This window comes from Dermacentor albipictus, chromosome 1 (genome assembly GCF_038994185.2).
Source record: "Dermacentor albipictus isolate Rhodes 1998 colony chromosome 1, USDA_Dalb.pri_finalv2, whole genome shotgun sequence".
Lineage (NCBI taxonomy): Eukaryota > Metazoa > Arthropoda > Arachnida > Ixodida > Ixodidae > Dermacentor > Dermacentor albipictus.
The window spans coordinates 196,183,285-196,760,000 of record NC_091821.1 but is presented as its reverse complement, the minus strand read 5'-3'; the positions used below and the strand labels follow the sequence as shown (position 1 = coordinate 196,760,000).

Below are 576,716 nucleotides of genomic sequence, written 5' to 3'. Positions count from 1 at the left end.
GTGGCTTGTTGGGCTAGTTGGTACATGGTTATTCTAGGAGAAAGCCAGAAAACTTCTAAAAGGGAAAAAATCGAGAAACTGACATGTAGACAAAGCGGCAGACGACAGACAGCGGCAGGAACGTGGCTGGAAAGTTCATGGCAGTTCATGGTCGAATGGGTAACGCATGGGACTGTTGTGCTGAGGGAACAGAGTTCGAAACCAATCGTCGGACCAACTTGGGTCACAGAGTATGCGGCAATGTCTACATAAGCGCCGCTCTTCAACACCTCTTTTCACACCGGCATGGGCCACTGTAGATGCGAGACTGGTTAGGCACCGCTCTTCGAAAAAATCATGAGCCATTCCGCTCTGTGAAGGTGGCTGACCAGTGAAGCTGTTTAGCACATGACACGAAGGTGACACATAATTTTGAACAAAAGTACGAACTTATTTATGGTCTTAATCGGTGGTCATCGTGACGAAAGGTACGCACACTCATTTATTGTCTTGATCGGTGGTGACTTCACTCGCAGCTGCAATCATATTCTTCGATAATGTAAAATCGATGCATGTATGCCGCTGGGTGGTCGGTTGGGCCGAATCGGTGTGGCATCACAAGGGATATGTCTGCAACAGGGAACGCGTAAACCACTCCCTTTTCGGTACCGACACATCCGCATTGATATCACCGACGACGACAACAGGAGTAGTGTCATCGCAGCTAATTCACGCAAAGTGAATAACCATGAACCTTACGGAACTATGAGTCATTGCAGTTCTTGCTTGCTCACGGGGGTATGAGCCATTAATGATGACAGTTTTCGACGGGCTGTTCTGCATGTTCTATGCGGGATTAGAAAGAATTCAAGCACTGTTTGCTTCACTTTGCTCAGTGCTTGTAGACTCTACCTAACAGGTCTATGAGCCATTGCATCTTTTTCTTTTTGCTTGCTTATGGGAGCATGAATGCTTACGAGGGTATCAGCCATTGACGCCAAATTGGATAACTAGGTATGTGTCACTGTGAATGTTCCGTTTTATAATGACGAAAAATAACCTCTAAATTTATCTGATGCCGAGCGGAATCGAACCCGCGAGACAAGGGCTCCTGAAGGACAGCAACCCGACGCATTTGAAGGCTTCGTCACAATTCTACTGGGTATGTTCCGCTTTCAACGAAGGCCTTTCACTCCAGCGCTTTAGCGAGCTGCGACATGGATGCACTGGGTACGTGCCGCTCTTCAATAAACCTCTCCGCAACTTGGGTCACTCAGTATGTGCCACTGAGTGTGCGGCGAGCGCAGCAACAATCCTCAGCTTTCGCCGGCGCGCCACGCTTCCCGCCTCGGAGGCCACGCACGAACTTCTTGGCAGCGCCACTAGATGGCGCACCGTATCCAGAAAGAAGTGCGAGAGAGGAGCCCAGCTGCCGCATGACGCGTTTTTCAGCGTTCGCGCGTACCGGCGCGCCATGCATTTCAGAGGCCACGCGCAGGCTCCGTGGCGGCGGAGGTTGATTAAAAATAATTAAATTATGGAATTTTATGTGCCAAAACCACGATCTCATTATCACGTCGTAGTGGGGGACTCTGGAAATTTGGACCAGCTGGGGTTCTCTAACGTGCACCTAACTCTAAGTACGCGAGTGTTTTCGCATTTCGCTCCATCGAAATGCGGCCGCCGTGGCCGGGATTCCTTCCCGCGACCTCGCGCTTAGCAGCCCAACGCGATAGCCACTAAGCAACCGTGGCGGCTGGGAGTATGATGGTGCGGAGTGTTTTTAGGAAAGCACGAAAGCGAAGTCGTGCTGAAGCACATGCCTCCTACATAACTTGTTTCGACAGTGGCAACACGTTGTGCCGCAGTATTGATTCAATGCTAACGCATTACCGTCAACAGTCATCGTGAGATGGGTTTTGTCGCAATTCTTTTTTTAAATCATGGCTGCCGTTCGAAGGCGCTTTTTTTTCTCTTCCATTCGGCGTTTTCCTGCCCTAACAACAATGCATTTGTTCGAAATGTGCATCTTGGAACACGGAAAACGGCTTATTGTTCCTCTTTTCATTCTCAGGTTGCAGTATTTTGTTCACTTCTTCGCCAAAGTTCCCAAACTATTGAGCGAAACTCCACGATGCACCATTTTCCTTTTATTTATTCTTCCCGCTATGTGCACGCCATGCTCACGCGTCTCTCCCACGCTTTTTTCTGGACACGCTGCTCCGTTTAGTGGCGCTGCCAGCGAGAAATGTGGTGCGCCGGTGCCTGCGAAGGCTGAGAAATGTTCCCTCACTTGCCGCATACTCAGTGGCACACATTCAGTGACCCAAGTCCGCGAGAGGTTCATAGAAAAGCGGCACATAACTAGTGCATTCACGGCGAAGCTCGCTAAAGCGTCGGGTTGCTGTCCATGAGGAACCACCCTCGTGGGACAGAAGTTCAATTTCGCTCAGCATTGGAGTGGCCAAAGTTGGTCCGATGGTTGCTTTTGAACCATGTTCTCTCGGTACAGCAGCTCGATGCGCTACCCATTCTACCACGGACTACCTAGCGACCCAGGTAGGCTGGAAAACGGATGGATACAAACATACACAGAGAGATAGATAGTTGGCCTCCGCTAAGTGCCTCAAGTACCCAAAGAATACACCGGATTAATAATGTTTGCAGCAGTAACGGTACACGGGAATCAGAGATGAGCGCCCGTGAAAAGCCCGAGCAGTAAAACTGCGGTCTCTTAACCACACCCGGGATTTTGCCGTACACACGTGCTAGAAGCGAGAGAGCGAGAGAAAGTATCACGGAGTATCAGTTAAGAAGAGGCAATGGGTACTACGCTGCTTTACTTATGCTGTGCTCTGTTCCTTTCTGCATCGTCTTTCCCGCAGGAATTCTGCCGAGTATCAATGAACCTGAATTCGCCACTGCGTGTAAATAAAAAAACAAAAAAAATGAGACGAATAACGCAAGCAAGAGCGGAGGGAAGAGAAGTGTATGAAAACTTTGGTCGTGATCCCGGTGGACGCCGCCGTGCTCTTCACCGGCGAGCGCCTCGCGCGCTGGCCCCACGCGGCCAGCTCGAGGAGCCGCCCCCGCAACCCCGCGACTGTGATGGACTCCGCGTGTGTGCACAAAACAACCGCGGACTGGCGAAAACGGACTGGTCGGCTTCCCCTTGCGGAAGCCGCGAGCGCTCTCGGGACCCCAGCAGCGGCCTCCGCCGAGACTGACGTGACAGACGGTGTCGGCACGCAGCTCGCAAGGCGCTCGTTGCCTTTGGCTGCCGGCGTCCGCCACGTGGCTCCGAGGCCTCAGCCCGGAGCAGATTCAGCAGACGTGCTTCATCACGCTGGAGCTGGCCTCTGGGGCGTAACGCTCGGGTGAGTGAGCACGTGGCATGTTATTCTGTGTACACACCAACTCGATGGCTAAACTGCACAAGTGCGATCTCTTGCGAAACGAAGAGAAATCGAGCAAAGTGGCAAATGGGGAGTAACTCGCTTACTTTGTAACTTTCCACAGGCAGGTTGATGCCAGAATGACGTTAACTCGCATCCACGTGTACAGAATGCAGTTTTGACCTTTTCGATGGGACTGAGTGTCACCGAGCCACACGAAGCTGCATTGCGTAGGATGGCCAGGGAATATCGCCAACGATAAACTTTTAAATGAATTTGTTCCCCTCAGAAATCATTGAGTATTGCCGGCTTTTTCTGCTAGCAGAAACCAGCGTAATTACTTAGAAGCTGTTACTATAATAGTTCAAAAGAACTTTAGGAATTCGTGAATTAAGTGAGAAATTAATTGCGCTTTTTAATAACCGTTGGGGCAGCGTAAGAAAGACACGGACAGAGACGAGAGGGATCAGCGCTCGTCCTTGTCGTCTCGTCTCCGTCCGGGTCTTTTTGCGCTGCCGCCTTTTCAAATATGTACCAACGCGCGCTCAATTCACCACGTTAGGCTGATAGCTCTGATAGGTGAAAAGGATAAACCTCCATTTCAATTATGTTCGCAAGCCACAACCCTCTGGCAAAGGTGCGTATACGCGTGCGTAAAAGAACATATGAGAGATTTAGTATACCGCACGCAAATCACTTGCGTAGGGTTTAAGATAGAGGGTCGGCAATGCACATGCTCAGGACGATATGAACAGCGCTGCGGATTAAGGACGCATTCTAACTTTTGAATTTAACGTTGCGGGCTTTACGTGGCTTGACTAGCTATAGCCTAACAAAATGGTGGCGCCCAGGGCCCCCGCTTGGATCTAAATTTATCCTGGTTACTTGCTCTTCGTCGTCACAGCAAAACATAAATAATTATAAAATCAGCTTTCGCAGTCTCATCTCTCTTTCAGGACAAAATATTGGTGTTGTTTTTTGTCATTATTGTAATCAACTGTCTGTTCCGACGATGTTAGGGCTATAGTTCATTATAGCCAGGATTTACAACGACGTCACCGTTGCCATGAAAGTGCTTTCATTTCTATATACCAGATGGCGCTACAACCAATGGTGTTGGTCATGCGGAACGCTTTACCGACAATCTCATGGTAAACGTGCGTCTATAGTGGGGCCATTACCGCTTTAAACGTGCATCCACGTAAACAGTCGCAACGACATGCTAAAACTGTCTATTAACTCTTCTATTGCGGCCGACAAAATATTGGCAAACACAGCGCTGCACAATTTCCTGTGGGCAGTGACTACAGTGACGGGGCCCGGCACTTTAACATCTGTACTACAGTGACGGGGCCCGGCACTTTAGCATATACACTACAGTGACGGGGCCCGGCGCTTTAACCTCAGCCCTGCAGTGACGGGGCCCGTCTCCTTAACCACAGACGGGACGGGCACTTTACGTCAACACTGTAGCGACGTCAATGGCCGCACTTCTTTAAAACATTCTATGCAAACAACTTCAAGCACTTCACGGCAGGCAGTGAACTTTATTAAGGTCCTGAGGAGCGACTCCGAACTCCCCTTATGAGGGAGGGGGCCGCCGCGAGCCGTTCCGACGTTGGGACGGGCAGGCCGTGCCTGACCGCCTCCTCTCACTCTTCTTTCGTGGTGAGATGACCGTGGTCCCGTATTAACGAGGGACACCGCCAGAGCATGTGTTCTAAAGTGCAGAATGGATCTCCGCAATCCGGACACCTGCCCCGCACGGACGCGGCGTTAGGTTGCCCCTGTGATCCACCACGGCCGCCGCGAACCGGTCGGACGAACCGTATTGGGCGACGTCGACGAACGTGGATCGTCGGCGACAGATCCGAGAAGTGCGGCCGCTCGGGCCCGGCGTGTGCCTACATAGCGTTGCGGGTGCACGTTGCGCGGGAACGGCGACACCGTGACGGCCTCCCGCGACCACGCGTCGAGCACGCACCGCCTTTCCCTGACGGGTTAAAGTCCAGCGCCTCCAGGATCCGCCTCCCCGCAGGCGAGGAAGCGAGCCTGACAACCTGGGCTAACTTCTGTGACCCAACCTCATCGAAGGTGTTGTGGACCCCCAGCTGCATGAGCTACTCGGTGCTGGCGCCTATGGGGATGCCAAGCACTTCACGGACCGCAGTATTTTATTCCAGTACTGTCCACAACACCACGTGAATTTCACGATGTCAGCAACTTCCGTGCAGTAATGGAATACATTAATTGCACACATACGGATCGAACGACCGCAATGGGTATTTGTCCACGAATGTACAATCTTTTGCGTATGCACTGTAACACCTATGATCAGTGGCGTAGCAACAGGGGGGGCCGGGGGGCCGTGGGCCCCGGGTGCAAGGGGCCAGTGGGCGGGTGTCATATACGTCTGAAGACACCCGGAACTTGTTTATATCCTCGCCTTCCTCGACTACAGCCAGGTGGGGGGGGGGGGGGGGGGGTGACAGAATACCTATGGGCCCCGGATGCCAGACGACCTAGCTACGCCACTGCCTATGATCATTATAATAAAGAAAGAAAGTTCACTCTAATGGAAGGGGAACGGTAAAAACACATTAAAAAAGGCCCGGCACATGTTCCTGCTTGTGTAGCACCAGACAATGAATATTCTACTGAATTAAGAAAAAGAAGCAGCGGGTAATTGCTCGCTTAGAAGACCGATAAACATGCAGTTCGATGAAATTTGAGAAATAATGATATTGAAGCTTCCAAGGCTTTAGAAGAAAAGGAAAAGAAAATTAAGACTGAATCATCGCGACGGAACATCATAAGTCGCTGTAGACATCGAAGACCCTAGCTATAACGAAATTATTTTTGAACAGCTCCCATAGTGTCCATGCAACAATGGTTGCTTGCGTACTGTCAAATGCTCATATGGTGCGGCATAAAGCTCACGGCACGGTGCGAAAACGTGCTCGGAGCAAAAGCGAAACATTGCGCGATGACATGCATGCAGACGCGAAGTCGGTCACCGCGAACCCGTGCGATCGCTGCATTGCAGCTTCATTCTGTTATGCTACATTTAGTTACACAGACAGCCATCCCACTATAAGAACATATTTCAAATAGTTTTCTCAGCGATTGCTTACGTTTCGCGCAAACCGGTTCGGTGGAATCGATTGCGGCGACCGCTCGCAGTGTCCCAGCTTACTGTACGTAGTAGGCAAAGAGATAGCGTTTGTAAACCATTCTGTGCTTTCTGTTTGTCCAACATGATTATTTTAAAGGTAAAATACTGCCATGTCGAGAGTACTTGCAAAATTGTTCAGGAGGGCTGCCGCGTAGTATGTTTATTTAACCTTTATTTAACGCCGATGCATGTGAGGCGCTTCTGACAGATGGCGACTCCGTAAGTCGTCCTCGCCCCCAATACCGACATCGTTATAGCAGAGTCCTTCCAAAAAACATGGAAGGACTCTGGTTACAGTGACGGCCCCGTCGGTGTAGTGTTGTTGTTAAAGCGACGGGCCCCGTCACCGTAGTGTGGTTGTTAAAGTACCGGGCCCCGTCACTGTAGTGCAGATGTTAAAGTACCGGGCCCCGTCACTGTAGTGCAGATGTTAAAGTACCGGGCCCCGTCACTGTAGTGCAGATGTTAAAGTGCCGGGCCCCGTCACTGTAGTCACTACCTGCCGTTTACTGAATGGTAGTGACTACAGTGACGGGGCCCGGCACTTTAAGATCTGTACTACAGTGACGGGGCCCGGTACTTTAACATAATCGTGCACTACAGTGACGGGGCCCGGCACTTTAACATCTGTACTACAGTGACGGGGCCCGGCACTTTAACATACACACTACAGTGACGGGGCCCGTCTCCTTAACCACAGACGGGACCGGCACTTTACGTCGACACTGTAGCGACGTCAATGGCCGCACTTCTTTCAAACATTCTATGCAAACAACTTCGAGCACTTCACGGCAGGCAGTGAAGTTTATTAAGGTCCTGAGGAGCGACTCCGAAACCCCCTTATGAGGGAGGGGGCCGCCGCGAGCCGTTCCGACGTTGGGACGGGCAGGCCGTGCCTGACCGCCTCCTCCCACTCTTCTTCCGTGGTGAGATGACCGTGGTCCCGTAACGAGGGACACCGCCAGAGCATGTGTTCTAAAGTGCAGAATGGATCTCCGCAATCCGGACACCTGCCCCGCACGGACGCGGCATTAGGTTGCCCCTGTGATCCACCACGGCCGCCGCGAACCGGTCGGACGAACCGTATTGGGCGACGTCGACGAACGCGACCGATCGTGGTTCGTCGGCGACGGATCCGAGAAGTGCGGCCCGGGCCCGGCGTGTGCCTACATTGCGTTGCGGGTGCACGTTGCGCGGGAACGGCGAGACCGTGACGGCCTCCCGCGACCACGCGTCGAGCACGCACCGCCTTTCCCTGACGGGTTAAAGTCCAGGTGACTAACTTCTGTGACCCAACCTCATCGAAAGTGTTGTGGACCCCCAGCTGCATGAGCTTCTCGGTGCTGGCGCCTATGGGGATGCCAAGCACTTTACGGACCGCGGTATTTTATTCCAGTACTGTCCACAACACCACGTGAATTTCACGATGTCATCAACTTCCGTGCAGTAATCGAATACATTGATTGCACACATACGGATCGAACGACCGCAATGGGTACTTGTCCACGAATGTACAATCTTTTGCGTATGCACTGTAACACGTATGATGATTATAATAAAGAAAGAAAGTTCACTCTAATGGAAGGGGAACGGTAAAAACGCATTTAAAAAGTCACGGCCCATGTTCCTGCTTGTGAGCACCTGACAATCAATATTCTACTGAATTAAGAAAAAGAAGCAGCGGGTAATTGCTCGCTTAGAAGACCGATAAACATGCAGTTCGATGAAATTTGAGAAATAATGATATTGAAGCTTCCAAGACTTTAGAAGAAAAGAAAAAGAAAATTAAGACTGAATCATCGCGACGGAACATCACAAGTCGCTGTAGGCGTCGAAGACCCTAGCTATAACGAAATTATTTTTGAACAGCTCCGATAGTGTCCATGCAACAATGGTAGCTTGCGTACTGTCAAATGCTCATATGCTGCGGCATAAAGCTCACGGCACGGTGCGAAAACGTGCTCGGAGCGAAAGCGAAACATTGCGCGCAGACGCGCAGCGAAACATGCATGCATGCAGACGCGAAGTCTGTCACCGCGAACCCGTGCGATCGCTGCATTGCAGCTTCATTCTGTTATGCTACATTTATTTACACAGACAGCCATCCCACTATAAGAACATATTTCACATAGTTTTCTCGGCGATTGCTTACGTTTCACGCAAACCGGTTCGGTGGAATCGATTGCGGCGACCGCTCGCAGTCCCAGTTTACTGTACGTAGTAGGCAAAGAGATAGCGTTTGTAAACCATTATGTGCTTTCTGTTTGTCCAACATGATTATTTTAAAGGTAAAATACTGCCATTTCGAGAGTACCTGCAAAATTGTTCAGGAGGGCTGCCGCGTAGTATGTTTATTTAACCTTTATTTAACGCCGACGCATATGAGGCGCTTCCGACAGATGGCGACTCCGTAAGTCGACCTCGCCCCCAATACCGACATATAGTGACGGCCCCGTCGGTGTAGTGTTGTTGTTAAAGCGACGGGCCCCGTCACCGTAGTGTGGATGTTAAAGTACCGGGCCCCGTCACTGTAGTGCAGATGTTAAAGTGCCGGGCCCCGTCACTGTAGTCACTGCCTTTCCTGTGACCTCGCGCGTTGCACCATAATTGTAGAGCGCCCGAAACGCCAGTGTCGCGCCATGGCCTCCGAGATCACACGGCGCGCACTGCTACAAATTGCGCGCCGCCCCACTGACGCGTCATGTCAGCGATCTCACACCCTGCAGTGCTGAGTCATATAAGTAACCAGATTTCAGTTTTGCTTTTTGTATTATTATTACAACTTCTGAGTAAATTCAGACTGAGGAGGGTTCCTCGTGGAGGACTTGAGCTTAACCTAGCGCTCAAAACACGTCCTTTTGCACAGCCATGCACAAATGAGCGACAAAATGACGTGCACAGATTTACGATCGGTTATGCCGCTATAGAAAAAAAAAATGCAGCGCACCTGTGTGAAAGAGAGTTTTGACCGTTTTCCCTTCGCGTTTTTGAAAAGCTCAGCAAATTGAACGCAGGCTTCCATTATCGCAGCCTTCGCTGCGATCGGGCCTTTCTGGCGGTCGCGAGATTTTTAACAGCTGCCGATAAAACCTGGTCTCGAATTTTGTGTTGGTCTTACATCCCAGACCGGAAATTGTAACCGCTCCAGACAGGTTAATTAGAGGAACATTCATTTGGCCGTCGATTCCCACGTCTTTGTGTGCGGTTGTTTGCGCACGAACCCAAACCGCCGTTACGGCTGCCCAAGCTGCACACCCGACGTCGCATTTTTTTTTACTTTTTTAACCCCGCTCCCATCGTTTTTTTTTTTCGCCTTCTTATTCTGCTAATGCGTGAAGCGTCTGGATAAGAAAACTTTAAAAATAATCACTCGCTTTCTTGTTCGTTCGTTCTTTCTTTTTTCCTTCCCCCCCCCCTTTAAATTGGCGTGTACCCACAATGGAATAAACGGCCTCGAACTAGGATGGTGAGTTATTGAATCCTTGTAATTCCATGGAAAAAGTAAATGCGCTATAACAATGAAGGTTTTCTAGATAACTATACGAGAGTAAGGCGCTGCGGAGACTGAAAACAGTTTCCTTACAAATTGCGAACGAACTGCGCATTGAGGCATATGTTACTAATTAAAAAAAAAATCTCACATTCACGCATCAAAACTTTTTTTTTGCGAGAGTTTATACCACCTAGGGGCTACAAGAAGACCAGCTAAAGAATGAGCAGTGCTATTATGTCTTTGCTGGAGTGCTGGAGAGCCCAGAAAAAAAAATTAAAAAAGCGAGTAAGGATCGCTTCGCTTTGTCTCGAAAAATAACGCCACACAGAAAAGTGCACGTAGCGGTCAAACTCCTACGTAACTAAATACACGTAATTAATTTCTTGTAATCAATAACAATTTTCGTAGTCTTGTAATTGATCGACATCTCTTTTACTCGCTAAGGCTCACTGTTGCTCAATTGCTTTCTTTTTTTCAGTAGCCGATTATATGTAACCAGTTACTTCATTAGCTGAGATAAAGCTGTAACTGGCGACTTAGCTTTGTGCACTTGAATTCGACGGGAAGTGCAGTAGAACGCCCGCGGTCGTGCCACGCAGCAGCCGCCTCGCCTCGCGCGCGTGCGTGTTCAGGCAGGCAAACTCGGGCGCGCAGTGGGCTTCGTCGGTCATCAGTCCCTGACAGCGCTGGACTTTTTGGGACGGCAGTGCCACATTCGATTGTACTCGGACAGCTTCGGAAGCTCCGCCTACCAGTCCGAGAGCTGCCAGCATTTATTTATTTATTTATTTATTTATTAGTTTGTTTGTTTATTTATTTATTCATACTGCAGGCTAATGTACTGGCCCATTCAGGAGGGGCAATACAGTTGCCAAAGTAATGACAATGCAGGAAAGATAATATATATATATAAGCAGTGCATGAAAAGGATGCAGCCCATAGCCACGTTACCAAAATCAAAATGCTTGCCTTAGCACAGTAACCACAACAAAAAGAACCGCACATTTTAAGTTATATGTGGATGGAAAAACGCTGTGCCAAACAACAATCGGGTGCTAAACATGACAACGTACAGGAACTTTCACATAGAAAAACGAGAAATATAGTTAGAAATACTGCTTATGGTTGTGTTAATTTATGTGACAAATAGCTTTCCAACTCATTTGCGAAGTTCCCTGATTGTAGTACATCAACAGGGAGGGAATTCCCTTCGTTTGTAGTACGCAGATAAAAACTATTCATGTGAGATTTACTTTATCAAATAATGGCGTAAGAGAAAAGTTGTGTCTATGTCTTGTTTTTCGTGCGTTAAGAGGCGTTACATAATGAGGCATTTGAAGACCCATTTTTCCATTTATGATGCTATGTAAAAATTGGAGACGACTAACTTTGCGCCTGTGTTCTAGAGAACTGATCTTATTTCTAAGCATTAGTAAGGACGGGGAATCCTCTCTTTTATATTTTCCAAACATAAATCTAACGGCCTTTCTTTGTACACGTTCCAAATTCATGATGTCCTCTTTGGTATGAGGAGCCCCAACAACTGCCGCGTATTCAAGTTTCGATCGCACGAATGTGTTATATGCTAAAATTTTGGTGCTCGCCGGTGCCTTTCTAAGATTCCTTTTCAAGAATCATAATTTACGCAAAGCTGCTGAACATGTAAGGGAAATATGGTCTGACCAGGAGAATATGTTAGTGATTGTGACGCCTACGTATTTGCATTTTTCAACATCAGGTATTTTTGTGGCGTTTAGAACATAAGAAAATATACTAGGTTCCTTGTTTTCGCGTTACTCGCAGCAAGACTGTTTTATGTACATTTAATTCTATGCCCAATGTTTACACCAATCGGAAATTGCAATAACTGACTTCTGCAAGTATGCGTGATCGTTTCGTGAAGCTATTTTTTTAAATATGATGCAATCATCCGCAAATAAATTAGCATGCACATCGTCGGGGATTTCGTCTATTATATCATTAATATAGATAAAAAATACAAGTGGTCCTAATACGCTGCCTTGCGGTACGTCCGAAGTTACCTGACGGACACTTGAGGAACATTTATTAATTTCTACGAACTGCTGCCTATGTCGGAGATAGGCTTTAATCCATGATATAATATTTGAAGGAAGACCAATGCACTCGAGCTTGTAGATTATTTTTCCGTGGGGTACCTTATTGAACGCTTTACTAAAACCTAAAAAGAGCATGTCAACTTGTCCGGATGAGTCAAGTACTTCAGAGATTTCATGAACAACTGACACAAGCTGAGTTGAAGTCGATCATCCCTTTCTGAACTCATGCTGTAGTTGAGACAGAACATTGTGATATGTCAAGTACTGACGAATAAAGCCTGCGACAATGCGCTCTAATAATTTGCTGCATGTGCTTGTAATAGAAACAGGACGACAATTTGACACTCTATGGTGATCGCCTTTTTATGAACTGGGACAACTCTTGCCTTATGCCAGTCTGATGATATCTCTGCTGAATGAAAGAATAATTCGAAAAAAATCTGTTAAGAATACACATATCTGTTCCGCATACTTTCGTAAAAACGCATTCGGAAGCTTATCAGCGCCTGCAGATTTCCTAACGTTGATATTAAAGAGCATTTCCAAAACACCTTCTCGGGAAATCGTACTATCGCGTAAGAAAGACCTATTGGTATTGCATCGTTCGAATTCATCTAGGTAAGAGAATACACTCCCGAAGTAATCATTAAAATGCGCAGCAATCATTTGGGCGTCTCCCGTAATTTTAGCATCAATGTTTTTTATGTGATATTATTAATCTTTATTTTACGTGACGGCGCTCGTTTTTTGCGGACCGGAAGTCGGATGACCGTCCGCGGATCTTTTCTCGGACCAGCGCGAGCAGCTAGCAGGTGACGGCATTCTGAAAAAGATGCGTGCGGCGTTTGCAGCATGTTATGAAAGATGCCAAGTGGTTCTGCGTACTTCGCGCGTTCCAGACGGCAAATATTGTGCACTCGGCTATCGTGTCTGTTACATCGGGGCTTTGTGTGCCATCATGCGAGCTTTTCATGAGCCGTAAAATGATGCAGCTTTAGTCTTCATGTTTCTTCAAGAGACTAGCACAGCGACCAGGCGCACAAGCTTGCTTTTCTTTGTGAGTTTCGCTAAATCTGTCATGCTCATTGCTATGTAGGTGTAGTAAAGAGGTGGATTTCGCTTTTCAGGTGAGTGAAGCTGGTGGGCAAGGATGCATATATCATACCACATGTGGCTATCTCACGCTGGTAGCTGGGTTGGTACATAATCGGAGCTTCGTTGATTATCCCGTCTGCTGCAAAGTTCAAACGTTTGCGTTTTGACGCGCAGGATTTGTACACGGTGCACACGCGCTCTGTCCTAGATACCCGTCGGGCGTTTCATAGACGGTCCCACGACCTTTGAGGATATTGGCGGGCGCTTTCTGCGTGAACAGCGGCGTGGCAAGATCATGATGTTGCTTACGTTCATGAGGTAATTCCGCTTAAATTCTGCAGGCAATGAGCTAGCTTAAGTACAACGGTTAAGCGGCACGAAGAGCGAGAGCACCACGTAAACTACATTTTGCGGACACATTATATGCGCTCAGGAAGGGGTTCCACTGTGCAAACTTTATGATTGTGTGGGAGACGTGGCCTTCAAGAATGCACCATCTTGGAGGCCACGCTAATGAATTCGCTGGGTAGAGGAGTTAGCTAAGACCAGACGATGGTAGCCATGAGAAGGACTTCCGGTCCCGGTGCTTTCGAGCAAACCTTCAACAGTCCTCGACAGCTGGATCGCGTGACTGTGACGTGTCCTTCTGTCAGGCCTAGCCAGAACGGAAGCCGCCGATGGGTTGCGGACAGTCCGGGACAGGATAATCGAAGAGTATTCGTTTACTACGCTTAACGTTTCACCAGACGTTGGACGATGAATTGAGCCGGCGCTGCTACGGCTCTAAAGCGGTAGCAACCTTGGACATTGATGCCAGGATATCACCTATAAATATGGACGACTTCTTTAAATATAGAGAGAGACAGAGGAAAGGGGAAAGGCAGGGAGGTTAACCAGACGGGAAAATCTGGTTTGCTAGGCTTTTCATTAGCTCTACTGGAAGCACCTTCTCCGAGACCCAGCAACAATGAAGTTCTGCGTTTCATAAAGAACCCAGACGCCAGTATCAGGCCCTAAGCAACCACAATATTGAGCGCAAAGTGTTCGTAAGTCACTACACCACCATTCCCTCCAGCGTGCACATCGAGCGAGTTTCAGGGTCCCTGCTGGTGTCTTCACAAGAAAATGAAAGATGATGACCGACGACAATTTTGAAAAGCAATTGTAAGTGAAGATAAACAACATGTAAAGGGCTGCAAAGGAAGCGCTGAAATAGCCAGGTTAGCTCGTTTTATTTACTGTATTTGTGCAATGTTAATTTTTGTTGAGAGGCAGGTAAGGGGTAAGTAAGGGTTTCTTTTTAGGGATTCCTCAATTACGTTCATTGCTCGTTAATTGGTCACAGTAATCATTTACATTTTTAATGAAGTAATTGTAATTGTAGTCGATTGCTTTCCGTTTTTTTTACGTGCCCAAGTCTGATAGCGGTTATCGTATTAAGAGAGAAAGAAACGTAACAAAAGCATCGGGACACCAAGTGTTCCATGGCGCTAGAACCGGTCTAGACTCAGTGCTAAGAAAAAGTGTGCGTGTGTGTGTGCGTGTGTTTCAATTTCTCATGGTAGTAATGTGTGCCTCTTCAAATAATTCATCTCAAGGACAAGAATTATGCTACCTGCCACAGGCGATTCTTTAAAATTGTATAAAACATAAATGATCATTCTGTATACAGGGTGCACCACGTAACTTGAACCAATCATTAAAGATATGCAAATACCACGTAGCTGGACAGAACCAGAAAATGTTGTTTGCCGTGGCTTGGAGATACTCACGTTATCTTTTTCATCCCGCCTAATTACATAATTAGTCTTAATTAGTTAATCAACTTCTCAAATTATGATTAGATTAAAAGTGTCAACGAAAAAATTGCAGAGCAGCATGAACAACTCCCGATACAGCTTTTTGTTGCTCAATACGTGCCACATAAAAGTGTTTTTCCGAGCTGGAAACAAGCCCGCAAATACTCGCAAAATTGCCGTGCGGCTGGCCTAAACACTTTCCGTATATTCGCGGGCTTCTTTCACGCTCGGAAAAACACTTTCATGTAGCATGTATCCAGCATGATAAAGCTGCTCGATACATATTATATATCTACAGCCGTTTTCATTGCACCCAAATTTCACCGCGTGGGCGATTGCAAGTTTCTCTTCCGTGGAAGTGCAGCGCAGCAGTTGGGAGTCCAACTAGTGACACTCACCTGAGCCGCTAGGGCACCGCGGCCGCTGAAGCGCAACCCGGGCGTTTTTTTTTTTTTTTTGGTAATTATATCACGCAATTCGGAATCCCTGTTACTCCGGGCCAACACACCCACGCACATCAACCGCTTCTTTCTGAGCAGTCTAACAGATGTGTACGTATTTCCTGAGAAGTGACAAATAAAGAGCGAAGCCTCCAAGAGCGGAGCCACAAAGAGCTGCGGTTAAGAAAAGTGTTCACGTCAGTTAACGTCTCTCGTTACAAGCATCTGGCAACCTGCGATGACAAAAAGAAAGAAAGTCGCACAAGAGACAAGACATTCATGCATCCCTGTAGGTTCCTACAATAGCCCACAACCCTTTCCAGTACACTCAAGGCATTTCGCCCATACCCCTTCTTTGTATCACTTTCTTCTCTTGGTAAGACCAGGGGTGAGACCTGGTAAGCTATGATACTCTGGAAACAAAAGCTCCTGACTAGCGGCTAAATTCTTCTCTCAACGCTCCAAAGAACTGCTATTCCACCCTGAGAACACGCGAAACCAGCCGCTCCGTTTAAGTTGTTCTCCTCTCAACACGTGTTCGGCATACTTCGCATGTTAATGAGTGCGAAGAAGGCTCGGCTTATTGTTATTTACCACCACACGAAGCCAACCAGCCATGAAGCCAAAGAAATCATAGGGAAATTAAATGTTTCTTTCTAATTGAAGTGCAGAAATAATAAAGAAAATGTAAATGGAAGTGGACGGAAAGACAACTTGCCGCAAGCGGGAGCTGGGCCCACGTCTTCCTCATTACACGTGTTGCAGGCTTGAACGCCACCAGCCATTCACAATATACAACCGGGTTCCTTTCGCTATCTCTTGGAAGTTTCGAGTAGAGGCTTAGCTCTCTTGCAGCAATCTGAGTTAATGCTAATGACACCCTCCTTTTTTTCTTTCTTGAAGTTAATTCCACGAGAGGGGGGGGGGGGGGGCATCGCAGTTTTGTCAGCAAGACAGAACAACATACGGTGACTAGCCGACCCGCCTCTTTCATGGATGAACACCTACCGGCAGCCTAGGACCTGGTAGTAAGCACCGGTGGTCGATCCGACCATCGGTGCTTCCTTGCATTAACAGACAAGAAGAGGGGGAAAAGTGGAAGGGGAATGGGGTGAACTTAGAGAAGCGGCTTTCTGAGTGAACCTTCAGACTCTATTTATTTTCCCCGTTCGCCCTTTCTTTTTTAAGCCAGTCGTTGCTACTACTTGCTTTAAAAAAAATTCTCCGATTTCACCTGCTTGACAGTGCACCGTGTTCCGTGCACTCACGCGTGGCGCCACGCACGGTTCTAGGCGAGACGAGAACTTTGTGATGAAACAAGCTGGAGGCATGGCTTGAAGGAGAGCGCACTCGAAAAAAGAAAAGAACCACATGAAAAACGGAAGGTCACATCACGTGTGGGTGGGAAGAATGCCTGGGCCGGATATATAGAGTTGGCCATAGATAAAATGAGAAGGCTTGAGGTCTTGGGAGAAAGGTCTCGGAGATCGGTGCGGAGCCGGAGTGCGCTTAAAAGAAGGCAGCTGAACAAAACTCACCTGAAGCTTGACAGAGATTGATTAAGCCTGCGTCCCCGCGAAAGCGGTGCAAGGCAGCCAACCTAACCTTCCTGTACTTTTCCTTTTTGTCTTTATGGCCCGACGAGCAGCGACGCGGCAATTTTGCACGGATCCCAGAGCATGCGCGGATAATCGGCTGTTTGTCCGGAGGTGGTGGAAGCATCCGCGACAAAGGGTGAACGGGTGGGTGGCTGAGTGTACGCAGGCGTATACGTGCATCCGGCGTTTGCGGCATTAAACTGCGCCAGGGTCAGATAACCGGCGTGCCGCCGCCACCGGTGCAACCCCCTTCGCGCCGGGCTTGCCGCGGCGCTCTCTCGGCGCCAGAAGCCACGGCACCGTGTGTGTACGCACTGCTGGATTTCCACCGTTTTCGCGCGCCGACTCCCCTTTTTCCCGCGTGTAATAGGGACGCCTGGCTTCTGAGACTGGACGAAAATTGCGGGTTTCCTCGTCGGCCACGGTCGTCCAGGAGAGGCCTCAGAAAATTTCCCGATAATTCAATGAAATCTGCGATGGCTGCCGCACTGCGATGTCGCTCAGGGCGGGGCGCGCTATAGCATTATGTGACGCGGAGTGAAACGAGACCAGATAGACAGAGAAGGGGGAATGAGAAGACCCGTCTCAACGTAAGGGAAGCCGAAATCGCGCTTGCCTTGCGCAAGTATATGCGCGCGAGAAGCACCGGCCACGTTCGCGTTTCTGAAGAATTAGATGTTATGAAAGATGAATTAGATGTGCGTTTGGCGTTTTATACATACATATATATAACATCTAATTCATCTTTCATGACCAGGGAGAGATCTGTTTCATGACTGTAAAGAGATCTGTCCTTCCATAAATCAAAAGAAGCACGGTGTATGAGACAACTGAAGCCTTGCATCTCACGCAAGATAAACGTGGCCCCGTAATTTCTGCCCTTGACGCAGCCTGCATTACGACAGAGGAGAATGGGATGCATGAAGCCAAGGGAAGCAAGCGCACGCAGTGCACACATACGTGCCGAGGAAAAAGACAGCATGCGCATCTTCCGCATCCTCGTAACCGAGGCGCCGCTCGCAATGAACAGAAAGCTCGAAAGCAGGCGCTAACAAAAGTCAGGTTCCAGGCGGCTGCAAACAGGAGCACCGCTGACTGGACTTAATAAAAGTAAAACTAAACAGAAGGCCAGCGAATGGCGAGCGCAAATCAGACTGGGTCACTAGGATTGCAACGAACTGCAGGAACCGCGGGAAAGAAAAGAAATGCAAAAGGGCTGGGAATGGACAGAGATAAAAGGCGCCTGCTTCCTGTGCATCCCGGGTCGGGGTAATTCGTTGCTTTCCCTTTCGTCGGCGGCGGTGGGCACGCGCTTGGCCCCCGGACCGTTCGTCTTGGGCACCAACGAGCGCCGGGGCCTGCTGTCATCGGAGCGGCTGGCATGCGCGCGTATGCAACGCACTGGCGTTGAAGGGCGCCCGTGACGAGGCAACTGCGCCGACCGCGCGCCCGGAACCTCCTGAGGGAAATTTTGCTCACGACGACACGCGCTGCTTGTGGAGCTTCAATATCGCGCCGGCCGGGCATTCACACGGCTTGGCGCAATCTCTGGATCCACGCCATGCTCTCGCCAGGGCAAAGCCCACGTTGAAAGGAGGGGAATCTTGACATTCCAATTGGATGTTGGATATTGGAACGGGGGTCGCATGCCTCTTTCTCTGGGCGCATTCTTTTCGTTCTCTGCGTCTACAACAGTTCGCCGGCTTCTTTCAGCATTCCGATATAGCTTTCGTTATTCCGTTGCAGGCCTCGCCGATGTCATGCGGCTAAAACTTTCGTAAATGTGTGATGATATTATTGCTGATACTGCGGACGCCTACTTAAAACTGAATGAAGCGTTTTATTCGACGAACGGTGAGACATGATAGCGAGATTATTTGCATCTATTGTCGTATGTTTTGTCCCCACAATTTTGCTACCGTTACTTTGCCTGAATGGAAGGTAGAATGCAGGCAGGCTGCGTGCCCTATCGGTCTCACCTTGCATCGCAGTTTGGAACAAGTTGCGTGGCGTGCGGGCTGCTGCGCACGCCACTTAGCTGCCTCCTTTAGCGTCGGCCACTCGCTGTGGCGTACGCCGACGTCGCTGCCAGCCAACGCGGTTTGCACCGCGATTTCTCCTCACGCTCGTCTTTATCACTACTGACGCCAGTTAAGCAAGGAAGACTCCCGCTTCTCGTCGCACCGAGCCGTTCACGCGCGCTTTCACAACCGGGTCACTTCCATGGCCCGAGAATGCCAGTCCTATTAACTTCACTTGGCCATCGCCGCGTCCATCGTGCGCAGGGTCCCAAAGCTACCGAGAGGGGAAATGGAGAGAGAGAGAGAGAGATAGTAGTACTTCGTCTTTAATTTCCTACACGCAGAAGGAAGTGTGAATGGAAGACGCGCTCGGGCCTTGAGGGACTTCGTCGAGAGGCGGACCATGACGGCTTCCTCAGCATGTCGAGGCTTTTGTTCTTTTTCCAGAATCCGCGATCGAGAACTCTGGCTCGCTCCTCCTCGTTCTCATCGGTCGTTCGCAGTTCTTGTTGCTCCCATCACGTCGCTCTGACCCCGAAGAGAAAGAGCGAGCATGGCCGCCACCTTTCTCCCTCAGCGCGTACGTTGGAAGGTGCCTGCGAGCTCGCCCTCCCGACGAAGAGCCCCGCGCAGGCTCTCCGGTGTATAAGCGCCGCGGGGGACGGCGTCCAATCCTTTGCCTAATGAACCTGACTGCCGCCATTGTCCTCTCCGGGCCACTGATTCTTCGTCTTCGTTGCATTTCGGTTGACTCCCAGTGTTGGTCTGTGTGGTTTCGCGAAGATTAGCTGCTACTCCCCGCCGTGGTGAGAGCGCGCCTTTCGCTCGTAAGTGACGCGAGAAGCAGTTCACTACTACCGTCTGATATACTTATCGGATGTTAGGTGTGTTAGCGGCACTCTCTTTTTGGGAGCTTTTTTTCCACACGTCCAGAATTATGACAGCGAATGACTTTCGAGCACAATATGTCACCAAGGGCGCGTTTCTTCCTGCAGTTTCGTCAAATTGCGTCGTCATTTCAGTCTTCTATTTGTAATATTACTCCGATTCCCTGTGCACTCCTTGTCAACTGTCGGCCTTCGGCATAGTTGATAAGTTAAAGAAGAGGCCGCAGTTGTGATTACTTCTATCGAGTGTAGTAGTCATTTTAAATGCACTGAAATTATTTAGGAAATACCAAGACGTTAACCTCTTCCCGATAGCTGCGGCGTCATCAACTTAATAGTTTTATTTTCAGTTTTGTGAAAATCTTATAGTATTGAAAAAAAATCTGGGGTTTTACGTGCCAAAATCACTTTCTGATTATGAGGCACGCCGTAGTGGAGGACTCCGGAAATTTCTACCACCTGGGGTTCTTTAACGGGCACCTAAATCAAAGTACCACGGGTGTTTTCGCATTTCGCCCCCATCATAGTAGTGAAGCGAAACTTAACTTTCTTTCTCCGGATATTGCTACACATCGAGCCATCAACACGCCAGAATATTGTATCGATTTCAAGGGCCCAAGTGACTTCAATATTTTACCCTCTTGCTCTGTAAGTCAGCAAATACAGGCCTGCATGTAACACTTGCCTCAACGTCAAACCTGGTGGCAGACACGAGCAAATAGAGCATGGCCAGCTTGTTGGAACATTGAATAGGAGATGCTGACAAGTCTTGGGCACTCGCCTAGAAATGTCAACTGTTTTACTCGGCACACATGCTCACAGTTCCTGTGGGCGAAGGTGATGTAATGCCTGAGCACATTGTATTCGCGGGTTACATTTCGTAAGCGGCAGAACCACGCAAACCGAGCGCATTGCTATAAGTAAATAGAACCCAGATGTATTTTTTCTGCTGTAGAATTGTAAATATTTTGCTCATAAGCTTAATGTTGTAGGTCCGTCATTTGTCTTTCTACATTCTTACTTGTGTGCATTCTGTGATGTGAGAAGGCATTTTTTTTCGTTGTGGAGGAGTGTACAGGTATATCCCCTCTCTATTGTTTTCTGTTTTTAAGTAGAAAGAAAAAAATACGGCTTATTATTAAATAGGCGCGACTGGACACCTTCTATGCAACTTACAGCCTGGAAGTTCAGTACTTTGGCATCACCTTCATTAACCGAGTTAGAAAGCGCGCATTGACGATTACATGAACGTAGCAAACGTTGATTGTCACTAATTGTCACCGCTGGAGGCGGCTCCGTTAGAGTGTATGATCTGTAGACCACTGTTGCGGCGTTACGATTTTGGTTATGTAAGCCTTGTGGCCATCCTGTAGGGACTAGAGGATGTGTGGGAATGGGGTTGTGCAGAAGAGGGAGGTATTTGATTATAAGAAAGATAGAGCTCTCAAGCGCTCCCTTTGCCGCACCCTCTATTTTGAACGTCTCTGTGTATATGCCATCATGTGATCACGGGATCTTGACTCCTCTTTGCAAGTGAATATGCATAGTTCAGGCTCGAAACGCATGATAAGTGTGACGAAAGAAACTCTCGACCGTCAGCAGGGTCCGAAATACTAGGCTTCAACGCAATATTTGTTACCACAGCTGGTGCAAAAATAAATAATAAATAAATAAATAAATAAATAAATAAATAAATAAACTCTGATCACATGATGATTGCCTTACGATGTAAAAATGTGTATCCCAGATGAAGCACATGGTGGGTTTTAGATGCAACATTCTTTCGAATCGCTCCGGTCCTATTAGCGCACAGTTTCCGAAGCATTCCAAGTGAGCCTAAGTCGCCAAAAAAGGCAAAATGATGTGAAAGAAAGAGGAAAAAAAGAAGGAAGAAGATATTCTTTTTTTTCTCCATGGCACTGTCATTTGTTTCAAAAGCTTCAAAACAATGCCACGCAGCCTTTTGTGTGCTGGGGGGTACAGCAGCGAAACATCAACCTAAGAGTACTTTATTTTCGCAGTGTTATATGTAAACGTGCTAAAATGGGCCATCGCACCAAAGATTTGTTTCAACGGATAGAAAACAAACGAAGCTTTTTGTCGCACTAGCCTACGCACCTTCAGGTTTCACTTGCAAGCGAACTGGCTTTTAAAGGTCAACTCCGGCGATTTTTCGATGTCCACTTGCCTTGATAAAATTTTAAATATAGGTTCTGTTTCTTACACTCTCATTTTATCTATTCCAAACGACATAACTTCAAATCACTCAGTTTTCCTGAAAATGAATTTTAAATATTGGTTGCGTGTTCCCGACTCATGCCCACGAATGTATGACATTTTACTGCCCACCCTGTGTTTGTGACGTCAGGGACTACACCGCCACTTCACCCAGAAACGACGAATCTGGCTGCTTTTCCTATACGAGACAACGGTCGACAATCATCGTTTTGACAGACGTGATAACCGGTGCTTCTCTTCGTCTTGCCGCAGCACAATGCCTTCAGCTTGGGCACGTCAGCTGCCTCGCGCGGCGACGGCGGGTCAAAAGCAAACGGTGATCCTTCAGCGTTCATATAGTCGCTGAAATCGCAGATGTCTAGCTCGAAAGGGCTGGAAAAAGCTCCGTCGTCAGATGGCATCAGCCGCTTCGCATTTTTGGCGCTAGCACCACGTGTACTGCGTGTTTAGCACGCGTTCTGCGCGTTTACATTACAGTAGTGTAGGATCTGACATCATCGACTCACCGTGACGTCACATTCAGCTACCCAACACAAGCTACCCATTCCAGTACCTTGTTTATCGGTAACCTAAAGTTATTGATGAGTTTCTAAGCAAATTGAACCACGCTATCGGTGACAGGACTGTCAATGCCATTTGAAAATGACAATATACTAATATAGTTCTTAAAAAACGCCGAAGTTGCCCTTTAAGTCGAAAATAGCATTCAAGCTCTGTGTGACATTGTAACGAGGGCTTTGCGATTACTTACAAATATTTTTAATGTAACCAAGTGCAAGCAAGTCTGCCATTTCGTGCATCACCTTCATCTCCTAGTTTGCCCGCAGCGGTATGTGTTGAGTTTACCTACGATATGCCTGATTGTGCGTGCATGTGCTGTAAAGGTAGCACCAGTGCCCGTCGTGTAATCCTATTCGTATCTCTTTCTTTTAAGAAAAGTGGCAGATGTAAACTTAAATCTCGTTTAATTCTCGAAACATCTTCAGGAAGATCCTAAATAGAAAAAAAAAGAAAATGCGGGACACTATTGTGTCTTGCTTAGTAGTGTTACCATGATCCAATGCGAACAGGCGACCTCAACAATGAAAGGTACGAAATATAGCACTACGCCTCAGATACGCGCGCTAAGAGTACAGTAATAGTAAACTGGCCCATGTGTGAAAACAATACCTTCTAACGCCGTATACTATGCACAAAATGATCAAGCTCAAGCATTTATGAGATGGAACGGATATCTCGACAGGACAGATACTCCAAGGCAGGAACCAGTTTGACAACTTGAAATTTTGCATACAGACTAACAAAAAAAATTCCGCATCTCTTTCTTGAACATCTTGCATAGACTTAATTGCTTTGGAAAAAAAATTAATTCGGGTCATTTACGTGCCACAACCACGGTCTGACTGAAAGGCACGCCGTAGTGGGGGTCTCTGGATTAATTTCGACCACCTGGGGATCTTTAACGTTCACCCAATACTCGGCACAATGGCGTTTTCCCATTGCGCCTCCATCGAATTGCGGCCGCCGCGGCATGATCTCTCGGCTTCGTGCTTAGCAGCGCAACGCCATAGCCGCTGAGCGACCGCGGTGTGTAAGGATTGCTTGTTTCAACAGCATGATACGACGGCCCGAAAAGAAATAATGCAGCCTCTTTGCACGACCACCGCTTCTGCGGAAGCCGCCTTTTCACATCCTCCAGGTCCCACGTGCAGCGGCAGTGCCTTTTAGCCAAATGAAGTTATTGCTCGCCCCCAGACGCACGCGGACAGCCGCGCGGACGTGGCTGTCCATCAAAACCGCCGCGTAGCCGGGCCACTCTCTGCTCTCGTTTCGCGCGGCTCATCGGAGCAAGATCGCGCATACATATCGTCCCGAATCCCAAAGCGACAGGCCGAATGGCAGAACGCGCCCACCTGACATGTGTGGCGTGTGAGCGGCGCGCACATGCTCCCTCCGGCGCACGGGGATATCTGCATTCCTAAGCCCGGGCTTCTTTTTTTTTTTTTTCTTCGATCGATGACGCAGGATACCGGCAGCACATGCACCGTCGCTCGGGCACGACGGTCACGCGACTGTGCGCCCACCCCCTGCGAAGAGCTTTCCTGGGATTAGAGCCGCCAGGTGATACCTGAGCGCGATTCTGCTGCTAAGCAAGCGCACCGCTTTTCCAAGGAACCACCAAAGGGAACGCGTCGAGCCGAAAGAAAGCGCTGCAAGGTCGCGAGGGACAATGATAGGGGAAGAAAGTGAAGAAAAGGCAAGCTGGTAAACCAGACGCAAGTCAGATTTGCTACCCTATACATGGGAACGGCGGTTAGGGGATGAAAATAAAGACAGAAAGAAAGAAGGGGGGGGAGGGGGGGTCGCTTTTTCAGTAGGCTCACGTTTAATCTACAGTCGCTCACTGAGGGGAGTGAGGTCTATAGACGTCAGCAACTGCAGTAACGCACGTATCTCTTTCTGGGCTTGCGCAGCATGTGGTCACGGTCCACGTATTTTTGTCACCATGCGTGATCTTTAATGCAGATGATCTAACGTGGCGCGGAGTAGAAAGCATTGGTGTCTTCACAGGGGAACATGCAGGGATATTCGATAGGCTCCTCACATCCGCAGTTGTCTCCGGAAGTTGTTTTACTAGCCCCAATTAGGAAGAAACAGCGCTTTGTGAATGTCCTAATCAGTCACAAGCGACACAACAATGTTACGTCGAAGTGGTAGAGGCCTTGTCGTAGTTAGAGCTTCATGGTAGGACGGGTGAAAACTTCGTTGCGAAATTTCTAGAGACGGGGGGAGTTTGTAAGCTAGGGTGGTGTTACGAACCAGGGATCCGAGTTTTCTTGCCGCATTCATTCTAAACAGACCGACAATGAGGCTCCCTGGGGCTTACAATGTTTCCTCCCACTGCATCGAGCTGTTGCGTCGTGAAATCAGCACGTTCAAACAGCGTTTCTTTTTTATTGATATCAGAAGAAGTAAGAATAGAAAATCTTTTCACAATTTGCAGACTATCAAAAACACAAGATTTGATGACATCTGCAATGCATAGTAAATTAAAGGAATTGTACAATGCGTGGACCACTAGCGCTCAACAGTGCTTATGTTTCGATAATTTCGAAAACTGCTTGCAGAACATTCTTTCGAATTATTCATTCAATGACAACATCATGAGTGTCGTCATGATCATCGTGATTTTACAACTGCTACTGCATTGGGTCATGTGTTGCACCCTCTTGATTTTCGTAACAGCTTTCAGTAAAACAGCAGTAACAGCTTTCAACTAAACGTGAAGGACCATGGTTTTCCAAAACGATGACGTCGATTTCGTTCATGTGTGACCCACATCGTCCATTTCCGCACAAGCACTTTCAATTCTAGTCTCAGAGACGGTCCAGTTTTTTGTGTGTTTCTACGTAAATTTTAAGAGGATGGTTATGATTTACACATTTTAGAGCGCAGCTCTTAGGCACCCGTTCCTGCGGCGAGCGCCGGCGTTCTTTGTATCCGAGCGAACGAGCACAGCGAAGGATCAAAGAGTCAACGCGGTGAAAAATTGCGATAGCGAAGAGAGCGCGAGGTCGAAAGCGGAGGAGGAGGGTATGGCGAATGCGGGAGAAGAAAAGCGTATTTCCGCGCAAGACGGGCTCTGCGGCGATGATGGCTACGAGATGGCGCCAGAGTTGCGCGGGTCGTCTGTATGGAAACAAAGCGCTGCATGAGCGGGGGTCTGTTTGCAGCGACTGCTGTGAATCGCGCCGACGCGTCACCCATGCGCTGCCTTTCGCGATCTCCTGATCAGCGAGGCAGTAGCGCCACGCTTCGCTCCGTTTGCAACGTCCTGCACGGCACAGATTGCCCGCAATAGCCACCCTATTGCGAAATGAAAACACGTATAGAGCTGCGCTCAAATTTCGCATTATGGAATATACCAGCGTTTCCCGGTAACCATTGCATGTTACATGAGCTTTAGTTGGCGGGAAGTGTAAGAAGCAGTCAGGGATATTTGACTGCTACGTCGTTCTACCCGTAAAGGCGAAGCTTGAGCGTCCTCCAAGTTTTTTTTTTTTTTTACAATATTACGTACCAAGTAACTGACGGTAAGTTACGATAACTGATTCCGGCTTTATCGTATCCTCTTTCAGCCCAACATATGCAAAATGACAAGCGCAAAAGCTTGCGATAGAAGTCATGCTCCGGTAGCAAGTCATTCGAGCTAAATCATATTAGAGTCGGTGAGAGCGCTTTCCTCGGCAAGCGAATATTTTGACAGGTGGGCTTGTCTTTGTCAAAGTTATTCGTCGTCATAGTTTGCGTACCCATCTGAAACATATCTTCAACATATGTAGGAGGATATGTTTACTGAAAAAAAATGTTTCATCATAGAGCTGGCATTGTCATTTATTCGGTGTAATTGGTTGTTAGAAAAATTCTTGGCGGATAGTGTGACCGAGAACGCTCAATGACTGAATTTTATTTTGGAAGATGGCAAAATTGGAAGTAAGAACATATGCGGTAGTCAGTCACAAGGGCATGTTGCAGTTCAATAAAAACCCTGTACTATTTTTTTTTCTCTTTTCATCTTTATTTTCTTTGTAAAAAATTAAGATGTTCGTTTTCGGTGCCTGCCGCGCTTCTTTTCTTTTTTTTCGCTATTTGAAGGGTTGCTTTGTTATCGTGCGTCACTGCCACTTGATGCATTTACCTGACTCATGCTCCGTCTGTTTACTTTTCTCAGGTTCACATTGTTGTACGCCGCTAGGGTCGCTTTTATTCTGTGCTGTGATATTAAACAGTCGTCATCGTTTCTCTGCGGACAGAATGAGAAACACTCAATCCCCGTGTTTGGCAACTATACAGAAATCGCGAACCTGAAATCTTTGGCTCCGTTGCACTTATACAAAAAAAGTAGGTCGTGCGTTCAGGCGCAGGTCGGCCGAACGCCGCACGAAGCCGCATTTCTGATTAGCAATGTTTGTTTATAGCGGGGCATGCGTCCGGGCCAAACATTCTGCGAGTGTACTAAATGAGCCGGCTGCAGAAATGCGCCCTTTCTGGCGTCTTTAGCTTTACGCTACGCTGTGTCCTCATCGCGCCACACCGCTCGCACGTGGGCGCGCCACGTAGTAAATGTGTCGCTGAAGCGAGTAGCGTGACGTGCCGTGTTTTCACCGGGACGAGACCAGAATACAATTTCATAAACTGGCGCTCTTGATCTGTGCGCTCGTTTATCTTCATGGTTCCGCGTTCTGACGCGGCGGCCGTTTTGCTGCAGCATTCGGCCGCCGCCACCCTTCGCGCCTTGCCCACCACTGAGCTGGCTCACGGGCGCTCGTGTTTTCTTCGCTGTTTTGGCTTCTGTCATATTATTTGCATTCCGGCTGCGCTAATACCATACTGCTTTATCATTTGTCCTCCCACGCTGTTTTGTTCTTCCTTATCTGGCTGGGTTCGACTAGGTCGTTTAATCTTGCCACCATCCATTTCGCCTATGCAACCGCCCTTTATATTTTTTCCTGTTTTCGTTCTTCGCTACCCCTTTTACCGCGTGTGCTTGCCTGTGTCGTTACCGACTTCTGTCTCCTTTTTTAATCCCACACTACTTCGTTTTACCTTTTCAGTGACAAGTAAATAATGATCCGCCTTCACGTTCGCGGCCTTGTCGTTTTAGCTGCGCCACTGCCTCGTTTTCTCGTCTGTTTCATCCTTCAGTTTCGTCTCCTCGCGCTCTGTGCGTTCTCACTTCATATTATTCTTGGCTCGCTCTTCGTCTCCTCGGAGTGGTGGGCTCTGCTCGCCGACTCGCCATTTCCTGCCGCCTTTTGTTTTCTTTCTCGTCCGCTTGTGCTTAGGTGGGTTCTGCGCCGTGCCAGCGCGGGCCCCGCGATAAGGACGTTATAAAATTAGAAGAATACACAGGGAATGAGTCGTGAGCGCGATTCCTATGGAGCGCAAAAGGGGCGACCCCGGATGGAAGACCGGAACTAGATGAGGGCAAACGCCCTCTGTTTGGATTCATTTGCACAGTCGGCGAGAGGAATGCGAATACTGAGAACCTCAAGAAGCCGCCGAGTCGTCGCCGAGCATTCGTCCCAAGATGCGCTTCTTCCGTTTGTCCCATTCTTCGAACGGAGGCCGACTTCGAATCCCTCCCAGTCGATACGTATCGATCTGGCTTCTGTTTCTCCGCGTATGTGCGTGCGTTCACTGTCGGGATCGCACTTGTCTCGCTCTTTTCAGCCTCTCTTTTCGTGTCTTTCTTTGAGAGGGCAGAATCTCCCACCCCGCCCATGCATTTTTTTCTTCTTTTTCTCTGGTTCTAGTGCTCCTTAAATCGATATCGCGTCTCGGCTGCTCTTGCTCGTGCGTTCGTCCGTGCATGTACATGTTTTGCTTTTTTCAGCGCCCGAAAGAAGTCCTGGCAAATGCGAGGACACGAAAGACAAATATGGACGCGCTATCAAGCCCACGGAAGGATTCGCCCCGCAGCACCCTCACCCCGGCTCCCTCCTCCTTCTCACCCCCCCCCCCCCTCCACCTTGCTATAGTCGCGGTACGGCGCTCTCTTCTCCCGTCCACGCACACTCATCTCCTGGACGTCTCTCCAGCAAGGCCTGCTTGATGAAGCGGTTTCATGCGCAGTCACGTGAACTGTCATGTCCCAAACGAGAGCTGAACTTGAGCAGAAAGGCTAAATGATTAACCTGCTCTAGACGACTATACGCACATGCCTTCCTTAACGCCTGCTGCCTGTGCACACGCCATGACTCTGGTGCCGCGCGTCACTCCCGTCTTGGCGGCAGATATCTTCAGCCGCGCGAAGCTATCTTGATAGTTTCTCGGTTCTGCGCCTTTCACGCGCCCCGGTCACTCTTTCGCTGCAAAACGCCGCCTACTCATGATGGGCGTTTCTCAATGGACATTTTCAACCTTATTTCTGTCTGCTATTCCCAAAGAGCCGCGTGTTTTACAGAACTCAAACGAACAGCGAGTTTAGTGAGCTAAAAAAGCGGCTCCAAAAAATATGAATAATTACTAGAGATTGATGAGGGCTGCAGTGCTACCCATTTTGCCCAGTTTGCCAGCCTGCACACCTGTGAGAAGATATATATATATATATATATATATATATATATATATATATATATATATATATATATATATATATATATATATATATATATATATATATATATATATCTATATATATATATATATATATATATATATATATATTGAACAGTATCATGAAGAAAGTTCGGCATTGTTCTTCTGAATGGCTCCCCCTGTGTGAAGAAAGCTAATTCTGGAAATGTATAAGTCTTCCGCGACATTAGTTAAAATATGCCACACCCAAACATCCCGCACCCAACTGTGTCCCAGATTTTTTAGTGCATGGCTTTTCGAACGGGGATGACCACCACCCGGTGCGCTGCTGCCGAGGAGCCCGGATCTTTCTCGCGAGCTACCTGGCTCAAGCAGGGGGAGCATGCGGTGGTGTAACTTCATCGTTGTCAGACTGGCTCTGACAGCTCGCCATAGCGCCCCCATTCTAGCAAAGAAGCCACATGGTGAACGAGCGATCCCTAGGAACACTGGACAGGCGGCCACTGCGTTGCGGCGAAACTGATGCGCCAGGAGGTCGCGGGACGGTTCACTCCTCAAATGTTGCTGCCTGCGCAGTACTACAGCAATTGGTTAAGGGAGTTTGGCAGTTGGTCGCTTTCTTTTCACGGAAGCTCGCACCACCTGAGGGCCGTAACAGCGCCTTCGTTCGCGTACTGCATGGCGGATTAGTTGTCGGTAAAACATTTCGACCGCTTCCTCGAGGGTTGGGAATTTCATATTCTTAACATCCACAAGCCGCTCACGTACTCTTCGACTGCTGCGAACTATACCCAGGCTCCCCCGTGAGATCCACCAGCTCACCTTCATTTCCGAATTTACAAATGGCATCTGACACGTCAATGGCAAACTTGGACAACCTCGTTGCTGAATCCCGGTGTCGGATAGAAGTCAGTGCGACTGTTGACGAGCATCCACCTGTGGATTTCTCAGCCGTGGCTACGGCACAGCAAGACAGCGAACTGCAGGCACTTTAACTTAAGGACAATTCCCTCGCATTCGAGGACGTGCTGCTTCCTGGCTGCCCAATTCTCCTGGTTCGTGACACCTTTACCGGTTGCCGCCACTCTTATATACGTTCCAGCATTATATTCGCCGGAGCGACTTTACTGCATTGCAGTCCTTGTCGCAGCCTGGTATCCGTGAAACTCAAGGCCTCGCCACTACACGATACCTACGGCCAAGCATGAACATTGGTGTCCGCCGTTGGACATGTGCTTGTCTCAAGTGCCAGCAAGCTAGAGTTCAGCGAAACACAGTGACTCGCTTCGGTAGCTTCAGGCCTCCTGATTACCGCTTCAGTGGCGTACACCTTGACCTAGTCGACCCATTGCTCCTATCCAGGAACAGACGGTATATGCTCACGTTCACTGACCGGTTCGCGTGGTGGCATGAAGCACTACCACTCAGCGACATCATGGCGGAGTAGGTCACCCGCGGTCTCATTACTGTGCGCATCAGTCGCTACAGCGTTCTAACAACCATCACCACCTATCATGGTCGTCGTTTCAACTCTGTGCTCGATCTTCCGCACTTCATCTCGACTGCTTAGTGTAAGTCACATCAAGACGACGGCGTGCCACCTGATGTCGAATGGCATGGTTGAGCGCTTCCACCGCCAGTTCAGAGCTCCCCCAATAGCGTCTTAGCCATTGATACCCTGCACAAAACGCCTACCACTCACTCTGATCAAGAGTTAAACAATCCATGCGCATATCCCTGTGACATGTTTATGCAACAACCAAAGTAGCACTATAAATGCAGTAAAGGTCACGTATTTATTGTTTTTCTTTCAGGAGAAGGGGTAATTATGGCTGCAAATCTAAATTTTCGGCAATATACGGAAGACGACGAAAACATTTCTTTCTAACTCTAACACGACATGATATGGATATCCACCATCTTGGCCCTCACCGTGTGCTGCTTATGCCGCTCGTAAATTCTCGAAAACGACCTCCTTGCACCCATGCGATTTATATATTCTTCTGTCACTCAATTTTGCTACCTTTATTTTGAAGGTGAACGGTGTGTATTCCACAGCAAACAGGTCTGAATGAACCGGGACGCTGCATCCCTTCATGATTTTAACTTTAAAACAGCTGCACTAAGTTTCAAACATCCCCAGGTTAGCTTTGCTAGAATTGCATATTCTCTGTTCGCAATGAACTGAATAAATTTGCGCTCTCATGACGTCATCGTGAAGATTATATGAAAGAAACAAAATAACAGCTTTCTTTTTCTCTTTGAACACTTTCCCCATTACTAAATTATTCAAAGCTTTGTACTAACGCGTATGGCCACGCAGAATTACCACTTCATATCTGACTTTATCTTATTTTCCTTTCAATATTCTTCTGTGGGTTGGGGAAGGCGGAAGGGATAAGCTTTTTTTTCTCCAGTAAATTTCGCAAAAAAAAACAAACGAACAAACAAAGCACGCTTTACAGCAAATTGCTTATGCCATAGAATTTAGCAGGGAGCACTGCGTCCTGCTCTGCGGTATGCAACAGCCTTCATTTTACCGGCGGAAGCGCGTTAACGGAATACCAACTGCTCGGCCGCCACATGTAAAGCTGACGGTGTAACACGACATAGCAACACGGCTGAGCGCCGATATCATGTTCAGCACCATGTGACATCGTCGCGCACTTACTGGAGGAAGTTAAACATTTAATTAAATAGTGGGGTTTTACGTGCCGAAACCATGATTTTATCATGAGGCACGACATAGTGGGAATAATTTGGACCACCAGGGATACATTAAAGTGCACGTAACTCTAAGTACGTGGGTGTTCTCGCCCCCCTTGAAATGCGGCCGCCGTGGCCGGGATTTGATCCCGCGACTTCGTGCTTAGCAGCCCAAAACCATAGCCACTAAGCAACCGCGGTGGGTCTGGTGGAGGAAGTTAATAGAGGGGAGGCACCAGGGTGCGTCGCAGCAGGGCAGAGCTGGCGATGAAAGAATAACTTGATGGAGCTCGTCCTGGTGAACATTACTACGACTGCAAATAATGATTGTTGCAAATGCAATGCAGGTGCTTTGCCACCGAAAAAATATTACTTGATCCGCATCTTCCCTCGTGGAGGTTGCTTTGTTCATATGCAGTTCTGCTATAAACAAAGCACGCTTTACAGGTAATTAATGTTGTGAAAATTGGCACGGATAAAGTCTGCCCATTTAGAGCAACACAGCCGTGGTATTTGTCCCAGCAGCCAGTCGCCGTTCCCTGCAGAGCAAATGACGTGAGAGAATCCTGCCTCAACATGTTTTCAGGCTGTTTTACCGGATTCTGAGTGAGTGCTTCGTGCGGGCATCACTGGTTGGCGTCGGCTGGGCCGAGTCTTTTGGAGGATAGAGCGAGCGCTCGTCCGGATGCTGCGAGCGGTGTGTTCGCACGCGTAGCAGCAGGCGAGTATTACTGTGCCATAGAAGGACAGGGAGGAGAGGGATCTCCGTTTGGCACGTCCGGAACAGAACTCGAGCCTCATTCACGAACATAGGGGAAGAATTCTAAGCATGGAGCGCAGGCACGCAGCTGGCGGCTATTATTTTCTGGCGGAGAAGCTGAATGCCTCTGTGCGGAAATCTCTAGGGTGTAGTAAAACTGGAACCGCCACAGCACGTTCTTGTTGCCTCGCCGCTGCTTGCATTCGCAGCCGCTTCAGGAGCCCCGTTTACGGGAAGTACAGAAAAGAGCAAAAAGAAAAGCCTTTGCGTCTCAGCAAGCTTCGCACCACCCGGAAAAGAGAAAGAAATAAAAATCAATGATAGTGCTGCCGCGTGCCGCAGGAGAAGCAATTTTACGGTTCTTTTATCTTTGCCCGGGACATTTCTATTTTCATTTCCTCTGCGCAGCCACGATCCCCGGTGAGCTTCTTTGAGAGGGCTACGAACCTGCCCCGTAGCGAAATGTGCGGTGCCCACAAAGGGCAAACCTGCTTGCCGCCAAAAATGCGACCTCCATGAGGAGTGCGCCGCATCCTATGGTTCCTAGAGAGGCCTTATCAGTCATAAAATTCCACGGCTGTCGCGGAATATAAGTTCTTTGAGTATTATCGTCAAAAAAGCGCTGGCTTTTTCCCATACTGGCGAAGCAAAAGCAGAGAGTTGTTTTCAAGTTCAGCCAGTCCTGGCACGGAGATGAAGTATCTTCCGTCAAACGGCAAATCGCCTCGTAAAGCGGAGCTGTGCGTTATAGAAATAGCGAAGCCTATTTTTAGATTTGGATTACATATCGAATTATTTATATTTATTTCATGAACGCATGATACGTCATTATTTCCTGTAAGATACCAATAAAAATAGTGGAAATCTCCACGTATGCCCACCGCAGTGTACAAAAATGCATTTCCTTGAACCATATTGATGTGTGCTAGGGCTAACAATGAACACGTTTGCTTATAACCTAGCCTCCCTTCTCCATGGTATTTATGTCTCCGGGCCTCGATTGTACCGTCTTTATCGAGCATTTGCCTGTTAACGTACGTCTCATGGTGCTTGTTCAGTGCGGCGCCACTGTCACGGGCAGCTTGTGCTTCGTTTTGGAGCGTTATGCAACGTAGGCGCGCTCTGCCGTGTCCATCAGTAGTTGCCAGAGGGACCCTCATTTTCAGCCGAACGACAGTCCCTGAGACATAGTGGGACGTTCTTAGTGTTTCCGGTGTTTACTCAGAGTTCGCCGAGCGGTTAACATAGATTTTGAGAAAACACTGAGAAATAATAGGTCATGTAGACATAGGCACTGTGTGCGGTCTGGCGCTTCCTTTGTGTAGTCTTTTTCGTTCTTTCTTCGCTATTATTGATCTGTCGGGCCGAAATCCTGCAAAACTTGGAGTCAAACTGAAAAAAACTGAGGGCCGCAGCTCACCTTGCCTGAATGTAATGCCCTTTCTGTTTTTACTCTAAACGTCATTATTTCTCATCTCCAACTTGCCTCTCAGAATCAACCAGACATTCTACGATGCCAGACTATTCTTGTAGAATGCTGGCGGCGCAGATATTACAGCGCTGTGTAGCGAGACGTCAGACGATGCCATTAGCGCGCAATATGCGCGTCAAGCTCATATGTTCTTGCCTTTGTTTTTTCTTAAGGGGAGGAATAGGGGGAGTAATAGGGGGAGGAAAGAGCGCAAAGATAGAGAGAGAGAGGCAAAAAAAAGAACAGGGAGGGCGTTCTCATTAGAGATGTTCACACAGGCTGGCGGACCGCAAGAAGTGCAGTAGCGCTTGCACGGCCTTCTTATGCGAGGCCAAGTCCCGTCCATGCTGTAGAACTCTTACCACCAAAACCGATCGTTCGGCTGGTTTAGCACGACAAAAGCGAAGGTCTCTGTACATTGTAGTGCGGGTACCGGCAGACAAAGTGACGTATTATATCTTCGTCGCCGCAGTGGTCACAAGGTGCGATGTCAGCTATGCCAATGTGGCATTTATTAATGCAACGCCCAGCCTGTAGCCTGCACAAGAGGGTCGCATCTCTTTGGGGAAGTCCCGATTTTCAAAAGTGTTTTTTACATTATGCACATGCAGGCAGACTGTCAGAACTAATGCAATAGTTCTGTTAATGAAATTGTAGAGTACACATAAGTAGTACGTGTGAAATTTCAACTATGAGCAAGCACGCAATGTGTCACAAGGAAAAGCGGTCGTAGGCAAATGTACTTAGCCATAGCAAAGCAGCATGGGAAGCTGTAAAACATGCGACTCTAAGGAATTGCACAATTGTTATCCCTAAAGAAATTATCTGCAATTAGTAAGTTAAACGGTGTCTTGGTAAATTACAGAGTAATTCATTGCTCTAATAACGTCGCACTATTGAAGTTGCCTCGTTAAACGGGCCAGTTGTCGTACTTGTCACGGCTAACACACACACATACACACACACACACACACACACACATATATATATATATATATATATATATATATATATATATATATATATATATATATATATATATATATATATATATATATATATATATATATATATATATACATAAACATGTCAGCCAGTATATACATATATAGTGGACGTAGAGACGTGAAGGCAGTCATACATTTTTTCTTCTTTTCTTCAGCTACGCCGCGCAGCGTAACATCTTCCTCCGGCGCAGACGAAGCTCGCCGAGTGAGTTAGGGAACCACGTGATTGGTAGTGCTTCAGGCGGGCGACATGAACCATGACCACTTGTGTCTTAATTCCGCGACCGACGATTATTGGAGGTCAGTTTTGTTATGGCGCAGTTGACGTCACTTAATCGGTTGAGTATCACGAATGGTCCGCTACACGTTGAAGTAAACTTGCGGTACAAGCCTTTCTTCCGTAGAGGTGTCGTCCACAGTAAAACGTGATCGCCTTGAAAGAAAGTGACAGGTATATGCCGGGCGCCATAGCGTGCCTTGGTTGAAACTTGTGAAGAGAGTGTTCTTAGGTGAGCAAGCCACGCGCTTCTTCGGCACGAGACAATGTCTGTGCAATGGAAGTGTCTTCGTTCAGTGGGAATAGCAAAATTGTGTGCAAGAACTTTTGGGGACTGCGAGCGTACAACAGATAGAAAGGCGCATACCCGGTTACTTCGTTCTTGGCTGTATTGTATGCGTACGTGACGGAGGGCAGCACGTCATCCCATTTCACCTGAGACGTACAATGACAACATGTTGGTAACCGTACGATTCGCGCGTTCGGTGAGGCCATTTGTTTGTAGGTGGTATGGCGTTGAACGGGAATAAGCAGAACCGCAAAGGCGCAGCAGATCTTCAATGACATCGGCGGTGAATTGCCGTCCACGGTCACTTGCAATAGCACGTGGCGCGCCGTGGCGCAGGATGGCAGAATGAAGCAGAAAGCGCGACACATCGGCGGCAGTAGCAGAGGTAAGGGCCGCAGTCTCAACATAGCGCGTCAAGTAGTCGACACACACAATAATCCAGCGATGGCCGGTAGAGCCCTTGGGAAAGGGGCCGAGCAAGTCTATACCAACTTCTTCAAATGGTAAAGAAGGTGGTTTCACTAGTTGCAAAAAGCCTGTAGGAGGTGTCGCTGGCTTGTTAGGACATTGGCAACCTGGACAACTGGCAATGTACTGTCTTGTGCCAAGGAGGGTAAAGAAAAACTCTTTAAAAAAACCTAATAATTTAACATTTCTTTAATTCAATTAGTAAGTATCAGTAATTTCCCCTATGTTGTCCTTCATGTCGTTGTTTGTTGGCTTATTATGATATTATTAATAAAAATTGGGCCCCTCAATTAACCCCCTTTCTTCTCGTTTATATAAAATAAGAAGCATCTGTTTTCTAGGCCTATATGCACAAATCAGTCCGTACGCTATAACGGTCCGTAAGAACATGTGCCGGTCAAATGCGGTACCAAACTCATCGCTAGATAAGAGGACCGGCCAATGCCGACGGATAGTTCTCACGAACGAAAACTTTCGGGTATTCTGGGCCTGATTTAATGCGGCCATCGCTTTAGCGTGAGATTGACTTTAATAGAGAGCAAAGGCGGGAGCGCCTGCCGCGCACTCTATACGGTGCGCAGCGTGTTAAAGACGCAGAACGGGAGCACTTAATTCTCCAGGCGTATACAATGAAGCCCGCGGCTTGATGCCCGGTGAGTGCAGCGTCGAGTGAGTCGATGCCTGAAGGAAATGAAATTCTCGCTTCGTTCCAGGCATAATTCAATCAGCTCTCAGCTCTCCAGACGATCGGGCTGCTCCGCGGCCGTGTCAATACGCGGCTCTTCTAGCACTCCACCAGGCGCGCCGCCCTCTTAGGCCGCGCACGGCCAGCGTCCGCCGGTGGTCAGCGCGATCGACGAGGGCCTCCTCGCGCGCCTCTGCGCTCCGGACAAGCAAAGTTTTCCATTTTCCCCTTGCCGTCCGGCTCGCCCCGCGTTTCGGTCAAACTCCTTTTACAGCGTTGACCGTTCCCTTTCAAATTCGTTTACGACATCGATGGCACGGACTTCGCAAGGTCTTCGAGTCGCTTGCGCGGAGAGTCGCGCGTCGCGGGTCCTGGGAAGCCTCTCAGTGCCTTCTTTTGGCGCCACCCTGTTGCTCCGCCAGTTCTCCGAGCTCTATTCGTCATGTTTTGCTCCCACTGATGATCTAGTATGCTGGTCGTCATCCTGAAGGCTTCCTTATAATTTGCTTCCACACTGAAGGTGTTGTTTGCAGCCACGCAGGAGTGGAACCCATGGCCGCTGCCTAAATATATAATCAATAGGAAATAAAAGGCGAGCTCCGGGACGGCGGTGCTGTTTATCGGTTGTAGCTGTATCCTCTGTTTGCTTCCACCTCGTTTAAAGGTTAGTTGAACCGTACGGTGCTCCAATTTTCTTCATTCTTTCATTTTCCGTTTCTTTGCTGCCCAGCGTGGAGGAGACGAGCCACCGTCTTCGCGCCGGGAGTGCGATATTTCATGTGTCAGCAGGAGAGATAGGGCCAGGCAGATCGTTCGGGCTGGAGGAAGACCATTGCGCACGGCGCTCAACATATGTCACTCTTTGCTCAATACTCGACTACAAAGCGCAATGGCTTTCCCGAATCTGGTGTCTGCCCATTGACGTTCCTATCTTTCTTCGACTTGGAGTGACGCATTTATGAGGCTGCTTTTCTTCGGTCCTGCTTTATTTCTGCGCCGCGCTCTCTCTTCTGCGGACTGATTGCATTTATTTCTCTCCCATTATGAATACCTCGCGCTTCGTAGATTCGAGCTCTGCCTCTTCGAAGTATTGTGAGCCTTACTTTATTTCTTACGTTACTGGAAATCAAATTTTATGATTTGACCCTCACTTCAGGTTCTCGGAGCATGTTGAGCTATATTATGATTGCCATTGTTAGCTTAGGTGGCTCATTCAAGTCGCATATATGCATATTTCTTTAATTTAAATTATAAGAACAGGGAACAATAACCCTGACGAAAGAAAGAAAGGAAATCCTGTCGGAATCTGAATGAAGGACCAGCGCCTTTTAGCTGTGCCCTCTTCGTTTTGCTTCGGAGGAAATAATAAACGGACGTAGAACATTTGAAGGGTAGGTGTATTGGACGCTGTGAATCAAGAGAGCCATGCTTATCCAGATTTAGGGCTGCAGATGGCAGCATCTCCTTGCCTTTAAAGAAATCATACATAAACAGCGAGAAGACGACGAAGTGTCTTCTTGGCAGAACGCTTGTTTCTGTGCTCTGTGAATTTTTTGGTGAAATCTTCGCTATTCGAGGTGCCTCGCCTCCCCGTCTTGCGGCCATGGACGCGGAGCATGCCAGAGACCCGCCTGGCCAGAAGTCATCACGGCCGTCAACCGCAAGGAAGCGAGTTGGCTCCCCCAGTGACACCGAAGACACCGAGCTGTACTCTATGTCGGAAGACGACTCATCCGACGACGGCTTCATACCCGTCCGGAGTAAGAGGGCGAGGAGAAAAATCGCCAACACAGCGCCGTCAACTCCTGCGAGCACAATGACTGTGAAGACAAGGCCTGCGCGCTGGCCACACGTCATCATCTTTATGCCGACAGAACCGTCAAGCAACCTACGATTGCTGAACAGGCAAGCCCTATCCATTTTTCTGGAGTGTGCGGTGCCGGATCAAATTAAAGACATAAGAATAAATCCACGCAAGAATATACTCGCCATAGACGTGTACAACGCGAGTGCGCTTGGAAAACTCCAAGAAATCACAGAGCTAGACGGAATCAAAATGCGCCCCTTTATCCCGATCGACGACACATCCATAGCCGGTGTGATTTACGACATTGACATTGCCATTCCCAATGATGACTTACCTAGCCTCATCAAGCCGGCATACGAAGGCACGATCATTACGCAAGTGCGCCGTCTTGGGAATACGCGCTGCGTAAAAGTCATATTCAAGGGGGATTGTATCCCATCCCACGTTAAAGTCGGACATTTCCGTCATCCGGTTCGACCATTCATCCAGAAGCCGCTTCAATGCCATCAGTGTTTCAGGCTAGGCCACGTCAAAGGCGTGTGTCCCAACTCGCTACTGTGTCCCCGTTGCGCTGAACCTCATGCAGAACAGACCTGCGGTGCCACGGTCCTAAAGTGCGTCAACTGTAGCGGCCCTCACGCGGCCTCCTCGAAGGACTGTCCCCGCATCAAGAGGGAGCGCGCGGTTCTTAAGCAAATGGCCAGAGACAATTCTGCCCACAGGGAGGCAGCCGAAGTAGTCCGGCGTCGGCGACGACGTAGGCGCCATCGTACGTCTTCGAAGAAGGCGCATGCGCGAAGTGACAGTACCCACTCCACTGCGGTGCCAGTTAGTCACTCCGCGACAAGGCCCACCACTTCCACGAAGGAAGCAGAAAAGACTCTATCTTTAGAGGAATGGCCTACGCTACCAAGCCGCTCCCTTGCGAAGGAACCTCAGAAGGTCGGGGTCCCACCTGATCCTTCTCCGGCCATGGACGATTCACCTAAAACAGACCGCCAAGTCATCTCGGTGCTACGTTCTCTCATGGAGGCCATTCGAGCAATTTTAGTGGACATCGGGACACCCTGTGCTCAAAACGCACTTAAAGTGCTGGACGCCTTAGGCCCAGTGCTTGCATCCCTCAACTAGAAAGATGGCTACCCATACCCCATCCTTCCGGAAAGAAGTCAAGGCTGCGTCCATCATCCAATGGAACGCCAGAGGGCTAAAATCACGAATTTCAGATTTTCGGCAATTTGTGTACACCAATCTGTTTCCCCTCATCGTCATTTGTGAGCCCAACTTGTCGAAATCAATAAGACTTTCAGGATACGAATTTATCATGTCATCAACAAATGGTGCATGCAGCAAAATCGTCATTTTTGTTCGTCGTGAACTCACCTATGTTTTGCAACCAATTGCTCCCCACGACGACAATCAATATATATGCATCACAGTTAAAAGGAACAAACTCTTGTTTACTCTCATAGGCGTGTATATATCGCCTTCCTGCAATTTCGATACCAAAAGATTTGCGGATATCTTGAGTGTTTGTCCCGCCCCATGGGTCATCATAGGAGATTTCAATGCACACCATCCAGCATGGGGAAGTACACGGACAAATGCAAGAGGACGAAGATTAGCAAGCATCGCCCACAACTATGGCCTTACTCTCCTGAACGATGGTAGCCCCACCTTTCTTCGCGGCGTGACATACGGCAGCTGCCTCGACCTTGCTTTCGTCTCCAACTCTCTCGCCAGATGTGTGAAGTGGTTTCCAGGCATTGAGACACATGGGAGTGACCACATTCCCACCTATCTGAACATCAAAGGCTTGTCGTCTAGATCAGGCTTACGGAATACCATTCGGACGATTCAATGGGCCAACTTCAAATCTGAGATGGAAGATGCCTGCCGCGAGGGCCTACCATCAGGGTTAGAGCAAACGATTAAAATGACGATGCAAAACGCCACTCGCATGATGACGACCTCTTCCACGCGGAATGACTTCGACATAGAATTAGAGCGCCTTCGAGCGCTTCGTCGCCGGGCGGAACGTCGATATCGGCGTACAAAATCAATTCATGACCTTAGGGCAGCCAGGAGGATGCAAAAGAAGATTCAGCGTCGTATGGATAGATTAGCGTCGGAACGTTGGGCGACGTTTTGCCAGAAACTCGACCCCCGCAAGCCACTGTCTCACATATGGAAAACGGTGCAAGGTCTGCGTTGCCTTCCGGAACGGCGTTTCCCATTCAAGGCGCTAGCGCTTTTCCAAGGGCGGCAAGACATCGATGTCGCAGAAGACTTTTGTGCGCGGATCGCAGACCAAGCTACTCGTCCAGATCCTCCAGCCCGAGCTGACGTCCCCAATTCACGTGATGGCCGCATGGACCTTCCTTTTACAATGGAGGAGCTCGAAGCGGCTCTAGCTCTCTGCAGGCGCTCATCATCTCCGGGTCCGGATGGTATATCATACCGGGCCTTGTGCTATCTCGGAGAGTCCGCACGGATAGAGTTGTTGAGCCTTTACAACTCCTCATGGCAGGAGGGAAATGTTCCTGACGAATGGAAAGTAAGCCGCCTGGTGCCACTCTTAAAGCAGGGCAAATCCCCATTAGAACTCACCTCTTACCGCCCAATAGCGCTGGCCAGCTGTGTAGGAAAGATAATGGAACGGATGATCCTTGGCCGCCTGGAATGGTACCTTGAATACTACAAGATTTATCCGATTTCCATGGCTGGTTTCCGACGTGACCGCTCTTCTATCGACAATGTAGTGGATCTCGTTTCCTATGTCCAGCACGAAAAGTCCCGTAAGCGTTTATCTGCAGCTTTATTCCTAGATGTGAAAGGGGCATACGATAACGTATTACATGAGGCCATTCTCGACGCCCTTGCGACGGTTGGCCTAGGTGGTCGAGTTTTTTTGTGGATTGCAAGCTACCTATCTGCAAGATCATTCTTTGTGTTAACTGACGATGGCCCAACTACGCGACGCTATACCAGCAGGGGCGTTCCTCAAGGCGGTGCTCTCAGCCCGACGCTATTCAACCTCGCTCTTGTTGGACTTGCTGAGTACTTGCCAACTACCATCAAAATTTCAATATACGCTGACGACATCTGTGTCTGGACTTCGGCAGTCACACGTCCTCAGATACGTGCGCGACTTCAAAGAGCGGCCACTTTGACAGCGAACTACTTGTGTAAACAGGGTCTCAGCATATCACCAGAAAAATGCGCACTAGTAGCATTTACTCGCAAACCGATGACGCCTTATATCATCTCAATCAATGGGCGGACTATTTCCTATGTCCGAACCCACAGATTCCTTGGCGTAATAATTGACCGAGACCTCTGTTGGAGCCCGCACGTGGCCTACATGAAACGGCGCCTGACAGCGACTTCGCAGTTGTTTCAATACTTGGCAGGAAAGACGTGGGGGATGTCAGTAGACGCAATGCTTAAACTCTACAGAGCTCTCTTTCTCGGTTTTGTAAGATATAGTCTACCTGTGCTGACCAACACCTGCAAGACAAATATTCGTGTTCTGCAGGCAGCACAAGCTCAAGCACTCAGAGTCTGCCTTGGTTTGCCCAGATGCACCTCAACAGAGGCAACTATTGCGATTGCTCGGGACCATCCAATGCGAACTCACATTACGGTGGAAGCCCTGAGAACGCACATCAGACATTTTGCACGTGCCACCTATCACCACCTTGCAGCACTACCTTCGGACAGGCACCAATCATCATTCGCTAAAACTATCATCAAATACAACGACAAACTGCCATCGGGCTTCACCGCTGCATCTAAACCATCGATACCCCCTTGGTGTCTTATCAGCCCTACAGCCCATCTCAGTGTACCAGGAATCGGAAAAAAGTCTGAACTGTCGTCGCCTGTGCTCAAACAACTGTCTCTGCTTCTTCTGCACGAGAGGTACGCGGACAGGGAACACATTTATACCGATGGTTCCACAAACATCCAGTGTTCGTCCGGTGCTGTGGTTGTCCCAGCAAAAGCTTTTACCATCAGCTTTAGGACTGACCACCCAACAACATCGACATCTGCTGAACTAGCTGCTCTTCGCGCTGCACTTCGTGCCGTCAATCGGGAGCCACCTCGGCAATGGTCAATCTTCAGCGATTCAAAGGCAGCCCTACAATCTGTACTATCAGCTCTGCATCGCGGGCCATTCGAGCAGCTCGTATTCGATATTAGATGCCTACTCCATACATCACAGGAGAAAGGACACCATGTGACGTTTCAGTGGCTGCCAAGTCACTGCGGCGTCACTGGAAATGAAGACGCCGATAATGCCGCTCGGGCAGCTCTTGAAGACGCACAAGAAGAGGCCATACCGCTTTCACGATCCGACGCAGCTAGCAGACTTCGAGTGCTTGCACATGAGATCACGCTATCTCTATGGTGCACACCAAACAGCCAGACCACCCAGAGCAACCGTCAATACCACCTGCCCTCTTTGATGCATCTCTATATGCCATCTGGACTGCGTCGAAGAGAGGCGACCCTGCTTTATCGCTTATGGCTGGGGGTGGCTTTCACCAAATCTTACTCCTTCCGCATTGGAATGGCCGACAACGATCTCTGTAATGCCTGTCTTTGCGAGGAGACGCTGGAACATGTTCTGTGCGACTGTCCTGACTATAACGTTCAGCGACAGTTCCTGGCATCTGTCCTAGCGCGCCTTGACAGTATACCATTGTCGCTCGACACGATTTTCACCTGCCGCCGACAGAAGATATCGCAGGTGAAGGCGACAAAGGGACTACTTCGGTTTTTGAAAGAGACGGGATTGGACAAGCGGCTGTGAGAGTAACGTCGCGTACCATGCCAGAATGATGGACTCCAACGGACGATGTGTGTGTGCTGTGATATGTGCTCTCTCTCCCCCTTCCCCATCTTTAATCTCCCCCATCCCTCTCCCATGTGTAGGGTAGCAAACCGGTTAAGCCATACTCGTTAACCTCCCTACCTTTCCTTCTCCACTTTTTCCTTCCTTCCTTCCTTCCATACATAAACAGCGGTGCTTGAAATGGATGGAGTTCTAATCCCTTTTGCTATGATTAGCCTTGAAGTTTTTATTGTTTCATGCTCTCTTTTTGACCCATCCTCGCCGCGTCCGTTCTTTCAGTATAGTTTTTCTCGATAAGACTTTCTGATGAATGGGGAGCTTTTGTTGTCCGAATAAGGACCGCAATATATATTAAGTACATCAACGTTTATCTGAATTCGTGTTTATCTTCTTTAGCAGAGGTCGCGCCCCCAAGACGTGGAGTCGGTCTTCGTGCAACGAAACAGGGAAAAGCAGTTACTTGCGGTGCCCTTGCATGAAGATTAACCGCGCGAAAGTCAAATTATGGTTTCTCATTAATCTTAAGTGAATAACTTGCTCCGTAGAAAAAACATCTCCAAGGAAGCGTATTTCTGAGCGCCCGAAATTGTGAAAATTTTTTATACTTTTGCCCTTGTGCCGAGAGTATGAATATTCGTTTTTTTCTTCTCTCACTTGCACAGTCTTAAAGAAAACAAGATGAGTGTAGAAATTGGGCGGGTATGTTTTTTTGTTTGCTTAAGTATTGGACTAAGAAGAACGCAAATACCAACGACAAAGAACATAAAAAAAGAAAAAACGAAAGACGGAAGAGTACATAAAGGCACACACGTCAATTTAGGATAATTGAATTTACGCGAACGTCTTAAGGCGTGCCTGCATTCTCAGGAACACGCCGTTCGCCTTTCCATTCCCGCGGCGGCGTTTTGTGCACAGTGTTCTAAGCACGACTTTTTTTCTTTCTTTTTTAGCAGTTGTGCGTGCCAGCAGTTCCTTGTAACAAACAGGAATTTCACCTACTGGCTCCAAACAATTTCATGGAATAGGTGGCCGAAGATTTAGAGCCATTTGAGTATGCCGATCTCATATAGAATTCAATTTTGCATTTTTAAAATATATGCACGTCAATAAACAGTCTGTATATTTTCTGTGCATGGTGCTTCTGTTTGGTATACTTTTGATGCTCTCTTAATTTACCTATATGTATGACGCTCATAAGTTCCTACTTATACAAAATATCGAAGCTTAGATCGCGTTTTTCTTACTTGGAACATATTCCCTGCCTGTAACGTAAGGCGATGCTCGCGACCTAATAGCAATCTCAATTCGTACTGAGACCATTCAACGTTTAGGAGTCCTGTTGTTGAGAGGCATTTTCTGTTTGATCGTTCTGTGCCCCCTTTATAATACCCAAATAGAATTTGGTTTCCTTATAGTTTATATTTTGTCCCCGCTGAGTGGATTTGCGTTTACAAAGAAGCAAACATGCGTGTTATCGAGCTTGCTCACACACCCTTGAATTTTTGCGCTTTTTGATACTGAGCATATCAACAGAACCCATGTATTGCAGCAGGCCAGCTGGGACCTATACAGTGACATTCATACTGCCAGTCTCGAAGCCTCTATAATACTTCGATCGAAACCTCCTTTGATAAGGACAAATGAAAAGTGTCTCCCATTCTCTGTTACCTCCATCACCTCGCACATCTACGCGACATCGATCAGATGGCCACCAATCTCTTTCGAGCAGAGGCAAGATACGCTCAGGCGGAGCAATGGTCAGCCATACTACCAGCCATACTACCTATTGAAAACACCCCAATCAACGAAAGTGCCATCCATGCCTAAAATGGCCTATGATTTCCCAGCATTGCATGCACGCATCACGCACTGTTCTCGCTTTTGTTGGACTTGAGGGGGACAAGCTAGCACTGCGTGCGAGATCTCCTCATTCAGCACAAATACACGACAAGGATTCAGCGCCCCTCTTTTTATGTAGAAGGTTGCCGGAAGCGCAGCATGTAGAAATCAGTTAAGGAAAAGTCATCTAGTTAACACAAAGTCTGAATTTGAGTCCCGGATCTACTGCACAGAGAACCAGTCTTTTGGCGGCATCGCCGAACAAGGTTCTCGAAGATAGTTGCGTGGAAGGTTTCTTCAACATTAGCTTTATGTCATGGCTGAACAGAGGAATGATGCAATGTTGGCCTTGTTCATGGGCGTGTGTCGTCATCTCGTATACATGGCCATTTTAGGGAAATCCAATGTGGCTCCTCACTGGGCTGCATCATGTCCATGATACACTCTAAGAAAAGTTTACACTCTTTGGAGTGTCTATTTGCCACACAACTATAATCATCATCTGTCTTGCCCGCATTTCCTTTCTTGAAAACGCTGCGCTCGTTACGTTCCTGTCGGGAATGCTATGTCATGCTGATATCATGCATGCCGTTCGTTACTGGAAAGTACCGGGCTCGTCGCGTTAAAGAAAGGAAATGCGGAAAAGACAGATGACGATTATTGTTGCGTGGCAAATGTACACCCCAAAGGGTGCAACTGTTTTTAGAGTGTATGTAGCACTGTGTTTGTGTGCCTCAATTAAACAATAATGTCCATTCATGAGCTCTTGGTCTGAATTATCCACAGAACCTCCAGTCCTGACTTCGAGTGAGAGCATTTAGCCAGTTCTCAGCTCCGACAATGACGTTTATTCCTTCGAGCTCTGCTGTAGTTAACGTACAGCGAGAAATCCTGAATAGACGCTGTTCACTTAAGGCTAAGAGAACAATATCACGCTGAGATATTCTGAACGCGCATTCTTTTATCAAGGAAAAGCTCCTTTTTTTTTGCGCGCAATTCGCAAGGAAGGACAGAAGGCGACAGGAAAGAGCGCCATAAAAAAGCCTTTAAAATTAAACATTAGGGTCTTACATGCCAAAACCACGATCTTATTATTAGACACGCCGTAGTGGGGAACTCCTGATTGATTTCGACCACCTGGTATTGGTTAAATTATGGGGTTTTACGGGCCAAAACCACTTTCTCATTATGAGGCACGCCGTAGTGGAGGACTCCGGAAATTTCGACCACCTGGGGTTCTTTAACGTGCACCTAAATCTAAGTACACGGGTGTTTTCGCATTTCGCCTCCACCGAAATGCGGCCGCCGTGGCCGGGATTCGATCCCGCGACCTCCATGCTCAGCAGCCCAACACCATAGCCACTGAGCAACCACGGCGGGTACCTGGTCTCGGTTAACGTGCACCCAATGCACGATACATGAGGGTTCTTGTATTCTATTCCCATCAGACTGCAGCCGTCGTGGCCGGGACCAAACCCGCGACCTCGATCGCAGGAGCGCAGCGCTATACACTGCATGGGCTGCCGCGGTAGGTGCCAAAAAATAACCATCAAACAAACAAACAAAAAAGGCTTTTTTTGCCAATCAGCCCAATCAGCTACTCTCTTGAATACACAGACCATCTTGATGATCTATTTCGTGGCAGCGTGCTTCTCCGTAAGTTAAAGCTAAACAAGATGCACAGCAATCAACAGAGAATTCCAGATTAACTCTTTGTACGTTTTATGTCTACATACACTTGTAACTGCCGATGAACTCGTGGTGGTCGCAGATCACCGGAAAATGTTTTAACGGGAACGCTCAGATCATTACGCGGGCACTTGAGATCGTGGATGATAACCAGTTATTAATAAATCGTTGTCAGCAGTAGATAATAGTTATGTTCCGTGACGACGGAGGAAAAGTGGCGATATGCTTACCGAGTTCTCAGCACGATTACAGGTGGCTCTCGCGCCTCGGCCACGACCCGCGTACTTGATGTCGCCTTCGGTAAGCCAAGAAAACACTGCGGATTGCAGTCACTGCAAGGTGCAACTGTTCTCCGCTGAATGTCATAATCCTCGTAGCACTTTCAAGTACTATCCAAACTAAGTCTGTGCCAGAACCACATGGAGGAGGAGCAAGGTGTCCGCGGAGCAATCCAGTCGTGCACCGGCCAGATAGAATGGACTCTCGGTAAACCAAGCTTCAAAGCACCAAATAAATAGGTTCCGTTTATCAGTAGTTTCATTTGCCGAGAGATGGAGCTCAAGGGTACACAAGAGGCTCTTTTGAAATAGGCAGATACTTTGTTGGCAATCGCACATAATAGGTGTGGCGGAGCTGTCAATAAAGGTTCTTTTTAGAAAGGTTCTACTTGCACGCAGTCGCTTCCTAGAGCTAGCATCACAAGACATAATTACAAAAAAAGAAGAATGATTTATTTAAAAAAAAGGACGTTTTAGGAAAGCAACCACTTTCGAAGTCGTCGATAACTGTCTCCAGCGATAGCGCATTGTGCGGGCTGTAGGGGTTGAAGGACGGACTTCGGGATGAAAACCAAACTTGGGAGGGTTTATTTTACATTATATACAGAGAGGTTAAAGTCAAGTAACATTCGTACAGTCATTCCGGGCCGGCAGCAACTCGGACGCTGCGGCCCGCGGCAAGAAGTTCGAGAGAGGTGAATCAGGGGATCAGGGAATGCTCTGGTCTCTCTGGAATGCTTCTTATAAACCCTTCGAGCACTGGAAGTCGCGTCATGTTTGACCAATGGGACAGTCCGCTCAGATGACGCCATTTTCGGCCAATCGTTGGCGCCCGTGTCGCGTTGTCACACCCGGCGGCTCTCTGCGGTCTTGCCTCGCTGACTTGCAATGCACTTCTTCTAAGGTGGAGAAGGGGGGGGGGGGGCGCTCATGCTCCATTGTACGAGGGCCCACCTGCTCCCGGTGGTACGGCTCCGCTTGGGTAGCAAATGCCTTCTTCAAAGGCGAAGAAGGGTGACGATTGGGCTCCATTGTCCGAGGGCCCCTTCTAATCCCGGCGGCGTACGAACTTGTTTGCAAGTGTCCTGCCTCAGGAATGTGGCACCCCTGCTTCTGCATTCCTCAATTAGCTGTGCTGCGATTCGAAGTGGTTTGGGGAACTTGAAGTAGGCGCAGGAAACAGCTCCATATCTAACAGGGCGAATACTGTGCCACCATTGGAAGCGCTAAGCAAACTCGCAGATAACTGAGTAATACTTGTTGGGGGGCTAGTTGGTGCATGTTTCCAGAAGAGGGTTATAGCGCCGAAAAAACATAACCCACAGCAAGCGAGACGGGACAGGCGCAATACAGCAAGACACACAGCAAGCGAGACGGACAGGATTGCGCCTGTCCCGTCTCGCTTGCTGTGTGTTGTGTTTTTTCGGCGCTATAACCCTCTTCTGGAAACTCGCAGATCATTGACATTGCCAACACAAACAAACCGTAGCAAGCTACGACCGCGAAACAGCCACACTAACCATGGCATCAAAGAAAGCCAGGAAAAGCCGCCTTGGCAATAACGTAGAGAACTAGAGAAAACCCGAAAAGGAAAGGCGGTAACAGCGATGCCTGTCGCGATGCCGCGGAGATTGGCCCCCTAGTTTTATTTCGGGAAATATTTTTAGTTCCGTTTAACCGGAGCTTGAAAAAAAAATGTGGTTCCGTTTAACGAGCTTTTATTTGCATTGCCTTAATGCAAAACCAACCAATCATAAGGCAGTAGCTCCGCTTAAGCGGCGATACCGTTAAGGTTATTGCCATTGATCGAAATTCTTATCGGTAAACGCATACCGCACTGTTACTTATGTTCTGCATCATTTCCAAATGGCAACTTTAACATTTGATAGAGTACTGCTGCATTTGTACCCCGATTCCTTTTTTTCTTCTCTTTTTTTCTTTTTAGCCTTGCGCTCCTATTTCCGATGCCTTCACTCAGAAAATAAAGAAACCGAATTTTACACTCGACTTCATGTTTATATGTCAGTAAATTCTTTCAAATCCACAAGCATTCATAAATAAAGAAATCTGTGCCATGTTTTGGCGGCGAGGGTTACTCTTTGACTTAAGCTTTCATAAAAAAAAAGGGGGGAGACAAGAACAGATAAAATCCTCAAAGCATAAAATAACATGCAAAACATCCAAATTGAACAGAAGTGACTCCGTCTTCTCTGGAAAAAAGAAAAGAAAGCGCGAATCGCCACCTGCTATAAAATTAACGATGAAATTTATTGAGAGGACTAACTTGAAAATTCGTGAATGAAATTCTTGTGTCCTCCTTTAGCTACACACTAGTACCACATCTCCAGAATATTTCATAGCTTCCCCACAAAAGCTGCTTCTTTTCACTGAGATCTCGACAGAGGAGCGCCGAAATAGTAGCATTAGTCAGAGTGTTGTTACCGCTATCAAAGAGCTAAATATTCGTCTTCGAGGCGACATCAAAGAAGGTTTCATAGAGACAACAGAACGAGCTATGTTCCAGAATCACTTCAACGAGAATGGGCCACGGAACGCAAGATGCACAGTTGTCGTTCGCAGTTTCTGCGAAAGTGAAAAGGAGCAAAAGGAAAGTGAAAAGGACAATTTTCTTTTACTTTATCCCTCCTACGTCCTTACCTGGCCATGTTTTTCTTTGCAGTAACTTTTTTACACGCTGGAAAGTATTTTTACGCGGTGGAAAAGACCGTGCGACACTTTCCTTTCACCTTGTCGCAGACGAAGACCATGATTTCGGTTGAAAGCGTGAAACATGGTAACGGATAGCACACGGCGCGACGAGACATAGAGGCGGCGGGGAGGGCTGGCGACTGCTGTATATACAATACGCTGGCGCCAACAGCGGCGGCACATGCGGCGGAACAAACGCGTAGCAACACGCACCGCGGCACGGCACTGGGCCATGATGCTAAGCTCGCTAAACTCACTGCGCGTCCCTGCGTGTCAAAGTCTTTTGTTACTGCATTATACGGGGCGATAAAACGCAGCCACGTAAGCGTTAAGAAATGCGCGGCATTTTCGAAGCATGGCGCACACAGCGTGGCGTAAGAGGCTGGTATTAGTTATTCTCTAGTAATATGCAAAATGCGTGCGCCGCTTACGTTGAGTGGATTGTTCGTGGTCCATTATCGCCGAATGTGTGGAAATTAATGTTGGGTTGAGATCATTCAGCTGCTGCTGTTCAAAGCGCTTCACGCTGCATGCTTGAGAAAACCCGGGAATTCAGGGGACGGATATTGACTATGGTGACCGCAGAGCCGCACGAAGAGGATACACGTTTTATGGAACAAAGCCATCGTCTTGGAGAGGGAAAGGAAATATCGAAGGCATTTGGGAGTCATGGAACATCCACCAAATTAGCGGAAACATTACCGTCCTTCGAAACGTGTACGTTCACAGTCTTAGCAGAATCGCCACACGCTTGACGAGCCACAGTGAGCGCGTATGAAACGCTCTTACGCTCTTGTGTGTCGCTTGCTAACTTGCTGAGAGAGGGGATCAGTTCCAAAACTTCGGCTTGTCGTTCTTTTTGGGCTGTCTCTTTTTATTTCAAAGCATACCGTGCATTACAGAGAGGTAAGTGATGCAGAACGCTCTCGGTGCTTCTTGCGAGTAGACGATGCAACGATAACTCGAGCAGCTGCCCCAACTCGGCGTACAAATACTAGTTCAGTGTGTATACTGCTAATTCCCCAAGCAAGGTAAAACTTATCTCCCTGCGTCATAGCACGTATTTTATACCGGACGATCACAGCGTAATAAGACAATATTGGAGATGGCCAGGAGTTAGTTTTGGAGTGCATTGGTCCTCTTGTTTTCTTTAATGCTACAATATTTGAGACCCTCTGGAACATTCTGTTTGTGCGAGTTTACTGTGGTTGCCCTTATGTTTACATTTTAGTGTAGAGAACGTTACAAAAGGAGCGATATAATGCAAATTTTGAAGGGATCAGCTTATTATATCTCATACCTAATTTTCTCGATGATGGGGAATATTTACAAATCTAATGACTATGCTATTCCAAAGTTACGGTTAACTTGCCGCATGACTCCACCTCCAGTTTGCCGTGCGACGTCATTTAAGTAACTTGTGATGGGTAATAAAACGTCATAACGACCCCACAAAGGTCGCTTATCTTTTTACGTACTCCACCTTTCTCTTTCCATCGTAACAAGTTTTCAACTTTGTAGATCAAATACATCTACTTTCAGACATACCTTTATATAGTACACTTGCTTGCGAAAGGCGGACTTGCATACGGCGGCCACTTTGAGAACTAGCAGTTAAGAGCATCCCCTTTGAAATCTGGCAGTTCACGTGTGGTCTCAGAGGTAATGGCGTGATCAGAAATACAGGCCTGGTTAGCAAACCAAACGTGCGTCTAGTTAATTTCCCTGCCTTTCCTCTCTCTCTCTCTCTGGCCTTGTTAGCTAACGCAAGTTTCGCTTTTGCCGAATATAAATGATGGCTTTGCATCTGTGTGTTCTTTACGCAAGCACTGCGACAACCGAAGAAAGAATAACTTTTACATCCGCCCGTATTGTAGCACGAAGCTACAAAGAAAACCCTGTCATGTTTCTCGGAAAGGAAACTTCATAGTTGAAGAAAAATTCATTCTACCCGGGAAACAACCAATGTGGGTTGTTTTCAGAGATTTTTTGTGGGCACAAGTTCGCAGCCCTCTTCTGGCTGACCAACTCTGGGCTGTCCAGCAGGCCCACGATGCGGCTGAGAGGTTCGGCCTTCCGGTTCCCACGTGGGAGCGGCCCGCTTCGTGAAGACTCACGATCTGCAGGACTTCATTAAAGTTTTATCATACAATACCATACAAGTTCGCAGTTTGCGAATAGTTGGTGCGATATTAAAAGTCTCAGCCAGTGTCGTTAAACGTCATTATTTTCTCCCAGGGGTCTGACTGATTTCCCTCTAGGTAGAATTAGCTCCTAGGTAGAATTAGCTACCTAGAATTAGGTAGAAATAGTTCGGAGTTTGTAAGTTACGCGGCGTTGTGCTTGTTCAATTTTTACTCAGCGGTGAGATAATAAAACCCCGGCGATGTTTCATCGTTCTTGAAGTGAGCGCATCGCTATTTTTAATCATATCTATGTAAACTTCAGCCACCTCCAAGGTCCTTTCTTTAGTTGTACCCTCAAAACAAATACACTGACACACGCACAAGAAACGCAACCATACCACTCTGTCAAGATCGAATGGCAGCGAAAGCTGACAACAGTCAAAGCTCTCAAACAAAAAGCAAAGTGCTTTCGCTGCCATTCCATCTTCACAGAGTGGAATGGTTGTCATTTGTTCATTCAGCATCGCGGAACGTTCTTCGTCGGTGGTCGTTTCGCGCCAGCGCTCCTCGTACGCATGTTGTTCTTCGGGTGTAGTAACTATATGTCTCCGCCCCATCGATAACGCAGCTGTTTTTAGTGCCGATACCTCTCCTGCTTATATACTGCGATAACCTTGACGTCACGCTATTTTTCACGGCGAGTGTTCCAATCTGTTCCGCATTTTGTCATCTGCGTCACCGCACTGCACCCATACGTGATCACACACAAAGCAAACAATAAACCCCATTGTGTATGTTTTTTTCTTTTTTTTTAGAAATCGCTAAGTCCGTTCCTGTTGCCGGATGCCGAAAAAAATACGGAAGGTTAGTCATATACAGCTTCCGCTGTAAAAACACCCACAAACACATGTATGCACCCACATAGTATGGTTTGCTATATTTATGCTTACGTTTGAACTAGCTGGAAATGAGTAGTCGGAGATTAGCACTGCATAATCTTGTACCGGACAGGATGGGGACACTTGTAAATGTTTGGCCTATCGCTGTGCTGTCCATTTTAAATCTACGTAGCTATGCACTTCGATTATTCATGTCGCTAGCTTAGGCTCAAAAATGAATGGAAGAGACAGATGCTTCCGAGATGTGCATAATAGTGTCACAAACGGTCATCTGTTCTCTTATCGGCATTTTTTACAGCGAAGCTGTTAAGGGCTACTTACCCCAGGATCGTGTCCGTATGCCGACATACAACTCGAGCCTTCTCCTCCGGCGTCCGCGTCAGACGCCACCTGCGCTCGTGCTATCGAGTACGCGCCGTGATTGACGCGGCCCTACTAGAATAAAACGTCATTACGAGAGCCTATCCCGAAGATAGTGCGATGCCGGGTCGACCTACGGCGGAGGTGGCGCAGACGTTAAGCATTCCCCATACGTGGGCCGATCCCGAAGATAGTGCAATGCCGGGCCGACCCGCGGCGGGGGTACAGTTCGCCATTAGGGCGCCCACATACACAGCTTCACTGGTCATCCTTCTTCACAGAGTGGAAGGGCACTAAATTTTAACGCGATAGCGTTAAGGAGCTCGTGTCGCAGAAAAGCCGGTGTCGTCGGCGTCGGGTGTCAGCGTCGGTGTCGGCGTCCGCGGCGTTGACCGTGAGCGATAAATCACGGCACGCACTTCATAAATAAAAAGCAACTTCCAAGATGGGCTGGGTGGGAATCGAACCAGGGTCTCCGGAGTGTGTTTTTTAACTTTCACCAGTGTTTTAAAACCATTCGTGTCTTAAACTCATTTAGTACTTATACTCATCTACCGAACGCCCGAGGCACCGAGGCATATTGTTAATTCTGGATTTCTCGCACTGAATAGCCCAACTTGACTCTCGAGCTGCTTTCAATTCTCACTTGTACTGAACGGGTCATTACGACTAAAAAACTGTTGATGCGTAAAATATAATTTTAAGTTTCCGTGGCACCCAGTTATCAAGTGCGTGCCGCTTGGGCTCGACACGCCCGCCTCGAGTGCTGGCACTGGCCACAGTGCTTGCAGCGCCGGGCTTGACGGCGCTTGTCGCAATAAACACGAGTGTGATAAGCCGCGAAACCCTTCCTGTCTAATTAACTTCAACATGTGATGCAACATCAGCCCTGTTTTGTCAGTTACGCGTGGTCTCTGCATGCGTTCAATTTCTCTCTCTCTCTCTCTTCACCACACGCGCCCATCTTTCTAGCGTGTGTGTGTGTGTGTGTGTGTGTGTGTGTGTGTGTGTGTGTGTGTGTGTGTGTGTGTGTGTGTGTGTGTGCGCGCGCGTGTGTGTGTGTGCGTGCGTGTGTGTGTGTGTGTGTGTGTTTGTGTTATTTAGCATGCCACGTCTGTAAGTATCTGTCTTGAATTAGAGGTCATGGCTGTAAATTTTAATTAAGCAAACCTTTCTCTCTCTGTCGCTCTCTTCCCCAACATTTACCGCTCCCGAAACGGCACCAACATTCTGTTTCTTTTCCGACAGAATTCCTTTTCTTTTTCATTGGGTTGAGGAGCTTCTGTCTCCTTCTATTTATTTTTTCCTCTTCTCGCTTCTTCTGCGTCTTTCTGCATAACAGCGCTTACAACGAGGACCCCTGTGTGCCGAGTCCACTGCATGGCGGCATAAAGTACTCCCTCGAGTCGACTCCTGTTTTGAGCCTGTCTTTGTTCCTTCGGCAGTAATTAAACTTAATCTCTGCGGTGCCTATTAGTGTCCCCTCATCGTGTCTCAAGGCGAGCTAGTTTGTCAGGATTACCTTTATTATTATAGTCCCCGTTGTGCCGTGGGCCTCGAAACAGCAAAAACCTGCCTCTCCGCGCAGCCCGCGTTCCCGCTCCTCTTGGCAGCGGTGCGCTTGCGTCTTCGCAACCTCGAGTGGCGCCTCGTGCACTCGTCACAGTGGTCTCACGCAGTGTCCTGGAAATAAAAAAATAAATAAATAAAGTGGAAGGCTCCAGGATGCGCTCTCATGTAGTCAGCTTCGACTGCGCTCCATGATGCCTTCGTTTCGTTGCACTTTTTCGTGTTATACCTCTGCATAGTTGTCTGCGCTGCCTTACAAAGGCGCACGACACGAAGTGTCTGCCACATGGAATTCACGGGAAATTCTGCGTAAACATTATCGTTAGTTTAAGGAGTTTTGGGTAATATTATCCAGACGACTGCCCTTCTTCTGCTCTGCTTCGTCTGTCGCAAGAGGATCTCCCCCCCCCCCCCAAATTGTGGGAACTTCTTTGCATAAAATCACAGAAAGGTAAAGAACGAATTCACGTGCTCATAAACTTGTTGTGCGCCAAGCGTAGTGCTGCTGCCGCGTAAATTAACACTCGCGCACCGTTCCTTGTGTTTCTTTGGTTTCATTTCCAAAACTGGGTTTAGTCGACTTAATGTCTTGTTCTCGGGCTAATTATGAGTCTGCGCAAAAGCTGGCCACGCAAAATACTTGACTATACCAAAGAAAGATAGTGCGAGCATACACAGATCGGGGAACTCGTTCATGAGTCGACTCGCACATAGAGCCATCCATGAGTCGGAGTCTGACTGAGCCACAGTGAGTCGGAGTGGATGTATTTGACGGTGAGTGAGTCAAAATGAGGATGAGGATGCGTGATTCTGAGCCTGGGTGAGTCGAGATAAGACCAAGTAGTAGCTAGTGTGAGTGTCAGTTAGCCAAAGTGAGTCGAAGTTGGTGTGAGTCTGACTAAATGAATCGGAGCTTGTGTGAACCCGAATAATAAAATTGAGAAATATGAGGTGCCAGGTTATCTAATAAACTGTGCAGGCAAGTTTTGGGCGTCAAAAGCGTTCGCCACATTGATTATTAATATTAATGAAACAATATGTAATTTGACACTATTGAACCTGTGCGCCATTTCTCATACGGCACCACTCCTTCCCCTGCACACATACACAAATTCGTCTCGCCCACAGCAGGTAAACTGAACTCGCTGGTTACTATAGATATGACACTGAATCAACAATTATCCCTCACCGTGAGCTAGCTACTGTGAGTAGGGCTCAGTTAGCTTCGCTGTTGTTGTTATGTCTAACGTTGTGTTTTTAAGTCTACTTGCCCGTATTGCTGCCCTGGCTGAGTTATAAGCCTGTATGTCTAAGTCAAGTGAGCCTGAGTGAGCGAGTCTGAATGAGCACAAAATTATTAGTCTGAGTAACCCTGATCCCATTATTCCGTAATTCAGTTATACTCCTTGATTTCGTGATTCGCATGAGTGTGAGCCCATGATTCCGTGAAACTGAACGAACTTCAGTCCATATGATTTTGCAAGTCTGAGAGAGCTTACCTGGATATGACTCACGTGAGTTTCTGTTCGAGGTCGGGTTCGAGTTCGAGTTTTTTCATGGTCTGATTTCTAGTGAGTTTGAGTCCAGGTGAGCCATGGTTGGTCTGATCTGGGTGAGTTGGACTGAATCTGACTTTGATGAAATCCAGTCGGAGTGACAACCTAACTAAACATATTTTGTTATGAGTGAATCTGAGTTCCTATTCTGTGGCGTTTAAAAAGCTTATTTCAACCAGAGACAATGCGAACACTGAGTCACAATCATGGCACGATTCCACCAGGACGATAACATACACAAAGTACGAAACATTGTATACACGACACGTTCTCAAAGTAGTGTCCGAGTCCTCACTCACTAACATATAACGACATAGACCCATGGAAACGCACAGTTGCGCGTAAAATAATTGTCACGTACATAAAATGATGTTCAATATACACAGTGTACACAATGGTTATGTACAATGACGACGTTACAGAGCCACTTTACATAATAATGTATTGATGCCATGAGATGTGTATACAAAAATGATCATGTATACGAGAGCATGCACATACAGAAAAGACGGGCTAGTGTTGTGTCATTATTGTGTTGTAATTATTATTAGTGTTTCGTTGTTAGCCTGAGTGAGTGCTTCTGTTTATATTGCCATCCTATGAGTTCGAGTTACGTTAGCTAACAAAAATGGCCTACAGGCACTGCTCAGGAAGTATGCGTCGTTCATTCACGTCAGCCTTGCCTGCAGACAATACCTTTACATCCCAAGCTATACGCTAGTGGGCACATGGTGGAAGCTGCTGCACAAAAGAGGTTGAAGAAACTCACATTTGTGAGCTTCGTATCTTTGCTTATCGAACTATTTGGTATTTCAGCGACGACGTTTCTCTAATTAATAAATATGGGGTATTCGAGACGCAATAACACTTTTTGGGGGGCGAAATTAGTAAGAAGGGCGGAAAAAATTAAACTCTCTGTCGGATCCTTTAGCAGCCTAATTAACTAAGATTTGCGAATCAACTTTTTCATTATCAACGTCGGGCCGCCATTGCCAAGTAGGCGTTTGTGGCTAATGGTGAGCCCATAATAAATCGGCTTTTGAAACGGATTAGTTAATTAGGCTGCTAAATGATACGACAGAGTGTTTTCTTTTGTCCGCCTTTGTTGCGGATCTTGTCGCGCAAAAAGTATTGTTGTGTCTCGAATCCACTACTTTGAATAATTAGAGACAGTCCGTTAAAACACCCGGTATATCACGCAGCAATGAACGCTAAAGAACTATAGATATTGTTTGTACTTCGAGAGAACAGTCTTTGAACTTTTTACATCCCGTAATCGAACATTTCATGCCGTTGTCGTAAAGAACGCCTGTACGCTCATAAAACGGATAAGGGGTTGCTGGCTTCGCGCGCTCAAGATGCCGCGTCAGTTAACGCTCTTCCAAAAGAGAAAATCTCAGCTAACGGTTAACGTAGCAGCCAATGGCCAATGCGAAATGTTACTAATGCTTCCCAGTTTAGCTAATCAAATCTTCCCGCTATTTTCATTGTTTCTACCTCGCGCCACTGCTCGCTGAGCTTTTTTATAAATGGTCACAGCATTACGTCTACTATTCATTGAAAGCAAACCTTCATTAAGTACTAGCCAGCCTACATACTCTGAAAAAGGCAGCTATCGATCTTGGGCTGCTTCTGACGCTCAGTGTGACGGCTGCCAGAGCAGTTATTGAATGCTGCTCCGGCATCTGTTATTTAAAACCCTCAATTTCCAAATTGAGAAGTGAGGCCACGCGTCTTTCTTTCTGCGCGATATCCACATGAAGCCGGCTACGCTTTGTTAACAAGGGGACTGCCATCCACCTTTAATGGATTCCAAGCAACCACAGGGTCAACGGGAACGAACACGCCTGACGAGCTCACGACCGGAGCTTACCACATGGCGCCCAGCGCCCAGCGAAGGCGCGATGGCGAACGTAGACATGCGGCTCAGCATGACAAGCCACCTGTAACAACACCTAGGCCCTTGCATAACGCGCTGCGACACAATATCGGCAGGTTTTCTGCATCGCTTCTCGGTGCGCAGAAACAGTTGCTTCGGCTGCTTGCGGGGCTGTTGCGGGTGAGCGTCGTATGACCACAGCGGGCGCGAAGCACGTCTTGGCCTGGCGCAAAACAACTACCACAACTGAAGCTAGCCCGAGACACTGGAACACCAGTGTACAGGCTCCCCGAGCGCATGGACAGAACTCTCTAGCGCCTACCACGCGCACGGGCTACCGGCCGACGGCGTCGAAGTCGGCCGCGCCGGCCTTGGCCGCGCAGCTTCACACGAGTTTGGCATGGCGATTACAGTGCTCCAAGTGACTTCTTTAGAATAGCTGGGCGCTGACACTCGGCTGTTTTATATTTACAGAAAACAGGCGGCTGAAACGACCACAAAAGTACACCAACACTGTTTCGTGTTAGCGATAGTTCGACAACAACCGCTTATGCGACAAGAAGCAGGAGTGAGGCAACGCGCATGTCTCCTCTGTTGTATATTATGTAGTCTTTCAGTGTCTCACCCAAATGTTTACCGCCGTTCAGGTGTCAATATTATGTTAGAGAGGTATGGCACAGCCAGCGGAAATTTCCTACTTCATTTTTGTATATTACGAATAATTTTTTTAAAATCTCGCTGCATTCGTCAGCAGGCATCGGCAGTTATTGGGCAGACTGGCTCACCTTGAGCGCTAGAATTTGTGCTGCATTGCAGTGAGGCTTAAACGTACTTGCCTTCTTGCGCCGCAACCATTCCCTGATAATGTTCTCCAAGGCAGCACAAAACGCCTCCAGCGTGGACCTGTCACACACATTAGCGCACAGTCATGTTCAGTCTACACTCTCCGAGATTGCCACAAGCACAATGTCTCAAACACGCACTGTGATTCCCTCGCATGTCGGAGCTGCTGGCAAAGCTGCACTGGCTCACCTGACGTAGTATTTCTTACCTCTAGAGCATCGGTGGGAGTTCACGAAGACACAGCTGTTGAAAAACAGTTCTTGGCACGTAACTTCTCATCGTTCCTACCACCTACTATCCTCCCTTCGAAAGTGTATACTTAGGGGAGGCTGCACGGCAGAAAAGCGGCCTGCATGCATCGTTTACCCAGCAATCTTGCGCATGGCCAAGTGTGGCTTCACAAAGCTCGGCGCGCACCACTGCCACTGTGCTCAAGTTATAATGTCGGTGAAAGTAGACCATATCCCACGTCTCGTTTGTATGACCGTGGAGAAAAATTGTCAAGATTTGCTGCGGAACCAGACAAGGTGGAACTGGGATGTAGCCCTAACGTCGAAAGTGTTGACTTGTGCCTCACAAGATGATCAAGCTTTATTTATTTAATTATTTGTTTATTTATTTATTTATTTATTATACCCTCAAGGTCCGAAGGCATTACACAGGGGAGTGGCCAAACGGGAAGTATGTCTGTCTGTCACAGACAGACAGACAGACAGACAGACAGACAGACAGACAGACAGACAGACAGACAGACAGACAGACAGACAGACAGACAGACAGACAGACGGACGGACGGACGGACGGACGGACGGACGGACGGACGGACGGACGGACGGACGGACGGACGGACAGACGGACGGACGGACGGACGGACGGACGGACGGACGGACAGACAGACAGACAGACAGACAGACAGACAGACAGACAGACAGACAGACAGACAGACAGACACAGACAGACAGACAGACAGACAGACAGACAGACAGACAGACAGACAGACAGACAGACAGACAGACGGACGGACGGACGGACGGACGGACGGACGGACGGACGGACGGACGGACGGACGGACGGACGGACGGACGGACGGACGGACATGTGTAATGGCTGCGACAGTATGGAAGTTTGCCTACTGAGGAGTCCCATACCCCGAAATCCCGTATCGCTTCCACCAGATTCACATTGTCGTGACGGTGTAGAATAACACACGTTCCCAAATGCGGCTTCAAAATGTAAACTCTTTATTGGGCGAACCTATGCCCAGCAAAACAAGTGGCATTCAAAGTACGATAGCGGCGATCGTCCGAACCTGATCTGCCAATGAGACGCGTCGGCTATATATACGTGGCTCAATGAACCTTCTAGCCTAATCGCAGGTGCTCGCGTAAGTTCTATAACGTACACCAGCTTTCCCGTCGCACCAGAACTTTATTACAGAGGCTCGATGACATCATAGACAACAGATAGAACCATCAATAACATTCGAGAAACTTCCCATATAGAAAGGCGCATCTTGCGCTGAGCGATAACCTCATAGAGTTTCTCACTAGATTACCTAGAGGAAAATCTGGCGCTGCTGCGCTGTGGTATGCATGGGAATGCCGGTATATTGTGACTTCGGATTGGCATTGTTCTCGGAGAGACAGGACACCTTGAAGAAGCGCTTGGCAAGCACCGTTCCGTCTGTCACAATGATTCATATTCTACTAAAACAGCACGTGAAAAGCTGTTTTGGCTTTATTATTACTCAAAAACATGTTTTGTTTAACTATGAGAACTTGTTATTGCGGGTATGATTATATGTTACGTAAAAAGCATCAGTGGGCCGCTAAAGTTGGAGGACAGACGACGAGGTTCGCGCTCGCTTTGAAACAGTTTGTCGTCTGTCCTTGCTTTTCTTCGCTTGGTCATGCATTATAGGTGAGTAAAGATGTGATATGCGTGAATGGAAACATTTTGAGGAGATTTTACTTTGAGAACGCGATATTTGTGTAGCGATATCCACGTTTCAGACGAAGCCTCTTACAACACCAGCCAACACAAGCCTCGCAGACACATATACCGTCATTCCCATGACAGCATGGTGCCCCCTTAAGAAACTCCCATAGATGGTGGCGCCAGATTTCCCTCTAGGTGTTTTAGTGAGAAACTCTATGGATAACCTTTAACATTTGTTAGCTGGTGAAGTGCGGCCACTGAATAAATAAGTCTGCGTGTCAATGTTAAAGGAGAGAACAGTGTAGATAGAAAAAATAAAACATTTCACAAGCGCTTAAGAGTAAAAGAAATTCACCCTACATACTGAGAACCTGGTATTAATGTGGAAAGAAAAGTGAGTATATAGTCTAACGAACCTTCTGCCCGCGCGCGAGGCTTTCATTTAACTTAGCGCCTTGTCCTTCATCTGTCGTTCCGCAAATCCCCGAGTCTAATTCTTGCGTGTTCCTCGAAGCGCCGCTCGCGCCTCCGTGCTTCACTGGATCCATATGCGCTTTTGAGTGCTATCCTACGTAACTTTTCCTTCCTTGGGTTAATGTCTTGTTTCTTCTTTCTTTTCTTTTGCTTCTTCTTCTCGTTAGAAAGTTAGGATTATTCGGGAGCTTTCACAGGGCAGGCGAGTTGTTGGTGTAGCGGGAGTGAGGGGGTGCTGGAAATGTGGAGAGGAGGAGCGAAACCCAAGCTCAGCTGTCGTTAAAATATTCACTCGCCCTGCCTTTGAGGGAACTTGGCAGGCTTTTCTCATGTCTGCGCCGGAGCCACGCGGTTCTCTGCGCTCGCGGAAGGTCCTCTTCTCCCAAAGACGTACAACATCCAGCGGCGGAAAACGAGGCACCCTCTTCACTCTCTTTAATGGAAGCTCGTTGGAATTCAGCGTACTAATTTGGGGGAGGCTGTCTGAGTTAATACTCGACCCGTTTTCAACCATCACTGTGTGCCGGTGAAGAGGCTTGCGAAGCTACGGGCCTGCCTCAGCTCTCTTCGTGTTCCTTCCCTTGTGGTTGCCATTTCCTCCTCCGTGTCTCTCTCTCCTTTCTTCCTTTTCTAGCGTTTCTTTTTTCGTGTGCCCCTTGTTTCTAGTTTTACTTGAAATGCCTTATACGTCTGCTTCTCGGATGCTTAGGCTGAGGCTGCTCGCACAACGAAGGTAACAGGAGCGGCTGCGGCAGAACCGAAAAGAAGCGCAGCATCATGTTTGAATGCAGAGAATTCGCACGGATATATATATATATATATATATATGTGTGTGTGTGTGTGTGTGTGTGTGTGTCAGTAAGAAAATCATATCGTAAATTACTTTATTTAGTCATAGCATTATTTCATGGATGAAAGTTAAATTCGAAATATATTTTATAGTCTTCATAGAGGAGCGCGAGGGTTTGGGATAGTTGGTGACTTTCCGTGGCGCTTGAGTCCAACACAGCTGAAGGACACAGGACACAGAAGAACGCAGCGAGGACGAAGCGTTGCCCGAAATAAACTGAACAATAAAAGGGAGACGTAAAGAAGTAGAAAAGGTAGGAGCAAGACGGCTAAAGTCACATGATCACTTTCGCTCCGCCCGCATGCCCGCGGTTTTCAAGAGCATCAACCCTTTGTTAGAAAGAGCGATCGATGGTTTGCTGACGCTATCCTCTCGTGCTAAATCCGTGGCAGCTATATACGATAAATCACGCGTATGCGGTCATCAGCGTGTTTTCCCGTGACCGACGTGTGCTCAAACTGAACAGAGCACCCGCAAGGTCGAGAGTGAAGTGCCGAAAATCCCTCTTTTCCGTTGCGCACGTTGTTGCAGTGTCGCAACAATGGTCATTGAGACATCTGCCCGTTCGACCTGTATAACATCAACCGAAAGAAAAAGTAAACGACTTTCCCGCTTATCCTCGTCGCGGCTTTCTGCGCCCTGTGTCTTTCAATTTACCCGAGGTTAATAATTCATAAAGAAAACGGAGACTTAACGAAAAGGTTACTTGCCGCCGGTGGTAGCCGAACCTGTATAGCAACTGCATGATGCGCGCGGTGCTCTACAAATTGGGCTATGCTGACGGCTGTCTTTCTGTCCACTTTCCTAGGTATCTATATATATTTATTTGTAACCTAGGCCCTAGTAGCTTATAGTGTCATTGTGTAAGGTGTCCCTCCCACAGGTACTCAGTGCTGACTCTCTCCCTTTCTTCCTCTTTCTATTCCCCTTTCCCCCACCCCCAGTGTAGGGTAGCAAACCGGATGCTGTTCTGGTTGACCTCCCTGCCTTCCCTACCCTTGCTTTCTCTCTCTCTAGGCCCTAGTAGTGCTAGCCAGCGCCGCTGACGGCAGGGGCGGCGGATGGAGCACATCCATTAAACTGCAGACGTCACGTAGTTGGCCAGTTGCCTGCTCGAAAAATCACGCGCTACGTGACGCCTGCGGTCTAATGGACGTTCTCCATCCGCCGCCACAGCCTTCAGTGGCGCTGGCTTACGCTCCCAGGGCGTCTAGCTTACAGTTAGACGTACATAAATGCCCCAAAAGAAGACGGAGGGACACTTGTCGTCGTTGCTCAATAGGATCGTCGCACACGTCATGCAGATGTTAAATGTACGGCTAACACTGGCGGCCATGTTGGCAGTTATATTACATCAACTTTAGTTTAATAAAAATCTGAAGTGTATCTCAATTTCCGCAGTTAAGTAGAAAGCAAGCATTCGTTCTTCATTCCCCCGTGTGTGTGTATATATATATATCATAAGAAGCCAACAAACACTGACACCGAAAAGGACCACACAGGGGAAATTACTCGTGCTTAATAAATGAAATAAAGAAACGATAAATTATTGGAAATTAAAGTGGATGAAAAAACAACTTGCCGCAGGTGGGAACCGAACCCACAACCTTCGTATTTCACCTGCGATGTTCTACCAATTGAGCTACCGCGGCGCCGTTTCCCCAAGTTTCCCCTCGGGCCCCTCGGTTAAACTCCCTTTCTTCTCGTTCATATATATATATATATATATATATATATATATATATATATATATATATATATATATATATATATATATATATATATATATATATATATATATATATATATATACTGCACGGCGGCGTGTCCTTGTTTTACTCTACCCAATTCATCGTATGCGGCGCCGCGAGCTGTCATAACCTGTATATTGATCATTACAGACTTATCTATCTTCTGTTTGACGAGTGCAAACAGAGAAATGCAGTTTTATTTGCATATCGCATATATCTGCACGAGTACCCCCATCTCCTTTTTGTATCTTGTGTACTCGTCGATGGAGGCGTCGGCAACGAGCGGAGAGTAATGCGAAGGGCGCAGCTGTGTGTGTGTGTGTGTGTGTGTGTGTGTGTGTGTGTGTGTGTGTGTGTGTGTGTGTGTGTGTGTGTGTGTGCGTGTGCGTGTGCGTGTGCGTGCGTGTGTGTGCGTGTGTGTGTGTGTGTGTGCGTGCGTGCGTGTGTGTGTGTGTGTGCGCGCGCGTGTGCGTGTGTGTGTGCGTGCGGGTGTGTGTGTGTGTGTGTGTGTGTGTGTGCGTGCGTGCGTGTGTGTGTGTTAGAAAAGTAATTAATTAAGCAGTTAATTAGTGACATTTAAATTTGTTGAATATGGGTGTTAATTTCTCATGGTAGTAATGTCTGCCACTTCAAATAATTCATCTCAAGGACAAGAATTATGCTACCTGCCACAGGCGATTTTTTAAAATTGTATAAAACATAAATGATCATTCTGTATACAGGGTGTCCCACGTAACTTGAACCAAACATTAAAGATATTCAAATACCACGTAGCTGGACAGAACCAAAGTAAGGTTGTTTGCCGTGGCTTGGAGATACTCAGGTTATTTTTTTATCCCGCCTAATTACATAATTAGTCTTAATTAATTAATCAACCTTAAAAGTGTCAGATTAAAAGCGTCAACGAAAAAATTGCAGAGCAACATGAACAAATCCCGATGCAGCTTTTTGTTGCTCAATACGTGCTACATAAAAGTATTTTTCCGAGCGGGAAACAAGCCCGCAAATACTCGCAAAATTGCCGTGCGACTGGCCTAAACACTTTGCGTATATTCGCGGGCTTCTTTCATGCTCGAAAAAACACTTTTATGTAGCATGTATTGAGCATGAGAAAGCTGCATCGGGAGTTTTTCACGTAGCTCTACAATTTTCTAATTGACACTTTTCATCTCATTATAGTATTTGAGAAGTTGATTAATTGGTTAAGACTATATAATTAGGCGGAATGAAAAAATAATCTGAGTGCCTCTGAGCGAAGGCTAACAACATTACCTTGGTTCTGTCGAGCTACGTGGCATTTCCATATTTTCAAAGTTTGGCTCAAATTACGTGGCACACCCTGTATTGCTTTGTGAAGAGGAGAGCCAGTGTTTAAACAGCTGGCAAAGCTTTGTAAGAAAACCGTCTGACCGTTTAATAAGATAAAATCTGTCGGACGGTAAAGGTTCTGTCATTGTGCGTGCGGATGTTGACGGGCCCTTGTCAGTTAGGCTTATAAACTAAATAATCAATCTATCGCACGTTCTGCACGCTTGTAGAAAGCATGAAAACAACAAGAAAAGGCATTTGGGAAGAAAAACAAGAGAGTAGTATACGCCGGGCTGGTTCTCACAGAAGCTTAAAAACTGACGCTATTAGGGACTTAAAGCTGCTAGTAAATTGGTAACAGGCCAATATACAATCATGGTTTCTAGTCATTGTTTTGTTGTTGTTATCAGGGTTTTCTTTTGTGTGTGTGTGTGTGTGTGTGTGTAGGTGGGGGGTGGTACGTAGGGAGGCAATATTTGGGTCTATATTTTATCGGAATTGTGCCTCTGATGTTTACGCTTGAGATGAGAATCTCTGTAGTGTTCGAGCCTTTTTGCGATATTTTGTATCAAATGCATGCAACATGACATTCAAATACATGGGAGATACAAGCGATTCATTTTTCTTTGGTTTCCTTCATTTTGCCACTGAAGTTGAATGAAGTAATAAATTCTGGGGCTTTACGTGCCAAAACCGCGATTTGATTACGAGGCACGTTGTCTCCGGCTTAATTTTGACCACCAGGGGATCTTTAACGTGCATCAAATGCACGGGACACGGGCGTTTTTGAATTTCGACCCCATCGAAATGCGGCTACTGCGGCGGGAACTCGTGCTTTGCAGTGCAACACCATAGCCGCTAAGCCACCGCGGCGGGTGCCGCTAACGTGTGTGCTCTGCGCTTGACTCATCCTGAGCTACCGACACCTTACTTACTGCAGATTGATGGAATCGCTTATTTAGTAGCTATTTATATGACTAGCGATTTCAGTACTTGTTTGTCTGGTAGTGTCATAAGTAGTTTCCTCTTTTTTTTTTTATTTGCTAAGGAAATCCGTGAAAGCAACCCACAAGTTATATCAAGCGCGTCGTTACAAGCGCATCATTAAAAACCTCACGTCACGTTTAACGCAATGTCATATAGCGCTAATCTAGGCGCCCAAAATGTGTCACTCAGCGCAGAGTGCTCATCGGGATGGGAAAGAATATCAGATCTGCCCGTCAGTGCAGCTGACACCGCCATTCCGGAAAGGCCTTCAAGAAGAAAGGGTAAGGGCTTCACCTGACGTCACCCCAACACGGCCGAGCTTATTACCGTATCGCGACGTCTTGCATATTTGAAACTGGAAGGGTGAGATGTGGCAACCGACCATCGCAGAGCAAAGACGCGTTTGTGACACTCAGGAAAGGTGGCGGTGAAGCAAGAACTTTTCACGCGTGTTACTAGTAAGACGACCCAGCGGCTAACATTATCGTATCAGCTTGTTACGAAAAGTTCACTTGCGAAGTCTAGCTCTAATAGTTTAGTTCCCTTAGATTGAACCTTTCATCACGAACAAAAGCAGGCAGCTAAAATTTTGCAAGTTGCTGATGGATGAAAAAAAAATTGTTTACTGGTGAGAGATTAAGAGAGAGAGAGAGAGAAAAAAACGGAAAGGAAAAGGTGGGCAGGTTAACCAAGGACGTGCCCGGTTGCCTACCCTACACTAGGGGAGGGGGTCAGGGGAAGAATAGTTAAGGAGGAGCGAGAAGAAAAATAATAGTCACTCATTCGCAGAGTCAGTCGTTGAAGAATGTCCACTTTCACAAGAGCTCGTACAGTCTAGTAGCCTTCAAGAAGTGCAGAAGGGAAGTTTATGTTACCCGAAAGCGCTCTTCTATCAGAGAACGATACGTTCAGTTTCTACCACTGTCCATGCACGACTAGACGGGTAATCAGCGTCAAACGCATCAAGTTAGCAATGTTCAATTAGAGTAATACGGTTGCTCGCGAGGAGCTCGATTTGGAGGAAGAGAAGCCGATACCGTGGGCCGCGCAAAGAACAATCTCTTATTGCCCAACCGATGCTAGTCTCCGTTTCTTTCAAGAGAAAGACCCTAGAGCGTTTTCCCTATCTTCCTATTATTTCCTTAAATTACAATACCAAACGCAGATTTGGCTCTCGAGAAGAAAAGCAGCACACGCGCAACCTTTAATCTGTATGACAAAGTTTAGAAACCGCAAGCATAATCAAACATTCAGCAAGGCGTTCATTTGGGAGATTGAAATCCCCCGTCTGAGTGCTCCAACCGGCATTTCTTGGGCCCTTACCGCCGCGCCGACTCTGCCAAACCCTCCTTCTCCCTTTAACCCTCCACCTTTTCCCTGCTCTCGATCCACACAAACGGCGAGCCTTTACCTTGGATGCCCGCTGGCCTCGCTTGTTTGCTTTGTTCCGGCTTGGTAGCGCGCGCTTTTTCTTCCCACCTATATAGCATGAGGCCGGTAGGAGGTGCTCGCCCTTGTTTTAGACACTCCCTCCCTTGCGTTCTTGATCTCAACCCTGTTTAACCTAATTTGTTGCGTTTCCTGTGCCTTCAACATGCACGTTCCACTTTCTGCGTAGTTTAAGGAGCTCCACTCTCCCTCTCTTCCTCTTACGGTGTGACGGTAACAACCTGGCCTTCCTCGTTGTACTTTTTTTTGTGTTTCGTGTGCGATTTGTGCGTGTGGGTGCCTCTTAGGTATTTTTTATGCCCTACCTCTCACCCTTGTGTACGTTCGAATATTTACACAGCTCGGCGCTGTTTTGAAAGAACGGGAGGCTTTGGGGCGTGCTTGAGCTGAGATAAAAGAAAGCCTCTGGCCAGGATTCAATAAACACACACTGACGTACTGCAAGCACGCGAGAGGGAAAGCAGCGGCGAGTTCCGCACTGCGCCGTCAAAGAGCCTCCTGATGGCTTCTTTTCCCGGAATAAGAGAGAAAAAAGAAACAGAAAAAAACTGAAAATGGGAGAGGAGTGTAAAAGCACGGAAAATGAGCCTCTTGGATATGTCGTGTTTGTTATATCCGCGCCAGAGGCGAATATCCATTTGAAGAGGTCCTCGTTCTCCAGGAGTTATCGCGGCTTCAAGATAAAGTTTGCCTTCATTACGCGTGTTCTCCTGTTTATTTTATACCATTATTTTTTTGTCCTCCTGCTCGTTGCCAGTCCTGGCAGATAATTCTGTGCATCTCATTTGCATGATGTCGGACGAAAGAGAAAGAAGCAAACACCCTCGAGGCAGCCCGGAGCCAGCAAGGGCGGGGGTCTACGCCGAGCAGCTGCATAAGGTACTCCTAGAAAATGGAATATCAAATTGAGGCAAGTTTGTAGGCTTGACAGAATTTGTTTGCCCGTCGCATAGCACCGCCGAAGAAAAGGACTGCCCAGTTGAATTGCGCCAGCTCTCTATTAACAGAAATGATTGGGTGAGCTCCTCCCTGGTCTATAGAAAATGTAAATGCTCCAGGTACTAGCTGCGCGAACACGATCAGGAGATTGAGCTGAGTGTGCCTCCGTGTCATCGCTTGCTGCGGCGCAGGCAACAGGCGGCCGCGATGAGCTCGCGCATCGCCCTCGCACGTCCGGCGCGCGTACAAAATGTCACACAGCCTGTTGACGACAAGCTCGTCGCGTGGAAGAATTAAATTAGTTTTGCCACCTATGTCACGCCTGCACCACCACCTAACGAAACGAAAAGGGCTCTTTCAGTTTGCTGTGCGGCTACATATACCTCTGCACGCTCCACACAAGCCCCGGGCATCACTCCATCGACGCGCTCGAACTTTGCCAGAGTAAATTTGCTTGAAGGGGCGAAAAAAGAGCGACAGATTTTACTATGATGTGAATTACAGCGAAGCTGTTAGGCCTCTAGTTGGTCGGGATTTTTCGCGACATCGTTCACACGAAAAAAAAAAAAAGAATCGTCAGCGATTGAAGCGAAAAGTGCATACATTCTCTGGTATCGCGCACACATCACACAGCACAGCATTCGGTTCAATAAAGAACAGGCACGAAACAAGCATCCAAACCACATAATAGATGATAAGGCGTTCCCCAAATACGTTTCCCGGTAAAGATTACTGTTGCGCAAGCTTCTGCGGCGATAGCATCTTGCGACGTGGTGTGTGACGTCACTAGCCTTTCATATATATAAAAGAACCAGCCTAGCAACGGATTTGTTGTTTCACCGCTAAGGCCAAGCAACACATAAGACTCCTGAGGAGCAGCATGAATACAAGGAACTGCAAAGGGAAAAAGAAACGGCAATACGACCAGCTGCGCCGTGCTGCCAAAATTGATGAACTTCGTTCCCAAGATGCTCAGCGCTAGCGCCAAGCCATGGAGGATCGGAAGGTTCTTGCTCAAGAGCCTCAGCGCAAGCGACAAAGGCGACAAGGAACGCCGGCAAGCAGAAAACGCTGCGAAACGACACAAGCATCAGCGGTTCAGCTGACCAATTTCAATGGGGCCAACTCCCAATTCAAACGACAGTTCTTAGACCATGAATTTAGCGTGTCATGCAGTGTATGTGACCACCTGTGGTCACACGCTGCATTGCATAACCCTCCTCACCCCCCCCCCCCCCCCGCCCCTCAGCAGTTGTAGTGGTGGTTTTGTACAGCTTGCTGGGCAACCACTTTCGCAGGGCCGGAGTGGCGAGTGAATATTTATTTGTGTGGCCTACCGCTTGTGTTTATCATGCGCGCGCTCTTCGATGACGAGAGCTCATTCTTGAAACTAAGTTAGATTAATATTGTTGGGGGTGGTGTATGACAGATATACTCGTATTGCATATGGCGGACGTTACAGACGTCAGATTAAGGTAGTTCAGGGTGAAAGGTTCCCGCACAGCTACTATATAGCTGAGATAATGCAACAAAATCAAGTACGTCGAAGTACTAATTTGCTTTACCCTCCAATCTCTATTGGCCCCGTGCGCGACGAATTGCGGCGCGGCGAACGGCACTCAAGTGACGTCTGCTGGAGGACTCGTCTGCTATATGCTCTGGTATAAATACCTAGCTGCCTTTTTATTCGTTTTCTCCCGTTATGACTACGTGCTGGCATAGCATCTGACGCTTTCCGATTACTGTCTACATTTTGAGCGTTAATTTTATAAATGTCTGCATTATGAGGCCAGCAGACGTTATGGTTCTTATGTTCCTTCGATAAAAACCGCATCCGTCACTGTCAGGAACATGATCTCGAGACTCAGTCGGAAAACATCCTTCCCATTGTGTGAACAGTCCATACGCAGCTAACCAAAACAAAATCTTACGGCTCAATCACAAAATGGCGCGTCGGCTATAAATCGCAGTGTATAGTTGAAAGCAAATTTTGCATTACGTTCATGATTTGACTATTTTCGTGCTACATAGTGAAAGCTGTTGTTGAAGAGCAAGATCTGTTAATTTCAATTGGTGGTTACTGGTGGTTACATGGTGGTTACATGGTTTACTTGGTGGTTACAAGTGGTTACTACACCATGCTTTATCCCCAAGTACACTAAGTACACTAAGTACGTACACTAAGCGAGGAGGAGACGAGCAGCCCCAGCCAAAATGGACAATCCACTAGGTGGACTCCTACAGAATACCTCCCCTATTCCCTCAGCACAGCAGCCCAATGCGCTACCCGTTCGACCACGAGCTACCCGGTGACTCAGGCACGGGAAATAGTTAGATACAAACATACATAGAAAGCTAGAATGAGTGATACTTGGCCCCCGGAAAGTGCGTGAAGTACCTTAAGAATGCTGACGCATTAATAAATGTGATCGCATCGTACAAATACCTAGACTAGGTCGTTTTCCTTGTGCACAGTTTCACGTTTGTGAGTGCACACTTTATGTGTCAATTGGTTACCAGAGGACACACGCGTTCCGCTTAGACTGACGTAGTATTTCTTTCCTGCCAACGTGTACAGGCATGTCCGCAGTTTATTACGATTACGGTACATTTTGCCTCGTTCGTTTTGCCCTTTATACCGGTCCTTTCGTTTATTTTGAAAATTGCCAGCTTTCCTTGCTTTTTCTTTCTGCATTTTTTTACTTAAATCGTATCTTCATCAAGTAAAAAATGCCGCCCTCTATGCAAAATAGAGCTTCTCCTCGTTTACTAAGCGGTGACGTAACCATCGACTAACCAAGCCGACCTGACTCGTGGCGATGCTCTTCAAAATAACAGCTCCAGAGCTGAGCAAACGTTGGGGCCACTGTGATCATCTCATTAGGCTGCGCGGTCCAATTACGATTGACGGTCGGCCAGCGGGAAACGCTTGAGCCGGACGAGCTCTGATGCGTCCGGCACGACAAATGATAAACTAATGAAAAGGTTGCGTCCAGTTAGGCGTGGCAGCCAATCGCAGCGAGCTGCCCCGGGTGCAGCTGTCACAGTTCGACAAAATTGGGGGCCCGGCGTGTCGGAGGTCCTTCTCTCCCGGCCGAGACGGCTCAGCGCGCATCGTACGCTCTTTTCTCGCTACGCGGGGCTCCCCCAGGCCACTTGCCTTTGGGGAAATACTTGGGGAAATAAATTCTGTTTCTTTGTTGGGATGTATATGTCGATTGTTGGCAGCTTTGGTTCAGGGGCATAAACCTTATTACCGTGAATAAAATGTCCATCCACATTTCGCGCAGCGAGAGAACGCACGCGAGTGCAGTGAATCATTCAAGCGGACGTATGCACCATCTCCTTTACCGGCAATTAACCGCCGGTTTTCTGACTTCGGACTTCCTTTGTTCATGTGCGGCACTGGTTCAAAGCTTTCCCTCGATGGGCACTGCTTCTGGTCCAAATAGGTCGACTGCTGACTAGGGGGCCTGACGAAATTAAACATGCAGAAACGGTTACGTAACCGACTAATTGCGCGTTGTACTCCACAATTGGACATGCTTGACCGTATGGTCCTTCTTATTCACTGAACTGCAATGTGCCCGCTCATAAACTTATGTGCGCACACCAACCTTTGTCTATGCCAATAATGAGTAAAAGCACGTTGTATATGTCACACTAGGTATCGTTCTCCTAAAAGATAGAAAGATAGTAGGATACGTAACTTTGCTTAAATTTCTCCGTTCAGCGTTATTTTTGGTCAACGCGCTCACGGTATAAATTTATTGTCATAGACTCGATCCTATTGGTATCATTAGCTCCTTGGTGCTGCTCATAACATTCTTGAGGACTATTAACGGCTTCAGCCGTCGAAGCTCATGTTTTCTTTACTTAGTCCTCAATAACTTCTTCCTTGATGGCGAAAAGAGCAATTTATTGTCCTGGAAAGTTATCTTCCTCGACAGCGTGTTAAAAAATGTAGTACTTTCTTGACTCAATGACTTTTCAGCTAGCACAACACAGCAGCTTTCTTTGCTTCCAACATTAGCAAGGCACAGGCACACAAATTGTTAAAGCGACATTTTTTTTTTTTTTGCGAATCCTCCCGGGACTTTCCTGACCGTGGCTGCCATCTGGATGCTTCTGCTGCTGCTGTCTTACCGAATAGCTTACAGTTAAAGAACAATGACGTACGAGTCTGATAATGGGATCGAATCTCGGGAATTGGCCAAGAAGCAGGCGGTACATTTAAAATAAATAAGAAGAAACAAAGAAATACAAACAGCGCAAAAAAAATTGTCACATTGCGTGTAGCACAGGTGCGCGAAAGCACATGTGTGCTCGTCAGTTTTCTCTGCGGCAAAGACGCAAGAATTAAATGGACGCATTTGTAGCATTTCATTCACCGCTTCACGAAAGCTTCGCTCCACATGGATCCCATGATGTGCGGCGGATCTACGTAACGTTTTTTCTTCTTCTTTTTTTCGTTTTCTTTTTAAGAATTGGATTATCACGTCGTGTCAGCCTTTTGCAAGTCATGTGCGCACACATTATCAAAAGGTATCACCCGACAAGGTGAAAAAAAGAAGATTTATCTACGTGAACAAATTTGAAAAATTGCTCCCAGGCTTGGTTCCGACGAACAGGACGGGCCCGTGTTTTGAAATCTGTAAAAATAAAAGCACTATTCCGCACATTCGCCACCTATCTCATGGCCTTAACGAAAGTGGTATCCCGATTTGAACTTCGAACTAGACGCAGTATTGTGTACGCCGAACAAATCCTCAAGAATGTGCCGAGATATACAGAACAAAAATCTTATTTCAATGCGGAAATTAACCAGGATGAATGCAATAGGAAACACAAACGTCAGTCCACCCTGCGCAAGCGAGTGGTTGTATACATATATATGTATATATTCAATACCTGTGACTTGTCGCCACGTGTATACAGGTCAGACGGGGCGTTGTCTTAACGTGAGATTAAAGTAGCACGATCAATCTTTTGGCTCATAAGGCTAGTCACATCTGTCATAGCACAGTATGAATAGCGATTGCAAACATTTCTTTTTTTTGTACAACGCGATAGTTTTAAGCAAGCATAAGGACAAACTAACAGGAGAGTCGATGGCAGCCGTTTGTATCTGGAAAATCGAAAATTTTATTTATGTGCCGTCTCTAATCTTCCGGAATTGGTAATTTTTTTATTTTCTTCGTGACTGGTGCTGATAATATTCTGTCTTTTTTTTTTACTTTGTACGTTTCTTTTAATGAAGCCTACAAAATGTACTGGAACCACATCACCAAAGATGAATCATGTGCTCGGACAGGAATTATTTGCAAGAAAGTCAGTGCAATCAATGGAATAAATAAACTAATTGCAATAATTAAATTCTTAACTACAATATCTATATTGGAAAGTTGAAGGCATTCGTGATCAAAGACTAGTTCCGCGTCTCTGCATTTCTAAATGCCAATGTAGACTGAAATACCTGGCATCAAATTATTCGTTCAATTTACCTAGTCATGCAGGCGGAACCGCGGATCACGGTGCTATCCCCCTGGGACGTAGTAAAGGGTCAGAAAATAAAGCTTCGCCACACCCCACGTTCAAGCGGTGTGTCTCGCCTGTGACGCTGAAGTGACTACGCGTTCAGTGGGGAGTCGCGCAAAGCGCCAATCGCAATCAGCTCGTGGGAAAAAGGAAGCGCGACGGCGGCTTCATTTTACGCCACTCTTTTTTGCGTGACCGAGGGGTTGGACGGAGAGGCGCCCTTTGCGACGCCACGTGCGTAGTAGGGTAAATTGAACGAGTAATTTGACGTCAGTTATTTCGCAAAAGTAGAAACACGAAACTACACATTTATCACGGTTTTCTTCCACATCACAATATAAACACGTGCCGTACAGTTTATAGTTACGAAGTTAACTGATGCAGTTAGTTTGATTAGTAAACTGATTGCTTTGGTTTTTCTTGCAGATGATGCCCGCCTGGGCACATAATTGATCTGCAGTGTCGTGATTCCAGTAAATTTTGTAGAGTTTTTTATAGGTGTTCAAACTAAAGAAAATACACTGTATGCAGTTTGTTGTGTGCATTTCCCGCTTTATTTTCATTTTACTTTTTTTTTTTTACTCTAGGGGTAGTATGCACAGGCGCATGCGATAAACTGCACATATGTTCGCTTCTTCTTGAATGAAAATTGTCGTGGCGGGATCATTGTCCGTCGTTACTTTCCTTTTCTTTTCGTTTCGGCCAACTCTACAACACGGATTCAAATCAGCTTGCCCAACTCGCCACCATCCTGTATCACACCAGGTGAACCGCGCACGATTCTGTGGCTTAATAATATTCGCTCGCGGCCTTACGGAAATGTGCTACCACTATGAGCTCATGCAATTGAACACCGTTTCGAGGACACCGCACGCGCGGACACCCTGCTTATATTACAGTAATTAATAACTCCCGTCGTAATATAACTCTGCTTTATGTGGCAGAATGGTAGATACAGTAAACAAAGGGGAAGAGACAGTGGTAACTAGCGGCCCTCGACAGTGCGGTTGCAGTCCAGAAACATGTATACTACCGAAGCGTATGCGGTGCTCAAGTCTAGGTTCCAAGCTTTCGGGATGCTCCACGATGCATGGTAGCAGTCTTCAGGGGAATCTTAAGCCCAGCGTCCTTGCTATGGCTACTTCCACAGGTTTGCCCACTAGTAGCAGTAGCTGTTAAGTGTACTAGCTTTTAATTACTTAGTATAGCCTATGATTTAGCTTATTGAACAGGTTTTGAACTCAACATGAAATTAAGCACAAATTCAACATGAATTGGTGCTCACTTTATATCAGAAGATCAAACTGCGTTATTTATTTCTTCCTATAAACTAACTTCATTTACTCTACTTGACAAAGACAAAAATGATTATCCACTATTGGACAAATGCTTGCCCATGTAAAGTCAAACTTGCAAAGAAAGGCATCAAAGTGCTAGGAAATTCATATCCCGAAGTTGTCGTAGTTAACTATATTGCAAAGGTCATTTATCATACCACGCTTCGTTTTTACATGCCATCAATGATCGGCGATCTTCTGATGGCTCTCCGTAGGTGTGCCAGCAAGTGTGTTGCATACTAAAATGTAAAAATCAACATAAGCAGCTAAAAGACTTTGACAAACTTGAACAAGGCACAGAAGAAGGTGCTTTTATCTAGAATACAGTCTACGGGTGCTCTCTTTCGCTTCAAGCAAGGCGACACTTGATCAAAGACGACGATCAGCAGGACACCAGCCAAAAAGGAAGTAGTCTTGAAGATCAACTGACTTAAATCGTGAACTTTATCAGAAAGGTCACGATTTAAGTCAGTTGATCTTTGAGTAAACATAAACTTTTCACGGAAATCACGCAGGCGAATAACGACGTGGTTTTTAGAAAACATTGCATATATCTTAAGCTCACAAGAGATCAGAAAACGGTGGTTGCTGGCCTGACCCTATATGAAAGCCCACATACGTAACTACAATGAATTTAGTAATAAGTTCAGAGGCAACAGAGAGTCACGAACAAAGCAAGGATCAGCTCAATTGTGAAAAATACGATTTCGCGTGTACTCTCTGCTGTTTGTGTAGGTCATCAGAATATTGATGAACGTTTTTCTTATGAGTACTCAAAATCTTTAACAAAACAAATGTAGTCACCTCTGATGCCGAAGGTCGTACCGTAGCAACATCTACTAAATATCCTCTTCAACAAACTACAACTTGCCCGCGCACGAGAAGAATGCTCCCGTAATTTATTGTGTGTTTTCAAGTAAGAAAATCTGAAGTGATGTCACTTGAAAGATTCAGTTAGTTCTATATGTTCTTATACGATGTATTACCGAACTTAGCAAAGTTACACCCAAAGCAGTTTTCAGAAAGGCTCAAACAAGACCACTGATGTCAATTACAGAATCCCGGCAAAAAGGGGCGCAAGTTCGAATGAAAAAAAAATTCAGTCATAGGACAACATAAAAGAATAGCAGCCAGGCTCTACGTGCACCTAAAAAGAACTTTGGCACCACCTGGCAAAATTTTTACGAAGACAATATTAGGCGTCTTCACAGCTCGTTTGTTTGCGAGGCAGCCTATAGCCGTGCCTTGACTCCATGCTGATGACTGAACTATACGGGTATCTAAATGGCATTTAAATACGGCTATTGAGCTTGCTACTGGTGAGATTCCGGTTGCAATGCCTGTTCGCCTAAGTAGCGGTTCTGCTTGCCCAATCTACACCTACAGCATTCTGCTCGTGTCACAAGTTTCAGGCATATATCAATATTACCATCTGCCGGTTGCATAATAAAATATATGTCGTGGCCACGTGCCGCACTCCATCCTGTCTGGAGCGATTAAGCTCCCGCCTAATCACTTCACCTCTTACCCAGGCGTGGTAAAGGGCTTGGCGTGCGGGCTCTTTCCTCTAACTTTATCGGCGTCGTTATTAGATCGATCGGAGAGCACTGCCGGCCTTTACGTTTGCTATCGCGAGCCACGTGGAGCGCGCGAATCTCGCAATGGATGCGTGTTTTCCTGAGCGCATTCATTTGTCATAAGGGGGCGGAAAGAAAAGAAAACCACACACACTTTGTTACGCCCGTGGCCTCGCCCGTGTGCGAGAGCAGCCGTACGAAGCGGCGAAGGCAGATGACCCTCAGGTAAGCGCGCGATCAAGACAAAGCGCCGATCGATGGCAGAGCCGCGGCGATCCGGCTGGATCGGGCTTTCACAATTGCTGTTGGTGCAGCTTTGTAACGGTCAATCTTCATTCCCTGATATGAAATTTTTGTATTTTTGTAATACAGTGCGAGCGTGTGGGCTCTCTTTCTGTCTTTTGCAACAACGCACCACTTTCGAGCCTGGGTGCTTATCTGCGGGCTCTGCGGGGGCGTCGGGATATTTGTTTAGTCCAGCACCATTTTGCATGCAGCGCCCAGCTGCCAAGCTCCTCCTTTCCAACTTGGATCGTAAGCGCCAAACTTTGTTGGCTCCGTCTGGCCGGAGCGTTCACCTCGCATGCACGGCACGCGCGGTTTAGCGCATCAGTCAAAGCGCGGCCCAGCGCTTGGCGCCGGTACGAATAAAACCCGCCATTCCTCATGCGCGAGAAGACTGCGCTACCTCAAATTGGCCGCGAATGCTGCCGCACCAAGATTTAATCTTCATATGACGCCCGCGTTACAGCCCCAATGTGAGTGAGCCGTGACCGAGCGCTGCGGGCCACTTTTGCGGTTTCTCGGTCACAAGGTGGGAAAACATTGCCTCCAGCGTGATATCTATCGCTAGGTTGGCTCCCCAGTGTCGGGGTTCCTGTTGCGTGATCTTCATTCACTCTGACAAACGGCGCCGAATGCACTGAGTACATAAATATAGCGCGCCATATAAACAGTCGATGACTTACGAGCTTGCCCAACCAGCGCCAGCGCCCTCTAATCTGGACGAATGGACCTCCGAAGCATGTACACATACTAGACCACCCACCCTACTGGCGCTTCTGCAAGAACGACAAACTTGAGGCATAAATCGGTAGCACATTTTTCATAGTGATACGGGTGCTTTTATAGCGCGCATGTTCGCTATTAATAAGCCAGACGAAGGTGCGCACTTTATTTTTAGCCGTTCCCTAATCGGGAACCTGACCTGTTCCGTTTACTCGGGAGCTGCTATCGTTACCCGCGATATTTGACCGAAAGAACCAAACTGAATTTATTCATGGAAGGACCCTATGTTTCATTGTATATAGACTACATTAATGGTACGAGTTCATTGCTGGAATCTTAGTAAATAACTAGCGCTAGGAACTACAGAACGCATGCCATTAGACTCTCGCCACGTTGGCTCAGTGGCTAAAGCGTCCTGCTACTGAGCACGAAGTCTGACGTTTGATACCCGAACGCAGCTGCAAAAACAGTCGTGTACCGAGCATGAGGTGCGCGTTAAAGAGGCTCAGGAGGTTAGAATTAATCTGGAACCCTGCACTACTGAGTATCCCAAAGATTCTGTATTGCTTTGTGAAGTTAAGCCTGATAAGCCCAAGCAACGCATTACAGTAACTTGCTACACTAAATATACTCTGTGAAGAATCGTTTTATTAACTAAGAGGTGTTCAGAGCTTCTCCCAGGAGAGACAGTTGGATCCTTTATTAAACAAAAGTGCCGAGGTCGACTGCAGCTAAGTCACTTGACTGCAACTCCGTGCAGAGGAATGAAAAACGGGGGTAAGAAGAGTGATGCGATGAAGACGACAGAAAGCTGTGTACATGTGCTATGAACACATTCTAACTATGCAACTGTTGGCGCTGTCTGTGTACTCTAGGTCGCTACAGGTGGTATGGGGACATGGGAAGAGGTGATGAAGCCTCGGGTCAACACGAAATTTGCATAGAAATGTAAGAAACGTGCTTGTTGCTCGCTCCTCTCTCTCGCCAGGCTCCCATTACTTTCTCCTCTGAAAGCGGCTGGTCATCAAAGCAAGAAAATGTCTGATGAAGTTTCTGGCACTTTGATACACATTCAAGGTACTCGTAAAGAATATGCAAAAGGGGTCTTCGCAGTCCCGCATGCCCCGCAGTTGGGGCTGTTTCAACGGCTCATCTTGCGCGTATATCGGCGAGTAAGCGCTACTCTATGGTCGCATTCTGTGGCGTAAAGTTTCATTACATCGCCTCGGTCTTGGTTGAAGTCAGAACCGTAGGTCTGCACATAGTCCAATAACGCGACTGGGACGGCATACTGGATAAGCCCAAGGCAACTTGAGAGCGCTTAGAATAGCAGAAGATAGTAATGCCGTGATATCATACCTGAAGAACGCAATATAGTTATGATTATATTGTCGTCTTTATGTGCAAGTTTTGTTTCTGCACCTGACAAATGATTACCCATGATGTCATAGTGACTATTTATCCATCGGAGTATTGCGTTGTTGCTCCATTTAAGTGTTTTCGTGTACTAAACGGCAATTTCAATTCTGAGTTCATTCACCTATTTGCTCCTATGCGACTCAGATGGTTGATGCGCTTATTTCATATCGCAATACATACTCCACCGGTGTGGCATATACTAATGCATATGTCTTATTCTCTTCTAAATTGCTGCTAATTTAGTTGGAATTGAAGATATCTTGCATGCAAACCTTGATGGTTTGATTAAAGTCACGTATTGGTATCACTACTGCAACAGTTGCAGAGGTCGGCGTTGCTGATTTCGTTTTTTTTTCCTATTCTGGAAGGAGATACACCACCTGAGAACAAAGCATCTCCTACAACGAATATGCAGGAAATCGAAAGAACTCATATTTATGTGGTAACAAATGGTGTTGTAATATGACAGCCCTCAAGAAACAAGTGTCCGACCATGTTTGCCTAGAAGGCTGGACAAAGGTTCAACGATGCCGTGCGAGATTCCGTAAATGAGTGCAGCATTGTTTTCAGAAAGAAAGATTCGACCTCACCAACTAAGTGCCTCTGCAGTGGTGTTCAACTTGATAGGTAAAAAAAAATTCACAATCCTTCTCTTTGAACACTTTCAAGCCCATCGACGGGCAATGGGTTGGATTCCTGATAGGGCAGAAGCACAGCAGGACAATTAGCCAACGTACAGTGCGTGCTGCAGTTCTAAGGCTAAAATATCTGCGCTACGAATGTAGAAACTAAGTGAAAATGTTTAGAAGCACATGTAAGTATACTCAACAATTGCCCTACGACCCAGCGTAATAGAGGAAGAGCGCAGCTGGTTCTTTTACGTCTACGACCAACCGATTACCGTGGAACCTGGTACACATTCTTGGGGGGTTATTGGTGTCAATCATGATTCCGTTAGAAGTCGTATGGTTAACATGGAGAAACTGGAAACAACCAACCTACAGTTACTTCATTTTGCTTATCCGCTAAATTTTAAGGAGTCGATTGGACCCTGCCTATAGGAGCTAGCCCTCAGATGAAGGGAAGAGAGCGTGGCCCAAACAAAAAACAACAAACAGGTGGCTAATGTGTTTCTTTTGCACACACATCCAGTTTTTCTTTTCTTCTCTCTTTTTTAGGATGATGCTTATGTTGCGCGAGCGTCAACCAGCATTGGCCAGTCAGCGAAGTATAATGAATGGCGCCCGCGGAATAGGCGAGAGTATACCTGCTTGCGCACAATGCTCACGCCATCGCGAGCGTCGTCCGCTAGGCTGTTCCCCCAAGTGCTAGGCAGCACCTGCCGTCTTTAACACACCTCTGCCTTCGTATCAACATTCCAAACTTCTCAGCATGGGGAAAAGGAAATGAGTTTCCTTTCCCCTGTGCTTCTAAATTTTTTCGTCAGAGTTGAACTTGAGACGGTGGAAACATGTTCTGACACGACTAAAACAAGCACTACCTAGATGTTTCGCGAACTAGAGGGAACATAACACCGAAAGGAAGGCAACAGGTATCGAGCTCACCAGTCGTCACAGCAGAATGCGCGGAATGCACCTTTTCATTTCCTGAAGTCGACCGGCTTCTGTGACCGCCTGTGGCATTCCAGAGAAGAACGAGAAGCTATGTTGCTTAGCGGGAGGGAAGCAGTGTTCAAAAATTGGTAAACTCCGCTTAAGTCATTTGCATTTTCAAAAAAAAATGCATTGAATCTTCTAGATGCTTTGATGCCGGGTCTTGGCGCTTTCTCCCTCTGGTTATATTTTTACGGAGCAATGACGGAAGAAGACGCTGAAGAAAGACGACGATCTGGTGCACGGCCTTATGCGCGGATGTTTCTCAGCCATGTTTCTGTTTATACTTGGTAAATATAACGTATATATATTTTCTGAATCCCCATAAAATGCATGATGCGTGAACTCGTTTTCTATCGGAACACATTCACTACGCATACCGGATGCCATATTCTGTAACGGCTCTTTTACTTTCCCATTATCAGTGCTCTTCGTCATGGGCTCGCACACCATATTATCACCTGGATCAGTCACTTGGAAAAACGACTGATAAAAAAATGGCGGCAGAACCCATCTCACGATGAATTTCGACGTTAATGGGGTTAGTCTAGTCGACGCAATGTAGCGACACACCATATTGCCAAATGCTTCATTTCTGGCCTGACTTATTCAACGTTCTGTTGCCGACATCTTCACTTCTTTGTAGCTCAACCTTCGTCGCTCAATACACGCTGGGCTGCTAAGCATGAGATCGCGGGATCGAATTCGCGCCACGACGGCCGCATTTCGATGGGGGCGAAATGCGAAAACACACGTGTACTTAGATTTAGCTGCACGTTAAACCCCAGATGAAGCCGCCGTAGTTGCTTAGTGGCTATGGTGCTGGGCTGCTAAGCACGAGGTCGCGGGATCAAATCGCGGCCACGGCGGCCGCATTTTGAGGGGGGGCAAATGCGAAAACACCCGTGTACTTAGATTTAGTGCACGTTAAAGAACCCCAGGTGGTCCTAATTCTAAAAGTCCCCCACTACGGCGTGCCTCATAATCACCTCGTTGTTTCGGCACGTAAAACACCATAACTTTTTTTAAACCTCAGGTGGTTCAAATTTCCAGAGTCCCCCACTACGACGTGCCTCATTATCATACCGGGGTTTCGGCACATAAAACCCCATAATTTAATTTAATGCAGACTCTGCCATTCTGTTAACTTCGCTTCTTTCTCCACACTCGGCTGCTTATGATGCCGACTTTTCACTTCTCTGTAACTGGCTTGAAATTTCCGTCGCCGATTACTTAACGTCTTGCCTCTTGTTCTGCTTGTCTATCCGAGCACCTACCAAATGGCAGACACCCAACCTAGAGGATTGGCCAAGAATGGTCACATACCTATGTCACATGCCCAGTTGTACATACCAATAGCCCAAGTGGTCTATTCGGGCGCATGCGCAGTGGCACATACCCAGTGGCCAAAGTTGGCGTGAAAGAGGTTAGACACGGACATACCGAAAAGCGAAAAGTTCCTAAATAATGCTAATCCTACTGAAAGCGAATAGAACCTGGGAAATAGAAATCTTATTAAAATACGGCCCTAGGACCCAAAAGTCGTTTCTTCTTGCAAATTTATTTATTTATTTGTTTATTTATTTATTAAGGCGAGCTTTCTTTGTCTTTTCCTTCGACTTTCCCACTGCTGCTGCTGTGGGCTGCTGTCCCGCACACCGCGTCGGGGTTCAGAGCGTGTATATAGATTACAGGCGCAAGAGAGGAAAGGCGAAGGGAGAAACTCGTTTTTTCCCCACCGCGTCCAATGTGCACAATGCCCTCTGGAGCTCCCTGGCCGTCGCCACATGAGCCGCTTGACAGCTGACGGTCCGTGAATTATTCGCGATTCTCTCAGAAGCATTGCAGAAACTGCGGCGCTTCCCTTTCTACTAACGTGCGAGGCTATAGGGGACGCAGATATAACTGTAGATAGGAGAAGAGGAAACTAAGGAAAGGGACGAGAAGAGGCATGTTCCCATACAAGAGAGGGGGGTTGGTGACATGAGAAGGCAAGGAAAGCCCACTACTATACGACAGTGGTTGCGGGGACTGTTACGACACCCAACCGGTGCCACCAGTGTTACGAACTTGTACCGCTGCACCACGATTACGGCTTTGTGGTCCCGTAGCGCTCGTCACCCGTTTCGTGACAGAGCGTTGGTAGCGAAGACTCCGAGCCTGGCGTCGATGAGAATAACAAAAGGGACTTTATACATTATATACAGGTTATCATACAGGACATGAACGGGTCGGCACTGGGGCCGAGTGCTCACAACAAACGCGACTGTTCTCGCACGACGACGTCCGGCGAAAACGCGTGATACATCTCACCCCAGTCGGGAGCGACACTCTCTCCCGGTGGGTTGGCGGATCCTGTTTTTCAGGCAGCGCGTTGCTGCTTTTATAATCCCCGAGGAACCATTGTTACTCAAACGGCCCAATACAAAGTCAGCACACGACGGGCGTCCGAGGGGTCCAACCAGCGACCGCGCTGGCCACCCGGTTCAAAGTTCGCGCGCGCGGTGACCTCCAGGCAAAGGGAGGCGCGGCGCCGGGCTGTCTGGCACACGCTGACACGTCCAAACTTGCGGCTTGCCGAGGCTTCTCCGCTTCTCCCGCAGGACCCGCTGCCTGACGGCTCAGCATCTTGACTTGTGAAGGGAGAATTAGGGCGCTCGCAGGATAGATTCTGCATCTTGCAGATTCGGAATCCGGGCTTGTGGTAATGGCACAACAGCATCCCCGCCCTCAGATAAGGCGCCGGGAAGACGAGCTGCCTCCACGTGGCTCGGATGCCAGGCGCGCACGTTCGTCAGGCTCGTCCAAGTTCACGTCCAGTGTCGGGACGCCAGGTAACTTCACGTGCCCAGGTCCGACTCGCCAGGACAGGAGCTCTGCTCACCACGTCGTCGCCAAGGCACCTTGACCAGCTCCGCTCGGGTCGTTCCTAAGACCTTGCTTCTCGCCACTGGTCCCGCTTGGTCGTTCTGCAGCTTGCAAAATCGACCGGCAAAAGGCAACACCCAACACGAACAAGTGCCCTCTGTCTCCCGTCAAACACCAGACAAAGCCATAATTCAAATCAACCTAATTAATCGCTATCCCCTTTTGCTCCCGCTGCAACAAGAGGCAGGTGTACGATCTAGCACACAAGGCTCAAACAATCAGTTTTCAAATCAACAACACACCAAAATAGAAACAATTAATAATCAGCAATAATAATGACAAATAGAATGGTCCCCTTGAAATCGCTTTGGACCGAAAGCATACTTCTGAGGAAGCAAATGAGGTCATTCATTTTTGCCCCGATCTCCCTGTGAACAGGACAGGTCGTCGCGAAGTAAGAGAAGGTAAGTAACGAGCAGGAACGAGTAGGCCACTGAAAGAAGCGAGGCCTAGAATGCACGACTTAGAGCATCAGCGTTCGCGTTCAACCTTCCCTTCTTATAACGGACAACGAGGCTGTGCTGCTGTAGGGTCATGCTCCATCTCAGCAAACGGCCGCTTTTAGAGGACATGCTACTTAACCAAGTTAGAGGGCAATGGTCTGTTTCCACAACAAACTTAGAACCGGAGACATAACAAGCCAGCTTCTGAACGGCCCACACAACGCAGGCGCACTCTTTCTCAGAGGTGCTGTATGCCTCTTCTCTACAACTTAGTTTGCGACTTAAATACAAAATTGGTCGTTCATGACCACTAGCATCTTCCTGGCATAGTACTGCTCCCATGCCGCGATCACTCGCGTCGCATTGAATGATGAAACCTTTCGAAAAGTCTGGTGCAGTCAGAACCGGCTTATGGCTTAATGCTCGCTTCAGCATTTCGAACGCATTTTCTTTCTTGGAGTCCCACGTCACCTTAACGGGCTCCGACTTCCGAAGTGCGTCGGTTAGCGGGCTGGCAAGGTCAGAGCAGTCTCTCACATAGTGTTGGTAATATCCAGCTAAACCTAAAAAGGCCCGTATATCCGTCTTCGTGGTTGGCCGGGGATAGTTCAAAATAGCAGCTACTTTGATGTCGGACGGTCTACGCCGGCCGCGCCCCACCACATGGCCCAAATAAGTCACTTCACCGCAACCTAGGTGACATTTAGCTGGTTTCACAGTAAGACCTGCCTCTTTCAACCGGCTCAACACGACTCGCAAGTGCTCCAGATGTGATTCCCAAGTGTCCGAAAATATGGCAACATCATCGAGGTACGGCAATGCGAACTCGCCTAAACCATTAAGCACTCTGTCCATCAGGCTAGAGAAACAATACGGCGCGTTTTTGAGGCCGAAGCTCAACATGAGTGGCCGGAATGTTCCAAGCGGGGAAACGAAGGCGGCATAGCGGCTAGCCCGTTCCGTAAGGGGTACTTGCCAATAGCCTCTCACGAGATCCAGGGTAGAGATATAATTTGCCTTCGACACTGTCTCTACCCTTTCTTCCAGGTTCGGTATAGGATATGTCTGATCTCGGGTTATCGCGTTCAGACGCCGATAATCGACACATGGCCTCGGATCTTTTCCTGGAGCCTGGACTAGTATCAAGGGCGACGTGTAGTCGCTCTCACTTGGTACTATAACCCCCAAGTCACGCATGCGCTGAATCTCCTCAGCCATGATTTTTTTCTGCACGGGCGAACAACGGTACGGTTTACTGCGGATCGGTTGATCAGAGGTTAACTCGATGTCATGCTCTAGGACCGTTGTTCTTCCGGGACGGCTCGAAAAAACCTCCCTAACTCTGAAACTATTCTCTTTAAATCCTCCTTTTGGGCGGCACTTAGACGCGCTTCCAACGTCAGCTGTTCCACCATTAGCTCTATACCATATCCCTTCATATCAGCCGTCGTCAGGATTTCGGCCCCTTCCTCATCGTCAGCATTTATCGTCATGCTTATAATCGCGCGACGCTGAATGTAGGGTTTCATCAAGTTACTGTGGTAAATTTTGTTGGGCCGTTTCCCTAATTTAACTTCGTAGTTGGTATCGGAAAGCTTAGTTACAACCTTTGCGGGCCCCTCCCAATGAACCTCGAGCTTGTTTTTTTTTTGACGGTCGCAGCAACATCACTTGGCTACCTTCTTCGAAGGTGCGTTTTTTTGCTGACTTGTCGTAGTATTCCTTTGACAAGGTTTTCGCCGCCTTCATGTGGCTCTCTACAAGATCTTTGGTTTTCCCGAGCCTCTGGAGGAGGTCGAGGACGTACGAGACTACATTTGGGTCGTCGTCACTGCCTTCCCAAGACTCTCGCAGCATGCGCAACGGAGTTCTTAGGCTCCGGCCATATACAAGCTCCGCGGGGCTAAAGCCGGTGCTCTCATGGGGAGCCGATCTCAAGGCGAACATAGCGGCGGGAATGCAGGCCTCCCAGTCACAGTGACGCTCAAAGCACAGGGCTCTCAATATTCGCTTCAGCACCGAGTGCATCCGCTCTACTGGGTTAGATTGCGGGTGATAGATGGAACTGTGCACTACTTTAATGCCGCATCTTTCCAAAAAAGTAGAAGTTAGGCAGCTGGTAAAGACGCTGCCATTGTCGCACTGAATCCCGGAAGGGAACCCGACGCGTGCGAACATTGAGAGCAGAGCGTCCACGACCTGGGAGGAATTTAGCTCCTTAAGAGGTACTGCCTCGGGGAACTTGGTCGCGACACACAGGGCGGTCAGAACATACCTACAACCGTTCGTTGATTCTGGCAGAGGGCCTACAATATCGATTACTAGTCGCCGAAAAGGTTCGGATATGACTGGCACCAACTTCATCGGTGCCTTCCACTTGTCAGTGGATTTGCCGATTCTCTGGCAGGTGTCGCAAGAGCGCACGAATTGTTCGACATCCTTCCAACAATACGGCCAATAAAACTCCTGAGCCATTCTAGCCTTGGTCTTTTTCAAGCCAAGATGCCCTGCCCACGCATTTTCGTGCGCGAGTTCCAGTAACTGTCGGCGATATTTCCGAGGAATCAGAAGCTGTTCATATTTGCGACCCTGCTTATCTGTGTAGCGGCGGTACAATAAGCCAGATTCCTCGTAAAATGAAACCCTCTTTTTTTTCACTCCCAGTTTGACGCTCTTCATCAGATCGGCTATTGAACAATCTTCCTTTTGCTCGCGAATCAGAGTTTCTCTTTCAACTGCAGCCAGCTCCTGCCAGCTGGCGGAAACCGGAGCGAGTAGGGATCCTGCGTCGCCTAACTGCGGCGTCGTGTCCTTATCGCGGCTAGCACGGGACGCGTCACTCCCAGTCACTTCCAGGACACGCTCGACCAGGCCAGCCTCCGAGCTCTGCCTCTCCCGTGCCTGCTCGCCACTCAAGTTACCCTGATCAGACCGTGTGCCGCACCGCTGTTCGCTCACCGACTCAAAGTCAAGTTCCCTCGACAGCTGGCGCGCTTTGGATCGCGTGAGGGCCATGTACGCCACGTCGGCAAAGAATGATTTGCCCTGATCCTTCAGCAGCTGCTCCGAGCTATTTGAGAAGAGGTAGGGAAAGTGCTCCGGGAGGGCGGCAGACACAGCGGCTTCTGTGTTAAGTTTCCCAAACTCTCCTTCAATGGTAACCGTTGCGATCGGTAAACAGACACTCTCCTCCTCGGCCACTTGCCGTATCCAAGCGCACTCTCCCGTAAAATCACTCGAGGAGACGAAAGACGGGTGAACAACGTCCATAGTTGCTGCAGAGTCTCGAAATGCTCGGCACATCTTGCCGTTTACCTTAATTTCCCGCATATATGGCTCCAATAGTCGTATGTTTTTGTTAGTTTCCCGTATTGTCGCAAAAGCAATTTTCTCCGGGCAGCTCGCTGCGATGTGCCCTTGCTTTTTGCAATTGTAGCAAGTTAACGGCTTCCGTTTTTCAAAAGAACGCGTCGTATCGTTTCGCTGCTTGGGACCATCGTTAGCATTCTGAGATGCATTCTGTCCTTCCCTTACAGTTTCTTTGGTAAGAGACTCATCTTTCCGAAACTCGCGACGCGTGATTTGCTTCCGTTCGTCGGACTTCCCGGAAAACACATCTCTTCTATCAGCTTTTTCTACGCGCACCGCCTTGCTGTGCAAGCTGCGGCGGGTGTAATACTCTTCCGCTAACTCTGCTGCCTTGTTGAGGAAGACGACGAAGTGTCTTGAGGCAGAACGCCGGCTCTTCCAGCTCTACTCATTTTGTGAATTTCCTAGACTTTGCCAGTGGACTGGTATTTCCTCCTTAACTGCCATGGAGATGGAGTCTCACGCGCGTCCACCGGACTCGGCAGTGCCCGCGGCGGCTGCCTCCAGGAAGCGCAACGGCACCGAGAGCGACACGGACAGCGACGACACCATGCACTACTATATCAGCGGTGAAGATTCTTGTGACGACACCTTCGAGCTGGTGCGGAGTCGTAAAGCAAAGCGCAGATTTCTCAGCGCATCATCGAGTTCGAGTGAGTCCACCGTGAGATCTTCGCGGGATACCGAGGAGCTCACCATCCTGTTCTCGCCTGTTCTCGCCACTGACAACCTGAGACGCCTCAACAGGCAAGCCGTGTCTTCTCATCTAGAAGCGCTGGTTCCAAACGAAATCAAAGACACAGGGTGAACACCCGTAAGAACGTGCTAGCGATTGACGTAGAACACGCGGCTGCGTTGGATTCCTTGCGCAAGATCACGGAACTTGGCGGGATGAAAGTCCGCCCTTAAATTCCGCTGGGCAAACAAGTCCGTACTGGCGTAATTTACGATGTTGACGAGACCATTGTCGACTCCGACCTGTCAATCTTAATCAAGCCAGCTACAGAGACCACCATCATCACAAACGCGTTTCGTCTCGGCACGTCACGGTGTGTGAAGATCATATTTAAGGGCGAATCCCTCCCATCGCATGTAAAAGTGGGCCACTTCCGACACGCAGTTCGCCCTTTTATACCAAAACCACTGCAGTGCTGGAAGTGCATGAAGCTTGGCCATGTGAGTAGTGTGTGCAATAACACTACCGTCTGTTCTCGCTGCACTGGGCCCCACACCACAAACACATGCGAGGCCAGTGTGCTGAAGTGCACAAACTGCAGCGGCCCTCACGATGCATCTTCGAAGGAATGCCCTTTGATTCGAAAGGAAATGCAAATATTGAAGAAAATGGTTAGAGACCACTCGTCTCACCGAGAAGCAGCAGCATCTATTAAGCGACGACGATCACGTCGCCGGCGTCGATCAAGACCCTCCAAAGCCTCTGCAGAACGCCACACACGTATATCACCACCCACTCTTCCGCCCAGGCCAAACGCAGTCAGCTCCAAGGACACGGGTGCATCGAACAGCACGGCTGCTGACGCGTGGCCTGCACTCCCGAAGCTACATGCCCCTACTGAGCGGAGTGATACTTCTACAGCAGGGGACACTTCGTCTGTTCCTGATAAATTGGCGGACCAAGATCAACAAATTGTTGTTATGATCAGCTCTCTGGTGAGTGCTATTCGTGTTCTTCTGGACAAGCTACAGACACCAACAGCTCGAAGTGCATTGCAAGTGCTGGATGCCATCAGTCCGGTTCTGGCGAGCCTTCAGAAGTCCAGTGCTTGAGAACTTCTACAGCAGAACCATGGCTCATCGACACCACCAACGATCGTTCCGGGATGATGTGAGAAATGCCTCCATATTCCAATGGAATGCGAGAGGCCTGAGGTCCCGTATTTCGGATTTTCGACAGTTCGTATTTGCAAACCATTTTCCTATACTAGTCATCTGTGAACCGAACTTATCAGCTTCCATAAGACTGTCGGGATATGAATCTTTTGTTTCCAACACGTGTGTCCGTAGCAGTAAGGTTCTGGTCTACATTCGCAAGGACCTTACGTATTTTTGCCAACAAGTAGCGCCACACGACGGTAACCAATACGTCTCTGTTACTGTGAAAAAGAAGAAGCTGTCTTTTACTCTTATCGGCGTCTACCTTTCCCCAACAAGTCAGTTTGATAGAAAAAGACTGGAATATATTATGGCTGCTACTCCCGGTCCTTGGATAATAACAGGGGACTTCAACGCTCACCACCATATATGGGGAAGCTCCAGGATAAATTCGAGGGGCAGGGCACTAGTATCCTTTGCATCAGGCCACAACCTGTGTCTTCTAAATGACGGAAGCCCGACATTTCTGCGAGGAACTAAGTACAGTAGCTGCCTTGACTTGACTTTGGTGTCACGTTGCCTGACTTTGAGCGTGCAGTGGTTCACTGATATTGAAACCCATGGAAGTGATCATATACCGACCTATGTGAGAATTGATGGACTAGACGCCACATTACCGGTTGTTTCTCGCCAAATCGACTGGTCAGTCTTTCAAGATCGCGTAGAAGACACATGCAAGACACATATTGCACGCAGATTAGAAGACATAATTGCGGACGCTATGCAAGATTGTACACGCTGCTTCACACATCCATCAAAGCGTACAGAGAATGACATTGAATTGGAAAGGCTTCGTGCACTACGTCGCCGAGCTGAAAGGAGGTACAGGCGCACGAAGTCAATTCTTGACCTCAGGGAAGCTCGGCGCATGCAAAAGAAGATCAGACGCCGTATGGATAAGCTAGCGAATCAAAGATGGAAGTGTTTTTGCGACTCACTAGACCCCCGCAAGCCATTGTCCTGTGTATGGCGTACCCTACGGGGTCTTTGCTCAAGTCCCCAGCAACGACACCCATTCAACGCCCTTGCTCTCTATCAAAACCGCTGTGAGATAGACGTCGCAGAGGAATTTTGTGCGAACGTCGCCGGCGGCGCAGTTTTAGTCCCTGACATGGCTCTAGGCAACATCCCCGGCCCACGAGATGCAAGTATGGACGCTCCATTCTCTATGGAAGAGCTAGAAGCTGCTATGGTGCTCTGTAAGTGTTCGTCTTCACCAGGGCCCGATGGCATAACGTATACTGCTTTGCGCCACCTAGGCAGAGAAGCACGAAGAGAACTCCTCAGCATTTTTAATAGTTCATGGCAAGATGGTGTCGTCCCACAGGAATGGAAACGCAGCCGCCTGGTACCGCTTCTAAAAGCAGGAAAGTCACCGCTCGAACTGGCATCCTATCGGCCTATAGCTCTTGCCAGCTGCGTCGGGAAGCTCATGGAACGTATGATCCTCATGCGTCTCGAATGGTACCTTGAACACCACAAGATTTACCCTGACTCTATGGCGGGATTTCGACGGGGTCGTTCATCGATTGACAATGTCATCGATCTAGTAACATCTGTGGAACAACAAAAATATCGGAAGCGATTATCAGTAGCACTCTTTCTTGACGTGAAAGGCGCTTACGACAACGTTTTCCATCAAACCATTCTAGACGCACTTTTGACAATTGACCTAGGAGGACGAGTATATCGTTGGGTCAATAACTACTTGACACAAAGGTCCTTGTTCGTACGAACGGAAGATGGTCCGACTACCGACCACTACACATGCCGAGGCGTTCCCCAAGGTGGTGTTCTAAGCCCTATTCTTTTCAACCTCGCGCTTCTTGGGCTGGCCAAATCCCTACCAGAAACAGTGAGTGTTTCAATCTACGCCGACGACATCTGCATCTGGACATCAGCGGTCACTCGCCTGCAGGTTCGCGCACGGCTACAGAAAGCAGCAACGCAGGCATCTGACTACCTTCACGCACAAGGCCTTACCATCTCAACAGAAAAATGTGCGATAGTCGCTTTTACGCGAAAAGCGATGAGTCCTTATCCGGTATGCATCAATGGTCAGCCTATCTCCTACAAGAGAAATCACCGGTTTTTGGGCGTCATTGTAGACCGAGACCTCACTTGGAGCCCTCATGTTGCCCACTTAAAGAAGAAGCTCACATCTATTGTTCACGTTTTCAAGTTTATCGCCGGCAAAACATGGGGATCGTCAGTGGGCTCCATGCTACAGTTATATAGAGCACTGTTCATCGGATTCCTACGCTACAGTTCTCCCGTGCTTGCTAAAACATGCAAGTCAAATCTTCGAGAACTTCAGAGCGTGCAGGCGCAGGCACTACGTGTTTGCCTAGGCCTTCCGCGCAGCGCCTCAACAGCTGGAACCATTGTAATGGCTCAAGACCATCCCATCACGACTTATATTAGTACCGAAACGCTTAGAGCCCATGTTCGTCATGTTTCACGGATGCAGTCAAGCTCTCTTGCGTGCCTGCCGGAACGACGACCACAGGCGTCCTTCTCCAACAAGGTCAACATCCATCGTGCCTCCTTACCATCGGGTTTCACACCCTCTTCACGTTCAACCTCAGCTTTGTGGTGTTTAAAACAAGCTCAAGTGCGTCTTACAGTTCCAGGAATAAGAAAGAAGACCGACCTGCCTACCTTGGCTTTGAAGCAAGCAGCTCTGGATTGTTTGCACACTTTCTACTTTGATCGAATACACATATATACGGATGGCTCTTCCACTCAGACCAGCTCCACCAGCGCAGTGGTTATACCATCACGATCACTAAGCATCCAATACAAGATTTCTCATTTGACAAACTCGACTGGTTCGGAGCTTGTTGCCCTCCGAGGTGCCGTTGATTATATTAATAACCAACCGGCTAATCGGTGGGCTATATTCTGTGATTCCAAGGCAGCCTTACAATGTCTTCTGGCATCTCTTCGTCGCGGGTCATGTGAACAACTCGTGTCGGAGATACGAGAAATGCACCATCTCATGATCGCGAAAGGACACGACGTCGTGTTTCAGTGGCTGCCTGGTCATTGCGGTATCTCCGGCAACGACCTCGCTGACGAAGCTGCTAGAAAAGCACACGAAGGAGCAACCCTTGTTTCAATACCTTTATCGCGGACCGACGCAGCCCAACACTTAGGCAAGCTAGCGCACTCTTTGACATTGGAGAAGTGGCACACATCTGAATTCACTCACCATCGCTTGCATTCCCTCGATCCCTCTATGCAACTGCGGCTGTTACCAGGTCTTCCGCGAAATGAGGAAACAGTGCTGTGCCGCTTACGTTTGGGAGTCGCATTCACAAATGCTTATGCATTTCTGATTGGAATGGCTGATAGCGCCGAGTGCAATGCCTGCGGTGTCGAGGAAACCATAGAACACCTACTGTGCTACTGCCCATCTTATGAAAACGAAAGGCAAGACCTCTGCACAGCTCTCAATCAGCTGGATGGGAAGCCGTTCACCTTGAAGAAGATCTTGGGACCTTGGCCTCGCATATCGCAGCTACAAAAGGCCACAAAAGCGCTGCTGCGGTATTTGAAAGCGACCGGATTGAGTGAGCGCCTGTGATTCGGACTGAGTGACCGACTGATATCTCCAGTGGACTTTCTCTTCTTTTCATCTTTCCGTCCCCCTTTCCCTTTCCCCAGTGTAGGGTAGCCAACCGGGCTCAGTCCTGGTTAACCTCCCTACCTTCCTTTTATCATTTTCTCTCTCTCTCTCTCTGCTGCCTTGTTTAGCTTAACCTCCTTTAGCCTATCTTGCAGCCAGAGCCGGACATCCTCATCAATGCAACGGTAGAACAGCTCCAACGCGATGCATTCGACAATTTTGTCGCGGTCGTCGTAAACCTCTTCGCCCTTCAGCCATTCCACCAAGTCGGCTTTTAGACGAAACGCGAAGTCAACATTCGACTCCTTACCCTTTTTTGCATACCGGAACCTCTGCCGGAAAGCTTCGGGCGACAATCTGTACTTCCGCAGTAGCGCTTCCTTCACATCACTGTAGCTCTCAAACGCCTCTTTCGATAAGCCAGTTATTACGTCTGATGCCTCCCCAGGAAGCAAGGCTAACAGATTCTGTGCCCAGAGGGATCGCTCAATGCTATTCCGTTCGCACACGTGCTCAAATTTCACGAGGTATTTGGCCATATCCTCTCCGACGACAAAGGGTGGAAGTTGATCGCGTATTCTTGGACCGTTAGAAGTGAGACCAGGCGCCGGGGAGTTATTTCGGATCTCCAACTCTTTCATTTTAAGCTCGTGCTCACGTCGCTCCCTCTCTCTCCTTTCCTCCTTTTCCTCCTCGCGACGTTGCTGTTCTTTTTCTCTCCTTTCCTCCCTTTCCCGACGTTCATTGATTTCCGCCAAGGCCTCTGCGGCTTCCTCAGTCGTTACGTCCCCAGTCCTCATGACCTCAAGGATCGCATTCTTTCTTTTGGTTGAGCCCAACTCAATGCCCAACTCCTCACAAATTTCGAGAAGTTCCTTCACCTTGTACTTCTCCATCGTTCACACTGTCCTCCTGCTGTTTACCCTTTTTGAATATACCTGCCGTACGCTACTATAACACTACTAGTACTAGTAAGACATATGCAAGTATTTCACACACTGCCCTGTTTACCCCCTCAGCATCCCCTGGTTTCCAAAACACTCTTACTAGGCTTGAAACACACAAGGTTATCACAATGCAACACCAAATCCTTCCCTAAGCTACTATAACCTGTGTCAGAGAAAGTCTGGTGTTTGAGGTAAACTTCAGGCACTCACCGCGCCGAGGTAGCTGATGCCGGTCAATCCCGTAGCTGCCATCCAGTGTTACGAACTTCCAACCGGTGCCACCAGTGTTACGGACATCCAACCGGTGCCACCAGTGTTACGAACTTGTACCGCTGCACCACGATTACGGCTTTGTGGTCCCGTAGCGCTCGTCACCCGTTTCGTGACAGAGCGTTGGTAGCGAAGACTCCGAGCCTGGCGTCGATGAGAATAACAAAAGGGACTTTATACATTATATACAGGTTATCATACAGGACATGAACGGGTCGGCACTGGGGCCGAGTGCTCACAACAAACGCGACTGTTCTCGCACGACGACGTCCGGCGAAAACGCGTGATACATCTCACCCCAGTCGGGAGCGACACTCTCTCCCGGTGGGTTGGCGGATCCTGTTTTTCAGGCAGCGCGTTGCTGCTTTTATAATCCCCGAGGAACCATTGTTACTCAAACGGCCCAATACAAAGTCAGCACACGACGGGCGTCCGAGGGGTCCAACCAGCGACCGCGCTGGCCACCCGGTTCAAAGTTCGCGCGCGCGGTGACCTCCAGGCAAAGGGAGGCGCGGCGCCGGGCTGTCTGGCACACGCTGACACGTCCAAACTTGCGGCTTGCCGAGGCTTCTCCGCTTCTCCCGCAGGACCCGCTGCCTGACGGCTCAGCATCTTGACTTGTGAAGGGAGAATTAGGGCGCTCGCAGGATAGATTCTGCATCTTGCAGATTCGGAATCCGGGCTTGTGGTAATGGCACAACAGGACACAGGATAAGCTTAATTTCAAGGTAGGGTACAGTACGTTGCTGCTATTTCTGAAAAATAAACGCCATGCAAATATGTCAAGCGGGCAACTTACGCAAGGCGCACAGAAGCAGAGCCGCATTAATTAAAGCGCACCGCAGGGTCCAGGAGACATTACGGAAGCGGTCAACCATCAAATCAATACTTCTGTGCCCGCCGCGTTAGCTTTACGGCTATGGCATTGCTAAAGGTCGTGGATTTGACTCCAATCGCGGCAGCCGCATTCCGACGGGGGCGAAATAGAAAACGCTCGTGCACTTAGATTTTGCGACCCGTTACAGGACATCACGGTGTCAAAATTAATACGGAGTCCGCCAGTACGGCGTGCCTCATAATCCGAGTGTGGTTTTGGCACGTACAGCCCCATAATCCAATTCAAGTTTAATACTTCTGCCACAATGCGATGTGCCATGTAAGGCAATGACAACGCTCAACCCTCTCAGAGGTTAATAAAATATGGTGCACAACAACGCCTCAAGCAAACACCTCTCCCTGTGTGTTCTGTGTACTACGCAGACAAACAGCAGTGGTGCACGCAAGGTAACGTTTAACATCAACTTACCACTCTCGTGTTAGACTAAATGTTGAAGAAATTAAGCTTTAGCCGTCAACATCACCGCTAATTATCGTCAATCAAAGCATCCAGCACGGGAAGCTTCGCTTACATCGATTCCCACAGTGCGTGGGATCTGCATTACTTATTTACTTATTTATTTATTTATCTATTTATTTATTTGTCATATCCTCAGGAGCAGAGGTATTATAGAGGAGAGTGGTATATACTTAATAAACAACAGTTATCAAAAAATAATACTATAAATAAATAAATATAAATAAAATATAAATAAATAAATACTAATAAACACAGTGGTCAAAGAAACAACAAAAACAATGTCAAATACAAAAGTTTCTTGCTATACGATATTAGCGCTTGTGTCACAAAAAAAGACGAAAAAGGGATTTGCTGAATTAGCGATCCCGATATGTTCTCGCGCGATGATTTGCCGGATGCAACCCCAATTATTTTGTCACGTTTCACAAGAATAACTGAAGAATTCCCAGCTTTGTCTATAACATTGTATCGAGTATTACGGTCGTTATAATATTTTAAAATCTAGAGACGAATTCACAGTCATTCGGTCCTAAGTGACCTTTGCCATTGTCCGGCCATCTTCTCTAATTATATGTCCAGCATCAAAATTGGCAGGAATTGTCTCTTACGAATCATTTTAGCCTAAGGCGTTTCTTGTGACTATGGACCCTGTATTTTCTCAAGTGGAATCCTCTTAAAGGTGCCTCTCTTCAGACTTAACATTTTCTTCTTAAGTTGTAACATTGTCTTAAAGAGGTGCACTCTTCTATGACGACATCACGTATTAAAACACCGCTGTTAATATTGAATAAATATAGCGCTACGATATCTTCATGTTTTCTTCGGGTTTAAACTTCGGAGGGCGAAGGATAGAAACTTAAGGAAATCAGTAAAAAACAGTTTTCGGGGCTAAAAGACGCCATGCCCTCATCAAACCAATATAAGTCACTTTTGTGTGGCGTACTTGTGACCATGCATGACGCGGAGTTAATCCGGTGCTGAGGTGCTCTGTAAAAGACGTAGTTCCTGTTTATGAAAATAGCCTGCTTCTCCGAGCCGGTATCCACAAAAGAAAAGTTCTTACGCCAAAGCTTTCCCTAAGAGCAGATGCCATCAAATCGCGAATGCGGCTGGCCAATGGCAAGCAGGACTTACGAACGAAAAGCTTTGCGAATTCACTCCCTGGTTCTTTGGCAATGCGGTTTCTCTATATGCATTTTCTTTTACTGTGAGCGGAAAGTTACGTGCCGTTTACGAATCACACCAGCGTATTTTTTAAGCAAATTAGCCGGACATTCCCATCTTCCCAATTCGTGGTGGTGGTTTCAAACGCGCTGCTTTAGGGGACAAAAAAAAAAGAGGAGAATCACGGCCGGCACAGCTACTACACAAGGAGGAGGGAGAGCTGCCACAATACGGACAAATTAAGTAAAAGAAAACGAGAATGGCGATCCCATTGCAGCGTTTGATTGAACCTTGACGTTGAAGGCAGCTTGGTGGAATATACTACTGGTCGTAAAATAAATTAGGGCGCGTGTCATTAATTCCCCGCCCTGGTTTTCATGGCTGGCCTTCTTTTTCTCCCCTTATCAGCGTGTGCATCCTCCGTTTTTGCCGGAAATGTCACGCGCCTGCAAATCGGCTTTACGACTCCCGTCCGTTTGACAGACAATGGGAGCGCTGCGCTTCGCTCTCATCTGCTTTTCCCGGCGCTGCCTTTTACTACTCCATTTTCCCGCGCTTTCCAGCCCGAGTTCGTTATTCTGCGTATACGTGCCTGCATCGTTTTCTCCGCAACGCATGAGAATAGTCAACAAACGTAAGACGTAACCGATTTGTGTTGATGTGAATATATTGCTCGAGCTTTCTTTCCCGCTTCGTTAAACTGTTTTCTGTTTTACTTAAGCCGGAATGGGTGTAGTTATCTATAATATCGTACTGAAAGAAGGCGTAAACTACCGTGTATGTCTCGGTTATCAGAGAACTAAGCTAGATACGGCTTTTAGTTGCAACAGATGCACACTTGCAGGTGCACACTTGCAGGTGCACACTTGCAGCCCCCTACCAGGCAATTGTACCCAGGCAACCCAAATAATGTGACTGCGGCTGAATAAGATGCCTAAAATGCGCCCTCAGGAGTCAAATGAATTGTATACGCCGTGATCATGATGGTAGCATGGCGAATGCTTTCAGCTTCTGGTTCCGTTGTTTCCCGCGTGACTACGATGCTGCGCAGACACCCTGACATATACGTCTATGGGAGTCATCACGGAGACAAGATTAAACATTACACTGATGCTGCAAAAATAAAGAAACATTTTATGTTTACGCACGCTTTGTTATGCAAAGACTCGACCGGCCTTTTTATGGCACGACGATGTTTTTCAAAGGCCTGCACTCTCTTTAGGGACTGTTCTTGGACCTTAATTCTCCACGCATCGTAAAGAGGACGTTGTGTGCAGTGCATTTTTTTTTCGCGCAACGGTTGCATTAAAGTACTAAAGTGTGTTCTGTGTTTGAACATTATGTTATTTTTGATGTTATTTTTTACTTAGTACTCAGTGTGCATGCGTTCTAAGTTTAATTTGATTCGTGTAATTTATGTTATTTTATTTTATCCTGACGTTTACATGTGACATGATGTCATTCACCATTTGGTTATTTTTTCATGTTTTCATGTTAATCAGTATCTTTTCCAGTAATTTCATCACACTTAGCACTTTAGTCCATATATGAGCGAATTGTAGTAGCAGACGTGCTTACCTTTCCAACTTATCCCCTAGCTAAGTGTATCTACCTTATAATCGGTCATTTACTGAGATCTTCGAAAAGTAATGACTGCCCCAAAGATGCAAACCGTGGCATACCAAAACCTTTGTTCGCTGGCGACGATGAAAGAGAGAGAGAGGGGGGGGGGGTAGGGAGGTTGACCAGGCGCAAGTACGCGGTTTGTTACCCTGCACGTGGCTTGGGGAAACGGGTGTTAGAAGGAAAGGAGGAGGAGAGAGAAAACAAAAAACAAGATAAAAAACATAGTAACTACTGCAATGAGCGTTCAACTCCGTTGGATCGCAAGAAGCGCAACAATACTTAAATAATCTTCTGATGGGATGTCGAGTCACGTCCATGCATTGAAGCATTATCTCTTCATAGGTCTTCACAGGTTGGTCGTCAAACTTGTTGAGCACCGCAGTAAGCGAGCGCGTCTGTGCCAGTACTCTGTGCCATCACTCTGTGCCAGTACTGGCACAGGGTGAGGGTTTTTTCTTCATCGAAGTAGTCACAGGCGGTGGTGTCGGCCATTCCTGCGCGAAAGGCGTAGACATTGGTTAACGTTACGCCCTATACCATAGCCTGCATAAAAGGCTACTGATGGTAACCGAAGGTTCAAGTTAGAGTCCTAACGTAGTCACGTGTGTCTATAGTTAGGGCCGTTCCAATGGAAACTTTTCAGTGGGCACGATTATTTTAAAACGGCATGATGCGTCTTGTTAAAACACTTGCGAAGAGCTATCGGTGAATTAGTTTCCTGAAACTGCTCGATGCGAGCGTAAGCTCAACCACTTCAACTCTTTTTTTCCATCGAGCTGCTGGGACATAAAACACGGGGGTATAATTTTACAGCTTCGAAAATTGCTTGCCACCGACATTTCTTTTTCTCTCAGCTGCACCACTCAGACCGAAGGATAACCACGGCTCAGGGTCCCCGCCTGCGCACGTCTCATTCGTATAGCTGTGGGAAGCAGCTAGAACATTTGCGCGCAATATGCCGAAGCAGGGTGCAAGCCTTCTTGGTGGGCCATTGCCTGACCAGCGTCGGGCCGCCACGAAGGAATGCGCCTTTCCTCGGGAACGAAGAGGCACGCGAGAGCTTTCCGGCACAGGTCGCGCCGAACCCGTTGGCTGCCTTCGGCGTCCGATATGTATATACACGCCGGGATCCTTGAAATCGCATTAGCCCACGTCGCCAGGCCCGCTGGAAAAGCCGATAATAAACGAGAAAGCGGATCGTTCGCCTCCTGCGCGCACCACTGTCGTCAGGGCTTTCGCCTCTTTGCTCGAGTTTCGCCTTGCCGCCTTTTGTACTTTCCAGGTGCTGTTCGTCGCATTTTTTTTTTCCTGATCCTATAGAACGCGTGCATTTTCTTTCTTCCGCCCTTTCGCGCGTTTCGCTGACTGGGCCTGTGTATATACACACACACACATATATATATATATATATATATATATATATATATATATATATATATATATATATATATATATATATATATATATATATATATATATATATATATATATATATATATATAATCTTTTTTTTTTCTTGTGGAAAAGAGCGGAGGTGGAACACGTATCGGTTCATCCCAGGCGTTGCGTCTTGCTCTGTGGTGGCTTTTGACGCGTGCTGTAATGCGCGGGGGTGGACCCCGCTCTTCATTTTTTTATTATTATTATTTTTGTCTGTGTGCGTTTCTCATTCTTTGCTATGCTTCTCACCCAGCTCTCCGGTGCACAGTGTTGTTTTCTTTGGCGTCATTTCACCCCGCCTCGCCGCGACTATTGATCCAGGGGGCCAGCCGCCAGTCTTGTAATCTTTGGCGCAGGCTAAAACCCGCAACATTAAGGTATATTTGAAACCCGCGGACCAGAAGCGGTTGCTGATTGTGCCGTCTTTTGGAGCGTGTTTTTACGCTCGGCTTTCTCTCGTTCCATTTCCCAGCCGTGGCTCGGTTGCCCGCACCTCCCGTAGGTTTGCGCGGCGCACAAACATCGGCCGATGGAGCCGCGTTGCTGTGTGCCGAACCTGTGAATAGAGCCGAGGCGCAGGAGATCCCGCTGATAACCAGCTTGCTCTCCGAACCGGAGAAATCAGTTTCCGCTTGCTCCTGGCGGTGGTTAATGCAGCTCTTTCTCCTTGCTCAAAACTTTCTGGCTAGCGGACGGACAGACCTCAAGTCGATAGCAGCTGGAAAAGAGTGCAAGCGGGCTGTAACGGCTTCTTTTTTTAATTCCATTTTCAAAGAAAGAAGAAAACATGACTGCACCCTTGCACATTTGTTATCTTGGTTCCTTTTCTTTCCGCCGTGTTCAAAAGGGAATATTAGCTCGGGTATTGCTTTATTGAAAACTCACAGCTGTCTCACATCATCATTGAGTTGTCTTACTGCTACAACGTGGCATATACAAGCAATCATGCTAAGAAAAAAGCATTAGAACAAGTGCTGGACGACATCCCCTAAATTAATATGCACATAGTGAATATAAAGTTACGGTACTTCCGGTGCAAGTTACGTTCAGCCCTTTACACATCACTACCCAATGACGGTGTAACAGGACGCTCAGCGATCACAAGTTCACCTACCCACCTGTTCTGAAGTACATATAGTTTCACCAGCTTGGACAAATTTGCGCTCTTAGCTTGTGGAAAAGTCGATGTGCCCTGATGACGACTGCGGGGTTCTGCATTACACTGTTCGAATGGAGCGGTGTGTGTGAGGTATACCGCTTACGCTTAAGGTTCTCAGTCCAGCAGCAAGTCATACAAAGAACTACGCTGCCATGCATGGCACAAGAAAAACATTCCTGATAACATTAGCGTCATGACCTGCGCGCTCAATGCTATTCCGCTATGTACCCGCAGCAAGAGCAACTCGTTACGACGGAGTGAACAGGCAGCCACAGAACAACAGGAGAGATCCACCGCGCGCCGAAAGGCCTAACGAGTGTAACCTTCTTGGGTGCACCATTGGTTACATCAAGTTATCGCGGCGCATTCAAAAACGGGATTCTACTCTAGACAGGCGTGTTTGACTCACATTAGGGTTGGTCATTTGGCGCCCAAACGACGAGCATTCCCCAGGACATTCTTCTGGGCCCCAGCGGAGGCCTCGTCGTTCTTCGTCCGTGGGCAAATACGCACCGTCTCTGGCAACCAAGCGCCCCGCGGATGCGGATAGGTCTCGTTACCGCGCCGGGAGCTTTCCTCGTGGGCGGAGAGTTTGCCTACGCGCCTACAATGTCTTGGCGTGCAGTGAAGCGAGGGGAAAACAACCCGCAGGCGGAACAACCCTCGGCGAAGGAAGGACGGAAACCGAGGTTTATTAGCGGAGACCTGTGTTTACCCGCGGGACTCTTTGTAGGGCTTGCAAGGATAGAGGGAGGCAGGAAAAAAACGGATCAACCAAGGAACCACAGGAAACCGCGCGCTTACGGTGTTTATACTCTCGGAAGTCGATGGGGGACTTTCTGTCGGGCCACTATCCCGACGGCGCGCTTGTAGCCGCTGTTGCATTTGGCCGTTCGGTGTGCGGGTCGGTGATTATACGCCCTTCGCAATGAAGCCACCTGGTTAGAATCCAAAAATAGACGAAACTTTCTTGTATCTGTTCGAGCGGACTAAATAAGTGGTCATCTCCATAAGCAAAGCCATTCAATTCGCGGTATTAAGATGGGCGAGCGCCATGAGATTGCTGCATACAGATGTCTTCATCATCAAGGTATAGCCTGTGTCAAAAGAAACTAAGTCACTGCGCGCAATACTGTAGGTGACGCCGGGGCGTGCAGACGCCGTAGCTCGTGCGCACTGCTGGAAAGTTCCGGAGAGGAAAGCGAACGTTGTCCTCCACGTCTTTCTGGCACCAGGAATCGCACGGACGGAACTCGCAGCCTCAACTCGCAGGACATTCATTCTCCTAGTGACTTTTTTTTATTGAATTGAAAATAAAAGAAAGAGACGTAGTCACCTTACAATGGTGACGGCTACTCCTTTCCTCATAGCTGAAACAACGATATAAAATGTGTAGGAAAATGAAAAGAAATCACTTCATACGGTCAGAAATCCACAGCACAGTCCTATAGGCTCGTGAACATAACAGAATAAAACTCAAATGCAAGTTGCACCACTATGAATTCGTAAACAAAGACACAAACACACATAACCGGCCCTGATGTAGACTTCGATGAGCATATAAACAGATGAAGAATTACAGTGTTAAAATAATTCACGCACAAAAAAGTATAGCACGTAATATACAAGCACTAATAATGCAAATTATAGAAGAACGTTATAGTGACATCGTTTGATTATTCAGTGCGATATCTAGCACTTGTTAAGGATGCCTGTGTCTTCGTAAAAATGTTCGAGTGCGTTCAATGCTTTTCGCTGCGCTATTTCGATGGCCACGGGCCCAGTAATCTTGCAACTGAGAAAGGTCGGTGAGGATCAATGAAGTGTAGCTCTTGTTCTAGCTGCCGTCTTTGCACCTCGTATAGGCGGCATTCGAGGAGTAGATGGCGAATATCCTCATCGTCGTGGCCACAGGAGCAAGCCGGGGAAGGAGCCCTTTATATGCGATGTAGGAAGTGTTTGGTGTATGCTGTCCCAAGGCGCAGTCGATGAATTAGTGTCTTGGTACTTTTAGAAAGTTGTACATCCAGCTGGTATTTGAGCTGAGGGTCTACTTCGTAAAGGATTGATTCCTTAGTGTTTTCATTAAACCATGTTGACACACACAAGTCCTTCTTTAGCACTCTCAATATCCGTTTTGTGTCAATTGGTGATAAAGGGATAGTTTGGATTTCTGCATCCTTATGGGCCGATTTGGCAATGAGTCCGCTAATTCGCTACCTGCTATACCAGCATGACCCGAGACCCACTGTATTATCACTTCATGTTTCCTTTCATTAGCCTGAGTTAAACTGTTCAGTACTGCGTATGTTATTCGTGCGTGTGGTTGGCTGTCATCAATATTTTCACGATATGCTAAAGCCGATAAGAAGTCCGTGCAAATTACCCACTTTGTTGGTGTCTCATATCTTTTGATGAAATGAGTGGCTTGGAGAATTGCCACTAATTCCGCTATTGTTGGTGTCGACGTGTGTCCTAGTCGACAAGCGTACTCTACCTCTAAGGATGGTATACCATAAGCTGCAGTCGCACTTTCTTTGATTACAGAACCGTCCTTGTAGACGTGAATAAATTCCATGTGCTTGTCAACTAGGTGATGTAACACTAATTGTTTTGCTGTTAATGTGGAAAAGTCGCTTTTATTTTTAAGCCCTTCGATTGACGTCTCTATTTTCGGCGCTTGCAGAAGCCATGGTGGGTAGCCGAGGTCTGAGTGCCAAAAACGGAGTTGTGGGAGTCGTGATTTATGCTCTTGAAACAAGGCGTGTATCGGTGCACCCGGACGGTTCTCTATCAGAGAGAGAAGGGGGGGTGCAGAATGCTGAGTAGAAATTCTGAAGAGATGTCGGCATGTTTCCAGGCTGCGAATCACCGTGAAATGCGGTTCCCGCGCTTCTGCAATAGTGAAGTGACTGGACGTAGCTTGCGGGACTCCTAGGCACACTCATAAACTCCGACGAGACGTCGCAGATAATTTGTGCAATATGGGGGTGGAGTAAGCAATTCTCTGACGCACAAGTGCTGAGTGGACGTGAAGCAGGGATGCAGTTGTTCCACCCCACTTCGTGCCTGCGATTCTGCGGAGCACATTTGTGACACAACTAATTTGGTCCTCCAGGGCGGTCAAATGATGAGTCCATCGAAGCTGGTCGTCTAAAATCACGCCGAGAAAACGATGTTTCCGAACCAGCTCGATCTCATGGCCATCTGTTGAAAGACCAAAATTTCTAACCTTTTTCCTTGTGAAAGGCAGAACTGCTGCGAAGATAGCAGCAGGAAGCTTGTTGTTGTTGTTGTTGTTGTTGTTCACAGTGCATCCAGCATAAAGTTCCGCAATTATGAAGCTGCCAATATATTACTCTCCGCGTTGGCTAAATGTAATCGCATTATTAGGACTTCTAATGCGAAAAGTGAACTGGGGCGAGATACATGGTGCAAGAAACGTTCATTCAATTACGAAGGACAAAAGCAGATGCAGAAAGCCAAAAAGCAGGCGCTCCTTCAGAGGGCCTCTTTAAGAAAGGCTACTACCACGCCCATCTCGCCCTGTCGCAGCCATTTCCCAACTTCCCATCTTCTTTCCCTCTCGTTTTAGCCACCGATCGGACCACGAATGTAGAGGCAAATCGGTGTGCGAGGTTTCAATCTTAGTAGAATAACGACTTGAAAACACTTAGTTTCTTACTTCAAATCAGAAATTAGGCGATATTTCGTGACTCCGATGCGCTCCTTGTTTACACTTCATTGTATAGCAATGGCAGGTTCACCGGATGGCGGTTTGGAGGCCAGAAGCTGCCTTTACTGAGGCACTGCCTGATCAGACCTGTAGGCGAGGCCTGCGACTTGCTCTATGGCCTTCGCATTTTTGCACGTGAGAGCTGGTACGAGGGTGCACGGGAAAAACATCGCTAGACGACACAAAACGTGAAAAAGCAAGACGTCAGAGCAGATTCCATTTCTTGTTCTTTCACGTGTGTGTCTTTTCCTTGCGACAATGCAGCTGCGTGAGTGGAATCAGCATTGCTACTCAGGGGCTCATGAAGTGCGCACCTTTCATGGAAGCCATTTGGCTTGCATGGTAGTTGTATATTTATAGGCTGCATATACGATGCATGCAAAAAAATTAAATAAACCAGGGTAGAATTTACGAACCTTCTCGTCCGCAAGCGCTCTTTGCCATTGACCGGCCACCATTGCTAATGTAACGTCCAGCGTCAAAATTGACTGAGATTTCATCTTGCGAACAATTCTCGCGTAAGAGCTTTTTGTGGACATGGACCCAGATTTTTTTCATGCGGCAGCCTGCCTAATCAAACCTGTTGTTCGTCCAAACATCTATGAGGTATCCAACTTCTTCCACTGCCTTTGCATATTTGTCATATTCCATGCTACATCTTCCATAAATACTAAAGAACTTGTCGCTGGTGATATCTAGCCAAAAGCGCGTCATTTATTTCAGCCGTTCTATATCCTCGCGGCTAAATAAAAGAATATTAAAAGGAAAGACAAAAATCCTTAACGCTAGGGAAAGCGTAGTGGTTTTGTAAAGCTCTTAACGATTGGGATTATTGGGGTTCTGTTCTTGCTTTCTGGTTTTCTCCAAATAGCAGGCATTTGTTAGAGCTTGATGTTAGCAGCAAGCAACTGACTAGTAGGCCGTCATAATTCACTTTGAGGTCCAAAACTTCTTTGTCATAGTGAATTTTGCAATACAATTGAAGAACATTACACTGTTTCTGCGTATCCTTAAGTTCAATAGTATTGCCTGTTCTAGTAATACAAGAGGCGTCACTTTGTTGAAAAAGAAAATGAAAGAGTATTGAGCTACACCCTAAAACAATGTGCGAAGGTGTATACAAAAAAATAAATTATGGGGTTTTACGAGCCAAAACCACGATCTGAATATGAGGCACGCCGTAGTGGGGGACTCCAAAATTATTTAGACCACCTGGGGTTCTTTAACGTGCACGAAAATCTAAGCACAAGGGTGTTTTCGCATTTCGCCTCCATCGAAATGGGGCCGCCGTGGCAGGAATTCGATCCCACGACTTCCTGCTTAGCAGCCAACACCAAAGTTGTGTGTATGGACAGCACAGTCAAGGTTTAGAGTTCGCTGAATTAACGGAAGTCCTCTAGTAAGTGGCCGTGCATAAGCTGGACGTCGACCATGCATTGAGACCGCATGCTGACGGAAGGAGATAAAAGAAAAAGGTAGACCAAATTGCCTTCAGGGCGTGGGATCGACTGAGTGCGTCTCAAATGGCGGGGCCATTTCCTGGGCTGACGTAGCAGAAAAGCATCGTGAAAATGTCACAAAGGAAAGGCCACTTCTATGGCAAAATAACAGATGAGTTTCCTCGGGGACAATGCCCGGACTACATGGCGTTGTCAGGCAGGCAGCTTCTACGCAATATTTTAAATGAAAAATAAAGCCTCTTCCAACGTTTGATGATGCATTCCGCTTGCCGGATAGTATATGTGACCTACATGTGTGTGCATGTGTGCTAGTGTGTTTTCGTTCGCTCACTTTCAAAAGTGCATTGCGCTTTTTTATAGTGTGCTTAGATAATCCTCTGTATACCTACACCAGATTTAAAGTAACAGACAGAAATGTTATTAAGGTAGCAACGAAACACGTCAGCGGGCAACCAGTTTTGTATGGATTTATACTTGTGCTTGCTCCCTTGCGCGAAAGCAGGTTTTTATTATCTTACTGCATGAGATGTGTAGAAATTTCTCAGTTCCACGATACAGTGAAGAAACGTGCAGCGGGCTATTAATTTCGCGTTCAAGCGATCGAGTGCCGCCCGAATGTTCGAGCGACAACATAGCAATGATTCAAGACTACTGATTGGGCTATTTGGAATGTTGGATTCATGGCTACGAGCGCTGATGTTGAGCACTCGTGTTGTGCACATACTTTCATTGTCCCTTGTGTTTACGCTGAAGTATCCTAACCATGAATAGCAATGATTGCAGCGCGAACAGAATAAGCGAAAGGAGGATGGCAAGAAGACGTGTGCATCAGCGTATGGGAAGCATTCCCTTGTTCTTGATGGTGCACGCCGTAAGCTCGTTGAGCAGTAAGACGCTGCAGACTTTCTATGTTTTCTTTTTCTTTTTTAATCTGCTACGATCGTAGCGGTCGATAAGGAGCACTAGGCACAACACCCTTGCACTGCTAACAGTTCTGGTGCGTTCCGCTTCATTAAGGAAAGTAAAGAAAGTAACCGCTCTGGGGTCCTTGCAAGAACAAAAAGAGAGCGCCCTCGAGCAATCGCTTTACTCACACAAAGCTCCTGCGCGAAGGGCCACTTGTGCCTTCGCGCCCGTTACGCAAGACGGTTAAGCATGCGCTTTGCTCGGGAGCGCCAAGGCTCCTTTCCGGTCCGGTGCGGTGAGTTCCACCTGGAGGGCGTGTTGTACCGTCAAGACGTTTAACCCTGGCCCACTAGCGGATGCGATGCCCGGCGTTCCGTTTCGAGTCGCGCCGCCAGGGCAGCGCCTCGTTCTTCCGTTCCACTGTAATATTTTGCGCGTCCCAACGCGCCTGCAAGTGGCAGCTTTGTTTGCGAACAGTCGTTATGAGGGACGACGCAGAGAGACCCTCCGAGTTCATTTGAATCTGGCAATGCCGCCACCATTAGGGAGCACATGCGCGCGCGGCGGCATCCGGCGGCCGCATCCCGCGCCTGTCCGGTGCCGCGCTTGATGTGGAAGACCTCCAACGGTCCTCGGCTAATTATGCTAATGCTTGTTTTGGGGAAGCACGCCGGGCGCAGTAACCGCAGGGCGCTTCACTAGGCGGCGCGCGCGTTTGGCGCGTAGGCTGCGAGCCCGGGGCTCGGTTTAGCGCGCGCGCAGCTGGGCGGCTCCGCCTGCAGCGGTTTACGCGGCGCAACCACCTTTTTTGGCTCTGTTTGGGTAACTCGCTGGGGACAGGGCAAGAAGGGGGTGACGAAGCACCCGCTTGAAGTCGCACGGCGGCGTGCTTTTATGGTGCGCGCAGCCGCCGCTCGACGATGCGCACAGACACTCGCTAAACTTTGGAAGCCCCAGGGCACTTAGCTGCCGCCCGCGCTTTTTTTCGCCCACACAATCGTTGTCCAGATGCAGCGAGCGGCCCCGGTGTGTGCGCGTAAACGCGACGACTGGCTAGCTCGGCGGTTCATGTCGGGTCCCTGGTGCTTCGTGATTTGCCATGGATGCAGACGGGCACGCGGTGAGGTTGGCACTACTTATACGGCGAAAAGTTGCGTGGTACACTGCATTGTTTACCCCGCTTCTAAGCAATACGCGGTGTGGATGGAGGCAAATAAAGTCCCACGTCCCACCCGTAGTGGCGTGGTACTTACCTTGCTGTCGGCTGCTGTACGAAGGGGCAGCAGCCGCAGTAGAAACACGCCTGACTACTTCAAAGGTCACAAAGCCTAACCAAAAAAGATGGCAAAACAGAGCTTGTTAGTGTGACAGTCGCTGTTTATGCGAAACCGGCCATTTTCTACGTCCACGCTCAAGGACGCTTCGCGCTTTTCGCAAAAATGGCAGGCAATCATCGCGCTGACGACACCGCTGGAACACTGTTCCCAAGAGCCGTATTAGCTCTGTAGAAATCCTGGGGGAAACGCTCTGCCGGCCGGTGAAACAAAGGCCTTCCGTGCGCGTCTGGTGGCTCCTGATGTGCTAGCCTTCTCCATGCGCGAGTGCGCTGCCCGTCGGACAGAAAGGGAATTTTCAAGGGGAGGGGGCCCGTTGTGGCTGCGCGCTCCCTTGAATTAGCCTTATCTCCAGCTGCTACCGATGTGGCCGCGTTATTACGGCTGCCGGCCGAGAGCCAAAGCATTTGTCATCAATTTAGATTGCCGTCTTAGTTTCAGGCGTCCGCCGCATGCACCCACCGTGGAGCTCCATGATTGGCCAAAACCTTCTGTTCAGTACTATGACGCCAATTTCCCTGAATGGTCTGGTTGGATAATGGGGAAGGGATTACACCGGCTGCAGTGACCTTATAATCGAAGTGGCTTGATATCTTCCTTTCACCGACGCGTAGCGCGTTTCGGGAGGCTTAGTAATTTCAGATTTCGTATATATATATATATATATATATATATATATATATATATATATATATATATATATACACTGGAACATTGTTGTCTTCCCCTTTATAGCCTCATTATCATTCCTCAATATGTTATAGCAAATATATTTTATGTTTGTTTGCATTATTGGTAGCAATGTACCTTGTGTATCGTCTTATATCCAAAGCCAATTAATAAATCCGTACATAATATATTGACAGTTCTGCTCAGAGCTTAATCCAAGGAAGCCGCTCACCAGAATAATATTGTGCGAGGTCTACGAACGCATCTTTCGCAACTTCACCCACTCAAATGCGTAGCTCTCCATCGCAGAATTAGCGTCATGGATGCTACGGATTTCTGCTCTGTTCACCACCTCGGTGCCTGCAATTGTGCGACCAACGACTACAGTGGTGCGCAATTGCATTATTCCGTGTGCTTTTTGATGGATGAACCATTCATCATGGAAGAGCTGCGGGTGGTACCGACAGGGCGTCAGTTACTCCACGTTGTCGCACTTTGGATAGCACGCAAACGTTCAAATGCTGCATATCTTGAAAACCTCCTGGAAGACTTACCGTTTTAAGCCTAATTGCAAGCGCGGTCCCATCATGCCCCTTCTGAAACTCCCGGCACGTGACTCGAACACTACACTTCTATCGCCCACTGCTCTTCCAAGATGGCGTCGGGTAGCTCCTGAACAGGATATAGTGCTTCGCCGCTTAGCGTACAACATGACAAACAGAGATATCTATTCCTAGAAAATGCTCGGGTTTGAGAAGAGCCGCAGCAGCAATTCACAAGGTCATTGCCCTTGTTTAACTAAATGTAACAGAGTTATGTTTCCTCTCACGATACAAAGTCCAATGCGCCTTAAAAGAATACTAATATGATATGTTCGAACGTTCGTTTTTCGCGTTAAATGAAGCTACAGCACTTCAACATCCTCGAAAAAGTACCGGTAAGCTGCAGAGCGGAATAATAATTTAACATAATAGCTTGATATAATGGTCGTAATAGCCAATTTCGGTTTGCTTTCCCAGGAGGTTACTGTGTCGTGACGTCATGACGCAGAAGGTGGTCACAGGAGAGCAGGCTGTCGAGACGTTTTGACTCTCGCTCAGCTTCTCTTGGTCGTATGCTAAGTTGCTACGTGGTTGCTACATCGGGCCTCACAACGAGTAGGCTAATTTTTCGCCTATGCGCACTACTTTGACAATCCATTCCAGCAAGCATTAAACAAGGATTCACATTTTGTGATTAATATGGTCGCAACGAGTTGCTCATTTTTATGTGCGAAATGCACAGGCGCACACGCACACCGCGCCGTGTGCTTGTGTGTGTGGGCGGGTGTGCGAAAGCAGGTGAATGCATCCCTCGTCAGTTATGATTTCCATGCCTGGTCACTTCATTTATGTATTTATTTGATTTATTTATAGATGCTGCAATCACCAAAGGTGATTTTAGGAGGTGGTACAACGAAGTCAACAAACAGGCAAGCATGGTGTAAAAAAAATAGGCTCATGCTAAATGTAATAACAAACTCACAGTAGTTACATATCACTCTGGAACATTGTGGTACGCACACGCACAGCAAGTTGTTCGCACTAGTGGGAGGAAATTAACATACATTAATCGAAGTAAACAATACAATATTAACAGTATTGGCTAAATAACTACAGTATACAATAAATATAGTATACGATAACTACAGTCCCTGAGGAATACAGTCCTGTATTTATTTATTCTACATAGTTTAATTAAATTAAATTATGGGGTTTTACGTGCCAAAACAACTTTCTGATTATGAGGCACGCCGTCGTGGAGGACTCCGGAAATTTTGACTACCTGGGGTTCTTTAACGTGCACCTAAATCTAAGTACACGAGCGTTTTCGCCCCCATCGAAATGCGGCCGCCGTGGCCGGGATTCGATCCCGCAACCTCGTGCTCAGCAGCCCAACACCATAGCCACTGAGCAACCACGGCGGGTGATACATACTTTCATACTTTCAAGGCCCAGTAGGCACAACAGAAAGACAGACAGACAAAGAACTTTAATTACAAGGTCCTGAGAAGCTTTGCCCTAGGGCAGAGCTGCGGGCCGCTCCCACGTGGGGACGGGTAGGCCGAGCCTAACCGCCGCATCGTGGGCTCTCTGGACAGCCCAGGTTTGACGTGAAAGGTCTGAGCTCTGGATGGCAGAGCTCCATTCTTCTTCTGTGATGCGATTGGGTCCCTGTAACGAGGGGCATCGCCAGAGCATGTGTGCGAGATTGCTAACAGCCCCTCAGTCGGGGCAAGTAGAGCTAAAAACCTCTGGAGTGATCGTGTGGAAAAGGGCCAGGTTTGGATAGCACTTAGTTTGAAGCATGCGTAAAGTGGACGCCAGAGGTCTAGCCAGTTTGCTGTGAGGGGAAGGATAAGTCCTCCTACCCAGGTGATAGTGCGTAGTAATTTCGCTGAAAGTTGTGAGAGTGTCCCGAAACTCGAGGACCCCGGAGTCTGAGCTCGATCCTGCCCCCGCGCGGTGGGTTAGTGCGCGCGCTTGGGAGTGGGCAATGTCATTAAGATTGGGAAACGAGTCAAGCTGGGGTTCGAGGTGAGCCGGAAACCACGTGATGGTGTGCGGAGAGATGATCTTGTTCTTGAGAATCTTGTGAGCCTCCTCAGCGATGGATCCTGAAGCGAAAGCCCTGACCGCCGATCTCGAATCAGTGAAGATTTGTGATCTTCTGTTGTCTAGGAGTGCTATAGCAACTGCGACCTGCTCCGCTCTGGTTGGTGTTGAGCACTTCAGGGAAGCCGCATTCACTATCTGTCCGTTGTGGTCAACGAGGGCAATAGCGAAGTTAGACGACTGTCCATATTGGGCGGCGTCGACAAAACATGCCGAGTAGGGATCGTCCTTGGTACGCTTGAGGAGGGCGAGGGCTCTTGCCCTGCGTCTGCCTACGTTGTGTTGAGGATTAACGTTACGAGGAAACGGTGCAACTCGTATGTTGTTCCTTTGATCTTCTGAAATTTCATATTTCCGCTCTTCCAGGAGGATAGGGTTGATCCCAAGAACCGCCAGGATCTTCTTTCCAGCCGGGGTACAGGATAGACGGGCCAGTTGGGCTGACTCCTGGGCCTCAATTATCTCGTCCAATGTGTTGTGCACTCCTAGTTGCATAAGGAGATCCGTACTCGCCCGTAACGGAATGCCTAGTACTTTTTTAATACTTTTTCTGATGAGCGTGTTTAATCGTTTCTTCTCGGAGTTATACCAGTTGTGCATGGCTGCCACATAAACTATATGACTCATGAGGAAGGCGTGGAACAACCTGAGGAGGTTGCCTTCCTTTAAGCCTCCACGCCTATTCGAGACTCTGTTGATAAGTCTGATCATGTTCTCAGTCTTGGCTGTGAGCTTGTTGAGTGTCGTATTGTTACTGCCATTGGATTCGATGAACATGCCAAGTACCCGAATGGTGTCTACTCTGGGGATGGTACAGCCGCTTTTAGTGTGGAGCTTGATGTTTATTTCTGACAATGGTTTCCAGCCTCTAGGTTTGGGACCTCTCCTGACTGGCCTGTAGAGGAGGAGCTCAGACTTGCTCGGGGAGCATCTAAGCCCCGTATTTTCCAGGTACATCTCTGTTTGATCTACGGCCTCCTGTAAGCCTGATTCAACAGCTCCTTCGCTTCCTCCGGTGCACCAGATTGTGATATCATCAGCGTAGAGCGTATGATTGATCCCTTCTATGTTGGAGAGCCTTTCCGATAGTTTCTTCATGGCGATGTTAAAAAGCAGTGGTGAGACTACCGCTCCTTGTGGCGTGCCTCTGGGGCCCAAAATGAAATTGTCGGACTTGAGGTCACCGATTTTGAGCGTGGCCTTGCGATCCCGTAGGAACGAGCTAATGTATCTGTGAAAGGCGTCTCCCAAATTGAGCTCGGAGATGGAGTTAATAATGTGAGCATGGGATACATTGTCAAAGGCCTTCTCCAGGTCTAAGCCTAAGATGCCTCTTACATCTCTTGTGGTGTTGTCAATTATTTGACACTTGATAAGCTTCATCACGTCTTGCGTTGACAGGGCCGGACGAAAGCCAATCATGTTGTATGGAAACAATCCTTGTTTCTCGATGTGCTTGGAAATTCGATCGTGTATAACATGTTCCGCTACTTTCCCCACGCAGGACGTGAGTGAAATGGGTCTGAGGTTTGAGAGACTCGAGGGCCTTCCAGGCTTTGGAATGAGGATGACCGAGGGCATTTTCCAGGACTCCGGAACAAGCCCTCGTTCCCATATTCCATTAATCTCCTCTGTCAACCATTCTATAGAGCAGCCGTCCAGGTTTCTGAGGGCCCGGTTGGGGATGCCATCAGGACCAGGGGCCGACCTGCCATTTAGATTCTGGAGAGCTTCCCTTACTTCGCATGCCGTGAAAGGGTTATCTAGCTCGGGGCAAGAGGAACCTTTGTAGGGGGGATAGTCTTCGTCACTCGAGTTTCCCAGTGGCAGATACATGCGAGCGAGTCTGTCGAGTACGGTCTGCAATGTCTCTGATTGTGATGCCTGGTGTAGAACCTTCGTTACCACTTGTCTTTGGTTTGACTTGGTGTTGGTATCATCGAGCAGATGCTTGAGGAGGTTCCATTTAGCTCCAACTCGCATCTGGCCATCCACGGAATTGCAGACCTCATCCCACTGTTGTCTGCTGAAGGTTTGGCAGTGATCTTCTATAGTTTTGTTGAGCTCCGCGATCTTTTTTCGGAGCCTTCGGTTGAGTTTCTGCCCTTTCCATCTGTTCAGCAGTGACGTTTTAGCTTCTAGAAGATGAGCGAGGCGGCTATCCATCCTGTCTACCTCCAATTCAGTCTGGATTTTCTTTGTCGCCGCGCTGATATCTTCCTTTAACTGTTCAGCCCACTGCTCTAGGCTAAGTGCTGAGTCATGTGTTTGTGCTCGCTCTTCCCTAACCTTGCGAAAGTAATCCCAATCTGTAATAGTGAACTCTTTGAGGTCCCCGCTTCTCACGTTGACGGAGGTGGCCAGGATGTTGTGATCACTGCCAAGGTCCACTTGGAGGTTGGACCAAGATGCCGATTCCACATTCCGTATGAAAAAGAGGTCAGGTGTGGTATCCCTGGAGCAGGAGTTGCCGATCCTGGTCTGAAAAGCCGGATCTGTTATAAGCGTGAGGTTATTATTGACTGTAGTTTGCCATAGGTCAACGCCCTTGCGGTTAGCTTGTTGGTACCCCCATGCTTGATGCGGAGCGTTAAAGTCTCCGGCCACCAGTAGTGGGAATGTCTTGGCCTTGCTTGTAGCCTTGTTGATAATTGCCGCGAATCTTTGCCTGAGGTCTTTGGGTCTACTATATATGTTAAGTATAAATATACTTGTCTTGAATTGTCCGCTGGGGATGATTTCAACGAGCGAGTGCTCAACCTTATTGGATTCAAGATTCAAATCGTGGGCTATGAACGCACATTTGTTGGTAACTAATGTGCTGATTCCCCTCTTCCCATCACCATATTGGGTATGCGATTTATAGTCCGGAAGGCTGACCGTATCCGTGAGCGTTTCTTGTAATAGGATTACATGTGGCTTTTCCTGGTGGGTCCGAATGAACTGTTGGAGGACATTCCTTTTACGATGGAATCCCCTACAGTTCCATTGCCAGAAAGGAGTGGTGAAAATATACAATATTTGCAGTACAGGGCAAGAATAGAAAATCAAACTATAATACACTTTCAACGGCGATCTCTTGAAGTTAGTGGTGTCACAAATTGAGACTGTGGAGGCGGGAAGGCGGTTCCATTCAACTCGGTAACTAACTCGGTAAATAAAAATAAAAATACCCAGCAGTAGAATGTATAATTTATAAGCTTAGAACTTAGCATAGATAATTTCAGAGCACCAAATATTCATAAAAAGGCAGTTCATTAAAAAAAATTGAATTACAGGCTTCCAGATTTTTTTTTTATTATTCAGGTACCCTAAAGGTCCTTGCGTGCATTACATAGGGAGGGGAGGATAACAACAAGCTATTTCAAGCACAATTGGGGGGAAAGGTAATATAAAACACCGTAGTGTAGGTCACCGAACATAACAAAAATAAAGACGAAAGAAATGCATACATGATGAAAAAGAACTCTGTACAAAGCATGTAAATGCGCTGACAATGAGTCAAAAGCAGAAAATTCTGTTTTTACTCGACATGCGTATTTAAACTGCGCTTCAAATGACTCATGATCATGTATACAAGCAATTTCTTTTGGCAGCTTGTTCCAGTGATAAATAGCAAGAAAGTGCGGTGATTGTCGAAGGTGATTCCTACGCGCAAGCATGGGACGCACTTTGAAGGGATGGTCGAGGCGGGGGAAAATTCGTTGCGGGGGTTTGATATGGGATGCAGTAAAGGACGACGTGGTATGATACAATATGTGGAAATGGGAAAGCAGTGCTAACAGTCGTCGTTTTTCTAGAGAGGGTAATTGGAGGGACTCTTTGATAGCCGTGATGCTAGATGTTATAGAGTAGGTCTTCGTGATGAAACGTGCTGCTTTATTTTGTAAAGCTTGTTTATTAGGTATGTCTGATTTGGATTCCATATTATGCAAGCGTATTCAATCTTTGAATGAACTAGAGTTGCGTAAGCTTATAGTTTGGTTGACTGATTTGCTAAATACAAATTTCGCCTAATGAATCCGAGTGTTTTATCTGCTTTCGAAATTATTTCATGAATGTGATCATTCTATGTAAGGTTAGGAGTTAAGTGGACGCCCATATATCTTAACGTAGACACATTCTCTATGCACATGTTTTTTCATAAAGTATGAACTTAACTGAACGTTACTGGCTCTGGTAAATGTCATTGTTTTTGTTTTAGATACATTTATTTCTATTTACCATTGCTCGCACCAAAGTGAAATTAAATTTAGGTCTGCCTGTAAAATATTACTATCTTCAGAAATGATAATTTGTATGTAAAGAACGCAGTCATCTACAAACAATCGAACTGTTGAGGTCAGGTGGTTACTGATGTCATTAATGTAAATTAAGAATAAAACTGGTCAAAGTACGGAGCCCTGAGAAACGCCAGATTTATCTTCTGCTAAAGCGGAAAACTGATCGATTACGGAAACAAATTGGTAGCGATTGGTTAAAAAACTTGAGATCCAATCAACAATTTTACCATGTTTAATAAGTCGGCTAAGTTTCATCATTAAGCGAGAATTGGGAACGTTATCGAATGCTTCCTTGAAGTCAATAAATATGGCATCGATTTTTATCGAATCGTGAAGAGCTTGATGAAGATCAGTTACAAGTTCAAATAATTGTGTTTCACAAGAGCGTCCTTGCTGAAATCCTTGCTGATTATTAGAAAAAAGTCATGTTTAGTTAAATATTTCACAACTGCAGGAGATATGATATGCTCATGTAATTTACCTGGAATACTACTCAAGGATATAGGTCTATAGTTTGAGGGCACTGATCGGTCCCCTGATTTGTTAGTGGGAGTAATATGACCTATCTTCCAATCATCCGGAACAATTCCTGTATCTATTGATTGCTGGAAAAGGGCGGCTAACACGGGAGATATTATAGGCTTAATCATTTTAAGTATCTTTGGGCAGATGCCATCTGGACCTGGCGCTGAGTTATCCGAAAGTCGATCGATGGTCGATTCTATTCCCTTCTGTGTAATTATAAGGTCATTCATAGATGTGTTAATCGAAAGAAACGTAAGATCAGGTGGTATTGGTATTTAGTTTGTGAATACATAGCTGAAAAACGAGTTTAATTCAGTCGCAGCTTCAGATGGTGAGAGTAGCACGCCGTTATTGACGATTGGCATAGTGGATTGAGAAGAGTGTTTGGGATTAATTACTTTTCCAAACTTTTTTGGGTTGTTAATTAACATGCTGTCGATGTCACCGTTAAAAAACTTCTCTTTACACGCTTCAATTTCCGCTTTACGTTTATTTGATTGCTCTCGGTAGCGCTTCCAATCACCATCCGAGTCGGACAACTTGGCTTTAGAGTGAAGCCGTTTCTTTTTATTGACTGCTCCCTTCACTAGGGACGTAAACCATGTGCTGTGTGTTGATGAGGTGATTTCTATTTTGGGAACGTCGTTTTAGTTCAGTTCAGTAAGCTTTCTTCGGAGAGCGAGTCAGTTATCATTTGCATTGCAATAAGCCATGATTTCCAAGAAAAACACAGAAAAAGATGACAGCTCTTCAAGAATCGCGTCGACATTTGCACGCGAGTAATCGTAAATAGATTTCCTTGCTTTTTCTGGTTTAATATCTTGTAAAAGATATTCACAATGTACTACTTTGCCGTAGCTAATACATTCAAGGACGTGAACAAGCATATTTTCCGGTTCGGTTGTGAGGACTAGATCTAGAATTGAGTGTCCACGTGTTGGCTTGCAAACCTCCTATATGAATACAACAATGCAAACCATTTGGTGCAGATCAAATGAACAAAGAACATCAAGAAATTCCTTCCTTGCGCAACCTTGCTCTTCCTTGCGCAACCTGGGGGCGTACACGAATGCCAATTTTTTTCGGGGTTGTTGAAATCGCCAGCAAGGATCATCGATGAAGTTGGATACTTGTCTTGGATTAAAGTTAGGGAATGATTAAGACTGTCGATAAATTCAGCGGTAGAATCAGGCGGACGGTAACAGACCCCACCAGGGACAGAACTGAAGATAAAACGACCAAAATTCAATATTTCACTTCGTGTCAACAACGCGAGCACATAGATTTGATTTCACTGCCGCTAGAACACCGTCTCCCCCTGCACTCACCCTATCATTTCTAAATATAATAAAGTTTCTAGAGAGCGACAGCTCGTTGTCCCCAATATTGGGTATAAGCCAAGTTTCTGTCCCAAGAACAAACGTCAATAAATGCACATAGCTGGTCTTGTTTATGAAACATGCTTCGAAAGTTGCACGCCAGGAGTGACAATGAATTGCCTTGACTAGCATGTCTGTGTCAATCATTCTGGTTAGTTTCGTCCCCTCGTGCACCAACATTAGCTTGCTCACTTAGCCCACATACTTCGGCTTCGTTGCACCTTGAAAGACAGGTTACTTCGTTTTTTATATATAGGAAGAAAAAGAGATTAGATAGATAGATAGATAGATAGATAGATAGATAGATAGATAGATAGATAGATAGATAGATAGATAGATAGATAGATAGATAGATAGATAGATAGATAGATAGATAGATAGATAGATAGATAGATAGATAGATAGATAGATAGATAGATAGATAGATAGATAGATAGATAGATAGATAGATAGATAGATAGATAGATAGATAGATAGATAGATAGATAGATAGATAGATAGATAGATAGATAGATAGATAGATAGATAGATAGATAGATAGATAGATAGATAGATAGATAGATAGATAGATAGATAGATAGATAGATAGATAGATAGATAGATAGATAGATAGATAGATAGATAGATAGATAGATAGATAGATAGATAGATAGATAGATAGATAGATAGATAGATAGATAGATAGATAGATAGAGAGTATAAATGAATATATGAAATAGGAAGATAAAATAGATAGAGTAATAGAGATAGGAAGAAAAAGCCAAATAATGATTGTGCTGTCATCGTATTATTACTAAGCCGATTCTAGTCTACTATTGTACGAGGGAAAAAAGAGTACTTGAATGTATTGTTGTGTGTGCTAAGTAGAGTGATTGTTAAGTTATGCCTCTATCTCGTGGCGTGCTTCTAGAAAATGAAAATATTTTAATTGCATCGACCTTACAATGACCATTGATCAAATCATATAAAAACTTCAGTCCGGAACAGCAATTTCTTCTTTCTAAAGGCTGTAGATTGGCATTCTTTAACAGATTCTTTGAAGTTAAGGCGCTCAGCTCTCCTTTGAACTTTTTCTAGCTCATTAATCTTATTTTTGGTTAAATGGTCCCCAGTTATTACGGAATAGTCCATAATTGACCGTAAAGCAGACTGGTAGGCCAGAAGTCGGTCTGACGGAATCAATAACTTTAGAGCTGGCCTCAGAAAAAAAAAGCTTGCTGTTTGCATTTGCGACGACATAATTGATATGCTTATTTCAGCTAAAATCGCTCGAGATCCTATTGCATGCGAGTATCCTATTGTATCCTATTGTACGAGAACATTGTATGCTCAACCTGCATGACTGTAGCTTCTTTGTTTTTTTTCTTTTTTGTTTACTATCACGCAAAGTTAGGGGATGCCAAAGAATGCCAGGTTTTTTTTTTATTTCCAGCCACTTAACGTAAGTGATAACATGGTCTGTATTATCAGCTGATGTTGCTGAACACTGCGGCCGCATACCGTACCGCGCTGCTTAGAGATCTTGGACTGCTATGCACTGATACACTAAACTAAGCATTCTCGTAGCTCGTTTACCCACCTCCTTTGACCACGGTTCCAGTTCGTGCTTTACATCTTTCACCGTAACCAAGCCTCTGAACTGGCTCAGAAGAAAAGCGCTTTGCCTGGCTGCGCTTTTGCCTTCTGGGCAGAATCGAGAAGGAGGCCGCCTGTGCTTAAACAGCGTCCCGACACTCCCTTCCTTTTATGCACTCTTGGTCGACTGAATCGAGAAAAGTGCGTTCGCAGCTCGCAGTCTACACTTGTGACTGCAGGCTAATCTGAGCGTTGTGCAGGTACGGTGCGTACGGCGATCAGATAAACGCAGGCACAGAAGCGGAGTAGGGGACGGTCGTGTGGGAGCGGGTAACGCGCAGGTGACGGAGTGGCTTTTCTGCTTCCTTTTTGTACAAATCTTCTGATTGGAATAGGGCAAGGCGTATTGATCGCCGGCTGATTAGCGGGATCTAGTTAGCGCAGCGAATGCCAAAAGTGTCCGCCTGAGTAAGTTACGCGCCCCCCAGAGCCAGGGTGACGGGTAACGAAGGCTGACGCTCTCTCATCAGCGTCCGATTGGGCACGGCCGCGTACGGCGACCTCGAATGTGCGCGCGCCTCTTCCTTTCTCACGACTACCTGCGTTGTATTTATTTTCTTAAATAACCCAGAGTTCTGGTTGCGCACTGCAGGCAGTTCATTAGGGAGGCTGTAGTGTCGCTAACGATGAAAGGCAAAATCGAGGACAAAGTATAAGCTGATGAAATTATCCTTGTTTCAGACCAGCATCTCTCTCTCTCTGTATATATATATATATATATATATATATATATATATATATATATATATATATATATATATATATATATATATATATATATATATTGTGTGAAGTAAAAATATAAAAATAAATAAAGATTCCTTGAAGTGGTCGATTCGGAGCCACTGTGAGTGGGACGGAGAAGTGTGCGACGGCGAGCGCCTAAAGGCGATTATAACTGATAAACTGATAAAAATACCAGGTGCCGTTTCTCTCTTGGTCTCTACTTGCAATGAAGTTGGGAATCGTAAGTGAGTTAGCACTCACGAATAAGAGCGAGGGCAGCGAAGTGTGGGTATAGAAGAGACTTATTAGGAAATGAACAGTGATTGTTAGTATCTAGAACCTTCCCACACTGAAATACTTTGTTTCTAAAACAAAATCATGGCGCTCAGTAGTGAGATCATCTCTGTAGCTCACAAAATCGTGGCGAAGATTGTTTTTGAACGCACTAATCACAAGCGACGATGCGGCGTGTTTCCACCCACGCAGATTTATCACTCCAAAAACGCAGGCAGCGTGTACGATATTTCTTAGACTAGCTGCATTTATGGTCTTCAGTGCCTGTGCGTTAGCGCTGCCATCTTTGATTACGTGACCATGCCGCCATCGCCTGCCGTCTGGCCTTTTATTCCCGACAGCATACGATGCACTATAGGTCAATCTCGAAAAAGCGCTGTTCTCGCTTTCATCATGAAACATTGGTTCGCCAGTGACGCAATGGCTTCGATTGAAACACAGGATCTCATTTTGGCCTCATCGTCATCGTCATCATCAGCCTATTTTCAAGGCTGATGATGATAAGTAAGGCTTCTCCCGGCGATCTCCAATCGCCCATGTCTTGCGCTAGCTGATTTGAACTTGCACCTGCAATTTTCCTAATTCTATAATCCGACCTCATTTTCCGTCGTCCTCGACTGCGCTTTCCTTCCCTTGGCGCCCATTCTGTAATTCTAATGGTCCACTGATTATCTACCCTACGCATTTCATGGCCTGCCCAACTCCATTTTTTAACGCGACAGCGTTGAGGAGCTCGTGTCGCAGAAAAGCCGGTGTCGTCGGTGTCGGCGTCAGCGGCGTTGGCCGTGAGCGATAAATCCCAGCAGGCACTTCATAAATAAAAAACGTCTTGCAAGATGAGCGGGTGGAAATCGAACCAGGGTCTCCGGAGTGTGAAACGGAGACGCTACCACTCAGCCACGAGTTCGATCGTACAAAGGGGGACAAAATTGCCTCTAGTGAATGCGGTGTTGCCTTAGAAACGTGCCGTAGAAAGTTATACTGCGGCGTATATCGGTAATTATGACCATGTAAATTACAGACGTCGCAGTTTCACGAGTAGCAAAGTACGTTTCCGCTACATCTGCGCTCTGCGCACACGCAGAGCCATCTTGCGGCAAACACAGAAGACCCTCTCCTCGCAATGTACGGCGCTGCCCCGACACGTGGCGCGCCACTCACCACATGATCGCGTTCGCCTTCATTGCGCATCGCGGCCCGGCTGTCTGTGCCGATCGCGACGTTTGGCTCGCGTAGATCGTTTGAGTAGGCGGTGCGAACGGGGTGCGATAACGCTCTCGCGTTCCACTCTTGAACGAGAAGCTTAAGCGTCCTCCAATTTTTTCTGTTAATGTCAACTATGGAATATCAGCTATCCCCGTTTTCTCTCTGATTCAAACCGTTCTCTTTCTGTCTCTTAACGTTACGCCTAACATTTTTCGTTCCATCACTCTTTGCGCAGTCCTTAACTTATTCTCGAGCTTCTTTGTTAGCCTCCGAGTTTCTTGCACATATGTCATATCTCATCTTCAATAGTCCATGTCGGCACATATCCGTCCTCTAATGAAGCGATAGCCGGTTGCCCGCGTACCTACTCCCCTCCTACTACTCGCTGCAGCTGACTGTTGTTACCGTTTCAATACAGTGTAACCCGTCCCGACAAGGCTTATGTGTACAAAATCCTGTTCTTGGTTTCGTTTTCAGTGCATGGCTCGTTGCTGAACGCTTAGAGTCATAGTCCCCAGAAGCGAGCACAAAACCAAATCCGTATTTGCAGAAGGTATGTCTATACTGAGTTACGCTATACTTATACCAAGTTATTGAAACCCAAATTTTTCATTCGGTAAAAGCAACTGCTACAACTAACTCAAAGATTTTGCTCAAATAACTGCAGTGTCTTTTGCTTCAACGATACCCGCCGTGGTTGCTCAGTGGCTATGGTGTTGGGCTGCTGAGCCCAAGGTCGCGGGGTCAAATCCCGGCCACAGCGGCCGCATTTTGATGGAGGCGAAATGCGAAAACACCCGTGTAATTAGATGTAGGTGCACGTTAAAGAATCCCAGGTAGTCAAAATTTCCAGAGTCCTCCACTACGGCGTGCGTCATAATCAGGAAGTGGTTCTGACACATAAGACCCCATATTTTAATTTTTTTGTGCTTCAACGATATTTTTCGCCATGTTTTAGGTGTTCTGAATGAAATTAGTCTAACGGGACGCATTACCTTTGAATTGCTGAACTTCCGATAACATAACGTGGACCCAAACATGTTTAAATGAACAAAAGTTTTCAACGGCTCCTGCTGTGCTGGTCAGCTCAAACACAGAGGAAAATTTTTCCAGTTAGTGAATATATGGCTACCATGTTATCCTTGCCTACGCGATTCTTATGACCAGGTCCTTTGCTTGCGACATTTATAACAATGGTATTTATCATCGTGACTATCAGCGGGGTCCACAATTATGAGCTCTGACTAGCCGTATCCTCCTGCTAATTCCTAACAACGAGCATATCGGAACAACTCTACAGTGCGGCAACGTAGAAACGTATACGGAAGGCTAGCCTATCGTTCGTAACTGACCCTAGCTAGTAACTTCTTCAAACATGCTCACGTTCGAGCTAGCAATCATTATTTTTTTAGCCAAGTAGTTTCAGTAGAGCCATAACCGTCTATAGTTAATAGCAATTTATTTCTACTTTCCAAGTGATTCTCGGCAATAACTGCTCCAACTGAAAAGCTTCATCCTCCCGATAGACGTGCTCGCGTTTTCAATTGTTGGTATTCGGTTCGCATAGACCGCTTTGCGTCAGAGGCCACATTTTTCTGCATACAATGTCACACTACAGAATTTAAATGCGTTATGTTCCCTTTTACTTCATATTGTAATCAAAACAAGACCGCCGCGGGGTTTCTCGGGCGTTCAGACGCGGTAATAAGGCAAGCAGTGGCGTTGGAGGCGGCAGCGCCTTTCCTTTTGCGCTCTATAGCCGCTGTAAAGTGGCGTGTAGTTGTGCATTATGTAACTGCTGTAGGCGTATTGGTCACGACCAGTTAAAGGGAAAGAAGCGCTCCTTAATGCTACTTGTCACTGTCCTGTAAATCGCACCCCGTCCCTCTCCACCCTTCCTACACCTCCTTTTTTTTCTTAGCTCTTCTATAAATAAAACGGGCAAACTTCGTGAACATTCACGGTACTGCTATATCACGCATTTTATTAAAGCACCACAATGTACAATTGGGAACTCGCGCGAGTAAAACCAAATATACATGGAAAGTATAGTGGTGCGGTCACAAACGACTTGGCAAAATGAAATGGCAGTGCCCATATAGCCAACGGTGCGCCACTGATGTGTTCTAGCGCACGAGCACAGCGCAGTTCGTAAACGGACCACTCGTCAGAGGGCTTTAATCTCGAGGGTTGAATTCACGTACACGACAGTGCGTTCGCAAAGTACGTTTGTCATTACCCGGCGCCTTCGTTATCGCCTGGCTGGATGACGCTGTTGGTTGGCGCCCACTCTGACTAACCATTCTCTAACGGCGTCACGCCATTGAGCTTAATTTTGACTCTGCTGCGAATAAGAAGAGGACGAGATGAAAGCACCTCTCGCACGCGCCTTTACCGTCATTCACGCTTAGGTTCCATGAGTAGTTCCTATGGGCAGCCATATGTCCGGTCCTTGCGAGTCTCCTTTCACCATACATGCTCCCCTTGTCAGTGACATGAGCCCTCTGTGCAGATGAGGCACAGGCGGGGAAATTCAGTACTGTGTGCCTCCGTTTGGCTTTCGCTCTACGAAGGCCAACGAAAACCTGTCTATGCTCTGTTGTTCAAGATTCGCGATTTCACGTTTTATCTGCCGTTTCATCAAAACACCGATTGACAATGGACGATCGTGAAGTTCAGAGGGATATGATCTCATCAAGGCGACACTAAAGCGATGCGCTTCGCATTTTCCAAACGAGTGTAAGCAGCAGCTAGGAAAGAATAAGGTGGAAGAATAGAAAACTTGCATCTTGCATCGATAGTTATTCTGAACAGGAATTCGCTTGGTGAACTGAAAGTAAGGAAAAGAAGGAAAAATTCACTGAATATAAAGGAACGTGCTCAAGAAACGGAATAAAATATGTAGCATCAATGTTTGCAGATGTCCGCCAGTTATTAGTGACACACACACACATACACACAAATAAACAAAACGAAAACAATGCCTCACTGGCTCGAGTGGCCTCTCCGTTCTTGCTCCAAAGCCCAAAGGGATGACAAATGGATCGAGCCCAAAATAACTCCAACGCTGCACACCAGACCGTGATCTTTTTTGCGAACAGAAGTGGCAAAAACGTGGTCAATAACACAAAACTTTTTTGATCTCCTCAGATAGCTTTCACAATAGATACAACACTGGGCACACATCTCAGACATTGCTCTCAAAACGCAGGGGCTTTGGCGCGCGAAATTAAAATTATTTATGTGAGTGACAAAAACTAATTTCTTCTTATTCAGTCATGGTGGAACGCTGAGATTGCAAGTCGCGACGATGGTGGCGTTAAAAGAGGTACCTGGGTCTTTCACTAGTCAGTAAAAAAAAAGAACCCTTGTGTCGTGGAACTAGAAAAACCGGCAATCCTTGGAAATGATTTCTCATCTGATCTTTATTACAATGACATTGTTTGAAGGTATGCTGCACTAGCCTGGTCGCACTGTGTAGATAGGCTGGCAGTGCTGATCGGTTGATGAATTAGTTGTGGTTCTTCAAGTGATTACTAACGACTACAAGAGTAATGCTTTAGTCAGAAAAATAACTGGGCTTAGATCCTGAGAAGTTAATCTCTCACGTGTCACCGCTGAGCCCACATGGCTTCCAGCTTAGTGGGGGTGGACGATGTTTCCTGTCTTGGAATTTTTCTGATCTCCAAAGTATTAAATAATATACATAGAGAATAAGCTTAAGTATTCTGGGGGCCAAATTCGAAAACTTGACGGCCATAAATGCTCTGCCATTGGCTGCCCGCCTTCCCTAATACATGTCCATCATCAATGTTGGCTGGAATTTTCTCTTACGAACAATTCTCGTATAAGAGCTTTTTCTGTGAATGCTGCCTCTCTGATTTGTAGATCAATCCTTGTATGCATAAGTGTGTCCTTTGTCCTTACACATGATCGTTGAGAGCATGTTATTTATGGACAGAAACCAATTGACTTCTGTTATGATTTGGTTCGGGGAGCAAGCTTAACTGTAAGAATCAGAGACGCCTTCGAGAGCAGCAAGAAAAGAATGGAACAATTACGGCACACAAACATATTTTCAAACACCGAAAAGTACAAATACAAGAACACAACGCATAGGGGAAAGCGAGAAATATATCGAAGGAGGAGGAGGAGGAAAAGAAGGAAGGAAAAGTAGGGAGGTCAACCAGACGCACGTCCGGTTTGCTACCCTACAGGGGGAAGGGGTTTAAGCGAAGAAAAGAAAGAAGCGTCCTTATAAGGCATTCGCGCTGCCACAGTAGTAGTAGTATAAAACCTTTATTGAAGATTAGATCCAGATCCAGTGGGTGGGTCACTCAGTCCAGGGTCCCACTGGCGATCGCAGAGCGGCGCGCCGGGCTTGGTCGAGAAACGCCCATTGGTCCTCCCACGCCGTGCTGGTGAGCCACATCTCCCACTGCCTGCTGTTAGGCTTTTGCCCCAAAAGGGGTGATTGAAATTCTAGTGGCCGACTCTGGTACGATCTTGCGATATGGTCAAGAGATGGCTTCCCCCGCACAGCGGGCAAGTGTTCGGGTTACCGGGTGGGGTGTGTCGTGTAGTAGGAGTAGGTGTGGGTAGGTACGTGTTTGTAGTCTGCTCCAGTCCTGCGTTTGGACTGAGTCCAAGGATGGGTCTGGAAAACTATACCGTTGCTTTCCTCGTCTCTGTGCCTCCAAGATATCTTTTGTTGAGATCGAGGATTCCAAGAGAGTGCGTTCAGTCGCTTGGATGCTATATTCTCGAGAGAGGCAGTTCGCCCTCTCGTTCCCTATCACTCCGGCGTGCGCTGGACACCATGTAAATGCGTGGTGTTGCATGAGATTTCGTCCTAGAATTTTCATTGCGAGTTTGGGCAATATCGCTTGTCATAAAAAGACGACATGCGGATTGCGAGTCGGTTAGTATTAAAGCAGAACGTGCTCTGTTTTCAGCGTCACGTATAGCCAGAGCCACCGCGGTAAACGCTTCTTAGCCCACTGGCTCTGTTCTGAGTTGAGGAAATATTAGTTTGTGCGTTTGTGGCTACCACTGTGAAAGTATGATTACCCAATTTGCATGCATCCGTTTAACAAACCTCTGGATTTCTACCAAACCTGCGTTCGAGTGTCCTGACCCTTGCAAAGCGCCGTTGTCTGTAACATTTTTCGCTCATGTTTTTAGGGATTTGATAAACAGAGATCTGCGCTCATGTGTCCGGTGGAAGAATTTCTGTTTGGTCATTAGAATGTGTCCGCCTGAGTGGGTACCCTAGTCGACACAGAAGTGTTCGGCCTTGCTCCGTGGCATTGAGCCTTTTTCATTGTTGCGATCAGTGTTACAGCCACGAGTTCCTCAAAATTGTTCCTAATACCCATAGCCTTAAAGAGGCTCGTGCTGGTGCAGATCAGTAGATCAAGCGCTGCCTTATAAGCTGTGCCCCAGCGCGCTCGCAGTTTGGCTGGCGTCCTACGAAGCTGGCGCGGTGCGTCGCTTGAAGATTTGTTCGAGGAGAGACGGCAGGCGGGCTCTCGCAGACTGGCTCTTGTCGGTCTATTGGGCGACGGGAGCGGGCGACGTGTCGCTTCGAGGTCTGCTCGCGCGTTGACGCTCGAGCGGGTCTCTCCGACAGTTGTTGGACTCCCGAGCGTTGACGCCCGACCAAGCCAACGCGTCTTCCCTGTTCGTCTTCTCAGTTCCGTCTGCCTCTGCCGACGTGATCTCTTCGCATTCCTTCGTAGACCGCTCGATGCACGCGCTCTTCGCTGTTTCGCTGGGCCCTTTTTCTGTGGCACCTGCTTATTTCTAGTCATTTTACTGTTTTTTTTTAATCCACGCCACTTGCGCACGCGCAGCGAGGCATCGTCCTTGTTGTGAGCGGTGCACGCGCCCTAGTGCACGTGCTTGCCCTATCTTTGACGCCACTTCGTTGTTGTTTTTTTATGCGTCGCCAGAACGACTTCACCACAATTTGCAATAGATATATATATATAAATGTAGGGGCATGTGCAGGTGTCCTTTTCTAAATCCCTAAGATTGTGGTGCGTAGCCTGCATCTCGTGAAAGGAAACAGGCGAAAGGTAGAAGGCTCAGTCTAGCTTTCTTTTTTTTTTACAGTGGATTGAGACCTAGTATGAGCTGCCAAAGGCTGTTTGAAACATTCAGTAGCATGTCATAAATGTTATTCCCAGCTACAGCTAACTGTCAATAACAAAGGCTAGTAAAGAACCACAATCTTAGAAAAAAGGCCGTGTCAGTTACTAACCTCACTTACTAACCAAAGGCTAGTACCTGCCTCTCACAAAGTTAACTAAGATTTTAGCAATGGAAGTTAGAAACGGCACAGGTAGTTGCATTTACTACTCAAACAAGGTGGTGTATACGACCAGCACAAGTAGCCAGTTTACCAGCCGTATATAGTAATCGCCCTGGTGTAGTGGCATATTTGATACCCAGATAATTTAATGAGGCCCTCTTTTTTTCCTTTTTCTTTTTTGCTTACAAGCATCGCGTTTTTTTTTTTTGTAGAGAAAGAATTAGGTTGCTTCTGTTATAAAATTGTATTATAAATGCGTATGTGTAAAAAAATAAAATAAAAATGAGGACGGCGTTGCCGCACAGCTTGATGACACCATCAACAATATAATTGATGACACGTATAATGGCATATAAGGGTCATGGCAGGAAAATTGCATCGTGTGTAATAAACTGGGCTATATACAGAAATGAACAAATGTCGTAGAAGAACTAGGCATCACACAATACAATGATCGGCGAGACATGGGATCATCACGTTGAGTTACTGGCATACTCCGCAAAACTCTAACCGTTGATTATACAGCCTCGACCCATCACTGAAATTGAAATAACCATCGAAGCTTCCACGACGTGACGCAACACTGCTGTGTCGACTGTGGGTAGGAGTAGCATTCATTAACTCCTACAACTATCGTATTGGAATGGCAAACTCACCCATGTGCGCTAAGTGTAAGTGTGACGAGTTCATTAATCATTTTCTGTGCCACTGTTCTCGCTTCCATAATTAACGCCAGACTCTCTAGTGTGCATTGAATAGACTGGACGATAGGCCATTTACAGAAGCAAAGGTCCTGGGAGCCTGGCCTTACAATTCATTAGCTCATAAAGCCATTCGAATGCTTCTTCAGCGCCTGAAGGCGACAGACTAGAGTGCCCGACTGTAGACATGCTGCACCTAGCTTAGTGCAGGTGAAAGTGCGATCGAGATTCACGTCTTCTCTCTTTCTCTCTCCTTCTTTCTCTCTCCTTCTTTCACTCCCTCATTCTCCTCCCCACGTGTAGGGTAGCAAACTCGACGAAGTCTGGTTAACCTCCCTGCCTTTCCTTCCTCCCTTCTCTCTCTCTCTCTCTCTCTCTCTCTCTCTCTCTCTGGGCGAGTTGGTGGTGACCAGTCATAATAACTTGTGAGGCAGCGCATTGCTACATGATACAAAGAAGCAGAATAAACGTACGAGACAACCGCAGCACTAGCAACTACGTTTTATTTTTTAAAAGGAAAGAGTTAATATACATACGAACCAGAGCACCACCGTGCGACAATGAATGGCACTGTTTACCAAAAGAAAAAAGAAAAGGAACAAAACACTCTTGTTCAGCTAACCATTCAGCTAAGCAGAAATCATTTAACCAGTGAAATCATTGAGGCATTTCATATCGCGAAACGAAGAGAGACGTCTGCCATGCTAAATGAAAGCGACTCGTCATTTTTGGAAGGCCAGCAGTAAACGTGGTAAGATAACGTTCAAACTAGAATGTTTTATTCCGTTTCTTTTGTTAAATAGTGTCATTCATTTTCGCTGCTTTTTCGAAATAAAACATTGTTGTGAGTGCAGCGGGTGTCTTGTCCGTTTATTCTGCTTCTTTGTGTCGTGTACTGCGCGCTGCTTCACGCGGTAATATATAGTAAGACAGGCGCGTGCTGACAGCAATCCCACTAATGGTATCTTGAACTGATTGCTCCAAGGCTCCGCCTCGGAGCAGGCAGATCTGGAGCCGCTCTTCGTCCCAGCCAGAGGCATGCAGCGCGTCAGCCGAACACACCTAGAGTGACGGAAACGCTGGATCCGATCGCACAGAGGGAACCAGAGCGCTCTGTCATGGCGCTGTGAGTGCTCGATAACGACCTGCCGAAGATAGCAACGGTAGATGCGACCTGCTTGCGGCTGTTAGTATTGTCACAACTTAGTATACTGCCATAGCATTTAAGGGCTGGAAGCTCGGTTTGCACAGCCACCGTTGCAAAGCCACATCACCACCCTCACCAAATGACCAACAAAAACGACTTCACCTGCCTGCTGCCGCCAGTGGGGATTCAACTCAAGCCACTGTGGCAATGAGCTGCTGAAAGCCGCACGCGCTCACCACTGCGTTATCGCGCAACACTTTCTCTTGGCATGTCATACCGCGGGGTTTGTGGCGTGCCGCCATTAGGGCTCGAATAATTTATTTTTCTAAAAATGGGGGGAGAGAGAGACAGAGGAAAGGGGAAAGGAAGTGAGGTTAACCAGAAGGGAAGATCCGATTTGCTACCCTACGCTTGGGAGAGAGAGGAGGGGGAGCTAAAGTGATAACAAAGTAGAGACAAAGAAAGGAGCATAGACATACAATCACAGTCGGTCACTGTCGCCGCATGCTGTCGCCGCACAGCACAGTAGCACGTGCAGCACTATAAACATCTGTTCAGGCTACAGCCGCTTGTCCAATTCGGTTGAGCGCTGAAAAGAGGTCTTGGTAAAATCTGCCGAACGCTACTTCACAGAGCCCCACGAAGCTCTCCTTGGCAGTTTGATTGCAACATATTAATATTCTTTGTAAGAGTCTTGTCTTTGTAAATATAGTTTGTAAATAGTCTCCAGTTCTTAATCCTTCGTTCACGCAACAATATAAAAGAAAACTATATGACTGGATTAACACCTCATGATTCACTGAATAGCGTGTATTGTCGGCGCTAGAAGTTTATGGCGCAAGGTATCTGCGGAAAGACTGATTTTCCTCGGAGCCAAGGCACGTAACATAGAATTAGGAATTGCGCAGCCTGTACTAGTGCATGCGACCAAAACAGGGTTGCATTAATTCAGAGGCTGCATGCCCGAAGTGAGAGGAACTTGAGCTTTCTCGCGCGACTCGCGCGCCGCAAACTTTTGAGGACGACTTTTAATGTATACAAAGTAGATATGCAAAGCACAAAAGTGCAACGTGCATACGTACTCCTCAAGGCTTTAAGTTAACGTAATAAAGCCACCAGAAATTGACACACTGATATTCCAAGAACATTATTGCACTATAATGTTACAAGCCAAATATACAGTTAATACTGATAATAAGAAATATAACAAATAAGAAAAGCCTGTAAGCGCTAACAAAGTGTCATTCATACGGACGCGGCCTATATCGGGTTGTTTGGGCATATTTGTTTAGTGTATATGGAATTTTATATACTAATGACTGTAGTTTGCATTCAGTTCTAAAGCAAAGGTGGTAATCTGCCAAGTGTCATTATGACAAGTGAACGTAGAGGCATTATCAGCGCTTGGGTAGTTGACATGTAATCTTCAATTATATTGCCTGATTAATAAAAGGACTTCAAGATGTGGTATTCATTCATATTCCTTACTGTTGAGATGCCATGTGCATGAACCGAATGTTCTATTGGTGAGAGAAATAGTAAGTCAAGAATGTGACAGGTAACGTTGTTATGTATTGTGAGAAATTTTCCTCGCACTCGTTTGGTTGCATTAACTAAACAGCAATAATGAATATGAGATGCAAACAATGCTCGATATATTTGAAGTTTTGGATTAAGTATGAATCATTATATATATATATATATATATATATATATATATATATATATATATATATATATATATATATATATATATATATATATATATATATATATATATATATATATATATATATATATATATATATATATATATATATATAATGATTCATACTTAATCCAAACCGCTAGCATTTCATCCAGACATCAAAATACCCATGTCATCTGCATATACAGCAGAATAAACGTTGTCTTATCTATATAGTATGTCGTTTATGCGAACATTAAAAAACGACGATCTAAATACGCTGCCTTGTGGTACTGCACCTCATACAGAAAGAAGAAATCATTGATAACATTCGATGCAGATAAACTGCATTTTCTGCGTAAGTAGGATTTCACCATTTCTTGGCAGCACACAGTGAATGCCATATTTTAACAGTTTCTCTATTATTGTAGTGCGATCAAAGTGGAAATGTATGAACTCAAAGTATGAAACTTTTATCAAAGCTTTGAAGTACATATTTTCTTTTAGCCTAAGCAATTCCGTTTTGGTTTACTGTCGCTCCCGGAAACACAGAAAATAATTGAACTTTTAATAAAGGTGAAAAAATTGGCACTTGCCAGAAAATCATTGTTTCAAATTCTTTAGATAAAAATGAGCAGTATATATTTTTTGTCTAGCTCGTCACTAAATTTGTATGATCTTTACGCAGCCCAGTTACTTTTGTTCTTTTCATAGTACTAGGGAAAAATCCCCATTATAAAGCAAGGTTCGATATACTAGTCTAAGGCAGCAAATAGTCTTACACATATCTTAATGACTTCGTTCATAAATCATTGGCAATATAATAGTTACAATTATTTAGGTTTATCAAAATTCTGAAATCAACTGCCGGTACGATAAAAAGGCTCTCAACTTAGCTGCTAGATAAATTATTCTGCATGAGCAGACAGCGCTTGCTGGCAGGTCGATATTATTGAAATGTCTGCTAAAATTATCAGCAAGATCGCGAACAGTAAATTTTGTACCTTGTAATTTATTTTACAGGGGCAGGCACGTTTATTTCTGTGACCTAGTACCCTATAAAATGTGTCGAAAAAGTAACTGTGCAATGAAAATTGTGATATTAAAATTTGAAGTTTTACTTGCGGCAGTAAAGTTGTCACTGCAGGACATGCTGAAAATGTGTCCCATCGGCTTAAAAACATGTCAGCACACGAGGCTGAATTAATATTGTTGAAGACTCGGTGGAGTATCGCTGGAGTTGTCGGTGCATTGTGCTGGGTAATGGCTGCCTGTAACTCCTGCAGTGTGCGAGGATTGTTGCCGTACACCCGTCCTTTGAAGGTGCACCCCGCAGAACTTATCATATGAACTACAAGCTTGTGCGCTCTCATATCGCACACGAAACTGCGATGGCCTTCACAACTGGCATCACATCTTTGTTTATTCCCTCACTGCAAAATTACTTTTCAGACACCCTTTGTGTATTACTTTCCAGGCAGCACATATCTGGCTGTCTTTGGAAAATGCGTGCTGAGAACAATCCTCACGTAGTACGCGATTTTCATTTTCTTAGCTCCCCGTTCAGCCTATTTCGCGCTGCTTCAAAATCTTTCAAAGCTGGTTGCAATTGCGCGCTCAAGAAGTGGTCATAAAGTGGGCCTAAAATGTTCTTCATCTTAATACAGCTCGTGTTTTACCCTGGTGTATATCATATCGTATATACCGTGCTTACTTAGCTAGATGTGAACAGTGAGCGACCGCTGCATTTTTGTCTTCACTTCATTTTTACTGTCTGTCACTCTTTGCTGTGCAAATTGTTTGTTGTGACTGCGACTTGCAATGGGTAATTTGGGCTTTTTGTGAACTATAGCTTTAGCGCGTTCCGACTTTTATTGAAATTTTACTTTAATATTATGTCCTGTTCGCGTGCTTTTTTGAGCCTAGCTACTTAAGCTTGGTACGCATTGTTTGGCTGAACGAGAAAAAGCCAGCATCACCTCTTCTACCAACTCAGTTATTAAAAAAAACGCGTGTGGCTTAGTGAAATATGGGCATGTTATTATGTTAAGGTAATGGCCACTGTGACATATATTCTGTGTCTCTTCGGAGTGCAATGGTGTTTGTACGGTGTTGTGCATCTGGTAGTTGAACCTAACCCGCATCGAATATACTAAGTCTTCGTTTTCGAGAAAGAGAGAGGGCGAGAATTTTCAGGACAGTGGGCAGGAAGGTAGAAGAATCGGCGTGACTCGCCTGTAGCCTTAAATTCAAGATCCCAAGCTAGATCCCGTATGGCATTCCACGCGCATCCACGGGTGGCAATAGAAACTGATGAAGCTGAACGCCGTTCTCTACAAGTGTCGTCGTTCAACGCGTAATCTAAACTCAAAACGACTTGCATTACTGTCGAAAGAGATTCAAAAGAAATCGCCGTTACCCACGCTGTGATGCACAGCGGTGACGCAGGATGTACTCAGAGCGATGCGTCATCGCTCTGTACACCAGAGCACAGCCGCGACAGAACTGCCACATGACAAACGAGTACAGTCAGTGAACGATTCGTAGTCTATTATGAACTCTGTAGTCTAATACGGACCATAGAGGCCGCAAGAACACTTCCAGTTTTTAATTTAATTAATTTTCTAGGTAACTGAGCATATGTTATGGATTCGACACGGTAGGGTTAGCGCGTCGACTAAACAGGATGTCGTTAGGCAAGCAACTTGGGATTTCCATGCAGGTTTAAGTAAAAAGAAATGAGGTGAGCTAAAAAGTACGCTAATATAAGCTAGCAAGAGTCTGCTTTTACCCGCCTGCATTATTTCAGCTTTTCCATTATCCAGGGATGTTATTGACTGGTTAACATCCCTGCCTTCCTATATTATTCTCCCTCTCTCTCTGCCGTCGAAATAGGCGTGGACGTGAAGCACGTTGTACGTTTGTGAAGCGTTCTTCCTGGTGTCAAAATCGTCGGAGTAGACAGCTTGGTTCGAAAGTGTTACAAGTTTCTTTTTTTTTTCGAGAAAATTCTGCCCTGTGACCTCGCTCTGTCAAGAATTCCTTTGTAGGAAGTATTCTTTTTATTGTTTAACCAAGTGTTATCAAACATTTTCTGAGAAAAGAGAGAGCTCGAACAATGAAACGATGTCAAGTACTGCGATTTGTTCTCGCAGAAGCGCCGCTCTCCAAATCAAAGCTTCGCCGATACTAAAGGACGCGGAAGAAAGAGATGGATTCTGAATGAGAAATATTCCAGTAAATGTATCATGGATCTACTATGCCTGTACTGCTGTCATCCCCATTTGCTGCGATATTGTCGTAACTAAGTCACTTTATGTATTTCTACTCCCTTACGTTCGCCCTCTGTGATTCGTTTCGCAGACGCAGAAACAGAAGCCGACTCTCCTGCACTTGGCTATGTGTCACGCTGGTAAGTGCTTCTTCCTTGCTGCCTTTTTCTTTTTCCGCCATAGCACGAAAACGGGGCGACGTGGGATAAGAAGAGAGCTTGGGAGGAAAAGGGGGAGGAGAGAGGTGTTCTTTTATCTTCGGCACAAAGTGCTATCCGACTGTCTCATTGCTTCGTTTAGGTAGCAGAACGGTCGGGTGCGCCTGTCTCAACCCTGCACGTATCGTCGATGAAAACAGCGGAGCCAGTGTTGGAACCTCTGGGCTCTCCTCCTACAGCTTCATATATGGCTGCTATTAAAGTATATATCCTATGTGTTTTTCAGACTAACCAATACCAATTCCCTAAAAAGGCAGCTAGAATACTTTATCTAACGACACCAGAATGACTTCACGAAAGCGCTGGTACAATGACTTTTCTTGGTTAAAATAAAGTAAATTATTGCGCAGGACACTATAAAGCTGGCTGAATCCTAATCTCGCCTTGTAATATTGTCATCATTGCAAGCACCTCACTAGTGCGCTAAGGAAGAGTGCGCTGCCAACGCAAGGAGTGTTTCAGCGGGATCGTCTCACTTATACTTTAGGGAATATGCTGTGAGTGAGGGCATATTTTTTCTTGCGGGTCAGTTACACAGAGGTAATGTACGCGTTAGGAAAGCAAATTTTCTTCTTTTAATAAAAATGATGGAAACATCTGTGAAACACCCGACAGGGGAAAATTGCGTTTTTACGTATATTACGTAGGCATATATTATATCAGAGCGACCGTCTGTTTTATTACTAAAGTTATGAATGTACTTGGTCCGTCAAAGTATAGGTTTTTCCAGTTAGTTAGTTAGTTTGTTTGTTTCTTTGTTTGTTTGTTTGTTTGTTTGTTTGTTTGTTTGTTTGTTTGTTTGTTTGTTTGTTTGTTTGTTTGTTTGTTTGTTTGTTTGTTTGTTTGTTTGTTTGTTTGTTTGTTCCATTTATGATTTTTAAGATGGTGCCGCAATGAAAGGCAACTTTCGGAGGCTCACAGCCTTCCCAAAATGAGGGCTCTTACGCATAATTACATTATTGCACATAACCATACGCTAGAGACTTATGTGCTTTAGACATCCATGTGGCACGCGTGAGAAGAGACGTGGTGATCTTAATAGCGTTCATCATTTCGCTATTTTCCACACTTCATTGCAACGTTTTGGTTGAACATGGGCCTGGCATCCTTACTAAGTCGTGTGTGGCTAGCAGTGTTGTGCAGTTACATTTTTGCACAGCTTTCCCTTTGCACTATCCCATCGTGGACAGTCGGGTTTGTAAGCCGCATGTCTGAAAGGAGGTGTCGTTTGAAAGTGTCATCGGCTAATTAGCGCTCTTCGCTCAAGCGTAGGACGAAATGCATGCGCCACCTGAAAAATCCAACATCTCCTTATAAGCATTTAACGATATAAATATGCCCGTATGTGTCTATTCCGGCTTCGCAGAAACAAGAAATGCAGTATGTCGTTAGCTACGGCTGGATTTGAGTTAACTTTAGGCTATAATTACGACAAGCAGCGACGCATCTATGCATGGGCGGTAATTACACAAAGTCCGTCTATCTTTTTTCGCTGCTGACCGTCACCTAAACACGTTTACTGTGTCTGAACCATTTGTGTCCGTAACAACTGCGGCACCTGTGTGGTATTGACCCCAACACGAGCCTACCGACACGGCGCCATGCAAAGAACAGTTTAGCAAACGTTTTTTCACATAGGCGTCTGACACAGTCGTTACGGTAACCTTTTACTTTGACGCATCAGTATAAAGCACCAATGTGTGTACGCGTGTGCGTCTCTCTGTGTGTGTGGCTCGAACAAGTATTTCGTCTTTTTTTTTTAATACCGCGTGCATTGAGCATATAACGAGCGTGGTTCGAACTCTTCGTATGGATTAGCTAAAGCGGCGGACATTACTTGCTTGACAAATTGACTTCTCGGTCCAACTAGTTCACCCAAACAGGCCGAGTTGCGCTATATGCGCCATGCGATAGTTAGAAGACATCTGTTCAAACTAAAGAAAAACAACCAATATGTTAGCAGTCGCCTGAAGAATGGCAACATCCGTGCAGGAGCGTGTGTCCTCCAGTGTAAAGTAATTAGTAATTATTAACTGATTATCTTATTGATTACAGCCGCTGTGTTATTAGTATTTCTGGAGTGCATTTTGTAAACATCAATTTCAGTTCTTTGCAGCGCTATCTTTTTTGTGGCTCTTTCCACGTTCAAAGAGACGCCGTTAATATGAACAAAATAAAGAAAAAAAAAGAAACGTCGCAAATGCACCACAGCATCTCAAACACGCAGCGAACGAACTAATTTTGACGCGTGTAATGGCCATTCACGCCCATAAGTATAACATGCGTCATGTTTCTTCGAGGTAGCCGCTACATTCGGGAAGCTATTTGGGTTGGACTTGGCGAGGCAAATTGATAGCCTGTACGGCGGTTCTTGGTAGTTTGGCTTTCGTAGATTGCTTATCGCTGTCACGTGTCGCGCGCTGTAGGCTTGAGGAATTAAGCAGACGCACCAAGATAAACACCCGTAAAATCGATGTCAACAATCACCCACTGCATCAGCAGTTTTTTAAGTAACTAGGTTAGTGAATGTCTCCAAGAGCTCTCCGCACCCAGAAACAAACAAACAAAAACAAGTCCAAGGCAACGTAAATCCCCCAACAACAGTTGCGGCGTATTGCATGTGATGTCCAGCGTGGGAAATGTGAAAGACCTGCCCGCACAGTAATATGCAAGTTGTACAGTTCATGAAGCCACTGCAATGCATACTTGCTTCTTTATATGAAGATGAAATGTGCTCATGATTCTGAAACTTAGAGCAGTGGCCATAACTTTTACTGTAGGTTCAATTGAGCTAGTTGGTTTCATTTTCCTAACACTATTGTATTTCGTGTTTTCTCTGTGTCGTCGTTTGTTCGTGCGGTGTTAGGGAAATTAACTTTTACTGAAAAATGATTTCTCTCTTTGTTTTTAAAATCAAAAGATTTTCTTTTTGGGAATTCAAGATTGGTGCTTCTGAATTTTCACACAGCTTTGTCATGGTTTGGCCATTACAGAGTTACGTTAAGAGACACCCAGTAGATTAAATTATGTGGTTTTACGCGCCAAAACCACGATCTTATTATGAGGAACACCGTAGCGGGGGACTGTGCAATATTGGACCATCTGGGGTTCTTTACCGTGCACCTAAATCTAAGTGTGCGGGTGTTTTCGCATTTCGATGGGCAAAATGCGGCCGCCGTGGCTGGGATTCGATCCCACGACCTCGTGCTTAGCAACACCCAGTAGATATATTCAGGACTTATGAAGTCCTGAAACTAGGTTTGGCTAGCTACTGTTCCATCTGAAGCAATGTGTGCACCGCTAAAGAATAGGCAGCCCAAGCTGTTGGCGTACGCTGTAGTACTTGTCGCCGTGTCCTGCCTTGAGCCAGATGCATCGCGGGATCTTTTTTTGACCACGGCCAGCACTTTCTTAATTTTTTTTATCATGACCAGCAGTTATAAGCCAGGAAACGGGGCCGATCGTGCTCGTTCGTCAGGCTTTCGTTCTAGTATGACATTGAAGTAAATGTATTCGAGCAGGTACGACCGGTGAGGTTGCTGATTTCAAGCCGTCATTCTAGCCACTACTTTACGGCTGCTTTTATTGTTCTTTTTCTAATGCTGGAAATTATATAATAACATAAAAAGAAACAGTATAAATAACACACATACAATATACTAAACAAACCCACTTTCATTCGCTTAGGGAACTGTGTATGTCATTTAGTGACCTATCTACTTTCTTCTGTGGGTATAACTTTGCAGATTTGAGCACTACTTGACTGTCACAAGTTCATATCACTTTTTTGTGCTTTTGTTTCGTTTTCTCTGTGACAAGGAGGAGGAGGAAATAACTTTAATGTGTCCTGAGGAACCCCTCCCCACCCACTCTTGGTTTAGTGGGCGGCAGGGGTCGCGGGCCGCACCCACGTTGGGACGGGAAGCCCGTGAGCCTCCGCCCTTTCGTGAGCCCTCTGGACGGCCCGGAGCTGGGTCTGGTGGTCGTCGCTTTGCAGGGCGAGTAGCCGGCGCCAATAATGGTGGTTGCTTAGTGGCTATAGCGTTGGGCTGCTGAGCGCGAGGTCGCGGGGTCGAATCCCGGCCACGGCGGCCGCACTTCGACGGAGGCGAAATGCGAAAACGCCCGTGTACTTAGAGTTATGTGCACGTTCAAGAACCCCAGGAGGTCGAAGTTTCCGGAGTCCTCCACTAATCAGAAAGTGGTTTTGGCACGTAAAACCCCATAATTCAATTTTTAACATCTCCTTTCAGTTCATATTTAAAGAAAGGATAAAGAACAACGAAGGCCGGTACACCACACTAACGATACACATTAGTGCTTCAGCACGTCCTCTACGCGCAAGCTATCATATAATACTTGCAGTGGAGTCTGACAAATGCTGACGGTTTTCGTAGAGTTCATCTTGCGCACCATACCACGGCGTTGACCGAGGCGTGGTTGGTGTACATGCACCGCGCCTCGTCGTACTCGTCTTTCTTTTTATGGACCAGTGCTACATTGACTGGGCTGCACGTGCTGTCTGCTAGGTTAGCGAGTTCGTGAAACAAATTCTAAATAATAAAGTGCATGCAGCGCCGGTGCTACTACTACCCCAGACAATTGACATGCTTCTTCAGCTTGTAGGAAACCTTTGTATTCTGAAGGACTGGGGTAATGTCCAAGGATTTGCGATTTTCCAGATGGCACTGAAGGTCACTCAAAGTTGTCATCAAGTATACCAGAGAAGGGCCGCCTCAAAGTTACGTGATAGTCAACGTATCGAGGAGTCTGGGGCCCACAACTGCTGTTCACAATCGTTGAGTTGAAGGAATGAAAAAGTCATTTGAGCCTGTGGAGTTCCTTTCTCCGCAATTATAATTTATGAACCATTAGTATTCTATAGACTGTCGACAAACCAGGCGTCCGCCCCGATGCTCGTCATCATCCGGAGGTACGCTCGAGAGGCAAGCAAAAGCTGGTAGGGAAAAAAACAACACGTTGCTCCGAAGACTGGCGCGGCGTCGTCGCCCTGAAGGCCGTTTTCCACCGTTCGCTATTCATGCATGCATGCATGCAGCCACCAGCGGACGCGCGCTCGGCTGCTTTCCGTGCAACGCACGGCGACCGGCCGCTCATCAATATGCATCCTGCCGAGAGAGGCAGCCTGTTTGCGACAATTATGCACGTCGTGTACACGGCTACTCCATGCAATGCTCCTCATCGGCGCCTTGCTGTCGCTCCGGAACCGTTCGTTGATCGCGCGTATGTGACGTGCCGCCCAAGCCGATACGCGCCGCCGACCGACAGCGATCGGTAGGCGACAGACGCCTCGTGCCGCCGTCGGGTGACGTTGTGCTTAGCCGAGCGTCGCTCTCCTTTGTTGTCGGTTTCCTTCCGGTGTTTATTATCTATACGCAGCCTCTGGGCATGGCCAACGAGCCTGCAAGGGAGCGACGCCTGTCGTACAAATCTTAAATTTACTAACCGCGCCTGGGGAGCTATAGTTGCTTCCTCGCAGAACTTGTTTCGCGAATACGGAGCTGCGAGAAACAATAACATCTTACAGTAGGCGATGGTCGAGGGATTCGAGTTCACTCTCGTTCTATGCTGAGGTGAGCTTGATTTTCTATCGCCTGTACGTGCGATCCCATTCGACCAGGCTTATGTCCATTTCGCGCGAAATCAACTATGCAGGTTGCATGCGCAATCAGATAACCATAATCTTGTGATTCCACTGTAACGGTGATGGAAGGCAACGCTGATGAGTTTACGCGCTACAAAACAAATGCCAAGGAAACGTGATGGGGCGGTGCAAATCAATGAAAGCGGAACAATTTGATAGGTTAACTCCATGACACGACATCGCTTCAATCACGGCGGACATGTCGGATACCGGGCTCGGGCTTAAAGTAGAAAGCTAAAAAAAGTGATAGGATGCTTCTGTCTCGCAACATAACGGCGATCAGTAAGCGAGAAGGAACGCGCTTGTGACAGTTCCTTTTACTAGTATGTATGTATGAACGCTCGACAGAGTGTTTGAGATGCAGCTTATAATATACGAATTTAGACAGAACCGGAAAGCCGGCAAACCACGTACCGGTGCAGGGGTCGAGCTGACTCTCGGCACCGTGAGAAAAAAGCTGGCATTGCTCGTGGAAAACCAACCAGATGACAACAAGCAAGTAGTTTAATTGCTTTTCGTCGAAGGCGCTCAGCCGCCGCCCGGATTGTGCAACAGACTGACCATACGACTCTATGCATGCACCATGTGACGCTGTATGCCTCTCTGTATGACATTGACACCATGTGTGACTTTTTCGGCGATTTCACAGATGTGTATGACAGCGCCTCACACAGATATACAGTCTTATGTATAGCGTTGATTCTTGTGACTGTGTTATGCAGATCGAGAGCAATTTCGGAACAACTTTTTGGTCGTTTTGGGATGCGCTGTTAACTACGAAAAGCTCAGAGCCGATTCATTTAAGTTTGTAAATACCGTGCAATATTCCAATTGACACTGCCTTTCTTCGCAGATGGTTTATCACTGCGCAAAAAGGCCTCGCAGGCAATTTAGAACAGGTTTTCGGCCGCGATAAGCAATTCCGCTCATGTAGGAGGTGGCGCTAGGCCTCTCTATTTCTTCCAAATATTTTTGTTTAACGAATAAGCACTTCATCTAAGTGAAACGGCGCTTTGCCGCGAACACCTCCGCTGTTTCCAGCTTGTGTGCGTCTGCTAGGGGCGCATGTTGTTCATGTCCCTAATTTATGGTCACATGTACATTCAAGTAAATTTTAACGGAGCGCTAGTATCACGAGCCTGTCAAGAATCGTCTTTTCGGTATCTATGCTTCTCATTGCCTATACGTTATTCCAGAGTAGCAGGCTTACTTCCAAGAGAGAAAGAGAGAATACAGAGGAAGGCAGGAAGGTTAACCAGAGGTAGTTCCGGTTGGCTGCCCTGCACGGGGGGGAAGGGTTAAGGGGGATAAAAAGAGGAAGAGAGCGGAAGGGCGAATTAGAGAGAAAGCGAGACGAGCACTAACAAAACGCGTACACTATAGAGTGGCAGTGGGCGGCGTTCTTAAAGTCTATCGTTAAGCCCCGTAGACCGCATGTTCCTATCCGCGATGTGGATAGGAACATATGAAAGTTCAAAACAGCGTATTATAGAGTTGCCCATTAAAAAAAAAAAGAATGGACGATGTTGTGGTGAATTAATGTAAACAGGGCCGCCATGGAGAAAGCCGAAGGAACTTGGAGGCCGTTGCAGCGCGCTTTCAAGCTGCGTAATCATTTTGTTCTGTGCTCTCCTTCTGCATTGCTTTTCGCTGGCAAGAAAGGTGAGGTCATCAGTTACTGTGTACACGTTTATCTTTCTTTTTTTCCAGCGTCTTATTCCCAGTGGCATGGGCGTTTGCGGCCCGTTCGCTGTCTTGCCCGATGCCGCGGGTGGCACCCGCATCTGTGACCACCGTGACCACCCCATCGATAACCCGGCCGCGCGCTGCCCCTTCGTTCTGTGTTTCCAGCGCCCACTGCCCGGGCAGGTGTCAAAGCCAACTGTTCAGAAAAAGCGGCGGCGCCCGTTTTCCTTTCGGTGCAAGGGAGGGAGAAAAAAAAAGAAGGAACTCTCGCAAGAAGCTGACTGTGTTCTGCGTCGGACGGTGCTGCGACACGTGGCCTCTGCGAGCCGCTGCAGGGCTCCGCTCTCAGCGCAGTGTTCGCCGGTGTGGTTGAATCGCTCTTCAGCCGCGACTCAGCTCAATGTGCGGTCTCTGAAGCCTGTTAAAAGAGAATCAAATATAAGAATACTATATATACACACACACAGAAGTAACATATATATGTATATACATATATACCATATCTACATCTACAAGCGTCAGTTACCCGCACTCTCTTTGCCCGTGTGCACGAGGCACAACCCTCCTTGTACAAAAGCCGATGTCGTTGATGTACGTTTGTTGGATCGTTGGATCACCCAGCCCCTCTTTCACGGTCTAAACGGCCGCTTTCAGACGGTGTATAGGTATATCTACGTGTGTGTGTGCATGTTAGTTCGTGGATATTCTTTGTTCTCTTGTTGATAAACGTAAGCTGTAAAAGTGATATTTGCGTAATGTGCATACAAAGGTACGGCGCCATCAATTTCGTTAATGTTTTGAGAAAAAAAAAACATATTACTGTTTTGTGGGAACGTGCCTTACGCCTTTGTTTTGCTGTTTAACCAGTTTATCTCCTTGCTGTGTAAATAATTAACAAAAAAGTGTGTTGATATCAATAAAGTATACTTTTCGCACCGTGCGTCGTCCTTTGTCCACGCCCTGCTGACTGTCTTCAGTAGAAGGTCGGCGGGGCCCACGAGCACGCGACGGCGACTCGTCGTTTGCGCCACATATTCGTACCGCAGCGGCTCTGCTTGCTAAGTATTTACTAAGGTAATCGCAAATACAATCAGGAACACGTTAGACTTCTGTCAACCAAAGGACCAGGCAGGATTTCGTAAAGGCTACTCAACAATAGACCATATTCACACTATCAATCAGGTGATAGAGAAATGTGCGGAATATAACCAACCCTTATATATAGCTTTCATTGATTACGAGAAAGCGTTTGATGTAGTCGAAACCTCAGCAGTCATGGAGGCATTACGGAATCGGGGTGTAGACGAGCCGTATGTCAAAATACCGAAAGATATCTATAGCGGCTCCACAGCCACCGTAGCCCTCCATAAAGAAAGCAACAAAATCCCAATAAAGAAAGGCGTCAGGCAGGGAGATATGCGATCTCTCCAATGCTATTCACAGCGTGTTTACACGAGGTATTCAGAGACCTGGATTGGGAAGCATTGGGGATAACCGTTAATGGAGTATACCTTAGTAACTTGCGATTCGCTGACGATATTGCCTTGCTTAGTAACTCAGCGGACCAATTGCAATGCATGCTCACTGACCTGGAGAGGCAAATCAGAAGGGTGGGTCTGAAAATTAATCTGCAGAAAACTAAATTAATGTTTAACAGTTTTTTTTTTGGGGGGGGGGGGGGAGAACAGCAGTTTACGATAGGTAGCAAGGAACTGTAAGTGGTAAGAGAATAAATACATCTACTTAGGGCAGGTAGTGACCTCGGATCCGGATCAACAACAGAGGTGGTGGTGGTGGTGGTGGCGGCGGCTCTGCTTAACGAGTGAGGCGCAGTAGCTTCAGTCACAAAGTCCACGCGAGCGAATCGAGTCAGAAGTCGAGCTGACCCGGCAGCCTGACTCGACTGCGCTTAAATGCATCTTGCCAAGTGTATTGGTCGAGTGAATCAACAATCAATCACCCTATAGGGTGCCTCGATTCGTTTCTTCTACGCAGCGGTGAAGGAGGAGCGCCTCGAGACACCCTAACCCACCCCTTGGAAGCGGATTGACCGAACTCGCCTCGACGCTTCCTCGATCCCACCCGCTAGCGTTTACATGAACCCGACGACCGGTTTTCAGTCCGACAAGCAGACTCGAGCCAACTTTATCGGGCCCATGTAAACGTAGCTAGTGAGCATCGTACGCGAGCAGGTGCCCAGGGCTTTTGAGGAATCAACTCGGACACATTTTACGAAAAAAGACGTAGCAGCTGTCCTCTGTCACATGAAGATCGCACTGCTGTCACGGTAACGAGCAGCATCGCCACAGACTTCTTGCCACTATTCCCTAAGTATGACGTTACCGTGCCGCGCGGATTTCCCTACTCAGACGCGTTGCACACGGTTAGAACTCACCTGGACGTCGCCCCAGTGCGAATGGCGAACAGTTGCTCACGTTAAGGCGCCACTCCTTTGATGGTTCCTGCAGTGATTACCCGCCTTAGGTGGGTGCTTCAATTAACTGACCTTCTTCATCTTGATAAATCGCCTTACGACAATAAACAAGGCATGACAAGTGCTGAAGGTAATTGGATCAAATATTTCTCAATCGGCAGGCGCGATATAGCAGGTGTCGCTATCGTTTCCATACTCCCCCTCTCCCCGCCCCTCTTTTTGTTTTCGAATAATCGCTACTTCGACGGGAAAAAGAGGAAACTCCTAAGTTGCGTCATCCTACCCTCTTTCCGTTTTACGCCGACAGTTAAGCCGACAGTAATGTATTGCGACTCGAGGTGGCGTTCGGACCAGGAACCCACCAAGCCCATTGACGAGTACGTCCGGTAGTAGGAATGAAGGAAAAAGAGTTTATCTTACATTATTTGCACTGGCTCCAGATACGGATGCACACTCCATGTATAGGAGCATCTTAAACGTCTCAGTTCACATCAGGACACGTTATCCCCCTCTCACTGTCCCGAAAGTCTCCGCGCTTAATACCGCCGTTTTCCCTAGCTGACTAGACTAGGGAATCTGATGACTGAATCGCGGCCAATCACAATCGTCGAATCGGTCGCAATATCGCTCCCGCGATATTGCACCATTCCGCCGAAGAGCGCCTCTAATGTTGTACCTTCGCCCCCGCATATTTAGCAACCTAGCAATCCGACGTCGAAGTCGTTCCCACGTTGGCTCTTTTCATCAAATATTTCATATTGTCAGGTCGAGGTCGAGGGGTCTTTTGCTGACCTGTCAGCTGTCGGCGTCAACGTGGCGTTGACTTCTGGATAGGCGCTGATGAATGAGCGTGGTTGCCTCGTGATAAACGTCTAATTATTGCCCTTGGCCGTGTTCAGACGTAGCAAGAGGTAACTTAGGCCCAAAGTTTGTACTGTATATCCTTTGCAATCATGGCATATCTGACCCAGAACTTTCATATGGCTTTCAGGTAGGGGAGGGATAGAAGAAGGAGGAAAGGCAGGGAGGTTAACCAGAACCAAAAATACGGTTTGCATACCCTACACTGAGATATGCGGGTGAGGTAGGGGGGAGGGAAGATATAAAGGTGAATACTGTTCGTGTGATGAAATCCACACAATAGGTGTATATGAGCAGAGCATATTGAGAGCCTAGTTGCTTCATTATTAGGGACTGACACTTATTGCGCTACACGAAAAACAGAAGGAACATGAAGCAAGCTTGAGCCCAAAAGCGTTCTTCGTGTTCTTTCTCTTTGTGTTGTTTGTTTCCCGTCTCGCGCAATAAGTATCAGTAACTAATAAGGTGCATATAAGTCACGTAATATCAAACAGGTAGAAAAAAGTGCGTTTATTGGCCAAAAGCTTTTCTCTAAACCAGAGGAGTCATAAATTGCACAAAACGGAGAACAATTTAACAGCAGCTCTTGATGGCCTATGAAGGCCGCCGATAAGCGCTTTCAGAAAAGAGGGAAAGACAGTTATTATAAAAGAAAAGCTCAGAGGCCGCACTTCCAAGAGAAGTGGGCTAATCTGCAAGCGTTCCATGTTCAGGAGATCGAGGTGCAGCTGCAGGACGCTGATTGCAGGTAGGAGGTAACCCATGTACATGATTTTATCATTTCGGTCTCTGTAGTTCTAGCCAAATTAGGTGTTCCAAGCTGCCTCGCATGTCAGAGCTTGTTTTGTCAAAAGTGTAACTGGCTACATGTAATTGGTTACTGAAAAAAGTAATTGAATAAAAGTTCGATTTACTGAGTATACAACGTAATCGTTAAATTACAAAATTACCAAGAAACATAACCAATTGCTAGTGATTAATTAGATGCAACTTATTACGTACAAGTCTGCTAGGAAGCCACTGAAATGTAAGGTGGTGTCCTTTCTCGGCCAGGGTAGGGATTTTGTTCTCTAATCTCGATTACCGATTTTTCATGTGGTCTACGTCGCAGGACTGATAGCAAAGATTCGTCAGGCAAGAACCTCGAAGATGGTCGATATCCAGCGACTCGAAGGCAGCACTGTAAGCTTTTGTATAAAATGTCCAAATAAAAAAGATAGGAGTATGTTGATATACACGTTTGGACGTTAAAGGTAAGCGTTGTCTTCTTTTTGGTGTCATTCGTACGGGCAAGTAACAACGGTCCTGCAAAAGTTGCTAATTCTTCAGAAACTCTTGTGTCTGAGTGCTTTCATCAGATTTCACACATGGGGCAATCCTATTCTTCCTATTTCCAGCCGTCTACATCTTTTATTCTCACGTAACCTGGAAATTCAGTCAGGTCTTCAAATGTAAGTTAGCCCACTCCCGAATGAGAAGTTGGACCACCCTCCAAGAAGTTTGCCCATGCCCAAATTTCAAGTTGATCCTACCCAAATTTTAAGTTGGCCGACCGCCAAATTTCAGTTATCCCACCGTTACCATAGGCTTCCCCATGCATTTTCTATGGAGCCCTATAGTTAGGGTGTCATGCCTTTCGCGTTACGGACATGACTTTGCCAACAAAACTATCTCTGGTCAGTTCTTTTTTTTATTTGTTCCTTATCGCTCACAATGCTAGCAATCATTTACATTTACACTATTATAACGATTAAATGTCATAACTTCGCAAATTATGCATTGTTGTGCAGATACAAGGCATTGCATTTTTAGCGTGACAGATTTTGCTGGAGTACTCGCCAAAGAATGCCTACGCATTAAAACACAAATGGACAATTAGGAGCAAACAAGTAGTTTCTTCGCATGCACATGGTTCTTCGGAGAGTGCGAATAAAGGCTGTATGGGGAACCAGCGCTGGCTAGGAAACGCTACGGCGGCTTGAGTGTGTAACTAAAATATGCTGACACCGTCAGGTAGGGATGTCACGAAGACCGCACGGCATATTTAACGATTGCACTAACCTTTGCTTAGGCCGACGCGCCCAGCCAAGTTCTGTCTATAGGCGTACGGGTTGCGAAGAGCTCATGTGCTGCTACGTTCTGGCACGGCAGTGCCCTGACAGGTCAGCAAGTGACATATGCGCTTCAAAATGAGCGGTGAAATTGCTGATGCAAAATCGTAGCATGTGTAGTCCACCGCTCCCTAGGCTTTGTGTCACGGCGCTGCTGTCGGCACGCGAAATTTCAGCGCTGGTTGCCCATAGTCTTTAACGTATGCCTACCCAGGAGACGTCGCCTGCCCGTCAACACAAGTTCAAACCTCTATACTATCCCCGCGGGCGTAAAAATTTACCCTATTTTTGCTCCATTTTCATGTTTAATTGGCTGCAGTTGACGTTCTGAAAGAGAGAAATGTATAACAGCTGTGTCTTACCAGTAATCACGTACGGGGCAGAAACCTGGAGGCTTACGAAAATGGTTCTGCTTAAATTGAGGGTGACGCAACGAGCTATGGAAAAAAGAATGATAGGTGTAATGGTAAGGGATAAAAAAAGAGCAGATTGGGAGAGGGAACAAACGCGAGTTAATGACATCTTAGTTGAAATCAAGAAAAATAAATGGGCGTGGGCAGGACATGTAATGAGGAGGGAAGATAACCGATGGTCATTAAGGGTTACGGACTAGATTCCAAGGGAAGGGAAACGTAGCAGGGGACGGCAGAAAGTTAGGTGGGCGGATGAGATTAAGACGTTTGCAGGGACAACATGGCCACAATTAGTACATGACCGGGGTAGTTGGAGAAGTATGGGAGAGGCCTTTGCCCAGCAGTGGGCGTAACCAGGCTGCTGCTGCTGCTGCTGCTGCTGATGATGATGATGATGATGATGATGATGATGATGACGACGACGACGACGACGATGATGATGATGATGATGATGATGATCTGAAATATTCGAAAAGTATACGAAAAATATTAGCATTTACAAATAGTGACTATTCGATTCGAAGACCGAATCAAATAGAACAATATTCGATCCGTTATTCGAAAGTTTCGAATATTCGCACACCCCCTACTTCATATATTAATACCCAGGATCTTTTCGATGGACAATTCTGAGCGATTCGCAAGCTTTGCGGCTGTGCACAAGCTTGGGGAAACTAAACAGTACATCCGTTAAACAATATACAAAAGGCTTACGCAACAGCAAAAGATCCTTGATATCGTATTCCAGTGAACACCAAGTCATTGCGAAATTACAGGAACGTCACTGTAGTAGGGTGTCTAGATAGGGGAGGTGTGGTGACCGCGGCACCCTTCTCATAGAGAGGGGTGATCCCCTTGCGCGTGACTGCCGCTAGGGCAATACAGAGCGCTGCGGCCCGGGGCGCCGTGTGCATTTCCGCGGAGACTGCGCAGAGAAGGCAGCGAGTCCGGCTAGACAGCGCCTGGGCGCCGGATGTTCACGGTGTGTTTTGCTGCAGATTGTTGCGTCTGCTGCTTATTTATAACTGCTGTGGGCTGACGAAGATGCCTTCAACTTCAAAGAAAAAAACTCAGGGGTGGTGCTTCGTGCCAGGGTGCGATTCCGGTTATAAATCTTGTTCGGAAAAAGTGTCCCTTTTCCGTGCGCCGACTTGCCAAGAACTGTTTTTGAAGTGGGCGCGTGCCATTCCAAGGGCCGACAAACCGCTACATGTTTCAATACATTCCACAAAGGCCCTCCTGAAGTACTTAACCGAAAAGGTCGGCTTCAGATACCTGATGACGTCGCACCTGAGCCAAGACTGCCTTGAGTGCTCGTTTGGGATAGTACTGCAGGCAAGCGGTGCAAATTTTCACCCCACCGGCTCAGTTCATCCTTATCATCAGGTACTTGTATATCTTTGGCTGTAAAAATAATTTTGCTGAACTGCTTCCTGTAATTTAAACATTTGCAGGTGCTTGAGCTTTTACAGTCTTGCAAAGAGCCCTAGAGGTGGAAGCCTGTCGCCAGTACTTCCGGACTCCCTTCTTTCTGCGGAAGAGGCACTCCTGGAAAATGAGAAACAAGATGATGTATTACCCATGGAGGCTGTTGAAGTGGCCGTGGACCATGTGGACTATGTTGAAAAACGAAGCGATGCTCGCTTGGTATACTACATTGCAGGCTACGTGGCCAGGAAGCGTGTGCTCTCAACTAGCTGTGCAGCATGCAGGGATGCCTGCCTTGTGCCGAGGGACTGTATCCCAAAAGAACTCCCAGCTGATGCCTCCAAAGAGTGGGACTTGGGTGGGCTTCTCTACCCGTCGGAGTCATTGTATCGTCTGATTCAAGCTCTTGAAAGCAGGCTAACACATGAATTTAGCAGAACGCGTCTGCATTCTAAAGCTGCCTTCAGCATACTCAAGAAAGCGAGTACAAATGTGCCACAAATTGGTTGTGTGGAGCATTGCCTGGCACTTACAGAATCGGTGGTCAGGTTTTTCTGCCTTACCAGAATCCACTTTCATTTGAAGAGCCTTAACCAGGAAATGGATGAGAAAAAAGGCAAAAGAACGAAGCCTTGCGTGATGTGAAACAAGCAGCAGAATTGGAAGTACATTCTGCTGTATGCAATAAAGTTTGCTCGTCCAGAAACATGTTGCTTTTGTTTATCTGGTTTTTGAATTGCAGTGAGAATGAAATGACTCCAGGACGTTGCACTACAACGTATGTCATGGTTTAATGCTGATTTGGCAGGTGTAAACGAACTTAAACGCTTTCGTACGTAATAACGCCCACAACTAAAAAAAAAAACGGGTGGCGAGAATGAACATTCCGGGGGATCCTAGCAGTTATCGCGTTAACCTCGGAGAAGAAAGAATACGATTGCATATAAATCGTGCAAAGAGCATTCTACGATAGATAAGCTCCCCGCTGATTTAGTGGCTTTAATATGAAATTTCTAAAATGCGTGCTCGCTTTCTACCAGCAGAAAACTCGGTTGTGTTACCCCGTATTCGAAAACCGCATGATAACCGTAGCGCAATACCATCTTTGCGATGTCTAAGGGACTGCAGTATTAGCTAAAATTTCTAAAACTCAGTCAAATGCGTTTCCACTACAGCATTCCCTCTAAACACGCAGCGGACGGCCGCGCGTGCTGACGGCGCCCCTGACAACAGCGCCGCCCCGCGGCATTCACGCGAACGGGGGTCAGGTTTTCCTGGCCGGTCATCACACCGACACCATAACTGTAGATGATGACAAGCGAAGCATACCAAATTGGAGTGCGATCGCTACTACCTCTAGCGGCGAGCGTTAGCTATTGTTAAGAACGGCCAGCTGCAGTGCAAGTTTTGCCACCCAGTTGCGACTGTGGAAGCAACATCTCAGGAGCATCGCCGCCAACACCTAGCCTCAGCGTGACTAAATCGACTATGTGTCGGGGAACAATACGCGCCTCCTCCACTCTCCGTCGCTTGAGCTAGGATGGGTTCGACGAAGCAGGCTTTGTGCTGAAACCGCCGCCAAGCTCTAGCCTCATCGCCGTTGTGACGGAATGAGTTTGGCGGGCCAACTATTGTTACCAAACTTCCCAACGCGGACCTGATCTGCTACGGGTGCGCGAGTTGCCGCGGGAACGCCGTTTTGCTCCTTCCCACGCCCCGATCAAGACGCAAGACAACGCGCTACCCGGAACGGCTCCGAGTTCTATGAAATTCGTGTGGTGTCGGTTTCGGACCGTAAACACGTGTGTGTGTGCATGTGTGTGTGTAAACCGTTCTGCGGAGAAGCGGCTAGTTTGCGATGACTAAACGAACGTTCGCATCACCTTGTATCGGGAGAGGACCGAGTGTTTAAAAACCGTTGTTGTGCGGCTGCTCAGGTCACTCTCTCTCTCAAGCAGTCATGTTAGACTGAAGTACTTTCTCAAACAGTCATGTTAGACTGATATAAATACTGTAAATAAACCCATATTCCTCGTTCTCGATGAGAAGCAGTCCTTCCCTTCATCAACGTCCTCAGCGTGGATAAGTTGGACGACGGCATGGGCCAGCTATCTTCTAATTCCTGCCCGACTCCAGTCTTGACAACGGATCACGAGCGATGGGATTGAGCCCCCAACCCTGACACTATTAAGCCAATTCTGAGGTCGAATGACCAGAGACACTTAGTGCATTAATGGCGCGGAAAGATAAGCAATTTCTACAAAAACTTGCCGTGATTGGAATCACCTGCTCGCCTCAACCGCCAGTATTACTAACCCAGACAGATTTCCCGAACAGCTCCTCTTGATGTCTTTTTCTTTATGTTGTTTACATTAGTTTTTTTTCCTTGCCTTTGTATGTTCTTTTTCTTTGGCGCGTGTATGCGTGCAGTAAACATTCGCTAACTAACTGAACACGCTTGATGTCACGAGCTTAAATACACACATAAAAAAGTTCAGTGGATGACCACGAACACTCGCAGTCACAATGCTGGCATGATGAGGAGCGCCTTCAGCGAGGAGTTCGCGTGCTGGTCCCAAGGCGAACGATCCGCGCTGCCGTTCCCTGTTCCATTTCAGTGTGTCGCACTGCCGCGCCACCGAAATTCAGCAGGTTAGCTGGCCAGCAGGTTACTGGGCGCACAGGAAGACCAGCGCGCGTCAAGATACCCTCTTACCCGGTACAGCGCGGCGACGGCGCGAACGCACATCTAGTGTTCGTATTATTACTATCGCAATAAAATTCATGTGGTGGAACATTTCTTGGAAAGGCACATTACAACCTTCAGTGTATAATGAAAATTTCCCAGGACCCTGATGCACTTGATCCGCTTCGTTTCAAGGAAGATCGCATCGCACCTTGTGAGCGGTGTGACTTTCGTGCATCGTATATGAATGTATGGGCCTGGTAGCAGCGCATCGTACATTTCGGCTAGTTCGGTCTTTTCGTCGTACTCATCAGCGCTGTTCGGGTGAGCTTATCGGCAGCTCTCTTTTCTTCTTTCTTTTCCCCTTTCCCTTACCCCCAGCGTAGGCCAGCGCACCAGACGCTCGTCTAGTTAGCCTGCCTGCGTTTCCTTTCCTTGCGCTCTCTCTCTCTCTCTCTCTCTCTCTCTCTCTCTCTCTCTCTCTCTCGGCCGCTCGGCTAAAGGAGTCCCTTGTGGCTAGTCCGCGTGTCCATCGTTCTTTCAGGACACTCAAATAAACGAATTTTCGCTGTAAATATAACAGCGGAAATATTGGTGCACAGTTGCGCTAAATTTTAGATGCGAGAGCATCAAATGTCAGGTCACGAGCTCGCCTCGACGAAGCAGAGCGGGTGAATTGGAACAGCTTCTGCAGTACTAGCGCGCCAGGTGTTGCGTGAGGGGAGAGGACATCGCCGCGATGCCCTGTCACCAGGGCGCCTTGACGGAGCAGATACGATGACGCGACGCCGTGGGGCGAGACGGGTTGTCGTCGGCGAGGCATGCAGTCGCGTGACGCGCGCGTGCGGGTGCCTCCGTCTCGATCACGGAAGCCGGCGCTGTCCTTATCTCTCTCTCTCTCTCTCTCTCCCACTGGACTTAGCTGCCGCGCGCGCCCGCCGGCCTTGGTGGCCGCTGCCATAAAGTTTCCTGCAATAATTACAAGAGGAAATTCTGGCGCTGCAATCGTTCAGCCACCACGGAAATGATGGGTAGTACACGGATTTGTCTGGCCTTCGTGCTTATGGATTCAGGCGTTCTTACGACTTTGTTTATTATGCTTTCTCTGCCTTCATTGTCCTAAATTTCAGATCAATCTATACGTTTATATGTGCAGAATATTCCCCGAACACGCGTAATCGCTACTAATCGCACCGATCCAGCCTGTCGAGGTATAGCCAAATCGAAACGCGCCAAGCGTCTCAACGCACTGGGTTGCCCGCGAGAAATTTATATGGGCGTTCCATGCCGCTGGTCGACGCATGCGTCCGTGGCGTAATGATTTCAATATTGGGATTCCGTGCTAGCCTTCCTGTGTTCTAATCCTGCCATCCGAGAAGTTTAATAATGTGTATGTACTGATTTATTACACAGTCCCTTGTTGAAAATGACGAGTTTACAGTGACGAAACCGTTTGAAGCCAGAAGGACGAAGTTTAGGTGAATCCATGCACCGCTTATGATTCCCCTGCTGGCTGAACCGCCCCGCCTGCAGCTCCCGTAGACACTAGTGCCAGAGTTCCCTCTAATAATTATTCCATGAAGCTATTAGATCTTGCCGTTGACTGCGGGAATTGGCCGACGTTGAGGATGATTTTGAGAAAAGAAGGTTTATTTACAGTAATAACACCAAGTAATCAACAGCCATAAAGTCATCGACAGCCGGCAGCAAATAGGACGCTGCGGCCCGTGGCAAGAAGAATGAATAAATGAAGGAAATGAATGTCTCCTCTCCCTGTCTCTCGATTTAAGCCATTCGGTCTCTCGGGGTCACGTCATTTTCGGCCAATCGTCGAGCCCGCTCAGGTGTCGTCAGTTTCCGCCAATGGTAGGCGCCCGTGCAAGTGCCGCCACATTCGGCCCATGGGGTCGCTCCAAGGGCTCCACTGTCCGATGGGTGACTTGTCACCGGCGCCGTTGTCAGATGGGAAGAGGACTTGGCACGCGGAGGTGCCAAGTCACTCATACACTCATCAACCCAACATCATCCGATACACTGACCCCGGCGCTCCCCCTCAGCCCGGGCTGACTGGGCGGGGGGCTTTGGTTCGGGCCAATGGTCCTTCCCGGACAAGGTGGCTGTTGTGGTTCAGCACAACTGAGAGACTGCGCTCAACACACAAACAGCCATGTCTGTCTTACAAGACACAAGCCTGACTGACCCTCGGACTGCTTTGACGCAAAAGAGGTCAAGGCATACAACCATGGAGACCACCAAAGCCATCCACGGGGCAGCGCGACTACACGAGGGTGCGCCCCCACCGGTTCCGGCTCTGGGTTCCACTGGGCCAAACAAAACCCCGTAGATCGACTGGCACACACGGTCGAGTCGAGCGACCTTACTAGCATGCATCATAACTTAGTGAAGAGCTTTCCACCTGACTCACCAAAAATCACGGCAGGACGAGCGCACACTTCGAGAAACTTCTCGCCCAAGCGATGCCGCTCACGGGTAAGATGGAACCAGACCTCCATCCGTGCTTTCGTAAGCACTTCGTGAAAGCCCGGCGCCCGTCCTGCGAAAATTTCATCACAGCGTGCGAACCAAACTTGGTATGAGCACTCGGCAAGAAGCACGAACTGGTCGATCCCCTGATTAGGCAAAGGGTGCAAAAATCGAACCCTCTGGTATGGAACACCTGGAAGCTTAAAGAGACTGGCAAGCCTTTGGAGAAGGGCTGCAGCAAGCAAACACTGCGTAAAGATATGAACCGAGTCCTCGCGAGCGCCACAAAAAGGGCACGCTCCACGAGCCCAGAGTGCTGCGAAGGGCCTGTAATTCAACGGCAGGCACCCTCGCGCCAGGCGGTACATGAATGTAGCCCGCCTAGCGTTGAGGAAACTGGCCGTAAAGAGCTTCCAGTTTGGCCTGTGGATGGACAGATCGTACCTTTGGCAATGCGGGGGGAGACCTGGGGTGAGGATATGTACTAAGTCTTGGATTAGAGTTGAAACTATAGTATAACGTCGATGCCGGGGTGAACCTTGCGGAGGCTAACCAGAGAGTTGGCAGCCGCCGCATAAATGGTGGACGGGAAACCTGAGCGAGGCACACAGCGGGAAAATGTGCTCTGCGAAAACAAGCGGAGTCGGGTGCTAAGAAAAAAGAAAGTTAAGCTACGAGTTAAGAGCATATCCGAGTTAAGAGCGACCAGGGTCCACCTGACTTGTAGTGCAGTAGCCCCGATGCCCAGGTCGGGGATTCAGAGTCCTCCCTTATCCCTGGGCAACTTGAGCACCTGCCTAGCTACACAAGCAGTTGTCCCTTTCCAGAGGAAGCGAAAGAGGACCCTCTCCAAGATATAAGCTTGGTTCGGGTTGGAACAGGAGACACACGTGCACGCCACATACGTCAGGAAGGAAAACAGAAGTGAGCGAAGAACTGTCGCTCGAGCAGTCAATGGGCATGACAACGCGTTGAATTCCTAAATCCTGGTTCCAAGCTTCTCCTTAGCCTGTTGCCAGTTTTCAGGAGAAATTTGAAACTTAGAATGCGCAGCCACGTTTTCACGGAGAGACCATGAACGAACTGCGGACTGGACGGAGTGGAGTTCAAGTACATGGCTGCACTTTCCGACCTATTCAACCTTGCACCGCTCGCTCGCCTCGCAGTCCATGACCTTCAAGACGCTGTAAGCTGATGCCTCGTTCCTCCTGGTTTGCAAGTGCCGTCACATTCGGCCCATGGGGTCGCTCCAAGGGCTCCACTGTCCGTTGGGTGACTTGCCACCGGCGTTGCCTCCTGGCCTGCAAGCGCTCAGCTGGAGCAGACGGGTTGTTCTCGAACGACCTTTCAGAGCTGCAAAACAGCTTTGCTCGGGACCAAGATCAACTACCTGGAACCGTGCCAGGCTCCCGTTGCACTTTCGGAAGAGTCAAGCAGGGGTAGAGACAATAGCTCGACGTATGGCGCATGAGGTGGGCGTCGCCAACTTGTCTGACAGGTCCGGGAACGTGGTAGACCCGCCCCTGCACACCCTAATTGGAATGCCATGGCGATTGGATGTGGTCGGGAAACTTGAGTGAGGCCAGGAAAGGGGTCCGTATCCAACAAAGCCGTATGGTCGCTGCTGCTTCCTCGGTCTCTCGCCGCGTAGGTTGTCTGTGGAATACGGCGTCCTTGATTTCTCAGCAATATCGTCCAAATGATTCCGGCCTACAGTCAGCATGCTAACGTAAACACTGTACGAAAAATGAACCCGCACCAATTTAATGGCAAAACTCGATAACGTATCCCGCAGAAAAACTAGAAAACATTACTCGCAGCGAAAAACTCGAAGGACCACTCCCCGGCGCTTAATTGGGCATTAATGCTTTCGCATTCACAACTGCAAAGTGCTTAGGTGCCCTAGGATCTTCACGCTCTTCGGACAAAGAAAAAAGATCCAGTAGCGCAGTACCTTTTCAAGTAATTGGTCAGCTACGAATCTGAAAAACATATTGTTCTTACAAAAAATTTGGACGAAGAGCCAACTCTCCCCGCAGCTCTAAACAGGTCTCTCTGCTCAAGCTGTGCGAGGTATTCAACGACCATACCCATCTTTACACTAATGGTTCAAGCACCATGGACGGATCTGCGGGATCCATGAATTTTTCAGCGGAAATCACCCCCATAAAGTTTCAGGCATTCCGCCAGGCAACATCGGCACCCGCGGATATTACTGCTCTTCGTAGCAAGCATCGTGTGATCCGTGAGGAACCACTCCAAAACTGTAGTGTTTTCGGTGACCCTAGGCAGCTTTACCTTCATTGCTTTCAGCCTTACGCCATGGACCCTAGGAACAACTAGTTCTAGAAACTCAAGAGCTCCTGCCTCACCTCGTCATGCAAGTATACGACGTCACGTTTCAGTAGCTCCCAAACCACTGTGGCATAACGGGCAATGAGCATGCCGAAGATGCAGCTGGATCTGGTCATGAAGAAGGCGTGTAGGAATCCATCTCGCTATCAAGAACAGGTGCAAATAACAGGTGGCAAAAACGGAAACTTCACGTGCATGCGATTGATACCACACAGTCCTTATGGGACACACCAAGTTTCCAGCACATGTCTGAACCGCTTTGACCACTCTTTTCGACTCCATCCTCCATCTGGACAATCCCGACCCGAGACAACAGTACTATGACGGCTGTAGCTTGGCGTCGCTCTCAGGAAATCATTTACTTTCCGCATCAGAAGGGACCTCTCTATTTATCGCATCTTTCTCCGCAATTCTTTACCTCTTTTTCCCCTTCCCCCAGTGCAGGGTAACAAACTGGAAGCTTTCTTCCGGTCACTCTCCCTGTATTTATCATGTTATTTCTCTCTCTCTCTCTTTCCTCATAACCTAATTGCAAAAGCAGAATGGCGCTACACTCCACAAAACAATATTTTAAAGTCTACTCGCATTAATAACTGCGTAGTATGCACATTCAGGCTGCCTAATTGCGCGATCTTGTTTGAGCCTCAATGCACACGTAACGTCCACTGTAGTTTTTTTTTCCCTCTGAAATTGCAAACAATTCCACTTTTCTTTTTCACAGTTGACAGAAGCTCCGGAGCATCCTAGCGAGCGGAGGTTGGTTCACATCCACAATTACACACCTGATCGTTTACCGTGAAGCACGAGCGCTCAAGATCGGCAAATGTTAAACTACGCTGAACACGGCAGCACGAACACACCCAATCCTCGGCTTTGGGCTGGGCAAAGCTCGGCGCGTCACACTCAGACGAGCCATAAAATCACGGCTAGGTCAGCTCGTATACCCTCGACGTAAACGGGTACTACGTCAGGAACGCCAATTTGTCCCCTGTTGCTTGGTAGGCCAACCTCTAAGCCTGCTCCCATGGCAACGGTTTTGTTGATGCACGAGGGAGAAAGGCCATCCCGCTTGTCTTTCACACGACTTTCACTGCAGGCGCCAATGGAAACAAACACCACTTGCATTAATTTTTTCAGATGGTTTTCCTCTTTCCGATTTTGTTTTCAACACCCTTTGGCTTCTCATTTTCTTTTCTTAGAACATATGTGCAAGGCATCTGTGAAAACTTATCTTTTCCTGTTCAGGATGCGCGAGCCAGCATGCAATGCCACATGGTTATTTTGTTTCGGCAAAACATAAGCAGCCAGAAAATTTTGGTTTATTCACTGATATTATTATCAGCCTATAGCACAGCAAGGCATTCAATACACAATACAATAATGTAGAGCTGAGTATTTCATTAGTCAGTACGATTGGGCGCATTATGTACTACGATCATACATACGTAAGACAGCTTCCTACAATTTCTCATAGACAGAAAATTGCTACAGAGGACATGCTTGTTTTCTGTGCACAACACAACTCTACGAAAGCAATTTTTGTAGCAACTGTTATTTGTGAATAATAAGAAGATCAAAAGCAGCAGATCCACATTTTTCGCATACCAGTAATAAAACCTTTATTTCTTATTCCATACAACGTGTATACTTCCTAGTCCAAAACCAACATGCTATACCTAGTCAATTTTCCGCATAGCTCTCCTTGTGCTCATGCGCTGATAAATATCCAGCGAATTATACCGAAAATGTCTATAAAGTCTTTTTACAGTGAAGCTGTATACCTCTGCCGTCAATGGAAATTTTAGTGTCGTTGTTGGCGTGATAAGCAAAAAAACTCCCCATACGCGGGCCGATCCCGAAGATAGTGCAATACCGGCCCGACCCGCGGTGAAGGTGAAGCAGGCGTTGAACACTCCCCATACGGGGGCTGATCCCGAAGATAGTTCAATGCCGACCTGATCCGCGGCGGAGCTGCAGTTCGCCATTAAGGGGCCCACATACACCACTTCGCTGGTCATCCTTCTTGACAGAGTGGAAGGGCACCGAGTTTTTTTTTTTCATATCTGGCTTTGTTTCGCAATACAATACGTAAGACCACTAGAGCTTCATTCAGATCTGTAACATTGCGAAAAAAAAGTATCAATACGAAATTCCTCGCGAGCATATTGCAGGTGTTTCTTAAAATTTGTAATGTACTTTGTTCTACCGTCATCTAGGCATAAATGGCACAGTTCCAAGACAATAACAACAAATAGCGCTAAGTTCTTTCTTGAGAAACAGTAAATGCAGGAGAAGCATGCATGTGTCAATCGGCGGTTGGTCGTCAGGAGAGGTGGGGCAAGGACAGAGTGATGCATAGCTTCGGGAGATGAAATATTTCCTAAAAGCAACACAAGTCAGCTGCATTCAATGCATCAGGGCAACCTGCTCAGAACAATTCTCTTTTGAAAGGTTTTCACGACCTTCCTCTAATACACTGAATGTACATTACGCATTTTAACAGAGGCTATAAGTTCAGGTTCGCGTAACTTGTTTGAAGCATAGGACAGGTGTTACAGCTAGCTTACGAGTATCATCATTGGCTGGAGGTCATCGTCATGAGACTTTCGGTGTCGACACAATAAGGAGGCGAAAGCATTTCAACTTTTCTTGAACACTCGTTCCCGGCACAGCATGCTTTCTTTGCTTATTAAGATTATTGATGACTTTGCCGAAAGGAGTCCCGCCCTGCTCTCTCACTTCTGCCATATTAATGAAACCACTGAAGTCAAGCGTGCCGAGCAACATTAGTACTTGCAAAATTTTACTGAAGTAAGCTCAAGAAGGTTCTAGCATACCAAGATCCATGTATGGTAGCTATGTAATAACCTTTGAAGAGCAGGGGGCAAGTGTGGGAGCAATGATTGTCTGCACAAAGAATACGTTGCACGATGTTTATGCAAATATTGAAATATGCCAAAATATTTTCTAAAGATAGGCTAATCAGTAGATCGCCCTAATAGCTATACGAATTAAAGAATAAAATAGCAGCAACACATTTTTCCTTATTTTTCAAGCGTTTGGGGCTTTCTTTTTGCAGCGGGTTTTCTTGCACGCTGTTTTTGAGATCCAGATTGATGTCACTTATGTGCAGCATAAGCCACGCATAGCAGAACTACTGCAGCAGGTCTATGCGACCCTCATTAGAGCAAAAAAGTTCTTATAATAGACTGATGTTTAGCTTATCTTTCAGTACAGTGGGCACACCGCAGAAGTGCGCGACCACACCGACGTGCTCCAGAAAACATTTCTTTATGTCCTTCTCTTCCTCTTGCGATAATAGAGCGTCACCTGGCACTGCAAGAGTTGGTAGAACTCTGGGCTCACATGATGCGTTAACTTCTCTAGTGCTTCCCTCGTGGTAACATTTCGGCAGCTCTTTAACTTCGCTGACTTGCGATACATTTAATTGTGTATCATCTCTCAGTCGGTTGATGACGCCCGCGGTCTCCGGTGAGTAAGTATATTTTCCGCTTTTGGCCTCGCTGCGATGGTGTAGAACCTATAAAAACAGATACATAACCAGAACATCTTGTCAGGCTAGTTGGCAAATTTTCGCCGAAGTTGCGCGTTGTGTGAAGGAACTCTACACACAGGCACGCAAGACAAGCGCAGCGCCCTGTCTATGTTTGAGTGTCATGTTTCACTGTAAAGCGAATTCCATTGGCAGCACATGCGTGCCATATGACATCGCTTCACGTTAATCGAAACACGACATGAAAAGCCCGTTCATTATCAATTTCTAGTGCATGGGAAAAGAAAGTGAGTTGTTTTCGAAAAATAGTACTTTTAATACATGCAAGTTAGTTCTCATTATATTTGCTTGCAGGATTTCAAGTAGAAATACCCCCCAAAATTTAATAAGCAATGTTCGAAGTTGTAGTGCTGCTATATGTAACGTGTCAAGTCTCAATAGCTGGCTGAGAATACTACGCATCAGTTTTTAGAGCTAGTTTTCTTGATCGATAAAAGTTTTGATTCACCTAGTTAAGGATTAGGTAACTGAGCGTTCTATGTACCTTGTCTTGATTTTTCTGCAAAATACCCATAAAAGCAAAACCAACTTCCAATAGTTTAAAGCTGCTGGACAACTGAGCATTGGAACTTTTTCTCCTGAAGAATTTCTGCTAGCAGCAGACCAAGCTTAGGGAGAAGAGGGCAGCGCGCGGCAAGAACTGGCTTCGGCGTGTCGTATGCTGTAGCGCCAAGCGAGGCGTGACATTTTACGAACGTGAATTCGCTCGTTGTTAGCGATAACTGTTCGGCTTTTTACTTTCGGCTATAATCGGGAACGTCACGCACCGTAGACGAGCAAGCGATAACGAGAAACTGACAAGCACGCGGCTTCGTGGCGCACGCGGAGAAAAATTCGCTGCGTCACGTCACATGGCAGCCGGCGCCGTAGTAAACGACGAGGAAAAGACAGCGCTGGCCGTACTCATGGCACTTGCGCCGTCCCCTGTCAAGTGGTTTTTGTACGAAAATAATGGACTACAGAAACACAGATTGGCAGCCACTAATGAATAGTGCTTGCCTGAGCTCGTTGGTTGTAGATAGCAGAATTCGTTTCCAGCAGAACGTTCTGACAGGGACAGGAAGAGACGTGTGCGTCGTCGTCTCGTGCTGTCCGTGTCAGAACGTTCTGCCGGAAACCAATTCTGCAACCACTAATAACTTGTTTTTCTTACCTTCATCGATCAGGGTCCGCTCTTCCACTTCAACAGTCGGCACAGCCGACCACGACAGGGTCGGCGTAGTCCCTTAATTCCTATGAAGTGGTTCGAGCAGAGGCCGTAGCCGTTATACATATGCTCCCATGTCAGCCCCGTCACGACTTCCCATTTAGCACAATTTCGCCATATGTCACACCTGAAAAATGGGCAAAATACCGCGTGGTCATGAATAAAAAACACTTAAAAGCGAAACCAAAGTTGAGAGTACGAAGAAGCGACTAAAATATTTCCGACTTAGACATAGGTTGAAAAGTGAAGCGAACGTATGTCGTCACATAGGTAACTCGAACTTCTTGTAATTCAAAACGCAAACGGTGACTGCTACTTAATTGATTTTATTTTTACTTCTGCCGTGTTCATGACCATTGAAAGGGGCAATGTAATTAAAACCTGTTCACTGGAATGCTCTCCAGCTTAACGAGTTTGTGCAGCAAGCATACAAATACCTTCGGCAGATATAAATTGCAAGTTACCTGCTCGTGGAAAAAATGAACAGCAACCGCTAACACATACTGAAGCGAAATTTCCATCTGCGCGTCAGCTAGCATCAATTGGCCAAGTAGCTTCAGTTTCTTACCACACCGCAGAAAACTGTGCCGCGCCAAACCAAAAATGATATTCACTTGAAAACAAATGCGGAATATTTTTTTGTTTCGTCCTATAGCTGTTTTCATAAGCACATCGCTTGTTTCTTCATAACGACTGCACAAAAAGTGTGCTTACCTGTGGTCCGCTGGGAAACAGGGAAAATTTCGCCCTTGTGTTGCTCCCCGAGTTACCACATCACACAGTCGCGCAGCAAGCTTTCTATCCTCTCCTCAGTTTTTCCGACATGGCTGGAACATTCGAAGGCACAGAAAGAAAGTTTTTAACTGCAGAGCATACGAAAAAACGTGCACGTGCACAGAAAGCAGCAGGAGCAAACGAAGAGAATGGCAGCCGAAGGGATAAGAGCGAAAGCGCCGCCCGGTGGCACAACGAATGAAGCGACTGAATAAAGATATAGGACGCTAAAAAGGAAGACAGACGGAAACATTTTGTTTCGGCAAATAATTGCATCGCTTTACTTTATTGCTGTGTAGGTTGAAAAGATACGGCCACCTATGCAAAAGTTACTGAATTTTTCTTTGGCTACCAGTGTCATGGCAACGCTTTATTTGCCGGTACCGAAACTAGCCCCACTGTCCACCCACTGATAAAATGCTTGATTTCATTCGCAACCCCAGCGGTCAGTGTTAGCGACAGTAAGGTGATAAATGAAAGACTCGCAGCACCATCTTGATAATGTATGGTGCCTGTGCGCAGCTGGTACGAAAGTCAACCCTATAGGGTATACGGCCTCACTTGCGGAAATAAGTGCGCGCAAAGCCGCGCGCTTAAAAACGCGCGCCGCGAAAGGGGCTTTCGCGGCAAGAATTCTCTGCCGTGCGAGGATGGGTCTCGAACACATTTTTTCGTGGCGCCGCGTTTCCGCAAACCCGAGTGAGCCAATCACAGGCGCCGAAGTCGTCACGTGGGAGGTGCGGTCAACGCTGTCACCGGCGGGCCCGACCGGCGCGCGTATTGGCGGCGAGGAGTTACGGAGTCGCCCTCTATCGGAAGCGCCTCGCTGCCGTAGTATGAGGGATCACGTGGCGCGCTCCTCATAGGTTTTGCTGTCAGCGCTCACTGAAAACACCACGCGCGAGCTCTCCCGGACATTTCTGTAAGTGCTTTCGAAACGAGAGAAGTTTCTTACTGTCTAAATAATAATCTTAGGCAAGCTGAAAGCACACAATCGTTTACAGCCGCTATCTCTTTACCGAATACGTACAGTGAACGCCACTGCGCGCGGTCGCCGCGATGGAGTCTCCCGAACCGGCTTCTTGCGTGAAAGGTAGGTAAACGCTGAGAACAAACTATGTGAAATATGTTGTTATAGTGTTTGCATAACTTAATGGAGCGTAATAGAATGAAGCCTCAATGCAGCTATCGTGCAGATTCGCAGCGACCGCCTGCGCGTCTGCATACTTGTCCACGCGCTGTTTCGCTTTCTCCGCGCGCGCGTTTTCGCACCGTGCCATGAGCTTTAGGCCGCAGAATATGAGCATTTGACAGTATACAGGCAACCATTGTTGCGTGGGCGCTATCAGAGCTGTTCAAAAATAATTTCATTGTAGAGACTTCGACGCCTACGGGGACTGTGATGTGCCGTCGCCACGATGCAATCTTTTTTTCTTCTAAATTCTTTGACCTTTCAATACTATTTCTCGAGTTGCGTCGCACTGTATGTTTATCGGCGTTCTCAGCGTGCAATTTCCCGCTGCTCCTATTTTTTGTAATCCAGTGCATTAATTCATAACACAAACATGACCATATGCCACGCTTTCTTTAAATGTGCTTCTTACCGCTGCCTTTCCACTTCACTGAACTTGCCAGTATCTATATGATCGACAAGTTCATAGACCAAACCGTCATGACATTAGTCGGGCAGCGGACTCAGGCGAGCGTCTCAGTGCGCGTTTCCAGAATATCGCAGACCGGGCGACGTAACAGAAATCTTCCTCGCGTCTGTGCTTGCTGGATACCCGAGTTGTAGCCGATGACTGCCCGTTTTATGTTTCGCGAGCCAAGCTTCACACAGCTTCTTGTCCTGCGGCTACGTGTGAATAAGGCCGACACCGGCCTCCGTAACGTGCGTCCGGCCCTGCGGCACCGAGCAGTAGCCTGCCATGTTGCGCGCCTTCAAAGGCAGCCACTACCTATTGTAGTGCTTTCAAGCGTTGTAAAGGAGACACTCGAAGCGGGAAAATTTCGCCACTAAATAAGGACCGCAGCGTACGAGGGAATTTAAACTCGTTTTCAGCTCGCTTCGGCGCGCCCGAAGCAGCCGACGCGGCCGCTATGTCCACGTGATCCCTCCTAGCACGTCACGCCGACGGTGGCGCCAGCTTTTCCAGTGGTGGAGCTCGAGGCCAATATGGCGGGCTTCATTCCCGCGCTGTCATTCCCGAGGCATCTCGAGAGAGGGCGAGAACTCTCGCCTGCCCGCTGCTTATCGCGACCGCGAACGTGCAGTGGTGTTATATAGGCTAGAAGGTTATATAGAAGGTTAGAAACTTTCTAGCCTCTATAGTGGTGTGGCCCTCGATGCGAGGCGCGCGTTTTTAAGCGCGCCGTCTTACGCACGTTTATTTGCGCAACTGAGGCCGTACCTTTACAGGGCAGCCGTCCGCTTCATAACAGGCACATGGAGAATTTAATCGCGCTCACCTTAAAATATGTAGTGCGTTGACACCATGCAGCGAAAAGCCTGAGCCAGGAGAAATAGCAGCGACGTGAAACTTGCGCTATCTAGACCAGAAGAAAGAAAGCAGCCACACGAAATCCGCAAAAATCTGTCACAAACAAAGTCACAAATACATACAAGTGGCCGTGATGTCGATTGTGATGAGCATATAAACAGATGAGAATACAAAAGAGTATACCACGTAATATACAAGCGCTAATAACTACAAACAATAGAAGCAAGTTGTAGTATACATCGTGTGACTATTCAGTGCGATATCTAGCAATTGTTAAGGATGCCTGTGTCTTCGAAAAAACGTTCGAGTGCGTTCTATGCTTTTCGCTGCGCAATTTCGGTGGCCACGGGCCCAGTAATCTTGCAACTGAGAAAGGTCGGTGAGGATCATTGAAGTGTAGCTCTTGTTCCACCTGCCATCTTTGCGTCGCGCGTCTGGGACATTCGATAAGTAGATGGCGAACATCCTCATTATCATTGCTACATGAGCAAGGCTGAGAAAAAGCCCGTTTTATACGATGTAGAAAATGTTTGGTACATGCTGTCTCAAGGCACAGTCGGTGAATTAGTGGCTCGGTACTTTTGGGAATTTCTGCATCTAGCTGGTATTTGAGTTGTGGGTCCATTTCGTAAAGAACCAATTCCTTAGTATTTTTCATTGAACCAGGTTGGCATACACAAGTCCTTCTTTAGTACTCTTAATATGCGCTGCGTATCCATTCGTATCCGATAAAGGGATGAGTTGAATTTCTGCATTCTTATGGGCCGATTGTGCCAACGAGTCCGCTAATTCGTTGCCTGCTATACCAGCATGTCCCGGGACTCGCGGTAATATCACCTCGTGCTTTCCTTCAATAACCCGAGTTAAACTGTTCAGTATTGCGTGTGTTATTGGGGCGTGTGGTTGGCTGTCATCAATATTTTCAAGACATATACTAAAGTCGATAAGGAGTTTGCACAAATTACTCACTTTTTTTTGGTTTCTCATATGTTTTGTTAAAATGAGTGGCTTAGAGAATTGCCACTATAATGGCGAACAAGATGATGTTGTCACCATGACCAAGAGCAAGAGCATAGTGGCTGCGATCCGCAATTGGTCTCTTCCAGAGAGTCAATTTCCTGTTCTTCCCTATTTTTTCTTTATTTTCTTTTTCTTCGTTATCTTGCTCACGACAGCGTTACGACAACTACAGACTTATCTGGACAATGTGCATTTTCTAAGCTTCTAAGCAAGGAGTTCAGACCCACAAAGAACTCTAGAAATTTCTAAATTTAAAAGTCCCGGTTGGGGAGGTGCCTCGGTACGCTTCTCAAGCAGAGCTACTAGAAAACCACTTCCACTTGTTTGTTCAAAAAGCGACTTGGTTAGCTTTTATTTAGGAACAGATTAACGACGCGTGTTGTGGCATGCAGCTTTCTGATCACTCTAAAAACATACAGAGAAATCCGAGGTCAACTAAATACTTCTTATGAGTCGTGAATGCGAAGCATTAATTTCCAATTGAACGTCGCTAAGCGGTCCTTGGAGTGATGAACTCCTCGCGGGCAAGCGAGCGCGTTGAGAAGTTTGACCAACGCCTCCTAGGTAGCACGAGACCGGTGCCCTTCGATCCGTGACGTCATGCTGACTTGCCATAGAATGTAACGGGGACGCTCCCGAGTAAGCCTCACCTCTTTCGTCGCGCCGGGCTTGGCAATGGAAATTTCGGTCCAAGTATCATGATTTCATAAAGCAGAGTGCACAGGCCGGCGGTCTAGGAGGCGCTGGTTTAGCCCAGTGGATAAGATAGTCAGCTTCTGAGCGTGGGCTCCTGGGCTCGAAACTGACTACCAGTAGCGTTTTTCCTTCCGATATATAGTTTTTTATATATATATATTCATTTCTTCATAGCAATCACCAAGGCGCAGGTAACCCGTCCTGGTTGCTCAGTGGCTATGGTGTTGGGCTGCTGAGCGCGAGGGCGCGGGATAGAATCCCGGCGACGGCGGCCGCATTTAAATGGGAGCGAAAACACCCGTGTACTTACGTTTGAGGGCACGTTAAAGAACCGCAGGTGGTCGAAATTTGCGGAGTTCTCCACTACGGCGCGCCTCATAATCAGAAAGTGGTTTTGGAACGTAAAACCCAATACTTTTTTTTCAAGGCGCAGATAGAACGCAGGCGAGAGCTTGCACGGACAAGGAACACGCGGATAACAGGCCCTCTCCGGTGATGCCCTCTCCCCTCAAGCAACACCTAGCGCGCCCCCAGCAGGTGTTCCCTTTCGCTCACTCTGCTCCGTAGAAGCGCGCAGGTGACGTGGCGTCGCAACCAATGAGAATTTAGGTGCCATTTCGCTGCTACAGACACTGCCTTTTTTGCTCAATGGACCGTTTGATGCTCTCGCATCAATAGGCTATTATGATGGTATTGAACCGATGGCATCGAACAGAATTGACGGGCCCAGTGACTAAATTATTTTCGACTTCTCAAAACGTTAACATTCTTAGCTTCCTGCGAGAACTGCATTTCCCCCCTCCCTCAAAAAAAGATCCTGTACTTGCCCTTAAACATATTCGCGACCCACCACGGTGGCTTAGCGGCTATGGTGTTGCACTGCTGAGCACGACGTCGCGGAATCAAATTCCGACCACGGTGGCCGCATTTTAATGGGGGCGATATGCAAAAAACGCCAGTGTCCCGGGCATTGGGGGCACGTTAAAGATCCCCTGGTGGTCAGAATTAATCCGGAATCCCTCACTACGGCTTGCCTCATAAGTAATTCAATTGCGTTAGAGATTAAATGCCTCATAATTAAATGGCGACTTTGGCTCGTAAAACTCCAGAATTCAATTGAGCATTTTCGTTCCGTATGCAAATTCCCTTTAAGAACAGTGAGCGATTTCTGTGAAATAAACATAAACACTGAATAACTTCTGCGAGCGAGCTGGGGCGCACGAAACACACAGTTTGTCTTTAATAATAATAATCTGGCCGTCAGCTCAAAAAGCACTTTCAGGAATATAATAACCTGCGCTTTAAATAAGAGGTAAATGCTGCGTGTGGTGTCGCTGAGTATTTAGATTTACTAAGAAAAATAGTACAGGGATGAAATTATCTGGTTGCACAATAGGTTCTCCTCGAAGATGAACTCATTTTTGTATGCGGTAATGCTACATCTATCACCTCTCCAGAAATAAAACATTTCCTGGCGTTTCTTTGACTTATTGTGCCCCTTTCTTCCCAAAATTTACGAATAAGAATATGAATATGTCGCTCACTGTTAGATAAACTATGAACATGATTGCCATATTCACGCCAACCCAATGCACGCATTCGATCAATTTGCGCCTTCGCAATCGCTTTTTTTTCTTTTTTTTCTTTTTTGAGGGGGAAGTACTGAATGCCTTTCTTCCTTCTATTGCTCCCTTGTGTAGGCGCTGAACAAAAACAGCCATTTATTATCTATCCGCTTAGACTAACCCACACCCGTGGATGTAAAATAAAGCAGAAAAGAAAAACTGCTTCATTTGCCTCAAAATGCGAAAGTGTGGCTTCAGCCACAGTGCGGCTTTTGGATAGCGTTCAAATATTTGGGTACACGCTTGCTGAAGCATTGCTCTTATCTAAGACATCAGCCAAAATGCAGCCCACACGCTCTAGGATAGGTTTGACTAATGTAGTTCACTCTTGAAAAAATATGTAAAAAGAATTCGGTCCACATAGAACTTAGGGCGCCCTTCATGTTTTGTGCTGAAATGGCCTGTCCAGGATAGACCGCCTGTATTTCTTATTACTGCATTAGAAGGTCGGTGTGCGTGCGTGTGTTTGTGCATGTGCGTACGTGTGCACGTAAGCGCGTGTGTGTATACGTGAGTGTGCGTGTGTGTGTGTGTGCATGAATGTGCGTGTTTGTGTGCCTATGCATGTGTGTGCGTGCGTGTGTTTGTGCATGTGCGTACGTGTGCACGTAAGCGCGTGTGTGTATACGTGAGTGTGCGTGTGTGTGTGTGTGCATGAATGTGCGTGTTTGTGTGCCTATGCATGTGTGTGCGTGCGTGTGTGTGTTTGTGCATGTGTGCATATGCGTGCGTGCGCGCGCGCGTGTGTGTGTATGCGTGCGTGTGTGTACGTGTGTGTGTGTGCGTGCGTGCGTGTGTGATTGTGTGTGTGTGTGTGTGAGTGAACGCGTGTGTGTATACGTGAGTGTGTGTGTGTGTGTCTGTGTGTGTATGCATGCGTGTGCGCGTGTGTGTTTGCGTGTGTGCGTGAATGTGTGTGTTTGTGTGCGTGTGTTTGTGCGTGTGTGTATGCGTGTGTGTATGCGTGCGTGCGCGTGCGCGCGCGCGTGTGTATGCGTGTGCGTGTTTGTGTGTGTATGCGTGCGCGTGCGTGAGTGTGCGTGCGTGTGTTTGTAGGTATATGCATGTGCGTGCGTGCGCGAGCATGCATGTGTATGCGTGTGTGTTTGTGTGTATGCGCGCGCGCGCGTTTGTGTGTGTGTACGTGCGTGTGTCTGTGTGCGTGTGCGCGTGTGTATACGTGAGTGTGTTTGTGTGTGTATGCATGTATGTGCGTGTGTGCATATGCGTGCGTGCGCGCGCGTGTGTGTATGCGTGTGTGTGCGTGTTTGCGTGTGTGTGTTTGTGTGTGTATGCGTGCGTGTGCGCGTGTGTGTATGCGTACGTGTACCTGCGTGTGTGTGTGCGTACGTGCGTGCGTGTGCGTGTGTGCAAATGTGTGGGTTTGTGTGCGCGAGTGTGCGTGTGTAAGCGTGCGTGTGTGCCTATGCGTGCGCGTACGTGTACGCGTGTTTGCGTTTGTGTGTGTGCATGTGTGTGCGCGTGTGTGCGTGTGTTTCTTTGTGTGTTCGTGCGTGTGCGTGTTTGTATGTGTATGCGTGCGTGTGTTTGTGTGCGAGTATGCGTGTGCGTGTGTAAGCGTGCGTGTGTGTGTATGCGTGCGCGTATACGTGTGCGCGTGCGTGCGTTTGTGCATTTGTGCGTGTGCGTTTGTGTGTGTGTGCGTGTGTTTGTGTGTGTATGTGTGTATGTGTGTGCGTGTGTGCGCGCGTGCGTGTGTGCCCACGAAACACAGAACCTCTTAAAAACCTCTTGAGACGGCTACAAACGGCTATAGACGTCTTGGTCTATGATAAGACTGAAAATGGAATTTCTTCGAACCATAACCTCAGCACCTGTAATATGCTAGTATATATTCTATCTGCGGTAAAACCAACTACTGGTGTCACCAGAGTCTATTTTGGTAACCACATTCAGAACGTCTAACTCAAGAACTTTTTTATATCTATTTGTCTAAATCTGCATAAAATGCCAAACGGCGTGTTAAATGTGCGGTTACCGTCGGCCGTCGGCATTAACTAATAAAAGACGCCAGAGAAAAATTGAACTCGTAGAAAGCAACATAATAAGTTGGCTTTAATGTTAAATAATTTCACACCAGAACTTCAACAATCAAGGGCGTGTTATTGTTTTCCATCGGGGCGTGCACACGACCCCTGGAAACCATTCTTCTACGCTCACGCAGCAGGTACTGACAACAGCAGGAGCGAAACGCCGGTGTCGTAGTGACCACAGCGGTGTCACAGAGCATTTCGGCGGCAGTCAAGTAGACACGCTCCAAATTTGTCGGGCATCTCATTCTGCGCTGGAAACGCTGGAAGGCAAGAAGTTTGAAGAAACGACCACTGCCGCCGGCCATGTCTCGGTCGTGGGTTTGTTATGCCAGTTGTGCGTCATTCTAAGCAGTTCTGTACATTTATACTGGATATTAACTGGAGTCATTTAGCTGTGCTGATGCCGTTTGCCGTGTGTTTTACATCCGTGCTTCGTGACATCGGCTGTATCGCGTGTTTTCGCTTTCGCCTGCGTTCGCGCCTTCGTTGTTCTCGGTGCGTCTTTGTACGTCGCACGTTCGGATAACACTTTTTGCGGTAAGTGAAATACCTTGCACATCGTTTTTCGTCAACAATGTGAATATTTTTAGGTGTTACCCGCGACAATTCTTGATGGACGGGCCCTTCTGCCCTGCGGGTTTTCGTCATCCTTACTTTTATACGAGGGTTCTGCTTGCTAGTCTTTGTGGTTAACGTAGCACAAATGAACCGGACGGAGTGCATTCGATGAGGACGCGCTGACTGTAATCCTGAACGAGACTGAACTCACCCTGTTTTGTGTCCTTTTGTTCTTGCATGGGTTACAGCGTTGCGTGCACGCTCGCATGTCGTGACTACGGAGCTTGTAGCATCCCCACTTTATATCAAAACAAAAGTATAGCTGCAATGTTTACTTCGTCTATACAATTCCAAATGCAATCGGCTACTGGTGTGAAAATTTCACTGGTGCCTTGTTTTAAATAAGCAGCAAAACTTTTAGCCTAGTAGGTGCTTCATCTGGGATTGCAATCTCCACTGCTTGGCATGTATTAATGAATGACTGTGGGTCACCTCATTCGTAATTGCAAATCTGTCCTTCAACTGACTTGATGCTCTCTTATTTTGTTCTTTTCACTCTACAGATGTCTGGGCACCCTTCTTGTCCATTGGCGTTAGCTGGATGACGGGACCTCATTATGATCAGTGTAAGCCAATGTGCTGTACCCTCTCTGGTCCTCGCAGTGCTTTGTGTATGGGTTAAGGCCAGGGAGCGCTTCGTGGTAAAATAACTAGTTGGTGTCTCACAAACGGCAATTTTTTTGCACTGGTCCCGTATAAGTTGCCACTATTATAACCAGTTTCTCAGTGCCAGTGCACATACACAGTTCTACTATTAATTAGTTGCTCTAAGCCTTACAAAATTTACCTGTAGGTAGTCAGGGCTATGTGAGAAATCACAAATTAACTCTGTTGTGTCGTCATTTACCAGTATTCCATGCATGAGTAAAAATTTGCTACAGCAGTGTACATTACGCCTTGCTTCCTTAATGCACAAACCTATTCAAGCCAGTATGTGATTAGTTCTGTATTCTAAGTGTTTTCTGTGTGATTTAGTTTCTTTACAGGAATTTACTGTACAGCATCAGCAAGCAGTCTAATTTAAGATTTATGTGTGCTGTAAAAGGTGTGCTTTGTCGCTAGAATTGATAAAACATGGGCCGAGGCTTCCATACAAGGACGAAGTTGAATTTCACTCTACCACCGTTAGTACTTGGCTGGCGCTTGCCGAACGAATCACATCAGGTAGCTTGTGCAGGCTGTTTCTAACCTTATTGTGAGGAGATCGCACAATGATGTGTGGAGGCGCCTGCGTCTGAGATAGAGATTGTGCTGCAGCATATGTGCATGTAGAACAGGCATGATGCTGAGGGTTCCAGCAGTTCGCAAATGTGCTTTTAAAATTGTGTCATAACTATAGCTTTAACTATGCTGTTTTTTGTCATCTATTTCAATAATATGATTGGAGGTGTTATCAAAATTTAGCAATTCATTTGCCCTGGCACATTAGACTGCCAGATTTGACCTATCACTAGGTGGACAATTATTCAACATGGACCATTACTTGCATACATCTTTTTGTGTGCAGTGGCTTCTCAATTGCGAGTCGATTAAGTAGATGCTCAGAATTACCTGAGGCTATAGATGCACTTATGAATTTGCTACCTATACAAATCACTTTGCACTTTCTTGTGCAACAAGGATGTTAACACTTCCAAGACAGTGGGCAATGTTATCGTTTGATCACATCATGAGATACTTCCAATTTTTAGGACGTATCATCCAAGATGATGCGTCATTGGGAGGGGGTACTGCCCTAAGCCAATTAGGGTCACATGAAACTATATCAACAAAAATGATCGATCCAGCCTAGAAGCGTTGCTTTAAGACACTACTTTATCACCAGTCCTCCTTTGCATGCTACCTGCTTAGTCTGTACTGTGTCATGTCTAAGTTTGAAAAAAGGGCAACAGCTAGGCAGTGAAAAATGCCAAACACGCTATTTAACTTTTTAATTAAGTTAGTACATCATTTACCTGCAGAGGGGGTTACTGTTTTAAACTGATTATATTTTGCAGGAAGCTTCTTAGACTTGTTTGACAAGTGAAATGCCTTTTTAGCCACAAAAAAACATATATTAATTTGAAGGCTGACTTTGTCTGACTCTGTTGTGCAATTTAATGACTATACGCCAGGAAATATATTGTAGTATAGATACCCGTAATTGAAGAGAAAGGAATGCTTAAATTTATTTTTAATGTGAGCCAAACTTCTTACTTCGCACATATTGCTAATTGCAGTTCCAATTTGAACATTGCTATTTTCTCTCTCCTCTTCTTTCCCTCTTCTGTGCAGGTATTGCTTGCCTATGTCTACAAGAACCTTCACGCGTGGCCTGTGACAGCAAGCTATTGTGGGCAGCCAGTGCTGTCCTACGAAGGTTGGCCTGCTCTGGCAGTGGCGGCAATCATCTTCAAGATTCATGCATGATCACCTTTGCGGCTATCTGTCACTCTGGTTAATTACACTTTCTGCATATCTTCTAATTTATTAGGTAATAAAGTATGACCATGTAACATGGTGTGAAGTAGATGTCATGCTGCATTTTCGTTTGCAATCATGTTTTATGCATGAAAAACTCATCGTACAGTGTATTAAAAAAATAACAGCATATTGTGATTTATCTTTCAGTTCCGGTAACATGCAAGGAATTCACTAATGGATGGTATGCCGAAGAAATGGCCATTATTTCTGCGTGATGCTGTGCAAGCATGTGGCGACCTTACAAGAGGCACCCACAAAGTAAGTTGCAATTTACTTTTAAATGAGGCACGGACATCAGAAAAAAATATATATTTATATTGCCAGTTAGAGTGGTCCGCGGAGTGTTTTTCCAGATGTGAACTATCCCTTCTTAACAAAACAATTCATTGCAGCACAGCGTTCTGCCTCCTGTAGCTGAAACCAGGGTGTAATTTTTGCCTGAACTGCAGCATGACTGACAAAATGTTTCCCTGCTAGAAACTATTTCAATTCAGTGGAGACCCAGCAGGGCGAAGTTTTGTCAATAATGACGTGTTTCATGCTGAGGTGTTCTTGTTTAAGTCAATGGGCGAACATTGGCATGGCATCAGCACACAGTACATATCTTTTATTTAAAAAATAATTGACAGGCGGCATTCAATTGATTGGTCTAGGTAAAAAGCACTAATCGACCAATGAGACTGTACTGCACTATTCCCATGGTTCATATCTGGAAAAACTACCTGTACATCACTCTATTCGACAATATAAACTTTCTTTTTCTGATGTCCGTGCCTCGTTTAAAATAAATTGTAACTGTGGGCAAACCTCGTGTTACTGTAACAGCCTCCGCAAATGTGTGAGGAAATGTCTAATAGAAGTCTTCAGTTGTTCTTGTCAAGCTGTCTATCAGCCAACTTTTAGCGTAACGTTAGCAGGGCTTACTGAAGTACTTCTAGACGTCCATGGCTACAAATGTCTTGATCAGGACAGCCACTGGACTTTTGAATTAGCCGTTCAAGACATCTTTTAGACATCAAATAGCTGCTTCCGTGTTGCGTGGGTGTGCGCGTGTTCGTGTGTGCGTGTGTGTGTGTGTGTGTGTGTGTGTGTGTTTGTGTGTGTGTGGAACTCGAGCAATCAAGTTCAAATTCTGTTTATGCTATTTTATTCGAAGAGGCGGACATTACTAGCACGAGAAATCGAATTTACGAATTGCAGCGGGTGAGTTTCCAAGACGTATCCACTTTATCCTAAATACATCCGCGTTGCAGTTACTTTTGCGTATCAGTGCATAAAAGAGCGTTTTGTTAAAGAAGTAAGTGCAACAACAGCGCATTCTTACGGTATGTTTGATGGCGCATATAATTAGGAAGTTAATAAGCGATTTTTTTTTAATTTGTTGATTATGTGTTGCGGTCTCTCGTGCAAGAAATGTCCGGCTCTTTGAAGATTTCGGAAATACAAATAATCGCCCCGTACGTGTTCGCCCAATTCTGAGTAATACATTCTGAGTAACACGGATGATGAGCTGGAAAAGGTTCAGTATGCAACACGAGCGAAGCGGAAGAGAAGAAAATATGCTTGTAAAGTTATAACGGATACGCTTCTTGTGACTATATTCGAGCCGTTGAAAATTAAGGGGTATGCATTCAATAGCCGCAAAGAGCGACATATATTCGCTTCTTGTATTGGGCCAGTTGGGCGTTGTTGATGGGTGTTATATGTTTTTTAAGCCAGATCATTTATTTAATTTTCAAACACGCAAGTCTATGTCATATATGTGCTCAGCTCCACATTTAATTGCGGATGTGCGTAGCAAAGAACGCAAATTTATGCATTTATCGCAGGGCACAGCGAAAGTATATAATTTCAGAAAGTTTGATACGTGGTAAAAGCCGCTGCACACACAAGCACTGGAAACTGGGAGTGTGGCGCCATCTGTGTGAGAAGGACGCAAATGCACCCATTCACTGCGGCAAACATTCGACAAGCGCTGGAGGCGATTTTATTACGAGTAGTGCTTTGTGCGGGGCAATTGTAACTCTTCTATTTTGCGATTAATGATTTAGTCGCGAATAATCTGCTGATGTGGCATGAGCAAAAACAGTAAAGCAGGTATTCTCGTACTGCTGCATGCATTACCCCGAGGTACTGCACATGACGTGGTGGCCCTAGCGCTGGATTAAGGGTGGGGGGGGGGGGGCGCTAAAGGGGCTGCAGCCCAGGGCCTCACCTCGGACAGTAGGAGAATTCTCCTACTGGGGGCCCATTTATTCTGACCTGCTTAGTATAAGGAGCCATGGGCAACATAACTTTGAGCGACATGTATGAAGCGAGAAAACCAGAACGAGCAGACTGCCCCCCCCCCACCCCCACCTAATGTAACAGCGTGCGTTTAGCCTGATCATTTTGGGAGAGCTTGTCGAGCTGCAAAAACAGGAATCCCCCGCCACCCCGGCGGGGCCCTCTTTCTTACGAAGCGAGGTGCGTTTGCTTGGAGGAGTTTCCGTGGTTTCCTGTCAGTCCATCTGTCCAGTGCTGTCTGGATAGGAGGGGCAAGGGGGAAACACCTAAAACATGTAATGTGGGATGAGTACCTCAATCTCCCTTGCCCCTCGTCACCATCACGCCACCCTCCACCTCTCAAATAGTTCCGCCGCTGTCCTTCTCATAGAAAGGATGTGCTGCAGTACCCAACAGTGCCTCCCATTCGACGTTTCTTTACCGTGATGGTAATTTGGGCGTGGGAGGATGAGTCCGATAGCAGATGATGATGAGTCTGATGGCAGAGTCTGGTCAGAAAAGGAAAGAAGACGTCACACGTGCTTTTGTCCGCGTGCTGTGAGGTATGGAATGTTCACTGTTCGGGCAAAGGTTGTGGAAGAGTGAAGGGGGAAGTTGGAGAGCTGGACACCAAGGCCTGCCTACAGGGCCCATTCCTGCCTAGTGGCTGCGCACCCTCACGCGCGCTCGACGGAAAGAGTAGGTCAGACTGGCCGCCGAACTTTCCAGAAAGAAGTAGAAAAAATTGGAGGACGCTTAAGCTTCGCCTTCAAGAGTGGAACACGACAGCGTTCCCGTCGACCCGCCAAGGGGTGTAAGACAATGGGCTACGGCGCAGCGACTACGCGCACCGCATCGGACGCGGTGAGCGTCGAGCAATGTCGCGTTCGGCGCGGCAACGAAATGTGCGCCTAAGCGACGCACGCCTGAGCCTTGGAAACAGCTCGTTTCTAAGGCAACACCGCATTCACTAGAGGAGCTTTTGTATCGAATCGAATCATCGAATTCGTGGCTGAGTGGTAGCGTCTCCGTCTCACACTCCGGAGACCCTGGTTCGATTACCACCCAGCCCATCTTCCAAGTTGTTTTTTATTCATGAAGTGCCTGCTGGGATTTATCGCTCACGGCCAACGCCGCCGACACCGACGCCGACGACACCGGCTTTTCTGCGACACGAGCTCCTTGACGCTGTCGAGTTAAAAAATGACTCAGGGGCAACGGAGGGCATGTAACTTCGCCCGCGCTAGGGGTCGCCCACTCCCCTTCGTTCTCGCGCTCGGCGTCGACGGGGCGAAAGAAAAATCGAGAACCTCCCAGAACAGACGATAGCCCCTAGCCAATAGGAAGACGAGACCGGAACTGGAGAAGGAGTGAGTTTGTGAGGAGAAGGAGGGAATTGCTACAAGGAACTCTATGCATATGTGAACGCCTGCTTTGGCACTAGTAGCACACAGACGCGGCGCGCGTCTATAAAAGGAAGTTGATCGCGGGCTGCGATTCAGCCCCGAGCCGCCAGTTAAGCTTGCATAAGCCCGCCCGCTGAGGAGCTCCCGGGGAACGCACCACTCTCGGCCAGCCACGGACCATCCAGGCAGCGTGCGCCAGTCATCGGGATGGCCACCGTTGGACACCTGCGGTCGCGTCGGACTGACGAAGGGCCCGGTGAACAATTAGCATCCATTCATGCGAAAATGCTCCGTCGGAAGCATCAAAGTGGTGCGTCTAAACGAAAGGCGAAGTTAGAAAGAGAAGAGCGTGAAAAGAAGCTACCAAAGATGACAAAGTACCTACTGAATGCAGCTTCCGCGGAGCAGTATAATCGCTCTACCCAGAGTCTGTGTCAAACATACTCCCAATAGTACCGGCTGTGCTTCTGTGGAGGACTTGCCAACTCCATCACCACGGTTTCCTGGCAAAAAGCAAGGTTTGACTCATCTTGGTTGTCTGGATCCTGGGAAAGCGGTGCCAACCTCAGTTGTCCATATTTCTGAGCAGCCGAAGCTAACAGAGCCCTGTCCTGTTCCTGAGTCAGCAACGTCTATGCTTCTCGGCCGGGTCCCTGCCATAAAGCTCCAGGTGTCCGGTTCGCCACGCCCGATTTCTACTACTGCTGATCAAAAGGTGCCAAACCTCCCCGATGTTACGTTTCGCCTACGACGCGCGGTATAGCCGGCGCGGATGCACCGGACGCCGTGGCTTCGTTCAAAGCGGCGGACATTTTGGCCCGTTTGGAGCTGCCGCAACGCATCCCCGCCAAGCGCGTCCAGGCATGTTTCAGTGCCACGTGTCTTCGTGTGTGCGTGTGTGTGTTTGTGCCCACGCTTGTCAAAGCGCGGCAGCCGGGGAGAGGAGCTCCCCAAGTGTGAAGCGAGGAGGTCTGACCGGCGCCGGCCCGGCTGATGCGTCACTACACTCGTCTCAACATGTCTCTCAGCTTGTCCGTCCCCCGCTGTCACGTGGCCTCGTCCCGTGACATTCCCTCTTGCCCTCAACTCCGAGAGTATAAAAGCAGCTGCCCCGGGACGCCAGGAGAGAGGCTCCGATTTCTTCCGTTGAGTAGCGTGCTCTCCCGTCTCTCCACTTCGGTCGACCTGACCGGCCGCTCTTTGTGATGCTAGAATAAACAAGTTGTTCTGTTAGCAGTCGACCCATGCTTTGCCGGGACCTTCGGATGCTTCCAGTTGTGCCCCAGGCCGCCAGGCCAACGCTACCCTTGGGGCTTGCGAACCAGTTGCAACAACTCGTGCCAGCGGTGCGATTGCAACAACGGGCGTCAGTGCTGAGGTTCCAACAGCTGGTTGTCAGCGGTGAAATCGTGACAACGGAGGCCAGCAGCGAAGATATGCGGTTGACTGTATGCTGAGCAGCACAACGACCATCCGGGAGCAGTGCAACGAGCCCTGTGTGATGACTGGTTGCCTGCAGCGGAACGACTGCGCTGAATTCTTGGCTGCGAGGTTTGGTGAGTGCGGGACTTTCTTCTGAGTTTTGCCAGGCTTTTGTTAGTGTCAGAAACAGAGCTGGTAATTGTGGTTGTCGTTGCTGCCGGGTTAGTTTGCGGCAAGACAATAGTAGACAGTAGAGAAAGCAGCATTCAGAGCAGCCATGGATTTGAAGTCGTTGCGCAAACCGAAATTGCTGGAGCTCGCAAGAGAGTTGGGTCTGGATGTCTCAGACAAACTCAGAAAACCAGAACTCCTAAGGGCTATTCTTGAGTTAGGAGCTGAGGATGACGAGCTGTCGGAATGCCTTGAGACCATTGAGGAGAGGGAGACGGCAAAAAGACAGGAGCGCGAACTTAAAGAACAGAAAGAGAAAGATGAGCGTGAACGAAAAGAACAAAAAGAGAAAGATGAGCGTGAACGAAACGAGCAGAAAGAAAAAGAAGAGCACGACCACGCTTTGGAAATGAAGCGTCTCGAGGTGGAGATGGAACGCGCTCGTAATGGAAGTCAGGGACACAGTGCAGGAGAACGAGTATTGTTCAAAATGACTGACCTAATGCGGCCGTTTAAGCTTGGAGAGGACATTGGTTTGTTCCTGGTTAACTTTGAGCGAACGTGCGAGAAGCAGGGGTTCTCTCGGGAAACGTGGCGACAGCGCTTGCTCACTTTGTTACCCGGCGAGGCGGCCGACGTAGTCGCTCGCTTGAATAGAGAGGAGGCAGAGGATTTCGACCAAGTGAAATCGAGTCTGCTAAAAAAGTACAGGCTGTCAGCAGAGGCGTTCCGTCGGAAGTTTCGGGAAAATGAGAAAGGCAGAAGTGAGTCATATACAGAGTTTGCCTACAGGCTAATGTCAAACATGCAGGAGTGGCTCAAAGAAGAGAAAGCGTTTGGTGACCACGAGAAAGTTCTGCAGTGTTTCGGGCTGGAACAGTTTTATAGTCGGTTACCTGAGAACGTGCGGTACTGGGTCTTGGATAGGCCAGACGTTAGTACGGTGGCTAGAGCCGCTGAGCTAGCCGAAGAGTTTGTGACGCGTCGGGCTCGCGGAGCTAAGGACGGTCAAAAGGGTGAATTTGGCTCCAAGTTTGAGAGGCCGAAGTTCACGCCCGTGAGAGCAAAGGGGGACACACGTAGTGCGGATGCGAGTGAAAGCAGTCCTACCGAACGTAAGGAGACGGCGGCAGCCGAAGCCGAACGCAGAAAGCGGTGCGAGACGAGGCAAGCGCGCGTGTGCTATACGTGTCAGAAGCCGGGTCACTTTTCGGCGCAGTGTCCGGAAACAAAAACAAAAGTCGTGTTTTTGTCATTATGCAGCACTGACGAGAACATGAAGCTTCTCGAGCCTTACAAGCGAGACCTCCTCGTGAACGGGAAAGAGTGCCGAGTGCTTCGCGATTCCGCAGCTACAATGGATGTAGTTCACCCCTCTTACGTAGAACCCGATATGTTCACGGGCGAGTGCGCATGGATCAAGCAAGCCGTGGAAGCTCATAGCGTGTGTCTGCCCATAGCAAAAGTGCTTATTGAAGGACCTTTCGGAGCGCTTGAGACGGAGGCCGCAGTGTCATCTATGCTGCCCCCCCCCCCCCCCCAGTACCCGTACGTATTTTCGAACAGGTCCGATCACCTCCTGCGCGAGAAGGGGCTTTTGTTTGGTGAGGCTAGCGTTCAGGCCTTAACCAGATCGAAGGTTCGGGAGCTCGCTGCAAAGGCGGTAGTTGCGGGGCCGACGTTGTCGAACAATGAGAAAGGGTCAGAGGCGCAGCAGGCTGATATTCAGAGCACGCCCGAACTGAATAAAATTGAGCCTGTAGCGTTAAAGGCACCAGATACTGGAGAGGAAATGCCCGACACGGGAAAGTTAGAAGAGCTATCTGCAGATTTGCTCATCGCGCCTACGTCAGACGGACTTAATAGGTTGCTAAAAGTCAGCCGGGCGGCTTTGATAGCCGAGCAAAAGAAGGATGGCAGCCTAGAAAACATACGCTGCATTGTCAAGGAAGGTATCGCCAAGAAAAATGCTCGCTTTGTGGAAAGAGGTGGGGTCCTGTACCGGAAGTATCTAGACCGCAGGGGAGTGGAGTTCGATCAGCTGATCGTGCCTCAGTGCTACCGTCAGGATCTGTTGCGCTTGTCGCATGGGGGTTCGTGGTCCGGACACCTAGGAGTTAAGAAAACTAAGGACCGTCTCTTGCAAGAGTACTATTGGCCAGGGTGTTTTCGGGACGCAGACCACTTTGTGAGGACATGTGACACCTGTCAGCGGGTGGGCAAACCAGCGGACAAATCGAGGGCGCTGTTGAAGTTGGTAACTATCATTACGGAGCCTTTTAGACGGCTCGTTATTGATACAGTGGGACCTCTGCCGGTAACAGCCACGGGGTACAGACACATTTTGACTGTGATCTGCCCAGCGACAAAGTTCCCTGAAGCAGTGCCGCTTAAAGAACTCAGCTCAGTTGAAATAGTCAATGCACTACTGTCCATATTTGCGCGAGTTGGTTTTCCTGCGGAAATCCAATCAGATCAGGGCACAGTGTTTACTAGCGCTTTGACGACAGCCTTTCTCGAAAGGTGCGGGGTAAAGCTGTTACACAGCTCAGTGTACCACCCACAGTCGAATTCCCTTGAGAAGCTCCACTCCGTCATGAAGCGCGTGTTGAGAGCATTGTGGTTTGAACAACAAACTGACTGGGAGCTGTTTCTACCTGGGATGGTGTTTGCATTACGGACCGCGCCGCATGCGGCTACGGGGTTTTCGCCAGCTGAGCTGGTGTACGGTCGCTCGCTGCGATCTCCGCTTCGCATGCTTCGAAACGGATCACTGCCCTCTCCAATGGCTGCAGACCATCTCTTTCACAAATGGCCGCCTCCTGCGCTGGAGCCTCGCTTTGCAACAACATTCCTTTGAGGTGCGTTACAAAAAGGGGAGTCTCAACGGTAACGCCGATGGCTTAAGTCGAAGCCCCTAACGTAGGAATCAGCCTCAGAGTTGTTTGTTACTGATGTTTTTCTTCCTGAGGCAGGATTTTTAACATATTGCTTTTGTTTAGTGTTTCAAAGTCATGATGTGCTTTCTAGTGCAATTTTCCGATTTGTGGACGCGTTCTGGATGCTGTTAGACTACTGTAAGGAACTAGGCAGTAGAAAAAAAAGGGGGGGGGGGGAAAGAGCCTGGCATGGCTTAGTGAGGGTTGTGCCGTGCTTGCTGACTGAGCGACTGAGTTTTTGCGTATTTCTAACGCTTGCTGGGAACGAGAACAAAAATGGCAACTCTCCCGGAGTCACTTTGCAGTGCCTGTGTGAACCTGAACGTGAGAACGAGGCCTTCTCGTTGCGCTGCGCTCAAGAAACGCCGGGGGACGACCGACTTCGGTTATGAGCATCATCGAGCGACATCCCTCCGGACAGCGGATGCAGTCCCCTGACCATCGGGATCTCCTTCCCCCGGCGGGGCGGTCTGTTACGTTACGCCTACGACGCGCGGTATAGCCGGCGCGGATGCAACGGACGCCGTGGCTTCGTTCAAAGCGGCGGACATTTTGGCCCGTTCGGAGCGGCCGCAACGCATCCCCGCCAAGCGCGTCCCGGCATGTTCAGTGCCACGTGTCTTTGTGTGTGCGTGTGTGTGTGTGTGCCCACGCCTGTCAAAGCGCGGCAGCCGGGGAGAGGAGCTCCCCAAGTGTGAAGCGAGGAGGTCTGACCGGCGCCGGCCCGGCTGATGCGTCACTACACTCGTCTCAACATGTCTCTCAGCTTGTCCGTCCCCCGCTGTCACGTGGCCTCGTCCCGTGACGTTCCCTCTTGCCCTCAACTCCGAGAGTATAAAAGCAGCTGCCCCGGGACGCCAGGAGAGAGGCTCCGATTTCTTCCGTTGAGTAGCGTGCTCTCCCGTCTCTCCACTTCGGTCGACCTGACCGGCCGCTCTTTGTGATGCTAGAATAAACAAGTTGTTCTGTTAGCAGTCGACCCATGCTTTGCCGGGGCCTTCGGATGCTTCCAGTTGTGCCCCAGGCCGCCAGGCCAACGCTACCCTTTTATGCGAAGCATATTACGAGAGCTCAACCCAGCTCCTCAGGCGCGGCGGTGTCGCCTTGAAACCACGTGACACCGTGACGTCACGACAGAGGAGAAGTGGCTTTGGCTCAACTCTTGCAAGACGGGCTGGGTGGGAATCGAACCAGGGTCTCCGGAGTGTGGGACGGAGACGCTACCACTGAGCCACGAGTACGATGCTTCAAAGCGGTACAAAAGCGCCTCTAGTGAATGCGGTGTTGCCTTAGAAACGAGCTGTTTCTAAGGCGTGCGTCTCTTGCTCGGGCGCACATTTCGTTGCCGCGCCGAACGCTGCTTTGCTCGACGCTCACCGCGTCCAATGCAGGGCGCGTAGTCGCTGCCCTGTAGCCCATTGTCTTACACCCCTTGGCGGGTCGAAGGGAACGCTGTCGCGTTCCACTCTTGAAGGCGAAGCAGTAATGCATGAGTTGTTTCTTCGTCTAGCCGAACCAAATATAGCCAAGCAACAGCAGTTCACCAGGCTAAACAGTGGTTCAACAACTAAAATAAAGGCTAGTATGCTTCACATCCTGGGCTTAACCTTACCTAAGCCACAGCCATTTTTTTGGTTGTCGTCTGCTCGGCGGCATTCCGAGCAGACGGCAACCTCTTTCTCTCTCTCTCTCTCTTCAAATTCTTGCTTCATTTTGAAACTAACGTACTGTGCGGGTGTTATGCGTTCGACGTGAAATGTGTAAGGAACGCTGCACTTTTCCCCCTCGTCTGTTTTGTCGTCTGGTTTTTATGCGAAGCATACTAGCCGCACAACCGCGCTCTTCCTTGCTGCGCCGCGGGCGGCCGCGTAGCTACCATATGACGTCATAACAGCTGCAAAAGCGGAGGCTCAACTCGTGCTCTCGCTTGCGGCCGCGTAGCTAGCTACATAGCCGGGTCTCAGCTCGTGCGCTCGCCTGCATGAGTTGTTTCTTCGTCTAGCCGAACCAAATATATCCAAGCAACAGCAGTTCACCAGGCTAAACAGTGGTTCAACAACTAAAATAAAGGCTAGTATGCTTCGCATCCTGGGCTTAACCTTAGCTAAGCCACAGCCATTTTTGGCTTGCGAACCAGTTGCAACAACTCGTGCCAGCAGTGCGATTGCAACAACGGGCGTCAGCGCTGAGATTACAACACCGATGAGCCTCCTTCTGACGAGCGCCAGAAAACAAAACTCCAAGAACCGACTCATTTGTTTCCTGTTAGTTTGGCTTCAAATAACCATGTTCGCACCCACAAAGTGTGCCTCGAGAGGATGAATGAGACGGCTTCTCGTTGCGGCAACAGAGAAGTACAGACACCCCCGCAGCAAGAGGTACGTTGCGAGATTCTCCGAAGTGACCCTGCTAAGTGGCCGGACGTTATTACTGACAGCTTTCGGAGTGTATGCCTTGAGAAAGGGCCATTGTACTTTCAAGATCTCTTCCGAAAATCGAAATCGTCTTCCGAAAAGTAATACAAAACTCACAAACGCTATATGTCACCTCATCTTTTCGTGAGAAAGGCTGTAAATGGGGAGGCGTACGAGCGACACTGGTTAATGTAATCGGAGTCCAAAGGTTCCGTTTACTATTTCATGTGCAAACTATTTTTGATTTCAAGCAACCCCAGTGGAACCCCAGAACAGAAGAAAAGGTTTGCGCACATAAAAATAGTGTCAAGCACCGGAACTACGTGGCAGCATGGCTCGCCCGCTCTAACTCGAGCATCACAATTGACAAGGAGCTGGTTAAGCATCTTGTCACTAAGACCGCTTACTGGACAGAGGTGTTGAAGCGCGTAGTCGTTGTAGTTAAGCTTCTAGCTTAGCGCAACGTATCGTTTAGGGGCAGTGAGGAGATTTTTGATTCACCGAGAAATGGCAATTATATGGTAGTGCTTGAGGCCATTGCCAAGTTTGATCCCTTTCTAGAAGAGCACATCAAACGCTACGGGAACAAAGGAAAAGGTCACCCATCGTATCTGTCAAAAATCATTTCCGATCAATTCATCGAGCATATGGCAAAGGCTGTCATTCTGCTGTCAATCTGCAGTCGGCATTCGTCGGAAACAAAATGAGCAATAGCGTGCACCATCCGGCATGTGTACCAACCATTATTCATTCGCAATACCACCGCCAAGCTCCTTCCAATGCCACCACACCAAGCGAACGATACGAAAGGTAAATAGTTTTCATTCATTGCCAAGAATTATGTCGGAGGGAAGCTGCCTTGTAATACGAGTTGTGTGCGCATACTGCCGGCACACGCGCGACTAAGCCGCCTATGTGTCTTTTAAAATGCGCATGCGGATGAGGACTCGGCGCTGAGATGCATCCGGTAAACTTATGTAATTAGTGCTAAATGTAGCCAGCGTTGTTACGGATCCAGCAGCGGAGCACTCGAACCCTCGCTTGCGCGAGTCAGCTGATGCGATAAAGCTTTCTTCTCCATTGACTGCTGTGGCGAAGTAACATAAGAATTTTTTATGTCTAGCCAGAGAAATATGGAAAGTCTTCAGGCCAACTAATACTTCCGAAACCATAGCGCAGCATGACCGGAGCCATAGCTGCTAGATTTGCGAGGCAGGCTGCCCCGCACGCATGGCAACGGCACACGCGCAACCATTAAAGAAACACACGTGCTTGCCGCGACACACTGTGAAAAATATATAAAGCTTAAAAAGCTTCTTTTGTCATTTCTTCACTTGATGGCGCTAGCTTCTTTACGAAAACTGTCCACTTGAAGCGGCGCGAAAACGGAAACATACGAACTATAATACGGCCGTGCACATGTGTGTCGTCTGGTCGAGCGGCTGGGATATGCCGCGTTTCGTCGCCAGGGCGGCGTGCAACGCACTCTTTTCAACGCTCCGCCTATCCAGCGCTGGTTCCCCATAGGGCAGTAACTGAAGGGCACCTTGGCGCTAGCGTCGAAAGAGCGTCTGCTCAAAAACAGCCAATGGCAGCCATGCGGAGATTCACCCCTGGGTTATAAGCGCGGAATTCTGTGTGGAGAGGCGCCGTCGCGCGGTGTGCGGCATGTGAATGGCTGCACACTTTGTCGGTGACCGAATCCGCTCACTGTTCGCGCCCACTGCCGGAGCACACGGGCTGAAGCCGTTCTGGCGCAGCAGGGCGCAATTTCCGTCAATTTTCTGTGTTTGGCGCAGGAATTTGCGTTTGTATCAAAATGGCGCAATTGGCGCAGGAGTCCCATCCCTGCATGTATAGCTAGCTCTATGGTGAAAACAACGTCCCCCGAAACAGCTGGACCCCCCCCCCATTCTAGTATACACTCGACCAATATATCCTTCCCGGTAAGAAATCACCTTGTTTTCGCATGATAGTGACAGTACATGATACGGTATGATGTGCTAGCTGCACCAGCTCATTTTCTTCACCTCTTTACGAAAATAGCCGTCTTTGATATGCCAGTTGATTTAGGGCTAATTTGATTACGTTCATGAAGTCGGCGACTGTACTGGTGTGCTGGAATAGGGCGCTGTGTCGTCCGGCGGCGAAAAAGTGGATCTTTTCGTGATGACGTTCTGTGGTGCTGGAGCACTCCGGTCTACTGCAGCGTCATCTGTCACTGCAGCCTGGAGCCATTGCTGACAAGTGGAGACGTAACGGTGCAACACAGAGCCTTCGTGATCGACAGAGTTGGTTATCGCGGAGGTCATGCATGTCCGTGCGGAGCTCACCAATTGCTTGCTGGGGCTTTTCCTGCCGAGTTCGCACATTTATTATGTACGCGGCAGCAAGCGCTGGGTTTGTGAAAGATATTTATTTATTCATTTAAAGATGTCCTTACAGGCCTCGTATGAGGAATTGGGTAAGGAGGGCGTTACAGTAGGATTAAAAGAGTATATAAGGCATATAACAAAACATAATAGACATACATTATTGATAGACAGTGGAAAAATGTATACACATCGTATACAAGCATTAAAGCATTGTACAATATAACATGGTCCGTAATGTACAGTCGCGGACAGAATAAAATGGACCACGAGATCTCCGAAAACGTTCAATCCCCGAGCAGGCTGTAGCAGTAACCAGTAAAATTGCCCACGACAACGTTGTTAGCATATTCTAGTCGAGGTCCAAAATGCAAATACCAGATTGCGTTGTGAGGTTGCGGAGATATTCAACTTTTTCTTAGATTTCATGGTCCATAATATTTTGTCCGCGACTGTACATATTAGAAAAAGACAAAGGATACAGTTCCTTCAATAAACAATGAAAAAAAAACATATAGCCACTCTAGTATATATGCTAAACAATACTAAAACAAATACAAGAATAATAAGCAAAACGATGAGCTCATAAATAAGAGAGCACATAACTGGAAAAAGAAGAAAAAGCATCACGCACTTTATTGAAGTTAGGCGGTGGAATATGAACTGATGAGCTGGCGGAATTTATCGGGACTAGGTTCGGAAACGATGAAATCGGGAAGAGCGTTCCACAATCGAATGGCCATCAAATCAAACATATATATATATATATATATATATATATATATATATATATATATATATATATATATATATATATATATATATATATATATATATATATATATATATATATATATATATATCTTTTGTGCGTTGTAGTTCCTGCACTAAGATTAGAACTCCCGGCTTCATTGAATCGGGCACATTGGCTCTGTTCTTGCCCTTCGGCGCACTTTTGCGAAGCGAAATGTCCAAAAGGTAGTGGCAGCATTTGCCACAGAGTATTATTATTATTATTATGTTTTTCTTCAGTGAAACACCGTGAATGATGCACCGTGAATCCCGTGCAACCCACCTGGCACAGTGTAGTGCTCCTTCCGGGCTTCTCATCCTCGTGTGTTTACAAATACTTTGATAACAAAGACACATGCGTGCTTACCGAACGGAACAAGCAGAACAGCGTTTGTTTGTCGTCTGTAACCGAAACACTGAGCAGAATATCAGGAACACTGCATGATCTGTGATCAGAAACGTGCAAGCTTAGACGGTGTTATTGAGGTATTCTAACAGTTTGTATTATTTTATTTGTGCAAATTATAATAATTTCAATTGTGTTTGGAGAGTATCTTAGTTTATAAATGCACACATTTTTGCACAAGATATTTAAATTTCGCGAGCTAGGCACACCGGTCGATCACGGTCCGTCTGGTGGCGTCATCGCAAAAGTGACCACGGTTCTCCCATGGTTCTGTCCAACGTTATCAGACTAGATTCCGCCCGACGTTTGTGTGCAGGCGCGAGTAAGACTGGGCGTGCGAGAAAAATTGGAGGCCGCTTAAGCTTCGCCTTCAAGAGTAGAACGCGACATCGTTCCCGTCGACCCGCCAAGGGGTGTAATGCGCTACGGCGCAGCGATCACTTTCACTTACGAGGCGCCCCGCATCGGACTTTGCACCCACCAATCACGCGATGAGCGCCGAGCAACGCAGCGTTCGGCAAGGCAACGAAACGTGCGTCTGAGCAAGCGGAACGAGCCAAAGAACTCGGTGTCTCGGAGGGGGAAACGATCTACGCGAGCCAAACGTCGTGATCGGTGCGGTCAGCCGGGCCGCGACGTGCCACGCACTGGTCCCCGCACAGCCCCAACGCGCTCAAACGAGACGAAGGCGAGAAGCGGGCGACTGGCGCGCCACCTGTCGTGGCAGCGCCGTACATGGCGAGGAGGGGGTCTTCTGTGTTTGCCACAAGATGGCTCTGCGTGTGCGGCAAGCGCAGAAGAAATGTAGCGGAAACGTACTTCGCTACGCGTTTAACCGCGACTTCTGTAATTTACATGCCCATAATTACTGATATACACCGCAGTAAAACTGTCTACGGCACGTTTCTAAGGCAACACCGCATTCACTAGAGGCGCTTTTGTCCCGCCTTGAACCATCGAACTCATGGTTGAGTGGTAGTGCCTCCGTCTCACACTCCGGAGACCCTGGTTCTATTCCCACCTAACCCATCTAGCAAGTTGTTTTTATTTATGAATTGCCTTCCGGGATTTTTCACTCATGGCCAACGCCGCCGACGCCGGCTTTTCTGCGACACGAGCTCCTTAACGCTATCGCGTTAAAAATCAGGGGGCTTTTCCTCCTTGAACATGACTCTGCCTAGGCACTACGGAGGAGTTCTTTAGCGCGCGTTGTATGCGTTGGCCCCTAGGCGTGCCGGCATTGCGAAGTGGTATCGAGTTGGTTTACGGTCGGAGGCTGGTGCCGGCTTAGTGAAACAGGTGAAGTAGCGGGCACTGACGCCCCATTTGGCGACGGCTGTGTCGGACAAACTTTCTCGCACCTGCGGAGCTCGTGCTAAGTCAGCCGTACCAGACCATAGCTTTCTCGCGCCCTACGGCGATGTACCTTGCAAAACATCAGAGATGTTTCCGTGGGAGCAGTAGGGACCGTAGTAGAAGCCGGGGTGCATATTGGCGGCGAGGAGTTACGGAGTCGCCCTCTATCGGAAGCGCCTCGCTGGCGTAGTATGAGGGATCACGTGGCGCGTTCCTCATAGGTTTTGCTGTCAGCGCTCACTGAAAACACCACGCGCGAGCTCTCCCGGACATTTCTGTAAGTACTTTCGAAACGAGAGAAGTTTCTTACTGTCTAAATAATAATCTTGGGCAAACTGAAAGCACACAATCGTTTACAGCCGCTATCTCTTTACCGAATACGTACAGTGAACGCCACTGCGCGCGGTCGTCGCAATGGAGTCTCCCGAACCGGCTTCTTGCGTGAAAGGTAGGTAATCGCTGAGAGCAAGCTATGTAAAATATGTTCTTATAGTGTTTGTATAACTAAATGGAGCGCAATAGAATGAAGCCTCAATGCAGCGATCGCGCAGATTCGCAGCGACCGACTGCGCGTCTGCATGCTTGTCCGCGCACTGTGTCGCTTTCTGCGCGCGCGCGTTTTCGCACCGTGCCGTGAGCGTAAGGCCGCAGAATATGAGTATTTGACAGTATACAAGCAACCATTGTTGCGTGGGCGCTATCAGAGCTGTTCAAAAATAATGTCATTGTAGAGACTTCGACGCCTACGGGACTGTGATGTGCCGTCGCGACGATTCAATCTTTTTTTCTTCTAAATTCTTTAACCTTTCAATACTATTTCTCGAGTTGCGTCGCACTGTATGCTTATCGGCGTTCTCAGCGTGCCATTTCCCGCTGCTCCTTTTTTGTAATCCAGTGCATTAATTCATAACACAAACATGACCATATGCCATGCTTTCTTTAAATGTGCTTCTTACCGCTGCCTTTCCACTCCACTGAACTTGCCAGTATCTATAGTATCGACAAGTTCATAGACTAAACCGCCATGACATTAGTCGGGCAGCGGACTCGGGGCGAGCGTCTCAGTGCGCGTTTCCAGAACATCGCAGACCGGGCGCCGTAGCAGAAATCTTCCTTGCGTCTGTGCTTGCTGCATACCCGAGTTGTAGCCGATGACTGTTTGCCGGTTTTATGTTTCGCGAGCCAAGCTTCACACAGCTTCTTGTCCTGCGGCTACGTGCGAATAAGGCTGACACCGGCCTCCGTTACGTGCGTCCGGCCCGGCGGCACCGAGCAGTAGCCTACCATGTCGCGCGCCTTCAAAGGCAGCCACTACCTATTGTAGTGCTTTCAAGCGTTGTAAAGGAGACACTCGAAGCGTGAAAATTTCGCCACTAAATGAAAACCGCAGCGTACGGGGGAATTTAAGCTCGTTTTCAGCTCGCTTCGGCGCGCCCGAAGCAGCCGACGCGGCCGCTATGTCCACGTGATCCCTCCTAGCACGTCACGCCGACGGTGGCGCCAGCTTTTCCAGTGGTGGAGCTCGAGGCCAATATCGAAGATCTAGACGTCACAGTGCCTTAGCGATCGACCGCGTTTCAACGCAAGTGGCTGAAAGGCCGCCGGTGAAGCTCGACGCCCCTGCAACCGTTAAAAGAATACGCCGCGCCACCCTAACGCCTTTTACGCTAACCTAACCTAACGTTAACCTAACCTAACGTGGTCGAGACGCAGAGACAAAAATCTGCACTGCGTAACCGCTGTGAGAATACGCCGCGCCACCCAATAGCGCCTTCTACACTGACGTAACCCAACCTAAGGTATCCTAAACCTAAGCTAACCAACCTAACGTGGGCTACACGCAAAGCCAATAATCCTCACGGCGCGGCATCAGGCAGCGGCGTTCAACCGCGGTTGCTAAGCCGCTGTGCATTTATTTCACTCAAAGGTGACCACTCAGAAATGCTTCGGAAAAGTCGAAAACAGCAGCATACGAAAAGCCTGCCAAGAGCGAAGATACTGCACCAGGGCCGCTATCTTGTACACGTTCGAAAAGCCGAGGTTCGATTTTGCCTCACGCGATTGGACTAGATTGGCCTAGGCCGCGATATCGGCGCAGCCTGGACAATCACGTGAGGCGAAATCGAACGTCGGCTTTTCAAACGTGTACAAGATAGCGGCCCTGGGGTGCGATCGGAGATGGTTGTTCGGCGCGTTCGTTCGGTTACTGGCGCGCGCGATTGGCCTACTCCGCGCCGACGTCGCCAGCCGCGGGGCGCCACCCCGTTTTTGGTGACGTCAAAATGACGACACGCTCCTGTCAATCATCCGCCCACCGAGCATTTTGTTCGAACGCAACGGGAGTTGAGAAGTTTGGAGCGATCATACGGCTTCGCATGGCGCGTCTGGTGGATTGGATTGGATCCAACAGGCGGCCTTTTCGACTGCGGAATGGCACGTTTGAATCCGATCCATAGTTTAATTCTAGAAAATGGCGCTTCCGTTGGAAACTTAGGTTGTTGCGCTGGCGTTTCTAGAGGAAGGAGGAGAGCGGGTGGCGGTGCAAAACGCGTTTGAAGAAATGGCAGAAAGTGAATTCCGACGTCGTTTTTGTTTCTCGAAACAAATAATTCGTTGGTTGTACAGAGAAATCGACAACATCATCGGTGCCAGCGAGCCACTGGGATGTTGTCGCTGCCTCTTGAAAAGTGCGCCACTCTTCCCGTCGTTTTTTTTTTCTTTTTCCTTCTCGCTGTGCGCGACACCACCTAGGGACGACGCAAAGAACCTAATAGTTATAAATTGCAGTAGTCACACGTACTACTATTTGAAAACGTGTTTGGGCTTGAGAAGAAAAAATACATTTTTTCAGATAAAGATTTCATTCAATTGGAAGACGAGAAACATTTGGCTTTGTAGTATACTGTTTGCAAGCAGACGACAAACGACGGAGGTAAACTTCCGGGGAGGTCACCGCTTCCTGATTGGCTGCTCTCTCCGCCCCGCTGTCACAAATTTTGCATACTGCAACTTTGTGACGTTGCAGCAACTGAACAGAACGCGTATCGAACAAAATATCTCCGATCGCGCCCCTGGGGTGCGATCGGGGATGGTTGTTCGGCGCGTTCGTTCGGTTACTGGCGCGCGCGATTGGCCTACTCCGCGCCGACGTCGCCAGCCGCGGGGCGCGGCCACGTTCTTGGTGACGCCAAAGTGACGACATGCTCCTGTCAATCATCCTCCCACCGAGCATTTCGTCTGCTAGGCGCCGAACCCGACGGGAGCTGGAAAGTTTGGAGCGATCATACGGCTTCGCATGGCGCGTCTGGTGGATTGTATTGGATCCCACCGGCGGCTGCGGTATGGCATGTTTGGATCCAATGCATAGTTTAATTCGAGAAAATGGCGCTTCCATTGGGAACTTAGGTTGTTGCACTGGCGTTTCTAGAAGAAGGAGGAGAGCGGGTGGCGGTGCGAAACGCGTTTGAAAAAATGTCAGAAAGTGAATTCCGGCGTCGTTTTTGTTTCTTTGGTTGTACAATAATTCGTTGGTTGTACAGAGAAATCGATCCCATCATCGGTGCCAGCGAGCCACTGGAATGTTGTCGCTGCCTCTTGAAACGTGCGCCACTCTTCCCGTCGTTTCTTTTTCTTTTTTCTTCACCCTGTGCGCGACACCACCTAGGGACGACGCAAAGAAACTAATAGTTATAAATTGCAGTAGTCACACGTACTACTATTTGAAAACGTGTTTGGGCTTGAGAAGAAAAAATACATTTTTTTAAATAAAGATTTCATTCATTTGGAAGACGAGAAACATTTCGTTTTGTAGTTGTTGCAATCTCACCGCTGGCACCTGTTGTTGCATATGGGTCGCAAGCCCCAAGGGTAGCGTTGGCCTTGCGGTGTGGGGCACAACTGGAAGCATCCGAAGGTCCCGGCAAAGCATGGGTCGACTGCTAACAGAACAACTTGTTTATTCTAGCATCGCAAAAGAGCGGCCGGTCAGGTCGACCGAAGTGGAGATACGGGCGAGCACGTTACTCGACGGAAGAAATCGGAGCCCCTCTCTTGGCTTCCGCGGGCAGCTGCTTTTATACTCTCGGAGTCGAGGGCAAGAAGGAACGCCTCGTCAGAGGCGCACGTGACGGCGGGGCACGGACACGCTGAGAGACACGTTGAGACGAGTAGGTGACGCATCCGCCGGGCCGGCGCCGGTCAGACCTCCTCGCTTCACAGTTGGGGGAGCCCCTCTCCCCGGCTGCCGCGCTTTGACAAGCGTGGGCACCAACATGCACACACACACACGCACAGACGAAGACACGTGGCATTGAAACGTGCCTGGACGCGCTTGGCGGGGAGGCGTTGCGGCAGCGCTGAACGGGCCGAAATGTCCGCCGCTTTGAACAAAGTCCCGGCGTCCGTTGCATCCGCGCCGGCTATACCGCGCGTCGTAGGCGAAACGTAACATAGTATACTGTCTGCAAGCAGACGACAAATGACGGAAGTAAACTTCCGGAGAGGTCACCGCTTTCTGATTGGCTGCTCTATCCACCCCGCTGTCACAATTTTGCATACTGCCACTTTGACGTTGCAGCAACCGAACAGAACGCGTATCGAACAAAATATCTCCGATCGCGCCCCAAATGGCGCGTCCGTGCCCACTGCCTCAATGCGAGGGCAGCCAGCGTCGGAGCATATACAAACTCGGCCGCACTCCCCAATGCCGGCATGTCTAGGGACAAACACATACAACACTCGCTAAGAAACCTCCTCCGTAGTGTCTAGGTCATATATTCAAAAAGAAGTGGTTCTTGGGGGTGTTAGGAATGGCCGTACGGGGTGGCAACGTGCCAGCTTTCAGCCCGCTGCACGTGTTCCAAGCCCACCAGACGGGGAGCCCTTCCGAGAACTGCGGATGACCGGCAGCCACGTGGCGCGCGGTCAGCTCAGGAATGTGGTACTCCGCCGCGCCACCCGGGACGGAGCACAGTTCTACGAAGCCCTCGGTCGTCGACTCCGGAGCCTTTGTGTGTGGGCACTCGAACTTGTGTGCATTAGTGTGTGCGGGCCGTACTGCGGGGCGGCGGCAAGTTTACAATGATTGGACGAACATTCCCGACCACTCGGACTCTGTCCACGCCGAACGATGACGTCGAACTATGACGTCAAGCGGAGAGCTTATAAGCAGCGTTTGCCAGCTGCTAGAGCGTGCTCGTGTCGTGCTCGTCGTTGGGAGCTGAGTGCTCGTTGTTATGCTCAAAATGTAGTAGTGAGCTGTGTGCTCGAATGCTGTTTGCTGAATGTTAATCTTGCGGGCTCCATATGGGAGTCGCGCTAGACTGCCGATGTATGTCTTGTCTTAAAATGTGTTAATATGTAAATAAATCCTGTTCACCGAATTAATCTCTACGACCTTCGACTCCTTCAAATGGTGGCAGCGGCGAGGTAGTCCGACAACTCCTACATCTCCTTGACAGCCGTAGGATCGTCCGACGAATCTAATAGGGGGAAAAGGAAAGGTTGACGCTATCTTCTGCAGCCCTTGCGGAAGCACGGCTCCGCGTCCGGGAGGAATGGTAATCTGGTGAAAGGCCAGGGGGTGGTCATCCAGCAAGATCCAGATGGTTGGGGCAGGCCAAGTAGCCTAGAGTGGTTTGGAGAGCCGTGAGGCTGTCCGTCTTTGCAGAAAATCCTAGAGTTTCGCCGAGAGCCCCGACGAGTCGAGGTACTCGACGACACCTAGGAGGGCTGGTAGCTCGTTGCGACCAGGGAAGATGATGTCTTTCTGCCGTGCAGAAGGAAGCCCCAGGCGTCGGAACTCCTACAGGAGGCGGCCACGCTGCTGCAGGTAAGCAGGGCAGGCCAGCAATAGGTGCTCCAGGGTCTCGGGCTCCCCACAGGAGGCGCAGGCTGGAGAGGCGATGAGGCCGTGCCGGTGGCGGCGAGCCCCCGTCCCGCAGCAGCCAGTCCTCAGTCGCAGCAGGAGGGAGGTCTCCCTGCGTGCGAGGCCACGCTGTGGAAGTGGTCGTGCAGGGTGGCCCAAGGACATCCGCTTGTCCGGATGGCAGACCAGCAGATGACGTCGCAACCTGTGGCTTGTGAAGTCACTAGCTGTCACTGCCAGGCTGGGCGGGACCACGCAATGGTGGGCACGCTTTGCAAGAGCATCAGCCTCCTCGTTGCCCGGTATCCCCACGTGGGCTGAAAACCAGTGCAGAGACACCGAGCAGCCAGCCGCCCCCTGGAGCGCCTTCAGCCTAGTCGAGAGCAGGGCGACCCCAAGGCTGGCCCTTTCTGGCCTCTACAGGTTGAGAACTACCGCTTTGGAGTCACAGTAGATGGTCACTGGGGTCGCTGGCAGCTCTTCTGTGAGTACGTCCACAGCCAGGTGGAGGCCTACTACCTCTGCCGCTGTTGACGTCGCATGGTCGGGGAGGCGACAATGCCTGCTCTTCCGCAGGACGGGCACCACACAGGCCGCAGTCGACGAGCCCGTGTCCAACATCACCGAGACGTCAACGCAGACCTGCAGGTGTCCTCCGTGGTCTTCATGCAGGAAGGAGGCCTTAATGGCACTAGTCGGGGAGCGCCGTTTGCAAACGCCGGGCAGCTCTGTGGTGATGGCCCCCATATTTTCTCTCTCACGCCTGCTCTTACTCGCGCCTGCGCACAAACGGCTGGCGACCCTTCAAATGAAAGTCTCGTCCGTATATCGCGGGCGCCTCTATGTTTTGCCTTGCCGCCAGATGGCGGGAGCGCCGCAGGTAGCTCTACGCGGGTGCAGCTCTGCGTTGGCGAAGGCGCTCGGGCCCTCCGACTTCGCACTTTACGAGCGCAACAAGCGTTTTCACAGATGCCTCTAACGCGTTTGTATAGCATCTCGTTTAGCAGATTGATTGACCAACTTACTGGCCTGTGAAAATGCTGCTGCGCTTCCCCGGAGTGCACTGTTGCAGTCCTTAGTCCAGTAGCCTTGGCCGTCCGCGGAGCTCTGCTAATCAGCTGTTGTGGATTAGTACTAATTAGAGTATACTGTTGAGCAAGTTTGTGCATAGTTTTAACGAAATATTTGTGGCGCTAAGTAAGTGACAGGAAACGCAAGAGTGCAGGATAGGACGCTGCGTCCTAGAGTTACTGTTACCACTGGTAGCATATGCAGTAACTCTAACGCAGTATAAAGTACCGTGATAATTTGAAAGTATCGCCACTCTTTGAACTCTGCCGCCACCGCATGACCTCCTCGCCTCCTCCTCGCCCCTTGCGCGTTCCTTCGGCGGAAGCCAGTTTTGCCCCATAGAGTTACATACAATTATTGAAGAAACTATATATATGTTTTGCCCCGTTTTTCAGAACGACCATTAGTCTCCCTGCCGTTGCCCTCGGAAACGCGCGGATCTTGCGTTTGGCTTGTGTTTTTCTTTTTCGTTCGCGCCATTTTTCTCCTCAGCTCGGCTAGCTCGGCGCTTTAGCTCGGCGTAGCAAACGTTGTACCCCGGCCGCTCGATGCAAATAATCGAGCGGCCGTGGTTGTACGCTGTGTTTACTGTTCTATGTGCTAGCGCTATGCGGTGCTGTTGCGCATATAACTGCACTTGTCCAGGGACTTTTTTCTGCCCTGTTGCGAGTGCGAAAAGGCTCGTCACTTCTCACAGACCATGCCGACCACGCTGCGAGCTAGCTGCAGCCTATAGTTTAATGAAAACGGACTCTCCGTGAGGCGTAATTCTAGAAGCAGAAGGAATCGGCGACGCCGATCTGGAGAGACCTAGCTCAGCCTCGAAAAAGCGTCACCGTCGTTACTTCTGCGTCGTGGGCTGCCATGAACAAGAAGGCCTGAATCCCAACATCAGATTCTACCCTTTTCCTTCAAGGCCTAACGAAGCGGAGCGTCGGGCGCGCTGGATAGCTACAGTTCGTCGCGCTGAGTAAGCGAAACTTCGCGCCATGCTGACTGCTTCGCCTGTCTTGAAGCTTGCTTGATTATCTGCGTTCTAAAATTCGGTCTTTTGCGCCTACAGTCCCGACGGCAGACCGACATAGCAGCAGGCATGGCTCATGAGTCACGATTCGAGACCCGGCCACAGCGACAATTAACAATTCGACTGATGCGAAGTGGTGAAGTGACCAAATGACCACAAATGGTCGGGCTGATTCGGTGACAATTCACTACCCCACTACGAGCAGCACAGGTTAGAGAGTTAAATGTGCTCATCCTTGACCTCAAGCCAGCCCATTGAGGCAGCGCAGCGAGGAAGTATTGATTGCAGCACATCGATGTACGACCGCTGTCATTAAAAGCTACATCAAGCGAGCAGCGCACGAACTCGCGCTGCAGCGCGATTCGCACGTACGTTACCGCGAGATCATATGCATTGCATCAGTTATTTATCAGTTGCTAAAGGGACAGATGGCCGCTACTACAGTGCAGGCATAACTGCTTGTCTAGCGGCATGCAGTCAACAAAGATTGCAGAAGGCTCGCCGTTTCGCGGCATGTCGAAAGACCGCTGCCGTTGCGGCGCGTATACGATCGTGCGCTCGAGCAGTTCCGTACACATGTCTGCTTATCACTCCTGTGAATTCACTTATAGCAAGCATTTTCTCGCGTTTGTGTGCCTGAATCTAGCAGCGTGCAAACCTTACCTGAAGTTCAACTTCGTACGCGACTCGCTTCACTTGCGATTGACGCCGCGCTAACACTTCGCCGCTTATTTCTTGAACGGCGTACACATATTCGGCGTTGCATAATTTATTACCTTTACGCAGCGTGCCACCCCTGAAAAATATCTTCGGCGCCCGATATTCGCTGCAAGCCGTGGTACAAGAAAACCGAAAGTGGCGGGTCCATATTGTAAACCTGCTTTCCGAAGCAGACGACCGAGCTTCAGTTCAGTTCAGAACTCAGTTCAGGACAGAGAGCGCTTTTTAGCACCACTTTCGCAGCGCCCCCTAGGCAATGCAAGAGCCCCATATTCTAGGGACCATACCGCTGTGCAGGCCTGCTACAGGGTACCGTAAGTGCTCGCTGTACCGCCGTGTATTGGAGAGACGTATTGCTGCCTGTAGGGTGTAAACGGTGTAGATAACTGGCGCTCCTAAAAAAATGAAAGCAGAAGCATTGCGTCGGTGCCGAGAGGGACTTTCATTCTTCGTTTCTTTTGCTGCGTTTTCACTTTTGCAAATGTGTTGACCTACCTCTTGTTAAATAAATAATCGATACGATTTGCTCTGAAAGCGAAAGTACGTCTCCTGTTGTGTCGTCCATGAAAGTGTTTTTTTCATTCTATAGTTGCCATTCAAGAGTTGATACTACCGCCGAGTAAAATGTATAATAAATAAAAATGGTTTTAGATTTTTTTGTGTGGTGTGCCTCAGAAAAAGTCTGTGAAATATATTTTCTCATCTTTTTTATTATTGGCAATTTTGTGCTATATCGCGTTTGGCACTTTTGGGCAGTTATTGTTCCAAAATTTGGCGCACCTGGCAACCCTAGCCCGGCGCGTGCGGTTGTTCTGAAATGGCTACAGTCGCCGCCCAAAATGGTTGCTAAGGTTGTTGCAGTGTTTTTGAATTAAATCCGCATCGATCGAAGGCACAGCTTATCTTGTGAGTAATTTTGTATTATTGGCTCTTGCGTCTGTTCGTAGTTACAACTTAAGCACGTTTAGTATTTGTTTAGTTTTGTTTAATTATTCGTTTTGTTAGGTGCCGGTATTGTTTACACTAGGGAATATTGGGTGGTTGAACCCTGGGCTGCTTCTGCCGCTTTCCTTTGTCGCGTGATAGACCATGGTAATAACTAATGGGGTTCGATCGTTCATGAATGACTCTATTTTCATATCACATGAAGCCAACATGCACTGACACCAACGACAACATAGGGAAAATGACTTGTGCTTTCCCCTATGTTGTCCTTGGTGTCAGTGTATGTTGGCTTCTTGCGATATGACTAATAAAAATCGGGCCCCCCAGTTAAACCCCCTTTTTCTCCTCTATTTTCAGAGAGAAATAAAAAGGAAGACTGTGTCAGCGATGCATTGAACCGTGTTGCACTTCGACGGATACATACTTGCTGCAGGGAACTTCGTTGTGTGAACGTCGGTCTGCAGAATGTATCTGTACAATTTCACACTGCAACGTGCCACCGGCATCACACATGCCGTTCACGGAAACTTTTCGGGCACAAAGCTACAGGAGGTTGCCGTGTCCAGAGGCAAAATTCTGGAACTTCTTCGACCTGACCCAAACACCGGCAAAGTTTACACACTCTACGCATGTGAAGTGTTCGGGGTCATACGCTCTATGATGAGCTTTCGCCTCACCGGTGGATCGAAAGGTACACACGTATTATTGTTCATTTTCGCACCTTCTGTTGCTTTCTTTTAACGTGTTTTTGCTCCCGTCATACATCTGTTCTCAATGTGGCAGTGTATGTTAACGTTTGCCTTTTGGTGTATTGTTCGTTTCGTTCCTCTCGTGCGTCGACAAGATTACCTGGTGGTTGGATCTGACTCGGGGAGGATTGTTATCCTGGAGTACAATCCCCAAAAGAGCTGTTTCGAAAAGGTGAGCGTACCTGATCGTTTAATGAACCCGACATGCATTAATTTCTAGTGTGCCGTCTGTACGAGATGTTAATGCAATGGGTTGCGTCCCGCCTCAATGAAATCAACTTGATTAGCCACTGCGGTTAGTACAAAGGTACTTTATATCCGCTGCGCAGAGGACTAGAACCTCCGGTTCGTCATTAGTCGGAGCTTAGGGTGTCAGGTTCGCCTCCTAACGCTGTAATATGCGCCACTTCAATACAGAACTCGATGCGATCCGCTAAACGGACGTTTCGGTTACGTCCAAATGAAACGTCACGCACAGCGTTGCCGTTTCATCTGAACGGAACTACGGCAGTCGTAACGTCTCTGTCTGGATGTAACGCCTGACAAATCGTAATTTCATTAAATATATAACCTATATCAAAGGTGATGCGATTATGAATGTGGATTCTATACACATCTCATAAATTAATTCTTAAAATAGGTGCATTTAGAAGCTGGGCCGAAATGTAGGAGGGTCATCCGTATTTCATGACACCTCCTATGTCATCTGCTAGGAGTGTTTGTACCAACCAAGTTTGAAGTCCGTGGGCTCTGAGGTCTCGGTGCATGCAGGCTTGCAGTGACGGCCACAGCTGATGACAAGTTTTGTGTGGTCATGTCTCTGTTCTTAAGCAGTGTACTTCATGCCATGCATCTGGGTGCTTCTGCATGGTAGAAAGGACCAGTACGGTGAAAATTTTTGGTTGTGTGACTTATGACTATAATGACCTTGATGGGGGTGTGCAATGTGAGAGACTTGCCACATCTGGACACCAAGGATACATACGATTCGCCTGCACCACTTGAACCAGTTCGTGAGGTGCTGCACCCTGCCATTTGTTTCAGCGGTGCTGCAATGGCGCCCGCAGAACCACGACAGTCATTTCAAAAGGTGCAGGAAAGGTGCAAGGCTGGTTCATGATTTTGCTGCACCCGCTCCACTGTCGGTGCTGACTTGGTGCAGGCATACAGGTGCGAAGCAGCGGCGCAGCAGACGACGCAGCGCACAGACACGAGCACCGTTAAAACCCCGCTTACGCACATCTGATGTGTCTACGCAACTGTGGTGCAAATTTACGCCCCAGAAACCTATCATACCTGCAGTTCAGGACCTCTCAAACTTACGCACTCCGTGCACATTAGTCTGACATAACATAACGCCTACACTGTGTCTGCACCTTTGCATTCGTTTCGAGTGTTTCGCTGTGCCTGCACCTCCGAAATTGAGCTGAACAGTTTCTGAACTTCTCGTGAACCGCCGTGAACTGGTTCACAGTAGTGTAGGGGAATCGAACAGACCCAAAGTTACCTTGCACATGGCATGAGTTTCTTGACGTGACATGAACTAAGAGTGTACTAATTTGCTTAACTGCACATTTTTGATGCCCATAAAACCTTTTTACTACATATACATTGTCGCAAATCCTTTGAATTAAAAAAAATAATGATTTAACCAGTGGATAGGTGAGAGAAGCATGCATTAAAGCTAGCAGATGGCTGTTTCGCCATTGGCAAAATGGTGTGCATAATGTGTTGTTAGCCCTTTATCAGAAAAAATATTTTGCTGAGTTTCAATTTGAGTGTGAATTTCCTGGCCAGATGTCTTAGGCCAACACTGAATGACCGGTAGCAAATGTCATTTGTTGGTTTGAGCAGGAATACAGGATGAGGAATAAGAAAGTTGGCATGCGACTAGCATTCGTTTGAAAGCATGGTCAGCGGAGAAAGACCGATGCAAGATCTCTGGCTACAGTGGCGTCACACATGTAAAGAAAATGAAATGTACAGTGCTCGCGGACTGAAACGTGACAGTGCAAGCGTGTGGCCCCCCCGTCAAAGCAAGGTTTTGCATTGTGGTATACCGTTAGTGTGAGAGCGTTCTGAGTAACCCAAAGGGTGTACATTTGTTTAAGAGTGTAGCCGTCTACACTCTTAGGCAAATGTACACCCTTTGGGGTGTATATTTGCCACAAAACGATAATCGTCATCTGCCTTGCTTGCATTTCCTTTCTTGAAAACGCTGCGCTTGCTACTTTCCTGCTGAGAATGCTCTGCCATGCTGATAATGCGCATGCCGTTCGCGACTTGGAAGTACCAGACTCGCAGCTTTTTTGGAAATGTGGACAAGACAGATGACGATTATTGTCGTGTGGCAAGATACGACCCAAACACTTAAAGAAGTTTACGCCCTTTGGGTAGTATTTTGTCCCCAAACAATAATCATCATCTGTCTTGCCTGCATTTCCTTTCTTTAACGCTGCGAGTGCGGTGCTCCCTAGTGACGAACGGCTTGCACGCTATCAGCTTGAGACAGCATTCTCGACAGGAAAGTAGCGAGCGCAGAGTTTGCATGAGTATATTGCAAATTGGATGCAACAATATCCTTGCAGTGGTTACAGCAGATGTTGGATTTGTCTCGTACAGATTTTGTTATTGCAAAAATAGTGAAAGCAATCACTTTGCCTTGTCAACATTCTCTGCTTGTCACTTCACCCATCACTTGGTGAAAATTCAACCCGTGCAGTGACAACTAACTGAATTCATATTAAATTCATAAGCAGTCATGTATTAAGTAGTGTTAAAAATTAGAATCACTCGTTTAAGCCAACAGAATATGTTGCTGAGTTTTGTAGAAACCCATTCCACCAGAACCATTGTGCTCTCCTTCAAATGGTGACCTCCTTGGTGCTATAAGCATAAGCAGTCATGTCTTGAATAGTGTTAAAAGCAGAATCTCTCATAAGCCAGCAGAATATTTCACTGAGCTTCGTTGAAACCCATCTCACATGGTGAGATGGGTTTCAGCTTTGCATGGTGACCTCCTTGGCCTATTAAAACGGTTTGTAACGGCCTTCAGAATTGGGAAGCCAGCTTGAGCAGTATTTTCATTACCTCGCTTCTTATTACGGTTCTTACACCAAAACAATACGCAGTTAACCATTGTGAATTGGCATAAAACTGCAACATGGTGCCAGAGTTCATTATGATGCTCATGCCACCTAGGAACACTGCTCCTGTGCAGCCCTCTGAAGGCCTGAAGGGCACAGTAACTATTAGAATAAAGTTTGTACTAGGCAGCATTACATCCTTCATAGTAAAATTAAATTGTAGGGTTGAAAATTCCAAAGCTTTATAGTGGGTTAGGTGGGATGTTGTATTGGAGGGCTATGGATTAAATTTAACCATCTAGGGCTCTTTAGCGTGAGCCTAAATCTAATTAAACTAGATTTTCCATTTCATCCCTATTGAAATGTAGTTACCAGTGCCAGGAATCAAACCTGAAACCTCTTGCTCGGCAGCATATCATAGCCATTGCGCTGCCACAGTTTGTAACATTAGACCTTTATTGCTACACGTTTTACCTGGATTCTACTATTGTGCTTTTAGATAAATATGGTGACCTTGTTTGCAGAACAAAGATTTTCACTTGTGCTTCGCATAGCTTGCAGTTAATTGGAGCAAATTTTGTAAATTCAAGCTTATCTGTTCAGGCATGTAAAATGTCTTCATTGCTCCAAAAGTATTTACTCCTTTGAGACAACACTGAATTCTCTAGGTACATCAAGAGACATTTGGGAAGAGTGGCTGTCGACGCATTGTGCCTGGCCAACATCTTGCCATGGACCCCAAGGGTAGAGCTCTTATGGTGGCAGCTGTTGAAAAGCAGAAGCTCGTGTACATCTTGAACCGAGATGCAGCTGCACGGTTGACCATTTCCTCGCCGCTGGAAGCACACAAATCCAGCACTCTTGTGTATCATTGTGTTGGTGTTGATGTTGGATTTGAGAATCCAGTGTTTGCCTGCCTTGAAATGGACTACGAGGTTAGTTCTCTTTTTGTTTCGGCAGTTATATCATTCACTTTGTTCACGGTACAAGTAGGTTGTTGGGCCAGTAGGTGATGTGGCATGACTGAATAGCTGAAGAGAACACATGTCACCTTGTGTCTTGCACTGTTTAACCATGTCTTCCTAGTGTAAGCTGAGACACTGACAACAAATTTTAAGGTCTTCATTTTTTTCTAATGCAACTAAAAGCTTACTGTTCACGGTGCCCAATCGTGTAGCTGTTGCATAGAAATTGTTGGAAATGGTTTTTAACTAATCGTATCTCTTTGGGGCATTTTCATGTTTAGGTAGACTAATGCTGGAAGCACTGATAAGTGCACAAGTGGGTGCATGCTAGCAATTTTAAATTAAATGGATAAATTTATCAGGGCAGTTGTCACTGTGGCTCGCACTGTCTCAACTCTTAAGTCCCAACCACATGGAACAAGTTGCTGACTGATTTTTGGCATCAGAGCTGGCTGGTGTCAAAAATGTTCCGACACTGAGGTGATACCTAATTCTGCCCATGCCAGGTCACAGTGCTGACTCCTGAATGGACTAGCAAATCACGAAAGCCAGCTGATGCCGCCACCGAAAATTTATCGGAATCTTGTTTCTTGTTGGGCTTTTAAAGGGCCCCTCACCAGGTCTGGCCATTTGGAGCCAACAAGCGCTGTGTATACAATGTGCGCTAACGATTGTGTCTGCTAAGTATTACATCGCTATACGCCGTGGAAAGAGCTGAAATTTGAAACCGAATGCCATTTGCCCTTCTCGCGGGCGCCGCACTCGCAGCTGTAGACTCGGCACATATCGCACAAGTGCACCAACGTGCACCCGGCCACAAAAGTTTACAGAACACAGGACTTCAGAAACTGTTAAATTCCCGAGCAGCCTGTAGCAGTAGCCAGTAAAACTGTACATGACAATCTTAGCTTATTCTAGTCAAGGCCCTAAATCTAAATATCAGGCTGCATTGTGAGGTTGCAAAGATACATGTATTAATCTTTTTCTCAGATTTCATGGCCCATAATATCTTGTGGCCAGCTGTACATGGCAGTGCGGTGACGTCGCTCCATGGAGGAAGAAAAAAAAATTAGGAGAGAGCATTGTGGCAACAAGATTGAAGCCAAACCTGTCGGCCCAACACATGATCGCACATTAAAGTGCACGGTTGATTTTAGTGTTCCCGCTGTGGAAGCGGAGCTATGGCAGGGCAGCTGAACAAGCACGCACCGAATAAAAAATTACCAACCCTTCCTCTACTGGAAAATGGGGGTAAGCGAAGCTTGTCCTGCGTGCACATGACCTTCGTTACGGTTAAGTAACCCACAGGTAACAAAGCCGGATTGCTTCGGCCTCCCGCTCCCTCTGCTCGGGATCTTCTTGTCGAATTGCCTGGGCTTGGGTGGCTCTAATGGCTGGATCGGCGTGCGATGGCGAGCCCTTTCACGGGTGAGTTCTCACCATTGCTTGTTGAAGGCTGCCTGTTCCTTGGGGAAACACACAACACGTGGCAGTCCAATCTGTTTTCTGAGACTGAACTGAATGAAAATGAAGCCAGCGGCTGTGCACGCAGATCCCCTTTTTGCCCTTTCCCTCCCCGGCGGTAGCGAAACAGCTCTGATTGGTTGCGTGTGCCTATGCAACTGGAATCCTTGTTAATGGCTCGCATTCAGGCGCCGGCGCAGCTGTCAACTCGTGAAACCGCCTTTTCCCGCAGCTGCTCTGCTCTGGGAGCAACTGTTTTTTGTTTTGCGTGACCACGATAACGCCACTTGTGAGCCAATACCAGCTTCACTTAAAAACTATTGGCATAGCTCCTGGGAACCGAATGCCTTAGCAAATCTCGATTCTTGCTCCATGATATCGATGTAAGAGGACACATGTTGGGCCACCACTGAGGAAAAGGCAGGCGTCACGGTGTGTTCGCTTGCTAAGGCTGGCTGCATGACGTAATGCTCTCTTCTAACTTCTTCCTTCTTCCATGCGTAGCGTATAGTGGCAAGTGATTTCGAAAATTTTTCAAGGCAAGATCTGTTATTTCTGTAATCTGGTGCTTCAGACTAATTAAAGTTTAGAGAAATAATTAAACGTACAAACCAAATTTCTGCGTATTTTTGTTTTACTTCGCACTGCAGTAAGAGAGATCTACTTACGTGTTTTCTGCTTGTTCCCACATCGTGCAGTCGCGCATGCAGGCACCAAAGCTATGTAATTTTCTACCGTGTTCCAGCGCGTGATCATGCTCTGTGGTTCGCTTGTGTCTGCAGTATACATGTAGCACTGACTTATAACCGCTAGTCAGGCGTTCTCATGCATAGCACGCAAAATCGTGCCCTGCGACAAATGTGACAAACGCAACAGCTCGCGTGCAACGCCGTCAGCTGAAGTGCGCCGTGCAGCAAAAAATCAAGGTGGAGGGGGGGGGGGAAGACGGGGCTCGTGACATGACAGGTGTTACGCGATCCTCAAGCTCAAGTATGGGAGAATGCAGGCAGGAATTTCACTTGCAATGGCTAGACAGGGCAAGTGGAGAAAGTGTTTCTCTTGGCAGGGGCGCTCGCCTCCTGAAATTATGGGTTTGTGGCACTGAAATATTTCTATCTCTGCTATTAATGAACCAATTGGAAAATTCTTGCGGCAGAACACTCCCTAGAGGGCGTGTAACAAGTTCCAGCGTGTAACTGAAATTTGCTCTGTGGCCTGGTGAGGGGCCCTTTAAGTTACTTCTGTACCAAAGTGTGCAAGTTTTTCTCTCTCTCTCTCTCTCATTTTTTTTTCTTTTTTGTCAACCAGCTTCTTATGCCGCGGTCATTTTAACATGCTAGCCAAGTCTTTGCATGGAAGAAAAACTTTTCTGTCTGACTGCAGTTGGTGTGCTTGTCAAAACCATATATGTGTTTTAGACTTGAGAGGATTGTCACTTTTGGAAAACATCTCGTCACTCAACACACTGGAGGTATTGTAACTCTCGGGGAGACTCGGAAATGGCACACATACTAAAGTACCTACGTGCTCTGCAATACAGTCGGTGTCACCCCTGTTCCGCTGGTCCACTTGGTTAGTAAAAGGATGACACCTTTTCTCAACATAAACTTTCATCTGTTTACACAATAAAATCGGCACAGTTTCTAATAAAACGAAGATTTTTTAAAATGGACCCCAATGTACTTAATAGCAGCAGTAGTGTATTCCACCTTTTGATCACGTGAGGGCCAAGAAGGGTTATTACCAAGGTTTCACAGCAGAATGTTGCTGTTTCTAGTTTCATGAAATATCAGCACAGTGCTGATATTTGTTGAACTAGTAACATCATGTTTGATTCTGTTTATAAAAAGCACAATCTTTACACTTATGTCATAATCCCGTAACACTTTGGTCATTTTGTGGTCCCTTGCATGATGTAGGGACGCTGTAGAGAAGCACTATATCTTCAACGTTGCCAGAGATAATGTTAGTGAAAGGAGCAGGTTTTTCACTGCTAGTAGCCTTGCTTGAAAGCGGTGGTGGCGCATAGATGCAGGGGCTTTAGCCTTGCTGAAAGCAGTCTGTGATGATATACCAGCACAGGCCACCTACTGCACACATAGTTTTCCTAGTAAAGCTTCCTTTACCTTGAGTCTGGTCTTTGCCTCCACTGTGCTTGGCTAAATGACAAGAGACTGCTTGGTGTATAACGTCATGTCACCTGCTGTATTCCAAAAAGTCGCCAACAGTCATTGAAACCAGGAAAAGTATGAAACAGATGTTTGATGTGCAGAGGAGGCTTAATTTATGGCATCACATGTGAGTTGAGAAAATAGAGGAGGCTTCCACTTTCTTTTGCTGACCTTCATTATGAATAGAAACACATTGTTTGCAGTCAATTTATTCTTAAATTTGTTTATCTCTTAGCGTTGTCTATAAGTATTTCACTCTACAGGTCTACTGAATTCTTAGGATCACCTGTTGTGTATTTAAATGTTACAACAGGCAATAAATGCACATGGATTTTGTTCCTACTTTCTACATTCGGAAAAGCCAAAGCATGCTCACTGCTTTCACTGTGCCTGGATTGCAGCATTGTCGGATGATGCAATGCTTTTTTCTCGATTTCAATGTCATGCTGTAATTAATAGAGTGCAATGCTTTTATCATGGAAATGTTTCCTCCAATATAGCTTTTTCAGCAGTAGTGTGGTGTGTTGTCACTTTGCTATGCTCAAACTTTATGCAGGAAGCAGATTCTGACCCAACTGGTGAAGCAGCTAATAACACTCATCAGACATTAACATTCTATGAGCTGGACTTGGGCTTGAACCATGTTGTTCGTAAATACAGTGAGCCTTTAGAAGAACATGGGAACTTCCTCATAGCAGGTGATTTTTGTTTTCTACTCTTTCATTTACACTTATTCTTCACTTGGAGCACACTTCATTTTCTTTTTTGTCCATTTCTAGCTCATGGTGCACACTAAATTCTGTGGAAACCCGTGTCCCTAATTCTATACTGATCTAGCCTTATAAATGTGGGCTCTACGGATAATTACAAATAATGAAGCATGCATTGTATGACAGTAAAATCAGGCTTTCGAACCTGTAAGGTGGTTGGTATGATGCCATTATTGTTCGGCACAGTATGCAGAACATAATAGAGAAGATGAGATGCTGTCCAGATGCCTTGCCAACCAACCCAAAGCATTACTGCTCTATTTTTTTCTTCTATTTTTTGTGTGCAGTTCCTGGAGGCAGTGATGGGCCCAGTGGTGTACTGATCTGTTCCGAGAACTACATCACATACAAGAACTTTGGAGATCAACCTGATATTCGTTGCCCGATCCCCAGGAGAAGGGTATGTTATCACATTTGTTTCACATCATCCTTCAGTGTGACTATTCTGCAGTCAGGAAATACAGTAGGCACCATTTAAGATGAACTTGAAAGGACCATGAAAATTTGTTTGCCTTATCAGAAAAATAATTGGAAAAATTACTAGGTGCATCCAAATATCTTGCTTGAAAATGGTAAATGAAGTAGACTTACAATGGGGGGAATATGACATAAAAAGCATTTATTTAGCTGGACTTAGACTATACTGTCTTCAAGTGATACTCTTGCTTGGTTTGATCCAGTCCATGATGGATGCTCAAATCGGCGAGCAGCCACAAACGATGTCATCGCACCTAATGACCTTAAAAATCCTTCTGTGCAATTGTGCTGCTGGAAAATGTTCACTAGGGAGTTCAAGCAGGCACCTGCCGCTTCACAAGTCATCAGCGCAGGCTCCAAGCTAGCATGAGCACGAAAAAGTGCGCTGAGCACACGGCAAAGCAACGCAACCTAGGAGAAAGCTTAAGGGGCGTTGAGCAAAGTAGCAAAGGAGAAACAAGGCAAAGCATCACGGAGGGGGAAGGTAGGCAAAGGTGCTCTGGGTTGACCTCCTTTGGCAGTTGCTACAGGTTTTGTTTGCCGTAGGGACATATCGGGTTTGTCTTGTGATAAAATAGTCCTCGCACGCTGTACGCTATATGTACAAGTGAAAGCTTGCGGCAGTTAGCCAACGATGGCGGCTCGATCACGCATGCATAAAGGAGGAAAGGGGGGTGGGGAAGCATGCCGCCTTCTGTCGTGTGCATTGCACCGTGGAGGTACTTAAGTCGTACTTCGGTCGTGTGGGCTTTATCTTGAAAGTGATTTGCTTTGGGAGCACAATCTAGGTGGGCCGATGGCTTGTAGCTTTGCGTGCACTGTGTTCTCATACCTCAGTTTGCATTGACGCGATAGACGGCGCGAAGGTCACTTCGCTCACTGCTGCTGCCGCAATTCCTCACACCAGCATTTTGACAACGAGCATCCGCGTTCATCAAATGCATACCTGCGAACTCTTCCAAATTTTTCGTAAAATGTACGTACGGATTTCGAGCAGTCTTACGATTTTATTAATCTTGCTGGAAATTTCGCGGAAAACATCTTATTTGCGAAAAAAAAAAGACTCGAAAAGTGGTAACACCCTGGTACCTTGCGCCGCCACGAGAGGGCAGTACGTATGCATGGTATCATCTTCAGCAGCTGGAAGGTTGTAATGACTTCTGTCGTCTACTAGGGAGGTCACGAATCCATATCCAAAGCTTGATAGCACCTGTGCAAAGCTGCTGCCATGCTGTGGCCTTTGTTCGCGAGGGCGCGCAGGTTTGGACTTCAGTCAGCTTCAGTCACTGCAGTGTTGGCCTCACCTTTTGTGTGGCTAGCTGCCGAGTCGGACACAGTGCGACTAGGGGCCTGCAGCGGCTTCGCAGTGCAATGGCGGGCTCGAAGCCCCGACAGTATCGTAAAAACCCGTGTATACAGTCAAACCCCGTTACAACGAACACCACATTAACGAACATTTCAGATTAACGAACTTTTATGAAATCCCGTGCCGACTGCTTATAGTTTCAATGTAAAAATATTTCACTACTACGAACTTCAGAATAACGAACATTTCAGAATAACGATCGTTATTTAATTTCCGTGTGATCTTAACAACACCTCAGTACTACGAACTCATATCCCGAAATGCGAGGATTCTTAAATTTCCGTGTATCCGTCACGGCAGTCGGAGCTCTAAGCTAGCTGACGACGCAGCGCGAAGAGCGGGCCGCCTTGCAACTTGCTTCCCGCAAAAACCTGAGATGGCGCGGAAGGAGAAAGATGCGGGCGGAGTCTTTTTTTTTTTCCTTCTCCGTTGTGGAGGCAACACGCACCAGGTTTTGTGAGTGGAGAGGCGGGGAGCATGGGTGCGTAAAACCTGAGACGGTGCGGCAGAAGAAAAAAAAAAGTAGTAATGAACGCTGAAGTGGGCTTTTTTTTTTCCTGTTGCGGAGGTGACGACGCATCACGTTTTTCTTGCTTGTTTTCTCAGTTGTTCGCGTGCTGCCACCCGTATCAGGCCTGTCCATCTTGTTTTTCTTCTGGTTATATTATTGTGTTAGAAGTGCGTGCCGGCGTTCGCGTTGCCATGAGCTCAACAACTCTAAGCACGGCGAAGAAGCGAAAGCTGTTTTCTTTGAGCGAGAGAGTAGAGATTTTTCGCGAGATAGAAGACGGGAAGAAACAAACCGTCGTGGCTAAAGAACGTGGAGTGGCGCGGTCGACGATCGCCACGATTCTCAAAGATAAGGAGAAAATCTTTAAGCACCAGCAAGAATCTTGCTGCACGTTACGGCAGCACCCGAAGACCGCGACGAATCCGTGTCGGCCACAGATGCGTTGGACTGCTTGCGAAAACTCCGCATATTTATAGCCAAAAGCGGCACAGCGGCCGAAGGCGTGCATAAGAATGCGGACGATCTGGAATCGTTCGTGCTGCAGAGTCTGTGCTGCACCCGTCAGACGACGATCACGGACTATTTCAAATAAATGTGCCTTGTCTGACGTGTGCATTGTGTGAGAAACGAGTTCAAGGAGGTACCGTTTCAAAGGTAGGACGCTTGCGTTACTGAAATGCTATTGTTATGGCTAATTTTTGGGCTTTCACTATAACGACCTTTCAGAATAACGAACATTTTCCCGCGGTCCCCTGAAGTTCGTTGTACCGAGATTTCACTGTAATACGAAGCCACATATAGTACCTGGTGAAACTTTTGGGACGTGAAAGGGGGAAAAAAGTTTTATCCATATATACAGTCGACTCCCGTTAATACGAAGTTCACGGGGACCGCAAAAAAACTTCGAATTAAACGACATTCCAATTAAGCACAAAACACAAAAAACAGCACTTTATTTGTGGCGAAATCGAGTATTTTCTCTAAGAAAAATAGTCGATCATCTTGCTTTGCTTCTTCTTGCCGAATCGCGCTGCTGAAAGTAAGTTCTGCAGGCTGTAGATGTGGCGGAACGCTTCTTCCGTGTTACCTTCAGCGGCAAAGAAGCGCTCCGCGAGAGCAAGGCCTGCAGCTACATCGGCAGCCTTAGGTTGCGGCTCGCCTTCAACGTCATCATCGCTTTCCTGGGTCGCTTCCTTGGGCAGAATAATCTCTACAATTTCGCTATCTGTCGGTGCACCGCACGTTTTGACCGCCTTGTCTACGGCGACGTAATCTTCAAAATCAGTGCCGTCAAGCTCGCTTGTTGACGCTTCCTCCGCTGAAATTTCAGAGGCATCCTCCGAAGAAGCTGCCACAAAACCGCAAGCCCTGAAGCAGTTTGCGATTGTTTGTTGCTTCACACGATCCCATGCTCGCGCCAACATGTGGATGGCACTAAGCAGGCTCACCTCGTACTTTGTGGAGCTATCCATACACAAAATCATGCGCTCGAGGAGGTGCCGCCTGTACAGGACTTTAACATTCTTGATGATGCCTTGGTCCATTGGCTGCAAAACAGCCGTTGTGTTTGCAGGCAAAAATGCGAGGCGTATCGCACTCAAGGCTGGCACATTCACGTGAGCACTGCAGTGATCGACAAGGAACAACACCTTGTGGTTCGAAGCAGCAAACTTGCGGTCCAATTTGCTTATCCAGCTCTTGAAGATTACGGCCGTCATCCACGCTTTTTTGTTCGCCTCATAGTCCACAGGCAGCATCTTCACGCCTTTAAAACATCTCAGCTTCGCGGATTTCCCGATCACAAGTAACCGACATCGTTCCCTGCCATTCATGTTTGCCGCGATCAGCACCGACACTCTCTCCTTGCTGCGTTTGCCTCCAGCACAGTCGTCGTCCTTGAATGTCAGGGTCTTCTCTGGTAGAAGCCGATAGAAGAGTGCAGTCTCATCGGCATTGAAGATGTCTTCCGGTCTGTATTCGGCGAGATATTCACGCAGCTTTCCGTCCTTCCACGTGGCGCATGTTTCCTGGTTAACGGACACCTTTTCACCACACACGCTCTTGAAAACCAGGTCATGGCGATCTTTAAAGCGCGTCAGCCATCCATCTGATGAAACGAAGTCATCGATCCCCAACATTGCTGCAAGCGTTCGGGCTTTCATCGCAACGATGTCTCCGCTGAGAGGAAGTTTGTTGCTCCTGGCCTCCCTAATCCAAACCAGCAGAGCCTTCTCCAACTCTGGGTAAGCGCCGGTACGCATTCGCTTCCGAGAAGTCTTGAACTTGTTGTTCTCAAATGCATCCATTGTTGTGCGCTTTTTCTTGATGTACAGTAAAACCTCGTTAAACCGTACCCGCTTAAACAGTAGTTTCGGTTTAAAAGTAGTAAAGTCAATTCTCCGACTCAGCGGCCATTGAACATAATGTTTTTTGTATCCGCATTAACCGTACCAGCTTATTGCGTACGCATCGGTTAAAACGTAGCGTTTCCACTTTTCGTCGCGCACACATGGCGGTGCATCGTCTCCATCGGGCGGCCCGGCAGAACAACAAGCCTCAGAGATCGGTACAACGGCCTCCAAGCGCCCTGTGCGTTTGCATGTGAAGCCGCATCAACATCAGCATCATTTCGACGCCGCATGGACGCCACGCCAGAGAGCGTTGTGGCGTCGTGCAAGCGAGGACTCGCGTCATGTCAAAGCTAGGATAAAAAAGACGCCGGGTGCTCAGCATAGAAGAAAAATTAGACATCGTCCGTGCTACCGAACGTGACACGAAGAAGTCGGCGCTGGCCTGCGACATGGATCTGCTGTTGACTACAGTGTGTGGCATTTGGAATGCGAAGTTGCTCGGCAGCGCTGCTGCGACCGCGAAGAGATGTCGGCTACGAGGTTCGACTTTTCACCATCGTTGCCGAAGTGTCAACTAGCGACAGTGATGAGGACGACACGGAAAGCGACAGCACGGGCTATTCAGGCCCGACAGTGGCAGAAGCTGCGCGTTACGTCAGCCTCGTGAATGCGATCGTCGCAAGAACAGGGGCGCGATAACGTAACTATTCCAAACGAAAAGTTTTCCGAACTCCGGCACCCGGCAATGAAAAAGGCGCCACGGGACTTATGCAGCACTACTGCGCGCGTGCACGGAGAATACGTAATGCCAACAAGGAATCTGTCGTGCCGTGCGAGTGTTTGCCGAGAAGAGGGGGGCTGGCTGAGAAGCTGGCACGCAGCTTCAGTAAGTTTGAGGCCGCTGTCGTCGTGCTAGGCCGCCGCGACATCAAACGAAAATAACACTTACGTCCCGCGAAGTGAATAAATACTGCATGTTTTTTCCCCTTTCATCGCACTCTCTCTGAGTTCCGTTATCGACAGGTAAGTGGGCGATCTCATGCTATTTCGCTTAAACAGTACTACCGTTTAGTACGTACTTTTTCCGAGCTCCGGCCGACTACGGTTTAACGAGGTTTCACTGTAGTTTGAGAGCGTGTTCGGCTTGATCCCGTACTTCCGCGCTATGTCTTGTTTGGCGGCACCTCCCTTCTCAACTTCCTTCAAAACCTCGGCTTTCGTTGCCAGGTCGAGCGTGCGATAAGAGCCACGGTTTGCCATGGCTATAAACTGCGTGACTAGGTTCAGTCAATTCCGAATCACCCGTGGAACAACCTAGCCTACGAGCTTCCCGCACAAAGGCGCTCGACCAACACACGCCTCGACATACGCTGCGCACGCTGCAAGACTAATCTCGCACAATCTCGCCACTGCCAGTATGCAGCGCTGTGTGCACCTATGGCACCTGCGTGGCCTCCGGCGGGAGGCGAAGCGGCTCCCGCCGGAGTCGATCACGGAGGCCACGGCAGCCGTAACAATGAATAATCTCGCCGCTCCAAGAAGGATGGTGTTGCGGGCGGCTGCGGTGGCGATGACACCAACGCGGAGCACGGAACTGTTGCAACACTTGGAAAATTGCACATTCTACCAAAGAATGACGGTCACCTCGAGGATCCCGGCTGGAAATTAACTTCCAATTAAACAATATTACTGGATGAGGACTTCGAATTATCGAGCGATTTCTTCTATAGGATTACACGCAAAACTGACGGGACCAGCACTTCACTTCTAATTAACCGAAAATTCCAATTAAGCGGCTTCGAATTATCGGGAGTCGACTGTAATATGTGTTAGGAAAACATTTATTTAAATTGCACTCCGCAGTTCAATCGCTGTCTTCCTAAGCTGCGCTCTCTTCGGGCAGCTCCTTGTCGGACACATCTTTCCAGAGGTACTCATCCTCTGTGCCATCGAGCGCGGTCGAGATGCCGCACTTCTTGAATGCGCGATGCACAAAATCCTCTAGTATGCTGGCCCACACATCCACAATCCACTTGCATAGCGTGGCAGGCGAAGCTCGCTTCAGTCGCCCGGTCGGCGTCGCTGCAGGCTCACCTGAGTGCATCCAATCTGCGTAACGCCGTTTGACCGCCTCCTTGAATGCCTTGTTCACGCAAACATCTAAAGGCTGCAGCTGAGACGTCATCCCACCCGGGATAACGACGAGTACAGTGCTGGATTCGCGCAACAGCCTTTTCACTGAGTCGGCCGAATGGCAACGAAATGCGTCCAGCATAAGAATGGACGGGAACGACAACAGTGTGCCGGGCCGCTTACACCAGACGGACTTTATCCAGTCGAGCACAAGAAAGGCTGGATGAACCTTTCTCATGGCATCTCACGACCACATTTTTTGGCAGCTCCTCACCTTTAGGCACTGTCTTGCGCTTGAATACGACATAGGGCAGGAGCTTGCGTCCGTCTGCCGTGCACGACAACATGACGGTAACTCGCTTTTTCTCGTTGCCAGCGGACCATACATAAACTTGTTTAGAGCCCTTTTCGTGCACAGTGCGGTGCGATGGCACGTCCAGATAAACCGGCGTTTGGTCAGCATTGCCGATTTGCCCTAGCTGGAAGTTCTGGGACTTGCGCTGTGAAATAATGTGTTGCTGGAAAGCCACAAGCAGCTCTTCGAACGATTCGGGCAGGTTTTACGAAATCGAAGTTCGGCGGCGTAAGGAAAATTCAGCACGGCACATGTAGCGATAAATCCAGTGCTTGCTCGCTTTGAAGGCGGAGCTCGATAGCCCTTTTTCTCTTGCAAGCTCCTTAGCTTTTGCCTGCATGAGCTCCATGCTCACAGCTAGATGCACGGCTCGCTGTTGGCGTACGAACTCCATCAGGGCGAGTTTGATTTCCGGGAATGTCCCACTCTTCGGGCCACGAAAGCTTCTTCGCGTTCCACTGCACGCGAAAAGGGCTTCCTTCTGTCGATGCCATCCGCGAATGCTTCCCTCATTGACGCCTAACTGCCTCCCGGCCGCACTGTTTTCGATGTCCTGCACGGCTAAAATAACCTTTCTCTTGAAAGCAGCCGAATACTGTTTTCGTGGTTTGGACATCATGGTCCTTCAATGCGGAATAAAAAAGATGAACTTCGCAAAGCGTGGTTTGCACGTGTGCTGCCAAGGTGTGCACTGAACAATAAAGAAACGATGCTGTAGTCGTGCAGCAATAACGAAACCAAGCTGCAGCCATGCAGCAATAAGGAAGCCAAGTAGTAGACACAGCAATAACGAAGTCAAGCCATAGCCATGCAGCAATGACAAAACCAAAACTTCTAGCCCAAATTTCTGACTGAAATTTTCGTTCAGATCTGCATACAGTACGAGGCGAAAATTTGGGACGCTAATATTATGAAAAACACCTCGTATTATACACTGGTTTTTATTATACTTCCAAGTGTTTTTGAAATCATACACTGCAGAATTTCCGTGCCTCGTGCTGTCGAAGAAAGGGGAGTTCAGATTCTGCACCACGTGTGCCTGTGATGTGAACATCTCGCATGGTGGCAAGTCTGACATCAACATCCACATCGCTTCGAAAAAGAATCGGGGATATGTGCGAGCCATGGACAGCCAGCCAAGCCTAGCAAGTTTTGTACACAGCGACAACGACCTCATTTCTGATTCGTGCAGAATGCCTCTTGACGGTGTTTTTAGTTGAACATAACATCCCGCTGGGTGTCAGCGATCATGCTGGACCGCTTTTCCGGAAGATGTTCCCCAAGTGCGAAGAAGCGAAATGCTACGCCTATGGACTAACAAAGACGACATCAGTTGTTCGGGAAATGGCCGCCAATGCAGAGACTCCTTTGCTAGATGCCCTAAAACAGCAAGTATTTTCGGTCGCTGTGGATGGCAGTAACAATAGTGATACGCAGCTTTACCCTATTGTTGCAACATATTTCTTTAAAGAAATCAGTGGAGTCGAAAGCTGCCTTCTTTGCCTCGGGACAATTCATGGGGAAGCGACGGGTCACAAAATTGTAAATCTGGTTCTGGATGAGATGAAGTCTCGGATTTTGCCTGTTGGAAACCTGTTGCCTATGTGTTTGGACAATGCCATGATTGGCAAGAAAAACAGTGTTTCTACTGTGTTGAGAGAGGCTCAACCAGGTTTTGTACTTGGCCGCCCAAAAAAGGAGCTTCATGTCTTCCTGTAAAGGTTGATGAGGCATTGGTTGACATCTTTTTTTACCGAGAGAAAAGCTCAAAATGGAAAGGTTCCAAAAATGCATGACACCGAGGTCAGAAAGATGTTGAAGCATTTGCCGACTCGTTGGCTGTCATTGAGGAAGGGTGTGAAGAGGCTGCTTGACCAGTGGAAACCGCTACTCAGCTTTTTTTAATCTGAGACAAAGCATTGCAACAAGTAGAGCTTATTTCTGGAGTCATACCAAACTCCGAAGACTTCCTCACAAACCCCCCCAAGAACACTGCACTGACCCCAAAGTCTGCTACACCTCTTCACAATACTGCTGCAGGCCTTGGGAAAGAAAGCACCAATGGCGATGAACTCTCGCTAAAAAGAAAAGGAGCTCATTCTGGACCTCAAGCAAAAGAACTGAAACTTCATACCAAGGATTCTGGGGAAGCCAGCCACGTGACCCCTGAGGAGCATCTGTTTTATTTTTTGTCATCGGAGCTAAACAGGGCATGTCTTTTTCTCAAAAATGTTATACCGCTTTTTCAGAAGGCAAACTGCCTTCTTCAGGCACAGGCTCCTCAGATTCATGTACAGCCGCCGACCGTTTATTCGGACCTCACGGTGACTGCGGAAATGTCCGAACAAACAGGTGTCCGAAAAAGTGGATTAAGAAAAAAAAATGAAATCCTTTATTTCCACGCACTTATTCGGGCTCGGCAGTAGGCTTGAAGAAATTGGAACAGCGTTGCACGCCGTTCCCTTTACGCACAATCGGATAAGCCTGAATCTCGGATAGAGTTGTACGGTCACTATAGGCGGCTGAACGCACAGTCACTGCTTGTACACGCTCCACATGCGACGGCAGCGTAGCACATGGTGTGTCATCTTCCGACTCAGTCATCGTCTGGCAGTGCGTGCAGCAGCAACCTGACGAATGATCTCGTCGTCGTCGAGTTCTCCGCATGTCAGCACAGCAGTGTCAGCACCTGTGAAACTGTCAAATGAGACGGTGTCCGGAATTGCAATGCAACCACTGCGCAGGTCTCGGCAGAACATTTTCCATGTCAATAGGGAGCACATCGAAAGGCAACAAATCTTGGGCCTCCCGGCACCCGCTTGCTGGCGGCACTCCCCAGCGCAGTCTGCGCGGGTACTGTCGGCGCGATTAGACACTTGACGCTATGTTTCCGTAAGCCGTGTTGGATCACCGGAACCTCGACACCAGTCGCACAAATGAAAACCGTTGCCTACTCGTAGCGTCGTTTGCGAAGAAACAATCAGCTGCTGGATTTTCTTGACATGGCTTACTAAGCTGAAACCGGAACTGCTGTAGAGCCACTCTATCAAACCAGGCAGAAACGATGATGATGAGCGGGGATTTGCAGTAGCACCACTTCGTGGGGCAGGAAGGAGGCTCCGTTCAAAACAAAAATGGCGTTCAGCAAGTCGAACCATGCACCGGTCAGAGTCGGTGCATGGTGCTCTCGATCGAGTTGGCTTAAGGAGTGTCCGAAAAATCAGACGAGAGGTTGCAAGGTGTCTGAACTTTCGGCAGTTATACATTATGGTCAATGGGGAGAATGGCGGTGCCGCAAAGCAAACCGAATACAGTCGCCGACCTTTTATTCGGACCTCACAGGGACTGCGGAAATGTCCGAATAAACAAGTGTCCGAAAAGGCAGATTAAGAAAAAAAAAATTAAATTATTTTGTGGGGGTTCCACTCTGCGTGCGGCTAGGGCTGAAGGCGAGCTCCGGATCTAGCCCCACGCAGTCGCTTCGTGGTACTCCCAACCCGTAGCGCGGGAATCGCGGCTACGCCGGGTTCGGACGAATAAGGCAACCAGCAGTGTCAACGGTAACAACGTTTATTGCTATCAGCAATATCGAACACTCGCAGAGGGACGTCCTCTCAGTAAAAGTAGCAAAAGGCTTGCCTCGTTGTCTGGGTGGGTCAGACAAACGAGATCACTCACGGGATGCGGCAGGTGCTGTCGCCCAAACGGTCCAAGGTGTCGGCGTCCCAAGAGAGCGAGTCTCTCCCGGTAGCGCGCTTTTATGCCTTTTTACCTCTTTGCGAGGGGAAGTCCTCCTCGCCTGCGGGATACGTTTCCCTTTCCCGTGAGCCGCGTAGGGGAAGAGGGGTACGCGCGTCATCAGAGCGACAGAGAAAGGGAGGGCGCGTAGTGCCTCTCTCCCCTGTCTACGCCGGCGCGACCCATCGCCACGTGCGAACGGGTCGCCGCGGGTACGCGGGTGGAAATGGAGGCGGGTGCTCCCCACAATTTCCACGCGCTTATTCGGGCTCGGCAGTAGGCTAGAAGAAATCGTGAATGCGCCGTTGCACGCTGTTCGTTTACGCACAGTCAGATAAGCCTGAATCTCGGGGAGGGTCGTACAGTCACTATCACTGCTTGTACACGCCCGCATGCGACGGCAGCGTAGCGCATGGTGCGTCATCTTCCGACTCAAGAGTCATCGTCCAGCGGTGCAGCAGAAACCTGACGAATGATCTCTCCGTCGTCGAGTTCTGCGCGCGTCAGTGCAGTAGTGTCAGCACCTGTGAAACTGTCAAATGAGGCGGTGTCCGGAGTCGCAATGCAACCACTCCGCAGAGTTCGGCAGAATATTTTCCGCGTCAGTAGGGAGCACATCGGAAGGCGACAAATCTTAGGCCTCCCGGCACCCGCTTGCCAGCATTCCCCAGCGCAGCCTGCGCGGGCACTGTCGGCGCCATTAGAGACTTGACGCGATGTTTCCGTATGGCGCATTGGATCACCGAAACCTCGACACAGCACACAAAGCAAACGCCACCGTGCCGACACCAGTCACACAAACAAAAGAATGTGGCCTGCTTGCGGCGTCGTGCGCGAAGAAACAAATCAGCTACTGGATTGTCTTGACATGGCTTACTAAGCTGATACCGGAACTGCTACAGAGCCACTCTATCTAACCAGGCAGAAACGATGATGAGTGGGGATTTCCGGTAGCGCCACTTCGTGGGGCAGCAAGGAAGCTCCGCTCAAAACAAAAATGGCGTTCAGCAAGTCGAACCATGCACCGGTCAGAGTCGGTGCATGGTGCTCTCGACCGAGTTGGCTCAAGGAGTGTCCGAAAAATCAGACGAGAGGTTGCAAGGTGTCCGAACTTTCGGCAGTTGTTATACATTATGGTCTATGGGGAGAATGGCGGTGCCGCGAAGCTGACCGAATAATCGGGCATGTCCGAATTTTCGGAGTCTGGAAAATCAGTCGGCGACTGTACTGAGGGGCCTCTTGAACCGTTTTTTTTGAGGATCTCCTGACTAGATTTGCGCGCCCAGGTGTTTTCAAGGCATGTCATTCATTGCTGGAAGTTGACTATGGAGCTGCAGAGAACCAGAAAGGTGATGAAGACAGTCATTGGCAGCACAACCTACTCCGTGGCTGAGACACTGAGCGAGCTGCATTGAGAGAGAGCAGCTCTTCTCTGCTGCACGTCTGTACTTAACAGCAGCATGCGATTACATTCGCCACAAATTCCCGCTAGAAGACGTCAGTTTCAAGATGGTGAAGTTGCTCAAGTACGAGCACTAGAATCTGTTTGATTCAACAGCGTAAGTCATTTTATTATGGCGTTCCCTGCACCCCTGTGAGCACTAAACGAGCGAGAAACAAGCGGTCGCTGTTTGAGCGATTAGTAACGAGATAGCTATCACTTCTGCAAGCGCAAAAAGCCAGAACCACCAGTGAAACAAAATCCAAATGGCTGCCCGCACGCGCACGCGCCAATGCACGAGCGCGGTAGTATATAGATGTGCGGGAGCAAACCAGCGCTAAAACAAACCATGCAACGAAAACCGAGAGAGGGAGGTGCACAAAAAAAATTCGCTATATTCCCACATAGTGGCAGCATATGACAGAAAAGAAAAAGTTAGGAAATTGGCGCGCTTTTTAAACGTACAGACGGTGCCGTAAATATATGGCATCGACCATTTTCAGACTTGTTCGCGGCGCTGTATATTTACGTCATTGACCGTCAAAGGGTTAAACAAAGGAACCAGTTCTTGAGAGAACACATGGTTATCACTTATGCAAAGGCGACCCTCTGTGGTTGCTTAGTGGCTATCGTGTTCGTCTGCTAAGCACGAGGTCGTGGGATCGGCTCCCGGCCATGGCGGCAAATGCAAAAACACCCGTATACTTAGATTTAGGTGCACGTTAAAGAACCCCAGGTGGTCCAAATTTCCGGAGTCCCCCACTACGGCATGCCTCATAATCAGATCGTGGTTTTGGCACGTAAAACTCCGTAATTAAATTTAATCTCTTCACTTCTGCAAAATCACTTCCTGTTGTTAAATGAGCATGTCTCACCTTTGGCAGCCTACGCATTTGCTGTCACGATTTAGGCAATGCACTCTATCATTTAGCCAGTATCATGTTTGGATTTGTTCATTTTAATGTTTGACTTATGTCAAACTGCTAGCCTAGGGCAATAGTCTCTTGAGCACACACTGCCATCATACTTTATTCACACAGCATAGCGTACTTTGCGTACTTCAAGAATGTATGGCAAGGAAACCATAATATCTACCAGTAGTGAAAATATATGCACGCTGATGAGAAAATTTTGAGGATAGTTGGGGATGTTAGTTTAACAAAAGGCTTGAAATACTACTACAAGTTTAATATATAACCGGAAATGAAAAGACAGGAGAAAAGAAGAAAAAAAACTTCCATTCGCATAAAAACTTGAAAAGGGGCAGCAGTGAGCACCATGAAATGAACAAGATGGAATCTGGAGCTTTATGGCACTGTCAATATCCAAATTGTTATACATTTCTGTAGTGCAGCCAAAAGGACAGAGATGAGTAATATTTTGTTTGTTTATTGATGGCTCAATATTGGCTGTGGCGCCGTAGTTTTCTTTGTATGTTTAAAGTTGTGCACACCAATGGGGATACAGTCGCCGACCGATTTTCCGGACTCCAAAAATTCGAACATGCCCGATTATTCGGTCAGCTTCGCGGCACCGCCGTTCTCCCCATAGACCATAATGTATAACAACTGCCGACACCTTGCAACCTCTCGTCTGATTTTTCGGACACTCCTTGAGCCAACTCGGTCGAGAGCACCATGCACCGACTCTGACCGGTGCATGGTTCGACTTGCTGAACGCCATTTTTGTTTTGAACGGAGCTTCCTTGCTGGCCCACGAAGGGGCACTACTAGAAATCCCCACTCATCATCATCGTTTCTGCCTGGTTCGAAAGAGTGGCTCTGCAGCAGTTCCAGTTTCAGCTTAGTAAGCCATGTCAAGACAATCCAGCAGCTGATTTGTTTCTTCGCGCATGACGCTGCAAGCACCAGGCCACGTTTTTTCGTTTGTGTGACTGGTGTCGGCACGGTGGTGTTTGCTTTGTGTGCTGTGTCGAGGTTTCAGTGATCCAACGCGGTATACGGAAACATCGCGTCAAGTCTCTAATGGCGCCGACAGTGCCCGTGCAGACTGCGCTGGGGAATGCCGGCAAGTGGGTGCCGGGAGGCTAGGATTTGTCGCCTTCCGATGTGCACGCTACTGCCGCCGAAAATGTTCTGCCAAGACCTGTGCTGTGGTTCCAGACACCGTCTCATTTGGCAGTTTCACAGGTGCTCTCGCTGCTGTACTGACATGCGCAGAACTCGATAACGGCGAGATCATTCGTCAGGTTTCTGCTGCACCGCCGGGCGACGACTCCGAGTCGGAAGATGACGCACCATGTGCTACGCTGCCGTCGCATGCGGAGCGTGTACAAGCAGTGACTGTGCTTTCAGCCGCCTATAGTGACCGTACGACCCTCTCCGAGATTCAGGCATATCTGATTGCACGTAAACAGAACAGCGTGCAACGGCGCATTCACGATTTCTTCAAGCCTACTGTTGAGCCCGAATAAGTGCGTGGAAATAAAGGATTTCATTTTTTTTTTCTTAATCTGCTTTTTCGGACACCTGTTTATTCGGACATTTCCGCAGTCCCCGTGAGGTCTGAATAAACGGTCGGCGATTGTATACTGCAGTACATACCATACTTTTGCGCATATAATCCGCACCCCCAATTTCAACAGCCAGGAAAGAAAAAAAAAATCCCTGCGTAAAATCCGCGAAAGTAACTGCATACACACTGCTCAGATCTTTCCAAAACAGTCTCCATTCGCGTATGCACAATTCGTCCGCATCGTACCTTCGGCCAGCGACTCTGTTCCCCCATTCTTCGGCGATGCTGACAAAGCTGCATTCACACGCTGGATGTTATCGCAGACGAATCAGTCGCATGATATCCGACGTGAATCAGAACAAGTCGCAGCTATCACTCGCACGATAGCGGAGGATAGCACAGACGGAGAAGCTCTCGCTTCGGCATCAGCGACGGAGCAAATGCGACCGAGCTGAGCATCCCAACGGTGATTTGGCTCACTGCTGTATTGCGAAGCACTTCACGCAGGCTGAAGGAACGCTGCGGGAATGGGGGACTTATGAGTTTGCCGGTGCTGCGCTAACTACTAAATGCAAAATGACGACCTGCAAGGTGGAGGAGAATGGGCGTCCATGAAAGTGGGGGAGAAGAGAGCTTCAACATGCAGGGGTGGGGAGGAGGGGGGGTTCCTTAGGAAATAACGAAACTTTGAATGGCGAAGAACCTTGCCTTGAGTTGTGGCTTCATAGCAGTGGGGTGCGCTGCCGTGAAGCTGCGCCTCAAGGTGAAATTTGCATGATTCGCACCCCCTCTTTACTGTTAATTTTTTTGTGTGCAGGTTATACGTGCGAAAATATAATATAAGGCAACCGAGGCAGTAGAGTTTTCAAGAGGAGACGTTCCTCGAAAAAACATTTTAAAAAAGTTATTTGTACTATATGTTTGAAAATTCAGCTAGTTGTAGATTTTTTCAAGCAGCTTTCTAATATGTCATTAGTTCTTGTGTACCTGCTATAGTTCTTGAGTTATTTCCTGCACAAAGGCAAAACATAGTGGTCTTTGTGAGCACTCTTGTTTACTAAATTTTCACAAGAATCATCGTGCTGTACCTTAATTAGCTCTTTGTATACCACAATGTGCCAATATTTGTGCAAGTAGCATGTACAATTACTGGAACTATAAAAAACAATTAGGACACTTCAATTTTTTTTCACAATCCCATGAAAATAACTTTGAAATTGCTGCCAAAACATGCTACAGTAAAAGTGGTCCCGACAGGTGTATGCATTAGTTAATGCGATCAAACTCTTGTTAATTGGGACATATTTGGCACACATCAGTTAATCGGACAATGCTTGGAGCTTGACGAGTGCAGAGCGCTGCAAATGTGCATCGCAAGAAGAGCAAAAAGAACGCTTGCATCCAACCGAAACAAAGTGGCAGAGTACGCATTGCTATAGTCATAAGCGGAAATCATGTAGGAATGACAGCAACGATGGAATACTTTGTGCCTATTTGTGCCCTGAAAGCTTCTATTCTTGCGTTTACCACCACACATGCCTTCATAACTGTGGGGTCACCATCCATGACCGCATTGATAGCCACCACAGTTTCGTCTGCACTGGTTGCGGCAAACAATAGTTTCGTTTTGACTTCATGCACGTGTGGGCCATGTGTCTTTCAGAACTGCAAGGTTGCCATCCATGGTCACATTGATAGTGGCTGCAGCGGTTGTGACAAACAGTAGTTTCGTTCTAACTCAGCACTTCCATCGGCCGTGTGCCTTCATAACTGCGTAGTCGCCATCCATGATCACGTCGATAGTGAATGTGGTTTTATCCACAGCGGTTGTAGTAAACTGTAGTTTCGTTCCGACTCGGTGTGGGCATCAGATGCATGCTTTCAGAATCGCAAGTTCACCGTCCATGGTCGCTTTGATAACAGCCGTGGTTTCATCAGCAGCGGTTGCCTCAAACAGTAGTTTTGTTTTGGCTCACTACAAAGCTGCCAAAAATGAAGAGCGCCAGCTACATCGTGATGGATGGCCAATCTGTTGGTGACCAGCTCGCTGATGAAAAAATAATTGGAATGTATGTACAATAGTGAAAAGCAGGTTTCAGATAAAGATGCCCACCGCAGCCTCGCTGTGAAGGAAGCCATAAGGCCTTTGCTGCTGCGAGCGCAAATCAGCCACGAGATGATTAGGATTGCAGCTTCCGCACTGCTTTTGTGCAAAATAGTAAAAGTATCTGCTAATTTACTAAAGAAAGCGTGTTGGCGTAGTAAGCATTTGTTTATTATTTTCTTGGTACCCTCGGTAATTTGACATTCAGTTAATTCTGACATTTTTTTCAATCCCTTTTAATCCGAATTATCGAGGCTTTACTGTTTTGCCACAGCGTTTCTCATCAGCAGGTCCTGCAGCGAGTTTCTTCCCGAAATGGGCCAACATTGAGTGAGCGCACCAGTATGCACGAAGCTTACTGTGTACTTTTTTACTGTGTACGTAAGGGCCACTAGATTTATCCAAGGACATGTATCAAAAGAAGGCACGCAAGGAGAAGAATATGTGATTTGACTCTGTACAGCACGGCACGGGTTGCAGTTTCAATAAGCAGTTTCACAGGCTGGTCTCGGGGTTTTGTGTTTTCGAGGCTGTTATAGCACTGAGCCCATGCTTGCCAAAGTGTAAACACAAACACCAGTAGCACGCACTCCAATGCAAATGGGTGCACAGTTGCTCCAATGGGAAAGGAGGCGACCGGCGTAGTTGGAATCTGTCCGCCAGGAGATGTCAGGATTGGGGACTCAATCTCATCGCTCGTGATCCGTTGTCAAGATTGGAGTCGGGCATGAATTAGAAGGTAGCTGGCCCATGCCGTCGTCCAACTTATCCACGCTGAGGTTGTTGATGAAGGGAAGGACTGCTTCTCATCGAGAACGAAGGAATATGGGTTTATATACAGTAAGTATTTATATCAGTCTAACATGACTGCTTGAGAGAGAGTGACCTGAACAGCCGCACAACAGTGGTCTTTAAACACTCGGTCCTCTCCCGATACAAGGTGATGCAAACGTTCGTTTAGTCAACGCAAACTAGCCGCCTCTCCATGGCACGGTTTACACACACACGCACACACGCATACACACGTGTTTACAGTTCGAAACCGACACCACACACATTTCATAGAACTCAGTGCCGTTCCGTATAGCGTGTTGTCTTGCGTCTTGGTCGGAGCGCGGGAAGGAGTGAAAAACGGCGTTCCCGCGGCAACTCGCGCACCCGTAGCAGATCAGGTCCGCGTTGGGGAGTTTCGTAACATTAGTTGGCCTGCCGAACTCGTTCCGTCACAACGGCGATGAGGCTAGAGGTTGGCGGCGGTTTCAGCACAAAGCCTGCTTCATCGAACGCATCCTAGCTGAAGCGACGGAAAGTGGAGGATGCGCGCATTGTTCCCCGACACAAAGTCGATTTCGTCACACTGTGGCTAGAGGTTGGCGGCGACGCCCCCGAACATTGCTGCCATCGTCGTAACTGGGTAGCAAACTTGCACTGCAGCTGGCCATTCTTAACAGGGAGAAATCAGCACTGGTGTCGCAGACAGAAACTTGAGGTTGTCTTGTTTATGGTGTGGTGCCACTGAGTACAAGGTTGTGGGTTCAAATCCTTGCCACGGCAGTCACATTCTGATAGGGGCAGAATACCAATACGTTCATGTACAGTTGACTCCCGATAATTCGAAGCCGCTTAATTGGAATTTTCGGTTAATTAGAAGTGAAGTGCTGGTCCCGTCAGTTTTGCATGTAATCCTATAGAAGAAATCGCTCGATAATTCGAAGTCCTCATCCAGTAATATTGTTTAATTGGAAGTTAATTTTCAGCCCGGATCCTCGAGGTGACCGTCATTCTTTGGTAGAATGTGCAATTTTTCAAGTGTTGCAACAGTTCCGTGCTCCACGTTGGTGTCATCGCCACCGCAGCCGCCCGCAACGCCATCCTTCTTGGAGCGGCGCGATTATTCATTGTTACGGCTGCCGTGGCCTCCGCGATCGACTCCGGCGGGAGGCGAAGCAGCTTCCGCCGGAGGCCACGCACGTGGCCGGAGCTGTTTGCGGAGGCCACGCAGGTGCCATAGGTGCACGCAGCGCTGCATGCTCGCAGTGGCGAGATTGTGCGAGATTAGTCTTGCAGCGTGCGCAGCGTATCTCGAGGCGTGTGTTGGTCGAGTGCCTTTGTGCGGGAAGCTCGTAGGCTAGGTTGTTCGACGGGTGATTCGGAATTGACTTTACCTAGTCGCGCAGTTTATAGCCATGGCAAACCGTGGCTCTTATTGCACGCTCGACCTGGCAACGAAAGTCGAGGTTTTGAAGGATGTTGAGAAGGGAGGTGCCGCCAAACAAGACATAGCGCGGAAGTACGGGATCAAGCCGAACATGCTCTCAAACTACATCAAGAACAAGCGCACAATAATAGATGCATTTGAGAACGACAAGTTCAAAACTTCTCGGAAGCGAATGTGCACCGGCGCTTACCCAGAGTTGGAGAAGGCTCTGCTGGTTTGGATTAGGGAGGCCAGGAGCAACAAACTTCCTCTCAGCAGAGACATCATTGCGATGAAAGCCCGAACGCTTGCAGCAATGTTGGGGATCGATGACTTCGTTTCGTCAGATGGATGGCTGACGCGCTTTAAAGATCGCCATGACCTGGCTTTCAAGAGCGTGTGTGGTGAAAAGGCGTCCGTTAACCAGGAAACATGCGCTACGTGGAAGGACGGAAAGCTGCGTGAATATCTCGCCGAATACAGACCGGAAGACATCTTCAATGCCGATGAGACTGCACTCTTCTATCGGCTTCTACCAGAGAAGACCCTGACATTCAAGGACGACGACTGTGCTGGGGGCAAACGCAGCAAGGAGAGAGTGTCGGTGCTGATCGCGGCAAACATGAATGGCAGGGAACGATGTCGGTTACTTGTGATCGGGAAAGCCGCGAAGCTGAGATGTTTTAAAGGCGTGAAGACGCTGCCTGTGGACTATGAGGCGAACAAAAAAAGCGTGGATGACGGCCGTAATCTTCAGGAGCTGGATAAGCAAATTGGACCGCAAGTTTGCTGCTTCGAACCACAAGGTGTTGTTCCTTGTCGATCACTGCAGTGCTCACGTGAATGTGCCAGCCTTGAGTGCAATACGCCTCGCATTTTTGCCTGCAAACACAACGGCTGTTTTGCAGCCAATGGACCAAGGCATCATCAAGAATGTTAAAGTCCTGTACAGGCGGCACCTCCTCGAGCGCATGATTTTGTGTATGGATAGCTCCACAAAGTACGAGGTGAGCCTGCTTAGTGGAATCCACATGTTGGCCCGAGCATGGGATCGTGTGAAGCAAGAAACAATCGCAAACTGCTTCAGGCCTTGCGGTTTTGTGGCAGCTTCTTCGGAGGATGCCTCTGAAATTTCAGCGGAGGAAGCGTGATAAGCGAGCTTGACGGCACTGATTTTGGTGATGCTCTTGGGGACGTCAGTGTTGAAGATTATGTCGCCGTAGACAAGGCGGTGGAAACGTGCTGTGCCCTGATGGATAGCGAAATTGTAGACATTATTCGGCCCCAGGAAGCGACCGAGGAAAGCGACGATGACGTTCAAGGCGAGCCGCAACCTAAGGCTGCCGATGTAGCTGCGGGCCTTGCTCTCGCGGAGCGCTTCTTTGCCGCTGAAGGTAACGCGGAAGAAGCGTTCTGCCACAACTACAGCCTGCAGAACTTGCTTTCAGCAGCGCGATTCGGCAAGAAGAAGCAAAGCAAGATGACCGACTATTTTTCTTAGAGAAAATACTCGATTTCGCACCAAATAAAGTGCTGTTTTTTGTGTTTTGTGCTTAATTGGAAGTTCGTTTAATTCGAAGTTTTTTGCGGTCCCCGTGAACTTCGTATTAACGGGAGTCGACTGTACTATGCATTTGGTACATTTTCACATTAACCCTTTCTGTGCCAAAATTTTAGAAATACCATGCCACCAAAATTTTCCTAATTTTTTTGCAACTGGTTATTGTGAACAGCTTTTGTTACTGCAATATCAGCAGTTCATTTGTTGTTTTCTTCTTCTTTTTAAATTTTAGATGTAGAATTTGTTTTATTGTCTATTTTCAATTTTTTTCATGGTTTTGAATTGCAGATGTGTGTGGCAATAAAACAGTAGATATATGAAGTGTGACATTACTGGGAACCGAAGTCAAGCATGCTTTTCTTGTCCAGCACGCGGCATGTCAATACTGGCACTGCGATTAAAGTAAATCGCAGAGGCACCAGCAGCAAAGTGTTTTGTTAAGCTGCGTCTGTGTGAGAAAGGCCCCCTGAGGCTTGAACTCTTCCTTGCAGTTGTCATTACTATCATGACTAAGCTGAAACTCCAAAAACAACTCAATAGAGCCTTCCACGTACAATTCTTTAACTTGGTGTGAAACACCACGATTCTGGCATTAAGAAAGGTGGCTGTCGTCCCTGCAGCCACCTTTGCTCTGTGTCGCCATCTTTAAGACTCTTGGGAGCGAAACTTCTATTTGGCATTACCACCAGCTGTGCCCCCGATAAATTCAGTTTTTTCGAAAGCTAGTGCCATCTGTTAGCACAACATTCACACCGAAATAATAAAACCACTGCCATTCGTCTATGGCACTCGGTAGACAAAAGGAAATCCCTGAGTGACTCACCACTGACATAAATTGGAGAAAACGCCTGGAAGAGTGAGACTTATCTTTGGCACGGAAAGAGTTGAAAAACCCCAGATAGTTAAGACAAATCTGGAGCCCTCCTCTATGACGTTCCTCATAACCCACTGTGCATTTTTGGGATGTTAAATCCCACAATTTAATTTAGTCCACATCTCTGCAACAGCTTTCTTCTTTGATGGCGAGGTGTGATTTCAGAAATGGCTTCTATATTTCTCTGAACAATTCAGCGAGGAAGCCAAGTGTTTTATTGAGCAATACCGACCAAATATTTCTCTGAACAATTTAGCGAGGAAGCCAAGTGTTTTATTGAGCACCAAAATAAATTTTGTTGCATGATTTGCATAAACACAAGGCAGTGTTAAGTGCTAAATATAAAGCATAATGGGCATAGAAAATTGTACATCATTAGGGATTTAAACTTTGCCATTGTTATTATTGAAGCTGTGGTAATGTGTGAATCGCCTTTATTCATTGAAGAGGTGGATTCTAGCAGTGTTATAGGACTAATGTTTCCATTGTTCTGCAGAATGACTTGGATGATCCAGAGCGGGGCATGATATTTGTTTGCAGTGCAAACCACAAAACAAAGGTATGTATCCATCACTGTTTGTGAAAGTGCTAAAATGATAACATACCTTAAAAATTGGACTATAGGTTGGACTGGAATATAGGTCAATCCCCCAACTAACGAATTCTGAAAATGAAAAAAAATCTTTTTCAGTGGCAAAAGTACCGAAAGACACCCTTACCTTGAAACAAATGCGACTCAGCCAGTTGCACAATGGGGACAGTATTTATTTAAATGCTGCTCGCATGTGCACCTGGCCAAGTTCTTTGACAGTATCGCGTTACCGTCGACCCGCGTGCTTTTCAGCACCTTATTAACGGCGCTGAGCGGCGAAACAAACAAGATACACGCATGTGTACACATGCGCCTACTTTCCTATTTCGCCGCTCCGTGCCGTGATGTAATGTGCTGACAAACACGTGGGTCGATGGTTGCGCGATACTGTTAAAAATTGGCCGGGTGTACAGTACACAGAAGGGCATGAAGTGCGCAAGCGCTCCTCCAAATCAGAGCACTGCCTTTGATCAGAGTCATCCAAACTAGAGTCAAATGACGAGTGCTTCTCGCTGCCCAGTCCAGAGGCGCGCGCAATCTCTACTGCTTTCAAACTGATGCATTTGGCAGTCACAGGCAGCGATCTTTCACGCAGCTCCCGGACGAACTCCCCAACTTTGTCTTCCAGTTCTGCAGTCCGCCCATGAAATGACATTTTCTTTTGGTTGCTGCAAGTTGTAATACATTGCTTCTGCCTCCGCCAGTACCGAAGGCTCTTTTCGGATACTCCAAATTCGCGCTGTGCCGCCAGGTTGGCGTGGGCGTACTCAGTCGCCTTTTCTTGAAGGCGACGGTGAATTGCCGTCGGCTTCCACTCATTTTGAAACAAAATGTGAAAAAGCAGCCTTTAACCAATATAACTTCGTGAGACTGAAAACACAAAATGGCGGTGCCACAATGTCGCCACGCCGCACTGCTGCTGATGGCGATGGCGGCTGTTTACCTCATCCGCCCATTGCTGCAAGACTTCCGTAGTTTTTCTGCCAATGTCCGGTATATAAGACGAGAGTCGACTTTTCGCAATGGTTTATAAAAAAAAAGTTCGACCTATATTCCGGTTTTTACGGTAATAATGTTACAGGGATGCTAAAGTCAGACATTCATCATCATCATCATCCGCCTGTTTTATGTCCACTGCAGGGTGAAGGCCTGTAGTGGACATAAAACAGGCTAAAAGGCCTAAATGGATAGATTACAGTAAAACCTAGTTAATTCAGAAATGAGATAATTTGGACTCATTTCCTGGTCTCGGTAGGCCTGTGCATTATTTTATGCAATCGAATTCTCATTAGTTCGTACGTATTTGGCAGCACATCAGTTAATTCAGATACAGTCAAACCTCGATATATTGAACACGGATATATCGAATTATTGTGTATATCGAACACTTTCTATATCACGTGGAAAATCGCGTGCATTTTAAATTTTTTGTTTCCAACGGGGCCGGATGTAAAATGGATATATCGAACACCGCCGCCCCAGACCAAGTGCGCTCTGTTGACAGGAGGCGAGCTTTCCCGCAACACTCTCGAAGATAGCGGCGGCGCGATAGGCGTTCCAGACTGCTGCGTACGACAGCTGCCCACATCGGTTGTGCCGAGGGCGCCATTTGAACGTAGCGGCGTACACACGAGGCGGCTGTGGAGCCAGTTGGAGCGCTTTGTCGGTGCTGAGCCACGCAGCATGTGCATTGAGGACTTCGTTGGCGGTGACGACAGCACCGGAACAGTGGCGGAGTTAACAGACATGGAGATCGCGACAGAAGTGACTGCTGAGCGGCTAAACGAAGACGCTGCCGAGGCTAATCCAGCAAGCACTGACGTTGCCCCTCTCCCAACTGCAACTGAGGCTGTAGCTGCTTTGGCCGTTGTACGCCGCTACTGCGGTGCAATAGAAGGCACTGGACTGTCTCTTGTGGACCGTTTGGACTATGTTGAGGACGCCATGGTCAAGCACGCGGTTGCCAATATGAAGCAGGCTACGCTGCTTCAGTACTTTCAGCGAACGAAATACATACTTTGTTTGAAGCTTCATATGAATATCTATTGCGCCACGATTGGTTCATTGATTGATTTGTGCTAGTTTTTTACGCGTTTTCTACGTGATTTTATATATCGAATTCTGGCTATATCGTACTGTTTTGCGATCACCGCGCTGTTCGATATATCGAGGTTCAACTGTAACTCTAGGAGCTTGGCAAACACTGAGCGCTGCAAATGTGTGCCACAAAACTGCACTTGCGTCCAACTGAAACGAAGCGGTGGAGTCCGCATTGTTGTAGTCATCAGCGGAAATCGTATGGGAATGAACACTTTGTTGAGCTCTGTGAATGAACACTGTGCTTTTAAAGCCTTTATTCTTGCGTTTACCGTCACGCATAAAACGGTCTAGTCTAGTAAATGGTCTATCATAACTATCTAGTCACCGTCTATGATGGCGCCAATAGCGACAGCATTTTTGTGCGCAGTGTTTGCGGTAAACAGTAGTTTTGTTTTGACGATGGTGCACACATCTGCCACATGGCTTCAGAACCATGAAGTCACCATCTACAGTCGAACCTGACTACATCGAACCTGTTTACATCGAATTATTCTATATATCGAACAATTTCTGGGCACGGTATAGTAACAATGAGTATATGTAACAAAAATTACGTTTACATCGAACAAAAATAGCAGCAACTCCCGATATACCAAAGGTCGAGCAGCGGAAAAGTGCTCCCAGAAGTTGGCTTTCCCTCGCGGTTGCGGGGAAACCCGACGATGCGGCACCATCCAACCGCCCTCCCTACGATGACCGCACTGCTTCGGACGAGCCGTCGATACCCCCCTGCAAAATATGATCCTGGCCCACCCGCAGCGCTTGCTCAGACAGCCAATCAAAGGCTCTTGTGCCCTCGTCGTGCAAAATGGCGAAAGTGCGAGTTGTCTCTGTGCTTTTCTGGTCCAATGTGTGTGTGCCTGTTCTTTACTCTGTGTGCCTTGTGGGCCTTCTCCTGCAGTGTTGCCGTGATGAAGCGGCAGAATTTGCCTTTCGTCGTAAGCTCGAAATCATGTGTCCCCGCTGCGTCAATGATTCCGAGGAACTCTCAGGACGATCTTGAAGAATAAGGGGGAAATTAGGGCTAAAGCGTCCAAACTCTCGCTCCGGTGCCCGTGGCGCCTGACGCGTACGCACGGCCATGTACGAGTGGTTCATCCGAAATTGCTTCAGCTGTGCCGGCTTCCGCGTGCTTGGTGATGACTGTAAATTCTGGTGAATGCGACGCAGCCGTTGCCGGTGTTGCCGAAACTTGGAGCGAGCTATCAGAATTTCCGGAAGCTGTTAACGAATCAACAGTGGACGAGTTTGTGAGTGCAAATGATAGTGTCGCGACCACGGGAGAGCCCGAAAACAAAGACTAAATTGCCGACATCGTACCGAGCACAAGTGGGCACAATGAGGAAATCAACAACGGTCCTTTGCCTACATCCTCCGAAGTGATTGGTACGCTCGCACTAGTCCGGTGCTTCTGCGCGAATGCGGAAGCTTGCGGCTTCAGCTGCTCCTGACTCCTTAGACAATGTGGAGAAGTGCGTGCGTTGCAGGCAGCGAAATTGCTCAAGCAGAAACAAATGCAGGACTAGTTCATGCGAAACTAAGCTAGTTTCATCAATAAAGTGATTTTATAAATCGTATGTGCTTTTATGGCATCCAATTATTCAGCAGGCTTATATCGAATTATGCTCTATATCGAACTGATCGGCGTTTTTTTGTAAGTTCGATGTAGCCGGGTTCGACTGTATAATTGTGTTGGTAGCGGCTGCGGTTTAATCTGCAGTGGTTGCGGCAACTAGTGCAAAGCTGTTAAGGATGAAGAGCACTGGCTAAATCATGATAGACGGATGATGCATTGGCAACCAGCTCACTGACGAAAAAATAGTGGGAGATCATCAGTGTGATACTGAAAAGCGTATCCCAGGTGACGTGTTGTGAAGGAAGTCGTGAGGCCTTCACATTTTGAAGCACTAATCCACCATGAGATGACAAGAATTGAAGCTGCCCCACTGCTTTTGTGCAAAATAAAAACAGGATTTGCTGATTCATTCAGTAAATAAAAGTGTGTTGGCATAGTAAGCAATTCTTTTTTTTCTTGATAGCCTCAATAATTCGACATTTTGTAAATTTTTTTTTTGGTCCCATGAAATCCAAATTAAGGGGGGCGTGGGTTCTTAAATGTTTTTCTTTATTTGTGGTTCAATCTGAATGAAACTTCACTGTTTCGATCAGTTTTTCATGCTCATTTCAAATATGTAATTAGTTTAATAGCTACTCTGGTTCAGAAATTATTAGTTTGAAAATAAACCTAATAGACACTTCTTGCGGTTTTTTTTGTTTTTGTTTTTTTTTGGCAATTTCACCTAGCTAAACATAAAAAGTAAGTGCATGACCCTCATGCCAAAGACTTGCTCCAGGGGGGGGGTGCTATTTTTAGTTGTTTGAAAGCATTCTGAAGGTAAGAAAGCAGATGAACATTTACTGTGAATATTTTTTCTTATGTTCGTGATGCTAGAGTAACAGAAATAGCATCACCCTCGAGATCATTTCATTACGATTACACTGATACCAAATTTGTTATTCTCACTCGACAACATCATAGAAAAAAGCCCCACAAGAGTGAGTGCAGTGGGTAAAAACATCTGAGAAAAATGCATTTGAAGTTTACACAGCTGTAACTTTTTCTAGAATGCAGCTACACCAATATTAATCACATCATTCTGTAGCTCTATTCTTCATGAGAATGGTCATACTAGATATATGACTGTACCCTCTTGGAGAACTGGAAAAAGATTTTTATACAACCATGTACTGCCCCTAAACCAGCAAGAAAAACTACATTTACCACTTCATGTGCCCGTTCCAGTATCCCGCAAGCTAAACAAATAGAAAAATTTAGTAAGTTAGCCTTGCCATAGACAAATGAACTTGCACAAAAACACATGGAATATTTACTGAATTACCTAAATTAGCTATTGATATGCAAAAAACGAAAAAAAAAGGACACACACTTCACTCTATAGCATGCCAGGGCTGTATGCAGGGCCCTTTGCTGACTTGTGCCGTTTTGAAAGCCTGGCCTTGGTAGCACTACTGTCCAGATGCTCCTTTTGTGACTTAGGAAGCCTGCTCTGCTCAAGGCTGCAGCGCACTAAGCAATTACCCGTACTGTAGCCCAGCTTCTCGGCAATATGGGTGTTGCTCTTTGTCATACCCTGATTGAAGCATCTGATAGCCTCAGCCACTGCCCTTTCAGTGCTGCGCAGTAAGGCATGCCAAGTTTTTGGAAGCTGCTCCAAAATCATGGCGTGCAGGCTTTCATTGGAGTTTTGGGTGATTCCATCGCTGCATCGCTCCAACAGGGCTTCACCACTAAGACACCTAAACACAGTCTCCAGTGCCTCGCAAACAAAATCTGGCAGGCTGTTCTTGTATGGTGGGGGCTCCTCGTACAGTTGGTTCCATTGAACTTGCACTCCAACTCTGGGCCCTCAGGGCAGAGGTCACGCCTGGGTGCCTTGTCTATTGAGAATGTGCTGCAGCGTGGCCTGCACAGCCTTCTGCATTGTTGGCATGCCGTTTCTGTGGCTCCTCAAGGCGTAGCCATAGTAAGAAGTGATCTTCTTGATCTTGTCTTGCGTCAGCCTTCCTTTATCGCCAAGGGGCTCACCTTGAGCTTTCTTTTTGTCCACAAGTACGTGCAGGGCAGCTCCCATGCATTCACGTACATGGCTGATGCAGTCTTTTTCATCGCCGTCTACTCTCAGAGACGAGAACCACTCTTCACGCAAGTTGCAAATATGGCAAGAGAGCACAAGCTTTGAACTCAGCCCAAAGTCTCTACTGTCTGCCTTCGACAAGGTCATGCTTTTGGTGCCGCACTCGGGGCAAAATGCAATCCCAAACTACGTGTTTATGACGGCTGAGTCCACAATGACAAATTCGGTGCCGTTTTCCTTGTCACTCACCAATTCGTCTAGCAGCTTGAATTTCCACTCCGTTGCACATTGCAATGACAGAGACTCCTTCAATATCGCCGCGCTTCTCGCGTGCTCCACAAGATGAAAAGACTGCATGAGCTGTGTGAAAGCAAGCGAAAGCAGACGACCACCAAAAACCGGAAGCAATGGAGGACTTGGACGGCGGTGCACGCAAAACATAAATAAAAAAATTCAGTGCCTTTCCACTCTGTGAAGAAAGATGACCAGCGAAGCTGTGTTGGTGGGCCCCTTAATGGCGAACTGCACCTATGCCGTGGGTCGGCTCGGTATTGCACTATCTTCGGGATTAGCCCACGTATGGAGATTGCTTAACGTGGATTGGTCCACGTATGGAGAGTGCTTAACGCCTGCTTCACCTCCACCGCGGGTTGGCCCGGCACTACACCATCTTTGGGATCGGCCCACTTATGGGTAGTGCTTAATGCCTGCTTCACCTCTGCCGCGGGCCGGCCCGGTATTGCACCATCTTTGGGATTGGCCCATGTATGGGTAGTGCTTAATGCCTGCTTCACCTCACCACGGGTCGGCCCGGCATTGTACCATCTTCGGGATCAGCCCACGTATGGGGTGTGCTTAATGCCTGCTTCACCTCTGTTTTGGGTCGACCCCGCATTGCACCATCTTTGGGATTGGCCCACGTGGGGCGAGTTTTGTGTCTTTGCATGGACACGATCCTGGAGGAACTAGCCTTTAATAGCTTTGCTGTAATTCGCTCTAAAATTGGTTATGTCTGTGTTTCTTAATTAAATAATGACGATGACGAATGCGGGAGCTGTGGCACGAGTGCGTTAATGCGGTAGTGTTGAGGGGTGCCAACGAGTCAGCTGTGGAAAAAGATGACCCAATCTTGATTATGATAGTTTTGTGTCTACACACGGACACGATCCTGGGGGAACCAGTCCTTAACAGCTTAGCTGTAAAAATCAAAATGGCCGCCTCGGTCGTCCCAGCCAGTGGGAGGTGCGAGACAGGGGTCTTGCCTCATGCACATGCGCTTCGCCCAATCAGAGGCCCACATCAATGTGCAAATACTCAAGAATGCCACTTCATGTCACTGCAAATCTGATCTCTAAAGGTAATCTAAATGTGCGAGCCAAAATTATGCTGATGTCACACAAGCCGGAGACTAGAAACAAAAGTAGGCACATTAGTTTGATCTAAATTGGCACGTTAGTCCCAGATTGGCTCAGTACATGAATGCCTTTAGTTTGGCTTTGCACAAGGCATGTGAAAGTGTGTTGAATTCATTTGTGTATTGTGGGCCGAGTAATATCTTGGGATTGCTGCAGTTTTCATCTCCTCTCACATGGCACTGTTAATTAAAGCATGTGGTGAACCTTTCTGCAGCACACTGAAGTTACTTTTCTGTGTCATTTATGAAAAGCAGTCATATGGCCTGATGCGGCAATTTGTATGAAGGAGCACGGCAGATGGCTTTAATGTCCATTCAAGCACATTACACTTTTTGACTAACAGTGATGTTGCAAAGCGTTGATAGATTCATCATGCCTTTTTCCTATTTTCGAGAAAAGAAAATTTACTATATACATTTTTTTTTTCCAGTCCATGTTTTTCTTTCTGGCACAAACAGAGCAAGGGGATATCTTCAAGATTACATTGGAAACAGATGAAGACATGGTGTGTGGCTATTGTAGATAGGTGCATACCTTTATGTCAGCTAGCCTTGTTTGACTCTCATATTGTTTGTCTGCTTTTTAGGTCACTGAAATCAAGCTGAAATATTTTGATACAATTCCTGTGGCAGCCAGCATGTGTGTGCTGAAGACTGGATTTCTATTTGTTGCTGCCGAATTTGGAAACCAGTGAGCACTTGCTTTATTTCTACTTGGTTAAGCATTCTTAGTGCCACTTATAATGGCTGACCTCCTAGTACTGTTCACAATTTTTCATGCAAGTCTGTGTGTAAATGCATTTTGATACTAACTGTTCTTTGCAGTTGCCTCTACCAAATTGCAAGGCTCGGGGAGGAGGATGAAGAACCAGAGTTCAGCAGTGCTATTCCTCTTGAGGAAGGAGACACATTTTTTTTTGCTCCTCGTGCTTTGCGCAACTTGCTACCTGTTGAAGAGTTGGACTCTTTATCCCCAGCCATGGGCTGCACTATTGCTGACCTTGCTAATGAAGACACGCCTCAGTTGTATGTGGCCTGTGGTCGAGGACCTCGTTCCTGTGTGCGTGTACTCCGCCATGGTCTTGAGGTAAGCACTAGCATATGTCGTTTTCTAACTACCTGCTAACATATAGCGCTATAACTCCTTTACAAGTGTGAAAACTGTTGCTTAGCTGCTTTTGGCATTGTGGAAGTGAATCAAGCTAGTTCAGCTGCACATTTCTATTTTATCAACAGCGCAGACACACGAGAGCTGCACTGACTTTGCCTGGCACTTGTGCATATGTGTGAGATGCGAGAGAGAAATCCAGGGACTGCACTTGGGTGCTGTTGTGGCTCGAGGAGGCATTAGGGCAAGGAATCCACCAAGCCCATCGACGAATATGTCCAATAGTTGGAATGAAGGAAAAAGGGTTTATTTGACATTAGTTACACGGCTCCAGTCCACAAGCCCACTCCTTGCAGGAGCAACTTAACGTCTGAGGTCACATTCAGGACACATCGGCCTCAGTGCACGAAACGTCTCCGCTTTTAATACCCTAGTCTTCCCTAGGCAACTCGACTAGGCTATCTGGTGACTGTATCACAGCCAATCGCAATTGTTGAATTGGTTATGATGCCACATCCATGCTATCGCAACGCACCGCAGCCTCCGAAGCCTCTGCACACCGGAAGCACGGAATAGGAGACAAAATAGCAACCTGGGAATCCACAGTCGGCGCCATGCTCTGGTAGCCGTTGACCTTGGCCCTTTTTATCATTAGTTCAGGCTGTCGGGTAGTGTTGGGGGAGTGCCTTTTGTGGACCCGTCAGCAGTCGGTGTCAACGCTGCATTGACTTCTCGGTAGGCACTGAGGGATGGGTAGGGGATTGCCTCATGGCAAATGTCTAAGTAATGCCTTTGGCCGATTCAAGACGTAACAGTACTACGGGGGAGTATGCGCCTTGCTCCGTTCGTCCCTAGCCAATGGCAGTGTGCACTACATGAAAACTGGCGCTTAGCTTCCATTCAAAGGGTATTGCAGCCAATGCAGAGTCCATAACAGGGAAGCATACAAAACAACAAATTTACAGTAACAATGTCTCAATATTCATTGGTATGCGCTGCTGAAGTGGCATCTACCTAAGCCCCCATGGCCGCGCTTTGCGGCAGGTCGCTTCGCTCCCCTTGGCAGGAATCCGTGTCAAGCCTGGTGGTGAAGCATAGATAAAAACAACTACTGCAGAAGTGAAACTGAGAAGTGATATAATAATGCAGGTAAAAAAAGGGAAAAAAGTGTTTTAACACACATTCAAAAGACTGACTTCCCAATCATGAGCGGTGTGCTGTGACCACTACCTAGTGAACCATTTATGTCCCACAGATATCCATAGAACATCATGTTTTAGACATAGAACACATCCTGTAGATATCTATATTTCTCCAAACAACATATTTTACAAATATGTGCTATGGATAATCTAAGTCCCATTCAGATCATGTTGCTGTAACGTTGAAAGGATTTCGCTGCTGGACATAACTGACCTCTAATAGACGTTCCTTTTAGGGACGCAGGAGGACCATAGAGCATCTAATGGATCATTCCTATTCATGCTATGATGAGCTGCTTACCTGCAAGTGCCACAGCAGAGGTACTACCGAATACAGCCGGCGACTGATAATTTGGACTCCACGGGGAGCGTAAATAAGTCCGAACTATTGAATGTCTGAAAACAGATATATAAACAAAGTAACAAAAGCAAAGCAACACATGTTAGGAAACAATGCATGCCAGCTATATGATGCTACAGATGCGGCGATGGTGCTAGCCACCGTAACTGTACTGCCAGGTGGGAATGGCACTTCCGCGGAGAGATGAGAAAAAACAACTTTCGGTCAAAATATGGGTGACGTTTATCGCAGCAGGGTGAGCAACGCTACACTCTGCGAGAGAACCACGTGCCCACGTACGTGTACAATGACTGGCCGACGACATGCACTGTGCCTGTACATCTGCTGAGGCCCGCTAATCCCACAGTTGCCACCATTGTTGACAAGTAGCTGGTGATCTTGTTTGAAATGTTTTGTTAATGTGTAAATGTCTAATTGTCAAAATATAAATTGTAACACTCACGAGGTATCTTTCCTATTATTAGCGAACTCCTTAGATGGCTCATGGATAGAAAAATTTTATGTCCGGCGTTATGGCACCAAAATTGGGGGGTTGAACCCTCGACCTTTGGTTTTAAATAGGGCAAAGCTAATTAATACAGTTAATTAAAATATAGTTAGTTAAGGCACTCTAACCCACGACCTTTGGTGGGAGTTGAACCCACTTGGAGATATGGGTGAACCGGCCATGTCTCCAAGTTGGATTACAATTGACATGGTGAAGTTCGAGAGTCGAATTCATTACCTTTGGCATTAATGAAAGGGAAGTTAATTAAAATAGAGTTAAGTCATTCGAACCCACAACATTTGGTGTTGATTAGGGTGATGTTAATTAAAGGAGTACTGACAAAAAAAAATCCACATGGTTTTTTCTGCTTTAATGAGTAGTTAATGACCCAGTAATCACGGCACGAAACCTCATTTACATCAGAGTGCGACAAGTAATTATTTGCAGTCTTTTTTGTAGCGACCAGTCGAAGTTTCGGTTCCAGAGAGCAACGAGACGGGAGAAACTGGAACGTAAACAAAGTGGTCACGTGTTCGCAAAAAGCCATGACGTATGCTCTGACGCGCAGCCAACATGCGCGACCAACCTGCTGAATGTTGTCGTGCGACTGCCGCACCGACGACTGCAGCCAATGACAGCGCCGGTAGTGTGAACGTCATGGCCATGTGGTAGACCCAACGGGCGGGGCCGGCGAGCGGGCGCCTCGCTGCTCTGATCGTGTCTGTTTTTTTCTCTCTTTCTCTGGTCGAGACGCTGACCTCTTTTGCCGCTGACGGCGGCACATAAATCAGCTACAATTTGTTTCTGACACGAAATAACTTCTAGAATAAAGTGACCTCGAAAGAATGCAAGTTATAAAACATTGTGCGAAATAGTAAATCATTGGCGTGATTTACACTCGGACGCGGTAAGCGCAGACACGCCAGCAATCGTCTGTATACGAAGCGGCTCGCCTGACTGGCGTGTTTATTCATCGTTACTAATGGCACCAGGAGAACTAACCGTATTTTCACTTAAGAGAAACATAAATGTTCAGGCATTGATTGTGCTGACGAATTTAGGCGCTTTATTACGAGCTGCGGACGCATTGTGAGGACCCTCGGCCCCGGATAGAGGGCCGGCGAGCTAGGCCTATATCGTCTCCCAGCGATCGCAAGCTCGCCTGGCATGCTCGTTCGCTTCTGTCGGCGCCAATGAAATCAAATGTGCTGCAATTTAAGCATGACATAACTGTGTGCACGTTTTGCCGACTAGCATAGGCACTTCGTTGTACGAGCTGCAAGCGATCGTGTCACAAGCGCAACCGGTGTCGGATTCGATGGCCCAGCGTCACGGAGCAAAAAACATTTAGGAGTGAAAACTCCGCTGTTTGTGGCGACCAGAAACGGTCACAAGCCTGCGGAACCATTATCGTGCTGGCGGCCTGGAAAGAAATTACCGCCGTTTCAATTGCCAGGGCAACCGGTCAAGCGTGTTGCTCCCGTTCGGCCGCGCGCGCCTGGCACTGAAGAAGCATAGAATAAAGAAACAACTTAAGAAGTGGCCGGAGAGCGCGCCGGAGCCGCCTGCGCCTACGCGCGCGTTGCAATTCTCTCTCTCTCTCTCTCTCTCTCTCTCTTTTTTTTTTTTTCGCTGCGGCTTCTACGACACGCCACATGGCGCCGCCACTGCCTATGGTCCCGTCGGCACATGCAACAATTGTGACCTTATCTGGTCACCCGCGCTCGCTCACGCTGACGGGAGTTTCACCTCCTAAATGTCTTACTCCGTGCCCAGCGTATAGTGTACTCTAGTACACTATAGCCCAGCGAGCTATGCCTGCCGGCTCCTGGCCATCGGTGGCTGTCAACGGATCCGATACTGATAACGCGGCCTTGCGGAAACACGTATACAGTGCTCGCATAGACGTGTTTATATTGTCATCGTTTGTTTCAAACAAGATAGCTGTGCAAATACGGTTGCTTTCACTTACTGTTCGAAGTTACGCAGCATTCCGAACTTCCACGCAGGGGCGCCGGTTCTGGGCGGAGCTACCCACTGCTCGCTCATTCGTACGATGTGTCCTGAATCGCCGCATGCGGCAAGTCGCACACGACGCGCCGTACGACAGATCGCACGGAAAATCGCACCATGTGTCTCGCGCTTTAGACGTGGCCAATCACTTAGCGACTCAGATATTGCGGCCGGCGATGGTGAGGACGAACCTCAACAAAACCCTCGCATCGGCCACGATCAATGGTAAGACACAACAAATCAAGCTGATAGTGTGATAAATATCCTGATAGACACGACAACAACTGCAGTTGCAGCGACACGGAGAGCATCCCACTACAAGTACAACAGCTAGAACAAGCAACAACAGAGGAGAACAGCACATGTAAGCCGCATGGCAGCCGACGAAAATTCGTGATGTAGCCACATGACGTAGCGTTTTCTTGGCTATTTACAATCCCACTTGATGTCAATGTCGCAAAGTGCCCTGCCACAGTGCTGGAACAGACATGATTTTTTTCCTCTCCCAGCATCTCATTGTTAGGCATTAGAGACAATTTGGTTGTATTTCTATGGCATGGTGCATTCATATAGTCACAATGCACAATGTACAATCAACGCGCGGAAGCTTTGGATATGCAAGAGATGTTCAAATAACAAAGACATTCAACGTCTTTTAGATGATCCTTGGCTGCCATGTACTGGTGGAACATATGATAGATGTGAACTAAACGTCGTTAAATGTCTTGGATATTTGGTGTATTGTGGTACATCCAATGGACATTTGTGGTTTGCTGGGTACGACATGAAAGAAGAACAGAGGAACAGCTTATTCCGGAGTATTTATCTGTGGTCACATACTGCAGTGAAAGCTTATCCTCGTTCGTAGTACCTAGGTGCAGTCCCCACATTTTTCTGTCACAACTCGCGCATGTGCATGCATGTCGGGAAAATGCGGTGTATCTCTCTCATGTCTGCGCCATTGACAAAACGCAAGTGGCAGTGTCTATGGACTGAAACTAAAATAGTAGAAAAGATGATGTTTTGCACTTGTGCACCATGCTTACCATTGCCATGGTTGTGCAGCTTGCCAGCGATTGCCATGTTTGGGCTAATTTTTAATTGAGAGTTCTAGTTGGAGAGCAAAATTTCATGTGCTACTTGGCGCGTCTTAGGTTGGTGTGTAAAGATCTACATATTGCCTGTTCAGAGCTCCACCTAAAAATAGCAGGGTGATGTGTATGTATTCTTTGTTTCAGGTCTCGGAAATGGCCGTGTCCGAACTTCCTGGTAATCCCAATGCAGTGTGGACTGTTAAAAAGAAAGCAGATGGTAATACTTCAAGTAGTCTTGCACTTATACTTTGGGGTGGCGTTCTTCTTTGGCAGCTGCATTACTACTATTAGCATTTTATGAATTTTTATTAACCCTTTCAGTACTGCAGGAAATGACAAAAAGTATGCCGAATTTTCCTGTGATTTTGAGAAACGTGGCCTCATGATGATACTTGTCAGAGGTAGAGAAAGGGTTAACCCAAAATTTGGATTTGTCCTTTTAGGGCACTACAGTAATGCTAGTTTTAGCAAAATTGTTTTGTTCAAAATTTTTTTTGTGTTTCCACGTTAAAGGGGCCCTGAAATACTTTTTGAACATATTAAAAAAAATGTTGCCAACCTGTGAACATATGAGCCAAATATTATTGCACTGCATGCAGCAGGGAATTTACGATCTTGTGTCAAAAGAAGTGAACCGTCGCTTGCTCTCGCATCCCTAATGTCATCGAAAGCACTTGGCTTTCCAACGCTATTGGCTGATTTCGTGATCGTGAGAACATTCTCAGTAATACACAATTACTGATATTGAGTTAAATAAATGAAATATATAGATATGTCTGCGATCTCAAAAAGGCAGAAAAATCATTTCATGTTTGCACTGCGCATGGCCTCTGAGATGGCAGTGGCGTGTTGTGTAGCGTAGTCTGCTGCGGCCACTGCAAGATGCTGCAACGAGCCCTTTTGCGCAGCAAAACACACAGCAAAAGTTGAGTGTTGCTGTGCTGTCGCAACACTTAACTTTTGTTGTGTGTTTCTGTGCAGAAGCACTTCTGCCTATGCTTTTCCATGTGGCTCAGCGCATACGCGGCTCGCGTGGACAGCCATGTGCAAGCCACGTTTGGGGTAGAGATTGAGCTGCGCACACTTCATCACGGTCCCGCACGCTCACCCCCGCCTCCATCAATATTATGATTGCTATTCACAATAGCAGTCAGAAAAGTTGCTTGGGACCATGTTGTTATTAAAACATCAAGAAACTCTGGACACAAACTATGGAACATGGTGACTTATATCCATAAAGAACTTTTTCTTTATCTGTTGGGAAATATTGAAGCATAGGTGAGTGTGCAACTTGTTAATGGAATGGAATGGACAGAAATTAATAATAGTACAATGAAAAACCACCCGCTGTAGTAGCGTAGTAGCTTGGCTGTTGTGCTGCTAAGTCCAAGGGCGCGGGATCAAATCCTGGCTGTGGCGGCTGCATTTCAAGGGGGGCAAAATGGAAAATCTATAGAATGCCTCATAATCATATCATAGTTTTGCCACACAGAACCCTAGAATTAAATTTTTTGATGTGAAAGCGTCAAATGGCCCATTCAGCAAAAAAGCTAGCGACATCTGTAGCAGCGAAAAAAAAAATGGCACCTAACTTCCCATTAGCTGTGATGACACGTCATAAACGCACCTTGCACGCTCGTGACACTGGTTTGTGCAACGCCGAGCATGTCCAGTATTCCGGTGACCACGGGCGAGCTGGGCATTTTGATGGATTGGTGGAGGTGTAAACTAAAGTCCCTGCATACAACTACTGCTGTGTTGTAGGAGCTGTAGCGCAGACACTTCTGATCACCCTTCAGTGTCTGACCTTCTAATCAATGAGGAAGGTGTCCTAGACCTTCTTCTGTGCATTAACACTAAGAAATACCCTGGATTCGACAGGATCCCAAATGAGTTCCTATATAGATATGCTCAGTGGGTCACCAAATATTTTACCATAATCTTTCAATTTTCGCTTACCCACCGAAGATTTTCTATGGCCTGGAAACATGCTAAAATAATTCCAGTTCACAAAAGTGGGAGCACATTAGACGTAGGCAACTACAGGCCCATTTCTTGTTCCTGTTCCAAACTGCTTGAGCATATAAGTCTGTAAACATATATCAAATTATCTGGAAACTTACAACCCGCCGTGGTTGCTTAGTGGCTTTGGTATTGCGCTGTTAAGCATGAGGTCGCGAGAACTAATCCTGGCCGCGGCAGTCGCATTTCAATGGGGGCGAACGTAGAAACACCGGTTCACTTAAGTTTAGATGCACGTTAAAGAGCCCCGGGTGGTTAAATTGATCCGGAGTCCCACACTACAACATGCTTCATAATCAGATCGTGGTTTTGGCACGTGAAACCCCATAATTTAATTGATTACATTTTGGAAACTTACAATTTGTTATCACCACTGCAGCGTGGTTTACCTAAGGGGTTGTGTACAATAAAGCAGCTTGTTCAGACAGTTGACAATCTTTCACAAACAATAAATAGCCAAGGACAGATTGACCTAATCTTTTTAGACTTTGCCAAAGTGTTTAATAGTCCTGTATCTAAACTGTTGCTAGAAATGAATTAAATATTTGAAAATCAAATATTACTGAGTAGTTTACATCCTACCTTCACCTTCGGGAGCAGTATGTCAAAATAGGTAAAATCCAGATCCAAACCAGTTTTGTTCGAAGTACCTCAAGGCACTGTTTTTGGGCCCTCTTTTATTTCTTCTCTTTATTAGCGATTTGCCTTGTGATGTAACTGTTCCATATTACAAACAGTATTGTTTGTAAACGACTGCGTCATCTATAATGTGATCGAATCTTTAGGTGACCCATTAGACCTCTACAACAGTTAACAAAAAATCCTAAAATGCTATAATGAATGGCAAATGTCACTGAACCCAGTAAAAACTGACTATAACAAGAAGGTGTCCCTGAGGTATAAATACAGCATCAGTCCGCACAAACTAAAAAGAGTGACAAAATATAAATATTTAGGATTAATGTTTGCTTCAGGCTTGAGGTGGAACGCACACATCAATGAAGTCTGCAGCAGGGCAAATAAAGTTCTGTGGGGCGTCAGACAAAAATTGTATAGCGCACTCCCGAAATCAAACTATGCCGTGCAAATCTTTCCCCTTTAGAACTAAGTTTGACTGATGGAAATTTTTATTTCTAATTATTCATAACCAGGTTAAAATTATTTTATTTGGATTTTGTGTAATTTCACCAGATCAACACTTCAGATACAGGCACAGTTTATACATACTGCCGCTAGTTACATGGAATGATGCATTCAAGTATAGCTTTTTTCTGAGGGTGAATAAAGAATGGAATGAATTGCAAATCGCGTCGTCATATCTTCCTCCGTTGGTGCTTTTACTGCTGAATTGGAGGCTATTTTCTCCACTGTGAATGTGTCTTAATTTGTACTTTTGTTTCTGATATGCTTAAAACAAGTGTATTTTGTCTTTGTTTACCACGTCTCTATTTATAGATACTAGATAGATATAGATATAATTTTTCACTGGACATGTAGCAAAACTTTGTATGTTGTATTTTTTATCCAATCCTGTAAAGGCCCTTTCTTGAGCTTACAGTATAAACAAATAGCTGTAAGTGAGCAGCCTGATCAACCTGCACGGTCTAGCCACCTGGTTGTGCAAAGCTTAACCAGCCAAACACAGAGCCACCGTATTTACTCGATTCTAAGCACCCCCTTTTTTTCATGATCGCGATGCCCAAAGTGAGGGGGGGTACTTAGATTCGAAAAATCTAGAATGACCCTTCCTCCCCCTTTTCGCTGCAACATCACAACGAGACGGGTGCGAGAAATGAAATTTTGTTTCGCAAACACCCTAAAGAAAAATTGGTGCAGACCGTGAGCCCACCGCTTGTGTCTGATGCTTAGTCACTATCACTGCCACTCACGAGTCCGTGCGGCTCTGCAGTCCGGCTGTGCGGAAAGATCGCGCCGCGGACGCCGTTCCACCTCGGGGCTCCGACTGCTCCGGCTCGATGACAGAGCGAGCAAGCGTGCTTGGCGGTCTTGGCTACGCGCTCTTCGTAACAAATAGGGGGGGTGCTTAGATTCGCATGCAAACTTTTTCCCAATTTTTTTGCGAAAATAGAGGGGGGTGCTTAGAATCGCGAAAATACGGTAATATTGCTGTAACCAAGTATGAAACATTTTAAACAATTGAAAAAACAATGTGTTCAAGATTGCGCTCCTATCGAAAATTTACGCTAACAGCAAAGTAGAACAAACTTGGTTACTGCTATATTAGCTCTGTGTGGTTGAGCTCTGTGCCACCAGGTTGCTGCACCGTGCAGGCTGTTCACATTTGCGCTTGTGTTTATATGACTACCAGACAATCTAAACTCTGTTGTTGCAGTAATCCTTTGACATGAAGTGATGGCCGCAAACGCGTATAGATGCTGGTGCTGATCAGATACCAATAGCCCGATGCGCTGCAGCCACTCCGCTCATCTGCTGCCTTGCAGAGGGACACGATGTCGCAGCTTGACGTATCGCCAATTGCTACGTTTGCAGCCCACAATGCACTAAGGGCGAACCACAGTGCTCGTGAGAAGGATCAAGGCCAACACTGACCACACAGCTCGCGTCAACACGGAGCAAGTTGTAACACAAGCAGACAACATTTGCTGTGTGCCAGAAGTGCTTGAGTGTAGTGATAAATTGTGATTGTCTATTTTCTTACTTTGACTTTTCTTTTTATAGAAACAAATTAACCAACATTGCAACTATTACGAACAACTTCTATTCACCATAAAATTGGAAAAATTGTTGATGACACGACCTCGGTAGCCAATCGGATAGCTTGCTCTGCTTGCGTCAGATGGGCAACACGCATTATTTGGGGTGGGGCGGCACTGCTGCGATCAGTAGCGAAATACATATTTAAAACCTTATAATAAATTACACGCCTTATGCAGAGTGCTTAAATGCGTCACTTAATGATCAGAAGAACCTACCCTAAGACTCAGTATGCTTGTACAAAATTGTCAAAATCGCTTCAGGGTCACTTTAAGATGGAGCATTCTGATATGTTTGAAAACTCAATTTTTAAGTTCTTTACATAGAGCTAATCATTCTGTCTTGACGCTTAAAAAACTTCACTGCAGAGGACTATGATGCCTACATAATTGTGTCCTTCGTCAATGCTACCTTGGTGCTCTCCATTGGCGAGACTGTGGAAGAAGTCACTGATTCTGGTTTCCTTGGGACAACACCTACGCTCTCATGTGCCCAAATTGGAGATGACGCGTTAGTTCAGGTGAGTCCACATGCATGCCATTCTAGCATCCATTTCTGTTTGGAGTTGGAAACTTAATGTTTTCTTCCCTTTTGAAATTCAGTTTTCAACACTTTTTGTAAGAATTAAAAAAATCTTTTGGCAGCCATTACTCGTGATAGTCCGACTTTTCCTTTTGAATTTAATGAATTTCAAACTGGCTCAGCACTTGCCTAAGAGCATTTCTGCATTTCACATGCGTTTAATTAGGGACGGTAGGGGCTAAATATTACCTTAAAGGGCCCCTGAAACAGCTCGGACAAATTTTATACATGCGTAGGGTACAGCTAAAGTTAATCATTCGCACCACAATTTGTGTGAAGCGTCTCATATTAAGAGAGCTACAGACGATTACAAGTTACCCTCCTTCATATTCATACATTTTCTCCTTAACTCGTTTGCCGAGTGATCCGGTCTAAGCTCCGCCTCCACTCGCTCTACGTCATGATGGCACGTCGTGTCGTCGACTTCCGATTCTCTAGGATCGAGCATGCGAGCATTCCGTTACAGCGCTCAACGTGTCTGGTATTCAGGTAACCACAGGCGGGCTGGGCCTTTCGATGGATGGCTGGTGGCATAAACTCAAGCTGATGAAGCAACTTTAGCGTAGACATACATGAGTGGCCTGATCGGTCTGCACGGTCCAGCCACCCGTTGGCGCATAGTTTAACCAGCCAAACAAAGAGCTAATATTGCTCTAACCAAGTGTAAAACATTTTAAACATTTACAGAAACGTGTTAACGATTACACTTACTGCTACTGTGTGTGGTTGAGCTCTGTGCCACCAGGTGGCTGCACCGTGCAGACCATTCGCATTTGTGCTTCTGCTCATCCCGTCAAACGGCACGGTCAAACGGCCAGGCCCTGTCTCCTTGCGCTTGTGTTTACCCAAATACCGGACTCTCGAAACGCTTTGGCAGTAGTAATCCTCCGGTGTAGTGACAGCTACAAACGCGCAAATCCTGGCGCCAATCGAATAGCGGCAGTCTGATGCGCTGCAGCCAGTCCGCTCGTCTGCTGCCTTGCAGAGGGACACGATGTCGCAGTTTGACATATTGCGAGTCGCTACGTTTGCTGCCCACAATGCAACAAAGTCGAATCGTAGTGCTCGCGAAAAGACTGAGACCGACTCTTGAGCGCGGAGCTCTTGTCAAAATGGAGCATGTTGTAACACAAGCAGACAACGCTTGCTGTGTGCTGAAAGTGCTTAAGTGTAGTGAGAAATTGTTATTGTGCATTCTCTCTCTGTTACTTTCTTTCTATAGAAACAAATTAACTAACATTCCAACTATTACGAACAACATTTGTTCACCATAAAGTTGGAAAAATGATTGATGACGCGCCCTGGGCAGCCAATTGGATAGCTCGCCCTACTGCCCACTATTTTGTGCAATCCTGTACAAAACCCCAATTGTATGAAACAATGATGACATAACAATGAAAGCTCCGTTTTAAAGAAATTCTTGTGGAAAGAAGGCTGTATCTTTCACACTCCTTAGAGTGCGTAATAATTACCACTGCTGAGCGATGTATTGGTGGCATTCATGGCAGCAGCTGTTACTGGAGCCATGTGATGCATTCAGCTTGGCTAACCAGTGCTTCCCAGCTAGACCCTTGCATGCGAACAAAGAATGGCATTTTTAAAAATTTGAGCCACACATTATATTCATGCAAATGCAGTTGTGTATGCAGTCAATTTCTATGCGAGCATGGGAGCAGCACACTTGTGTTTTGCCCTTCTGTGACTCATTCACTTGAAACTTGCTTTTATTGCAACAGAAGAGCTTTTACATTGTTTTTGTACCAGAACAAATCTTAAAAGGGGAACTTGTGCTGTGTTATTTTTAAAAGTACTATGTTGCATTGCTTTTTTTTTTTGCCTGAGTAATTCCTTCTTGCTTTTAGGTGTACCCTGAAGGGATTCGGCACATTCGAGCCGATAAGCGTGTCAATGAATGGCGTACACCAGGAAAGAAAGCAATTGTAAAGTGTGCTGTCAATCAGCGCCAAGTTGTCATTGCTCTCACTGGAGGGGAGCTTGTCTACTTCGAAATGGATCCAGTAAGTTCCATGCCTGATCATTTTTATTTTTCTCTGCCGTGCCATCACACATTAGTTTATCAAACTGCTTCAAGCATGATTGTCTAGCACCCGCTGCGTTGGCTTAGCGGCTATGGTGTTGCACTGCTGAGCACGAAGTTGCGGGATCAAATCCATACAAAGACACCCATGTCTCATGCATTGGGGACACGTTAAAGATCCCCTGGTGGTCGGAATGAATCCGGAGTCCCACGCCATGGTGTGCCTCATAATCAAATTGTGGTGTTGGCACATAAAACCCCAGGACTCAATTCAATCCATAATTGACTAGTGTGGTGTTCTTTTGATGGTGCATTGTGGGATCTTGGGCTAAAATAGCTTGAAAATGGCTAAACAGGATCTACTGACATGCAAACATGATCAAAATGTTTAAGACTGTGAATGGGGTTTTTTCCCTGGTGTGTAAACAGGTACAGTGAAACCTCGTTAAACCGTAGTCGGCCGGAGCTCGGAAAAAGTACGTACTAAACGGTAGTACTGTTTAAGCGAAATAGCATGAGATCGCCCACTTACCTGTCGAAAACGGAACTCAAAGAGAGTGCGATGAAAGGGGAAAAAACATGCAGTATTTATTCACTTCGCGGGACGTAAGTGTTATTTTCGTTTGATGTCGCGGCAGCCTAGCCCGACGACAGCTGCCTCAAACTTACTGAAGCTGCGTGCCAGCTTCTCAGCCAGCCCCTCTCCTCTCGGCAAACACTCGCACGGCAGATTCCTCGTTGGCGTTACGTATTCTCCGTGCACGCGCGCAGTAGCGCTGCATAAGTCCCGGGGCGCCTTTTTCGTTGCCGGGTGCTGGAGTTCGGAAAACTTTTCGTTTGGAATAGTTACGTTATGGCGCCCCTGTTCTCCTTGCGACGATCGCATTCATGAGGCTGACGTAACGCACAGCTTCTGCCACTGTCGGGCCTGAATAGCCCGTGCTCTCGCTTTCCGTGTCGTCCTCATCACTGTCGCTAGTTGACACTTCGGCAACAACAGCGGCAACGGTGGTGAAAAGTCGAACCTCGTAGCCGACATCTCTTCGCAGTCGCAGCAGCGCTGCCGAGCAACTTCGCATTCCAAATGCCACACACTGTAGTCAACAGCAGATCCATGTCGCGGGCCAGCGCCGACTTCTTCGTGTCACGTTCGGTAGCTCGGACGATGTCTAATTTTTCTTCTATGCTGAGCACCCGGTGTCTTTTTTATCTTAGCTTCGGCATGACGCGAGTCCTCGCTTGCACGACGCCACAACGCTCTCAGGCACGGCGTCCATGCGGCGTCGAAATGATGTTGATGTTAAAGCGGCTTCACGTGCAAACGCACAGGGTGCTTGGAGGCCATTGTACGGATCTCTGAGGCTTGTTGTTCTGCCAGGCCGCCCGATGGAGACGACGCACCGCCGTGTTTGCGCGACGAAAAGTGGAAACGCTACGTTTTAACCGATGCGTACGCAATAAGCTGGTACGGTTTATGCGGATACAAAATACATTATGTTCAATGGCCGCTGAGTCGGGGAATTGACTTTACTAGTTTTAAACCGAAACTACTGTTTAAGCGGGTACGGTTTAACGAGGTTTTACTGTACCAGATAAAGGAACTGGTGTGGAAGACTAAGGCTTAGGGCGAGATGTTCCAGGGAAGGTAACCAAACCACCCACAGCAAAAACTAGCTGAAAGAAGGTTATATTGCTCAGTAGGTAGCAGTATGAGCTGTTTTGCATACACTAAAACATGGATATGGTGAAAGTATGGTGTTCACAATTGAAGCTGTGAAAGGAAATCTGTCCTGGTGGCGGCCACACAATTGATGCTTGAATGCTGTGTTTATGGCAAGGGGAGCCATTTTGCACTAAGCTGTCACTCAAGTTTATGCTATTTCTTTTTGTTAGTGTTTCATTTTGCATTATTCTAGCACACATGACCTTGAGTGATTGTTTTAGGGACGAAAAAAAATTCGGGTTCTTTGATTATGGTCTACATGGAATGTGAAGAGCATAATAGAAGCTAAAGCCTCGTGACATAAATTCAAACAATAGTGCTTTACGGCAGTTTATTGTAGGCGCACTTTGAAAATTTATTGTGAGCAGTAAATTGTGCAATGAAGAAAGCATGCAATGTTTAAAAGCCGTGTGCTCGTGTGTCTGATACCTGTCAGACGGGCAAATTTAATTTCACTTTGAGTGAGTGCACTTAGACGTTAGTGTAATTTGCAGGCTGTCGCATGAAAACATTTAGAGAAGCTCGCTATGAAACACACTCACCAGCGAGTGCGTTCGTCGAAGTGTGTAGCCTTGACATCAGTGAAAAAAACAAATAATACTCAATGCAGTGTTGGCACTAATTCTGAAACCACTCTTTTTGCAACTTCACATGTTATACACGTGCCATTTTTAAAAGAAACCACCAATGGAAACTGCCAATACTGCACCACTGTCAGCACTCCACTTCCAAACATGCAACATATTTTGCTCAAGTGTTGGGTATAATACCATCTCGTCTTCGCTGACGATGATTGCTCATGTTGTGATATTGCAAACACAGTTAAACCTCTGTATTGGCGGCGAGGAGTTACAGAGTCGCCATCTATCGAAAGCGCCTCGCTGGCGTAGTATGAGGGATCACGCGGCGCGCTCCTCATAGGTTTTGCTATCAGCGCTCACTGAAAACACCACGCGCGGCCTCTCCCGGACATTTCTGTAAGTACTTTCGAAACTAGAGAAGATTTTACTGTCTAAATAATAATCTTGGGCAAACTGAAAGCACAGAATCATTTACAGACGCTATCTCTTTACCGAATATGTACAGTGAACGCCACTGCGCGCAGTCGCCGCGATGTAGTCTCCCGAACCGGCTTCTTGCGTGAAAGGTAGGTAAACGCTGAGAGCAAACTATGTGAAATATGTTCTTATAGAGTTTGTATAACTAAATGGAGCGTAATAGAATGAAGCTTCAATTCAGTGATCGCACAGATTCGCAGCGACAGACTGCGCGTCTGCATGCGCGTCCGCGCACTGTTTCGCTTTCGCTGCATGCGCGTTTTCCCACTGTGCCATGAGCTTTAGGCCGCAGAATATGAGCATTTGACAGCATACAAGCAGCCATTGTTGCGTGGGCACTATCAGAGCTGTTCAAAAATAATTTCATTTTAGAGATTTCGACGCCTACTGTGATGTGCCGTCGCGACGAATCAATTTTTTTTTTTTCTTCTAAATTCTCGGACGTTTTAATATTATTTCTCGAATTGCGTCGCACTGTATGTTTATCGGTGTTCTCAGCGTGTGATTTCTCGCTCCTTCTTTTTTGTAATCCAGTGCACTGATTCATAACACAAACATGACCATATGCCATGCTTTTTTTTAGTGTGCTTCTTACCGCTCCCTTTCCACTCCAGTGAACTTGCCAGTATCTATAGCATCGACAAGTTCATAGACGAAACCGTCGTGACATCAGTCTGGCAGCGGACTCGGGCGAGAGTCTCGGTGCACGTTTGCCGAACATCGTAGGCCCGGCGCCGTAGCAGAAATCTTCCTCGCGTCTGTTCTTGCTGCATACCCGAGTTGTAACCGATGACTGTTTGCCGGTTTTATGTTTCGCGAGCCATGCTTCACGTAGCTTCTTGTCCTGCGGCTACGTGTAAATAAGGCTGACACCGGGCCCTGTTGCGTACGTGCGGCACTGAGCAGTAGCCTACCATGTTGCGCGCCTTCAAAGGCAGCCACTACCTATTGTAGTGCTTTCAAGTGTTGTAAAGGAGACTCTCGAAGTGGGAAAATCTCGCCACTAAATGAGATCCGCAGCCTACGAGGAAATTTAAACTCTTGTTTTCAGCTCGCTTCGGCGCTCCCGAAGCAGCCAACACGGCCGCTATGTCCACGTGATCCCTAATAGCACGTCACGGCAACGGTGGCGCCAGCTTTTCCAGTGGTGGAGCTCGAGGCCAATAACGAAATCTGTGAAATCTGCATTTTGCTTCATTATTAATGCAATTTCATTATACAGTGAAATGTCGTTAATTGGAACACGGTTAATTCGAACTCCCGGTTTATTCGAACTGACGCTTTGGTCCTGTCGAAGTTATGTATATTCCAATGGGCGAAAACGCCTGGTAATTCGAACGCTCAAGCATTTGCGAGGGTTAATGCGAACATACCGTGCTCCGACAATACTCTCAGCAGCGCACTAAATCAGACGACGTCGCCTCCTACCAGCATTGCTCCGACCCCGCCATAGAGAAAAAGCTTAGGAGAAATCCCTCAACACCGCATGCAAAGAAAAAAAGAAAACTGTGGCAGAGGCCCAGTCAAGCCTCGGCAACTCCACCACTTTCGTGACTGTCTTAGGTGGCAGAGGTAATTTGCGCCATCCGTCAAGCTGGCAGGAAAGCAAATGCGCTTACCTCCTGCCCCTCCTCGCAGTTAAGGTAGACAGGGTGTCTACCAACCGGGAAAACAAGGAATTCTCAGGGAATTTGAATAGTCTGGAAATACTCAGGGAAAACTAGGGCAATTTGTGCTTTTATCAGGGAAAATTAGCTGCAACTTTATTGAAAGGGAACAAAAGTCGTGTTAATGCTGGCTCCAGTAACAGAGGAATTGCAACGAATCGTTATTGACGCCGTGTCATCGGCACAAGGTATTGCCAGAGTGGTTAACGACCAATTTTCTAGATGCCTGATTTTTCGAACATGCCCGATAATTCGCACGGGTTTGTGGCAGCACCACATACTCCATATAATCAATGTATATTGCCCTGACTCCAGGTCTGAAATGGCATTAATCAAAGCCACCACCGCCGTCATTTTGATTATCTCGCCGCCTCGAACCGGCACTCTTGCACGTAGATCCACTGGCAGCCGTAGCCACCACCGTGGCAACGTTAGGCCTAGCTGCTTCTGCGTTCACTATTAAGCTTCTTGCTGTGCGATGCTGTGTTTTTCATTGGAAGAATTCGCCGCTGTCAGCAATGGCACCGACTCCGCCTTTGTAATCCTCATGATTGGCTTCGGAGCTCGCAGAGCACAGCATGTTGCGTAATGTCAGTCTCCGAAAGTTAGCTTTGCCTTAGTGCAGCATTGTTACACGGTAAAGGATAAGAAGGGTGGGAAGGGGCAATTGTCACGGGACACAGTATGTATTCCTTAATTATACACTCGTGCACCCCCGTCTCCTGTCACAGTACGAGCACTAATATGCCTAATAAGTGTACTGGCAACCTTAAGAGCTTTTTCGGACGTGCCTGTGGCAATTTGAGCCCTTAAGGGCAGTTAAAGACATGCATTCATTTTTTTTTTTTTTTTTTCCGGGCTGCCTGATTTTCGGATGTTTTCGCAGCCCCTAGGGAGTCCGAAAAATCGGACATTGACTGTACAGCTGACCTAGAGGGTGCTTCAAATGATCTATGGGGCGAATGCATGGTGGAAGGAGGATGAGAACAGAAAGGACCAATGCACTGAGGAATTATAACAAGAAAGGAAGCGTGCTGCCACATCTTTGAAGCTGCTTGAGCTAAAAAAAAAGTGTTGGCTGACGCCTTGATGCAGGTGTCCCTCATCCAAACCAAACTAAACTCTTTAAAGCAGTGAAACCCAATACTGAGATATTGTGTACGGGCTGATAGTATGTCGGGACAGTTGAGGTTGGCTTCCCAACTGCTGAGAGAGGATCTTAGTTGTGACAAAGTTCAGGCCTCATACCGATGAGCTTGCTATCAGTTGATAGAAATAGCTCATATTCGAAAATATTTACTTCGGTACGCATCTCCTTTTTATGCGTATTTGAACATGTTTGACTCGATTCAAAATGGGTTTTACCATTTTTTCCACTGTGCATTTTACTATCACCTTCTTTCTGTTTTCTTTTTGAATAAAATAGATATTACTCCTTACTATTAAAACTGGATTGAATCGTTTTTTGTTCCAACATGGTGTCAGCCTGTCTTGACACAAAACAGAGTTCTGGCTCATTCAGGGAATTTTGCAAAAGTGCTCAGGGAAAACCTGGAAAACTCGGGGAATTTGGAAATGTCAACTTGGTAGACACCCTGGATAGAAAACTGAGAGAGTTAGTAAGCACTTTTGATGTACAGTAATCCGTCGTTATAATGAAGTCAGCAGGACGGGGAAAAAATTGTTATAAGCGGTAATTTGATATAAATGACCACTCGAGGAAAGCTAAAGCAGTCAAGCTTTAATTGTGCCACAACTACGAGGAAGTCAAAATACAATGTATTCAGTGAAGCAAAACTTTATTCAGGTGCAAAAAAAGGCAGTGAGCTTTGGCTGTTTCAAGTTCTTACCGGGCGTGAGCAACCCCTGCTCTAATTTGACCATGCATTGCACGAGTCCATGGTCGCCGTCCATGCATTCAACCTTATTTCGCAGCAGGCTTAGGTACTCCCTCGTCAGCACCATAGTTTGCACTTTACGTGGCTCTTCGTCCACTGGCTCTTCGTCCTCGCCACCAACAGTTTCAATCAGTATCTCTGCATCTGTCGCTGGGGCGACCAAGGGAGAGCAGCGCCAGCCAATGCGAATGTCTCAAAATCGCCTTCTACCTCTTGGCCAGCAATCTAATGAAGAGCCTCTTACGGATTACTGCAAGTCCAGTCATCGTCAGGCTGGTCATCATCATGGTCACTGACGACGGCATGCGCAAAGCCAGCGTGCACAAAGCAGTTGACTACCTTCAATGTTGCGAGTTCTCTTCATGAAAAGTTCAGCAAATGGATCGCACCAAGCAAATCAATGTTGCACCTCTTGCTGGCGTTATACGCTGTGAGCATGCGCTGCAAAAGAGCCTTGCGATACAGCTTCCAGGTGGCCTCAATGATGCCCTGATCCATCGGTTGCAGTACCGCGGTTGTGTTTGCAGCCAAAAATTCCACAGCGATCGCCTTGAGGTGTCGATCTTCCCGTTGCTCAGGCAGTTGCCAATTATGAAAAGCACTTGCCAAGTCTTTGCGTCAAACTGTCCATCCAGAAGGTGCGCGTAGTCTTCAAAATAGCAGCAGGCATCCATGCTCGCTTGTTAGTTTTGTAGATGCATTCCTTGGGAATAGTTGCATTTCGAAAGCGCCACAGCTTCTCCGCCTTCCCCAGTATCAACAAGGGAAACTTGTCCTTGCCTGTTGCATTGGCACCAAACAACACTGTGACACGCTCCTTGCTCTGTTTTCCTCTGGATGAGAATCCACCAGCGGTAGTAAACGTGCAATTCGGTAGCATCTCGTAAAAAAAATGCAGCCTCATCTAGGTTGTAGATGTTTACTTTTCAAGTAGAGCTTGGAGCCGATGTTGACGCCATACGTCTACAGTGTCACGGTTCACGGCAGTGCTTTCGCCAACGATCGACTTCGAGGTCATGCTATGTTGTTTTTGAACTGCTCAAGCCAGCCATTGCTGCACTTGAAATCTTTATGGCCCATTTGGAGAGCGAGAGCTTCGGCTTTTGGAGTAAGTGCAGGTCCGTGTACGGAGAGATTTGCACTCCTGGCGTTCTTCAGCCACTGTAAAAGTGCACCTTCCACTTTGGTGCATTTGGAATCGCAATTCCTCTTTCTCTTTACCGAGAAGCTCTTTTGAAAGCCATCCAGCACAGCGTCCTTATTTTTCAATACAGTTGATAAAGTAGACGGCGGTATGCTGAATTCCTTCGCAATGTCGGTTTTCTGCCGACCACCTTTTTCCACTTCTTTTATCAGCAGAACTTCCTGCTCCAAATTCAGACTTTTGCCTGGAGACTGACGGAGCCATTTATCGCTGCAGGCCACAAAAGCACACGCGAGGCACGCCTAATGAAGCAGTCCAAATAATACACAATCACATGGCCTGTAGCACGGATCCAAATGCACGCGCCGTCGGCGCCAAAGTGAGTGAACACGGTGGCCGACGCAGAAGGTAGAAGCCTCACAACGTTATCAGGGCATCTCGCTTTCCCCATCGGTGCGCGCTGGTGATGGCGACGGTTGCAATGACGGGCTTGGCATCGGCTTCGCGTGTAGTGAAAGAAAGGCGATCGGAGTTGTGGAGACCAAGAAGCAGGAACCGCAAAAGGGCACCCGTTGGTGGAAGATTGTGCTCGGGAGGGAAGGCCGGAAGAGCGAGGGGTGGGGGGGCTTTGGAGGAGCAGCGACGTCGAAACTCGCAGCAAGGAGCCAAGGAGTTGACATGAAGGTGAGTGAGAGGAGTGGCTGGTGTCCTAATGGCTTGCAGACTGGAGAGCGAGTGAGGAGGGGAATGCAGTGGCCACATTTATAGGGAGGGTGCCGAGGTCATGAGGTCGGATGGCACAAATTGAGCATGACTGGAGAAAATTGCCGGGGAAACGCCAGCTTGTGTTGACACGCTGTGTTGACAACCTGACTCGCGCTGGCGAAGCTCGGATTTTTCGTGTTTTCAGCAAGTTATCGGTCGATTTACACCGTCAAAAGTGCAACAAAGCTAGGGGCGGTGTTTTACTGCGATGCAGGCCGATTATGGCGTGCGGCGAGCAAATTTCTAGTCCGGCTTCCCCAAAGTCGTCTTCCCGTATCTGTTTAATGTTAACGTTTCTGCTGGCATCAAACATGGCACTTATAATTGGAGGGACACTTTTTTTGTGCTTTTCGACATGTTTCAGCGCCAGAAGTGCTCTTTAGAGTAGTAAAACTGCTCATCGAGCACACCCCATAGAATGCTACAGTGCAAGTCTGCCCACAGTCTTTTGGCAACCTTTTGGCATCGAAGAATCTGCGGTTTTCTGGCATCGCAAAGTGTTGGGAGAACTTTATTTTCATGTGGATTCTGTCACGGGGGACACCAACGACGTGATTGTGACCGAGATTAATAGTTCAGGCACGCTGCACCATGGAATTAACTTCTTTCGTTCCGCAGTAAACAGCTGGGAGCACTCGGCTCTCGCTTGGTTCCCATTACTAGGCGGTCAACGGTCATGGGTTTGGTACTTCTATGGCCTGTTCTGTGCCTGCATGAGACTAATTCATCGGCGGTATTAATTTGACACTGCATGCGCAAAAGGGTCACAGTGGCCGAGCGGCGGCAACGCCTCTGCTCGTCACTTCGCTCTATGCCGGTCAAGCTCTTCATGCTCTTCGAGTAGTGCGGCTTTAAATGCATGTGTTTGGGTCGGGACCAGAAGAAATTTCGAATAAAGCGATATTTCGAGTAAAGTTATTTCGTTATAGTGAGAGGTTACTGTATTTTTATGCAGCTCTCACAAATCGATGAAGGATGAAGCAGAAACACATGGGATAGTCGCTGACTCTGAACTGATGTTTATTTTGAAAAGCATTAGGAAAGAAAACAATCCATAATCTTTGGACACTGGAAAAACCACCCGAAGTGCTGCTGTCTTCTTGCAACTCTGCTCCCCTCACCCTCCCTCTCAACTCCATCGTAATTCCCTTACCTTCGATTGTTTCCGCGCCGGCGCCAGTGTAGCCCACTCCCTGAAGTTTCGTTTTCTCGTTAATGAGAAGCGAGTGCTGGCCGGCGTGGGCAGTTACACGGTCCTCACTTGCTGTCTGCTTGCGCACCGTGATATTTTATTACTTGCACCGTTCGCGCATCATGCTATGATGCACGAGTACTTCAAGAACAAGTCCTTCTTTTAATTTGAACTAATTTTTGGGCCCCTTCGAGTTCGAATGATAGAGATTTGACTGTACTGAAATTGGACCATTTATGCAGTCACTGACGGATTTTTCTCGCGCAGAAGGAACTGTAAAATTTTCACTATTAGCATGCAATCAGAAAAACAAATTTTAAATAGAAAAAAAAAATCACTGTTGAATTTGAAACAAAAGACGTGGTTTCGTGCCGTGTCAACAATATCTTTACATCAGCAATACGAAGTGAAGCCAGTAAAGCTTTCACATCCACTCCCTGCCGTGGCTGATAGCATCAGCGCAGTGGTATGACACTATCAGCCATCTTGGCTCGCCCAGTCTTTGAACTGGAGGCAGATTACCTCTAAAAATGAGCATGCATGCCACTTATGCCCCCCTTCCCCTCACCCACCTGCATGTGTGGGAGGACAGCACGCATTGTGCTACCATCCTTTTTGGCTTGATAGCATCTTATCACACTTATGCTATATATGAGACATGATGGTGAGAGGGTCATGAGTTTAGTACTATACCGCTACTGATGGTTGATTACCACAGTTATTGCCACATGAGGCAGGGATCATAGGCCACAACAAAACCACCAAATCGGGCACATCGCACACTCAGAAAACATAACTTATATGCAGTGTAGAATGCGCGATAAGCTGTGCAGACACTGCACTTGCCAGTTTATGGCCTCTGAAATCAGGCCACTGATTTTGGAGGCCATGACCTGTTGAATTTGCCACTACCGGCGAAGACGCTGCTTCACTTCAGCGACCACTCTCTGTTGCGAGGTGTACGGTTTGAGGTGCATTCACAAGCAACCGCATGTAATTCAATCATTTAATCACCTGCATCTGCGGCAGTTTCCATTCATTACCTGGTTATTCCTTTGTGATGACAGTGAACTTGCGTTATATTGAAATTGCGTGTAAACACACTTTGTTATACAGTTAAACTTCAATATAACGAAGTTGTTAATATTGGCAGTTTGTTTCGCTGTATTGAAATTTGATTATATTTAAATTAAACCCTTTTATGCAAATAAGTAAAATTGCCGATGGATTTTTCTTACGCAGAAGGGGTCGGAAAAAGCAAATTTGAATGAAAAAAAAATATTCATTTTGTTGAATTTGATAGTCTGCAATGAAACAAACCGTTTCATGCTGTGTCGACGATATCTTTAAATCGACGGTACGAAGCAAAGCCAGCCATGCTTTCCGTCCACTCCGCCCCCGCCGCTGATAGTGTCGCCCACACAGGGATGAAACTATTATGAAAAGTGCCGGCATTTGGGAAGCGAGTGCTTTGTGCGCCTCTAGCTTGATCACTTCTCCAGAGCTTGAGATTAGTACACAGGCTCCAGTACTAAACGTGTGGGAAGACAGTGCACACGATGCTACACCATCTCAGCACACCCACTCTTTGCACACATGGCAGATTACCTCTAAACGGTGTGTGAGCTGTGTATGCGCTCAGCCATGCGGACCACCATGCGTTCTAGGTGCTCTAAATTAATTTTTTTCAGATGAGAATATATTGCTTTATTTAAATAGTTTGGCAAATGTGTAGTGATTTTGCACTCTACATTTTTCTTTCTTTGCTTATGTTCTCCCCTTTTCCTCCTTTTTAATTAGACTGGCCAACTCAACGAGTACACCGACCGTAGGGAAATGTCGGCTGACATCATCTGCATGTCATTAGCCAGTGTGCCAACTGGGGAGCAGCGTTCACGGTTTTTGGCTGTGGGTCTTGCAGACAACACTGTTCGGATCATTTCTCTGGATCCATCTGTAAGGATAAAACAGTATTTGTAGCTGTATCAGTATGTTATAAAGGATGTTGATAACTCGTGGAATTTTACAGGACTGCTTGTCTCCGCTGAGTATGCAAGCTCTGCCTGCAACACCAGAGTCACTGTCCATTGTTGAAATGGGAATGACAGAGGTTGATGCCAGTGGCCAAGGAATCCTTTACCTCAATATTGGCTTGCAGGTAATTCCACCTGGTTTCTTCTTTTTTTGTAGGGTTGGCATTCCAGCTGCCATTGAAAGTAAAGGAATGATCGAAGTTGTAATTAAAAAATAAATTGCTTTTGGTTTCTGAAGGTGAAGTCTCTTTGTAGCAATACTAATGGGGCACTGATGTGAATGCCAATTCTGGTCATATGTTCTAAACTGTATCATATAGGTCAGTAATGCGTAATTTTGTCAGGATCCAGAGCTCTAAATTTATAAAATGATGAAAGATATGGCTGATGACTCCATTGGTTTGCAAATGAATTGCTGCAATACATAATTTAGTGACATGGATATGCTTGGTTGATAACTTAATATTTTTGTTGACTGCGTTGAAATTTAGTTGTTTTGTTCCATATTCATGAAATGTGCACCTGTGCCATATTTGTATCTGTGAGGCTGAAAGAAATAAATGAATGCGAGAATGAACGAATCACAGCAATAGACGTCTCAAGTAGCATGCATATCAGTGACTTCATGCAAATGTCAGCCTGCGTTTCTTTCAGTGCAGCCTCCTGTAGTGTACACACCAGAGTCTAGATGGCATCCTAACTCTGTGCTGGGTAAAGCGCCTCAAAAAAAAAAAAAAGTTGCGGCTTCTCCACAGCCCTGCCCTGTTCTGCTTTTGCATTTCATTTTCCTGCACCTCAACCGTGGCAATACCAACACTCTTGCAGGGTAGCAGATGATCATGCACATTTTTATGCAAACTGAGTGATAACTTTTAAGTCTGGTGTTGTAGTTAGACTGTGGTTTTCTTTGTTTTGCTGTGAATTCGCTTCTGAGAAGCTTATGCAGAAAAGTCTGTGTTACCGGAACACCTAGTAAAAAAATTGCTTGAAATCCACCCTTGTGGAGCCGCAGCCATGCTAGACATGGCCGTTATTTCGACTCTGATGGGGCCAATGAAATTGTTCGAATTATTCGGCATGTTCTTTTTTCCCTTTTTTGCATGCGCATGATGAAAATGGCAGGCAGCGTTAGTCATTTCTTGCGTGCCTCTTTTGAATGCTTCTTCCGTAAACCACTGGCTTGTTCACACTGCAGTGCAGGGGTGTCATTTGGCAGTAAACTGTTGTTTGTACAACATTCTGAGCCAGATATCCAATTCCGCACGAGTGAATTGAAAGTCACATCATCTTTTTTAATGTGAAGTTTACGCAGTGCATTAAAATTTGCAAAAAGTAAGGCTCCACTAGCCATACCTTACTGCCATTCGCAACAATCCTTTTGAGCATTTTTGATTCTGCACACGTTTTTGCACGCAGATGCAGCACTTGCTGTGCTTGCAGCACCAACTCTCGCTTGTACTTATTACAGGCATGTCATGATTCAATAGGGAAAGCCAAACACAGTGATGCCACAGTGTCTGCCACAGCTTACAAGAGTGCCTCATTGGTTCAACTGTTCCCACAAAAATGGCATGGATGGTGCTATTTGCGTAGGGTAGTTAGGAGTGGTCATTGACTAATTGCTGCGATTATTCATGAAGGCTGTGTTTAGACCTGCACCACATTGACGGATAAATGACTTGCACAGCTTACTGGCAGGCAAATTTTAATGCCAATGTGTCGCCCGAGGGTTTTTTTTTTTTCTTTTTTTCTTTTTGCTTGTTCAACTAAAACCTTATTAAGGAACGAAAACGTGCGGATCATGTCAGTCGGACACTTTGCCTGCTGACATGCACAATTTGCCGGCAAACGGGCACCATGCTTACACGTGCGTCACTAGATGAACGTTATTTGGCATGCATGTCAAAAGACGTGTTGCAATCTAGGATGTCAAATTTTTCTGTTTTCTGACTATGCAAATGCAAGGTGAATCGCAGTCTGGGGCATGTCAGTCACAAATAAATATGACATATCATGTGATTTCTTTGTGTTAATAAAAATACTCATTTGCATCTCCCCCTTCCTAAACTCTTTACCAGAATGGCGTGTTGCTGCGTACTGTTCTGGATCAGGTCACAGGAGACCTTTCTGATACACGGACTCGTTATTTGGGCTCCAGGCCTGTGAAGCTCTTCAAGGTCCGCATGCAAGGAAGTGATGCTGTAAGTCCGCCTTTTTCTTTCTTTGAAGAAGGAAGTTTAATGTAGAAGCCCAGTTTTGCGTGTATTTTCTGGTCAATTGTTTTTTGCTATATTTAATGTTTTTCAGGATGTTCTTAACTGCAGTAACCCTTTGAGAGTAGATTTTCTTTTTATGAAACTTGACTCAAAGGGTTGATTTTCTTTCATTATAATTTTATATTGCGAACAGCGTCAAAAAAAATTTGTGCACAGTATACATAGTTTAGTCTCAACATGTGACTACACTATAATAACTATTTCTTTGCAGCTACAGTAGAACCCCCATTAACTCAGTCGTTAAAATGGGGGGAAATTCTGGGATAAGTGGAGTTTCACACATAGACTGCATAGAACCTTTTCAAAATAATGCCAGTAACCACGAACTTCGCCACAAGAGCTCAGTATTGCAGAAACTATATTTTTGGTCACTTGCTTCTATGAGATTTGGCATGACTCGCCACCAGATACGTCAGCATCTACAAGCGACGGGGTTCCTGGCATTGTGCCAAGGCAGGGTACTTAGCACTGAAACAGTCAGGTGATTGGTCCTAATGCAAGAACTTTTCGTCCGAAAAGTTCCTAACCGGTACCAGACATGCAAAAAACTGACGCTAATTTCTGCAGTGTAGCAATTTTGGACAATTTCACTGGAAAAACTGAAGCTGAACTGTGGAAGAGAGAAACTGCAACACCTTTAGCAGGTATCCATAATGACGTGACTGTTAACGCCTCACCCTATGCCACGCTATGAAGCCTGGTGATGCCAATCATGGGAAGTGAAGTTGCTGTGACCGCAGAATTCTGCCTTCGATATTGGCGATATCACAGCTGCAAACAGAGTATGTAAATCACTAGATAGTGACTTTTTTTATGCTAGTTTTGTACTTGAGATTTCGAGATGGCTAGAGTCCAGTTCAAAAAATTTTCTAGGTAAAGAGTGAAAAATACATTTGGGAAAAAATCCTTGTTAACCGTTATTTTGAGATATCAGAGAGTGAGTTAACAGGGTTTCACTGTACAGTCAAATTCACACAACATAATATTTTCATCTTCGAAATAGCTTCAAAGCAGCTAGCATGCATGAGGCATGCATGTGGTATGCCCATGAATAAATTTGGTGGTTTGCACCTGTTGTAAAAACCAAGGAAGTGTGAAGCTTGCGGTATTTGTATGTATGTTTGACTGCTAACTGAAATACAATGAGTCCTTGCTCATCTTGTGAAAAGGAGCATGCAATGATAGGTATTGTCTGTTGCAAGCATTCGCCTGTAAACAAACTGCATGCCTATGAAAATCATATCGGTGAGCATTTCACAGAACACCTTGAGTAAGACAATAGTCAATGTAAAGCATGCATTTGTGCATGTAAGCATGCGGAAATAAATGTGGCGAAGCACAAGTACCTTTAGGTGAACGCAATAGTAGCTACCATATTTTCCGGTGTATAAGTTGCACCTTTGTATAAGTTGCACCCCCCTCAAAACAGCAGTTTTTCCGAAAAGAAGTGTATATAAGTCGCACTGGTGTATAAGATCCACCTGTTCATTCGGTAAGCGATTTTTAAAAAAAATTTCACATTTCACTTCGTGAACTCCAGGCGCATTTTAGCCATCGTCGCCACGATGTACCGCATAACGTCCAAGGGCAATAACATCGTCCCCGCGTGCCTTATATGCTGTATGTGCGAGTGAAAGTGTGCAACGGTGAGCCGAATTGTGCGCAAGGGTGGAAAGTGGGAAGGCAGCATGGGAGGGCGTAGTTTGCACAGCGGCACGGGACCTATTTTGAAAGTGATCTGCAAATGCGACGACTTCAGAGTCAGTTGACTCGTGGCCTGCTGCCGCTTGCGTTGCTACTCCGTCCTTCTCGCACGGCACTCGGCAACTCAATCATGAGAAGAACCCAGTGCCTCCATAGTGCGCACGCAACCTGTAGCAACTGCCAGAGGAGGTCAACGCAGCAGCGTGTTTTGCGTGGCTAATCCATCCAATCAGATTCTGACAGCAGTTTTTTTTTTTTTTTTTTTAAGAAAAAGCTATATATAAGCTATATATAACTGGTGCATAAGACGCGCCGACAAAAATTAAAAAAAAAAAGAAGGAAGGACTTATACACACAGAAAATGTAGTAGATATATGGCACGAAACAAAAACCAAGTCTCTTAGGAGCTAAAGAAAGTTCATGCAAAATCAACCACAATGAATATCTATGTTAAGCAGTAGCATTTCAATGTTTTGTATATTTCCAGGCTCTAGCAATGTCAAGTCGCTCATGGTTAAGTTACTACTACCAGAATCGATTTCACTTGACCCCACTGTCATATGAGACCTTAGAGTTTGCATCTGGGTTTTCATCTGAGCAGTGCCCTGAAGGTATTGTGGCAATTTCAACAAATACACTCAGGTATTTATTGTTAGTTCCATTGATGTACTCTCAGAAAATTTCTTTGGTATTTGCTGCAAGACATTTTTCTCTCTCTATAGGATTCTAGCCCTGGAAAAGCTTGGGGCTGTTTTCAACCAGGTGTCAACTGCTTTGGAATACACACCTCGCAAATTTGTTGTGAACAGTGACAGTGGCCATTTGATCATCGTTGAAACAGACCATAATGCTTACACAGAAAAGATGAAGCAGCAGCGTAAACAGCAGATGGCAGAGGTAAGATTGAAGTTGTATATAGCCGAGATGCAAGACTACAAACATATTCTTCATTCCTTCAGGAAATGGTGGAAGCAGCTGGTGAAGGAGAGCAGGAACTTGCTGCAGAGATGGCTGCTGCTTTCTTGAGCGAAGTACTTCCTGAGGCAGTGTTCGGTTCACCAAAGGCTGGCTCCGGCATGTGGGCATCAGTAATCAGAGTCCTGAACCCTGCTGACAGCCAAACACTTTGCAAGGTAATGGCACTCGCTCACAGATAACTAGACATGGAAGCTTGGGTTTATCTAAATGGCAGAGCTGCATTTGTGGCTTTGAAACTGCTATTTAGCAGCAGCAGGCACATTAAAGACTGCATTGTTTTGTTCAATGAGTGGGCCTCTGCAAATGTTGCCTTGCATCGATATACAGTCGCCAACCAACTTTTCAGACAGGCCTGATAATTCTGAGCCTTTTGCGGCATCACCACGTACCCCATAGAGCGAATGTATAAGGGCATTTGAAATTTCAAATGCTGAAACCCTTTGCCATCCGATTTTTCAGAGTTTTGCCATGACCACAGCTCAGAAAGGGCATTAATTGAAGCCACCACAGCTGCCACTTTGATTATTTTCCAGCCTCGAACCAGTACTCTTCCACGCGGATTCGCTGCAGCCGTAGCCACCTCGGTTACTATGGCCATTTGTGTTTCACCACATGGTGCTTGGTCTGTGGTCGTATAGCCGTTTTGTACTGTCATGCACTTGCAGCTAGGCCTACAGCTACAGGGGTGTGCATATTTCTCATAAAGTGCTCGGAAAAAGATTTTGTGCTTACCGCTGCACTATTCTTGCTCAAATTTTGCAGAAAGATTGTGCTTTGAACTCTACGTTGTTTAATTATTACTTGCCGATTACTTGCGATTACGATTACTTGCCTGCTTTTTACGACAAGAATGAGAAACTGCTTTCGTCTATGCGAAAAGTGATGTCTGCAAAGACAGCCCTAGTGTACATTTGCGTTGCCACGTGCCGGCAGCATCAAAAAGGATCTTGTGTGAAGTGGCTGATTTGAAGATACTGTTTCGTCTAATTATTTTTCTTTTATGATCTCAACATTACCTCGCTTGCTTTGCTGCAAAACAGGCAGAATAAAGCATTTCTAATTCAGATAAACTTCTTTTATGGCGCATTCACACCGAAGGCGGGGCGGGCAAAGCGGGCAAGCGGAAAGCGGCGAAAACCTCCTCGCCGAGCGGGCAAAGCAGGCGGAAAACGCGGCGGGCAGCCCGATCGCTCTCGGACCGATTTTTTCCGCCCCGCCGGAGCTTCCCGCTTTCCCGCAGCCAACCAGGGCTCGAGGAGACAAGCCGACTCAAAAGGCATCCACCGAGACAGCTGAATTTTGCGCTGCACTTTTGATCGACACCTTGTTGCGCGATGTTATGTGACAAGAGACACGACGTACTCAAGGACACTGAATACAAGCATCAAAGCACTGGCATGACCAATTCGCTCTCGTTCTTGCAAGGCGGGGCGGACCCACCAGCGGTGTTGGCGGGCGGTCTTCGAGCTTTCTGCTGCTCGTCTTGAAAAGCTCCTGAAGTGGCGGCGAGTAGAATGCCAACTATTTCGTCTTCTTCGTCCGAGCTGCTTCACAAGTGGTTAGCAAGCGCGAGCGGTTGTCCAGACGACGGTGGTGCGGTGACGACGCTCACGCGCGCGCGTTGAGGACGGGCGACTGGTGCCAAGAGATGGCGACACGTGTGCCACGAAAACGCCGGATGCTCCGCCCTCGCTGCCACGCAGGCCGCCAGGCAAGCCGTCCGGTCTGTCTGAACAGGCGCGCGCGCTCACCGCCTCGCCGCGTTGAAAATCCGCTTGGCCGCTTAGCCGCTCCGCTTTCGGTGTGAATGTGCCCTTATCCACAAATATTTGCTGCAATGGCTTTTATGTTGACTGCTTTCGCCGTGCTGCTGTAGATGGCAATGTGTTTTGTAGTTCAGTGTTAACGAGGCAACAGATGCGTTCTTTCAGTGTGGCTTGACCTTTGGCAAGCTTTTGTAATGCCATTGTTTTCCTCAAACGAGAAAGTAGCCGCTGTCTCGTGATTACTGCAAGTCAGGTTCGTTTAGCGCCACGAAGACTAACTTCAGGAGGAGGTTTCACCGGCAGCCTCCCTCCAGACTGTGCATCCTGCTGTGGAAGAAGAGGCTTCACGAAAGTGCCACCTTGCAGAGTATGCAAAGAAGGGACAAGGGGAAAGCTCACGAAAGTTTAGCGAATGCTATTGATGGAGCTTTTATTTCAAATGCCATGATGTCTACTCAGCACACTGCTTTAGTATCCATGGTGCATTACACAACTGTAAGCAGAGTGCTAAAGAAGGGGTATCGGCCCTACAGGCTAAGAGCGCTTCAGTAGCTTTCCAACCAAGATAAGACCGATTGGCTAGACTTTTGTCAGGCAGAGAAAGACGGGATACACATTGATCTGGGGGCACCTCAATGTCATGCTGTTTAGTTACGAGGCAGATTTTCACATGGCTGGCAACGTCAACAACTCGAACACCAAGTACTGGCCGAAGACTGACCCAAACTTTTTCACCACCCGTCCAGTAAAGTCGAAGGGACTAGCTGTTTGATACAGCATCTGGCAGGAAGGTGTTGTCAAGCCTTTCTTTATTGACGACACTGTCACAGCTGTGTCATATGAAAATATGCGGGAGACAGCATTTCTTCATGAGCTCGAGAAAAACCACATGCAAAAAGATCTGTGCATATTTCAACACAACAGCGTGCCAGCTCACTCTGCCGAGAACATGCGTCAATGGCTCAATGATGCCTTTCCTGGCAGGTCGATGGGTCGAGGTTCGCCCAACATGTCGTGGCCAACATGGCGTTCACTTAATCTCACTTCGTGTGGCTTCTTTGTGTGGACTTTATAAAAGGCCAAGTGTACACCCGAGCAGCAGTTGGTAGCACTGAAGAACTGAAAGACTGCATTGAACCAGCATTCACCTTAATTACTGACAGCATGCATGCATCCGTGTTCAGCCGCTACAAAGCACGGCTAAAGATGTGCATTGATGCAGGCAGAGGGCATTAGGAACCTCTGTCATTGAAGTGCCACCAAGTTTCTGCTTTTCCACCGTTGACCAACAAGAACGGTTCTCATCAAGACCAACAACATGAAACGTGACGCTTTGTACGAGTTGTGCAACCACAACCCGACCCGTAACCTTTTATAAAAAATATAGTTGCACCACAAAAGCCTCGCACATGTTATTTATTTGTGGGATGACTAACCGCCATATCCAGAAATGCATCTTAACTTGTAGCCCATGCTTGACTTGATCTAAATGACGCCTAGCATGAACGTGCCCAGGATGCCAATTGCGTTTCCTTCGGCGCATTGACGACAGGCGTCATTTAAATCAAGTCAAGTCAAGCATGAGCTTCAAGTTAAGACACGTTTCTGAATGTGGGGGTAAATCATAATAGAAAACTATATAACAGTATACAGACGCTACTGACAGAAAAAGAAATAATTAAGCTACACATCATCTCTGTTTTGCAACAAGCAGACAATACGAAAGCCATTGCAGCAAATATTTGCACACAAAGGAAGCTTATTTGGATTAGAAATGCGTTATTTGGTCCGTTTTGCTGCAAAGCAAGCGAGGTCATGCTGAGATCATAACAGAAAAATAAGCAGATGAAATGGCGTCTTCCAATTGGCCGCTTGACGTTGCTTGATATCGTGCTGCTGCCGACAGGTGGCGACTTAAGTCTGCGCTAGGGCCATCCTTGCGGATGACATTTTTCGCATAGACAAAAGCAGTTTCTCATTCTTGTCCTAAAAAACGGGCAAGTAATCATGCCAAGTGTTATACCAAACAGTATAGACACCAAAATAAGATTTTTCTTAGACATTTGAATAAGAACAGTGCAGCAGTAAGCGTACTATCATTTTCCCGTACACTTTAAGTGAAATATGTATGTCCCTGTAGTAAGCTGTAGAGCTACTAGACAGCTAGGCCTAGCAGCTTCGTTGTTTGCTGCCAAGCTTCCTGCTAGTTGATGCCGAATTTTTCATTGAAAAGATTTTCCACTGTCAGCACTGGCGCTGACACCTCCTTTGTCGTCCTTGTCGATGGCTTTGAAGCGCACAAAAATTCCAAGTGTCTAAGCATTGCATATAATGCCAGCTTTCTAAAGTCAGCTTTGCTGCAATACAGCAGCTTACACAATCAAGCATACACAAAGTATTGGGGAGAAATACTAAGAGTGGAAAGGGGCCACTGCGACGGGATGTAGTATGTGCTCCTTAATTACACACGCGTGTACTCACCATCTCCCATACTATGAGCACCGAGAAGCTTAATAAATGTACTGGTAGGCCTTTAGAGTGGACGTGACTGTGGCAATTTGAGCCCTTGAGAGCCATAAAAGGCATCCATTTGTATGATTCAATCGTTCATTATTGGGTCTGTTTTGGTATATTCAGTATTCGATCACCCCTATACAAGGGCAAGCACACTCGTTGCATTGCTGTATCGTTGGCTCTTTCTGCAGCCAAAAGCAATCGTCATAGGTCAGACAAATGTGCAATGTGGTTGACTGTCATGAGCTTATCATAAGCATTGCGGTGGTATATGGGTGGACAGCTGACTGCCAGTGCAAGTGCCCACTTATGGCACGTTCACACTGAGGAATCCGGCGTCTACAGCGAATGGAATTCTCCTGCCGCATCGGGTCGTTCACACTGCTTGTGCACCGCGCCGCCGGAACGAAATACAGCGCCATCTGCCCCATAAAGTGCTAACCTCTAAGCGAGCGCGAGATATCCCGGATGTTCGGGATCCCGGATCGGCGCGGAAGGGGCTATTCCAGCAGATCTCTCCGCCACCGAACTGGGTTCCGGCGAACTGAGCGCCGCTCCAGACGCCAAATGTCTCAGTGTGAACGTGCCATTAGCACTAGTTTGCATGGCTGCTTATAGGATGGAATCGCCACGGGGGAAATAGAAAAAACTTTGTGTTGTCATAAAGCTCTCAACCTCGAGTGCTTGCATCTTGTTGATGCATGTGACTACTGCACACCAGGTCATAGATCTGCCATAAGTTTTAGGATTTCACCTCACGATGATGCTTGCCAGACTATATTCGATGTTGTGTTGGAGAAGTGCAAGACATTAACAAATGCATTAATGAGCTCGCTGTCTGATACAGTACAACAAAGCTACTTTATCTTTTTACATTTTTTTAACAGTCTTACTTTTTGCACTTTTATTATCCCTTTATTTCTGAGAAAATAACTGGCAGCTTTACTGTTGCAAAAGAAAGTTAAATTCTGGGGTTTTACATGCCAAAACCACAGTATGATTATGAGGCATGCAGTAGTGGGAGACTCCAGATTAATTTTGACCACCTGGGGTTCTTTAGTGTGCCCCCGCAAAAGAAAGTAAGCTGCCATGGGAGGGATCTAGTTGCAGTGAATTGCAATCATTTGTCAGGCACTCCCAACATGTTCAAGGCTGCTCGTAAGAAACGTTTTAACTTCTGCATGTGCTTAACTCTGCCTTTTGAAAATTTGTCTTTATTATATATCTTACATCATTATCATATTTAAAAACAAATTGCAGCAAAGCATTGTATATACAGTATATTGAAGTGGTCTGCGCTGGACGCATGAAAGAAGACGAAGGAAGGTGCTAGGGGAGAAGTGAGAAGGAAGAAGTTGGAATAAAATGGCGGACGACACCCGTCTCACTTAGATGATGTCATTTCTGTTGCCGTTCTAGCAAGGAACGCTACATTTTGGCGCAGTCGACAGTTTTCGAAGACCAGCGATGCGGGTGACGTTTTTCGTCGACCAGGCGTCATCAGAGTCTGTTGTGTTCACCCGATACCAAGTGCACGGTGAGCCAGCGACGGACCTTCCTCTTGAAGTTAGTTCTACCGCGCTGATCAACGTGGTACTGCAACAAGCTGCAATCAGCCGCCAAGCCCTCGTGCAAACAGGATCGGTGACAGTGAATCTACAACTGCAGACACTGAGCGAACTCGTTCTGGAACCCATACGACGTGGCACCCTCAAAGAGGAAACGCCTGCCGGGAAGGTGAGCCTAGACTTGAGTGTTATGGAACTGCAAAGGAACATTATACAACAGATCGAAATAATGAGAACTTTCGTCCAAGCGCTTAGTCGAGAGCAGTCAGCACGAAGTATTGTTGAACCAGATGTTTTTGAAGGAAAATCGCAAAATGCACACTACTGGCTGTGTTTTTTCGAGTACGCCTGTGACAAGAATCTGTGGCACTCCGACGACACAAAGATTTTGCATATGCGCCGCTATTTGGGCGGTATAGCCAGAAAATGGTATGACGTGCAACTCATGGATTATGGAACAACATGTTGGGAACTGTGGAAAAGCAACTTTTTAGGGGCTTTCGAAGGCAACGCAGTAGAAAGATGGGATGCGGCACTGCGGTTCAGTTATACAGGTGGCTCTCTGCTTGAGTACTGTCTTGAGAAGCGTCGCCTGTTGTATTCTGCAGAACCGAAGCTGTTGTCTTCTGCTGTTGTAGCTTTGATAACGCAAGGGTTGTGTATCGAGATCCGTTGTCATGTCCAGCTCAAAGGTCCAAGAACGTTTGATGACCTTCTGAACTTTCTACAGACCTCAGTGCCAAGAATTACATCGAGAAGACAGCCAGATGGTAGAACAGAGCAACTTGATTCCAATCTAGAGTCGTTGCCGTCAACTGAATGTGAACACAGCTTCATAAACAAATCTCTGGGAAGCGTAAATCATGACTGTGAGGATGGTGAAGAACCAATTACCGCAGTTCACGGCAACCTACTTCCACATAATCTGTCTACCGTGCATCACAAGCCCCAGAAAAAGAGCTTCAGTGAGACAGTATATTTGGTGTCGTCAAGCTTATTGTACGCCCCCATTAAGGTAGATGGCATTGAAGTGAAGGCTCTCGTTGACAGTGGAGCTTCGGTGTCTATTATCAACAAGACTCGAGTGGATGCCAGTCGTCTGCACGCTGGTAGAACATTGCGTGTCCAAGCCTACGATGGGTCAGTGACCATGCATAGCGAATGGGTAACCCTGGCTATTGAATTTCAAGGAAATGCTATTACCAGTGACGTATTGGCCATTCCCAATGTCACCTACGATTTTCTTTTGTCCCGTCCAGACATGAAAAAACTTAAGATGAACCTCTATTGGGATGACAAGGTAATGGCCGAAGACACGATAAGAACAGAAGACCCTGGTGAAGAACCTAGTGTATCAAGGCTAATTTTTCACCACGAAGACATCAAGACTAAGTACCCAGAGCTTATATGCATAGGAAGCTACCCTCCAGCAATGAAATCCCATGTCGTTCCTTTCGAGCTCGCAGATAAAACAGTGGTTCGTAGAACCCCCTATAACATGTCCAGAGATAAAAAGGTGTGGCTGAAAAAGGAGTTGCAAGAAATGTTAGACGCAGGTATCATCCGGCCTTCTGTATCCCCATTTGCTTCTCCTATCACTATTGCACCTAAAGAAGACGGGACATTCCGCCTCTGCACAGACTACCGGGCTCTCAATCGTCAAACTGAATTGATACCTTATCCAATGCCGAGAATCGGCATTGACGAAACCAATCATCATTGACGAAACCGGTGGTTGCCATTGGTTTTCACGAATAGATCTCTGCAAGGGCTTTTGGCAGATTCCACTAAGTGAAGAAACGAAGAAGTACACCGCGTATAGCTGTAGTACCTCACGACGTAGTGTTTGGTTTGATCAGCTTGTTTGGATGGCTTCTGGTATAGAACTGCACCGGTAGCATAATGTGATGCGTCCGTGTTCAGCACGAAAGGCAAGGAAAAATCCGGTATTCGCAAGATGGGGTCCGACGATATTAGTTTTACAAGCTCACGATAGACAGCTTCGCACTTCTCGTCCCAATGAAAAGGCACGTCTTTCTGAGTTAAACGTGTGAGGCACCTTGTTCTCAGTGCGTAGTATATACAGTATATTACAAATTTTCAACGTTTCATTGAGTTGACTATATGTATTAAGAACCTCAAATCTAAAAAATATTTCAGGTAAGCACTTGAAAAAAAGAATGTTTCAAAGCGATGTATACGGAAGACACTGGCACTTGGCGTTATAGAAACTCGCTTGCTAATAATCTTTACTGGCAAACACAAGAGTACTTGCCACATGACAACATACTCATGATGCCAGCAGCCATCACAACAGCACTATTTTCATCACACATTGTACGTGATGACCAATCTTGTGGCACATGTCAAATCAGAAGCATGTTAATATCTCTGCAGTATGTTTTAGAGATGGTTATTATTATTTTTTTTAATGTTCGTGATTCTTAGGTGTAGCCTTGGCATGTACGATTGTAGGCATGTGGCTTGAAGGGGTCAGTGGAGAGAACGAAACTCAAGGGCACTGTCTTTAGGAAAGTAGCCATCTTGATGTACTTAGCTTAAACTAAACATTATTGGTTCAGCTCTTTTTCATAGATGAGACAGTCGAACCCGGCTATATCGAACTCGAAAAAAAAAAAGACGCCTATCAGTTTGATATAGAGCATAATTCCATATAAGCCAGCTAAATAATTGGATGTCATAGAAGCACATACCATTTATAAGATCACTTTATTGATGAAATTAGCTTAGTATCGCATGGAATAGTCCTGTATTTTCTTCTGCTTGGGCAATTTTGCTGCCTGCGATGCACGCACTTCCCCACATTGTCTAAGGAGTCTGAGCAGCTGGGGCCGCAACCCTCCGTATTCGCACAGAAGCACCGGTCTAGTGCGAGTGCACCAATCACTTCGGAGCATGTGAGCAAAGGACCGTCGTTGCTTTCCTCATTGTGCCCACTTTCATTTGTGCCTTGTACAATGTCGGCAATGTAGTCTTCGTTTTCGAGCTCTCCCGTGCTCGCGGCACCATCATCTGCACTCACAAACTCATCCACCGTTGATTCGTCAACAGCTTCCAGCAACAGCTTCATCACATTCATCAGAATTGACAGTCATTGCCAAGCACGCGGAAACCGGCACATCTGAAGCAATTTCGGATGAACCACTTGTACACAGCGGTGCGTATGCGTCGGGCGCCACGGGCACTGAGTCGCGAGTTTGTCCGCTTTAGCCCTAATCTCCCCCTTATTCTTCAAGATCGTGCTGAGAGTGCTCCTTGGAATCTTGAACGATGCAGGGACATCCGACTTCTCACTGCGTTCGACTGGAGTTAAGATTTCGAGCGTCACAATGAAAGGCGAATTCTGCCGCTTCATCACGGCAACACTGCGGGAGGAGGCCCACAAGGCGCAAACACAATGAACCAGAAAAGCAGCAAGACAACTCGCACTTTCGCCATCTTGCACGACGAGCGCACAAGAGCCTCTGATTGGCTGTCTGAGCAAGCGCTGCGGGCAGGCCAGGATCATTTTTTGCAGGGGGGTGTCCACGGCTTATCTGAGGCAGCGCGGTCACGGTAGGGAGGGCGGTTGGATGGAGCTGCGCCGCCGGGTTTCCCCGCTACCATGAGGGAAAGCCAATTTCTGGGGGCATTTTTCCGCCTCTTGACGTTGGATATATCGGAAGTTGCTGTAATTTTTTTTCGATGTAAGCGCAATTTTTGCTATATATACTCGTAACTATACCATGTCCAGAAATTGTTCTACATATAGGATAATTCGATGTAAACGAGTTCGATATACCATATAATGCGGAATATAGGTCGACCCCCTTATATTGAAGCAAAGTCAACAAAAAAAATTATAAGGCACAAAACTTCGTTTTATTTAGTGGTGCCGCCAGACTCGTCACCTGCTCATTCGTTTGAGCTGTCTGAACTCTCGTCCGAAGACGACTGCTTTTCACTGGCTGCGTCCCACAACATGTCATCCTCGGCGCCGTCCAAAGAGTTGCTAATGCAACATTTCTTGAATGCCCGCACCACCATATCGTCGGGCAGCGAGTGCCAAGCCTGCGACACCCATGTGGCCACAGTGGCAAGAGGCGGCCTGCGCAGCCGGCCGGTTGGGGTCGTCGGGTTGTCGCCGGCCATCCACTGATTATATTGTTCACGGACACGGTCTTTAACCCTTTCGCTGTCACGGACATACTGGTATGCATTGCGCTTCCCCCCCACAGTGTCACTGACGTACCGGTACGTTCTCTATCGTGCTTCCAGAAGAGGGTTATAGCACCGAAAAAACACAACACACAGCAAGCGAAACGGGACAGGCCTTCACGCCTGTCCAGTCTCGCTTGCTGTGTGTTGTGTTTTTTCAGTGCTATAACCCTCTTCTGGAAACATGCACCAACTAGCCCCCCAACAAGTATTATTCTCTATCGTGCGTTCAAAATTTCGCGCCTGAGCGGAAAGCTGGCGCTTCTGGATTGGCCACGTCATCTGTTGACTCTTTCTACAAGTTCGTATATTCGCTCCGACCTGTGTCAGTCCATGTATTGAAGAGTACGGTGCGACTGCCACTCCCACTTTCTCTTTGTTGAGTGGCGCGGTGGCTCGGCGCTCGCTGGATCATGCATTGCGCGCGTTTGGTTATGGGTTCAAGGGTTGTTCTGCAATCTCCGCTGGTTTGAAGGTTTTTATTTTTCTTCTGTTGGCGTGCCTGCTACGGCGCGTCAAGTTGAGGCGCACGTGCCGTTGCCTCTCCAAAAAGGGTGACTCGATTGCTGCTTTCGCTCTCTCGCTGCACCCTCGCTTCCGACTTGCAGCAGTAAACGTAAAGCCCTTCGAACTTTGTTTAGCCTTTTTCCATCTCCCTCTGTCTTCTTGATCACGCAACGTCCCATTTCTCTCTGTTGTGCAGGCGACTGAAAGCGCATCCTCCCTGCGCGTGGTTACTTTCGGATGGCTCGGCGCGCGGGACCTTCGTCTGCTCATTGGAGCGGTGGCTGAATTCCGATTCAGAATACGAGCTGAGTCGGATTCGAACTCGGACAGAGTCGCGTGCGAGGAACAGGGTTCCGCATCGTCAGATTCGGATGTTGAACGGATTTTATAGTCAGGCTGATGATGATGATGAAGTTTACTAACAACAGCTACAGAACACTGAAATGTGCATATTGCATTGACTAAGTTATTTGTATACCAATCATAATCAAAAATGAATTGCTATGTTCATTCCCTGTTATGCTCGTTCCCTGAAACCAAGCCGACACTGGGGGTGCATCACGGCCAGAAAGGTCTGACAGCGAAAGGGTTAAAGGGCTTGTTGAGCACGACGTCCAGTGGCTGAAGTGTTGACGTCATGCCTCCCGGAATGACGGCGAGTTCCGTCCTACCGTCGCGGAGTGCCTGCTTCACACCTGCGGTCAAATGCCCGCAAAAGGCATCCAATACGAGCGTGCTCGGACACCGCAGGAGTGCGCCGAGTCGCCGATTCCAGACGATCTCAATCCTGTTGAGCACGAGGGCCTCGTCCATATAGCCCTTTTCATTCACACGAACGACAACATCCCGCGGGAAAGCCTCTTTTGGCAGCGTCTTCCTCTTGAATGTTATGTATGAAGGCAGCTTTCTGCCGTCTGCAGTACACGCTAGCATCACCGTGAAGTGCGAATGCTCGTTCCCTGTAGAAAGAAGCTTGACTTCTTTTGCGCTGCGTTCGCACACGCCATGTCGAACCACACCGGCATTTCATCAGTGTTGTCGATCTGTCCCAACATGTAGCCATGCTGCTGCCGGAGTTGGATAACATAGCGCTGGAATTCGACCAGCTTGTCCTCGTATGCCTCTGGCAGCTTCTGGCAGATTGATGTGCGCCATCGAAGTGCGAATCCCTTGCGTCGCATGAAGCGACGAACCCAATAAATGGAGCCCTTGAATTGTTCCTTGGGCAGTCCGGATTTTTGGGCCGCGTCGGTCAACAAGGAGGCGATAACGATGCGGATGCTGAAAGGTCTGCGCTCCTACAGGTTGCCAGACGACTATTCACGTTGTGCCAAGGGCCGGTATATAAGTCGAGGGGTGAACTTTTAGGAATATTTTTTGGGAAAAACCTCGACCTATATTCCCCACTATACGGTAGTTGGGTTTTACTGTATATGGTTCATGTAAGAATGCATGTAAGGCACTCTTTCAGCAATTTTTTGCTAGCCCATGAGGCTCTCCAGATGTGTGTTCTATGAAGGTACATTGCTTAAATTACACTTTCAGTTGTGTCAGTTTACATTGACATACGCGCTTGTATAACATATCATTTGCCTGCCCTCAGGTAGCCTTGGAGCAGAATGAGGCAGCACTGAGTGTGGCACTGGTCAAGTTTGCATCTCAACCAGATGAGCAATATGTAGTAGTGGGCGCTGCCCGGGAGCTGTCCTTACAGCCTTGGCATGCACGTAGTGGTGGCCTGCTGCTCACATATCGGCTGAGCCATGCTGGTGAGACACGCTTGGAGCTCGTGCATGCCACATCGGTGGAGGAAGCGCCGACAGCCCTGTGCCCTTTCCAGGGCCGCCTGTTGGCTGGGGTGGGGAAGTGCCTACGCTTATATGACTTGGGACGCAAGAAACTGCTCCGAAAGTGTGAAAACAAGGTAAGTACCTATTCAGTCATTGGTCACAGGTTGTGTATCTGTATTCCGTATTGAGTAAGGTCCACTGGCAAGGTGACTGGTGTAAGTACAATGTTTATAATTTTAACCATGCTTACTAATATTACATAATTACATAATTACATAATAAAAAAGGGGTTCTGTGTAGGCTCTATGTACTTGCCCTTTCAAGTTCTTCATAAGTCTGTTTTCACACCACCGTAGGTTTGCTTTACTTTATGGTGTCTGCAGGGCCAAATTTGGGAAATCAGAATTGGGTGTCCCTAACGATCCTGTCCTGTAAGTGCACTGGAAGGCTTTTCAGTTTGCCATAGGTTCCCTCAGAAGTGCACTTACCAGTGTCAGTGCTGTTGCCAAGGCTGGTACAAACTCTGAGACATTTTTCAAGCAGTTCTGAGTGTTCCCGTTTGCTCACAGGAAACCGCTGTGCAAATTTAAAGCTGTATGTGGACAAAAGTATAACAGTGACCATTTGCAGAAAGCTGTTCATAAACCGTGAAGCCTGCTAACAGGAAAAGCAAGAAATGATAATAAAATTCAAGTTTTGTAAATGGTGACACATTTATATGTTACTTTCAGCCATGCAAATTGAGCATCTACTTAATGAGAAGGAAGATAGCCAACTACATGATTCTCAGCAGTTATGAGTAAGGACTGCATCCCTGTGTTGAGGTTCAGGTATCTGATGGAAAAAGAAATTAATGCATAGATGTAATGGCCTTATTATTGCCTTTGATTCACAATTGAAGGGAGTTTGTGAGAGTCTTGTGTACTGTGGCAAGCATTTTAGCGGTGTGACATGTACTGTAGACGAGATGGCCTGTGCATCCAGCCTATCTTCAATGTTGCTACTTTTGCTGCTGCAAGCTCAGCCTTTTCATGGAGAAATTAACAAGTTTATTTTTAGCAGTCTTACATCCAGGTATATTGCTATAATTATTGGGAGGGGGGTTAGAAAAAAAATAGAAACAGCTACAGTTACGCTGGCCCTTGTAAGGGTGATCCCTGCACTATGATACGCCATTGCTTTATGCTTGCATTGCGTCTGTGTGGCTGTATTCATAGTTAGCATTTTAATCGCTTATATGTGTTGTGGAAAGCCGTTAATGTTATGTGTAGAAGCGTGCGAATATCAAACTTTTCGAATATGAATCGAATACGAATACTTAGCTTCGAATATCGAATCGAATAATAATATGCACATGCATTTATTATGAAGTTGGGTTAATTTGTTATGATGGAATATTGCAGTCTGCATTGTCAATGTTAAAAAAACTAGACTAGTAAGCCGTTATGTTAAAACATTGTGTATTTGGGTCATGTTATCTTGGAAAATTTAATAATACCCACTAAATCTCCTCGCCAGCCTATGCCTTATTATACTGCATCAAATGCCCGTAAACTCGGAGGCATTTGACCCTGTACCAGTCGTCACTCATCGCACTTCTTGCCAAGCAGTATGCTCAGAATTGAGAATGGCGCTGCAAAAAAAAAAGGAAGAAAAAAATGTTTGCATTCACTTCGCCCTCTCCCTGCTGCAAAGCGTATGGGCTGGCAGCTGGGCGTGACCTCCAAGATCGAATTGGCATCGGTGCAATCTCGGAGGCCATGAGCCAGCCGATCCGGCCGACCCAGCCAACCCGATTCAGCGTGGAGAAGTTCACTTGCTTCCTCGATCACTCAGTGGAACGCTGTTTTGTTGCTCGACCGCAACAAGCCAAGTAGAAAGCGGACGCGAAAGACCATCACAATAGAGCAGAAGGCAGCTGTCTAAAGGCTGTCGTGTCAGCTGAGAAGTTGCATGTTGCGCTCACCGAAGATCCCTTTTGTTGTTCTATTCAAATTTCATTGCATGCCTAGCCGTGTAGCAGTCCCGCAGGCCATCTTCCTATTTCCCTATTTACAGTTGGGCACCCAATTGGGCATATATTGTAGTAAATGGCGTTACAGTCGCCGACCGTTTATTCGGACCTCACTGGGACTGCGGAAATGTCCAAATAAACCGGTGTGCGAAGAAGCAGATTAAGAAAAAAAAATGAAATCCTTTATATCCACGCACTTATTCGGGCTCGGCAGTAGGCTTGAAGAAATCGTTGTTCCGTTTACACGCTATCAGATAAGCCTGAATCTCGAAGAGGGTCGTACGGTCACTATAGGTTGCTGAAAGCACAGTCACTGCTTGTACACGCTCCGCATACGACGGCAGCGCGTAGCACATGGTGCGTCATCTTTCGACTCGGAGTCGTCGTCTGGCAATGCAGCAGAAACCTGATGAATGATCTCGCCGTCGTCGAGTTCTGCGCATATCAGTACAGCAGTGTCAGCACCTGTGAAACTGTCAAATGAGACGGTGTCCGGAATCGCAATGCAACCACTGCGCAGGTCTCGGCAGAACCTTTTCCGCGTCAGTAGGGAGCACATCGGGAGCACATCGGGTGCCGGGAGGCGGGTGCCTCCCGGCACCCGCTTGCCGGCATTCCCCAGCGCAGTCTGCGCGGGTACTGTCGGTGCCATTAGACACTTGACGCGATGTTTCCATATGCCGTGTTGGATCATCGGAACCTCGACACAGCGCACAAAGCAAACACCACCATGCCGACACCAGTTGCAAAAATGAAAAACGTGGCCTACTCGCAACACTGTGCACGAAGAAACAAATCAGCTGCTGGATTGGCTTGACATGGCTTACTAAGCTGTAACCGAAACTGCTGTAGAGCCACTCTATCAAACCAGGCAGAAACGATGATGATGAGCGGGCATTTGCAGTAGCGCCACTTCGTGGAGCAGCAAGGAGGCTCCGTTCAAAACAAAAAAGGCGTCCAGCAAGTCGAACCATGCACCGGTCAGAGTCCATGCATGGTGCTCTTGATCAAGTTGGCTCAAGGAGTGTCAGAAAGATCAGACGAGGTTGCAAGGTGTCCGAACTTTCGGCAGTTGTTATACATTATGGTCTATGAGGAGAATGGTGGTGCCTCGAAGCAGGCCGAATAATCGAGCATGTCCGAACTTTTGGAGTCCGGAAAATCAGTCAGTGACTGTAATAAATATATCGAAGTAATGGATATATTCAACTTCGTTATAGTGAAGTTAGAGCATAACGAAGTCATTTCCATGTCGGATGTGACTTTGCAACAATGAGGTTCGGTTGTATGTGCAATTTGTTTGTTTCTGACTGTGTTCACGTTCAACTCCTACACTAATTGATAGCACTTTTGCCTTCAAATTCGGTATTCATTTTGTGTGATTCTAGCAAATGGAAGTTAATTAGAATTCTACTATGGTCAGGCTCCTGCGGCATAACAATGAATGTGTGCAGGCGTGCTCTGTGATTTTACTGTACTCCATTGTACCTTTCATTTCAGTACATCCCCAGTGCCATAGTAACAATACAGAGCATGGGCAATCGTGTGGTGGTGGGAGATGTCCAAGAGAGCTTCTTCTTTCTTCGCTACAAACGCCAAGAAAATCAGTTGGTCATCTTTGCGGATGACGCGGTACCTCGTTGGATCACTGCATCGTGCATGCTTGACTACGACACAGTTGCTGGTGCTGACAAGTTTGGGAATGTTTCCATTGTAAGTTGCTCCACCTTGCTGTTTTTGAAACAAACGGTTTGAGAATAAACCTTACAGTGACAGTATTTGTATCCCCTAGATACGTCTGCCAAACAGTATAAGTGATGAAGTTGATGAAGATCCAACAGGAATCAAATCACTTTGGGACCGTGGCTGGCTAGGAGGCTCATCTCAAAAGGTATGGTGTACATGACATTCGCTAGTGCTCTCTGCTCTGCATCAGTGGTAGGCAGTATTAATGCTCTTAAAAAGCTCTAATTCGCTAACATGACTTCCAACAGAGTTGTGTTGAAGGTACTCCATGGGCTGTTTACGTAACAGCTTTTTTTAGCTAATACACGAAAAGCTATATTTAAAAAAGGAGCCTTTGAGGTGCTATGGTGTTTGGTTACAGTTGTCTTGCATTTTTATCGCATTTGAAAACATATTTTCAGTAATTTACAGCTAGCTAAATCTTTCCTAGTTATTTTTTCTGTTTCAATGTTATGGTGCAAAACTAAAGAAAGTAAAGGTACAGTGCCATCTTGTTAATTATAAACCCCACATAATTAGAACTTCCAGTTTATTCGAACTGATACTGTGGTCCTTTCAAAATTATGTACAGCGCTCGCGGAATGAAACGCGTCAATTTAGGGCTAAGTAATGTCCATAGTTTCGTTTCCACCGGCTGCAGTTCGTGTCACATCAACGTAATTTTGGCGCGTACACTTATATCGGAGTCCTCGTCACCTTCAGGGACCAAATTCCTTGCGGCATGACATGGTGCTCTCGCGTACTTTGCACGTATGCGGGGTTCTACTAAATGCTCCGTGTCACGTTTTATTCCGTGAGCACTTTACACTTCAATGTAAAAATGGCTGGTAATATGAATGCGCAAGCATTTGCAATTACTAAGTCAAATATACTCTGCTGCCGACCATGCTCTCAGCAGTGTGACAACTCGCTTGGCAGCGCTTCTGACACCATAGTGTGGCCACGTGCCAGCTGCTGCTCCTGTCCGTTGTTGCAAATACCTTATTTTGGCACATATAATCCACACCGATTTTCTTTTTTCCATTTAGTTTATTTAGTTTTGCCTTGAGGTGCTGGCTTTACAGCAGCAAAAATATTGCCTGGAAATGCGTTGTTCCTGTACATTTTAAACATTTTTATACCTGCTTTATACATTTATTTTATTGCATCTGATGAGGAAGTCTCTTGTAAACAAAGTAAACTAGACATTTTGTAAATGCGATGTCTGTAGCAGAATTTAGAGCCATTTTCTAAGTGTGGAACACGCTGAACAAAGCAAAGAAATGCACTGCAGAACACCAGGTGCTGGGGAGCGCTGCACAGGTGGAAGCGATGGGGTTAAAGAACTTTTATTAGCCTTTCATTTAAGAGAAATTCATTAACTGAAGTTTATCAAGAAAAGCGTTATCAACATTTGGAAGCTGTTTTTGGAAGCATGGCATGAAATTACATGAATTCAGGTTTGTTTTTCTTTCTTGTTTCAGGCTGAGGTCATATCCAACTTCCATATTGGGGAAACTGTATTGTCACTTCAGAAAGCAACATTGATCCCCGGTGGCTCAGAATCGCTTGTGTATGTAACACTGTCAGGCACCATTGGAGTTCTTGTGCCATTCACAGCACATGAGGTAAAGTGTAATCTACATATTATGAGTACACCTGGCCATAGGATTTCAGTTGCCTCAATGTTAGGTACATTTAGGCTAACAATTTGCTGGAACAGATGCAGTTGATGACCGATAATTCGAACTCCACAGGGAACGTAAACAAATCTAAACTATCGAATGTCAGGAAAAAAAAACCTGAATGGATCATAAAAAAGATAACGTTATTTACGTTTTAAGGCCACTGTGCACGGAATAAGTGGTCAATGCATTGCTGCACGCACTTCGCTTATGTGCAACAAAGTCTGCCTATATTTCTGCCAGTGTTTAGTTTTGCTGTACGCCGATGCAAGGAATGTAAAGGCTTGATTCAGAACAACATGTGGAAGGCTCTGGAGTGCACGGCATATCATCATCCGAGTCACAGTCGCTGTTTAACGGTGGAAGAACTTGCTCAGTTATTCATCATCGTTCAGTTCCACATGACGAAACCACCCTGTTGACGTCTGCAATGTCTTCAAATCTAACAGTGGCAGAAATCAGCACACCACAGCCTAGCAGGTCATCAATGATGTCCGCATTTGAGCTCGTTGTGGTAGGCGGCAGTTCAGCCTCTTCAGTTGCGAAGTCGGGCTCATTTGGACTGTGAGGCCACCATTAGTGCCATTTCACTTGGCCTATCTATAACTTTACGAGAAAGACTTCTTGAAGCAGCAGAGTGCTGTCTGGAATGCAAACTAAACAAGCACAGCATGGCAGAATGCTACCCGCAAGGCAAACTCAACAAACGGAATGGCGATAGCGGGCTATACGCGGGTGTGCTGGAAAAGGATGTGATGATCGCAATGCTGATGCGACCTCACAATTCAAGCAAAGCCTCCAAGATTGGCAGTTGCAGTAAATCTCAGAGGCGCAGAGCAGCGACCGAGGTAAGGCCTCAGAGATTACCATCTAGTTTGCAATGTCTGAGGCCGTACTTGATGTCTCGCTTGGGGTTGCCATAGGAGATAATGGTGGCAGAGTTGACGTACGCTACAGCCACGAACAGAGTCTGGATAATCGAACATAGAACTGGCCGCTGTCTGAAATATTGGTAGTAAGTCTATGGGGACATAGGCATTGCTGCGAAGCTGTCCAAATTACCGAGCATGTCTGGATTATCGGTTGATGACTGTATACCCTACGGTAGTCTACATAAGGGTATAAATGAAACAAGGTGTCATCAAGAATCTTGTGGATCTGTCCCTAGGCGCTAAGTGTGCCACCAAGTGTCATAATTTCACTATTATTTATAATGATCCGTAGTGCTGTCCAGAACTCGAGAGTTACACCAGAGTTGTAATATGAACTTATGCAGGCCATGTCATAAGCATGCAAACAAAACTGTTCAGCTACGTCATCCATGCACAACAAAACACGCCATAACTGTGTGGTTCTCTGCGCTCTTATTGTGCGTTCACATAGTAGTTAAGCCTCGATATAACAAACTTCAATATAATGAAATTCCTGATATAGTGAAGTAATTAACTTTTATAATTTCTTGTCCATAGAACATTGTGTATTTTGAACCTCAGTATAACAAAGTGTGTTTATACGTGATTTCAAAATAACAAAACTTCTATAGCCCGTTAGTAGCTGCACATGGCTGTCAGGGCTGAGAGCATGTGCAGACCGCATGCCATGTCTTGAAGGTAATCTGCAGCTGCTGCATTGGGTGGCTGGGCGGCAATGGCCATGGCTTCATGTGCGTTGTCTTCTCCTCCTCTTTAGTACTGGAGTTCATGTAATCTGAAGTTTCGGAGGCACATTGAAGCAAGAGGCAGATGAAGCATTCACTCTCCTCTGCCTGCACTCTTCATGAGTGCGTCGTCCCAGAGTGGGTGACACTATCTGCCACGGTGGCGGAGTAGATGTGAAGACTTCGCAGGCTTCACTTCGTACCACCAATGTAATACATAATATTGTCCACACTGCACAACTTTGGTTACTGGCTCTCAAATTCCACAAAATGAATTTTTTTCTCATTGAGATGAATTTTTTCCGATTGCCAGATAATCCGAAAAAGTTTACAGCCCCTTCTGTGTAAAAAAATTTGTTGTCGACTGTACTTATTTGCATAAAACGTAAAATATCAATATTATGAAATTTAATTTCAATGAAGTAAGGTGATGATTTTACTGACTGTTACATTGAGGTTTAACTGTATTACCAGACCTGCTACCGATGCACCTGTGGAGTTCATGCATTTGCTGCCGCTAATTTTGCTGCTGCAGTTTTTTGTAGTTTTGTTTTCTGGTTCAAAAGGCAACCTGACTTCCCTGTCTTACCCAGGGGGGGCATGGTGTATAGAGCTATCTTACTTCTTTTTAGAGCAAATTCAATTAAAAGACACTGTCTTATTCAGCTTTCTGAGCTTATTACAAGAATTAAATTATTTTTATAGAGTAAATAATTATAGAGATAATTAAAAGTCCATTACCATTGTTTGTGGAGACAATAGGCAAAATATATTTGGTAGAAAGCAATAGTAATGCATGAGTGGACAGAATGTTTAAGAAGTGAAGTGCTGCAGCTGTTTTCAAATCCAACAATGGGCAATTTAGCAGTGCATTGAAGTTCAGTGTTTACAGTATGGCTACTAGGGAACAAAAGCAAATTAAAAAATTTGAGGGGGGGGGGAGGAATCTGCTTGCAGCACTTCAGCTTTATTCATTTAGCTTCATATAGCAAAAATATATATATATATGTATATAACAGCTGTAGCTGTCCTATATCTTGAGATATTGTTCTCACAGATAAGTAGGCATCGCGAAAAGTTTTTGAGAATATTGAGGAAAACACAAAACTCGATTTACTCGGGAATGTATTAAACTATTTATATGTTACCTGTTCTAACAAGCTAGTATGCCCCTAGCACATGCCCTGGTGCAGTGTGAAACGTTTATTATCGCAATAAAAAAATAATTTAAGAAACACAAAAATCATGTGTTGCATGCCGATTACCGGCGCTCCGCATTTCATGTACAGCGAGATTGTTCATAAGGGACGGGGGGCACGTTTGACCACTGCTCACGCAGCAAACTCCCTGGTGACGTGGCATCACCACAGATTACACGAGATGACTATCTTTATGGCGAGATCGAAATCATGTTCATCTAAGCCCGCTGCTGCACCTCAACTTACACTTTATACGAGACAGCAGATCATTTATAGAATTGAGGCTTACGATAACGAAGTGCATCTCCACTGCTGCGGCGGCATCAGTGTAAGCAAAAAAATCTGATTTTTGCTTGATAGCTGGCGTTCAAGCAGTCTTGAAGTTTCTCTTGAGCCGCCTTCACCTTCTTCAAATCATAGGGCTGCAGTAGTTGTGCTTCTGTTGGCCAAATTTATGGTTTGTAGCAAACTGAATTTGACATTGTTTCTTGCCGAGCTTCGCATGCCGGAGCAACCTAGCAGACGACGGTGAAAATCTGCCAATTGCATGGCGTTCTTACAGTCACGTGTCTCAGTCAACGCATGAGGGCAATTTTTCCACGGTTTTTTCTTTATAGCCATTCAGCGCGCAGAGTAGCGTTGGTGCGAAAACTAAACAAGAGGAGTGGCTATTTCAAGCAAGACCGAGATGGCTGCGACTGGAAACGTAGAACGGCAACTGAGTGCCACAGAAAAAAGTTGTTTTTTGTGCGTTCATCAGTAGAAGTACAACTCGCCGACTTGATATAAAACACCATTGCAACTAAAATATTGGGCTAAGATGCATGAAAATTTCTGAGCTGATGCATCAGACACTGTAGAATCCAAAGATAATGTTTACAAAAAAGTGGGGGTTTTTTTCCCACGTTTTTCCTGGCTCTGAGACTCCTGTCCCCCCTTCAATTCCCTAGTGTTGAGCAGTGCCACACATTATGTGGAACCTCAGGAACTTAGCAATATTTCTGATTCAGCTCAGGAACAACTGCAGATGACTCGCGATGCTTGTTGATGACACTTTGTCTCTTTTATTCCCTGTGTAATTTCTACTGTAGTGTAAACCTGTTTCAGCAGATGGCTCCAGAGCTTCAACTTCTGGCCTCAGGGCCAGCCTGCCAGCTGAGTCTTTCAGAGAGAGACATCAGGCAGACAGCAACGCCTTCACTATGATGAAGCACCAACTTCCCTTGGCTGGGTAGCGTAATTGACCAAGGCAGATCCTGTCTCATGCCATGGGCATGTGTGCCCCTTGTTCTGCCTTTATGAGAGACTCTGCATTGTGGGAACAGTTGGCAATAGAGGAGGCCGAGGCAAGGCAGGCAGCCAGCTATCTGCAAAGTTGTGGAGCTAGCCAAAGAGTGCTTCACATTAAAACAATGAGGTGCATAAGGCTAGGTATTGATACCGGCTTTGGGGATTGCTGAAGAGAACAGATCAATTGAGGGGGAATGAGATAAGCATACATTCCACTTTACGGTGCCCTTGCATCTATGGTGTCAGTGCCATCCTCATTGCACAGTGCAACAAAATAACCAGAATGACTGCTCCCGGAAAACAATTTATGGAGCACAAAGGTGGAAACTTTTCTCCCTGATAGCAAAAAGAAAGTGAGTGCATAGATATGGCAAGAGGAGGTCGTGAACAGAGGCTCACACCTTTATTGGCTAATTGGGCTTACTTATGTCTCCTTATTTCTATGTGCTCTTTCATGCCCTGCTTCCCTTTGCTGCACTGCCTGAGTTTAGGATGCTTGTTGTTGCAAGCAAAGCCAACACTGCTGAGTGTAGCTAGCTTACACATGCAGCTAACCACTTTGGCACAGCCAGTTGCAGTGGGAAATAGTGCTAAGGCAAAGCTCTCGTCCAGAGGCATGTGCTGTGTTGTTGGAATGTCAGATTGCTGTAAAGTGAGAGAGATATATAAATGAGCAATAATTTCTTTTTTTCACAAGATTTTTCGTGAGGTTCTATATTGGCAGCAGTTGGACTGTGTTGAGATTAGTTCTGCAGGACCACACTTTGCCAGGTAGAGTTATTCAGAAGTGTTTTTTGTAAGGGTGTATGAATATTTGAAAATGTTTGAATATTCAGTTGGATACGAATATACAAATCAAATTGCATATATTTCTGGCTGTGTGGAAGCAAACACGGTTCTTAGCATTTGTTTCTATCTAATCTAAGAATATTGGGGCGATTTTTTGTTGAATTTTGTGATGCTAGCGAAATTTCTCCTGTAAAGCACAGTTAGCCACTAAATGCCTAAACTTTGCGGGGAAGCCAGCCTCTCAGCAGCAAGGTGCACGGTTTCTTGACGGCAAGGGTGCCCTTTTTTTTTTAACTGGCTCTTTTAAGCTTGAGCTTTTTGCTTGACAGCAAGTGCGCTGAGTGACGTCTGGCGCGGGGTCAAATGCTTCCGAGTTTACGGGCATTTGATGCGGTATGATAAGGCACAGGCTGGCGAGGACAGCTGGTGGGAATTGACCACTTGCAGAAGTACTAGAAGATGGCGCGTCGTGAGCGCCATCTCCGTGGTTGGAAAGCAAGCTACGCAGCTCAAGCAGCCTTCGGTGATGTTACGTGCCCCACCAACATGACATGCCAGCCAACTGCGTTTTCGGTTGCACAAGCTATTATTATGGAAATGGAAATAGAAATTTCTTCAGATTTTCATCTGCGAAGGTTAATGCGGAGAGAAGTTTGTGGACGGCAGCAGTGAAGCAGTTGAACCCGGATAGCACGCCGTGGCAGCCAACAGTGCATTCTAGGATCTGTGGTCCATGCAGGCAACTTCCATTCCCTTGTCATCTCCTGCCAGTTCAGCAACGCTGAGCAGAAGGCCAGCAATGTGCTGGCAGGTCTCGCTGAGGCTGCAAAATATAAAGAATGCAGTATTTCTTTGCGCTCATCACTGAGTCAATCTGAGCAAATGCGAGTACGATTGATTGCAATGTGAAAAATGGCACTAACAGATACAGCCAGTCTATGTACTAGTATCGTGTCATTTGTGAGTCTGCGCTCGTCTTCTTTTCTTCCGTACATGCGAGTTAAGTTGCGCTCTCTTCCACTATGACTTCGAACCAACTCGCCCAACTGTCTGCCTTCATATGAGTACTATTCGTGAGTGAGTGGGAGCGCACTGGCCTGCAGACGCATGCACTGCCCGTATTTAAGCTAATGTAACATATAAAATAGGTTAGCATACGCTTTGAGGCCTTAGCGCTCGCAAAAACACCCTGAATAACCTGCCGCATACATGTAGCGCATGCGAAATTTGGGATACGGTTTGGTACACTACAAGCATGCAACACAGCAGTTTGGTGAAACAGCACGAGATGAATACCAAATTTGCAAGCTAGCACGGGTACATCTACTGTTCCATGCAACAACTAAGAGTTCGGGGAATGTGACAGACACAAAGTACTCGCCCGGCCACACATTGACAGTGCACTCCGGCAATGTCGCCAATGGCTTTCAGGAACCATGCTGTAACCACGTAGATGCCCGACTTCATGGATGGCGTGCATGTAGCTCATATGAGGCCAATCCAGTGCTAGATCCGCTGTGTTTACGTTAAGTATTATGTTTTTAACTTAACCTTCTTTTAAAGCCCATCCGCGGTGTGCCTGACAAACAAATGAAGTGTTGGCATGCAGATAACCCCATGCATTCTCACTCATTATCCGGCACTCTGAGAAGTCGGTTGTACATCCTGTTTGCAAAAATGGCAAGGGAATGAAGCCCACTTCAATCATATTTAAGGCAGCTCGTATGCAACAACCAAAGAACGTCGGCGCTTTCACAAAACGTGAAAGAAGCTCTGCAAACACGTCGCCACTCGATGCCACCGTACCAAAGCAAGGCTGGAGCCCGGATGTTTTCCAACCAAGCGGCAAGGCGCAAGCTTTCTGTTTTTCGCGCTAGGTGGGCGTCTGACTTCTGCAAGTGGTCAATTGCTATATTTTCCAAGTTAACATGAGCCAATGCTTACTGGTCTAGTTTTAACATTGACAATGCAATTGTAATGTTCGAACATAACAAATTAACCCAACTTGCTAATAAATACATGTGCATGTCATTATTCAATCCTATATTTGACGCTAAGTATTCGTATTCGATTCATATTCGAAAATGTTTAGATTTGCAAACCCCTAGTCTTTTGGTAAAGTAGGCTTTGTAATGGGGATGTGTGCTGCCATTAGTACTGTAGTCATCGCAGTGATTGGTACTTTGCATATATCCCATCTTGTTCTTTTCAGCTGCTTGTTGCAGCATGAATGTCGGCAAGTTTGTGCAAAAGATTGATGTGAGTTTGTTATTATGCTTCCTTTTCTAGGACCATGATTTCTTCCAACATTTGGAGATGCACATGCGATCCGAAAACCCACCGTTGTGTGGCAGAGACCATCTTTCATTTAGATCATCCTACTTTCCAGTCAAGGTGAGAGTAATTATTAGTTATCATTAGTGTGCAAGAAACTTATAAGTTGTTCAGTAATGTGTCTCATGTGTTGGATTTCATTTTCAGAACGTTATTGATGGAGACCTATGTGAACAGTTTAACTCTCTTGATCCATCTAAGCAAAAGAGCATCGCAGAGGAGCTCGACAGGAATCCAAGCGAAGTATGATTAATATTTAAGTTTTCTCTGTTTGGCATGGGTTACATTTATCTTCCTTTTTGCATAGGTTTCCAAGAAGTTGGAAGACATTCGGACACGATATGCATTTTGAGCTGCTTCTGGTTGGAAATTCATTTGCATGGTTTGCCACAAATCTTCATACTGTAAATAAATGCACGAAAAAAACTTCTGGAATCATAGTCTCTGTGTGTTTATTATATATAGTACACCTGAAAACAAAAAGGGAAATGTTTACACTTTGTAGATTTCAGCAGAACTGATTTCCAATCTTAAACAGTAACACCAGCTGTTTTTGGTCTCTGTGTACCTTTTTAAATCTTTGCCATTACTGCACTTTTGACAACACTAGTGTCTTGTAGAAAATAGCCTATAGCCTGTGATATATTATGTTGTTGCACTTCTGGCTGGTAGGCTTGAAGCTCGTGAAGCATTTCAAAACGTTGCATTTCATGCAAGTTTTATTGCTTTGTGTAGCTTACTTTCTTTTCCCCAAGTTTAAGAAATTGCAAATTTTAATAACATATAAGCGCTGAAAAATGCTAAGCTTATAATATATGCCTGCTGAACATCAGAAAGAATGAAATCCAAATGGTCAACCTGTGCTTGAATGAAATAGCCTACAACAATAGCCATGGATGCAAGCTTCAAATTATTTTGAGTCTAAAGGGGCCTTACGAAGTTGTTTTGAGTGCTTATTATTTTATACAAAAAAAAAAGATTCCTTCTGTGCCATGTTGGAGTAACATGCAAAAAGAAATCGGAGTTTAATGTCCCAATGCTGCACAGCAGGTTGAGGGATGCCATAGTTGGAGGCTTTGTATTTTCGCTTTGAGTTGGGGCACTTTGTAAATTATAAAGAATAAGAAGTAATGCCCATCTCCTCAAGTAATCCAGCTCAAGCACTGAGACTGTGTTGTCTGCCACAGGCAGTTTTAAAAAGTTTTGTGTAGGCTAAAGAAAACGTTCAGCCTACCTTCAAGTGAACATTGCGTGTGGTACAATAAAACTTAAAATGAAGCCACACCCAACATGACAATTGTAAGCCTATACAGTTAAACCTCAATATAACAGAACCCCAGTATAACGAAATTCTCGATATAATTAACTTTTCATAACCTGTTCATAGAATACCATGTTTTAATACCTCAATATAATGAAGTGTATTCGTATGTGATTTCCATATAACGAAATGGTACTGCTGCCGCAAAGGAATGCCGAGGCAATAAATGGGAACTTTCTTAGACGCAGATGGTCAAATCATGGAATTGCAAGTGGCTGCTCGCCTCTCAAATCTCTGGCCGCGCGACAAGAGGGACGGCTAAAGTGTAGCCGCATCATGTTCCGTAGAAGGTCGTAAGATCCTATCGCGCCCCACGCACTGTGTGCTTTAGGTGCGTGTGAAAGCGCATGAGGGTGAGACAAAGATGGTGGCTTCGCAAGTGGCAATGGAGGAAGGAAAACATTGCAGGATGCTTAAGCTTCGCCTTCAAGAGTGGAACGCGACAGCGTTCCCGTCGACCCGCCAAGGGGTGTAAGACTATGCGCTACGGCGCAGCGATCACTTACGAGGCGCCCCGCATCGGTCTTTGCGCCCACCTATCACGCGGTGAGCGTCCAGCAACGCAGCGTTCGGCGCGGCAACGAAACGTGCGCCTGAGCGAACGGAACGAAGCAAAGAACTCGGTGTCTCGGAGGGGGAAACGATCTACACCAGCCAAACGTCGTGATCGGCACGGGCAGAGAGATGGATAGATAGTAATCTAAAGAAAGGAACGGCGCTTGATTCTGCAACCCGTGTGGGAGCACGGCGAAGCGTCGTCAGGGGAGAGGGAGTCGGGGCCGTGACGCGCCTGACACCGGTCCCCGCACAGCCCCAATGCGCGCGTGGCGCGCCAACTGTCGGGGCAGCGCCGTACATTGAGAGGAGGGGGTCTTCTGTGTTTGCCGCAAGATGGCTCTGCCTGTGCGGTAAGCGCAGAAGAAATGTAGCGGAAACTTACTTCGCTACGCGTTTAACTGCGACTTCTGTAATTTACATGCATATAATTACCGATATACACAGCAGTATAACTTTCTACGGCACGTAAGGCAACACCGCATTCACTAGACAGTTCACTAGACAAAGCGTTGATGCTAGAAGCGTGCAGGAAGTTGTCAGTGTTGCTAAGGCGTTTTGCACAGCAACTGGTAGCGTGATCAGTTGGTCGAAATGCCTTGGATTTTGGCATGGCAACTGGCAGAGCACCCCCGAGGTGTACTGTAATATGAATTGGACCGTCTCCCCCGGAAAGTACCTCAGTGTCCCGCTAAATAACTACTTCAATGCTGATAAATATTGGCCTGAGGAAAATAAACGCGTTAAAAATGCTACCGATAAATGGGGTGGCCATAACGTCTCAATGTTCGCAAGAGCTTCCGTTTGTAATACGTTTTTAATTGCAAAAGTGTTCTACGTGTTGCAAGTGATGGCCATGGCAAGAACTTCGGTTCAAAAAACCCACCGAGTGTTTGCGACCTTTATTTGGGGATCGCAATGGGAGCGCACAAGCCGGTGCAATTTGTTTCACAAGGTGAAAAACGGTGGGCTAGGGCTCTCACACCTGTTTTTCAAGCAGCTGGCAAGCAGATTCTTCTTTGTTCGGGACCAGACTGATGTGTTTTTGAGAACTGTGATCCAAGCACGATTGCAGGATTATCTATCTGACTTTGTCGTGTCATCTGCTTCTTTCGGAGCTGGACCGCTCAGTCCTTATTTGCGTGAAGTGGTTACTTCTGTACGCCTGCTCAAGGCAAGGTTCTCATATGAATACTTGTGTGATGTCACGAAAAAGCGTTTGTATTCTGATATTCTCGATGTATTTTTACCATTACCGGTTTACCGAGCTGCCTACAGGCTAGGTCCTGAGCGCGATGTGCTGAAGCGCGTTAAAAAAATGCCAGTGAGACCCTCTGCTAAAACGTTCTTTTTTCAATTACATACCGACACTCTCCCTGTAAAGCCATGGTTACAAAGCAAAGGTCTTTTTGTACCTTGGTCGGTACACTGCTTAATCTGTAATAAGCCAGAATCAATTGAGCATATTTTTATTGACTGCCATGACGCCGTATTTCTGTGGGACGTCCTACAAAGAACACTTAAAAAAGAATTGCCGAAAAGCCCTTTTGGAATCCGGTTTCTTCCACGTGCAGAAACAGGGGGAGCACCGAGTGATATGCTAATGCTGCTTTGCATGCACAGCGTATGGAAGACGAGAATGGACATCAGGCATTGTCATATACAGGCTCACTCAGCAAGACACTATTTTGTTGAGAGCATTATATACACACGCGACTTGTTCAGAGCACTATGTGAACTCCCGGAATGGCTTCCTGTACTAGACCAATTGGCTTCTGTGAAACCCTTTTAAACACCTTGCACTGGCCGATGCTGTGGCTGGTGTTTTTAGAATATGTACATGTCGTGTATTTGATCTTTTTGTTTGCGTTTGTAAAAAGGCAATAAAGAAAAAAAAAAAGACTTCGTGGCTGAGTGGTAGCGTCTCCGCCTCACACTCCGGAGACCCTGGTTCGATTCCCGCGTAGCCCATCTTGCAAGTTGTTTTTATTTATAACTTGTCTGCCGGGATTCTTTCGCTCACGGCCAACGCCGCCGACACCGGCTTTTCTGCGACACGAGCTCCTTAACGCTGTCGCGTTAAAAAACCAGGAGGGTTGCCACCACCGTGGCAACGCCAGGCTTAGCTGCTTATACGTTCGCTATTAAGCTTCTCGCCGTGCGTCGGTGCCGCGTTTTTGATTGAAAGAATTAGCCGCTGTCAGCAATGGCAACGACTCTGCCGTTGTAATCCTCCAGATTGGCTTCAAAGCTCGGAAACACAACTCGTTGCATAAGGCCGGTTCTCAAAAGTTAGCTTCCCCTCAGTACTGCAATGTTAGGCGATGAAACATATTCAAACTATTGCGGTGAAGCTTAACAAGCGTGGAAAGGGGAAATTGTCACGGAACACAGCATGCATTCCTTAACTATACATGCGTGCATCCCTGTTGCACTACGATCACCGATATGCTTAATAAGTTTACTGGCAGGCCTCCAGAGCTTTTTCGGACCTGCCTGTGGTGATTTTAGCCCTTAAGGGCAATTAGACATGCATTCATTTTTTCGGACGTTTCCGTGGCCGTTAGGGAGTCCGAAAAATTGGATGTTAACTGTACAATTGACCAAGAGGATGCTTCAAATGGTCCGTGGGGTGAGCGCGTGGTGGAAGGAGGACGAGAACAGAAAGGATTCATGCATTGAGAAATGAACGGGAAAGGAGGCGTGCCGCCTCTTTGTTTTAAGAAGCTTGCACTTAAAAAACGAAGTGTTGGCTAACGCCGAGAGGCAGGTGCCCCTCATCCTACCAAAGTAAACTTTAAAGCAGTGCAACCCAACGCTGAGGTGTTGTGTACAGGCTGAGAGTATGTCAAGACAGTTGAGGTTGACTTTCCACCAGCTGAGAGAGAATCTTAGTTGTGACAAAGTTCACGCCTCATACCAATGAGCTTGCTATGAGTTGATAGAAATAGCTCATATTCGAAAATATTTGCTTCTGTATGCATCTCCTTTTCATTGGTATTTGAAAATATGTTCGACTCGATTTGGAATGAATTTTCCCTTTTTTTTCAAATATATTTCATTTGTTGTGCATTTTACTAACACGTTTCCTCTGGTTTCGTTTTGAATAAAATAAACATTACACTTTACTATTCAAACTGGATTAAGTCATTTTTTATTTCAACACACTTACTAGAGAGTGACAGCATCGGGCAACATGGTGTCAGCCCGTCTTGACAACAACAAGGTTCTTTCTCATTCAGAAAATTTTGCAAAGGCACTCGGGGAAAACCTGGAAAACTCAGGAAATTTGGAAATGTGACTTGGTAGACACCCTTGCATGGCTGTAAGCACGGCTGAGCGCACATGCAGCCGCGTACTGCGGTTTAGGGGTAATCTGCTGCATGTGCAAAGAGTGGGCATGCCGAGATGACGTGGCACTATGTAAGCTGTCTTTCCGCGCATTTAGTATTGGAGGTTGCGTAATCTCGATCGCGAGTTTCGGTGACTCGTTGGAGCGAGAGGCAGACAAAGCCTTCGCTTCCCGCTGCCGGCGCTTTTCCTGATGGCGTCCCAGTACGGGCGATGCTATCAGCCGCGGGGGCAGAGTGTACGCGAAAGCGTGGCTGGTTTCACTTGAATTCGTACCGCCGATGTGAAGATATCGTCGACGTACGTGGCATGAAACCGTATCATTCATCGCCGACTCCCACATTCATCAAAATTATTTGTTTCCTCATTCAAATTTGCTTTTTTCAATCGCCCGATAAGTCGAAAAATTCTGTGGCCCCTTTTCCTGTAAGAAAATACTTATTTGCACAAAAAGGCGAATTTCAATACAACGAAATTCTGATATAACGAAACAAATTTCCGATTTCACTGACTTCATTAATTGAGGTTTAACTGTGTAATATTCTTTACATGCCAATGTTGGCAAAGAAAGGTATTAATGTACTGCATTATATTTAATAATACATTATATCTATGTTCTTTGTACCTAGGTCCAACTGTATTGCTTTTTATGCTACTTGACATTCACTGCTGAAGATTGCTGCTATTTGCTGCTGTAGTCAATGGATTTTTGATTGGTGCATTCAAGTATGGAATGCCTCGATCTTGCACTGTAGGAGCTGAAACCTGACTTACCGCGCAAGTACAGACACAGAAAGATGAGCACTAACCCTTCTGAATTTGCATGCCAAAAAAATGTTTGTCAGGGAATACCAACATACATGTAGGCAATCAATCATGCAAGGTTCATTTAAATAAATACTAATGAACATTAAGCTGTATTTGCAACTTATGTTCCCTAAAAGTGTCTTCATAAGCCAGTGTGTTAAGAAAAAGAAAACACAAATGGAAACCATTCGTTAATGTTTTCACACAAGCTTCCTGTGATGGTGTTATCACAATTAGTTCTTTATCAAAAACATTTCTTGCGCCAAAACTGCCCAAATACAAGCAAATACTTCTAAATCCATGCCATCACACTGATGTGGCTTTCACTGCAAAATTTTAAAAATAACATTTGTCCTCGGTCATCGTTTGTGAGCCAAATGAATGGAAATAGTTGTTCACTGCACCTTTAAGGGGCCCCTAAACAACTTGGGGACATTGTTTTTTTACAAATCTCAAACAAACTCGTGCATTGTGTAGAGAATGCCGTGACGATCACCTCTGGTGAATGTAGCAGCGCTGTGCCATGGAAGTGCCAAAAATTCAAAACAATCCCATGCTCCTCTCCTGGCCTTTCTGGTGCCTCTTTCGTGAGCTGTGATGTCAACAGGGTGCTCCAGGTAAAAGTTGTCGATTGGTCGGTCGTCACAGGACAACAGTGCCAGCATGACAATATCCAACTGTGTTCAAGGGGGGCTCGCCCGTTATGCGCCTCTGAACCTTTTGTCAAGCTTCCATTCAATCGGCTTCATTTGGATAGCGATTAGGGATGGGCCATGGAGGCATGCCTTTGTTCTGGCATGCCGACATGACTCGCAGTTTTCACAGTACTGCGTAAAATTGTTTTTTTTTTTGCATACGGTGGCAAGTGGCAGAGTGTGCGAGTGGGGAGGGTAGCAAAGGACGGCGGCAGCTGCGTACTTGGTCATCAAACGTCTGTAACTTTGCTATTACTGCACCATTTATATACCTCCTCGTGACTATATGTCGTAGACAAGTACACAACGGTCACTATTAAACTAATTTTTGAGCTCAGAGTGGTTTGGGGGGCGTTTAACTATTTAGTTACTGTGCCTTAGAAATTGATCAATTTGAGTTTTTCGAAGCATTGCTAAACATTTCCATTCGAATTCTTCTACTAGCAACATCATTGCACCATCTGAAATTATGACTGAACTTAAACTATCTGTCAGATTTGACAATTTCTGGCAGATTGGGGGGTCTTGAAAAATATAACTTCAACTGGAGGTATTTATTTATTCATACCTAACATACCCCATTTGGGGCTTTACATGAGGGGTGGGCATACCTCGGTCATACTTTCAATGATTGCCTTGAACGATGACTGGACTGGTGCACCGCTTCAGCAGGTAGACGATTCCAGTCTTTCGCTATTTGAATGAAGAAAGAGTTGAGATGAGCGGTGGTGTGAGCTGGAGGGGGATAAACAGCCTTTGAATGGCTATGACGGGATGAAGTGCGATGCGCAGGCGTCATGTGGCCTGGTGATGCAGCAAGTGATAACATTTGTAAAAGAGATGCAGTCTTGCTGTTTTGCGGCTGTGCTCGATGGTTGGAAGGTACAGAGATGACTTAAGTTCAGCGTCGCTAGTGTGGCAAGAGTAGTCAAAGTGAATTAACCTTGCTGCACGATTCTGTATGGATTCCAGTGCTGTTGCCAGGTTAGATTGGTATGGGTCCCACACTGAGCATGTGTATTCCAGTTTGGGTCGAACAAGCATTAAATATGCAAGTAGTTTTACTGAAGGGGGAACAAGGCGTAGATTACGGTGCAGATAGCATAGTACACGCTTGGCAACTACACGCCTGCCTCACACATTTGCAGCATTAGCTGCAAATGTGTGAGGACCAATTGAGATTACTGGAGAAGTTAATACCCAAGTACTTATAAGAAGTCACAGCACATATTTCAGAACTGGCGATAACGTAATTAGCTGAAATAAATTATTGGTGACGGTGGAAAGTAGTGATTTTTTTTACTTTGAGAGACATTAGCCAATTATTACACAAAGTTTCAATGACATCGGACTGGAGAGCACGAGAATCAGTGTAGTTAGCAATAGGACGATAGATTACGCAGTCATCAGCAAATAAACGAATTTTCAAAGAACAACCTCTCAGTAAGTCGTTAATGTATATTAAGAAAAACAGGGGCCCCAAAGCAGTGCTTTGCAGCATGCCGGATATAACGGGTGATAAATTAGACGAGCATTGGTTAGCCTAAATGAACTGTTGACGGCTAGTCAGAAAGTTGTGTATCCATGGAGAACACAAGGATTAAGACTCGATAGCTTTAGGAAGAGCCGTTCGTGAGGAACCTTGTTGAAAGCCTTTTGGAAATCTAGGAAGAGAGCATCTATGGGTACGTTTTGATAAATATTGTCAAAATTAGCCTCCAGTGATCCTAGCACTTCAATAAAAAGCAATATTTGCACTTTGGTTGACTTGGCAACCCAACTTTTAAATGACAGCAGCAGCGAAGACTCAAAAGCTTCTCTTGGGTTGTCACTTTTCCAATAGGCTGTTTTAACAATGTCTCAAACAACAGTAGATGCTCATGAGCGCATGTTATTTTGACAATTGTGTTCAACTAATATCAAGTGCAACTTTGTTTTCCCCCACTGTGGGTTGATTTAACCAGAAACGCTTCGACAGCATATGTACAAATTATTACGAGCAATCCTTCCTGTCGTGTGCAGTTTTCACTCGCACAAAAGCACGCAGTTGATTTCAGACTGACCTTGGACTGAAGCTTGACTAGCTATCCAATATCTTGCATTTTGAACACCGCTTGTGCAAGTGCCCTTATCCATTGCTGTACAGGAACTGAACAAAATTTGTGGAGGCTGCAGTGGCAGTAGACTGACTTGATTGCACAGAAAAGGCTTCTGCATGCTCCCTGACCTGACAACCATTGCTTCGCAATCCTAAAGAATGCAGTAAAAAATGAACGAAGTGCCTGCAGCAATGAATAAAAACAAGTGCACTCTGCACAATAGTAACTTACCCATTTTCACATTTGCAAAACTGCTTTCCTGCATAGCATAGGCATCACTGTACCGAGTTTCGATGCCAACAAACCACAATAACGTTTTTGCCTGATCCGACTTGCAAAAGGTAGGAACCAGGTGCATATTTTGTATATTTCAGCTTTTTTTAACTCGGTACTTATACTAAATATAGCACATTATTACTTTCATTTGTGTTTCACATAAGAATTCTCAAAAATTGGCTGAGCAATTATTACTGCTATACATCCATTCAAAACACCAGTCATCAGGCTATAATTACATGTATTACAGTATCCGTCGCAATAACGTCTTGAAATAAAATAATAAAATGTTAAAACAAAAGAACCAAAATGAGCACATTTCTAGTGGTAACGAAAGAGTTAAGGTGTGCTGTGAATGAAAGAAGGTCCTGGTATGGTAAGCACTTGTTTATTAGTTTACATTCGTATGTATGAATAGAAAAAAAAAGTTTGCTGTGCAAGAGCTGCAACGTTATACAGCAGTTCCTCTTTCAAGATTTTGCTTGATTTCTGCCGTGTACTTTCCATAGAAACGATCCAGCTTTTTGTTGAACTTCATGTTGCGCTCATTGATGTAATCGATGTCCTCATCATCGTTGAAACGTCGTCGCCGGCTGTACTTGTTTCTTTTTTCAATCCTACAAAGATTAAGAATGTAATTATTGGTAAACATAATAGTTATCATTGGAAGAGAGAAAAAAAAGAAAAGGCAGCTTACTGTTTTTCAATGTCGTCCACCATGCGGTCTATGTCCTCCTTGGTGTCCTTGTGCAGGCCATGGATGATAGTGTCTCTGGTTGGAAACATTGCATCACCCCTGCAAAAGATAATAATAATAATAATAATAATAATAATAATAATAATAATAAAAAGACGGGTGCTCTGAGCAGTTTCACTTTTTTATTTGGGTAAACTTCAATTTTACTGTAATTTTGCCACTTTCTGATCAGATGACCATATGGGACCTACGTAAATACAATGCTTGCGAGTCTCAATATGGCTGTCTTTTGCAGCCATTTAAGATTTGTGTCACTACGACAAAGGTAGAAATTTTGGCCGTAACGGGAAAACAAGAGAGTATGCATAAAAAGCAAATACAAAAGTTATGGCGACAACAGCGGTAAGAATTCAAAAGCCAGCATCCTGACAACTAGGCTATAGGATTTGTATTTTCTTTACATGCTATATGTAGACCATCGTATATAACAATGCAAACTCATGGAAGTGTGTTGGGTTTTTAATGCTGTAGAATTTGCTGCACTTGTAAGAACTTCAGTTTGGCCTAGTTGGTGTTTACTGCATATCATATTGAGTGCAAATAAAGACGGGGATAGCGGAAGAGAGCACAAAAACAACACGGGCGGTAGTTTCGTTTTTGTATTCTCTTCCGCTGTCCCCGTCCGTATTTGTGGTCAATATGATATGCACTTGTAAGGTGCTGCAATAATGTCATTTACATCTCACATGCAAGCAGCAATTTCTTTGGTGGTGGCAATAAAAATGCACTACAGCAAGGTCTGTACAAACACTACACTCCGACAAAAAATTTCTTTATTTCTTTTTCTTGCATCCAAAATTAGCCCACCTCTCCATGGAAAGGAATATCTTTAATGCGAAGCAGCATTCTCTGCCTCGCACCAGATGTGTGGGATCCGCAAAATTTTTTAATGTCAGCTTTCCTTTCAGCAATACAGTTATTGCTTGCAGTAGCCTATGACAACAGAACGTCTATTCCAAAAGAACTTGTCCTTAAGCAAGTTGGTGTTTAGACTTACTATATATGTTGTTCCCACTGTAAAGTAAACAGCATGAAGCAAGGGAACAGGAAAAAGGCACAAAGAGCCATGTGAAGTGAACATGAATACATGTCTGCACTCATTCACTTAAATTCAGAGTTAAAAAATAAAAAAAGGGGGGGGGGAGGCATGAGCAGTACTTGTCAATCATGAGCTTGTGTACAGCATTTTCACACAATAGTGCAGTCAACTCAAGGAGTCCTTACAATATTAGTTGGGTACTAGGAATTTGTATCCTGTTAATCCATTATGTATTTGTCAGTGGCTGTTTTACACGTTGAGCTCATGCACACCAAGCACTTTGTGCATTACGATGTGGGGGTTGTCTACGAAATACCTCTCAGATGCAGCAAGTCCTACATGGGCCAAACGAGCTGATGTCTAAATGACCGTCTGAGGAAGCATCCAAACAATTTCAATAAATAGGATGGTGCACATCTTAGCAAGCACTGCAAAGCTTGCTCATGTGAACTGTACTTTTTACATGTTAAGATTCTAGGTAGGAGTGGCAATAAAACAGCATGTGAGCTCATGGATGCTTATTTATTCAGAATGAAAAAGGTCCTGTGTGTGTCAGTGACATGCCGATTCTTTTATGTTCTGCTGAGATGGCACTTGAGGCCAATTTGTTGCATTATAGATATACATAATAGCCCTGCCACATCCGAGTCCTGTGCTGTGCCTGAGAAAAAATTGCCCTCTATGTACTGTCCTTTGAATAATTAAATCAGTTGGTAGTTCAGGCTTTGAGTGTGTATGCTTTTAATAATCTCATGGGAACACTGTCTGACACAATGGTCAATGCCATGTCACGGTTTGCACCTATGAAATTAGACAGTTTCAGTATAGATTTTCAGTATAATCTTAGGCAAAGTTATACCCTTTGGAGTGTATCTCTGCCACACAACAACAATCGTCATCTGCTTTGCTTGCGTTTCCTTTCTTGAAAACACCTCGCCCGCTACTTTCCTGTCGAGAATGATATGTCATGCTGATAATGCGCATGCCGTTCGTTAGAGCGATCGGGCTCACCACGCTAAAGAAAGGAAATACGGACAAGACAGATGACTGTTATTATTGTGTGGCAAAAGGGTGTAATTTTGCTTAAGAGTGTAGGAGTATGCAGATATTAGAAAAGTTTGAATATTCAGTTGGATAGGAATATTCGAATCAAATTGAATATATTGCTGGCTGTGCAAGAGAAAACACAGTTAAATATTAAAATTGGTTTCTACCTAATATAAGAATATTTGAAACGATTTTTTGCTGAATTTTGTGATGCTTTCGTGCTGCTAGTGAAATTTCTCCTGTAAGGCACACCTAGCCACCAGACGTGAAATTTTGTGGGAATGCGAGCCTCTCAGTAGCAAGGGGCATGGGTTTGCGGACAGTGAAGTGCAGTTTTTTTTCTTTCATTTTTTTTTTACAGCGCCCCTCCCAAGTCTGAGCTTATTGCATGACAGCAAGTGCACTGAGTGACGACTGGCATAGGGTCAAATGCTTCCGAGTTTACGGGCAGTTGATGCGGTATAATAAGGCACAGGCTGGCAAGGACAGTTAGTGGGAATTACCAACTTTTCCAAGTTAACATGAGCCAAATACACAATGTTTTAATATAACCATTACTAGTCTAGTTTTTTTTAACATTGACAATGTAACGTCAATGTTGCTACATAAGTTAACCCTTACATTGTCAATGTTCCAAAATAACAAACTAGCCTAACTTGCTAATAAACGCATGCACATGTCATTATTCAATATTCATATTCGAAAATTCTGATGTTCGCACACATTATGTTTTGGTTGTCTGTGCAAATGCACATGAAATGGCTATGGTCATACTATACGCAGGCTCTGAATGAGATATTTAATGGTGTGTTCCATATGGCAAACACAGGGCCAATGCCAAATGCTGTGGCATCATTTGGCATATAGAAATCAAAGCACTTTCACAACAGCTTTAGAAATGTCTGGCAGCATAATACATATTTCTGACCTCAATAGCAAACATCATTATTTTATCCTCAAAGAGAGATGAGACTAAGTGAAAGCTGATTTTACCACTTGTCTGTTGCTGCTGTGATGAAGTGCAAGTAACTAGTATGCCAAATTCAGATTGAAGCGGGAAGCCTTAGCATCGCTATGTTGTTACACTAGCCACACAGAACCTACAAAGCTGACCCCAGAAGTTAGTGAGTGCACATAACAAGCAAAGCTCTTCATAGCTTTCTCTGTATGCACATTTTGTGCCCACTATTGTATAGCATATGCAAGAGCTTTGTGTTCACCGTATTAAAACTGTCCACTAGCGAGGGTAAACACATGCATACATCGCATCCTCTTGTGTGAGCATGGTCGGCTAAGCTATACCATTCAGCTCAACATAGTTCCTGCAACATAGCCCCCCCCCCCCCCCGCCTGCCATGTCAGTTGGTGCTCCTGCAAAATTATTACATATTTGCACGGCTGTACATGAACTCTCAACTGTGCTGAAAGGCCTAGTTAAAAGTTTTGATGTGTCCTAGTGTATCTGCAGCTGATGCCACGAGTGAAACAGTGGTCATTAAAGGGCTGCTTCATGGTATTGTAGGTGCACCACCAAACTTGCTGGTGAGGAACAGAATTGTCTGTCACAACATGTTTTGTAACTGAAAGCTGCGAAATTCAAACAGGACTGACACTGACTCTGAGAGGGTTGTACTGTAGTTTGTTTCAACTGATTACTGCCTAAAGGTTCATGCCCTTAACAAAGAATCTATGCATAATGCTGGAGTTATTGAAATGAGGGAACGGAGGGCTGCAATTGATGATGATGTGCAGAAAGTGTGCAGATGATGTGCAGAAAGTGTGGCCACACTCTGAAATGTAATCTATAAAAGGTGTAAAAGCCAAACTGACTACATATAGGTAGTTCCACACCAGTTATAGACACATGTCTCTCTCCTTATTTAACACGCCACAATAACTATAATACAGCAACACCCTGTTAACTAGAAGTTGTGAAAACTGAGAAAAATTTCGAGATAAGCGAATGCACGAAACCATAAGCCCCTAGCTTCGCATAGACAGCACAGAGCCTTTCAAAATAGGAGCCAGTAGGCGCTAAATTTCCTGCAAGGCTTCATTAATTATACCAGGAGCGGTATTTTGGGCAAATCACTTTTGCAAGATATTGTGCGACTCAGCACCTGACACATCGGGTGTCTACAGGCAACAGCGATCCTTGCACGGAGGCAAGCAAACGCTGTTGCATGTAGTATACCAAAAAGTACATCAGCCAGGAATCCCACCCCAGGTCTGCAAATTTGTAGCCATGCCTTCTGCTAGATTATATGCCACTCTTTTATCCACCGTTCTCGGCTGGCTTATTTTATTAATAACAAGGGTGGAGCATCGATATGACCACTGACAAAGTAGGATAAGAAATGGCATTGGAAATTCCTCGTCTTGGCGAATGTAGTGCGGAGATACACAAACAAAGAAACACAGAACACGGCGAATAAGCCAACTGACATCATTCCGCGCACACTTGAGCATGCATGTTGCGGTAGTCACGTGTACCTTCTCGTGCTTATTGTGCTTTGTCAGGGGTCAGAGCAACACTCCGGCCACATTATAAATGAGATCGCAGATGGCCTTGAACGGTAGATGACAAGATTGGCATAGAACAAAGTGGAATTCGCTACAAACTTGCAGTCTTGTCACTTTTTGGCGATGTCGCAGCTGTGCACAAAGTATGAAAGCCTTTGGGTAGTTACTCTTTCTCGACATTTTCGCAGTCGAGATTTTGAGATATTTGGAGTACAGCACAAAAGCATCTTGGGATAAGAGGTGAAACTACATGGAGTTGACACCAAACCAGGAAAAAATTTTGACTTCACCTTTATTCAAGATATCAGAGTTCGAGTTAACAAGGGTTTACTGTGGTATGCTGCTGTTGAGTCGACATGCTGCTACAACTTGTTGGAGACAGAGTGCAGAAAAGCTCATGTAAGGTTTTGGTGCATGATTAAGAATTCCATGGTCAATAGTACTTCCGTTTCCTCCACTATGATGTTTTTTATTTAAGTGTTGCTGTGGAACGCTAAACCCTAGAAATTTTTCATTTATTTGATTAGAAAAATATAAAATCTGCTGACTTGTAATGTATCCGACATGATTCAGTGTTAAAAAGTGCTTAGCAATATCTGCCAAAAGAGACTAAAAGCAACAGCTTGATTTTGGCGAGTTGGCTCATATTGAAGGTAAAAAATCGGTATAGTAGCCATCTAGCTGTTCATTGTAATAAATGTGCATGTGCCTGGTACCGTTTAACCTGGTACTGTTTAGCAGTACCAGGTTCCTGTAACATGCAACAACCGAAAAAGAAATTGTAGAGCCTTACTGTATAGAAAAAGCAAAAGAAAAGTTTGTCGGCGTGATGTCACTTCGCCTATCATAACATATTTGTTTTATAAACACCTGTACCTTTAGTACCTGTGTGCATGCCTGTGAATCAGAATGTTCTTTTTTTTTTTGCAAGACTATTAATGGCTGGTGCTTCTTTCAATAAGTTGGCAGACAGCGCTAGTCCTGTTGCGAGTTTCTTTTTTGTCCTCGTCATATCACGCTGCTTCAATATAGCTTCAAGAGCACAAGCAGTGTCTAGGTAGTATATTCCCAATGTTACCATGTGCCATTGAAGCCTGACAAATTCTGTATAGTTTACATCCATCCTGCAGACAGACATAAAATACAATTGTAACCTTTAACAGCAGCACCAAGATATCAGATCTAAAACAAAAGTAAGTTTGGGAAATGGAAACAACAGCACTAACTTCAAATTTGGAACACTTCTTAAAGAATTTTACTGGCCATATGTGTGCAAAGAGATGAAGGAATAAACTTCATTTGTAAAAATGAGCTGATGGTGGAGTCGTCCGAGGTGGGCGGCGTCCCTAGACCAGGATACCGTGGGCCTGAGCCGATAGCTTGGCCCTGTTCACCAGACAATGCTGGTCTTCACGTCTCAGGCTTGTCAGCTGGGCCTCCCACTGCTCGACGGTTGGTCCGGTTATGTTTGGTATCGATGGGTTGTGCCCATACTCTCATACCATGTGGTAGAGGGCATTGAGCGCAGAGCAGAAGGCGCACTTGTAAGTGTAGCTCGCAATATACATGGTGTGCAGCAGGGTGCCGTGCGAGAATGTGCCTGTCTGTAGTTTGCAGAAAATCGCCGCCTCTTCTATAGTCACCTTGGCATGCAGGGGCACGTAGGTTCTCCTAACCAGTCTGTAGTGGCTCGGGACGTCGCTGTAAGTAGATGCCATTGTGTAGGTATACCGGGGCTCGTGAAGCCGGTGGGATAGCTGGGAGAATGGGATCTTGGGCAGCGGCGTGAGCCACTAGATTACCTGCCAGGGACTTATGTCCTGGGACCCAGACAAGGTATGTTAGTTGAAAATTGTCCAGTTTCTCGAGGATACTCAGGGCTTGTTTAGAAATGAGGCCCTTTTGGTAATTCCTGCATGCTGTTTGTGAGTCATTGATGACTGTGATGTGATTTCCTCTCGCTTGCCCATTGTGGCCACCAGAGCTACTGCCGTTACTTTTGCGGTGTCGATGTTTGGAGTGTTCATCAAGGCCGCTGCTACCTCTTCTCCCTGGCCATTGATCACGCTGACAGCGTGGGCTGCACTGTTCTTGTATTTTGCCATGTCAGTGTATCTGACTTCTCCACTTCTTGGTCCTTCATAGGCCTTAGGTAGAGATTGTACTCTTGCTTGCCTCCTTTCTCTGTTGTGTTCCGAATGCATGTTTCACTGGATGCTGGCCACCACGATCTCTCTCAGGAGTAGAGGGACCCGCTGTTTTTTCTGGATTCATATTCCACTGGGTAGCCCACTCTTCTTAGCGTGTCCCTGCCCGTGCTGATGAGCTTGAGTCGCTTTATCCGACTCATCTTGTGGGCCTCAGCTAGTTCCTCCCAAGTATTACGGATGCCCAGGCTGAGTAGCTCTTCCGTCGACGTTGCGGGGAAGCCCCACTGCCAGTTTGTAGGTCTTTCGTATGAGAGTGTTCACTTTGTCCCTCTTGCTGTTCTCAAGACCCAGGTAAAGAGTGCCGTAAGCTCATTATCAGGGCTTGTATTAATTTTATCGTGTCCAGCTCTTTCATGCCATGCTTTCTTTTAGTTACTCTTCGTACCAGGTGAGCGACTTGGGTAACTGTCGCTTGCAGCTTTTTAATGGCGGTGAGACTGGCACAGTCATGGAAAGTGAGGCTCAGGATACAGAGTGTGTCCACGTTGGGTATGTTGACTCCATGCAGGGTCACTGTTGAATCCGGTGTCTCCTGAGGCCACCCTCTTGTCCTCTTTTGGAGGATTAGGAGCTCCGACTTTTCCGGTGTGCAAGAGAGACTGCAACAGTGTAGATAACACTTGGTCCTGTCGATGGCTTCCACACGGTCAGGTTGTCCACTGTTAAGAATGGCGAGGTGCAAGGCAAAATTGCCACCCAATTACGACTGGGGGACAAGACGCGCATCCCCCACTCTCCGTCGCTGCAGCTAGGATGCGTTCAAAGAAGTGGGCTTTGTGCTGAAAACCGCCCTCCATCCTCCAGCCCCATCGCCATTGTGATGAAACGCGTTCGGCGGGCGAACTATTGTGCCCGAGCTCTCCAGCGCGGACCTGATCTGCTACGCATGAGCAAGCTGCCGCGGGAAAGCCGTTTTTTGTTGCTTCCCAGACGCCGATCGGGACGCAAGACAATGAGCTACCCACCATTGGCTCCGAGTTTCCCGGAAGGGCGCCCCTCGGACGTCGGCGCCGGACATCGGAATGTGTGTGCCTATGTGTGCGTAAACTTCTGCGGAACGACGCCCCTCTGACATCGGCGCCGGGTATCGGAATGTGTGTGCCTATGTGTACGTAAACTGCTCTGCGGGGCGGCGGCAAATTGACAATGAGTAAACGAACGTTCGCGTCACCTTGTATCGCGGGAGGACCGAGTGTATAAAAACTGCTGTGGTGCAAATGCTGATAGTACACTTCTCTTGAGCAGTCATGTTAGACTGATAGACTTCTCTCGTGCAGTCATGTTGGACTGACACACTTTTTCTCAAGCAGTCATGTTAGACTGATTTAAATCCTGTAAACAAACCCATATTCCTCGTTCTCGATGAGAAGCAGTTCTTCCCTTCATCAACGTCCTCAGCGTGGATAAGTTGGACGACGGCATGGGCCAGCTACCTTCGAATTCATGTCGGACTCCAATCTTGGCAACGGATCTCGAGCGATGGGATTGAGCCCCCAATCCTGACACCACGTAGATTGCGTGACGAACACCCCTGATGTTGTCCAAGAGGTTTGGCAATCCCCTAATTGCTATACTGAAGAGCAATGCAATGGGGAGCTCACTGACAGCTGGGCGGGTTGCTTTCTGCAGTATTTGGATCTTGTCAGTCCTGAGGTTCCCCAGGCCTATGGTCGCTGTTTGACCCATCAGGTCCCGGACATAGTTCATCAGGTCCCGGACATAGTCCACAGTAGCTACGTTGTAGGCTGTTCAGCACTGCTTCGTGGGAGACGTCGAATGCCCCCTTCACATCAGTGCCAGGATGGCATTCTTGTGGCGTGTTCTGAGGCCATCGGTGACTTCCTTTAGCTGTAGCAAAATGTCCTGGGCGGAGAGGTTAGGCTGGAAACCGAACATTGTGTTCAGCAGGTGTTCCCCTTCTTCCAGGTAGGGCAAGAGCCGATTGTGGACCATGTGCTCGAAGAATTTCCCCGCACACGATGTGAGAGAGATTGGACGTAGGTTCTATAGACCTTTTCATTGGGCGAGGAGGATAGGGTACGCGTAGAGCCTTTCCTCCTCGCTGGCTTGGGCGATCCGGCGCGGCGCTGCTTGAAAGTATTGCTGTCGCGTGCTGCAGAACAATTTCGAGATGTTTTAGATCGTACTTTGTGAAATTTACGCCATGTCCGTTCATATAAGGTCGTCAGGGCAGCCTTTCGGTGCATCGGTAACTACAGTAGGTGGAAATATCTCTTGGGGGCGCAAAAATGTGACGCGCTTTATCAGCCGCGGTGTACGCACATTATCAGTCATAGTGTGTGAATGTGTTGTGAAGTATTTTGCTTATACCGGTATTAATTCAACAAAGAAAACCGGTGTCTCTGTATTAGCAGCATGAAATGGTAAATCTGCTCACTATCTGATCGCTTGGCATAGGGAGTAAAACATAAAAGTGTGAGCGCATGCTCGTGCACGGCCAACCTAAGGCAACCACGAAAAATCTAAGCGGCAGGCGCTATCAAATATTTGTGATGCACCGGCATCGTTCTTGTGCACTTCAAGTCTAGTAGGCTTCAAATTGCCATATGCCTACGCTAGCCTTCCTGCATGAGGCCAATGGCGCTGCTCAAGCCAGCGATCACTGCGGTTGGTGAACCAGCACAACACATATGTAAGTTGTGCGCTTCGGCATTGCCTTTTTGGCCTGTATACAGCCATAATATATGAGAGGGATCGCATAAAAAGAGTGCGATGCCTATTCTTGAGGACAAAATTTCTGTAATACGTGTGAGTGCGTCGTAGAGAGCGCGATGAACTCAACTGAAAGAAAAATTCAGTTATCATCCTCTTTCTCGAAAAAGCAAGAGCAAACGGGCTAACGCCGCAATACGACCTCGCAAAGTCACACCACACAGCGTTTATGAATATATAACCGCTGATGCGGTATGCTTGGACCATGCGGTATATAGAACGAAGATATCTGTAATCCAGCACCTACCACTGCTTAGGATGCTCGCGTAGTTCGTAAACAGTCCCTTTGCTGGACAAGCTTAATTCAGACTGTATGGTATGCTGCTATTACTTGCCAAAACTATTTATTTATTTTATTCAGGGGCGGAAACCTCATCCATCGAACCAAGTAGTCACGCAATGTAACCTGCAGCGAACAGTTTGAACGCTTGTCAAAGTATAGCATCACAGCTCCTATCGTAGCAGAATGGTACCCACGCTGTTACGATCGTCGAGTATGTTTCATGGCTCCTAAATCGCAGCTTAGAAATAGAGGATAATACTGCAATAAGGTCACATTAGTGATTGGAACATTCAGAAATACACAATTGATCTCCAAGGCTGATCGTAGGCTCAAATATGCGTGCTCACATCGCGCTGCTTGTTCCGTCCACCTCAACGCCAGCAGAAATTCCGGCCATGATGGCTTAAACCACTTCAGCACGTCTCACAGAACCGTTTACCGTGTAGAAGACACACGTCATACTAAAGAGACCGCACGACCGCGAAAACAAACGCCAGAACCTACCGCCGAGCGTATACCTGCCATGCAAAACACCGCTTTCACACAAGCCAGTATGGCGCTGCTCATAGGCGGCGCCACTGCATTTACAATATGGCGGCGCCTACGAAAAAAACGGTCTATAGCTTGATGGGCTTGGCAGGTTTCGGGATCATCGTTACGTCCGCGTGCTTCCAGGAAGCCGGTAAACTGCCGATTGCCCAGCTTTCATTGATTTACTTTAGTGAACTCTCCATTGCCCTGTGATCCAGGTAATGGAGGGTGTTATTAATTTTGTCTTGTCCGGGCGTCGTGTTTCTTGTGAGGTTTCTTAAAGCTGCCACAATCTCCGACTTGGTGAAAGGTTGGTCTAGATCCGGGTTGGGTTCCCCCTCGTACTCCGGGTGGATGACAGGCTGCACCTTCCGTTGTTGCTTGTCTCTAAGGTATTTCTCGGTGACGGCTTCGAGTACTTTTTCCTCAGTGCCCTGAAAGTTGTGTATAAGTCTTTGTATGTGTTGCCCGGTGACAGTTCTTGATTCCGCCTTGGCCAGGAGGGACTTTAGAATGTCCCAGGTCTTTCAGTCACTTAGGGTTCCCTGTAATTCGTTGCATACTTGATTCCAGTTCTGGCGTCCGAGTATTTCAGCATACTCCTGCGCCTCTAAGGAGATTACGGCAATGTGGATCTTGAGTTTGCAGTTTCTCTTCTGCTTCTTGCATTGCTTCAAAAGTCCTCGTCTGGCCTCCCAGAGGTGAAGTAGGTGTGGGTTAACTTCGGGATTGTCTGCAGTGAGTTGGATGGTCTTTGTATACATGGTAACCAAGTCCATCACATTTTGGTCCACTCCTCGACGCCTCTGGTGCGCTTGTCTTTTCGGACGGCGGACCAGTCCGTAATTTTGGCCTGACCTACTCTTTTAAGGAAATAGTTCGAATTTTTTTTTATCCTTCAAATATCAAATTGGAAACAGGGTGCTAAGCATATTCTCTAATGACTAGTTCTATTTTGCTTTTATGTCACTACTATGTAATGGCAACAGCATGAGTACAGAAGGATGCGGCACTTCTTCCACAAAGCAACTAAAGAAAAGTAAAACATACCACTCTTTAAACACAACTTACATTTCTTCCTTTTTCCTTTCATAGTGATCGAAGTCTGGCTTGATCTGCTTCACAAGACGTTGGTACTGCCGGACAGTTGCTGCCTCATAATCTGCAATAATGAGGGCAGAATGATCTTAATTTGCACATGTTCGAAAACGGGTTTTTCTTATGGACATATAAACCAATCAGTACTGTCGCATAATAAATCGAAACGAGACAAGTCCGCAGTAAGATGGAGGCTTGAAGTCATTAGCAGCAGTCGAACAAGGAGTGTAGGTTTCGAGAAGGGCAAGACGTACCTGAGAAACCAACGTCGGGGTTTTTTCTTTTCTTCTTGCGATCCAAGCGTTCTGCTTCATCAGCACTGATGCTCAGCAGTTTGATCCGTGAGTAGTCTTCACCTCGCTTAGCAGCATCCTATAAGCGAAACCACGGACGATTATGGCGCGGCCTCAAATAATGCACTTTTTTCTTCCGCAGCACGGCTAACAGACCCTATAAAAACTTGAAGAAACTTAATTTTTTATGAGAACGCCGGTTACCTCATACTTCTGCTCCTCTTCCAGTTTGTACTGTGCCCACTTTTGCTTGTTTTCGCAATTAGATGGCAGTTTTGATTTCCTATCCTCTTCGATTACTTCTTTGTGGTTCAGCGTTCTGGCTTCATTCTACAAAGAAAGCCGCAACCAGTAAGCAATTTTCACAGTATGGGTGGCTCGTCTATGTGAAATTCGTTACAACGTCAATATGAATCTAGCCCAACACGCATAGCACTTCAAACAGCAACAACATTACGACGCGCATTACTCACCCGTCGCATGTGAAGAGTGCGTAGACGCTCCAATAGCTCCGATCGCTTACTCGACGTAGACGAACAGGGCTGTCCGTCTGACATTGTATTCAGGGAAGTTGTGAGATGCAAATGGCACTTGTTACATTAGAACACGCAAGCAAGTGCACGTAATAACTAGTAAGCCGCTGGCCGCACGGGCAAGTTACTACCACATAACTTACAACAGACTTACTAGTTACTACTGTGCGCGAAAGAGGGCGAGAGCGGCGAACAGCGAAAGAAAGGAAAGTAACATTGGTTGCCAGATAAAAAAAAAAGGAAAACTAAACCGTTTGGCTTGAGCCAATACTTGAGCTTATCCATGCTTGAGCTGCTTGATGCCATCTAGGTAATTTAAAATTTATGATGTTCTAGTTAAACAAAGGTTTACATTTAATATTTAAGTATTGTGATCTGATTTAAAAATGTAATTTGCGGCAATTGTGCGTTTATACGATTGATGTACGCACATTGTTTGCAAGAAGCCAAACGAAGACAATACAACCTCCATCTATAGCCGAGAGGGAAAATTCTCAGTTTCACGTGTGTCTGTGTGTCGCTGCCAGTCTTAATTTGGTGGGAACCTATCAAACGCAACAGTTACTCTTTTCGTAATGGGCAGAAAGCGGCAAAGGAAAAGGCAAGGGAAGGCACCCAGAGCAGAAAAACCTCAAAAGGTGCGCTCAAATTTTGCTCGATTGAAAACTTTTCGACATTGTATCTGTTAACTCGACCAGGTGCGCTCAAATCTTGCTCGATTGAAAACTTTTGACATTGTATCTGTTGACTCGAACTCATTTTGATAACTCTCGAAGTGCTGTTAAGAGCGCGCAAATTGTTCATTATTGATTTCATTTTGCTGTTGGAATGTTATCTGATGCTGTCAACGGATTAAACTGTACAGCCAAATATGCGCGACAGGCTGGGCTAACTAAAATCAACTGTCTTTCAGTAAGTGATGAGCGAAACAGATCATTCATGTAATCAACTATTGAACTGCTTATTCCTTATTTGCGTTATCCGAGAGCGCGCATTATTTCATTGTGCTAGCTTACTGGTTAACGTCAGTAAATTGTTTTTGCTCGAAAAGGTTCACGAGAATGGCGGGCCTCCTTTGTACACTGAGATTGATAGGAGTAACGAAGCCTTCGAGAAATACTACAAGGTAAGCTTTTTTTTTTTTCTAGCATGATTTTGTCTTTTTTTTTAATGTTAGATTTTAGGGTTTACTGTCAACTTACACAGGACCCAATGCACAGGACCCAATGCGTCTGTTGTCATTGAGTGCTATTTATAATCACGCTATCCATAGTTGTATCGTATGCATTGTGAAGCAGGAACGTTACCTTCCATTTTATGAAGTTATGCACGTTCACAGTCCTTTCGCTAAATAAACTCGTATTAAGTGATGTTATGATGTCATTCTGCAGACGAATATTCTTACTATAGGAAATAAAGTTTTTGTACAATAAGGGGAGGGTCCCATGTTAGGAAGACAATTTCAATGTGATATAGTACATGCTTAATGCTGTGAAAAAGAAAACACATTTTTTTTAAAATAATTTTTTTCTTTCAAAAGTGGTAAATTTATCCCTCACGCCAACAGTCATAACTTACAAATAAATCACTTTGTATATATGTAGGTCTACTAATGTACTGTGCTATGGACTAGTATGAAGAGTGTCTGATAAGTGTTTGGGAAATTGTCCTTGTTTTGAAATAGCATGTCATAATATAACAAAATCTTGAGTAAATTTCAGTAATCCTGATGTATTGCTCGCCTTAATGTATAAGAAATCAACACAAAATGTTTTAAAAGAAAATTATTGAGTGGAACGTCATCGTTGTTGGCATTACAGAAAAAGGAAAAAATTTACGTAAACAAGATTAAAGATTATAAGTTGCAGTATATACAAGAAAACAAAATGCTAGAAGGATAAAATGCTCCAGACTTGTAGCAGGACCCCCTTTGAACGTTTTTCTTGTTTTGTCACACTTCTTCATACTTTCAAGCATTGGTGCACTAACTGAGACTTCTTTGCCCACGTGGTGTTCATTATTTGCGGCATGCAAGCCATTGCTTTGGCCACTTTTGCTCCCTAAACTGTGCTATCAGGCTGCTAGTAACACAAAAGTGATTTCTCTTGCAAAGCTGATGGACACTACATAGTGGCAGAAGCAATGCATTGCTCCTTGAATGTCGGTACTTGGCACTCTAAATACATGCAAGCACATCAGGTTGCTGTGGTGCCCCTTGTGAGACTTTACAACTAATTTATATCATATTGTTGTGATTTCAAAAATATAATGGTGATGTGAGAAAAAAATAATGGTAAATTGACATCTCACTTATGTAGGACAGTCAAATTTATCAACAGGTAATCTTCTGAAGGAATTGCTATTTCAAGAGTGGCATCATAACCTTAAAGGGAAGCTGAAGCGGTTTTCAATTTCCATGAATTGCTGGGATTGGGAAGAACAGACCTAATAATTTACGGTTCCGAAATTTTTTTCTTCGTTTTGTTAATATAAGGGACGGAAATCGCTTTCTAAATCACCCCCGCGGACACGCCCCCATTGCTTCCCGGAGCGCCGGGTGAGGAGGTTACCAGAGGAGAGAACCGGTGAGAGTGACGTCACTGGCGGGGACCGAGCTGCCGGACCGGCGTGCTGGCATGCGCTGGCATGCCTCTTTCCGTCCTGCGCTTTACTGAACGACGCTACGAGAGATTTGCCGCCGCCGCCGCTCACGTTTGTTTTGCGATTTTCGTAAACTGTTCTTTCCTTCTGTGCTGCGTGAGTGCCTACAGCCAAGGGCGCCCAACATGCCCTCGTTCTGTGCAGCATTCGGCTGCGCGAACACACGCGGGCGAGACGATGTGGTGTTTCACAGGTTCCCGAAGCACAAGGAGCTTGCAGTGCAGTGCGGTGAGGAGAGATAAGTTCGTGCCGACGAAATCAACTGTGCTGTGCTCGGACCATTTCCGCGATAGCCGGATAGCCTTACGACAAATGCGGAAACGCGTTGTTGCTAGCGTTGCTATACTCCGTTTCATACATCAGGTGCAACGCTGTGGAGGCTTGAGATACTTCTTGCAGTGGCTGCGTTCGCACTTAGAAAAAGTTCGGTGTTTCTTGACCCGATTTTTGAGAAAACTTTTCATATATAAGCTCAGTTCTGAATGAAAAAAAAGAATTTACCCATAGAAACAATCCGTGTACTTATACGGCTGCTAACACGTTCTTTTAAATCAATTTTCTTTTCGGCATTCTTTAATTGCAGCCCGTCGCGGCAGCTTCACGTGCATGCTCGTGCGAGCAAATGCCGCTGGCACGCTGCGAACCATAGACGGAAACGCGCGCATTAATAAATTTTGGTAACCGGACTTCGTGCGTAGCTTCCACAGCGTTGCACCTGAGGTATAAATTGGAGTATAGGCTTGCCTATAGTGACATTCGACGTACGGTTGCAGTTATCATGTTTACCACACGGTGGTGCTAAACTGCCTAATGTCTTTATGTCAACACTAGCATGGAGCATACCGATTATGCATACCAACACTAGCATACCGATTCTTGATCGAGCCACAATCGCAAAGTCGTCGAACCATATTCTGAATATTGCACATATAATCCCCCTGACCATCTCGATCTGGATGTGTATGATATGCAACTTCCATGACTGAACCTCGAAGCACTGCATGTGCGCGCTTTGAAACGCGGCACTTATGTTAGCGATCGTGTATCAACGCTCAGAAAACCACGGGACTTCAGACAAGCAGCGGCAAGGTGCTTGACATCGCGGAATTGTACCCGTGTTTACAATCTAATGAGAAGTTAGTGCTTCGGCATTCTTCCAGCAGCAAGTTCCCAGTGACACTTTAGCGCATTTTTTCTCCCCGCCATTGGAACGTGCAGCTACATGAAAAAAAAAAAAAAGCATACGTAACAGCTAAGATTTCCAGCGCGCGAGAAGGTGTACACATCGCTCTCGCTTTTGGCACACTCAACATCGTCGTTGCCGCCGTTGCCGCCATCGTTTTCCGTATCGGCTGTCGGTTCGAACATGTACGGCGAAAATACAAGCTGTCCGAGACAGCGAGAACGTTCCATAATGCTTACAACTCAGATATGCAGCCAGAACAGAACAGCGTGCTACGTTCTGAAACGGCGGCATGCGGCGGCGCCGACCGGCGACTGCCGCCACTGACGTCACAGCGGCTCCGACCAATCACGGGCAACAGCGGCGTTCGCGCGATACCCTGAGGCGCTGGTGCGCGTTTTCATGAAAAAACAGCCGCTTGCGCTTGTTTCCGCCCTTTTTGAACGAGATATTCGTGTTCAGGGGACTCAAAACTGTAGAATGCCGCAGAGAACTCATTTTTTTCGAAAAGTGTTTCAGCTTCCCTTTAAGTGACTTCAGAATTGCATCATGAGTCTACCTGGTGGCTACAGGCCCTTGGAACCTTTGAATATCTTTAAATTCAAAAATGTCATTCTCAAACCTTGATAGGCCTGGAGATTTTTTATTTCTCGAAAACTCGCAAGTTTATCCAGGATGGTTCTTGCTTTAACACTTGGGTTCTTGGTTTCAGTACCAATAAAGAAATTGCAACCACACCTAGAAATGCGATTGGCAGTGGCAGAATGACTGCCTGGGCAATTCTTGCCAACTCTCCCAAACTTTTTCATAATGTTTTTGAAGTTTGGCCTGTTTTACAATTTCATGAATGTTGCATCAATTTTTACAAAAATGCTGTTTTCAAAGAAGTTTTGCTAGTGGGTTTTTGAACTTTCCTTTGAAAATCTCCTGATTATAAAAGGACTCCAGAGGGGTAGTTGCTTGGAGTAAGTTTATACAGGCAAGTTCCTGAAGCAGGCAAAATCGGCAATAGCAAAGTCAGGAAAAGCATTATGATCTGCCTGTTTTGACACTGCGCATTTCACACACTGCCAAATTACTGGATAGCCTCATAGTATACGGTAGTACAATATGTAATGTCATAGTACTTCCATCATGGTATTTATCATAGTAGAATATGTCCACCTACCTCTACACTAACCCATGCCATACGGGTACACTGCTCAGGGCCTAAAGTTTTAAGGCCACTTGCAGCATAGTGTGGGCTCATAACTCATTCAGCCGTCAAATGCATACTCTTACTTCCAAGTTAGCAGTTATGGTGGCACATGATGCACGCATTTCCAAAGTTATCTGAAAAATTTCTACATAAACAATGGTCATCCACTACACTAGTGTAGGAAACCTGTATGTGTTTTCTTTGTAGCTTCATGCTACAATGAAGTAGATGACAATAATTATTTTTCCTTTTCATGAACCTTCCTTTACTTTGCGGACTTCCGTAGAACTGATTTGTAATATTCAGTGTCCCTGTACTTTAAATTGTTGTTTACTTCGGCTTCACTCTGCGATCTGCTAACCTCCGTTTTAGCTCAAATGGAAGAGCAACTGGCCCGGAAAAGCGTTGGTCCTAGGTTCAGTCCTCGGACCAGGGTGAATTTTTCTTCAGTTACAAAGATTTCTTTCTGTGAAAGCCATATATAGGTTTCACTTATAGCTTCGTGCTGCAGTCAAATGGAGGGTAATTCTACCTTTCATGAACGTTCCTCCATCTTGTGAGCTTCTGCAGAACTGATTTGTCATGATGGTGGTTTGTGGCCATGCTGTAGACTCAGGCCCAGCCCCCTAGTTCCATGCAGGGCACACCTTCATTTTTCAAAATATCAAATCAAAAAGCCAAAATTATAAGCAAGAGCCACTTTGTGTCATTAAGTCTGGTAAAAGTGATAAACCTTGTCGAAGTGGCCTGTGGATTAGATTCATGCTGACATTTTTTTTTAATAGTGATAACACAAGAGTTTAAATTTGCTTGGCCGTTGTTCAGTCCAGTTTCTGTGCTCTGTTATGTTTTTAGTTCATAATACCTGACCTGCATGAGTGAATGTACATGCATTTATGCTGTTACTCTGAAGGTCTTTAGCTCCAGTTCTGCACTTTTTACATACTTAAAAAAAAAATGCATAAACCAATGCAACCATATTTCAACATAGTGCACTTTTCCTCACCCTAACCAGGCACAGGATATAGTTCCAGAAAAAGAATGGGATGACTTTATGGCTGCTCTACGTCGTGGACTGCCTGTGGCATTCAGAATTACAGGCTTTCTTCCGTAAGCAGCCATTTTCTCTGTCTCACAGTATTTCACAAGCATGCTCAATCTTCTAAAATGTTGAACTATTTTCCTCACCACGAAGAAATGACATCTCTTCTTGCCAAGATGTCTAGTGCTGCTTTGTTCTGTAGTTGAATCACTGTTAATTTAAGTAGGGCACAAGACTAAAAATGGTCACATTGCTAATCTTATAGCTGATCGTTATTGTTCACATGCAGCTGAGCGTGTTTAGAAGTTTGCATTTATAAAACCTTTTCCTATAAATCATTGCTTGCTCTTAAAACATGTGACATGCTTGATAGATCATTTTCAATTATTTTCTTTAGCAGATGATGGCTGCTTTATTTAGCATGATACTGCATAAGATTGTGAAGTTGGGCTAGCTCTGTCGCGGCTCTTCTTTTGTCTTTCTTCTCCCCTAAATGTTGATGTGATAACTTCTCCCTCAAAATTTTTCTCCATATATTTTGAGTCCGTGCATGCTATTTAAATAAAAGCACAGGAGTTTAAGAACAGCACACTGGAGCTGCTGCCTACAGTGCGTAATTACACACCAGATAGCACAGTTCACGTGTGGAATCTGTAGCACAGTGAAAGAAACAGTATTGTGAAGCAGCCAATGTTGTACAAAGTAACTATGACTTCACACACACTGTAATATCAGAAATAAAAATATTAAAATAATAGCTAATTGCTAAAAAATACTAATGCCACATATTGCTGCAATGGCATTGTAAAGGACTGCATTTATGCACTGCAGCGACTTAAGGGGACACTAAAGAGAAACATTGACTCAGTTTAGTACTTTTAGTAGTAGCTTAGTCTTTAATTTAATAAAGTACTCTTTGAAAACTCTGTTGCTGTTAATTTCACGATAATAAGTTGATTATTAGAAATGGAAATGAAGGTAAAAGATTTCGAAGTATTTTTTCATATTTGAGCTGCGTTGGCTCAGTAAAAGTTCGCAAAACATGCCTGGCACCTTTAGAACCCAATGTAGTCTTTTTTTACTAATAAAGAATTGACTACACCCTAGCAGACGTCATCAAAAGTCATGACCACTGCTGGATGAGAGCAATGCAGCTCTCTAATATTGTTCTCTGACTTTATTTGAATGTTATGCTGTTGGCTTTATAAAAGTGAAATGTTTGTTTTGCTTTCCTGTGTATGGTATACAATGTTTTTGTTGACTTTCCTTTTTTACCTTTATTGTATACTGTGAGCAACTTAGCTGAGCGAAAGAACTAGTAAATGTGTGAATGTATTTTTGTGTACCTTTACAAATGAATCATGTTCATTTATGTGGATGTATTTTGCTATGCCTGGTATTGTATGCACCGAATGATGCTGTTTTGTCTACAGCCAAAGTGATGCTACCCTACTGCCAAGTTTGTGCAGGACACTGTCCTGATCCATGGGCAATTCTATGTATTGCCCGAAAAAGTGAATGAACGAATAAATAAATAAATAAATAAATAAATAAATAAATAAATAAATAAAAATATTTGCTATATGTGTAAAACTATGCTCATGCCTCTGTGCCTCTCAAGGGTTCCCAAACAGATGGCCTTGGAGAATCCCAGTGGCTTCCTCAAGTGTCGTGAGCACCCTCTGTCTTTGTTTCCCAAATATATCTACAATAATGAGTACAGGCTAGGGGTCCTCAGTCAATTCCACACTAATATTGTATCAAAATTTATCTCAGAAAAAATACGCAGGATGGTTGCGAGTGTGTAACACAAATGTTCAAGCATTAGCTGTGGTGCAGGAAAGACGTTGATCTTGAGCTTGCTGAATCGCTAGGAGGTCTGAAGTACTGCTTCCTCCATGACATATCAGTGTAAAGGATGTTCCACAGCATTCTTGTTTAAACTACTATGCTCTGCTATGCTGCTACATTGGCCCTCACAATCAGTAGCAGCATAGGCGGTGAGCGAGCAAGTCGAAGCAAGTGGCAAAACTTCTCATTGTCCTGCTCCTATGTGACTACTTTCTGCATCATAATATTGCAACACAGTAACCTCCTCGGAAACGAAGCCAAAAACTTGCTGTAGAAGAGCTGTTAAATTAATTAAAGCGCTCCAAGCCTTGCCAATATTTTTTCCAGGGTTAACAGGTCTAAAACCTTCATTCAATGCAAAAATCTGAGTAGTTGAAAATACCATGTCAGTATTTTAATGCGACATGCTGGCAAATGCCCATGCACATCACTAACACACTAAAGGAAAGGTAGGCATGACCATGGCATGGCAAAACTTCCACGATACTGCGGGCACAATTGGTTTTGCCGCCCATGATGTGCGACATGCTGGCGAACTCCTGCGCCGTCACTGATTAACGAAGGGGAAGGCGAGGTGCCACTGCAACGCTGCAAAACTTCCACGATACTGCAAGCACAATCGGTGGGTTTCACCGTCTGTGATGTGCGATGCGGCTGCAAGCACTTGTGCCACCACTGACTTGCAAAGGGAAAGGTGAGGTGCGACTGCAACAGCAAAACTTCCACAATACTGCAAGTGCAATCGATGGGTTTGCCCCCATGATACACGGAGGGCAACACCATTTGGTTTTGTTACAAGAAAGTTAACTTTGCGTCACATCACTGAACACTGCTTTCTCATTGATGGAAGCACACGTGGCGTCACATGCGCTTTCACCAATGGAAGCGCATTCCAGCGCTTTTCTCGTTAACCTCTCTCACTGCGGAGCGGACCAACAGCACAAAATTGAGCAACGAGCTAAGAAAAAATAACACTTTAAAATTAAAATAAGATCGCACATGTTAAGTACGAAAAGTAGGATGAGTGGCAAATACTGGTAACATTGTAGCAGTGAAAAAAAGATGCCAGTAGTTTGTGGGGTTCTCACCCATACTCTTGGGACAAAGGAACGATAACACAGTAGTACAAACAATCACAAGGCCATTTATTGCACCTTTCATAGACTAATGCCTGCTGGCCGGGTTACTAGCCACAAAACATGCCGATGGGCACGACAAATCGAGGAACTCCGACTCACCGTGACTGGATAGTGAGTGAATATGTTCACCCCATGCTGGACACCAATGCCTGGTCATTCGCTTGTACAGTCATGCAAACAGTGGCACGTTTGAATGATCATGTTCATCCATTATAGTGCCCTGCACCTAGGCCACGCGAGACGGGTCTCGCAGAAGCATGGATCAGCGCACGCACGGAACGTCCGTGCCACTTGCTGACCCCGAGCCCAAGAGAAAGAACCTACTCCTTGATGCGCCCAACCAACATCGCCGTTAGGTGGCCCTGGCAGCGCCACACTTGCGCCATTTCTCGTAATGCGCTGCAGCCTGATCGACCACCACCAGAACTAAGCTACGCGGAGAAGCCGGCTTACAGGAAATGCGAGACGTGCAGGGAAAACAGTGTTGTGTCATCGCCTCTTAGATAGAACCTGTAGTGGCACTCTGACGTCACTGAAGTCTTGAATTGTGTATCTTAGATAGAGTGCACGTGCTTGTGTGTGTGTGTGTGTGTCTGTGATGTCACTGATTAGTGGCACTGTATAGCTATATAAGATGGCCACGTAAGTGCCCTGTGGTTCTTTTCTGTTGTATTGCAAGTGGCAATAAACGTGTTCTTGCAAGTAGGCTGCTGCGTACTTGAAGACACAACAAACAGCATGTCAGGGGACGCGTGAAAGTTGCGAATCCCCACTAGTTGCACATGGTTTAAATATAGCCTAAATTTTCCATGCACAGAACCCTTTGCTTCCAGAAAGTTCAATTTTGAACTGCATCTCTGAGGTGCAAAGCCCCAAAGCAATTTGGTTAGTAGTACTATATGTAGTGCAGACTGTTTTGGAAGTTTTAATGTTTCATATGTACGCATCTCTCTTCCAGGGAGTCCAAACACTTGCTGAACGTAATCAAAAGTCAGTACTTTGCAGAACTATTAAATGTCGGAGGAGATGAAGTAAAGGCAGGAAGACCATCCAATCTGACATGGTAGGTGTTGGTGTTTTTCTTTAATTCTTGTCTTCTTAATTTAGCAATATGTAGGTAGTGAAATTACAGCACAGATTGAATTCAAGTAGATTACCTTAGTTGGGGATGACTGACATGCTTTTCTGTGCTTCTTCTGTTTGTGCATGCGTGCAGCCATTTACCAAGCTTATTTTCTGGAAACTGCTGTTGTGGCAGCAGCCTGGGGAACATGGTTGATCTGCTCAAGCTATTCTCTTGCATAAGACATGCATCTCCCTCTCAGGCTTGAATTGCATGTGCAAGCATAGTATCATGACAGAAAAGTTTAATTTAAAATTAATATTAAGGTTTACAGCTTTTATTTGTACGAACAGCATACTATGCCAATTTGCACTTTTTTATTTGCAGAGAATAAATATTACTGGAAGGTGAGCAATGTAATAACAGTTGTGTTAGCACATGTTCGAACAGCTAGATTCTCAACTGGAGCAGCAGTAAAACAGGCCGTGGTACTATTGCCAGGGAAGAGTGACAAAGATAAACATAGAATGCCTGTGTCTATCGGCCACATTCCCATGGGGGCATACAGCATCTCACTGAGGGCACCAACACCTTCACCTGGTAAAGAGATTCCTTGGCTGGTGCTTTCACTACTTCTGACATTCTGACCCAAGAGCTCTGCAGTACAGTTTATCCCACATAACCATTCATGCCTGCCCAGGATTTTCTTAAAGGGGCCCTGAATCACCCCTTGGACTTGGTGAAATAACATAGTCTCCGGGTAGCATACGCTGTTGTGAACACCTCAGCCAAGTTCTGTTGCCCTACACGGTCCGTGGAGCTCGCAAGCGAAGCGCGAAGCCACCTTTTTCTCAAACGCTCTCATTTCAAAAACCCCATGATCCTCATTCTTTTCTGTGTGCTTTATTTCGTCATAAAGCACACTCCCATACGCGGCTGCTATTGGTCGCTGCGCTCGACTACACCGCGGCCGCCACGAGTCTAGTGGCTAAGCGTACTGCGGCTCTCTGAGGACATGAACTGCGCGCCACGGTGACATCTCCGCCGTAACCTTCACAGTGCAAGGCATTGGAAGAGAAAGGGGAGCACAGCTGAGGCCGTGTTTAATTGCCGATAACTCCACTTCTGCTGAACTCATTGAAGTACTTTTTGCGGCAAAGTGGTTCTGAAATAGCCTATCTTCACTTCAAATGTCTTTCTCCACTTCGATAAAAAGTGGTTCAGCGCCCCTTTAAACCCACTAAAGTACAATAGCTGTGGAAGAAGATTGACTTAAGGGACTAATGATCAAAGCAACAGTTGTATAATGCCATTATCACAAACCAGTTGCGATCAGGCCAAACTTGCCACTGGTGGCTTTCATATACATTGATAGAAGAGAACATGCCTTATGAAAAAGAAGGGAAGGAAAAGAGAAAAACAGGGAATGCTATTTAATCCCTTTTTTGCCACGCTGTTATCTCGAATTCTGACCAAAAATGGACACATTATTTTTCAAGGACCCCATTTGCATACGTGTTTCACTTCCTCTGCCAGAATAATCTCTGTCCTGCTTGCACTGCCCCACAAATTGTTTGCTGCCATCTACCGGAAGAATTGCAAACCACTAAGAAGAAACCAGCTCGTCCATGGCATTGGAAGAAAAATTAAAAGTACTGTTGTTGAGCTGAGCTCCTGCTTGGCCGTTTTTACCAAAAACGTGTGGATGAACCCAGCTCTTTCCTGGCATGGTAGGGGCTAATTAAATGGCAGCTTAAGTAAGACCCTAATGTGAGAACATTTCAGGAAGGAGAATGTCTCTGGAATTTTTGCATTTGTTGAAGTTAATCTACATCAGCTGCACAGGCTTTGCACACACTGTTGATCCACTAAGAAAGTGAATACATAAACCTGCCACGTGTAAGGGATGTATAGTAGTTTGTTTTGGTTATGTTGTGCATTGTGTCGTCATTTATTTGCTTCTGTATGTTAAAATAGGTATCCAAATGAACTGGCATGGCAACTTGATTTGTCTCGCATCATGATACGGAAATCGGAGGCATATGCACGGCTCCACAGTTTCCTGATATCAGAAACGGACACAGTAAGTGGAAGCAGATTTTAGTGAATTCATGTCCTTATGTCTACTTGCAGCTATCATATAGCGGGTGGCCATGAGTTATTGACTTGGTAATATTGTCAAACCTCACTCTACAAATCTTGGTGTTAATGAATACTACTTTAATTCCCCTGGAATGCTAGACCATGCACTATCTGATCAGATTTAGCAAAGTGATTTTGCATTGCTATGGACACCAAGATATTAAATGTCAGTTCTTGAAATGTGATGCTATGACAGCTCAGCAATGGAATTGCAGAAGGTGCAGTTTAGGTAACTTTAATAGTCTTAATGGACTTGTATGTAATGAATTACATGTCAATAATTACTTGTAATCAATTACATTTTTGGCAGTGTTGTGATTGATAGAATACTTTTTTTTACTCACTAATGCTAGCTGTAATTCAATTACTTTTTTCAGTAACCAATTACATGTAACCAGTAAAATTATTGGTAAAAAACTAACAGGTGATGCAGCTTTGAGCAATTGAATTTTGCAGAAACCACAGTAGAAAGCCTGCATTTGTGCCATGCACCAACCTCGTGGATGTGCATCTTCAGACCGACAAACTTGGGTGCTCAGTTGTTTCGTCATATTAATGCTCCCCCAGGTGTTAGGCAACGAATTGAATTGATGCCACTGTGGCTCCATAGTGATATCCACTTTGGACGTTGATGCTATAAACTCGCCTACTAATGATTTTTTCAGCTTTTCATTGGCTCTACTGGGAGTGCCTTGTCTGAGCCCCAGCAACAGCGAAGCACTGCACTTTATAGAGGCTGAGATGCAAGCATATTGGCATTGAGAAACCTCAATCTGGTGTGCAAGGTGCTCACATGTGGCAAATAGTGGCGTAGCCAGAAAGGTTGTTCGGGGGGTTGGGTGCTCACGACAGCTCGGCCTCCTCACTATAGACTTTGTCGAGGGACCAAATAGATGAATAACTGCACGGCCATTGCCAAAGATGCTGCGAACGAATTCTTGAATGCTATGCACTGCTAAGGCAAGTAAAATATGTATTTGTTCATAAAAGAAAATACTCGTACAGCCCAAAAATTGTGCCCGAAATGACTGATATCAATGGTTCCATGTTTTTTGTCTATTTAATAAGTAAAGAAAATCTTACACGAACTTTATAACTATATCCCTTTGAAACCACCTAAGCAGTGCATGCCGCTGATATGAAAAATGTAAAGGCCATGAAATGAACAAGTTGAGGACACATATTTTAATGAAACTTTGTCATTCAAGAACCTTGTTTACGTTTTTGTACATATGCAACAGCCAGGGAAAAATCTCCATGACGTTGTATTTTGTTCCAATGTACTGCGCAGAAGCAGCTGTCACCGGTCGTATATTGTGAGTAATTGCATCGAAATTACAGTTGCAACAGAGAGCACATATAAAAGCAGGAGTTCTGCAACATATACGAAGGCAAGTCAAATGAAAGTGAGCCAATGCAGATATATGACAAACAGGGTACTTTATTTAAAAGTCTCCATGAGCATTTAGACATTTGTACCACTGACTAACCAGTCATGTGATACCAAGTCGCAAAGCTTCTTGGGTTGCTGCTACAAAAAGTCAGTAACTGACGCTTTCATGTCATCGTCCGACACGAATCTGGTTCCCTTGGGCTGGCTTTTTATTTGCCCCAAAATGTGGAAATTGCAAGGTGACAGGTCTGGGCTGTATGACGAATGTTGCAGCGTTTCCCACTTGAAGTTTGCCAGTTTTATGTTAACCACATCAGCGACGTGGAGACGGGCATTGTCGTGGTGCAAGATGACCCCATTTGTCTGTTTTCCATATCATTTGTTCCTGATTGTGACACACAGCCGATCTGGTGTTTCACAATATCGGAAATGATTGATAGTTCCTCCAGGTTTAGCAAATTCAATCAGTAATAGCCCCTGACGATATAAAAAAAGTCAGCACCACCTTTCCGGCAACAATGACTGCCTTTGCTTTTTTTGGAAGTGGTGAATTCGAATGTTTCTACTGTAAGCTTTGCCGTCGTGTTTCAGGCTCGTAATAGTGACACCATGATTCGTCCCCAGTCACAATTGCAGACACGAAGTCGTCACCCTCATTGTAATGCCGGATCATATGAGTCAAGGTGGCACTGAACCACTCGGTTTTCTGGCGGTGGTTCCTAATCTTGGCATCCATTGCACACACAAGAGCCGATAACTGAGATGTTCAGGAATTATAGTGTGAACCGAACCGTGACTGATGTTCACATGCTCTGCCAGTTCCTCGATGCTTATCCTCCGTTTTTGTCTAACCAGCTCATCAACCATTGCTATTATGTTGGGGTGATTGCACGGTGGCTTTGGCCTGGTCTTGGATTGTCTTTGCAACTTTCACGTCCTTCTTTGAACCCTTTGCTCTAATGCTTCACAGTCGCCAACGAAATGCAATGTTCAACGTACACTGCAGCCATACAGCGACTAATTTCTTTTTGGGAAACACTTTCAGCTGTCGGAAACCTAATTACACCCCGCTGTTCAATTTTTGGAGAGTCCATTATGTCAAGCAACCATGTTCAACCCAGTGTATGAGAGCATTAAAGAACATTTATCCTCACACCTGCGTGTCACTTTTGTAAATGAGAGATGCCTGTGTGCTACGCACATTCCTCGCAGAAAATGAACCGAACCATTATTGCGCTGGGTGGGTTGGCTCACTTTCATTTGACTCACCCTCATATATTAGAAATGTGAAGATACAATAGAATATACAAATGCGAAGATATAGCTTGCTAAAGGCAAACCTGCAACCTGCGTCTGTACAGTCGGGTGCTCCGCTTCTCCCGCTATCCGCCGTCTTTTTCTCGCTGTAGGAGGCTTGCACATCCGTTTCCCGAAGGCATGCTTCTTTTAAAATTTCTTTTCCAACGGGCAACGATCCATCACTGACCTGGGAGCTTTCATAAATCCGAATTCTGCAAGTGTGAAACGAAGAAACACGCCGACGTGGTTTTCAAAGCAGACAACTGTGGCCTGCTGCTGTTGCCAGCTTGCCCGCTGCTGCAGCAGCAACCAATGGCGAGACGACTTTCAGCACGGCAACCAATCGGAGACCCGCTTTCATCGCAGGGCCCGTGTGACCGCCTCTAGCAGACCCGCACTTCTTTTGTGTTTGTGTGTTTGCTACAAGATGGCGACAACCGAAGAATTCAGAAACAGAATGGCGAAACTTCAAGCTTTCGAACGATACCAAGATGGCGGCGTTCGGTGGCGAGAAAGACGAGTTAGGGCTCCACGAGCGGCAGTGATTTTACACGGTTTAGAGCTGTTTTCTCGCCCTACACGCTGATAAATTAATTTTTTTTCTGTCACTTTTAGTGTGTTTTCAGCCATACCATTTTGATACAATGTAGATTAGGCATTGCAGATACCGAAACGCGTCATTGCCAAAAATCGATCTTTTTTTGTGATTTTCGCAATCTGATCCCCGCGTCCCCCCTTAAACATTCCACGTCAACTTAGTATTTGCCTTTAGTGTCCCTTTAAATGTCTCTTTTAAATTTTGTTTAAAGTTTTCTTTTTCCAACAGGGTAACATTACACGACAAGAAGCAGTAAGCATGATTCCACCTCTTCTGCTTGACGTCCAGCCCCACCACAAGGTTGGTCTTCTTTTTCACCATGTGTTGTAGCTCAGTGACTGGAATTCTGCTGCTGAACACAAGTCACAGGATTGATTTCCATTTTACCAGCCATATTCTGAGGAAGAAAAACGCCTAATTGCCACTTGCCTAATTTGATTAAGGTGCATATAAGGGGCTCTAAAGAAAAACGCTAAAATCATTGTAAGCTGGTGAAGTATTCTTTGAAGAGTATTTTCATTCTTGGCAAAAACATTGATTACTAGCAGAAGAAATGAAGGCCAAGCCTTCCTCTCCTGAATTTTATGTCCAAACCCCATTGGCAGTTTGCTAATGCGATGTTATTGATTTTAAAGTATGTTATCATATTTGGGCTGTTTTACCGAAGGAAAACTTGTCCAGATTTCCCAGGTGGAGTTTGGTTAATTTAAAATGCTGTGCAATTCTTCTTAACTAACAAACAAGTACAGTCGAGCCTCATTGATATTGATACATTCCTGTTCATTCTGTTTTCCTAGCTCTTACGCTCTGAAATTCTGGCACCGCTTAGTTTTCAAGAAGTTATATGTGTTAGCTTCCTATTTGTTCATTTCTCTTCGTGGTTGTTACGTTTAAAAACTGGCGATACATCACCGGTGCAGCATTGTCTGTCGAGGGATGCCATCGTTGAGCACGCTAAGGCACAAATGGGAGCCCATGTCGGCTATCGTGAATATGTGTCCTCGAGTAGTGGCATCGGGACATCTGAACTTCTGAGCCTGTCGGACGTGTCGCTGGTCCCAACATTGCTCACAACCTTTAAAGCCAAGAAGAGGTGAAAGAAGGCACAAGCAATTGCCTCACAGACAGGTTCACAGACACTCGTTGCCTTAGATACACCCTTGTGCTCTTCATTCGGTGTACACAGCTGTGCAGAAACTGAAAAAGGCTTCTGTTATCGAACATTCGACCCTAGCACCAGATGGAAATCACAAACTTCATTCAGTGGGATTCACAGCTACAGCTGCTCCAAAAGAGTGTTTGATCCCTTTATGAACAAGTGCCACCTGCAATCAACTAACAAAAAAAGAAACATTTTCTTGCCGAGTTTGTTTTGATTCCGGAGTTATTGGCTAAATGCCTTTGGCCAACACTTAGTGATGGGCAGCGAAAGTAATTTGCTGGATTAGAGCAGGAACAGACGAGGAAGAAGTTTTGTGCAGGACTCGCTTTCTTTAAAGGCACGGTCAGTGGTGAAAAACAGGTGCAAAGTCCCCAGCTGTAGTAGTATATCACACAAGTAATGCAGAGGAAATGCATTGTGCACCTCTGTTTCACATCCGATGAGAATAGTCTGTGCAAGTTCCATACAAAGCCATAGGTGGCTTGAGGTGAAGCTTGCTTTCTGTGTTCAGCCGGGTGTTGTCCACAGGCAACAAACCTATCGTTGAAAAAGTTTCCACAGTACATTTCTTTCCTTTTATTGAACATTCTTATTTTCAGTGTAATATGCACACTTTGATGAAAAATAAAGAATTTCTTCAGGTGTTTTTATATCTTGCCTTTAAAGGTTAATGTTCAATCTAACTGCCAAGCAGTGATAGCAGGCGTTATTTAGCAGGTTTTCAGTAGTTTGTTGGGTTTCTATTCAACCTAAAATAAAGTTTTGTGTGAGAGTAGCTTTTTTGCCTCATCTGTGGCATTTCCGCAAGCGTTATTGGATGTTATATTTTCCCGGATTATGCATTCCTTTTCCGTGGTCCCTTAAGAAACATATACACAGGGTTCTACTGTAACTAAACCAAAGGGGACACTCAAAATCTATGAGATTACGATTGGATGGTGCTGGAACTTCAAGGAAGGCACCGTCTATCTTTGGCTTTGCCTCTTTCCTGGCTTGCCAAGCATCTGTTTATGTTTGGAGTGAGCTCCTCGGCATTCTGAAAACATAATTAAATAACATAGCTTAGCTTAATATTCCTATTTAGTGTCACATTAAAAAACCTGGGTTGTCCATGGTAATCCAAGAGCCGTGTTTTTTAGGCAAGTGAATAACTGGGCATAGCAGCGTTTCGACAGAGCAGTCAAGGCTCAAACGCCGCGAACTCTGCGCCCGTCATAGGTTTGGCGATGTGGTGGTGGCACACAGCATCCATATTGGCGGTAATCACCTCTTAGTGGAAAAAGAGCCATCCTGGCGACTCAAGAGGAAGACAGATCGAGCTGGTCATGGTAGGGTTGTGTATGTTGCAAGTGGACTGTTCAACAACTGCCGCAGCATTGGTTCGTACACTGTAATGTGCTTAATGGCATAATTCACAGGCAATGTCTGCGCAACATCACTGTAGGGTCTTTGGGTATTAAAACAAAAGTTTTGTTGAAAGGCTGGTTGGAACGGCTGGAACCCAAAGCCATGTCAGAGAGTTTGGGTGAAAGCAATAAAGCATGGGTCACCATCAGCACAAGGTTTTGACTGCCATTTGCTGATGGCCGTGAAGGAGTGGCCAAGCTTACAGCATTCCTCGGCATAATGGGCAGCTTAACAGATTGCTGTACACTCATATGTGCCTGGCATTTATGGAAGAATGGTGTCAGGTGTAGTCAAATGTTGGTAGCCTACAAGAGGAAGAATGACCAAAAGCCTGTAGTAATCTGTGGTGCAGTGTTCTAAGTTATGAAAGCCAGAATGAGTTCTCAGTTATGGTCAGACATGTTGTATTTGAACAGCATCTCATCAATTATTTTCAATTCCCGTTCCTGTCGGTAAGTGCAGTTTTTCTGCATGGGCAACCACAATCCGTAGCTCGCAGTTACTTTTTTTTTTCTCTCTCTCTCTTGTCTCTCTTGCACTGTGCCTCAATTTATGGCTTTATTGCACCGGCATAGGAGTGTTTGGGAAGTGTTGCTCTCCTTTGGATGTTTGAAGCCTGTAAAATAAAGCTTTCTTTATCCCTTAGCTGTAAGCTTGCCTTGTCTGCTGTCAATAATAGTAAGCTGATGAATACTTGTAGATTACTGTCAGTTGCATAAGTGCTGCCCCTGCTAGGAAAATCTGTGGTACATGCCTCTAAGCTACACATTGGCCACGGCACAGCTACAGTGCCACCTTGTGGAAGAAAATTGGAAGAGGCCATTGACCTACAGTCGCCACTCTCGTATGCCAGGCTATATGCAGCTTATTTGCACTGTGTACTGCATGCCAGCACACAACAGATTTTACTGGTGTATTTGGCAGGCAACAGAAAGGGGTCAAGCTTCCTCCAAGACACACTTTGAAAACAAACCTAGTGCAGTGTTCTTCCGTTAATTTGACCATGATTGGATACACAAGATTGATAGCATTATCTGGTAGGTTGAATTAAACAAGATGCAGAAAAAAACAGCAAAACACACACTGATTCATTTGGTATTATTTTCCCGACTCTAACATGCCCCCGAATCAAACACTTTCTGTGTGTTCAAAGTGGAAAACGAACATAGCAATGACATTAAAGCTTGTAAACAAAGTAAAAATCGAACGTGATTTTTTAGCAAAAGAGGGGGGGGTCCAACATGTGTTATACAATGGCGGACTGTTTTCTGAAGACAGCTTCATTTCTGCAATCTACCTATATTATGCAGTAAAGCATACAAATGCTGCAATGGCTGTTTTGGTATTATGTTTGATTGCGTCGTGCAGGCTATTTGGGCCCAATTTTACTGAAAACAAAAGACAGAAAAGGCGCATGTTAGAATCAAGTAAATACCGTAATCAAACATTGTGAAAGCATTCACTGTCTAAGCTCCACTGAGATAGACGCTGTCACTAAAGGGGTCGCTACTTGGGTCATCATAGGGGTCAAGCATGTGCATGCTGACTGGTCAAGTTCTAATTAAATGGTTAATGCCAAATTTATGATCAAAATAACAAAAGTTCGGCCCCATAGAAATGCATGGGCACTTGCCGGGACCTTCGGCCTTGATTGAATTGACCAAGAAATTGAATTAACTCGAGTCGAATTAACAGAAGTCTACTGCAATGTCTTAATGTTGCAGCTGAGAGCCTTACTCTCACTGCTAGCATATTTTACTGATCTCTGTTTTCATAGGAGAGTCAGCATCACCAACACAAAAGATTAATGGTGCAGGGTGAAAACTTTTAGGACATTTATTCTTTTGCCAATCTTTGTTTCTTGCTGGCGCTTTCCGAGCTGCTGCGGCGGTGCAGTGACTGTGGCGTTCAGTTGGTGAGCAAAAGGTTGCATGCCCCATTTTCAGCCACGGTGGCTGCACCGCCAATAGGGCAGGAATCCAAAAATGTTTACATACCAAGCATTAGGTACACATTAAAGGACCTCAGATGGTCAGCCTAGAGCCATCCTCTATGCAAAAGTATTGCAAATTTGGTGAGCTAGAAGGTATTCTTGATGATCAGTTTGCAAGAGCAAAATTGCAAGGATCGAAAAAACAGTGCTTTTCCAGCGCTTTCAGTTTTTTCAGTGGTCTTCCTGCGGGCTGATCATAATAAATACCCTCTGCTACGGTGTCTTGTCTCTAGGCCCCTGTCGAACGTCGAGCCCTATCAATCCAAAATTTATCTAGCTGTTATCAGGTGTCTTGGTAGTTTGTGCTGTGTATCTCATTGTTCTCTTATGTCACCTATGTGTAGTTGTGCTGCATACTTCAGGAAAGTGTGGACATGTTTGTGGAAGCATGATTAGGAACGTTCAGTTTCACTGCCAAGATTTTGTGTGAAGTTTTTTGCACTTGTTGCACAGCAGTGAAAATGGATTGCATTGCGCAGGTTCTGGACATGTGTGCTGCTCCTGGCTCCAAAACAGCTCAGGTGATGGAGATGCTGCATGGGCATGTGAACACGATCCCAGAAGGCGTTGTGGTGGCCAATGATGTGGACAACAAGCGCTGTTACATGCTGGTGCATCAAGCTAAGCGGCTACACTCCACCTGCTGCCTTGTTACTAATCATGATGCAGCTGCCATGCCAAACATGTATCTTTCCAAAGAGGCAAGTAATTGCGTGAGACAGCACGTGGCATTTCTTTTTGTGAAAAAGCTTTAAGGTTCTGCGGGTGGCCAAACCAAATGCACACTTGAGCAAATCTTTACGTTACAGTTTTGATTTAACGAAACCCCCTCATGCCACATCCGCGCTACGCGGAATGACATTGTGGCAGCAGTGTGCATGACTCATCACTGTGCAATTCACAGGCCCGCAGTCCATGCTGAACATGTTTACTTTGTGCTCCAAGACTGTTCTCATGTGGATTTTAATGATCTGCAGGCTGAAAGTCACATTTAAATCTAACAGCTTCTTCCTGGTTGACTGATTTGCTAATGTATGATGGTTGGCTGTTTAAACTGCGCATTGTAACAGACGCGCGTCCAAGCACAGTCACATGTGATTCTCAGTACAAGTGCACTGACGGCAGCACGGCACAAAGCCACAGAGGCTGGTTTCTTCCCTGCTGCGTCAATTTCTATCTTATCCTGAATAAAAACACACATCAAGCACTTCAATGCCTGCGAGGCACACCACGGTCTCGCGACTGGACAAGGCAAGCAACACAGGCTTTTAGGGTTAGCATTGGGCTCAATATTTTAAAGACCATTCTGCAATGTCAAGTGCTTCGATATGTGTGCGCAAGGCACATTGTGAGTGACATGCGACATTTCTATGCACAAACTAAACCAATTTTGTGCAAGCAACATTTCGTCTGCATGTAAGATGCAGTTTTGTTGCGCAGAAATCTTCATGCAGGTTCTATGTGGTAACTCTGGTATATCTGTGGCATTTCATGTTTGGTTGGTCTGGGTACGTGGCAGTTGCAAAATGTATTTGTGTGCTCGCATCCACATAATAATAATATTTGGGGTTTTACGTGACAAAACCACTTTCTGATTATGAGGCACGCCGTAGTGGAGGACTCCGGAAATTTTGACCACCTGGGGTTCTTTAACGTGCACCTAAATCTAAGCACACAGGTGTTTTCGCATTTCGCCCCCATCGAAATGCGGCCGCCGTGGCCGGGATTCGATCCCGCGACCTCGTGCTCAGCAGCCCAACACCATAGCCACTGAGCAACCACGGCGGGTCCTACCACATGGCAATGGGAAGCAATGCTGTCCAGCTCCAACTCCTTGGACCAGCTCGAACTAGTCGACTGAGCAAAGGCAGCTAAGGCCACTGGACTGAAAGGACCACCAACTGCAGAGCAGAGAAGCTAGCCATGCTCATTTTGCTTGCGTGTTGTTCTGAATATAGTTTATTCTCTCTCTCTCTCTGTCTCTCTTTTGACAGTACAGTAAAACCTTGGATGATCCGGTCCCATTACGTACAATTTCCCGGCGCCAGTGTTTGCGATCATGAACATAAAAAAAGGACTGAATTGTGTTATGCTTATTTTTTACCAGTTCATACGTTCCTGGAAAGCATGATATTTTGGCACCAACGTTCAGTGCATTGCTAAACTGTGATCGTATGATACGTTTCCCGGCAGCTAGGTTGTATGTAAACAAGAAAATGCGTGAGGCGCATGCGATCGACAACAGTAGCCTCCTGCTGTGGCTGCTTCACTGCAATACTTGCCTGTCCATATCACGTGGAGACGACAGCATGCACACAGTTTCTTATTTTGGTACCAGCAAACCTCCTCCTGGGTCGCTGCACGCCACCTTCACAGCTATCGCCACCAACCCTATTGCAATAAGCATCTTCACCTATCTGTTTTACAGCGCGTGGGGCATAGTGCTGTTGGAAGCATACTGCACGTTTTTAATAGACGATAATCCAAACACGCTGCCGTTTCCTGCTGCGGACTGTGATCGCATACCATATTTACTCGAATCTAGGCCGGCCCCGATTCTAAGCCGACCCCCGAATTTCCGAAGCCAGAAAAATAAAAAAAACTTACCTCTAATGTAGGCCTAAAAAAAAGTGAGGACAGCGTTCACAAAATGCAAACAGCATTTATTTAATATGAACATGCTGAGTTCATTCTACGTTACCATCGCTTCTTGCCTCGTCTATAGCCCAGACCACACGCACGCTTACGGACGCGCGCAAGCTTGCGTTCGCGTGCCCATGCATGTGCAGACAGTTTGGCACGGCTCGCATCCATCGAAACGCAGCGCAACCTCAGTGAACTCCTCTCTGTTATTGCCCGCTTATTTTCCTTATCACTGTCATCTCCTCGTTGCGGCACACGCAAAAAGCGTCCCCCGTTGCCCCCCTCCAACAACGGGATGCTTTTCTCATAGATGCTGAAGTCTCGCCCGGCTTGAAGGTTTGACGATGCCTCTGCAGCTAGCATAACTTTTCATTTGAAACCAGCACTATAGTGACATCACCTGTTCAATGTCATTACAATAACACCACCCCGCACGCCGATATGACACAGGTCAAAATAGCAATGTCGCTCGTGTACTTCAGTAGGCTACTGACGCGACTAATAGAGGCTGCGATACTGACTTTTCTAGATGACGCTAGCTTTGCACCATATTTATCACCTTAAATTGCAACCTGTGCATTCCTTTAACATCCTCAAATCTGAGCTGACACTAGAGTTTAGCATATGATTATTCGAAAAAAACGTCGGCCTAGGTTTGAATAAATATGGTAGTATGTTTTCCGGCCACTAGATCCCAGGTACACAAGAAAAGGTGCAAGGTGTGCGCGATCAGGAAAAGTAGCCTCCCGCTGCATCAGTTTCCCCGCGATACTCGCCTACCCATCTGACGTGATAACGCCGGTGCTCACTCGGTTTCTTATTTCGGTACCAGCAAATCTCCCAGGTAGCCACATGCCACCTTTACAGCTATCGTCGCTTTCCCTATTGCAATAAGCATCTTCACCTATCTGTTTTACAGCACGCAGGGCATAGTGCCGTTGGAAGCGTATTGCACACTTTTATTAGGCGATACTCTAAACATGCTGCCATTCCCTGCTGCAGGCCATGTGATGTGAGCGTCACATTTCACTCCAATGGCATCCAGCATTGCTCACCAGCTCGATTTCGTTTTGGTTTCCTGTCGTTGTCTCAAAACATTACACAATAGAAAAAGTACAAAATGTGTCTTGGGCCGTCGAAGCATCACCATCTCGACGCGCATGGGTGTCTCGTACCTTGTACTGCACCGATTCGCACAGCGCGTCTCTTTATGTAGGTGTCAGCTACAGTTGAGTCTGTCAGTTCTTTTAGTTACTTTGGATTGTACGTTTTCCCAGTTCGTACGTTCTTCCTCACGTTTTTTCCGAAAACATATGGACGAGGTTCTACTGTACTTCACAGCATTGCTGGCCTCGCCTTGCAGGCGGTAAAGGAAACCCGTTCAGAGTTCCTGTGATTTATTCCTAAATTCAAATGCTCAGTGGTCAAGCTGCCATATTGGCGAAGTTGACATCAATTGAAGGAAAACAAACTTGGCTCAATTTCAAGGTAACTGATTTGAAAGCGCAGCTTCCGTCGCTTGAAAGCAACTTTGAAAACATTGATGCAATGCACGCTTGTCTGAATACTGTTTGAAGTTCAGCAACTTCAGGACCGTACCGCATTGTCAAGTATTGTAAAGAAGATTGATGATCTAGAAAAGAGAGACAGACAAAACAATCAGGTTTTTTACGGCCTGACCGACCCGTATAGTGACGAGATGGCAGTGAAATCGGAGGAATTAATTGCCAATCTGTGTAACAAATTTCTTAGTTTCTCTTCTGTGGGCATGACGCACCCATCATATAGGCACGTTCTGCTCCAAAAAGAAACGCCCTGTGCTTTTTCAGTTCTCTTCATTCAGGGAACGCCAATCAGTTGTTACAAGGGTGCACATGCTGAAAGGGACAGGACTCGGCATATCCAAAGATTCACACGCACCGTCCAAAAAAAAAAAGCGCAAAATGTTAACATACGTTAAGCAATATGCCCAACAGGACACAAAGGCTAAACTGAAATATGACCCACTGCATTTGGGGGGGAGGATGCTGCAGCGGGACATCACGACTAAAACATCATTCAGATATGACCTCACGATGCACTTGATGTCAAATGGCCAATTAGTGCTTTACTCATAAACTTCTCGAGCATAAAAAATAAAATTTATAACTTCCATTTTCTTCTTTCATCGCTTGACCCAAGTATTTCAAATGCCAAGGTGATTCCTGAAGGATATCAGTGCTTTCGACGCCATCGTAATGCTCACGGTGGTGGTGTGCTTATACTTATTCATTCCAATATAATGTGTGCCACTGGAATTTCCTGATACCGAGTGTGAAGCGGTTTTTTGTTGATTGCGTTTTGTAAGATTCGTCGGACGATCTCGCTGCTGCCACCATTTGTTAGAGTTGTCGGACGATGTTCGAGCTGTAGGCCGATCTCACCACTGCCATTCAGATGTAAGATTTGGCAGTCGTAGCTGTAGGAAGGAGCTTGACTCTTCATCGGGACTTAGGACAGCAGGATTTATTTACATGTTATTTACAGTTGAACATGAGATACATCGACAGTCTAGCGTGACTCCCAAATGGAGCCCGCGAGACGAGCATACAGCAAACAGCTTACGAGCACACAGCTCACGAGTACATTTCGAGCACGACAACAAGCACACTCTAGCAGCCGACAATCGCTGCTTATAAGCACTCCGCTCGACGTCATTGTTCGACGTCATTGTAGATGACCCGCCCTTTTGGAGGAGGCGGGCTCTCGACTTGGAGGAGGAGGAGGGCTCACACACACGCACACACACATACACATAGGTGCAGTGGTCCAGAGCCGACGTCAGAAAGGCTTTGCAGAACTCTGAGCCGTCCCGGGTAGCGCGCCCGGGTAGCACATTATCTTGCGTCTTGGTCGGCGCGTGGGAAGGAGCCCTCGTCGGCGTTTCCGCGGCAACTCCCCCACTCATAGCAGAACAGGGCGGCGTTGTCGTGTTGTGCACAAAGCCTGCTTCGTCGAACTCGGAGCCGTCCTGGGTGGCGCGCCCAGGTAGCACATTCTCTGTTGTCTCGAAAAGCGCATGGGAAGGTTCCGGCAATTACCTCCCCTCAAGAACTCTCCTGAGCTGACCCCTTGCCACGTGGCTGCCGGTTATCCGCAGTTCTTTGGAGTGCACCACCGTCTTGGTTGGATCGGAACATGTGCAGTGGGCTGAAATAGCTGCAGGCTGATCCTAACAGTTTGGAGAATGGAAAGGGGCTTGTAATCGGCTCGTTCTATCGCCCGCCTGGTACGACCTCTGAGCCCCTTGAGCATTTGTATGATTACCTTGAAATCCTGAAATCCTTACGAGATCACGTTATTCTTCGGGGTGATTTTAATCTGCCTGAGATTGACTGGTCGTCCAACAACTCTAGAGATTCGGCCAGTGGGAGCATGTTCTCTGAATTTTTTTACATGTTGGACCACTTCACACTTGAATAGCATGTTTGCGATGCTTCACGTGGGGACGGTACAGTTCATGTTCTCGACTTGTTGCTATGCAATATACACTGATCGTTGTGTCATATGTGCATGTTTTGCCCGGAATTAGTGATCATAAAATTGTGGTAGCTGACGTTCTCTTTGAAAATGTGGTTGTCCCAAGGAAACCGCCAAGATCGATCTATGTTCTAAGTGAGCTACGAGGCAATCATTTCGACATTAGAAGCCTACTTCCCAACATTTAATACGCTTGCTGAAGAAATGAGCATTGAGGAATTGTGGAACTTACTAAAAGAAAAGCTATACAGTACCACCTACGCGAAGTGTTTGTGCCATGTCGGGTCCTGTCAAGTAAGTGCGCCCAGGATAAACAGTGGTTCAACGCTCCGTTACGTTCCCTGGTTCGCCGTCATAAACGGGTATATACTAAGTACAAGAGAAATAAATTGCCCTCTCATTTCGCTCTGCTCAGTGAAATAAAAAGTAATTCTAAACACATTAAGGATTGGGCAAAGAAGGCTTACTTTTCCAACCTCGGGCAAAAGTTAGCAATGGACCGGGAAGAGTTCTGGAAGTACGTCTGGCGAAATGGCAGAGATGATAGCACCATCCCTGCCTTACAATACAATGGAACCATTATTGACAAAGATGAATCCAAAGTAGATAGTTTTGCTCATTACTTTTCGTCTGTGTTTGCTCCTACAAGTAGGCTAGATATTGAAGTTTTGCATCCAATTCAAGTAGATCGCGTGCCCGCGGTGTCCTTTTTGTTAATGGGGGCTCATCGATTGCTAAATGATATAAAAGAGAGCAAAGCCAGCAGTCCTGGTGATATCCCGGCTGCAATTCTCAAGCGCTGTTCAGGGGTGTTAAGTTTGTATCTTTGTTGGTTATTTCAATATTCTTTAAACCATTCTGCTTTACTCTGTGCCTCGAAGTTGGCACATGTAGTAGTGCCTGTTCATAAAAGTGTGCCACGCAACGTTCAGAACTACAGAGCGTTGTCATTAACCCTTTCAGGGTCAATGACGTAAATATACGGTGCCGCGAACAAGTCCAAAATGGTTGATGCCATATATTTACGGTGCCGTCTGTATGTTTAAAAAGCGCGCTAATTTCCTAATTTTTTCTTTCCTGGCATGTCCTGCCACTACGTGGGAATACAGGGAATTTTTTTTTCTCGTGCCTCCCTCTTTCGGTTTTCGTTGCGTGGTTTGTTTTAGAGCTAGTTTGCTCTGGCGCGTCTATGTACTAGAGCGCACATTGGTGTGCAGGCGGGTGGGCGGGCGGCGGTTTGAGTTTTGTTCCGTGGGCAGTTTCGGCTTCTTGGCACTCGCAAAACTGCTGGCTATCTCGTTACTAATCACTCAAAGGGCGGCTGCCTGTTTCTCGCTCGTTTAGTGCTCACAGGGGTGAGCATAGGAAGGATGCTGTCGTGCATGCGTTTCCTTTTCTTTCTTTGGGGGGGGGGGGGACTCGCGATATCTAATTGCGTCTAGTTGGTGATAAGATGAAGATCAGTGGAAGTTTGTCACACGTTTTGCTTTTTTGACAGGCAGACACCCACACAGTTTTCTTGCGTGCGCTCACCTACGCAGCTCGATTACGCTATGGATGTGAATATTAGTGTAAGAACAGGAACATTTTAGACTTGCGAAATATCCTCGTGTGCGCATATTGTAAGCCTTTAACTATAACAATGCATCAAATGTTTAATTCTTGCAAGTTTATTTCCTTTTTTTATTGTTGTTATTCATGAATAAAGGGTACATATATGCCAACGCAAAATATTTTTTTCTCACTTTACGGTCACCCAAAAAATATTACGGTAAAATTACGGTAAAAGCTTTCGATGTTGTTGTGCATGGCTTACTTATACCAAAGCTTGGAGCTTATATTCTGGATGAAGATTTGCTTAAATGGATTGCTGAATACCTCTCTTTGCGGCAGCAGTCTGTTGTTCTGGATGGTTTTTCTTTGGTAAACGCCCCAGTCGCTTCTGGGGTACCCCAGGGATCAGTACTGCAGCCGCTCTTATTCCTACTGTTAATTAATGACATTACGGATAACATGTCATCGTTTCGAATGTTTGTCGATGACTGTATCTTATACAGAGTCATTAACGATCATAGTGACTACGTAGCTTTGCAGAATGATTTGGACATTGGAAAATGTCGCTAAATGTGAGCAAATGTATGCATGTCACCTTTACAAGGAAGCACTCCTACCAAGAGCACACATATCGATTCCATGAGGCTAGTTTAGTTACTGCAAAGGAATTAAAATACTTAGGTGTTTTTCGCCTGTGACTTGCGATGTACTAGGCAGATAAATTATTTAACAAATAAAGTCACGTTGGTGCTCGGTTTTTTTAGGCGGAATTTTTGTCCCCTACCCAAAGGTCTGAAACAACAATTGTATTTCAAATATATATGATCAACGCTTGAATACGCATGTGTATGTTGGGGCTCTTACACCTCAGAATTAATTAACATTCGAAAAAATACAAACCAGGGCTGCCAGATTTGTCCTAGGAAACTATGACAGAAAGTTCAGCATGGCAGAGGCTGAACATACTCATCAATGGTCAGACCTAAAGACTCGCAAGAGAAACCTGCGATTGAAATTATTTTATGGCATATGTAATTCCCATACCGGCATTAGTCAAGAGAAATAAATGACACTGCCTTCATATGTATCCCTAAGAAAGGATCACCCTTTGAAAGTCGAGAAACTTGCTTTTAAAGGTGATGTTTTGCGGTTATTATTTTTGTGTCCAGACAGCACGCACCTGGAATCTTCTGTCTGATGTTGTGTTAATTACATCTGGGGCGGTATTCTGTAGCGGTTCGCTTTGGAACCGGTTCGGTCTGGTTGTTACGTCTGGATTATGTCACTCGGAGAAAGAGTGGAACGGGGCGGTGTGAGGGGAACCAATCAACGAGCGGTGGTCTGCTGGAAGATCACGTCATCATTTTTGTTTGTACTTGGGGGACGGTATAGCAATTGAAGGATGTTGCTGGTTTGATAAAAAAACATTGGTTTGTATAGAACACTTACAAATATAATTTTCAGTAATAAATGTGAGCTTGCGGCGCAGACGGCTACTGGGAGTTGTAATTTTATTTGTGTTGTTTTCTTATTTAGTCGCTAGGTGGTGTGCCATACGTTATGCAAACAACTTGCCTCGCTTTGTTTACGTTTCGGACTTGTTCACGCGCCGAAACCGAAACGATGTCGTCGCACAAGGACAGGCGGCTGGGTCCTGGTGTTTCAGCGAGGCAGCGCGAAATACTCGTTTCATTTGTCGAGGAGCACCCCTACCTAGGCATCGTGTGTGTTCGGCCATCAGCTGACGGCGGCTTTCTGTTGCGCCATGGATGGGAATCTAATCCGTCCTTTTTCTTTGCCCACAACCGTAATGGCCTTGGCGACGGCTGTAATGATCCGGCTGACTGAAGGCTGCGACAGTGTAATCGCTTCATTCCCGACGCTCTGTTGAAAGCTCCCGGTGGCGGAAAACCGCAGTGCACACAGCACTTTCATCGTAGTGTCGACACCAATAAATCTTTGAGGTCCGAGATGTTCTTCCAGCTCATTGCAAAGATGTCGCACTATGTTTTTGGAGAGCCTAAAATGCCTTCGAAACTCTTCTTTGGCCATGCCGGACGCGTCGCGTCATTGCCTTTCGTCGCGTCGTTGTCTTTCGGCGCTCGCCAGCAGCACAACCAAAGGAGCCGCCATTGCCGTCTCTGTCTCGTCTCGTCTAGGTGCCGGCTCGTCAGCTGGCGCGAGACTAGCCGGCAGCCACGGTTGCCCTAGCAACCCTCGACATCATGCTCACCACCGCGCGCGACCCTCGAGCGAACTACTTTTCCGCGGTTCCTCTCATAGCACGGAACCGGTTCCTTTCCAGATGATTGACAACCTGTGTGACGTCAACAAAATTTGTCGTCCCGCCCACCAGGGATGACGACAACGAAGTGCCGACCAATGGCAACAGCCAGACCGAACCGGTTCCAAAACGAACCGCTACAGAATACGGCCCCTGTTGATGCTTTTTACACTGCTTTGAGTGTATAAATACCCTTATACAGACTATTGTATTTCGAATGAAATTCCCCCTGCTGTAATGCCATATTGGGGATGCAGGTACTGAATAAACAAAAAATAAAAAATATTGGAGAGCAGCATATTGTCAGCATTGTGCTGACAGGCTCTTGGCCAGGTTGCTGATGCTACTGGCTCCCCTTGACTCATGTGCCATCCACTCCTTGCCTCGTGTCCCCTTCTCATGCCAAGGGTGTATAAGATCAAAAGTCAACTTAGAAAAACGACCTGAAGAGCTTGAAGTGCGTGTCCAACTCAGCAGCTCCTTAGCTGAAGGAAAGTGCAACAAAGAAGGAAGTACATCATTTTTAGTGTACTCTGTGTGTGGTCAAGGTTTGTTCCCCCTTCCTTTAATTTGGCTTATGGCATCCTTCAAATCCTATAATTATCCATGAAGTTTGAGTCAAATGTTCTGTACGAACCCTATGTTATTCGTGGTATACAATTTAAAATATCCTTTGTTTGATGTCTGAGTGCTTGTTTTTCATGGTACCTTGCATTCAGTGGCTTCTTTGCGTGTTCTTTCTTTTTAGGATGGATCCCAAGAGGTTTTAAAATACGACAGAATTCTTTGCGATGTCCCTTGCAGGTGAGTATTTTTTAAATCTAAATTTCATCGGCAGAAATCTAATTTTATGGCCCTGCTGTAATGCCCTACAGGGCGATGCAGGTAACTAATAAATAAATAAATAAATAGCGTAAACGTGCTCTTAGGTCAGGCTAGGCTGAAGTTGTTGCACTTTTTGCAGTATGGTTTGAAAAAAAGACATGCTAGTGCTCAGTTTGGTCCATAATATATCCCGATCGTGCAAGAAAGGAAGCATTGCCTGTCCGGTTACGCCTAGGCACTGGCCTAAGAGGCTGTGCCAGTGGTGATTGTTCCAGCATTACTGAATGTGGGGGTGGTACCGTTGACATTATAACTGCTTGCATAGCTCTCACAAAAACTTGTATACAGAAGGCTTTAATTAATTCTACTCTGGATAGCTAAATTTTTTGGTTGATTCAATCCCAACTGAAAGTCGTGATTGGCTCTTCTATATTTCAATGGACCAAAGTATTTATTTCAATCCTCAAGTTGGGCCTTGCCAGATAATTTGAACTTGAATGGTTAGCACACAAGTGCTTGACCCAAATGATGGCCCTACTTGTGACCCCAATGGCTGCAGAGTCTGTCTTAGCATTGCCAAGGAAGAGTGAGTGTATGAAAAATGCTCTGCATGTGTTATCTTCTGCCAAAAAGTCCAATTTTGCCCTGCCTTTGGCAGATTTTGAAGGGATGACAGCTCACAATGAATGATTGTTGCATTTACTCAATTCTAATGAGCACCTTTTTTTTTTTTCAAGAAAATTGGTCCAACAGTTGGCCCTTTGTTACAACACGATATGAAACTGAAACCACATTCCGCGGCATTGGCAAGAGCCCACTGTGATAGCTAATGTTCTCGCTATCGCCATCACAAGATGGTGGCTGAGAAAATTTGTGTAGGATGGTGATGGCATGCCGCTTCTAAGCCTTGATATGAATGTTCATTCTAAAGCTAGCTTATTTTACATGCTAAGCTAGTGGCAAAAATGTTGCATTACGTGGAGTGATGCAATTGCTGCTCCAAATTGCTCCAAAAGGCAAATCCTGCTACATTTTCATTAATATCCTCCAAAGCTGCTCCATAAGGTTTTCTGCTACATTAAAAAACAAAACTAATCTATCACATTCGAGACGCCTTGCCATCAAAAGCAACATCACCCATCACATGCACTCAAATGGAATCAAATTTTTTTTTTCAATTTTTCATATTTTTCTGGAAAAAAAATGAAAGAAACCAGTTTTTTTCATGCCCCTCAAAATTTGCAGTAAAACACGTTGTAGGGCTAGTTGGTGCATAGCTTTCAATAGATGAAGCGCCAAAAGTGACGGCACACAAGAAGAAATACAGACAGGAAGCGCCTTGTCCTGTCTGTATTTCTTCTTGTGTGCCGTCACTTTTGGCGCTTCATCTATTGGAAACCCTCAAAATTTAATGAAATTTTAGATCTCTAGGCCTGGCCATTGCTAAAATGGCGCTTTCTAAGCTAAGAGGTGAGAGAATGCAGATGTCTTAATAATGTTTTATGGAAAAGTGTTCTACTGATACAGGGAAGCCTTTTTGTGATGTGACTTTGACGTGGTTTTGTAAAGTGGGTATGCTATGGCTGAAAATTTAGTTGAAGTGAGGGGGCCAACACGTGCGTGCTACTGAGCTTGTGTCTCTTCGTTGCATTGCTGCTCGTTTTCTGGTTTCTGCTGGTCTAGCTTAGCGAGTGAGCACTGCTTGCTCCTAACATTCTTTCGTGGCCAAGTTCCCCAAATTTTTGTCTTTATGTGCACTTCTGAGGTGCCCGCCGTTCTCGCACACAGCCTCGTGCAAACTCGAAAGCTAAAGTAGAAAGTGGAGAGGTTGATAGTTATACTATCATCGTGATGGTGTAGTGATCGTTCTATCGTCATTCCAGCTTCATCTAATTTTCGCCACACCACCGGGATCATTACATCATTGTGTATGGCATTTGCATGTTTCAGCACCACAACTTTATGTTGGGCTAAATGTTTCCTGGTAAAATGTGCTTGCTTCCTGGTAAAATGGGCTTCCTCCTTCTGTAAACTCCCTTGCTTCTCTGAAAGGCAATTTTTACACTTAGAAATATGCTTTTAGATGCTGCAAAAGCCTGTTTTTCTGCTCCAGAATGCACTCCAAAAAGCTGCTGCAAAACAGCCTTGGCCAATCACGTCACTGCAAGTGCTTTTGCTGCTCCGGAGACTTGCATACGTTGCACTGTGAACTGGGGAAGTGGTTAGTCTATATGTGGGTCACTGTTAAGATTATGACTATAGCAGTACGGTATACTATAAGGTAGCAGTTAAGTGGGTAGAGAAATGGAAAATATTAAATGGAATGCAGTCCACAAGAAAGGTGATATGATATGGTTCATAGACAGCAATAAAAAAAGCTATCTGAAATTGGCAATGGACATTAAGTATACATGAATTTCTATTCTTGTAATGTAAACTCTGCAGGTTTCATCTTATATTTAGGGGTGTGAAAATATTAGAAAATTTTGAATAAAAATCGAATATTGTATTTTCAATTGCGTTTTTGTTTGAAAACCAAGTAATCAAAATTTACCGTAAATAAGAAAGTGAATATATTGCTGGCTATGTGCTAGCAGAGCTTCTGTCATTGTGAAATTTAGCACATAAGGTTAGCCCAGCCGCCGGACCACTAAACTTAGCAGGAAAGCCAACTTCTCTGTGGCAGTGGTGGCAGGTTTGCAAACATCAGTGGAGGCAATTGCACAAAAGGTTTAAACTACAACAGGAATGCTTTTCTAAGCAAGATACAGCCATTGGGCAAGGTACTATGGCGATGCCTACCCACATGCAAACATGCCAAATGCACACTCGGTGCAGTGCGTCGTGCTCCTGCTATAAAATTTTAGCATAGTGATAGGTGATCAGTTGCAGTGATGTGTGCCATAGCTGGACCCAGAACTTGTGCAAATCCCACGGACAGTGGACAATTCCCTACAGGCATTACCATGATGCCTTCATGCATTGCACTATACCAAGTGGCTTTTTTCGAAACGTATGAGTGCATGCATTACTTACACATCCTTAGCTAAAGTTATACAGTTAAACCTCAATATAACGAACTTTAGTATACCAAAATTCTCGATATAATGAAGTAGGTAACTTTTCATAACCGCTTGTCCACAAAGCACCATGTATTTAGAATCTTAATACTATAATGAAGTGTGTATGCGATTTCAATATAAAGAAATTTCACTGCCGCCACAAAGGAATGCTGAGACAGTAAATGGAAACTTCCGCAGACGCAGATGGTCCAATGATTGAATTACAAGCAGATGCTTGCGAACACACCTTTCAAATCATGTGCTGCACAAGGACAACCACCGAAGTGGAGCCGCATCATGTTCGATGTAAAGTGGGGCTTAATTTGCCGTGCATCTCGGCCATGGCTTTGCATGGCTGTAAGTGCGGCTGAGCGCATATGCAGCCGTGCACCATGCTTTAGAGGTACAGTAATCTACTGAGTGTGCAAAGAGTGGGTGTGCCGAGACGGCGTGACGACATGTAAGCTGTCTTCCCGCGCGTTTAGTATTGGAGGTTGTGTAATCTCGAGTTTTGGTCACCCGTAGGAGCGAGAGGCAGACAAAGCATTCGCTTCCTGCTGCTGCGTCGTCCCAGTGTGCACGACACTATCAGCCGCGGATGCGGAGTGCACGCGAAAGCTTGGCTGGCTTCGCGTGCACCGCTGATACCACCGATGGGAAGATATTGTTGACGTACATGGCATGAAACTGTGTCATTCATCGCCGACTCCCAAATTTATCTATATGAATTGTTTTCTCATTTGTATTTGCTTTTTTCGATTGCCTGATATTTCGGAAAATTCTGCAACTCCTTTCCGTGTACATACCTGCCAACGTTCCCGATTCGCCCTGGAGACTCGATTTTTTACTGAACTTTCTGATTGTACGATCACTGTCTTATAGCTCCCGAGAAGTGGTCTCTGTTTGTGCAATAATGGTTTTCGTGTAACCGGCATCGCGGAATCTACAGCCACATCTAAGCAGCCGACATGGCAGCCTACTACGGTGCCTAGTATGCTGGCCAAAGCCAGAGCCAATGTAGCTTTTGCATTTCATCCATGCCTTCCTCCATGGCGCATCTTGTTGCTGCTGCTTGTGTGTATGATTAGTGTTGGCTAGGCCGTGTGTATGCGGTGCACCGTGTAAAGTTACAATCCTTGTGTGCTTGATGCCATGGCGCTATCAAAGCCTAAGAAAAGGCATTTGCAGAAGTTTTTGCGATCTTATACTTCTGAATTTCTGTGCTTTTTAACAACAAGAAAAGGAGAGCATTTTGCATTTTGTAGAACGTGTGGATGCGACGTCAGCACGTCTCATGGTGGGGAAGTCGACTTGAAACTGCACGTTTTCACGGCGAAGCACCAAAGCTAAGTTCACACTGCTGAGCAGCAGGGCAACATAGTGAACTTTCTCCGGAACAAGTGTGACAACAGTGTCGTACGTGTGGAGTGCCTGTTTACAGGATTCCTCGTCGAACACAACCCTTTAGTGTCAGCAACCACGTTGGGACCTCTTCTACGGAAAATGTTTCCTAAATGCGACGAGGCGAAGCGTTGTTGAAATGGACGCAACTATAAAACGCAACTCTGAAGAATGCGGAGGTGGCCAACCTGAAATTTATTTCACAGGCATCACTCGAGTCTTCGTTTCTCTATTCAGAGTTTCCCTCAGCTGCTGCCCCGAGATTCCAATGAATATGCTGAAGACGTTTTAGATGCTGTCGAAGCTGAGTTTGCCACACTACAGGTGTACAGTCTACCAGAGGACATTCTAAATGAAGAAAGGTGGGGCGGGCAGTGGTCTATGGTTGGAAAAACGAAAAACCCTGATGGAAAACATGTTTCACCGAGTTGCTTATGTGATGTTGGATTTACTCGTGATACCGCATAGCAACGCAGAGTGGGAAAGGATTTTTAGCACGGCGCGAAAAACTAGGACCGAATTCCGCTGATCAATGTGCTACACAACCCTCCAACACCTCCTCTAGTGAAGAGGCGTCAATCTGGACCATGTTTGAGCAAAGCTACACCGACAAATTTTTGAAGTGAGCAAAGTCGGCTACTGCAAGGACCCCGCAAAAGGACTCATCGAACACTGCCTGAATGTTTGAACGAAACCCCCCCCCCGGTCTTACTGGAAGTTGAAACAGTGAATGCAACCTCCCCCCCCCCCTCTTCCCCGTTGGCGCGAATGAAAAGACACCCGATTTTTGATCTCGCCAGGTTGGCAGGCATGCGTGTTGTGGGATTCTCCTCCCGTACTCTTGGGACAAAGGAACGACAACACAGTAGTGCAAACAGTCACAAGGGCATTTATTGCACCTTTCATAGATCAATGCCTGCTAGCCGAGTTGCTATCCACAAAACATGCCGATGAGCGCGCGACAAATCTAGAAGTCCGACTCACCGCGACCAGAGAGCGAGCGAATATGTTTGCCCCATGCTGGATCCCAACGCCTGGTCGTTCGCGCGTACTGTCACGTGAACGGTGGCGCATTCCAAGGCGACCACGCGAAACGGTCTCGCAGAAGCATGGGTCGGCGCACGCGCGGCACGGCACGTCCATACTGCTTGCTGTCCGAACCCAAGAGTGAGCGCCTTGTCTTACCCGCACCCAAGTAACCCCGCAGTGGCGCGACACTTGCGCCATCTCTCGCATCGCGCTTGTACCACTCTGACCGCCGCGGGCGCCAGGCCACGCGAGCCGTGCGGGAAAACAACATATCAGGGGATGCGTGAGAGTCGCGCATCCCCACAGTGTAAGAAAAATTGATCGGCAACTGTACATATTTGCATAAAATGTCAAATTTCAATACAAAGAAATTTCGATATAACGAAGCAAATTGCCGATCTTACTGCCTTCATTATGTCAACTCTTGCTACAATGGACCCTGATAATCCGACAAAAAACGTCCGTTGGATCCGAAGTCCGTAATATCCGAAACTCCTCACTTCCGAAACTTTTGTCACAATGTCTAACAGCTTTATTGCAAAGAGTGAGTGACGAACTTCCAAAGTAAAAAACAAACAAAAAAGGCGCAGTTTCGCCTACATCGATTGTGATACCAAATCAAGCAAGAAAAGCAAGCCAGCAGCAGTGAGCGAATTGACCTTTGTGCTGTCTGCCGCTTCAAGGCGAACTAAACATCGAAAGCACAGCACATACAAAACTACCGGCACTGGGCGTGCTTTGTCCACATCGCAGGTTGCTTTGAAGATGAGGCCTGCGCCGACGCGCACTTTGTGAACATTGCACATCGCTTTCAAGATACGACGCCTACGCGGGCGCGCACCTTCTCCACATCTCAGGTTGCTTTCAAGATACGGTGCCCAGGCGGGCGGGCACTTTGTCCACTTCGCAGATTGCTTTCAAGATACTGCGGCCGCGCCGTAAGCAGCAGCAGCCGCCGCCAGATTAGAACCTCCTTACACCCCTGGTGCCTCACGCGTGAAGGATGAAGGCGCATTTTTGCCCCACCTTCCTCCTTCGTGCGCACAATATTGAGCCACGATCGGGGCCTGACCCTTGCAAGTCACCTGGCAGCCTGTGTCGACAGGGCAAAGTATGTTTTATGCGCCTGATTTTGGCAAAAATTGTTGTGGTTTCTTCTGCTGTAGTTGATAGTCTGTTGTAGTGCAGTCCATTCAAAGTGAACTTCATTCCGTTATAAGTGTGCATTACACGGGTCCGTTGTAATGAGTGTAGACTGATATCGAGGTTTAACTGTGATGATATTTTTTTTTTCCAAGCAAGCAATAGTGCCCTAGGGAAAATAAAGGTGCTGTGCTCCCATGGCTCTTTTTAACCCTGTGAGGGTCGAATTATTTTGAAAGAAACTTTCCCAGGTGGTCAAATTACTTTATTGCGGATCTTGAATGTAAAAAAAATGTATAAAGTCGGGAATAAACAGTAAAAAAAAAAAATTAGAAACAGTATTTTGGTGTTGGCATCGCTCAGAACTGCAAAATGTTCAATAGTACAGTGAAAGCTCGTTAATTCGAACTTCAATAATTCGAATTTATGGATAATTCGAACTGTACGATTTGGCCCGGCCAAGCTCCACAGAAGTCTATGTATAAGAAAGTCCGTTAATTCGAACGCGAGAAGGTGCCCTCACGGATAATTCGAACTACGCTCGCCTGGCACACGGCCAGAGAAACGCGCCTACTGCCTACACACAAGGCTGTATTGCCTCCGAAACGGAGAGAACGGCGACAGAAGGCAAAATCGGAAAAAAATCTAACCGACGCGGGGTCAGCCAGAAGGCAGCGGCGGCTGCCGCCTCTCCGTTCTACGTAACCTCCGAGACTTCTTGCCCGTTGCGAATCTCGGAGGCTTTGCAAATCTTGTACAGCTGCTAATGTTGTGCGGAGATGGCACGGCAAGCTCCGAAACACAGCGAATCAAGTACGTCGCAGCTGCACTTGCAATCAAGAACCAACGAATCAGGGCCTACGCCACCTTCACATGTTCAGCGTCTTTGTCTCGGCAGTCTTCATCGGTTTTGCACCTCTGTTTTCAGCTTAGGAGGTATCGGCCGTCGCGATTCATTGTGATGGTGTTAAGCCTCGGCTCACGTTCGTTTCGATGGACATCGGTGGTGTGGCACAGTCGGATCCGGAGCTTCGACTTGAAGATGGCGTGTGCCCGCAGCACACGCCATCACTTTCTGACACGCCAAATTTCTGACATGCCCTACTGCTTCCAAATCGCAGTGTACTAGTTGCCCTCCTTCACTTTCATTAGTTCGAACTTTCGTTAATTCGAACTGAAGAGGCTACCCTTGCGGTTCGAATTAACGAGCTTTTACTGTATATCAGAGTGTGATACTCCTTGAAACACGGGTCTACGCACAGCACCTTATCGCAGTCTGCACACCTAAAATGCGTGTTTGTTCTCTTCTTGGAGCGACGAGTTGTGTTGGTACACACATGACATCTTCTCTGCGTGCGGCCGCCTTGGGCAGAGGTCTGAGGCACTCTCTCACGTAAGCGCGTTGCCGCAGAGGGCGAGAATACCTCATGAGTGGCGGTGATAAACAAGCCAAGAGCAGCGCCAATCAAGATAGAAATCAACTTCCGTCGCCCCTGGAAGAGAGTGCCAACAAAGAGAAAAATCACGTTTCGCGCGCCTCTGTTGCGATCACGCGACGAAACTTTTGTGTAAAAAATTTTGTGTAAGAGCATTGCAATTCTCGTCATCTCGTGACTGATTAGTGCTCGCAGCGGAGAAGGCCTCACAACTTCCTCTGGAGCGCAACCACGGCACACGTCTTCATCTGAGACATTCTTTTCAGTACCGTGTACACATCTCCATTTTTTTTGCCAGTGAGCTGGTCGCCAACAGATCGTCCGTCCACTACAATGTGACCGGTGCTCTTTATCTTTGACAGCTTTGCACCGAGTCAAGGTGAAAGTACTATTTGCCGTAACCGCTGCCGGCGAAACTGCGGCCGCTATCGATGTGATCATGGCCGACGACTTCTGAAGGCAGGCGGCTGACACACGTGCTTGGTCGAAAGGAAACTACTGTTTGCTGCAACCTCTCTGGATGAAACTGCGGTGGTCATCGATGTGATCATGGATGGCGACTACGGAGTTATGAAGGCATGCAGCAAGCTGGAAACGTGGTTTTATGTGCGCCCATAAATGCAAGAATGGAGGTTTAAAGGGGTCCTGAACCACTCCTCGGGCTTGGTGAAATAACATCGTCCGCGGGTAGCATACGCTGTTGGGAACATCTCAGCCAAGTTCTGCTGTCGTACGCGGTCCGTGGAACTCGCATGCGGAGCGCAAAGTCACCCTTTTCTCAAACGCTCTCGTTTAAAAACCCCATGATCCTCGCTTTTTTCTCTGTGCTCTATTTTGTCATAAAGCACACTCCAATACACGGCTGCTATTGGTCGCTGCGCTCGGCTACACCGCGGCCACCGCGAGGTGCCGCCACGAGTCCAGTGGCTAAGCGCACTGCGGCTCTCTGAGGACAGCCGCGTTTGGCTTACGTTTAGCGTGGCATAGGCACCAAATCGGAAATTTGAACTGCACGCCACGGTGACGTCTCCGCTGTAGCCTTCGCAGTGCAAGGCATTGGAGGAGGAAGGGGAGCACAGCTGAGGCCGTGTTTGTTTGACGATAACTCCGCTTCTGCTGAACGCATTAAAGTGGTTGTCTTTCTCCACTTCGATAAAAAGTGGTTCAGGGCCCCTTTAAGGGCACAATTAGGCGCGAAGTGCTCAGACTTTGCTGTCGGTCACGTATCACATAAGATTTCCGCTGATGACTATGGCAATCTGGACTCTGCCGCTTTGTTTTGGTTATATTCTAGTGCCATTTCTGCACTTTTGCGTAGTGCATATGCGGTGCTCTGCACTTGCCGAGCTACCGTAATAGAACCAGCTAGGTTGTGCTAATTTCTAATCCTTTGATGTACACGCCAGTGCACACGCTAGCGGCGCCTATCTACAAACGGCAGAAATGCGCATTTTTCGCCATCTTAGCTACTTTGCGAGCTCAGAGACAGGGAAAATTTATCAGTGGCTTGTGGAACCCTGAGGAGGGGCCTGCGGAACCCACTTTGAGAACCCATGTTCTAAGCTTTGCTCATTACCGTTACCTATACAGGGCTACCTACACTCCTGAGCTTATCACTTAACAACTGGCGCAGGACCAAATGCCTCTGAGTTAACAAAGACATTTGATGCTGTGTAATAATACACTAGTTGGCGAGACAGTGTGACTTACCTAATTTTCCAAATTAACAACTGTCAGATAAACAAGCTCTTTCTTTAACTTTTTTGTTACCATGCCTATTCAAATCGATCACCGGTAATCGATGCTTTAGATCACCAATTTCGACATCTTGGAGCTGTTTCTTATCCACTTAAGGCCATCCAGTACTTAAGTACAGGCACTGAACTTTTAGAATCAGTTCAAATTTTCGCACTCCGGCAACGTGATATTTGGTTAACCTTTTTGTTAACTAATGTGCATATGTTGTAGCGAGAAGAGACATGGCTGTCACCTTCTGCTGTGCATGAGGAAAAAGCATGCCGCTCACAATTACATTGCACTAGCATCAAAATTTTGTAATCAAATGACTCCCAGCAAGTCAAGAATTAAATTATATCGCTGGCTTTGTCGTCCGACAGTTCTGAGTGGTGATAACTGAAAATATCGCCAGCTGTTCACTATTGAGCTTTGGTTTGGAGTCCAAGTCGTTTTATTCCGCCAAAGTGTATTTCTGAAGGTACGCCACATGTCCAACATGTGAACCTGGCATTTTCAACCAGCTTCCAAGAGTTTCAGTTTCGCTTCTTTCGTAAGATCCTGGCAAGGGGTGCTGCCGGTGTCACTGTACAGTTATCGAAAGTCACTCCCATGGCGTTGTCCCGTACAGCTGTGTCGCGAGCAAAGCGTCGTGCTTGAAACTATGCTGCATCCACACTTCAATTTAGTGATGAGGACTCGAGTTATGATTCAGAAGATGACAGCAAAATAGATTCAAGCTCTGATGGCAACAATGCTTTGAGTCAGCTTGGGACATTCACAGTTGTTCACCGGTGAGTTTCGTTTACGGCCGTGAGCGGTCTCCTTCTTTGTGCATGCTTATCTGCTAATCTTTTTGCATGACCTGAGAGCTCTGCTGATTATCTTCAGGGTGCATACTTCGCTTGGTCATGATGTGCTGCCATCGACATCAAAGAAACTTCCGTTCACGCCAAGAAGGCCGCCCATAGCACATCTTGGCCCAGCACTATGGAGCAGCTCAAGACAGTTTACAATGTTGTGGGATTTCTTTCTACTCTTCTCTGCAGACGTGTTAAAGAGAATCTGCAAAAATGCAAACAGATATGCTTGGATGCATAATCTTGGTAGTTGCCCAGCTACGCTGAGAGCAATCTGTCCAAGAAGAGGTGCACGACTCTTGACGAGTTGGTGAAGTATGTTCCTTGGACTTCTCATCATACCATCCTCAGAAGATGCCGAAAAGGCAGAACTGCACATTGTCTTGCGAAGACGGCAAAGTTGAACAATATCCAGACGATTTATGGGAAAAGTGCGGAGTGCACCTATGCTTCACAAAATCCAAGAACTGCTTCACCATATGGCATGAGTGATGAACTGGTCTTAGTTTCTTTTTTATATCCGAAGGATGGCTGTGTACTGAGCATTTACGTTTTTCAAGCACTATTCCTGGGTTTATCTTTGAAATGTGTATTCTGAATTTCCTTTGATATTAATGTTTTTGTTGATATCATGTTTCTTTATTGTTGTTATCAACTGGCAGCAAAAATGGTACTTTATAGAATTTGTATGTTTTATCTAATAATTTTCTTGTTTCACAATGCATGTTTTTGGAAAGAACATTTTATTATGCACAATATGCTATGCTGCAATGTGTACTGGAGTATTATTTGTAGTGGTAAATATTTTTTTTCCGAGAGCTATAAAAAATGACCATTTTCTCGCGGTAACGGAAGATAATGGCTTACTAATCTATTTTGTTGTGTTGACAACATAATTACAATGTTGTGACTTGTTGCAGTAAAAGAAACTTGCTAATAAATGCATCTGCATATGATTATATTCAATATTTGATTCAATATTCGAAGCTAAGTATTCATATTCGATTCATATTAAAACAAGTTTATATTTGTACACGCCACCTTATCTCTGTTTGTTACAATTGGAGGCATGCTACATTTCTTATTATTTTTAAACAAAATCAAGTACATGTATAGGTTTAAGTACACATTTTCTTCTACTATGAACCCATAAAAATTATTTCCACATAGAGTTGGGTAAGTATTACCAACTAAAGTGGCGGTGTGTTAGGACGCTTACTCTACCTCAGCTTTTAATTCGACCAATTCTGTCTGTCCCATCAAGGTTCAATCAACAGAAGTGGTCTGTGTTGAAGATTTTGACATTTGACTAGACAGTGTCAAGCACGGGCTTCAGGCTGCTCAATGCATTATTAGTAGAAATCTGGGATTATTTAAAATTTTGAATACAATCAAGTGCTCTTTTCTATTCAAATATGTTCGGCATAAATCTACAGGAGTCTACAGGGAAAAAGGCTGATGCAAGAGGGGACTGTTTCGAATGATTCTGCTAGAGAAGAGCCAGGGTTGTACAGCGGCAGCAATATCTTAGTGATCACATGGAGCAGACAACTTCTGCTCAGCATAATTTCCTCATACAATAAGGATGTCTTGTCTTGAGACAGCATATGAGCTTTTTCAATTTAGGCTCAGCAGTTTATTATTTGACCAGTCTCACCATGCCTTCATCCCTTCAAGTCCATGTGCAGTGCCATAGCATTACATTTACAGGCACACACAAATGGCAAACGTAGTGCCACTGTGACCTGTATTGCTCCAACTTTTAAAATTTGGTGGAGCTAGACAAAAACTACACTGTATGATCATTGTATGGCATGGGTAAATGCTGTTTCAGATGAGTAACTTTGCTTTTTTGCTTGTGTTGCAGTGGAGATGGGACTTTAAGGAAAAACATCGACCTGTGGAGGAAATGGAATGTGGCTAATGGAAACAGCATTCATGGGTGCGTAATTACCTCCTCCCCTCTTCTTTTCAGTTTTGGTAAATGAAAGATGGAGTTACTGATATTTATGTAGGCATTATACTCAAAACCAGACCCACAGCACATTTAAAAAAGAAAGGCTGGCCAAGAATCAGTCCCTGTGGAACTCCACCTACCGTATTTTTCCACCTATAACCCGCCACTGCATGTAACCCACACCCCCAATTACAACAGCTTGGAATAAAATAAAATATATTCACAGAAACAGCTGCGTACAACAATGCTCAGGTTTTTGCAAAAAAGTCTCCATTTGCGGATGCGCAACTCATCTGCTTCGTATCATTTGCCACTGGCTCTGTTCCTGCTTTCAATAGGTGAAGCGCCAATAGTGACGGCACACAAGAAGAAATACAGACAGGACGAGGCGCTTCACTTATTGAATGGCGCTATTGAATGGCGCTTTTGAATGGCGTTTCACCTATTGAAAGCTATGCACCAACTAGCCCCACAGTGTGTTTTACTGCAGTACCACTGTTCCTGCATTCTTTGGCGATGCTTACATCACGTACAAATCAGTCACATGATATGTGATGTGAATTGGATCACTTCATAGCTAGCATTTACATGACAGTGGGGATGGAGCAGCCCTCGCATGGGCAACAGCAGTGGAGAAAGCGCGACCGAGCCAAAAACTCTACTGGTAATTTGGCTCATGGCCGTATCGCAAAGCGCTTCACACGGACCAAGAGATCGCCGTGGCAGCAGGTGATGTACGAGTGATGTACGAGCCTGGTGAGGGGCCTTTAAAGGGCCCCTCACCAGGCCCCATAGCAAATTTTGCTCATACACTGGAAGCAGTGGCGTAGCCAGGAATTTTGTTCGGGGGGGGCTACGCCACTGGCCCCATGTATATATGTATATATATATGGGGCCAGTGGCATAGCCAGAAATTTTGTTCGAGGAAGCTTTAGCTCGGGTGCTCCTATTTAAATACACGTATAAGGGGAATTCATTTTTCCCTGCAACCACTTCACCAAATTTGAGGAGGTTTGTTGCATTTAAAAGAAAAAGTTGAATTCTAGTGACTACTGGTTTCGAATTTTTCATTTAGGTGGTCAATTATTTATTAAAAATTGGCCAAATCGAAAATTTTCAAAAAACGAAACTATCAAGTTTAAAACTCCGTGACTCAACAATGAAAAATGATATCACAATTCTGTGAATTGCATCTAATAGTACATCTACAGCGGACAAAATGGATATGTTACACATGAATGTAAAAAAATTTTGTATTGTGGAAATACGACTTGTGCCGAACCCTTGTACACAACGTAACCAATTCACGCAAGATACAAATTGACATAGCAAACTTGTCCGCTTTGACTGTTATAATAGATGACGTTCACAGAGCCACAATGTCTGTTCGTCATGCATAGCTATTAGTTTGTAAACGTCGTGCTTCTATTTTTTCAAACTTTCGAATTTTTCAAAATATTTTAAACAAAATTCAGGCCCGAAATCGAAGTTGTGTTTCCAACAGAACTAGGATTTAACTTTCTCTCTCAAATGCAACGAATTTCAACAAAAGCGATTAGCAGGATTATCTAAGAAAAGCGTTTCTGCATATTACAATTATTTGAATAGGCCGCGTCGGATTGGGCCCGAGCTAAAGCTTCCTCTTAAACAATTTGTCAAGGGATCAAATCCATGAATAATAACTGCATTGTCATTGCCAAAGATGCTGCAAACGAATTCTTTAACGCTACGCACAGTCAAAACAATAAAATATGTATTTTTTCATAAAAGAATATACTCGTATGTGCCAAAAATTTTGCCCAAAATAACTGGTATCAATGCTTCCATATTTTTGTCTATCTAAGTAAAGAAAATATCACACGAACTTTAGAACTATATCAGTTCGAAACCAGAAAAGCAGTGCATGCCACTGATATGAAAAATTAAAAGGCAATGAACTGAGCAAGTTGTGGACAAATATGTTAACGACACTTTGTCATTCAAGAACCGTGCTTGCATTCTAGTATATATGCAATGGCCAGTGAAAAATCTAAATGACGCTGTAATTTGTTTTAATGTATTACGCAGGAGCAGCTGTCACCGGTCGTGTATCGTGAGTAATTGCACCGAAATCATAGTCGCAACAGAGGACACGTATAAAAAGCAGGAATTCTGCAAGATATACGAGGGCAAGTCAAATGAATGTGAGCCAACAACGGGGTACTTTATTTAAAAGTAGCCTTCATGAGAATTTAGACATTTGTCCCATTGACTAACGAGTCGCGTGATTCCCGTCTTATAAAACTCCTTGGGCTGCTGCTTCAAAAAGTCTATCTGGTTCCCTTGAGCTGTTTTTTCGGCTGCCCCAAAATGTAGAAGTCGCAAGGTGACAGGTCTGAGCTGTATGGCGGATGCTGAAGCGTTTCCCACTTGAATTTGGCCAGTTTTGTATTAACCACATAAGCGACGTGGGGACAGGCATTGTCGTGGAACAAGATGAACCCATTCGCCAATTTTCCACGTTGTTCGTTCTTGATTGCGACACACTGCCGTTCTGGCGTTTCACAATATTGGAAACAATTGATAGCCTCTCAAGATTTAGCAAATTCTATCAGTAATGGACCCTGACGACCGAAAAAAACGTCAACAACACCTTTCCAGCGGAGATGATGGCCTTTGCGTTCTTTGGGCGTGGTAAATTCGAATGTTTCCACTGTAAGCTTTGCCGTCGTGTTTCAGGCTCGTAGTAGTGGCATCAAGGTTCGTCCCCGATCACAAATGCAAGCAAGAAGTCGTCATCCTCATTGTGATACCCGATCAGATGAGTCAAGGCAGCGCGAAACTTCTCCGTCTTCTTGCAATGGATCAAAATCTTGGGGAACCATTGCGCACCAAAGAGCCGATAACCGAGAAGCTCATGAATTATGGCGTGAACCGAACCGTGACTGATGTTCAGACTGTCTGCCAGTTCATCGATGCTTATGCTCCCTTCTTGTTTCATCAGCTCATGAACCTTTGAAATTGTGTGAGGGGTGATTGCACGATGGTTTTGGCCCGGTCTTGGAATGTCTTTACAACGTCCTTTAAACCGTTTGCTCCAACGCTTCACAGTGGTCAATGAAATGCCGTGTTCAACGTAAACGGCAGCCATACGGCGATTAATTTCTGTTTTGGAAACACCTTTAGCTGTCAAAAACTTCGCGACACTGAGCTGTTCAACTTTTGAAGTGTCCATTATGCGACGCAACCATATTCAACCCAGTGTATGAGAGCATTAAAGAACAGTTATCTTCACACCTGCGTGTCACTTTTGTAAATGAGACATGCCGTTCTCCTACGCGCATGCCTCCCAGATAATGAAACGACCCATGATTGCGCGATTAGGGTAGGCGCATTTTCATTTGACTCGCCCTCGTACATTAGAGATGCAAAGATACAATGGGATATACAAATGCGAAAATACGGCTTGATAAAGGACAAAAAAGTGTCACTGGAAACAAAGTTCACTTCATGTATACACAAAACCTCGCAACAAGATATTTAAGTATACGTATAAGTCTCCAATGAGTCTATGTATGTAAGAAAAAGTAACTGTATGTAATGCGTCAAACAAGGCAAATAAACATGTTACACAATCATAGATTCACAGAATCCTAGATTCCGCCCCCCTTCCATCCACTCCCCCCGATGTATTGCGCGCGACGGAAGGCGGCGCGCTTGCTCCCCGCTTTTCTCCTTTGCGCACACAAGACTGAGCCACCATCGTCGGCTCACCCATTCCACCTCCCCTCCTACGCTTTCACTCGCACATACAGCATGCAGCGCTTGGTCATGATGTTATCACCCTTGGACTTCATACGAAACATGAGTGCGACGGCGACGGCAGGAATGCGCCTGGAGTGTCCATATAATTGCTTTTGCAATAATATAATAAACGTATCCGGAAACTGAAGCATCCCGTCGCCCATTACTTTCCGCAAAAGAAGTATCAAAATCGAACTTTCACCATGCGACAATTTGCTGCGACACAACAATGTATTTTTTTTCTGTGGGGCGGAGGCACCGAAATGGAAAAAAGAACGCATAGGAAAGTACCGTAAAAACCCGCGTATAATACGAACCCGAATATAATACGAGGTGAAATTTCTGGGACGAGAAATGGAAAAAAAAAAGGTTTACCCGCGTATAATACGAGTGAGAGAAACTCGGGGAAAACATTTATTGAAATCGGACTCGGCACTTCATTCACTGTCGTCCTCCGCTGCGCTTTCATCGGACAATTCCTTGTCTGACATATCCTCCCAGAGGTACTCGTCCTCGGTGCCATCGAGCGCGTTCGAGATCCCGCACTTCTTGAAAGCGCGACGCACAAGGTCTTCTGGGATGCTCGCCCATGCGTCCACGATCCACTTGCACAGCGTGGCTGGCGATGCCCGCTTCAGCCGCCCAGTTGGCGTCACTGCAGGTTCACTTGACCGCATCCACTCTGCGTAGCACCGCTTCACCGCTTCCTTGAAAGGCTTGTTGACGCAAACATCTAGAGGCTGCAGCTGAGACGTCATCCCACCAGGGATAACGACGAGTTCAGTATTACAATCACGCAACAGCTTCTTCACCGAGTCGGCCAAATGGCCATGAAACGCGTCCAGCACGAGGATGGACGGGAACGACAACAGTGCACCGGGCCGCCTACACCAAACGGACTTTATCCAGTCGAGCACAAGACTCTCATTCATCCACCCTTTCTCATGGCATTTAACGATGACATTTTTCGGCAGCTCACCTTTCGGCATTGTCTTGCGCTTGAAGACGACATAGGGCGGGAGCTTGCGGCCGTCTGCCGTGCATGACAACATGACGGTAACACGTGTCTTCTCGTTCCCAGTGGACCGGACACAAACTTGTTTCGAGCCCTTTTCGTGCACGGTGAGGGGCGATGGCATGTCCAGATAAACTGGTGTTTGGTCAGCATTGCCGATTTGCCCTAGCTGAAAGTTCCTTCAACTTGCGCAACGAAATAACGCGGCGCTGGAAAGCCACCAGTAACTCTTCAAACGATTCCGGCAGCTTTTGTGAAATTGAAGTTCTCCGGCGCAATGAAAATCCTGCACGGCACATATACCGATAAACCCAATGCTTGCTTGCTTTGAAGGTGTAGCTCGTTAGGCCTTTTTCTCTCGCAAGCTCCCTGGCTTTTGCCTGCATGAGCTCCACGCTCACAGCAAGATGCGCGGCTCGCTGTTCTCGGACGAATTCCGTCAGTTTGAGTTCAATTTCAGGGAATGCCCCATTCTTCGGGCCGCGAAAGCTTCTTCGCTTTCCGCTGCACTCGAAAAGTGCTTCTTTTTGCCGTCGCCATCCGCGGATACTTCCCTCGGTGACGCCAATCTGCCTCCCGGCCGCACTGTTGCCGATTTCCTCTGCTGCTAAAATCACATTTCGCTTGAAAGCTGCCGAGTACTGCTTCCGTGCCCCCGACATCGTGCTCCTTCACTAAAAACGATGCACTTCGCGAAGCGCGGTTAACACGTGAACTGCCAAGGTCCGCACTCAACAAAGAAAGAAACGATGCCGTAGCCACGCTGCAATAGCGAAGGCAAGCCGTAGCCAGGCAGCAATAACAAAGCCAAGTCGTAGCCATGCAGATATTACGAAGCCAAGCCGTAGCCACAGAGCAATAATGAAACCAAAACTTCGAGCCGAACTTTGAAATTTTTGTCCGGATCCGCATATAGTACGAGGCGGAAATTTGGGACGCTGATAACAGGAAAAAAACCTCGTACTATACGCGGGTTTTTACGGTATGTTGGCCAGAATCGAATGCCTACAACGGGCACCTAATGGGGCTACGGAATTAATACCGAAGCAAACATGGGATGATTGACCCACTGAGAACCATACGCATACTGCTCAGTATCCTACACCGGCGAAACAAGACCTTCCGGAAAGGTTCCGCTCAAGGAACGCGGTGCAATCCTTCGAGTCCCCACAGTGATGGCGGCGAGTGACCACTCTTTTTTTTTCTCGTCTTCTAGCCAGAAAACTTCCAAACCTCTGTCAGGTGAAAATCCACTCGGCCAGAGCAAACCGAACGCCCACCGAAGTGCACCGCGCGGTGGTCGGGGCCATACGAGAAAAACATATGCGCTATGGCTCGCTCTGGCAGCCCGCGGGTAGGGTAGCGAGAACAAAAAAATTGGAGAGGCTCAATGTGTCCTCGGCGAATAAAAGTCAAGGTAGAAAAAATAAATAAGAACGTAGTTACTTTGGCTGGCTTTAGTGTCTTGACATGGATGTTCTGACGTAGGTTAAAAAAAAAATGTTGATATTTTTTATGTGACATGACGGCACAAATGAACCACCCCAACGCATCGTCTCATTGGACCTGGCTGCGTGCTTTGTCAACTGGTCTGCTAGTGTGTTGATTTGGCTTGTCTCGTTGTATGTTCCGATGTAAGACTTTAGAAAAGTCAATGGACCTTTGGCGTCAAATGTTTATAACAACATTAAATCAACAAAGTTCCGGAATTGAAAATTTAAAGCACAACTTTGGAAATGTCAATGCACGTTTCACATCAAGAGCTTATGAGATTTATACCCATAAAGTTCCGCAATTGATATCCATGCGCTCCATAGATTCCGTGGCCTCAGTGAGATGCCGCGGCGAGCCCGCTCACCATCAAAGCGCCCTTGAAACTTTGTGCTCGGATGGGACTGCTTGGCGTTATATGACTGCCGGTGTAAGGGCTTGCCACGAAATCCAGCCCGAGTTCGCAATCTTCGCGGTTAAATGTCTTTTCGAGCGTGAAAAAGACATTCTAGACAAAATCCAGAGTGATTTCCGGCTCCAGGAGCCGCTTTGGTTGGCGGTGCATGGAAAGCACGAAAAAGTTTCGGGGGGGCTGAAGCCCCATAAGCCCCCCCCCCTGGCTACGCCCCTGACTGGAAGTTAAGTGTCCTCTGGGGAGCATTCTGCCGTAAAAATTTTTCAAATCGGCTCAATAATAGCCGAGATAGAAATATTTCAATGCCGTGAACCCATGATTTCAGCAGGCGGGCTCCACTGCCAAGCCAGGCACTCTCTCCACTCGCCCTGTCTAGCCTCTGCAAGCGAAATTCCTTCCCTGCGTTCTCCTGTATCGGACCTCGAGGACTGCGTGATGCCTACGTCACAGGCCCTGCCTTCATTTTTTTACTTGTTTTTTTTTTCTTGCAGCGCTGCGCTTTTTTGCTGACGGCATGCGCGCAAGCTGTTATGATGTCTCGTTTCGCGCAGCACACGATTTTGCGCGTTGTGCACAAGGACACATGACTAGCAGTATAATTCAGTGCTACAGTCGCCGACCGTTTATTCGGACCTCACGGGGACTGTGGAAATGTCTGAATAAACAGGTGTCTGAAAAAGCAGATTAAGAAAAAACAAAAAAATCCTTAATTTCCACGCACTTACTTGGGCTCGGCAGTAAGCTTGAAGAAATTGTGAATGCCCCGTTGCACACTGTTCCGTTAAGGCGCATTCAGATAAGCCTGAATCTCAGAGATGGTCATGCGGTCACCATAGGTGGCTGAAAGCGCAGTCACTGCTTGTACACGCTCCGCATGCGACGGCAGCATAGCACATGGTGCGTCATATTTCGACTCGGAGTCATCGTCCGGCGGCACAGCAGAAACCTGACTAATGATCTCTCCGTCGTCGAGTTCTGCACATGTCAGTACAGCATTATCAGCACCTGTGAAAGTCAAATAAGACGGTGTCTGGAATCGCAATGCAACCACTGCGCAGGTCTCGGTAGAACATTTTCGGCGTCAGTAGGGAGCACATCGGAAGGCGACAAATCCTAGGCCTCCCGGCACCCGCTTGCTGGCATTCCCCAGCGCAGTCTGCGCGGGCACTGTCGGCGCCATTAGACAATTGACGCGATGTTTCCGTATGCCGCGTTGCATCACTGCAACCTCGACACAGCACACAAAGCAAACATCACCATGCCGTCACGCGGACACTGGTCGCACAAACGAAAAAGGTGGCCTGCTCGCAGCGTCGTGCATGGAGAAAGAAACAAATCAGCTGCTGGATTGTCTTGACATGGCTTACTAAGCTGAGACCGGAACTGCTGTAGCTACGAACCAGGCAGAAACAATGATGATGAGCGGGGATGCGCAGTAGCGCTACTTCGTGGGGCAGCAAGGAGGTTCCATTCAAAACAAATATGGCGTTCAGCAAGTTGAACCATGCACCAGTCAGAGTTGGTGAATGGTGCTTCTCGATCGAGTTGGCTCAAGGAGTGTCCGAAAAATCAGACGAGAGGTTGCAAGGTGTCCGAACTTTCGGCAGTTGTTATACATTATGGTCTATGGGGAGAATGGCAGAGCCGCGAAGCAGACCGAATAATCAAACATGTTCAAATTTTTGGAGTCCGAAAAATCAGTCGGCGACTGTACATGTATACTGAGGCAGAACAAGCAAATCGCAGAGCATGGTTACCCGCTGGAACACGGTAGAAAATGGCATAGTTTTGGTACCTGCGCACGTGACTGCACAACCGTGCGAACAAGCAGACGAAGCGGAAGTACACCTCTGTTGCTTCGGTGTGAAGTAAAACAAAAAAACACGCAGAGATTCCGTTTGTGTGTTTTATTATTTCTCTAAAATTCAATTCGTCAGTTCAAGCAACAGATCACACAAATAACAGATGGGGCCTTGAATAATTCTCCAAGTCACGTGTCGCCACGAGCGACGTCACACTGCGGACCCGGGTACGTAGGCGCAGGGACACAAGTACATTAACATCTGGCTTGGAGTGCAGTGGCTGTGAGGAGAAGGGAAAACAGCATTCGGATTGAAATTTCGGACCTTTCCGCAGTGTGTAGCTATGTAATTCTTTGCAAACACGATTGTTGGCGCGCATTGTATGCTCTGCACTTGTCAGCTCAAAATGGCCAGACCTGCTGAGGGGCCCTATAAGGTGTGGCTTCACAGCAGGCCACACCGTGCTGCAATGAAGCTAGACTTTAAGGCGAATTTTGCATATAGCTCGTACCTCAACTTTACTGTTAATTTTTAAAAATTTTGGTGCGGGTTATAAGTGCAAAATCAAGTAATATTTTGCCCATACTACATTCAATATCGGTGAGGCAGTAGAACGCTGGTTATGTGCCTCCTGATTTCTCCTGATTTGGATGTCACGACTAATTAGTGCAGTCCCGATTAACTCTCAGTAGATACAATGCATTAAAAACCTCGATTATACGACATGAGATTACGCAAGTTGTGTGGAGCACACGTGGCCATTTTCTCCTGTGTACTTGCAACGGCACGATCGCACATTGCGCACGAATCGAGAGTAGACATGCAGGCATGGGAAAGGCGCACTATGCGCTGTGCTGGTTCTCCCTGGTTCTCGCGATGCATGTGCTCTTCCCCCAGACTCGTGGGAAATGTATCCGATGCGCGAGGAGAACATTCCTCTTGCAAAAGTTTAAGGAGTGTCACCAGAGGTATAAAAGTTATAAAAACGCATCACTGGAGGAGACGCTCTCTCCTCTCCCCATTGCCCCTTGCTCGCACGGGAAGACAGTGCTCATCAAGGCGCCATCCTTCTCGGCTCACCATTTTGAGCTTTCATTCGCACCCAAAGCATACAGCATACAGTGTGCAGGGTGCGCTGTATACACTTGTACTTTATACAGAATATACAGAACATGATGCTGCTATACTTCTGCGGTTGCTCTCTATCGCAGAGCATGTGATTTGAGAGCAGCAGCTTGCAATTCAACCATTTAATCATCTGTGTCCCCAGAAATTTCCATTTATTGTCTCTGTATTCCTTTGTGGTGGCAGTGAAATTTTGTTAGTATATTGAAACCATGTGTAAATGCATTTTGTTATATTGAGGTTCTAAATGCATGGTGTTCTATGGACAAGAAGTTGTGTACATGTTAAACACTTGGTTATTTTGAAAATTTCGTTATATTGAAGTTCAATATATTGAGGTTTAACTGTATGCTTCAACGCATCCTGTGCAGAGTGTTGCAAAAGTGAAACTCCCTCCTAAAGTGATCACCCAAGAATACTGCCCCAGTGCATATCAAAAGCACAAAGGCATGTGCGAAGATTGAACCGATTAGATACCAGAAGGCACGCCGATCATATCAGATACGCATGTTTACATGTGAGCTTTGTGTCTACACGTATTCACACAAAACTTCTCATGCTCCTGTCATTGGGTTCCTGGTTTTGTGCGGGTCTTCATACGAGATGTGACATGCGAAGAGGCATTGCCTCATGTCAACACTGCTGGCTGCCACCTTGGACGAAGGCACCGCCGCAGATGCTGCCATGCCTGTGCCTAGGTTCGCGGATGTGCTACGTAACATCAACAACATCTGGAAGGTCGTCTGCTGTGCAGGCGATACTGTAGCTTCCCGCTTTGCAGACATTGTGGCACGCCAAAGAGAGCTGGCTGAGTTTTATTTAAAAAGTGTATAGGGGAGAAAAAACGTTTTAGCATGCTGGCAGGTGCAGATTGTAGTAGCACACAGTATACTAATCCCTCCAATAAAGCGTATTGCCACCTATACTGCACTATTCTTTTCTCATATACTTTGTTGACGGTTTTGGTCTTGCAGAGTATATTAGCCTATAGTTTAAATTGAAGCCCCTGGCAACTATCTCACATAAAGCCGTGTATTATAGTCATAATATACACTGCCGGAACCCCCTTACCCAATGCCTTCCTAAATGCCTCTAAGGTATTCCTAAATAATATGATTAAATAAATATATGTATACATTAGTCAGATTATATGACATTTGCGCACAATCCCAAGAAAGCCATATAATCATGGTTCCACTGTACTAGTATACTGAACATTATTTGACAAGTAATGTCCTAAAAGTAGGTGTGTGGGAATATTTTAAAAGTTTGAACGTGATCGAGTATTATATTGTTGCGGGAAGAAAGCAGGCCCACGAGTGTAAAATAACTTATATTTACAAATGATGGATATGGCGTTCAGGCAACCGCCAGACTTCGTCTTTCTCTAGTCCAACTCAACGTCTTCCTTCACTTCACCGTAACATCACCCTCCCGGTGGGGGAGCTCCGTCCCGGTGCAAGTTAAACAGCCTCACTTATTGGGGGGACATAGGGCTTGAGCCTGGTGACGTGAACAACATCACTGGTTAAGTTGGGAGGCACGGAAGGCTGACCGAGTGGGGCGATCTCGTAGGTCACGTCGGACAGTTGGCGTAAGATCTGGTACGGACCAGAAAAACGGGACAGTAATTTTTCCGACAAGCCGACACGACGTGAAGGCGTCCAGAGAAGGACAAGGGAACCAGGTGAAAAATGGTGGTCTCGGTGCCGAAGGTCGTAGCGTCGCTTTTGAGAAGCTTGCGAGACTGTGAGGCGATGACGGGCGACATCTCGGGCCTGGGCGGCTAAGTCAATAGCCTCGCGAGCGTAAGCAGTGCTGGGTGACTGTACTGCGGAAGGTAGCAACGTGTCAAAAGGCAAGGTGGGGTCGCGGCCGTACAAAAGGAAAAATGGTGAAAATCCGGCAGTGTCGTGACGGGACGAGTTGTATGCGAAAGTGACGTATGGTAAAGCGACGTCCCAGTCGCGGTGATCGTTGGAGACGTACATGGCGAGCATTTCAGTGAGTGTGCGGTTGAGTCGCTCGGTGAGGCCGTTCGTTTGAGGGTGGTACGCTGTAGCAATCCGATGTTCTGTAGAACAGGAGCGGAGCAGATCATCAACGACCTTCGATAGAAAGTAGCGGCCGCGATCCGTCAGCAACTGGCGAGGGGCGCCGTGGTGCAGGATGACGTCTTTTAGTAAGAAGTCGGCGACATCGGTAGCGCAGCTGGTTGGCAGGGCTCGTGCGATGGCATATCTAGTGGCATAATCGGTTGCTACAGCAATCCATTTGTTTCCTTTGATGGAAATTGGAAACGGACCAAGGAGGTCGAGGCCCACACGGAAGAAGGGCTCTGTAGGTATATCAATGGGTTGAAGCAAACCAGCGGGAGGCATAGCAGGCGTCTTCCGGCGCTGACACAGGTCGCAAGAAGCGACATAACGGCGCACAGAGCGATAAATGCCAGGCCAGAAGAAGCGGCGCCGCAGGTATTCGTAAGTACGAGTGACGCCCAGATGTCCAGCAGTAGGTGCGTCATGAAGTTGCTGGAGCACGGTGAGTCGAAGGTGCTTGGGGACGACTAGGAGGAGCTCCGGGCCGTCAGGACGAACGCTACGACGGTATAAAGTTCCATCGCGCAAGGTGAACATCCGAAGGGACGGGTCATTGGGCGAGGAGCTTAGGCGGTCCATAAGTGTTCGAAGAACAGGATCCTTGCGCTGCTCGTCGCCAATGTGGAGGAAGCCGGAGAGGGACAGAATACTGATGTCCGAGTCTGCATCGGTATCGTCCGGTTGATCCACGGGATTGCGGGACAGGCAGTCAGCGTCTTTATGCAGGCGTCCTGACTTATATATAATAGAAAATGTATATTCTTGTAGGCGCAATGCCCAACGTGCAAGTCGTCCAGTTGGGTCCTTCAAAGAGGAGAGCCAGCAGAGGGCGTGATGGTCGGTGACAACGCAGAAGCTCCGACCGAAAAGGTACGGGCGAAATTTCGCGACCGCCCATACGAGCGCGAGACATTCTCTCTCAGTAATGGAGTAATTTCGCTCGGGCGTGGAAAGGCGGCGGCTAGCGTAAGCGATGACACGGTCTTGGCCCTGTTGACGCTGAGCGAGGACAGCGCCGATGCCATGACCACTCGCGTCAGTTCGTACTTCAGTGGGCGCAGAAGGGTCAAAGTGGGAGAGAATCGGGGAAGTGGTAAGCCGCTCAATCAGGGTAGAGAAGGCTTTCTCCTGTAGCGGTCCCCAAGAGAAAGAGGCGTCTTTCTTAAGAAGGTCAGTGAGAGGGTGAGCGATGTCCGCAAAATTTTTCACAAATCGCCGAAAATAAGAGCATAAGCCCAGAAAACTACGGACATCGTTCGTTGAACAAGGTACAGGAAAATTTCGCACGGCGTGAACTTTCTGTGGATCAGGTTGGATTCCGGCGGCGTTGACGAGATGACCAAGCATGTTAATTTCACGGCGACCGAAATGGCACTTGGAGGAGTTTAGCTGAAGGCCAGCCCTGCGAAACACGGAGAGTATGGTTGTGAGGCGCCGCAGGTGGCTCTCAAAGTTCGGCGAAAACACAATCACATCGTCGAGGTAACACAGGCATGTAGACCACTTCAAGCCGCGCAAGAGAGAGTCCATCATGCGCTCGAATGTAGCTGGCGCATTGCATAATCCAAAGGGCATGACTTTAAATTGGTACAGACCGTCCGGTGTGACAAAGGCGGTTTTCTCGCGGTCCATCTCATCGACGCTAATCTGCCAATAGCCGGAGCGGAGGTCAATTGATGAAAAGTATTGGGATCCGTGAAGGCAGTCAAGAGCGTCATCAATGCGAGGCAAGGGATAAACATCCTTCTTTGTTATCCGGTTGAGGTGACGGTAGTCAACGCAGAAGCGCCACGAGTTATCTTTTTTCTTTACTAAGACAACCGGTGATGCCCACGGGCTACTGGAGGGTTCAATGATGTCCTTGTCCATCATCCTGTCTACTTCTTTCTGTATGATGGCCCTTTCTGTTGCCGAGACACGATATGGCCGCCTATGAATGGGGCTGGCGTCACCGGTGTTGATGCGATGCGTGACAACAGATGTCTGGCCAAGTGGACGGTCGTCCAAATCAAAGATGTCCCGATAAGATGACAGGAGATGACGAAGAGCTGTTGTTTGCTCGGAAGGAAGGTCGGGGGCGATCATCTTAGAAACATCGTCCGCAGGCGTCGAGTACGAAGGAGTGGATGACAAAGGTCCGTTCGTACTGAGGAAGGATTCAGAGGTCAAAAAAGAAATCTGAAATTCTTCCAAAGGAGTGATATGCGCTATGGCGATACCGTGTGGCAAAACATGTGAAGAGAACCCAAAATTGAGGATGGGCACGCGAGCGCAGTTTTCGCGGATCTGAATTAAGGTGCTCGGTAGGGCAATATTACGCGACAAAACCACGTCAGTAAGCGGCGACAGGACGTACTCGCCATCAGGTACGGGAGGACAGGGCGTCAGCAGGACATTTGTAGCAGCCTGTGGAGACAGCCTTGCAAATTCAGCAGCACATAAGCGGTGTGGAGCACAAGTGGTTGCGTCGGCAGGAAGCGGCAGGTCCAACTGTACAACACCTGCGGAGCAGTCAATTTGGGCAGAGTGTTTCGAAAGGAAGTCGAGGCCGAGAATTAGGTCGTGTGGGCAGTGTTCAAGGACGATAAATAGAACAACGGTATAATGGCCCCCAATGGTCACACGTGCTGTGCACATTCCAAGGACAGGTGACGTACTCCCATCGGCGACTCGCACGGTGCACGGTACGGCGGGGGTCAGAACCTTTTTGAGCCGGCGGCGGAGAGCAGCGCTCATAACTGAAAGCTGCGCTCCTGTATCAACGAGAGATCTAACAGGAACGCCATCGACTTCAATGTCCAGCAGGTTTCCACATGTAGGCAGGGTCAATAGAGGATTTGTGGGCCGGGTCGGAGTTGCAGCTTCACCTCCGGGAGCTGCACCGCCTAGTTTCCCGAAGCGAAGCGACCGGTTGCAGAAGGGGACGAAGAGCGGTGAACGAGAGGCGAACGGGACCTACGACCTTGCGGAGACGGGGATCGGCTGGATCTTGGTGGAGCACTGTCGGCGTTGATGTTCCTAGTCGGCGTATAGGGCGAGAAAGTGCGATTGTCGGGTACTTGGCTGTAGTGACTCGGAGACGACCACCGAGGAGGCGACGACCAGTGGTTGCGGCAATGACGGGCGATGTGTCCAATACCGGAACAATTAAAACAGATGGGTTTATCATCCGCTGTGCGCCATTCAGCTGGGTTGCGACGGAGTGGTGGAAAGCTTTGCGTCCGGGAGCGAGCGGTCGGAGAAATTTGGTAGGTGTTGGTATGGCGGACTGAGCAGAGAGATGGAATGCCCAAACTTGCTATTTCCTCCCGAACGACCGCTTGTATAAGGGAGATAGCGGGTACGCTTTCCCGACAGTCTGAACGAACGGGAGCCGGGGCCATGGCCTCAAGCTCACGGCGAACGATGCGCGTTATTTCTTCTGGTCCTGCGGGTTGAACGAACCGCGGCGGGTCTTCGCAAGAAGATGTCGCGGCGGTATTGGGCAACCGGTCGAAAGTTTGAGTGACGCGGCGGCCCTTCGCTTGTTCGAAGCGCCGGCACTCCTTAATAATTGCATCCACAGTGGCACAATCCTTACACATCAAGAGATTGAAGGCATCGTCTGCAATACCTTTCAATATATGGCCAATCTTGTCTGCCTCGGTCATGTTGTCATCAGCCTTGCGACAGAGGGCCAGCACATCCTGTATGTACACGACATAGGATTCTGTGGACGTCTGAGCGCGGCACGCAAGTTCTTTTTTAGCTGCCAGCTGACGACCGACAGGTCTGCCGAACAGGTCTCGCATTTTTTCTTTGCAAACATCCCAGCTCGTTAGGTCAGCTTCATGTGTGTCATACCATTGCTTCGCAGTTCCCTTCAGATAAAATATTACGTTTGCAAGCATCATTGTAGGATCCCACCTGTTGTTGTCGCACACTCGCTCGTACATCGTAAGCCAGTCCTCGACGTCGACGTTGTCCGTGCCACAAAATGTTCCCGGGTCCCGTGGGTGAGTGAGGATGACCGTGGGCACGGGCTGCCGAGGCGTTGTCGCTTGTGTCGGTTGATTTGCCATTGTGGCAGCAGGTAGATGACGTCCGCTGCGAAGTTCCGTGGTGGTACCCCGCACCTTCCACCAAAATGTTGCGGGAAGAAAGCAGGCCCACGAGTGTAAAATAACTTATATTTACAAATGATGGATATGGCGTTCAGGCAACCGCCAGACTTCGTCTTTCTCTAGTCCAACTCAACGTCTTCCTTCACTTCACCGTAACAATATTTTTAACATTTGTATTCGATTCGAAAAATAGATATTTGAAAATGTTAGAATATTCGGTTGAATAGGAACATTCAAGTCAAATCAAATATATTGCTGGCCGTGCGGGAGCAAACACGGTTCTAAGCATATATTTCTATGTAATCTAAGAATATTTAAGCGGTGTTGTGCTGAATTTTGCAATGATTTCGTGCTGCTAGCAAAATTTTGCCTGTAAAGCACACTTAGTCACTAAACGGCAAACTTTGCGGGAAAGCCAGCCTCTCAGTAGCAAGGGGCACGGGTTTGCGGACAGCGAGGGTGCACTTTTTTTCTTTTTGCAGCGCCACCCTCAATTCTAAGCTTATTGCTTGACAGCAGGTGCTATGAGTGACGACTGGCACAAGGTCAAATGCCTCCGATTTTACTGGCATTTGATGCGGTAATAGTAAGCACAGGCTGGCGAGGACAGTTAGTGGGAATTACTAAATTTTCCAAGTTAGCTTGAGCCAAATACACAAGGTTTTAGTATAATGGCTTACTGGTCCAGTTTTTTAACATTGACACTGTAATTGCAATGTTAAAAAATAACAATTTAACCCAAGTTGCTAATAAATGCATGTGCATATCATTATTCGGTATTTGATTCTATATTCGAAACTAAGTATTTGATCTATATTTGACAATTTTTTATATTTTCGCACACCTCTACATAAAAGATTTGATGCAACAATATTTTCATAATTAATCTTCTTTGAAAAATTGAGAACGACTGGCGACTTTTCCTTTAAAGGTGTTCTTACATGTGATTTTATTTTCTTCTGCTACTTTTTATGCAGCCTGCAGGTGCGCATTGCACGCCGTGGCCTTGAGCTTTTGGTTGAAGGGGGCATAATGGTATACTCAACGTGTTCTATGAACCCCTTGGAGAATGAAGCAGTCATCTCGAGCCTTTTGCTTCAGTGTGAAGGTATGTTTGATAGCATGATAAACCTGAGAGCAAGTGCATATTCATTTGGTAATGGGAATGCTCCAATCTGGAGCCAGCAGGTCTTCTTCCACCTCTGCATTCGTGCTCGTGCAAGCTGAGCACATAACATTCAGAATCAGAGCAGTCACATGGGGAAAATGACCCTCTTCACTTCCACAAAATGCAGTTGTTTATGGCCTTTTTTTACTCCATGCCTTACTTTTTTAATTCCTTTGTAGGAAGGGTCTGTGCAGTAATGTTGAAGGTTCTGTTGGCAGTACTATTTCTTGGTAATAACATAATGCTTTCAACTCCCAGAACATGACCTTGACCATCCAGTGTAAATACTATGTAAGTGGCAGTTGAATTTCGTCCTTTGTCATCATTACTGTATGGCTCAAATATAGTAGGACCTTGTTCATGTGTTTCTGGAAAAAAAAAAGCGAGAAAGAACGTACTGAAAAAGAAAATGTACAACCCGAAGTTACTAAAAAATTTTGTAGACTCAACTGTAGTTTACCTCTACATAATGCAAAATGTTGTACGAATCATTGCAGCAAAACCAGGCCGAGATGCGCATTATTTTTGCAACCTCGGCAAGTTTACTCTTGCACTCCTCAAATTCAGCCTAGGTCAGCAGCTTCTTCGATCGGGGAATTTTGGTGGGAAGTTGTGACGTGCTCACTCAGCGAGAATCGTTGCAGCACAAGACACCAATGTGTGCCGAGCTGGTAGGGCTTGAGTGGCCCTAGGTGCACTTTGTCTGCTTTGTCATTTTCCTATCGTGCAGTGTTTTAAGAAGGAGATGGGAAACTGGGATGAAATCGAACTGTTTGGCGACGGTGTAATACGATGCCACCAGAGCAAAACATGGCGCTCACATTGCACTGCTTCAGCAGGGAACGGTGGCGGGTTTGGGCTATCGCCTATCAAAAGTGTGCAGTGCAGCACGCTTCCAACCACACTATGCCACTCATGCTGTGAACCCGATTAGTATTATCGCAATAGGGTTGGCGGTGAACACTGTGAATGTGACCTGCAACGATTTGCGAGATTTGATAGCGCTGAAAGAGGAAACAGTGCATGCTGGCATTTTCACATGACACGGGCGGATGAGTACAGCAGCAAAGCTGCTGTGGTGGGCACCTACTGCTTTCAACCATGCGTTTCATGCGTTTCAACCATGCGTTTTCTTGTTCACATGAGATGTAGCAGCCGAAAAACATATCATGCGATCGCAGTTTGTCGACGTACTGAACGCTGGTACCAAAAGATCATGTTTTCCGGGAACGTATCAACGGTTAAAAAAGAAACGTAACTGTATTGGATCATCTTTTGTGTTCTCGATTGCGAACGTTGGCTCTGGCAAATCATACGAAATGAGATAGTATTAACGACGTTCTACTGTATACATTGTACACTACAGTCGCCGACCGTTTATTCGGACCTCACGGGGACTGCGGAAATGTCTGAATAAACAGGTGTCCGAAAAAGCAGATTAAGAAAAAAAAATGAAATCCTTTATTTCCACGCAGTTATTCGGGCTCGGCAGTAGGCTTGAAGAAATTGTGAATGCGCTGTTGCACGCTGTTCCGTTTACGCGCAATCAGATAAGCCTGAATCTCGGAGAGGGCTGTACGGTTACTATAGGCGGCTGAAAGCACAGTCACTGCTTGTACACGCTCCGCATGCGACGGCAGCGTAGCACATGGTGCGTCATCTTCCGACTCAGAGTCATCGTCCGGCGGTGCAGCAGAAACCTGACGAATGATCTTGCCGGCGTCAAGTTCTGCGCATGTCAATACAGCAGTGTCGGCACCTCTGAAACTGTCAAATGAGACGGTGTCCGGAATCGCAATGCAACCACTGCGCAGGTCTCGGCAGAACATTTTCCGCGTCAGTAGGGAGCACATCGGAAGGCGACAAATCTTAGGCCTCCCGGCACCTGCTTGCCGGCATTTCCCAGCGCAATCTGCGCATGCACTGTCAGTGCCATTAGACCCTTGACGCGATGTTTACGTATGCCGCGTTGGATCACTGAAACCTCGACACAGCACATAAAGCAAACACCACAGTGCCGACACCAGTCGCACAAATGAAAAACGCGGCCTGCTCGCGGTGTCTTGGGCGAAGAAACAAATCAGCTGCTCGATTGTCTTGACATGGCTTACTGAGCTGAAACCGGAACTGTGTAGAGCCACTCTATCGAACCAGGCAGCAACGATGATGATGAGTGGGGATTTCCAGTAGCGCCACTTCGTAGGGCAGCAAGGAGGCTCCGTTCAAAACAAAAATGGCGTTCAGAAAGTCGAACCATGCAGCGGTCAGCAGTCGGTGCATGGTGCTCTCGATCAAGTTGGCTCAAGGAGTGTCCGAAAAATCAGACGAGAGGTTGCAAGGTGTCCAAACTTTCGGCAGTTGTTATACATTATGGTCTATGGGGAGAATGGCGGTGCCGCGAAGCTGACCGAATAATCGGGCATGTCCGAATTTTGGAGTCCGGAAAATCAGTCGGTGACTGTGTTTGAGACAAGCAAACACGTGAATCGTAGCAGCAATTAAAGAAACTGTCACCAGCTGTATCATTATCAGCCATCTACCCACAGCACGCGGCACTGTGCCGAGGCCGTGCTGTGTTCTTGTGATCACTGCTGTTATCACCACTTATGCACATGAAGGTGAAGCACTGTGATACCCTGGCAAATGCACAGTATCTTTATAAGGACAGTAAACACAGAAAATAAACAGAACTTTGGTAGGGTGTGTTCCACATAAATTCAAGCACCTACTTTCCACCACCATAGACTGTTGCTGCCATGCTGAGCTGCATAAGGAGGTGCCCATGGGGCTGATCATTCTCATCTGCTGTGGAATTCAGGCTGAGACCATGCCATAGCATTCCCAGCTGGGGTTGAGCATTCAGAAAGAACCACCCAAACATGATTGGAGCGCTCTGAAATGACGATAGCAGATGCATGTGTAGCACCTCTTTAGAAGAATCAGTGTCTTCTCATATGATCAGTCAAAGATAATGCGAGTGAACGATAGCAGCTGTAATGTTTACTAGTTTCTAATGTGCATCTTTCCTTCTTTGCCCCCTTCCCCCCTTTCCCTGTAGGATAGGGTACACACTTGAAAGGGACCAAAAAGTGTTTGTAGCATGTGTATTTCTCCATATTAACTGGCATTCGGGAGGACAGGAAAAGTACCCTATTACATGATAGCCACAAGATGTTCTTTGTTTGTTTCTACTTGTAGGAACGGTAGAGCTGGTTGATGCCAGGAGCAGTTTGCCGGGCTTAGTGAGCAGCCCAGGCCTCTGTACATGGAAAGTTTCCAGTAAAGATATGGCAGTTTACTCTTCATTTGGTGAAGTTCCAGAGAGATACCACACACAAATCAGGGCACACATGTTCCCTCCATCATCTGAGGTGGCTGCACAGTTGAAATTGGAGCGCTGGTATGTATAGTATTCTCATTTCTCAGCCAGAAATCTGTCCTTGATTACCTTATCTTGGTTTCGGTTGTGCATGTCATGGGTTGTTAACTCTTTCCTTACTATGGGGAAAGTAGGTGTTTTTGTGGGTTACGCCAGATTTCTTTTCCTGAAGGAATTATTGCACTAAATATTTTATGTAATACATAAACAAAAAGCAGAATGAACTCACTTTTCTCGTATTAAAGGTTTATTAACGAGGTCTATGTCATAAAAAGTTATAAATTGCCAGAATCAAGATGGTGGGATAAAATTTAAGTAGTTTGTAAAGGCATGCTTGTATATACTAAGAAAAATATCTAATAGAAATTATGAGATATACAAAATGACTGCCGTCTAATATACACTAATAGACATCTCCGAAAAAATCAAAATTTTTCATTGAACAGGTATTCCACTACAAAAATTTAACTGAAAGCACTAGAGTTGGGCGTGCTGGGCTATGGCCGCTGATGTTCCGGCTGGTTTGCGTCGTCGCTCTCAAAGCTCAACGGAAAGCCAGCATCCTCGGACTCACTACTGCTTGATCCATCAATAAAATCAGCCGCAGACATTGTGGGATGACGAGATCTGTGATGTTTTGAAGCGTGCACTCCTTTCCCAGAAGCGGGCATTTTTGCTTTCTACTTTGACGATCGCCAAACTTCAGAATGCGTTAAAAAAATACTGCGTGTTGAGAAAAAATCGGAACTGTTTAGAAAACAAAAATATAGTTCTCATCCTTCACGTCTGCTAGTGCAGTGCGTGCATGAGCGGCGAGGAATGTCTCCAAAGCGGCGTTTAAACCATCGATAGTGGGCGGCCAGTTTTGCTTTCGGCTTTGACGATCGCGAAATTTAAAAGCATGTTCATAAATTACCGCCTGGCAGGGAAAGATCGAACTGCTTAGAAAACAAAAATATACTTCTTCAACGTCCGATAACGCAATGTGTCCATGAGCGGCGCAGAAGGCCTCGAAAGCGCCGTTTCAAACCATCGTTAGCAGGCTAAGAATGCCCAATGGGCGTGGTACAAGAAGAGTTGAGAGGGGTGACAGTTGTATGAGGAATCATTAAGAGCGAGTCAAGGAAACATAAAGCTGCCCCTCGAATTTACCAACGAGCCTCGACTCGCTCTTTCTTGTCGTCCCCACCTAGTGATGCACAATGCTGCTCCTTGACTGAAGACACTGTTCTTCAGTAACGCTCCTCAATTGCTCCTCAGCAGTTCCTATGGCGACGAGTTAAAGAAGCATGCTTTCACTCCAGTGCATTCCAGTAGACTCCAAAATCACCTGGTTACAAAATTTCTGCTCTGAGATCACCGTGAAGTGTCATTGAAGTGCAATGACTTACTACTTCAGCCAAAGGCTGATGCTGCCATCCACTTTCATGAAGCAATATGAAATGCCGAATGGAAGAATGTTCTAGAATATGAATGTGCGGCTTTCCCCCCCCTCTCCGTCCCTTTGCTTGGGCCTGTTGTTATATGCAGTATATTTTTCAGCGACATTTGTTATAAGTTGACTGCATTATTTTTTCAACATTTCTGAGCTGTCATAATTTTGCTTCCTTTAAATTTATGCTATATTCTTGCAGATCCGGTAATCTGAAGCCCTCCACTATGTTATCCTCGTAGCCGATAGTGCAGCTTTTCGATGGCCTAGCACTGACAATTATTATGACATATTAAAGCTATACATAGGTTTTGGAGAAAACTAGTGGTGACATACTGAAAAGATTTTGCGTCAAAAAACAACACACACAAGAAAGACGAAGGCACCACGGGCGCTACTTCAACTGTTTAATGAGTCTGTATAATGTCTTTACGATGCTGAGCTGAAGTTTCTATCACGCCTACTCTGATAAAACCTTGTACTCCATGTTGCCTTGTACGCATGCGCGGTGTTGTGGAGGGCTATATATGTCGAGTGCTTTCACCCTCATTAAACAGTTGAAGTAGTGCCCGTGGTGTCATCGTCTTTCTTGTGTGTGTTGTTCTTTGGCGCAAAATCTTTTCAGTATGCAAGATCACCAACTAGCCCAGCACTTAACTCTTCTAAACTAGTGGTGACCTCTGTGGGAAATTGGGCCATTTGGGCTTCCCTGAGAACACAGAGTTTAGCACACAGGCATTCTTACACTGGGCCCTAAACAAATTTAGGCCGCTGTGGTCGGGAATTGAATCTGTGAACTTGTTTTTGGCTGGCAATATTGTGCATAGCATTTAAACTGGGTTTAATTTAAACAATTTTTGTTTGTCAAGACTCCCTAAGCACTAATAACGTATTTGTAATCTTAGCAATCAATCGCAATGCTTGCAATGAGCCATTTGCCCTTTGTGATTACTTGCACTACTTTTCGGGAAGTTATTTCTGCTGAGCTCTGTTATAACCCCATAATTTTGTGCGGCACGTGAATAATGATGAATATTGTTACATGGCCATTTCTTGCACTACCCTCCAAACTGTCCCTCAAGGGGGAACGCGGCCTTTGAAGACTGAAAAATCACGAAAAAGTCGATTTTTGGGAAACCACATATTTGGGCAGTATGTCTTATAAACTACTGTTTCTGCAAATATCAACGTCTAATTCACTGCGAAACTATTTTAAATAAAGTTTATAACGAGCCGCGGCAGCCCTCAAGCGGCGAGTGAGCGCTCAAAATACCCCTACTTGGCACGAACGCCATTTTTTCCACTGCTCCCCCGAGCACTGCCATATTGGTGTTGTTTTGTTCGTGCATTTTTGTGCTTTTCTTTCCCGACGGCGGCGGCAGCGGCAGCGGGAGAGGCGTAAATCGCTCATGATTGGAGGGCTCACAAGAGCTTTCAAGTTTCCCGTGGCTGAGACGTGAAGCTGAGATTGGGCGAAGTGCGCGCTTCTCAAGGACGTGGGGGAGCCCACGACTCCCATTAGCTGCTGTGTGCGATGACATAGTGGTCTCCTGCATAATGCGTCCGGCTCCTCCATTGCCGGCGCCCTTTGTGTGTTCCGCTTGCCATCGTCTATCTTTGCAGCCATTCGCATATTCTCCAAATTTCTACCGTCTTTACGAGATTGTTGTGTTTAGCCTGCCGATTGTTGTGCGGTCAGCCACGATGCGCCCAAAGAAACTCAAGACTCTACACGCGTTCGGTGCCAGGAAGCGTTCTATGAAGCTTGCCGCTTGCCCGTGTGCCGACAATGATCGCACTGATGGTTCCTGTGGGGCAGCTTCTGCTTCATCTACACAAGAGCGTGGTTGCATCGACGCTTCTAGCAACGTGACTCCTGCTCCATTGGCGCAAGAATTTGTCGTGACAAGTGAGCCTGGTGTCTCGTGCTCATCGACAGTGGCTTCCACATCCTCTCTTTCATCTGCCTCGGACAGTGCGATTGCATCGTCCACTGTTCACTTGAAAACACGTTTCTTGATGTCTGAGGAGAAAGAGGCGGTGGATAAAAAACGTGCTGCTGTGCAACGAGGACTTGGCGCTATGTTAGCGACAAAGCGAAAATTTCAAGCAATGGAGCGCGATCCTGAAGCTGCCACCGCTACAAGTGAAGGTGAAAAATTTCTTCTTGTGCAAATGGATGCCCTAGGCGACCTGCTATCCGGGACCCCGTGCCAGCGGTGCTTCGCAACTGGGATGAAGGTCCAAGGAAGCACCCAACTTGGACTTGCAACAAAGCTTGAGCTGCTATGTTTACATTGTGGAGTAGTTGCAAGCTCGTGGAGTTCTGCTCGTCAGGATGACTCAAGGGCCTTTGACGTGAATATAAGCCATTGTGGCAACAAAACAGATAGGGAAGGGACAAACAGCTCTCAGTGACTTTTGGGCAGTGATGAACGTGTCCCATCGTGGCCTGCATCATAAGACTTTCCGTAGCACTTGAAGAAATTAAGGGAACCGCAGACACTGCATAGACAAGTTCTGTACAGAATCTGCTTCTGCTGTGAAAACCACCTACAAGGAAATGGATCCATATTTCAGCAGGGATATATATCACAATAAACTTTGATGGAACATGGCACAAGCATGGCCACACGTGCCATATTGAAGTTGGTGCAATAATTGAATATCATACGGGCCTCATCTTGGACGCCATTGTTTTGTCGAACCAGTACCTTGGTTGCCAAACCCGCCGTGGTTGCTCAATGGCTATGGTGTTAGGCTGCTGAGCACGAGGTCGCGGGATCGAATCCCGCCACAGCGGCCGCATTTCGATGGGGGCGAAATGTGAAAATACCTGTGTACTTAGATTTAGGTGCACGTTAAAGAACCCCAGGTGGTCGAAAATTTCTGGAGTCCTCCACTACGGCGTGCCTCATAATCAGAAAGTGGTTTTGGCACGTAAAACCCCATAATTATTATATTGGTTGCCAAGTAGGACCAAAACCTGGATACCCAGGCTACGCAAGCTGGCAGGAGGATCATTTGTGCCGGAAAAACACTGGCTCTAAGTCTGGGAGGATGGAGGTTGAGGCAGCTGTCATCCTTTTCTCACGTTCGGTGCCAAAGCACAACCTCCGTTACTCAACGCTCGTGTGTAAGAGTGATGGTGTGTGATGGTGAGCAAGAGTGATGGTGTGCTACCTCTGAAGCATTGGTAAAATCTTCCAGGCTATGTTGCAGAAGCACTGCTACCTGTTTATGAGCGCCTCTCACAGGCTTCTCTTCTGCAACGCTGCCTGGGAGCAAAGACACAGAATGCATCAGAATCATTTATTTATTTATTGAACATACCTTACAGGCCCCTTGACAGGTCATTGAGTAAGGGGGGGTAAAAAAAAGTGCAAAGAAACTTCTCAGTGTACAAACATACGGCTCAAATTTGCAATTTAACACAAAGAACACACATCTGGGACTACAGCACTCCGTGCTGTGGTCCCTGATGCGCAAAGAGCAGCATGCGTCGCTGATTGCTGTGGAGACAGCACTGCATGAGGAAGTTTTAAGATATAATGCTGGCTGCCACAGGGCCGCCCAAGAGCTATGTTCATCAGTGGAGCTAACACCTGGCGACCTGGACATTCAACGGGCAGCTGAGAAAGATTCTCTGTGCTTGAAAAAGGCCAAGAAGCGATCGCAAGAGAAGGTGGAAAGGCGGAAAAAGAAGAGAGTGCCCATGGACATCTCCAGTTACGCTGCAGGGTCATTTTAGACCGCTATATGTGCTCAATTTTCAAAAATAATTTTCTCAATATGACTTTTTGGCTGGTGAGGCTGCTTGTTCCAGCCATATTTCTGTAATCGCTCATCAGATTTCCAGAAGTTTTTTTATATTGTATCTGAATAAATTTCTGAGGGCAAAACAAGCCCATATTTTTATATATATTGTGTCTGTGATTTGTGATATTTAATAAAAACTTGATTGATAAATTCTTAACCACCAACACTAAATTCGGTGGTCTGCTAAAATTTTTCAGCAAGGAAATTTAACAAAAGGGCTCTGTCTTGCTCTGAGGTATCTATCTGGGAATCATCATAGTGAATTTCACAGTTGCAGCACCTTTTGAAACTTTTCCAGGCCTGGAATGAGAAAACCATGTGAACCATTCTGACATATTGCTGTAACCTGAGAACCAGTGAACATAACTGCATGAAATTTTGTAGTTCTACTAATGCTTTTGCTATGAGTCTATCCTGAAAATTTTATCAAGATATCTCGATAAACAAAAAAGTTGGTATCCAAGGGTAGCCTCCCCCCTTAAAGGTCTCCAGTTCTTTTGCGCTGAATGTATGCGAGCCTCATTGAATGCCAGTCTTGTTGGTTAGATTGCAACTCTGAAAGAGATTATGGCTGGGCTCATTATTTGCTGAATGACGGCCACTGTTCTGGAAAGTGAATAAGAGCAGGGATCGAATCTTGTTTCAGGCTCAATCACCAGAAATATGTGAAAGTTGCGGTTTTGCTGTGTGACACTTTTTCTTCTTGTTTACATCTAACATTTTTTGTGTACTTAGGCCTGACTCTTTGTTATGACCTGTAAATAACTCACACCAAAACTTGTTTGAAGCTTATTGGTCTAAAATTATAGCATTTGAAACAAGCACTTAATATACATCTCTTGGGTCAGTGGTATTGCCAAGGCATTTAATAGAGGTATACGCTAACGTTATCAGTCATGATTGTCATCAGGTTTGGCCATAGAGGATCAGTGGAATGTTGCTTTAGACAACATTGCATAATTGACATAGGTTGTAGTTGTATGCAGAATTACAAAAACATGCATGATGTGCAGTTAGTGTTTTCTCTCTTTTTTTTTATCAGCATAAGAATCCTTCCTCACCAGCAAGACACAGGTGCATTCTTTGTTGCTGTACTAAAGAAAACGGCACCGAAACTGCCATGGGAATCTCAACAAAAAGACAAAGGTGTGGGAAAGGCTTCTCTTGGCAAGTACAAAAATTCTTATACTGTGGTGCTTATATGCAGGCCTAGGCTTCAGAAGTACAGTGACACATGTGAGGGTGACCAGGCATTACAAGGATGGACAGAATGGAACTGGCAAGAATCTTTGTACAGAACATGCTATTGGGGCTATTGAAATTTATTACTGTTAAAAGTGTATCATGACTTGAATTGCTAAGTGAAGAACTATGTATAAGCTTGTGTGTGGGTCAGTATACTACATGGTGACTGGCGGGGTTCTTCATGAGGTTTGCAGGACTTCTAGCTAGCAGAGCTCTGGTCACTGACATCTGAGGTCATGGTAGGTTGTACAATCAATCAAGCAGTCATTGTGATAACCTGTGCAGTTTGCTGCTTTGCATATGGAACAGCCATGATGGTGAATTAGTTGTGAGGGGAATCACCTTGCACATCTCATGTTCAAGCATGCCATGAGATTAGCATATTTTTTTCACCAGCCTTTCTGACATAGAAATTCCTGTCACACGTGCAATAGGTAGCACTGTGACAGCTAACAGATAATACTTCTAGTATGATGCATAATAGAAGTATGTGAATGTTGTAAGTTAAGCTCTGATCTTGTCACGTAAAAGGTATGTCCCAACCAATGTTGCCATATTCAGAGAAAATGCACATGGCTGCTTCCAGTGACATGCCATGGTGCCGCTGGCTCTCCCTGCGTTGCAACTGTGCTTAAAGGGACATTTCAAGCACAGCAGCTTAAGCTGGATTGGTAAATTAGACATCTAGCAGACAACAAACATAAGTCTTACCATGAGCAGAGTCACGGTAAGCTAGAAAAGATGCAGCAGTGAAAAGAGTGCTTGAAGTTCCCTTGCTAGGTCTTGGCATCATCATATCTGCACATTGTCTGCTCGCTAATTAGTGGTTTGTTAGTTAACAAGGGGTGCACTGCATTCTGTAGGAACAAAAGATTCAACCTAATGATGAATTATTAAGAAGTTTAGCTTAGCAAGAATAGCCCAAACATGTGAACATTGAAATCTGTGGTGTCAGACTAACTTATCCATGCTGCTGGTTTGCTGGGAAATTCAAAAAGAAAAGTGTTTTCCTTCATTTTCGCCACTAATAAACTTTTCTGCAAAATAATTGCAAATCGAGCGAAGATATCGTCAACCTGGCATGGAACAGTATCTTTCATCACCCACTCTTAAATTTAACAAAATGGAATTCTTTTTGTCATTGAAATTTGTTTTTATTCCGATCGTCCGACCATTTGGAAAATTTTACGGCCCCTTCTGTATTACCAAAATTCGTCAGGAACTGTATATATATTTGCTTAAAACGTCAAATTTCCATATAGCGAAATTTCTATATAACGATGTAAAGTGCCAATTTTGGTGACTTCATTACAATAAGCAGTTTAACTGTATTTCCAGTTTCTGCATGAAGCAGACCTGCACATGTTTCTTTAATCACTTTAAGGAGGTATGACAGGGTAAATGGTACGTGTTAGTTTTAACGTAATATATTAGAAACTGCTGCAGATATTCGCATCCAATTTCACGCACTTACAAAAGATGCTCTTGGGTACAACACGAGACACTCTGTTTGTGTAGATGGTTTGCCTTTCCTGTGGCCCACTTCCGAAATTTCAGGTGTGTTTAATTATTTGATGTACCTTTTCTCTGCGGTCAAGCAGAGGAATGTGATGATATTACGCAGTGTTATTCTAAATACCCATAGGTTACATCTGAACTAAGGAGATATCATATCCACTTTGGAGTTTGCGCCCCCCCCCCCCCCCCCAAAAAAAAATAAGACGTCCCATCGTGGGAGGCCTAGGCCCAGCCGACTAAACTGCTGGTGCTCATTTAAGTTCACTCTCTCTCTCTCTGCTTGCACAAAGCCACAAGGGAGTTTCTTGCAGTGTAAATTTTTCCAGTGTTATCATTCATATCATCAGAGATTTTTTTAGTTCAGAATATTTATGACTGGTTGTAGTACATGTGTACAAAGTTTCACTGGAATGGGATGAATACTTTCTGAGAAAAGGTGCATTGAATTTGACAAATTCATGAAAAATGCAACTTGAGAAAAATGAAGTTATATGTTTGAATACTATATGTTCGAATCTCGAGTGCTCGCCCACCAAATCTGAGCTGTTACTTCTATCCGCAAATAAACGCATTACGCCGAACATTCAGATTAACATTAATGGGAAGCAAGTTCCCGTAGTAGACAAAATCCGTGTACTTGGCATGCACATTCAATCTAACCGACTCAATATGCATACACTTGAAATGAGTACTGCCAGCGTAGGTCACACCACATGGCTATCGTATAGTGCGGAATGTGGGTCGAGGTTTTTTCCAAGAAATATTACTGAAAGTTCACCCCTCGACTTATATACCGGCCCTTGGCACAACGTGAATAGTCATCTGGCAACCTGTAGGAGCGCAGACCTTTCGGCATCCGTATCGTTATCGCCTCCTTGGTGACTGACGCGGCCCGGAAATCCGGACTGCCCAAGGAACAATTCAAGGGCTCCATTTATTGGTTTCGTCGCTTCATGCGATGCAAGGGATTTGCACTTCGACGGCGCACATCAATCTGCCAGAAGCTGCCAGAGGCATACGAGGACAAGCTGGTCGAATTCCAGCGCTATGTTATCCGTCTCCGGCAGCAGCATGGCTACATGTTGGGACAGATCGGCAACACTGATGAAACGCCGGTGTGGTTCGACATGCCGTCGCCCACCACAGTGTGCGAACGCGGCGCAAAAGAAGTCAAGCTTCTTTCTACGGGGAACAAGCATTCACGCTTCACGGTGATGCTCGCATGTACTGCAGATGGCAGAAAGCTGCCCCCATACATAATATTCAAGAGGAAGACGCTGCCGAAAGAGCTTTCCCGCGGGATGTTGTCAAGCGTGAATTAAAAAGGCTATATGGACGAGGCCCTCGTGCTCAATTGGATTGAGATCGTCTTGAATCGGCGACCCGGCGCACTCCTGCGGTGTCCGAGCATGCTCGCCTTGGATGCCTTTCGCGGGCACTTGACCGCAGGTGTGAAGCAGGCACTCCGCGACGGAAGGACGGAACTCGCCGTCATTCCGGGAGGCATGACGTCAACATGTCAGCCACTGGACGTCGTGCTCAACAAGCCCTTTAAAGACCGTGTCCCTGAACAATATACTCAGTGGAGGGCCGGCGACAACCCGACGACCCCAACCGGCCGGCTGCACAGGCCGCCTCTCGCCACTGTGGCCACATGGGTGTCGCAGGCTTGGTGCTTGCTGCCCGATGATATAGTGGTGCGGGCATTCAAGAAGTGTTGCATTAGCAACTCCTTGGATGGCACCGAGGATGACATGTGGGACGCAGCCAGTGAAAAGCAGTCGTCTTCGGACGAGAGTTCAGACAGCTCAAACGAATGAGCAGGTGACGAGTCTGGCGGCACCACTAAATAAAACGAAGTTTTGTGCCTTATCATTTTTATGTTGACTTCTTTGCTTCAATGTAAGGGGGTCGACCTATATTCCGCCTCAACCTATATTTCGCATTATATGGTAATAGGAAGGGTGTACAATAAGCACGGAGGTCTCTGCGAGGCAGAATTGCTAAGACTGGTACAGGCGTTTTCTGTCAGTAAAATCACATTCTCTCTTCCCTATCTCCACTTAACTAGGGCCGAGGAAGATGAAGTTAATTCACTGATACGCAGACTCTACAAATTTGCCCTTGGAGTGCCAAGTAGAGCTTCCACTGAGAGACTTTTGGCTACAGGTACCTTGAATACTTTTAGTGAGCTCGCAGAAGCCCACCTGACCACTCAATACCAGCGCTTATCGAACACCCACACTGGTAGGCACATCCTAAACTCCCCAAGTATTGCTCCAGCACCCATGACCAATGAGAAATTCAATATTCCCCACCCAATACATGAGCACTTTCATATCGCTCCTCTCCCTAAGAATATGCACCCTGTTCATCATGAACATAGAAGGCAACAACGAGCTAAAGCCCTGCAGAAAAAGTTATTTAACTACAAAGGTGTGCTCTATGTCGATGCCGCAGAGTATCCGTCTGGACACAAATTCGCCGTATCAGTCGTTGACTCCACTGGCAGTATTGCGATGGGAGCATCCATTATAGCCTCTTCTTCGGAGGAGGCAGAGGAGGCAGCGGTGGCACTCGCCGCAACAATACCCAATTGCTCTGTCATTGTAAGTGACTCCAAAACTGCCATCACAACTTCGGAGCGGGTAGGGTTTGCAGGACAGCCCTAGCCATTCTATCTCTCAATCCGCCAGCCCAACTTCTGAGTTTAATCTGGACACCTGCTCATGCAGGCCTAATCGGCAATGAAGCGGCCCACCTAAGTGCTCGAGCTTTCACGAACTGAGCACAGGCTAGACTAGGGGACGGTTCAGACGCCAGAAATCTCCCTCCAGCATTCACCTCCAAAGACATTACTTGCATACCACGACATTTGCGGGCATTACCGCCTAGGTCGCCTAACCCTCCCTCCTTTATTGATTCGGTCGTCACGCATACACAAGGTACTATGGCGTAAACTACAGACTCGCACTTTTCTATCTTGTGCCTTACATCACAAAATTCACCCGGGAATATACCCTACTTCAGCCTGCAAGTTTTGTCCTGCTAGCAGAGCGGACCTTAACCACATTATGGGGCAATGCAAGAACCACTCCCCTCCCCCTAACTTTTGTAGAGCTTTAAGTAGTAGGGAGCTGTGGGAGGCTGCCATGCGCAGCTACAACCCCGAACTTCAGGAAGCTATCCTGAGGTGGGCTGAGGTGGTAGAGGAGGCCTACTGCGAGTAGGATAACCTCCCTTGCCTTCTTCCCGCAGCCCCTTTCCCTTTAAGATGGGATAAATAAGGTTGCCTCTCTCTCTCATGCAGGTTTCTCCAAAACCCTTCTTAGTGTTCCTTTTTATCCGTCGTCCTTTGTTGCTCTCGGCAGAGTCATAGAATTGTGCCCTGTCAACAAGCTCTTTGTCCAACCTGTCGAGGGCAGTGTTACAAAACAGACCTGGAACAATTCCAAGGGCCTCCAGAACAGCTTTTCTTGCAGAATTACTCTCATTGTAGTAGGCTACAGCATTGTTAGTTGCTGTCTTCAATGTGTCAGCACTGACAAAATTTTCTTAGACCAGCAGCACCAGAAAAGTTGGTTGAGTGACTCATTGGTGTTCTGTGTTCGTCCATGAATACATTTGCTCAGAAAACTGATTGCCTTTGAAAGTTCTCTTTCTGCTCCATTTGCTGGACGATCGTGCCATCTTCTGGGCAAGTAATACGTTTGAAACTCGAAACAGAGGCGACCATGACCACATAAGCAAAAAGCAAGAGTTTGACATAATAGTTATTTTCTACAAAGGGCTATTACATCTAACTCTTGCTCCGAGTTGTTAACAAATATGACTTTGCCCTGCCATCTGCTAGCCGCCTGGTTAGCTCAGATGGTAGAGCAGCTGCCCCAGAAAGGCGGTGGTCCCGGGTTCGAGCCCCGAACCAGGACGAATTTTTCATCAACTGCGATGCTTTCCTTTCGAGGAGCCCGTATGGGATTCCTTTGTGGCAATTCCTATGATTGGGTTGATGTATCATTTTCTTTTCATTAATATATTATTTTTTAGTACAAATCATTTACTTACCATACACACACACAAGCGAGAAAAAAAACCACGCCATAACAAAGAAAAGCGCGGATGACAATGATAAACAAACCGGCCTCCGCCTGCCATTTTTAAACACCAGGGCGCACGGCACACTTTGGCGCGACATATGAGCCGCTTTGTGCGGACACTCGAGGTTGCACTTCCGCGTGTTTGTTCCTCATAGTGCAGTCGTTTTTCTGTGCCAAAATTGCAAATTCGATTTTTTGGGGGGTTTACCCTACCATACCCCCTTAAATGTGACAGGCTGTGTGAACATCCTTTTAAGTGAAGTTTTTAACAGCTCCTGCGAATGACAGCTGTTTGTGACTTCCTTCACACTGCAGAAGTGCATCGTGCAGCTTCATTCAAACAAGGGAATTTGTTGCAACCAAGTGTATCTGCCAATTATTTCATCAGTGAAGCAAGCAGCTGGCAATGTAATGAAATGTTTGCATTATGTATCCGCTAATTAACTAAAAGCACTACAAGAAAATATTGTGAATTTTAAAGTAAAGCTTTCTTAACGAACTCTCCCAGACTTTCCTGACTGTGGCTGCTGTCCTGCCGAATAGGTGCGTGCCTCATCGTGTAGTGTGTGTGTATGTGCACCAGCTTCCATTATGCGATGGGCGTACGAATTAAACAGGAAAAATACAGTCAACCCCATTCATGCCTGTTCCATCGTACTGCTCTCAGCATACATCTCTCCTCACTAATATTGCACTGACAAACATCACCTTCATCCTTGTGGCATCACTGTGTGCACTTCTCTCAGTGTGCATTCACATGAACTGCTGTTTGCATGTCGGCTTAGATTGTGAACATTGTAACGCAAACAGGAGCGTTGCTTGATATTACACATGGCATAGATGACAATAAAGACACTTGTATGCATCACATTTAATTTTTTAGCATTTAAGTAACCACTTCGCAAAAGCATCGCTTCACAGAGATTCTAATATGTGCGTTGGATCTGCATATTTTTTTTATTTTTATGGCATTTGTGCAATTAAACAAGCAGTTTTGGGATTCTGCCTAGATTAACCTTTTCTGATTAAAGTATACAACTAGTAGTTGTTGTACATTGAGTGCTTAAGATAAGTGTTCATTTTCAGATCATGAAGAGAAGCAGGATACTAAAGAGGACAGAAGGTGGGTGTATAAGTTTGACTTTATCATAGGTTCTTTTTCTTTTATGTATACTATATTTTGAGGATGCTATTCTGGTTTTACACTAGAACATTTTGTTTTACTCATTGAGTTCTTGGATTGTTGCAGAAAGTATAATTAATTACTTTTTTATTGCCATGAGTTAGGACAGTAAAGTACTGCATCCATGTTAGCAAAATGTTTTTTTTAAAAATCATTTAGGGTTTTGTCTTTTTTTTTTTTACATACAAGTAGGTGCAGAACAGTAATTCTGGCATTCATTTGCTGTAGTACAATTCCATAAGGTGCAGCGTTATAAAGATAACCATTCGGGCACTATACTACATTTGCATGCCTTTTTATATACTGCAGTGTAGCCCCAAGGAAGAAACGAAGGATCCAGGGTTACAAAGAAGATCCTTTTGTGTTCCTTTCAGAAGATGACAAGATTTGGAAAGCAGTACGGTGAGCTTTTCTTTTAAGCAGTTTATATAATTGATGGAATAGGGTTTTGAGGCAGGAAACCTAATTGCCAAGGAAAGCAAAAGAACACTTCTGTGAATATTACAAGCAGGTATTTGACTGTTACCAGATCATTCTAATCGTGAGAACATAACTCTGCTTTAATATTTTATCATATTTAAGAAGCCAACAAACAATGACACCAAGGACAGCAAAGGGGGAAATCTGCAGTTCTTAATTATCTGCAGTTCTTAATTGAATTAAAGAAATGATAAATTAGTTGAAATGAAAGTGGATGAAAAAACAACTGGCGGCAGATGGGATACGAACCCATGAGATATGGACCATCCTTTCTGCCGCAGGCGTCAGAAGTACATGATTTATTTAGGTGACGGCAACTGGTTAATAAACCCACACATGCTACCTGAAGGCATCAAAGCTGCCAGATTCGAGACCCTTGCTCTGTAATGAAGGAGAAGAAAGGAAACCTAGGGGCCCGATTTTTATTAGTCATATCATAAGAAGCCAACTGCAGATCCTTGAGCCAACAGTAACACGAAGGATAGCATAGGGGAAATTATCAGCAGTTGGCTTCTTATGATACGACTTATAGAAGTTGGGCCCCTAGGTTTCCTTTCTTCCCCTTTAATATTTTAGGCACTTAGGTTATTTAGTGTTACGAGTGGGTCTTTATCATATCATGAGAAGCCAAAAAAGACACCAAGGAAAATATACGGGAAATTACTTGTACTTACTAATTGAATTAAAGAAATGATAAATTAATGGCAATGCAAGTGGATGAAAAAACAACTTGCCGCAGGTGGGGAACGATCCCTTGTCTTCACATTACATGTGCGATGCTGTAACCAATTGAGCTACTGCGGCATGGTTTCCCTATCCACTTTCTTGGTTGTTTATGTGTTAGTACTATAACTAACCTTGAGAGAGTTAGCCAGCGCCACCACTCATAAACCTTAGCGGCGGATCTGGAACATCCTTTCTGCCGCAGGTGTCACGAGCATGTGGTCTTTCTGGGTGAAGGCAACTGGTCAATAAACCCGCACATGCTACCTGAAGGTATCAGTGTTGCCAGATTTGAAACCCTTGTGCAAGAACGAGAAGAAAAGTGGCGTTAACCGAGGGGCCCGATTTTTATTAATCATATTATGAGAAGCCAACAAACAGACACCAAGGAAAACATAGGGGAAATTACTTATACATACTAATTGAATTAAAGAAATGATAAATAAATGGCAATGGAAGTGGATGAAAAAAACAACTTGCCGCAGGTGGAGAACGATCCCATGTCTTCTCATCACGCTTGCAATGTTCTAACCAAGTGAGCTACTGCGACACGGTTTCCCCATCCACTTTCTTTGGCATTTATGTGTTACTACTAGAACTAACCTTGGGAGTGTTACACATAGGTCTTGACTCACTTCAGTAGGATACACTTACTGTTAGTTATTGTATTACTCTTATAAATATTGACTGCAATTGTTTGCCTGCTATTGATACCAAGCATTTCATGTAATCAATAACAAGAGGTTTGATTCCAGTATTGTACTCTGGTACCTCTTTCTGTATACTGCTCTGCAATGTCTTGTTGTTTGTACCAAAAACAAATAAACTGGATCACTATTTCTAGTCATCATACCTGTTTCAAATTATTAAAGTAGCGACGTCTAGTAGCTGAGACCTACATTCCTTAGTGTGCCATGCGCTATAATAATAAATGTCCTTGAACACTGTGACGTCTATATATGAAGTTTATGCAGCATGTTAGCTTGGATTTGCAATATTCAAAAATAATGCAATTAGTTTACTAGAAATGCAAGCACCTCTAGTGTAAACTAATTTTGTAGTGGTGCACTTAGAATGGGGCCATAGTGAAAATGACATACATAAAAGCACTGTCCTATCTTGTCCTGTCCTGCACCTTCTCTCACATCCTAAGTGCAGTGCTGAAAAACCAAGTTCAAATTATCAACTCCCCCAAATCCACTTCCAATAAATAATGTCATTGAAAGGTATCATACTAATTGGCATATTTCCAGCAGTTTGTTTTCTCAGAAATGTTGTGTCTAGAGCTGTTGCTTGTCAACTGCTGTCTAATCCAAAACTAAAATGGTGAAAGCAAAATAGTGCCCGGAGTTGTCAGGTTGTTGAACAGAATATTAACAGTGATGATTTCTGATTTAGGAAAAGTTTTTCATTCTAAAAATAGCCATGACAATTTAACTGCATACTGCACTTTGTTTGAGTCACCTAGACATGCTGTTCAACACAAATGTTGAAAATTAGAACATACATTATATGCCATTCTTGGGATGCTGGAACTCAGTATGTTGCTGAAGGCAAAAGTCCTCATGCTGTTGAAAAACCTGTCTGGTTATTTGTAAATGGCATCCGAAGTTAAGGCATTCGGCATTTAATGTCATTAAATTCATCCATGACGAGTGAATAAAGGATGGTTTAAATTTGTCTGTTTCTCAGAAAAATTGAGCTGAGTGTATAGTACATTACATGTTGTAATACAGTAAAAGCTCGTTAATTCGAACCGCAAGGGGAAGTCACTTCAGTTCGATTTAACGAAAGTTCGAACTAACGAAAGTGAAGGAGAGCAACGGTACACTGCGATTTGGAAGCAGTAGGGCATGTCAGAAATTTGGCGAATCAGAAAGTGATGGCGTGTGCCGCGGGCACACGCCATCTTCAAGTCGAAGCTCTGGGTCCGACTGTGCCACACCACCGATGTCCACCGAAACGAACGTTAGCCGAGGCTTGACACCATCACAATGAATCGCGACGGCCGATACCTCCTAAGTCAAGACCTATGTGTAACACTCCCAAGGTTAGTTCTAGTAGTAACACATAAATGCCAAAGAAAGTGGATGGGGAAACCGTGTCGCAGTAGCTCACTTGGTTAGAACATTGCAAGCGTGATGAGAAGACATGGGATCGTTCTCCACCTGCGGCAAGTTGTTTTTTTCATCCACTTCCATTGCCATTTATTTATCATTTCATTAATTCAATTAGTAAGTATAAGTAATTTCCCCTATGTTTTCCTTGGTGTCTGTTTGTTGGCTTCTGATGTCAGAAATTTGGCGAATCAGAAAGTGATGGCGTGTGCCGCGGGCACACGCCATCTTCAAGTCGAAGCTCTGGGTCCGACTGTGCCACACCACCGATGTCCACCGAAACGAACGTTAGCCGAGGCTTGACACCATCACAATGAATCGCGACGGCCGATACCTCCTAAGCTGAAAACAGAGGTGCACAACCAATGAAGACTGCCGAGACAAAGACGCTGAACATGTGAAGGTGGCGAAGGTCCTGATTCGTTGGTTCTTGATTGCAAGCGCAGCTGCGACGTACTTGATTCGCTGTGTTTTGGCGCTTGCCGTACCATCTCCGCACAACATTAACAGCTGCACAAGATTTGCAAAGCCTCCGAGATTCGCAACGGGCAAGAAGTCTCGGAGGTTACGTAGAGCGGAGAGGCGGCAGCCACCGCTGCCTTCTGGCTGACCCTGCGTCGGTTAGATTTTTTTCTGATTTTGCCTTCTCTCGCCGTTCTCTCCGTTTCGGAGGCAATACAGCCTTGTGTGTAGGCAGTAGGCGCGTTTCTCTGGCCGTGTGCCAGGCGAGCATAGTTCGAATCATCCGTGAGGGAACCTTCTCGCCTTCGAATTAACGGACTTTTTTATACATAGACTTCTGTGGAGCTTGGCAGGACCAAATCGTACAGTTCGAATTACCAATAAGTTCGAATTATTGAAGTTCGAATTAACGAGCTTTCACTGTAGCATTAAAAAGTATTCAGAACTTCTAAAGAGTAAATGAATTTGCATGTTTAGATTTGGTGCCACATTTTGCCAGTATGGGATAGTAATTGATACAATTACAGATAACCAGCTGTGAAGGACGTGTGTTGGCTTGTTGAAGGCATGCTTTGCCTTTGATTGATTGATCGATTGACTGATTTTATTTATCATACACAAAGTACAAAATTGCACATGAAGTATGGTTGGAAAAGCGGAAAAAAAAGCTACATGTAGCTTGACTGGCCCCACCTGCCAGTACCCAGCAGCGGACACTTTAGCTGAAGTAGATAATACAAGTACACAGAGACTGTTAGAGTTTTGATACTTGTTTGTTAAAGAATAACGGACACTTTAGAAATACCAATAAAAGCTCAATACTGCTGTGATATTATCCAATCTCTGGGGAAGATGCAATCACAATAACCGTATGAAAATACATTGCTCCTATGGGACGTTGGCCAGGAAACCAAAATTAAACATATTATCCAGATAAATATATTATGCAGACTCATATCGACGAGATTCTACTGTATATTAGTTCATTCCAAATATAATTCTTGTTTTTTTTATTAATATTTTGCTCATTATAATGCAGCACGCTCAGCAATTAATATTTCACTGAAGCCAACCCCCTATATGGCAGGAGGCACAGGCTTACAAGGATAGCAAGAGCACCTCACCTCATTGAAGGGGGATTCCAGCCATGGTGCAAAAGGGTCTCACTTCAATAAGAAGAAGGCTTAAGTGGGGACTTTAGATCCAGTGGCCTGATCAGGGATGGATGTGCTGCTCCAATTGCGCCATCTCGCGCCAAAACACTATGCTAAATTTTGCGGGATGTTCGTGTTCAGTGGCAATCACACAGCCATGTGTCGGCTATAATTTATCCCTAGAAGTCGAGCTAAAGCAATCCGTTTCAGTGTCGGGGTCTTTGGGCTGAGGCTCAGCATCATTGGAGTGAGGGTGTTTCTAGTGGCACATTGTAACTTTGTCGCAGGATAACGGAATTCTGTCTGCTATAAAATGCATTACAAATGCTTTATATAAGTCATATGCGTTTGCGTAATGTGGGGACCAGCTCAAGTTGATTTGAACTGGCATATTATGGGGCAGTTGGGAAAAAAAGCTGCGCTTTCAGTTGAACGTACAAGTCCTACAATCTGTTGTGATACTTTATAAGGCTCGCTTGTATAGCTTATTGGTACAGCTGTGCAGCTGTGTCGATTAATGGCAAGCACCATGCATGTAGCGTTAAAAGATATTTCGCACGTGCATTTTAAGCTTCTTGACCAGAAGTATATGATGGCAACTGTAATCATCACTCAAATTCACACTCCAGGAACTTTACATTCAGCACAACTACACCACACAAAATCACACTTTTGCAGCCACAAAACGTGAACCGAAGATGCCAAGTTTCGGTTTTAGTCTACCATAGCGGCCGAATGGTGGTCTGAAAGGCTTGGAGAATATGCGAACGAAGGGAATTGCATCCACAGAAGTGACGTTCACGACACGACTTGTGCAGATTGAGTCCAAAAATTTTAAGAAAGCATCGTTTGGCATTCAAAATATTGGTTGCCATTTTACATTGACTTTATCGGGCATCCCTAATAATTGATCATGTGCAAAATATTGGTCAGTGGCGCTGATTGCAGTGGCACTGAGCATATTTCTCATTATTCTTTTTATAAAAAACAGGCAATGACCAACAAATTAACTTCGCATTTATTCTGTCATACTCTGCTATGCCAACTGAATGCCACCAAGAATTGGAGTTATTGGAATTAGAAGAATTAACAAATTAACTGAGGGCATTACGCGAAGGGCATTAACTGTGTGTTGGTGGGTGTTGTTCGTGGTTGTCACAGTCAGTATTTTTTTTCATTGTGCACAAATGCATCTAATTAGCTGGCTTCATAAACTTATCTGGTCGACGAGATGTCATTGAAAAAGTTGTGGAGGATGTTGAAACATGAGCGATAAATAAATTTAAGGCAACCTAATACTTGCATTATTCAATATCCAATAAGTGAGGTAGTTAAAGGGCCCCTCACCAAGCCCCATACAAATTTTGGTTATATGCTGGAAGTAGTTACATGTCCTCAAGGGCGCGTTCTGCTGTAAACATTTTTCGAATCGGCTCATTAATAGCCGAGATAGAAATGTTTCAGTGCTGCGAATTCATAATTTCAGGAGGTGAGCTCCACTGCCAAGCGAGACACTCTCTCCACTTGCTCCGGCTAGCCTCTGAAAGTGAAATTTCTTCCCTGCGTTCTCCTATACCAGACCTCATAAATCACGTGACGCATACGCCTTCATTGTTTTTTTCCTTGGTTTTTTGATGGCTTGGCGCACCTCCGCTGACGGTGTCGCACACGAGTTGTTGGGATTGTCTCGTTTCGTGCAGTGCACGATTTTGTGTGCTGTGCACGAGGACACCTGACTTGCGGTATACGTATGTGCTATACGAATACTGAGGCCGACACAAGCCGATCACAGAGCATGATCCCGCGCTTGAACACAGTAGAAAATGACAATTTCGGTACCTGCATGCGCGACTGCACGATGCGAGAACAAGCGTACGAAACGGAAGTACATCTGTCTTGCTGCAGTCTGAAGTAAAACAAAAACATGCAGACATTTGGTTTGGGTATTTTATTATTTCTCTAAGCTTTAATTCATCTATTCTAGCAACATGTTACACAAATAACAGATGTTGGATTGAATAATTCTCAAAATCACGTATCACCACAAGTGACATCACAGCAGGAGCACGGGTGCGTAAGCGCACTAGCACGTGTAGGTCATCCTCCAGCTTGGAGCGTGGCGGCCGCAAGAAGAAGCGAAAACGGTATTTGGTTTGAAATTTCAGATCTTTCCATGGCGCGTAGCGATGTAATACTGTACAGACACTATTGTTATCACGCATTGTATGCCCTGTGCTTGTCAGCTCAAAATGGCCAGACCTGGTGAGGGGCCCTTTAACGTTCGCTACTTAAACTTAAATATTAGTTGCTTTTGCTCAGCGAAAAAAGAAAAAAAAAACTTGACTAGCATTAACAAACGCCTATCAACATACAGGGGGCACTGTTCGCATAAATCCTTTGGTTATTTGTCTTTTCCTGGCCACATTTAGTTGGCACGTCCAGTATGTAACTTAATAGTGGTTTCTGAGGAATGAAAATAGGTCTCCTTTGTCGGGCCTAGGACATTTTTTTCCTTTAGTGAACTTCCCTCCATCTTGTGGGCTTCTGCAGAACTGCTTCGCCGTAACCTGATAGTGTTCTGCAAAGTTAAATAAAAAACATCTTTTCTTGATTTGTCTGTATTTAACCCTTTCAGGGTCGATTTTTTTTTACATATGCAACCATCCAGGGTCATTTTTTTTATTGCAGATTCCAATTCTTCCGAGGGACCTATTTTGAAAAAAATTTACCGTCATTTTTCTAGGGTGACCGTAAAGTGAGAAAAAAATAATTTGCATTGGTATATATGTACTCTTTATTCATGCATAACAACAGTAAAAATAAGAATGAAGAATTTGATGCATTGTTATAGTTCAAGGCTTAGAATATGCACACACAAGAATATTTTGCAAGTCTCAAATGATCCTGCCCCTACACTAATATTTACGTCCATAGCGTAATCGAGCTGCGTAGGTGAGCGCACGCAAGAAAATTGTGTGGGTGTCTGCCTGTCAAAAAAGCAAAACGTGTGACAAACTTCCGCTGATCTTCATCTTATCACCAACCAGAGGCAATTAGATATCACAAGTCTCCCCCCCCCCCCCCCCCAAAAAAAGAAAAGGAAACGCATGCACGACAGCATCCTTCCTATGCTCAACCCTGTGAGCACTGAACGAGCGAGAAACAGGCAGCCGCCCTTTGAGTGATTAGTAACGAGATAGCCATCAGTTTTGCCAGTGCCAAGAAGCCGAAACCGCCCACGGAACAAAACTCAAACCACCGCCTGCCCGCCCGCCCACCCACCTGCACACCAATGCGCGAGCGGTAGTACATAGACGCGCCAGAGCAAACTAGCTCTAAAACACCCGCCGTGGTTTCTCAGTGGCTATGGTGTTGGGCTGCTGAGCACGAGGTCGCGGGATCGAATCCCGGCCACGGCGGCCGCATTTCAATGGGGGCGAAATGCGAAAACACCCGTGTACTTAGATTTAGGTGCACGTTAAAGAACCCCAGGTGGTCAAAATATCCGGAGTCCTCCACTACGGCGTGCCTCATAATCAGAAAGTGGTTTTGGCATGTAAAACCCCAAATATTATTATTAGCTCTAAAACAAACCATGCAACCAAAACCGAGAGAGGGAGGCACGAGAAAAAAATTTCCTGTATTCCCACATAGTGGCAGCACATGCCAGGAAAGAAAAAATTAGAAAATTGGCGCGCTTTTAGAACGTAAATATACCGCACCGTAAATATACGGCATCAACCATTTTGGTCTTATTCACAGCGCCGTATATTTGCGCCATTGACCCTGAAAGGGTTAACTCATGTTGACACTTGCCTAGCATTCTCCAATATGCGTATCTTTTGCTCTAAAACGAACAATTCCTGCTCCAAACCTGCTCCAATGTGCCAAATTTGCTGCTCCCAAAGCTGCTCCAAAACTCCCTTGCCGCTTCCATTCCTGCCCGATCTGCTGTAGTGATTTCTGCCCATGCAGTTTCATTTGACAAACACAGCTGCCCCAGTGTGTTTTGGCATAATGCGCAATACATTATGGTGGTGCATGTTCATGGAGAATGTGGTGCATGTGCAGGTGCTGACAGCTCCATTTAAAGGCCTGATTATAATCTTATTGATATAATTGTTTTTGTCAATGTTAGTCTGAATTAGCTTTTTTCATCATCAGAAGTCCCCTCGCATTATATTCATGACCGCAGTATATTTGTGCAGTAGTATATAACCACAAGATTAATTTATTTCTGGCACAATGAAGTAATAATGAGGTAATGTTTTAAGTTAGGGCAATGCAATAAGTGTTCTTGTCTCATTGGTTGTCTGCAAATGTGCTCTTGTGTTTTTCAGAGATTTCTATGAAGTGGACCCAGCTTTCCCTAACCAGCAGCTGTTGGGCCGTTGTCAACAAGAGAATAAGCGCAACATCTATCTTGTATCTAAGACCGTGAGGAACATTATTGAATTGAACCGTGAAAGAATCAAGGTGCGTGCAGTGGCAGCCACAGTGTTAGTGCTTTTGTGATTCGATGCCTGTGCAAGTTTTCTCATAATCGGTTTTTATTTTGCTTTTGCCAGATCATCAACACGGGTGTCCGGGTTTTTTGTCGTTGTGAGGGAAAAGAAGAGTTGGCATGTGACTTCAGGGTTTGCCAAGAGGTAATAATAACCATTATACTTTACCATTATACTTTACGTGCAGCATTTACACCTCAAAGGTATTAGCAAATTTAGTGATTCACACGGGTTTGCTAGTAGTTAATTTAAACATGTGTCCAGTTACACTGTATTTCACTAAACGTGTTATGAATTACTACAGTGGACTACAGTAAAACTTCATTAATTAGAAAAATTGCATAATTCAGAATCATCCTTTGGTCCCAGCAGGAGTATGCATTATTTAATGGCATCAAACTCGTTGATTTGGATGTATATGGCTGCACACCAGTTCATTCGGACAACTCTGGGAGCATGGCGAGCGTGTGGTGCCGAAAATTTGTGACGCAAAAGAATGAAAGAGGCTCTACCGTCCAACGAAAACGAAGCGGCAGAGTCCACATCACCATAGTCATCAATGGAAATTGTACGGAAATGACATGAACACTGAAACGCTTTGTGCCTGTTTGTGCCTTTATAGCCTTTATTCTTGCGTTTATCACTGCGCATAAGACCACGAAGGCTGTGTGCCTTCAGAACTGTGTAATCACCATTCATGATTGTGTTGATAGTGACCATTGTTTCGTCCGCAGCAGCTGCAGCACACAACAGCATCGTTTTGACCGAGTGCGTGTGTTGGCTGCGTGCCTTCAGAACTGCACGGTCACTATCTATTATCATGTCAATTGTGACCACGGTCCACGGCGGGCAGTAGTTTAGTTCTTACTCAGTGCAGTGCATGCCCAATATCACAAACATGACAGCTGTCGAGGATAAAGGGTGATCCTTGCACAGCCTGCACGATGGCATCAAACTTGCTGTAGCTACATCACAGTGGATGGACGGTCTGTTGCCAGCCAGCTGGCTGGCGAAAAAATAATTGGGATGTGTGTGCAGCGGTAAAAAGCATGTTTCTGATGACAACGCGGGTCCTGCGCCGCGGCCACTATGCAAACAGTGACGAGGCCTTCGCCACTATGAGCGCTAATCTGTCATGAGATCGTGAGAATTTCAGCTCCTGCACTGCTTTTGTGCAAAATAGAAACAGGGTTTGCTGATTCGTTTAGTAAATACAAGGATGTTGAAGTAGGAAGCATTTGTTAATTGTTCTATTGATACCTTCAATAATTCTACATTTGGCTAATTAAATTTTTTTAGGTCCCATGAAATTCAAATTAGTGAGGTTTTACTGTGTCATTAAGATGAACTTGAAGGGACCGTGAACTGACCTAACTGATCTGGCCAGTAGGCTAGCAGGTTGCAAAACGAGGGCGAATTAATCGACAACTCGAAGAAAGGGACACAGAATATGGCAAATTAGTTCTGCGGAAGCCTGCGAAGTGGAGGAAGGCTTTCTTGCCCTTTGATCTGCTAGCCTGCTATAGTAGGATACAACTTAAATAAACAGCAGTTGGCAACCAAGCACCTGGATCGCGTGGCGTTGTTACTGCGCTAGCCAATCACAGAAGCAAACAAAGTTGTCGTCATGCGACATTTTAAAAATGGCGTCGTACTCGATATCTCCGGAGTGTCTGCTGCTCTTGAAAAGTCTTTTCATCGGTGGAAGCGATGAGGTGTGCAACAGACATGGACAAAGTGTATGGAGTCGCAGCATTTCACTCTTCGAAAGTCCTCGGTACAGTTAATTTCATTGCTGAGCCCATTTTACTTGTGAATCTTGACAGTAAATAGTTACAGCGAAGATAGCGTTTTATTTCAGTTCAATAAAGAATTAGGCTTTCGCCGTATTACTGTAATGGACGAGTGAAAACGTAAAAAATTAGGCACCCATTTTTGTGGTTCCCGCCTTATTTAGGTAACAGGAAAAGTTTCAAGTATGAACTATTTGCAGCCTCGTGGAGGTACAGTGGCTGGCGGTTATGAGGGCGTGGGTGGGGCTTCACTGCAGACTTAAGTTGCGTCCGACTATAGCTACTTCGGATGATAGAGTGACTGCTCCAGAAAGGCCTTGGTCCTGCGTTGAATCCTTGGACCAGGACAAATTTTTCTTCAACTGTGAAGCTTCTTTTCTGAGAAACCTGTAAGGGCTTCATGCTACAGATGGATGGATAATAATTTTGTCTTCCCTAAAAAAAAAAAAAAAGTTTACTTTGTCAACATCTCTGTTTCTGGCAAATCAGTTCTACAGAATATTCCATAAGGTGGAGGAAGTATCATGATGATTTGTTGATTTATTGATTCATTTGCCCTTGCACTGTGATCTACTAGCCTTCGGTTTAGCACAGATGGTAGAGCGACTGCCCCGGAAACTCATTCCAGGGTTCGAATCCTGGACCAGGTCAAATTTTGCCTCAACTGCAAAGCTTTTTTCTGAGAAACCTCTGTGGTTTTCCTTTGTAGCTTCATGCTACATTTGGGTGGATAACAATTTCCCCTTTCATGCCTTTTTTTTTTTTGGTGAAGAAATCTTACTCATTTTTACTTGGCACAAAATCTGCACAGAGACTGCTACAGTAAAACCTTGTTAATCCAGCCCTCGCTAATTTGGAAAATTGGATAATTCGGACTCCTCCTTTGGTCTCGGCAGGTATATGCATTGTTTAATGCAATGAAGCTCTCGTTAGTTCGCATCGCCATTGTCACCAGTGGAAATCGTACGTGAATGGCAGCAACGCCAGAACGCTTCGTACCTATTTGTGCCTCTAAAGCCTCTATTCTTGCCTTTACCGCCACGCATAGCACCGCATTAGCCACATGCCTTCATGATTGCGTACTTGTCGTACATAATCGCGTGGATCACGGCCGCGTTTTTGGCGAACAGCAGTTTCGTTTTTACTCGGTACATGCGTCAGCCGCATGCCTTCGTAACTACGTAGTTGCCATCCATGATCGCGTCGATAGTGATTGCGGTTTCGTCCACAGTTGCAGCAAACGGTAGTTCCATATTTACTCAGTGCATGTGTCGGCTGCACACCTTCAGAACTGCAAGGTCACCATGCATGATCGCGTTGACAGCAGCCGCAGTTTCGTCCGCAGCAGTTGTGCCAAACAGTAGTTTTGTTTCGACAAGCTTTTGAGGATGAAGAGCCCCAGCTACATTGCGATGGACGGCAACCAGCTCACTGGCGAAAAAATAATCGGGATGTGTGTGCTATAGTAAAATGCCTGCCTCAGATGAAGATGTATGCCGCAGCCGTGCTGTGTAGGAAGAAGCGAGGCCTTCACCGCTGCGAGCGCTTATCAGCCACGAGATGATGAAAACTGCAGCTTCCACACTGCTTTTGTGCAAAATAGAAACATAGAAACAAGATTGGCTCATTCATTCAGTGAATAAAAGCGTGTCGACGTAACGAGCATTTTTTTTAGTGTTTTCTTGATACCTTCAATATTCAACATTCGGTTAATTCTGACTTTTTTTTTTATCCTGTGAAATCCGAAATAAAAAATTTATACTGTATTTTCTTCATGTGATGCAAATCATAAGCGTGCTTGCATTTTGTTTCAAGTACTCGCACGAAAGTTCTGTGAAACAGCGAGGGCCTTTTGACTTCCTTTGTGGTGTGGTAGCAGCACAACACACGCACACATCGTTATCTGAACAGATGTGGTTTTCACAACTGCACACACGCCTTGATTATTTTGTTGCAAGAATGACCCAGCCAGCAACTGATATAACGCTAGCATGCAGGCAACAATTTAACCACCTTTTATCATATAGTAAAAGCTGCTTAACTCGGAGCTGCAAATTACCAGAAATAATTTCGAGATCCTATGGTGTTGGGCTGCTGAGCACGAGGTCGCGGGATCGAATCCCGGCTACGGGGGCCGCATTTCTATGGGGGCGAAATGCGAAAACACCTGTGTACTTAACTTTAAGTGCACGTTAAAGAACCCCAGGTGGTCGAAATTTTCGAAGTCCTCCACTATGGCGTGCCTCATAATCAGAAAGTGGTTTTGGCACGTAAAACCCCATAATTTAATTTTTTAATTAATTTCGAGATGAGTGAAATTACAAAAATAGAAAGCTGCTGGCCACACATAAACCACATGGAGTCATTTTAAATTGGCGGCAGTCATATTCTCGATCTCTGGGCCTCTTCGTTTATCTGTCCCTGACAGTCCGGGACTGCCCAAGGCGGAGCTTTGAGCCAATGAGTGTTGCATATGCAAAACCTTGGACAGTCCAGGACTGTCGGGGACGAATAACTTTCTCGTGCCTCGGCACCAGACACGTTGCCATCTCTGGCCAGCAGTGTTACTGGCAATGTGCCAAGACGGTATGTTTGGCACTGATTTAAGATGATTGATCCTAATGCAGTATTTGAAGCCAGCCATATGAGTAGTTCATAACTAGTTCCAGACATCCAAAAAGTTGATGCTGCTAGTTTCTGCATCATAATGTATTCCAGACAATTTCACTTCGAAGAGGCACACTGTTGTGCCACACTGCATGCCTATCATCGAGGCAACCAGCGCCCCTCCCCCCCCCCCCCCCCCTCGTTCTTCTGAAGTGGTTGCCCTTGTGCTGAGCTTCAAACATCCACTAACAACCTTGACATCGTCATGTCAAACCAACTCACCCAACTATGTGTACGACCGTCTAAAGTTCCACGAAACTGCTGTTGACCTCTTCCCATGGGTTGAACAGAGGAGTTGGGTGGCGTGCTGCACCAAGACTTTTGCTGCGACGCAAGGGAAATGTGATGGACGCGGGTGACATCAGCACCTGCCCGTTCTCATTCCTTTCAATAATGGATCGCCAAAGGGATTTAAGGCGGAGCCAGCCCATTGTTAGGAGAGAGCCACAACCAGGTGCCCTGTCAGTCTGGTGCACTCTGGCCGCTACTTGTACGCTATTTTCTGCTATATCTGTACATATTATAAAAAGCTTTTCATCTCCTCTTCGTCTGCTCCAAGAGCCCGTCTTTCGTCCTTGACCCTGAGTCACAATAACATCAGCTTACAGCTCACCGACATATGAGCTTTAGGCGAGCGTTCTTATCAGGCCACTATCTCACCAAAATGCTGTGGGCTCACATACTGGCTTCTTTTGGGTGCAGCGCATGGACTGGGACAGTATTCTCGGGTGATAACTTTCAGATATAGTTTCACTTTCACGAGATTTCATATGACTTGGCACCTGGCAAGTTCGCGTATACTGCTGCGACAGAATTTCTGCCAATGTGCCATGCTCGCTATCTTCACACAGTGGAAAGAGCACTGTCAGCTGAGTGCTTAGACATGTTGAATGCCAAGTCTCATTAATCCTCAAAGTGGCTGCCCGGCAATAACACCCCTGATCACGCCTACTCAAATGCATAGATCATCTCGCTCAAGGTCATGATTAATATGCCGTGACCACATTGATGTGTCATTGACGTCCTAACTGAGAAGGAGAAAAAAGACCAATGGGGGAAAGATAATTGGGGCGCGTGGCTCAGCACGGCATATGGCTCGGCTTGCGAGTGCTGCACCAGCACGATCGCTCGCTGCCACTAGGTGAAAAGCAAGTGCATGAAACTCTGCCTCATTGCCTTTTCCCTGGTATTTTTGAAGTTGAGATTAAGAGATATCCAGAGTACAGTGCAAAAATATTTTGAGATAAAAGTTTTTTTTGGAAAACTTGTGGGTGGACTCTGGTGGGAAAAAAACTTTTTTTACCTAACCGATATTTCAAAATATCAAAGTTACTTACTGAGGGTTTACTTATTCACCAATGGCTTGATGTTTTTCACATTGCATGTTTGCCATTTCGCATAGGAGAAAACTCGTTGATAACCTGTGTTGTATGGATGTGCCATAAACACTACACAAAACCTGTTTACTTGCACCTAGCAAGGTGCTTTGTAGGGCTAGCTGGTGTGTTGATATGATGGAAAGTAGTGCAAGGATGTAGGAAAAAATGAGGCTAAGTAGCACTCTATTCTCTTTTTTCGTCACTTCGCTACTTTCCATCGTGATTACTTACATCTCATTAATAACAGACAAACCATTGCTAAATTACTTTCACCAAACCATCTGTACACTGCCATGTATCGTGATGCTGTTATGGAAGGATAGTTTTTATTTAAATTTTTTTAGTACACCAAGGCACATTTAGTCTAGCTACTTCCCTTCCTTTTCAAGCTTGTTGACTAAAGCACTTTTCTTGTAATTGTGGCAATAGAATTTGCAACACACTGCAGCAGCATGAAGCTGCTATATTGTGGCATCATCTTCACCACCAAAGATACACTGCTTGCACACTAAACTGATACATCAGTCCCTCATAACACATGCTATTGACTGTACCCACGTGTCTTTGGCAGTCGAGCATCTGTTTCGAAATCAAGAGCTCTGGAATTCAGTGCTGGAATTCAGCGGAAGAATTTTTTTTTTTAGATACAACACAACTGCTGCATATCAAAGCTTTGACACATGAGCACAATTAATTGCGAAACTCTGCATATGATATTTATCACTGTTACAAGCACTCTTTACCTGGCCTTTGCTAGACATTGTTACGAGAACATCGTGCCATGGTATAAAAATTGTAGTACTTCTCATTTGTGTGAAGCCACAGCCCTCAGTTTGTTTATTTTAGATCAACCCATCTTCCTCTTTCACTCTTCATCTTTGTTACCCTTTGCCTGTAGCACTTCATGTTGTTAATTGAATGCTGAGTAGCTAAAAACAATATCTGCAGGGCCTTCCTACAGTGCTGCCTTACTTGAACAAGAGAAAGCTGACTATGAGCAGGCAAGACCTTTATGTGCTGCTTACGGAGGAATATCCACTGGAGTCACAGTTTTCACCTGAACTGCAGGAGCAGCTGAAAGACCTTGGTATGTGCTTTACTACGAATAGGTACTTGGCAGCTAAAATGCAACACTGCGGAAAGCTGGGGCCCTATCTTCAATTTTATTTGCATACCTACAGTGCCCTTGGGCACTAGTATATGGGGAAGTGCAGTAAAACCTTATTAATATGCACCCGCTTAAAACACACTAAGGGTTAACTTGTAGTTGCAATGAAGCCTCCACCCAGTCTCTGTAGGGCCTAATGAATTGGCTTACCGCTTAAGCCGTAGTGGCTCGTCAAATCCCCATCGTTTGTTGCTTCCCTTAATCACGTTTTTCGCATATGGTCTAACCATGTTGCCTCAACTCACAGTGTAGCTGACAGCCACAAAAGATCTGACTTTTTGGATAGTGCAGAGTCTGGTCTACCAATAATTCTGGCTTTGGTGTGGGTGTGGTGATGCCTATGCAGATAAGCAGTGGAAATGTATGGAGGCCCAGTGGGTGCCTAAGCAGAGAATATAGCTACTGATGGGTGCACCTGTATGACATTTTGCCACCAACCTTACCGCGATAACCACCTTCACTTATCTGCTCGGAAGCACGTGTGGCATAGTCAGTTTTGCTGCTGGAAGCCTATTGCACCCTTTTAGTAGGTAATAATCGAAACACACCACATTTCTGTGATCTTTAAATGGAACTATGGTCAGATACAACTTTAGAAAAAAAAGGGGGAGGCCCCGCCCAGATGACCGAAGCACGACAGCCGATTGATTGCCTCTGCGACTAAAATAGTCCCGCTTGAAAAATAGTGCTCCTGAAATGCGTAATTCTCGGTATAAATAAAGACATTTGTATTTTGATGACTGGTTTAGTAGAGCTCTCATGTGCTACAGCACATGCCGGATAGCGACAGAAAAATAACCCCGTGCATTCTACAATGCTGCCCGTCGTCTGCGCTTTAGCTTCATTGCTAGTGACAAAAGCGGAAAGAGCAGCTCTGCATGGCTTTTGCACCTGTTTACATGTACACGGCATATCTGCTACTCGTTTTCCAAGCTTAAAGTGAATCAGCTGCTATTGAAAAAGTACTTATATAAAACAATGCATTTATCGCAGCCGTTACAAACCTGGGGCGAGAATACGGTCGAGGCAGGAAGGTAAAAAAATGCTTCATTCATCGTTTTAAATAAATACTCTTGGTTTTAAATAACATAAAATTCATATTTTTTTGGTTTTGTGTTTTCACAATTTCACAGCACGCATTCTACAGCTTGCGCGTGCAGTGAGCACTGGTGGACAGCGTCAATCGACGGTGCTACACAACGCTCGAACACTGTCGCTAGATGCTCGGCTATCTCACTGCTGACAATGATCGTTCATGCTAAGTTGACGGCGACAAATCTTTGCGTTGAAGGCTTCTTTTGCAAATATTTTTTGTTGAGACACTCGTAGGTTTGTTTCATGCGCGTACACTTTTCTGATTTCTCCTGAGAATGGTTTTGCTCCATCACTTCACCCCGTCCGACGAGAAACGCAGCGACACAGTACACGAACACACCCGCTACTAACAGTAGGCACAAGTCTTTGGAAAACTTTTCTCATCGTAACGTCACTCAGGAGCGAAATAAAACAACATGGAACAAACACGCAGGATGTGTGTTTGTAGCGGTCGCCACAGGATCCTGTTTTCAGGCAAAGCTTAGCGCAGCGCCAGCGATGCTTGCTGCAATGTTCCTGCGCCGGATCACAGCTCAGAATAAATGCACGCGGCACATATGCCGCATCGTAAGCTCGTAGTTGTATTTCCGGCATGATAGACCATCACAAACAGTTCTGGAATTCACTCTGACAAGATGCTGAAGCACACAGCTGACGCGACCTCGCCCAGTTTGAAGCGCGGGTGGCCATCTTCTCTGTCAGCGGGCTCACCGGCCGTCCGGCTGATGACGGTAGTCCAGAGTGCGTGCCCATTGGTGGGTGACCGTATGCCTCCGCCTCGGAGGAGTAAACACCCCCCTTTTTTCTAAAGTTGTATCCGACTATAGTCCTAGTGTGCATTGTGTGCAGAAATGAAAGCAGCCTGCAGTCGCCGCGTTGACTCAACAAGCTGCACACACGCATGCATCAAGGGAAGCTTGACAAGGCGATACACTGTCCACTTTGCCACTGTGCTCTCTGTTGAAGTTTTTAAATGCTGGTTATCACCTGTGCTCTATCTCATGGTCGTACAAAAGAGCTGGAATTGTTTTTCACTGATAAAGAAGGAATGGAAGCCTTTTAGTCCATATTTTAGGCAACGTCTACTGTAGTGTCGCATTTCTTTCTTTGTTAATGGCTGTGCATGTTAAGAGACGAATTTGTGCCTGCCAGTTAGTGTATGTTACCATTTAGTTTGTAGTTGGTACCATGTTCCTGCTAGCACATATTAGCAAGGTTCCACTGGAATAATATTCCAAGTGCAGAAATTGCATGTTTGCAAAACAAAATGCAGAATTGGTGACAGTTAAGAACTATACACAGAACAAGGTGGAAAAGTTTTGTTAACACTCAAGAAAGGCCATAAAATCTTTAATCCAATCTGTGAAGGCTAGATTTTAAAAACAAACAACCATGGTCACCCCTGCCAGGCAGGGTTGACCAACAACGAACAGGAATTCCTGAAATGCAGAGGAAAATGTTAAAGAGGAGGTGGAGACAAAAAAATATGTGTATTTGAATGAATTGATCCCAGAAGCAAATAAAAATTTAAAAAATGATCAGTACAAGTGGATACATTTAGGTTGAGACATCTGTAGGCCACTTGCAGATGCACTTGCGGGCAAACCATTCACATGGCAGCAAATGTGCATTCACTCAGCAGAACATGCTAAATAAATTGTTTCGCGTGCATATGTGTGACGCAGTTATGTACTGTGCAGCATAGCCATTAGCATGATCTGCTCTCTCTCAAAGTGTCAGATGTGATGTACAGGCCCGGCCACTGCTAGCGGGAACAGGGGTGCTCATGGGAACACTATGTGGAATGCCACCACCTGCGCCTCGTGAAGTCGTGGCAGATAACTCGCCATAGCAGACGACTCACCAGGCTACTCGCCAGTCGCTTTGATTGCACCTGTGCCGCAAGACTTCATGAAGCACTGGTGGTGGGGCGCTCCATGGAGTGATGCCACAGCTCTCGTATTCCTGCTAGCAGTGGCCACGCCTGTACAACTCACACCTGGTCTTTTGATCCAGCACTTCCTGGTAGCATAGAGAAAACAAGAAAGAGGCTGAGGTGACACTTGTGAAGCACGTTGCAACACAAGATCGTGGCATTTACATCGCATTTGCCTTATCGAATAATGGCACGGAACATGTCAAGGTGCACTTTTCTAATATGCAAGGCTATTTGAACAGTATTTAAAAGGACCTTGAAATTATTTTGACAATTGTGTACAAATGTCTCATTATTAAGAGAGATTTAAGTGCAGTGTGTAATTTGTCAAGGGGTTTTAAAAATGTGCATAGCTACCGATCGCAGTGGTGCTGCTGCTTTGTATTTTCGGCCGCCTCTTCCCATGCTACGTAGCATAGAAGAATGATGTCACTCACGCAAGTGATCCAATTGGCTACCCACATTACGTTATAGGGAATGCTTGAAACATGACTCTCTATTAGGCTTACTTTTATTAGCATATGTATGCATAGTAATTTGTGTAGCCTTAAATATAAGTATGTGACTGCGATAAATGTAGACATTTCTGTAAACTAATGGCCCACTTCCACCTGAGAATGTGGATCATCTGCTACAGCTCTGGTGATGGCAGCTGATTGGATGCAAAGAGGTTCCTATATGAAAATATGTACAGTGATGTCTTTTTTGGCAGCAAGAACATGAAGGGTTTGCTTATCATATTCCGCTCACCTTGCACTGCAGCTTTGTGCAGAGAGTAAACTGCAGCAACTGCACGCTGTAGAAGGCGCAAGTGCTGCACGTCAATGTCAACACCAGCATCCTCTTTCAACACAGTAATCATCCGCAGTTTTGAAAAGAAAGGTGCTTTCAGTGCCAACTGCAGGTTCCCGTTTGTCAGAGCCAAGTATTGGGTATAATTTGCCTAGAATGGTAACTGAAAATATCCTAACAAATCAAGATCCAGGAAGTAAAAACGTTGCAAAGTCAATTGAACGTGCCTTCCAACTTGTCAAAATTATCAAAAGTCCATCAGAAAGCCACCATTTCGAGTTGGATTTTGGTATAGTGGTACCGTGTCATATCTGCTTCCCATGCAGGCAGTGTGGGTTTGATCTGTAATGTAGAAGTAGCTTTTTTTTACTTAATTTTCCCCTTATTTCCTTAATTATTATTTCCGGAGTAGAGGAAATATAATAAATAGTTCATTTCTCAACGTTCTCAAGTCAGCGGCAGCGCTAGCCTAGCTGCGGCAACGCTTGTTTTTTTCTGCTGACGGCTGCTAAAATATCTAATGAGCGTAATACGGAGACAACCGTAAATGTACTTGTTATTAAATATCTGCATGTCATCAGACAATTGTCAAACCAAAATACCGAAAATGGCTACTTTGTAGTTTGGACATTGCTATACACTTGCAGTCATAACACCTGCAGCAGCATCCGTCTCTTTTCCAGTCATGTAGCATAAGCCAGCAAACATTGGGCGTCGTGCTGCCACGTCTCCATTTGCTGCATGAAGTTTGCCTTAAAAGTTCACTCCATGCAGTCCAGGCTTAAAGGGACCCTGAAACGATTTTGACGATATTGTACAAACGTACTGAGTCGTTAGAGTAGGTTTTTCTGATCATTAATTGACACATATAAGTGCTCCGCGTGAAGTAATTTATTATAAGGTTTTAAAAATGTAAATCGCTGCTGATTGCAGCACACTCCTCGGAGGAATTTTCAGCCGCCCTTACCTATTTGACATAAATCACCCAATTGACGTCAGTAGGGTGAGCTATCTGATTGCTTGCCCAGGGTGCGTCATCAATAATTTTTCCACCTTTATGGTGAACAAATGATGTTCGTAATAGTCGGAATGTTAGTTCATTTGTTTCCATAAAAAGAAAGTAACAGAAAGAGAATGCACGAGAACAATTCCTCACTTCCGGCACACAGCAAGCGTCGTCTGCTTGTGTTACAACTTGCTCCGTCTTGGTGAGAGCTTTGTGGTCAGTGTCGGTCTGTCTTTTCGTGAGCACCATCAATCGACTTTGTTGCATTGTGGGCTGCAAGCCTAGTGAATGGCAATATGTCAAGCTGCGACATCGTGTCCCTCTTCAAGGCAGCAGTCGAGTGGAGTGGCAGCAGTGCATCTGACTGTCGCCATCTGATCGGCGCCAGAATTTGCGCGTTTGCAGCTGTCCCATTTCACCGGAGGATTACTACCACAATAGCATTTCGAAAGTCTAGTATTCGGGTAAACGCAAGCGAGGGGACAGGACCTGGCCGCTTGACCTTGCCATTTCACGGGATGAGCAGAAACGCAAACGTGAATGATCTGCATGGTGCAGCCTCCTGATGGCACAGAGCTCAACCAAACACAGTAGCAGTAACAGAGTGTTTTCTTTGCTGCTGGCGTAAATTTTTCGCAGGAGGGTAATCGTTAACATGCGTTTTTTTTAAATGTTTATAATGTTTTACACTTGGTTAGAGTGATATTACCTGTTTGTTTGGCAGGTTATGCTCTGCGCGAACAGGTGGATGGACCATGCAGATCGATCAGGCCATTCATGTACGTCTACGCTAAAGTTGCTTCATCAGCTTGAGTTTATGCCTCCACCCATCCATTGAAAGGCCCAGCCCGCCTGTGGTTACCTGAATACCAGACACGTTCAGCGCTGTAAAGGAATGCTCGCAACCCACGCTGCTTCGATAGCTCTTGCTTGGGGTCGACTGCCAAGCAGCTGCCGGAGAGGTTGGAGAGGCTTTGTGCGTTCACTCCTAGGGAACTGGAAGTAGACGACACGATGTGCCATCATGACGCAGAACCAGTGAAGGCAGAGCTTAGCCCCGAGACACTCGGCGAATGAGTTGAGGAGAAAATGCATGGCTATGGAGGAGGGTAACTTGTAATCGTCCGTAGCTCTCATACTATGAAACGTTTCACACAAGTTGTGGTGCGAATGATTAACTTTAGCTGTACCCTATGCGTCTGCAAAATTTGTCCAAACCGTTTCAGGGGCCCTTTAACGAGAAAAACTTTGTAGGAAAGAAATGCAGGAACGCTCTCAGTTTAAGTCAACCGAAAGTAGACAACACTTGCATTACCACATGAAGGAGGCAGGATGTAGTGATAGCTGCACGGTGTAAAAGTATAGGGGGAACACAGCTGCTTAAGTGGAAGTACTGTTTAACCACTCATACTTAACCCTTGCAACGTTTAACACTCGAACCCTCTTGAGCGAGGCTAGCTTAGCAGGACTCTTTGAAGAACTATCAGGCATTGTTTAGGATATCATCGGCCTTAGTGAGATTAGAAGAACTGGTGAGACTTATACATTGCTGAATAATGGACATGTCCTCTGCTGTAGAGGTCTCCTAAATAAGAAGCAATACAGGGTAGGATTCCTAATCCATAAGGACATAGCGGGCAACATTGACAAATTCTACAGCATTAATGAGAGGGTAGCTGTAGTCATAATCAACTTAATAGGACCTATAGGTTAAATGTAGTACAAGCCTTCTCTCCAACATCCAGTCACGATGATGAAGAAGTAGATCAGTTTTATGAAGATGTTGAATTAGCGATGAGAAAGGTGCAAAGTCAGTATACTGTAGTAATGGGCAACTTCAATGTAAAAGTGGAGGAAAAGTAGGCTAGTGAACAAGCAATTGGCAACTACGGTGTCGATTCTAGGAACACTAGAACAGAGATGCTGGTAGAATTCGCCAAAAGGAATAAGCTTCGGATAATGAACACCTTCTTCAGGAAGCGTAGCAACAGAAAGTGGACCTGGAAAAGCCCTAATGATGGAACAAGAAATGAAATTGACTTCATACTTTCTGCTGATCTCAGCATGGTGCAGGATGTAGAAGTAATAAGTAGGGTAAAGCGCAGTGATCATAGGTTAGTGATGGCTAGGATTCACCTCAATTTGTAGAGAGAAAGAGCAAAATTGGTCGAGCAGAATCAGGTCAACCTGAGGGCAGTAAGGGTAAAAGCAGACAAATTCAGGCTGGTACTTGCAAACAAACACGCAGCCTTAGAACAGAGAGATGACATAGATGACATAGAGCTAATAAATGAAACCGTAACTAGGCTGGCTTCAGAGGCAGCAATTGAAGTGGGAGGCAAAGCACCAAAGCAACCAGTAGGCAAGCCCCCCCAAGTAACAAAGGACCTAATAAAGAAACAACAAAGAATAAAAATGTCCAACTCAAAAGATACAATAGAATTCGCGGAACTGTCAAAACTGATCAACTAGGCGAAAATAAATAATATTCTAAACTATAACGTAAGAAAGACTGAAGAAGCCGTAAAAATGGACGCAGCCTGAAATCAGTGAGAAAGAAACTTGGCGTAGGACAAACCAAGATGTATGCACTAAAAGATAAGCAAAGTAATGTCATCAGCAATCTCGAAGATGTAGTAAAAGAAGCGGAAGAATTCTATAATGACCTGTACAATACCTAGAGGAATCAGGATACCTCCATTAGAAACAGTAATGAACAGGATACAGAAACTCCTATAGCTAGTGATGAGGTCAGAAGGGCCTTGCAAGACATGAAACGAGGAAGAGTGGCAGGAGAATATGGAATAACAGTCGATTTAACCAAAGATGGAGGAGACAAAATGCTTGGAAAACTGGCGGCTCTTTATACAAAGTGTCTATCGACTGTAAGGGTTCCAGAAAACTGAAAGAATGCAAACATTATACTAATCCACAGAAAGGGAGACATTAAAAATTATAGGCCCATTAGCTTGCTATTATTACTACTAGCTTACTAGCTTACTATTATTTATTATATAAAATATTTACCAAAACAATCTTTGATAGAATAAGGGCAACACTGGACTTTAGTCAACCAAGGAAACAGGCTGGCTTCAGGAAGGGATACTCAACAATGACTCCCATCCATGTTATTAATCAGGTTATCGAGAAATCTGCAGAGTACAATAAGCCTCTCTATATGGCTTTCATAGATTACGAAAAGGCATTTGACTCAGTAGAGATACCAGCTGTCATAGAGGCATTATGTAATAAAGGAGTACAGAATACTTACGTAAATACCTTGGAAAATATCTAAAGAGGTTCTGCAGCTACCCTAATTCTACACAAGAAAAGCAGGAAGATACCTATAAAGAAAGGGGCCAGACAGGGAGACACAATCTCTCCAATGCTATTTACTGCGTGCTTGGAAGAAATATTGAAGCTAATAAACTAGGAAGGCTTAGGACAACGTCATCAGCAACCTTCGGTTTGCCGATGACGTTGTTCTATTCAGCAACAGTGCGGACGAGTTACAACAAATGATTGAGGACCTTAACAGAGAGAGTGTAAGGGTGGGGTTGACGATCAATATGCAGAAGACAAAGATAATGATGAATAGACGGGCAGAGGAACAAGGCTTGTTTCATATTACAGACAGTTTAATGAAGCTGATGATACTGCAATAATAGGTGAACTAGCCTTCTCTTTTGAGAAGTTTGAAAAATTAAGTCAAAATGAATCTGCACATATCAATGAGTTGTGGTTAAAATTTAAGCGAACGGTTCACAAATGTATATGCTGCTATGTACCTCTCAAATGTAAAACAAAACGAATGCACAGCCCATGGATTACGAGAGAGATCATACAACTGAAAAGAATAGTGGCAAGGCATAGGGCACTTTATAAGCGTACACATGATTCCGCTGTTCGTGATGATATGTCAAACTTAAGTAAACAGCTAAAGTTGATGATGAAGGAATCCAGGGACAAGTACTATGGTGTCGCTATAGATACTTTTCTACGTGAATCACCCCAAACGTTTTGGAGGCACCTGGCATCAACTAAGAAGGTAGTCACTAAAATAAGCACAGAAGAGGGACTTATTGAGGATAAAGGTTATATAGCGGACGCCTTCAATAATTTTTTTGCCAGCGTGTTCACCAGTGATGATGGAAAGCAGTCAAAATTTGAGGTACGCCAACAGCTACCTGTTGCAGAGGAACTGCGGGTAACGTATGAAGGAATATTAAACTTGCTGCTTAACCTAAATACAAAGAAATCGGCAGGTCTTGATGAGATACCAAATCTGTTTTTAAAGAGGTATGCTGAGTGAACTGCAAAGTGCCTGTTCATTATCTTCACGAAGCCACTACAGTCAGGCACACTTCCGGCAGAATGGAAAATTAGTAAAGTTATACCCGTATTTAAAGACGGTGACACCACGTCTACTGCCAATTACAGGCCCATTGCACTAACGTCTGGCTGTTGTAAAGTGTTAGAACACATTGTTTCTAGGTACATTCGGCTGTTTTTGTCACAGAACAAAATTCTTAGTAACTATTAACATAGGTTTCGCGAGGGCTTGTCAACCGTAACACAATTACTAGAAAGTGTTCACGATTTCAGCAAAGTTATCGATGGCAAGCGACAAATAGATCTGATCTTTCTCAACTTCAAAAAGGCATTTGATAAGGTTAATCATAGAAAACTGTTAATTAAACTAAAGGCTATTTTAGGAGATACAGGTGTAGTCAAATGAGTGGAGGACTTTTTTACTGATCGCCGACAGTTCGTCAGTATTGATGAAAATAGGTCCGAGGTCTGTGAGGTCAAATCAGGCGTGCCTCAAGGTTCAGTTCTTGGGCCAGTGCTGTTTCTGGTATATAAAAATGACCTTATCGAAGAATCTGCCACAGTTACAGCGAGGTTATTCGCAGATGACTGTGTCGTATATACAGAAGTGAAATGTATTAGTGACCAGATACATTTAAATAACTTCTTAGGAAAAATGCACCAATGGTGCGACACGTGGCAGATGTCTCTTAACCCAGCAAAGACTATGTATGACCATCACACACGAACGTGAACCTCTGTCATTCACATACACTCTACAAGGTGAACCACTTCATCGCGTAACCGAGTACAAATATCTCGGAATTTTATTAACTTCTGACCTTAGTTGGACACCACACATAAAAAGTAGTAGGGAAAGCCAACCAGAGATTAGGTTATATTCGGCGTGTCCTTAAGCTAGCATCTCTAGCCACGAAACTGACTGCTTATAAAGTGCTTGTGCGCCCAATATTAGAATATGCATGCGAAGTGTTGGATTCGTATTTGAAAGATTCGCTGGCAAAATTGGAGCAAGTTCAAAGACATGCATTGCAGTTTATTTATTCCCGATACCGCCAGCAAGACGCCGTAACACCACTTTATGCGAGAGCAAACCTGCCCCTACTTACTGTCAGGAGGAAGGAAAAACGACTTAGCCTTTTCTATTTAATCATTAATGAGCTGCTGCTTGTTGATAAGTCTAGCTACATAAATGAATCTAAGACCCGCATAGTGCAAAATAAACATGGCAGACACATTAAGAAAAATCAATTTCACAAGCATTGCTACAAATACTCATTCTTCCTTTCGACAGCACGTGACTGGAATCGTCTCCCTGCAAACATTGTAAACGCAGGGACCCGCGAGCAGTTTTCCAAACTTTTGTCCGAATATTTTCAACAATAGCGCATATATTGCTGTATCACTGTATTCTATTGTTCCATTCACTGCTTGCTGTATGTTGATATATTGTTACCACTCCTGTCGTGGTCCTGATGTGGACCGACAGTATCTGTAAATAAAAAAAAAAAAGAAGAGTTCAGGATTCCCAGTCAGCCTCTAGAGTCGGTGAAAGAGTATGTTTACCTAGGTAAATTAATCACAGGGAACCCTAATCATTAAAGGAAATTCATAGAAGAATAAGAATGTGTTGGATTGCATATGGCAGACATTGTCAGCTGCTGACTGGAAGCTTACCATTATAATTGAAAAGGAAGGTGTACAATCAGTGCATTTTACCATTGCTGACATATGGGGCAGAGGCTTGGAGATTGACAAAGAAACTTGAGAACAAGTTAAGGACCGCGCAAAGAGCGATGGAACGAAAATTGCTAGGCATAACGTCAAAAGATAGAAATAGAACGGTTTGGATCAGAGAGGAAACGGGTATAGACGATATTCTAATTGACATCAAGAGAAAAAAATGGAGCTGGGCAGGTCATGTAATGTGCAGGTTAGATAACCGTTGGACCATTAGGGTTACAGAATGGGTACTAAGAGAAGGGAAATGCAATCGAGGACGACGGAAGACTAGGTGGAGCGATGCAATTAGGAAATTCCCGGGCGCTAGTTGGAATCGGTTGGCGCAGGACAGGGGTAATTGGAGATTGCAGGGAGAGGCCTTCGTCCTGCAGTGAACATAAAACAGGCTGATGATGATGGTGATGATGATGATGACTTGTTTTATTACAGCGCTCTGACGCGAAATTTTTGTGAGAAAGCACTCTTTGAGAGATGCTTTCTGTGTCTAGGTGTACTACAAAAACTGTTTCAAGACTCTTTAAAAGCTATGGTGGAGCCTTAATTTAGCAAAGTTTGATGTAGCAAATTTTTTATAACAGGTAACAGCCTAATAATGTAACAAATCTTCAGTAATAAAGTACAATAAATTCTATTTAATCACTGTGTTTATTGAACAAAAGTTTTAGTTAGAAATACGTACTTCATTAATGTAATCTTTGACTGGAATGGTTACCAACAGTAAGACTCACAATTATCTTGATATAAATGCCTGTTTTTAAACTTCCTCAATAGTGGTCATTAAAGATGGAACAAAATGCTCATTGTGTTAGCAAGTGCTCAGGTAGATGTTTTTTCTTTTGCAGAAAAGGGATGTGTGCTGCTTGTCTACACCTCATTTCCAGGGTTTGTATAAGTTTGTCATTTTTATTCATTATTTGCCTCCAGGGCTGACTCTTCATTTAATGATTTCGCGGCACCTTCACAATAATTTTTACATGTAACTTATTCAGTATGCAGTGGAACCCTGTTCTTACGTTTATCGGTGCTGAGCTTTCCAGGCTGCTATGTTGTTTTTGCCCAGTCCGGCGCAGCTCGCATAGAAATTCATGTATTAAAATCTCTGCTGTTACGGTGTAGCTGTGAAAACGTTCCCGTATGATATTCCCGTATGAACGCGGCTGCATTGCTCAGGCGAGTTCAGGGTGCCCGTGTCGCGCAAGCAGAAGGTGCTTTCCCTTGAGGAAATGCTGGGCGTACTAAATGCAGTCGACAAGCAGCCAGTGCAGAAAAGGGTCGACATTGCCAAAGTCGTTGGACTGCCACCGTCAATGCTTAACAGCATTGTCTCGAAGCGTTTCGAGATAGAAGGGAATGTCGCACTCTTTGGCTGGAAAGCTAAGCAGGCTTGTGGCGCCAAGTATTGGAACCTAGTAACACCCAGGACAAATTACTACTTTTTGAAAATTTCTGTCAATATTCGTTTATGCATAGTATAAGCATACTGCACACTTTAGTTTTCTACCTTTGTGACAGAAAATAATTGTTGCAATAGGATAGGTAGAACCAGAGATATCATCACTCCAAGATAGTGCGCTACCACAAATGCTGCTTTGAGAGAATGAGGAAAAACATTTTACAACATGTTTAAGGTGATTATGGCAAAGGATAAATCAATGAAAGAGGATAATAATAATATTGGTAATAATAATAATGTGTGTTTTCATCATCACGCTGATGAAGGAAGCTGTAGGTAAAAGCTGCCCTTCATAGAAGCAGCTTGACAAAGGCCTTTGTACAAAACAGTCAGCAACAGCAATTGCAGTAACATGCAACATACAGCAAATCTGTTTTAAAAAGATACAGAGGATATCTTAGTCTCATAAACAGACAAAGAACAAGTATAAAGGTGAACAGAGAGCCAGTGTAATTTACAAACCTAACATATGCAGTTTTCGCAAGTCGATTGGTGCGCACTACAGAAAATCTATACCAGTTTTCACAAATTTATTAAGCAGTGGAGGCATTATGTAGGATAATTTATCTTTGGGATAATTATTTTTCAGGGTTATCACTTTACACATTTCTTTATATCGTGTATTAAGCAATGTAATGTTTTGCTGTAGATGAGAAAGGTCATGCAGAAAATGTCGATTTTCTTTTGCCTCGCGCCTGATCGCTACAGCTAAATTAAAAGTGTAGAAGTTATGGGCAGATTATATTCCAGCCTGCTAAAACAATTCACCTGTGTGGGCATCATATGGTAAGTTAAAAAGTATTCAGATAGTCTATTTCTTGTGTATCAGGTATAGTTTGTGCAAGTTCGTGGAAGCTGTGGAGCCCCACACTAAAAAACAATAGATGAGGAGTGAATAAAAACATTATTAATAAAGTAAAAGCCTTACTTTAAATGGAAACACGGTTTTGCAGCTATATGTCATACCTGCAGTGCGCAATAACTGGTTCGGCACTGTCAGAGTTGTCGGACGATCCCACCGCTGTCAACCAGATGTAGGAGTCGTCGGATGATCTCGCCACTGCCACCATTTGAAGGAGTTGAAGGTCGTAGAGAGGAACTCGGTGAACAGGATTTATTTACATTATTTACATCTTAGACAAAACATACATCGACAGTCTAGCGTGACTCCCATATGGAGCCTGCAAAACTAACATACAGCAAACAGCTACGAGCACACAGCTCACGAATACATCTCGAGCACGACAACGAGCACTCAGCTCTTGACGACGAGCACACACTAGCAGCCGACAATCGCTGCTGATAAGCACTTGGTCCCCCCCTTGATTCCAAGCAGACGGAAACGTTCGTCCAGTCATCGTTCGACGTCATCGAAGATGACCCGCCCTATTGGAGGTGGAGGAGGGCTCACATACATGTGCCACACACACACACTGGTGTAAAGGTCCGGAGCCGACGTCAGAGGGGCTTCGTAGAACTCTGCTCCGTCCCGGGTGGCGTGGCCGGGTAACACATTGTCTGGTGTCTCGAAAAGCTCATGGGGAAGTTCCGCCAATAACCTCCCCTCGAGAACTCCCCTGAGCTGACCCCATGCCACGTGGCTGCCGGTTATCCGCAGTTCTCTGAAGTGCGCCCCGTCCGGTTGGATTGGAACACGTGCAGCGGGCTGAAATAGCTGGCTCGTTGTCACCTCGTACGGCCGTTCCTAACAGCACACTGTCGATATCATATTGCTTGAAAACGTAACTCCCAGAATTTTTATATGATTTACCAGCTCAATTTCAGTATCACCATACGTACGATGCAAATTATCATTTATTCGTTTGTTTTGGTCTAAATAATACTACCTTGTTTTACTTGTGTTTGTGCTTGAATAATTAAAACATGGCCAATGTTTTAATTTCACAAGAATCTGGTTCATTCTTTCCAATAGTGTTGTAATACTCTCTTGAGATGAAACAAATATGCTGACATCATCAGCATATAGAACATATGTGGCATTAGGGTAAATGCGAATTAGGTCATTTTTGTAGGCTATAAAAAGAGGCTCAAGGATGCTTCCTTGTGGTGCACCCTTATAAATAGACTTCAGCTCTAAGCTGTTTCTATCCATCTCAACTACCTGTTTGCAATGTTTCAGATATCATTTTATTCATGCGGATGACCATGAATTCCTTAGCATTTTCATTTCTGAAATAATGTAGGACGCTGAATATTATCAAAAGCTTTGCCAAGTCTACATACATACCTAACACAACATGTTTGTTTTCAAACTGGGATAGAATTAGCTGTTTTTGCTCCATTAATGCCATTGAACTTCGATGATACAGTGATCCAATCAAGCAATAATAAATGCTCTACACCAACCTAGACCAGAGGAATGCGAAAAGATACCTGGGTCAATTTTAAATGTCAACGAGCGGGGTCTTCCTTTAATGCTGTTTCTATGTTGTAATTGTATTGTTTGCTTGCTTGTTATTATTTCCATGTGCCATATGTTGTTTGTATATAGTATATGCCACATGCCATGTGCTGTTTGTACGCTATCTTTATTCTGTTTTTAAACTTTTTGTGTGCATCTTGTATTTTGTGAGCTTGCTTATTTTCTTTTGCTTCTATTAAAGGAGTATTGACTAGTCGAAACTACTACTACAGTCAAATTTACTTGTGAGATCGGTTTTTGTGGGCGCACACTAACTAGTACAATATATCAATAGCAGGTGAAGCTTGAAACTTATATAAATTCAATTTTAACCCTTTGAGGGTCAAATTATTTTGAAAAAACTTTCCCAGGTGGTCAAATTACTTTATTGTGGATCTTGAATGTACAAAATGTATGAAGTCAGGAATAAATAGTAAAAAAAGAAATTAGGAACAGTATTTTGGTGTCGGCATCACTCAGAACTGCAAAATGTTAAATAATATTTCAGAGTGTGGTACTCCTTGAAACACGGGTCTACGCACAGCGCCTTATCGCAGTCTGCACATTTAAAATGCGTGTCTGTTCTCCTCTTGGAGCGACGAGTTGTGTTCTCACACACATGACATCTTCCCTGCGTGCGGCTGCCTTGGGCAGAGGTCTGAGGCACCCTCTCGCGTAAGCGCGTTGCCGCAGGAAGCGAGAATACTTCGTGAGGGGTGGTGATAAATAAGCTAAGAGCAGCGCCAATCAAGATAGAAATCAACTTCCACAGCCTTGCAAGAGAGTGCCAACAAAGGGAAAAATGGCGTCTCGCGCGCCTCCGTTGCGATCACGCGGCGAAACCGAAACCGCAAAAGGGTTGTTGCCACAGTCTGCGTGACGTGCTGAAGCTAGAAATCAGTTCTCTTTATCTCCCCAAGAAAGTAGGACAAATTTCAAATGCTTCTTGTAAGTCTTAAGAGATGGCAGCACCTCCCAGTGAGCCCCCATCATCATTATGGCGCGAAATTTCAAACGGAGGGTCAAAACTGCACCCGTACGGCAAAGACCTTGCGGGACAGAAAACCGCCGCCGTACATGTACGGCAAAAACCCTCAAAGAGTTAAAGTATGTGCAGGCAGTCAACCGCATGTGCATCACCTCGCGACATTGAGGACAATGTGGTCTGGCTTGTAAACAAGGGAGACCAAAGCAGCAATGTTACGCCATAAGTTCTTGCTCCAATTTTGCTCTTTGTGCACTGAGCAGACCATGCTGCTTTCGCTCTTGCTCGTTCCAGGACTGGGAGTACAATGCTGTGCCGCTGAGCAGGCTGCGCTACCAGTTTTGCTTGGCTATCACTCGTGACGAAACTGTCCATGCCGTGCTCATGCATTTTTCTCACAAAAGCGTAAAAAAATGTTTTGCACTTACTGCTGCTCTGTTCTTACTGAATTTTTGCAGAAAGGTTGTATTTCATGGTTCGTATTGTTCAATATAACACTTGACACTTTTAACTGCCGGGCCTTTGAGGGAGAAAAGTGTGAAGTTGCCTTCATAATGTGGAAGCTAGCTGCTGCCAAAGCGGCACTAGCATAGACTTGTGTAAGCAGCCATTCTGGCAGGATTGCCGCATGGGAAATGTGGTTTATTTGATGATGCTCACACCTGGAAGTGATTGACCAAGACCAGTATGGCAGCGACTGCAGTCTTCAGAAAATTGTCGCCACTGGACGACAAAATGAGAATTAGGATGGGGAGGACATCGTGCAGCACATCCAGCATGAATTGATGGTGCAAAACAACTAGCAACACGAAGCTCGCATGCCAGCTGTGTTTACGAGGTATCTCATAAGTCACACCTTTCTCGTTGCTCTTTGAAAGCATAACTTAGACTGGTTGCCATAAACAAGGGTCCAAATACTTAGCCATCATGTGCTGAAGCAAGCGATGTTCCATGTCATTATTACTGGGTTATTGGCTACTTATTACAACAGAAAATACAAAATTCAAAATGTTTTTGTCTGTACTCCTTTAAAGGGACTGACAGCCAATTTTTATGGTACCTGTTTCTTTTTTTAGTGCACCAGAAAGCTTACTGGTCTGAGTATCCAATCATTCAGTGGTAAGCGGAAAACGCTGTGCAACATATTTTATCAGAATTTTTCGATCTGCATTGAGGTTGTAGTCATGCTTAAAAAACATGCTGGAAACGGTGATAGGTGAGCAAGATAGCGATTATACGCTGGCATTGATGGGAAACGGACAAGTGTGGTTATAGCTGTAAGAAAGTAATGCATGTATTTTGTTTATCAAGCCTATGTTCCTACAGTTCAATTTTTATAAAGCAATGAAATATTTTTATAATAATAGGTGGTGTCTGAATCTACGCCCCAGTGACAGCTCCCTCCAAGTAACACAAGCTGATCTCGAAGGCCATGCTTTTGCTGGCTGCATGCGCCAGGCTCTTTTTTTTTTCCAAGCCAACCTAAGTGGTAGGATGTGCCAGTGGTGCTATTGTTACAGTGCTAGCAGCCATCCACGGTGCAATTTGTCGATGGCATTTTGTATCCCACAGAGACGACAGAACACGAGGTACTAACTCACAAACTCATGCATATATAACAGCTCTCATTTGCGCCGCAATGCATTGAACAGCTCTGCCAGTTTTACCGCTCCACTCATTACTGCCAAGGCAGTGTCGCTTGTTAGCATACACTTTGTTTTTTACTTCGTAATATGCATAGAATAAAGCTCAAAAGCCTAATAATATACAAACTGTAATTTTTAGCACTAAGTCTGCTATACTTAACAGCCGATTTACGTACAGTAATCTTATATACTACATCCGAATGAGGGCTAGGCAAAGATACTTTGTAATTATATTGCTACGAAACAGTATTTGCGACGACGAAGAGGCGAGCAGTGTGAAGACGACGACGACGATTAGAGGCTAGCACGGGCTGTTGCCTCTTGGCCAAGTGCGGCGTATTTCCTTGTAAATATACTTGTATATAGCTTTACGTCTGTGTCTTCCTACATAACATATCTGGTGGAGGTGGACGTTCCCTGTACCTCGTCACAGAGCTTTGCAGTGGATGGTACGTCGAGCCTTCATTCATGGCTCTTGGCGACAACTTGACTCAGCCGGCTCCGACACCTGCTGCCACTTCGATGACCTACATCACTCTCCCCACTCCCCGTGATCCTTGCGTATTCTCGGGAAAAGATGGGGAAGATGTCGAGGATTGGATCAGCCTGTACGAACATGTCAGCCACAATAACCTGTGGCACCCTACTATCATGCTCGCCTACGTAGTCTTTTACCTCGGTGGCACACCTCAAGTTTGGTTTCGGACGCACGAAGATGAGCTCACCAGTTGGAATTCGCTTAAGCAAAACTCCAAGACTTGTTCGGCAACCCCTACGGTCACCAACTTGCCGCGCAGAAGGCGCTTTCCGGCCGTGTGCAGACGTCAACAGAGCCCTACGTCACATACATTCAGGATGTCTTGGCTCTGTGCCGCAAAGTTGACGCACACATGCCTGAGTCCGACAAGGTCTCCCACATCCTCAGAGGCATTGCCGATGACGCCTTCAACTTGCTCGTTTTCAACAACGTGGCGACGGTGGATGCAGTTATAAAAGAGTGCCACCGCCTGGAACTCGCTAAAAGCCACCGTATCGACCAGCTGTTTGCCCATCTGCCCAACACCCCATCGACATTTTCGTGTGCCGACGCTCCTCGTCCCAACAACACTGGCGATGTTACCAGGATCGTCCGGCGTGAGATCGAGGCTGCCTATTTGGCTGCCTTTGACTCCAGCTCCTCCAACACACCTGCAGTCATGGTTTCCCTGATCCAGGCAGTTGTCTGCCAGGAGTTCGCAAACATGGGTTTTCACACCATCTGCTTGGTCCATTGCCCTGATACCCACCCGGCTTCTTCGATTCCGCCCCGTCCCGCATCTTATTACCCGCCACATTTCCGCAACCCATGTGAATGGCGCACTGCTGACGACAAGCCCATTTGTTTTCACTGCCTTTGAATTGGGCACATTTCTCGGCACTGTCGCAGTCGCTGGAGTTTCCCGACCCGGTCTACTTATACTGCTTCTTCTCGCCCCCCAGATGGCCCTTCTCGTCCCTATGCCGCCTGCTCCGATAATGTCGCCACTGATTCTCCTGTGCCGAACCGCCCCTATTTTTGTTTGCCTTCGCCCCAACGACGACAATCTCGCTCTCCCGAGCCCCGTCACTCCTATTCGCCGACTCCCTTCAAACGCCGCTCCCAGCCCGAAAACTAGACGATGCAGCGCCTCAAGGTGACGCTGCATTGCTCCCTACACCGCCAAATCCTCTACTGACATTCCCCACTCATATGAACCTTCATGACGTGCAAGTCGACAGTGTTTCTGTATCTGCTCTTATAGACACTGGGGCGCATTTGTCGGTAATGAGCGCTGACCTTTGTAACTGGCTGAAGGAAATAATGCCCGCCACGACGCCTGTTGTCCATGTCGCCGATGGGGGAACGGCCCCCGTAATTGGTATGTGTGCCGCCCGCGTCTCCTTCGCCGATCGCTTCATTTTGTACTATTCACAGTCATCGCCCACTGTCCCCCACGACATCATCCTTGGCTTAGACTTCCTCTCCGCACATTCTGCTTTTATCGATTGTTCTGCCAGTACTCTCCGCCTTGACCTGCCTGTTCTGGATCCCGCTGAACCACACCCCAGTCGCCTCAGTTCCGTCGACTTTGTTCGCTTGCCACCTTCGGCACTGACTTACGTTGGCTTATCACTACATCGCGGCTCCTATGCAAGACGTCCTCCTTACACATGGGATCACAGTACCTCATACAGTTTTATCTATTACGGCGAATTGCGTCTGCCTGCCAGTGGTAATTTTGGCTTGACAACACAAGTGCTGCCATGCGGGATGTCTCTGGCCCAGCCTTCTCATTCGAGGATCACTCAGTAGCATCTATTGCAGTAGACGACAATTTAGCCGATCCTCCTCTACCATTGCAGTCTGCAACTTGTACCATCGCCGACTTACAGAAAATGATTGCACCCGACATGCCGTCCGAGCACGCTTGTGAGCTCTGCCGCGTTCTGTTTTCCTGCCACTATATTTTTTACTTTAATGATCGTCCTTCGGAACTCCACGCTGACTGCCTCAAACTCCACGCTGACTCCACGCTGACTCCACGCAAACTCCACGCAAACTCCACGCTGACTGCCTGTCTCGCTACCCGGTAGAAGAGCCTGACGCCACCGACAGTAGTACTGCCAACGACATTTTCTTTATGTCTGCCTTCGGTAACATCGCCGATCAGCAGTACCGAGACCTATCGCTGCGAGCACTCATCGAGCGTCTGCGCTCTACGCCTACCGACGCATCCGTTTGCCGATATGTCCTCCAGGGCGGCATTCTGTACCGCAGGAACTTCCTCCCTGACGGCTCTTAATTCTTCTTGTCGTGCCAAAACATCTATGACAGACTGTGCTCTTTGAGATGCATGACGCACCCACTGCAGGACATCTTGGGGTAACCCGCACGTACGACCGCGTCCGCCGCCGCTTCTGTTGGCCTGGTCTCGCTCGCTCCGTCCGACGCTGTGTTGCTGCCTGCGATCCCTGCCAGCATCAGAAAACACCTCAGGTGCTACCTGCCGGTCATCTACAGCCGGTCACCGTCCCTGTAGAACCGTTCTTTCGTGTTGGATTAGACCTCCTCGGTCTCTTTCCCACATCATCCTCTGGGAACAAATGGGTAGCTGTCGCAACTGATTACGCCACCCGATACGCTATCACGCGGGCTCTTCCTACCAGTTGCGCCACTGATGTCGCGGACTTTCTCTTGCGTGACATTATCTTGCTTCATGGCACCCCGTGACAGCTGCTTACTGCGGTCGTAACTTCCTCTTGAAAGTTATTGCCAACATTGTGCGCTCCTGCTCCATTCAACACGAGCTGACTACCTCATACCATCCTCAAACCAATGGCTTGACAGAGCGGTTAAACCGTACTCTTACCGATATGCTGTCCAAGTATGTTTCCAAGGACCACCACGACTGGGACATTGCCCTTCCTTATGTCACATTTGCGTATAATTCTTCCCGGCACGACACCGCCAAATTTTCTCCATATTATCTACTGTACGGTCGCGAACCGACCTTGCCCCTTGACACGGCACTTCCTACTGCTGCGATCTCAACAAGCTAGTATGGGAGCGATGCCATCGACGTCGCCGACTATGCATGCCAGCTTGCCCGTACTCGACTGACGGCCTCACAAACCACTCAGCAGCGTCAGTACAATGCCTGCCACCGTGACGTATAGTTTTCGCCTGGTGCGCTCGTGCTCCTGTGGTCGCCCTCTCGTCACGTCAAACTTTCAGAGAAGCTCCTTTCGTGATACACAGGGCCCTACTGCGTGCTGCGCTAGGTGACGCCTGTGACATGAAATCGCTCCTGTGAGTTCAACCTCGTCCTCTACTCTGGCATCTAGTGATGTCGTGCACGTCAGTATGCTCAAGACCTACTACACTGCTTCCGAGTCCGGCCTTTAGTCACTCTGGGACGGCGCTTTTGTTGCCGGGGGTAGTGCTACGGAACAGTATTTGCGATGACAAAGAGGCGAGCAGTGTGAAGACGACGACGACGATTAGAGGCTAGCGCGGGCTGTTGCCTCTTGGCCAAGTGCAGCGTATTTCTTGTAAATGTACTTGTATATAGCTTTTTGTCCGCGTCTTCCTACGTAACAATATTATGATACAATACAAGGTACTCGGGCAACAAGTATTTGAGATACAGATAAAATATACTACCGCAATTATTGTATCCGATACAATACTTTCCATTTGTATCTTATGATACTTTGATACATTCACAAGTTTCTTATTATAGATCGATATAATGTAGCAGCAAACGTGTATGCGCTTAATGAAGAGCAGCATTCTGGGCAAGTTGGTAATCCATTACTCAAGTAATATTGCGCAAAAAAATAAGGCGACACAGACGTAAGAGAAGACCCACCAAATGGTGTGTCTTCTTGTCTTACGTCCGTGTCGTTTTTTTGTTGCGCAATATTACTTGTGTGTGCACAAAAATATTTGCTTGGAAATTTTTAAACTCCGACTAACCATGCTTCATTTGAATGAAATGTCTGTTGGTATCTGAAAATTTTTGTCTTTCTTGCTCAAAGTACAATATTTTCATTCCAAACCAATTCAACGGGGTTGCTTTAGCTGCTTAACATGAAAGCTCTTTATGCGCTGCGCTGTCAGCGGTTTTTGTTTGTCGCCTTTGTAATTGATGGGAGTCATTGCTCTGCTTGCCAACCAGCTGGTGGGTCGCCATCTAAATTACAAGAATGTCAATAAGGAGCCTCTGCACAATGGCACAAATACCGCTGTGGAGTTTTACCTTGTCCATAAACGTATTATCATTTATGCAATAGCGGATCACCGGGCAGGTGTACAACAGCAACAATGCTGGTAGTGGCATTTTTTGTGACGCATTGTGTGTACAGAGAGCACATAAAGCTGCAATGACCTTTAATACTCTACTTATTTGCTGGCGTAAAGCGTTCGCTAGCGACATATCCATAAATGTGCAATCCTTTTATGATTTTTCTGCGAGAAAACTTGTGCAGCCCAAAAACGTTTTATACGAATTGTAGTGTAACAAAGCGCTACAGAATACCGCCACTATTCACATTACTGCCACTTATAGCGCCGATTACCTGGTGATTTGTAACAGTAAGAAATTTAAAGGTAAGCTATATATATATATATATATATATATATATATATATATATATATATATATATATATATATATATATATATATATATATAAGAAAAATAGAAAGGCTGTTCCGTATCATACAATCACAGTGAATACATAAAAACACAATACAGGCGGCACCACTAATGGCGATGACATTTAAGCATGAAGTATTATCAACTTACCTGTTAAGGTCAGACAAGAGAAAACTCTGTGCCTGTGAAAAATAGCTTAAAATGCCTTGTGTAGACGCTCATTAGAAAAACGGAGTTTTAGGTATTAAAGTGTTTCTAAAAACAATGTCGCTGCCTTTAGTTTTGTTCATGTGGCTTAGTGGCAGCCGGATCGGCGGCTTGAGAAGCGAAGTTCAGCCAATATTTATAGTTTCGCACGGTGATGTTGTGATAGCCAGTATCTTGTATCTTAAGGTACACAATACATTCTTTCATGTATTAGAAATACAGATACTGATACACGTCTTGCTAGACGTATCGTGATACCAATATCTTCGATACTGCCCAGCACTGCTGCGAAGTACCAAGACTTCACCGCGAGGCCATGCCACTTACTGGTTTTTGAGACTTTATTTGCCAATTTAAAATTATAATTTCTACTTAAATCACAAACACCGTGCTGGATTATTTCACTATACATCATGGTCATTTCATTTGTATCAACGTCTCGCAACACATTCTGGCCACTTGTTAATGAAAATAGCCATCGTGTAACAGCACAAAAAGGCTCACTGTATTGGAAATGAAATAGTAATAAAAAGCTTCACATAGACTGCAGCCAGTACTTGAACCTGGATGGTGCTGTATTGTATGTGCGGTAAAATTTGGTGTACAAATACATGAAGTAGTTGACATGAACGGGAAAGAAAACTGCCTTCATGCAGATGTTGAAACTTCTGCAGACTTACGCGTCTGGAGGCCGAGTCTTCTATTATCGCGGACAACTTTCCGTGGCTATAAAGGGAGGCAAAGCACGCACAAGTAGAAGCGCTTCTGTAAAGGGTCCCACATTTTCATCCACGTTAGTTTAAGCTGGGGAAGACAAAACAAACACCTTATTAGCAACAGGTAAATAAGACAAAACATACCACTGAATATAAAAGTTTACGGATGTTGCGGCTTTTCCCTTCAGCGTCTGAGCAAATGTGAAACCGTTGCATGTGGAAGCTGCGTGATTGAGTGTCTGTTCCGAGCAACTAAAAGCACTGTCAAACGTTAACAAACTACTTGGCGCTATAATATGTGTGCAGGAGCTCCATTCCCATAGCTTTCCCTTCATACCACAGAAAGTTGTCTGCTAGTATAGATGGTTTAATCAGAGTCTGTGGTTCTTATTGAGGATTTCTGTGTACTGAGGATTTGTAGCTGAAAAGGATGTCCAGCTGTTTTCACTCTCATTTAGATTACGGTTTATTTTTAAACCACATGTGGCAAATAGCACAACTCTGCCATTTCATCAAAACTTGCATGGTGAATTAAGCAACTTATTCATGTTGAACTGCAATGTAAACTTTCATGCAGGACTGCAGATGAATTCCAGCTAGTCCTGGCTGGGAGAAGAGGAAAGGCAACGCTGAGGTGTTATGTAGCTAAGCAAGAAAGGGTGCACTACCTTCGCGTATGTGGCTACGATGTTTCTGAGTATGGTGAGTTGTTCATACTTGCACTACTGCATGCATTTACAAACTTATCCACTAAATTTTCTCGCAATACTGTAATGTTATAGTGGATCAGCAGGCTGTGGCTAAAGATACATCTGATATACTTAAGCAGTGATAGACACGTTTCATGGCTGCAGTTTCGGTGAACACTGGTTTCGTTTTGATTCTCTGTGAAACGTGTGATGTCACAAACACTGGCTACATTGCAATGGACAATTAGTTAGCAGCCAGCTGTCTAGTGAAAAAATAATCAGGATGTGCACACTAGTTAAAAGCATGTCTGCTCTGGTGAAGTCATGTGTCTCGCACCACTACCACACTGCAAAGTAAGTTGCAGTGCCCTCACCGCTGTGAGCATTTATCAGTTACGAGAAGATGAGAATTGCAGCTTGCGTGCTGATTTTGTGTAGAATAGAAGTGAGGGTAGTGGATTGCTTTAATAAATGAAAGCATATTGATGTGCTGAGCACTTCTTTTTTTTTTCTTAGTTTATTTCATAATTCAGCATTTGGTTAATTGACAACAAAACTGAAGCAGTGCTGGCACGTTTATTACCTTTGCATATTGCGACTGCGCCATTATCTAACACAAACATTTGTTCTTGTTGAAGCTGATGACTCTACAATTTGTGAAAAGCAGTACACATGCACAATCGTCACTGTTCACAAGGAAAGACTTGTCTACGGCTTTATCATTTACAACTACAATATGCATTACCAACTCTCCAGGAATCTCTACACTTTCAGCAAAGCGTACCTGAGCCACCATTCTCTGTAATATGCATTCAAGCTTGCCATCTATGCTCACCACGTCATCTCTCTTCTGATGCTGCCTATGTGAGATGCACTCTCCTTGGTGCCAGCAGAGACAGTGATGAGACAACTCTGACCATGCTCAACCAGAAAGTGGCACAGCTTGAGTAGGTTGATGATACATTTGAAAAGACCATGTGGGGCAGCTCCAGAGAGCTCAACAGCTGTGTACAAAATTGCCATTTTGTTCATATAGAAATGGTACCAGAAATTGCGCAGTTGTATTTTTGTGCTCTGAATAAAGTTGGTCCAAGTTCTCACTCACCGAAAACAGTGGCAGTGCTAAGGCGCAAACCTGGATGCTTGGGTGAAGATTGCAAATATGCTAATGCACCACGCCGCTAGATTCCAAAACTGCGTAATTGGATTCACAAAGCTCAAAGCGATTGCCTTGAAAATGTGGAATGCAGGAAGGCACAGATATGCTCATGGCAAGCTTAAAAGAATAACCATTTACTGGAGATGAAGAGGAACTCTTAAGAGGCTTCAAATTTTTTTAAATTTTCTCCCTTACCCCCCTCCCCCCTTTCTTTACTGAAGTTATAAAACTAATTTCTGTACTGTAGATAATAGATTTGACTTTAGCCAGTTTTCAGGAGTGAAATTCAATGAGGAATTGTACTGTGGATTTTATTTCTTTAATGCCAGCTTCTCTTATACTAAAAAAAAATTGAGCAGGGTGGATGTGTGAAATTAGTGATGTCACTTCAAAGATCTGCTATTTTGCAAAAATAGTCAAATTAGGAAATTAACTCGACAGTTGCATAGACGACACACTCCTGTGACAATTCAAAGCAGAAATACGAGTTATTTTTACTCATTAGGGTAGTGTTCCCAAAGTAATATGGTAAATCATGCCCCTCATAAGCCCCAACTTCTCTAAAGGTTAACAGTAGCGAAATTCAGTGCAGAGACAAAGTATTGTTATAAATAAGTTAGCCATCCAAATTTCATTTAACCCTTTGATGGTCAATTTTTATAATTGAAGCTTCTGAATTTTCTGGGGGACCTATTTCGAAAAAAAGTTTAGTAATTTTTCTAGGGTGACCGTAAAGTGAGAAAAAAAAATATTTTGTGTTGGTATATATGTATCGTTTATTCATGAATAATAACAATAAAAAAGGAAGTAAACTTATAAGAATAAAAATTTGATGCATTGCTATACACATAGTTCAAGGCTTAGAAAATGCGCACACAAGAATATTTCGCAAATTTCAAATGTTCCTGCTCTTATACTAATATTTACGTCCATAGCGTAATCGAACTGCGTAGGTTAGCGCACTCAAGAAAACTGTGTGGTTGTGTGCCCGTCAAAAAAGCAAAACGTGTGACAAACTTCTGCTAATCTTCATATTGCCAACCAGAGGCAGTTAACTTTCATGCATCTCCAAAAAAGAAACGGAAACGCATGCACGGCATTATCCTTCCTATGTGGACCCCTGCGAGCACTAAACGAGCGAGAAACAGGCGGTCGCCCTTTGAGCGATTAGTAACGAGATAGCCATTAGTTTTGCGAGCGCAAGAAGCCGAAACTGCCCTTGGAACAAAACCGAAACTGCTGCCCGCCCGCGTGCGCCACAACGCGCGAGCGGTAGTATATAGACGTGCCGGAGCAAACTAGCTCTAAAACGAATCACGCAACGAGAACCGAGAGAGAGGGAGGCATGAAAAAAAATTCCCCTGTATTCCCACATAGTGGCAGCACATGCCAGAAAAAAAAAAAAAAATGAAGGAAATAGGCATGCTTTTTAAATGTACAGACAGCGCCGCGAATATATGGCATCGATCATTTTGGGCTTGTTCGTGGCTCCGTATATTTACATCATTAACCCTCAAAGGGTTAAATCTTCAAGTGCTTTGATTGTTGATTTTTGTGCTTACCCACCATGGTTGCTTAGTAGCTCTGGCATTGAGCGGCTAAGCATGAGGTCGTGGGATCTAGTCCTCACCGTGGCAGCTGCATTTTGATGGGGGTGAAATGCAAAATCACCTGTGGTACTCTGCATTGAGTGCATGTTAAAGGGACACTAAAGGCAAATATTAAGTCAAGTGAAAGTGATAGATTAGTGCTCAAGAATCTCTAAGGCATCAATATTACTGTGAACAGAGCCTTAAAGGGAAGCTGAAGAGTCTGTCGAATTCAATAAGACGCTCATATACGGATGCGGGAACCTTATAAACCATGTAGGTAAAATTTGGTTTTTTTTTTTTTCAATTAGGAGCGACGTAATCGTCGGTTGAAATTTCTCTGTAGCTCCGCCCCCCGTCGAATGCCGCGCGCTGCTGCTGACGCCGACGATGCGAGCGGAGACCGGAAACCGCGGTGTTGCGACGTCAACTCTAGTGTTTCATTCCTTCGCACCGTCCGCGACTGTGCCTGACCGCGCTTGTTTCTGCGTGCGTGCTATCGTAATCTGCTTCGATCGACTCGGCATTCCTTTGCTGGTGCGTCTGCATGTATGTAGAGTGGTGGTCAATGTGCGTGTTAGTCAATGTGAGCGGTAATCAACGTGAGTGGTAGTCAACGTGGTAGTCAACAGATGAAGGTCACTACACGTACTGCATGAACCGGGAAGCTTTTCATGCGTTTAAACCATCTTTGTAGATTGCCGACAGCTTTGCACAGCGCGCAAATGCCGACGATCACATCCTCGCGTACATTCCACGAGGAGGCATGTAGGAACACAACACTACAGTTGTTTGACCGGAAACAAGCATTGTAATGTTTCTGGAATGATATCTAAACAGTCCACGTTGACTTAGTATTTGCCTTTAGTGTCCCTTTAAAGAATCCCAGGTGTTCAAAATTAATCTGGAGTCTTACACTACAGCATGCCTCATAATCAAATCGTGGCTTTGGCACGAAAAACCTCAGAATTAAATTTTGAACTTTTGTGTTGCCTCCATCCCCTCTTTTCTGCATTATTTTCTGGTGTGAGACATCTCGCAACAGTTTTTACTTTTTTTTTCTTAGTACATATAGTTGGAATACTACAATGCTTGCATACCTTGTGCTGGTAACTTGTTTAAAATTGCAGAACTCTAAGAGTGTAGCAAAGTGTGATCTTTGTAACCAAGCAGCAGGTTATCTTTTCTTTTGGGGAGGGAAAACTAGGCCAAGCAGTCTCACCAGTGATAGATTTTTTACATCTCTTGATTTCACTGTCCCTGTGCAGATCAACTATTGTAGCAGTGCGGGGATTTTTGTACATTGCAGCAGGTTGCAATGTTTTCTTTTTGTTCTCAGAAAAGCGTGACAGAAAGAAGAAGCCAGAGGACAACCTCAATATGGAGGTTTTGGGAGCTGGGGACTCAGCCAAGGATGCACAAGAAGCAACACAAGAAAAAACAGAAGACAGTTGTAAAGCACAGAATAATGACTAGGCACATTTTTGATAGCTATTAGAACGTCCATTTCCTGTGGCCTTTCTTACTCGTTTGGGACCATGGTCTGTATCTCACAAAAAGTGACTTAAAAGTTATCTCGCGACGCGAGGGTCTGCTGATGAAGTGTGCTGTATCTGGTATGCCATATTATGTGGGAGCCTTGCTGTAATCAGAATGTGGCCTCCAGGGAGCAGATTCTAATGACTTGTCCTTCAGCTCATTGACTGGCATCTAAAATGGTGTAACACACCTGCACCTTACACCGATTCACAGTGCTGCATGTAGGCCACTTGTAGGTTACTTAAAATAATTCAGTTACCTTTCTGTTATAGTTTTAGCTCTGCCTGACAAACTTGCCTACTTTTAATGAAGCTCTGCAGAATTATTCTGACCATAAATCATTTCACTTCAAAAGATTCTTTGTACAATCTTAAGCCCAAATTAAAAAAATAAATAAAATAAAATTGATACGCACATACAAAATTTGTTAACTTAATTAGAAATTGAAGCAGATGCATTTCAGACATCTAGTGAACACTAGCAATGAGAACAGCCCATTTTAAAATGTGTACTGGAAGTTTAGGTGGACTTGAAGCCATAGACAGCACCTGTGCCTTCTGTCAGTGTCATTTTGGGACACATGCCAATGCTACCCAAAGGCACAGGCTGCCTAGCTTAGAGCTGGGCAGGTTTGCCTGATGTTGACTTACTGCATCGTGAGGAAGAAAGCGTGGGCAGCTGCCAGAAGATTGAGTTTGGTTACATTGCTCTTAGTTTGGAGAAATAGCCTGGAGAAGGGGGGAGGGGGGGGGCAAGAAGGGGTTATCCAGAGAAAACAAGGCATGCTTCATGTTGGAGTGGCAGGCAGTGCCCTTTGTGCCACCATTGGACTCTTTCTTTTGGTATCTTAATGTTTATTTGTGCCTGCTGTTCCTTCTTGCATTTGTTGAGTTTAAGGAAAAAATGTGTAGAGTGTGCACGCAAGCAATTGGCAGTAAGCATCATCTCATGTTACATCCGTAGCCAAAAGTCATCACTGCATGTTGCTCTGGTCTGCGAGGAGTGTGTGTTGTTGGAACGGATTAAAATGCTAAACTGTCATTTCAGTGTTTTCATGGAGTTGAGGTGTAACCAAGACAGAAACACACACACACACACACACACACACACACACACACACACACACGCACGCACGCACGCGCGCACACACATACACGCGCGCACACACACACACACACAATAAAAGCTACACACTCAATCAGCTGCCCAGTATGCCTTTGGCATCCTTAAGTTATTTTTTAACCAAAATTATTCTGATACAGAGGGTACCTCTCGTGCACCCTGTTTTCGCCACAAACAGTGCAGACAATGGCAAAATTGTTACTGCAAACAGCAGTTAGATAAGAAATGGGTTGATCACGTTTGTTCATTCACAACACTTTGGTTCGTGTAGGACATGACGCCCTGCATGGTGCCCTGCATTCCATATCAGAAAGATTACTGATATGGAATCAAACCAGTCATGTGTTTTTTAATCACTATGCCACAGCTACCTTCACAGACACACAGGTACGAATGCATTTGCATTGTCTGCACTGACAGTTTTTCATTGCGCTCATCTCATGCACTGTGCGCCTGGCTGTACACTGCAACATGCTGTTCCGTCACTTTACAAGTGTTTGCACTGTGCTGCATGTGCTTTCTGCAAGACTCAAGGGTTTGTGGGGGGGGAAAAAAAAATGCCAGCATTTAAGGTCACCTTGCAGAAGGCACACTGATCAGACATCTTGTATGTCCTGCTTGCAAATACAGTCGAGCGTTGATATAACGGAAACGAATATAATGAACTATTGCTACCCGCCGTGGTTGCTCAGTGGCTATGGTGTTGAGCTGCTGAGCACGAGGTCGCGGGATCGAATCCCGGCCATGGCAGCTGCATTTCGATGGGGGCGAAATGCGAAAACACCCGTGTACTTAGATTTAGGTGCACGTAAAAGATCCCCAGGTGGTCGAAATTTCCGGAGTCCTCCACTACGGCGTGCCTCATAATCAGGCAGTGGTTTTGGCTCATAAAACCCCATAATTTTTTTTTTTAACTATTGCATGCAACGAAGTTAAAAAATAGTGGCCATGCTTATTTCAATGGGCCAACTTATGGCTATAACGAAACCGAATGTACAAGATTCAACGCAATATTGGATATAGTGAAATGAATATTTCCTGATTCATTGCAGAATTTTTCTTGGGAGGCAGGCATGCTGGAGCGGTATAATTCACGGTCGATTATTTTATAGTGATAGCAGTTACATGGACACTGCAGAAGAATCTCCGGCGTTGCCATGATGCTCTGTATAAAGTCTAAGTACGATAACAGTGGCCGTATGCTGTGGGTGCGAGCAAAAGCATGCGAGGTAATGCGAGGGTGAGCCAAGAAGCACGGTGGCTCGATCTCGCGCGTGCAAGGGTGGAAGGCGGGGAGGAACTGCACTGTCTTCCATTGCGCGCACGGCTGCGGGGGGGGGGGTCTGCTCCATTGGCGGCTGCGTAATGTGTGGCGACCGCGTGGGCATTATCTTGAAAGCAATCTGTGGTGGGTAGAGTCTATACGTGCCCAAGGCTGATGGCTTCGTGTGCGCTGTGTCCTAACCACTCAGTTTGTGTTGAAGCGAGAGGCAGCACGAAGGGCAATTCTCTTGTTGCCACTGCCACTTGTACTCGCGCCAGTGTTTAGACAGCAAGTGTCTGCGGTCATCGAGGCAGATGTGTTCATGTTTGCCAGTGCACACATGACACCATGCTTGTTAATTTAGTTAACGCATGTTTACAAGTTATACGACCGATAAAACTGTCTAACAATTTGCTATGGCAATTGATGATTTGCCTTTCAGGTGAAACTGCGACACTTTTGGGGGGATACAATTACTTTCACTTGACTTGACACCAAATGCATTGGCATCTACGAGCAACAACAATCCTAGCACAGTGCCGAGATAGCGGGCTTGGCACTGTGCGAGAAACTATCGCCCATCGATGCCAACTCTTATGTGCCGAGTAACGCAAAATCTCGTGAAAGTGCTTGTATTGTTGATCGAAACGCACCGTACCCTATCATGTGTGTTGCACGAAGCGTGCTCATAACGGCAGCATTGTGTTGTCATCGCTCACTTTTGAATGTGTCTAGCAAACCATGGGCACGATCGGAGATCGTTGTTGGAAACACGTATTTCAAACAACAATCTCCGATTGTGCCCCATAGCACTAGTCACGGCCGGTCTAGAGCACACCTCTGCTGTCTGACCAGACATGTGCTCTAGACCGAGAATACCGCCCTTGCTGGGTAGCTTGCAATGCCAACACACAGCGTCACATTTGCGAGCACAATCCAATTTCTTTTTTTCATCTATATTAGTATGTCCTTTTATCCCGAATATCGGACATGACAGAAGTAACTTTAGTGGCAGCTGCGACTTCGTTATAACGAGGTTCGACTGTAGATGCCACTATATTCAGCACATGCATGTTGCTGCATGCCAGCTCCGTACTTCAGATTGCAGCGAAGCCTTTCAGTGTTGTTCGGGACAGGATTTATTCCTGTGGCACTTCGGTTCTCTCAGTGTTTTCCAGGAGCACCAGGAGTGAGGTGGGTTGGTTTCTAAAGGTGACATGGGAGCCTGTACACGTATCCAGGAGTCAAAGGCTGGAGGCCTTTGACATAAGTCCCCTGGCTGATGTTAAGGTGAAAGTTTTTGGCTGAACTGCTGCTCGCAGTAACCCAGTTAAAGAACTGGACACTAGCAGTTTTTAAAAATCTTTTACAAATTACAGTGACATAGGAAAGGGTTGGAATATCAGCCTTTATAGGGAAGGCAATTTAAGGGAGGAGCTCTTCATAACATCAACTGAGAAAATTTGTGTTAGTGCCAATCAAGCAGTATAGAATGCACAAAGTGGAAAATTTTGCCTGAAAGTAATATTTTATGTCTATTTCCATCTTTCATGCCATGTTTTCCACTGCCGTTATGTAAACATGTACGCTGGCAAAATAGGAGTTGACATAACTATGCACTCGAGATCAAGTTATCACATGTATTGCTTGTTTCATTTTTTTCCTTTTTTTTAGCAGTGTGTAGGTGAAATATGTACATTTCTGTCTTGCGTGTAGGCATTAAGATCATCTGCCATAGACATTTAGCAATAACGCAAAATGTCCATTAGGAAACATATTTTCTTGTGTTCAAATGCCTTTTTTTTTTTACATAAATGATTTGTTCACTTTTTAGTACCTCACAAACTACTTTTAGAAGAAATTTATGGCTCTTATAACAGCCATCGCTATCTTGCCTCTAAAGGTTACATGTGTGGGGCAACCAGTGTGACCATAGAAAGTTGCTGCGAACCACCACATTATCTACTGCTTTGTGGCGGGTAGGAAAGGTTATCATATGCAGTCGAGTTTTACAGAAGAATCTCTTTAGGACTAAGTTGACAACACCATGAAAACTTGTCCAGCTTATCAGGGAGCATGGTTTTACATATGTGTCTGACGTAATATAACCAGGAGTCAAATTCTTTTTCATATGTGATATTGCTTTCAGCACAAGCTGCTTAGTTTGCCTGAAGAAGCAGTAGTGAACATAGAAAAGAAACTTGTGAAATGAGTGCACCTCCTTTTTTGTCTTCACATGATTTGTGGAGTGTATTGACAAGCTCAACAAGAGAAACGTTGGGACATAGATTAGGAGCCTTTACTTTAGTGGGATATTGCATTGTATCATGGTTAACAACAACAGTTCAATGAAAATGAAGATGGGCAATTACAAAAAGAAAGCTTTCGTTAGTAAAACATCTGCATGGTTCATTTGGCCCGATTCAACATAATTTTCAGCGTACTTTGTTAAACAAATGAGTGCACTGCTATCAGAAGGTATGGCTGCCTCAAGTTCCTCACAAGTCCGTCAGTGACAGCATGCAACTAAAGAAACAGCTGTGCCTTAAACTGAGCATCATAACGCAAGATCACATCAGTGGGGGGGGGGGGGGGGGGGGGTGTATTCTGTAAGAGTCCACCTAGTGAACTGTCCATTTCGGCCGCTGCTGATTGGATGCAGCTGTACGAACGGCCCGAGCCAATCAGCAGCGGCCAAAATGGACAGTCCACTAAGTGGACTCTTACAGAATACCCCTCCCCCAGCACTTCCACTTCTGGACACTGTCATTACTGTTGTCATTGTCTGAAAAAAGTTATGAGTGGCCCTCAAAATTTTGACAGTGTTTTCTTTCATTTTATTTTTCACTTTCTTGCCATTTCCTGAAGCCTTGTTAAGGTGATGCCACAACCACAGCCATTTTCTGCCCCTGCTGAATTAAAAAGGTGTAGAGGTGGGCTAACTAATTAGCTGTGTTGTGATGCTGCTTGTGCTGAGAAGACATAAGAGTGGACACAGCAGTTAAGTGTCGGTTGTTTCTTGAAATCAAATACAGCATAGACCGCTTATAGCATAAGTCGCCCGAATACCATATATCCACACCATAACTAAAACAACAGTGTTCAAAGGCTGCACGTGTGCAAAACATGTAGACCAAGCAGCCGTGCATATCTGAAAATCGAAGCATGTTATCGGGAGTTTTGCATCCGTTTAAATTTACGAGTGTTCAAAGGTTAATGTCCAAGTACCCGCAGTCTTTGCTTGAAGCAAAGTAATAGTAATTAAAAAAAATGTTGGCGACCGTGGTGTATACACTGGGTCAAAAACATTGCGACCGTGGAGCAAGTTGCCGCCATTCGATTGTCGTCCATGGGTCCATGCTCTCACTTGCGTTATCAAGGTGATTGCTCCACTTTCCATGTGCCATACAGCCACTGCAATGCGTTTCATTGACTCGGCACTAAAACACAACTTTGGTCGCCAACGAGCAGCGCTTGTTAGGCCTAGCTGGCGGGGGTATCAGGTAACTTGCCGTCGCGGGAAGCTCGTCCTTGATATGTTTGTACCCATATACGATTGCATAGAGATTAAACATGCGATCACGCACACGGTTTGAACTGACAACAGTGCGTGTGAAGCAGAGTTTGGTTTCTCGGGCAATCAGCCGAGGCAACTATTACACACATCTACCAAAGTATGTGCGCACCAGGCACGTACCCAAGATTTTTTTTTTTTTTTTCGTGGGGGAGCCCAGCCCAAGGCAACTTTTTTATGCAAATGAGGGGAGGGGGGTACCGTTACTATAGTACAAATGTGAATAATGCCTACCATTCGCTATAAAGACGCATAAACCTGCAAAATAGTCATGAAATAAGGTGTATCTCACAGGTACACTTGCGAGATACACCTTTCCTTTACTTGGCAACCAACGAACCACATCAAATGGACTCACGCAGGAAAGAAACGCAAGAACAAGTCAACAAGCAAAAGTCTAAAATAAAAATTTGTAGTACCATTTTTTGAATTAGCTCTAGAAGAATTGTAGAGGAATATATATTTGCAGAACAATCGCGGTTCTTTTGGATCCCTCGTTTACTGCTACACCAAGTTGCGTGCCAAAACCAACTAGTATTGTTATTTAGGAAGTTGCATAACGATGCGTGGCCGCCAGTCCCATACAACCACGTAAAGCGCAGGACGCTGAGGTTCTAAAAGCACTGTGCCCATTGCGGAAGGTTGCAAAAACACCTACATAAGCACAGCAGAAAAGTGGTTACGTCAGGTGGCTCGACTGGTAAACATATAAGCATCATTTAAAATAGGCAGAATTATTCTCCACTTCTGGCGCCGTTTTCTCTACTTCGTTTTTAAATAAATAGATGTTGATCCATAAATATTTTCACAAACCGGTTAAGTTTGTTAATTTTTGCCTTTCACACCTGTTTGGCTGTTGCCTCTGCTCTTTCCCTTAGTACATCGCTTAATTTCTCAATTCCTTGCGACTCTTGTTTCCAGCTGCCAATTTTGCACGAAAAGTGCTGTACAATTAGGGAAAAACCAGACAAGGTAACGGATTACATTCATGTTGCTTTTGGGTTTAACAATTATTGCAGGGTTTGATGATGGATGCTGTTTCGCATTATTTTATTTTCCACCTTATCGAACCCATATCGCGGGTATATGGTTCCGAGGATCTGCCAGCGTTGCGGCGAGTCGTCACTCGAGGAAATAATGAAGCAAAATGAAAACTTAAATGCAACTGGCATTTTCTCCGGCTGCAGCTCGTCCCACAAGCATACAGATCAGCTGACTATGATCTGAATCCCTTTCCTGGTCCCTGGATCAGTCTAAACAAAGAAGGTTGAGCTAACAAAGCAACAGCGATGCGCGCAACTGTTGAATACATGGTTACAACAGAACGCAACTTGAGTTAATCGTATGGGCACTTAATCGATAAGAAAACTAGCCTTCACACCCCAGGAGATGCTGGTAACTACTGCCATTCAAAGGGAGTGAAAAAGGCAGCAAAATGTTGACCACCGAATAGCTGTCAAGTCTCAAAAATTATTTGGCAGCAGCAGCTTTAGGAGTGTGAGGAGTGGTGGTGTGGTGTGGGGCGAGGAGGGGGGGATATGCCGACTAATTTCGGGGGGGGGGGCGAGCCCCCTCCCCCTCCCCTGGGTACATGCCTAGTGTGCACACTGGTAGGAACGGCGGAAGCTCACAAGTACACATAAAGCCTAATAGTGCTAATAGCTCCAAACTAAATTTGCGGAACACTGCCTAAACTGACAGCAGATCACGACGATGCGCATTGCGACGGGTGTGTAGAAACTGAAGCAGCGTTCAGTGCAGAGCACACCGCTGGTAAGCAGCCGAGCAAAAGGCTTCTCCGTTGCCTATAGGGGACCACCGCGAGCCCGCATTGATCTGCCGCCGGGTTTATTATTATTATTATTATTATTATTATTATTATTATTATTATTATTGTGCTTGCTACCCTTCTTGTTGGAATGATTTTCCTGCGGAAGCTGTATTATAATCGGTATTTCATCACGCACAGCTGCACTGAAAGCGGTATGCATATACATAGAGTTCTTTGGGAGGGTAAATGGGAGTCAGAAAAAGCCGCATTGTAGCCATTTCTGCACTCTAAACAGTTACGTTATAAGTGGTCTGAACTGTAGCAGCACTTTCAGCATTAATTACCAAAGTGGCTCCGCAACTTAATTTTAACTATAAATGATTTTGCTTTGATTCTTTACACAATCCAGAGTTTAGTGCTAAAAATAATTCATCCTCCTTTCCATTTCACTGATCCAATGATGCCATACGCTACTATTAATGAGTTTAGTTTAATGGATATGTATTGAAAGCTTGCATGTCAAAATTGCTTGTTACCGCAGCCAGTGTTCATGCTTTTTGATTGCGTCGTTTTGGGGGTGCATATCGATGCTAGCAATATTGCCGGTGGGTCATTAGGAAACTGCAGAACTTCCTGATCTTTGCTTACTCCTTTTTGAGGAAAAAAGGGTGGTTAGCTGCTGGAAAAGTGTAATGGGTGGCGTCTTGTCTAGTTCACAGAAGTAGGAAGAAAAGGGAGGGGTGGAAGAGGCCATCCAGAGGAAGCAAATTCTGCTTCGAGTTGAATTGGTCAGCAGCCCCACTCCCCAAATCCTGATCACTGCTGTCATGTCATAATTTTACTCTGAAAAATTTAGTATTCAATTTTTTGCTTGCTTCCAGGGTGACAAGCATGTAAAACTTCAGCACGTTGTTTCATGCATTTGCTTGTCATGTTCCAGTGCGTGATCATGCTTTGTGATCCTCTTGTGTCTGCCCCAGTATTCATGTAGCACTGAATTGTACCGCTAGTCATGTGTCCTCGTGTACAGCGCGCAACATTGCGCGCTCCATGAAACGACACAATCACAACAGCGGGAGTGCGCTGCGCCGCAAAGAAAGCGAGGAGAAACAAAAAACGAAAGGCAGGGCCCGTGACATACGCATCACGCAATCCTCGAGGTCTTGTATGGGAGAACGCAGGGAAGGAATTTCATTTGTGGAGACTAGACGGGGCAAGTGGAAAGAGTCTCGCTTGGCAGTGGAACTCGCCTTCTGAAATCATGAGTTCGTGGCACTGAAATATTTGTCTCTGCTATTAATGAGGTGATTTGAAATATTTTTGTGGCAGAACGCTCCCTAGAAGACTCGTAACAACTTTCAGTGTACAACTAAAATTTCCTATGGGGCCTGGTGAAAGGCCCTTTAAGCATATCGAGGAATTAGGTCAAACAGGAGCACATAGTTTGGCTCCTTTATCTTGGCTGCACTGCTGCATCTCGCCTGCTATGCTTTTTATATTGTCACGTAATAGTGATGGTGAATAATACAGTGGCAACACTGTTAATGACGAAATGAACTTTTTATTGGTTGAACTTGCGCCCACCAAAGCAAGTTACACACAAAGCACAGCTATAGCGGCGAACACGGTTGGTGATCGTTGAAATCTGATCTGCAAGTCAAGTGCATCGGCTTTTATACATGAGCCATCAAAGGTTCCAGAGTAATCACTGGTGCCCGCATGTCTTCCAGAAAGTTCTACACAATTTGCGTCACACATGCAGTCAGATTACACAAGCTTCGGTGACAACAGACGGCAGAAAGAACCCTCGGTAACATATAACATTCAGGAAACTTCCGACACGTGGGCGCATCCCGCACTGAGCGATAGCATGTGTTAGACGGTGAAAAGCGGTCACCCGAAAAAGATAAACAAGTACACATGTCAATATTATTGCTGTTAAAGACAATCACTGAAGTTGTGTACTATCTGAGACTATTAAAATTGCCTGCATGTGCACCTTTCATATTGGTGTTATCTGATGAATTTTCACTTAAGCTCCTGCATTAGAAATATCCAGTAGTGTGCTACTCAATATGGAGATACACATTAATGGTTCCCACTTTCAAATGAAGCAAATAGAATAGCAGAACGTACTCTTTGTGGCAAAGTAATGTGTGTAGGCTAGCACACAGTTTAGTGCCCGACATTAGCGAAAGCATCACTGAGGTCGGTACAGGAACTTGAGCCATGGGCAGCAACTTGCTTCAATTCGAGAAGAGGCAAAGGTGTGCACATTAATCGGACTTTCAGATGAAGCCAGAGTAAACTCTCAGTCATTTCAGTAGAGCTCTCAGAAATTGTTTAAATTGCGCTGTTTTGTGTGAAGCTTCGCGAGTAAACATTCCATGGGTAGAGCACAACGATGTGAACATTTTAGTAAAGTTTTCTAGTTTTATGCAGTGTATCAAACTAAGAAGCTGAATGTAGATGACCCCCCCCCCCTCGCTTTATTTTTTAGAGAGGGCACCTCCTGGCTATTTTTAACTGCCTGCTGGCAGTTGCCCACAAGCCATTGAGTGACCATTTTTTACTGCAAATTACTCATGTGCACAAGCCCATTCATGTATTGCTCACCTTCAGATATTCTAAGAAATTGAAGTGGCAGTTGTAAACTCATCACACCCTTCCCATCACTTCATTAGCTTTGCCAGGGAAGGCTGCCATAAGCCCACCACAGAAAGTTGCTGGTGGCATATTGAGGGCAACAGATAAGTAAACATTGCAGTCATCTCCTCTCAGGTAATCTTCAAATATTGTATTTCGGTAACATATTGCTTGAAAGGTACTGCATGCACTGCAATATTCTGCTCAGATTTCAAGAAAATGTGTTTCAGGACCCCTTTGAGAAAGGACAAAAGGCCGAGATGGGATTCAGTCATCATAGTGCTTCCCTGGGGGAGATTTTAGTGAGAATAAAAGTGAAAAACATGTCCCCTTTGTTCTGCAAAATGTTGCAGTACAACTGTGCTCTGTTATGCAATTCATGAAGCAACCAAAAGGTGACCAAATGGTGAAGAAAAATATGCTTCTGCAAAGTTTCATTTTATGTATCCCAGTGAATGCTGTGAATTTACTCATCACCAGTGTTTGTTTTGTTCTATAGTTTTTCACAGTGCATCCCTGTCCCTTTGGTTTTTGTAGCCATATTTTTAGAACTTGACTAAACGAAATGTTTACATCAAATTTTAAACTTTGGCTTGTCAACTACATTGTAAGGAAAACCCATGTTCTTCCCAGTCAAATTTCGAATTGGACCAACAACTGCTTTTTTTTTAGCACAATTGGACCTGTTCGACATGTAAGATACGATTCTGTCACATTATATAGACCCTTTTCTTGCTTACAAACAAGAGTTCCCAGAAGACTTTCGGTTGGCTTAAGCCCTCCGGAACAACACAAGTTACAATAGCCAATAAATTTATAGATTCACTAGGGTTGAGGATTGGGTAAGTTGGTATTGCATTCTAAAACTGGTACAGCACAACATAGAAAGGAAGAAACAAGCTGAGCCGGCCAGATAAAAGAACAGCCCTGACTTCCAACTGGTTTATTGGCAAGTTGCACGAAATATATAGCTGCAAGAAAGCATCAGGAAATTCCATCGCAACACTTCACAAAACGTCTCACCAATAGAAGACTATACCATCGCGAGCCACGAACATGCAATTCCGTCATGCACAATTAAACTGATCAAGAAATCTTACTTCCTGTGAAGATAGGCGCAAGGATGGCGCGCTAACACGTGTGCTGCCAGCCCTTGCCATGAGATCAGCTTCAGTAATCTCCCACGTAAGTTGTGATCGCTGATTTTTTAGCATTTCACACCGATAAAAATTCGGCTTACATCTACAGTCGCGACAACGAATTCCTAAGTGTCCCTGTATAGTTCAGTGCACATTGTAATCATGTTCTTTTAGGCTTTCATTAAGGCAGTGACCAGTTTGGCCTATATATCTCTTTCCGCATGATAGTGGAATTGAATAAACAACCCAAACAACGTGACCCAAAATGCTTTTTGTGCCTGGTGTAACAGACAGTTTAACCCTGCATTACAGAATTGCACGTTCTATGACTCATGGTGGTGTAGTCTTGTATTGTTGTGATATTTTGTGAAGTGTTGTGATGACATTTCCTGGTGCTTTCTTGTAGCTATATATTTTGTGCAACTTGCCAATAAACCAGCTGGAAGTCAGCGCTCTGTTCTTTCATCTGGCCGGCTTGGCTTGTTTCTTCCTTTCTATGTTGTTCTGTACCAGTTTTAGAAATTTATGCAACCCTACAGCTGGGACCAGTTTTGCTGCAGAGTTGGAGTGTTTGACAAGTGACAAGTGAAAAGCCCATACCTGAACTCGACGCACGGCGCACATTCTTTGTATCTGAAAACATCAAGAATGTATGCCTACTGTATACTATGCGCCAAAATACTTTTTTCTTGGCTAACTGGACTGTCAAAAATGGCTGACTGGGAGTTCTCTGGAGTCATGAATGCATTGTTACCACATCGCGGATACAAAGGGTCTATATGCAAGAGAAATTTGGGTCACCAGGTAATGCCAGTGGTTCACGAGATAAAAAGTTATACGCGAGATTTTTAACTTAATCCCTAAATCCTGCACTCCATTGATCATACTAAAATACAGAGACCTGTTATTTGAGGGGTCATTATGTATAACAATAATATTGCCCGTGGCCAGCGGCGTAGCCGGAAATTTCGTTTGGGAGGGGGCTCACATTGCAGCTCGGCCTTCTCCTTAAGAGGAAGCTTTAGCTCGGGTGTTCGTATCTAAATACATGGAGAAGGAGAATTAGTTTTTCTCGGCAACCACAGCACCAAATTTGACGAGGTTTGTCGCATTTAAAAGAAAACCGTAAATTCTAGCGATTGTTGGTTTTGGACATTTAATTTAGGCTGTCACTTCTTTATTAAAAATTGGCATAAATCACAAATTTTCAGAAAACGAAACCATCAAGTTTCAAACTCTGTAACTCGACAACGAAAAATGACATCAAAATTCTGTAAATAGCATCTAATAGTATATGTACAGCAGACAAAATTCTTCTCTTGTAGACGATTCCAAAATAATTTAGCATTAAGGAAATACGGCTTTGGCAGAACCCTTGTACACAACGTAACCAATTCACGTAAGATATCAATTCACGTACCCAATTTGTGCGCGTTGACTATTTTAACAGATGCCGTTTACAGAACCGCAATATCTGTTCTTGATGCAGAGCTATTAATTTGTAAATGTCGTGCTTCTACTTTTTTCGAACTCAAATTTTTCAAAATATTTTAAACAATATTCAGACCCTAAATCGAAATTCCGTTTCCAACAGACACTAGAATTCAACTTTCTCTCAAATGCAACAAATTTCATTGAAAGCGATCCAGGGATTATCTCAGAAAAGCCTTTCTGCATTTTACATGTATTTGAATAGGCCGCGTCGGAGTTGGGCCCGAGCTAAAGCTTCCTGTTAAACAATTTGTCGAGGGATCGAATACATGAATTCATGGATCAAATACATATTGCATTGTCATTGTCAAAGATGCCGCAAACGATTTCTTGAACGCTACGCCCTCTCAATACAAGTAAAATATGAATTTTTTAATAAAAGAATGTACTCGTATGTTCCAAAAATTGTGCCCAAAATAACTGATATCAATGCTTCCATATTTTTTGTCCATTTAATAAGAAAATATCTCACGAACATTAGAACTATATCAGTTCGAAACCAGCAAAGCAGTGCATGCCGCTGATATGAAAAATGTAAAGGCCATGAAATGAACAAGTTGAGGACCAATATATCAATGAAACTTTGTCATTCAAGAACCTTGTTTACATTCTTGTACATATGCAACGGCCAATGAAATATCTCAATTACGCTGTCATTTGCTCCACTATATTACGCAGGAGCAGGTGTCACCGGTTGTGTATCGTGAGTAATTGCACCGAAATTATAGTCGCAACGAAGAGCATGTATAAAAAGCAGTTTTGCAAAATATACAAGAGCCAGTCAAATGAAAGTGCGCCAATTCGAACATATGACAAACGGGGTACTTTATTTAAAATTAGTCTCCATAAGCAATTAGACATTTGTCGTCCTATTGACGAACGAGTGATGCGATTCCTGTCTCGTAAAACTCCTTGGGTTGCTGCTTCAAAAAGTCTGCAACTGACTCTTTAACGTCACCGTCCGACACAAATCTGGTTCCCTTGAGCTGTTTTTTCAGTTGCCCCAAAATGTGGAAGTGGCAAGGCGACAGGTCTGAGCTGTATGGCGGATATTGCAGCGTTTCCCACTTGAATTTTACCAGTTTTGTATTAACCACATCAGTGACGTGTGGACGGGCATTGTATTGGAACAAAATGATCCTATTCGTCGATTTTCCACGTCGTTTGTTCTTGATTGCGACATGCAACTGATCTGGCGTCTTACAATATCGGAAACAATTGATACTTTCTCAATATTTGGCAAATTCTATCAGTAATGGCCCCTGACGATCTAAAAGAAAAGTCAACAACACTTTTCCGGCTGAAATGACGGCCTTTGCTTCCTTTGGGCGTGGTGAATTCGAACGTTTCCACTGTAAGCTTTGCCGCCCGTGTATCAGGCTCGTAGTAGCGGCACCATGGTTCGTCCCCGATCAAAATTGCAGATGAGAAGTCGTCAGCCTCATTGTCATAGCAAGTCAAGGCAGTGGCAAAATTCTGCGTCTTCTGGTGGTGGTTCAAAATCTTGGGCATCCATTGCGCACACAAGAGCCGATAACCGAGATGTTCATGAATTATGGTGGGAACGGAAGCGTGGCTGATGTTCGCATGCTCTGCCAGTTCGTCGATGCTTATCCTCCGTTCTTGTCTAATCAGCTCATGAACCTTTGCAATTGTGTTGGGGGTGATTGCACGGTGACATTGGCCCAGTCTTGGATCGTCTTTGCAACTTTCATGTCCTTCTTTGAACCGTTTGCTCCAACACTTCACGCTGGCCAATGAAATGAAATGTTCAACGTACACGGCAGGCCTAGGGCAACTAATTTCTTTTAAAGAAACACCTTCAGCTGTCACAAACCTCGCAGCACCATGCTGCTCAACTTCTGGAGCATCCATTGCGTCACGCAACCATGTCCAACCCAGTGTACGAGGGCATTAAAGAACATTTCTCCTCACACCTGCGTGTCACTTTTGTAAATGGGAGATGCTTGTGTGCCATGGACATGCCTCGTAGATAATGAACCGAACCACCATTGCGCGGGATGGGTTGGCTCACTTTCATTTGACTCGCCCTCGTACATTAGAAATGCGAAGATACAATGAAATATACAAATGCGAAGATACAGTTTGATAAAGGGCAAAAAAGTGTCACTGGAAACAAAGCTCACTGCACGTATACGCAAAACCTCGCAACAAGATATTTAAATATACGTATAAGTCTCCAATAAATCTATGTATCTAAGAAATAGCCACTGTTATAATGTGTCAAACAAGGCAAATAAACATGTTGCGCAATCACAGACTCGCAGATCACAGTATCCTAAGGCCCCCCCACCCTCCTTCCACTTCCCCCGATGTATGGCCCGCGACAGAAGGCGGCGTGCTTGCTCCCCGCATTTTTCCTTTGCGCACACAATACTGAGCCACCATCGTCACCTCACCCATTCCTCCCCCCCCCTCCCCCTACGCTTTCCCTCACACATACAGCATGCGGCGTGCGGTCACGATCTTGTCAGCCTGTTATCACCCTTGGAATTTTTACGAAACACGAAGGCGACGGCAGGAATACACCTGGAGTGTCCATATGATTACTATCGCAATAATATAATAAGAGTATCCGGCAAGTGAAGTGTCCCGTGACCCATTACTTTCCGCAAAAGAGGAAGTAACAAAATGGAACTTTCACCATGCGACAATTTGCTGCGCCGCAACAGTGTATTTTTTTCTTCCTTTTGAGGGGTGGGGCCACTGAAATGAACAAACGCAAAGGAAAGAAAAGCATGTTGGCCACAATTGAATGCCTACTTTGGGTACATAATGTGACTACGGAAGGAATATCAAAGAAAACGGGAGCCGCTTGCTCCACCGAGAGCCATACGCATACTTCTCGGTATCCTACACCGGCGAGCCAAGACTTTCCAGAGAGGTTGCCCTCAAGCGAACGCGGTGCAATCCGTCGAGTCGCCACAGTGATGGCGGCGAGCGACCATTGTTTCTTTTTCTAGTCTGCTATCCATAAAGTGTCAAAAACTCTGGAAGGCGAAAATCCATTCGGCCAGACAAAAGCGAACGTGCACCAAAGTGCGCCGCGCGGTGGTTGGGGCAACACCAGAAAAATGCATGCGATCTGGCTGGTTCTGGCAGCCCGCGGGTAAAGTAGCGAGAGGAAAAAAAAAAGATTGAAGAGGCTCAACGTGTCCTCGCAAATAAAAGTCAAAGTAGAAAAATAAATAAGAACATAGTTACCTTGGCTGGAGTTAGTGTCTTGACATGGATGCTTTGGCGTTGGTGAAAAGGAATGTTGATTTTTTTTAATGTGGCATGACGGCACAAATGAACCACCACAACGTTTCGTCTTATTGGACCTTGCTGCGTGCTTTCTAAACTTGTCTGATAGTGTGTTGATTTGGCTTGTCTCTTTGTATGTTCCGATGTAATATTTTAGAAAAGTCAATGAACCTTTGGTGTCAAATGTTTATGACAACATCAAACCCACAATGTTCCGCCATTGAAAATCTAAAGCCCAACTATGGAAATGTCAATGCACCTTTCACATCAAAAGTTTATGAGAACTTTATACCCATGAAGTTTAAGAATTGACATCCATGCGCTCTGTAGATTCCGCGGCCTCCTCGATATGCCGTGACGACCCCGCTCGCCATCAAAATGCCCTTGAATCTTTCTGCTCGGAAAGGGCTCCTTGCGTTATGTGACTCATGTGCATGAGCATTGCCGCAAAATCCAGCCCGAGTTCGCAATGTTCGTGGTGAAATGTCTTTTCGAGCGTGAAAAAGGCATTCTAGACAAAATCCAGAACGATTTCCGGCGCCGGGGGTTGCTTTGGTCGGCGGTGCATTGACAGCACGAAAAAATTTCAAGGGGGGGGGGGCTGAAGCCCTATAAGCCCCCTCTCCTGCTACGCCCCTGCCTGTGGCATATTGTGAACTATTTCGTTGTTTCATGGCATCACTCATCCAGTGTCTTCCAACTGGCATTTAAGAGCTCTATTATGACCAGTTGGTATTTATAGGCACCAATTGGTGCATCTGGAAAGCCTGCCTAACTACGTAATAGACAAATACAGATCTCAGCAGTGCAGTGACTCTGTGGCTCTTATGTGCCAATGGAACACACGATGCGGCCCAACTTGTAAAAATATCCAAGTGAAGGTACCTTAACACATATTACACCCACAATGATGTCCAATTGTAAGTTTGTATTAATACCAATTGGACTTGAGGTTTTGGGCAAATACAGTAAAGTCCTATTTGTGCCTCATTGAAAAACAACTGGATTCAATCATGTCTAATTGGAACTTTAATACTGATTGGACCCACAATGATGTTGAAATTAACCAACTGGAGACAAGATTCCGGGAGAACACAATAAGGTCCAATGTTGTCTCATTTAAAATCACAAGTTTGTTTGTTTTTTTATTATATTGTGGCTGGGTTGTACTCGGTTCTCATTTTCTTTACAATTGTTTATTTGAAATGATAAAAAACAAGATGGTATTTTTTAAAAGCTTGAATAAGACTATGTGCAACCTACCCAAAAGAAATGACCGTCCTTTAACTTCTGTTTAGTAGAGCCAAAGCTAAAGAGGCTGTTCTACCTGTCTCGTACTGCACAAGAGCACAGTACTATCACAAAAACAGTTATTGTCCAACTCTAAGGCCAAGTAAAGCACAACAAGGCCCAAGGTCCCTGTCTGTTTTGTGTTTATGTGTCGGTTTCCCTTTGCGTGCCATACAGTGCAACCATACATTCGAAAAAACAGTTTGTCATATCTCATTGCTTGATTACAAAATGGATCTGCTTGAAAAACCTGTGCATTAAATTTGCATTTGTCAGTTCAGCACATGTGCTGCGCACATTCTTTATGTGTGTTGCTCTTGCCATAATGAAAAAAAGAAAAGCTGTATCTGATGTCCATACAAGAAGTAAGCAAATAGATTGTTTATTGTACCTATATGTTATACTTTTTACATCTGAACAAACCAGCAATATTTAAAAAATAAGTTAATTATTCACAGCCATGTTGTGCACTACAAAAAGGTAAAACAAGTAAACTTCTGTTAAGTGGGCACTAATATGCGCACTTTGTTTTCAGCAGCCATCACAGTTTGTTCAATGATCACAGCACAGGTTTGTGTCCAAAATCGATGAATCTGTGATCACTGATGCCAGCAGTACAATCAAGCAAACAATTCTCCTTCTGCAAGACAGCGGCAACCACAGCCAGATGGGCACTGTGACTGACTTCTGAACCAGTCCAGCAGGTGTTGTACATGGCCTCCATGTCCACACTGAACACAAAAGTGAAGCTGGCCTGCACATATAATGCAAGTCGTAAAAAATTTGCACACATGTCCTCTACATTCAAGTATTTTATCATGACAGCTGACCTGTAATGCTATCTTTTAAAGAGTACTGACACAGAAATCGTGAGACACTTTTTTTTTTTCTTCAATGGGCAGCTGTCTAAATTGCTCTATGTCATCATTTAATGTAACAAGTTCAAAACGAGTATCCATTCCAGTGAAAAATAATAGGTTAAACCTGTCAGCTTGGTGTAGAGGTTTCTAGCCACATCATGCCAAGTGCATAAAGTAGTGATCTGTTCAGCCACCAATAGGTGTAATGCATCTATCTGGCCATGGTATCACTGGTCTTTTCAGCACCCGCTGTCTTGTATACCACTGCCCTGGTAAGCTGATACCAACAATTGTTTTGGAGTTGGCTAATAACTACCCACACCTTTGAAGCTCTAAATTCATTTCAGCAAAATGCGCTTGGCTTATGTGCAGTGCATTCCACTTGTCTGAGGACACGTGGCAAAATTGCAGTGCATCAAAACTATGGCCTCTGAGTTTACAAGGAGCTGCACTGTTGTAAACGTGAATGCCACAATCTCGGAGGCCATGCAAAACCTGATGCATACTTGAAAATTTGTCGCACTGGTATAAAGTTCGACAGTGAGTAATAAAAATATGACACTCGTATGAAACTTCTTGCATTGTTTTACTACCACAAGCAAGCCAATTAGCCAACAAAGAAGTGTTTGTAGTACATTGTACTACAAACACTTCTGTTCCTGATTGTCCCTGTGTCATTTTTTGCGCTATGTATCCCAGTCTGTATGTATCCCACCAACACGCCCAAACTTCTTCCCTGCTAAAGTACATTTTCTCCCCCTCCTTTCGATTCTATGCCCCATTGGTTTCTTTTACTCTGAAGAAGCTATCACCAGAAGGCTGCAATGAGGACATCACCTGTTAGACCTTCCCTTCTACCTCAATCCACGCTACTTTGCATTGACCTAATGTACTAGAAAGCTGAGGAGGGTGTGTTACTTCTCCAGTGAATCCAGAACATATGCTTATCCCACATGAATAGAGAAAAAGTGACAAGAGGAACAAAAAGGGTCAGTATATTGCAACAGTGCAAATGCACAACACACTAAGATAAAGAAGTCCACCGGAAAAGCACTGTCCTGTGATTTGCTTTGTGCGTTGTCTGTTTGCGCTGCTAAAATATGCAGTTTCACCAGATTGCCCAACTTCCTATCTTATTGCAAAAAGGGTCAATTTGGCACTGTAGGAAACAGCTCGACACACTGAGCTTTCAGGTGCATGGCATGAAGCCACTACAACAAATGGACTGGCACATCAGTGGTTTGCGATACCATGTGATCAGCAGCTGCCACTGCTATGGTGTTGCTTTAGCCTCTCTAGGACAATTAGATGAGTATCACTATTTGTTTTAAACACAATTTTTATATAACATGGCAAAATCGCTCCATACATTGGACCCGAGCTTGTTTTTTTTGGTACATTCCTTTGTTTCAGCTTTAAATAGTCTTGACTAAGACAGGGTGGGAACTGAGGCTTATGAAATAGCAACCTTCACACTTTTTATTATGTACATAGAGGCAATTTCAAATGGAAATAGCTTAATTTCAATCTATTGCACAGAGCAACAACACAAATTTGGCTTTTGAAAGAAAAGCCTTTGCACTCGCTGCGGATTACCTCCAAGATAGGGTGTGCGGGCTGTGTATGCGCTCAGCTGCGCTGACAGTCATGCACAACCACGACCAGGCTGAGAGAGGAGACGTGCGCTGACCTGCCCCCCACCCCTAGTGCATGCTTGATCCCATTACAGCACTCTCGTGTCAAGTTTGATAATTGCTGCCACTTTTTGCATCCTACAGCACCTAGGAGGAAATAGTTTTTTTTTAAATAACGCAATAGCGTGTCTAGTTTTTGGTTGCCCAGTGGATATGATGTTCTGCTGCTTGGCACAAGATCACAGTCTCAATTCCTGGCTGCTGCAGCAGCTGCATTCCAAAGGGGGGCAATTACAAGGACACACCTGCATTTAGGTACTTGTTAAAGAACCCCAAGTGGAACAAATCAATCTAGAGCTCTCCATTTCTACATCTGTCATAACTCCTGTGTTGCTCTGAGACATTGAACATGAGTCAATCCTATGGCATGGGTGAAGCGAGGGTATGATGAAAACGCAAGAAAGTGCAACTAAATGGGCCAAAAGTAAGTCTTTGCATTACAGTATTAGGATTTGTGAATGGAAACAGGTGCAAAGAAGTAGGTTTCAAATTTTGTGCAGAGCACATTCAGACTTGCAAGTGGACCTACATACAATGAACCTACCATGTACAGGGAATTCATTTGATTTTACTTTCTCCAACAGATGAATGACTGAATTTCTGGTGCCTGCCCAACACATTACTACTCTTGTTTCTTATTTTCTCTAAGCAGCCACACTCGGGCATCACCTACAAGCAAACACCTATAGATGTTAGGCGAGTGTAGATTAGAGGGTTTTCTCTACAGTATGTGCTCTGACTCTTGGTATAGCCTTGCTTGCATGTGCTGTCACAAGACACTATAAAGAATGGCTCAGCTCCATGTTGCCTATCTTGATGATGTAACACAAGTTGGGATATCTATTTCTTGCTGTAGTAATGTCTGGACATTTCCCTAACTATGAATAAAAATAATTTGAGGCCTTTGTTTCTCTACCACATCATGCCAGGTCAAGTGATGGCCTACAAGGATTCCATGTGTGTCGAGTGAGCCGGACGTAACATTAATGAAGGCAAGAAGAGTATAGCAAAACTTGTCGTTTATGGACAAGCTTTGCAACCTCTATTACTATGGCTGTACTCCACCCCCTCCTTCGTTTTTTGGTGCTGCCGGTTGCCTCATACACGGAAGAAAAAAAAATTAGGACAGCGGGCCTCATGACAACTTTGAAGCCTATTTGTAAAATATATAAAGGAAGACTCGGGGGGGGGGAAAAATGTGTGACAGGCAAGCAGCAGCTCCGAGCAGGTGCGGAGAGTGGTGGAGAGCTGATTGTGATGTCACCGGGAGTTACATGAACCAAACATTGCCTGCACAGATCTGACAACTGTGTGCAGGGCACACTTTTCAAGACTCGACACACCAATGGGCACCAAACAGAAGAAGAGGAGGTTGGCTTGCTGAGGCTGGCAGCCTGACATCATACTCTCTCCTAGCTTTCCTTTACACCTCCACAGTTTCTTAGTTCATGCAACAAGCTGCAGCCATCATGAAACTTGACACTTGCATGTAAAAAGTGCTAAATGAAAGGTTGTGAGGCACCAAACAGAGCAGCTTGTACCTCACTCTTCATTGTTTTATTTTATACCCAGAATTTAATGATGCAACATGCTTTACATGAGATAGCTTATCAATGACAGGAAATGAACCTGGGGAAAGTTAAGTAAAATCGGAAGTTATGGTTTTTATTAAATTTGTGCCCAGAAAGTCTCACATTCTCAGTATTCTGGTCTTTATTTTTCCCCTTCAAATTTTGCCATCAAAATCTGCAGCAGCAGTACAGAAGAGAAAATCAATGTTTTGCTATGCATTCAGAATGCCCAGCAAAATACTTGCAGAAAGAATCTCATATGAAAATCATTTTTGTAAGACAGTTTAAAGAAACTCAAAAGAGGCTGGTTTTTGGGTTTCCCTTTATGAAGCTAAATTTGACATTTTTTGTATGTGCTGTATCTCCATGCAATAATGCACTTACTCTATTTCCATTCACAATGTCCTACATATGACATAAAAATTATGAACGCAAAAAAATGTGCTTTTCTTCACATTCTTTCGAAGTTGGAAATGTGCAAATCCATAAGCTGCGTTTTACACCTTGTCTCAGTCAATATCTTTTAATGCTAAAATAAAAGTGTGCACTGGATGTACAAGCTTGGTTCTGATGTACAAAATTATTTGCTGTGCTATATAAAACTTAATTGAAAAAAAAAAAATAGCACAGTCCTGTGACTTATTATCTGAACAGCTCTTTATACCCCTATCCAAATATACATGTGAAATCCACAAATGCACTCCTTAGGCCACTACTGAGGTGATTTGACTGAAATAAGTTTCACATAAATAAAAATAACCAATTCTGATGATTGTTTCAAGCAGATCTCTTTATGTTTAGAAAACTGAAACACAGTGACTACAACAATAACTGCAATAACAACAGAGATCATGATTCTGCAAACAGCAACTGTTCAAGCATCTAAAGAGAAGTATCCTGTTCAATAACTTTGGCAGTTTCATTTGTGCATTCCATGTGCACCCTAATAGGGAGTATAAGGCGTAAAGCTTCTTTTTAACCAATGAAATTTCACAGGAATTTACATCCATTTTGAACTGGTTGCATTGAAGGAAAATTTGCTATTTGTCATGAGCACTGCCTATTAAAATTAACGAGATAAAAACGTAGTTTTAGCATTTATTTGAAGTTTCAAAGCCCTTCATGTAGGACTATATTTTGTATAATGCCTGAAAGTATTCAAGACAAAGTGATGTGCACCATCGCATGAGGCAAGGAGTCAGGTTGCTGCAGCCTTCATTATGAACTCTGACAATTGACACAAAGATATGTAAATTAGGGTTTTGAGGATAGGAAAAGACACCTCTAGTTAAACACAATCATCAAATAACAGGCTCAAATATGTCATGAAACACTAGTCTGAATACCTTTGTTTCCAAATTGAAGAAAAGAAGACAAAAAGATTAATGGGTAAACAAGGCATATATATATTCTTCAAAAGACACAATGCCCATTACACTTGGCTAATATACAAGCTCACTCAAGTGGGCGACATGTAAGCACACAAGAAAGGCTACCACAGCTTGAATATAACAAAAAATGATAATGGAATGATTCAACTGAACAGGGTTACAATGCATTAAAAAACAGGACTATGCACTAATATAGAACCTTATTACCTCAAACAAGAACAGTGATGCAAACTTGAAGTTGCCAAAGAAGAAATACTCGACATCAAATAATAATTAAAAAATAAAATGAGTTGGCAGGTAACCAAAAAGTGAAGTATGTTTGAGGTGACTACAAGCTACTATACAATTAAACTGCTTGCTCCTTACACTCATTCAGGTACCCCTCTTTCCCTAAGAATCAATGATGCCTTCCACAAATGAAAATACTTTCATTGAAAAGAGAGGTTGCAGGAATTTGGTAAAGTACTTTTGGCTAAATTGGTAGGTGCCCCACGTGTGAGGTGGCCAGTAAAAAGGTCATTCACAGTTATAATTATCGCCATGAAGGAACTGATATGTAGCCATCAATACATCCACAGTACACTTTCTTTCTGTAGGGCAAAAGTTTACCCCTTTCGTGACTATATAGCTGACAGAGAGCATTGTTATACAGTCCCCTATTTTGACTGTGAAAGGCTGCACTCCAGAAATAACTCCAGAAAGTGTCCAGTACACCCTGGACACTTTCCATGGGGTTCTCTCTACATACAATGGATTGGAAAGAAGTCAAGGATGGGTGAGTATGGGCACATGGCACTTTGTAGTCTAAAGAGGTTGCACGTGCTGCCATCATACAGCTGCAACATTTGTGCAACTGCTTCCTTCCAAAAAGGTTTTTTTTTTTTTTTCGTTACTGTGAAACTTAGCATGCTGCAACTTTGGATCTGGTTATATTTAGGAACGCTGTGCAGTAACCACAGACACATGTTAAACTCCTGGACTAACTTTTTAACAGTTATCCATCTGTCAGTGAGCGCCAGGACCTATGCTTTCACTGTAATTTGTGGTTCATCACTAAGTGATACTTGGCTACTTCATCTTGCTGGCTTGTTTGACCACACCATTTGATCATAGTGCCAAATATGGGGCATTATTTGCTTAGACTGCCACCAGCACAGTATGAATCTCCCTGCAGTTATTTCCCTTTAAAGGGCCCCTCACCAAGTCTGGCCATGTTGAGCTAACAAGCGCAGAGCATACATTGTGCGATAACGATCTTGTCTGCAAAGTATTACATTGCTACACGCCGCAGAAAGATCTGAAATTTCAAACTGAAAGCCGCTTTTCCTTCTCCTCACGGCCACCACGTTCCAGGCCGGAGGATGACGTACTTGCATCCCTGCGCCTACGTACTCGGGTCTGCAGTGTGACGTCACTCGTGGTGACACGCGACTTGGAGAATTATTCAAGGCACCATCTGTTATTTTAGAGAAATAATAAAACACACAAACGGAATGTCTGCGTGTTTTTTGTTTTACTTCGCACCGAAGCAAGAGAGATGTACTTCCGCTTCGTCTGCTTGTTCCCACGGTTATGCGGTCACGTGTGCAGGTACTGAAACTATGCCATTTTCTACCGTGTTCCAGTGGGTGATCATGCTCTGTATCCGCTTGTTCTGCCTTAGTATTCAAGTAGCACTGAATTATACTGCTAGTAATGTTTCCTTGTGCACGGCGTGCAAAACTGTGTGCTGCGGAAACGAGACCACAGCTCGCGCGCACCGCCATCGGTGAAAGTGCATAGCGCCGAAAAAAAAAAAAGACGAGAAAAAAAAAATGAAGGCGGGGCCTGTGATGTATGTGTCATGCAATCCTCGAGGTCCGGTATGGGAGAATGCAGCGAAGGAATTTCGCTTGCGGAGGCTAGACGGGGCGAGTGGAGAGAGTGTTTTGCTTGGCAGTGGAGCCCACCTGCTGAAATCATGGGTTCGCGGAATTGAAACATTTCTATTTCAGCTAGTAATGAGCCAATTTGAAAATTTTTCTTGCGCCAAAATGCTCCCTAGTGGACATGTAACAACTTACAGCGTATAACCAATATTTGCAGTGGGGTCTGGTGAGGGGCCCTTTAAATTCCAGAAACAGATCAATGTAGGCACAAAAGGCAGCCCCATTCTGTTTTTGAATGCCTTAGCAGCATTCTGCTGTACAATGGCACATGATATTCAGACACAATTGAAAGGGACACCAAAGGCAAATATTAAGTAAAACTAAAGTGATAGATTAGTACTCCAGAACCTCTGAGGTGTCGATATTATCGCGAACAGAGCCACAATAATAGAGAAATTTAGATAAATGCAGGACATGATTAGAGACTCCCTGGAACATTCAAGTACTTGCCTGATGACGAAAGCACTGCTCAGTTTAAAGTCTATCACTAGTACTCAACCACTCATTACAATAAACATCCTTGTATAAGACGAAATAACATGCTACTTGTCCAGTTAAAAGCACTCATTAAAATTACAAAAGGTTTCGCTTTTGCTCGCCTCCGCGCCGCCCATACTTTCGCGTTTCAGTAGCTTCGTTATCGCGTAGTGCTGTGCTGGTTTTGCTGACTCGCGAAACTAGCACAAACTGCCTGCAGCAGAGAATTAAACTTCCATGTTATGTTGCGGGATGCCCAAACAGTCTACTCCACTTGACCAAAAAGCAGCTGCAGCAGTGAATTCACCGCGCTTTCTTGGCTCGGTACTGCCGTCTGTCGGGTGCTGTTTTACTCACTGACGGCAGCAAAGGGTGGTGATGGCGCATGCAACGTCACCACTCCCCCAGTTGGGTGGCAGGAGACTTGAATTCCGAAAAAGGTATTTGGACCTTTAAGATGCAATTTTCTCGTAAACTAAGTCGTTTCGTGGCACAAAACAAGTGTTGCGAGGTTTCTGGAATTGTATTTAAACAGTTTACATCGACTTAGTACTTGCCTTTAGCCTCCCTTTAATCTAGAGAGACATAGTCATGTCGTTGCCTGTCATGTATAATGATTGCCAAATTTTGATGCTGATAATTAGAACTTTATAAATGACCTGCATAAATAGCTGCCAACTGTTTGAGTCTTTCTAACCTCCGGTAATCACAGCATGCCCTATTTGACAATAGCTATGGTTTTAATCATACAAAATAACCGAAGCCCGACAGCAAATACAGATCTAATAAAGTACATCCTATTCATATTTGATATCATAGATATTTGCACATCTTCAATGTAAACCTGTAAAAATACAACAAACAAAAATACTCACCACGTACTGCAAGATGGCAGACAATGCAGTGCAAAGTAAGTTTCTTGCACTCATCACACTGAACACCGCGAACATCACTTTTGCAGTAATGGCATACTGTAACAAAGTCTGCAAATAAACACAGGTATAGTATAATATTAGCTATAGAATATACCATATTTACACAATTCTACCGAGCCACCGATTATAACGCACAGTTATATTAAGGCTCAAACACCCAAAAATATAACTTGGTGCCGATTCTACCACGCACATGAAGTAACGAAACCTTGGTCGATGCACACTCTGTTGAAACAATATTATGGAACATACCAAGGCACACAGACATAGTGGCTAGTGGCTATCGGAGTCTGACGACACTTTCTTTTCGCTGTCTACTGACCACAGTTAGTTCCCATTAATGCATTAAAAATGCCACACTTACGGAGCCTCAGGCAACCATCGTCTACTGGAACCATTGGCATAGCCATCTGGGGGGTGGGGGGTGGGTGGGATTTTTTGACAAAGCCCCCTTCCCCTCTTTCTCAGGGAACGGAAAGTTTCAGAAGGTGGGCTCTGAAAGAGCGGCATGGATGAAAGGGAAAGCTTGAATGTGAAAGCAAGGCGAGGGCTAGTGGCGGTCCGAAATGAGGGGGTAAGAAGAGGTCGTGGGGGCAATCCCCTCTCCCATGCACAGAACACTGCGGCCTCACTCAAGGCGCACTTCTACTTTATTCCCGATTTTGTGACGAACCCCCCCCCCCCCCCCCCTCTTTCTCACGGAATGGAAAGTTTCAGGAGGTGGGCTCCAAAAGAGTGACGGGGATGAAAGAGAAAGCTTGAATGTGAAAGCAAGGCAAGGGCTAGTGGCAGTCCGAAACTGGGTGGGTGGGTGGGGGGGGGGGGGGGCGTCGTGAGAGCGATGCCAAGGTTCACCTTTACCTTATTCCGGGTAGTGTTAACCATAACTGCTGAGGGGGGATCAGCGCTAAAAATTCCACACACAGATAAAGATGGGATGAACGCGTGCATAAAACTTGGGGGCATTCTTGCTCCCCACCAGGCCTTCATGTCGTTGAAGAGCTTGTCATTTCTGGTATTTGACCAAATCATCGACCACGCTGTGCGGAAGAAAAGCATTCTGAAAATAATGCGACTTGCTTGTCTAGGATACGCATATTAAACAACCCCCCCCCCCCCTATTTTCTTTTCTTCTTTTTCTTTTTCGTGTCTCTGACTTTCATAAGGTTAATAAACTGGAGAAGAGCTTGCTGTTAGGCTAGTTTGTAGACAGTGTTAAGAATGAAAAACAAAAAATATCCAGATCCCACACACTGTGGGAATCAATGTAAGCGAAGCTTTCTGCACTGTTTGCTTTGATTGACGACAACTAGCGAGGATGTTGACAGTGAATGTTTAATTTCATCTACATTTAGTCCAACATGAGAGTGGAGAGTCGATGTTAAACATTACCTTGCGTGCACCACTGCTGTTTGCGTAGTACACAGAACACACAGGGAGAAGTGTCTGCTTGAGGCGTTGTTGTGCGCCATACTTCATAACCTCCGAGAGCAATGCCATAGACGCAAAGCTACCGCAGCAGGCGCAGAAGTGTTGATTTGACATGAGACCGCTTCCGTAGCGTCGACTAGACCCTACGGTGCGCTTTAATGCGGTTCTGCTTCTGCATGCACTGCGCAAGTTGTCCACTTCACAAATTTGCATGGTGTTTATTTTTCAGAAACAGTACCAACGTACCGTAGCGTACACTGACATTAAATTTATCCTGTTTGCCCGCAACCGCTGTCGGTCACCCTCCCTTTTATGGGAACTGCGAGCGAACAGTGGCAAGGCTGTTATTCACTCGTTTCGAGACTGCATCGGTTCTACCCACTCTCTGCCTTCTCTCCCCCCTCCTCTCTACTATTCTATCTGGCTTCACTCTAGTCTAACTCGTTTGTAGAAAGGTAAGCGCTGTAATTTCTGCAATGCTTTTGCGGGGATCACGGATAATTACAGCTGTCAAGAGGCTAATTTGGCGACGCCCAGAGAGCTCCAGAGGGCATTGTGCACATTCGACGGGGTGCAAAGGTCAAAGAAACTCGCGTCTCCTCTCTGCCGTGCTTCTACGCTCTGAACCACCCTCGATGCGGCATGCAATGCAGCCACACCAGCAGCAGCAGTGGGAAAGTCGAAGGAAGAGGCAAAGAAAGCTTCGCTTTAAAACCGGGCAAGAAACAAGCTAAGAAAGAAAGACCTAGAGAATGCTGATTTGCGCGCGGCAAAACATACCGTACTTATTCGAATCTAGGCCGATAGTTTTCTTCAAATCATCATATTTTAAACTCTAGGGTCAGCTTAGATTCGAGGATTTTAATAAATGCGCCAGTTTTTCATTGAAACTGCTAAATACGGTGCATAGCTAGCGCCATCTAGAAAAACCAGTATCGCAGCCGCTATTAGCCGTGTCAGTAGCCAACCGTGCACAAACGAGGTCGCCATTTTGACCTGTGTCATGTCGGCTGTATCGGTGTGTGGCGTGGTGTTATCGCGATGGCACCAAGCAGGAGATGCCACTACAGTGCCACTTTCAAGCGAAAAGTTGAGATAGCCGCAGAGGCATCGTCGAATTTTCAAGCCGGGCGGGACTTCGGCATCGATGAGAAAAACGTCCGTCATTGGAGGGGACAACGACGGCAGCTTTTTGCGTGCGCCGCAACGAGGATGGCATTTAGCGGACCAAAGAAAGGCCGTCGCCACGAAGTGGAGACAGTTTTGCCTGACTTTGTTCGGACGCAGAGAGCAGCTGCCCTTCCAGTGACAACGGAAGTGCTCCAAGCAAAAGCTAGGGAACTTTCGAGGGAGCGAGGCCTAACGCCAAAGGATTTCAAAGCCAGCCGGAGCTGGCTTCAGAAATTCATGAAGCGCTTCAGCTTCAGCCTCCGACGTTACACTTCAATCACCCAGAAGCTGCCAAGCGATTTCGAAGAAAAGCTGATAGTTTTTCAGCACTACGTGCTGCGAAAGAGAGAAGTGGCAGGCTACAACCTTGGGCAAATCGGCAACGCTGACCAGACGGCTGTGTATTTTGATATGCCAGTGGCATACACCGTGAATGAAAAGGGTGCCAAGGAGGTGAAGGTGCGCTCTGCAGGCTACGAGAAGCAGGCTACGTGATGCTGTGCTGCACAGCTGATGCACATAAACTCCCTCCTTATACGATATCTAAAAGGAAGACACTGCCTGCTCGAGAAACTTTCCCAAGAAATGTCATTGTGTGGGCAAATGAGAACGGGTGGATGACGGGTGCAATGGTGGAAAAGTGGGTTAAGATTGTGTGGTGACGGCGTCTAGGAGCCCTTTTGACAAAGAACTCGCTCCTTGTCATCGGCTTTTACCGTGGGCACTTGACCGACAACGTGAAGGCTGTGCTCGCCCAAGCGAACACGGACCTCGCTGTCATACCGGGCAGCATGATGGGCCAATTGCAGCCACTTGATGTCTGCATCAACAAACCTTTCAAGGATCATCTGCGGAAATATTACATGGACTGGTTGACTGAGGAAGGCCACATGCTAATGGCAATGGGCTGCATCAAATGTGCATCACTATCGCAGCTGGCGGGCTGGGTAGCTGCAGCGTGGGATGACATCCCAGGTACTTCAATCGTGTGCGCCTTTAAAAAGTGCAGCATATCTAATGCACTTAACGGTACCGAAGATAGTGCACTGTTTGAAGGTGACAGTGACAAGGAACACAGCAACGAGTCTAACAGCGACAATGACGTTGAATGAGCTCTGCACGTTCAGATTCAATAAATGCTGTTTGCATTTCGTGGACGCTGTCATGGCTTTTTTGTTCGGCCTACATTCGAGGTAATATATTTTTTTCTTGTTGGCTTCAGATTTTAGGGGGTTGGCTTAGAATCGGAGTCAGCCTAGATTCGAGTTAATATGGCATCAAGAAAGGGGGTGCTGGGCCAGGGAAGCTGAGAAACCGCCACAACAAACAGGTGGGAGGGCAGGCAGGCAAATGGCCTCGAAGTCCATGCAGAAACAGAAATATAGGAATGTTAGGTTCAACAACCCGGTCAATGTTGAAGAGTGTGACAGTAACCAATAGAAAAGAATTTTAGGAAGGGGAGGGGGGAGGGACGTGCACAAAAGGTGTCAAGAACGAAATTGGCGCATAATTATGGACATAGAGAGAGTGTCTCATCACTGCCCGATCCTCAACTCAAGATGGCTGTGCCAGTTGTCTAGCTGAGGCTCACCTACCCAGTCATAACATGGGCTGCTTACGGAGAGCCCATCCCAACTAAACGTCTTGGCAATTTTGAGAATAGACTAGTGTCAGGAGACACAACGCTTTCAAATCTCTCGGAGCTACCAAATGGCCCTTATTTTACTGCAAACTAGGGATTCCGTAATTTTCACAAAGGCTTCTAAAAAGGAAGCAGCCCTGCTTTGGTCTGTCTGCTTCCTCAATTACCGAGTGTGATAAATTAGCAACGTGTGTCGTGGGATGACTACAATTCCATGATCACAAGTTACTTCCAAACACCTCTCCAAAGAAGTCGTACAGCAGGTCACTGAAAACGAGTGAAACTTGCATCAAAAGATACTATCCAAGTTCTTGCACAAAGCTTTGTTCCTGTAATTTTAAATCCAGAATAGTATAGCATGCCCACAATGCTGTATGCGCGACTGAGTGATAGGCGACTTGCAAACAAGTCTGGCCTGCACACAAGAAAACACACAATAGTGCACTGGCTTGTTTTTGCTTGGTCCCATTTTTAGCACTGTTAGTTTTTCCAAGTCATGTACCAACTTGGTCATCAACATACATGATATAAATGCATCAATTCATAAACGAAATTTTAGTTTTCTTCATATCATCATTCTTAAATATAGCATAACAATGGTAGCATAATTTGATGCGAAGTGGCCGCGCGCCTTAGCAATGAAACATTTTGTCAGAAGTTAAGCAAGCAAAGTGTTCTTTCGGCAACACAAGAACGTGCATCCGCATTGTTAAAGCATTCTTGTTTGGGGAGTGCTAGGAGTTACCTTTTGCGTGGTGTATAACACACGCACGCACGCGCAAGCGCGCGCGCGCGCACACGCACACACACACACACACACACAAAGCATATCATAAGAAGCCAACAAACACTGACACCAAGGACAATATAGGGGAAATTACTTGTACTTAATAAATGAATTAAAGAAATTATAAATTAATGGAAATGAAAGTGGATGAAAAAGCAACTTGCCGCAATTGAGGAACGATCCCACGTCTTCACATTACGCGAGTGATGCTCTACCAATTCAGCTACCGCGGCACCGTTTTCCCATCCACTTTCTTGGGTATTTATGTTTCTTACTGAAACCCTGGAAATGTTAGCCAATGTCACCACTCATAAACCTTGGCAGTGTATGTGGAACATTCTTTCTGCCACAGTCACGAGTGTGTGATCTTTTTGGGTGAAGGCAACTGGTCAATAAACCCACGCATGCTACCTCAAGGCATCAGTGTTGCTGGATTCGAGACCCTCGTTATGTAATAAATGAGAAGAAAGGGGGTTAACCGAGGGGCCGAATTTTTATTAAGCATATCATAAGAAGCCAACAAACATTGACACCAAGGACAACATAGGGGAAATTACTTGTACGTACTTACTAAAAGAATGAAAGAAATTATAAATTAATGGAAACGAAAGTGGATGAAAAACAACTCGCTGGAGTTGGGGAATGATCCTACGTCTTCGCATTAAGTGTGCAATCCTCTACTGATTGAGCTAAAGCGGCGTCGAGGTAGTAGTAGAAAACATAAATACCCAAGAAAATGGATGGGAAAACAGCGCCGCGGTAGCTCAAGTGATAGAACATCGCATGTGTAATGCAAAGACGTGGGATCGTTCCCCACCTCCGGCAAGTTGTTTTTTCATCCACTTTCATTTCCATTAACCCTTTCAGGGTCAATGACGTAAATATACGGTGCCGCAAACAAGTCCAAAATGGTCGACGCTGCATATTTATGGCGCCGTCTGTAGATTTAAAAAGCGCGCCAATTTTCTCATTTTTTCTGTCTGGGTATGTGCTGCCACTATGTGGGAATACAGGAACTTTTTTTCTCGTGTTTCCCTCTCTCGGTTTTCATTGCATGGTTTGCTTTAGAGCTACTTTGCTCCGCCGCGTCTATATACTACTGCTCGCACGTTGTGGCGTGCACGGGTGGGCAGTGGTTTCGGTTTTGTTCCACGGGCGGTTCTGGCTTCTTGCGCTCGCAAAACTGATGACTATTTCGTTACTAATCGCTCAAAGGGCGGCCACCTGTTTCTCGCCCGTTTAGTGCTCACAGGGGTAAGCATAGAAAGGATGCCACCGTGCATGCGTTTCCTTTTCTTTCTTTGGGGGGGGGGGGGACTTGCGATATCTAATTGCCTCTGGTTGGCGATAAGATGAAGATTAGCGGAAGTTTGTCGCACGTTTTGCTTTTTTGACGGACACACAACCACACAGTTTTCTTGGGTGCGCTCACCTACGCAGTTCAATTAGGCTATGGGCGTAAATACTATTAGTGTAAGAGCTCGAACATTTGAGACTTGCGAAATATTCTTGTGAGCACATATTCTAAGCCTTGAAGTATAACAATGCATCAAATTTTAATTCTTATACGTTTATTTCCTTATTTTTTGTTGTTGGTATCCATGAATAAAGAATACATATATACCAACACAAAATATTTTTTGCACTTTACGGTAACCCTAGAAAAATTAGTCAATTTTTTTCGAAATATGTCCCTCAGAAATATTGGAATCTGCAATAAAAAACATGGACCCTGGGCGGTTGCATATGGCGAAAAAAATCGACCCTGGAAGGGTTAATTTATCATTTCTTTAATTCTTTTAGTAAGTACAAGTAATTTTCCCTATGTTGTCCTTGGTGTGAACGTTTGTTGGCTTCTTATGATATGCTTAATCAAAATTGGGCCCCTCGGTTAACCCCCTTTTTTCTTGTTACATATGTATATGCACGCGCACGCACACACACACACACACACAGAGGTGAAAAAGGGGGAGGAGTGGTAGTTGTCTGCAAATACCTCCCCCCCCCCCCCCTCCAAAATAAATTTCTGGCTACGCCATTGATGGGAACGGATTCTACGCACCATGGAGCCACCTTGCAATGTCCTTGAGCGTCGCTTTCTTCAGATGACTCATTCTATGGCTAGCAACCTTGGACTGAGCTTACATATATATATATATCCATATTTATTTCATTTTTGGTCTTGAGTAGTATCAACTACAATTGTAACGTGCATGCAAATTTGAACACACCTTTAATTTAAGAAAGAATGTGCATTATAATAGTGCAAATACGGTAATACTAGCTACAGTGTCAACAGTCATGACTCACCAACTGCTTTCACCTTGGGTGGGCTTGCTGATAGACACTTAAGAACACATGCTCTTTGCTCAAACAGCTTCCATTTGTAGAGTATCTCTGCATACTTTTTTTTGAATTCATCATACTGAGCAGACTTGCTAGGATCAAGGAGCCTACAGAAAAACAATCCATATTAGCTTCAGTAAAAAAATCACCAAAACAAACCAAATATTTGCATTCTATTTCAATTTACATACATTTTGATAACGCATAGTTGGCAAGTTTGCTAAAGATGAACAGCAACACATCTTAAAGGGCAACATGTTTACTGCAATAGCAGTTATATGGACAGTCGACGTGCATTCATGCCGTCAGTGCCACTGCCATCATGCTGTCACATATTGATGGCGCACACATGGCCTGCACGCAAAGAGTTAGAATGTTTCCAGAGACGCGAGTAACAGACAGTGTGTTGAGCTGCAATAATGGTGAGGCCAAGTGGATGAATTATTACGCGCCACTCAATTGCCTCGGCAGCGTTCTGCCTTCCACTGCTGGCACGAGCATTGTGCACACAGACAAACTAGCATTCTTGCTGAGCAGCTGTGTGCTTACCACACCTAGCACATACACTGGTCTGAACAGACAATAAAGGCCACGCTAAAATGCTCTCTCCTTTCACTGAGTGTCGACAAACGCTGAAGCTTTTTCTTCGGTCTCATCTTGTGTGCTATCGAGCTGCAACACCTGCAAATGCCGCTGTTAGCGCTCCTCATCACACAAGCATTGTTAGACGCCTATCAGCTGCCAAGGTGCTGTTCCCACGGTGCAGCAGCGGTTGCCTTGCATTATGTGCTGCTCGAACATGTTGGCCCCTTGTATTGGTAGAACACCATCTTAGGAGCTTGAGCGCAATGCAAAACCGTGCAATTGCTTTCAATGTTTTACCCTTTTGGCAGTACTGCCAATAATCGGTAAATGCAGTTCCTTCATTGCTAGGCGATACTGTCATAAATATCTGAGCCAAATATTATTTCTGTACATGTAGCTGGGAGCCCACAATCTTACTTGAAAGACTTGTCTGCTCTTTCCTTCAACTTTTCAAAGCCCCACTTATTTTCAGTACTCTTATGTAAGGGAAAACATGATGGCTTTTGGGGCGAAGCTTTTTAAATGTCACGACCAAGCAGCGTGTCTAGCGGAAGGAAAAAATGGAGAAATCTTATCACTGATAAAATGGTGCACAATCTAGTGGCAGGGCACATTACTACTATAGCAATAATATGACAACCGAGATGGGCAGCATGACAGAGGGATCTGCCAAATGATTTCGAGGTCATGCAAGTACAAATGCTTGGTGCATGATGGGCAGTATTCTTTGTTGTCAGGGTGTCTACCAAGTTGACATTTCCAAATTCCCTGAGTTTTCCAGGTTTTCCCTGAGTGCTTTTGCAAAATTCCCTGAGTGATGCAGAACTATGTTTTATGCCAAGTCGCGCTGAAACCATATCGCCCTATGCTGTCACTCTCTAGTAAGCATATGAAACAAATTTTAAAGAAAACCGACCTAATCCAATTTGAATACTAAAGAGTAGTGTTTATGTTATTCAAAAAAAAAAAAGAATATAAGGGAGGGGTTATTAAAATGCACAGCAAATAAAATGTATTCGGAAAAATTTTCAAATCGCGTTGTACATTCTCTAGTACAAATAGAAAGGAGATGCATACAGAAGCAAATATTTTCGAATATGAGCTATTTCTATCAACTGATAGCATACTCAGTGTCATGCAACTTTCCTGACATACTCTCCGCTCGCGCAAAACGCCTCAGTGTTGTGTTTCACTGCTATAAAGAGTTTATGTTGGTTTGGATGAGGGACACCTGCATCTCAGCATCAGCCAACAATTTGTTTTTTGAGCGCAGGCTCCTACAAAGAAGCGGTCGCATACTTAATTCCCCGTTCATTCCTCAGTGTGTCGATCCTTTCTGTTCTCGTCCTCCTTTCGCCGCGCGTTCGCCCCACGGACCATTTGAAGAATACTCTTGGTCAATTTACAGTCAACGTCCAATTTTTCGGACCCCCTAGGGGCCGCGAAAACTTCCGAAAAATCAGGCAGTCCGAAAAAATAAATTCATGTCTTTTACTGCCCTTAAGGGCTAAAATCGACACCTGTACGTCTGAAAAAGCTCTGAATGCCTGTCAGTGCACTTATTAGGCATATCGGTGCTCCTACTGTGACAGGTGAGGGCGGGTGCACACGTGTAAAATTAAGGAATACATAGTGTCCCGCGACAATTGCCCCTTCCTACGCTTGTTACGCTTCACCGCGTTACACGACTGTATTGAGGCAAAGCAGACTTTCGGGAAAGAGCATTATGCAATGCGCCGTGCTTTCCGAGCTTCGAAGACAAAAGTATTGCTGTCAGCGGAGAAATGAAGAAACACGGCACCGAACGACACGAAGCTTAACAGCGAACGTCGAAGCAGCTAGGCCTAGCGTTGCCGCAGTGGTGGCTACGGCTGCCAGCGGATCTGCGTGCGAGAGCACCGGTTCGAGGCGGCGAGATAATCAAAACAGCAGCGGTGGTGGTTTTCATTAATGGCGTCTCGGACCTGCGATCACGCAAAACGTTTAGAAAATCGGACGACGAAGAGTTCTTGCGTCTGAAATTTCAGACGTTATGATACATTGACTCTTTGGGGTACGTGGTGGTGCCGCGAAGCCGTCCGAGTTCTCGGGAATCCGGAAAGTCGGTCGTTGACTGTACACTGGCAACTCCTCCGGCCAACGACGATTCGTTACGAGTCCTGTCTGTTTCTTGAGCCAGCATTACCGCGACTTTTGACCCTCTAAAAAAATTACAGCTAATTTTCCCTGATAGAAGCACAAATTCCCTGAGTTTTCCCTGAGTTTTTCCAGACTACTCAAAATCCCTGAGAATTCCCGGTTTTCCCGGTTTTCCCGGTTGGTAGACACCCTGGTTGTGTACAGACATGGTGCATGACTTAGAGTGCAGTAGGAATGATGAAAAGGTGGGGAAGGCTGCAAGGACATGGCAGTATTTGATTGCCATAAATTCCACTATATACGAGGTGCATTCAAACATTTTTTTTTTTGGATAAGATTCGCAAGAAGATGCCCTTTAATGCCAGATTCATTTCACACCTTTCATAAAAGGTTTAACAGGGCCTCTTTAATGAAAGTTGCAATATGTCTTGGGCATGAAGGAGCATCACTTTGGCAATTTCTTCCTGCAAGAAAGCTGCAGAAAAGCAAAAGTTTGAGCTGCTGGTGTTTTATTTATGTTAGCTTTTTTCCAGTAAGCTGGAACTCCTGGGGAAGGCAATGCTTTGGCCACTGTCACTTGACTGTGCTGTAAATTTGGTTTTCCTGATACTTGCACAGTGCATACTGTAGCCCCTTTGGTTGTCTCACTAAAACTGTACAGTGATGCAGTATTTCTTTAAACAGTCTCTCACTAGGCCTTGTTAAAAATTGTGGGTTTACACTGGAAGTAGCCTTCTACCACAATTTAACAATGGTTTAGTAGTAGTAGAGACAACTGAAATATTGTGGGGCACTGGTGTGAGCAAAAGAGCTGCCCTCCTCGTAACAGAAGCTCTTATTGCCTTGACCAGTGCCTGCAAGTGGCATTCCTTCCCTGTCTTCTTGCATGAGAGGTTTACATCATGACACCCCACCTGAATATTTTTTCTTCCTTCTCCCTTCTTGCAGTGCCAGGCACTTCTGGAAATGGTTAAGTACACTTTGCATTTCATGGGAGCATTTTCCACTAGCGTTTAGCATTTTGACCCCATCAGAATGCAGCTGCCACCACCAGCAATCATACCCACAGCTTTTAAGCAGCAATAAAATGGCATAGCGATTGACCCAACACCACTGCAGGCAGTTCTGGCCTGCAAGAATGCAGGCTCCCATGGGCACCCCTTTACACCACAGCTCATTATGTGGTTTCCAATGCACCTCCTGGTATGCAGATTTATAGTGCCAGCTAGCATCTGAATGGTACACCACACAATATGGTACACTATTCACTGAAATTTGGCATGGTCAACAAAAAATGTGTGGGAATAAACTAAGCACATGCTTGTTACTGACTCACGGCTTGCAGCAGCTGACATGAATTCTGATAGTGTCACCAGCCATCTCCCCTCTTTCTGTACTTTATGAATAAATTAAAGCTCTGAACCCTTTCAAAATGAAGCACTAATGATGTGTAGAACATTATCCATAACATACATCCAAAACTAAATTCCTTTAGTGTTTCTTTAATGGTCAGAAGGACATCCGCTACTAAATCTATGCATTCATGAACAAACATCAAAATCATTCTGGAGTCCCTTTAAGTGGCACTTAGTATTTACACGATTGTAAGGCGACTCGAATGTAAGTCGACTCCTCCCCCCACCTCCATATTGCGTGTGACAGGGAAAAAAAAAAAGAGCATATCCGAGGACGCATTCCATTATGAAAATTTATTAGTAGCTGGCATGGTCACTGGTCTACTTGTCTTCACTTGGGCCATCGTCCTCACTAGTACTGCCATCATCATCGCTGCTATGGTCCCACAGCGTGCCGTGTTCCAGCGAAATTCCACATTTGGCAAACGACCGCCCGACGGCATCTTGTGGAACAGCAGCCCACGCCGAATGCACCCAACCACACGCAGCCGTGACGGAGGCTCTTTTGACAGGTCCGGTTGGCAAAAGTTCGCGGTCTTCTGCCGCCAGCCACACGTTGTACTCACGGCGGAGCATGTTCTTAAAAGGTGAAGGTCTGGGCTTGTTTCATGACCATGTCGCACTTCAATGGCAGGGACAGATCATGCATTTCAGCGACGTATGCCGCAAGCTTGGCCTACAGCTCCGGAAAGCATCCCGCCTCGGACCGTGGGCAATTCTTTGCTTGCCGTCACAGGTGAAAATTTTGCTTCACTGCAGTCGCCACTCTCGCACCACCCGTTCAGAAGCATCGAACTTGCAGCCCGCTGCGCAGTAATTTGTTTCTTCGGCATAAAGGATGGCAGCCTTCTTGAACGCTGCTGTGAACGAGCGCCGAATGTTTAGTGGGCCTGTAGCACTCATGACGACTGAGGAAGCATGGGAGTAGCACGTAGCCGGCAGTAGAGCCGAACGCGTCAAACTAAGAGCTACAGGGAAAGAGAAAGACGTGAGCAGTTTCTGCTCTTCCATGAACTATCGATACTCCCTGTAAGCGCTGCCGTTCTGGGGGTGCTACCGCGAATGGAACAGCGGCACTTCCATCAACTATCGTTACCCCCCCTACCCCATGAGTGTTGTATGCACTGTAAAACTCTAAAAAATGTTGAAAGACCCTTCCGAAAAGCGAACAAATGCGCGAGATAGCGAAAAATACGGGTAGGGCCATAGAGCAAACATAAAATTGTAACTACGCTGTAGCTCCCCTGATATCTCGTTCATCTCGCTTTCTTGGCAGTGCGATGTTTTGGTTTCAATCGTAAGTCGATCCCCTCACTTCAAATTTTCAAATATTAAAAAATAGGTCGACTTACAATCGTGTAAATATGGTATGTGCACTGATCACTTTCAAAGTACTCTGTAGACTATTTCATCATGCTTTGTAGGTCTCACCAATGCAACACAGTTTTCATAAAATCATAGCTGCTCACTTCCTGTTGTATTCGAGTGTAGTTGTTATGAGGCATACTCTGGCTTGTCTCTTTATGCTGCTTATGCTGCTTTATTCGCGGCATGTGGCTCCTGCTGTTTCTGTGCTAGCAAGTATTGGTCACGACCAGGAATCCCGCTCATTCAGACAATAGCTGTTATCTGCTCTCATAATGTCATGAGTGCAGTCATGGAAGCAGACAAACAGTGGGAGGAATTTGCCCATAAAGATGCAGAAAAGCACAAGAAATGTGAAGAGCAATACTGTTCATCTCTAGCTGCATTGCAGGCAAGTAATATCTGGCTAAGGTATTACCAACATCGTTATCTAGCAACTGTGACAGTTTATTTACTATGTTTAAGAAGGATTGCAGGAACACTTCTGGAACGTTAAATAAAAGGGTGCCCATGAACAGGTTTGGAGCATACCTAACACGCAGGCGACTGCCTTTTGAACCAATAAAATTTTTCTCTGTGCTCTCCTGTGTACCACATAACCTCACCTGAGTGCATACCTAGCCTCCAAATGCTGTCCTAAAGATGTGGGAGTGCATTGCAGCCTAATGTCAAAGCGAAACTGTTCCCATCATTTTAGTGCATGGCAAGCTAACACTCCCAGCCCAATGCTTCTACAAGAGACATTTGTGTAGAGCCAGCTAAGCAGGCTGGTGCTACCAACAGAGATATAGTGCAGAAGAAGCTCATCTTTCTGAGTCAATTTAGGTGATTTTAAATTAGAACAATTTATGCAGTTCAGTCATAGTTCTTAAAATGTTTCTCTTCCGAATGACAAAGTAGGAATGATCAGCGTAAATGCCGGCATGGCTCGCAATGTTTCAAGCAATAAGCGCTAGCGCCGTGTGCTACAGTAGGGCAGATGCATATAAGCACTCAAGACACTTGCAGTTTTAAAACCTTCAGATTCCTATGCTGCCATGAGACAGAAAACAATTTACAGAAAACGAGGACTACATTTAATGCTTACTTGCAATTAGCTCTGTGGCTGGTGCGTTCTACTTCTCGTGGATCAGGGCTGTTGTCCATAAATCGAATGTCGTCTATGGAATCTGACCAGCTGTTTGAACGATTCCGCTTTAGTGACTCTGAAAAAAAAATTTTTTTTCTTTGCATATGTGCACATTACCAAAGTACTTAGTTTTAGGAAAATAACAGGACCTGGCAAAGCAGAGCCAGGGTGCCACCGCTAACAGTAGTAGCTGTTTCCCTGCTTGACTTTTGCCTCGACTTATTATAGCTCTCTGCCATGCCTTATGCAGTCATTATCTTGTTGCTATAGTAACCTCATGTGTAACTCAAAGCCTGGAGTGGAATCACCTTCTGCTGTCAGCAGTGGAATCAAAAGTCTGCTTTGGTGGACCTTATGTTTTTTCTCAACCTGGCTTTAAAAAAAAATTATGTATTGAATTCCAGGGTTTTACATGCAAAAAATGTGTGTGTGCGTGTGTGTGTGTGTGTGCACGCGTGCATGTGCATGCACACATGCATATGTACGTATGTACTGTATGTACACACGTGGTACAGTTATCATACCCTTCTAGTTCAATATAGTGCACTAGCTTTCTCCTCAAGACAGATGCATATGTTCCATTCCTATAAAATATCTTCTGAGCACCATTACTTTTGACCGGCCCACTGGTTCCCACAGTTCTATGATGATACATTTTAGAATTTTGAGCACAGGGCCCATCTTCATGCTAATGGCGATATTAGGCTAGCAGAAATGCATTTGCGTCACTCTTTATTGCTACTGTTATTGTTTTACAGCTTTTACAAGTGCTGAAGAAACATTTTGACAACCTCCACACAAATATCTAAAACAGCCACAGAGGCTGTGCAAGGCAGCTGGTTTTATAGCAGAGCCTATGAACACCTTGAGAGCTAGAACCTATAAGAACTACCTGTGTAAAAAAAGCATCATTATTTGCTCAAGTGATATAAAAAAACGCAACAAAGGAGGAGGCTGGAGACATTACCTACATACAGTCCACTAAAGACAGAGTCGGACGGGCCAGTTACTGTATGGTACGGAGATCCCCCCACCTATTAGGAAAAAAAATGCAAATTAGCATCACATGAAATACATTTGAAATAGTTTTAGAAGGTCAAGACAGTGAAGACTCTCTGCTGACAAGCTAACCATGATTTTAAGCTGCCACAATGTGCCACCTACTGGTACAGGTTCAGGGAAAGTGGCAGTGCTAACCATGACAACTGTTCAATATTTCAATGAAATATTTATTATAAAAGGAATATAATAACATAAAAATGAAATCAAGTGACACAACTGAGCCATTGGGTGGGTGCTCCTCTATGCAGATAAAATTCAATTGGTAGTAGCCTCACTGCAACAGAATTTTTCCAAACTGGGCTATGTAGATGTGAAGTACGAATATGCAGACAAATAATGGAAGACGCACCGTCTCCCTCTAAGTAAGCTATAATACCTTTGTCACATGCACACTTTCATTGACCATTTAAACAAATAATCACTGAAAACTACATGCTCCATTTCTTGAAAGTTTAGTCATTTCGGCAGATAATGTTGAGCACAGGCTTCAAACTCGCTGAATCAATTAGCCACTTAGGATCAATACTTAAATAGTTATTGCAACTTCGCTAATTATGTACATAACATTTGTTGGCAAATTCCTGTAAGAGCCCGAGATGGCTAGTATGAACAAATAAATTTTAAAAGTAACTGAGCATTTTCTGCTTATTTAGAGGCTGCAAATCTGGACACTCAAGTGATAAGCATAACATTAACATGACTTATATTGTTCAAATTTTTAAATTTTGATATAGCTAAAACACGCACACAAAAATAAAACACCTTATATAGAGAGATTATGTGATTTGAGGGTTCTTTTTTCTTTTTTTTTTTCTGCCAACCAGCACTCACTCAATTTATTTTCTACTGTACAGGGTGCTTCCAGTGACATTTAAACAGGTAGAGGTCTAGTAGGGGAGGGTGCCTAGAAGTGAATCCTGCTTATATTTAGTAATGTACATTTCTTTAAATATGATCACAAGGGAGGCGAGTGCTTAAAACCGCAAGGTACATAATGTCACATTCACTCACTACACACAGTTGCTGCACTAGCAGTCAAAGTGAATCACAAGTACAAGGAGATGTATCTAACACATATTTCTCAAGCTTCACGCCTGGCCATATGCCATCTTCAGATATTCGTGCAAAAGGGAGGAGAGCCAGTGCAGCAGAGGAAAAAAAGGCATAGACTGCAGAAGAGAATCCCATGGCAATTTGCAACAAAAGCAGAGCAGGTTTGAAATTATGGCACATACCTTCTGCCACCAGCTTCCAGTAAGTTGCTGAAGAGAAGAATGTAAAAAGATAAAGGAACATGGCTCAAAGAACAAGCAAATGGTAATGACAGAAGGCTGCAGTGCAACTAAAACTGTCCGAAGCACCAGTGTCAAGCAAGAGCAAGCCCCGCTGATTTTTAGCAAATAATAATGATAAAAAAGAGACCCCTCCACCAACCCCGTGCTTCGCATGCACAGCATAGCAAATGACAATGCACAATACTCTCATTTATGTGTCAGGTATTGTTGAAGTCTGCCATTTGAAATTTTGTCAAGAAGGATCCTAACTATACATGTCTGCTGACATAGCTTTCAAAACACAGCCACCTTAAAAAAAGCTTAATATCATTGCTGCCTAAGCATGCACGCATGCATTAGGCAGCACAATATGTGACCTATGCAATACCTCTGTAAATTCCCGGTCGTGTGCCAAGCTTGGAAGGAAAGCGAGTTTTTTCATGGGTTCCATGTTTCAAAAACTAGTAAGGCATGTGTACATCTCTGTTTGATAGTGACACATTCAATTCACATGGAGTTTGTTTATATTGTATCAAGGGACTAAAACAGTTATAGCAAATAAAGTTACCACAATACAAATGCACCTGTTTGACCAGCTGACTATGCTCATGCTTGCACATAAAACCAAGTGCCAAATGCATACAACACTTGCACACAAGTAAAGCATGGTAATTGCACTAAATGTATTCTAACTAATCTGCAACATCAAGACATTTAAAATTTCACAGAAATCAGTTGTCATCCCTGAAGGCACACTAAATAGGAATACTAAATGAGTTTGGACAGGTCAAACATTCTTTCAAAACTCTATTTTCATTACTTTTGCAGTAATACTTGTACATTATTAGAAGAGAAAATGGAGGTCAAAGTTTCAGTTCTTGAATTTCGTGCTGAAACCCTAGTACTAGTAGTATCACAGTGTGACATCACAAATTTTATCGTATTTTATCGTAGCTGGGTCTTTGCAGCTTCAGCAAAGTACTTGAAACATTCTAAGCTCAGTCTTTGGCTCTCTTAAAATACAATGCAATCAATCTTCACTCATAAAAATTTGACTCGATCCAAGCAGACGCCATCAGAATCTATGAAATCACGGTGAGATAGTGCGGATACCTCAAAGCAGTCTTGCCACCAGTCCCTTCTGGCTTACTAAGCTCCTTTTCATGTTTTTTAAAGGAAGTTTGCTAACACAGCTCAAAATGTTTTGCTCTTTATTGTCTCTAAATGGTTTAAAGGTCTCTGTGAAATATAGGAAAAAACCTGGCTTGACACATCAGTCAAAGTGCGTTATTTTTAATTGAAGTTGTACCATATTAGTGCACACCTTCTTAAATTTGCGGTTTGATTTCTTTGCAATGCTTTTTCCAAAATAAACTTCCCCCCCTTTTGTTTGGCATGACTTCAATATCAACATAGATCTGTTCTTGCATGGCTTCCAGCCTCTGAAAAAGCATTGGTACAGCATTATCTGCATATTTAGTTCTCTACCATAGACAACCTGTGTAGCAAGTTACATAATTTGGTGACTGCACTTCAGAATGAAATTTTTTTTCAATGGCAAGAGAAAGTTCCCACATTAAGCACTTAAAACCTTAGCCTACAACTTAGCTAAGCTCAGGTTCAATATATGTCCATGGTGATAGCTATCACTGCTAAGCATGATTGAAATGTGACTAGATTTCAAAAGACAAATAAACAGCCAACATACACTGTTACTACAGACAGTTCTGATAATTTCAAAAATGTAAACACTTAAGTGACTGAAACAAGAGAAAATTGAGCCAATACTTGAGAACAGAGAATGTACATATGTTTACTTGCTCTGCTATTTTAAAATATACTAGCACATTACCACAACATAGGTGCACAGTGCAAAATTGTCAGGTTATACTGAGTACATGCAGTCAGTGTATCTACAAGTTTCTGCAAAATCATACTGCAAATAATATTTCTATCGGTGACAATGATAAATGGCAAACACAAAACATGCAGAGGGCTCATGCAAGCAAACATACACAAGTGATTATGTGTTCTCATTACCCATTCCATAAGTGCAGGCAGTGAAGGAAAGTATAAGAATATTATACCAGGAAAAGCAAGCAAAGCTTCTAAAAATGAAATAGAGTTTTAAAGTTCACTGCACGTGCTAGAAAACGAGATAAAGAGGATGCAAATAGAAAAACTCATTAGAATAAATGGAGGGAATAATTGCAAGGTGCTAATAAGTTATTGGGAATAAGTGGCTGTATTCCAGCCAGGTGTCAATAATTTCAGGCAACATTACACAGATTTCACTCAAACACTTCATGTGACATTTTGAACGGAATTATCAGCCCGAGAGCAGTGCTGATAACACAAGAGATCATGGAAGCATTTAAATAAAGTAGGCTTAATTAGAAGGTGCCTCAACCACACACTGTCAAAGCATATATACATACTATGCGGAAAAAAGTTGATGCACAATGGGAGCCATAAAGAAACAGAATTTCATTATGGTTTATGTGTACTGCCTAGTCACTAGAGGTAAATGGCAGTACTAGTAAAACTCACTTGTAAAATTTCATCAATTCTGAAATCCATGCTCTGCATCTATACTACATGAAAATTTGGCTTGTGCATGATTTCCAGTTTTATAAACTTTTTTGCCTAGTAGTACTCTCATACCATGGCAACAGTAATTACTTGCTGTCACGAGTCTATAAGTCATCGTCAGTTTGTCACGAGAGGAAAAGCCAGTCAGACAGTTCTAAGCGAACGGCCGTTTACAGTTTGTTTTCGCAGCAGCTACCACGCACACTTCTTCTTCCTCGACAATATGTTTTTACCACGTTTTCTCTGTATTTACCAAAAGCCGTACAGAGAGCCTCAATCAAAGGAAGAAACAGTTCATGTAAACATGACATTAGACACATATTTTAGGTAAACTTCACTACTGTACAGCAGCCTTTGCCAGCAAGAGTTGCATGTTGCCACTTGTGTCATTGTGTATGTGTGTGTTTCTTTTACTTTTTGTTTGTGTGCTTTTTGCAACAATTATGTCACTCAGCAAGAACCAACTAGGTCAAGAGCAAGTAAAACCTTATCGTTGCTCTACACACTTAATCCCTGTTCCAGGCAACGCTAAAAAGGCTAGAGTGACTTCTTGCACTGCTTGCATTCGTGCCCAAAAAATAGTGCATGGTACATGACAGCAAGAAACCAGAATTTGTTTCGTAATTTGGCACAATGTTGACTACATATGTTGAAGTCATAACATATGAAGCAATTATCACGTAGAAGACATTGCAGATCTGAACCTACAAAAAACAGCACGCAATGATGAGTGGAATGACATGTTTGTGCTACCGCACTCATTGCACAGCTTCCATAGCAAACCGCCAGCTTTGACACCGAAACATAGTTTATCACATATTGGAAGCACAGAGCAGATTTGATCTAGCATTAGCTCCAAAATTATAGTTCTAATGTATATCTAGAAGTCAGTCTGTACAAGACATTGCAGATCAAAGGTCACTAAGAAATGCGCTGAGTGATACATTTCTACGGCTGCACTACTTGTGTAACTTCAGCAGCATTACCTGCTAAGTATGAAACAGAGTAGATAAATAAAAATCGCACTGACAGCTAATTCTTGTTTTGTTTTTATTTCTTTACTAGGATAGCTGTCGAAGCTGCAATCCCTCGACAACAAATATTAATTACATTATTTTTAAATGCAACTTTTTCAAACCGTGCACCAAGTGCAGTGTGAGTTCAGACGTGAAAAAGGAGACTATTCATGTCACAGTAACTTGATGTGGCACTGTCAAGGTACCAGACACCACTGACCGTGATGACACTATGACCATATTGCCAAAATCTAAGTCCATTCAGCACTTGCCAGGACAAGCAGGGAGAGTGGGTTCCCCTGCATTTCCAAAAGAAGTGCACAATTGGAAGGGCCAATTTTACCGTAATTTGGCAGCGATTTGGCAACACGGTCACTGTATGGCCTTCAACCCTAACACTGAACTAACTGGCACTCTTCAGTTGCAATACCACATGACTGCCACCTCTATTTTCGGTGATGTGAATAGTTTCCTCTCTCCCATTTGAAATTGTTCTACACTTGGCATGAATCTTAAACTAGTGATTAAAAGGTGCTGTAATTAATCATCTATGGCACTCTAGAGAACTTAGAAGCTTTATACCATAATTACAAAGTTGACAGCTACCTAAGAAAGCTAAATGTAGGCAGCAAAATTTTCGTGTCTATACGTGTCCTTTGAGTACTACTCCCAACTGCCCAAGCCTTAGTGGCTCATTATGTACTATAAGAATCCAGTAAATACATTATATATTAAATAATATTTCTCAGTCCTGGCAGGATGTAAAATCCTTCAAACAATCATACTATATACAAGAAGTTTCAAACAGTTAAAAACAATAAGCTATATAAAATCTTAGGCCTCCTCATACTACTATGTAGTAGAATGCACAGCCTCTCCAAACCATGTGCACCTTTCCGCCTCAATCTTTTCTATGTGCCTTTGACAAACTTCAACTCAGCTGCAATTGTCTTGCACTCACCATGAGAACAAGTTGAATATGCTCGAGATTGAGCTGTATATTTTCTGAAAGCATTCAAGCCTGTCTCCGTACTTCACATTTGTTCTGTTTACCAGGATACTTCAGTGTATTGCTTCTTATGGTAAGACATCACATCCACAGCACTGTGCTGTCAGAACCTTTGCAATTTTTTCATAATGTAGAGTGTCAACCTATGAGCTCAGCAGTATCATATGACAGAGTATGGTGGTTAAATAGGCAAGATTAGGTACGAGCCTGCACAAAAGCTGTCCAGTGCACATTGCCTGCTAGGATGCCTTGCAAATTGTAGTAGACAGCCGTAGTGTGACCATATTTTGTTTCTTTTTTGGAGCATCACATGGTAATCTAGACAGACTAATTAAAATAATTGACTGCACATTTCAGAGAGATTCACAAGCTGTACAAGAGAGCAATTTGGCTTTACTGCAAGCATAAGTGCGATCAAATGGAGATGATAAAATAGCATTAATTCTTCATTAACTTATTCAAGTAATACAGCGTTAAAACCGTCTTTTATTACCTTCGTAGCGCTTCCACAATGCTCTGAAGCCACCAATTAAATATGTCATAAGGATAATAGATTTGGACGATACCATGGGACCTTTCTCAATCAGCTATTGGCAAAAGTTCTGGGGTTGAGCGCATTCTGCAAAACATCCTCGAAAAGAACTTACACTGGACAGCTCTCTCTATGCATGCATATCTTCGCTTAGTTTACCATCTTGCTGTGGCATTTGGTGACTGGCTAACCAGCTAATGCCTGCACAATGTTATTGATTGCAAGTGTGTGTGTACAGCACAATTGCTCTTTTTGTCCTTCACTTTAATTCTGCTGCTTTCAAGCCATTCTCACCACAGCCACTTTATTTTCTTTCTTTAAATTCTGTCAATGTCGACAAGTTCGAAACTTCTGGTAGGCTTTTTCATGCTACAGAAGTCTAATTTTGGAGTGTTAAACAATGGTTGCAGAAAGCAAACTTTTTAATATACACTTTGCTTCTGTTAAAAAGTAAAAAAGAAGGATAATGACAAAGAAAAGGTGCACTGAAGATTCTTAAAAAATGCAATTTCATCACTTAACAAAATGAATTCAGTGAAACCCGCAAGGTGGAAGAACCTGAATGTGTTTCCACTTGTAGGAACTTGTGCGAGTTTCCTTTGTAGCTTCAGGCTAGTTTGATGGGTGCCAACTTTCTCACTTATTAATTTGATCATTTATCATTTGTAAGAGCACCAAGCGTACAACAGCAATAACCAGTAATCATTTCATTTCTTTATGCATAAAAATACATAAGCATACTGCACATTTGCAGATTAGGTAATTAACCCTTTAAGGATGGTAAAATAGATTAAAGAAATTGTCAAGAAGACAGAAGTTTTTTTTTTTTTTTCAAGTGTAAACAATGCTTATGATCACATAAACCAAGACCATGCAAAAAATTTCTGTCAGAAAGGTGAATTTCTCAAGGAAAAAAAAAAAAAACGTTTTACACTGTTAACAAAGGTGGGCTTCATAGCACACTAGTGAGTCTATGCTCATAACTTCACTATCTAACAGCTCCTTGCACCATCTGATGTTGTTTACAACAAGCACAAAATAAATGTGTGCCACCTGGAAGAAGCATGGAGCAACACAGGAGCTTAAATCATCTTCAGGCCTACATGAAAAACAAAAAGTGCTGGACGAGCTGGTCTCGCCGTTCAACTTTTTTTGCAAGTATGTGCTTGACAAGCTCAGCTCGTCTTCAGTCTGTAAAGGGTTAAAAAATGACCATAGTCAAAATACCATAACAGTTGTATTAGTGAGGCTGAGGGAAGTTAAATGCAGCAAGTGCACACCATTCACAAACATGTTATAATTTACTTTGTTCTAACAAAGGTTGTGTAGCACATGACAAAACTTACACTATTGCAGGCCTGATCAAAAGCAAATTTCTTGCCATAGTTGCCGTCTGCATTTTCGCCACTGAAGATACAGCAAAGCATTGCCACAGTTTGTATGTCATAATGTTTTAAGTAGTGGCTGATGCTGGAAGAGGCACACAATACAACACTTAAATGAATTGCAAATGAAATTCATAACAGCAAATAATTCACAATCAATTCATCAAAATCACTGAACAATACTTGAGGAGTAAGGAAAGCCCCTTGTTCCATGCATGAAATAAATGATTAGTTTGTACTGTATTACTACAAGCATACAATGCACTGCAGGAGCTTAAACCTCCTTACTTAGGGCATTTTCACATGTTGAAGTGCTCGTGAAGCAAGGCACAGCATGAGAAAATTGTGGAGGAGGTGAGAGAGGGCAATGTGGGCTCAATGATGTCAAGTCAGATTGGCAAACCCAGTGGAACCTTTCCTTTTATTTCTGGTTGTTCACTTTAAACACTACATTGTTAAATATACTAGAGCTTGTTAAACATACAAGTTAAGCCCTATGATAAACAATGAGCTCTGTTTCACACTGAAGAGATATATACACTAGCATCACGATGTTTTTAAGGTAACACCTGACTGCATATATTCGTAGAGCATGGACCACCAGATCGCTAGGCACATTCCACCCTTATGTATTACTAGAAGCATATTTAAGTACCTTCACATTTAGTAGAGTCCAATGTTAGTACAGCCACTGCCCAAACCAAAAGATTTTCTTGAGGTGTGCCTTTCTGCAAATTGAATCTAATCTGACAAAATGTTACACATTGGTTATAAAGTATATCATACATTCTGGCAAGAACGTACTCTGATGATACTTTTGCTGTTTGAAATGAGAAAAATGAGCTGGTTGTTAAGTTGGCACACAGTCTTTGGGGCTTTCTTGTCAAGCTCTTTTGCTGCAACAAAATCTTGGCGAAATTTCTCGATATACCTTGGCTAAGTTGAATGCCTCGTCCCCATTTTATCTCAAGGACAAAATATGCACCTTCATTGGTGACTTAATTAAATACATACTAAAAAGCTTATTAGTGAGCCATCTGGGTGCATCAAAGCTTCTCTTATAGACAAAGCACAATCTTTATATCTGATACCATTTTTAGAAACTTGGGGTTGGGTTTCCTTTTTGCATTCCCACAAATGGCTCAATAATTTAAAGCTGTAGTTAAAAAAAATAATATGGAAGACGTCTTAGGGGACAACGAAAATGAGTTCGGTCACAGCAACTCCAACAGTTGGGAAGGTACATGGCCTCAAAGTTGCCATGTGACCCCATAGAGAATAGATGGGACTTCACTTTTTTTATTGTTTTCACCATGAAGCATACAGGCCAGTTAAGTGTCAATATACAACTGCAGGTAGCCCCCATGGTGCTCTACCTGCCACTCAAACTTGGTCCACCTCAGCTTTAACCAAGCTCGGCAGGTTAGGTTAGGTTTGGCTAACCTAGCCTTAAAAGAAGAGGTCCAGGTACAATTAAAACATATAAAGGCAAGATTTCAAGCAAGTCATTATCATCACTTCGTGACCTTTTGCTAAAAATGAAGTTTTATGGGCTGTGACCTGGCGCCTTATTGGCAGCTTATTTGCCTGACATTTGTTTCGGCTGCAAGGATTCCTCATTATTAAAGTAAACATTTAAGAACACTGACACCAATTTTTATGCTTATAATTTCAAAGGATTGACCCTTAAATTTCAAGGCAGGAGCCAAACATTAATGCAGGGGCTACAAGTAGGGGTCTGTGAATATTGAATAATAGAATCAAGAAAATAATGTCGAATATTGAATCAAATATCGAATAGCAGAAAATTTTGCACAAATTTTGTTGCTTAGAAATTTTGGGCAAGAAAATATGGCACTGCACATGCTCAAGAGTCTCCTAGCATTGCATAACAAGTATATGAAGTTCTGGAAAATCGGCGTTGCCATGATGCTCCATATAAAGTCCAAGGCCGATAACACCATTGGTGCGCATCGTATGCTGTATGTACGAGTGAAAGCACGCGAGGGAAGCTGACAATCACGGCTCAATCTGACGCATGTGAACATAGAAAGTGGAGAGCAAACACACAGTTTACTGTCGCACAAAAGGACATGGGGAGTGCGAGGGAGGGAGGGGGGTGTTGCGTTGTGCTTTGGCAGCAACTGCACATTTCGCGACCAGGCGCAAGGAGAATTGACAATCGGTGAGCGGTGAGGCAGCGGGGGAGGGAGAGGGAGGCGGCTTCGAATCCGCCAACAAGTGCATACTTTGCACAGCCATGCGCGGCCGTTCACACACCAGTCTTTTGACAGCGAGTGCCTACGCTCATCGAGTGTAATCATGTTTGCATGTGCACGCAGACACCATGCTTGTTAATTCACTTAGTAAGCGAATGTTTCCAAGTCTATACGGCCGATAAAACTCACAATAGGGGTTCACAATAGGGGTTCGGAAAGTTTCATTATGGGAATTCATTGTTTCCTTTTTCCTTTTCTCTTTAACATAGGTAGGACATTAGTCAATATAATAACAAGAATTTGGTGGGGCAACCCACCACCCCGTTCCAAAAGGAATGCTCATGGCATCTATCCATCCATCCGCTACCATGCATGGTGTGCTCGGCGTTTCTTTTGTGTCTGTAACGAAGTGAAATGCTTGCTTGGGCAGCATCGAGCCCGAGGAGTTTCGCGACGCATGCAACATGTGGTACTCAGGTCTCTACGCCGAATATATCGAATATTCGAAAAATCGAACAGTAGATATTTCATTTGCGAATCGAACTATTTGAATGTTCACTATTCGATTCGGGGATATTTCGAGTATTTGCACACCCCTAGTTAAAGGTTTTGAACAGCCAGTACGCTCAGTTCTAAGTGTGGCACCTGCACCAGCTGCATTATTGGCCATCAAGTTACAGAATCCCTGATTTTTAATAATATCGCACGAGTGTCGACTGCATGGAATGTCAGCACCGTATAACGGTGAGGTCAGAAATAGTATACACAAGCGCACAAACCACCTGCCAGTGCGAGCATCATTTGCGATGCTGTTCACATCAGGAGTGTACACGCCCTGTCTTTATTATCCATGAGGCTTCATCGTTCACAGAAAATACCTAGTATGTGCTGATAAATTCCCTTTATTATAACTAATTTTAAAAAAATCTAATCCCATGGCGCATGTGTGATTCCAGTAATACGAAAGAAAAATGAAAAGCGCATCACAGATTACACATATCATAGTTGGGTACATATACCACTTCACACCGGTTTTTTTTTGTGAACAGAGGTGCACAGATAATCCTGGCAAAGCATGTGTCATCCTGAAAACAGTGTAGCAGATGACACTCGCACTGTAGTGTGCTTTGTGTGCATGTGCATACCACCGCCAACCTCGCTGCTTCTCACCATTAATAAGGCACTAGCATGCCCTGCTGTCGATGCTCGCACAACATTAAAATCAGAGAGGCTGTACACAAAGCTGTTTTAACTGTTTATGTTGCTGTTACACAGCAGAATGGAGAAACCAAGTGAGCTATATTTCTGGGAAAAGAACCACGCACATGGACTCCAGCATCTGTCGACCAAAGGGGTGCTGTGCCCATGGAACTGCTGCATCAGGCCCCTGTTTGTCTTGAGAAAGCTGCGGATTTGCAATAAGTGCTGCCAAGGACCACACCTGGATATGGGAATGCATTGACAGGGCATCATCAAACGGGCATACTGTAAAGAGATACTGTTTTAAGGGAAGACAAGCAGACAAATCATAAAACCTGTGCCAAGTCTTTCCGTCCCACACTTGCAGCACATGTAGCATTGTTGTTGCAGGCACTGACAGGGTCTCCACTATCCAACCTAAGAGTGTTTCAGAACATGAAAAAAAATTTTGCTATATTAGATCCGCCCATGATTCCATGAGGTTGAGTTATATATACGATGGATGTAACTAACACATATTATGTGCAGAAAACAAGGACCTGCAAGAAGCAGAAACAGTGAACAAATGCTGCTCGTACTAATTTAAAAATGATTTCTTTCTCCACACCATGAATTCAGTAAAACGATTCTTCTTCAGATTCATCTTGTGTGCATGACTTTGAACAAGGCCTGCTAACCATACCTGACCTCTAATCAAATGCCAGTACACTTGAACCTCATTATAATGAAGTTGAAGGAGGAGCCTAAAGCACTTCGTTATATCCATTATTGCCATTTACTGCAATATATGCCCAATGGGGTGCACAATTGTGAACATGAAAATAAGAAGATAGCATTGTGGCCCGCAGAACCGTCACACGGCTACGCATGCAATGAAATTTAAATAAAACAAAAAAATATCTGGTGTGCACAACATGCGACTTCTTGGAACTTGACGCAACAGCCTTTAGACAGCTGCCTTCTGTTCCATGCTGATGGTCTTTCACATACACTTTCTGCTTGGCTCGTCGCGGTCGAGCAGCACATGGCACACAACACAGCACTCTACTGTGTGATTGAGGAGGCAAGCAAACTTGGCTCAGCTGGCTCGAAGCCTCTGAGACTGCACCAATGGCAGAGAAGTGAATGCATGGCTAGGGCGTGACCCCCGAAATTGTGCCAGGGAGATCTTGGAGGCCAGGTCCAGCTCCAGCTGCCCGAGCGGCGCACCGTCGACAAAGATAGTACCTAGTGAATGCACTAGTCCGTCGCACTGCTGCACTTATCTGTACAAAGATAGTAGTGAATGCACTAGTCCATCGCACTGCTGCACTTATCTGTAGATTCGTGCAGAATTCCATGTGACCTTTAAGATTATGCCAGGGAGATCTCAGAGGTGACGCCCAGCTGTGCTGCACAGTACAGGCGAATGCACCAATCTTTCGTACAGTTGCGCGTAGCAGCTCGCGCAGCCAGGAACGTGCAAGAGAGAGATGTGAGTGGAAAAGTGCGATAGCGCAGCTATGCATGAGAAAAACCAGTGTTGCTCGACGGCATATTCGACATGGGAACATGGGAAACTTAAGCTACTGAGGCGAATGAGTGCCGAACCCCGTGTATAGTGATGTATTCGGTGCGCAAAGGTCGCATATTTTTTGGTTTCGGAGACGAAGCTAGTTCATTATATCCGTTGGCAGGACAATTGTACTTCGTTAAAATAAGGTTTTAAATACATGCATCTCTATGGGGATTTTAAGAGGTATTTCATTTACTTTGTTATATCCATTATTTCATTATCACATGGTTAGAGTGTATATAAGCTTTTGTGACACTCCTTTTCTCTAGTTTTATTTGATGATGTATGTGCTTCGTGAAACAGGCATCACATTCCATAAATTTCTTTCTTGTATTGTCGCATTTTTTATTTTATTTTATTTTAGCTCATGCTATGCTGTGGGGTTAACAATGCTTTCATCTTCTTATGTAAGCATCATAAAGAAAGCACCAAGTTCTCCACCTATTATGGCAATGATTCGTGTTATTCCTGTTGATGGACATTTCTTTTTTCTCTGCAACAGAATTTTTTTTTTATGCACATTGATGAACTCATGTGTATCTCATATTGGATGTGCACATCTGTAAGCTTCATTGTAAATTTTCAAAAAGATGCTTGGTCTTGTGAGCAAGACCAGAGCATGTGCTAAATAAATGAATGTGACCGAAAATTCCAATTCACAGTGACTAGTGATGGTAATGCGTTAACATTAAATCATTATAGCGACACAAGGTATTTCCACCGTCAAAATGAGTTTATGAAGTGCGTACTGCAGCAGGACTTCTCTTTCATGCTTACCTAAGGACACTCGGTGCCATTTAGCGCCACCGCCACAAACTCTGTGCATAGCCTCCAAAATGCATCGTTCGCTGGCATGTGCGAATGCTGAGAAACACGTCATGTGGCAACCGAGCTCCTCTCTCGTGCTTCTGTCTGGGCACGCTGCGCCATCTAGTGGCGCTTCCGAGAAGTCTGCACGTGGCCTCTGAGACGAGACGTGTGGTGTGCCAGTATGTGCGAGCGCTGAGAATTGTTCCCTCGCATGCTGCACATTCAGTGGCAGATACTCAGTGAGCCAAGTTGGATAGAGAGGTTCATTGAATGGCAGCATATACCCAGTGAATTTGTGGCGCAGCCTGCTAATACGTTGAGTTGTTGTCCTTGAGGAACCCTCATGACGTGCATTCGATTTTGCTCAGCATTGGAGAAATTTAAGGAATCTTTTTCGTGATTGTAGAGCGGCACATTCCTAGTTAGCCAAGTTGGCGTCAAAGACATTAATTGAAGAGTGGCACACATCTACTGGCATGTACCAAGTGGCACATACCCAGAGCTCCAAGTCAGTGTCAAAAAGTTTGTACCCATCTGCACTGCTACCTACCCAGTCCCGCATCTACAGTGACCCATGTCAGCATGAAAGAGGTTTGTTGAGCGGCACATATGTACACATTGCCACATATTCAGTAACCAAACTTGGTCCGATGGTTGGTTTCAAACTTGTTACCTCAGCACAGCAGTTCAATGCACTACCCATTCAACCACAAACTACCCAGTGACTCAGGTTGGCGGGAAAACGGTTAGATACAAAGAAACATACCTAGATATGTACAACCATCGGTAATGGTTGTACGTAGCCCCGGGAAAGTGCGTGAAGTACCCGAGGAATGCTAACACATTAAAAGCTTTCTATTTAGCTAAAGGTTCCTTCACAGACGTCAGCTAATTTGTTATCACAAATCTACTATGTAGACTCAAGCATGCCTAGATAGCCACTGACAAATACAGTAGACATTCGTTAATTCAACTCTGGTTAATTCAATTTTTTGGTTACTTCAATCCCACTAAGTGCCCATGCATCTCTATGAGCCCAAACTTTCGTTATTTGGATCCTAAAGTTAGCCTTTACCAGATAATTCAAACTTTACCAGGCAGCATGCATGCCCTTAACCCTCATGGTGACCCCAGTAGCAACCCCTTTAGTGGCAGCATCTGTCTCAGTGGAGCTTAGGGGATAGTTAATGCACTGAACACATGTAATGATAATAATAATAATAATAATAATGATAAGAAAAAATCTCCCATCGAAAACACCTATTTTCGGCCTGCTCTAGGAACATTTCCAAGCAATAACCATAGCTCATGATGTATGATAACTGTATTTACCCGATTCTAACAAGCACCTTCATTATCTTTTTTCCAACAAAATTCGTCCAAAAATTACCTGCACGGTGCCACTGGACACGAGACTAAAACTGCCTTTGCGGCATTTGTATGCTTTATTACGAAACATAGATGTATGACAGCAAAACAGACTTTAGGAAACTGACCGCCAATGCGCAACATCAAGTGCGTTTTAGATTTCTACTCTCTTTAGGAGCTTAATGTCATTTCTACATTAGTTTTCTATTTTGGACACATAAAAAGTGCACACGTTTGATTCGGGGGCATGTTAAAATCAAGAAACGCTGCAAAATTAATCAGTGGTGTGTTTTTAAATTTTTTCTGCATCTTGTATCATTCACCCTGCCAGATAATTTGGTCAATTTCGTCGATACCGTCAAGGTCAAATTAATGGAAGAAGACTGCACAAAAGAACACCTGATATAAACGTAAGCAAACAGGTTAAGCTGCATGATTTCACAAGTGGCATTTTCAGATCAATGACATTTCCAGTTGCTGTTGCTGTGAAACTAAAACACTATCATGTTGATAACTATTATACTGTTAATGCATTAGCATTCTTGGAGTACCTCATGTACTTTCTGAGGGCTTTGTATGTTTGTATGTATGTATCTAACAATTTTCCCACCTGCTTGAGTCACTGGGTAGTCCATGGTCAAATGACTATCGGATCGGGATGCTGTGGCGAGAGAAAGGGTTCAAAACCAACCATTTGACCAACTTTTGTGGCTAAGCATATGGCAATGTGTACATATGTGGTGCTAAACAAACCTCTTTCACATCGACGTGGATTACTATAATGCTGCACTGGATAGCTACTGCTGTTCAATGAAACTTTTTGTTTGAAGCCGACTTAGAGCATTACTTGTTCTGTGCCAGTCTTCAATGAACCTGTTGGATGTCAACTTGGGTCACTAGGTATGTGCCAGTAGGTGTGTCCCACTCTTCAATAAAAGTCTTTGATGCCATCTTGGGTAACTGGGTAGTATGTGCCACTGGGAATGTGCCGCTCTACAAGGACGAAAAAGATCTCTTAAATTTAACTTGTTTATCATATTAGTTCCATAACTCATCACAACTAACCCTACTGCACATATAAGTTGTCTTTAGACAAGTTGTTACAGTCTTTTGGTTCACTTATTGCATTAATTAAATTTGTTAGAGACTTGTCCTTCCATCTTGACCCACTAACATTCTATCATTTCTTTGTACTCCTTTTGTTTCTTCTTTTTGCTAATTCCCTTGTATCGTCCTCTCACGTAATACTCCTTCAGGAACCTGTGAGGTAACTGAATAAATAAATAAATAAATAAATAAATAAATAAATAAACGATGCTGAGCAGCACTGAACCCATGTTAGAAGGGCTCTTCAAGGACAGGAAGCCGACGCTTTAGCAGGCTGCGCCACGAATGCACTGGGTATGTGCCGCTGTTCAAGGAGCCTCTCGCCAACTTGGGTCACTGAGTATGTGCCACTCAATGGGCGGCAAGTGAGGGAACAATTTTCAGCGTTTGCAAGCACCGATGCACCACGCTTCTTGTATCAGACGCCACTCGCAGACTTCCCGGCAGTGCCACTACATGGCACAGCGTGTCTAGAGAGAAGCATGAGAAAAGAGCCCGGTTGCTGCAAAACACATTTATAAGTGTTTGCCACGCACCGGCACGCCATGCATTTTGGACGTCACGTGCAGGCATCAGGTGGAGGCACTAGATGGCAATGAGCATTCTTAGGGAAGCAGAAAAGAGGAGTCTAGGTGCAGTAAACGCCTCATACACAACTCATTTCAGTGGTGGCAATACATTGTACTGCTATATTGATTCAATGCTAAATGCATTACTGTTGACAATGATCGTGAGATGGGTTCGGCTGAATTTTTTAAACTTTGCAATTTTCACTATATTGAAAGATTTCAAAATGTACAAACTGGGAATTCTACTCTGATAAATTATTGCCTTTTTTTTAATGCAACAAATTCAGACCAACCCAGATAGTGATTCGTGAATTAAATGGCTCAGTATTGCCATAGCTTGTTTATAAATTAAAGCACTGAAGCTAAAGTGTTCCCAAACTAAACTACCACAGCTGCACTAAGGCTGTGCACTGTTTCTTGTGTAGAGTCAAGGGAAGAAAAAAATATCAATAAAACAAAGGCTTACATGTAGTTCTGTGCCAGAAACTGGTTGATTGGCATAATGCCCGACATGTTGTATATGAGCACGGCTGCACTTGGAACAGGGTGCTGCTGTGATGATGTTTGGCGGGCAGTCCTCCTCTGAGTTCTTCCCTTTCCCTTCTGCAAGGATATAGGGAACACTGCGGTCTGGCCATTTTACAAACACTTTTTCTTTTTCAATCTGGACTGATTAACCAACAGGAATAAATGTTGTTACCTTTACGTAGAAATTTAAAAGTGCATTGTTTCAGATGGCATGCCAAGATAATGCTGTTGGCTTGAAACACTCAGCTATGGATTTTGCAGCACTGATGGAATGATACCATTTTAAAGCTGAACTTTTTACATAACCTACACTCCTATCAACCTTAAGCCGCAAAACTTGGAAAAAAAATTCTAGGTAAGCAGCATTTTGAGATAAGCAAGATATTAAAATATTCGGTAAAACAATTTGAAATTCTAAATAAAAAACTACTCCAGCAATCACATCTTTACAGCAATAGCTATGGTGCATCACAGAGCTTAAAAAAAAAAAATGCAGTCAACCTCCAATAATTAGACTGTGACAAGACAAGAAGCACTGGTAAAATTATGCGGCGAACAATTTAAAAGGAATTTCAACTAGGCTTCACTATACAATGACACTCAAAACATGCACAAAAAGCTGTTGCCACATGGGGAATACGCTTTATTACCACAGAGCGCCACTATTAACATAAGTGGTTGCATTCTTTGCACCAGTACATGAGGCATGCATCCAGATAAAACTGAGCTTATATGGCTGCTGAAACACATAAAACATTCATTTCATTTCAGTGATACTCTCAGTTTGGAAGGATGGTTTGTTGAGTGAGTTGGTAGTCTATTCTTACGAAGGGAAGAAAGACGAATATCCTTTGTAGGAAGTCTTATCACAGTGCTCGCCTCGAGAATGCAATATTACATTCTTAATCCAGCCAAGCGTACCTTATACCACAGCCAAGTCTAAGAGCATGAGCCTGCTGTAGTTATGCAGCAAATTATTTGCACTCATTTGGGCTTTAGAAGCTCATGCAAGCATTACGCCACTTGCAAGCTCGTAAATGCGAATTGTAAATGTGAACCGCAACGAACTTTTGGACTGTGTAGAAAGCCTAGTTTCAAACAGCATGGATATAGTGCAGCCTGCATGTAAAATTTTCCATGCAAGGTTGCCCTATGTCTCCTTTACTAGCTCGGCTGTGGCTTCACATGGCTGTCAGCGTGGCCGAGTGCCTACGCAGCCCGCGTGCCCTGCCTTAGAGGTAATCTGGGGCGTGTGCAAAGACTGGGTGAGCTGAGATGGCATGGCATCGTGCGCTGTCTTCCCGCCTGTTTAGTACTGGAGGTTGCATAATCTCAAGTTTCGGAGACACATTGAAGCGAAAGGCAGATGTGACATTTGCTCCCCGCTGCCGGCGCTTTCATGTTAGCGTCAACTGACAGCAGGTGACACTATCAGCAGCAGGGACGGAGAGGACTTGAAAGCGTGGCTGGATTCACTTTGTACCACTGATGTGGAATCATCAACACAGCATGAAACCGTATCTTTCTTCGCTGACTCTCAAATTCAACAAAATTATGATTTTTATAATTCAAATTTGCTTTTTTGGGTTGCCCAATAATTTGGAAAATATTGCGGCCCCTTCCATGTAAGAAAAATCCACTGGTGACTGTACTTATTTGCATAAAAGACCAAATTTAAATATAACGAAATTTCAATGTAACAAAGCAAATTGCCAATTTTACCAACTTCATTATATTGAGGTTTAATTGTGTGTGAAATACAAGTGAATGTCACGAAAAGCTCACAAAATTGACATTTTTGATGCCAGAAATGGAAAAAATGTTGCATCTAGCGCTCACCACAAGTGACTTGGAAACTGTAACGTTGATAACCAGCGCGACTCCTCAGCATGACCCCCCGAGATTGGGTAACACTCGCAGCGCATTAAATATTTCAAGAGGCCATGATCTGGAATACGTATCATATCTGCTGACTGGCAGGCATAGAACTTCCTACAAAACTTACTAGAGAGTACTCTGGCACAATAGTGGCTATGAAAGCTGCAAGCATGGCGGTTTCGCCAGCATGGGAATGATGGGCAGTACATGAAGTTGCCAAAACTTTGTCCTTCTGGCTTGAAGCAGCTTTATAACTTTGCAAGTTGTTCGCTTTCAACAAAATATTACCTTATAAATATAACAATTTACAATTATTCTGCCTGTGCACAGTCTCTTATTGCCTTCTGCATTTAGATAAAAAAGGAGGATTGCTTTGGAATTTAGGCAAACAAAGGCAGATGAAGCATGGTAAATAAACCCACTACAATGTATAAAGCCACAAGCACAAAGATCAGAAATCCATCAGTAACCACCACTCCCATGGTAGCTGAATGATCACAGTGCCAGAATTCCCTCCAGTAATTTTAGAAGGAAACTCTATGCTGCCATGTGTGCACATTGTCTGCTCAGGTGCTATTTGAAAGCTAGTAATACAAAAATTAGACAATTACCAGCCCTGTAGCTTTGCCAAGGTTGCTTTTATAGTATATATTATACTTATTTATAACCGATTCAGCCAAAGTGAGATGTCGCTACCAGGGATGAACAGTGTCAAACAGGATCTGCAAGTAGGCAACCTCACAAAACCGCGATACTGTTCCTTATATTTCGCTTTAGCAACGATATAGAGCATAGACCTTTTCATGGTGCCCAAGGTATCTGCTTTTTGGACTGAGGTATCTTTGTGAGTAGGAGCATCAAAAATTTGGTCCTTTCAGATTATTTCAGTGCAACCAGCAGTCTTAAACATGGCAGCACCCATAGATTGTACCATGGAAATATGCATGCAGCAATGGGAAAGCTTACCCTTTCCTTGTAATAGAAGGATGAAATGGAGACATCCTGTGGTTGTGCAGTTGTCGTACCTGGACTATGTGGAGCGTAGAGGCTGACTAGGGACGAAGTGGAAGGGGGCCGGCTAGCCTTGTGCTGCGAGGCCAGGTAGGCACCCAATGCACTCAGTGAACGTGGTGTCACCTCCGTAGGGGCATTCATCTTTTGCAGATGGGATGGCCGTGTGAAGCATACAAGGAAGTCTGACAGAGAAGTAGTGCCAGTCAAGTATAATGCAGCAAGGCATGTATTGCTGAGGTTACAAAGAAAATGCAGCTTTTTTTTTTTCATTTAAAAATTAACTTGTAGGTGAAGATTGTAGGCAAAGATGCTTTACCAACTAAGCCATAAGACCATCCGTGTACAGAGTGTGTAATAGGACAAACAGCATGTTGGATCATCACAGACAGAAAAGAATGACAGATTAGTCAGAGATCCAGCTAGACACAGAATATGAAGGTTAAAAAATGACCTATATACTGAAAGATACAAAGCAAGTGCTATAGTGTGAAAAGAAAAGGATGTTAACACAAACAAAAGCTATCTGATCACTACAACAAATGAGCAATGCTATGTAGAGTAGTGCAACCTGTTTAATAAAGAATTTCAGCATGCAACACTTATTATACTTTTGCAGTCAATTTATTTGCTAGGTTCAATCATTCACACTTTAGCAATTTCATGCATGAAACATGCTCAAGTGTGTGTACACACGCACCTACCTAAGAATGTAGCTCAATGATATGCATAAGCCAGCAGCCTAAAGTCCAGTTTTAGAGATGATTACATGAAAGTGAGCAATCATAAATGGCCTTCAAATAAAGTGAAAGCAAATTTGTCAAAAGAGGGGCACTGGGTTCTCTGTACCACGACAATGCCACTGTGTTCTTTACTTTGATAGCAAGTTTCTGGCATGCAATTCCATAACTGTGCTGGAACACCCTATCTACTCGCTGGATTTACCCCCCTGCAACTTTTCTATTTGCTCCCCGAATGCGAAGTGGTGTTCTGGGAGCTACATTTCAAAGATGTAACAATTCAAAAAGAAAGAACATTGCTGTTATTTAAGCGCTTAACATAAGAGGAATTCCAAGGGTGCTTCCAGCAATGGAAGAAGTGGAACCAGCGCACTGTGTCTAATGCAGAGTATCTTTTTTTTAATGTGACCACATTGATGCACCTGAAAGATTGTGCAATAAATTTTTTTAAACTTACTGCACGAACTTTTGGGACAGGCTTCATAAATTCAATGGTGAAAAGCTCACCTGTGCACTTATTCACATGTAAACATGAAGGCCAGAGTTCAAGCAGAGGCATTCTATGAGGGTCGTTTGGTAAGTATAGTAAAAATACAAGAGATGGTGCTACCATTCTGTTTTCTTCTAGGTGGCGCACATGAAGCACCCTTCATATGACAGCAAAACTTGTTTACGCTGGTACTAACAGTTAGTAAGCTTCAAACAGCCATTGGCACTGAGCTGTGTGGTGATTCCCGCCAAAATGGAAAAAGGTGAATTTTGAGCAGTGATCAAACATTTTTATTTAAAACACTGCACGGCTGCCCAAATTAAAGCAGAATTGAGTGAAGTTCATGAAGGCTCTACACCATTGCTGAAGACCATTCACTACTGGATAAGTGAATTTAAACGTGGCCGAACTTCGACGCAAGATTAAGCACGTCCTGTGTGTCAAATAGAGGCCACCACGCCAGATATGGTACTGAAAATTCAGGGAATTGTCATGGAAGACTGCCAAGTGAAGGTATGTGAGCTAGCTGAAATTATAGGCATCTTGGCAGAGAGAGTTCACAATATTCATGAGAAATTGCAGATGAATAAGGTCTGTGCACGTTGGGTGCCGCGGCTGCTGACGATCGACCAAAGGCGCATGACAAAGCAGTGTTTATCGATGCTTGATCGCGATCCGCAGGACTTTTGGTGTCGATTTGTGACAGTTGACGAGACGTGGATACATCATTACACTCTAGAGTCTAAACAGCAGTCAAAGCAATGGACTGGGCCTGATGAAAGTGCTCCAAAAGAAGGCAAAGACTGTTTGTTCAGCCGGAAAGGTGATGGCGACTGTCTTTTGGGATTCACGAGGAATAATCTTTGTAGACTACTTACAAAATAGCAGAATGATAACAATACCATATTATGCAACACTCCTAGATCAACTAAAGAAATAATTGCACACTAAACAACCTGGGTTAGCACGGAAGAAACTCTTCTTTCACCAAGACAATGCTCCGCCCCACAGATCGCTTGTTGCAATGGCCAAATTGCGCGAGTTCCGCTTCGAGGTTGTGCCTCATCCACCCCATTCTTCCTATTTGGTCCCATGCGACTTTTTTCTCTTTCCGAACTTGAAGAAGTGGCTGGACGGAAATAAATTTTCTTCAGATGAAGAGGTTATCTCAGTGGTAAATTACTACTTCAAGGGCCTCGAGCCATCTTTTTCTTTTTTTAATGAGGGGATAAATAAATTGGGCCACCGCTGGAAGAAGTGTGTGGAGCTGGAAGGTAACTATGTTGAAAAATAAAATATTGTTTTCTGCAAACGTGCTATCTTTAATTGCTTTTTACTACACTTATCAAAAAAGTTATGGGGTTTTACGTGCCAAAACCACTTTCTGATTATGAGGCACGCCGTAGTGGAGGACTCCAGAAATTTTGACCACCCGGGGTTCTTTAACGTGCACCTAAATTAAGCACACGGGTGTTTTCGCATTTCGCCCCCATCGAAATGCGGCCGTCGTGGCCGGGATTCGATCCCGCGACCTCGTGCTCAGCAGCCTAACACCATAGCCACTGAGCAACCACGGCGGGTGCCACACTTATCAAACGACCCTCGTATGATGCTACAGCAGTATCCTCATTGCAATGCATCTCTGAACATGCCTATTTGCCAAACTCTTAGTATTACATGGTTTTGTGCCCCAAAAGAAATTCTCTACTTGATACATCACAATATTACTTCCCTTTAATAATTGAAACCCTGCAGTCCAAAGCATCATCTTAGCACGTCATAACTGCAATTCAGGCTGACCTCCCAGCTTTTCTACCTTAATAAATGTCTCTCTCTAGGAGCACCTATGTAGGCTGTCAAATAAATATCACACTACTACCTGCGCCACAAAACCTTGCTCCTGATGTCCTTGGAAATGGCACGCTAGAATCTTGAAAGGAGCCATAAACAGCGTAAGGATGCTTGAGGCGTTCTGCGAGATAACCACTGTCCGAGTCCTCAACTTCAGCCGATTCCTACAAGAAAGCACAATGTTTATTGTACAATTTTGCTGCGAGTCATGCAACCTTGCAAATTTGAAGGTCAAGTGCCATATACTTACCACACAACTTTCAAGCGTTGCTACTAGTTGTCGCAGGCAAGGTTCTAAACAGTTGCGATTTCTTTTAACATGCTGCTCAGATGTCACTCTAAGAACCTAGAAGCAGAAGGTAAAATAGTACTTTTTAACTTAAGGCTGCAGTAGTGCACAACTGTTTTTGTACTTTATCCATCAATTCAAGGTATGTAAATATACTGTACGCCTTATACTAATAAATTAAAGTACTATCATATATAGTCAAGAGTTTGACGAAAGTTTGTCTGGTCAGGTAACATGATGATGAAGAAATTGCGGTCACTGACCAAGTCAAGGTGAAAATAACACAGAGACTATCATATATGTGTGCAAATGAATATTTGTGATCCTGAAAGCAATCAAAATGTTTGTTCCATCTAGCAAAAGTTTGAACAATAAACAAACCTTCGCTAATCTGTTTTCAATGTTGCTGTCCACTGTTGTTCCTTTGAGAAACTGGAAAGTTGGGCTGGCATTGTAAGGATAACGCTGTGGAAAGTGAAGCTTTAGTTTCAGTACATGCATTCCAACAGTTATTGCAACACAGCAGACTCTTTTCTCTGCATCAAGCTGTAAAGAAAAGAAAGAAGGACAGTTAGGAACAAACTTAAATGAAGAACTGCTGCAGCAATGAGTGAATAGATCATAGCCAACTCAGCACATGATGATTGTAAGTGAACATACAGTGTTCCCTGAGTGACAACCGCATGTTGCCAACAAGAAAACATATTTCTGCCAAAGCAGTTATGGTTGTAAAACACACAGAATTTATAGGTCCCCTTGAGCAATAGAACAGTCAGTTATAAATATGGCTCAGTGTTTCTGGCTTTTATTTTTCATAAATTCAGCGTACTTTTTCTATTTCTACTTTCACCCTAATTTTGTTTGTTTTTTACGGTGAATATATTTTTACAGATGAAGTTTCACTGGCTGTTTTCGGTGAATAATTGATTCACTAATTTTGTTGATGCTGAAATGTGCTGTCCAGCTGCGGATCCTGCTCTTTAACAGAGTAGTTGCACCCAATACATGGAATAACGAAGTTTTCAAGACGCAGTCTAGCAAGGACACAATGCCATACGGTGATGTAACTATACAGGAATTAAGAGTGAGTGCATATGATATTTAAACATGAATTCTGGAGTTTATTTGTGACATAATGTGCGCATAGAGCTCCAACAAATAATGCAGAAAAAGAAGTTAAGCAGATATGACCTTCATTATGATCAACGAAATTGCCCAGTACATCCACTACAATGGCTGCAGTGCAAAGACTGCAAGGAACTGCGTCAAGGATCCTCTGACCCTCTGTGTAAACCAACCCCTTCCCCACTGCTCATTTTCATTGCAGCAGCAGCCAAAATAGAAAAAAAAATAAGAAAGAAAGTAAGGACTGCTTGAGTAGCAGGCTGACCCATGACTTTGACCTCGCCATGACTTCTTGCATTGGAGCGCAGCTGGGTGCCAATCATCATCTTAGCTCTCTGGTAAATTTACCTCTGCACCGACCATTTTCAGCCTTTTTCAGGTTAAGTAAAAAAAATGCTGAACTCTAGTAATAAACAATCACTGCCTTCTATAAAAACTGATTAGAAGTTTGATGAAAACATAAATATGGCATGTTTCGTCAGTGCATCCATTTCAGAGAATAATAAAAAAGAAGAAAAGAAATAAAGCTTAAAGATGCAAATGCAAAGAAACACACACACATGCATGCCAGGGCTTGGCAGTAGCAAAGATGCACGTATCTTAGATACTACCTTACGATATCAGTAAGAGTGTATCTCTATTTATTTTCTGATAGAACAAATGAAGTATTGTTTATCTTAATATACATGACACTTCTATAAAAAAATCCACGAATATGCTCAGAGTCCCTGAAGACCAGCAAATAAGAGCAGTTAAAGCTTAGTATAAGAGAATCTTTCTTTGTTGGCTTATATGTGTGTGCTCAGACAAGAACAGTGACAGGGGAGCCAACTACTTTCTTATTTAAGGAAAAATCCCCCAATTCATCAGAAGCAAACTTATTTTTTTAGCACACACCTTTTCTTCAACATAAAAAAATTTGACTGAGATAAGGTGTAAAAAGCTGCTTATTCAGTTGTGCGATGTTTGACTTTGAGAGAGTGCAAGAAAATTAAAATTTTATATGCTTTGATACTTTTTTTGCCACACCTACAGGACCTTGTTAATGGAAATACCAGAACAAATTCAATTATTTGCGCAATATCACAACACAAATAAAAAAGGCACATTTCATTATTAAATAGGAGGCTAAAATACGTTGCAATGTTGCATGAAAGGCGAAGCATTGATTGCAATAGCAAATTAGTGGACAGCTATACAAAGCAAAGATGGTAGTTTTATCGGCCATATACGCTTGTAAACACTCGCTTACTAACTGAATTAACCAGCATGGTGTCAGTGCTCACAGGCAAACATGAACACATCACACTTGATGAGCGCGGACACTCGCTGTCAAAATGCTGGTGTGAGCAAGTGCGGCAGCAGCAGTGAGCAAAGTGACCTTCGTTCAGTCTCAGGGTGTCTACCAAGTTGACATTTCGAAATTCCCTGTGTTTTCCAGGTTTTCCCTGAGTGCCTTTGCAAAATTCCCTGAGTCACAGAACCTTGTTTTACGTCAAGACAGGCTGACACTATGTTGCCCGATGCTGTCACTCTCTAGTAAGTATGCTAAGAAATGACTTAATCCAGTTTGAATAGTAAGGAGTACCATTTATTTTATATTTAAAAAAATCTGTAATGAGGGGTTAGTAAAATGCACAGCGAATAAGATAACTTTGAAAAAAAAATGGTAAAGCTCATTGCAAATCGAGTGGAACATTCTCAAATATGAATAAAAATGAGATGCATACATAAACAAATGTTTTCGAATATCCACTTGAGTCACGAATTATGATAAACTTCAATACATATGTGTGAAATATAGATGGTGCTTGAGAATCCACTGAAAGCAAATCAAGGTTAGCATATTATGATGAGTCATTATAGAGTAATTAAATATTTGAATATCGTAAAGTCAGTCATGCTACGCTTCTTCATAAAAAGGATTAAACCCCCCGCTTGAACTACATGCACAAGTTATTCATTAGCCTCAAGCATTTCAAGAAAGAAAAAAATTTATATATTTCAAGGTTGCTACCGACATGCCCTACATCAAGTGTCACCTAAAACATGGTAGTGCCTTCGCCAAAGCGATACTCTGTAATGATACATATCACTCAGAAGCAAAATGGAAGCAATTTAGGTTAACAGAACGTTCAATTTGCCGTAAAATTAATGTTCATGCTCTATTCCTTGCTACCACTACACAGAAATGGCAAAAATAGGTCGCTTCTACAAATGTGCACGCCGTGACTGAAGGTGATATAAGCTACTTTTATCAATTTATGGCAAGCTCATTGGTGTGAGGCCCGAACTTTGTCACAAATGAGATTCTCAACAGCTGGTGTGTCAACCTCAACTCTCCTGACATACTCTCAGCCCGCACAAAACACCTCAGTATTGCAGCTTTAGCGAGTTTATTTTGGTTTGGATGAGGAACACCTGCATTCCAGGGTCAGCCAACACTTTGTTTTTTGTGCTCAAGCTCCCTGAAAAAAGTGGCGGCAGGCTTCCTTTCCCGCATTCCTCAATGCGTAGGTCATTTCTGTTCCATCCTCCTTCTAGTGCGCTTTCGCCCCACGGACCATTCGAAGCATCCTCTTCGTCAGCTGTACAGTCAATGTCTGATTTTATGGACTCCCTAAGGGCCGCAAAAATGTCCGTGAAATCGAGCAGTCCGTAAAAATGAATGCATGTCTTTTACTGCCATTAAAGGCTCAAATCGCCACAGGCACATCCGAAAAGGCCTACCATCATGCTAATTAGGCATATCGGTGCCCCTACTGGGACAGTAGATGGTGGATGGACGCGTGTATAATTAAAGGGCCCCTGAAACGGTTCGGACAAATTTTGTGGACGCGTAGGGTACAGTTTAAGTAGAACGTTCGCACCACAATTTAAGTGAAGCGTTACGTATTTAAGGAGCTACACGCGATTACAAGTTACCCTCCTCTTGAGCCATGCTTTTCCTCCTCAACTCGTTCGCCAAGGGATCGGGGCTAAGCTCCGCCTTCACTGGTCCTGCGTCACGATGCGACGTCACATCGTCCACTTCCGGTTGTTTTGGAGCCCGCTGCGCGAAACCTCTCCGCTAGTAGCTTGGCCGTCGACCCCAAGCGAGAGCTATTGAAGCAGCATGCGTTGCGAGCATTCTGTCGCAGCGCCGAACATGTTTGGTATTCCGGTAATGATACACTAGCTGAACATTTTGACGGAACGGTGGAGGCATAAACTCAAGCTGATGAAGGAACTTTAGCGTAGACGTATGTGAGCTGCCTGACCAGTCTCCATGGTCCAGCCACCCGTTGGTGCAGAGCTTAACCAGCCAAAGAAAGAGCTATTATTGCTCTTACCAAGTGTAAAACATTTTAAACATTACCAAAAACAACGTGTTAACAATTACACTCCTGCGAAAAATTTACACCAGCAGTAAAGAAGAATGCATTTTGTTACTGCTACTGTGTGTGGTTGAGCTCTATGCCACCAGGTGGCTGCACCCTGCAGACCACTCACATTTGCGCTTCTGTTCATCCCATGAAACGACACGCAAGGGGACACAGCCAGGCCCTGTCCCCTTGCGCTTGCATTTACCCTAATACTGGACTCGCGAAATGCTACTGGGTTAGTAATCTTCCGGTGTAAAGTGACGGCCGCAATCGCACAAATCCTGGCGCCAATCGGATAGTGGCAGTTCGATGCGCTGCAGCCAGTCCACTCGTGTACTGGCTTGCAGAGGGACACAGTGTCGCAGCTTGACATATTGCCAGTCGCTACGTTTGCAGTCCACAACACGACAAACTCGAATCATAGCGCTCGCGAAAAGACAGACCGACACTTGACGACGGAGCTCTCGTCAAAGACGGAGCACGTTGTAACACAAGCAGATGACACTTGCTGTGTGCCAGAAGGGCTTAAGTGTACTGAAAAATTTGTCTTGTGCATTCCCTTTATCAGGGTGTCTACCAAGTTGACATTTCCAAATTCCCTGAGTTTTCCAGGTTTTCCCTGAGTGCTTTTGCAAAATTCCCTGAGTGATGCAGAACTATGTTAAACCATATCGCCCTATGCTGTCACTCTCTAGTAAGCATATGAAAAAAATTTGAAAAAAAAAACCGACTTAATCCAATTTGAATACTAAGGAGTAGTGTTTATGTTATTCAAAAAAATATAAGGGAGGGGTTATTAAAATGCACAGCAAATAAAATGTCTTCTAAAAAATTTTCAAATCGAGTTGGACATTCTCTAGCACAAATAAAAAGGAGATGCATACAGAAGCAAACATTTTCGAATATGAGCTATTTCTATGAACTGATAGCATGCTCAGTGTCATGCAACTGTCCTGACATACTCTCAGCTCGCACAAGACGCCTCAGTGTTGTGTTTCACTGCTTTAAAGAGTTTATATTGGTTTGGATGAGGGACACCTGCATCTCAGCATCAGCCAACAATTTGTTTTTTGAGCGCAGGCTCCTTCAAAGAAGTGGTCGTTCATTCCTCAGTGCGTCAATCCTTTCTGTTCTCGTCCTCCTTTCGCCGCGCGTTCGCCCCACGGACCATTTGAAGAATACTCTTGGTCAATTTACAGTCAACGTCCAATTTTTCAGACCCCCTAGGGGCCGCGAAAACTTCCGAAAAATCAGGCAGTCCGAAAAAATAAATTCATGTCTTTTACTGCCCTTAAGGGCTAAAATCGACACATGTACGTCTGAAAAAGCTCTGAATGCCTGTCAGTGCACTTATTAGGTATATCGGTGCTCCTACTGTGACAAGTGAGGACGAGTGCACACGTGTAAAATTAAGAAATACATACAGTGTCCCGCGACAATTGCCCCTTCCTACGCTTGTACGCTTCACCGCGTGACAGGACTGTAATGAGGCGAAGCAGACTTTCGGGAAAGAGCATTATGCAATGCGCCGTGCTTTTCGAGCTTCGAAGACAAAATTATTGCTGTCAGCGGAGAAATGAAGAAACACGGCACCGAACGACAAGAAGCTTAACAGCGAACGTCGAAGCAGCTAGGCCTACCGTTGCCGCAGTGGTGGCCACGGCTGCCAGCGCAGCTGCGTGCGAGAGCACCGGTTCAAGGCGGCGAGGTAATCAAAATAGCAGCGGTGGTGGTTTTCATTAATGCCGTCTCGGACCTGCGGTCACGCAAAACGTTTAGAAAATCGGACGGCAAAGAGTTCTTGCGTCTGAATTTTCAGACGTTATGATACATTGACTCTTTGCGGTACGTGGTGGTGCCGCGAAGCCGTCCGAGTTATCGGGAATCCGGAAAGTCGGTCGTTGACTGTACACTGGCAACTCCTCCAGCCGACGACGATTCGTTACGAGTCCTGTCTGTTTCTCGAGCCAGCATTACCGCGACTTTTGACCCTCTAAAAAAATTACAGCTAATTTTCCCTGATAGAAGCACAAATTCCCTGAGTTTTCCCTGAGTTTTTCCAGACTACTCAAAATCCCTGAGAATTCCCGGTTTTCCCAGTTGGTAGACACCCTGTTTATGCTACTTTCTTTTTATAAAAACAAATTAACTAACATTCCAACTATTACAAACATTATTTGTTTACCATAAAGTTGGTAAAATTATCGATCACGCGCCCTAGTCAGCCAATCGGATAGTTCGCCCCACTGACGTCACATGGGTGATTTGCGCCACATGGGTAGGGGCGGCTTAAAATTCCGCCGAGCAGTGTGCTGCAATCGGCAGTGATGTGCATTTTTAAAACCTTATAATAAATTACACGCTTTACGCAGAGCACTGAGATGCGTCAATTAATGATCAGAAGGACCTACTCTAACGACTCAGTACGTTTGTAGAAAATTATCAAAATCGTTTCAAGGTCCCTTTAAGGAATAGATACTGTGTCCCGTGACAATTGCCCCTTCCCACGCTTGTTATGCTTCACCGCGTAACACTTTTGTACTGAGGCGAAGCTGACTTTTGGAAACCGGCATTATGCAGTGCGTCGTACTTTCCGAGCTTCGAAGCCAATCACGAGGACCACAAAGACGGAGTCAATGCCACTGCTTACAGCGGCGAATTCTTTCAATGAAAAACACGGCGCCGAACGGCAAATGCAACTGGGTTTTTGCTAACTCTCTGTGCTCCATTCATGCTGCAGAATATGGAGTGGTGGAGTGACATGCGCAGTAGTTGGCTGCAAAAATTGTGACTAGCATATTAAGGAGTGGAGTGAATCTGTCTCCAAGTTCACGAGCCGCTGCTACATAAAGATTGCCTGTGCTGCCGGCTCTTCGCGATGCACGGCTTCCATCGAGGATTAAAAATTTAACTCATCCACCAGCGTTGCACATAGCACTAACCTCCAAGGGAAGGACTCCAACCCCGGAACATCTGCATGATTGAGTACCGCTTGTCATACAGTGACAAAGGGAGTAGCGCTCCTTCTTGGCATAAAGTAAGTTTCTCGCACATTATCTAGACACATCCACCCCAACTCACATGAAAACTTACGCCCACTCTATCGTTAATGTATTAATAATAAGTGAACAGGCGCACACTTCAATCAATATGCGCCAAAACATGGGTGACGGTGACTACACCGATAGCTCACTAATGTTTGAAGCTGAACGTTTCATAACGGTCTACACAGTAAGTGAGTGACTAGTGATAATGTGTATTTGCTACAAGTTATTAGAATGTACAGAACATCTATGTTACAAGCCTTGTGCCCAGCAAGAACAAATGTATTGCAACTGAGCACGCCCACGAGCAATCAGGCAGAAAATAAACGATCAGATAATGACAGCCTGGGGAACTTTATCGAGTCAGAAACGTGGCAAGCCGCTGCTTAAAAGTATTTGCTAAATAAAGAATGAATAGCTAAACACACTGATACTGCTTTAATTCATAAACGGAAAGTTAGGATAGCTTGGAATACATTTTTAGCCCTGCTTTTATTCCAAGCACCGTATACACTGATCACACCATTTGGACAAAGCGTAATGAGCTCTGAAAGCGCGTACATGTTATTTGAAGTTGTAGCCAAAGCTTCGAGTGCTGTCCACCCAGTCACTGTCTACGATATCCGTCGAAACAAGTTTGCAGAGCCGCACTGGTGTCATGCACACCCATTGTAAACACAGAGGCAACGCAGGCAAGCAATGGGCGCGTCACCATGTGATAAAACATGGCAGCGCCCATAGGATCGTCGTGAAAAGGGTCAATACGGCACGCGAGAGTGGGCCGCGATCGTCGGTTCCCCTAGTGCCCGGTCATGAAATGCGCAGTTGCTGTCGGAGAACTGCACCGCCCCACATCCCACCCATTCCCCCCCATGGCCTTTTGCGCGATAGAAGACAGTGCATTTGCTCTCTGCTTTCTATTGCTGTTGCACTTTATGCGGAACATCACGGTGATGGCAGCGGCAATAATGTGCCTGGAGTGTCCATATAATTGCTATCCCAATAAAATGGGCCTTATTTGGCAATTTTCTAATGTGTCTACTAACCTTGAGTTCCTCTCGAGATCTTTTCTGTGCATACTTTGCTACATGCTAAATGCGCTGCAAAGTGCATTGCTATCTCTGATGCACTGGTACCTTTAATACCGGTGGCAAAACTTGAAAATTTGCAAAAAGACAAAAATTTGAGCTTCCAGGGATGTTGTTTTCATGAACAAACTCAAGTTCTTAGTCCAGCCACCTTCCTGTCGCTTTGCCCATGTCTGCTTCTCAATGTTCTAGTTTGCTGGCATTCTCCTAGCATAACCATGTACTAACTAGCCCAACAAGCCACTCTCAGGAGAAAAATAATATTTTTAGTTTCTTCCACGAACTAAGAAGCAACGTGCAGACTTACTGAAGGAACACAGGTGCTTTTTTATAAGCAATGCAAAGGCATGACTAGCTCTAATTACAGTGGCTCAGTGGATTTAGTGTTTTCCTGCTGAACAAGATGTCATGAGTTCAACTCCCTGCCACATTAGCCACATTCCAATGGGGATTAATGAAAAGATGGTCCAGTACTTACATTGAGGAACATGTTAAATAAGAGCAGTTGTTTAAAAATAATGTGGAGCCTTCCAGATCGGCATTTCTAATAGCCACTGTATAGCTTTAAGGCAATGAAAATGCTCTATCAAACACAGAATCAACAACAAACAAACAAATAAATAAATATTGCAAAATCATGTATAATCTACTTGCTTCGTGTATACCCTAGCATGATGCAAATAAAATCTGGCTTTAAAGTATGCAAAGGGAGTGGCTGAGGGCTGGGAAGGTCATGAAAATGCGATAAATGTTGTTGTACCTCGTGTACAATGTCATGCTAAGGCTTGTCATGTCATGTTTTAGTGATGAATGCTGCTTGATGCATTTGGTAAGAAGCAACCTGCAGCGGTGCAAGAAAGAAGAAAATATATTAAGAAATCTTTAAAGGCAAAGCTGCAGGTTGCTTCTTAGTTAATGAAAGAAACAGAAGCTATTGTTATATCTGACATTTGCACGGCATGATGATTTAAAAGAAAGGTCACGGGGCACACTGCACATCACACCAATCACTGTTCATTGCTTCTTTTTGTACTTACAACAAAATAATGCAACATGTTTTTTTTTAATATATAACAGGCAACTGATGACAGGAGATAACCTTGTGGAAATTTCAGTGAAATTGGAGATAAAAAAAATTCCCACTTCAAAACTTATCATTTATTATGTATGGCAATTTTTCAAATTTTGATGCCAAAATTAAATATAATGGCTCATCAGAGATATCAAATACACCTTGCTGCACATTTTGCACTGTAGCTAAGTATGCACAGAAAAAATTCTGAAAGAAACTCACAGTTAAAGAGACATTAAAAAAATGTAAAAATAAAATGACCTCTTTTTAGCCTCTTGTTAGAAAGCAAAGTTTGCAATTTTTTGGTTGTGTTGAGACCTTGTACAAACTATTGATTTTATTTCCATTAACAAAGCCATGTAAGTATGACTGAACAAGTATGAAGCATAGAAAATTTCATTTTTTTTTTTGCACTCTTTCTAACTCTGAACATTCTGCAACTGTAGACACTGCATTCTGAACCTTGTCTCAGTTTTTTCAAGATGAAAAAAAAAACAGTGTGTGCTGAAAGAAATGTTTGTTTTCGACCTGTAGAGGAACCTTGCTTTGTCATAAAAAAAAACCTCCATGAAATTGATAAATATTCGGGACCGTCTTCTCCCTCATCACTGTCCTTATTTCAACACAGCCATATATACAAATAATTAGTAGGTTTCAATTCTAATAAGAAATGTTTAATGTCAACGAGACCAATCTAAATAAACAGACAAATTTTAATTGAAAGCACAGGTGCTTCTGGGTGCCACCATGCTAAAGAAAAATAAAATTATCAGCTAAACATAAGTGCTGCTTGCGCACCTTGTTCTTCAGTTATGCAAATAAAGTTTACCTCTTGGATGATAACTTTCGGGATGTTTATATTGAGGAGTGAGAACTCCCTCTCAAGGTCAGGTGGAGGATGCTGAGGCAAGGGAGTCTCTCCTTTGTTTGAGGTGGTCCCCAGAGACTTCGGAAACTCAGGAGAGACGGGCGTGGTGGGCACCTCAGCAACCAGTGATGCTGCCAGGGAAAGCGCGTCGTCCTCCGATACATCTTGGCCACACTGGTGCCAGTAACATGCACATAAACACGCACACACAAAAGGAATGAGATCACATAATAGCACAGTTTTCCGTTCAACTTATTGGAAGGCAGAAGCACTGACCACAAATTAAGGTATGTAACAGGTGAGACATATTCTAGACAAGCAGCAAAATAAGTTGGTCCATTTAAGTATGCAAAGTTCTTTTTATTCCCATACTATCAAATTCCGACATATCGAATTCAAGTAATGTGATTGCCAAATTTTTCAAAAATGTGGTAATTTCAACTCCAGATTTTTAAAGGGTCCCTCACCAGGTCTGGCCATTTTGAGTTGACAAGCGCAGTACATAAAGTGCACGCTAACGATCGTGTTCGCCAAGTATTGCATCTCTACATGCCGTGGAAAGAGCTTAAATTTCAAACCAAATGCCGTTTGCCCTTCTCGCGGCTCTACGCGCCCAGCCGGAGAGGGGACGTCAATCACACATGTGCGCCCACATACATGGCAGTACTGCGACATCACTCACGGTGACACGTTACTTCGAGAACTATTCAAGGCAACATCAGTTATTTGTTTAATCTATTGCTTCAAAATACGAATGAATGTTTACAGAAATAATAAAACAGACAAACTGAATGTCTGCACGTTTTTGTTTCACTCTGTACCGTAGCAAGAGAGATGTACTTTCGTTTCATTTGCTTGTTCCCATGTTGTGCAGTTGTGGGTGCAGAGAATGAAACTGTCATTTTATACAGTGTTCCAGTGCTGCGATCATGCTCTTTCATCCTCTCGCACTTGCCTCAGTGCTCGTGCTTGTGGCACTGACTTAAACAGCTAATCAGATGTTCTCGTGCAGAGTGGGAACAATCGTTGGCCGCGTAAAGTGAGACAAATGTAACAGCTTGCGCGCAAGACCATTACCGGAAGTTCGCCACTATTTCAAAAACTAGAGAAGGAGAGGGAGGGAGGGAGATAAAAGAAGACTGGGCTCGTGACGTATTCAGGGTGTCTACCAAGTTGACATTTCCAAATTCCCCGAGTTTTCCAGGTTTTTCCTGAGCACCTTTGCAAAATTCCCTGAATGAGCCAGAACTTTGTTTTATGTCAAGACGGGCTGACACCATGTTGCCCGACACTGTCACTCTCTAGTAAGCATGTTGAAACAAAAAACGATTTAATCCAGTTTTAATAGTAAGGAGTAATATCCATTTTATTCAAAAAGAAAACAGAAAGAAGGTGATAGTAAAATGCACAGTGGAAAAAATGGTAAAACCCATTCCGAATCGAGTCAAACATTTTCAAGTATGCATGAAAAGGAGATGCGTACAGAAGTAAATATTTTCGAATATGAGCTATTTCTATCAAGTGATAGCAAGCTCATCGGTATGAGGCCTGAACTTTGTCACAACTAAGATCCTCTCTCAGCAGCTGGGAAGCCAACCTCAACTGTCCTGACATACTATCAGCTCATACACAATATCTCAGTATTGGGTTTCACTGCTTTAAAGAGTTTAGTTTCGTTTGGATGAGGGACACCTGCATCAAGGCGTCAGCCAACACTTTTCTTTTTTTAGCTCAAGCAGCTTCAAAGATGTGGCGGCACGCTTCCTTTCTGGTTAATTCCTCAGCGCATTGGTCCTTTCTGTTCACATCCTCCTTCCGCCATGCATTCGCCCCATGGATCATTTGAAGCATCCTCTTGGTCAGCTGAACAGTCAATGTCCGATTTTTTGGACTCCGTAGGGGCTGCGAAAACATCCGAAAATCAGGCAGTCCGAAAAAAAAAAAATGAATGCATGTCTTTAACTGCCCTTAAGGGCTCAAATTGCCATAGGCACGTCCGAAAAAGCTCTTAAGGCCTGCCAGTACACTCATTAGGCATATCGGTGCTCTTACTGTGACAGCAGACAGGGGTGCATGCGTGTATAATTAAGGAATACATACTGTGTCACGTGACAATTTCCCCTTCCCACGCTTATGCTTCACCGCGTAACATTTCTGTATTGAGGTGAAGCTAACTTCTGAAGACTGGCATTACGCAACGTGCTGTGCTTTGCGAGCTTGGAAGCCAATCGCAAGGATTACAGAGGCGGAGTCGGTGCCATTGCTGATAGCGGCGAATTCTTTCAATGAAAAACACGGCACCGCACGGCAAGAAGCTAGCGAACGTAGAAGCAGCTAGGCCTAACGTTGCACGGTGGTGGCTACGGCTGCCAGCGGTTCTGTGGTCGAGAGCACCTGTATGGTGGCTAGAGGTATGGTGGCCCCCTCTAGCCACCATAGCACCAGTTCAAGGCAGCGAGATAATCAAAATGGCGGCGGTGGTGGCTTTGATTAATGCCATTTCAGACCTGCAGTCAGGGTACTTAGTACATTGAATCTATGGAGTACGTGGTGGTGCCGCGAAGCCGTGCGAATTATCGGGCATGTCTGAAAAATTGGGTGTCTAGAAAATCGGTCGTTAACTACTCTGGCAATACCTCGTGCCAATGACACGGCGTCAATGATGATTCTTTGCGATTCCTCTGTTACTGGAGCCAGAATTAACATGACTTTCGTTCTCTTTCAATAAGATTACAGCTAATTTTCCCTGATAGAAGCACAGATTCCCTGAGTATTTCCAGACTATTCAAATTCCCTGAGAATTCCCGGTTTTCACGGTTTTCCCGGTTGGTAGACACCCTGCGTATTTGTCACGTGATCCTCCAGCTTCGATAGGGGAGAACGCAGGGAAGGAATTTCACTTGCACAGGCTGGATGGGGCAACTGGAGAGAGGGTCTATGTTGGCGGTGACACTCGCCTCCTGAAACCATGAGTACGCAGCACCTTAAATATTTCTATCTCTGCTATTAACGAACTAATTTGAAAAATTTTTGTGGCAGAAAACTCCTTAGTGGGCACGCAACAACTTCCAGCGTATAATCAAAATGGGGCCTGGTGAGGGACCCTGTAAATGGACTTAAAGCTACCCAGAACTTGCTGCAAGATGTTGGTGGAAATTAAAAGACCATAATTTATAGTGATAGAATCGAGCATGCTGCTTGCTATTTAAGTAGGAATTATATTTTTAAATTTTCACAGAAAGTCACAAGAGACGGCAAGTGGCGCAAACTGGCGGTGAAACCTAGGTACTTTGGATGTAGCATGTGAGGTTACCCTATTCAAGTCGACTCTTACTAAGAGCTGCATACTTGTTTAGAAATTCAGCTATATTATTACACTTTTGCACTTTAGTCTATGCATATTACGACGTAAAAAAGTTAAAGCTAACAAGTGGCGCTGCCTTTGCGGCAACTAGTGGAGAGGCAGAGCCATCACATCCCTCGTTGCATGACGGCGCTTGTTTTAGTACGAGCGCAAGTGAGAAGTACCCCGAGTGATCTGACCTCCCGGTGAGGTACAAAAAGGCTACTGACTCATTGTGCCGTAGATGTGTGCTAGCACTACAATAGGTTTGTTCAATTCACAAAATGTGCATGGCACCACAAACGGAAAAGTACAAGCGATGCCGATTGTGATGCGCCGGGCTCACGTGGCCGGGCTGCACCCACTTGCTGGAAGGTTCAAGGGTGCGCTGCACTTCAATGGCACCTCACCTGGCACCTTGTGCAATCAAAGACAGAAGTGCAGGGTGCACCATTGTACCTCATACAATTAATCGAGGACTTAGATGCAGCGCAGCATAAATAGGGGCAGAAAGTGCAGAAAAACCTGGCTGAAACGAATAGACCTTAATAATAGCACTAATGGCATATATTAACACTTAGCTTGGCTAAAGAAAGCCTCCACTTGTATATGACCAAAAACATTGTACAGGAAATCACATGAAAGCAAGTAGCTATTATGGCACACATAATACAACACTTCAGAAAATATGAATCGCAGGAAACTCGGCTTGATAAACAAAATATTACTTTCTCACAGCTAGGGTTGCACTTGCTGTCTGCTTCCCGCCAATTTCAGCATAAGATCGCTATTGTGCTCACTTGTCACTGTTTCCAGCATGTTTCCAGAGCATGACTACATCCTTGCTGCAGCTCGAAAAATTGTGAAAAAATACGTTTCACTGCGTTTTCTGCACTACCAATGTATGATTGGACCCTTTAACCGGTAATCTTTCCATTGCATTAAATTTTTTTTTTTTAAATACGGCTGCCATAATAGGTTGTCGGTCGTTTAACGTCCGCGCTTTGGCAACTTTCGGAGACCGCGACCGGCATGAGCTTACCGATCGGCGCAGTCGAATGCGGCGATGGGCGGTGGCGAAAAAGCCGCAACTAGGGTGCATTGTGCGCGACCGTCGCCCGGTGCGAAGTGCGCGCCGTCAGTCGACGATCGTGGCCGTATGAGCGCCCTACGCATGTCGTTTCCCTTTCCCATTCTGTTTTTCCTTTCATGCCTAACGTCTCTTTGTCTCACGCTTCCACAGCCTTCTCGAGCTGCAGGAAGACAGTCTCAAGGGCACGCTGCCAATGCGGCTCCCATATCATGCGAAGCATCCGCCACGAGTGAAAGCCGATCGCGGCAGCGCAGACAGCAGCAGCATGGCAAAATACTGCTCGTATAGGCGCGCTGGGTGTAACTGGCGAACGAGAGTCCGTATATCATACATGCAACGCTTACATCACACTAGACGCGATATTCAATAATCAATGCGCTATGAGAAACGCTGATATTGGCCGGATCATTCGGATTAACTTAATTTGAGCACTGAGCTGTCGGCACACGGTTCCCAAACTAGCGCAATCTGCCACCATCGAAATGCGGCAGCCGCGGCCGATATGGTGGCTTCAACCCTGCGCACAGTCACAGGTGCCCATGCATGCAGTAGCTGGTAGGCGCAGTTTGCAAGGCCTGATCTTTGACAGAGACAATTTGAAATCTCCAGGTTCGAGCATAAATCGAGATAACCCTCCTCATGGAAAGATTGCCTATCGTATTGGCTAAGACGAATCATGTTTTTCTCATTAAACGTGGATTTATATTTTTAATTATTCACTAAATGTCGCGAAAAATTACATTTGGCGCCCCGCGCGGCAAAAGGATGAAGATGCATAAGCGGCCTTCTATTACACGTGATTCCTTCTATTACACGCGGTTCCTGCGCCGGCTTGCACGACAACCGATTTTTAAGGACCTAGTTTTTTTTATGGCGCAACGCAAAGCTCAACCTCGGTAGTCTTTACACCTGTAGCGGTCACTCCCAAAACCGCTTGAAAATTTATAAGCAGAATTTTCCGATCTGAGCAGAAGTCCCTTCTCCAGAAACGCTGAGCAGTGAGTGCAATGTCGATAGCCTGCCTCGCAAATTTTGAAAACCGCCCATCGTTCCGCTTTCACAGAGTAGCTGTGGTCAACCACCTACATTTTGACCTTTTCAACCATTTCAAGCGCACATCGGCGTGTGCGCGTGGGCAGCATGCTGTGCGCGTACGAATCGCTGCCTCCGCGATTGCGCGCGATCTCGGAGGCCGTGTACTGATCAGAGCTCGCAGATGCCGGGAAAGGGGAGCTCAAGAAACAGGAGCTCGCAAGTATGGGGGAAAAGGAGCTCAAGTATCAAAAGCCGGTCCGCGAGCTTGTCTGGCGAAGGCCGACCTGCACTGCAGCGCCTTCCAGGAAACTGCACGCGTACGGACTCGCGACGCGTAGCTAATTCACGGAAGTGTAGTATACTCTACTTTTAACGCAGAAGTGGTTTTTCTCGAGGTTTGCCGCAGACTTGTCTTGTTTTAGCACAACTCAGTTTGAGTATGAAAGGACAGGTGACAGGATGAGCGCTAACAACTGAAGAGGGTGCCAATTACATGCGGCACCATTTTGCGGCGTACACAGGGGCCCAGTGAACGAGCTTTGCACCCGCCGTGGTTGCTCAGTGGCTATGGTGTTGGGCTGCTGAGCACGAGGTCGCGCGATCGAATCCCGGCCACGGCGGCTGCATTTCGATGGGGGCGAAATGCGAAAACACCCGTGTACTTATTTTTGGTGCACGTTAAAGAACCCCAGGTGGTCGAATTGCCGGAGTCCTCCACTACGGCGTGCCTCATAATCAGAAAGTGGTTTTGGCACGTTAAATCCAATAATAACGTGCTTTGCACACAAAGGTGGTGATGAGCGAAACGATGGAATAAGGGTCGCGACGAAAGGTAGGGAAAGAGAGAGACGTGGTTCTTGAAGGGAAAAGGAAAGGTTGACGCTATTTTCTGCAGCCCTTGCGGAAGCACGGCTCAGCGCCAGAAAGGAAAAGGCCCGTTGAACTAGAAATGAAGCACCAACTCGCCCGTTCAGCAATACTCACAGACTTCCGCATGCGACGGAAATTACGTCATCGCCTGACAGTGCGACACCTGGCCCGCTACAGGCCGAACGGGTAGCTGTTTATAACACATTTGTCTCCTGCACTGGAAGTAAATGGAGTTGTAGACTTTCGCTACACTTTATCATCACCTCGGCAGCAAAGTTGGTAGGGCGTCGTCTCGGCGGTATTCCTGAGAGTGGTTATAGATCTCCAGGCCTACCCTCACACAGGCAGCTAGCGATGTCACTGCAACAGAATGGTGGCGTCATCTATGACACCTCTATGGAAGAAGAAACAAAAAAGCCTCGAAATATGCCGCACGACGACAGATTAAACCTATTGAGAATCGCTAGCGACCGTCGCACGTTTCTTGCAACCATGGTTGGGGGCCCGGCGACGCACCAAGAGGGAGCCGGCGAACGGACGAGGGGCGCCCCGCTGGGCTGGCGTTCCGACCGGCGCCTCGACCCGTAACCTGATCCGTGCCCCGTGTTTTCGGCGGACCGCCTGCTGGGCGCGAATGGCCGGCGCCTCCGAGAAGGACGAAGGCGTCGGTGTGGCCAACGGACAACTTGGATTTTGTATTTTTATTTTCTCTTCCTTTTCTCGTCACTGCGATGTCTTTTGTAAAATAAACGTTCAGTCTTGAAGCGAACCCCGACGAGTGAGATTCGTTCCTTCGAGGCTCCTGCGTGCGCGGCCGCTTTACGCCGCCCGAGAGGGTCTCACGCAGTTCGTATACAGTGCTCTAGAATTCTAGAGCACTGTAGTTCGTAGTCGCACTCGCGAAGTGACCTCCACAGGGTTGGTCGTAGCTTTTTATTCCACATTTTCTGGTGCCGAAACCTGGGAGTGCTACATCTGGAACCACATTTTCTGAAGTAGAATAAAAAGCTACGACCAACCCTGTGGAGGTCACTTCGCGAGTGAGACTACAAACTGCGTGAGACTTTCTCGGGCGGCGTAAAGAGGCCGCGCACGCAGGAGCCTCGAAGGAACGAATCTCACTCGTCGGGGTTCGCTTCAAGACTCCTGCGTGCGCGGCCGCTTTACGCCGCCCGAGAGAGTCTCACGCAGTTTGTAGTCGCACTCGTGAAGTGACCTCCACAGGGTTGGTCGTAGCTTTTTATTCCACAAAACCATTGTTCCACTGCAGAGGAATCGATATCTCTTGAGCTGACAGGCACTTGCCATTGCTTCAGGCAATACAAACCAGCACATATGCTTTCCCTCGTTCATGCACTTTAAAGGGACACCTAAGAAAAAATAATTTTAGCTTTATTAGCGAATTTCGCTTCTGCAAAAACAAAAATGCCACTCTTGGTGCGAAATAGGAGGCTTGGTAAACCAGAAAAAAACGCGAAAATAAAAAACAGGTGGCTGTGCCACCTTGGAAGTTTCCGCCCCAGCTAGCCATGTCACCATGGATATTAAAGAAGACTGCTAGGGCCTAGTTATATCGATAAAGATGGACCACACAGTATTCTAACAGAGCCAAAGATTGAACTTAGCAAGTTCCAAGAACGTTCAATGAGCCACAATGGCTCAATAAAAAAAAATGGTTTGAAATACGTGACGTCACACTGGCGGACCGGCACTTAGGTTTAGGAAAGAAATTAAAAAAAAAAGAAACTTTGTCCTTTATTTTCTTTCCTAATAATCGACCTCCTACCGCGAAGTTTGAGAAACAGCTTTGAAATCTTCATCTATCTGTTTAAACTGATCTACTGTTTCTATTTAGTGTCCTTTCAATGCTCGGACGCGTTAAAGCGATTTCTCTCGAAGTCTTCCGCAAAATTGTGTTACAGAAACTACGTAGTCATCGCCCGACATGGCTCAGCCCAGGGCAACACACATATATAGAGTCAGCGTGTACGTATAGTCATCTATACTGCCGCCACAGATGCGACGGTCACTGGTTCTGTTCTCTATGGAATTCAGCAATGAAACAACAAACGCTATCTAAATATCCTCGCCGCAACCAAAAATATCGTAGTTTCGCCCGAAAGGCGAAGGACCGATTGCGATAGTAAATTAGTAGACAGCCATACGGAGTAAGGATAGTAGTTTTATCGGCCGTACAAACTTGTAAACATTCGTTTACTACCTAAATTAACAGTCATGGTGTCAGCGCGGACAGGTAAACATGCATACATCTCACTCGATGACCGCGGTCACTCGCTGTCAAAACGCTGGCGTGAGGAAGCGCGGCGGCAGCGGGCGAAGTGCCCTCCCTGCTACGTCTCGCATCAACGCTCGTGCCAAAAAACACGGCGCGCGGCGAACTAGGCGGACTTCGTCACGAGACGTTCATTTGAGGGATCGCAAGCCGTTTGCGCGCAGGCGCGAGTAAGAGCGGGCGCGAGAGAGAAAATTTGGGGGCTTTTGCTCCTTGAATATGTGACTTTACCTAGGCACTAGGGAGGAGGTTTCTTAAAGGGACCCTGAAACGATTTTGGCGATTTTCTACAAACGTACTGAGTCGTTAGAGTAGGTCCTTCTGATCATTAATTGATGCATCTAAGTGCTCTGCGTAAAGCGTGTAATTTATTATAAGGTTTTAAAAATACACATCGCTGCCGATCGTAGCGCACTGCTCGGCGGAGTTTTAAGCCGCCCCTACCCATATGATGCAAATAACCCATATGACGTCACGTGGGCGAGCTATCTGATTGGCTGACCAGGGCGCGTGGTCGATAATTTTTTCCAACTGTATGGTAAACAAATAATCTTCGTAATAGTTGGAATGTTAGTTCACTTGTTTTTATAAAAAGAAAGTAACATAAAGAGAATGCACAAGAACAATTTTTCAATACACTTCAGCACTTCCGGCACACAGCAAGTGTCGTCTGCTTGTGTTACAACGTACTCCATTTTGACGAGAGCTCCGCGGTCAGAGTCGGTCTCAGTCTTTTCGCGAGCACTATGATTCGACTTTGTTGCCTTGTAGACTGCAAACCTAGCGACTGGCAATATGTCAAGCTGCGACATCGTGTCCCTCTGCAAGGCAGTATACAAGCGAACTGGCTGCTGCGCATGGGACTGCCGGTATCCGATCGGCGCCACGCGTTTGTGGCCGTCACTTTACACCGGAAGATTACTAACGCAATACCGTTTCGCGAGTCCAGTATTAGGGCAAACGCAAGCGCAAGGGGACAGGGTCTGGCCGCTTGACTGTGCCGGGATGAGTCACGAGATGAGCAGAAGGGCAAATGCGAATGGTCTGCACGGTGCAGCCACCTGGTGGCACAGAGCTCAACCATACATAGTAGCAGCAACGAAGTGTATTCTTCATTGCTGCTGGTGTGTATTTTTCGCAGGAGTGTAATCAACACGTTGATTTATAAATGTTTAAAATGCTTTACACTTGGTTAGAGCAATATTAGCGCTTTGTTTGACTGGTTAAGCGCTGCGCCAGCAAGTGTCTGGACCGTGCAGACCGATCAGGCTGCTCACGTACGTCTACGCTAAAGTTCCTTCATCAGCTTGAGTTTATGCCTCCAGTCATTTGCCGAAATGACCAGCTTGCCTATTTTTAGCGGAGTACCGGACACGTTCGGCGCTACGACAGAATTCTCGCAACGCACGCTGCTTCGATAGCTCTCGGTCGACGGCCAAGCGGCTAGCGGAGAGGTCTCGCGCGGGAGGGGGCGTGCTCCTAAACAACCGGAAGTGAGCGATATGACGTCGCATCGTGACGCTGAACCAGTGAAGGCGGAGCTTAGAGCCGCTCGCTCGGCGAGCGAGTTAAGGAGGAAAAGCATAGCTAGGGAGGAGGGTAACTTCTAATCGCTTGCAGCTCCATTAATACGTAACATTTCACTTAAATTGTGGTGCGAATGTTCTACTTAAGCTGTACCCTACGCGCCTACAAAATTTGTCCGAACCGTTTCAGGGGCCCTTGAACGCGTGTTGTAGGCGTTAGTCCCTAGGCGTACCGGCATTGCGAAGTGGGCTCAGGAAGAAACTCCTCCGTAGTGCCTAGAAAAAGTCACATATTCAAAGAGCAAAAGCCCCCACATTTTCTCTCTAACACCCGCTCTTACTCACGTATGCGCGCAAACGTCCGGCGCCTCCGCAAGTTCTACGTCCCGCTGTACTTGCTAGCAATTGTAAAGTCACGGCCCGCGCGGGGCGCGCGTGGCTACGCAGCAGTCGCCAGTAAAGCCCCTTAAACTTTGTAAAGTAGTGCCACTCTCCTCCTCCGCCTTCACTTCTCCTCGTTTCTCCTCTCTTTCGCGCTCCCTCCTCGACCGTGGCGCCACCTACATTGCTCGAGCGTAGCAATGGCCCCAACATGCGCTCCTCGCCACTCCGTAGACGCTTCTTGAGCAAAAATGGCGCTGAAGCAAGGCGCGTGGGCCCACGTGATGCTATTAGGCCAATAGTAACGCGGCGGCGGCCTCGGCCAGAGCGCGCGAGGAGGAGGCGGCATTCTTCAAAGCGTGGCACTACTTTACGAAGTTTAAGGGGCTTTAGTCGCCAGGGTAGAACGCCCCCTCCTTTTCCTGCCGTGCGCTCGACGGAAGACGGCGCGCTTCCTCCTCTCCTCCCTTGCGTGCGGGAGACTGAGCCGCCATTGCCGACTCACCCTTGCACGCTTTCACCCCCACATACAGCATACGGCGCGCGGCGACGGCTTTATCGCCCTTGGACTTTATACAGAACTTCACGGCGACGCCGACGGTAGAAATGCACCTGGAGTGTCCATATAATTGCTATCACGATAATATATACACTGTCAAGTGGACCATTTCTTTAATAAACCGAATTCATTTCTTTGACTCTTTCTTCTATTTCAAAACGACTAGCTTTCTTAGGCTCTTTCCTCGTTTTTGTACTCGGGCTTTCTCCACTAAAGGCACATGCTCTCGCGTAACTGAGTTGTGGGGTGCATTCATCGCCAAACACCAACTCGGACGCCAATTGCGCGAGACCTTTATGGAGTCTGAAGGCTTAGATGCTGTGGTCTGTGTCTCCATTGTCTGGTCTGCCAGTTCAGGCTGCATTTTTCACCAAAAAATAGCCCTGAAAAAAGTTTTTTTTCAATAAAAAGTTACAAGGCATTTATGTATTACATATTTTTAACAGAAATCTTTCTATTTGGTCATGCGTTGTAATTCCCTGTTTTTACATCTGGAGTATAAGATTCACTGGAACTTACAAATTGGTCGCAGTGCATGTATTTAGTTTGTCACCTGCAACAGTTGTGCCGATTTCGTGAGAGCTTCACACTTGCATGTTATCAGATCAAGTCAGTGGCCAGAATTCTTTAGGCACAGCCTCACTGTTAACCAACCTAAGAACGGCATAAATACTACCACACTCACATCTCCTGTGGTAAAATGTTATGGGGGAAGAAAGTGAACACTCCATTCTGTTAAACTTCATTTTTGAGGATTTAGAATAGGTGTGGTAGATGTGAAAAAGCATTAGTGATGATTATATGTATATACAAATATGTTTTCTTTTTCATGTCGAAAATGGCGAAATACAGAACAATGCCACAGTTACATAGTCAAGGCCCTTTTGAGACAACTCTACACAAAAATGTCAACATTTTGTTAGTTTGCTAAAATAAATCTTTTAAGCATCTGTGTGTGTTTGCACCTTCTAGGAGTAACAACTCCTCTGAATGCTTATTAATCTACTGCAACAACATTTGCATTTTTACACACATATGAACAAGGCATCTTTCCATTTTCACCAAATGTCAGAAAGCCTTGCAGTTCACACAAAATAAGCACTCCATTTTCATTTATATGTGATTAAACATTTGTTTCGGGTTATGTTTGATCGAGTGATGTACAGGGTTTTACGGCGCAAGGGCCAGATATGGCCAAAGAGTGCCATACACATGGTGATACGTTTTCAATTAATCATTTATGAAAGGGAGAAATGTAATGGTGGATGTAGCATGGCTGTAAATAGGTCTTAAATCAGTCGTAACTTGCGTAAAATATAGGAGTATTAAAACAATGACCAGAAATGCAAGCTATGATCATAAATGTTTTGTTATGCAGGGATGACGTAATAAAATGTGTAGGTGAACGTAGCACTACTGCCTCATCAGGGCCCTTGAATGCAAGTGCCTGGAGACACATGCTATACTAGGTGTACCTAACGCAGCAGCAGCCTCTCATAAGAGGCTGTCCTACGTAACATTTGGACTGGTAATTTTCAATGCAAGAATGTCATTGGAAAAATTTAAAATAGATTTGGTGTCGAATAATGGGTTTGTGCCAAGAAACTGCACTCGGTGTAATGGGCTATGTTGTCAGTATGTTAAACGAAAGTGTTTCTTCCCCTCGATTTCCGCTTCCTGACACTCCACACAGGTGTAGATGACAGTTAGCCTTTCACCACATCTGCTACATGTAGGAGGTTCAACACCACTCAACGAGACGTTGTGTGCACCCTATTCTTAGTCAACATAACAGCACATCAGTTTGTCATGATGTTATTATTAATGGGGAAGTGCTTAACTGTGGCTTAATTAGATGAAGTTTATTCAATGTTTGGGCATCCCACAAGCATTGCCAATAGTCTCAATTTGTTTCATATGAATGGTTTCAAATCTATGGCAGGAACAGCTATGGAAGGGGTTGAAATCTTTTCTTGTTGTGGATGTGGCTATTTTGTTGGCGAGCATATTACCCTCAATGAATATGTGCCCAGGCACCCAGCATATTATGACACATTGATTGCATGTATAAACTGTACAGGAGTGTATAAAGGTCAATAATTACACGATTGTTATGCATTTGTAGTGATATTAAAGCCTTGACAATGCTTAAAGGATCTTTAAATATAATTGCCTTTTTGAGTTTTAATTGTGTGATGTGTTTCACAGCTGATAATAGTGCATAGGCTTCAGTTCTAAATGTACGTGTTTGCACATGCAGAATGCCAGACTCCCAAAAGGATTCTTCAGCTTGCGACTCTAATGCATCGGTGTAAAACTTCGGGCAGCAGTATTTCAACCGAATTTCGAGGAAGTGCATTCGAATGTGCACCTCAGGAGCACGCTACGCGACTTCAACAAAGGACATGCCACATTCCACGAGCTGCCACTGCCATGGCAGTGACAGTTTCGCTGGAAGCATTAGATGGTGTTCTAGAAGTGGGACAAACATTTCTTCACTGAGATTCCTCACAGTGAAAAGGGCTCCCTTGCTGTTGGCCAATTATTAAAAAGTATGGCATAGGACACATCATTTACATTTGTGTAACAAGGATGTCCAGGATTCGACTTTACTTTCAGATAATATGTGAAGCTGGAATATGACCTCTGTAGACAGAGCGACCACTTGTTGATTCTACATAGAGGCTTTCTACAGGGCTTGTCCTGAAGGCACCAGTCGCGAGGCAGATATGTATAATGGTGCACAGGGTCCAGAATTTTTAGCACACTTTGCATTGCAGACTGATACATTACAGCAACACAGTCAAGGCGAGAGTAGACCAGGCTCCTGTGCAAGTTCAGGAGGCATTTTCAAACACTACCCCATGTTGTGCGCGACATAACTTTTTAGAAGGTTTGTCTTCAGACATTTTGTCTTTAGATATTTAACATAGGGGATGAAAGTAAACATAGGATGAAAGTAAAAGAAAGTCTAGAATTATTCCCAGGAATTTGTGTTCACTGCTCACAGATAGTTCCTCTCGATTGATCATGAGATTTCACACTGGTGCCATGCCTCTTTTGTTTGAGAAGAGCATGCATGTACTTCTCTGTGTTTATTTTAAATCCATTTATATCCGCCCATTTAGACAATTTGTTTTATCCAAGCGGCACCTGTCGTTCGCAGATAGCAATGTTACATGATTTGAAAATTATGTGCACATCATCGACATACACAGAATAAAACATAATGCGTGGAATGGCTTTATACAGGGAATTAATTTTTACAACAAAGAATGTGCAACTAAGCACGCCCCCTTGCAGCATGCCAAGCCTCCTGGGTGAATGTTCTAGATAAAGCATTGCCCACTCTTAGGCGAAACATGTGGTTAGACACGTAGCTTTCGACTGTGTTTAACATATTTCCACAGACTCCCATCACGAAAAGATCTTGCAGAATCCCAAAGCGCCATGTTGTGTTGTACACTTTCTCTAGACCTAGAAATACCGAAAATAAATGCTGCTTATGTATAAACGCATCTCTGATGTTTGCCTCGATGTGAACAATGTGGTCTGTTGTAGACCTAGCTTCTCGGAAGCCACTATGGAAGGGGCCCAGTATTTCATTTTCTAGGAAACAGACTAAGCGCCGGTTTATCATTTTTTCATATAGTTTGCACATACTAAGCGCTATTGGCCTGTAGGTTAGCACTATTGGCCTGTAGCTGGTGGCTAAGGAGAGGTCCTTGCCTTGGCGCAAACGTTGCAGCATATCAGTATAGAAGTCTTGGTTTATTGTTTGTCCTTCAGACATGGAGCTATGATGCACCAAGCCTCTAGCACAAAAAATACTATAAGTGCAGTCCTTGTGTTTGATGGTTGCCACTTCCCACTTATAGAGAGAGCTGAAACGTGACCTCACCATATGACACTCTGTTGCTTAATTTGAAGGTCTACTGGTAACACCACATTTTGTCTCTGGCAATGATGCATAACACAAATGTGCAATCACTTCTGGCCCTTTCCAAAAGTTCCAGAGAAATTCACTTGGTTTTAATGTTATCAGCAGTCTTAGGATAATTCACACCCTTTCCAGCATGCTCCTATGCCTCTAACCATTTTCCCGCTAGCTTGGGTCACTGGGTATGTGCCACTCTTCAAAGAACCTCATTGACGGCAATTTGGGTCACTGAGTATGTGCCCAAGCCCTTCAATGAGAAAAAACTAGTCCTTCAAAATTTCTACGGTGCTAAGTGCTAGGCGGAATCGAATCAGCATCATCCATATTCAGACAATCTTGTTTGAATATACATGAATATCCAGACACATGCTGCGCATGGCCTGTGGCACGCACATGCCCTGTGGTGCTGCTAGATGGTGCAGCATGTCCAAAGGGATGAATGAGGGAAGAGCACAGCTTCATACACGCCTCATACATGATTTGTTCTGGCAGTGGGAATGTGGTGTGTCGCTACATAGCTTCAATGCTGATTGCATTAATGTCAACACTCCGTCAGCTGGGTTCTGCCAGATTTTTTTTTTTCTGTTCTGTCTGTCAGGGTGTGAGGGACAATTTTTGCATTCAGTCTCAGCTTACCTAAATTATTGTGCAAGATCTGATGACACACACCTCTGTTCGGTTTCACACCTCCTGATGTCATGCACACAGTAAAACGGCAATTTTCATGCAGGAACTGCCTCACATGTTCCACATTTGCAGTGGCGTGTGACACTGACAGGGGGCCAACTCTGGGATCATCTTGCACCGAATCTCTGCCCTGAAGAAACCTTTGGTTGCCATTCAAATACACAGCTTCTAGATAATACCTTTGTGATAATGTAATTGTGGCCTAATGGTTACAGCATTAAGGTTTGAGCTCACCATCAGACAATTGAATTTTTTATTGAATAGGCCCAAAATTATGCGAGCCAAAAATCTACCTACCTACCACAAGGTGGCTGGTATGAGCCAAAGAATGGTTCACATTAAAAAGTGAAGATTGCTTGGATGGCAGGCTGATACATGACTTTGAACTTGTCAGGCTTCTTGCATTGGGGCGCTAGTAAACTAGCACTACAGCTGCACGACGACTGCTGTCTTAGTGCTCTGGTAAATGTGCTTTCACAGACCCTTTGTACTAAAACAAAGTTTGGAAAGAAAAATTTGCATACTTTTTTTTTCTATTTTCCTTTGTTTCTTCCAGTATAAAAGTCACAATGCTGACCTCAGGTTATATTTATTTATTTTATTTGCAGATACTGTCAGCCTTTACACAGTGCTTTTACAGGAGTGGAATAGAAATGTGCAATAGCTGGTATTCTGGAAAACAATCACATTAGATATTTTTGCATTCAAATCTAACAGGTGAAGGGACAAATTAATAGCACCAAATAACAAATAAGCAAACTGTTGGCAAATAAATGCACCAACTCCCATATAGGGAAAAAAATTCTATTAGCAGTTACAAATCAGTATGTCAGCTATGTGTGTTATGAATGAATCAGTTGATCAGGATCAGACAGCTTCCTTGCACGGAGAATTCCATTCACTGATAGCTCTTGGGGAAGAAACTACACAAACAGTCAGTACGAACAGCAGGAGTACAAATAAATAATGAATGGCGATGCCCAGAGGTCTTATTGCGAAGAATTTCAAGATAGTCAGCTTATTTTATATGAACATGATGATTAATAATAATATATTTCAACCTTTCATATTTAGTTCTAGCCTGTAATGTAGGTAGGTCTGCAAAAACACACAAATGAGGAGGGGAGTTCGACCGACGGTATTTATTGAATATAAATCTGACTGCTAGACACTGGATTTTTTCTATTTTTGATATGTTCGTAACAGAGAAAGGACTCCAGACAACCTTTGAATATTCAATTATGGGCCTAATTAGTGTTTTATATGCTAAACATTTTGTTTCTTGTGTCGCAAAGGGAAAATTACCTATGAGACACCAGAGTGACTTGCTGGCCTTAGAACACACATAATCTATGTGATTGTTCCAGCGAAGGTCATTCAAGAATATCAAGCCGAGGTACTTATGCTGCTCAACTCTTCCAAGTTCATAATTATCAATGTAGTAAGAGTAGCTTAAATGATTTTTCTTTCTGGAGACTATCATAACTACGGTTTTTAGTGGATTTATCTCCATTTTCCATTCATCACACCATTTCTTTATCTTTTGCAAGTTTCCGTGTAATTTTTCCTGGGCAACTACTGTTTCTACTTTATTGTATATACAGTCAAACCCACTTATAACAATATTCAAGTGTCACGAAAATTCCATTGTTATAACCGGGTTGCATGTAAAAGTCAAAATGGGGGATGGCAGAGCTGATGTGAGAAAACTATAATGGTGGGCAAACCAGTCCCCCCACCACCACCTTCCTCCATCCAGCTGCCGATTGTGTTCACTAATTTAAATGCTTCCTAGGCGCTCCTATCGCGTGTAACACGCCGCAGCTGTCGGCGTTAAAGAATGGCACTGCTATAACAATTGCAAAGAGGTGTCACGGGTGGCAAGCGATATGCGAGCACCGCTTAGGCAACGCATTGGTGGCTCCAGAAGGGGCCTTTTAAAAGTTGCAAGAAGGCTGCCACGACAGCCTGTCAGCTTGAGAAATCCAGAAGAAATGCTGAGAGATCGCCACAAGCATCATGCCACGTACTTCTCAGTGGCTTGCACGAGAAAACCCCATGTCCGTCAGCCTTGCACACTTTACACGAAGCTTGCCGACATCCTTTTCCAAGGCATCCAAGTGCTCCACGAAGTGCAGCGGAAGGTTCTTCACGAAAACGAAGCCCCGGAGGGACTGAATCATCTGCCGGGCCACCTGTGAGGACAAGTTGAGGCAGCCTGCCCTGCCGCGTCATCGCTGCCGTCGTCGCTGTCGCTATCTGATGTAAGCACGTTTGTGACGATCGCCTCATCAGTTAGAAGCACTTAGTTTCCAAATCTATCGCCGCGCGCTTTCTTTTCACCGGCAACGTCGTGCATTGACGATGATCAGCAGGCGGATCAGCTATCTTCCATTTCGATGGCGAGTTAAGTGAAGCTGAGAAACCGCGTGGCCAGGAACGACTTTGATGCAACCAGCAAAGACGAACGTGAGCGATTAGGTTGTTAGCAGAACTGCACTGAATGAGGAGCTAGCGAGCAACATGCGAGCAATTTGCTTGCGGCGCAGTTGGCACGGTCTATTCGTGTTTCGGAGGGTGGGGCGGCATAGAGCTATGGGCGCAGGCCATTAGTGTTTGGAAGGGTGGAAGGGCGACGGGAGGGAGCCGCACGGCGATGGCTGTAAAATGAGCGTGCAGCAGCACATCGTGCAGCAGCTCATCTGGCATGAGCCTATCGTGCAGCAGCTCGAATTTCTCATTTTCTTTTTTTCTTTACAAGGATTTCGCATTTCACTACCTTTCGGCTCAGACACGCAGCGGCCAGACTTCATCGTTATAACCGATAAGGCTACATTGAGGAATTGCAGTAAGCGGGTTATTTCACCACGAAAAACATACAAAAGTTGATGGTGCAGCAGCTCCTTATTGTTATAACCGATATATTGTTAAAACCGGTATCGTTATAAGGGGGTTCAACTGTAATGCAGTCATCTAATACGAAGTGAGCAAAGGGAAAGAGAAAAGAGAGAAAGAAAGTATTGGCACATACTGTTTGATGTTTTGCGTCCACATTCCACAGATGCAAACTTTGATCCTTTGACCACGTTACCAGCTGGTAGTCGCGAGGTTCTGAAAGAAATTGTGCAATGCAATGTAACCGTGTTTGTTTTGCTCTGCTTTTACTGAACATGATAAAAAAAATGGAGGTGAGATGCGGACACCATGTACAGAACTTGTAGGTCTCGTTAATTTGTCATCCAAAACTGCCCAGGGCAACAATTTATAGAGGGCCTGTGTGTATAAATGAAGAAAAAAAAAAGCATCTTACACGTATTATTGCGAGGTGCATTGCCACATGGCAGAAAATATCACTTTTGGTGCTCTTCCCAATTACCAAAAGAACAACTCCCCATAATGTAAAATCTTCAGCAGTTTCTGCTAAATATTTCCTTGGCTAGTTAGCACTTGCCCATGGCATTTAGACAGTTAATGGAACCCTTAAATAAAAAAGTGGTGGACTACAGCTTTTGAATAGCAGAATACACTTTTTCATTGGCAGATTATGACTGTGGAGGCTTCTGCGTGACTGAAAAATATGCAGCCTTGCGAGATGGGTGGCAGTGCCACTTTTGAATTCCCAAGGAAGCTAGCTTCTTGCAAGATTTAAGGGCCAACTTTAAATGCCTTGTATTAACCCCAAGAATACAGAGGTTAACAGAAAGGAGACAAACAGATCAACAGTGGCTGAAATGAGATGACTCAGGCTGGAGCCAAGGTTTCGACAAAGGGACTTGCCTTTGTCAGGGCCATAACTGCTTTCCTTGGCATCATTTGTATAGCTCACTCTCCTCCACCTCCCAAATGGGGAGGAAAATAAGCGTTGCTTAGAGTAAGGTAAGGAGAGTTTAAATGTTCAAATGACAAGTGGAGACATTAGTTGTGATAACAAAGGGACGGGTGAGGGTGAAGGGGTTGCTCTGCCAGTTCTTCCAAGAACTCGAGGTGAAAGACTCTTCACATGCAAACAAGTATTGTCAATCCAGTGGGCGTAGTTTTCCCTGAACACAGAAAGTAACAAGACATGGGCCTTGGATTGTTGAAAAAGAAGCAATAAAAGAAAATTGGGTAGGTTGTACCAGCGACGCAGCTACAGTGGGTTGCGTGAAATGTTTTGCATGTGCCGCAGATGGTGTATGGGTACTATAGTACAGAAATGACAGAACCAAATCCCCAAATTATTTATTCATGCATTAGAAAGCTTACATGCCTAACTTATGTTACAGGTAGTGGGGGTCTTACAGTCTGATCTTACAATCGTGTTCATTCCCTATTCGTATTCGTAGTGGGCCTGTTTGTTTTGCAGAGGATGTTTGGACACTACAATAAAGAAATTACCCCCCTACTGGTGGCACCCGAGACTGCCCTGTGCAGCTCGAGCCTTCCGCACTCATAAATGGTTGGGGCTCCTGCACTTGTCTGAATCTCTATGGAGACGGACACATTCTGACATAGTCAAAGTGGTTGGATATTTCTCTGTCTTGCTGCCCGAGTCTCTTCATGCCATTTTTGGATGCTGCATGGGTCCAGAAATGTGGGGGCGCCATAACTGAGCAAGCATGAAACTACTGCAAAAAATTGCACACGTGTAGGACTTATAACTCCTGATGAGCGCATGTTTGAGTTTGATGGATTACCATAAAATTTTTTAATTTATGGTAATGATGTTTTTAATGTTTAATTTATGGTAATGATGTTTATGGTAATGCAATTTTTTAATGATGTTTCCCATCAGAAATTTTAAAAAGGGGTAAAAGAAACTGAGTAGTCTCAATAGGTCTGGTTAAGAGTAAAAAGTTCAAATGGAAAATGAAAGCAATGAATATGAATATGTTTTGTCCATAGTTAAGAGAGAGAAAAGATATTTATCAAATATATATATATAAAAAAAACTAACTAGACATTAGAATTCAACTAAGGATGATAGTCATTAAATAAGATAATAGTAAAAAATGGCTTTTGAGAAAAAAAAAACATAAATCGGGCAGGGGATACGACCATCTGTTTTTGCCAGATGTAAACTGCAAAAGCTAAGTGCAAATGCCTTCTCACCATCAGTACAGGGTCATCCCATGCCTAATTAACCAGCGTTTTTTTCGACTGTGACAGATATAGTTGAAAGCTTTTCCATGTGTTTGTTGAAGTTAAAAATTTATTCTCCCCGTCAATTTTTTTTCCCGAAAATTTTCTTGCATTTTGTCAAAAATTTATTCTTCTTATCCAACTGAGCCAGAAGGCATCAATCAATATTTATTTTCAAAGGCACATTGTATGATCCAGTCATTCAAATGGTGTGTATGGCAAAACAATGAAGTGATGTGACTGCCAAAATAACAAATATTTCAAATATTTGAATACTTTATGTGTTTTGGCACTGGCAAAAGTCGGTAAAATTGCAATGTCTGAATTTTTTTTTCTTGGAACGCCGGAAAATCCAGAATCCCCAAATTAAATATAGAATGGTAACCTGGTTGACATAGAATAATATTTGAAGCGTCAGCTAACTGCTTGAAAAGTAACTGTAAAGTTATAATTTTTTGCAAAGAGCTTTGTGTTCAAGGTAAAAGAAGTAGCTTCGGTGGTCAGCTTAAAAATATATCTAATACATTTAAACCTCATCGATACGTTTGCATTACGTACGTTTTCCAGGCGCCAACGTTCACAATCGAGAACACAAACAATGTCCCAATAAAGTTACGCTAATTTTTTACCAGTTCACACGTTCCCGGAAAACATGATTTTTCAGCACCAACGTTCAGTATGTCGCCAAACTGCGATCATATACGTTTTCCTGTCCCTAGATCTCATGTAAACAAGAAAATGCGCGAGGCGCGCGCGATCAAGAACAGTATATAGCTGCCTGCTGCGGAAGCTTCCCCGCAATACTCACCCGCCCATCACACATGAAAACGCCTGCGCGCACTAAGCTTCTCATTTCAGTAGCAGCAAATTTTCTCCAGGGTCGTAGCACAGCTTCTTATTCCGGTACCAGCAAATCTCTGCCCGGGTTGTCGCACGTCGCATTCACATATATCGCCGCCAAACCTATTGTGATAAGCACCTTCACCAACCTGTTTTACAGCACGTGGTGTGTGTGTGAAAACTTTTATTGTACTGAGGTCCGGAGGCTCGACTTCTCAAGCCAAGGCGGGCCGCTCCCACGTTGGCACTGTCAGGCCAAGCCTTTCAGCGACATCATGGGCCCTCTGGACTGCCCTTAGTTGGTCCTGAAACAATGGGCTTTGAATCCTTTTCTCCCACTGTGTCCATTCTTCAACGAGGTTGGGGAGAGTCGCGGGACACCCCGCCAGCATATGTCTGATTCCAATGATGCCATTACAATCATTGCATTCCATCTTAATCTCCCTCTCTGGATATATTTTATTAATGGTGTACGGTGTGGGATATGTACCCGTTTGCAATAAGCGCAGTGAGACTGCCTGAGCCCTGTTCAGTTTTGAATGTGGCAATGGGAATTGTCTGCGTCCTAAATAGTAATGTTTGGTAACATCATTGTATGTTAATAAATGATCTCTGGATTCCTTCGCTTGATGGTGAACGGCTCGGTTGTGACTGTCACGGTTAGCAAGTCCTCGTGCCAAGTCATGAGCAACCTCATTGAGGTTTACCCGAGTCTCGTCCACTTTCCCCATATGCGCAGGAAACCATCGGATTTCAGTTGTCATAATCACAATGTTTTCAAAAAGTTTAGCTGCAACTCCAGCTACGTAGCCTTTATCAAAACACTTTACAGCGGTTTTCGAATCACTGTAAATGAAGGCCCACTTATTACTCCTAATGGCTAGAGCAATTGCCGCTTGTTCCGCCACCGTGGGGTCCTTGGTAAAAATTGTGAGAGCGTCTTGCACCTTCCCTTGATAATTTGAGACAATGGCCGTATAGGCTTCTTTACCGTTCACCCAGGCGGCATCAACTATAGCTGCCAGTTGGTTCTGCTGCTCTATTTCCTTCAAGAGTGCTTTAGCTCTTGCCTTTCTCCTTTCGACATTATATTCTGGATGCATGTTTCTGGGGAGAGGGTTGGTTTTGATCTTGCTCCTAACTTCAGTCATTAATTCTACTTCAGCCTCTATTGGACTCCTCGATGTATTCAGTTCTGCACCTATTGCCTGTAATATGTTCCTGCCAGCTCGTGACTTTGTCAATCTTTCGTGTTGCGCTAGCTGTTGGGCCTCCGCAATTTCTTGCATTGTATTGTGCACCCCTAGACTCATGAGTTTGTCGGTTGCAGCGTTACTGGGTATACCTAGGGCTACTTTAACGAGCTTCCTGAGCATCACATTAAGTTTGTTAAGTTCTGCCTGCTTCCATTTGAATAATCCAGCTACATAAGTGAAGTGACAGAGAGCAAAGGCATGTATTATCCTTAAAGCGCTGTCTTCTCCCAGGCCTCTGTGTCTATTGGTAATTCTCCTTAGTAACCTAATGACCTCATCTGTTTTATTCGAGATATGTTGTATTGTTCTGTAGTTAGTATTGTTTCCGTCTATGTGATACCCAAGAACCTTGATTTTTTCAACTAGCCTGATTGTGGATCCTTCATGAGTATATAAGCACACTCTTGGCTCATCTTCCGGAATGTAACCTCTTGGTTTACGACCTTTTCTGCAATGTTTAATGACTAAGAGTTCTGATTTGGCTGCCGAGCATTTCAACCCCATGGCTTTCAGTGTGTTCTCTACAACGTATAAACTTTCCTGTAATCTGTTCTCTGTCTGTCCTATATTGCCCTTGGCACTCCATATGGTTATGTCGTCGGCATATATCACATAACGTATACCCTCAATTTTCTCCAGATTTCTTGCAACCTTGGACATTGCTAAATTGAATAGCATGGGTGAGAGTACAGCCCCTTGTGGAGTGCCCCTATTTCCCAAATTCTTAGCTTCTGATTTAAGCTCACCCAGCATGAGTTGTGAAGTTCATAGTGCCATTGGAAGCGTACTGCAAGCTTTTAGTGGGCGTAATCCAAATGCGGCGCCATTCCCTGCTGCAGGCAGCGCGATGTGTGGGCATCACATTTCGCTTCGGTGGCATCCGGTGTTGCTCACCAGCTCGATTTTGTTTCAGTTTCCCACCGCCCTCTTAAAACACCACGTAATAGGAAAACAACAAAACGCATTTCTGGCCGCTGGAGCATCACCAGCTCGACGTGCGTCGGCGATTCGTGCCGCAACAATCTGCACGATGCATTACATAGATGTCAACAGTAGTTGAATCTGTCAAATTTTTTTAGTTATTCGGATTGCACGTTTTCCCAGTTAGTATGTTTTTTCTCACGTGTTTTCTAAAATGTATGAGCGCAGTCCTACTGTAGATAGCTCTACCTATTTGCTATGCATGTGAGAAATTACAAAAAGGTATATTTAAACTCCTTTAGAGTTTATCCTTCTGGGCTCTCTATACTTTCTGTTGTAGAATATGAAGAAAGTTCTTAGGGGTTGTGACCTGGCAGGTTAAAATGTTCACTAACTGTTTTGGGCAGTGCCTAGGTTGTATCCATACAATGTCCATTCAAATCCAACATTTTTTGGCTGTCCTCTTTCACCAGGTATTGCTTGTGGAAGAACAAACATTCCAGCATATAAATTACATTACAGCTAGTGCAGTATTTAATTTCACGCACACAGTCACTGTGCTTTTAATCATTGTGTCATTATTCTGAAGGTGTTTGCGGGTTTTATACCTGAGATGAGAACAAGCTGTTATGTTAACAGTACACTAAGGATTGACTGTTGCATGCACTAACAAGTCTTTAACCCCACAGGGCCCTAACACCATTCCACTTCCAAGGAAAATTAGAACTTATTCACCTTTATTTCTGGCAGCTGAGACATTTATACAAGAAAGCACTGAGAGGTCATTTATGTAAGAAATTAGTTAATATAGTATTTATTAGTTTATTGGTTTGATGAACTATCTACAACTAGGCGGAAATCATGTTTCAGCGGCTACTACAGGCTTTGTGTGACATTCCCTATAATTAATTCGAAATTTTCAGGTATCAAAGTTACCCTAGCAAAAATTATATGTTGGGCTTTATGTAGTTAAAGTTTTCAATGTGGGGATAGGTCAGAATTGGTACCACCAGAATGCTTTTCTAAGGACTTATTGCTTGACAATATTCAATAATATTTACATAGAATATTGTTCATGTTTGGGAGGGCCTCAAGTACTTTGTCCCGAAGGTCAGAGAGCTGTTTTAAGCTATTTTTAACCATGTAATTTATGAATAAGTTTTAACAACCTCACCTTTCTATTGGTCAAAGCAATGCCTCTCTATGCGTTTTCTCCCATACCTGTCCATTCTTCGTGGAATAGGTGAATGATGTGACTTAGGCAAGTGATCTCATTGGTTTTCAATGTGACATCAGCAGGAACACTTTAAGCCTGCCATAGCTCGTTGAATTCCTTCCACTAATGTGCAAATGTAAGATGCCTCGATTTTTCTTCCCTTGGTCTCACTACTATTGGTGCTATTTCATAAGATGAGGTACACTGTCTTTCTCTGTGTATGCAGATTTGCATAAAGAAAACCTACATTTAAAATGCACTATACTGTAAACAGTTGCCTTATGGCTAATAAACACTGCAAAAGACACAGGTAACAAGGCCAATGCTGACTAACACCTTGCTTGTTTATCACAGCAGCACAATAATAACAAAGTAGAAGACATAAAAGATTAAAAATGCAAAAAGAAAGGCCCCAACGATCTACGGTGATTCCAAAACACCTTCTTTACTATCGCAGGAAGTCCCATTCTGCAAATGACTGGTATTTTGTATTCTTAAAGAGACAGAGTGTATACAGTCCTGCTTGACCCTAATAATAGGTAAATTGCTGCTAGCACACTAATTCCTTTTTCACAATTCACATTCACAGTTCAGTGTCACATAGAGCAAGGGTCATTTGGTGTTAGTCTGGTTGGGAGGCTCTCACACAGGGAAATTCAATTACACTTGCTGTGACATTCACAACTCTGTGCACAAGGCAAGTGAAGTAATGACAAACTTAGAAAAAGGGAAACCGTGTGTCAGCACTGCTTTCCTTGCCTAGCTATAATATCATATTAGTTATACCTCCTAAGTTAAGGCACTAAGTTATGTATTTGCTGCACATCAGGATGTATTCTCTTTTTTCCGCACATGCTTCTTTGCTTGCGTCTCCCGTTTACTTGTTGTGGCACTAGAACACAGCCTACTTACTTGCTTGCCCGCATCTTTCATGCTATTGATCAGGTCAAATGAAGATCTTGGTTAAATTAAAACGATGTCCTATGCATTATGTAATGTACCGCAATATTGACTAAAAAGGTAAAAGTCAAAGCAGTAGCCTTCTTTTTTAGAACACACAGTAGCCTGGTATTTCTAAAAAAATAAATTTTGGACTTCTATGTGCCAAAACCATGATCTGATTATGAGGCATGCAATACTCAGGTCTATTTTTGACCACCTTAGATTTTTTAATGTGCACCTAAATTAAGTGCATGAGCGTTTTAACGTTTTCCCCCCATCAAAATGTGGCGGCTGCGGCGGGGATCGCACCTGCGACCTCGAGCTCAGCAGCACAATGCCATAGTCACTAAGCTACTGCAGTGGGTATCCTTGTATTTCTAACTCGTTAAACAAGACTATGTGACTTGCGGCATGTCTAAACAAAAATTGATAAAAATGGTCTAACCCAAAATGACAGATTTCAAGTCAACAAAACAGCTAAAACATCTAAAAATTTACATTAAGAAAGCTTTAGCTGTTCAATAGCTAAAGTAATTAATGCTAGAGAATGCATCGTTACCTATTAAGTTAGACAAAATATCTACTGACCGTGTCGTAGCTGCCTCCAGCCGAATTCAAGCACGACATCAGAGTGTGTAAGAAATGTTCGGACTGGCATGCTTGTGCGAAGGCTACTCCAGATGACCAGGTTCTTATCTCCTTTCCGAAGCTTGGTAACCAAGGCTGTGACGAGGCCATCTCCAAAGGGCTAAAATGAGATGCACATGTCAGATGCCTAAAAACTAACTTGTGGAGAACTTTCTGTGAAAACTACTGAACAGGTTAACAAATACAACATAAAACCTGCCTTACCAAGTACCTCGCTCTCCACACGGGTGCTCCTGCTTGTAGCGTGTATTCAACTTTCTTCGGATTTGTCACATCCCAGAACTATAATAAGGTAAAGCTTCCAATCAGAAATAAAAATTAGTCATAACAAAATCGTCATCATGAATAGACAGCATTTGAAATGCAAATCTAGCAGAGCTGCATATAACATGGCGACAGCTTACTGCACACAATGCTCTGCACTCTTGTCTAGTTAACCCTATGAAGACCAAGCACCATTCCACATCAAAGAAAATTAAAACAACTTGCTCACATTTATTTCCAGCCATATACTGGTACGTAGAAAACAGTGAAATGATAATTCAGCAAACATTAATTAGCATGGTAATTACTTACTTTAGTAACTGATTTGCTGAATTATCTACAACTGGAAACTCTATCCAGCCTATCAAATATGCTAGTATGGGCTTATTAGGTTTCCAGCGTTTCACTCTTTGAGCTCCAAACCTTAAACTCACTTTCTGGTCGTTCCGGTCCAAAACTATTTCGTCAGTTTTGGGCACTACAAAATAAAACGAACACTGTGGAAGAAAAATTCACAGGATGTTTATTTTTTCAGTTTTTTTTGTCCCCATATCATTTAGCGATACTTGGGCAGTGTGTGGAAGTGCTCAAAGCATTCTCCTGGGTGCAGTCCGGGATATTTGCTGCAAGTTTTGCAGAAGAACACTGTTTCCTTCCTGCCCACTTTCCTTTTCCTGTCAATGCAAGTAGCACAGTCCTTGCTGCTTCGGCCAGGCATCTTGTACATGAAAAGGGGCTTTCCATCCAGCCTTTGTTTGCAGTCCAAATGTGCAGACGGGCTGCGCTTCCTTGTTCAAGCCCTCACGTCACCTACCAGCTGCTCTATCAGGTTCCTCTGGTACTGCAGCTGTTTCTGCTCTTTCTGTCCCTGCTTCAGGATCTGCAACCTCATCAAAACGAAGCTGCTGACAACTCAGACTTCAAGAGCCCCCCCGCCTCTAAAAGCTTCCTCCACCATTTCACTAATTTGCGAGGAAATGCATAACTTGCACAATAATGATTGGCCCTGTCAACTGCACCCATATTTTAGGTGTAGTCGCATATCACCACAGGCTTCTCCAGTGTCAGTACTTTTCCTCCAGCTTTCTTCCTTGATATTTGTTTTCGTAGACACATTGTGGGCTGGACTTAGCATTGTCACTTGATGCTTGTCTCGTCAGGCAAGTGCCATGCATGAGTTTCCTTTGCAGTAAGCCACCAGTTCACCTTTCTTCAGCTTCTCAAGTTTCTGGGGCATTTGCTTTCGATTTGTCATCCCAGACTCTGTCAGAAATACACTCTGCAAAAGTAGCTCTTCCAAAAGCATAGGGGATGTGTAAAATCTATCTGTATACAGATGATAGCCACTGCCCGGCATATCTTGCTGCACTTTCTAAAGCAGATGAAGCACAATCCTGCATGTGAAGGGGAGCTCGGGATGGCAGAGGCTATCAGTTGTGCTGCTGTAACGTGTTGTGCTGCTGTAACAAGCAAGACCAATGCAAGTGGAGAATCTAATAAATGATTTTCCTATAAGAGTGCTACAGTTTAGTGCAGAGGCACCAGCTCCTAAGCGAATGCACGGTGCACTTCTGCTCAACAATCTCCCATCATTCAAGTAGAAAGCCTCAGTTGTAGGCAGCCTATGAATCTCTCTCGATTTGGGCAAAACAGTTTAACTGAGCAGCCTCACTGTTTGCATCCCATTGAAGCAATGTGCGGGGCTGTAGTAACATGCTTGCCTCACTCAAGGAGCGCAGCATTCTGGTGAGATGCTGTCTCCTTAATTCATTACTGTCATTGTCATAGTGCATAAGATAACGAAATGCAGCTGTTTATTATTTGCAAGCCCCTCAGTTGAACAGGAGTCCAGTTGTGAAGGGCTTTATATATATGCAAAAAATAAGGTAAATAACCTCTTTCTAATCAAATGCACTGCACACAAATTCTATATTTCAAAGTTTAGAAATCAGAAAATGGTCAGTATCTGATTCAATACTTGGAAGTTGTTTTTTCTTGAATATTTGTACCTGAGTACATTAGGAAATTTTGTTCGAACAACCCTAGTTAGATGAAAGAATAGAACAGTCAAATTCCATTTGTTCAGAATGCAGCAGCTGAATAAGGGACCAATATTGGTCCCTTATTCAATGGCCTTACTTGCAGCTACATTTACTGGGAATAAACATGAAGAAAAGTAAAAATTTTGTTTTTGTAACCAATCAAACCGCAAATTCAAACAAAAAGTCCGTCTCCATCCCACCCTGTGAAAGTGGATGTACAGCAAAGCTGTTGCCGACATTAGAGGACGTTAGACAAGCACGATCACCACAAGCTATGTACGTCACGCACACATGCATGTGTGCAGCAGCGTACATCCTCATTCTTCTAGGAGGCCTGCCAAGTGCAAATGCCTTATTGAACGAACTGAATTTTTCAAAGTAAATTGCATAAGAAAATTCGCAAAGCACGACTTACACACAAGCTGCAGACATGATAGCTTCGGATTGCAATTCAAATATATGACAAAATGGCAGGATGTGTGCTTCAGTGTGCAGGAATAGCACGTAACAATATTTTTGTTACATGGAAACTCAGACAAAGCCATTTTCCAGCTGCCGTTTGAGGTCTGTCTGAGTCGCTGCAGCTGCTAGGTGGCGGTACTATTTTTGATTGAGCACAGAATGAGCCCACGAAAAATCCCAACCAACTAGAGGCTAACAGCTTCACTGTAAAATTTAAATTGTGCCTCCAGCATCAGAGAACATTGAAATCAGAAGTGCAACAACAAATGCACAAGCTAGCCATTTCAGCAAAAAGAATTCAATGCAATGAAGTGAACGAAAGTGCACCAAGCATGCAGGTGCGTTTGTTAGCTGTAGGTTTAGACATTTCGGGATTTGTGACTGATGTACTCCTATGCTGCTTTTAGGTTGTGTAACTGTGCTGCTGGAACACTCTTGCTGTGTGGCGAATGAGAAAAAGTGTACATGGCACCATTAAAAACTTCGGAGTACTCAGAAACTGATATAAGCCATGTTACAAGCGCAAAGGCAGTTCTTGTCACTACTTAGTCGATTATGAAGCCAACAGACAATGAAGCCAAGAAAAGCACAGAGGAAATAACTGTTCCTTTAAAAAAAAATTACGTGCACAAATAATGAGCAAAAGGGAAATGAAAGTGGACAAAAAGACAACTTGTCACTGGTGGGAACCAAACCCACATATTCCGCATTACGCGTGCAGCGCTCCACCACCACGGCAGCACTTGTAATGTCTGGTCCTCTGTTCTTGGTGTTTGTTTTTATTACGCTACAGTCTCTTCACTAAATGATCTACCGATTGAGCTATGGCGGTGACTATCCCACCATACACTTTTTTGGGTATTCATGTCTGTGCACTATATTTTGGCCATGGCCATTAGCCAGCACTACTCATGGCAATGGCAGCAGATCTGGCACAGCCTTTTAACCGGAGGCAACAAGTTACCTTTTCATCCACTTTCACTTCTCTATTTCTTATTATTTATACATTTCAATTAAAGAAAAAAAGAAGTTATTTCCTCCGTGCTTTCCCGAGTGGCTGGGAGCATTTCATAAAGATTACCTTTATTTTATTGCAGGGCACTAAACATTACTTTTTCTACCAGCACACATAACACAAGAAGCAGAATAAAAAAGAAAACTGAATTACAAAATGTGTATTTTGGGCGATAGTCCCACATCACCCCCCCTCCTCCCCCCTTTGATGTTCTCAAGCGGCGTACATGAATAACACTGTGCAAAATGGGTAATACTGCACACTTTCAAATAACAGGTACACACTTTTCTTATTTCAATGAGCTCATGACCAACATTCTATTCTTTAAATGCTAAGAAAGTAAGAACATTTTTTTGTATTAAGTGAATATAGTCTCTAGGGACTATATGTAAGGGTACACATATATACTATTCAGCTACAAGGTATAAAACATTACTATGTGCTTGCACTCCTGGACCAAAACCTCATGTAGTTCATAAAAAACAAAACACATTTCACAGAAAAAGCATGGTAAAATAAGTTAATTGTTACAAGTGCATTATAACAAAACAGTGCGAAAACACAGGACAGCAAGAGACGGGCACAGGACAAGCACACACTGCATAGATCTTGAGACATTCTGATCAAGTCCATGATGCAAAAATTGGCTATCATGCATGAAATGTATTAAGGATGGGGGGAACTTGTAGACCAATTATGTCCAAGAAGTTCGCAGGTTATCAACTGTGACAGCACTTAATGTTGAGGGGAGCACTAGAATGCCCCAGGAATGCCTCAAGTTTAGAATAGTAAGCTGTTGGGCTAGTTGGTTTGACATGATTTTTGCGAAGGGGAGCGCAGAAGCGTTGGGGAAAAGGGAGACGTGGACAGGAAAGACGTCTTTCCTATCCACGTCTCCTTTTTCAGCAACACTTTAGCGCTCCCCTTTGCTAAAAGCATGCCTCAAGTTTTCTCACTGCAGCATGGTTCATCAGGCATTTTCTATGCACAAATTTACGATGCACCACAAGGTCACACACCTTCATAATGTATACTTTTGTTGCCTCACTTCCGAATCCTTGGCTTTCTGCGCCTTACTCCCTTGGATCTGCACACTTTCCTACCAGTAACAAACCACTCAGTTCTCTGGCATCCTTTGCCAATTGTCACACTCACTTTGTACTTGAGCCCTATGCCTTACTCTCGCCAATTGCAATTTGTACGTTGTGCCGCTTCTATGACATCGCCATGCTGCAATAGTATTAAACGATTTTGAACACTTCCACAAGCCCTCACTATGTCCCAGCAAGAAAGTAGCCTGCCTGCACTGTGATAGAGATGCAGCTGAAGTGCCTTCAACACCTGTGGCCAACCACCACAATATTTGTGGTTCACTGTGCCTGTAACTTCTACAGATTGCCAAGGGGAACAGCATCTGTTAAACATGACAAACACTGCCTTCTCTGCTGTCTCACTTTTACAAGGTTTGCATCTTTCCTTTTTCTGGTTATTCAGTCCAAAGTATACATAGTGTAAAACGAGATGCTGCATAACACCTCGCTTGCCATGGCTACTTGTACCAGTAGAGGGACCACTGGCTCTGTCACTCATACTGGCATGGTATACCTATAGCACATGGTGCATGCACGATATCAAGTGTGCAATAGTAAAAAGCATGGGAAGGTGGGCATCTGTATGCCAACACGTGGTTCTATAGATGATTCTCTTTTATTGTTTTTGCTAGCTATTATTTATTTTAGGCAAGTTTCTGCTATGTCGAACTGTCATTTATGTACACTGCATTTTAAACAGGTGACTTTGCTCGTGTACCCGATATCTTTTTATAAGGTTTGTAGCACACAGTCAGGTGCAAAGAGGAGTCGAATCACAGGCCACATTTCACTTTAAAGAATCTTGCAAGTAACAGAAGGGGTTGCACAGCTTGTAATGATTACACAACAAAATGTGTTACACAACAAAATGTGCAAGGAGAATGTCTACTGTAGGATGAGCAATGAAAATTCTGGCCTCTTCTGGGAGAATACTTTCAGCGGTAGGGTACTCAGGCAGAATACCACTAACAGGAACTAGAATGTAGATGGTCTGGAGAAATTAAAAAGCTCTCATCACACATTTGTGCACATAATGGGCATTTCTTTGCCGTGCCTTACATTTGAGAAATTGTTTCCAACTGGAGCAACTGCTAAGCGGGTAAGTGTTTATGACCATAAAGGCACAAGTTAAGCAACACACCCACCAGACTTTGCATTGCTCTCCTAGCATCATCTATGAAATGACCATCAAAGCCCTATTAACTTTTATATCCTCTCTGAAGACAGTTCACATGCTGACGTTCTGATAAGAATTACAACAGGTGAAAATGTTACAAAGCTTTAAAGACTTAAAATACAACCTTCACAGTTCCATCTTGACTAGAAGTTGCCAACTGGTGCTCACTTGCTGGACTCCAGTCCAGTCCGTAAATTTTTGATGAGTGAGCTGCTATGTACTGTACAGGACTGCCACTTTTCTGAAAACAGAAACGTGCATTTTAATTGGCTTGCAAGAAAATTTAGTAGATATAAATACTAGCACCACATTCTCAGCATACAAGCAGCACACCAGATATGACCATGTGTCTCAACAAGTCAGCACTAAAATGGACACAAGAGGAAAATACCTATGACAAAAGTACATACCCGTGTGTCCCATATCCTGACGTCACCATCATGAGATGTGGCCAGGACATGCTGTGTAACTTTGTTCCACTTCACTTGGCTGGCGCCAGCTAAAAATGTGTAATTGTCATAAACAGGTGGGTGGCTTTCACAGTACCAAACACAGGAAAACTTTGAGCAAGCCTGATATGACTGATGGGAACCTTAAATGAATTTTTAACTCACTGACTGCAGACAGGGATAAGTAGGGCTTCCGCAGGTCCCTGCAAGCACACTCCGAAGTTAATGAATCTGCAACTAATGTAGGAAAATAAATTATCCAACCTGCTATCCCAGATGTGGACATATGTGTCATATGACGAAGATGCGAAAAGATTTTCATCAAATGGTGACCAGTTGATGTCACTGAAAGAAGTGTAACATAGTTATGGTCTCAAGGGCAAGCTCCACATAACTGTGCAAGGCATTCGCATGTGCGCTGTAAAAAGTGGTGACTGGAAACATGGAAACACAAGTGCTTACCTAATAGCCCTCGTATGAGCCTTTAATATGGTGTGCTTTGATCGCAGATCACCATTGCACCACGTCAGAAGCTCCACATTCTGATTGCACTGAAAATTTGGTGTAAAAGCTTTTTAATCAACATGACAAAAAAAATTGTCTGTTAATGCCGAGAGCTCTATCTTACATTGTTTTCTTATGAAGATAAGTATCATAGTTTACTGCACTAACAAAAACAATAACCTACAAGGAGAGAACTCTAACCAAGTACACACAATAGTAACTGTACATCCACACATGACATCAGATGGTTACATTTTCCAACCAGTAGAATGGGGCCTGCTTCCCAAGAATCACTTGATGTAGGAATCATATTAGGTCCCAAGCCTTTTCCGAATGCAAAGAAACATTAAATTTTTATTTTCTTTTTTAATGCCTTCACTGGCTTAACTGACAAGCTCTAGCCTATTTACATCAATAACATTACCTCTGTCTCACCTGTACATACCATGACACTATACTTTCTAGATTTTTTTTTCTGCCCGCCTTCTCCTAAGAGAAAGTTCCCGATCCCCTTCCCTATGCAGAGTAGCATGTAGGCACTTACACTTACACCAGCAGAATTCTCTGCATTTCTTTAAAAAACTTTCTCTCTCTCCCCCCTGTCTCTCTCTCCAACCAGTGCATGAATAATGCTTTCAAAGCATTTAGTGTACAGCTTCGAAGATGCATAGTGTTCTGTATCACAAGGACTATATCTTTCTATTCGGATATGCTAGGAATGTGACCAAGTATGTTTAGCTGAAGACAGAAAACATCACTGCTACAAATACTTTATGTATTTCATGACTCTATGTAAATGTACAATCAGTGACATGTTTATGGAATATGGAATCCGCAACAAAAAATTCAATTTTCTAATATCCTCGTCACACAACCTGAATCTACAACATGCACAGTAGTAGTTATACACTCAAGTCAAAGCGCGTCTCTTAATTCTTAGCTACATGCCCAGGCTGCAGGAATTCATTCACGACCCCCATGTTCCACACTCCTTCGTGGTCAATTATTAGGGGTATGCAGATATTTGAACCTTTTGAATTATGAATCAGATATTGTCCTGTTTGAATAGCCACTATTTAGAAAGGAGAATATTTTTGAAATAGTTTTTGAATATTAAACGTTGCAAATTGTGCACAATCAAACATGAAATTGAAGCAAAAATGAAGCAAATGTCACTCCTGCCACATGTGGACATAAAGAATGGGAAGTCACCTAGAGCACGCTGTGTGCCTAAAGAAGCCCAACTTTTACAGTATACCACAATTATTTGCACTCAAATTTCGTGCAGACATGACATTTAGCAATGGGTACTGTGTGGTACTATTCATCGATGCTGCAACTGTGTGTTTTCTTGGGATGAAATCTGAATACACTCGATTGCAACATTACTTGTTACTATAGTGGCACCATCTGCCATTCCAAATAGAGAAAATGTGATTTGCTCCGCCATTGCTGCAGGGAATGTGCAATTTCGTTTCATTCTCAAAAGTATACGCAGATGCTAACAGCCTGACAAGACTGCTGTTTAAACCTGCATTCTACTAATTTTCAACCACGCATGCTACAAAAAATCCTGCTTATTTGTTAATTATGCTCCATTCAAGCTTTTGATTAGGTGCGCTTCATAATAGGCAGTGTAATGACAGAAACCTAATAATTTAATGCATAGTGGGAAGTCAACATTGGTTTATATTACGGTGAAAAAGGCTGCTCATTATTGAAAAACTATTAGAAAGATATTCAATATTCTGTTCAATTTGCTTTTGATGCTATTGAATTTGTATTAGAGTCAGGCTCAACAGTTACTATTCACACGCCCCTAACAATTATGCCGCGTTGGCGTACTACGTTTGAGAGTATTCCGGAATTTGTGAAACATGAAGCAATATCTCAATTTAGTATGTGAATTCGTTTCTAAAAACGAAACGCCAAACGCTTGGTTCAAGTGTTCCTTTCCAGCAGTATTTTAAACAAACAAAACTAAAAATGAAATTTCAGTTCGATTTTCGCGACTGTGTGTGTTATGTAGTCAGAAATATAAATCCTCGTAATACAGCGTTCATTTTGCCACAACTGCCACTGCTGTAAACACAACTGCTACAACACATTTAACTAGCTAGGCTTACGAGATGAAAAGTTGCATGCATGATTATTAAAAAAAAAAAAAATTAAAGAGCCACTCCACTCTGTACCTAAGGTGGATGACCAATGAAGCTGTAGCACATCACACAGGGTTAGACAAGGGTACATGTAATAATTTTCATCATTTGTTAATGGTAGTGATGATAGCTTTGTGATTACTGTGATATACTGATTGGTTCAGTAATAGCCTTAGACAGATTTTTGGCCAAAGTTAAACCTATACTCAACTGATGTTGAGTAGTTGAGCGACTTGGATTGGTGTGGCACTTCAAACCAAACTCTTCTAGCACAAACTGAGTGAAAGATTTCTTGTCTAGTTCTGAAATGTCCACACTGAAGTCTCCAACGATGATCACAGGGATACTGTCATCACAGCCTAAACCTATGGAAACTTCTCGATATCACACTAGGCGGGGCGCCCGGAGATACATACACAGTGGGTATCACAATTTTGTCTTTCGTTTGTACAACACAGACATCCCCACAGTCAGCGGCATTCTCCTCTCGCGAGTCAAGGGCGTATGGATGTACATACATTTTATCCTTTGTGTACATGGCAAGTGTCATGGCCTCCTGCTCATGAGTCCATGAGCTGTTCACAAACTATTCCAGAATAACCATCGACTTGAAACAATGCATCTTGATTTATTGATCTCATTTATTATTATTATTATTATTATTATTATTATTATTATTATTATTATTATTATTATTAGAGGAGTATTGAAGCCTGCTTCACCTCTGCCATAGGTCGGCCCGGGATAGCACTATCTCCGGGATGGATCCACACTCACCTTTTTATTGTTGATGCACAAACAAAAAATATGCAGCTTGACTTCTTTATTTCATTTATTATTATTATTAGAGGCGGACTGCTTGAAGCCTGCTTCACCTTCTGCCGCTCGTGGGCCCAGTATTGCACTATATCCTGGATCAGCTTACGCTCACCTTTTTTATTGTTGACACACGAACGCAAAAAATAAATGGAACCATAGCCACATACAGCTTCGCTGTAAAAAGGCTCCACATGAAAGAAAAGTCACCATGCTACCTTCATGTGGCATGCAACTGAAACATAGCAAATGAGATTCCGGCTAGCTCTCAACAAAAGAAGCGCTGACAGTGACAGAGGCTAGTGCAGCGTAATAATTTGTTTTCAGTCTATGTGAAAGTGGCCAAGACAACTTTTTAACCCATAAGTCCTACGCTGGTGACCACTCTTAAAATAACTGCACAAGAGACTTAAGGCTCGAGTGGAAGACATAATATCCGACATGTGTCAATATGTATATAAGCTTTGCTCGTTTAAATGGCAACGTGAACAAATGCAGTTACTTACAGCCAGCAAGAATGTGTCTGCAAGATGTGGATTCCATTCTGCAGTGCTTACTTCAAACTTGCTCTGGCGCACATTTTTTTTGACAGTGATATCGGGTGAGTCCAAGTTCACAAGAGCAATATATCGACGCCTGCAGATGTCAAGCAAGATTTGTCACAAATTTCTGGGCAAGCAATAACCATGCAGTGAAAATAGTCACTTCAAGCTCGAGGTTTCCTTTTCAGTGCTCGCCAAGTGAGCATAAATGAGTGTCCAGTATCTTGGCATTATTCCGCCCCCCATCGGGGTGAGGCCGCGGCGGTGGGGATTTGAACCCGCGACCTCCACGTAATCTAGAGTGAAGGTACTTTTTCGGAAAGTCAAACAAGTTTAACATTGCGGCCTTTCTTTTAGTCTCTCTCTCTTTCTTTTTGTTCTGTTTCAACACTTAAATACAAGTAAATCTTACGGTACACATATTAGACAATTTTTGGCATACTAATAATCTACTAACACTCCCTGCTAAAGTCGCGAATTTATGTCACAAGTAAACTAGTGTTTAAATTATATGTAACCCATACTAACCCTGCTAAAACGGCGTATTGTCCGTCAGAGTCCAGGGCCATCGCAGTAGCCTGCAAAGGAGCCAACGCATTACCAATAACATTACAGCTGTTCGACAAGTTGCTTCTCAGTCTGGCTGACAGCTATATCGTCGTTATGAGCGCGTTATCGTTTCCTTTGTGAGCAAGCGCTATCTTCAAGTTTTAAGGTAACGGCAACAATTTTGTACTGCGACCTGAGGTTGCAATGTTTACATAAGTAACCAAGCGAGGGCTGTGTGTAAACACCTTATTTCCGTCAGCAAAGACTGGGAGGCAAGCAATATCGCAGGAAGCTCTCTGCATGTGAAAGTTAAACAGAACAAATTATGAGAAATACCTGCAGATCCTTGTGCTCCGAGACAACATAGGACAAATTCACTGCTGCCATGCTCGGCGTCGGATGAAGCGGCTGTGGGGAAGAGCCGCCGATGCCGCCGACGCGGCCCTGACGGGGTTGCTCGACCACATCGCGCCGACATCGCATTTCGCCAAATACGCGTTTGGAGCGTGGCTTCGAGGCAGGCATAATGGGCACTTCGCTGTCGAGATGACAGAGGATGCGAATGGTCTGTTGCTCACAGGTAGATCGCAGACACACGGAGACTTCCACAGGTCCTGCCTCTCCAAGCAGTTGTCTCCGAGACCGAGATGCACTTCTGTGGAACATGGAACGCCAGGTGCCCGCGTGACGCTCGTGCGAAGCGCGTGCGTACCTGCACGAGGAGTTCCCAGGTCGCGTGCGTGCTGGGGAGTTGTGTTAATGAGAAAAATGAAGACTTAGCGTTTAAGAGCCTGCAGTCAATTCCCACCAGCAAGATCTTAAATAAACATCATACCCCGCTTGGAGAAATTGCGGAAAAAACACTTTATACAAGGAAACTAGTGAAAACGGAGAAAACATGCAGTACATGTGCTTACTCCTCACCCCCATTTCAATCATTCCGACCTGTCTGCTCAGACACAGCTACCAGCGCAGGTACTGATTGTGCATAATACGAGATCTGAAACATTGCCTTGGCGCTCTTTGGCCGCACCTGGCCCTTGAGCCAGTAACAACCAATAACTATAATCCGATCTGAAAGTGTATTCAGTTGACTTCTGTGCAGGAGAAGAATGAAGTTAGTTTTATATGATGAAGCATATGTTGGCATGATGCAACAAAGAACGAGTGTTTGCGCTGTGCAGGCCATCTCACTGGTGGCAGACGACCACAACGATAGAGTTTCCTACTAAAAATTTAGTAGGAAGCTATAGGAAATTCACAGAATAAAAATGGGTTGAATCGCATACGGCAGACATTGCCAGCTCCTGACTGGAAGCTTACCTTACCATTATCATTGAAAAGGAAGGTTCACAATCAGCGCATTTTACCAGTGCTGACATATGGGGCAGAGACTTAGAGACTGACAAAGAAGCTTGATAACAAGGTAAGGACCGCGCAAAGAACGATGGAACGAAGATTGCTAGGCATAACGTTGAGAGACAGAAAGAGAGCGGTTTTGATAAGAGAGCGAGTGAGTGTCAACTTGCAAACGGGTATAGACGATATCCTAATTGACATCAAGGGAAAAAAAATGTAGCTGGGCAGGTCATGTAATGCGCCGGTTAGATAACCGTTGGACCATTAGGGTTACAGAATGGGTACTAAGAGAAGAGAAACGCAATTGAGGACGACAAAAGACTAGGTGGAGCGATGAAATTAGGAAATTCGCGGGCGCTAGTTGGAATCGGTTGGCGCAGGACAGGGGTAATTGGAGATCGCAGGGAGAGGCCTTCGTCCTGCTGTGGACATAAAACAGGCTGATGATGGTGATGATATAATAGTTACAGGTGATTGATGACCCATTCGGCTTTAAAGTCTGGTCACTTAGCTGGCAAAAGTAACTTCAATTTAATGTCACTGAAGAGAATTGCAGCTCCGCAGTAACCATCAGAACAACAGAGGCTTTTCTGAACTTTGCAGGATTGCCGTGTGACAACAGCAGCATATAGCCGAAACTTTTGCAACTTACTATTGCGCCCGTACCTGTGGGTTTGCGTAATGCAACCTTGGAGCAAGTTGAGAGGGCTTGCCTAGAGTCACTGGGAAAAATAGGCTTGCGCACATGGAGGAAGGAAACTGAGGAGAGGCCCTACCCGCTCCGCGCGCTAGGAGAAAAGTGTGGAGGCAGTGACGTAGTATGGTCTCATCTTTTTTGCTGATTTTTTATTTCTTTGCCGTAGCGGCCACGCCTTTCGAGCCACAATGGCGGCTTTGTTTTGGTTCTGTGTGCTCACAAGTGTTGCTCCGTAGGTTTCGTACCGTGGCAAAGGCGCCGTGCGGGCAAGGTTGCGGTGGTCGTGTTTTGTTGCGCTACGTTATCTGGACCGTGCTCTCCCAGATGTTGCTGTGGCCAGGTGGGACAGGAGGAAGTAAAGTTCGTGAAACGAACGCGCATGCGACGCTGTACGCAATGTACCGCGCCACAGCAATGACAACGGACGAAGGAATATCCGCGGGAAATTTTGCCCTCTTTCGCGGAATCATGCTAACGATTGCTTAGTATTGCTGCGTAGCGCGCGCGTCCGAGCAGCACGGTTGCGCGCAGCGCGGCGTGGTTTCGCGAGAAATGTAAACAAGAGAGGAGAGCTGGCCCGATAGGCGGAGCAACACCATGAGCAACGCGAACTTCCGGCTTCATTTTAGCTTCACAAAGAGTGACGTCAGGGCCTCTCCTTAGTTTCCTTCCTCCGTGCTTGCGCAGAAGCCTGTCACATTTTATGAGGAATTATTGTAGTAACATCAACTTTCTTTTGTCGCACCTCCTGCGGGGCAAAGGATCGACCATACCATACCACGGCAGCAGTTTTCCGTGAAAGTTGTCCATACGCTAGCAGCATGGCCGTATTACCTGGTATTACTGGCTTCCATGCTGGTTTGTGTTATCACGGGTGTGTTGCAATTCTCGCTAGCATTGGAGACAGTCTACGCAGACAACTAAGGAGACAGTTGGAGACAGCTTCGATGCCAAGTAATGGAACGCATTTCGAGGCGTCTGTAACATAGAGCTTCCTACAGGACGGAATTTTGACGCTTTGGCGCTGCAATTGTTGTGCTACTATGAGAATTAAGGGAAATACATGGATTTGTCTGATATTCGTGCTTCGGGATTCAGACGTTCTTGGGGCTTTGTTTATTACGCTTTATATGCCTTCATTGTCGTAAATTTCAGAGCAATCTATACTCCTCGAAGTGCATAAGACGCTGCAAACACGCACAATTGCTACTAATTGCAACGAGTGAGCTTGTCAAGGTAGCCAAATCGAAACGCGCAAGCGTCTCAAGGCACTGGGTTGCCCGCGATAAATTCATAAGGGTGTTTCATATCGTCAGTCAATGCATGCGTCCGTGACGTAATTGTTTCAATATCGGGCTTCTGTACCAGAGGTCTTGTGTTCGAATACTGCCGTCAGACAATTTCAATAATAATTATTTATTACGTGGTACATTGCTTAAAATTACTATTTGACAAAGTCACGAAGCCGTTTGAAGCCAGAAGAACGAAGTTTAGGCAAATCCGTGTACTTCCCATAATTCCCATGCTGGCTCCGCTCCCATTGAAGCTAACGTTTTTAGAGTTCTAAAAAGGTTGATTGAAGCTCCCGTAGACACTAGCGTCAGAGTTCCCTCTAGTAATTATTGTACGAAACTCTATGGTCTGGAACACCGTGGTCTGGGGCCGAATCTTATAACGGTTCGGTTGGGGAACCGTTCGTTTGGCCTCACCTGGTTGGCCAAAATTTTGGTTACGTCACAGGTCGTCAGAGGCAGCGGGGCGGTATCGCAATTGGTAGTGACTACAGTGACGGGGCCCGGTACTTTAACATCAGCACTACAGTGCCGGGGCCGTCATTACAAACGATGTCGGTATTGTGGGCGAGGACTTACGGAGTCGCCAGCTGTCGGAAGCGCCTCACTTGCGTAGTCTGAGGAATAACGCGGCGCGCTCCGCATAGGTTTGGCTATCGGCGCTAAATAAACATACTACGCGGGAGCTCTCCTGGACATTTTAACGCGATAGCGTAAAGGAGCTCGTGTCGCAGAAAAGCCGGTGTCGTCGGCGTCCGCGGCGTTGACCGTGAGCGATAAATCACTGCAGGCACTTCATAAATAAAAAGCAACTTCGAAGATGGGCTGGGTGGGAATCGAACCAGGGTCTCCGGAGTGTGAGACGGAGACGCTACCACTCAGCCACGAGTTTTTTTTTGTCTTTATTACCGACATGGCAACAAGGCTACAAAACAAGACATTTTAACAATAGACAACGGTCACGACAACATCTCTGCCATTGGTTGGCAGTCACAGGGCTAAAATCGCTTAAAATTCGCTAGCTCAGTCATCACACTGAGCCATGTTGGTGTTGGTTGCACTCAGCCACGAGTTCGATGCTTGAAAGAAGTACAAAAGCGCTTCTAGTGAATGCGGTGTTGCCTTAGAAACGTGCCGTAGAAAGTTATACTGTGGTGTATATCGGTAATTACGAGCATATAACTTACGGAAGTCGCATTTACATGAGTAGTGCAGTACGTTTCCGCAACATTTCTTCTGTGCTTACCGCACACGCAGAGCCATCTTGCGGCAAACACAGAAGACCCTCTCCTCTCAATGTACGGCGCTGCCCCGACAGGTGGCGCGCCACGGCTGTGCGCGGACCGGTGCCAGGCGCGTCGCATGCCCCGACTCCCTCTCCCCTCACGACGCTTCGCCGTTCTCCCACACGGGTTGCAGACTCAAGCGCCGTTCCTTTCTTTAGATTACTATCTATCTATCTCTCTGCCCGTGCCGATCACGACGTTCGGCTGGCGTAGATCGTTTCCTCCTCCGAGACACCGAGTTCTTTGGTTCGTGCCGTTTGCTCAGGCGCACATTTCGTTGCCGCGCCGAACACTGCGTTGCTCGACGCTCACCGTGTCCGATGCGGGGCGCCTCGTAAGTGATCGCTGCGCCGTAGCGCATTGTCTTACACCCCTTGGCGGGTCGACGGGAACGCTGTCGCGTTCCATTCTTGAAGGCGAAGCTTAAGCGTCCTCCAATTTTTTATTACATTTTATTGCGAAAGCAATACAGTGCTCGCACTTTCGGCCCATCGGTGGTCGTGGCGCCTCCTTACACTGCTGCGCGTCACGTGACTGTGTGACGTCATGCCAGACCGAGAGACGGGGCCCCAGCTCGCGGCATCGATGGTGGAGGCGAAGCCTTGCGCGCCGCTGCGGCGGCGCTACCGAGAGAGGGCGCTCGCTGGTGTGACGTCGCGCTAGGAGGATAAATGGGGCTACAGCTCGGCTCCTCGCAGTGGTCGGCGCGCTGCCTTGCGCTATGTCGGATGATGTATAGCCATGAGTTTAACAAAGGGCAACCATGTCCACGCCATCAGCCGAACCAAGGTGCAGCCAAGGGTATTGCTTTCGCAATCTTCCAGGCTTAACCAAGCTAAGCCTTCAGCCAATTTTTTTCGCAAGTACTCTCGAAATGACAGAATCATCTTACCTTTAAAATATTAATCTTGGACAAACAGAAGGCACATAATGGTTTACAGACGCTTTTTACCTACTTACTGTACGTACGGTAAGCTGGGACAGTGCGCGTGGTCGCCGCGATCGATTCCCCCGAACCGGTTTCTTGCGTTAAAGGTAGCAATCGCCGAGAGAAAACTATGTGGAATATGTTCTTATAGTGGGCCGTATGTATAACCAAATGGAGCATCACAGAATGAAGCTTCAATGCAGCGATCGCACGGTTTCGCGGTGACCGACTGCGCGTCTGCATGCATGTCCGCGCACAATGTTTCGCTTTCGCTGCGAGAGCGTTTTCGCACCGTGCCGTGATCTTTATGCCGCAGTATATGAGCATTTTACTGTACGCAAGCAACCATTGTTGCATGTACACTATCAGAGCTGTTCAAAAATAATTTCGTTATATATAGGGACTTCGACGTCTATACGGCGACTTGTGCTGTGCCGTCGCGATGATTCAGTATTTTCTTTTTTTTTCTTCTAAAGTCTTCGAAGCTTCAATATCATTATTTCTCAAGTTGCATCGCCCTGGATGCTTATCGGTCTTCTAAGCGAGCAAATACCCGCTGCTTCTTTTTCTTAATCCAGCACAGTATTCTTTGCCTGGTGCTACACAAGCATCAACATATGCCATGCCTTTTTTTAATGCGCTTTGTACCGTTCCCTTTCCATTCCAGTAAACTTTCTTTCTTTCTTTCTTTCTTTCTTTCTTTCTTTCTTTCTTTCTTTCTTTTTTCTTTCTTTCTTTCTTTCTTTCTTTCTTTCTTTCTTTCTCATCATCATCATAGGTGTTACAGTGCATACGCAAAAGACTGTTGGACCCAATAGCCGCAGGCTAGTGGTTGGGTCCGGATGCGAAATACAATACACATTCGGTTCAAGCATAGGGGGATCAATGCAGAGGATGAATGCAACACATTAGCCCATTAAAAACAGAAAAAAGAGTTTTTTTTACAGCATGAGCGCTATAACGTAAAACTATTCCAAACTTTTCTATTCCAATTCTGCTATCAGCCATCCACAATTGGTCAAAAACTTTTTTCGACCACGCCCATTTCATCTGTCTGTCACGCGAGGTCACGAAAACCGCGATACCTCCTCATCTGATATGATGTGTACGCACTGATTATGCATGATTTGACAGAAAAAAGAAAAACAGTCATTTCTGATTCGACCCTTTTTCGCCATTAGCCCTTGGCTACTGGTAAAAAGTTTTCGGGCTGCACCCACTTCACCTGCCTGTCACGCGACGTCACAAAACCGCACAAACTCACCGCGTCAAAGTGACGTGTATGCGATAAAGATGCATTAATATGCCGAACAAAACTGAATTTTCTTCGGAATAGCCGCAGGCTTCCCCGTTCCGAAAGGAATAAAAGATGGCTGCCACCGATCGCTGAGACGCCGGCTACTCGCACCTGCCGGAGAGCATGGGTGTATTTGCGTATAATAAAACTTCTTGCGTGGCTGTGTAACGTTTTCGAGCCCTTTCGGCACGTTAACCACCTCATTCTGTCAACTCTTCTTTGCTGAGGGTCAGGTTGAGCGTCATTCTTAAGATTCCGTTGCATGCCGTCGGGATTTTCGACCAGCCACCACAAGCTAAGTAAGGGGAAGCCGACCAATCGCAGACGCCGGCACCACCCTCTTCATCCGGTTATCGATTTTCAGTGCACTGGCTCTGCCCCAGTGAATCCCTCTCCACTTGAGCGTTCTCCTCGTCTCTTGTCAGCCAATTAGATACGACAAGCCGCTCAGTGTAGGCAATGTTGTTCGTTTTTCAAGCAAACAAAAGTGACCTCCTGTGAACAAGGAGAGCGTTTGATTGGTCTGTTCAGACAACCCTGCGGGTGACCGCCCGGTGCTTGCGTCAGTGGTTACGCAAATTTGACGTCAGGAGATTGAAATAGAAACATATTGGAATAGTTTTACGTTATAGGGCCCCATGTATAAAAATTATCACCAGTTACATAAATTATCAAACCGCAAAGAAGAGAACGCCAAGCAAGAATACAGGCACCATATCAGTGGTTTATAGCTAATAAATATGATTGTAGTGCTTTGCCAAAATTTTGTGCTTTTTTGGAGGGTATGTTGTTGCATGTCTCCAAAGGCTATCAGGGGACACAAGATTGGTGCAAAAGAAATTGAAGTCGCCCCTGAGAAAGTTCCTTCAGCAGTTCTGGACGACAGAGTTGAGATAGGTGAAATCCGGAACTATTTTACCGATGATGGGTGGGCCGCGCTCACTGCAACAATTACTCAGAAGCGTAATCATGGTTTTTGGACATGTAGTGCATGTCGGCAAAGGGTTCATGATAACGCCATTGGGTGTGACGCGTGCCTGAAGTGGCTGCACTTTAAATGTGTGTCTGCCACGTCTACGCCAAAAAGTAAGGTATGGTTTTGTCGGAATTGTGTGAAATTTTCGAAATTATGCAAAGTTTTCTCAATATTGGCGTGTTCAGATTACGCTAATCAAAGTCCCATTACCATTTTTTTTGTTTTCTATGGAATTTTTATATGTGATGGGCGAATATGTTGATACAAAGGAATAACCCTTAGATGTGCATGAAACGCTCTAGTTTTCTTGGGAAAACGTTTTATGTGACAAGAAATGGAGCATGCTACTTTTGCGATTTCGCAAAGTTCCAAGTCTGGGGCCCTCCTGCATGCAAAAAATTTTTTGCCATGCTTGATTATTTTCTCATGTAAGCCTAACAACTTGTATTGTTTCAAACACTAAGTAATATTTTTTTTGTTGTCTTCTTATTCTGGGAGAAATTCCTAAACATTTCTTCACGAGCTACGCGCTACGAAGAAGCCACTTTTCAGCCCAACCTTCACGCAAGATGTATCGAGATTTGATCGCTGAGAAAATATTAATGTGCAACAAAAATGTATCGTGTATGCAGGAGGGCCCCAAACATGGAACTTAACGAAATCGCAATAACGCTCTTCTCCGCCTTTTGTCATATACGATCACGGTCATGGGACCTCGATTACCGTTATTATATCAACATGTCCATATATATGTTCGTATTTTTGTCATATGTCAATGTGGTTAAAGAGCCGGACCCCGTTTCTATAGTGTAGATGTTAAAGTGCCGGGCCTCGCCACTGTAGTGCAGATGTTAAAGTACCGGGCCCCCGTCACTGTAGTCACTACCATCGCAATTTATGAAAATCATCTTCAAAGCGAACCGGTCGTAGGAACCGGCGAAGGGATGGTCCGCTTTGGGTTCCGTTGCTGTGGCTTCGCTGTTGACTTGCGACCCTGGCCGCGCGAGCCAGTCGCACGAGCCCGGAGACACGCGGGCGACGCGTGCGCGTGCGTCGGTTGCGTCGGAGGCTATTACTTGCCTTTGTCGGCTGCTTGGCGTTGCTCTTTCGGTGTCGACCACGGCTGGAAGTGCGATACGCGTTCGAAGTGACGGATAATGAGTTGCACCGCCCTTGCCGGCTTTCCAGGTAGACCTTTTGCAGGCTACGCTATCAAATGGAGGAGACTCGGGTGCAAACGTACCAGTGGTCATTACACGCAGATGAAGGAATCTTGCGCGCTGCGGTACATCGCCACCTGCCTGCAGCTCCTAAAGGTCGGTCGGACGCGAAGCATTCGTAGGAATGGCCTAGATCTCTGCTGCCGACACTGTCCACAAAGTTGCTCTCACAATTACTGTGTTGGCCAGTAGAAGGGCTGGGTCAGCTTTCCCGTGACCTCCGCTTCAAAGCCAATGCCATGGAGATATTTGCATGGTGAGATCGAATTGCCAGTGCTATCGCCAGCGTGAATAGCTCGCAGATCACCGTTCAGCAATCAGAAGGGTTCAACCTAGGCTGGTTCAGCGCTTCCTTCGTTCGGCTAGTAAAACTATACAGTCAGGATGGGAAGATATTGTGGAGATCTCTTATTTGGCTGCCCTTTTTTCTCTAGTTCCCGGGAGTGCCACACTTTGTTCCTCAATTTCACGGCACAGGGCGCACCGTCAGCACCACACTCTGAGATTTTACTTCGCGCAGACAATGCAGGGCCGGTATATCGTAATGTTCGATTTCAAGTTCCATTGCATTTATCACGCGACGCGCCGTGGAGCAGATCGCAGGTATAGCGGCAGCACGCCGGCGAGCGAGTCATGTCCGAGCCGATAACGAAGGGCGAAAAAAGAAGGAAAATTGATATAGTCGGCTAGTAAAGGTGTCCCTAAAAACCAGTCCATAGTTTTGTCGTGCTCGCTACTCAAGAAGTGCTGGCAGTGCGTTCCTGTTGCGTCCATCGTGCGCGCGAGCTCCTGGTAGCACACGACATAGCGCTGCGCTCTGCCAACTCATTTACGCTTCAGTCTATAAAGCTCGAAAAGTAAAAGCGAAAATGCACAGTTTAAATATTACTAGTACTATTATTCAAAATTTACCTCACTCAAGTTTAAGTATATGCTTTCTTTATTCTCTTTCTTTTTAGTATTTTTATCAACGCAAGGTATTGATCGCTACTTTTACTTATGCATTCACAGTTTATTTTTCATCTTGGATAATACATCTATTTTATTTTTTTTCTGTTATTTATTTATTAACCATTTTTTTTATTTATTCAATCATATTACCACCCGATTCGTGGCCTATCCCCCATAGTCGTTTAGTGCCATTGATTGAGGCTTCATCATCATCATCTTCCTTGACTTTCGATCGTCGGTGTTTTTAGCTATCATGTCGCTCATTGCGGAAGTCCTACAACCTAAGGAGCCGTTAGAAAAGGGTAACTTTAAGGCTGCAGTGTCCCGACTGTCTCGCAAGATCGACGACTTGAAGACTGACATGCAGAAAGAGCTGGTTTTCAAGTATGACATATTCTTGACGTACTACCGAGACGCCGAGCATTTGATGCGATGCCTGAAGGCAGCTGTCGAAGATGTGGAAGAGGTGTTCAAAGATATCGAGGACCACGCCAAGCCGCGGCTAGTGCAGTCCACGACCGAGTTCGAGGTGCTCTCTTGCGAGTTGGCTGCCATGCATCGAGACGCAGTCGTCGCAGATACGTCGCAGATACTTCGCTATGCGCGCCTTCACGAACTGCTGGAAGAGGCGGAGGCGCAGTTCCTGTCGGAAGATCTCCTGGCCTGTTCACAGCTTCTGGAGGAAGTCGGTAGCGTCGTGAGCGAGCTCGAAGGCGGCCGCCCTGAGATGCAGCTCGTCGACGCGCTGCACACGGAGCACATTATTCGTAGTGAACGGCTCATCTACAAGCTGTCAGAGGTTTGGAAGCGTTACATAATCTGGAAAGTGGGCCGGACGCCTCATGTGACTGAGCTTACGGTTGCCACAGTCCAGAAGGAAGAGGCGAAGGCGTTCGCCAGGCTTGTGGAAGCTGTTCAGAGGCAAGGACAGCTCTGCGAGAAAATGTCCCGATTCGGCCGCTCGCTATTGGCTGACATCGTCACACCGATGGTCAAGTACGAGTCCGCCATCGTCACATCGCTGGATTCCTCGAGGTTTCGCGTCGAGTTTAACGAGTCGAAAGCGCCGCTCGTGAAGGACGTGCTCGCGAATTTGTCAACGCTCTTTACTTTCCTAACAAACCGTTTGCGAGCGCACGACGTTATCGGTGTAGACTTGATTAGGGCGATGGGTAGTGTGATCGGTACCGAGTTTTTCGACACGGTTGCCAAGTGCTGCCTCAAACCTGCCGCACCTAGCGACGGCAGCCGTCTGCACAGCTATCCGGCCAGTGGCCTCTTTAATTTCCACAACCAGTTACTTGTGACGAACTTCCTTTCGTCTGAGAAGACTGGATTTTACAGCCTTGTCTCTCACCTAGAGGCCCTGTGCATTAACAAGCAGAGCCAGAACATCCTTCTGCAAGCAAGAGCTATTATGAAACATGATATGCACAACGCCGTCGTGTTTGGAGAGCCACCATTAAGCAGGAAGCAGATGTCGTCACTAGAACACTGCTTATATGGGAGCCCATTCCAATTCCCTATGTGGCAAGTGAGCAAATTCGTGAAAGAGCTGGTCGCCTTGCTGAAGACAATGGTAGATGGAGCCAAAGACAGTTCTGATGTCAGCTGCACTGAGCAAGCAGCCTGGCAGGTGGGTGCCGTAGGCCACATTTGTGAGCTTTACTGCTGCGTCGCTCCTGCACACCACCAGCACGCAATCGAGACCATCCCAGTGCAGACAGCAATACATCACAACAACTGCCTCTACATGGCCCCTGAACTGTTCTGCTTAGGTGTGTGGTTTCATGGACGTACTACACTTGAGGAAGTCGCGTCGAGGATCCGTTGGATTGGAAGGGTTGCCCTTTGCCAGTAGGTGGACAGTCAACGAAAGCACCTCTTGGATTTCTTGAGTGAGGTGTCAATATCAGAAAATAAGCAGGGCCTCGATGCAGCTCTGCGGCGTTGCTTGTTCCACATAGAGTAGCTCAATAGAGAGGCTAGATGTCTTGCCAATCACAAGCTACTTAGACACTGCGGGCAGCCTCCTCAACTCAGTGCTTCGGCATGTTGTCAAAAGTGTGGTTGGCATGGAAGACATTGCATCCACACTTTCAGAAGAACTAGCTCAAGTGTTTGAGAATTAAGGTTGTTGACCAAGCTGTTAACATATTTGACATTCCTGCCTGCTCATCGGATGCAAGAATTCTTCCCTCTATGTGGCCACGAAGAGGAAATTCTGCGAGCTCAAAAACCTGCTTCGCTTTAATTTCAGAGAAGTCATGGACTGATGGGCTGATGGTAGGGGCCCCCTTGGAGCATGCTTTATGCCGGATGAATTGAAGCGGCTGATCAGGGCACCCTTCCAGAACACGGACAAACGAGCTGCTGCACATATTCGGTCAAGCAGTGTTTACATGGAATCTCAGGCTGTCCCACCTAATTAACACTTCGTTCTTTCTTAGTACGTTTACAAATGCTTTTCTTTAAGTGTCATATTGTATCTGCTTGTGGAGAGCATTGAGAGGACATGATATGTGTGGATCAAATTTGGCATGTCAATCATTATTTGCATGAATTTTCTTATGGCACTGAATAAAAAGAAGGGGGGGGGGGTGAGGCTTGAGATTTTGTGGCGAATTGACGTGCTTTTCGGGTTCCGTGGCGGCGACGAAATCATAAGTTTTTGTGCATGCTTTGAGCTTGCTTTTTGAGAGAGTTCTGTGTTTGCATAATAATCAGGTTACAAATGGGGATTATACATACATACAGAGAGAGGTCCCATAGTCATCAGACTGTACAGGGGACCTCCCATTGCAAATGAGTAGGATATATAAATACAACGCAGCTATATGCAAACACAAAAGACACCATATTATGTTTGTCACTAGCTTACGCTGTAAGATATTTAACGACACAAAGCACTTATTAATATAATTATAACGATCAAATTGTTATATCGAGTGCAAAAATTTACGAAGGTTTGATTTGAATGTGTAAAAATGAGAGAATATCTTAATATGACATGGTAATGAGTTCCAAAGTAGTGTGGCTGAAAAATTAGTAGTAAATTTACCATAATTAGTTCTAGGTTTTGGTAGTAAAAAGCTGTTGGTAGAAGCGAAACGGGTAGACGTGGAATATGGATACTGGCTGGTAGTAATTATAGGGAACGGGAGCTTTCCGTTAACAGATTTATAAACAAGTATTCCAAGTGAGTATTCATTTAGTTTCTGTAACGATAAAGTGCCATTAGATCTGAGCAATGGAGATGCTTCCGATGTGTAGCTGCTACGTGTAATAATGCGAATTGCTTGATTTTGGGTATGCTGTAGTGGAGACAAATGTGCGGGATACGTGTTTCCCCATGATGATATGCAATAATTAATATGCGTGTGGATAAAAGCGTAGTAGAGGAAGATGTGTGTCTTCATATTAAAGAAATTGCGAACATTAATTAATATTCTAAATCCATATGCTGTCTTCTTTGTTAAGGATAAAACATGCTCGTCAAATTTCAGGTGTTTATCTAATATGACGCCAAGAAACAGTGCACTGTCAGTAGGATAAAGTACAGTGGAAGCAAATGTTAGCGATGGATAAACTGAGATATGTTTTTGTTTAGCTGAGAAGACGGCGAAGATAGATTTGGCAGTATTAATGTGTAGTCTGTTTAGTTGGCACCAGGTTACAATATTTGCCGCGTTGTGATTAAAAGGTGTCCCTGAGAACCAGTTCACGGTTTTGTCGCGCTCGCTACTTAAGAAGTGCTGGCAGTGCGTTCCTGTTGCGTCCATCGTGCGCGCGAACTCCTGGTAGCACACGACATAGCGCTGCGCTCTGCCAACTCATTTACGCTTCAGTCTAGAAAACTCAAAAAGCAAAAGCACAAATGCACAGTTTAAATATTGCTACTACTATTATTAAAAATTTACCTCACTGAAGTTTAAGTATATGCTTTTTTATTTTCTTTCTTTTTCAGTATTCCTATCAACGCAAGGTATTGATCACTACTTTTACTTATGGATTCACAGTTTATTTTTCATCTTGGATAATATATCTATTAAATTTTTTGTGTTAGTTATTTATTAACCAATTTCTTTTATTTCTTCAATCATATTACCAACCGATTCGTGGCCTATCCCCCATAGTGGTTTGGTGCCATTGATTGAGGATTGGATTGGAAGGGTCGCCCTTTGCCAGTAGGTGGACAGTCAACGAAAGCACCTCTTGGATTTCTTTAGTGAAGTGTCAATATCAGAAAATAAGCAGGGCCTCGATGGAGCTCTGCGGCGTTGCTTGTTCCACATAGAGCAGGTCAAGAGAGTGGCTAGATGTCTTGCGAATCACAAGCTACTTAGAAACTGTGGGCAGCCTCCTCAACTCAGTGCTTGAGCATGTTGTCAGAAGTGTGGTTCGCATGGAAGACATTGCATCCACACTTTCAGAAGAACTAGCTCAAGTGTATGAGAATTAAGGTTGTTGACCAAGCTCTTAACATATTTGACATTCCTGCCTTCTCATCGGGTGCAATAATTCTTGCCTCTGACTATGCGGCCACGCAGAGGAAATTCTGCGAGCTCAAAAACCTGCTTCGCTTTAATTTGAGAGAAGTCATGGACTGATGGGCTTATGGTAGGGGCCCCCTTGCAGCATGCTTTATGCCTGACGAATTGAAGCGGCTGATCAGGGCACCCTTCCAGAACACGGATAAGCGAGCTGCTGCACATGATCGGTCAAGCAGTGTTTGCATGGAATCTCAGGCTGTCCCACCTAATTAACACTTCATTCTTTCTTAGGACGTTTACAAATGCTTGTCTTTAAGTATCATATTGTACCTGCTTGTGGAAAGCATTAAGAGGGCATGGTATATGTGGTTCAAATTTGGCATGTCAATCATTATTTGCATGAATTTTCTTATGGCACTGAATAAAAAGAAGGGGGGGGGGGGGTGAGGCTTGAGATTTTGTGGCGAATTGACGTGCTTTTCAGGTTCCGTGGCGGCGACGGAATCATATGTTTTTGTGCATGCTTTGAGCTTGCTTTTTGAGGGAGTTCTGTATTTTCATAATAATCAGGTTAGAAATGGGGATTATACATACATACAGAGAGAGGTCCCATAGTCAACAGACTGTACAGGGGACCTCCGATTACAAATGAGTAGGATATATAAATACAAAGCAGCTATGGCTGACCGCTGGCTGACCGCAATGGAACTCCATTGCTCAGGCGTCTCCTGAATGAACTTGTGATTGCCTGAGCGACAAAGTAACATATATAGAATTCGCACAGTTACGAAGTTCATTGCTTACAAACAAACAAACAAACAAACAAACAAACAAACAAACAAACAAACAAACAAACAAACAAACAAACAAACAAACAAACAAACAAACAAACAAACAAACAAACAAACAAACAAACAAACAAACAAACAAACAAACAAAGAATAAAATAAATAAATAAAATCCTGCAAAAACTCATCTACGATGACTATCCAAGTATGCGAACAGCCGAAACGCGTCAAGTATGAGGACTGCAGCCGGAATCATCTCTCGAAATTCCCTCATGGACAAGCTGTGTGATCTAGCTGCGCCACCGCGAAGTCCGCGCGTACCCAACGGCACATATCCTGTGACCCAAGTTGGAGTCAGAGTGGTTCATTGAAGAGCGTCGCATCCCCAGTGGCAGATGCCGGTGGCACATACACACAGGAACGGCCCACATATTTAGACTGAACTACCTTTGGTATCGGCCCACATTCCTTGGTTAGATATTATTTATGTAGATAGCCGGAAATAAGGCTTGCCTGACAATGCCAAGAATGCTGGCAGCACCTGTTGCTGGAGCAGGTGCACTTAGGCTTTGCGCTGTTAACGAGTACATTAAGCTATATATAGCATTGGTCAGCGAGAAAACAGCGCCGCGAGTGGTAAGCAGCGCTCTGGCCGGCCACCACAGGCTACACCTGTGCAGCCTATTTGTTTCGGAAAATGTTATCGTAGTAGCGACATGTTTCTCCTGGTGGCGCCACGCCCTCGACCAATATACTGTTTAGTTATAATAATATTTGGGGTTTTACGTGCCAAAACCACTTTCTGATTATGAGGCACGCCGTAGTGGAGGACTCCGGAAATTTCGACCACCTGGGGTTCTTTAACGTGCACCTAAATCTAAGCACATGGGTGTTTTCGCATTTCGCCCCCATCGAAATGCGGCCGCCGTGGCCGGGATTCGATCCCGTGATCTCGTGCTCAGCAGCCCAACACCATAGCCACTGAGCAACCACGGCGGGTACTGTTTAGTTATACACTCCGCTTTAGTACTGCCGCGCTGTACTTGTGGGACCTGTCACTTCGAGCTGCCTGGGAATACTGAGCGCTTCGGATGAAAGACGACACAAATAAGGGAATGCGCATGGTATGTATGTTGTTATATTGAGCCTGGTATAACTAAGAATACGAAATATTTAGTAGCGCCATACAGAGGCACTGGTGTGCTCGTCTTTTTGATGCGTATATGATAGAAGGAAAATGGTTCGATGACCGTGCAGTTGGTTTATGCGTATGATCTACCGATCATCGTTGTTCGCTACATTAGCTTCTGTCGAATTTCAAGCACGAGGCCCTGCTCGTTGCTTTGTACTGATAACAATGCCAGGCAACTGGGCCTATTCATTTCAATCCAGGCTTAACAACTCGTGCTCGAACGAGGAGGCCTAGCGGAGTGCAATTATTCTGCTTCCAGGAAGTCGTACGCCACTTACAAAGTGCACTCGTGAAATGGTATCAATGCGGCCCATGTGATTTAATACGGTTTGCGCAGGAGGGTTTCATCCGAGTCTTAAACTACGATGAGGGGACGCGGATAGAAAGGCGTAATTTTTTTCAGAATGCTCTACAAAATAAGGAATCCCGGAATGAACAGAATATATAGTCACGAAACGAAAAAAAAAGGACAAAGGAAAGAAAAGAACGCAAGAACAATGTGATGATCTTGTGCACGCGTGGGTACTGAACCTCTCCCCAGTGCAGGGTCTCACACGGGTGACCGCAGTAGACCGAGAAAGCATGGTCGATGGTTGCCAAATCCCCCTGTCTGTAGGCAGAACTAGCAGTATTCCTGGGCATGGCTAGAATGAAACCCCCTCCAGCTCATATTGGTGAATTCTGGGAAAACGGCCCGGTGTATTTTCACTCGCTCGCACGCACTTTATAGCCGAAATAAAGAGAGCGGTTGAACGCTTGTTGCTTTACGCACGATTTGAGCTATAGTTACGCTCGAGCAGCACCATGCATCAGGTCCGACACTCGCTGCATTTTTGTTTCGAAGCACGCACGTGCGCTTTGAAGTAAAAGTGCAAAGGCGCTATAGTGATAGTGTTTGCTCGTAGAGGCATATGCTTGCGGCCGGAACGTTCGACTTGGAATAATTGTATCTCGCAAGCATATCTGATGTGCCACTTTGTTACTTGGGTATCGTATGCTTTTTTCATTTTTCTTTTATTTTTAGCACATGTTTTTGAAAAGATTGAGAACTGGGAGATTTGCATTCAATGCTTAGTTGTCCTAAGAACGACTGCAAATGGCCCGAAAAACACAGGACCACGAGAAAGGCCGTACGCACAAATGCGCGTTGTCCGAAGTCTCTATGGAATTCCTCTGGCATTGTTTGAGGCTAAGCGTACCTCGGAAGGAAAGAACGACTGTAACTGAAGGTATTGCCTTGAACTTTACGGAAGTGGGTGCCTGAATACACTTGACTATAGATGTTTTGCAGTGATGTCATCCTGTCCTTTATCTCGGGGTTCTAGCACGTCGAGAAGCTGCGTCAACAATAAATGCGACTGCACAACAGCATGACAGGTGTGCCCATCGCCGAGCGAGAGTCGATATAACAGTGATAATACAGTGAAAAACGGCCACCTTTAAATGTCGACACAATGTACACGTGATAATATGGTGACTTCACACCGTCGTGGTCACCATGTTTGGACACTAGCATGGCGATAAACTGCATCCGCGACGTCATGTGTAAACTATCTTTGCTTCGGCACGGTCCTAAGTTTTGCTTTCCGCCTACACTTTCTGCTGTTGAGAAAGTAGCTCTGTGTAATTCAGTCACCCGTCAAGTAACCGAACGCGATAGGACGAGGCGCTTTTTGGAGTGTGTGGGTGTTCGTGACAAAGACCAGGGTGGGAGGGCATCGCGGGAGTGTGGGCTCGCTGGTGGATTTCTGTCCAAGTGGTAGTATTAGTCCTGTTCTTTCAGATAAAGAAGGTTCTCTTGCACTGATGGGGAAAACTATGTTTGGAAAGGAGGCCTCCAATGCGGTCAAAATAATTTTAGACCGGTTGATGTTGACCCCGTTAGAGTAAAAAAAAGAAACCATCACGTTGTTAGACAAACAGAAATATGACGCGCCTATACCAGTCTCATAAATAGCACGCAATGCTAAAAACTTCTATCGGGGTCCGCCAAAAGAATAGTGCCGCATGATGGAAAAGCGGGGTAGTTGGTCGACGTTCCTACTTTTATAGCACAACTAAAAGACGGAACACGCAGGAAGAACGCAACAAGGCCCTGACTCGCAACTATTACTGCATTACCGACCCAAATATGTTAAGCCTGTCCTTGATTACAAGTCAGGGCACTCTAAAAGAATAATTAAAGGGATCGTTAAAGCAAGTTAGGACTCTGTGTTGAAAAAATCATGCGAAAAGCTAATGAAGTTGATTTTTCAATATTAGGTCGACAAGTTCGAACAGGCTGGCCGTCTACATACTGTTACTTGCCGCGGTGGTACAGTGGCTACGGCGTTGCGCAGCTGAGGTTATGGGTTCGATTCCGGCCACGGCGGCCGCATTCCGATGGGGGTGGGATACAGAAACGCTCTTGTATACCGTGCATTGGGTATACGTTAGGGCCCCCGCTGGCCAAATTTAATACGTAGCTCCGCGCTATGGCGTGCCTCACAACCAGATCGTGATTTTAGGAAATAAAACTTCAGAATTTGATTTAATTTTTTTCCACAGACTTTATGTGTTAACTCCATTGAATAGTGGAAATGCGTCGAGCAAAATGCGCGCTCATAAGAACAAGTTTGCAGTTATTTCGTATCTGTATAGGACAACTCCTGAATTGAAGTATTTGTGGCAGATATAAAGATGACGCTAAGAATAAAGTTCAGTGGGCCTGTATTTGTTCCCGGGTTAAAAAAAAGAAAAGATACCTTAAATGTACCGATAAACACGGCAATAAATTTGTGAAATGTATTTCAGGCATTGTATATATTTCATCCTGTTTAGCATTGGAATGCTTATGTGGGTCATTCTGGCCGAACTTTGTAACAACGTACGTATGTGGGAGTATGAGGCGTCACAAAAATAATCTGGGCCGTCGTATTATGTCTGGCATACCGTTGCAGAGAGTGCAGCTGCTATCCCGTTTTTAATAAACAGGGATAGTTTCCATTTTTTTCCTCATGCAAAAATTAGTAGAGGCCTTCCATATTAGAAAAAGAAGGGATGCTTGCGTCAGCCATTCTTCTGTCATGCATGGTGCATGATAAAGAACCTATTTTTCTCGATTCTTGGCCACACGTGTATATTTGGCTTTAAGTTTTAACGTTCCTTCACGAACCACCATCGAGATAGTGTCTCGGTTTTCATTCATTGCTTTGCTTCGCATGCGTCATTACTCCTATGTGCATACATGTAAAGCTTCTTTAGTAAATTTTTCAGTTGCGAGTTAGCGTGCTGTCTATCGTTCCTCCGATTTCTGTCTTTTCGTTGTACTATCAAAGGTTTTATTGAAATATAGTGCGTCACATACGAAAGAAAGGTAGATATATGTGGTATGTAGTTGGATGTAACGTTAAGTCTCACGCTTTTCATGTCTCTGATTCGACGCACATTTGTCACACGGAAGGCGTCGCAGATTTGTATTTATTTACCACCGAACAGGTGGAGCGACACTTTTCTGCGACCAGCGGCAACAACGCACCGCTTGCGCTTGCGACCAACACTTAATGCGTACGTCGCATGCTGCAAACACAAAGGTACATAAATAATACCTGGTGTGGCGTAATGTTACGTGAAAAAGTTGTAGTTGTAGTGTTAATATAGTTGTTGTATAGAAAGCGTCGCAGGTAAAAAAAAAACAAAGACAACGGCAGTGTGATTGTATTATTGTGACCGCGCTACTTGCGTATAGCCTCTGCAGTGTTGCCTGTTAAGTATGAAAAGGTGTATAAGGTCCAGCATGAAAAAGGCAAACGCTTTGTGTCATTACATTTTTTTTTCTACTAACACCAATAATCTCGATGTTTCCTTCCGAGCCATATATAGTTTCGGAGGGAGGCAGGTGGCAATATATGGAATCTGGTATTCTGCAGCGAATTCTTACCTCGTTGCGCACCGTTAGCCTATACCTTGATCCAAGGCTTGTGCGAATATCAATTTCTTGGTTCGAAGTGAAGTCGAAGTGAATAGTAACTAGTGTGGAATAATTTCGAAGCGAATGGTTCGAATAGTTGTGGGATTTCCATAAAACATTGACATAAGAGCCAGATGTTGGCAAATTAAAGAACAAACAAACAAAAAACATTGTTCTTTCACACAAAAAAAGGACACAAATTTATCTTTGGAGTAACCTTATTTTCAAAGTGCCGTTATTCAAATATATTTGTGCAAAATGCAAGTTCAACATTTATTACAACTCCGGCAGCACAGCAAATTTGTTTACAGGCTCTTGCTCACTGTTGTGCCGCAGCCCACTTAAACCTTTGCAGTTGTTGACGCCACAGGAGCGTTTCCCGTTCGCCCATCGTGCGTGGTCACGATGCTGTGAAGTGCGACCTTGACTGCGTGATGCCCGGTGGCTTATGCTGCGTTGCGCAAATTTAACTTGATGCTTTCCGTCTACAAGAGCTGAACCCGTTCCATTCTGTAAGCGCATAGACTAACTTGGTAGGCACGCTCGCTGCTTTTGCGGTCCTCGTCTAGCCCGCTCGCATAATCTGCGGCCCGATCAACGATGAGTGGAGAACTTCCCGTGATGGTTTGCCGTCGCTGTTGTATATATGTCTAACCAACGCTGCTTCGCCGGGTGTCGGCCACCAAAGTTAGTGCCGCGTCGACGCATATCTATTCACAGTGGCCACATGGTTCTCAGGAAGCCGTACAGTCACTGCGAATAATATATTTGAATACTATGTTTGAATAATCGAGCCGGAGCAGAAATCAATGGGCGACTGTAAATGGATTCGTCTTTGCCTTGTCTTTACGCACGCGTCTTGCTCACCAAACCCGAACCTATCGATCATACCTGTTTTAAAATTGCACATATTTTTGTGCGTATAACGCGCATCAAAATTTTATAAAATTTAACCGTAAAATCGGGTTGCGGGCTCTATGCAAATTTCGACTTGAGGCGTGGCTTCATGGCAGCGCAAATTTCGCTTCGAAGTTTGTTTTCACGGCAGCAAGACCCATGTTGCCGTGAAACCACCTTGAGGGCAAAGTTCTCCGCCATCGGCGTCGCCAAAGTGGTGGGGCACAGAGGCGCTGGCTCAATATACGTTGTGCACAATTTTTATGGAGATTTGAGCGGTGTGTGCAGTTATTTTCGAAGGTTACATGCGTGATTTTTTTTTCTCTTTCCGGGGAATTGTAATTAGGGCGTGCTTATAAGTGGAAAAATACTTATATGTGTTGGTTCCGAATACTTCGAAAACTTCCAATATTTAAATTTCGACCGAAGCGAATACCGAATAGCATAATATTTTATCGAATATTCGCACAAGCCTACTTGTAGCTAATTCTCAGGTTGGGGATTGTTTTTTCCAATAATAGCATCCGGGTGCTTGTGTTGCGTTCAGCATTGGTGTGGAAAGGGCCTTTGTTAACTTCAAAATGCAGTGTGTTATAAAATGCATAACATGGCAAGCAGAAGTTTACTGGTGCATGCAAAACGTTTGTTGAAAGTTTTTTTTTAAATACTGGCTTTCTACTTGGATTCTACTACTGTCCAGTTGAATTATCACGTTTTTCATCAGCGATAGGTGTGTGCATTGAATTCTGTGTTGAGTAACACCTTCCTTGCTAGTGTTGGTATATTTTTTATTTATTTTATTTATTCATGCTTTCAGCACATGCCAAGACAGGGGTTCCGGTTACATTGCTGTCATGTTCAAACTAACATAGTATATGCTTAAACAACTCTATAAGAGACAATCATGATAGGAAGGCACAACATTTAGAAAAATACGAAAACAATAAATCACATGGGTTACAACTAAGAAGTTCGATCACTGTATAGGTAAACGAAAATAATTGAAGAATTTTCAAAAAGAAAACAGGCGATGCGTCAAACCGCAACCGACAAACAGCTAACAATAAAACGTACTCCCAAACGTTTACAAATAATTGGTAATAGCCTTTGAAAAAGCCTCGCCGTAGTTGCTTAGGGGCTATGGTGTTGGACTGCTAAGCATTAGGTCGCGGGATCAAATCCCGGCCACGGCGGCCGCATTTCGATGGGGGCGAAATACGGAAACACCCGTGTACTTAGATTTAGGTGCACGTTAAAGAACCCCAGGTGGTCCAAATTATTCCGGAGTCCCCCGCTACGGCGTGCTTCATAATCAGATCGTGGTTTTGGCACGTAAACCCCATAATTTAGGTTTTTTTCAAAAGCTTCTAAATCAGGACATTCTGCTATCTCTTGTGGCATGTCGTTCCAATCGCCTATGATTCGAACCAAGAACGACTGTTTGAATGATTCTGTTCTATAATTAAGTGGTTTAATATGTGTAATGCTTTATTCTGGGGTTAACAGGATTCTATAATGTGATGTGTTTTTAAGTCTAGATTATAGTCCCCGCTTTATACGCAAAAAAAGAAAAAACAATGTCAGCCTGTTAAGCTGCATTTTCTGCTTGACAGTCATGAGGCCAGCTCTGCTTCTAAGTTCAATGGCGGACTGGGTTCTGGAGTGTGTATTAAAGATAAATCTCAAGGCCTTATGTTGTACACGCTCACATTTTTAGTGTGTTTTGTAGCGCGTACGGCTCCCACACATGGCTTGCATAAGTCAGTAAAGGAAGTACAGTCTTCTTGTAAGCCATTGTTTTTACCTATGGGGTAAAATAAAAAGTAAAAACGTAAAATAAAACGAAGCCGCGCCGTTCTGAGCTCGCTTGCGCACGAGAGCATTTTTCGCTCTGGCTGCTGTTTCAAGAGAGGGAGGGATAAAAGCAAAGGAAAGAAAGGCAGGTTAACCAGAGGAAATCTCCTGCTGCACCATATGTAAGCACCGGTAGAACGCAATGATTTCACACTTTTTCCAGTGGTGGCCTGTCCAGATCTAGAGATTCTTAGCACCCTCTCTTGCATCGCAAGTCTGACCGCCGCCTTGGTCAGGTGCTCTGCAGCCGCTGGGGACTGAGGGCCATGGACTAATTGCAGGAATGATGAGGGTGGTAGTGGCCGAGTACTGCCCCAGGGAGGCCAATTCCTGTTCTGGTGAAGGAGTGTGTTTTGTTGAAGCTTAGTGGACCTTCCTAATTTGTTTGCACCTGGACTAGTTCAGCCCCACTGGCTCTCAGCAATTTATTGAATTTTTTTCTTTTTTTTTGCCGGTGGCAGGTGTAACTCCAAGCTTGAAAATTTAATGTACTGGAGGAGGATTCGAACTTACGACCTTCAGATTAGAGGTCCAGTGTTCTACCTCTGCTCCATGCCACCACTTCTAACATATGGGGCATGTGGATAACATACGGGGCAGAAACTTGGAGGTTAACAAAGAAGCTCGAGAGCAAGTGAAGGACCGCGCGAAGAACGACGCAACAAAAATTGTTAGGGGTAACGTTAAGAGACATGAAGAGAACGGTGCGGACCAGAAAGCAAAGGGGATAGCCGATATTCTAGTTGACATTAATAGAAAAAAAATGGAGCTGGGCAAGCCATCTAATGCGTAGGGTGGATAAACGGTGAACCATTAGAGATACAGAATGGGTGCCAAAGGTCAGGAAGTGCAGTCGAGGACGGCAGAAAATTAGGTGGGGTGAAGAAATTGGGAAATTTTCTGGCGAAAGTTGGAATCAGCCAGCGCAAGACAGAGTAATTTGAGATCGCAGGGAGACCCTAGGTACTTCTGTGGACATAAGATAGGCGACATAAGATAGGCGACGGCGGCGGTGGCTGCTGCTGCGGCTGCTGCTGCTGCTCATGATCGTCATGATCTACTGTTGGCTACTTTGTACAGGGAAGGGGGAAAAGGGTGCGAAAGGTGAGAGGACAAGAAGAAAGGAAAAAAGAAACAGGATAAGGAAATGTCTCCGTGGGCGCTGTCACACAGTCTGCGAAGGCGTTACGTTGTCATTAAAGGTATACGGTGTCAACGTCCCACTAATACATTCAACGTCACGCAGTGCTCACTCATAATTTGTCATGCAGTCCGGTATCTCTTAAGTAACGCAGCAGCGCCTTTATAGCGGCTCGCTCTGATGTCCATGTAGACTTGTGTCGCAGAATTTACCTTTCCGTGAACGGGCCCTTGTCCAACTGGTATAACGTGGATGAGAGTGGCTGCCCTTTGCGGATAGAAATGAAGGCGATCACAAACAAGGTGCGTGGTCGTTTCGCTGCACCCGCACAAGTCGCAAAGCAGCTGCTTTTTCAAGTGGTACCTAAAATGCTATGCCTTCGTTCTTCCTCTAAATGTCTGTTCTTAAATTTCAGATACAATTCACAGCTACGCATGCAGTACGGCTTAGAACAGTAGGCTGCTTGTTGTTGAACGAAATGAAGTGCTTGTTGCACTAGCCGGGTTGCATGCTCAACTCGAACACTTCGAAACAACCAAATGTATTGAAGTATTGCTGATGGTGATGCGAAAAAAAAGGAGAAGGAAATATTGACGAGGCTAATTCAGTAACGGCTTGATTGAGACTGTATAGTGAGGAGTTAAATTACACATTCACGCTTTCTTATTTTTATACTTTTATGATGGCTTTTGTTCTATACGCAACGAAATATATACGTACGAAGTAAATGAACGAATCAGAAAAAAGGGCATAGCTTAGTCACCTGACATAGTGACTAAGCTATACATCATGTGTAAACGTCATCACTCCAGAATGGAGAGCACTTACAACGCAGAAAGCCTCATCATCGATCATAGAAAACTACCTTGTGTGTCAGTGGATAAGTGTGTGTGTGTGTGTGGGCGTACGTACGGTAACCAGTTCGCAGGAGACAACGCTGTTCCATGAGGAGGGGATGGACAGAGGGGTGCGGTGCGCGATGCACAGAGGGCTCGCGCCATAACGTACACGCAATCGGATCTAAGACGTCTGCGCGGATGCTGCACCGGTTCTCAATCAGGATAATTTCGGCGATGTGAAGTCGCAGGCGTCCGAGCGTGTGCTAAGTGAAGCGGACGTGCCGCTGTGCGCAATGGCAAACGACCTCTTTCCTCTCCCTCCCTCTACTTCCCCTAGGCACGCCCAATTAGCGCCTCAAGCACGCTGCATGCTGGGGCCTTGTGAGAAAGGGTTCCCAGCGCTATGATAGGCGGCTGCTCCGAGCTTGTTGGTTTTCCTCGTCGCTAATTGCCGGCGCGGGGTTCTCGTCGGGTCGCATTCGGATTGAGCGCTCGTAAATCAGAGTCGTATTTTCTCTAACGCGATTACGTGACATGCAGTCGAGACGAA

At 45.6% G+C, this 576,716-nt stretch overlaps 6 protein-coding genes and 2 long non-coding RNA genes across 17 annotated transcripts in view; 5 read left to right on the top strand and 3 right to left on the bottom strand.

Moving 5' to 3' along the window:
• Nucleotides 1-144,218, top strand: part of LOC135903126 (hemicentin-2-like) — a 578,389-nt gene extending 434,171 nt beyond the window's left edge. The window contains exons 15-17 of the transcript XR_011511029.1: nucleotides 2,865-3,356; nucleotides 135,814-135,862; nucleotides 143,316-144,218. The gene's annotated coding sequence lies outside the window, so the exon portion shown is untranslated. The remainder of the gene's footprint in view (nucleotides 1-2,864; nucleotides 3,357-135,813; nucleotides 135,863-143,315) is intronic.
• Nucleotides 144,219-159,656: 15,438 nt separating this feature from the next.
• On the bottom strand, nucleotides 159,657-163,815 carry LOC135903125 (uncharacterized). Its single transcript, XR_010564731.1, has 3 exons — nucleotides 163,559-163,815; nucleotides 162,791-162,971; nucleotides 159,657-161,604 (listed from the first exon to the last, which is right to left on the bottom strand). It is a non-coding gene; the product is annotated as an uncharacterized lncRNA (long non-coding RNA).
• Nucleotides 163,816-171,818: 8,003 nt separating this feature from the next.
• On the top strand, nucleotides 171,819-174,572 carry LOC135903159 (uncharacterized). Its single transcript, XR_010564737.1, has 3 exons — nucleotides 171,819-172,051; nucleotides 172,636-172,698; nucleotides 174,407-174,572. It is a non-coding gene; the product is annotated as an uncharacterized lncRNA (long non-coding RNA).
• Nucleotides 174,573-199,570: 24,998 nt separating this feature from the next.
• Nucleotides 199,571-293,886, top strand: Sf3b3 (splicing factor 3b subunit 3). The gene is made up of 26 exons (XM_065433508.1): nucleotides 199,571-199,725; nucleotides 200,122-200,455; nucleotides 200,609-200,685; nucleotides 204,268-204,534; nucleotides 208,756-208,897; nucleotides 209,257-209,369; nucleotides 231,049-231,111; nucleotides 238,746-238,820; nucleotides 238,902-239,005; nucleotides 239,140-239,401; nucleotides 244,724-244,796; nucleotides 249,706-249,857; nucleotides 251,782-251,937; nucleotides 263,205-263,360; nucleotides 263,434-263,562; nucleotides 265,516-265,638; nucleotides 267,905-268,059; nucleotides 268,140-268,314; nucleotides 268,377-268,550; nucleotides 280,572-280,892; nucleotides 284,273-284,485; nucleotides 284,565-284,663; nucleotides 285,982-286,125; nucleotides 293,407-293,511; nucleotides 293,599-293,694; nucleotides 293,759-293,886. The coding sequence occupies exons 2-26, from the start codon at nucleotides 200,230-200,232 to the stop codon at nucleotides 293,801-293,803; spliced, it is 3,645 nt and encodes a 1,214-aa protein (XP_065289580.1). The 5' UTR covers nucleotides 199,571-199,725; nucleotides 200,122-200,229; the 3' UTR covers nucleotides 293,804-293,886.
• A 9,041-nt stretch (nucleotides 293,887-302,927) lies between these two features.
• On the bottom strand, nucleotides 302,928-315,812 carry LOC135903123 (pre-mRNA-splicing factor SYF2). The gene is made up of 6 exons (XM_065433507.1): nucleotides 315,543-315,812; nucleotides 315,274-315,399; nucleotides 315,031-315,148; nucleotides 314,750-314,840; nucleotides 303,253-303,351; nucleotides 302,928-303,172 (listed from the first exon to the last, which is right to left on the bottom strand). Exons 1-6 carry the CDS (start codon nucleotides 315,624-315,626, stop codon nucleotides 303,007-303,009), a joined length of 684 nt encoding a protein of 227 aa, XP_065289579.1. The 5' UTR covers nucleotides 315,627-315,812; the 3' UTR covers nucleotides 302,928-303,006.
• Nucleotides 315,813-316,071: 259 nt separating this feature from the next.
• On the top strand, nucleotides 316,072-475,299 carry Nsun2 (tRNA (cytosine(34)-C(5))-methyltransferase Nsun2). Of its 6 annotated transcripts, XM_065433505.1 has the most exons (21): nucleotides 316,072-316,240; nucleotides 316,654-316,728; nucleotides 321,660-321,754; nucleotides 325,635-325,739; nucleotides 327,717-327,822; nucleotides 331,400-331,471; nucleotides 336,213-336,434; nucleotides 346,482-346,537; nucleotides 359,091-359,165; nucleotides 375,991-376,121; nucleotides 379,380-379,581; nucleotides 385,854-385,957; nucleotides 386,019-386,090; nucleotides 392,758-392,794; nucleotides 393,164-393,256; nucleotides 402,131-402,266; nucleotides 402,359-402,439; nucleotides 409,083-409,221; nucleotides 421,049-421,088; nucleotides 433,392-433,516; nucleotides 437,591-438,831. In XM_065433505.1, the coding sequence occupies exons 1-21, from the start codon at nucleotides 316,178-316,180 to the stop codon at nucleotides 437,725-437,727; spliced, it is 2,166 nt and encodes a 721-aa protein (XP_065289577.1). In that variant the 5' UTR covers nucleotides 316,072-316,177; the 3' UTR covers nucleotides 437,728-438,831. The 6 variants fall into 6 exon arrangements, with proteins under 6 accessions (XP_065289577.1, XP_070386808.1, XP_065289578.2 ...); XM_070530707.1 differs by lacking the exons at nucleotides 316,072-316,240; nucleotides 316,654-316,728; nucleotides 437,591-438,831 and adding exons at nucleotides 318,253-318,491; nucleotides 475,259-475,299; XM_065433506.2 differs by lacking the exons at nucleotides 316,072-316,240; nucleotides 316,654-316,728; nucleotides 437,591-438,831 and adding exons at nucleotides 318,253-318,491; nucleotides 434,260-434,512.
• On the bottom strand, nucleotides 455,721-551,713 carry LOC135903121 (GATOR2 complex protein WDR59-like). Of its 5 annotated transcripts, none has more exons than XM_065433498.1 (26): nucleotides 551,344-551,713; nucleotides 550,987-551,036; nucleotides 550,423-550,552; nucleotides 546,900-546,988; nucleotides 546,702-546,782; nucleotides 546,603-546,640; nucleotides 546,399-546,487; nucleotides 546,113-546,229; nucleotides 540,142-540,219; nucleotides 539,878-540,037; nucleotides 532,025-532,104; nucleotides 513,228-513,440; nucleotides 503,086-503,250; nucleotides 502,666-502,761; nucleotides 502,444-502,579; nucleotides 499,290-499,519; nucleotides 496,384-496,520; nucleotides 490,844-490,925; nucleotides 490,634-490,749; nucleotides 487,051-487,111; nucleotides 480,517-480,543; nucleotides 479,187-479,253; nucleotides 478,178-478,295; nucleotides 471,551-471,693; nucleotides 464,151-464,258; nucleotides 455,721-456,108 (listed from the first exon to the last, which is right to left on the bottom strand). In XM_065433498.1, the coding sequence occupies exons 1-26, from the start codon at nucleotides 551,671-551,673 to the stop codon at nucleotides 455,975-455,977; spliced, it is 3,075 nt and encodes a 1,024-aa protein (XP_065289570.1). In that variant the 5' UTR covers nucleotides 551,674-551,713; the 3' UTR covers nucleotides 455,721-455,974. The 5 variants fall into 5 exon arrangements, with proteins under 5 accessions (XP_065289570.1, XP_065289568.1, XP_065289571.1 ...); XM_065433496.1 differs by having other exon boundaries at nucleotides 487,051-487,174; nucleotides 551,344-551,710; XM_065433499.1 differs by lacking the exon at nucleotides 480,517-480,543.
• Nucleotides 551,714-561,235: 9,522 nt separating this feature from the next.
• Nucleotides 561,236-563,583, top strand: LOC135903158 (centromere/kinetochore protein zw10 homolog). Its single transcript, XM_065433568.1, has one exon. It carries the CDS (start codon nucleotides 561,267-561,269, stop codon nucleotides 562,872-562,874), a length of 1,608 nt encoding a protein of 535 aa, XP_065289640.1. The 5' UTR covers nucleotides 561,236-561,266; the 3' UTR covers nucleotides 562,875-563,583.
• The last annotated feature ends 13,133 nt before the right edge of the window (nucleotides 563,584-576,716 follow it).

Excerpts from the sequence above, each read along its gene's own strand:
- Sf3b3 (XM_065433508.1), top strand. The coding sequence starts at position 200,230 with ATGTATCTGTACAATTTCACACTGCAACGTGCCACCGGCATCACACAT. Across the intron at positions 244,797-249,705 it reads TGTTAAAAAGAAAGCAGATG|AGGACTATGATGCCTACATA; the intron begins GTAATACTTCAA and ends ACTTCACTGCAG. Across the intron at positions 286,126-293,406 it reads TGCCATTCACAGCACATGAG|GACCATGATTTCTTCCAACA; the intron begins GTAAAGTGTAAT and ends TTCCTTTTCTAG.
- LOC135903123 (XM_065433507.1), bottom strand. The coding sequence starts at position 315,626 with ATGTCAGACGGACAGCCCTGTTCGTCTACGTCGAGTAAGCGATCGGAG. Across the intron at positions 314,841-315,030 it reads CCCCGACGTTGGTTTCTCAG|ATTATGAGGCAGCAACTGTC; the intron begins GTACGTCTTGCC and ends TCATTATTGCAG. Across the intron at positions 303,173-303,252 it reads GTGGACGACATTGAAAAACA|GATTGAAAAAAGAAACAAGT; the intron begins GTAAGCTGCCTT and ends TAATCTTTGTAG.
- Nsun2 (XM_065433505.1), top strand. The coding sequence starts at position 316,178 with ATGGGCAGAAAGCGGCAAAGGAAAAGGCAAGGGAAGGCACCCAGAGCA. Across the intron at positions 392,795-393,163 it reads GATACTAAAGAGGACAGAAG|TGTAGCCCCAAGGAAGAAAC; the intron begins GTGGGTGTATAA and ends TATATACTGCAG. Across the intron at positions 393,257-402,130 it reads AAGATTTGGAAAGCAGTACG|AGATTTCTATGAAGTGGACC; the intron begins GTGAGCTTTTCT and ends TGTGTTTTTCAG.
- LOC135903121 (XM_065433496.1), bottom strand. The coding sequence starts at position 551,673 with ATGTTCCACAGAAGTGCATCTCGGTCTCGGAGACAACTGCTTGGAGAG. Across the intron at positions 551,037-551,343 it reads CGGAGCACAAGGATCTGCAG|GCTACTGCGATGGCCCTGGA; the intron begins GTATTTCTCATA and ends GCTCCTTTGCAG. Across the intron at positions 550,553-550,986 it reads CAATACGCCGTTTTAGCAGG|GCGTCGATATATTGCTCTTG; the intron begins GTTAGTATGGGT and ends TGACATCTGCAG.
- LOC135903158 (XM_065433568.1), top strand. The coding sequence starts at position 561,267 with ATGTCGCTCATTGCGGAAGTCCTACAACCTAAGGAGCCGTTAGAAAAG.